Source organism: Amblyraja radiata, chromosome 2 (genome assembly GCF_010909765.2).
Source record: "Amblyraja radiata isolate CabotCenter1 chromosome 2, sAmbRad1.1.pri, whole genome shotgun sequence".
NCBI lineage: Eukaryota > Metazoa > Chordata > Chondrichthyes > Rajiformes > Rajidae > Amblyraja > Amblyraja radiata.
In genome coordinates, this window is record NC_045957.1 from 126,646,670 (window position 1) to 127,223,385 (window position 576,716).

General features: G+C 43.3%; 2 protein-coding genes and 1 long non-coding RNA gene across 3 annotated transcripts in view; 2 read left to right on the forward strand and 1 right to left on the reverse strand.

Moving 5' to 3' along the window:
* Positions 1 to 141,411: 141,411 nt before the first annotated feature.
* On the forward strand, positions 141,412 to 484,731 carry malrd1 (MAM and LDL receptor class A domain containing 1). The gene is made up of 41 exons (XM_033040137.1): positions 141,412 to 141,600; positions 143,620 to 143,781; positions 146,523 to 146,627; positions 149,867 to 149,963; positions 162,921 to 163,061; positions 165,092 to 165,249; positions 177,204 to 177,411; positions 182,200 to 182,337; positions 189,794 to 189,900; positions 191,138 to 191,308; positions 203,268 to 203,391; positions 208,271 to 208,423; positions 215,866 to 215,971; positions 217,163 to 217,530; positions 223,585 to 224,003; positions 237,297 to 237,384; positions 242,922 to 243,098; positions 249,323 to 249,479; positions 259,196 to 259,352; positions 259,702 to 259,812; positions 265,320 to 265,533; positions 277,096 to 277,343; positions 291,277 to 291,568; positions 321,522 to 321,767; positions 338,356 to 338,513; positions 374,117 to 374,297; positions 377,451 to 377,457; positions 385,089 to 385,210; positions 394,323 to 394,487; positions 412,687 to 412,844; positions 422,091 to 422,297; positions 436,281 to 436,293; positions 438,118 to 438,378; positions 448,966 to 449,091; positions 450,400 to 450,466; positions 461,192 to 461,286; positions 461,369 to 461,462; positions 476,292 to 476,372; positions 479,227 to 479,305; positions 483,950 to 484,015; positions 484,394 to 484,731. Exons 1-41 carry the CDS (start codon positions 141,412 to 141,414, stop codon positions 484,514 to 484,516), a joined length of 6,339 nt encoding a protein of 2,112 aa, XP_032896028.1. The 3' UTR covers positions 484,517 to 484,731.
* On the reverse strand, positions 405,139 to 410,849 carry LOC116968618. The gene is made up of 3 exons (XR_004410488.1): positions 410,783 to 410,849; positions 406,796 to 406,801; positions 405,139 to 405,150 (listed from the first exon to the last, which is right to left on the reverse strand). It is a non-coding gene; the product is annotated as an uncharacterized LOC116968618 (long non-coding RNA).
* A 48,563-nt stretch (positions 484,732 to 533,294) lies between the features above and the next one.
* plxdc2 (plexin domain containing 2) overlaps positions 533,295 to 576,716 on the forward strand; it is a 461,845-nt gene continuing 418,423 nt past the window's right edge. Inside the window, exon 1 of the mRNA XM_033015387.1 lies at positions 533,295 to 534,161. Coding sequence (XP_032871278.1) covers positions 534,044 to 534,161 — 118 coding nt within the window. The 5' untranslated portion in view covers positions 533,295 to 534,043. The remainder of the gene's footprint in view (positions 534,162 to 576,716) is intronic.

A 576,716-nucleotide genomic window follows, 5' to 3' on the forward strand; every position in this document is an offset into this window, starting at 1 on the left:
ATGCCCCTCATAATTTTATATACTTTTATTATTTCACCTCTCAGCTTCCTCAGCTCCAGGGAAAATAGACTAAGATAATTAAATCTCTTTTTATAGCTCAACCCCTCCAATCCACGCAACATCCATGTAAAACCTGACTAGCTTTATCATATTTTTACACGTATCAGGCTGAATTTCAAAGATTGCAGAACAGTCCATGAGCAGAGACTATAAGACTTATTTGGAGGCTGTAGTGTTTAATAGCCTGGTGGCGGTCGGGAAGAAGCTGCTCTTGAACCTAGATGTTACAGTTTTCTGGCTCATATACCTTCTTCCTGATGGTAGGAATGAAATGAGAGTGTGGCCAGGGTGGTGTGGGTCTCTGATGGATGCTGGCTAATATATTTAAGAGGGAGTTAGATGTGGCTCTTGTGGCTAAAGGGATCAGGGGGTATGGAGAGAAAGCAGGTACAAGATACTGAGTTGGATGATCAGCCATGATCATATTGAATGGCGGTGCAGGCTCGAAGGGCCGAATGGCCTACTCCTGCACCTATTTTCTGCGTTTCTATGTTTCTATGTTTCCACCCTGCCTCTTGCAAAGATGTCATTCACTACACTCAATTTCCTCTTCTCCATCATATCTGCTCCCAAGATGAGGCTTTCCACTCTAGTACATCTGAGTTGTCCTCTTTCTTTAGTGAATGTGATTTACCCCCTGCTGACGTGTATGGATCTCTCACCCACGTCCCCTCTGGGTCTTCCAGGGTATGGAAAGTGGTTCATTTTTATGAGGGTTGCACTGACTTTCTTTCTTGTTAGGGGTGCAGCAGAGGGAGATGTTGAGCGTTCAAGGCCCATCCACTGCATGCTACAGTAAACACTTCCATGGTGGCTTGGAAATTGGTCACCTAGCAAACTAACCGTTGTCTGCAGATTGCAGCCTGCTTACTGAGGTGTGGATGTTAGATCTGGAGCATCATAGCCATAAATTCACACTTGTTCTGAAGATTAATCCCACTCCCAGTTTGTTGGATGTCTGTTGTAACATTGCAATGATAAAGATTTTTGAAGTATTCGCGGAATACTTGTTCGACACTGGACTTAACAGAGAATTGATCTCTTGGGAGCAGATTACATTATCAGTAATACAATTGTTCCTCTAGGGTCAACTGTAGTGCCCAATTACTAAATTAAGTGAATTCAAAACCAATGATCTGTTTAATTTGGAAGTGAATTTATTGCTTAAATGTCCCTCACAAATTATGGTACAAGTATGACATAATGCCAAGTGATATATCCAAATACAGAGAGTAATTTGATTTATCAATCACTATCAAGAACAAGAGTTTAATAAAATAGTAAAAGCTCAGTAAAATAGTGGGGATGTTTTTGTATCCTTTGGTAGACCATTAGCACATCTGTGTAAAAGCTCCTCTCTGTGTTACTTTAACAGTTATTTCAATTGGCTTAATGATTGCATTGCAATTGCTCTTAAAGGAATAGTGTACAATTGTATTAAGCAGTATATTATCAGAGAAAATCATATCCCTTGGAATCTGAATTAATAATGCATTTTTACCTTCTTCATATCTCTCTTAATCATCAGTGCTTGCTGTTAATAACGTGTGCGGACGTGGCGCTGACGGACGAGAGGCCGAAGCAAAGAAGTCGAAGCCAAAGAACGGAATGGAAACGAGGCCGAAACGACAATAAACCGAAAGAGTCTGAAGACAAAACGCCTACTAACAGAAAGGATGGGACGCCTAAATGCAAACTAACCGAAAAGGCAGGACGCCTAAAACCCAAGGAACCGAAAAGCTGTGTCGCCTAAAAGCAAATTTACCGAATGGCCGCTCTGCCGAAATGCCAACTACCCGAAAGGCGGCGTCGCCTACAGGCCAAAGGACAGACTGCCATTCAACAGAAACGTCCAATAACGGACTTGATGTTGCCGGGGGCGGGACTTGTTAGCGATTGGTCCAGACCCCCGCGTCCATCACATCACTGTGGAGGGATGAACATTGTCCCAAACCTCCGCTCCACCCGACCCACAGCCCACGGAGGGTGGCAGTGGGAGAGTGGGGGCTGTCCCGAGCGATGCGCACCTTCGCCCGCTTACAACTTGGTGCTTGGGTTCAGATTGTCCAGTCACCTATGGTTCCGTTGACCGAGCACACCATGGGGAGGGATTAAAAATATACTGTGATTTGTTTTTGAAACTGTACGGTTAGCGAATGCGATATTAGATGAATGCTTGTGGTTTATACAGGAATGTGATTGGGTATAATAATAATAACTGGTATAATTTATTTTCTCTATACGATTTTGCTTATGTGCTTGGAGCTCATTTGCATGTGTTTAGATTAAGGTGGATCTGAGTAAAAGAAACAGGCTGCGGGAACGTGTTTGATTGTGGTTGATTGTTCCCAGGAGCACATTAATTTTTGGATGATTGAATGTTGCATTTGTAGATTAGGAAGTGCATGAATTTGTGAGAGACAATAAAATAATTTGAATAGTAGATTGGAAGGATTGGACTGTATGAAAAAGGTGCAAGACTATCAGTGCTTCAGAGCGGTTGGCCATTGTTCGGGAGCAATCTTGGTAGTCTTGGAGATTATAAGGGTGGAGTGAATTGAATTGAATAGATAAGGAGGTGTGAGTGGCTTAGGAGTTGCTTCCATTGTCCAAAAGAATAGGGAATCGCGTGGAAAAAGTTATTTGCTGATTCTGAAAGACCGTTACAAGAAATATGCAGCGAGCTTCCACAAAGAGCTGAACGATTAAGAAATATTTACGGGGTATTACACAAAGAAGTAGGGAGCGAATTATGGCTCGAAGGTGGCGTTGATAGAGTGAAGGGATTGAAGTACGTTGCGCAGATTTTATGGCAGTGTAGCGATAGTGAAGAGGCAAGAGAATTAATCAGATTGTGGGAAATTATTTTTGCGCTGGTCAGTATTGAGTTTGATTTGCTCATTACTGGAATATAGTTTGGCCCTGTATCACATTGCAGAGAGAGAGAGAGAGAGAGAGAGAGAGGTATATAGCAAGTTAATAATGGACATAAATGGTGGTTAATGCTCTTGGTTACTTCCACATTGGGGCCTATTGAATGCATCCCATGTTGCTGGGGAAAATAAGGGTGGCGAAACAGTCCCAGGGACCCTGTGAGCTCACATGTTGTCTACGTGAAGCTTGCATGCTGTCTCTGTGGCCACATGGGTTTCCTCTGGGTACTTTGGTTTCCTCCCACGTCCCAAAGACATGGGGGTTTGTGGGTTAATTGGCAACTGTAAATTGTCCCTTGTGTGTAGATGAGTGTTGGAATTTCATTAATTCCCTAATTATTCTCCATATATTCGTAAGATCACGTAATAGGAACAGAATTAGGCCACTCAGCCTATCTATACCCGCCATTCAATCATGGCTGATCTATCTCTCCCTCTTAACACCATTCTCCTGCCTTCTCCCCATAACCTCTGACACCCATACTAATCAAGAATCTATCTATATCTGCCTTAAATATAGCCACTGACTTTACCATCACAGCCTTTCGTGGCAAAGAATTCTACCAATCCACCACCCTCTTCACCCTATTCTCTTCAACTCCCACTAAATTTGACCACTCATCTACACACAAGGAACAATTTACATTTGCTATACTGTCCTCTGTTCTACTCCTTCTATACCCATGACTGTGGCCAGACACACCTCTAACTCCTTTTTTAAATTTACCAATGATTCCACCATTGTTTGATGAATAACAGACAACAATGAACACAGGAGAGATATTGAAAAATCGGCTGGAATGGTGCCAGAACAACAAACTAGCTCTCAACATTGCAAGGATCTGATTATTGACTTCAGGAGGGGAAACCCTGGATTTCCTGAGCCTGTGGTCATCGATGGAATGGTGGTGGAAAGAATCAGCAGCAACAGAATGTATTTCGCTGAAGATCTGTTCAGGGCCCAGCACATCGATACAATCACAAAGAAAGCTCATCCATGCCTCTACTTACTTTTAAGATTGAGAAAATTTGGTATGTCAATCAATACTCCATTGGAGATCTCTTAGTGCATGGTGGAGAACATTTTGAATGATTGCACCATGGCCTGATTCGACAAGATGAATGCCCCAGAATGAAGAAGACTGCAAACAGTGGTAGCCATTGCACAGTCCGTCAAGGCTACTGATCACCCATCTTTGAAGGGATCCTCAAAAAGGCAGCCAATATCATCAAACACCCACATCTCCCTGGCCACGTGCTCATTTTGCTAGTATCAATGGAGAGAATGTACAGGAGCCTAAAAACCATGGCCACCAGGTTCAAGAACAGCTTCTTCTACACAACACTAAGCACAACAACTATGATCTTCAATGGACTGTGTCTTTGGTTGCACCTTTTGCACTATTATGGTTACATGGTATTAAGGTTATTAATTTATTGTATTTGATTATTATATATTTATCTTTATGTTATTGCGTTTACAGACCTGTTAAGGTGCATCACATAAGGATTTGATTTTTACTTTGCTGGTACATATGGCAATTATGCACTCGTAATTCTTGAAAAGAAAATTGAAAGATTTTGTTAGATCTTTTGCAATTGGCTCATCATGTGATGCAATACGGAAACAGGTCCTTCAGCCCACTGAATTTATGACGAACAATAGTCTTATTGTCCAAGTGGTCCACTGCAGCGTGGAGAGCCAGCAAGATCTCATCTCCTGCTGATCTGTTCAGGTGGTAGGCAACTGTTTTTGGGTTCAGTTCCTTGCTAAGGCAAGAGTTGATATGCGTCATAACTAACCTTTGATATGCTAATTCTATGATATGGTAATTGTGCTTGAGTATAAAAGATGATTGTAATATTGCACTTCTATTTGAAAAGAGGCGAGAGGGATCAGTCTAATAACTACACATCAGTTATTTGAACATTAATTCATGCCTTAATAAGAGAGAACCAGCACATCAGTCTGAAGAAGGGTCTCAACCCGAAACGTTGCCTATTCCTTCACTCCATAGATGCTGCCTCACCCGCTGAGTTTCTCCAGCATTTTTGTCGACCTTCAATTTTTCCAGCATCTGCCGTTCTTTATTAAATAGATCCTGGAGAAAACTGAACCAGCGGGCAGCGGCACGAATGAATGAACGGCCGAAGGTGGCGCCTCCGGTTTCGCCCCGGTGGTGGAAGTTTTCTTGTAAGTTATACTATGTTAACACTTTAATAACATTAATATTAACGTGTTAACATAGAAAACATCATTGTAATCACAGTACAACTAGAGAAAATAGCATGACCTTTTAGAAAAACAGCAAAAAAAGGCTGATTTAGTCAGTCGATCGTGAAAACGGCATTATCCTGGTGAAATCAAAAAAGGCATGAAAAGGCACATGGCATTTATGGCAAAATCCTGGCTCTAATCATGGCTATTTAATTATAAGCTGACATTAAACTCACACTTTTTGCGCTGGTGAGTATTGAGTGTGATTTGCTCATCACTGGAATATAGTTTGGCCCTGTATCACATTGCAGAGAGATAGAGAGGTATATAGCAAGTTAATAATGGACATAAATGGTGGTTAATGCTCTTGGTTACTTCCACATTGGGGCCTATTGAAAGTATCCCATGATGCTGGGGAAAATAAGGGTGGTGAAACAGTCCCAGGGACCCTGTGACCTCACATGTTGTCTACATGAAGCTTGCATGCTGTCTCTGTGGCCACATGGGTTTCCTCTGGGTACTTTGGTTTCCTCCCACATCCCAAAGACATGTGGGTTAATTGGCAACTGTAAATTGTCCCTTGTGTGTAGATGAGTGTTGGAATTTCATTAATTCCCTTTTTATTCTCTATATATTCATAAGATCACGTGATAAGAGCAGAATGAGGCCATTCAACCTATCAATACCCGCCATTCAATCATGGCTGATCTATCTCTCCCTCTTAACACCATTCTCCTGCCTTCTCCCCATAACCTCTGACACCCATACTAATCAAGAATCTATCTATATCTGCCTTAAATATAGCCACTGACTTTACCATCACAGCCTTTCGTGGCAAAGAATTCTACCAATCCACCACCCTCTTCACCCTATTCTCTTCAACTCCCACTAAATTCGACCACTCATCTACACACAAGGAACAATTTACATTTGCTATACTGTCCTCTGCTCTACTCCTTCTATACCCATGACTGTGGCCAGACACATCTCTAACTCCTTTTTTAAATTTACCAATGATTCCACCATTGTTTGATGAATAACAGACAACAATGAACACAGGAGAGATATTGAAAAATCGGCTGGAATGGTGCCAGAACAACAAACTAGCTCTCAACATTGCAAGGATCTGATTATTGACTTCAGTAGGGGAAACCCTGGATTCCCTGAACCTGTGTTCATCGATGGAATGGTGGTGGAAAGAATCAGCAGCAACAGAATGTATTTCACTGAAGATCTGTTCAGGGCCCAGCACATCGATACAATCACAAAGAAAGCTCATCCATGCCTCTACTTACTTTTAAGATTGAGAAGATTTGGTATGTCGATCAATACTCCATTGGAGATCTCTTAGCGTATGGTGGAGAACATTTTGAATGATTGAATCACGGCCTGTCTGCAAGATGAATGTCCTGGAATGAAGAAGACTACAGACAGTGGTAGCCATTGCACAGTCCGTCAAGGCTACTGATCACCCACCTTTGAAGGGATCCTCAAAAATGCAGCCAATATCATCAAACACCCACACCTCCTTGGCCACGTGCTCATTTTGCTGGTATCAATGGAGAGAATGTACAGGAGCCTAAAAACCATGGCCACCAGGTTCAAGAACAGCTTCTTCTCAGCAACCATCAGGCACTTGCACACTACGCAACACTAAGCATAACAACTATGATCTTCAGTGGACTGTGTCTTTGGTTGCACCTTTTGCACTATTATGGTTACATGGTATTAAGGTTATTAATTTATTGTATTTGATAATTATATATTTATCTTTATGGTATTGTGTTTACAGTCCTGTTAAGGTGCATCACATAAGGATTTGATTTTTACTTTGCTGGGACATATGGCAATTATGCACTCGTAATTCTTGAAAAGAAAATTGAATGAAATTTGTTAGATCTTTTGCAATTGGCTCATCATGTGATGCAATACGGAAACAGGTCCTTCAGCCCACTGAATTTATGATGAACAATAGTTTTAGCAGGTGCTCTTATTGTCCAAGTGGTCCACTGCAGCGTGGAGAGCCAGCAAGATCTCATCTCCTGCTGATCTGTTCAGGTGGTAGGCAACTGTTTTTGGGTTCAGTTCCTTACTAAGGCAAGAGTTGATATGCGTCATAACGAACCTTTGATATGCTAATTCTATGATATGGTAATTGTGCCTGAGTATAAAATATGATTGTAATATTACACTTCTATTTGAAAAGAGGCGAGAGGGATCAGTCTAATAACTACACATCAGTTATTTGAACATTAATTCATGCCTTGGTAAGAGAGAACCAGCAAGAACATGTTAAAGGTTCTCTGGTGAAGAAACCAAAGAAACTGATGAAGATTATCCAGTAGTTGAACAAAATGAATTTTAGAATATTTAGAGATAATCGTGCTAGATATACTTGAGAGCACATTGGTTTTAAATGACAAAGGTTATTTGTGTAATTGAGTAAAGGATAGAAGTCAAACAAAAGCAGTGAAAGGAGACACTGCTGATGGGATCTTGAGCAAAACAGAAAGCGCTGAAGGAACTAAACGAGTCTGGCCACATCTGGAGAGGAAAAGGATAGACAGCGTTTTGGGTTGGGGGCCCTTCTTCAGACTGATTACATTTGGTTGGAGAAAGCTGGAAAGAGATGTGGAGGTGGGACAAGGTCTGGAAAGTAGATAATAAAAAAATTGGCAACATTAGTAAACAAGAAATTAGCAGATTTATGAGGATTTCGGCTGATGAGAGAAACAATTATTTAAGTGACAGATGCAATTTATCAGACAAATGTGAAGTGGAGACTTACCATGATGGCGTGGTCCACCAATTAAGTAGTATTATTTTGCGAGAAATAAAAATAAAAATTGCTGTAAACACTCGGCAAGTCAAGTCGCATCAGTTCAAGGTGGAACAGAGTTAATATTTCAGGTTGAAGATCATTCAGGAGTGCTGTAATAATTCCGATGAAGGATCATTGACGTGAAACATTAACTATTTCTCTTTCCATAGATATGACCTTTTCAGCCCGCTCAATTTCTTCCCCCCCCCACTTAAATTTCCAGCATTTGCCTTAAAAAAAAAATATATACAACTTGAGGGCATCCAGTTTAGTCAGAAAGTGGCCCAATGGCCTTATCGAGGTTGTACCTCGCCTTTTTATATGATCCTGTATCACTGGACTTGAATGCCTAAGAAAATACACAGTGCTGGAGTAACTCAGCGGGTCAGGCAGCATCTGACTAACCCGCTGAGATGCTGCCTGACCCCCTGAGATGCTGCCTGACCCGCTGAGTTACTTCAGTGTTTTGTGTCTTTATTTTGTAAACCAGCATCTACAATTCTTCATTTCTGCTTCTTGAATGCCCAAGATCTGGTCTCCATAGATTGTGGACCTCCTGGTGCATTCAAGGCTTCTGGTTATGGAACACTTGAATGATTCTTGATGGGAACACATTCTTCCATACATATCCTTATGAAGTCGATAACAACCGTGGTACAATGTACTCGTGTTAGGTTCATTGCCAAGTGCTTGAGCATTGCTCAGTCTACTGGCATCAAGCAGTCGTGAAGCCGTTCCTCAGCCTCCCATGATCAGATCTGTGCAGTCCTTGCCACTGGAACTGCAGTCTTCTGTTGCTGCCCATAAGCCATTCTCCAACTTCTGGATTAAGACCATTAATATGTCAAACAATGCATCACTTTGTGATGTTAATGCCATAGTTTTGTTACATTAGAGTTTTTAACCTATTCCAGATATCAATTATTCTCAATTTACTCTGTTATTAATGTTTGAATCCCGTTGAATGTATAGTTTTGTTGTGGTTTTTTGTATTGTTTTTAGCTGTGTATATGTGGAGGGCGAGGGAGCAGGTGGGGGTAACTTTTAAATCTCTTCCCTGTACGGGTGACCCGAACTTTACCCTGTCGGGTCTCCGTTGTCGTTGGGACGTAGCACCGTGGAACGGCCTCCAACCGGAACGACCTTGGGGCTCCAGTCATGGAGCCTGCAGAGCTGCGGACTTACCATCTGGCCGGCTTCGGAGCATGGGGAGCTGTGATGGCGCGCGGCTGCGACCCGACTTCGGAGCTTCGGAGGTTCCAGCCGCAGATCCGGTGGACGGTGACATCGGAAGCTTGCGGGTCCCTGGTGGGAGACCGCTTTTCGGAGCTCCCGCAACGGCAACTCCCCCCGCCCGAGTTGCAGGGTTGAAAATGACCTGGAGTGGGGCCTTGCATCACCCGGCGTGGCTTTAACTGCCGCGGGACTTGCCATCGCCCGCCTGGGGCTCCAATATTAAGACCCAGAGCAGGGCCTTACATCACCCGGCACGGGACTTGCCATCGCTCACCGGGTGCTCCAACATTAAGACCCGGGGTGGGGCCTTACATCGCCTGGCGTGGCATTAACGGCCGCGGGACTTGCCATCGCCTGTCGGGGGCTTTAACATCGGGAGAAGAAATGGAATACAGGGGAGAGACAAGACTTTGCCTTCCATCACAGTGAGAAGGAGATTCACTGTGATGGATGTTTGTGTAAACTGTGTTGGCTGTGTGTCTTAGTTCTTTTGTTGTATGACTGCAGAAACCAAAACTTCTTTTGTGGTTCAAATGACAATAAAATTGTATTGTATTGTATTATTGTATTGTTTAGACAGACTAGCAACATTATAATTAACTGCAATAGAAGTGTGTGCAGTAGTTAACCATTGCTAATTATAATTTAACAGTTCGCACTGCATAATGAATTCCAGACACTGGAACACATCTATTCAATAGGATGCTTTACTGTTGTTCTTTCCCTTGCATGACAGGTCATCAATAATACAAATTTACGTAGATGTGGCAATTGTGATTTATGAATCTTTCTTATGTTTCAATATCCCAGAACACACCTTCTGCTGTAGAAATGGCTGATATGATTAATGTAAAACCATTCCAAACTTCAATTCAAAACTAGATCCTCAAATAATTGTCTGTGTACTCCAGTGAGGCAGAGATGCCAGGTAAATGCTGGAGAATGATATGCTTAACTTTCCAAGGCCATCACAATCTTCCCCTAAACAGTGGCTGGGAAGCCAAAGCAGGCCAGCACAGTGCCGCAGTTGGTAGAGTTGCTGTCTCACAGTGCCAGAAACCTAGGTTCAATCCTGACCTAGTGTGATGTCTGTGTGCAGTTTGCGTATTCTCCCCAGGATCATGTGGATTTCCTCTGAGTGCTCTAGTTTCTTACCACATTCCAAGGATGTGTGGCTTTGTAGGTTAATTGGTCTCTGTAAATAGTCACTAATATGCAAGCAATGAATGAGAAAGTGGGATATCATAAAACTAGTGCGTATGAGTGACCAATGGTCACCATGGACTTGGTGGGCATGGGCCAATTTCCTTTGTTGGGTGAGTGGGCAGATACATGGCAGATGCAGTTTAATGTGGATAAATGTGAGGTTATCCACTTTGGTAGCAAAAACAGGAAGGAAGATTATTATCTAAATGGTATCAAGTTGGGAAAAAGGGAAGTACAACGGGATCTGGGGGTCAATGAAAGTAAGCATGCAGGTACAGCAGGCTGTGAAGAAAGTGAATGGCGTGTTGGCCTTCATAACAAGAGGAGTTGAGTATAGGAGCAAAGAGGCAGTTTGGCAGTTGTACATGGCCCAAGTGAGAACACACCTGGAGTATTGTGTACAGTTTTTGTCTCCAAATTTGAGAAAAGACATTCTTGCTATTGAGGGAGTGAGGCGTAGGTTCACAACCTTAATTCCCGGGATGGCGGGACTGTCATATGCTGAGAGAATGGAGCGGCTAGGCTTGTGTACTCTGGAATTTAGAAGGATGAGAGGGAGTCTTATTGGAACACTAGACTAAGTGGGACTTGTTGGATCCCATGTTCACATGGAAGGGCTGATCCCCCAACGCAATATTCCACCTCTCCACCAATTCCAATATTGGTGGGCTGTGGGGGGTGGGGAGCACTAGTATGGGTGTTGTGGGCCATAGGGACTGGTTTCCAGAGGGCTAGTATGGACATTGTGTGCCGAATGGATTCTTGGGCTGGCAGCTCAGTCACCCAAAATGCCCGTATTAGCCCAGGATGAGCATTTTGGGCAAAAGGGACTGGTTTCTCGGCTAATAGGGGCCCTGTGGGCCGAAAGTAGTGGTTTCCGGCAGGCCAAACAACTCATTTCATTTCCATTTAAATTTCAAGCACAAGGCAGTTCAAACAGCTCATGGCATTTTCATTTCCATATCAATTTCAAGCACAGGGCAGGCCAAACAGCTGATTGCATTTTCATTTCATTTCCATTGCCATTGCAGTTTCAAGCATAGGGCAGGCCAAACAGCTGATTGCATTTTCATTTCATTTCCATTGCCATTGCAGTTTCAAGCATAGGGCAGGCCAAACAGCTGATTGCATTTTCATTTCATTTCCATTGCCATTGCAGTTTCAAGCACAGGGCAGTCCAAACAGCTGATTGCATTTTCATTTCATTTCCATTGCCTTTGCAGTTTCAAGCACAGGGCAGGCCAAACAGCTGCTTCCATATTCATTTAATTTCCATTGCCATTGCAGTTTCAAGCACAGGGCAGGCCAACTAACTCATTTCATTTTCATTAAGGGCTAACAAATCATTCATAGCAAGTACATTGCAGACTCACAGTTCAGTTGAGTCACAGCTTAGAATGAGAGTCGTGGCCTCTCCCTCACGATCTTGCAGAGTGACTGAGTCATGTCCAGGCATCCGGGGTTTTATAGTCCTACCTACCTCCCCCCCCCCACCTCCAGAAGAGGCGTTACCTTCATCGCGGTGATTGACAGGTGAGAGGATCTCAAGGTTTTTCAAACACTCATACCTTTTTTATTTTCCATCGATGAGAAAAATCTTCGGGGCCTGCTCAGCGGAGGAGGACTGTGAGTAAGGTGACTGTGAGTAAGATGCCCAAAAGTCATAGTGATATATGGTAGCGTTTGTTCTCAAATCAATATACAGCACAGACAGGAATTGCATTCCTCAATTCGCTACCATTTACCATGTTGGCATGGTGAATTTTTATCGCCATTTCATGCCAGTGGATGCTGCCATCATGCGCCCCCTGTTCCGGTGCCTGGCAGGTAAGCCGCGGGACCTCGTTTGGTCCGCAGATGGACGCGGCTATCGAGGTTGCCAAGACGGCCTTGGCTAACGCTACCATGCTGGTGCACCCGCACGCTTCCACCCCTATTGCGCTCACTGTCGACGCCTCGGTTGCTGCTGTTGGTGTAGTTCTGGAGCAGCTCGTTGACGGCCGCTGGCAGCCGTTGGCTTTTTTCAGCTGGCAGCTGCGGGCTGCAGAATGCAACTACAGCGCTTTCGACCATGAGCTTCTGGCGCTGTACATGGCCATCAGGCATTTCAGGTATTTCCACGAGGGCCGCGCGTTCACCGCGTTCACGGACCACAAGCCCCTTACTTTCGCCCTCAGTAAGATCGCTGAACCATGGTCCACCCGGCAGTAGCGGCACCTTGCCAATGTCTCGCAATTCACGACCGATATCCGACACGTAGCCGGGAAGCTTTGCCAACGCCTTGTCCCACCCCGCCATTCCCTCCATTTCGGCCCTCGACCACGGCGTTGAGTACAGCGAGCTGGCAGTAGCGTAGCGGGCCGTTACCAGTATGGCAGCCTTCCGCTAGCCAAAGTGCCATGCGGTGCGGCCGGTACCATGGTCCTGTGCGACGTCTTCACAGGTCTCGCCCGCCCGGTCGTCCCCGTTAGTTGGAGACGGCGGGTTTTCAACGCTGTCCATGGCCTGGCCCACCCATCCATACGCGCGATGTCCACCCTGTTGGCAGCCCAGTTCGTCTGTGTAAAGGAGTCAAGTCTGACACACTGTAACCTTTACTGAGTCTTTAATTAAGGCACATGTCACACACGTCCCAGTACTGACTGCATCTAGTCTTCAGGCGTACTGGAACCAAAGGGAGGATCAAGGGGAGGATATCACAGTTATACTGATATGGCTGGGCGTGGTTAGTGGTGTTGAGGTAGCTACATTATAGGTTGCATGCATAAACCATCTACATCCTTTCCCTTAGAAATTTAAAATTGAAGTATAACAGTGGCAGGGTGGCTATACAACACCTGCAAATCTAAACGAAATCACCGTAACGGACAGGAGGTTTGACAACCCGACCCGAGCGAGTGCGCATGGCACCCTCACCCTCCCCACTCGAAAGAAGAGGAGGAGGAGCAGGAACAGCCGGGATGGAGAAAGCCGGCGGAGACCTAACCGGGAATGCGGAAGGTGACCCGACCGGCACAGGCGAGCCAGGGGAAGGAGACAGGGGAGAAGGAGGAGATGGCGGGGGAGAAGGAGGAGAGCGGGCAGGGGAGGAGAACCCTGGAAGAGCAGAGGGAGGAGACCGCGGCAAGCGGACTGACTGGGGCATGCAGCGAGCTGAGTGGTAGTTAGTAGTGGGAGGCTCGAAACGCAACGGAGGAGCATAAGGGGCCGCAGGAGGAGGCTGAGGCTCGTTAATGGCCAACAGGTGCTGGCGGCTACGGCGGTAGATAATTCCTTCAAAGTCCACCAAGTAGGATCTCGGTGAATTGTCCACCGCAACCACGGTTGCGAGACGGGAGAATCCGGTGGCTGTCTGCATGCGAACGACCTGGCCAGGCAGTAGTGGTGAGAGAGGGCGGAAGGACTTGTCGTGAGAGCGGCGCTGTATTTCATGCCTTTGAGCAATCCGTTGCTGGACGGCGGCAGGCTGGAGGACCTTGGGCACTAGGGATTGCTGGGCGATCGGCATCAGGGGGCGAAGAACGCGGGACATCAGACGTTGGTCTGGGGATCGCATGGTTGTGTCCCTGGAAATGTTGCGAAGGTTTAACAGACCCTGGTAGAAGCCACCATTGGAGAGACGAGACTGCTCGAGCAAATTCTTGGCACTGCGGACCGCACGTTCGGCCAGGCCATTGCTTTGCGGGTATTCAGGGCTGCTGGTGTAGTGAGTGAAGTTCCAGTTCACAGCGAAAGTTTTGAATTCTGCACTGGTGAATTGACGGCCATTGTCAGTCTGTAAGCGGACCGGGGACCCAAAAGTGGCGAAGTGTCGGCGCAGCTTACTGATGACCATTTCAGAGGTGATAGCAGGGAGAAGGACCACTTCGAACCAATTTGAGTAGGAATCGACCAACACTAGGTATTGCTTGCCACGCCATTCGAATATGTCAGCAGCCAGCGATGACCAGGGCATGGCAGGCGCAGGCTGCTGCAGAAGTGGCTGGCGCTGCTGATGTGGGGCAAGAGTGTTGCAATCAGGACAGGAGGCTACTCGGGCCTTAATGTACTTTGCCATGCCGGGCCAATAGTATTGTTCTTGGGCATGTGAGACAATGGCATCGGCTCCGGGATGCCCCATGTGGGCAGCGTTGTAGTACAAGTCGTATAGGGAGGCAGGGACGACCACCTTGTGACCCTTGATGATGATCCCATCCCGGAGCACCAGTTCATCGCGAACCAGAAAGAAAGGGCAGGCAGCGAGGTTCTTTTGCTTGGCCACCCCCGCTGGATGACAGCTGCGAGCTGTTGCAGGTCGGGGTCGCTGGCAGTGTGCTCAACCAGGCACTGCAGCTGCTTAGAGGGAACAAAGTTGACATTGAGTACCTGCAGATCCTCCTGTTCGTAGGGATGTCTGTCGCAGGAGGACCGGGGGGCTCTGGACAGCGCGTCGGCCACATGCATCTCAGTGCCCCTCTTGTAAACGATCTGAAAGTCGAACCGCTGGAGCTGTAACATCATTCGCTGGAGTCTGGCTGGAGCGATGTGGATAGGCTTGTTGAGGATCGTCACCAAGGGTTGATGATCCGTCTCGACAGTGAACCTGGTACCGAAAAGGAAGTCCTTGAACTTGGAGCAGGTGAATACAACCGCAAGAAGCTCCTTCTCTATTTGTGCATAGCGCTGCTCAGTGTCCGTCATGGTTCGCGAGGCATAAGAAATGGGCTGCAGCGAGCCATCATCATAGAGTTGCAGGCAGGCAGCCCCGAGTCCGAAGCGGGAAGCATCGCACGTAACCACAATTGGGCGTTGCAGATCGAAAAATTTGAGAGTCGGCGTGCTGATCAACTTCGTTTTGAGAAAGTCGAAAGCCTGCTGGTGTTGGGGAAACAGGACCAGGCAATGTCTTTTTTCATCAGTTGCCTCAGGGGTGCGCTCAACTCGCTGAGGTCGGGGATAAACTTCCCCAAATAGTTGACCATGCCCAGGAAACGCTGCAGGCTGGTAACATCTGTCGGGGAAGGCAGCTCGGAGATAGCGTTGGTCTTCTGCGGATCAGGTTTCAGCCCGTGGGCCGTGAAAATGTGGCCGACATATGGTACCTTAGCTACACGGAACCTGCATTTTGACGGGTTAAGCTTTAAGTTGATCTGGCGAGCGCGGTCTAGAATCCGTCGGAGGTTGCGATCATGCTCAGCAGCATCTCTCCCATAAACAAGAATGTCATCCACAATAATGGCACACGGCAGACCAGCAAACAGTTGCTCCATGGAGCGCTGAAACACCTCGCTAGCAGAGTTGATGCCGAACGGCATCCGCAAAAATTTGAATCTTCCGAAGGGTGTGCCAAAAGTGGTTAAGTCTGAGGAGCGTTTGTCTAGAGGTATTTGCCAGAACGAGCTCCTGGCATCGAGGACAGAAAACACCGTGGCCTGACCGACCTGGGCAGCAACATCTTCTACAGTCCTCATAGGGTAGTGGGGACGTTTTATTGCCAGATTCAAATCTTTTGGGTTGATGCACACCCGTATTTCGTTCTTACCCTTCTTCATGGTGGCGACCATGGTGGAGACCCACTCGGTGGGTTCGCTGACGGCTTCAAGCACTCCCATGTCAACCATGTTCTTCAGCATGGCTTCGACCTTGCCCTTCATGGCAAACGACACCCTGTGTGGGGCACGGATCACAGGCACTACCGATGGGTCAGTTGCAATCTTGTATACAAGTGGCAGCTTCCCCAGCTTATCATCGAAGAGGTCAGGGTACTCGGAGAGTGGATTCAGCATCACACGCACTTCGTGGACCGTACGGTCGAAAGACACCAGACCGAGATCCTGACAGGCCTGATTGCTCAATAGAGTCACACAGTCACAGTCCAGAATGAAAAACGACAGGTCACGGGATGATTTCTGCAGCACACAATGGAAGGTGGCCCTCCCCACAGGTGTTAGCTCCTCTCCCCCATAAGCACGCAATATGGAGCGATCAGCAGTCAACAGCTCATTATTTCTTATCTGTTTGAATAGGGATGTTGACATAACATTCACCTTCACCCCCGTGTCGAGCTTAGCAGTGAAGGACTTGTTGTTGACAGTAATGAGCACAGAAGGATCGGGGAGGCGAGATCGGCTATGAAGGAGAGTGTAAACACTAGCATCTCCCATGGAAATGCTGGGCTCAGAGTCGGGGGCAGTGTCGACAGAAGACTGGGAATCGAGTTCATTATCAACTTGCTGAAGGTTGTTTAAGAATTGTCTAGGAGCTGGGGGAACGTTCCCACGGGAGCGACAGGCAGCTGCAAAATGGTTCATTTTCCTACAGAAATTAAAAGCTTTGCCAAGTGCTGGGCACTGCGACTGCATGGAGTGGATATAATTGCAGTTGGGACACTTCTTGACAAGCGGGACCCGAGGTGCATAAATCGGCCGCGGCGTAGGGCGAAAGTTGTCTTGCTTACGACGGGGCATAACAACACCAGTCAGATTAATAGCCCGGTTGTCAGATCCCCTCTGCCCATGTGGCGGGGCAACTACTTCAGCTATACGGCAGGCATGCATTGCCTGAGTCAGGGTGAGGTCTGGTCTTTGCAGCAGATCTGCACGTAGCTTCTGATCTAGCATGCCGGTGACAAGGATATCTCTGGTGAGCTGATCACGCATGGTCTCGAAACGGCACCACTGAGCAAGGTAGCGTAGGTCAGCGATAAAACATTCAACAGGCTCATCAGGCTGCTGCTTCCGTGTAAAAAATCTAGCCCGCTCCAATATGCGGTTGGAGGGCAAGTCACAAATCTCCGCAAACTTGCGTAAGAGACATACCGGGTCGTTGGCAGGTTCCGCCGGCTCGACGACCTGGTCGTTGTCATCCAGGACAGCTGGATTATAGATGAAAGCCTGAGCTCGTTTCATAGCATCGGGACCGGCAAGGTTCAGCAGGAGTGAGGCTTTGACCGCATTAGGGTCATTTCGGTGCACGATGTTGACGAAGCGGTTGTTGTCCATCACGAAAAGAGCCCAGCGTTCCGCAATGTCAGCGTCAAAGACAAGGGGAGAGGGCTTGCGGCATGAGGATGCCATGATGAATGGGGAATTAAACACTAGTTGAACTAGGGACAAATAAAACCCGATAAACATGAGGCGTGCGTTTAACTTGCTGACACCATGTAAAGGTGCAAGTCTGACACACTGTAACCTTTACTGAGTCTTTAATTAAGGCACATGTCACACACGTCCCAGTACTGACTGCATCTAGTCTTCAGGCGTACTGGAACCAAAGGGAGGAACAAGGGGAGGATATTACAGTTATACTGATATGGCTGGGCGTGGTTAGTGGTGTTGAGGTAGCTACGTTATAGGTTGCATGCATAAACCATCTACAGTCTGGCACGGGCTTCGTAAGCAGGTAGCTGCCTGGGCCCGTGCCTGTATCCCGTGTCAGACCTTCAAGGTCCAGCAGCACGTGCAGCCCCCGGTGCAGGATTTTGTGGTCCCCGAGGATAGGTTCCTGTACGTGCATGTGGACCTTGTGGGTCCCTTGCCACAGTCCCATGGTGCCATGCACCTGTTTCACGCGGTGGCCGGAGGCGATCCCACTTTCCGATACCTGCGCCGCGGCTTGTGCTCGGGTTATGGTGGCCCACTGGGTCGCCAGGTTTGTGGTGCCTTCCGACATCTCCATGGACTGGGGGGCCCAGTTCATCTCTTCCTTGTGGCCGGCCCTGGCCCAGCTCTAGGGTGCCCGGTAGCACTATACGACTGCATTCCACCCGCAGGCTAATGGGCTGGTCGAAAGATTCCATCGGCACCTTAACTCAGCTCTGAAGGCTTGGCTTATGGGTCTGGACTGGGTGGACTAACTGCCCTGGGTCCTCCTTGGTACCCGCACCACGCCTAAGGAGGATTTGGCTGCTTCCTCGGCCGAGCTTGTATATGGCTCGGCCCTGTGGGTGCCTAGGATTTCCTGCCAGCCGCCCGCGAGCAGGTCGCATCAGCCCCGGTGTTGCTGGCCGGCCTTCATGAACGGGTGCGCACGTGACCCCCGTTCCCACTTCCAGGCATGGTTCGTCCGCGGTGCTTGTGCCCGCGATGTTACAATAGTGCCTATATTTTTATTCGCAGGGACGCTCACCACTCGCCATTGCAGCGGGTCTATGAAGGACCTTTCCGGGTGCTGCAAGCCGGAGTCGCCACGTTCACGGTGGACGTGGGAGGCCGGGAGGAGTTTGTCTCCGTCAGCTGTCTCAAACCCGCCCACGTGGATGTGGACAGCCTGGTGGTCACTGCTACACTGCGACGTAGAGGTCATCCGCCGGCCGTTCCGCCCGTACTGAGTACACCCGTTTCCTCCACCACCATTACTTCTGCTCCTTTGCCTGCCCCCGGTTTTGTTTCGCCAGCCCCCCATGTTACGCACGTCCATGTGGCGGCACCTGCTGGTGCGCGTGGGTAGTCGAACCCTGCGGTCATGTGACTGTGGGGAGGAGTTGTGTGTTCGCGCACTTTCTGGGCGACACCCATCCATTCGTCTTCGACCACCGTTGTGGTTAAATCGTTTTGCTGGCTGTTGTTTAAGTACCGTTGTTTTCACCGCTTTGTTAATAAAGCTCATTTTGAAACCAACCCTCATCTCAACTCGCCAAAATCTATCCATTCAATCCGCAAAATGCTGCCTGAACAACTGAGTTCCTCCAGCACTCGGTGATTTTTTTTCACAGCTACACTTCTTGCTGTCAGTTGTCTGCCGATATAATTAGTTCACTGTTTTTATATATAAATTTCATATGTTACATGGCATTATATTCCCTTGGTACACAAACTGAACATTTTTGTGATTCGGTATTGTCCATATAATCGAGTCTCACAAAGTTAAAGTCAAAGGTTATTTAATGATCTATATTTTTTTAATTTGGAGAAGCACTTTTTTGTACCTACCATGACTTAATATTAATAAATTGGTTTCAAATATCAATGTCAATAGCCATATTTGAATGTGACTGAATAATTCTTATTTGCAGTCCTTTGTTGTTCTATAAGCCTTCTTTAATTCAATCACATTTTGAGGGACTATACATGACAGTATTTTCATTTAAATATCATTCAATTTATAGTCCAACAAAGCTTAAGAGTTAACACTGATCATTTTGGTTAATACTCTCCAGTCAATCAGAATAGTAGTGCTTAGAATTATAAAATGCATAGATGTTCTTATCTGATGCAATAAGAGTAATCTACTCAGAAGTACAAATCAAGAGGAAGCTGTTTTAAAATGGTAACATTTATGAGGTGACTTGCTGATAATGCTAATGTCACGTGAAATTTCCATCCATCTTATTTGTAGTAATACATTAATTTGCTGTAAAGAATGGCATTTTTTTTCAGCTTCTCCACTGGAATTTGTCATGTGGCATTTTTCAGATCATTATTAAACCATATAGTTCGAAGCTAGTAATAATAAATAGATGCTTAATTTCTCACCCAGCATTCTTGACTTCAATTTTAATGGAGGGATTAATTGTTTTAAAGTGATATTGATTAATGTCGTAAAATGAGTGTGGAGATGAAGGTCATAGGAGCATTTCATTGATCTTCAGATATCAAGTATGGTGAAGTATTATTTTTTTCATTCTGTATATACTGCACCTTTTATTATCTCTTTTGCATACCTGATGTACTCATGAATGGTATGATTTGCTTGGATTGCGCACAAAACAAAGTGTTTCACAGTATATTGCTACACGTAAAAATAATAAACTAATACCAGTACCAATATGTGTAGGAAGGAACTGCAGATGTTGGTTTACACTGAAGATAGACTGGAGAAAATGCTGGAGTAACTCAGTGGGTCAGGCAGCATCTCGGGAGAGAAGGAATGGTTGAAATGTCACCCAGTACTAATATTCTGAGTTTGATTATAGTCCAATGTCCCCACCAGAAGCTGGAACCTAATCTCTGCTACGGGGATGCATCCCTGTCTTTAGTACTGGCTTTTGGAAAAGACTGTAAATCAGATTCCTAACATGTGGATACGAAAGTTTGTTGGTGGTTCATAAAGAAGAGACATTTTTGGACAACAATTATTGCACAAATGTCAACACATCACAAAAACAATTAAATTCATAAACTTACCCATTCCTGTATGAAAGATTTATGATTAATGTACATTTCCATGTAATAAAATACTTCTAAATTCTTTCATACTTCCTGGAATAATCATCAAAGCAATAAACAAATAGCAAATCTACAGTAATTGCTGGCTTAAATTCTATTATAAAAACAGAATCAAGTATCAGAATCAGATTTTGATCACAGTTTTTCTCACAATGCTCTAAGCTCAAAGTTGTCTGACTGAAAGAAGCACGAACGTATTCCACCAACAAACACCAAAAAGCAAATTAGTGTTGTGCATGCATTTAAAGCGATTAGGTGCTTTACTCACAGACTCTGTTCATAGTCCTTTATCACATAAGCAATAGATATGCGTGATTTTTGTGATCACATGTTATGATCTCCTAACATTCAAGTTCTGTATGAATCAAGTATGCTACATGGAAAACCTATGGCATATATTCCAACGTCAATGGGAAATGATCATATGTCATGCAATCATTGTGATTCCTTTACCTGCTTGGGTTTGCACATTACCTGTGTACAGTTTGGGTGTTGTGTGTGCATCATGAATCAATCGGTCATTACTGGATCTCCCAATTGCCAGCCATTTTAATTATTTTTACATAGAAACATAGAAACATAGGTGCAGGAGTAGGCCATTCGGCCCTTCGAGCCTGCACCGCCATTCAATATGATCATGGCTGATCATTCACCTTAGTATCCTGTACCTGCATTCTCTCCATACCCTCTGATCCCTTTAGCCACAAGGGCCATATCTAACTCCCTCTTAAATATAGCCAATGAACTCACCTCAACTACCTTCTGTGGCAGAGAATTCTAGAGATTCACCACTCTCTGTGTAAAAAATGTTTTTTCTCATCTCGGTCCTAAAAGATTTCCCCCTTATCCTTAAACTGTGACCCCTTGTTCTGGACTTCCCCAACATCGGGAACAATCTTCCTGCATCTAGCCTGTCCAACCCCTTAAGAATTTTGTAAGTTTCTATAAGATCCCCCCTCAATCTTCTAAATTCTAGCGAGTACAAGCCGATTTTCCCATTCCCATGTCGGTCCTTGGTCCTAAGCTCCAAGCAATACAATCCCAGCCTGCCCAACATCACCCTATAGCCCAGGCCCTCAAGTCCTGGCAATATCCTTGTAAATCTTCTCTGCACACTTTCCAGCTTAACAATATCTTTTTTATGTGTAAGAAGGAACTGCAGATGCTGGTTTACACCGATGATAGACACAGTGCTGGAAAGGAACAGAACAAAGCAGAGCCTGCATCCACTTTTTACAATTCATCAATGCAGGCTCTGCTTTGTTTCTAACATCTTTCTTATAATCTGGTGACCAAATCTGAACACAATACTCCAAATATGGCCATACCAGTGCCTTGCACAGCTGAAACCTAACATCCCAACTTCTATACTCAGTACTCTGACTGATGAACTGATTTTTGACCACCTATGTCACCACTATCAAGAAACTATGCACCTGCATTCCTTGATCCCTCTGTTCTACAACACTCCCCAGAGTCCTGCCAGTTATTGTGAAGGTCATGCCCTGGTTAAACTTCCCAAAATGCAAAACCTTTACCATACCACTCGCTTTAGTGTCAATGTATTGTGTTCTCCAACAAAGACACAGCTGTGCACGATTGTATCTGTTTATTTCATTGAGCAGCTACTTTCCTATTCCTGCCCCACAGTATTCCTTCACAGTGCATCTTGTCTGTATTCAACCAAATACATTTTCTGATTTGATTAGATAGCACTCAAACAAAAGTCTTTTTCACTGTATTTTGTGCAACAATGAACTAATAATAAGCCAATATCAGTATCTGCATTCTGATGCAGCAGAGAGTCATCTAACATATGTTGTATGTTGATTAGCATCACCCAGCAAGCTTCAGTTTCACTGTATGCTTAATGGGCCAGAGCTTCAATTACACTCAATGTTACTTCACAGTTCAAGTTCTTAGGCCTTAAATAACATGTACCACTTGATTGAGCTCATGGGATAAAAAAGGTCTGATTTCCAATCGGAAGATCCTGACTTTAGTGTAGAAAGCTAGGAACATGATTTTATTATTCAGCCCACGACTGAATGGTACAGTCATTTAAAGTAATATAATGGTGAATGTGCTGGTATAGAATGATTTTTATAAAGACATGGATCTCCATCGCTGTTTAGGAACCATTATATGGGTGACCTCTTCTGCAAACTATAATTCTAAAGGCTGGAAGTCTTGCATTCGAGGTCCCCTGGAGGTTAATCTAGTGGGATTACTTTTCTACCTGATAGTCAGCCAATCAATCGTACAATGGCTCAATAATAATCTTTGCAGCGAGTCTCAGAGCTAAAATGAAAAGGGGGGTCAAATGATAAATTGTACACCTGAATATCACAATTGCAAAGCAAATTGGTTAAATTTTTAGTTCCATATTTAATACATAGGTGGAAAGCCTTAAGTTTACCATGAAATACAACCACAGTTTAACTTGACGTGTGAACAGGGACTCGCAGGAGTTGATGTTTTACTGGGAACAGGTTTGTGGTGATCATAGAAACATAGAAAATAGGTGCAGGAGGAGGTAATTTGGCCCTTCGAGCTAGCACTGCCATTCATTGTGATCATGGCTGATCATCCACAATCAGTAACCCGTGCCTGTCTCCTCCCCATATTCTTTGATTCCGCTAGCCCCTAGAGCTCTATCTAACTCTCTTTTAAATTCATCCAGTGAATTGGCCTCTACTGCCTTCGGTGGCAGAGAATTCCACAAATGCACAACTCTCTGGGTGAAAACGTTTTTCTCATCTCGCCTCCCCTATATTCTTAGACTGTAGCCCCTGGTTCTGGACTTCTCCAACATTGGGAACATTTTTCCTGCATCTAGCTTGTCCAGTCCTTTTATAATTTTATAGGTTTCTATAAGATACCCTCTCATCCTTCTAAATTCCAGTGAATGCAAGTCCAGTCATTCCAATCTTTCCTCATATGACAGTCCCGCCATCCCGGGGATTAACCTCGTGAACCTACCCTGCACTGCCTCCATAGGAGACCAAAACTGCACACAATACTCCAGATGTGGTCTCACCAGGGCCCTGTACAACTGCAGAAGGACCTCTTTACTCCTATACACAAATCCTCTTGTTATGAAGGCCAACATGCCATTAGCTTTCTTCACTGCCTGCTGAACCTGCATGTTTACTTTCAGTGACTGATGTAGAAGGACACCCAAGTCTCGTTGCACTTCCCTTTTTTCTAATCTGACACCATTGAGATAATAATCTGCCTCCTTGTCTTGCCGCCAAAGTGGATAACCTCACATATGTCTACATTATACTCCATCTGCCATGCATCTGCCTACTCACTCAACCTGTCCAAGTCACCCTGCAACCTCCTAGCATTGTCTTTGTAGTTCACACTGCCACCCAGCTTTGTGTCATCTGCAAATTTGCTAGTGTTACTTTTAATCCCATCATCTAAATCATTATTATATATTGTAAATAGTTGCGGCCCCAACACCGAGCCTTGCGGCACTCCACTCGCCACTGTCTGCCATTCTGAAGGGACCCATTTATTCCTACTCTTTGTTTCCTGTCTGCCAACCAATTCTCTATCCATGTCAATACCCAATACCATGTGCTCTAATTTTGTCCACTAATATCCTGTGTGGGACCTTATCAAAGGTAACATGGTGTCAGGGAACATGGTGGTCAGGGAACAGGGTAACAGTAGGAAACATAGTGGTCTGGATTGTGGGTGGGGATGGTAATTGTCATGTGTGTAAGTACATGAGATTGATCACTGGTAGAGTATATCAGGAAACTGGCTCCAAGTTGTCACCTTCTTCGATTCCCACTGAAGAACTCCCCAGGAAAGGCAAGTTGTAATTTTGAAAAATACATTATCTCAGAGTAATATCAAAATAGGCTTTGCAGTTTTTTTAGTTGAATTTAGTTTGGGGACACAGTGCGGATACAGGCTCTTCGGCCCACTGAGTCCGCGCCGACCAGTGATGCCTGTAGACTAGCACTATCCTACTTACTAGGGATAATTTACAATTTTACCAAAGCCAATTAACCTACAAACTTGTACGTCTTTTGTGTGTGGGAGGAAACCGGAGTTTCCGGAGAAAACCCACGTGGTCACAGGGAGAACGTACAAACTCCATACAGACAGCACCCTTAGTCAGAATCGAACCTGGGTCTCTGGTGCTGTAGGGCAGCAACTCAACCGCTGCACCACCCTGCAGTGATCTGTTTTACTGATTACCTGGGCTGCCTGCACTTGGTGCCAAAACTTGTTGGGAAGAGCAGAGCAATTAATTTAATTTAGTTTAGTTTAGAGATACAGCATAGAAACATGTCCTTTGGCCCACTGAATCCATGCCAATCATTGATCATCCATTCACACGAGTTATATGTTATCCCACTTTTGTATCCACTCCCTACACACTCAGGGCAATTTACAGAAGCCAATTAAAATACAAATCCGCATGTCTTTGGGATGTGGGTACAAACCGGAGCACCCAGTGTAAACCCATGAACTCACAAGAAGAGCATGTAAAGTCCACACAGACAACACCCAAGATCAGGATCGAACCCAAGTGTCTTGTCCTTAGAGTCGGCAGCTGCTCCACCGTGCTGCCCCAAATGTGCAAATTAAAAGTAAGAGTGAAAATACCTATGGTAATACTAAACCACTTCAAACAATTTCTGTGAAAGGATTTGTTTGCTGTACTTGCTCCAAGAGGCCGTGAAAAGACCAGGATGACTATCAGCAACTGTGGGAAGTGCAAAACATGCTCCAGAACCAACTTACCACACAGAATGAGGAGCAGTGGAAAGATGAAAGTGGACGATTAGGAAAAAGGGAGATGCAACGAGACCTGGGTGTCATGGTACACCAGTCATTGAAAGTAGGCATGCAGGTGCAACAGGCAGTGAAGAAAGCGAATGGTATGTTAGCATTCATAGCAAAAGGATTGAGTATAGGAGCAGGGAGGTTCTACTGCAGTTGTACAGGGTCTTGGTGAGACCACACCTGGAGTATTGCGTACAGTTTTGGTCTCCTAATCTGAGAAAAGACATTCTTGCCATAGAGGGAGTGCAGAGAAGGTTCACCAGACTGATTCCTGGGTTGTCAGGATTTTCATATGACGAAAGACTGGATAGACTCGGCTTGTCCTCCCTAGAATTTAGAAGATTGAAGGGGGATCTTATAGAAACTTACAAAATTCTTAAGGGGTTGGACAGGCTAGATGCAGGAAGATGATTCCCGATGTTGGGGAAGTCCAGGACAAGGGGTCACAGTTTAAGGATAAGGGGGAAATCTTTTAGGACCGAGATAAGAAAAGCATTTTTCACACAGAGAGTGGTGAATCGCTGGAATTCTCTGCCACAGTAGGTAGTTGAGGACAGTTCATTGGCTATATTTAAGAGGGAGTTAGATGTGGCCCTTGTGGCTAAAGGTATCGTACAGGTATGGTAGGAGAGAAGGCAGGTACAGGATACTGAGTTGGATGATCAGCCATGATCATATTGAATGGCGGTGCAGGCTCGAAGGGCCGAATGGCCTACTCCTGCACATGGGGGTATGGAGAGAAGGCAGGTACAGGATACTGAGTTGGATGATCAGCCATGATCATATTGAATGGCGGTGCAGGCTCGAAGGGCCGAATGGCCTACTCCTGCACCTATTTTCTATGTTTCTATGGAAGGAGGCCGTCTGCCTCCTGCAGATCCTGATAGGTAGAAGCACCCTGAGTGCCGCGTGCGGCAACAAAGTTTGCCAGCGCATCGTGTGATGCAACAGACGCTCCCAGAGTGGCGTGGCCTACAGGGGGAATCTGCCGAGTCGTCTCCTGTTCGGAGAACCTGGCAGACGCGCCCGGATCGGGGGAGCCCGCCAAGCCGACGACAGATGTGACCCGTGAGGAGCGAGACCAGCAGGAGAGGAGGGAATTAGGGTCTGGTCCACCGCGCCCACGAGGTCAGCTGCGGGAGGCTCCCCCGGGGAACAAAGGTGGATAGGCGAGGAGAGGGACATCAGTTCGCAGGTCAACTAGGACATCCAAGGGAAGGTGATGGCTGGAGGTCTGCAGCAGCCTGGGGCTTGCCTGGATTGGGCATCGTTCATAATACCCAGACTTTAAATATAATACTGGACTTTGAAAATAGCAGCAAAACATGGGACCTCTTGCACGGGGATTCAGTAGACTATTTCTGTACAATTTACTAATCGGGGATGTGCTTAGGTATGGTAATACTCTACTGGGCTGTTTGTTAGGAAATAAATTCACTGCATGTTTGCACTTAGCACATGTGTCAATAAAAGCACCATTGAGTGCACAGTGTCTTGAAGCAGACGATAAATGTCCACAACATGTCCGAATGCCAGTGTTGCAGGAAGCTTGGAGTGTGTGTCAGGCGAACACAGACATTTGCAGCCAACAGCTCTCAGGGTCAATGCTGAGCCTCATATTCCCTCTGGATCCTCCCAAGATGAGTACATGCCTCTGTTTCTAGGGGTGACAGTCATGTATAATGCCCTTATGATGTCCCAGCAAAGAATGGAAGGGCCTCTGGTTTGGGACTATGACTTCACAGAGGAGGAGGACTGTAGTGACTGTATGCATTTGGCATTGTAGGCACCCATGGATTTCTCAGGAGCTGTTGCGATTTCCCAAAGCCTTTTAAAATCTCCAGATCTCTTTCCCAGGTCATCAACCAAAAGTGTTGACTCTGTTCGTCTTTCCACTGGTACATGCTGGGCAATTTGAGTGTTTCCTGTTCAAGATTTAGATGTACTGAAGAGGAGGTCCAACCCGAAACGTCACCTATTCTTTTTCTCAGGATGCTGCCTAACCAGCTGAGTTACTCCAGCATTTTGTGTCAATCTTTGAGATTATGAGAAACCAGGCTGCTTAACGTGGAAATCTTGCTAAAGTGGAAGAAGGCAGCCGCATTAGAACGTTTCCAATGACCAAAATTAGACAGATTGAAATTTGAATGAGTAGCTATTGAACAGTCTTGTGTCTCACACAATGAGTCAGGTTTCAGAATATTCATAATTTGAGACTGATTTAGGTTAATATAATGTGATTCAACATCAATGTTGCCAACATCAACAGATGAAGTGTTACTATAACACCCTTCTCCTCTACGTATGTCATTGGACATATGCCATGTACCACTTGAGTTAATAATTTATGCAAGAAAAGTCGGTGTAAGAGTGCACAGCAATTTATAAATTTGATAGTAATAAAAGAGGGGATTTATATTAGATTTATATTATAACATTACTTTTTAATGGGGAAGCATTATCTTGATTTTCTTGCACCACATCCAAGTTTTGCTTTATGTTGACCAATTTTCATTCCTAGTTAAATCTAAATTTAATTGGTATTTGAAACACTGTATTGTAGATATTTATTTTAATTAATCAAATAACACATTTCTATCGTTTAAATATCAAAATGTAACGACATTTTTGCTTCAATTTTTGGTGAAAAAAGAGAATTAAATGAAAACATTTTTGTAATTTAACCTCGATATCAGTGCTTTAATGAGGAATATATATATATATATATAATTGTAAAATGAATCCAATGACGAGTGCTAGGAATTTTTAACATAAGCTGTGTGTGAATGTTTGTTTAATTATTGTTAAATCAATCATTTAGCTTGAGCAATGGGAGAAGATAAATGACTGTCTAAATTGCATTAGTTCAATGTAATTGTTCTGTAGGCTGTAAAAAATAATTATTAGCAGTTGCAACAGATGACTGAGTTTTATAATGGATTAGAACACTGTCCTTTCACCTCTGAGACTTGGGAGCCTGAATCTAGCAGAGTGTCGAAATGAAACTGTCATCTATCTTGCAGAAACAAGGAACTGCAGATGTTGGTTTACATAAACAGACGCAAATTGCTGGAGTAACTCAGCAATTCAGACAGACACCCCGGAGAACATAAATAGATGATGTTTTGGGTTGGGTCCGATTATGTACATTATTACCTTCTTCAGATTATGTTCTATTTTCTTTGTTTCATCTACCTTCTTTGTTTATGCCTCCGAAGCTCCATGTTACAAAGCTAGTGTTCAACAGGGAGTTATGATGGGGTATGCATTGCTGAGTTATAACACAACTCAACGAGAGAGGTACTGTGTGGGGGGCGGGGGGTGGGGAAATTTTTTAAAATCTTTCCCCTGCACGGAGAACCCGACCTTTTCTCTGTCGGGTCTCCGTTGTCGTTGGGGCCGAGCACCGCGGAGCGGCCTCCAACCGGAACGACCTGGGGCTCCAGTCGCGGAGCTGCGGACTTACCCACCATCGTGGAGCTGGCCGAGTTCGGAGCGGGAGGAGCGGTGGTGGCGCGCTGCTGCGACCCGACCCCCGGGGGTTCGGAGGCTTACCGCAGGTCTGGTAGACAGTAACACCGGGAGCCCGCGGGTCCCTGCTGAGAGACCGCTTTTCGGGGCTTCCGCAACGGCGACTTCTCCCGCCCGAGTTGCGGGGTTGAGGATGACCTGGAGCGGGGGCCTTACATCAGCGCCCGGTGCGGCTTTTAATGGCCGCGGGACTTGTTAGCGCATGCCGGGGGCTCCAACACCAAGACCCGGAGCGTGGCCTTGCATCACCTGGCGCGGCTTTATAATTGCCACGGGACTTATTTACCATCGCCCGCCGGGGGCTTTGACTCTGACATCGGGAGGAGAACGAGGAGTGCAGGGGAGAGATAAGACTTTGCCTTCCATCACAGTGAGGAGGAGATTCACTGTGATGGATGTTCGTGTAAATTGTGTTGTGTCTTGGTTCTTCTTGTTTATATGACTGCAGAAACCAAATTTTGTTTGAACCTCTGGGTTCAAATGACAACAAATAAATTGTATTGTATTGTATTGTATAAAACACAATGACTGGAGATGTGTGTGTTATCCAACTATCGACCATCTGTTTCTTTTCTGCCATCTTTTAGTTTTGTTTTAGAGATAGAGCCTGGAAACAAATGCTTTAGCCCATCAAACCTGTGCTGACGATAGACACAAAAAGCTGGAGTAACTCAGCAGGTCACAGCATCTTTGGAGAAAAAGAATAGGGGACGTTTTGGGTCAAGACCCTTCTTCAGACTGAAAGTCAGGGGAAAAGGTTTTCCCTACTCTTTTTCTCCAGAGATACTGTCTGACCCACTGAGTTACTCCAGTTTTTTGTGTCCATCTTCAGTTTAAACCAGCATCTGCCGTTTCTTCCTACACATCAATCATTTGCTGACCATCAATCACATTAGTTCTATGATATTACACCTTCGCATCCACTCCATACAAACTAGGGGCACTTTTACAGAGGCCGATTTATCTGCAAACCCACGTGTCTTTGGGATGTGGAAGGCAACTGGAGTACTCAGAGGAAACTGAGGTCACAGGGAGAATGTGCAAACTCCACACAGACTGCAACTGAGGTCAGGATCAAACCCTGGTCTCTGATGCTATGAGACAGCAGCTCTACCAACAGCACGAAGTAAAGCCCTTTCATGAGCTTCTACATGTAAGCTAATGGTTTGGTGCCTTGGTAGCTTTCATGCATTTCATAGACCACGAGCACCAACATCAGGGACCAATGCCTTATCTGGCATGACTTCCAGCTTCAACTTAAAGATACATTCCACCTTTGAAATCAAGAATGCACCCTCCGCTAGCATAGCTGTGAAACATGGGGAAGGTGATGGAGTACTCTGCCTGGGCAAAGAGAGCATTGGTGACCTGCTTATTTTATCTGTGAAAAAGTTAGTCTATTTAAGCCTGAAGAGGTCAAATGGTGAAGGAAGCCATGCTTTGGTAACCTTAAGACTATTGGGAGCACCAGTCTACTGTGGGTGCCTCCATTTGTCTTAAGGTCACCAAAGTCTTAAGCAAACCGCAGGTCCAAAGTACACAATCCTCCTGGAGAAAGGCAGTTGCCTCCAGAACTATTTTTCAGAAAGGTCCAAGTAGATACTTCTTGAGCAGCAGAATACATGTGGTGACTATGGACATCTGAACACACATTGCTCACTCACAAGTTCACAAGTTATAGGAGTAGAATTCGGCCACTCGGCCCATCAAGTCTACTCTGTCATTCATTCATGGCTGATCTCTGCCTCCTAGTCCCATTTTCCTGCCTTCTCCACATAACCCTTGACACCCGTTCTAATCAATAATTTGTCTATCTCTGCCTTAAAAATATCCACTGACTTGGCCTCCACAGCTTTCTGTGGTAATGAGTTTCACAGATTAACTACCCTCTGACTAAAGAAGTTCCTCCTCACCTCCTTTTTAAAAGAGCACCCTTTAATTCTGAGGCTAAGACCTCTGGTTCTAGACTCTCCCACTTTTCCACATCCACTCCATCTCTGCCTTTTATTATTCTGTAAATTTCAATGAGGTCCCTCCTCAACCTGCTAAACTCCAGCGAGTAGAGGCCCAGTGCTGTCATATGCTAACCCAATGGCCTTTGGGACTCGGCCACAGGGAACATCGATGCTTGCTGCATCTCGTCCTCCTCCTCTTCTTCCTCCATTTATATAACTTTATCAACATAAAGAAGCAAGAAAGCCTTTCTCTTGACACAATGGAGAAGCCTGTAGAGCTGCTGACTCATTGAGCATGAGACCTGGGTTCTTCAATCCTGACCTCGGTTGATGGCTGTGGAGTTTTCACGTTCTCCCTGTGACTATGCAAGTTCCCCCCAAGTGTTCCAGTTTCCTGCCATATTGAAAGACAAGTACGTTAGTAAGTTAATTGGCCTCTGTAAATTGCCCCAGTGTGTAGGGAGTGGATGCAAAATTACATAGATCTGGTGTGAACGGGTCAGAGGGGAACTCGGTGGGTGGAAGGGCCTGTTTCCATGCTGTATATTTAAACAAATCTTTAAACTCTTTGAGAGTAGGGTTCTTTAAGCTCTAGTTCCAATGACAAAAAAAATGTGAAGGAGTAATCATTTAAAGACTGCAAGCAAATGCTGAGCTAATCCTGTGATTTAGTGAGAACATGTCAGAAACTGGATACACTTGGGTGTGATGATAAATAGGAGGCTGAGAAGGGCATCCCCTTCTGAGTTAAATTGCAGTGGAAAGTGATTGCCACATTCTCGTTTTGTTAGTTGCAAATTTCATTGGACTTTGCTTGCCTGGGGTGGTCTCAAGTGATGTTTACAGGCCTGTTAAGCTGCTGCAAGCAGGAATTTCAATATTGTCGGTACATATGACTCTTGACTCACAAACTCAAAACATGCAGAAGTTACAAATTGCAATTACAGTAGGTAGTGGAGGTGGAGGGAGAAGTCTCCTAACCTGTGATTTAACACCTTCTTGTCAGCAGGTTATAATAAAATCAGAGTTTAAATATTCTAAAATGCTCCTTCCAAAGAAAGAAAATAAGAAGGCTCTCGTTTGGAATGTTTAACACTAAAGCATAAAAATAAACAAAGGAGAAAAGAAAGTTAAAACACTGCAATGCTGGAAACCTGAAGTAAAAACAGAGAATGTGGGAAATATGAGCAGATCATACCTCTGGTAAGAGAAACAAAATTAATGTATTGGGTCAAAGACCCTTCAATCAAAATTATTACATGCCTGTCCTTCTGATACATTTTTTGTATTTGTAACCAACACAAATATTCAGAATTATCGAGGAAACACATTCAGGAGAGTTGTGTGGAAGAAATATGCCTAGGAAACTCCGAAGCATGTATTTCCCACACTTCTTGCAGGTACTAAACGTGAAGTGTCTTACATGTTTTCCTGCAGCCTACTGATTGACAATTTGACACCACCATGAATCCTGAGGCTGGTCTCGTACACTGCAATAACTGCGAGGTGCTGGTTAAAATGAACATGATGAGTTTTGAAAATTGATTGAAAGGTATAACATGGAAATAGGCCGTTCGACCGTCGGTTACCTTATCATACTAGTTCTATGTTATCTCACTTTTGCATCCACTCACTCTCCAGTGAGGGAAGCGGCCATTCCAGGGTTCCCATGCTGCCGAGAGGATTCTCCCGACGCCGGAGTACAATCATCCGGCGAGAACGGCCTGGAACATCGGGCCTCCTTAAAGGCAACTGTGGAGGCCTCAATAGGCCCGACTATGGGTGGACATGGGATGGGGACTGGACAATGTGCCTTCCTTCATAATGGGAACCATTGTGGGGGGATGTTTTTATGTTTAAATTTCTTTATTATTGTTATGCCTGTATTCTTTCTTTATGTGCTGCATGGCAAGAAGCATTTCACTACACCTAGGTGTATGTGACCAATAAAATAACCTTTTGAACCTTTGAACCTTTGCTCACACAATATGCGCAATTTACAGAAGCAAATTAATCTACAAACCTGAAAGTCTTTGGGATGTGGGGGAAACTGGAGCACCAGGTGAAAACTCACAGGGCCGCAGGTAGAACATGCAACCTGCACAAAGACAGCCTCCAAGATCAGTATCGAACCTGGGTCACTGGCACTGTGAGACAGCAGCTTTACCAACTGCTCCACTGTGCTGCTAATGTTAAATTAATTTCTCACTCTACCAAACTCACCCGTGGTTACTCCAGCTATTTTCGGTCTAAACCAACATCTGCAGTTCCTTCCTCCACCCATTGCATGATCTTCATTCAATATAGTTGGAGCACTCTGCAGGGAATATTCTTTTTGTAGCACCTTGTATCAAGTATGGGAGTTCTCGATATTGACACCGAGCTCAGAAAGTAGAAATTAATTGTTAGCTGGAATTAGCTTTCATCATTTTGGTGAAGAAAAGAGTTCCTCTTTCTAAAATACTTACCCCAGAATGTGTAATTTACAAAAAAGCTTGTTAAGTCTCTCCCCAAACCTTTCCCCAAAACCCAAATAAAGTGGGTCCATTATACAGTTGGCTGAGTTCACTTCTAGGCACTGTAACTTTGATCTTTGCTTTTAGGTTATACTAGACCAAGTGGGACCCTTTGTGTCCCTGTCACACTGGAGGCCTGGTCCCCCAATGCAAGCCATTCCCCAGCGCAATATTCCACCATTCACCTGTTCCCCCAACGCAACCCGTTCCCCAAAACGCAATATTCCACCACTCATCCATAGCTCCCAACTGCATCGGGTGTCTCATTTCCCCTTTCCCCCCAGTACTCCATCCCCTCCTCTTCACCCACCCTCTTTTAAAAATTGACTTTTCACTTTAAAAAATCCAATTGCACTTGCTGCCAGGACTCGGTGTCCTGTGATTTGCAACATTGTAATGGGCAGGGCCAGCAAGTGCAATTGGATTTTTTACAGTGAAAAGTTAGGTCGGCAGTTTATGTAAATGAGATCCCATTGTGACATCATAGCTGCTAACTGCCACTGCAACTTAAAGTGATTTTTCTCAAACTCGTTTTGAAAAGTAAAAAATGTGAATAACTTGTAAAATATACCATCAATCTGAACGAAACTTGGCATACCACAGGATAATGGTGAGTAAGCTGGTCCAAATATTGTAGCACTATTGTGTACCTTTTTGGCATAATTCAGGGCATGACTCCCAGACAGACCCACAGACTCACAAACAAACAAGATGAGAGTTAAAAATAAAGTGTTAATGTTGGCTGAGTTCACTTCTAGGCATGTAAATTTGATCTTTGCTTTTAGGTTATACTAGACCAACTAGACCCTGTCACATGGGAGGCCTGGTCCCCCAACGCAATATTTCACCACTGACCCATCCCTCACCCTCTCCCTCCCTGTTCCCCCACTCCTCACCTAGGCTATAAAATTGAGTTTTTGTAAATGAGATACAATAGTGGTGTAATTGTGGGGTGGAACACTGCTGAGGGGCAGATGTTTTTTGTGGGGTTTTTTGTTTTAAATATGAATAACGTAAAATATGGCATAAATCTGAAGGAAACTTGTTTAATTTACATCACACGACTATGGTATGTAAGGTGGTGCAAAATCATAGCGCTATCGTGTACCGTTTTTGCACAAATACAAGTACAAACCGGCACACAAATATAGAAACAAGATGAGAGTTTTAGTAAAACTAGACCAAGTGGGACCCATTGGGCACCGTTCCCCCATGCAATATTCCAGCACTCACCCGTTCCCGTGGTGACGCCAGAGATCCCCGTTGTGTTGCGAGTCATGGCACCCTCTCCCAACTGCGACTCGGCTACCCCTATCCTCCTCCATTCCCCTTCATCTCCCAGCACTACTTCCCCCTCCTCTTCACCCTCCCTCTTCTTTCCCCTCTCCTCCTCCCCTCCCACACTCCCTCCCTCACCTCTCCCTCCCGCTCTCTCCCTCTCCTTTCCCCTACCCTCAGTCACTCCCTCCCTCCAAAATAATGAGATCCCATTGTAATGTCATTGTGGGGTGAAACACCGTTTTTTTACTGTAAATTAGAATTAGAATTAGAATTAGAATTAGATCCTTTATTTGTCATTCAGACCTTACTGTCTGAATTAAATGTCGTTACCTGCAGCCATACATACAATAATAAACAACAGAACAGACAGTAAACACAAATTAACATCCACCACAGTGAGTCCACCAAACACCTCCTCACTGTGATGGAGGCAAAAATCTTAGGGCTGCTGTCTCTTCCCTCCTCTTCTCCCTCTGCGCTGAGGCGATACCCCACCGGGCGATGGTAAGTCACTCCCGCGGCTCACCGAGCTCCGCAAACGGGTCGGTTCAAACTCCGCGGCCCGGGGGTGGTCGAAGCTGCCGCCCTCCAGTCCAGCGGACGCAGCTGTTGACGATGTCATCCACTGGCCCACGGCCGAACCCCGGACTCAGGCCGCCGCCGCCAGAACGGCGTCTCAGCCACCGGAGCACCGTTCCAGCCCCGAGCCGGGTCGCCCTCACGTGAGCGCCGTTCCACCCTCGAGCCAGGCCGCCCTTACGGGAGCGTCTCAGCCCCGCGCCAGGCCGCCGTCACGGGAGCGCCGTTACCCTTGAGCCAGGCTGCCCTCACGGGAGCGTCTCAGCCCCTCACGGGAGCGCCGTTACCCTCGAGCCAGGCCGCCCTCACGGGAGCGCCATTACCCTCGAGCCAGGCTGCCCTCACAGGAGCGTCTCAGCCGTTCCAGCCCCGAGCCGGGCCGCCCTCACGGGAGCGAGCCCAGGGCGAGTGCTGACAGGCTCTGCCTCTGGAGCCTCGAGGTCGCCAGCTCCGCCATTAGGCCTCAGCGCAGACGGAGGCAGAGAAGGGGGATACGACAAGAAAGTCGCATTCCCCCGAAGGGAGAGACAGAAAGCCCTGTTTCAACCCCCCACCCCCCCCCCACACACATAACACAAACCTAGAAACCATAAACTTAACTAAACAAGACAAAAAAAACAACATAAAAAAGTAAAAACAAACGGACTGCAGGCGAGCCGCAGCCGTTCACCAGCGCCACCACTTCCGGGTGCTCAAATGATCCCATTATGATGTAATTGTGGAGTGGAACACTGCGGAGGGGCAGACAATATGTAAATGAGATCCCATTGTGATGTCATTGTACAATGAAGCACGGCTGAGGGGCAGACAGGTTTTTTTTAAGTGCTTTTTTAAAATTTTAAACGTGAATAACGTAAAACGGCATCAATCTGAACGAAACTTATTTTTTGCACATCACAGGACAATGGTGAGTAAGGTGGTGCAAAAACCCGTTTCCACCACACACTTTTTGCCTCAACATAACCCGTTCCCCCAACACAATATTCCACCATTCACCCATAGCCCACAACTGCGCAGGCGCTGCTCATTTTCTCTCATTCCCCAACACTCCCTCCCCTGCTCTTCACCCTCCCTCTTCTCTCCCCTCCCCTCCTCCTCCCCTCCCTCCCTCACTTCTCCCTCCCTCTCCTTTCCCCTACCCTCAGTCACTCCCTCCCACCCTCCATAACCCCTCTCCCCTCCCTACCCCGCTGACCCATTGGGCCCCGTTCGCCCAACGCAACCCGTTTCCACCACTCACCCATTCCCCCAATGCAACCCATTCCCCCAACGCAATATTCCACCATTCACACATAGCCCCCAACTGCGCAGGCGCGGCTCATACACTCCCTCCCCCTTGTCTTCACCCTCCCTCTTCTCTCACCTCTCCTCCTCCCCTCCCTTCCTACCTCTCCCTCCCTCTCATTTTCCCTATCCTCAGTCACCCCCTCTCTCACCTCTCGCCTATCACTCTACCCCACTACACACAATGTTTAAATAACATTTCTTCTCCTTCCTCCCCCACTCCCTCCCTCTCCTTGCAACAACGAAAGAAATCTCTTGTTGCACTGGGTGGAGTTTACTCCAACACTGTTGATTGGCAGCTGAGATCGCATTGTGATGTCATTGTTGGGTGGAGGACTGTTCATAGCAGCTTATGTAAATGAGATCCCATTGTGATTGGAGGACTGTGAGATCCCATTGTGATGTCACAGCTGCTAACTGCCAGAATCTCCCATCAACTGTCACAGCATCTGTCAAATTATTGTTCTCAAAGTGTTTTTTTTTTAATGTCAATAACTTGTGAAATATAACATCAATCTGAACAAAACTTGATCCAAATGACCACAGGACAATGGTGAGTAAGGTGGTGCAAACATTTTAGCGCTATCCTGTAATGTTTTGGCATAATTCCAGGATCACATGAGCACGCATAGATATAAACAAGATGAGATAGATAGATAGATAGATAGATAGATAGATAGATAGATAGATAGATAGATAGATAGATAGATAGATAGATAGATAGATAGATAGATAGATAGATAGATAGATAGATAGATATTTTTTCCAAAAATCAGATCTTCTGATGTTTTGCTATATTTAAGAGGGAGTTAGATGTGGCCCTTGTGGCTAAAGGTATCAGGTGGTATGGAGAGAAGGCAGGTACAGGATACTGAGTTGCATGATCAGCCATGATCATATTGAATGGCAGTGCAGGCTCCAATGGCCTACTCCTGCACCTATTTTCTATGTTTCTATGTTTCTATGAAGCATAATAATTCAGCAGGACCTGCTCTTGAGAACATTTGCATCATTTTACGCGATTGTCATATAGTTATAAATTTAAAATGCCCTTGGGTGCGATTTTGATGCAGCAACAAAATAAACCAGCTGAAAGCAATCAACAGCTTATTTATCTGGCTCCAGGGATCCCATCTATTACTTTCCCATATGCATTGGTCTCATTCCCACTCTCCCATCCCCCACCCATACGCACACAGACACTCAACCTGTTGGTATCCTGTAGGAATGTTTATCTGATGCCAAGGGGCAAACACTGAATTGGTTCTCATCAAATTTAACCAAATCATCAGAAAGTTACGACCAGAATGAGGCCTTTTGTTTTATTTCGTCCACTGCAATAAAATAAACTATTCAGCTATTCACACCTGCCTGCTGCAGGTCAGCCAGCAGCTCTCAACTCTGTACACAGTACACATACAAGTGCATGGTCTCCCTGAATTATGGATGACCTGACAAACGGAAATCTGACTTTATACATTTCAAGACAGTAATAATAATTCAAAAATGTCTTGTGGTGTTCATGTAGAAATAAAGAACTGCAGATCCTGGTTAATGCACAAAAGGTCACAAACTGCTGGAGTAAATCAGCAGATCAAGCAGTGTCTTTGAAGAACATGGATAGCTGATGTTTTGAATCGGGACCCTTCTTCTAATGCGTCTGAAGAAGTCTTGTCCCAAAACAATACCTATTCATGTTTTCCAGAGATGCTGCCTGACCTGCTGAGTTATTCCAGCATTTTGTGTCCTTTTGTGGTATTTCATTAAAGATTTGATACTATTCTCTTAGTTTAATCATGGTTACATTATGGCGACTCTTCAATGAAATGAAAGAATTATATGTCTGTGGAGCGATATGTGATATGTTACTGTAGCAACTAGACGTTCCTGATTTAGAGTAGAGTTGAAATCGTCTGACAGACAATTCCCAATAACCCAAGGACTGCGGGTACTGCATATGTGTGTTCTGTTTTTCTGTTTCAATCTCTGGTTTAACCAGAGCGTTTTCCACCCCTATCTGCCTCATTCTGGGTGAAATGATTTTCCTCATCTCCCCTCTAATCCTATTCCTAGTTACTTTATCATTAGTACTGTTCTTTCTTTCATCACCTAAGCACATTCCTGTTCACCCTCATAATATTTTAAACATTTCAATTAATGGGCCTGTCCCACTTAGGCGATTTTTCAGCGGACTACCGGCGAGTGCCAAGTTGCCGGCAGTCGCCGGAAAAACCGCCAACTGGAACGGCGACTGGCAGAGTGGAACCCACACACAAACACAACGCTTCCTTCACCAGCCCGTTACGCAGGCAGGGGACAGGGCAAGCGGGGGACAGGGCAAGCTGTCTAAAAAATTCACATGGTGCAAAGCCACGGTGAAACAGACACACACCGCGATGAACAGGAAGATTGGCGCTGTAAAAAGACGGCTAAAGCTCAGTGTACGGTAAATTCTTTAAAAGAGTGGGGGAGAGGGGGGGGGGCTTGACGGGGGGAGGGAGGGGAGAGAACAGGGGAGAAGTGGAGACATCTTTTAAGAAGCCAGAGATACACGGCTGTGAAGCTCGGCGGACATTTAATATTACCGGTCGGTTATCCTTGGTTCTGAAAACTACTGCTTACCTTTTCTTTCCCCAATGAGCCAATGAAATTCACCGGTCAGCACCGGCTACAACCTACGATAACCTCCGAGAACCTCCGACCCTCTAGCAACCCATTAGAACCTTTTGGTGACCCACCTACGGCTCGAGAATTCTCCCTACTCTCCATGGCGGTTTCTTTCTAGTCGCTGCTAATTTTTCAACATGTTGAAAAATTCACGGCAAGCATAATGAGGCCGCGACTAGTTCCAAGAATGCGGGAACTCCTCACGACCATGAAGGCGACTCCCTGGCAACCACCCGCGAACATGTGGCACCCATGTGGTGACTGCATAGTCTCCTCCAGTCGCCTAAAAAGTCGCCTAAGTGGGACAGGCCCATAAGCCTCCTCTTAGACTCCTCTACTCCAAAGGAAACACTCGCAGCCTTTACAATTGTTCCCCTCAATTAAAATTGTCATGCCCCAACAATGTCCGCAGAGACTCCTCTTCACTCCCTCCCACATACATGTCCTTCTGTCGTGGTACTCAACCTTAGTTTAGCAGCTGTTCCGTACAGTTTGAGATTATTTTTATTTTCTGCTTCAACAAACCTTTTATTAATCACAATTTAAAAAAAATCTGTGGATAGGTAATTTTCCTTCCTCACCTGCCAATATCCTCCCATTGGCTCATGAGCAGTAGGACAACTAATGAGATCAGTGACCTTTGTTTTTACCCTGACTGAAACTATTTGTTAGTTTAATTAAGTTTAGTTTAGAGATACAGAGCAGAAGCAGGCCTTTCGCCCCACCCCCCCCCCCCCCCCCCCCCCCCCACCCGAGTCCGCACCAACCAATGATCCCCGAAAACTACCCTACACACACTGGGGACAATTTTACACATACACCAAGCCAATTAACCTACAAACCTGTACATCTTTGGAGTGTGGGAGGAAACCGAAGATCTCGGAGAAAACCCACCCGGAAAACCCACAGGGAGAACGTATAAACTCCGTACAGACAGTAACCGTAGTCGGGATCGAACCCGGGTCTCTGGCGCCGCAAGCGCTGTAATGTCTACTATTGCCACATTTGCTGCCAGACCCATTTAGTTCCTCCTGCAAATTGCTTGTTGCTACAAATAAACAAATATGCTCTTCTGCTTTGCTTCAATATTTTTAATATTTCTAGATTATGGCGGCTTCCACTGTGTATTGTCAAGAGATACGTTTTTTGATAATAGACATTTTCAGTTATGGCTTTCTCGCATGTTTCATTGGAGAAAATTGTGAATTTCTGAAGTTCTAAATGAGCAGAAAATTTGAAATAATGAGGGCACAACTTTCTGAGAACTGCACTTCAAAGAGCAGATTCACACAAGAACATCAGACAATTAACATAGGATTCGAGAGAAAATCATTATAAATTTGAAAGTGTAGAACGTAAAGTGCCTGTTAATATCAGTTGTTAGCATTCTCATTAAATTTTAACACTGATGATTCTGTCGCACAGGCTTGACATGACAGATCTTTTGATAGACACAAAATGCTGGAGTTATGCCCCTGTCCCACTTAGGAAACCTGAACGGAAACGCCTGGAGACTTTGCGCCCCACCCAAGGTTTCGTGCGGTACCCGGAGGTTGCAGGTGGTTGCTGGAGGTTGCTGGTAGGGAGACTGATAAAAACCTCCGGGAACCGCACGGAAACCTTGGGTGGGGCGCAAAGTCGCCAGAGGTTCCGTTCAGGTTTCCTAAGTGGGACAGGGGCATAACTCAGCGGGACAGGGAGCATCTCTGGAGAGTCTGAAGAAGGGTTTCGACCCGAAACGTCACCCATTTCTTCTCTCCAGAGATGCTGCCTGTCCCGTTGAGTTACTCCAGCATTTTGTGTCTATCTTCCGTTTAAACCAGCATCTGCAGTTCCTTCCACGTGACAGAACTTTTCGCTGTTCATTAATTTGGACATGAGGCAATATGTGAAAAGTTGATAATGTTCATATGCGAACCTTTGCGGTGAAATGGCCTGATAGCACTAAGTTCAATACCATAATGGGGGGATATGGATCATGTGCAAGTTGATCAGATTAGTTTACCTTGGCATCATGTTTCGCATGGACATTGTGGGTGAAAGGACCTGTTCCTGTGCTGTACTTTTCTATGTTCTATGTTCCGTAATGGTAGGAAAAAATATTTTGGAAAGGCCTGGGATCTGTGGAATTAACCTTCTGCATTATTGTGCTTTCAAGAGGGAAATAGAGACATGAAGAATGTTCACTCCTTGATGAAAACATTGATAGATTTGTGGATTGAGAATCCGCTGTGGTTATGAAAAGATTCTGTAGCTGTTTTGTGAAAGAAAATTGGAAGTAACCTCTGAAAATTACTTTATTTCAAAAGACATGATTGTTACTTGTTACTTGTTACCGCAGTGGATGTAATATCACATCGATTTGTATTTGTTTAAAACTATTTTGCAGCACTAGCTTTTCTTTTACGGCGATCAATGGAAATACCGTTACCGTGGATATTAATACACCTAAACAATAATTGCTGTATCTCAACCCCTTAAACCTTTCTTCCACTATATTGAAGAACCTCTAACGGTGGCGTTTTAATAACCTCAGCTGTTATCTTTTAACTCAGGAACATGTAACTAGGCAGATACTCATCGCGGGCATCAATATAAGAGAGGCCAACCAGGGTAGTATAATCAGAAGGGTAGAATAATCAGTAGTCCAGCTTTGACCATTTGCGGTACGTGTTTCCACGGCACTGTTCTCAAATATGAGCTGCAGTACTTAAATATGAATGCCAAAAGTACATAGAGTCACAGGGTCATTGGAATCATACAGCACAGAAGCAGCCTCTTCAGCCCAACTCGTCCCTGCCAACCAAAATGTCCATTTAAGCTGGAATCTGTGGAATATATTTATAAACTGGTCCCATTTGCCCACATTAGACTTGCCCACATCCCTCCAAACCTTTCCTTTCAATGTACCTCTCCAAATGTATTTTTCAGTTATTGTGCCTGCTTCAATCTCTTTGTTTGGCACCTTGTCTGGCACAATATATAATCCTCCAAAATTTCTGCCACCTCCAATGGGATCCCACCACTAGCCAAATTTTCCTATCTCCACCCCTTTCCGCTCCCTCTGCAACTCCCTGGTTAACTCATCCCTTCCCCTCCCCAAGTACCTTCGCCTGCAACCACAGAAGATGCAACACCTGTCCCTATACCTCCTCGGTCGACTCTGTCCAGGGACCCCGACAGTCCTTTCAGGTTAGGCAGAGATTCACTTGTACCTCCTCCAACCTCATCTACTGTATCCGTTGTTCAAGATGTGGACTTTTATACATTGGCGAGACCAAACGCAGACTGGGCAATCATTTTGCGGTATACTTCGCTCAGCCGCCTGAACCTACCTGATCTCCCGGTTGCTGGACACTTTAATTCTCCTTCCCATTCCTACACAGACCTTTCAACATTACATCCCTGTTTTTTGTATACAAGCCCTCTTGAAATAAATGCTAGCATTGAGTTTGCTTTCTTTACTACCGATAAGTAGATAGAGTGGTAAAGAAAGTGAATGGTCTGCTTACCTTCATTGGTCAGAGCTATGAGTATTAGAGTCAGGAAGTCATGATACATCTCTATAACATTTTTGTTAAGCAGCATTTGTGGGCAGTTCTGGTCACCACATTACAGGCAGGATAAAAAGGTTTTGGAGAGGATCCTCTATTTAATTCATAAATATCCCCACAACTACCCTAATAACTGCTGAGTTCCTTTGTCTTCATGTCTTTCTTATGGTAATAAATATTTATTAAGGATCTCACTCATCTTCTGAGATTCTACACATAGATAATTGTTCGGCACGGACTTGTAGGGCCGAGATGGCCTGTTTCCATGCTGTAATTGTTATATGGTTATATGGTTATATGTTCACTTCGGTCTTTGATGGGCCCTATTCCCTCCCCAGTTACTCTTTCCCCATGAATATATTTATAAAATCTCTATGATTTCTCCTTGATCTTCTGGATATCTTAATCCTCCTTTTAGGCCTCTGGTTTTCTTCTTATGCATACTCCTGCATCACGCATGCTTCTCCAGCGATACACTTGATCCCAGTTGTATATTGGACCTAACTGCTTATGAATTGGCTCCTGAGTGTTCTAATCTTTAAAACTATTTCAGTTCACCGCAGTGCTTTGGAACATCTTGAGATTGTGAAAAGACTGTATCAACTATGAGGAGTTACAATCAAAGATTGATTTACTTAAATCTGACAGGTCAGGCAAGTATAATTAACTGACGACCCATCATAAAATCAAGGACACAAAGTAAAGAAACAGGCCCATTGGCCCACCATGTCCACACCTACCATCAAACACCCATCTATACTAATTCCAGTAGCTAACACTTTATATATAACCATATATGTCTTGACCATCCAAGTGCTCATCTGGAAACCATTAAAAGATTGAAAGATGCAGTTTGGAAACAGGTCCTTCGACCCACTGAGTCCACATCCTTCATCGATCGCACACTGGCACTAGTTCTGTGTTACCCCACTTTTGAACACACTCCATACACACCAGGGTCAATTTATGGGGTTTGTATATTATTTATAATAACTTACAAACCTGCATGTCTTTGGGATGTGGAAGGAAACCAGGGCACCCAGAGGAAAGCCACTGAGAGAACCTGCAAAATCTGTGCAGACAGCACCCTGTCTGTATCGATCCTGGGTCTCTGGCACTGGGAGGCAACATCCTTGCTAGCAGGGCCATTGTGCTGCCCTTAAGAGTCATGAGAGTCTCTGTCTCCATCAGCTCCTCAGGCAATGCTTTTGACATTCCAACCAGCCTTTGGGTGAAAATTTCCTCCTGATAATTCGGATTCTTATCTTAGCTGTTGCCCTCTAGTTTTAGGCACCCTTGCTTCATCCCAGGCAGCATCCTGGAGAATCTGCTCTGCAACCTCTCAGTGCAACTGTTTTCTTATTAAGGTGTGGTTACCTGAACTGCACACAGTATTTCAGTTGTGGCCTATCCAGCATTTAATAAAGTTGTACCATAACCTCCCAACTCCTATATTCTATGACCTATATCATAATCTCCCTGCACTTACATTTCATGTACTAGTAGTTATGTCTCATTTTCCACATTTTTATGCTTCAACAATATGCTTTAACCTCTGATAGAAAATGTTTACATTTTTCATTTTAAATCTGAGACAAAGTTAAACCAATATAATCATAGCCTAAGATAAGATTGTGCAAACATCATAAGTTTAAAATTGAAATAAATGCATAAATAAATGGATATCAATTGATTACGAGTGACATTGTTTTACCTGAGGGATAACTATAAATTTTGATGAATGTTCTTGAAAGTACAAAGGTAGATAGTTATAAAAATTCTGTTGCATATGAAGCTAGTGCAGCTTTGAATAATGTTTCATTTGGAAGCTGAAGGTTGGTCTGCAGCATTTAAATTTTTTTCTTCCTGGTCATTCCTCCAGATTAGAGTGCACAGAAGTACAGAGAAAAGGTGGAGGCCAGTTATGTACAGAAAAAGTGGGCATTTGGCAGTGATGTGGAAATTATGTGTTATTTTACTTCGGAGTCACGTGAGTGACTACGTGAAGAACCCCGCCAGGACGCATGCGTGTCATATCGCTACACGCATTGCAACGAGTCACAGCAGGGGGAACGACGTTCCCTTAGCGGCAGAATTTGAAAGCCGGGAACAGCAGGTAAGGAGACTCTGCGTTCCTTCCACTTACCTTACAGGTGGAGACATGGACCAGATCCACGAAGGCTGCGGAAAAGCTGGCGGGGGAGAACCGCGGAGTTGCGGGCAGCCGGCAGCAGCAGCCAACGGCACACCAATCTCCCGAAATGGGAACAGCTGTGCCCGACTTCGCACCCGCACCGGCCACGGCCGGGCGGTAGAGCGAAGCAAAAAACTAACAGAGTCGTTGACTCCGATGAGTCCGACTCTGAATAGCCGCGAGCGGCCAGTGCCCGTGCGCATTGGGGCCGGTTGGAGCGGCTGGGAGCGGGGAACAAAAGTAGCCGCGACGGCCAGTGCCCGTGAGCATTGGAGCCGGTTGGAGCGGCTGCTGGAGGAAATACTCCAAAGTGGCAGGCTCCGGGAGATGGAGGCTAGCCACAGTGGGCAGTTAGTAAGCCCCACAGCAGCACCTCTTGTGGGGCTGCACAGTGTTTCTCCCTCATCAGAGGGGAGCACGGAGGGTCAATTCTGGGCTGACACTGAAGAGGGGAGTGATCAACATACCCCTGGTATGCCTGGGGTGAAAGAAAACATGTTGGATATGGTGTCCCAGTTTATCCAACCCGACCAAACTGGCCTAAACCTGGAGCTGAAAATAGCGGCAAGCATTGACTACATGTCTTTTAACCAACTACAGGGACAGGCATTATCGGACACCACGGCACGACACTTCCCACCAGGGAACTGCAAGTCGCTAAATGTTCCCAGTGTCAACCAGTGCATCTGGAAACATGTCGGGGCATCAATTAGAACCAGGGACTTAAAAATACAGAAAGTCCTAAAAGTCCTAACAGCAGGAATTACGGCTTTTGCCCGCACATTGAATGAGCAAAACATGACCCAAGACCACCAAGATGCACTGGCTTTACTGTGCAACTCACAATACGAGTTAAACAATATTAGGAAAAGTGCTATCCAACCGGCTTTAGACCCCAAATTTGCAGGCCTCTGCAAACCTGGAACCTCCAAACCACCAATACTACTATTTGGAGGGGATTTATCAAAACAAGTCAAAGAACTTGACGAAGAGGCGAAAACCCTGGGGCTCATAAAAGCAGCATCCAAAAGCTACTACGGCCATAAACATCACCCCTACGCACCCACCAGTCGGCCAAGACCAACTGGAGAAAGCGCAAAAACCAGGAACACCCAACATCGGTCTCTTTTAGGCCATGGCCCAGACCGACCTTCCTGGAAAATGCGCAAGCCCTCAACACCAACCTAACTACAGACCCAGACAACGGCGCCTCAACGTCCACGGAGGATGCCGAAGAAATAACACACCTACCACTGGTAACCATGGAGGTAGGTGGGTCTGGTTCCTTAAGAATTAAAGGGAGCACGGAAGTTGGTGGGAGATTACGATATTATTTGGATGCATGGAATAAGTTAACTACCGACACATATATTCTAAGCAGTATCCAGGGTTATACCATAGAATTTATACAAAACCATAATCCTCCAGTTCAGCATGTACCGAACCGAATGTTCGTGCTCACAGGCATAGAAAAATCTAAAGCACATGCTGAATTACAGCGGCTATATCAAAAAGGAGTAATTGAGAAAACCCAACACGAATCACCGGAATTCGTGTTCAACATCTTTATAAAAAACAAGAAAGATGGTGGTTGCCGCATCATCATCGATTTGACTACTTTGAATACCTTTGTACAATATATTCATTTCAAGATGGAAACCTTTGTTACTGCTAAGCAATTGATTTCCGAAGGCTACTACATGGCAAGCATCGTTTTAAAAGATGCTTACTATACAGTACCCACAAGAGGTGACCACAGATGTTATTTAAAATTCAACTGGATGGGTCAGCCCATGGCAATACAGGGCACTACCTAATGATCTAATATCAGCCCCCAGGCTGTTCACAAAAATTTGAAACCAGCCCTATCGTTACTGCGGAAACAAAAACACATGGTAATGGCATATTTAGATGACATACTTATTGTTGGCAAAACTTTGGAATTGGCTAAACAAGCGGTAACAGCCACAAAACAATTGTTTGAAAAACTGGGGTTTATCATCCATCCAGTTAAGTCTAAATTAACGCCTTCAACAAAAATGGATTATGGGGGGTTCACCATTAACTCAGTTCTCATGTCAGTGACTTTGCCGAAAGAAAAGGTTACAGCCTTAATAGAGGCTTATAGCAAAATCATTGACATCACCAAACCATCCATTAGACTGGTAGCTAGAATAATTGGGACGATAGTGGCTGCATTTCCAGCCACACAATTCGGACCTTTACACTATCAAAATTTACAGAGAGCAAAAATAAGAGCACTCAAAATTAATGGTGCCCATTTCGACAGACCAATGAAGCTACCAACAGAGGCCATAATGGAACTAAAATGGTGGGAACATAACATCAGGTATTGTTCCAATCCTATAATTATCAGCAACCCGTCTATGGTACTACAAACCGATGCCAGTGCACTTGGTTGGGGTGCTACCAATTCCATCTCCAGCTGTGGAGGGAGATGGAATGCACAGGAGGCATCATTATTACAAACACTGGGCATAAACTACCTGGAAATGTTAAGTGCATTCCATGGCCTTAAGTCATATTGTTCTGGGTTAAATCACCAGCATGTTAGACTACAAATTGACAATACCACCACGGTAGCATATATCAACCTTATGGGTGGAAACAAATCGACATCATGTGACAATCTGGCCAACATAATTTGGCAATGGTGTATCCAGAGAGATATTTAGATATCAGCTACCTACTTACCAGGTAAACTAAATTTAGTGGCAGACACCAGGTCACGCAAATTCAATGAAAACACTGAATGGATGTTGGATAAAAATGTATTTGCTGAAATTACAGCATGGTATGGAACACCAGATATCGATCTTTTTGCATCCAGGCTCAATCACCAGTTATCAAATTATGTTTCATGGGAACCAGACCTGGGGCAGCGGCAACAGATGCATTTTCGCTGCATTGGGGGGAAATTGTTTATTTATGCATTCCCTCCTTTCTGCCTCATCAGTCGGGTATTAAGGAAAATACAGCAAGACTCTGCGTCTGGTATTTTGATAGTACCCGATTGGCCTACTCAACCATGGTTCCTGGTGATACTAGACATGGTATTAGAACCATGCATCACCATCCATCATAGACCTAATTTACTGGTCCATCCGGTAACAAAGGAAAGATCACCCACAGATCTATGAACATCCCGTCTGTTCTGGAATTCCTGGCAAGCCTCCATTACGATGAGAGGCTCAGTCATAGTGCCATCAACTGCGTCAGAAGTGCTCTGTCAACATACCTGTGGCAAGGAACAGAGCGGCATTCTGTTGGGACACACCCTGGTAACCAAACTCATGAGGGGCATTTTAATGTTAATCCCCCAAGAACCAGGTACTCCCAAATATGGGATGTGAGCATTGTACTGACCATGTTAAGAAACTGGTCTCCAGCTACGGCTCTGTCCCTACAGACACTGACTATGAACACAGTCATGCTGATGGCCTTGGTCACGGCACAAAGGGTCCAGTCACTACAGAACCTAAGGCTGGACAACATGGCTATTTCATCTGGAAATTTAACTTTTCACATCAATGAATTAGTCAAACAGAACCGACAGGGGCCTAAAAACAGAATTCAGGGCATCGTCTCTGTATTGTAACACACTTACTATTATATATGGAGTATACTAAGATCATCAGAGGGAAAGAAATGTCACTTTTAATCAGCTACAAACAGCCACTCAAAACAGTGACAGTCCAGACCATCTCTAGATGGCTAAAACAGGTCCTAATAAGGCTGGAGTAGACACTAGCATTTTAAATCTCACTCCACCAGGGCTGCCGCTACATCGGCAGCTATGAAGTTGGGTGTTCCTATGGACCAAATCCTCAAGACAGCAGGATGGTCAACGGAGAAAGCTTTCCAATGATTTTATAACAAACCAGTCATTAAATCTGGAACATTTGCAGAAACAATTTTAAGTTCTGTAATATAGGGGCTATAATTTGGTGTTAATATATTTATCGCTGGGTTTTCAATATCATATTGATGTCTAATGATGTTAACACTATTCTCCCCATAATCAAGGCAGATGTGATGCATGGACTCGTTTCCACGGCATGAAATCACAGAGCTTTAAAATCTTCACGTAGTCACTCACGTGACTCCGAAGTAAAATAGTAAGATTAAACGAGAACTTACCAGTTTGAAGTTTGATCGTTATTTTATGAGGAGTAACGTTGAGGGATTACGTGCCCTCCGCTCCTACCCTTGATCATATACTCAACTGGTATCTCTTCTCTAATCTTACTATGTTTAGTCATTACAGTTATCTGTGATTTCACACCGCTGCTTTGAAGAATGACACGCATGCGTCCTGGTGGGGTTCTTCACATAATCCCTCAACGTTACTCCTCATAAAATAACGATCAAACTTCAAACTGGTAAGTTCTCGTTAAATCTTACTATTTATTTGCCTTTGGACTTTGGACTTCTCTATTCATACCTATTATTGCACAGGGAGTACTGTTGTGAGCTGCACCTGGAAGAAAGTTTAAAGGTTATTTTTCACTAATTCAGTTCAGAGATACAGCATGCAAACAGACCCTATAGCCCACAGAGACCATGCCAAGAATCAATTATCCATTCACAATTGTTCAATATTAATCCCACTTCCTCATCCACTCCCTACACAATAGGGGCAATTTGAGACAGGCCAATGAACATCTTTGGAATGTGAGAGGAAACCGGAGCACCCATAGAAAACCCACGCGTTCATGGGGTGAATGTGCAAACTCTACACAAACAGCGCCCATGGTCAGGATCGAGTCCTGGTCTCTGTGAGGTAACAGCTCCATCAGTTGCACCACTATTCCACTCCTGAGTGTTTTGCCATTTTACATCTTATGCCCCTCTTCCATAATTTCTATTATTGTTTGTTGTCCCTAGTACTATCTTGGAGGTCAGTGAGATTTTGTGACTCTTGCCCTTTTCAATGCACAAGTCTCGTTTTGATCAACCAGCATTATCATTTGCAGACAAAGGTAAACAAAAGAGCTTCCTCTTGAAATGCAATTAAGACAAGACGAGATTCAAATTCTGAAGATAAATTATGGCTCTAAGCCCATTGGTACACATGCAAGAGTAAAAACCTGGCAGACATTATGCAGATGGTTTGTCAGATGCACTCCAACCACAGCTGTTGTGCTTTATATGGTATTGGATGAAAGATCATGGAGAACATCATTTGAAGCCATCAAAGCCTGGCAAGATGCCATCAGTCATAATTGCAAGCATAATTGTACTTAACTGTACTTAACTGGTGGAGTGAATAAGAAATTATAATTAACCCTAATACTCCATTTCACACATTCTTTCCTTCTTATCTGTAATCTGAGTCCTAAACCTATTCAAGTCTGTACATGGAGTGATGAAGAATTGTGCAGTTGAATTGCCTAACATTGTGATACAACTTTCATTTAGTTCTTACCCATTTAAAACTGTCTTTCACCCATGGTAACAACTTCTGTTGACTGACGCAAAATACCGAACAGTTTTTCACAAGAGCATCATTCCACCGGTTGGCGCTTCGATGGCAGCCTCGCCTACAGTTTGTCTCCTTTTTATCTCTTTTTTGGTTATTTTTAGTGTATTTAAAAAGTTTTGTTAATGTTTTATGTGGGGGGTGGGCGGATGGGGGGTGGAGGTTGGAGGAAACTATTTTTAATCTCTTACCTTGCATAACATCGTGGAGCTGGGGGCCTTGCTCGGGACTGACTTTGAGCCCCACCGTGGGGCGTGGACATACCATCGGAGCCGATTCCTTGCCTGGGATCGACGTTCCAACGAAGTCCTGCAGACTTTAACATCAAGGAGCTCGCAGTCTCGGGAGAGACCGAGTCGGGAAGCTCCAAAACCGCGGACGCTCGACAAGCCCCGACCCGGGGTAGATCGCCCGGCGCAGAGGGACTGAGATTCCTTCCCGATGCAGGAGCTTGATCTCCCCGACGAGGAGGCCCTCAGCCGGCTACGGGAGGCCCCAAACCGCTGGAGAACAAAAAAGGGAAGAGATTGAACATTTTTTTCGCCTTCCATCACAGTGAGGAATGTGGAGGAGTCACTGTGGTGGATGTTTATGTTAAAATGTATTTTGTGTGTTCTGTTGCTTTTTATTAGTATGACTGTATGGCAAATCAAATTCCTCGTAGGTTGCAAAAGATACTTGGCATAAAGTATGACTATGACTATGACTATCAAGCCACATAAGTAGACCTTGGGTTGATCAAAAACTTGGTATACCCATTGGGAGGGTTCAAGAAGGCGGAAACAAGTAGAGAGAGAATTCCATTGTTTGGGGCCTGGGCAACCAAAAAAACCTCCTATAATTAAACATCCACTTAGCTTTCTCTTGTATGTACACATAAATCATGCTTCCACGTCATCTATTGTGATTGTAGCACCCAACAAATATCACTATTAAAACTATTTTTTTTGCATGAGTGCAAGCTTCTAGGCTGCAGCTGAAACGTTTCTGACATGGGTCTTATGGATTATAGAAGAGCAGCACAAAATTGAGAGCCAAGTCTCTTAAAAAGTCTGCCACACTCCTGTAGCCACAGTATTTATGTTCCTGTGCGAGGGAAGGTTGCTGGTCATTGTTGACCTCCAGGATATGGATGGTGGGAGATTTTGTGATGGAAAGGCTGCTGAATGTCAATGTCTTCACTGCCTATTTTAGTGAACGAGGCAGGTCACTAACTTGATTTTATTGCAGCAATAACGCTCAAGGTGAAACATTTATGAATTTTGATTGTTAGACAGTGGCACACAAATAACAGCAACAGTCAGAATACAAAATAAAATATTCCCTGGGCAGTGATTTTCTGGTTATATTCTTTCTTGTTGGAGAACACACTTGGAACTGGAACAATAGGCAGAGTGGTGATTTCACAGCCAGTGTCTTCAGAAAATAAGGAATGGAATTAAAACTGTAAATCCCCCACTCTGGGGGACATTCTTTTTAAAATTCTGATATTTACTATTATTATACTCCACTGTGTAAAAATCAAAAATCCTAAAGGTATACCTTGAACTTTATTACTGTAATAAAGTCAAGTTATTGATCTGCCTCATTATATCTTCATATCGCATGTCCACGTCATTAGATTAGAAATTGTGCAGCCCGAGCTGACACACTTCTTGACATCTGCATACAATGGCATCTTGCGCTTCTTGTGCTTCTTGTGCATAGTGGTGGAAAGATTGGTAGAAACAGAGCCGCAACGTGAATGCTCTTTCTTTGACCCCCGCCTCATTAAATAAACCAGGCAGTAAAAACACTGACAATGCATGCATGGTGTATTTTTTCTTTGACTACAATTTATCTCATGTTGGCTATTTTTGACGAATAACACCAGGCCATTATATACAACTTATCTTTCTATACAGTTCCTTGCATGGTATAACAAAAGAAACATGTCTATCACTAAAATTAAAGCTGTTGATAAGTTTTATAGTTGTGTGGTGGGTTGATTTGATCACACATCATTATTCTCCTTTGGTTGTCAAAATTTCTCTGATTTTTGTTTTTTGTTGTAATTTCTTAAGTTCGTTTAGTTTAGTTTAGTTTATTATTGTCACGTGTACCAAGGTACAGTGAAAAGCTTTTGTGTCCATGCTGTCCAGTAGAAAAGACTATTTATGACTCAAATCAAGCCATCCACAGTGCACAGATAAAGGATAAAGGGTTCAACATTTAGTGCAAGATGAAGTGGAGTAGAGTTTGATTAAAGATATTTCAAAAGTCTCCAATGAGGTAGTTGGGAGGTCAGGACCGCAATCAAGTAAGTAAGTAAGTAAGTTTATTGGCCAAGTATTCACATACAAGGAATTTGCCTTGGTGCTCCGCCCACAAGTAACAACATGACATACGGTGACAGTTACGAATGACTCAGAAAACACTAAACATTAATAATAATAAGACATTAATGATAAAACACCATTGATCAAGCATGTGAACCAACAAAATACCAGATCAAAGGGAGGCTACAGATTTTTGGCTGTTGAGTAGAGCAACTACTCGTGGATAAAAACTGGTTTTATGTCTGGCTGTGGCAGCTTTGACAATCCAGAGTTGCCTTCCAGAGGGAAGTGATTCAAAGAGATTGTGGCCAGGGTGAGAGGGGTCAGAGATGATCTTGCCCGCTCGCTTCCTGGCCCTTGCAGTGTACAGTTCATCAATGGAGGGAAGGTTGCAGCCAATAATCTTCTCTGCTGATCGGACGATTCGCTGCAACCTCCAGGTGTCGTGCTTGGTGGCTGAGCCAAACCAGCCCATGATGGAGAAGGTGAGGACAGACTCTACGATGGCCGTGTAGAATTGGACCATCATTGCCTGCGGCAGATTGTGCTTCCTCAGTTGCCGCAGGAAGTACATCCTCTGTTGTGCCTTTCAAGATTTTGAATGGGGTGAAGGAAAGAGCGTTGACGTCGCGGCCCTGTTTTCACCAATCTTTCCACCACCACACACAAGAAGCACAAGAAGCGCAAGACAGACACCATTGTATGCAGATGCCGAGAAGTGCCTTCAGCTCTGGCTGAACAACTTCTAATCTTGTGTGTGTGTGTGCGATAAGAAGAAGAAGATTTTAAATCCATGTACTTTCTGACATGAATCCATGAATCCAATGAATGGATTTTGAATCCATAAATCAATGTAAAGTATAATAACTGAGTTCATTCACGTGTTTCAGATAATTAATAGACTGGTCAAATTGTGACATTACAGCATTTAAATGAAAATGGTACACTGCATAATGTGATTTATAAATTATGGGATTGGATACAATTTCAGCAATACATATAAAATAAGTTTTGTTATACATAACACTTAAACCACAAGGGACAGAAATCTTAGCTGGTGGTTCTATACTGAACATAGTCTATATTTTTGGTAATATTTTGATTATTATTAGTCAGAATATTGCTGGTTTATGGCAACAACATACAGCAGACCCTTGAAGCTGCTCCAGGATGTGGCATAAAAACGTTTCCCTTATTTTCATTTTTAATATCAAAAAATAGGAAAAAAACATCTGAATAACATAGTAAAGGCTCTGAGATTCTATTTAAATTAAATTTATTTCTCATTTTACATGTTACCTTATTTCTATTCTATGTGGCGACTACACTTTGGTGTCAAGATGACTGATTATTATTCCCAACTTTCAAGCTCCTGGAGGTTATGTCCAGTGATGTGTACAGTATTGGCAATGTTATTTCCGTTTTCTCAGATTCTGCCTTCATACATGGCGCAAAGGACTCAACACTCTGGAAGATTGTTGGCTCCAGCCCTACCTCAGAGATTCAAGCACCAAATCTAGGTTGATGCTCTAGTGCTGCGCTGAGAAAGTGCTTTCTTCTGGATGAGATGAGATAGCACTAAAACAAAGCGTTTCACTCTGTTTTGGTACACTCGACAATAATAAACTAATATCAATACCAAGAGAAGCAAAAGATCCAATGGCTTCTTTCTCGGCAAATAATTCGGATGGTGTCCTGACTATATTTATCCCTCATTCAACACCTCCGAATCAAATTATTTGGTCATTATGACATCAAAATTTCATTGATGTTGTACTTCACCACACTTGTGCATATGGTAATAAACTAAACTTAAACTTGAACATGAGCCTGAATGCTACTTTTAGCTACTTTGTCTACTATATTACAAAACTGACTATAAATGAAAAGTACTTTGCTAACTATAGAGAGCTTTGGGTTGGCTGGAGATTTTGAGATACAAATGTAAAGGCAGGTTTCTTTTCCCTTTCTCATTGTGGCGATACTAAAATCTTGCTGCTCATGTTATGAAGGGAGTTAATACAGACTGAAATAATACAGACCAGTCACTTGCACAATCAAAATGAACTGGTACATAGTGACTACACTGCCACAAGTATTGTATAAATGGTGAGTGGGGCAGCACTGTGGCGCAGCGGTAGAGTTGGTACCTTACAGTTCAATCCTGACCACGGCTACTATCTGTTTGGAGTCTGTACGTTCTCCCTGTGACCGCATGGATTTTTCCTCAGGTGCTCTGGTTTCCTCCCGCATTCCAAAGACATGTAGGTTTGTAGGTTAATTGGGTTCTGTAAATTGCCCTTAGTTTAGGATAGAACTAGTGTATGGGTAATAGTTCATTAGCGTGGACTCGGTGGACTGAAAATGCTGTGTCTCTAATCTAAACTAAACTAAAATGCAAGGACTATTTTTCATTTTACAAAATATTGAGGAAGCTCATTGTTACAAAATTCAACCATAATAAATGTTTGCAGTGAGACTGGAACCCTAAAATAGCAGCAGATTTTATTTAGAATTCCTTTTCAGCTGAATGTTTAAGTAATTGGTTAACATAGTAAATCAAAAATGGCTTACCAGACCAATATTAATCAAGAAATACAATGTGTTACCAAGGCTGCATGACAGTGTAAGCAGTTAGACCATTCCACGTGTAGACTAGATGGTTGTTTTGCTGAACTCTTGCGCTCGGTCTGCCTAGGCCTTCTGGATCTCCCCTTCCGATGCCCGTATTGACCTTTCTGTCCTGGGCCTCCTCCATTTCCAGAGTGAGGCCACATGCAAATTGGAGGAACTGCACCTCATATTTCGCTATGGTATGAATATTGAATTCTCCGATTTTAAGTGTCCCCATTTTCCCGCTATTTCGCCATCATTCCCCTTCACCCAGTCCCCTTCCACCTATTATCCTTCCTCTAGCTTCACATTTCACCTCTTGCCGTATCTTACACCCTTTTGTCTTCTTTTCATCTCGGGCCTTTGTTTAACCATCTGCCAATCAAAACCCTCCTTATCTGAATCCACCTATCACTTGCCATGCTTTGTCTCGCCTCTCACCACCTCTTTTCCGGCTTTCTCCTCCACCCTCCCCCTCCTACTCCAATCAGTCTGAAGAAGGGTCCTAACCCGAAACGTCACCTATCTATATCTCCTGGAGATGCTGCCTGACCCGCTGAGTTACTCCAGGACTTTCTGGGTTTTTCTTGTAAATCAGCATCTGCAGTCCCTTGTTAAGCCATTCCAATTCTGGGCACTATATTAAGGGAGGCATTTTATCTATCACTGGAGTGGACAATAATTGCAAATTTAAACCAGGCTTACCAAGCTTGTAAAGAATCCTACAATCCTAGAACCTTTTGTTTCAAATTCATTCTTTGCTTTCAATATTCATGAATGGTTTTCATTTTGCTTCTCCGTGCACAGACTTGTAATGGTTATAGATATTTGGACTTTGGCAGAATAAACAGTGGTATACCTCCCTTGTGATTTTCTGTTTTGCAGTTGCTAGACCTTGCCCCGTAACCTCTCTGTGTTTCCAGCTCCTGTCATGTATTGGCACAGTCAACAACAATTTGCATTTATATGGTATGTTTAATGTTGTAACACGTCCAAAAGCCCACTACACGAATGTAATCAGACAGAGTCTCTGCAATGCACAACTCGATACAATCAGGGGATATGTTAGGTTTGTGCAGCGTGGGCAATTTCATGGAATCCAGAGTCAGTATGGAGCACTGAGTGATTGAGTTAAGGGCCTGTCCCACGAGCATGCGACTCCATGCGGCAAGCGCGACCTAACATGGTCGCTTGAGCCGCACGGCCTCACGGGGCCGGTCCCACTTCGATCGCCGGAGCCGTATGGAGTTGTGCGGAGCTGGTCCCGACATTGCGCGGGGCCCCGAAAAACTGACCGTGTTCAAAAATTCCGCGCGGCAATGGCCTGCCGGCCCGCAGCCGCTTCGACGCCGTACGCACCGCCTCGACGGGCATACGCAGCATCTCGACGCCGGACGCAGCGTCTTGACGCCGTACGTCACGCGCGAATTTCCCGCGGACTTCGCTCGAACTTCACGTCACTCACTCGACCTCCGCGCGGCCCCCACTTCCGGTTTGGTCGGGCTCGCCGCATGCAGGCGCATGCTGGTGGGACCGGCCCTGTACGGGGATCACTCTACCTCCGCGCGGCCCCTGCTTCCGGTTTGGTCGCGCTTGCCGCATGCAGGTCGCATGCTCGTGGGACAGGCCCTTTACATGTTTGTCTGGTGAAACTTCAAGGCAAAAAACCCAACTGCCCTTACAGCATTCACTGCCTCCTCACCTTATAATAACCACATATACTGCCAACAGTTGTGCTTTTATATTGTCAGAGAGCATTTAAGAGATTTTATTATACCTGACATTTAGTAGAATGACAAAAATAATTAGATGCAAATTATAACGTTTTAGAGGACAGCCACTAGCTATTGGCATTTGTTTATACAATGCATGAAGCTTGGCCAGCAATGTTACAGTAGGAGGACCTCTGGGAAATTCCGGAAAATAAATATCAGAAGAAACTGCATTGTGTTATAATTCTAGTTATAAAGTTGTGTAACTCTAAAGTGAGTCACTCTTTATTGACAATGAACTTGCAGGAAATGCCTGCATTCTGACTGTTTAAACTTGTAAGTTTGAAAGCTTTTATAGCTAGGTTAAAGGTGTTCTTATGGAATTTTGTTGTGGAAACTCGTGAAAAGGAATATCAACCCTAAGAGCCAAAAGTAAGCATCAATTTAGTTTCATATTAGTCTTTCACTCTGTACATTTCCGTTCAAGTAACAATTTGAAAAGGGAGGGAGAACAGAAGTGTAAAACACATCCCACCCTGGTAACCACCTTTTTACTCTGCTACCCTCTGGGAGGCGATACAGATCTCTGAAGGCTCGCACCGGTAGACTAAAAAATAGTTTCTACCCATGTGCGATAAAATAACTTAACTCTAACAAAGAACACTGTGGGAAGCACAATATAATTCGGGGTGCAAGATAATGCGCAATATTCTTTTAAAATATTTTTTAATACCTATTTATTATTTTCTTTACTGATCGTGTGTATATGTGAGTCAATGGCTGTTGTGTTTTGTTCTTTTTAAATCTTTTATCCTGTGTCTTCTATGTACACACCGAAGGAGATGCAATGGAATTTTGTTGTACAGTTGTTGTGCAATGCAAATAAACGTATTCTAATTCTAATTCTAATTCTAATATTAAGAGAAACAAAAAATGCTGAAAATACTTGGCAGATCAGGCAACACCTGCAGAAAGAGAATAAGTTTAGGTTTCGGATCCCTTCATCAGAATTGAAAAGTCAAGTTAGTTTGGGGATGACTTGAAATAAAGGTTGAGGCAGGATAACCTCATGTGGTAGTTAGGGACGAGTTGAAATCAGTTTAAGCTTCTTTATGTGCATAATGTGCTGCTAATGGAAAGGCTGTAGGAGTGCCTAGCAGATCAGGCAGAGGAAGGGTCCTGACTCTCAAACCTCACCAATCCATTCTTTCCACAGATGCTGCCTGTCCCACTGTGGTACCTCAGCACTTGTGTTTTACTCTTTGCTCTAATTTTCTCTTCTGGTACGGAACAGGGATAGAGTTCCCTTGGTCCTCACCTTCCACCCCACCAGAACAGATCATATAACCGATAATTCACTGCAATTTCTGCCAACTTCAAAGGGATTCCGTCATATGAAATCTAGACTTTCAGAGTAGAGGGAAATCTTTCAGTGGAGGGAAAGTAGGCTGAATAAAGAGCATGAATGGTTGGGACAAGACCTTGCAAGTGATAGATGGATGCAGGTGAGGAGGAGATGATTGGATTCTAACAATCAGGTGGGAGAGGGAATTATGGAGATAGCAACAGAGGCAGGGAGATAAGTGAAGACCAAAAGGCTGCAGATTCTGGATCAGTTTGTTTGTTTTCCTCTTCATTTTGCTTTTTTCTACCCTCTGTAAATGGAGGACATGCTGAGCCTACCCTGCCCGCCATGTCTTCCTTCTCTGCACAGCCAGAGCAACAGCTGCACCAACTAGTTGGGATTGGACTGGCCTACCTGTAACTCGTCAGTCATTCGCCTTAAAAACGAAGGCGATTCCAGTGTGGAGGTCATGGTTCAGGTCGCTGCATTTCTATTTTGCTGATTTTGAAAAGCCCAAAAAAGTCAGAGCCCCCTATGTGAGGCCACGACTGAGTTGACCTGCTGGGACAAGCCTGAGACTGCCAGTTCATCCGCGGTTGCCCACAGTTGATGAGGGACTGTGACCCCAACATAGAGTGCAAGGACTGAGCTGCCAGGATAAGCCTGAGATCACGCAGAATGTCAGAAGCTGAATGTGTTGGAGCCAAACGAGACTGCAGATGCTGCAATATTGAACAAAAAAACAGGTCAGGCAGCGTCTGTGGAGGGAAATGGAGAGACCATATTTTGGGCCAGGACCCTTCTTCAAATTCAAATCATAAAATGCTGGAGAAACTCGATGTCTGTGGGTTGGGACACTTCGTCAGACTGGAGAAGAAGGGTCTGGGCCCGACACATTGCATGTCCATTCCTTCCAGAGATGCAGTCTGACCCTTGAGTTCCTTCAGCACTCTGATTTTTCACTCAAGCTTCCAGTATCATCAATTCCTCGTGTCACTCTTCTTCAGATTGATGGAGTAGACCGAATGTGCTCCCTGCAGGTAGTGAAATGTGTTTATAATTTCATGTATTTATGAAATAGAGAACTGTTTAAATTACTTGTAATGGTAATTCAGGTACTAATGTTAGCATTTCTGGAGATGAATGTGTATTTGAAGCTCTGAAAAAATAACTACATGAACTTATATTTTATTTTTTTATCTACTTTTTTTTAGAAATAATGATAGAGAAAGAATAGAACAGTTATAAATCATTAAGAGAGTGATTAAATAATAATTTGATTATATATAAGAAAGAAAAGAGAAACGAAAAAAAAATGTATAGTAACCACAATATGTATTATTAATAACACTACTACAAGTGATAGTATCAATAAAGACATATATGTAATTCCAATATAAAAATGAATTATTCTCACCAAATCCCGCAGGGTGCACGCCGAGCTGTGTTGCCAAGAACAGCTACTTCTCTAAATACTGTATATATGGAGACCATATCTGTTCAAAAGAATTATACTTGTCCAATAGGACAAATCTAATTCTTTCCAGATGTAACGTCTCCATCATCTCTGTTGCCCACATTTTGGTTGTGGGGGATAATGTTCCCTTCCAAAATTTCAATATGATTTTTTTTCCAATTATTAAACAGTAATCAAAGAAATTTCTTTGATTTACTGTAAGTGATAGATGTAAATCCGGAATTCCAAATATTATTAGCTTTGGGTTAGGGTCCAATTTAACTTTGATGACTTCAGAAATAACTTAAAAAATTTCTGTCCAGTAATAATTCAATTTAGGACATGTAACGAAACTATGTATTAAATTTGCCTCTGCTTTCTTGCACTTATCACAAATAGCGGAGAGATTCGGAAAAATACTATTTAATTTAGTTTTCGAATAATGTAACCTATATAATACTTTAAATTGTATCAGTATATGTCTGGCGTTTAATGAACACCGGTGTATTCGTTGTAGACTTTCTTCCCAGTTTTCTTTTGTTATAGCCAATCCCATTTCATTTTCCCATGCTTGACGATATACTTCCGTTATTGGATTCTCCTTATCCAAAATGATGTTATATATATAGGCTATTAATTTTTCTGTATTTGGATATAAATTAAACAGTTCGTCTAACAATCCTGCTTCTTTATTTTTATAATCTTGTGTATTGGATTTAATATAATCTCTAATTTGTAAATACCTAAACAAATGTTGTGGAGACAATCCATAAATATCTTGTAACTCCTGGAATAAAAGAAATTTTCCTTTTCTATACAGGTGTTCTATCCTTGTAATTCCTAAATCATCCCATTGTTTAAACCCCCCATCTAATATAGCAGGTTTAAACGATGGATTATTCATAATTGGTAATCTAAATGAGAGATTATCCAAGTGTAGAGTCTTAACTATTTGTTTCCAAATACGTCTATTATTATATATTATTAGGTTGTCTTTATAATATTTTTTTTGTACTTCCGTTGGTGCAAAAATTATCGAACCTACATTGAAAGGTAGACAGTCCTCCTTTTCTATATTTAACCATGTCGGTTCATGATCCATATTTACCCACCAGAAATTCATATTCTTAATCTGAACAGCCCAAAAATAATATAAAAAGTTTGGAAGTGCTAATCCTCCATTTATCTTAGCTTTGCATAGATGTTTTTTATTTATTCTGTGATTTTTATAATCCCAAATAAAGCTATTGACAATATTATCAATTTAAAAAAAAAAAGTTTTCGGAAGAAAAAAAGGAATAGCCTGAAACAAATATAACAACTGCGGTAGAAATACCATCTTTATGGCACTTATTCTACCAATCATGGATATAGGAAGTGTTTTCCAATATAAAATATTTTTTCTAAGTTTATCTAATAGTTGAGGATAGTTGGATTTTATTAATGAGTTATGAGTTTTAGTTACTTTAATCCCTAAATATTTAAGTTTGTCTGTAACTACTTTTAATGGGTATTGTTGTAATGTATTAAGATTTATTCCTGTTATTGGCATAATCTCGCTTTTATCCCAATTAATCCTATACCCAGAAAATGCACCAAACTTAGTTATAATGTTTAGCAGGTTGGGAATACTAATTTCCGGTTTTGTAATATAAATCAAAACATCATCTGCATATAAAGAAATTTTATTAATTGTTGTATCAGTATTATAGCCATATATTTCAGGTTCAGATCTAATTTTTTCCGCCAATGGTTCTATCACCAATGCGAACAATAAGGGTGATAACGGACATCCCTGTCTGCATCCCCTAGAGAGTTTGAATTTGGCTGATAAAATTTGGTTAGTCAAAATTCTTGCCATAGGATTCGAGTATAAAATTCTTACCCATTTACAAAATCTATCCCCCAATTGAAACTTTTCCATTATATTAAATAAATACATCCATTCCACCTGATCAAACGCTTTTTCTGCATCTAGTGATATAACCGCTAGTTCCGTATCTCGTATTCTTTTTGAATATATAATATTAAACAAACGTCTGAGATTATGGGATGAGTAACGTTTTGGGATAAAACCTGTTTGATCATAATGTATTAATTTAGAGATCACTAAACTTAATCTCCTAGATAAGACCTTAGTTAATATTTTTTGGTCTGTATTTAAAAGGGCAATCGCTCTATATGATCCAGGATCTTCCAAATCCTTATCTACTTTAGGGATGAGTGTAATTGTGGATTCATTTAAAGATTCTGGTAATTTTACTTGGTCATATGCATATCTATACATTATTTGTAATCTTGGGGAAATCAGATCTTGAAATTTTTTATAAAATTCTGCACTCAGGCCATCTGGGCCCGCTGCTTTTCCGTTCTTTAGCGAACTAATTGATTCTATAATATCTTTTACTGTTATTTCAGCATTTAACAATTCTCTACCTTCCTGATCTAAGCTATTGATTTGACATTCTTGTAAAAATATTTCCATACTATCTGTTTGTCCTGTTAGTTTTGACGAATAAAGATTTTTATAATATTGTAAAAATCTATCATTAATATCTTTTGGAGTAATTAATATATTTCCATACTCAGATCTAATTCCGTGTATCATCTTCTCATCTTCTAATTTTCTAAGCTGTCGTGCTAGTAATTTTTGTGGCTTATCTCCAAATTCAAAATACACTTGCTTAGTTTGTTGAAAAAGTTTAATCACTTGATTAGAATATATTTTATTTAATCTATATTTTACTGATGCAATTTTATTACTTAACTCTTTGGAAGGCTGTTTTATATTTTCATTATCTAGACGTTTTATCTCATTTTCTAAATTTTGTTCTATTTTTCGATTTTCTTTATTGAGATGTGCTTGTGCGGATATTATTGCGCCACGCATGAATGCCTTAAATGTGTCCCAAAATAGTGATGGAGAAGTTTCAGGATTATCATTAGTTTCAAAAAATAATTTAATCTGATCCATCACATATTTACAACAGTCATTGTCCTTTAATATCTGAGGGTTAAATCTCCAGGTAGTAGTTTTATTAGATATATCTTTTAATTTTATCTTAAATGTTAATGGCGCATGATCCGAGATGATAATATTATGATATTTTGCATCATACGTAAAAGGAAGTAATTTAGAATCTATTAAAAAATAATCTATCCTCGAATAGGTTCCATGTACGGGCGAGAAAAAAGAATATTCTCGTCCGGATGGATTATCTAACCTCCAGATGTCTTTAATATTAGATGTATTGATAAAAGCATTTATGAATTTACTTGATTTCGAGGCAGCTTTCCTTTTTGCAGATGATCTATCTAGATAATTATCTAAAGTACAATTTAAATCACCTCCAATTATTAAATTGTGTTGAGTGGATATAGGAATATTATTAAATATTTTCTTAAAAAATAATGGATTATCAAAATTAGGGGCATATATATTCATTAAAATTACCTTTTTTGAATATAATTCCCCTGTAATTATTACATATCTGCCTTCTTTATCCTCTATAATAGAACTTTGTATGAAAGGTATACCTTTGCGAATAATTATTGCAACTCCTCTAGATTTATGAATAAATGTAGAATGATACACCTTAGAAATCCATTTAGCTGTTAATCTATGTTGAGCATCTTTTTTAAGATGAGTCTCTTGAAGGAAAATGACATCTGTCTTCAATCTGTTCAACTGAGCTAACACCTTTCCCCTTTTAATTGGTTCATTAATTCCTTTTACATTCCAACTGCAGAAGGTTACTCCATCACCCCCAGTCTTCACCTTTATATCATGCATTTTACTATTAGGGCGGCTTTTTTTGGAGTAGCCTTCTTGACTCACCCAGCTCCCCGTTGCACCCGGACATCAATCCAATGAGAATTTCTTTCCACCTTAATCCACATCTATGTCTTCTTAAACTAAATACACAATATCCTTCACATCTACATTCAAATAATATATAATATAAGATCAATAAAAAACAAAAACAATAAGAAATATCAATAATAAAAAAAAAGTTAAGGGTGTTAATAGGGTGCTCAGAAAAAAAAGAAACTACACTTGTATAGTGTGTAGTATGTGAAGGTGAAAGCCACACTAACGTGGCCATTAATCTAAAGACTTCCGTTTTTTTAATAAAAAAAAGATGTTAATTATACCAGCTCCTATCTCAAATGCTATATATATTGGGGTGGGGTACTAACTTTATATACTTAGTACTTAGTAATTATTTCTATTATTCATATTACTATTTGCTAATTACTAATATCAATTGTATTTAATACTATAATATGTAATACTATTATCATGGAATAATTAAATATTTTCTAATAATTAATACAGAACTACTACTAAATGCCCATTATTCCACTTCCTTCTGAGTATATATGAACTTATATTTTAGATCCCAATTTTCATTGCTCTCCCGATCCTCAAATAATCACTAATCAAATTTATGTTTTCAATTCAAGCTGCAAAAAAAAAACAGGGTTTCAGTTTCATATTTCCTTATTACATAAGAAGAGGCCATATTGTCCATGATGTCCAGCTCCCAGATCATTCCTACCAAGCCTACTCCTTGCCATCCAATCTCTCCCACAGACACACCAATCCTCTTATCACCCCCACACACAGGAGGCAATCTCTACCACTAACCAGCACATTTTTAAGACTTGATAAAAAAACAAGGGTAACTTACAAGGTTACAGAGAGAACATGCAAACTCCACACAGACTGCAACAGTTCAGAGTCAAACTCAGGTTACTGATATTGCAAGGCATCAATTTTATTAGCTAAACAAGTGTGCCAACAATTTGTTTCTCTGTTGTACAAACTCCGATCCTGTGAATTTACAGGTATATCAACCAGTGAGTTGAGATATAGGTTTTCAACAGTTAGAGATCACCACGAATGACTGGAACTGTGGCTGATGTAATACAACCTATTAACGGGTGATAAAAACTAGGAATTTGTAACAAGAATTAATAGATGATTACTTAACTAGATCAGCAATTGAATGCTAGCCAATTAGAGTGCTTGTTGGTAGTAGCCCCGCCTAGTACATGCTTTATAATATTAAAACTCACCTACTTCAGGCAGTAGATGTAGCACATGTAACGTACTGCAAATCCAATGCTGTAAGTGTTTAAAAAACATGTGTTGTATCTTTATACGTGTACGAGTCCGTTAATTACATGGTGTCAGAAAAGTGACTCAGGCTCATTCCGCTGTTTACCGGGATTCTTTTATTTTATCAGTTTTATTTTATCATTTTTCTCTCTCCATTATGGATAACGCCTGCCGCAAACCGAGCCCTTTGATCTTTGATTCAGACTGTTGAGTGTATAGTTTGTGGTGGGTTTTTGACTGTGTATGTGCGGGGGGTGGGTGGGGGAAACTTTTAGATCTCTTCCCTGTACGGGGACCCGACCTTTTCCCTGTCGGGTCTCCGTTGCCGTTGGGGCCTAGCACCGTGGAGCGGCCTCCAACCAGAACGACAGCTCAAGTCACGGAGCTGGCGGAGCTACGGACCTACCGTCGTGGAGCTGGCCGACTTCGGAGCGTGGAGAGCTGCGGTGGCGCGCTGCTGCAACCCGACTCCGGTGGATGGTGACACCGGGAGCTCGCGGGTCCCCGGGGGGAGACAGCTTTGCGGGGCAGCGGCAACGGCGACTTCTCCTGCTCGAATTGCGGGGTTGAGAGTGACCTGGAGCGGGGCCTTACATCGCCCAGCGCGGCTTTAAATGGCCGCGGACTTGCTAGCGCCCGCCAGGGGCTCCAACATCGGGACCCGGAGCAGGGCCTTATATCGCCCGGCGCGGCTTTAAGTGGCCGTGGGACTTGTTAGCGCCCGCCGGGGGCTTTGACTTTGATTTCGGGAGAGGAATGGAGAGCAGGGGAGAGACAAGACTTTGCCTTCCATCACAGTGAGGAGGAGATTTAGTGAGATGGATGTTTGTGTAAATTGTGTTGGTGTGTGTCTTGGTTCTTTTCTTGTATGGCTGCAGAATCCAAATTTCGTTTGAACTTCATGTGAGGTTCAAATGACAAATAAACGGTATTGTATTGTATTGTATTGTATCGCCGAGCGATGGCGTCTTTTCGAACATGACTACACTCATTATATCCGCATTGTTCATCGGAATGACCATGACAACTTGAAAGCATCACTACTGCTCAATCTAGTGGGTCCAGAGGCAATGAATCATGCCGACAACTTTGAATTTGCTCCTGCCTTTCTGGATGGTAACGGGCAGGTCCTAGTGCCTGCCAAGACCATTGATAACATAGAAACATCAAAAATAGGTGCAGGAGGAGGCCATTCGTCCCTTAGAGCCAGCACCGCCATTCATTGTGATCATGGCTGGTCGTCCCCTATCAACAACCTGTGCCTGCCTTCTCCCCATATCCCTTGACTCCACTAGCCCCTAGAGCTCTATCTGACTCAGAGGTTCTACTCCGAAAATCCAGAGAGCTGTGTGACTTGCCATCAAACCACATAATCGAAAGAACAAAGTTCCACACCCGTTTACAGCATGTTGACGAGCCTGTCGAACGATTTATCAGCGATTTAAGACACATGGCTGCAACGAAAACTGCAGCCATCAACGAACTGCCAGTTCCCACCGATGTCACAAGTTTGCAATGATACCTCGGCATGATCAACTACCTGGGTAAATTTATTCCCAACCTCAGCAAACGATCGGCCCCCCTGCGTGAACTGACACACAAGGACACAGCATGGTCCTGGTACCCTGTGTGTGAATGTGTGTGAATGTGTGTGAGTGATTGGTGGTGGTCGGAGGGGCCGTAGGCGCAGATTAGCAGCCACGATTCCGTCAGTCTGCCCCAGGGCAGCTGTGGCTACAGAAGTAGCTCACCACCACCGAGTGTGACTGAGGAGTGAATGAATAATGCGATGTAAAGCGCCTTGAGTATCTAGAAAGGCGCTATATAAATCCCATCCATTATTATTATTATTCATTACCCGCAACACCAAAGGGCTTTTGACACACTAAAACTACAATTGCCAGCGCGCCAACACTGTCATATTTCGATCTTAAGTTACCGGTCACAATCACATGCGATGCATCCCGGTACGGGCTAGGCACGGCATGCCTACAGACCACTACCAACGGCGATGTCAAGCCAGTCTCATATGCACCCCGTATGCTGACTGATACCGAACAACGATTTGCCCAGATTGAAAAGGAACTGCTTGCACTGGTTTTCGCCTGTTCCAAATTCGAGGACTTCATTTTTTGCAAGGCCGTCACCATCGAAACTGACCATCAACCATTGGTCACTATTCTGAACAAGCCGATCCACGCGGCCCCAGCACGGCTGCAATGAATGATGGTGCAGCTGCAGCGTTTTGACTTCCACATCGTCTACAAGAAGGGTAAAGACATGCACATAGCAGACACACTTTCCAGAGCACCGCTCACAACCAGCACCTATACACAACTGCACAGCACCTATCCGATGAGGGTGAATTCTCAGTCATGAAGGTCTCGTTTGTGCCGACTGACCGTTTACGCCGCCTTGCCAAACACACGGCTGCGGACGAGACTGTCCACCATGGTACGGAACTGTTGACCCCATAAACAGTCGAGCACCCCGCTCGAGATATGACCATACTTCCTAGTTTGTGACGAGTTAGTGCTGCAGGTCGGAATCATAGTCAAAGGCCACAAGGTGTTGGTTCCAACTGCACTACGGGGCGAGTCCCACAACGATATCCAAAGGGGCCACCCTTCAACGGGCCCAGAGTGTGTTTTACTGGCCCGGAATGACAAAATTCATACGTGAAAAAAACGAAATGTGCGCTATCTGCAACAGTCTAGAACCACACCAGCAGAAGCAGCCTCTTCTGCCCCAACCAGCTCTTCCTCTCCCGTGGTCCTCACTAGCCACCAACATCTTTGAATGGCATGGAAAACACTACCTAGTTCTTGTAGACTCTAACTCGGGATGGTTCGAAATAGACTTACTGCAAACCATTTCCTCTGAGTCAGTGATCGAAAAGCTGCAATGACACCTCTCTGTGCATGGCTCCCTTGCACGTATTCAGACTGACAATGGAAGGCAATTTACCAGCCAAGCATTCAAGAACTTTGCTGAAAGATGGGACTTCCAACACGTTACCAGAGCTCCCGCAGTCCACTGGACAGGCCGAGCGAGCTGTTCGGAGTGCTAAATAACTTATGGAACGTTCCTACCTTGCCAAATCCGATGTTTACCTGGACTTGCTCTACCTACGAAACATTGCATGGGACAACATTCTTGGCTCCCCCGCCCAGCGACTAATGTCTCGCCAAACCCGTGCACCCTGCCTGTCTCTCAGCAGCAGCTGCAGCCGCCCATCCACTCCCTGCCCGTGGTGCAGAAGCAGCTACAATTCAAACGTGACACACCAAAGCCTTTCTACGACAAGTCCAGTAAGCTGCTTAAACCACTTGCACGTGGACAAGTGGTTCGCCTGCAAACCGACAAAGGACATGCACGGCTGGGGCACATTTACGGCCCGTCCAAAGAACCACGTTCGTACCTGGTCGAAGTGGACGGGGTCATCTACAGATGCAACCGTCAACATATCCTTCCAGTGAAAGAACCACGTCCTGCAACTACAGGTCCTGATGCCCCGCCTCTCGTGTTCGCTCCAACAGCTGTTCCAGCTACTCTACCACCAGCCGTTATGGCTGCCGCGGGTTCCCCGCGTCGGTTTACACCTGGCTCGCCTGTGGCGACTCCTCCCATCAGGCCCGCCGAGTCGCTGGCCGTACCCCCACTTCCGATTCCCGTTTTTTCTCCGGCGAAAGAAGGTGAGGCGGTCTCCTACCGCACGAGGGCTGGACGTGTTTGCAGGCCACCCATTAGATATGGCGATTTTGTAAAATCTTGCTAGCATATTCTTAGCATCCTCTTGGTATATTGTTTAAGGTACCGTAGTTTCTTTTATTTTCTACAAGAAGAGATGTAGATCGGCTATTGCATGCTAGCCAATCATAGTGTTTGTTAGTAGTAGCCCCGCCTAGTACATGCTTTATAATATTATAAACTCGCCTACGTCAGGCAGTAGATGTAGCAGCTCGGACATGTAACATACTGCATATCCAATGCTGTAAGTGTTTAATAAACATGTGTTGTATCTTTATATGTGTACGAGTCCGGTAATTACATTAACAAAATGCAAATACATTTCAGCATTTTGTTTTACCTTAGGACTAACTGGAAACCAAATTACCAAAAAGATTGAAATCAATGTCTGTGAGTAACAGAAATTGGTGAAATTACCCCAGGAAATTACTTGTATATATGGAAAATTAACATCTTGGTCACAGTCTCGAACAAGCTGATGTGTTTGTACAGATGACTGGCAATGTAGCCAGAGGTTACACGATGATGTTCTTAAAAGCTGAATAAATTGGTGATTTTCTCTACGAGTTGCAAATTTTAACTTCAAAGTTTCTACTCTTCTAAGCACAAAGGGTACTGACAAAGATAATTTTGTGGGAGATTTTTCAAATATCATCCTTCTTCCCAACTCTTAAATTTAAAGTAACTCCCTTCGAGACATATTACTAATTTGACTGAACTGTGCCACCACTGTTGTGATAATATATTTTGTCAGTTCTGGAAAATGCCTGAATTAATGAAAGAGACAAGGATTTACATTTGCATAGGACATTTAAGGCCTTTCAGGATAAGCCCTTGAAATGCACTCTTGCGAGGTAGAGCCTGCTCACAATAAACTCATACAAGCAGTAGTAAGCTTTATTGCACAGCAAGAAGTAGAACACACAGGGCAAGCCTTGTGACAAGAGTGCAGAATGGTTGTTTTTATATAAAATAGAGGTTAAAAGTTGTGCATGGGTTGAGGGAGTTCAATTATGTGGAAAAGTTGATCAGGTTGAGCTGATGGTCATTGGAGTTCAGCAGAACAAGAAGTTAGCTCAATGAAACATTATGAGGTATAGGGCAGGGTAAATTCTGAGAGAACATATCCACCATGAGGGAATGGCTCACCAGGGGGTGTAGCTTGATATTCGGGGTTATCCATTAATAAGGGATTTTTTTCCAGAGTTATGAATCTATGGAATTCTCTGCTCTAGCATGCTAAATAGGCTGAAATGATTGGTTACAAGCCAAGATAGAGATTTTTGGTCCATTGGGGAGTCAAAGGTCATGGGGAATAGGCAGGAAAATGATGCTAGAGCGTATTCTCATGCGACAATGGTGAGATAATCTGTTTGCCATTGATTGAGGGACAGATATTGACTGGACACCAACGACAATCCCCAGACTTCCTAAAACTGGTGCTTGTTCCATGGAAGAATGAGGCATGGCCATGGTTTAGTGCCTCACCTGAAAGACAGCACTCAGATAATGCAAGACATATCTGCCAAAGTCTCTGTGATCGAAACATCTACAGCTTTATGTCCCAGGGACATAAATGCTTCCAACTGATCTGTTAGTGACACAAAGCATGTAAAATTGGCTGTACAAAATGCAACTCTCTAGCTTTCCTTATTTCCAGTGCTGCTATTAATAAGAGTATGGAATGTCTATAGGACAATGATTGCCAGTTAACAACTGTGTGTGCAATTGTGTGCCTCTGTTTGTGTGTGTCACAGTCTCAGCATTGTATCAGCTGTTCATCCATTTAAATATAACTCCAAAGGTAGACCAGGAGGTACAACTGGTGAGCATATGAAAATGTCTGCTGGGTTTGGATTATGCAATGAACCCATTATATTTAAGTGTAATGCAGGCAGCACCTCAGCTTCATGCTCTCTGCTTACGATCATTATTGCTGTGTGCAGCCAGTGGTCCTGCATCATTCATGCATGCATCAGTGTTTTCAGCAGGAAGGCCACTACTGTGTGTTCAAAACTAGTCTGCATCTCCGAACAAGGGGTTACATTGTGAGGGAATAGCTGATGGGAGTTGTTATACAAGTGAATTTGATACAGGTGTCAAATTATAATAATGTATACAGGTATAAATTATCCATGATAATTTCGCAATGTGGAAAGGGGTGAAGTGGTCTCCAATGTTGACAACTCAAGTGACACCAGTTCAATTCTTCCCACAGCTGAACACCAGCACTGATTAGAGCTCAACAGATGAGATCTTCCCTCAACTTCCTCTCTCGATTAACCAGTCAACAAGCAGGATTAAGCTGATCATTCAAAGGATTCACCTCCCCTTCACACAATTAAAATTATTGCAAAATCAAACCCAGGCCAGCAAGCTTTCAATCATGAAATATATACTACCCAAATAAGGGGAGCAGCAAAACTGCTGATGCAATGTAATGCTTGGTAAACTGGTAAGGTTGTAGAAACTTTGCTTCATTGCCAAGTACTATGGAGGAGTCCATCACCAACTACCTGCAGTTGTGTTTTTATACCATTCTTTACAAATTAGGAAGCATAGCTGCCTACAGCAGTACACTTGAGAAGCTAAGCATGAAATCTCATGCCAAAATTGCTGGAGGAACTGGGTGGGTCAACCAGCATCTGTGGAGGCAAAGGGATAGTCACGTTTCAGATTGAGACCCTGAGAGGTGAGATAGTTAGTATATATGGTCGAGGGGTATGGGTGAGGCAGGTACTGGGAAGCAATAGGTTTATCCAAGTGAGGGGTGGTTGGTGGCCAGATAGATAGAGGGAGGGAGGAGATGGTGACAGAGGCTGGGAGACTACAAGGGGCAGCAGTTACGGAATAACAAAGGAAAGATGTGAAACCAGATCTATCACACAATAAATCCCTGAATACAAGTAGGGAGGGTGGTAAAGAAAGTGAATGGTATGTGTAATGGCAAATTTTCAACTTTTCCGGACCTCTTTTCCAGACCTCTTTTCCAGTTGCTATTAATACACAGGTCCAGTAGGAGTGATCTTACGCAGACACAATAGAACAGATCTTCCAGTCGTTATTTCCCGTTTAGTTCGTTGTGTATAGAAGTAATTGTACAAACAAACAGATGAACGTACCAGGTTTTCCTAATTCTGCATGCAAGCTGTAGCTGGTTGGTCTGGTGAGAACTGTATGTGCTCCCTCTCTGTGCCTGTCCCATCCTATCCCCTATGCCCTTACATATACACCACCCTGTGCATCTAATGACCGCCCCAAGTGTCCAAAATAATACTGCAAGATATACCTAAGCAAAATAATATGATATGCGAACAATAAATAAAAATGGCTCCTGCACACCGGCCCCTAATTGTCCTACGTATGTAACAAAATAGTAAGATTAAACGAGAACTTACCAGTTCGAAGTTTGATCATTATTTTATGAGGAGTACGTTGAGGGAATACGTGAAGAATCCCGCCAGGACGCATGCGTGTCATTCTTCAAAGCAGCGGTGTGAAATCACAGATAACTGTAATGACTTAAACATAGTAAGATTAGAGAAAGAAATACCAGTTGAGTATATGATCATGGGTGGGAGCAGAGGGCACGTATTCCCTCAACGTACTCCTCATAAAATAATGATCAAACTTCGAACTGGTAAGTTCTCGTTTAATCTTACAATTTTACTTCGGAGTCACGTGAGTGACTACGTGAAGATTTCAAAGCTCTGTGATTTCATGCCGTGGAAACGAGTCCATGCATCACATCTGCCTTAATGACTGTAGGAGGAATTGTGTCAACATAATTTAGACATGAATCCGACATTAAAATCCATGAAATTTATTAACACAAATTATAACCCCTATTTATGGGGTAAATTAAATTACAGAACTTAAAATCGTTTCTGCAAACGTTCCAGGTTTCATGACTGGTTTATTATAAAATAGTTGGAATGTTTTTTTTCCCCCTGACCATCCTGCTGCCTTGAGGATTTGGTCCATTGGTACATCCAACTGCATAGCTGCCGATGTAGCTGCAGCCCTGGTGGAATGAGATTTAAAAATATTAGTATCCACCCCAGCCTGTGTTAGAACCTGTTTCAGCCATCTTGAGATGGTCTGGACCGTCACTTTTTTGTGTGGTTGCTTATGGCTGACTAAAAGTGCCTTCTCATTGCCTCTGATGATTTTCATTTTCTCCATGTATAACGACAAATGTCTTACTATACAGAGACGATCATCTGTTGGGTAAGACCTAAATTCTATATTGAGGCCCGCTGATCCCTGTCTGTTCTGCTTCACTAATTCATATATATGAAACGTAATATTTTCAGATGAAGAAGTCATGTTGTCCAGTCTTAATTTATGTAATGACTGTACCCTTTGTGCCGTGACCAATGCCATTAGCATGACTGTTTTTAATGTCAGTCTATGTAGGGACAGAGCTGTTGCTGGAGACCAATTCCTGAGCATCTTCAGGACAATACTCACATCCCATATTTGGGAGTACCTGGTTCTTGGGGGATTGGTATTAAAAATTCCCCTCATAAGTTTTGTTACCAGTGGGTGAGTTCCAACAGAGTGACGCTCTGTTCCTTGCCATAGATAAGTTGATAAGGCACTTCTGGCGCAGTTGATGGCACTATAACTGAGCCCCTCATCATAATGGAGGCCTGCCAGGTATTCCAGAACAGACGGGATGTTCATATCTCTGTAGGTGATGCTGTTTTTGTTACAATACATCTCCCACTTCCTCATATAGACCAGATACTGTTTTTTGGTGGACTGTCTTTGGGCCGCCGAAATCATGTTCACTGTTCGGTCCGTCAGTCCCAGCTGTAGTAGAGGTATTTTTAAACTCTACAAATTAATAAATTCAAATAGTTATGGCATGGGTGGCTATCCCTTGTTACGGGATGAACCAACAAGGCTGGTCTATTCGGGATGGTGATACATGGTTCTAATACCATGTTCAGTATCACTGGGAACCATGGTTGAGTAGGCCAATCGGGTACTACCAAAATACCAGACGCAGAGTCCTGCTGTATTTTCCTTAATACCCGACTGATGAGGCAGAAAGGAGGGAATGCATAAATAAACAATTTCCCCCAATGCAGCGAAAATGCATCTGTCGCCACTGCCCCAGGGTCTGGTTCCCATGAAACATAATTTGATAACTGGTGATTAAGCCTGGATGCGAATAGATCGATATCTGGTGTTCCATATCGTGCTGTAATATCAGCAAATACTTTTTTATTCAACATCCATTCGGTGTTTTCATTAAATTTGCGTGACCTGGTGTATGCCACTAAATTTAGTTTACCTGGTAGGTAAGTAGCTGATATCCAAATATCTCTCTGGATACACCACTGCCAAATTGTATTAGCCAGATTGTCACATGATGTCGATTTGTTTCCACCCATGTGGTTGATATATGCTACCACGGTGGTATTGTCAATCTGTAGTCTAACATGCTGGTGATATGACCCAGTACAATATGACTTTAGGCCATAGAATGCACCCAACATTTCCAGGTAGTTTATGCCCAATGTGAGTAATAATGATGCCTCCTGAGCAGTCCATCTACCTCCACAGCTGGAGATGGAATTGGTGGCACCCCAACCAAGTGCACCGGCATCAGTTTGTAGCACCATTGAAGGGTTGCTGATAATGATTGGATTGAAACAAAGCCAAATGTTATCTATCCACCATTTTTGTTCCATTATAGCTTTGATTGGTAGCTTCATTGGTCTGTCAAAATGACCAGCATTCATTTTGAGTGCTTGTATTTTTGCTCTCTGTAAATTTTGGTAATGTAAAGGTCCAAATTGTGTGGCTGGAAAGGCAGCCACCATTTGGCCAATTACTTTTGCTACCAATCTGATGGATGGTTTACTGATGTCAATGAGGTTATTGCAAGCCTCTATTAAGTCTATAGCCTTTCCCTTTGGCAAAGTCACCGACATGTGAACTGAGTCAATGGTGAACCCCAAATAGTCCATTGTAGTGGAAGGCGTTAATTTAGATTTAACTGGATGGATAATAAACCCCAGTTTTTCAAATAACTGTTTTGTGGCTGTTACAGTTTGTTTGGCCAATTCCAAAGTTTTGCCCACAATAAGTATGTCATCTAGATATGCCATGACCATGTGTTTTCGTTTCCGTAGAAACGCTAGGGCTGGCTTCAAAATTTTTGTGAACAGTCTGGGGGCTGATGTTAACCCATTTGGCAGCGCTCTATACTGCCACTGCTGTCCCATCCAGTTAAATTTTAAGAAACATCTGTGGTCACCTCGTATAGGCACTGAATAGTAAGCAGCTTTTAAATCGATGCTAGCCATGAAGTAACCTTTGGAAATCAATTGTTTAGCAGTAACAAAGGTTTCCATTTTAAAATGAATATATTGTACAAATGTATTCAATTTGGTCAGATCTATGATGATGCGACAACCACCATCTTTTTTGGTTTTTGGTAAATATATTGGACACGAATTCTAGCGGTTCGTGTTGGGATTTTTCAATTACACCTTTTGCGTAAAGCCGCTCCAGTTCAGCATGCGCTTCTGATTTCTCTTTACCAGAAAGTACGAACATTCGGTTCGGTATATGTTGAACTGGAGGGCTGTACTTGTGTATAAATTCTATTGTATATCCCTGGATACTGCTTAAAATATAAGTATCGGTAGTTAACATGCTCCATGCATCCAGAAAGGAGTGTAATCTCCCCCCAACCTCCATGCTCCCTGTATGTTGTAGGGAACCAGACCCACCTGCCTCCATAGTTACCTGTGGCAGGTTTACTTCTTTTTGTAAATCCTTCGTTGATGTTGAGGCGATGGTGTCTGGGTTTGTGGTTTGGTTGATGTTGGAGGTTCGCGTATCTTCCAAGAAGGCCGGCCTGGGCCATGGCCTAAAAAAGACTCATGTTTGGTGTACTGGTGCGTAGGGATGGTGTCTGTGGCTGTAGTGGGTTTTTGATGAAGTCCCTTTTATGAGTCCCAGGGTTTTTGCTTCCTCATCGAGCTCCTTGACGTGCTTCGATAGGTTACCTCCAAATAGTAGTATTGGTGGTTTTATGTTCCCAGGTTTGCACAGAACCGCGAATTTTGGATTTAAAGTGGGTCGGATGGCATTCTTCCTGATGCTATTTATCTCGTATTGAGTGTTGCAAAGCAATGCCAGTGCATCCTGTTGGTCCTGGGACATGTCCTTCTCATCCACTGTGCGGGCATATGCTGTTATCCCTGCTGTTAGGAGTTTTATTACCTTTTGGAGTTTGACATCTATTTATTTATTAGAATTTATTTATTAGAAGTAGACATATTATAAAATGTAGTTACATATTATAGTAAAAAAACTTTTCATATACATCAGTCATACATTATTAAAATTTTCCATTATCAATTACTACTGCTTCTAGTGTTTTTATTTTTTATAGAAAGAGGGAAAAAGAAAGGGTAGAAAGTTACAAATAAAAAAGAAAACAAAAAAAAAACACAACAGAAAAACAAGGGAGGTGGAATGGGTTACCTGTAATACATCAATGGAGATAGGTTCGTAGGTTATAAAGTATAGTTTTTCATCTATTCCTGAGTTCAAGTTTCAGCTGGGTCCTCGTGCTGTGCCAATCTATCCCTTCAGATAGTTAATGAATGGAGCCCAAATTTTATGGAAAAGATCTTGTTTGTCCATTAAGACAAGTCTAATTCTTTCTAAGTATAGGGTCTCCGACATTTCCGTAATCCACATTTTAATTGTGGGGGTTGTAGGGCCTTTCCAAAATTTTAATATTAATTTTTTTCCGGTTATTATACTGTAATTGAGGAAATTTCTTTGGTTTGTTGTGAGTGTTAAGCTTTGTTCTGATATTCCAAGTATTATTAATTTTGTGTCTGGGTCCAGTTTTGTATTAATAACTTCTGAAGTTATTTAAAAAATATCAGTCCAGAAATGTTTAAGTTTTATACAGTTTGCAAACGTATGTGTTAAATTAGCCTCTAAATGTAGACATTTATCACAAATAGGAGAGATTTGTGGGAAGATTCTATTTAGTTTTATTTTAGAGAAGTGTAGTCTATGTAAGACCTTGAATTGTATTAAAGTGTGTCTGGCATTTAATGAACATTGATGTATTTGTTGTAAACTTTCGTCCCACATATCTTTCGTGATAGGATGACCTATTTCATTTTCCCATTTGTATCTATATGGTTCGGTCGGTGGTACCTCGTTATTTAGTAGGGTGTTATAAATATAAGCTATTAGTTTTTCAGTATTAGGATGCTTGTTCAGACATTCATCAAGAATTTCTGATTCCCTATTCCTGTAGACTTGTGTATTAGATTTAACATAATCTCTAATTTGTAGATATCTGAAGAAATTATTTGAGTGCAGTCCATAATTCTGTTGTAACTCTTGAAATGAAAGAAAAGTACCTTTCCCATAAAGATGTCCTATATTTTTGATTCCATAATTTTTCCATTGTGTGAAACCTTTGTCCATAAAGGATGATTTGAATAAAGGATTATTTACAATGGGAAGGCAGAGTGGTATATTATTCAATTTTAAATCTTTTTTTATTTGTTTCCAAATTCGTATTCCACTATGTATTATGGGGTTTTCTTTATAGGTTTTTTTGTGCAGTTTTGTGGGGGCAAATATGATCGGTCCAATTTCAAAAGGTAGACAGTCTTCCTTTTCCATCATTAGCCAATCTGGTTGTTGATCCATTTCTTCCAGCCAGAAATTCATGTTTTTAATATGGACTGCCCTAAAATAAAATAAAAAATTTGACAAAGCCAGACCTCCATTTATCTTTGATTTACATAAATGTTTTTTACTTATTCTATGATTCTTATAATCCCAGGCAAAACTTGTAACAATGGAATCGACTTTTTTGAAAAATGTTTTTGGGATATATATCGGAATTAATTGAAGTAGGTACAGCAGTTGCGGTAAAAAAATCATTTTTATAGCATTAATTCTCCCAAGCATAGAAATGGGGAGTGTTTTCCAGTATTGAATATTCTTATGTAGTTTATTCAGTAAGGGTGGGAAATTTAGTTTAAATAAAGAGGTATATGTCTTAGTTACATAGATTCCTAAGTATTTAAATTTATCTTTAACTATTTTAAAAGGGGATTGTTGTATTGCATGTAAATTGAATTTTGTTATTGGCATGATTTCACTTTTATTCCAATTGATTCTATATCCCGAAAACTGACCAAATTGAGTTATTAGATTTAATAGGTTTGGAATACTAGTTTCTAATTTTGTAATATATATTAGTATATCATCTGCATATAAGGAGATTTTAATCCTTGTGTCTCTAGTATTGTATCCAAATATTCCTGGATGGTTTCTAACGCTTTCTGCTAGGGGTTCGATTGCAAGAGCAAATAATAGTGGGGATAGTGAGCATCCTTGTCTACAGCCTCTAGAGAGATTAAATTTAGTTGATAACATTTTGTTTGTTAATATTCTAGCTGTTGGATTAGAATATAACAATTTAACCCATGTACAGTACTTCTCTCCTAGTTGAAATTTTTCCATCACCGAAAATAAATATGGCCATTCTACCTGGTCAAATGTTTTTTCAGCATCTAACGAGATAATTGCTAGCTCTGCGTTAGGGATTCTATTGGAGTATATAATATTAAATAACCTTCTCAGATTATAAAATGAATACCGTTTGGGGATAAACCCTGTTTGGTCGGGATGTATTAATTTGCTGATCACTAAGCTCAATCTATTAGATAGAATCTTAGTTAATATTTTCTGATCAGTATTTAAGAGGGCTATAGCTCTGTATGAACCTGGGTCTTCAAGATCCTTGTCCGTTTTTGGTATAAGTATGATTGTAGATTCATTTAGAGTTTCTGGGAGTTTCTGTTGAGTATAGGCGTATTTGTACATTGTCTGTAGGCGTGGGGAAAGCAAATCATAATTTTTTTAATAAAATTCCGAATTTAGACCATCGGGTCCTGCCGACTTTCCGTTTTTTAAGGACTTTATTGATTCTTCAATGTCTTTTATCGTAATTTTAGCCCCTAGCAATTCTCTCTCTTTCTGATCTAGACCCGCAAACTTACAATTCTGTAAAAATGTTTCCATTCCCGTTGATTGTTCTGTTATTTTAGATTAATACAATTTTTGGTAGTATTGTAGAAATCTATCATTAATATCTTTAGGCAGTGTTAATGTTTCTCCCTTATCTGTTCTAATTTTGTATATTGTTTTTTCCCCGTCCAATTTGCGAAGTTGACGCGCTAATAGTTTTTGTGGTTTGTCACCAAATTCAAAATTTAATTGTTTTGTATGTTGATAAAGTTTTATAACTTGGTCTGAATAAATCTTGTTTAATTTATATTTCAATACTGCAATTTTATTGTGTTTTATCGTGGATGGTGCTGCTGCATTTTCTGTGTCTAATTGCTTTATTTCCATTTCCAGTTTCTGTTGTTTGGCCCTATTCTCTTTATTAAAAAATGATTGGGAAGAAATTAATGCTCCTCGTACAAATGCTTTAAATGTTTCCCAAAGAAGGGAGGCAGAGATTTCAGGGCTATCGTTAGCCTCAAAAAACATTTTAATCTGTTTTACTAGATAGTCATTACATGACTTATCTTTTAAGATTTGGGGATTAAATCTCCATTGTGACTGTGTCTCTGCCATTCCGTTTACTTTGATCATAAATGTTAATGGGGCGTGGTCTGAGATTATGATGTTATGATATTGTGAGTTATAGGTAAATGGGATAAGTTTTGAATCTACTAAAAAATAGTCTATCCTTGAGTAAGTTTTATGTACTGGTGAGTAAAATGAATATTCTCGGCCCGATGGATTTTCAATTCTCCAAACGTCCTTAATATTAGTAGTATTAATGTATGAATTTAAAAATTCACTTGATCGAGATTTTAGTTTTCTTTGAGTTGATGATCTATCCAAACAAGCATCCAAAGTACAATTTAAATCTCCACCGATTATTAAGTTTTGTTGTGTACCTTCCGGGATATTGTTAAGAATTCTCTTAAAAAACAGAGGGCTATCAAAATTTGGTCCATACACATTGAGGAGAGTCACCTTTTTTAAGTATAACTCCCCTATTATTACAATATATCTGCCTTCAATGTCTTCTATCGTTGATATATGTTTAAAGGGTATACCTTTACAAATGAATATTGCATCACCTCTTGATTTATGTGAGAATGAAGAGTGGTACGCTTTAGCAATCCATTTTGCTTTCAATCTGTGTTGTGCTTCCTTTTTAAGATGTGTCTCCTGGAGAAATATTATATCTGTTTTCAATGATTTTAAATGAGCTAACACTTTGCCTCTCTTGATAGGTTCATTAATTCCCTTAACATTCCAACTACAGAATTTAATTCCCTCACCCCCAATTTTTATATTCATGTCTTGCATCTTGTGATTAAGTGGTAGAGCAGATGATTCAGCACACTCAACCCTACCTTATACTTGAACTTCAGGTAGATGAATTTTAGGTCACGTCTGTTTTCCATCCGAACATATCTCCTTAAATAAAATATGCAATTCCATTCCAAATACAAAATATAATATGATATAAGATAAAAAAAAGGTGATAGCAAATAGGGTTAGTAAAGTGTGGAAAGTAAAAAAGAAAAGCAACTACAACTACAATTAATGCAGTTAGTGATAGCCACCCTAATGTGGCTAAGCATCTATGGACTTCTGTAGCTTTTGGTTTATAAAAATACTAGCTCCGTACTTTCCTTGAAAGGAAAGTTTCCAATTCGATGCATACAATTTGTGGGGGGGGAAAGAAATATTGATTATATTCCATTAATGGTATAATTAGTAGTCTCAAATTGAAATGTTAGTTTTGTATAATATAAACATTTATCAAAGAATAATCAAAAACGAAAACATCAGAGAGAGAGCCATCAAACATTTCTCATTATAAAATACCTGAATCATACTTTACTTATATTTCATACTTTTAATGAATTCTTAAATAATCTAAATAATCTTATTATCATTAGTTAGTGTTAGTTAATATTCTTGATTATTAATAGTTGTTAGAGGTTAGTACTAGAATGTTAGTATTATATATCCGTTGCAGGAAATATACCCAATTCTTATTGCGAATTTTAGGCAACTCTTAAATATAATAGTTTAAAGTTTAGAGTTCCATATCTTCTCTGCGAGATAGCAGTATCCGGGTAGGTGTTAAGAGTTGAATATTTTTCAATCTTCGATCTTGTCCTCGACGTTCTTGGCAAATGCAAATGCTTCCGTGTGCTTGATGAAGAAGTATTCCTTCTTCTCGTAACTGACTCTTAGTGTTGCGGGGTATAACAGTCCATATCTCAGATTCTTTATGTTCTTCAGTATTCTTCTTGTTTCTGTGAACAACGCTCTTTTCTTAGCAACTTCCACAGGGTAATCTCTGAATACGCTAATCTTGTCTCCTTCATATACAGTAAATTTCTGCTTTTGCCAATTTTCCTCATCATGTCATCCAATACATGGTCATATTGGACCTTTACTATCATTATTCTTGGTCGGTCGCCCACCTTTGGGGGACGTCTCGGCACTCTGTGCGCTCGGGCAAGTAATGGCGCCTGGTCCAGGTTCAAAATTGTTTTCAGTACTTCTGCAGCAAATTCACGGGGGTCACGAGTCCCCTCTCTGCCTTCCTGGATGCCCACGATTCTTAAGTTCTGATGCCTCTGTCGTCCCTCCAAGTCTGTACATTTTTCAGTTATTTGATACAATAATTTTGATAGGCGTTGGTTCTCAGTGATGAGTTGATTTGTAGTTGCGGTGCTTGTCTCAGCAAGATCCTCAAGTTCTTTTACAATCTTGTAGTGTTGGTTTAATGTCAGGAGAATAGGTTCAAGTTTAGAATCAAATCTGGATTCCATCTTATTCAGTTTTTCATTTGCTTCTTCAACATTTTGAGTCATATTTCTTTCCATATCTAATTTCCAGTCTTCAAGGACTTCGTGTACAATCTCTGTAACATCTTCTTTAATTAGTTCTTTAATTTCTTTTTTAAAATATGCCAGCTCCTCTTTAACCTCTTGAAAGTTCTGTCTAAGATTTTTAAGTTCCTCCTTAAGGAACGTTTTTAATTCTTCCATCTCAGTCTTTTTCTTCTTCTTTGAGATGTCTTCTCGGGATGCTGTTAAACCTGAGGCCGAGGCTTCAGTTGGGCCTACCTCTTTAGTCTTGCCGTTTTTTGCCTTGTGGGGGGGAGTATGTTGAGTCGACATACTGCCGGTGTCGCGCGCCTGATGACGTCACGGGCTTAGTGCAAAACAATCGGTCCCGTTTTCTGCAGGTAGGATCTGTCTTTTCCCCCCGTTTTTTTGTTTTTTTCACGGAGCTAGTTGACGCGAGTCTCTCCTACTCCATAGCGCCACCGGAAGTCCTTTTAACACAAATTATAACCCATATTTATGGGGTAAATTAAATTACAGAACTTAAAATCGTTTCTGCAAACGTTCCAGGTTTCATGACTGGTTTATTATAAAATAGTTGGAATGTTTTTCTTCCCCCTGACCATCCTGCTGCCTTGAGGATTTGGTCCATTGGTACATCCAACTGCATAGCTGCCGATGTAGCTGCAGCCCTGGTGGAATGAGATTTAAAAATATTAGTATCCACCCCAGCCTGTGTTAGAACCTGTTTCAGCCATCTTGAGATGGTCTGGACCGTCACTTTTTTGTGTGGTTGCTTATGGCTGACTAAAAGTGCCTTCTCATTGCCTCTGATGATTTTCGTTTTCTCCATGTATAACGACAAATGTCTTACTATACAGAGACGATCATCTGTTGGGTAAGACCAGAATTCTATATTGAGGCCTGCTGATCCCTGTCTGTTCTGCTTAACTAATTCATAAATATGAAACGTAATATTTCCAGATGAAGAAGTCATGTTGTCCAGTCTTAATTTATGTAATGACTGTACCCTTTGTGCCGTGACCAATGCCATTAGCATGACTGTTTTTAATGTCAGTCTATGTAGGGACAGAGTTGTTGCTGGAGACCAATTCCTGAGCATCTTCAGGACAATACTCACATCCCATATTTGGGAGTACCTGGTTCTTGGGGGATTGGTATTAAAAATTCCCCTCATAAGTTTTGTTACCAGTGGGTGAGTTCCAACAGAGTGACGCTCTGTTCCTTGCCATAGATAAGTTGATAAGGCACTTCTGGCGCAGTTGATGGCACTATAACTGAGCCCCTCATCATAATGGAGGCCTGCCAGGTATTCCAGAACAGACGGGATGTTCATATCTCTGTAGGTGATGCTGTTTTTGTTACAATACATCTCCCACTTCCTCATATAGACCAGATACTGTTTTTTGGTGGACTGTCTTTGGGCCGCCGAAATCATGTTCACTGTTCGGTCCGTCAGTCCCAGCTGTAGTAGAGGTATTTTTAAACTCTACAAATTAATAAATTCAAATAGTTATGGCATGGGTGGCTATCCCTTGTTACGGGATGAACCAACAAGGCTGGTCTATTCGGGATGGTGATACATGGTTCTAATACCATGTTCAGTATCACTGGGAACCATGGTTGAGTAGGCCAATCGGGTACTACCAAAATACCAGACGCAGAGTCCTGCTGTATTTTCCTTAATACCCGACTGATGAGGCAGAAAGGAGGGAATGCATAAATAAACAATTTCCCCCAATGCAGCGAAAATGCATCTGTCGCCACTGCCCCAGGGTCTGGTTCCCATGAAACATAATTTGATAACTGGTGATTAAGCCTGGATGCGAATAGATCGATATCTGGTGTTCCATATCGTGCTGTAATATCAGCAAATACTTTTTTATTCAACATCCATTCGGTGTTTTCATTAAATTTGCGTGACCTGGTGTATGCCACTAAATTTAGTTTACCTGGTAGGTAAGTAGCTGATATCCAAATATCTCTCTGGATACACCACTGCCAAATTGTATTAGCCAGATTGTCACATGATGTCGATTTGTTTCCACCCATGTGGTTGATATATGCTACCACGGTGGTATTGTCAATCTGTAGTCTAACATGCTGGTGATATGACCCAGTACAATATGACTTTAGGCCATAGAATGCACCCAACATTTCCAGGTAGTTTATGCCCAATGTGAGTAATAATGATGCCTCCTGAGCAGTCCATCTACCTCCACAGCTGGAGATGGAATTGGTGGCACCCCAACCAAGTGCATCAGTTTGTAGCACCATTGAAGGGTTGCTGATAATGATTGGATTGAAACAAAGCCAAATGTTATCTATCCACCATTTTTGTTCCATTATAGCTTTGATTGGTAGCTTCATTGGTCTGTCAAAATGACCAGCATTCATTTTGAGTGCTTGTATTTTTGCTCTCTGTAAATTTTGGTAATGTAAAGGTCCAAATTGTGTGGCTGGAAAGGCAGCCACCATTTGGCCAATTACTTTTGCTACCAATCTGATGGATGGTTTACTGATGTCAATGAGGTTATTGCAAGCCTCTATTAAGTCTATAGCCTTTCCCTTTGGCAAAGTCACCGACATGTGAACTGAGTCAATGGTGAACCCCAAATAGTCCATTGTAGTGGAAGGCGTTAATTTAGATTTAACTGGATGGATAATAAACCCCAGTTTTTCAAATAACTGTTTTGTGGCTGTTACAGTTTGTTTGGCCAATTCCAAAGTTTTGCCCACAATAAGTATGTCATCTAGATATGCCATGACCATGTGTTTTCGTTTCCGTAGAAACGCTAGGGCTGGCTTCAAAATTTTTGTGAACAGTCTGGGGGCTGATGTTAACCCATTTGGCAGCGCTCTATACTGCCACTGCTGTCCCATCCAGTTAAATTTTAAGAAACATCTGTGGTCACCTCGTATAGGCACTGAATAGTAAGCAGCTTTTAAATCGATGCTAGCCATGAAGTAACCTTTGGAAATCAATTGTTTAGCAGTAACAAAGGTTTCCATTTTAAAATGAATATATTGTACAAATGTATTCAATTTGGTCAGATCTATGATGATGCGACAACCACCATCTTTTTTGGTTTTTGGTAAATATATTGGACACGAATTCTAGCGGTTCGTGTTGGGATTTTTCAATTACACCTTTTGCGTAAAGCCGCTCCAGTTCAGCATGCGCTTCTGATTTCTCTTTACCAGAAAGTACGAACATTCGGTTCGGTATATGTTGAACTGGAGGGCTGTACTTGTGTATAAATTCTATTGTATATCCCTGGATACTGCTTAAAATATAAGTATCGGTAGTTAACATGCTCCATGCATCCAGAAAGGAGTGTAATCTCCCCCCAACCTCCATGCTCCCTGTATGTTGTAGGGAACCAGACCCACCTGCCTCCATAGTTACCTGTGGCAGGTTTACTTCTTTTTGTAAATCCTTCGTTGATGTTGAGGCGATGGTGTCTGGGTTTGTGGTTTGGTTGATGTTGGAGGTTCGCGTATCTTCCAAGAAGGCCGGCCTAGGCCATGGCCTAAAAAAGACTCATGTTTGGTGTACTGGTGCGTAGGGATGGTGTCTGTGGCTGTAGTGGGTTTTTGATGAAGTCCCTTTTATGAGTCCCAGGGTTTTTGCTTCCTCATCGAGCTCCTTGACTTGCTTCGATAGGTTACCTCCAAATAGTAGTATTGGTGGTTTTATGTTCCCAGGTTTGCACAGAACCGCGAATTTTGGATTTAAAGTGGGTCGGATGGCATTCTTCCTGATGCTATTTATCTCGTATTGAGTGTTGCAAAGCAATGCCAGTGCATCCTGTTGGTCCTGGGACATGTCCTTCTCATCCACTGTGCGGGCATATGCTGTTATCCCTGCTGTTAGGAGTTTTAATACCTTTTGGAGTTTGACATCCATGCCTCTAACTCCTATTCCAATATGTTTCCATATACAAGTATTGACTACTGGAACATTCAGGGATATACAGTTGCCAGGTGTCTTGACGTGGTGTCCAATACAGCCTGTTCTTGTAGCTGGTTAAAAGACATATAGTCTATACTGGCAGCAAGCTTTTGCTCCAGGTTTTGGCCAGTCTGGTCTGGCTGTATGAAGTTGGACACCATGTCCAGTAGATTTTCTCGTTCCTGCATCCCCTGCACACTTGATTTTTCTTCTGCGAACCTCTCTTCAGGATCAGCCCAGTACTGACCCCCAGTGCTCCCTTCTGACGAGGGAGAAGCACTGTGCAGCCCTACAAGAGGTGCTGCTGTGGGTTTTACATAGAGCCCACAGTGACTAGACTCCATCTCCCGGAGCCTGTCACATTGGAGCAAATGCTCCACACACCGCTCCATCCGACTCCAGCGCTCACGGTCGCTGGCCGCCCGCGGTTGCTCAAAGTTGGACTCCTCTGAGTCCACGACTTTGTTAGTTTTTTGTCTTACCTTACCGCCCGGCCGCGGAGTGGATCTGGCCGGTGCGGAGGCGACATCGGGCACAGCTGATCCCATTATCGGTGATTCAAGTGCCGCTGGCCGCTGCTGGCTGCCCGCTACTCCGCGGTCCTTCCCCACCAGCTTTGTCGCAGCCCTTGTTGCTTTCTTAGACTTGTCCATGCTTCCCACCTGTAAGTTGGTATAGGAAACACACAAAAAGACCACAGAGTAACTCTTACCTGCTGGTTCCGGCTTTTTAAAACTGCCGCTGCGGGGGAACTTCATTCCTCCCCGCCTGACGTTTCGCAATGCGTGTAGCGATATGACACGCATGCGTCCTGGCGGGGTTCTTCATGTAGTCACTCACGTGACTCCGAAGTAAAACAATTACTAATCGATAATAAAAGAAGCTATATACATTACAACACCCCCTTTTCCTTTACACATTTTCAAAAAAAAGGTATGTACTATGTGTTGGCATGTAATCCTCTTTAGTGATTCTTCAGTCTTCTTTTCTTCCTTTTTATTTTTATTTTTAGGGCCACCAGTCTTTGTTGTACCTAGGTCATCTGTGTTATCGGTCTTTCCAAGATGGTGCTTTTAGTCTGAAGTCGAACTGTGCACACACGACCTTGTACATCTGGTATAGTCTCCAATATTCTGCCCTTTAGCCAGGAGCCTCGTAGTGCAGTGGAATCAGCCACCACATCAATGTCACCTGGAGCAAAGCTTCTCTTTACCCTTGACCACCATCATCGTTCTTGGATTAGAGACAAGTATTTTTGTGTCCACTGTTTCCAAAAGAGATCTGCCATATATTACACCTGTCTCCATCTGTGTTTAATGTACAAGTCTTCCTTTACAAAGAGTCCAGGTGGTAGTATTGGCTTGGCTTTCAACAGAAGAAGATGGTTTGGTGTGAGTGCTTCCAGGTCTATTGGATCATCAGAACTCTTGGTAATGAGTTGATCAATTAAAATTGCTTCAACTTCACAAATTAAAGTTTGCAATCCTTCATCGTCCAGAACTTGTTGGTTAAAAAAACAACGCAGTACATTTCCAATGTGCAGATCAATCGTTCCCAAACGCCACCATGATGGGATCCTGCTGTGGGGTTAAAGTACCACCTCATGCCTCGCTGAAGCATAGCATTCTGGATCTTGACCTGTTTCAAGCCATTGTGCTTCTCTCAATTCTCTTTCCTTTCCGATAAAATTTGTGCCATTGTCAGATCTTAAAGATGAAACTTGACCTTGTCGACAGATGAATCTTCGTAATGCATGGATGCAGGAGTCTGTGTCAAGTGTATATGCAACTTCAAGATGTACTGCCCTGCTTGCCATGCAGGTGAAGATTACACCATTCCTTTTAACAATATTTTGTCCTTTCTTGATCTCTATAGGGCCAAAGTAGTCTACTCCCACATCTGTAAATGGAGGCTTGTCTGGTAGAATCTTCTCCAGGTGCAAGTCTGCCATTTTTTGTTCTCCAACTCTTCCTCGCTGTCGTCTACACACAACACATGTTATGACCTTTCTTGCAGCGGAGTTAGCTTTGATAATCCAGTATTTTTTACAGAGGCGAGACAGCATATGATTTCTTCCTCCATGTCTGAGTTGTTCATGGATATGTCGTAACAGTAGTGTTGATATGTGAAGGTCCTTCAAGAGAATAATAGAATGTTTGGCCTCTTCAGGCATCGCTGGTCTATTCAGGCGACCACCTGTTCTCAGAAGTCCATCATCCAGCACCGGATCTAGCTTGTACAAATCACTGCTTTTTTTGACACCATTTTTACCACCTTCTAGTACTGATAGTTCTTCTTTGAATCTCTGTCTTTGACTGAAAGAGGTGACTGTGCTTTCTGCTTGGACAAGATCTTCAGGACATAAACACTGTCCGCAGAGTGTTGCTTTAAAGGCTTGCATCTCCTTTTCAGCCTTTTCCTTTAATTTGCCAGGATCTTTTTCAAAGCTACTCACAGCAGTCTGAATCTCCCCTTTCTCCTTCGAGTCAGCTGCAAGATGCCAAGCTACAGCCGTCTTCAGATTCCTCCATGATGAGAAATAAATAATCAGAGAGTTTGTGGGGTTCAATGGATCTTTGACAATGACGTTCATTGTGATGCCTTGCTGGATTTCTGGATCATTAGCAGAGATTGCAGATTCCAAGTGAAGTTTTGGCCATTCTCTGTCTGGCTTACAGAGAAACTCTGGTCCCTCGTGCAGCTTAAGAAGCAATCTGCTGTTAGTCCTCTAGAGGTTTCATCTGCAGGATTTTCCTTTGTGCCAGCATATCTCCACTGTAATACATCTGTAGCATCCCTTACAAAAGAGATCCTGTTTGCTATACAGTAAATGTTTGGAAGCGTTTGGTTTCATTGTTGATGTACTTAACCACGGTTGTGTTATCGGTCCAGAAGATGGATTTGTCCAGTTGAAGCTGTAATTCCTTTCGCAGCATTGTGTCAACTCTGACAGCTAGGACTGCAGCTGTAAGCTCCATTCTGGGAATCGTCATTTGGTGCCACTCTGGCTTTCCCCATTATGAATGCAACATGCACCTCTTTGTTATCGTCTTCCAGTCTTAGATATGAAACAGTACGTAGCCACTTTCACTGGCACCTGAAAAGTGGTGCAGCTGTGTATATCTGATTTGACCAAGCTTGTGGTCCACTTTTAAGCTTTGCCATCTTGTTGCGATTTGCTAACCATCCTGTCCATCGCTGAGAGAAGGTTTGGGGTATGTTTTCATCCCATCTGAGTCTTTTCTTACAGAGGCCCTGCATAATCAGCTTGGCTGGCAGAGTAAATGGTGCCAGAAATCCTAAAGGGTTGTATATAGAGTCGACCACGGACAAGATGCCCCGTTTTTTGTATGGCCGTTCCTGTGCAGCAATTCTGAACTTGTTTCAATGCACCAGTGCAATCCCAATGCTCTTTCCATTGGCAGATTGTCTTTGTCCAAGTCCAACTCCCTGGTCTCCTTGGCTCTGTTTTCTTGTGGAATGGATGCCAATATAGCACGGCTGTTGCTGATCCACTTTGACAGCATGAATCCTCTCATTTGGCAGAGGGAAGTCAAGTCTCTTACCATTTGTACTGCTTCCTGTTCCGAAGGCATGGACTTTAAACAATCATCTACATAGAAGTTGTTCTTTACTGTGATGGTCACCTCTGCTGGAAAGTGAGCTTTGTTGTCTTCAGCAATCTTCCTCAATGCAAAGTTTGCACAACTTGGTGACGACACGGCTCCAAAAAGATGTACCTTCACCCGGTATTCAACAAGACCTTGCTGCACATCACCCTCAGGCCACCACAGGAATTGCAGATAGTCAATATGCTTTTCTGATTCCTTGACCTGATGAAACATTGCTTTGATGTCAGCCATCAAAGCAACCGGTTCTTGTCTGAATCTGATGAGAACGCCAATGAGTGAGTTGGTAAGGTCTGGACCCTGCAGCAGTGGGCAGTTAAGTGATGTTCCTTTGAAAACTTCACCACAGTCAAAGACCATCCTTAAGGTTCCTCTCATTGAGTGATCCACCCCATGGGGTGGGATGTACCAAAGCTCTCCATTACTTCGATTCAGCTGATCTACTGGTACCATTTCAGCAAAACCATTGTCAATTATTTCTGTGAGGAAAGATGTAGATTCATCATGAAATTTCTTATTTTTTGCCAAACTTGAGGACATGCCGTTGGGTCCCTCGGGTTCCATCCTCCGTGACATATCTAAGGGTCACCTGAGGCCTCTCGTTCCGGCGGCCTGGCGCCGTCGCGTGTTTGAGGTGATCCATGGGCTGGCCCACCCATCCATCCGGGCCACGGTCGCTATGGTGGCCGCAAGGTTTATGTGGCACGGACTTCGGAAGCAGGTTGCTCGCTGGGCCCGTGCATGCATCCTGTGCTAGACATCAAAGGTGCATAGACACGTCCGGGCGCCCATTCAAGACTTTGCAGTGCCTCGCCGGCGGTTTGATCACGTACACGTGGACATCGTGGGGCCGCTGCCTCCGTCCCAGTGTGTTTCAGATCTGCTTACGGTGGTCGACCGTTTTACGCGGTGGCCAGAGGCCATCCCGTTCACGGACACTTCCACTCAGTCGTGTGCTCGTGCCCTCGTGGCAGCCTGGATTGCCCACTTTGGGGTTCCACTTCACATCACGTTGGACTGGGGCGCCTGAACTGTGGTCAACCATGTCCCGCCTGTTGGGTTCCACTTCACACCACTCGACAGCATACCATCCCCAGTCAAATGGGTTGGTGGAGCAGTTCCACCGCTGTCTGAAGGCCACCCTGAAGGCTCGTCTCGCAGGCCCGGGGTGGATGGACGAGTTGCTATGAGTCCTGTTGGGGATTCAGACGGCCCCCAAGGAGGATCTATCATCGTCCTCCGCAGAGTTGGTATATGGTGCTCCGCTCACTGTCCCCGGGGAGATTGTCCCTGCTGTTGATGGGTCCCACGAACCGCTGTCATCGGTGCTGATTGGCTTGCGGGAGAGGGTCAGCGCCCTGTCTCCCATCCCAACGTCGCGTCATGGAGTGGCCCTTTCCCATGTACCGCTGCCGCTGATGGGCTGCCGGTACGTCTTTTTCACCGTGACTCTCGCAGATCGCCCTTGCAGTGCCCGTATGAAGATCCCTTCGCGTGCTGCGGCACGGGCCTACTACATTTAATTTGGATATGGCAGGCTGGCGTGAAACTGTGTCTGTGGCTCGTTTGAAGCCGGCCCACTTGGACCTGAGCGAGCCAGTCCATGTGGCTCAACCTCCCCGTCGCGGGCGTCCACCGTCCCGGGCTCCTGGAGATTATTCAGAACCGAGTAAGCCCCCTGGGCGTGGGATTGTACCTACGCGTTCGGGCCGCATCGTGCGGCGTCCCGTCCAGTTCGGTGCCTCTGGTTCTGGGGGGGTCATGTGGCGGCACCTGGTGGCAACCCAAGGGCACAACGAACCATCGGCTTTAGAAGGCGGCGTCTTGGTGTGAGAAGCGCTAGTCACGGGGTCGGTACCGGAGTTAGTATTTAAGGCCAGGCAACGACCGCGAGGAGTAGGGAGCTGTATTGGATAGAATAAGCACGTCTAGTGCACACAACACGTGTCCGACTAGTTTTCGGCTGGACTCCTGTGAGTCTCCGCTTCTATATAGCTTATCAAATATAGCTTAATGTTGTACGTACCCACTATCGCTGCGCGTTGACTTTTGGGATTTCCAATCTCCGTCTGTCAAATTAGCGCAGGTGGTGACAATATCTAGTTGATTGGGGATGGCGGCATCAGGTTTGTAAACTAAAACAATCTCCGTTCCGTTTGAATGATTCACAAGCTCCAGTTTCACTCATAGAGTAAGTTCTCACTTAAGTGTAATTGCAATTTTTCAACTTTTCCAGTGACCTCGTTTCCAGTTGCTATTAATACACAGGTACAGTAGGAGTGATCTTACGCAGACCTAATAGAACAGATCTTCCCGTCGTTATTTCCAGTTTAGTTGGTTGTTTATTGAGGTAGTTGTACAAACAAAGAGATGAACGTACCAGGTTTTCCTAATTCTGAATGCAAGTTGGTAGCTGGTTGTTCTGTTCCTGGTCGGGTGAGAATTGTATGCACTCCCTCTGTGCCTGCCCCTTCCTGTCCCCTATGCCCTTACATATACACCACCCTGTGCATCTAATGACCACCCCCAAGTGTCCAAAATAATACTGCAAGACATATCTAAGCAAATTCATATGATATGCCAACAATAAACAAAAATGGCTCCTACAGTAGGCTTGCCTTCACGGGTTGGTGTATTAATCCAGGAATTCTTATGGCAGCTTTTATGAAACTTTGATCAGGCCACTGTTAGAGCATTGTGTTCAGCTCTGGTCACATAATTTCTGGAAGGAAGTGCAGGCTTTGGAGAGGGTGCAGAAGAGATTTAAGAGGATGCTATTTGGATTAAAGGGTATTAGCAATAGGAGTGGTTGGGCGACTTAGATTGTTTTCTCTGACTCATCAGAGACTGAGGATAAACCTGTTGGAAGTTCATAAAATTATGAGATGCATGTATAGTGTAGACAGTCAGAATCTTTATCCCAGGGTGGAATTATCAAATACAAGAAAGCATAGCATTAAAGTGAGAGGTCAGAAGGTTTTTAAAGGAGATATGCTGGGCACAATTTTTACATAGACTGGTAGGTACTTGGAACACAATGTGAAGGATGATGGTGGAAGCTGATACATTAGTGGTGATTAAGATATGCTTTTAGATAGGCACATGAATATGCAGGGTGGGAATCAAGGGATATGGATCACATGCAGGCAAAAGGGATTAGATTTATTTTGCATCATGTTCGACATAGAATGTCACGGTGATGAGCGGGTGGGGTGACGTCACGGTGAAGAGCTGTGCTGAATGACCTGCTCCTTTGTTGCACTTTTCTATGTTCTATTGACCTAGACAACAATATTTTGATCAATGTGGACAATATGTTCTCTCATACCTTCCTTCTCCCCAACTTACCTGCTTTGTCTACATCCTGCCGTCACTACCGCTCTATCACTGAACAAAGGACTTCCAGCTTCTACTCAACTGTGATGAATATATTATTGCATTGCTGTATGACTTATTCATAAAACCAATGTAACCAATGTCGCTCTTCCAGGGAGATGCTAAATGCATTTCGTTGTCTCTGTACTGTACACGGACAATGACAATTAAAGTTGAATCTGAATCTGAATCTGAATCAAGTGCATCTCAGCACTTGAAAATTTGATAAGGAAGGTCAATTAATACCTTCAAAAATCCACATTTGAGATGAAGAAGGGAAAAATTTAAGATGTTAAAATGAATGTCAGTGCTGATTCCTTTTGAGTGCCCGGCTCTCTGGGAGGTCCCAAACACATTGCAGTCTTGTGTGGATAATGGTTTTAATTGTGGAGATGGCATGTTTATTACTGTGATAGGGCAACTCATTACACATATCAGTTTGTATCTGATAACTGCATCTTGGTTTAGTCAAACAATTTTTGATTGCTATTTGACTGTAAAGCTGCAGCAAGTAAAAATGTCATTATTTGAGTCCCGGTGCATATGAGAATTATACACACTTGAACTCTCTTGAACTTAAAACACTGAAAATTGTCATTGCTGGCAACTTGCTTTATCAAGGAGTCTCTATTTTGCTTCTCACAGCAGAACATTAACGGATCTAATTAAGTTTTAGTGATTTTTAGCAAGTATAATTGAAATTAATTCAGATTTTGACAGAATTAAGTGCTTTATTACTTTGGGCGATAGATTTGATCAAAATTCTGATCAGTTAAAAAATTAGAATAAAAAAAATTAAAATTATAAAGTAATTGGCATTTTCATGGTGAGAGTAAAATGCATCCACCACTTCCCAACCCTGGTGCTGTCTCTGGAACACATCTAACCTCTTCTCCATCAAATTTGATGATCTTGAAGTGTACCTGGTGATTATACACACTTGTAATTCACTGCCCCCAGAACTTGTTTGAAGCTTATCCTGCCATGTAAGTAAAACAAGTATTTGTATAGCAAACCTAACAGCTAGATAAGTAGTTAAAGTCATACAGTCAGAGAGTAACACAGCACAGAGACGGGCCCTACAGCCACCAAATGCCCCATCTAGCCCCAAACTGCAATGGAAACTAATCAGGACCAAGAGTGTGAATGAATACTCCTATACTATTTTCTCATGTGGCAAGTCACCGTGGCATTCTTTATTTTGCATATCCAAGGTATGCAAAGAGTTGCCACATAAAGGGCGCTGACAAAGTACCAAAGTATCTCAAGCCGTGTCTTCCTTTGTTCTCGGCAGCACATCCATCATCCGGCACACGTGGCCCAACCTCCACTGGAGGCAGTCTCAATGACCGCCGGCCTCCACCACCAACACCCTCTACCAAAACAGGGCATCAGGTTTCAGAGGTGGTGTACCAGTTTGAAGAAAGATTTGTTTGGTACGGTCAGTTGTGGGTTTAGGTTAATGGAAGGTTTGGAAGGGTGTGTTCATTTGGTCTGCCAACAGCCCACTAAGGAGTTATGGAGCCCTCCTGCTCACCCTAACTCTAAATGAAGCACAGCACAAAGTGCTGGAGTAACTCAGTGGATCAGGCAGCATCCGTGGAGGGAATGGGCTGGCGACAGTTTGGGTCAGGAACCTTCTTTAGTAACAGTGGAACTATGAAGCTTCTGCTAAACATATGAATACCACATACATTTTCCTACTATAACATACCTTGTAATGGGTTCCTGTTAAATACAGGAAGACTATCTCCATCAGTTTTCATAATCTTTCCAATATGTGAGTGGAAAAAGATAAAGAAGCAGAATAGAAGACATCTGAATGAACTTGATCACATAAATGAATGAATAAGTTTATTGGCCAAGTATTCACATACAAGGAATTTGCCTTGGTGCTCCACCCGTAAGTGACATGACATACAGTGACAGTTAGGAATGATACATAAAATATTAAACATTAATAATAAAACATTGATTAAACATGTGCATTAAATATAATACCAGAGCAAAAGGAGGCTACAGATTTTACTTCGGAGTCACGTGAGTGACTACGTGAAGAGCCCGCTCAGCATGCATGCGCGGCATTGCGTTCAGCAGTGCAACAGCGACGCATCGGGAGTCAGGCGCTCCCGCTACGGGGTGAAATAACGGACTGTCAGGTAAGCTCTGAGGTCGGGTTTTCTTTCACAGGGAGCCTTCTGCTTTCAGGCAGAGAAGAAAGGCTCTAGAACAAACCTGTCCCCCGCTCGACTCCACGGAGGAGCGTTCCATCTGGGGGGGGGGGGGGGGCAGCAACAAGGCGGTAGGACCGCTTACCCTGCGCTCCGCTATTCCCCGACACCGCGCTGGAAGTAAAGCCACAGAAGAGGCGTCCGGCCGGTGGCTTCCGACTTGTCGGACGGGGACGTCTCTCCACCCGCACGGGGGGAAAGACAGCCGCCTGAAAAGACCTGTTCCCCGCTCGACTCCACGGAGGAGCGTTCCATCTGGGGGGGGCAGCAACAAGGCGGTAGGACCGCTTACCGGGCGCTCCGCTATTCCCCGACACCGCGCCGAGCCCAGCCCGCTAGCGCCTGAGCAGCGGGCTGGAAGTAAAGCCACGGGAAGAGGCGTCCGGCCGCTGGCTTCCGACTTGTCGGACGGGGACGTCTCTCCACCCGGCCGGGGGAGAGACAGCCGCCTGAGCCGCTGGAGCGGCTCCTGGAGCAGGAGCTCCAGCGAGACGCGCTTCGTGGGGGGCGCTCTCGCAGGGGGAGTTCAGGCACTCCCTCCACAGTGCCTTCTGCACTGTCCATTGCTTCCTCCTTACCCGAGGGTAGCTTTGGTGACAAAGAGGGGACGATGGCTGAAGATCTCGGGAGTATGCAAGGGGTGCAGGAACAGGAAGAGCTGCTAGGTGTGGTGGACCGCTATGTGGCAACCCCACGTGCAGGAGGCCGTTAAAGGCCAAACCATCGGCCAGCATTAACCACCTCTCCAACAGGCCCCTACAGGAGAGGTGGTCAATAAGGCCTTAGAAAACTGCAGCGGATCCTCAGGCTCCTGACGTCAGCCATCACATCGTTTGCTCGTTCCGTGGACAAATACGGAGATGACCACAACCTTCGTAAACAAATCATAAAACCTGCCATAAAATCCTAAATTTGCGGGGTTGTGCATACCCCAGCCACTGAGCCAGACCCACTGCTCTTTGGCAAAAACCTCACAAAGCATATGAAGGATATGGAAGAGGCTTTAAAAAACTTTCGGTCTCATGAGGGCAGGCCCGGGACGAGCAAACCAAAAACAATAATTCCTAAGCAGCAGCACCCCATCACGTCCATCAGTCGACGTCTACCATATGAGACTGGTGTAAAGCTCGGGGTCCGCATTCTATCCCCGAAAGTCTTCTTTAGACCAGGGCCCATAGCGGACCCCATGGAAAATGCGCCACCCCCCAACATCACCGCCACGTCAGACAACGTGCAAGACTTGTTGGACCGGCAGGAAACAGAACAATACCCATAACCATGGAGGTAGGTGGGTCTGGTTCCTACCAGCATATAGAAAACAGGGGCTTAATACTAACAGGGGGGAGATTACACCTGTTTTAAGAAGCACGGGAGTCTATCACGAGTGATCAGTATATACTCAATGGTATTAATGGATATAAAATACAATTCATACTAGAAAAATTGCCACCAGTTCAACATTCACCCCAGAGGGTATTTTCCCTCTCCGTTAGAGAAACGAGAGGGACAAGCTGAACTGGTGAGACTAATTACAAAGGGTATCATGGGAAAATATGAACCCTTGGAATTCGTATCAAATATTCGTCACTAAACCCAAAAAAGACTTAACTTCACTAAATATGTTTGTTAAGTATATACATTTCAAAGGGAAACGGTTGTTACTCCCAAACAACTAATTTCCAAAGGATACTTCATGACAAGCATTGATCTTAAAGATGTTTACTATTTAGTACCATTCACAAGGATCTTCGCAGATACCTGAAATTTACCTGGATGGCCAACTATGGCAGTTTAAAGCGTTACCCAATGGGTTCACATCAGCCCAAGATTATTCACGAAGATACTAAAACCAGCTCTGGCAATATTCAGAAGACAAAAACATATTTTCATGGCATATCTTGATGATATCTTAAATAATAGGCAAGACCATGGAATTGACTATGTTTGCTGTATCAGCTACCAAACAGTTGTTCGAAACCCTGGGATTGTCTTACATCCAGATAAATCCAAGTTGAAGCCATCCACAATCATGGACTACTTGGGCTTCACAATTAATTCAGTCTACGTGACTGTAACATTGCCAAGAGACAAAACAGTTGAATTGGCACAATCATGCAACAATTTAATGATTCGGACCTTTGCACTGTCAAAACTTACAAAGAGCAAAGGTACAGGCACCAAAACGACACACAGGTCATTATGATCGTGTCATAAAGTTATCCACTGAAGCAATATCAGAACTACAGTGGTGGGCAAAAAACGTTTGGCATAGTTTCAGCCCTATTATCATCACTAACCCTACGTTAGTTATCCCAACAGATGCCAGTGCTCAAGGCTGGAGAGCAACTAACTCTATATCCCGCACAAGTAGTAGATGGACTGACCCAGAGTCATCATTACCACTTACACTGGGCATTAATTATCTAGAGATGTTGAGTGACTTTTACGGTTTAAAAGCATATGCACAAATATGCATCACTTGCATGTACGGTTACAAATAGATAATACTACGGTGGTGGCCTACATTAACCATATAGGCGGCATAAAATCGGTATCATGCGACAAGTTGGTCAACACAATTTGGCAATGGTGTGTCGAAAGACATATTTGGCTATCAGCAACTTACCTGCCAGGTAAGCTAAATACAGTGGCAGACACCAGGTCACGTAAATTTAATGACAACATCGAATAGATGTTAAACCCCAAAAAATTTGCAAAAGTTATCAAGCAATATGGCACGCCAGATATTGATTTATTTGCATCAAGGCTAAATCACCAGGTACCTATGTATGTCGCTTGGGAACCAGACCCTGAGGCAGCAGCGGTAGATGCGTTCGCGCTGGATTGGGGAAATTCTTCTTCTATGCATTTCCTCCCTTCTGCCTCATCAGTTGGGGACTACGCACAATACAAATGGACTCTGCTTCAGGTATTTTGATAGTACCCGACTGGTTCCCAATACTCCATGACATGGTTGTTGAAACTCCGATGGTATTCCCCAGTGACCCAGAGTTATTAACACCCAGTGTCGGCACAAGCCACCCGTGCCATGAACAAATCAAACTCCTGGATTACAGATTCTGCACAAACCACTTCTGGGACTGGGATTATCAGAACAAACCGTCGACACCATGTCAGCATCCCTCCGAACATCCACTAAAAAACAGCACTTGTCCAGCATCAAAAAATGGGAGAAGTACTGCTTGGATACAGGGACCACCTACTCAACCGCTACAGTTACCAACGTACTGGAATTCCTGGCGAACCTTCACCACAATGAAGGACTCAGCTTCAGAGCCATCAACACAGCTAGAAGTGCCCTGCCTGTCTATTTAAAACCAGTTCCAGGACAACAGGCCATGGGGTCCCACCCGCTGGTGGTCAAACTAATGAAGGGTATTTACAACTCTAACCCCCTAGACCAAGGTACACCCATATATGGGATGTCAGTGTGGTCCTGACATACCTTAGGGGATAGCCACCAGCCAGATCCCTCAACCTGGAACAATCTATGCTCAAAACACTCATGTTGATGGCACTTGTATCTGCACAGAGGGTCCAGTCACTACACCTATTGCGACTGGACAGCATGCTCACAGCTCCAGACCAGATCTCTGTCGTTATCCAGGGACTGATCAAACAGAGCAGACCAGGAACACCTAATCCAGTCATGGAATTCCGGGCTTACCCGCCAGAACCACGGTTATGTGCCATGACCCACCTACTATCCTACATAGACACAACCAAAATATTCGAGGGAGATGAAAAGCCTTGTGGGTCAGTCATAAAAAACCTTATGGTCAGGTGACGAGCCAAACCATTGCGAGATGGCTCAAGCAGGTGCTAAAAGCTGCTGGGATAAACACTAACAGGTACAAATTTCATTCCACCAGGGCAGCATCCACGTCGACGGCTAAACGAATGGACGTGCCTATAGACCACATCCTGGCTACAGCAGGATGGTTGGGGGAAAGACCGTTCTGAAATTTTATAATAAGCCATTGGCAAAACCTGTTTTATTTGCAGAAAAGATTTTACAGACTGCAAATATTTAATTTAAGCCCAGGGGAGCAATTTAATTTATTTGTTGTTATTGTTAAAAAATACCATTGTGTTTTTCTACAAACAGATTCATTGGTTGATTACGATAACACACTTCCTCCCTCAAGGACTTCGGCAGTGCGTGAAGTAATACCTGTTACACGGTTTGAAATCACAGAGCTTTGAAGTCTTCACGTAGTCACTCAGGTGACTCCGAAGTAAAATAGTAAGATTAAACGAGAACTTACCAGTTTGAAGTTTGATCTGTATTTTATGAGGAGTTACGATGAAGGATTACGTGCCCTCCGCTCCCACCCTCAATAATATGGGTCAAACTGATAAACTGATGTCTCCTTGTCTTTACTATGTTTACTTCAATAACTGTCTATCTGTGATTCCACACCGCTGCTTTGAAGTATGCCGCGCATGCGTGCTGAGCGGGCTCTTCACGTAATCCCTCATCGTAACTCCTCATAAAATACAGATCAAACTTCAAACTGGTAAGTTCTCGTTTAATCTTACTATTTTTGGTTATTGAGCAGAGATACTACTCGTGGTATATAACTAGGTAATAGGGATATGTGCTTCCAGTTGTGCACTCTGTAATTGCATGTGCAAGAATTTTGGATTGGATTGGGCTTTGCATTATCTTACTTAAAAATGAACTGCTTGTGAGCTTCATTCTCATTCTTCAACTAATAATCTGAACAGTCACCACTCTTTGTGTGGAAACGTTACCCCTCAGATTTCTATTAATTTTGTTTCCCTTCACATTAAACCTAAGTCTTCTGGTCCTCGATTCACTAACTCTGGACCAGAGCTTCTGTGCATCTACCCGATCTATTCCTCCCATGATCTTATACACCTCTATAAGATCACCCCTCATCCTCCTGCAGTGGACAGTGGAGCAATTTGACATGCATAGATTCTGGAAAACATAGACTTCACACTGTTGCAGAACAAGACAATTGAATATGAAGATAAATCTGAGTCTCTGAAGGAGCTTGGTTGGAATGAAAGGAGAATATTTTAGTAAATGTAGAGAAGAAAATCAGTCCCCTTTTTTACATCAATTCAAAAAGAAACTGTTGATGTAAATTCACTAGATTATGATAAATAAGACATCCCTAAATTTGCAGATAGAATGGCAACAGACCAAAGTATATATCAGAATGACAGCATAAACGACATTCTGAAGATTTAGGCACTAATAGTATTAGAACAGTGCAGCATAGGAACGGGCCCTTTGGCCCACAATGTTTGTTTGTTGCTGTAGGCACCACATATTATGCTTAGTTGCTTCCTCTTACTGTATAATATGTAAAACATTGCAACATTATTTTAGTTTCAATTTCCCAGATCTTTTCTTTATTAAAATTATGTGGCAAAGTGAAGAAGAAAGTGGCTAAAAAGCTGAGAGAGGTCTATGAGAGAGTGCAATATCATTTACTACGAATGACTATATGAGCCTCCTTCAAAGTCTTTATTTGATATGGAAACTATCAGAGTATGGTGTTAAAATGAAATTAGATTACTTTCAGCAAAGAGTCTGCAGTTCTTTGTTGTTCCTTCCCTGGCTTTTGTACAGAATGAATACCAAAATCAAATTTGGTTTACCCCGTTTATATGTAACCATATAACCATATAACAATTACAGCACGGAAACAGGCCATCTCGACCCCTCTAGTCCGTGCCGAACACATAATCTCCCTTAGTCCCATATACCTGCGCTCAGACCATAACCCTCCATTCCTTTCCCATCCATATAACTATCCAATTTATTTTTAAATGATAAAAACAAACCTGCCTCCACCACCTTCACTGGAAGCTCATTCCACACAGCTACCACTCTCTGAGTAAAGAAGTTCCCCCTCATGTTACCCCTAAACTTCAGTCCCTTAATTCTCAAGTCATGTCCCCTTGTTTGAATCTTCCCTACTCTCAGTGGGAAAAGCTTTTCCACGTCAACTCTGTCTATCCCTCTCATCATTTTAAAAACCTCTATCAAGTCCCCCCTTAACCTTCTGCGCTCCAAAGAATAAAGCCCTAACTTGTTCAACCTTTCTCTGTAACTTAGTTGCTGAAACCCAGGCAACATTCTAGTAAATCTCCTCTGTACTCTCTCTATTTTGTTGACATCCTTCCTATAATTAGGCGACCAAAATTGTACACCATACTCCAGAATTGGCCTCACCAATGCCTTGTACAATTTTAACATTACATCCCAACTTCTATACTCTATGCTCTGATTTATAAAGGCCAGCACACCAAAAGCTTTCTTTACCACCCTATCTACATGAGATTCCACTTTCATGGAACTGTGCACAGTTATTCCCAGATCCCTCTGTTCACCTACATTCTTCAATTCCCTACCATTTACCATGTACGTCCTATTTTGATTTGTCCTGCCAAGATGTAGCACCTCACACTTATCAGCATTAAACTCCATCTGCCATCTTTCAGCCCACTCTTCCAACTGGCATAAATCTCTCTGTAGACTTTGAAACTCTACTTCATTACCCGCAACCCCACCTATCTTAGTATCATCTGCATACTTACTAATCCAATTTACCACACCATCGTCCAGATCATTGATGTACATGACAAACAACAGTGGACCTAACACAGATCCCTGTGGCACCCCACTCGTCACTGGCCTCCAACCTGACAAACAACCATCCACCATTACTCTCTGGCATCTCCCATTCAGCCACTGTTGAATCCATCTTGCTACTCCACCATTAATACCCAACCATTGAACCTTCTTAACCAACCTTCCATGAGGAACCTTGTCAAAGGCCTTACTGAAGTCCATATACACAACATCCACTGCTTTACCCTCATCAATTTCCCGAGTAACATCTTCAAAAAATTCAAGAAGATTAGTTAAACATGACCTTCCAGGCACAAATCCATGTTGACTGTTCCTAATCAGACCCTGTTTATCCAGATGCTTATATATATTATCTCCAAGTATTCTTTCCATTAATTTGCCCACCACTGACGTCAAACTAACAGGTCTATAATTGCTAGGTTTACTCTTAGACCCCTTTTTAAACAATGGAACAACATGCGCAGTACGCCAATCCTCCGGCACTATTCCCGTTTCTAATGACATTTGAAATATTTCTGCCATAGCCCCTGCTATTTCTACACTAACTTCCCTCAATGTCCTAGGGAATATCCTGTCCGGACCTGGAGACTTATCCACTTTTATATTTCTCAAAAGTGTCAGTACTTCCTCTTCTTTGATCCTCATAGTTTCCATAGCTACTCTACTTGTTTCCCTTACCTCACATAATTCAATATCCTTCTCCTTGGTGAATACCGAAGAAAAGAAACTGTTCAATATCTCCCCCATCTCTTTTGGCTCTGCAGATAGTTGGCCACTCTGACTCTCTAATGGACCAATTTTATCCCTCGTTATCCTCTTGCTATTAATATAGCGGTAGAAACCCTTCGGATTTACTTTTACCTTACTTGCCAAAGCAACCTCATATCTTCCAACAAAAAAATATGTAGACTAAATCTCTTCTTAATTATTGTATTCTCCTTGTTACACGTACTTGTAACTTCCTGATTTATACTGCCCTCCATTATCACTTTTGTTTGAAGGCCTTTGCACAATTGCTGCTATTGCTTTTTGTAACTTATTGTTTCTCAGCACCACTGAACCTGAGTCTATTTCTTGATTTTCTGAGCTAAAGTGCATCCTGTATTTAATTTCTTTATTAACACGAAGGCTACCCCCGATACTTTCTCCATTTCTGCCCATCTTTTTTCAAAGTTATATACCCTGGAATATTTAACTACCAATCTTAGCTATTTTGGAACCTCGTCTCTTTAACTGTTATAAGATTGAATCAACCCCACAGCATGATGCTGCCACCACCATGCTTCATTGTAGGTATGGTATTGGCCATGTGCGGTACCTGGTTTATTCCAAACGTGACGCATGGCATTCAGGCCACAGAGTTCAATCTTGCTTTCATCAGACCAGAAAATCTAGTTTCTCATGCCTTTTGGCAAAACTCCAAGCGGGCTGTCATGTTCCTTTTACTGAGGAGTGGTTTCCGTCTGGCCACTCTACCATAAAGGCCTGATTGGTGGAGTGCTGCAGATATAGTTGTCCTTCTGGAAGGTTCTCCCATCTTCACAGAGGAACTCTGGAGCTCTGTCAGTGACGATCGGTTCTTGGTAATCTTGACGATAGGTGATCGGTCACCTCCCTGACCAAGGCCCTTCTCCCCCGATTGCTCAGTTTGGCCAGGCGGTTAGCACTATGACGAGTCCTGGTGGTTCCAAAGTTCTTCCATTTAAGAATGACGGAGGCCACTGTGAACTTCGGGACCTGCAATGCTGCAGAAATTGTCTTATACCCTTCCCCAGATCTGTGTTTTGACACAATACTGTCTCGGAGATCTACGGACAATTCCTTCGTCTTCATGGCTTGGTTTTTGTTCTGACATGCACTGTCAACTGTTGGACCTTATATAAACAGGTGTGTGCCTTTCCAAATCATGTCCAATCAATTTAATTTACCACTGGTGGACTCCAATCAAGTTGTAGAAATATCTCAAGGGTAATCAATGAAAACAGGATGCATCTAAGCTCAATTTTGAGTGTCATAGCAAAGGGTCTGAATACTTATGTAAATGTGATATTTCAGTTTTTAATTACTTTGCAAAAATTTCTAAACACTGTTTTTGCTTTTTTATTTTGAGGTATTGTGTGTAGATTGATGATTAAAAAAATGAATTTTATCCATTTAAGAATAAGGCTGTGACGTAACAATATGTGGAAATGGTGGTCTGAATACTTTCTGAATGCACTGTATGTTGCATCCACACAAAGATTCAATTTTCTTTTTACCAATTTTTCATGCTCTGATTCAAACTGGAGAGACACCCTTATGTTACCTGCACCATCCATTCTTGACTGTTTCTGTTTATTACTGCCCATTTTGAAGACGGAGGTTCAGGAGATGGTAGATTTGGAATTACATAGATTCCAATATAATTAGAAGGTAACAAATTAAACCCCACTATGCAACAAAGGAGGGAAAGAAAAACAGGGAACTATAACACAGTTAACCAGAGATCAGTAACAGAGAAAATTGTGGAGTCTATCATTATACAATACAATACAATTCAATTTATTGTCATTTGGACCCCGTGAGGTCCAAACGAAATGCCGTTTCTGCAGCCATACATTACAAACAAATAGACCCAAGACACAACATATTTTACATAAACATCCATCACATCGCTGTGATGGAAGGCCAAAAAAACTTCTCTCTCCACTGCACTCTCCCCCCCCATGTCAGAGTCAAAGTCAAAGCCCCCGGCGGGCGATGGCGAATTGTCCCGTGGCCATTAAACCACGCCGGGTAATGCAAGGTCGCGCACCGGGTCTTGGTGTTAGAGCCCCCGGTGCGCGCTCGCAGCCCGCCGCCATTCCAAGCCGCGCGGGGCGGTGCTGTAAGGCCCCGCTCCAGGAGCTCTTCAACCCCGCAACTCGGGCGGGAGAAGTCGCTGTTGCGGGAGCCCCGAAAAGCGGTCTCCCTCCAGGGACCCGCGGGCTCCCGGTGCCGTCCGCCAAACCCGCAGTTGCAGCCACCGAATCTCCGGGGGTCGGGCCGCAGCAGCGTCCACCACAGCTCCACCCGCTCTGGACTCGGCCAGCTCCGCGACGGTGAGGTGAGTGTCGGCACTGGAGCCCCCGGTTTTCCTGTTGGAGGCCGCTCCTCGTTGCAGCCCCAACGACAACGGAGACCCGACAAAGAAAAGGTCGGGTCTCCCGTGCAGGGAGAGATTTAAAAGTTTCCCCCTCCCCCCCACACCACCCCCACCCCCCCACACCACCCCCACCCCCCCACACACATACCCCAACAAAAATAACAAAAACTACATTAAAACATAGACATAAAATAATAAAAACGCAGACGGACTGCAGAGGCCGCTGCTGGCGAGAGCCGCGCCGCCTACCGGAAACTAAAGAAGTGGTATAAGACAAATAAAGAGTAGTTTAAATGATCGTAGGAGTCTGCACATCCCACTAACTTTAACTCTCATTCTCACCAACATTCATGATGTGATATGACTGGAATGCAGAGCATTGATTTGTTCTGTTGAGTCTCTATTGCATGTAGAGCTTCATTAAGTTGGCTCTTTATTTTAAGATATGTAAGAGTACTGCTCGGCACTCCTCATTAAGTCAGGGTTGAACCGATGGCTTGATTGCAAAAGGTGGGACAGTCAAACCATTGGGTTCCAGATTGGGGTAGGGTACATTTCCGCTGCTGCAGATGGTCCACTGGATGCCATAAATGACTGCCCGGCTCTGGGATCACAAAGTGCCACACTTCTTCAATTCTGCATTGAAAGCCTTAACTATATGCACAGGGACTGGACTGAGGCTTGAACCCACGACCTGCTAATTTAGAAATAAAAGCAAAGTTGCGTGAGGGTTGACATTGAATGCAGCTGTTATTTCATATAAGCGACAGCAGTAATGGAAGAAAGTAATACATGCAAACAAAATAAATCTTCTGTCCTGTCAAATAAATTTAAAATTACTAAGAAGCAGAGAGTTCCATAAAGCTGAATTTTCAATTCTGATCTGGCGTGTTTGAGTTATATTTGTCTCATATGATAAGGTCACTCATTAATTTTCCTAAGATGTTCAAAGAATTCGAGCTAACCTTTTTCTGTGTTGGTTAAATAACATCAGTATCTGTAGCAGGCCACAAAGAAAAGGATTACTTGAGGGATTACTTTATTGACATCTGTCAATTTACTGAATGTCAACATCTATCATCTTCTAGTACAAAAAGCATTTAGTAAAGTACTTTATTTGGAATATTGCAAATAAATATTGGAATAAACTTTCATAAAGCAAATGATGTTTGCTTGAAGCTCCAAACTATTAATGATGAAACCTATTCTGTGCACTTGACCACAGTTTGTACAATGTAAGAATTTCTTCATTATTCTTTCTTTTAATTATGAAAAAGTAATTGAAGTGAATGATACAATTAATCATCAGGTAATCAGAATTAACATACAGTTTAAATGCCCTTGAATTTCAGCACAAGGGCATGCTGGCATAAGTTTCTTGGGAACATTTCATGTTATTTATAATTAATAGTGGGTATTTCAGTTGCAGGATATTAAACTCAACTGATGGATTTCAAGTTCACATCAGTCTTTATTAAAATGTAAGCTTCCTCTCCAATTACTGTTAGATTACTGGGTTCTCTGGTGCAGAACATATCCATTTTAGAATAGATGGAAACCTGACAGGCATCGATGATGACAGTAGGTAACGTAAGGGTTAAGGTAGAATAAGATCGGGCTCTACATCAAGATTTGAGCATTATCTGGTCTGTTGGTTGCAGACTCGTATTGCACCACTGAAGATGGGGCGGAAATACAGGTGAAGAGGTGGGAATTATATCCCAGCAACATTATGATAGCATCTGACAGGAATTTTGGCTGAATTGCACAATTGTTATTTTGTGTGGTACCGTTTATTCATTAGGCACACCAAACACATTTTACCAAGGTCACCATTGCAGCATTTCTCAAAACCCTTATTACCAAAAAGGGAGATGCACAACAATTTGATTAGATCAATGGTTTTGGTTTCCCTACCAAGGCCTACACATAAAACTTGAATTCCCTATTCTTTACATGGTAGCAGAAGTAACAATATATTTATGCTAGAAACAGACTGTAAACTCATCTTCAGGAGTCGCAGCTCTGAACGCAATTATTACCCTTAATCCAAACATTTTGGGAAAGGTTGATATCTTCAAGTTTAAAGAAAGCATTGAAAGTTTATGTGGCAGATCAATTTAATTAGCAATAATGTAATTTTCAGGATTTTGTTCAATACCTTATTTTTGAATGTTGTTTTTATTACTTTTATAAAAATAGTCATAAAAACATTGGGAGTTAGTGGATGTGATCACTGAATTTTTGTCCGAAATTTTAAAAGAATAACAAAAAAGAAGAGAGATAATATCTCATAAGTAAAAATTCTTTCAAGAAAGGAATCTTGTCACTTGGTTGACAGATAATTAAGAAATATATCTGAAAAATATAGTAAATGATAGTCAGTATTGATTCATGATGGCAAGGCCATTGATTAGTTTAAGAAGTAAAGATAAGTTAGATGAATATTGTTGTTTGCATATCTATGTAATTAAAAGTCTAAACTTGACCACTTCCTGTTTGCGCTGTATATTGATTTTAGAAACAACGTTACCGCTTACGGCTGTGATTTTTGGCCATCTTACTCGGTGTCCCCCTCCGCTCATCAGATGCAGAGGATTTTTCCCATCGATGAAAAATAAAAGAGTTATTAGTGTTTAAAAAATGTTGAGATTCTCTCTCCTGTCAATCACTGCAATGAAGGCCATGCCCCTTCCAAGGGTTGGGGGGAGGGGCTATAAAATCTGGAAGTCTGGATGTGGCTCTGATGCTGCAAGATGGCGAGCGAGAGTTCACGACTCTCAGTCTGAGCTGTGTATCAACTGAACACTGAATGTCTACTAAACGGTGAGTGTGGTTTTATGTGCCTACAGTGTCTACTGACCTGTGAGTGCCCTTAATGTGGTTTGAAAATGTGGTTTGAAAATATGGTTGGTTTGAAAATGTGATTGGTTTGAAAATGTGGGTGGTTTGAAAATGTGGTTGGTTTGAAAATGTGGTTGGTTTGTGTGTCTGTGTGTGTGAGTGTGTGTGCCTGTGTGTGTGTATGTGTCATGGTGTGTGTGTCTGTGTGTGTCATGGTGTGTGTGAGTGTGATTGTGGTGTGAGTGTGATTATGGTGTGTGAGTGGCTGTGTGAGTGGCTGTGTGAGTGTGTCTGTGTGTGATGTGGAGGGTGTGACTGTGAGGCGGAGGGTGTGATTGTGTGAGGTGGAGGGTGTGAGTGTGGTGTGTGTGTGTCTGTGTGAGTGGCTGTGTGAGTGTGTCTTTGTGTGTGATGTGGAGGGTGTGACTGTGTGAGGTGGAGGGTGTGATTGTGTGAGGTAGAGGGTGTGAGTGTGTGAGGTGGAAGGTGTGAGTGTGTGAGGTGGAGGGTGTGTGTGAGTGTTTAATAAATAGTACAAATAATAGTCTTTTGCAGTTCAGAGTTTATTCAATTTGTTTAATAGCCTGATGGGTGTCAGGAAGAAGCTGTTCCTGAATAAGTGTGTGAGTGCATGTGTGTGTGAGTGCATGTGCACGTTGCTTGAAATGCTGTGTAATTCGATTTGCTGGCCTGCACTCTGCTTGGAGTGCTGTGAGTTAGTGCTTTCCACCTGCACTCTGCTTGGAGTGCTGAGATTGGACTTGCTGCCTGCACTCTGCCTGGCGTTCTGTGAGGATGGACCTGCCGCCTGCACTCTGCTTGGAGTGCTGTGATGTTGGACTTGCAGCCTGCACTCTGCTTGGAATGCTGTGATGTTGGACTTGCAGCCTGCACTCTGCTTGGAGTGCTGTGATGTTGGACTTGCTGCCTGCACCCTGCTTGGAGTGCTGTGAGATTGGATTTGAGGCCTGCACTACGCTTCGAGTGCTGTGTGATTGGATTTGCGGCCTGTACTCCATTTCCAATGCTGTGAGATTGAATTTGCAGGCCTGCACTGAATGATGACTTTTGATGTAAATTCTCAGATTTTCTTTGTTAAAATTTGACCGCTCAATCTCTCTATATTAAAATTGTCTTCTTTTTATCAACAGCAAAGAGGCATCAAGAGGCAGTGAGCAGCAGAAAACAACAAGAGACACAACAAAAAATAACTTAATAAATCTCATCTATAACATTTAACTTGTTGTTATATTTTATGAGTCATTCACATTTTAAACTTTAATAAATCCTTTTTCCACTTGCAATGCCTGCATGTTCTTCATCACAATGGGAACCTCATAGGTATGAATGGCCGTGTTATCGAAGAGCCACTAAGAGTGCATGGGGGGAGGTTGAAGGGAGATGGACTGAATGCGTGGGGGGAGGCGAATGGCAAGGAGCGGAGTGGGGGGGTGAAGGGAGGAGGGGTGACTGAGTGAACTGCCACCACACCAGCCGTGAGTGACTACACTGCCAGCCCACCAGCCATGAGTAAGTGAACTGCCAGCCCACCAGCTGTAAGTGACTGAAGTGCTAGCCCACCAGCCACGACTTAGTGAACTGCCAGCCCACCAGCCATGACTCACTGAACTGCAAGTCCAAGAATCCATTCAGTCCACAATGCCCATACTAGCCCTCTGGAAACCAGTCCCTTCAGTGCACAACACTCATACTAGCGCTCCAGAGATCCACGCAAGGATAGACTTTACTCCTTCATTGCTGTGATCTGTAAAAAAAGATAAATGTCTAAAATTGATTGCCCACCCCCTCCCCCTTCTCTCTCACATAGTCTGTCCCCTGTTTTCGGCAGAATTTCTGGCAGTTTCTCAGCTGCCAGCCCGCCAGGCCTGAGTGACTGAGCTGCCAGGCCTGAGTGACTGAGCTGCCAGGCCTGAGTGACTGAGCTGCCAGGCCTGAGTGACTGAGCTGCCAGACTGAGTTACTGAGCTGCCTGGCCTCAGTGACTGAGCTGCCTGGCCTGAGTGACTGAGCTGCCTGGCCTGAGTGACTGAGATGCAGGCCTCAGTGACTTAGCTGCCAGCCCAAGAATCCATTTGCCTGTGTCTGTATCACATTGGCTTTGCATCATGTGAATTTCACTCAGACAGCGCTCCCCCCGCTTGTCCCCCGCCTGTATAACTGGCTGGTGAAGGAAGCGATGTGTGTATGTGTGTATGTGTTCCACTCACAGTCGCTGTTCCAGTCGCCGGTTTTTCAGTGACGTGCTACGACTTGACAGTCACCGGCAGTCTCCTAAAAAATCGCCTTAGTGGGACAGGCCTATAAGGATGCTGTCAAATAAACTCAAGAATATAGAGGCAGGACACCAAGGAGTGGAGGCTTCAAAGCAGAAAGCAGGGAGGATTGTGGTAAGATGTGTAAACTTGTGAATGCTTAGTGTGGTAATTTGTGCAGGATGTGGGCAATAAGAAGAGCTTGAAAAAATGTGCCTGGTTATTCAAGGATTTCTTTGAATGCACACAGGCACAAAATAATGCAGCCATCACCAAGGTTACAGATTATGAAATGCACATTTACACATAGCACACTGCTTCACCTTTCTAATTGTTTTCCTCTTTATTCTCCCACAGATTATGATGCTTCTGGAGGTCGTAGCAAATGCCGGACAAAAGGTTGGGACATTAATTGACTTGGCTTCAGATACCAACTACATAACTCACAAGGCTGCGAGTAGACTGAACCTTAGGAGTGAAGACCTACAGACAACGGGAGAGGCAAGGTAACAAAGTGCGGGATGCTACAAAGGGTCCTGATGAGTCAAAAATCAAGGCACTGCTAGAAAGGACAGGGTACACTTTGGATGTAACCACAGGGCAAAGGAAGTATGGTGGCCCTCCTCCTGATGGCGTGCATGCAGGGCCACAACCTGGAATTGGAACAGAGGTATTTGTTGGGAAGATACCCAGGGATTTGTATGAAGATGAACTTGTCCCATTGTTTGAAAAAGCGGGTGCCATTTGGGACTTAAGACTTATGATGGACCCCTTGTCAGGCCAAAACCGTGGATACGCATTTGTGACATTCTGCTAAAAGACTAAACTGTTAAATACCTTAAGACCTACAATATCCAAATGCCTTCAAAGTAATGGCTGAAGCAATAAATCAAGTGGAACTGTAAATTAATTGCTGAATCTGCCAAAATAAAAAGGGGAACAAAAAAATGGAAAAGTGTTTGGTCATTGAGTGAAATCCAGTTCATCATTTCGGGGTGGATGAATCAGATCCCTTTCAAGCGGGGAATCTGCACAAAAACATTAGAAGACTTGACAGTTGGGGCAGTCGAACCATCCGTAGTCGGGGCGATCGAAGCTCCCGCAGCTGGCGTTTGATGTCCCCACGTCGGGCCGATCGAAGTTCCTACATTCAGGCGATCAAAGCTCCCACGTCGGGGCGGTCGAAGCTATTGTGTCCCGATGTCAGTCTCTAACCAGAGACCGTGAGCTCCGTGATGTTAAAGTCCGCAGGCTCTCGCGGCAGAGCTCAGTGGTCGATCCCTGGCAAAGGGATTGCGAGCTCCGTGGTGTTAAGTCCGCAGGTACCCACGGTGGAGTTCTTGAAGTCGGTCTCCAACAAAGGCCGCCAATTCCTCGATTTTAGGCCACAGATACAATACGGAACAAAATCACATCGCTGTTGAGGTAAGAGATTAGAAAACGTTTTCCCCAACCCCGCCCACCCCCACCCACACCCCACATAAAACAAGGTAAAGAACACTAAAACATACTGTGCATTTAACACATACAAACGAACAACAAAAGAAGGAAGGGACGGACAGACTGTTGGCGAGGCCCATTTGATCCATAGATTTCTATGACTTGGCAAGTCATTCGTATTTCTACAGTATGTGCTTCTGAAAAGTACCTGGAAGGTACCTAAGCAGCAAAGTGACGCAACTGGTAGAGACTGAGCAGCCAGGAAATATTTCTGGAGAGCCAGGCACTCTACTGAGGCTAAGACTGAGTGGCTGGACAAGCCTGAGATGACAGCGCCTCTTCCTCCCCATGAGCAACAAGGGACTACGCCCACACACACAGGCAGCGACTCAGCCGCCAGGATAATGCAAGACAGGCAATGCTGCCTCATCAAGATGAGGTGCCAGGATAAACATGATACTGCCAGGACCTCCTCTTGAGGCAAGGGTGCACTGCTGGGATTGTCACACCATCTCCTTTGACCTGTGGAACACCACTGGCTAAGCCAGTTCTGAATCTTAACTATCAAGTCGACATGGACCTCATGCATCTTAATCTTCTGGATGTTCCTCCTATGAGGAACTTTATCAAATGCCTTACTGAAATCTATGTAGTCAACATATACTGTCCTACTGTTTATTTACAGTGTTAAGGAAGTTCAGGAAAACATGGGGAAGCTGTTCCTCGCTGTCAGGGCACGCATGTGTTCCCTAACCAAGCTACGATACACCCTGACAGTATGCTTGTTTATGGTGCATCTGTAGAAGTTTGTAAGAGTCATTGGAGAAATGCCAAATTTCCTCAGTCTCCTGATTGGTGTGCCTTCTAGGCTGTAGATTCAATGTGGTTGGTCCACGAAGGATTTAAATAAGGTTGGAGCCAATGGATTGAAAACAATGTAGAATAACACAAAATCTTGCCTTACAATTGTTATGATCATGGCTGATCATCCAAAATCAGTACCCCATTCCAACTTTTTCCCCATATCCCTTTATTCCCATAGCTCAAAGACCTAAATCTAACTCTCTCTTGAAAACAACCAGTGAATTGGCCTCCACTGCCTTCTGTGGCAGAGAATTCCACAGATTCACAACTCTCTGGGTGAAAAAGGTTTTCCTCATCTCAGTCCTAAATCGCCTACCCCTTATTCTTAAACGGTGACCCCTGGTTCTGGACTCCCTCAAAATTGGGAACATTTTCCCTGCATCTACCCTGTCCAATCCTCTAAGAATTGTATATGTTTCGATAAGATTCCCTCTCATCCGTCTCAATTCCAGCAAATACAAGCCCAGTCGACCCATTCTTTCATCATACGTCTTGGCTAATGATTGTCAAAGTCCACCCTGAAAAATTTACAGGTGGCATCTGTGTTGCAATGCATTTCTGAACTTGATACTCTATGAACAGGACATGGGAGCAATCCTGCTCCTAACTTTTGTTTTGCAACATTTATTACTGTAAGATAGATTTTTTCCGTTTGTATACCTGTGGAAGTTACTTAATTGGAAACTAAAGATACGGTGCTCTTTCTTTTAAGATATTAATTTCATACATGACCACACTATGGACATATGCAAATTCAATAATAACTGAAAAACAAAAAATGCTGGAAACACTCAGCAGGGCAGATTGTATCTGTGGAAAGAGAAATATAGAACATCAGGCAAGAGGTACAGAAGTTTGAAAATGCATACCACCAGATTTGTGGACAGTTTCTGCCGAGCCATAATCAAGTAATTGAATGGTCCTCTCATCAGCTAGCAAATGGTCCTGGCCTCCCACCCACCTCATTAGAGATGTTTATTCAAGCATTATTGGCCTTAATGTTTTATCTTACACTGTACTGTATACTTTATCCTTTAGTTGTGCACTGTGGACAGCTAGATTGTCTTTTCTTTGACTGGATAGCACGAAAATAAAAGCATCTCAGTACATGTGACAGTAATGTTAAAAATAGTGGAGTCAGGGGATATGGGGAGAAGGCAGGAACGGGGTACTGATTGGGGATGATCAGCCATGATCACATTGAATGGCGGTGCTGGCTCGAAGGGCCGAATGGCCTACTCCTGCACCTATTGTCTATTGTCTAATAAACTAAACTAAGAACATAGAACAGTACAGCATAGGAACAGGCCCTTCTGCTCACAGTGTCTGTGTCAAACATGATGCCAAGACCAACTCTTATAGGCCTGTACATAATCTATATGCCTCCATTTCCTGTATATCCAGAGTTAACATTTCAGGTGAAAGGGTCTTTTTATTTTAAATTCCAAAGTCTGCAATATTTCCATTTGATACACAAGTTCAATTATTCTGGAAACCTTTACCTTGTTTATGCTATTCTTGGAATGACTCATGAAGTGATAACAGGGAAGATAAAGCTTTCAGGTTAAATATTTCTTAAGGCAGACATTGTGAACTCGGGTGAAGTTTATGATCTCTCACAGAACAGCAGAATACCATGCATTGCAGTGCTAAGTCATGTTCACTTCTGAATGTTAGTTTTAATTCATAAATGTTGAGGTTGTTTAATGGAAGAAGTCTTGTTGGAAATAGATAAAGAGGACTGGTGACACGAGATTTCCCATTCAATGAATAAAATAGAGAAAGTATTACTGTGGGTATTTGTGACTTTGCTGGTGGTGAATCCATGTCAAGGAGTTGATTTAAAATGGACAGAAGGATCTCGTGTGCCTCCTGATAATGAATGCGATTTCATGGGCACGAAAGGTGATCAAGATTGTAAGTAATGCATTTCTCATGGACTATCCACAGTTCCCTATCTTTCAATTTTAATCATACTTGCATTATTTTTTGATGATGAATACAGTCTCTTTCTATTTCTTTCTAAGGCATTTTATAAACACAGAAATTGTTTGTACGATTGAATGGATCCTAGTGACAATGTAATTTAGGTGCAAATAAATAAGTAAATCTGCAATTTAAAAAAAAGAATCAATCGGATACGTTTTGTTAGTGCTACTCTGGTGGGTTTCAACTGGATTGGTTGGGGGCGGGATCCACTACAGGAATGAGACCAGTGAGAGGATGGAAGTTGTTATGGAGGGTGATGAAAGTAAATTCAGTGGCGAGTTGGCGAGAGCACTGGAGCGAGAAAGAATTGTTGGATTGAATTGCAATTATTTTAACGGGAGAGACCTGATGGGTATGGCGGATGAACTCAGGACTTGGATAGATCGCTGCAATGGGGACATTGCAACCATTATGGAAACCAGGCTAAGAAAGGGACGGGACTGGATTCCAGAGTACATATAATACAGATGAGATAGAGGTTGGCGTAAAAGAGGTGTGGTGTTGCTTTTTTGATTAAGGAGAATGTCACGACTGTGGTCTGAGATGACATTACTAATGGTTTGTCCAGTGAGGCTACATTGTTTCCTGTCTGCCAACTAATTTTCTATCCATGTCAGTAACCTATCCCCCTACAATATGCTCTCATTTTGCCAACTAATCTCCTATGTGGGAACTTATCAAAGGCTTTCTAAAAGTCCAGATACACCACATCCACTGGCTCTCCCTTGTCCATTTTCCTAGTTGCATCCTTAAAAATTCCACAAGATTAGTCAAACATGATTTCCACTTTGTAAATCCATGCTGACTCGGACCGATCCTATTACTGCTGTCCAACTGTGCTGCTATTTCATCTTTTATAATTGACTAACCTAGTCCTAACCTAGCCAACCTTTCCTGATGGCTCAGGCTCTTGAGCCCTGACATCATCTTCATAAATTTTCTCTGCACTCTTTCCAGCTTAATGACATCATTCCTATAACAGGGTGACCAAAACTGATCACAATACTCCGCATAAGGTCCCACCAAAGTCGTGTACAACTGTAACATAATGTCCCAACATCTATACTCAATACCTTGACTAGTGGATGAGGAGGTTGTTTCCATTAGTGGGAGAGTCTAGAACTAGAGGTCATAGCCTCAGAATTAAAGGACGTTCTTTTAGGAAGGAAGGGAGGATACATTTCTTTAGTCAGAGTGCGGTGAATCTGTGGAATTCTACCAGAGATGGCTGTGGAGGCCAAGTCAGTGGATATTTTTAAGGCAGAGATAGATAGATTCTTAATTAGTTCATGTGTCAGAGGTTATGGGGAGAAGGCAGGAGAATGGGGTTAGGAGGGAGAGATAGATCAGCCATGATTGAATGACAGAATAGGCTTGATGGGCCAAATGGCCTAAGTCTACGTCTATTCCTTATGACCTTATGAAAGCCGATGTACGAAAGCCATCATTACCACCCTATCTACCAGTGCACTACTTTCAATGAAATATGTACAACTCCTATAACGTCTGAAGAAGGGTTTCGGCCCGAAACGTCGCCTATTTCCTTCGCTCCATAGATGCTGCTGCACCCGCTGAGTTCCTCCAGCAATTTTGTGTACCTTCGATATTCCAGCATCTGCAGTTCCCTTTTGAACAACTCCTATATCTCTCTGGTGTACAACACTCTACAGGACACAACCATTTACTGTGGTCTTAATTGACCCTGGATTTGAAGGGATTGAATAGCCAAGGGCATTGTGACCTACATTAGATAAGAGGGCAGCTTTCTTCTTTGAAGGAATGATGAATTTCTACAAAAAAAGTCTAGATTTGTTTAATTAATTGAATTTAAATTTCTTAACTGCTATGGTGGGATTGAAACTGTTGTTGCTTAATTAATAGTCTGGAACCTCCCAGCACAGTTATTTAACCACTCTACTAGCATGCTTACTCACTGGCTTTGAAGTGCTTTGGAATACCCAAAGGTTGTGGATATAACCATATAACCATATAACAATTACGGCACGGAAAACAGGCCATCTCGGCCCTTCAAGTCCGTGCCGAACACTTATTCTCCCCTAGTCCCATCTACCTGCACTCAGACCATAACCCTCCATTCCTTTCCCGTCCATATACCTATCCAATTTATTTTTAAATTATAAAATCGAACCTGCCTCCACCACTTCCACTGGAAGCTCATTCCACACAGCTACCACTCTCTGAGTAAAGAAGTTCCCCTTCATGTTACCCCTAAACTTCTGTCCCTTAATTCTCAAGTCATGTCCTCTTGTTTGAATCTTCCCCACTCTCAATGGGAAAAGCTTATCCACGTCAACTCTGTCTGTCCCTCTCACCATTTTAAATAACTCATCATGTTACAATATACTGTAAATGCTGATATTTTCTTTTTGTTCTTTTTAATTCGAGTCCCTTTTTTTTGAGAGCCTAATCGAAAAAACAAATAGTTTCTTTTTGTATGCATGTGAAGTGGAAACTTCACAAATATGGTAGAAAACAATTTGTTCTCAGTTTTAAAGGAAATTTGGAAAAGGGCACAAGGTTTTCATGTAATATGGGAGGTCTTGCGAAATCAAAGCATTGCAATTAACTAGGCAGTTGGTTTTGGGAATGCAGTTTTTTATTTAATGTATTCAGGCTGCAAGAGACTTTGAAGATAGAATGTTATTCCCAGAATTAAAGGACAGGATGTTGATGAATTACTCTGTTTTAATTTAAATAATATAGTCTGCCAGAGTAAAATTTACGCCCATTCATTACTGTACAAGCCCAAATTCTGTTGACTTATTTAAGCTCTTCTAAATTTCATTTTGCTGAGGAAAAAAAGGAGCTAATGATTTAAAATAATCATTGCCCTGCTTATGTTAAGGATCACTGAACAAAAACAGCATAGAAGGAGATCAGTCAGCGTATCTAGTCCATATTGCCTCCACCGAAGAGCAATCCAAAAGGTTACAGTTTCTCTCTATCTCTAAACCCTTCATAGAAACATAGAAAATAGGTGCAGGAGTAGGCCATTCAGCCCTTCGAGTCTGCACCGCCATTCATATGATCATGGCTGATCATCCAACTCAGTATCCCATCCTTGCCTTCACTCCAAACCCCCTGATCCCTTTCGCCACAATGGCCACATCTAACTCCCTCTTAAATATAGCCAATGAACTGGCCTCAACTACCTTCTGTGACAGAGAATTCCACAGATTCACCACTCTCTGTGTGAAAAATGTTTTTCTCATCTCGGTCCTAAAAGACTTCCCTCTTATCCTTAAACTGTGACCCCTAGTTCTGGACTTCCCCAACCTCGGGAATAATGATTCATGATTTTAAATACCTCTGTCAGATTTCCCCTCAACTTCCTCTGCTCCAAGAAGAATAAACCTAGTTTCCCTAGTCAATCCACATAATTAAGGTCACACGTCATTATGCGATATGTAATCAAAAGCCTTTTGGAAGTCTATACCTACCATCATCCTCTGCCATCATAACTATAACATCAACAGCATTTCTCTCATCAAAACTCACTATTACCTCTTCAAAAACTCAATGAAGTTAGATGCTTTGCCTCTCATAAATCAAGACCATAAGACGATGACATAGGAGCAGAATTAAGCCATTCGGCCCATCGAGTCTGCTCTGCCATTCGATCATGGCTGATCTATTTTTCCCTCTCAACACCATTCTCCTGCCTTTTCCCCATAACCTTTGACTTCCTTACTAATCAAGAACCTATCAATCTCTGATTTAAAGGTACTCATTAACTTGGCCTCCACCGCCATCTGTGGAAATGGATTCCATAGATTCACCACTCTCTGACGAAAGACATTTCTCCTTAATGCTAAGCTTCTCTAATCAATCCACATGTTTCCAAATGACTGCTAATTCTATCCTTGATTATTATTTCTGGAACTTCCCCATCACTGTTGTGTAGTTCCTAGTTTTATCCACGTACTCATTCTTGAACAAGTTTGTAGCATTTCCAGTCCTCAGGCACCACTCCTAAATTTATTGTGATCTGGAAGATTATGTCCATGGTTTCTGCAATGTTCTTTTTTACATCCCACAACTTTCAACAATGGATCACCTCTACATTCAGTTATTCATCCACTTAATCTTTCCATTACAACCCTTTATTAATTATTTAGCTCATACAGAATCTCAGCCGTGTCTTTCTACGCTGAAACGCCATTGACATCCACAAATTGTCATGGGTTGATTGATATTATTTCATAATGCCTGATATGTGAGATTTTCTTCATGTTTACACAATTGTTACAAACAAATAGAACTATAAGACCTTCCCGCCAACAAGGCATTCACAGTTCAATTGCATAATGGTGTTTTTTGTCACCCATTATGTGATGATAATTGTGTGATAATCTCCGTGATCAACCCCAGATTATTTCAAGTTACCCTAGAATTAGAACTGGACACTTCTCACAGTGATTTATCCTTAAGGGCCTGTCCCACCAGCATGCGATTGCATGTGTCTAGCGCGACCAAACGTGGTGGCTTGAGGCGTACGGCCTCGCGGGGCAGGTCCCACTTCCAACCGCGGAGCCGTCTGGATTTGTGCGGGGCTGGTCCCGACATCATACTCACCAATCAGCTGGGCAGGAGGCTGGCCGATTGAATTTTGACGTCGCATGGCGTTGGGCGGTACGTCATCATGCAATGGCATGCCGGGCGGTGACGTAATCGAGCAACGCCACGTGCTAGGCGTACACCGTCAAGACGCTGCGTACGGCGTCGAGACGCTGCGTACGACGTCGAGGCACTGCGTACGGCCTCAATGCGGCTGTGGGCCGACAGACCGATGCCGCGCGGAATTTTTGGACAGTGTCAGTTTTTCGGAGCCCCACGCAACTCCATACGGCACGGCGATCGGTGGGACCGGCCCCGCAAGGCCCTACGGCTCAAGCGACCAGGTTAGGTCGCGCTAGCCGCATGCAGTTGCATGCTGGTGGGACAGGCCCTTTATGCTTCACCCTTGGTGCCAAGGTCTAACAGTCTCTTGTGTCTTCTCTGACACCCATGTAATTATCCCATTTGGCTGTTCTTGACTTCCTAGGCCAGGATATTAACACTATCACTGAAGGAGCATCATAAGTCAATGTTTGAGAGTGAAGTGGTAGATTTCCAACGTAAATTAGCATTAACTGAAAGTAAAATGTCAACACCAGGTGCAGCACAGAGGCATAGCTGACGGACCTGCTACATTACAGTGCTAGAGTCGCAGGTTCGATCCTGACCTTGTGTGCTGTCCATGTGGAGTTTGTAAATTTGTGACCGCATAGATTTCCTTCAGGTATTATATATTCCTCCCACTGCCAAAGGCGTGTAAGTGTGTAGGTTAATCGGTCTTTGTAAATTGCCCCGTAGTGTGTAGGTAGTGTTTGTGAAAGTGGAATTACATAGAACTAGTGTGAATGATTGATCAATGGTCTGCGTGGACTCAGTACCTGTTTCGTTGCTGTATCTCAAAACAAAACAATCTTTCAACTACAACTAAATCAGGTGTTGGCATTGATGGTGGATATAAATATTGGTTACAATAACTGACTTTGTTGTCTTCAATATCACTTAGCTGACAAAGAGACAAGCTCTATACAATGGGCCCAATAGTTCCAGGTAGCCCAGAAGGACGTTTTCCACTTGTTGATGCCTGGAAGCAACGCCCATCATCGTTGCAATGTTCTGATTTCTGACTGCAGCGGTTGTAGATGAGGATTGGGAAGAGGGAAGGTTTGGAAAAGTTAGGTGAGGATGGAAGGATTTCCAAACTGAGAGCCAGTTATGAGAGAGCTACAGGGTGCCAGTAAATGTCAGAGGGATGATGGAAGGTTCAGACGTGGGTGGGGTAAGTTCACAAGTAAGCAAAGAGGAGAGGTCAGATAGACTGGGTTGGAAGGAGTCTTATGCCCCTGTCCCACTTAGGAAACCTGAACGGAAACCTCTGGAGACTTTGCGCCCCACCCAAGGTTTCCGTGCGGTTCCTGGAGGTTCCCGGAGGTTTTTGTCAGTCTCCCTAATGGTCGAAAGTATTTTTCTCTTCTTCTATGTTCCGGCGATTATTTCAAAAAATTCAAAAATGGCTGTGACTAAAAATAGGTTGCCGTTTTAAAAATCGGTAATTTTTTAGTCGAAGCCAGTTGTGATGCTAGTGGAAGGTAAGACCTTCCATTACCTGCAACCTCCAGCAACCACCTGCAACCTCCGGCAACCACCTGCAACCTCCGGCAACCACCTTCAACTAGCATCGCACCGATTTTTAAAACAGCAACCTATTTTTAGTCGCGGCCGGTTTAAAAATTTATTAAATAATCGCCGTAACATAGAAGAAGCGGAAACCACTTTCGACCATTAGGGAGACTGACAAAAACCTCCGGGAACCACACGGAAACCTTGGGTGGGGAGCAAAGTCTCCAGAGGTTTCCGTTCAGGTTTCCTAAGATGCTCCGAATACAAAAACAGTTACCTGTTCATCAAACAGTCACTGCATCCTTTCAGCCCTGGGTATCGCAAGCCCAATGCAACCACAGCCAGACTGGGCTTGAGATTTAAGTGAAGGTCAAATTGTAAAACATGTAGCATTGTTTAAAAATACAAATGAGCAGCTCCTCTCCCCTCATCCGTTGCAACCTCATTTATCTGCACCCCTCACAATAACCCCTGGAGAGGCTGTGTCATCAATCTTCTCCTGTCTCTCTAAAAGACGGGAGAAGATCTCTACCTAAGGTAGACGAGTTATTCTGAGATTGCAATTTTAATGTCTACCCTCCTAAACTCATCAGTAATTCGTCCTAAAAGAAAGCTCTACCATGTTGTACATTACATTTTGTAAATGTATGGAAGTGTTTCCCAGGCATCTACATAGCCAAGAGCTGCACACCCGGCTCAGAACTTACAAATGAAAGTTAATCTTTTGCTATGTACAATGTTATTAATATCTGGCTCTTTTTTTTAAAGGCCCGTGGTATGAAAGCTGTGACTTTGAGACAGATTTCTGCAACTGGACCAACTATCAAAAGTCACAGACTCGATGGGCTAGGACGAATATTTTGAATGGCATCGGGCCAGTGAATGACCACATGGGAAATGGGGCTGGTAAGGATCTTTGAAGATTTGACACTTGGTTATTTTCATTAGCACTTAATACTTGTTTAAGCTATATTACAGCTATATAAACAATATTACAGATGACTTTTAAAATGGCTGAGATGTAGAGATGTAATGGTTGTGATTTATATTGCATGTTGAGACGATAAAAAAGAAAATTAATTTTCAAGTCAAGAGCTTAATATGTTGTATGATATATATTTAAATTAACCATTAATTACTAAGACTTTTTTGTCTCAGCCTAATTACTGTTTTTTGATGATAAAGTACAGTGTTTGCTGAAGTCTCCACTGAATTGCTTGGCTGTCAGTTCATTCCAGGAACTAAATTGCAGTAGGAATGCCCAGTAAAAAAAAGAACATTTTTGAAACCCATAGCTAAAATTAAGTTTTAGCTCTAAAGATGACCGCATGATATCAAGCTCCTTTTTGAAGCGAATGGTGAGAAAAGACTTTCCGCTAATAAAAGTTCTCAATTAATTGGAAAAGTGGACTTTCCCCAGATATTGTAGCTATTGATTTTTCTAATTTAATGGTCATGCTCTAATTAAGATTGACTACGTCAATTGTATCAAGAAGATGTATGTTTGTACAACAGGCAACCTAATCACAACGAGCGGCCACTGACTAAAACTACTGAGCAAACTCTAAAGGAGTGTACTCACATTAAATGGTCCAGCAAGTATACAGCTCCCACTTAATTTTCTAAACCAAGAGCAGCAAATCTTGTACTTGCAAATGCTGCTTCCAATTGGACAGAAAGGTGCTGCCCAGCATAATACATTACTACTTGTTACATTAATTGAGTTCACTCAATTGGCATGTGTACAATCTAAAATTATTGATTGAAGTAAAGGGCCTGTCTCACTTAGGCGATTTTTCAGCGGACTCCCTGCGACCTTCAAGCTCGTGCAACTCGCCTGAAAAACCGCGAACTGGAACAGAGACACACACGCACACGCACATGCACACGCGCACACGCACGCGGGGGCCAGTGAAAGCGGGGGAGCGCTGTCTGGAATTCAAACGGTGCAAAGCCGAGGCGATACAGACACACACCGCGATGAACAGGAAGGTTAAAGACGGCTAGCACAGTGTAAGTCCTTTAAAAGAGCGGGGGGGGGGGGGGGTGGAGACACTTTTAAGAAGCAAGACAACTTTTAATGCCAGAGATATACGGCTGTGAAGTTCGGCGGGCATTTAACATTACTGGTCGGTTTTCCTTGGTTCTGAAAACTCGTGCTTACATTTTCTTTCCCCAATGAGCCAATGAAAATGCCCGGTCACAAAGGAGATTTACTAAAACTACCTACGGCTACCTCGACTACCTACAACGACATGGTGACCCCACTACCATTGCACCTAAGACTACAAAAGTATTGATTTTCTCCATGGCGACATGTTGAAAAATTAGCTGCGACCATACTGAGGCCGCGACTAGTTCCCAGAATGCGGGAGCTCCTCTAGACCATGAAGGAGACTCACCAGATTAAATGTTGTTATAGTACCTGCCTCAACTGGCAGCTTGTTCGATATACTCACCATCCCCTGTGTGAATAAGTTGCCCCTCACGTTCCTATCAACTCTTTCCCCTCTCACCTTAAGTGACCTATGACCTGGGCATGCGCAGTTGAAATATCGAACTCGCTTATATTGGATGGAAGGCTGATAAAGTGATGGCAGGGTTGCAACATTTCATCTCATATACACAGCATGGAACAAAGGGACAAAACTCTGCTGCAACTACAGGGGTTTTGAATACCACATCAGTACTGTAATGTAACAAGTGCGAACGCTCTCCCACAAGGAGGAACCCCTCACCCAGAAGGAGCTAGTCTCCCAAACTCAAGCGAACTATCACAGGCCGCATCAGAAGGGTCTGTGGTGGGGGAATCGGCTCAAAGCGAGCCAAGCCACACTCGCACACAAAGTTAACCACCACCAATTGGTGCATTTCACAGTAACATCATCAACATCTGCACTCCAGGGCATTTGATGCTTTATAATATCTTGATTCTGGTTTGTACCCAAAGGCCTTTCCCTTCCTGGGAATAGTCCCCACCATCTGGCATGTCATCACCTCCGCCCAAACTCTGATATTAATGCCGAGAAATTGGCCCTCTCACGCACGTTGTTGTCACATGCAGTCTGGCAACATTAGATTGTCACTGCTGAGATTTCTGCATGGACCAGTGGAGAAGGGAGAAATAGTGTTGCTAACTCCAGTAGCAATTCAACAGCGCCAGCCGCGCTGGAGACCCGGGTTCGATCCTGACTACAGATGAAACGCAGATCTGTATACACTCAGCAGCTCAGCTGCCGAGAATGTTTATCTCAAGTGACCTATGATCTGGGCATGCGCAGTTGAAATATCGAACTCGCTTATATTGGATGGAAGGCTGATAAAGTGAAGGCAGGGTTGCAACATTTCATCCCATATATCCACAGAGCAACGGGCAGATAGAACGCTGTGTGCAAACTATAAAAGGTATCATGAGGAAAGCCAAACGCAGCGGCCGTGACCTGATGTACGCCATCCTCGAATACCGCAACACCGCCCTTGATGGGACAGGCGGCTATGCCCCCTCACAGTTACTGAACAGTAGGCTGTTAAGAAGCAAATTGCCATCGCCTCTATCGCTCTTACTGCCTCATCATGTCCCTCCCATGGGACCACAACTGGCCATCCGACAAGAAAAACAGGCAGCATACTTCAATGTGAAGGCAAGCGCGAGCCGCTGCCGCGCCTGGAACAACAACAACAACAACAGGTATGGTTTCATGCCAAACCAACTGAGTGGCAACGTGGCCGTATTGCAAGAGAAAACCTGTCCCCTCGGAGCTACGTCATCTCTACACCGGGCGGTACAGAGTTCCGCAGGAACAGGAAGGACATACGACCTGCGCACGAAGCAGCTGAGCCATGCCCTGGCAACACGCAGCAGACAAGTGCGAACACTCTCCCACAAGGAGGAACCCCTCACCCAGAAGGAGCTAGTCTCCCAAACTCAAGCGAACTATCACAGGCCGCATCACAAGGGTCTGTGGTGGGGGAATCGGCTCAAAGCGAGCCAAGCCACACTCGCACACAACAGAAATACCACACAGAACGAGTTGGAAAGATGACTTGCACGAGAAGTGGGCGATTGTCAAAACCCCCAACTCGACTTGTTATGTAAAACTGTTGGGCAATTTTTTTATAGTTTTGTAGTATGACGAGCACTGTGTTATTTGTGGTACTTTATCCACATTAAATTCATTAAGGTTCAAGTTATTAATTTTGACCAACGTTGAAGGGGGAGATGTAAGGTAATTTAAGGGAAGGGGGAGAATTGTAATTAAAGTAAAGGGGGAGATGTGATGTATATGTAAATGCCAGTGCCCCTTTAATATAAAGGGCTGTGCCTCGTGATCGAGAGCAGGTGACCTTGGAGAAGTGTCCGTGGGTGGGGCGGAATAAATCATACTTACAAGATAACGGACGTGTTTTCCTTCTGCTTGTGCTAGTCGCAACAGGGCCTTACGTGGTCTCAAACATTACAGGGCCTGTCCGTCCCACTTAGGTGATTTTATCGGCAACATAGGCTGTCGCCGCATGGTCAATGGGTGGCACCTGTATGGTCGTGAGTTGTCTCCTCAAGTGTCATAACTTTTTTCTTGTGGCCGCTGGATTTTGAAATGTTCAAAACTCTTCAGCGACAGTGGGCTTGACGTTGCCTGTCTTCTCCTGTCGTGGGTGCTGTCGTAGGTTGTCATAGGTTGTTGCCAGGATGACGCCAGGTGACGTTAGTTGTCGTCGGGTGATGACCTCGGTGAATTCCATTGGCGATAACCTACGTCATCCAACGTCAACCGGCGACAGGTACCGGCGACTGAATTATCTTCAGATGTCTTCACTTGTCGCCGACAGGGTCATTGCTTGTCCTAGCTTGTCGTGGGTGGACGTAGGTTGACTTCATTTGTCTTAGGTTGTCGCCTCTGTGGTCGTAGGTTGTTGTAGGTTGTTGTAGGTGTGGTCATAGGTGGTCGTCCTAAGTCACAACGATTGGGTCGCCGGTTGTCGGTAGTTTGCCGTAGCTTGACGTCGACTAGGTTGTCGTAGACATTGTCATGGGGGGGGTCCAGTCGCCGCTTTTTCGGCGACCTGCTACGACTGTGACAGTCACCGGAAAAATCGCCAAAGTGGGACAGACCCTTAAGTGTATGTCCTCTAGTTCTTGATTCCCCTACTCTGGGTAAAGGACTCTAGGTGTAGCTACCCTCTCTATTCCCCTCATGTTCTTATCCCCACCTCCGTACGATCACCCTTCATCCTCCTGTGCTCCAAGAAAAAAAAGTCCTAGCTTGCCCAACCTTTCAGTCTAGCTCCGGCATTCGAGTCCTGGCATTATCCTTATAAACCCAGCAATATCCTTATTAACTAGAGCAAATTTCTTCAGATAGTCAGTAATGATCCTTCACTAGCTGGTGAACCAGTACTGGAGAATGGTGTCAAGGGTTATGGGGAGAAGGCAAGAGAATGGGATTGAGAGGGAAAGATAGATTAACCATGATTGAATGGCGGAGTAGACGGTGGGCTGAATGGCTTAATTCTGTTCCAAGAATTTATGAACTTATGAGTCGTGAGAATGTCTTGAAACCTTACTGTCGTCCCCCGGTCGTTTCATACTTGCTTCTACCAAGCACTTATTGCTTGGCTGTCTCTGCATATCAAATATTAACTCATGTATTTCTTGTAACTTCTCTTGCAAGAAAAAACCCAGACTCAGGTGGGAGATTTCAGTCTATCATGCTCGGATAACTGGTGTGCAATATGTATGATGTGTGCTGCAGGGAAATGAAAGTTACGGTGGCGAGTGTGAGGCCAATGAAAAGGAGGTGGATTGAATTGGTGATTGAGGGAGAGTGAAAGAAGGTAAAGGAGGAGAGAAATGCACTGACTTTTGAGGCTGCAAGCATCGGACCACTACGGAGTAAGATAACCAAAGTCCTAGCTCAATAAACTGTGCTTTGCAACCAGTTAATAATATTTGTGGTTTGAGCAATTATTTAATGAGAAGAAATAAGTTCTCATATTCATGTAGGCTGATGCATCCATGTTGGATGCAAGCCTGGGCGATGTCGTATGGAGGACAGGATGTTGGCCATGCAGCACGTCCCCCCTCTCCACGTCGCTGATCGATCCAAAGGAACAGCAGGGCCGTTACAGTTTGGCACCAGCGCCGTCGCAGGAGCTGCCAGATCGAGGTTGTAGACAACGGCGAACTGCCTTAGGGACTCAGACTCCGGATTTTCTTGAGGTTTAATCCTGGAGCCTTTTCCATGACTGTGGAGGTTTTAAATCAGAGTTTTCCGTCTCCTAGATGGACTCAACGGTTTGTAATAACCTCATGTGTAATTAACAAGTTATATCAAATTGTGTCAAACCTGTGCCAGGCAGGTGCCTAGTGCATTCTAATAGACCATTAGAAATGTACTAGAGTAAATGTACTCGCAGCAAGAGACCGTTCAGCCCATCAGATCCATGCTGACTCCTAGCAGAACAAACCCAACTGTCCTGTGCAGGAAGGAACTGCAGATGCTGGTTTAAACCAAAGATGGACACAAAATGCTGGGGTAACTCAGCGGGTAAGACAGCATCTCTGAAGCAAAGGAATAGGTGACGTTTCGGGTGGAGACCATTCTTCAGACCTTTCCCTGTAGCTCTGCAACTGCCAGGGAGCCACGTCGCCGTCGACCGAAGACCGAAGGCCTCCCAGGGGACTGTGGTGAAGCCAGACGGCCAGGCCTATCTGGGCGAAGGAGCCTCAGCGGTGGTGGTGAAGGGAGCCTCAGTGGCGGCAGCGGGCATCTCATCGGCAGCGGGAGCCTCGGCGGCAGCGAAACTCTCGGTGGCATCGCATGCCTCAGCGGCAAATGGAGCCTCGATGGTGGTGGGATCTTGTGGTCGACGAGCATGAGGGAGGAGGGGAAGACAATGGGGACCGCCGTGAAGAACAATGGGGACCCGGCATGGGGGGACTGCTGCGAGGGACGGTGGGAGAACATAGGGAGACCCGGTGTGGGGGGGGCACGCTAGTTTAGAATCCTCTGCCCAGGGATAAGTCTGTGTTTGTTTGTTGATTTGTTCTGTTGAAGGCTCTGTGCACACGGCAGCCAGCCAACAGTCGCTTGTCTTTTTCTTTTTGTTTTCACTTTTAATTTCAAGTTTTTATGCGTCTTGTGTGTTGTGACTGTCGGCAGACCAATTTCCCTCTGGGAAGAATAAAGTTTATCATATCGTATCGTAATCACCCTCACATCAACACCCTTTTGATTCTTATGCAATTTACTAATACTAAAGAGCGATTCATAGGAGCCAATTAGCATAGCAGCATGTTATGAAAAAGTTGAAACCTGGAGCACCAGGGAGCCGCCAAACATGCGATAGGGAGGAAGTGTAATGTCTACATCTGAGGTCAGGATCAAACATGCATTGCTGGAACTGTGAGGCAGTAGCAATAATTGCTGAGCCACAATGCAGACCAAGTGGAGTTAAAGGTTGAGATTCCAGATTCCTCATCAGGTGTTTGATGGAATACCATAGAGGCAGAGAGGCAAAATGACTGAATTAACATCTAAAATAATCTAAAACTTGATCCAATCATGAACTAAATCCCACCATTGCAGCTGGGGAATTTAAATTCAGATAATTAAATAAAGCTGCAATGAATGCTCTTATTAGTGAAGGTGATCGTTAAACTCCATAATTAGTGTAAAATCCAACTGGTTCAATAATGTCCAAGAAAATAAATCTTTACCTGGGAGAGCCTACAGATGATTTTGGACACACTGATGTGGCTATCTCAATTGCTTGCCCTATCCCAGGGCAATCAGGAATGGATCGTAAGTGTTGTCATCGTTAGGAACAAATGCATTAAAAATACTACTGATAAGACATTAAAGACAGACACAAAATGCTGGAGTAACTCAGCGGAACAGGCAGCATCTCTGGAGAGGAGGAATGGGTGACGTTTCGGGTCCCGCTGAGTTACTCCAGCACTTTGTGTCTATCTTCGGTGTAAACTAGCATTGCATTTCCTTCCTACTGATTAACACATTAAAAAAAATACTGATAGACATTAAAATGTGACCATTTCATGGGGAAATTAAGTGTGAAACTATATAGGTCACAGACAGAAAATTAGGTTAACCTTATCTGTTCTATTTCCAGAATGTTTGGATCTTATGTCAGTGAAAGAGTTAAAACAGGACTCCGTTTAATTCTTTCCATCAGATTTATTGGAAGGAATTCACTGACAGGTGGAGCCATTACTGAGCGGAAAAGTACTGCATGGAGCACAGAGCAGCTGCTGATAATCTGCCCGACACTAAACAAACATTCAAAGTCTGCAGTTGTGATTGATTGTTGACCTCAGTTACCACGCTTGCCTATCATCAACTTGTTTCCTCCTGATATTTATCACTTATGAGGCACCATCTAACTGCTAATGTTAACCAATCCATCTATTCCATTGGAAACAGGGGAGCAGTTGCTTAGATCATTGAGTCATAGAGTGATAGTGTGGAAACAGGCCCTTCAGCCCAACTTGTCCAAACCAGCCAACATGTCCCAGCTACACTAGACCCACCTGCTCATATTTGGTCCATATCCCTCTAAACGATACGATAACGATACGATACGATAAAACTTTATTCATCCCCGGAGGGAAATTGGGGGATTGGTCTAGAAAACCTGGTAATTGAAAAATTGGTATAGAAAACCTGTTCTATACATGTACCTGTCTAACTGTTTCTTAAATGTTGGGATAGTGGCTGCCTCAACTATCGCCTTTGGCAGCTTATTCAATACATCCACCACCCTTTGTGTGAAAAAGTTACCCCTCAGATTCCTATTAAATATTTCCCCCTTCACCTTAAACCTATGTCATCTGGTTCTCGATTCACCTACTCTGGGCAAGAGACTGTGCATCTACCCAATCTATTCCTCTTATGGTTTTATAACCACAATAAGATCATCCCTCATCCTCCTGCACTCCAAGGAATAGAGTCCCAGCCTACTCAACCTCTCCTTATAGATCAGACCCTCTAGCCCTGACACCATCCTTGTAAATCTTCTCTGTACCCTTTCCACCTTGACAACATATTTTCTATAGCATGATGCCCAGAACTGAATGCAATACTCAAAATGGGGCCTGACCAACGTCTTATACAACTGCGACATGAACGCACAACTTCTATCATCAATACTCTGACTGATAAATGCAATGTGCCAAACACCTTTTTGACCACCCCATCTACCTGCGATTCCACATTCAAGGAACCATGCACCAGCACTCCTAGATCCCTCTGCTCTGATACACTCCCCAGAGCCCTACCATTCACTGTGTAGGTCCTGCCCATGTTAGACTTCCCAAAATGCCACACCTCACTTCTCTGTGTTAAATTCCATCAACCATTCTTCTGCCCACCTGGCCAATCGATCAAGATTCTGCTGCAATCTTTCACAACCATCTTCACAATCTGCAAAACCGCCCACTTTATTATCATCAGCAAACTTTCTAATCTTGCCCTGTATATTTTCATCCAAATCATTGATGTATATGACAAACAGTAATGGGCCCAGCACCGAACCCTGAGGAACACCACTAGTCACAGGCGTCCAGTCCGAGAAGCAACCTTCCACCATCACCTTCCACTTACTTCCATAAAGCCAATGTTATTTCCATTCAGCTCTCTCTCCTTGGATCCCATGCGATCTAACCTTCCAGAGCAGCCTTCCATACAGAACCTTGTTGAATGCTTTGCTGAAGTCCATATATATAGAACATCTACAGCTCTGCCCACATCGATCTTTTTGGTACCCAGAACCAGGGGTCACAGTTTAAAAATCAGGGGTAGGCCATTTATGACTGAGACGAGGAAAAACTTTTTCACCCAGAGAGTTGTGAATCTGTGGAATTCTCTGCCACAGGAGGCAGTGGAGGACAATTCACTGGATGTTTTCAAGAGAAAGTTAGATTTAGCTCTTAGAGCTAAGGGAATCAAGGGATATGGGGAAAAAGTCAGAACGGGGTACTGATTTTGAATGATCAGCCATGATCATATTGAATGGCGGTGCTGGCTCGAAGGGCCGAATTTTCGATGTTGCTATGGTCTTCAAAAAACTCAATCAGATTTGTGAAACACCACCTCACACGTACAAACCCATGCTGACTATCCCTAATCAGCCCTTGTTCATCTAAATGCCTGTATATCCTATCCCTTAGAATACTCACTAGAAGCTTTCCAACTACAGATGTTAAGCTCACTGGCCTCCAGAACCCAGCATTTTCCCTGCAGCCCCCCCTTGAATAAAGGCACAACATTTGCCACCCTCCAGTCTTCTGGCACCTCTCTTGTGTTAAAAATGACTCGTAAATTTCAACCAGGACTCCCACAATTTCATCTTTGATTTCCCACAATGTCCTTGGATAAATCTGATCAGGCCCTGGAGATTTGTCCACCTTCATACAGGATAGTACCTTCAGCACCTCTTCGACCGAAACACTGACTGCTCTCAAGACACTGCCATTGACTGCACCAAGTTCCTCAGTCCTCCTGTCATTCTCCTCGGCTAATACAGAGGAGAAATACTCATTGTGGATCTTACCCATCTCCTGTGGCTCCACACAGAGTTGACTGATTTGATTACCGAGGGTCCTACTCTCTCTCTAGTTACCCTTTTCCCCTTATGTATTTATAACATATCTTGGGATTGCCCTTAATGCTATCTGCCAGAGCTATCTCCTGGCCCTCTTTTGCACTTCTGATTTCCTTTTTTACTTTACTCCTTAGTTCCTGAAACTCCTCCAGGGATACACTTGATCCCAGCTGCCTATACCTGTCCCATGCATCCTTTTTATTCTTAACCAATGCATCATTTTTCAAATAATTTTTCAAAACTCTTTAGATTCTGGAGTAGTTCCTGAGGATTGGAGGGTAGCTAATGTAACCCAACTTTTTAAAAAGGGAGGGAGAGAGAAAACGGGGAATTACAGACCAGTTAGTTTAACATCGGTAGTGGGGAAACTGCTAGTATCAGTTATTAAAGATGGGATAGCAGCACATTTGGAAAGTGGTGAAATCATTGGACAAAGTCAGCATGGATTTATGAAAGGTAAATCATGTCTGACGAATCTTATAGAATTTTTCGAGGATGTAACTAGTAGAGTCGATAAGGGAGAACCAGTGGATGTGTTATATCTGGACATTCAGAAGGCTTTCGACAAGGTCCCACATAAGTGATTAGTATACAAACTTAAAGCACACGGTATTGGGGGTTCAGTATTGATGTGGATAGATAACTGGCTGGCAGACAGGAAGCAAAGAGTAATAATAATAATAATAAATTTTATTTATGGGCGCCTTTCAAAAGTCTCAAGGACACCTTACAGAATTTAACAAGAGTAAAAAACATATAATCGGAGTAAAATAAATAATAAAGACATTACCAATACACAAATTAAAGACAGAATTCGATCCAAAGACAAAAAAATCAAAAACACAATGTGAAGAGAGAGCAGCGGCAGCTAAACCGCGCCAGCGTACACTCTCCCTTCCGACAGCCGGAGTAGGAGTAAACGGGTCCTTTTCACAATGGCAGGCAGTGACTAGTGGGGTACCGCAAGGCTCAGTGCTGGGACCCCAGCTATTTACGATATATATTAATGATTTGGACGAGGGAATTGAATGCAACATCTCCAAGTTTGCAGATGACACGAAGCTGGGGGGCAGTGTTAGCTGTGAGGAGGATGCTAGGAGGCTGCAAGGTGACTTGGATAGGCTGGGTGAGTGGGCAAATGCATGGCAGATGCAGTATAATGTGGATAAATGTGAGGTTATCCACTTTAGTGGCAAAAACAAGAAAGTAGACTATTATCTGAATGGTGGCCGATTAGGAAAAGGGGAGATGCAACGAGACCTGGGTGTCATGGTACACCAGTCATTAAAAGTAGGCATGCAGGTGCAGCAGGCAGTGAAGAAGGCGAATGGTATGTTAGCATTCATAGCAAAAGGATTTGAGTGTAGGAGCAGGGAGGTTCTACTGCAGTTGTACAGGGTCTTGGTGAGACCACACCTGGAGTATTGCGTACAGTTTTGGTCTCCTAATCTGAGGAAAGACATTCTTGCTGTACAGGGAGTACAGAGAAGGTTCACCAGACTGATTCCTGGGATGTCAGGACTTTCATATCAAGAAAGACTGGATAGACTCGACTTGTACTCGCTAGAATTTAGAAGATTGAGGGGGGATCTTATAGAAACTTACAAAATTCTTAAGGGTTTGGACAGGCTAGATGCTGGAAGATTGTTCCCGATGTTGGGGAAGTCCAGAACAAGGGGTCACAGTTTAAGGATAAGGGGGAAATCTTATAGGACCGAGATGAGAAAAACATTTTTCACACAGAGAGTGGTGAATCTCTGGAATTCCCTGCCACAGAAGGTAGTTGAGGCCAGTTCATTGGCTATATTTAAGAGGGAGTTAGATGTGGCCCTTGTGGTTAAAGGGATCAGAGGGTATGGAGAGAAGGCAGGTACAGGATACTGAGTTGGATGATCAGCCATGATCATATCGAATGGCGGTGCAGGCTCGAAGGGCCGAATGGCCTACTCCTGCACCTATTTTCTATGTTTCTATCAATTTCTCTTGTCCCAAGTGACTCTCAGGGTAATATGTGTAGAAAGGATCTGCAGATGCTGGTTTATACAGAAGACAGACACAGTGCCAGCGTTACTCAACAAGTCAGGCAGCATCTTTGGAGAAAAGGATCGGTGACACCACCCATCCTTTTTCATCCAGAAATGCTGCCTGACCTGCTGAGTGACTCCAGAACTTTGTATCTATCCCAGGCTAATGATGATGTGGACATGGCTAGTGTCAAGGGTAGGTGGTTAGACATTATTTTAGATATCATCTTACTGCCTGGCAAATTTGTGACCTGGACATTATTTACAATTAGTCCTGCCCGTCAGCCGTGTACGGGATTTGAAAAGACTGCCCGTGCGCAGTGGGCCCAGTATCCGCACGTGCAGATTTTAAAATGATTGAAAGTCTCCCCGCGCGTGTGCAGTGGGTCCAGTATCCGCGCATGTGGGACTTTAAATGACCGCGGCGCTGGGGCTAGGTCTGTGGGCAGCGGATGGGATAGGAGGTGAGGAGTGAGGGAGGAGGGGGGTAGGTAGGGGAGAGGGGTTCTGGAGGGAGGGAGCATGTTACTGAGGGTAGGGGAAAGGAGAGGGAGGGAGAGGTGAGGGAGGAAGTGGGGGGGGATGAGGAGAGGGAAAAGAAGAGGGAGGATGAAGAGGAGGGGGAGGGTGCTGGGGATGAGGGGGACTCGAGGAGGATAGGGGTAGGAAGAGGGATGATGTGGTAATACAGGAGGGGAGGGGGAAGAAAGAGGAGGGAGGTGGTGAGGTGAGGAAGCAGAGGAGGGTTGGTGGAGTGTGGAGACAGGGAGGATAATGGAGGAGGGGAATAGGGGACTGAAGAGGGAGAGTGAGATGCGTTCACATTGATCTTATATTTTACAAGTTTTTGCCATTTTGTACTTTAAAAACGTTGCAGTCGCGCTCCCATTTGCCGGCCGTGCCTGCGCAGTTGGGGGAAGGTTACCATCACTCGCGTCACAATGGAAATCTCACAACGGGAACCTGTCAGCCACGCCTGCGCAGTTGGGGGCTATGGGTGTGGTGGTATATTGCGTTGGGGGACATACCCAATGGGTCTGCACTTGGTCTAGTGTTTCCATAAGAAATCCTCTCATCCTTCTAAATTCCAGTGAATTTCAATAATTCCACCTGATATTATGGTGGTAGGAAGGTATTGTTGAAGTTGATGAAGATAATTGTGCCTCAGGCACTGCGCTTATGGACATCCAACCTTTGCCCTTAGGCTGGGATGATCGACCACCACCATTTCCCTTTGCGCGTTGCATAACTCCAACAACTGGAGTGTTTTCCTTTGATTTTCACTGATATCAGTTTTATTAAGGATCTTGGATGACAAATTTAGGATAGACACAAAATACTGGAGTATCTCAGCGAGTCAGGCAACATCTCTGGAGAAAAGGATTAGGTGATTTTAGGTCCGAGACCCTTCCTCAGACTGAGAGTCAGGGGAGAGGGAAACTAGAGGTTTGAAAAGGTACAAAACAACGAGGGAGTGTGTTGCAGAACTCTTATCAGAGAGAGGGGGAGAACCTCTTCAAAGTAGGCATAACCTGAGGAGATTTTGCAGTGGAGCAGAAACAATATGTTGGAAGGAACTGCAGATGCTGGTTAACACCAAATGCTGGAGTAACTCAACGGGTCAGGCAGCATCTCTGGTGAGCATGTCTGGATAACATACTTGGTGACCTTGATTTGAAGGCATGCCATTCTTACCTCATATCTGCAATGCACCTCTTTGGTGGATGTTGGGAATAAGTCTGTGAGAAGGTCTGGAACTGAGTGGTTGTAGAGAAACCCCAAATCACAAATGGTCTGTAGGTTATTGGTGAATAAATGCTACTGATTGGACATAGTCAGCTGGATTGAGTTTGTTTTTCTTTTCAAGAATGGCCCAATCTTGGATATTTTAGTGTAAATGCCACTGGAAAGTGGAATGGACCGAATTCTTATCTTGATTAGTTGTGATTTGTAGCCATAAATCATAATGTGATTTATGATTTGACACTCAGAGCTACAATACAATACCAATACAATATCTTTTATTTGTCATTTGAACCTCACATGAGGATAATCTGACTTTGGACCAGAAAATCAAAAAGCTGCAGATCTAGTTAGTTTGCTAACCAACTAAGCATGCACTTTAGAAGGCTGAGGAAGCCATTTTCATCATGAGCACATTCTTATGGTGGTTCTTGATGTGAAATGACATAACTAATTTCTAAGTCTAGGCAGAATTGCACATTTGCTGCATGTGGGAACCTCAGTAATAGGTTAGAACTGCTTCATATAAATTCCTGTCTCTTATATTTAAATAAAAAATATTTCATTTCAAAATGTTACATGTACATCAAAAGAGTGTGAAAATAATTTAAGCACTTACACAATGACATGGTTATCATAAATTGCCATTTTATATATTTATTTATTAAATTGAGTCAAAAAGTTTGAAAATGCCAGCAATCTGAAATAAAAACAGACAATCTTGGAAATACTCAGTAGGTCAAACAATATCTGTCGAGGAACTCAAACATTAACTCCAGTTCTCTTTCCACAGATATTGGCTGACCTGCTGAGTGTTTCCAGCATTTTCTGCTCATATTTTGTTTTTTTTCCCTTTGCTGATTTTTAGTCTACTGTATATGCTGCTGGAACAGAATATATTGGAAGAATTATTACTCTGGTTTTGCTGACTTGGTAGAGGGCCGGTACTATTCATCTCTAAAGAAGGAGACTTTATCTGATCACGTTCCTGCCATTCAGTTAAGTCAGAGGGCGGGAGAGTCCTGACTGTGTGGCTAAGCTGTCAAAACTGAAAGAGAACAACAAATAGTATTTGGAATATATCACCATTATTGCAAATTATGATCAATTAATTTTATCCAGTAAGAATCAGGATGAGTTTGAAGGGGGCAAAACTCAGCATAAGCGAAAAGAAATAGGATGAAGTACGATTAGAAAACAGGAGATAGATGATATACTAAGAGAAATAAAAGGCATATGTTGTTTTGTTTATCTTAAAATTTCACCTTTAAATGTACTCCATTTCTCTTCCACATCTTTCCCATAAAACAAACTGTCCCAATTTACTCCTTTTAAATCCTTTCGCATCTCCTCAAAGTTAGCCTTTCTCCAATCAAAAATCTCAACCCTAGGTCCAGTTTTGTCCCTCTCCATAATTATATTGAAACTAATGGTATTGTGATCACTGGACCCGAACTGTTCCCCAACGCATACCTCTGCCACCTGACCCGTCTCATTTCCTAACAGGAGGTCCAGTACCGCCCCTTCTCTAGTAGGTACTTCTATGTATTGTTGCAAAAAACTATCCTGCACACATTTTACAAACTCCAACCCATCCAGCCCATTTACAGAATGTGTTTCCCAGTCTATGTGTGGAAAATTGAAATCTCCCACAATCACTACCTTGTGCTTACTACTAATATCTGCAATCTCCTTACATATTTGCTCTTCCAATTCTCGCTCCCCATTTGGCGGTCTATAATACACCCCTATAAGTGTTGCTACACCTTTCCCATTTCTCAGTTCCACCCAAATAGCCTCCCTAGACGATCCCTCTAATCTATCCTGCCAAAGCACTGCTGTAATATCTTCCCTGATAAGCAATGCAACACCTCCACCTCTTGCCCCTCCAATTCTATCACACCTGAAGCAACGAAATCCTGGAATATTTAGTTTCCAATCACAGCCCTCCTGCAACCATGTTTCACTGATCGCCACAACATCATACTTCCAGGTGTCAATCCAGGCTCTAAGTTCATCCACTTTTCTTACAATGCTCCTAGCATTAAAATATACACATTTAAGAAACCCACCCTCTCTTATTCTCTGATTATTTTCTTTTTCTTCTCTCTCCCCTACATTTTGGGTCAGAGTGCTACCATTCTCTGCCCCCTGCTTCACACACTGACTGCTAGCTTTCCCAATTTGAGTCCCTCCCCCCAACCATACTAGTTTAAAGTCTCCCCAGTAGCCTTTGCAAATCTCCCCGCCAGGATATTGGTCCCCCTTGAGTTCAAGTGCAACCCGTCCTTTCTGTACAGGTCGCACCTTCCCCAAAAGAGGTCCCAATGATCCAGAAACTTGAATCCATACCCACTGCACCAGTCCCTCATCCACGCATTTATCCTCCACCTCGCTCCATTCCTACTCTCACTGTCGCGTGGCACAGGCAGTAATCCTGAGATTGTTACCTTTCCAGTCCTTCTCCTTAACTCTCTACCTAACTCGGGGTTGCGGGTAATGAAGAAGAGTTTCAAAGTCTACAGAGAGATTTATGCCAGTTGGAAGAGTGGGCTGAAAGATGGCAGATGGAGTTTAATGCTGATAAGTGTGAGGTGCTACATCTTGGCAGGACAAATCAAAATAGGACGTACATGGTAAATGGTAGGGAATTGAAGAATGTAGGTGAACAGAGGGATCTGGGAATAACTGTGCACAGTTCCATGAAAGTGGAATCTCATGTAGATAGGGTGGTAAAGAAAGCTTTTGGTGTGCTGGCCTTTATAAATCAGAGCATTGAGTATAGAAGTTGGGATGTAATGTTAAAATTGTACAAGGCATTGGTGAGGCCAATTCTGGAGTATGGTGTACAATTTTGGTCGCCTAATTATAGGAAGGATGTCAACAAAATAGAGAGAGTACAGAGGAGATTTACTAGAATGTTGCCTGGGTTTCAGCAACTAAGTTACAGAGAAAGGTTGAACAAGTTAGGGCTTTATTCTTTGGAGCGCAGAAGGTTAAGGGGGGACTTGATAGAGGTTTTTAAAATGATGAGAGGGATAGACAGAGTTGACGTGGAAAAGCTTTTCCCACTGAGAGTAGGGAAGATTCAAACAAGGGGACATGACTTGAGAATTAAGGGACTGAAGTTTAGGGGTAACATGAGGGGGAACTTCTTTACTCAGAGAGTGGTAGCTGTGTGGAATGAGCTTCCAGTGAAGGTGGTGGAGGCAGGTTCGTTTTTATCATTTAAAAATAAATTGGATAGTTATATGGATGGGAAAGGAATGGAGGGTTATGGTCTGAGCGCAGGTATATGGGACTAGGGGAGATTATGTGTTCGGCACGGACTAGAGGGGTCGAGATGGCCTGTTTCCGTGCTGTAATTGTTATATGGTTATTATATGGTTATATGAAAAGCTAAAATAGATGAGGATAGCCAGGTAGAAATGGTCAGAAGTCAAGCAGCTTCAATTCACTAATGGAGACATCAAATAATCTGGGGAATTATTGTATTGTATTGTATTCTATTCAATTTATTGTCATTATCTCATATTAGAGACAACAAAATGAATTTTCCTTAGTCAAGTATCATAAAAAATAAATAAATTATGAATAAATAAAACATATTAAAATACAAAAATAGCACAAACACAGAAGTCCACGCCACAACATAACCACAACATAACCCCACAGTGGCACCAAAGTTGAGGAAGGTACCATAGTCCAACCAGCCTCCCCTCCGATCTTCCCAGATGTTCACCCGTGGTCGGGGCCTCCTGAGCACCCGCAGTCGCCTCCACGGGCGGCCCGATGCTCAGGCCCTCACGCCGGGCTGATGGAACACCGACGCCGAACGCCGACGAAGAACAACCTCAGTTAAATTAAAGTTTAGGTATGCAGTATAATACCTAATATTTATTTTGAGAGTTAGAAACAAATGCAGTTTAAAACAATAAATACTGAATTGTTATGAGTTAAATGGTTATTGGACACAACCATTCTTAATAAAACTATGACATGTTCCTTTACGCATTTTGTTTTCCATTTGCCACACCGATCCAAGAAGAGTGAAAGCTCTGAGGAAGATTAAATATCTAACAGGCGCTGGCATTTTCTGACCAATGAAGGCTACAGATAAGGAATGATCCTCAGCAATAGGGATTTAGAAAACACAATTACAGCACAGGTGAAGATCTGATTGTTGGCTGAGTTCACAAATAACCTGTGACAGGAATAGATTATTTTCTGTATTTCCTGTTGTCACCATGGAGATGCAGTGAGAAATGGTGAAATGTAATCTACATTTATCAACCCTTTGCACGCTAGAAAGCTATTAGTTTATAACTAATAATTAGCTATTAGTTTTGAAGGGATCAGAAAACCAGGGATGCATAATATTAATTAAATGCAACAGCATAGGAATGCTACAGAGATGGGGGTTATCAGAATTTCACAATGAGACATTTCCCCAGAAAATATGCTTTTCCCATAAAAGTCCTTACAATTTTCTGAATTGTTTATGTAGTGCAGATATCACATCCTGATTTATTGTTCTGCTGTTGCTAACATAGAACGGTAAGCACAGAAATAGGGCCTTTAGTCCACAATGTCCATGCCCATTATCAAGCCAAGTTCATATTTTCTGTCTGCATGTGATCCATAGCTTTCCATTCCCTGTACATCCATGTGACCATCTAAAAGTCTTTTAAAAGCCACAATAATGTCAGCTTCCACCATCACCCCTGGCAGCCGTTGCAGGCTGCCACCACGCTCTGTATTGCACTGCACATCTCCTTTAAATTCTGTTCCTCTCACTTTAACGCAATGCCCTCTAGTCTTTGATATTTCTAAGGTTCTGACTGTCTCCCATTTCTATGCCTCCCATTATTTTATACACTTCTGTCAGGTCTCCCCTCAACCTCTCCACTCCAGATAAAACAATCTAAGTTTGTCTAAAATCTCCTTATAGGTAATACCCAAAACTTGAAAAATGCTAAATGTCGAAAATGTGTGCTAGGATAGAAACATAGAAACATAGAAATTAGGTGCAGGAGTAGGCCATTCGGCCCTTCGAGCCTGCACCGCCATTCAATATGATCATGGCTGATCATCCAACTCAGTATCCCGTACCTGCCTTCTCTCCATACCCTCTGATCCCCTTAGCCACAAGGGCCACATCTAACTACCTCTTAAATATAGCCAATGAACTGGCCTTGACTACCCTCTGTGGCAGAGAGTTTCAGAGATTCACCACTCTCTGTGTGAAAAAAGTTCTTCTCATCTCGGTTTTAAAGGATTTCCCCCTTATCCTTAAGCTGTGACCCCTTGTCCTGGACTTCCCCAACATCGGGAGCAATCTTCCTGCATCTAGCCTGTCCAACCCCTTAAGAATTTTATAAGTTTCTATAAGATCCCCTCTCAATCTCCTAAATTCTAGAGAGTATAAACCAAGTCTATCCAGTCTTTCTTCATAAGACAGTCCTGACATCCCAGGAATCAGTCTGGTGAACCTTCTCTGCACTCCCTCTATGGCAATAATGTCCTTCCTCAAATTTGGAGACCAAAACTGTACGCAATACTCCAGGTGTGGTCTCACCAAGACCCTGTACAACTGCAGTAGAACCGCCCTGCTCCTATACTCAAATCCTTTTGCTATGAAAGCTAACATACCATTCGCTTTCTTCACTGCCTGCTGCACCTGCATGCCCACTTTCAATGACTGGTGCACCATGACACCCAGGTCTCGCTGCAAGGATGAAACGTCAGGAAGAAAAAAGCAGGAACATACAAGAAACTCTAAACTTGCTGTTTTTTGGATGGACAGACCTCATGTCTATGAATTTATGAATCTATGAATTTATCTTTTTTTTAATCAGCACTTTCTCTGTAGTTGTAACACTATTTTGCACTTTCTTTTCTTTCTTGTTTTGTGCTCATGTTTGGTGTGATAGCTCATAAACAAGTTTTTCAATGTATTTTGACTCCACATGACAGTATTAAACAAATACCAATACGATGAATGTGTAAACTGCAATTCCGCAGCAGAGATGCTGCCTTACAGCGAATGCAGCGCCGGAGACCCGGGTTTGATCCTGACTACGGGTGCTGTCTGTACAGAGTTTGTACGTTCTACCTGTGACCTGTGTGGGTTTTCTCCGAGATCTTTGGTTTTCTCCCAAACTCCAAAGATGTACCGGTTTGTAGGTTAATTGGCTTGGTAAATTTAAAAATTGTCCCTGGTGAGTGTAGGATAGTGTTAATGTGCGGGGATCATTGAACGGCACGGACCCGGTGGGCCGAAGGGGCTGTTTCCGCGCTGTATCTCTAAACTAAACTAAAACTAAAACTGACCCCAAATCATCCTTTTTTTTGCAAGGTTATTGTGGGTAGTTGTCTATTTGCCTGTTGTTCAGGTTTCTGGAAGTAAAGTATTTGTTGTTTGTCCCTGTATAATTATATCCTTGACTTCTTCATCAGCTGACTGCAATTGTATGAATTTGCAACATTTCCTTCTCACTGGCCATCAGCAAGGGCACCCCAAGGCTGTGTGCGCAGTCCCCTGCTCTACTCATTATATCCAAGAAGGTGTAGCCCGATACAGCTACAATGCCATCTTTAAATTGGCAGACAATACTACTGTTGGTAATGATGACTCAGAGTGCATGAGATAGATCAATAATCTGATTGAATGGTGCCAGAGCAAACTATCTTACTCTTAACATTAGGAGCTGATGGTTGACCAGATAGAGAAAGCTGAGGATCTACAGTATGAACCTTTCTTCATCGATCGGAAGATGGTGCAGAGCGTCAACCGTTTCAATTTCCTGCCATACACATCTCTTAAGATCTGTCTTAAATCCAGATTACACATTGATGCAATCACAAAGAAAGTGGGATACTCTTTTGAACTTTCCACAGTTGTACGGTAGAGAGCATACTGACTGGATGCATTATGATCTAGTTCTGTAATTTGAACGTCCAGGAATGAAGGGGACTGCAGAGAGTGGTGGGCATTGCCCAGTACATCATGGGTATTGAGCTCCCCGCCATCAAAGGGATATATGAATGAATACTTTATTGTCCCATGTAACGTCACAGTGACATTCTTTGCTTGCCACATAAAGGGGGCTTACAAAGTTACAAAGTATCCCACGCCAAGTCCACCTTTGTTCCCGTCCCGGCTAGTCGGATCTACATGATGCTAATATCATCAAAGACCCACAATTCCATGGCCATGCTGCCACCTTGTTGCTACCATCGGGAAAAAGATACTGGAGCAAGAAAAACATTACCGTTAGGTTATAAACAGCTGCTTCCCATCAACCATCAGGCTCTTGAACCATACCACGCAACCCTAATGGCAAGTTGCCTTAGCAACAAACTATTATGCACATTGCACGGATCACACTGCATACTAGGCTCGACTATTATGATCTAATTTTTCTATTATTATTGATAATTTATTGTTATTATTGATTATTGTATATTTATTTGTGTTGTATTAGTGTGCCTATAAAGCTACAGCATGTAAGAATTTCATTTTTCTGTTCCTGATGCATATGAAAATTAAACAATCATTCATGGCTCTTCACTCTTAATTCCATTATCACAAATATGAATGCATATATTTCTAAATACCAGATTAAAAATTATATATTTTGCTTGTGAATCCATTGTTAAAATAATTTGACATAAATTAGATTTCTGGGATTGTTCCTCATTGATAATTCCCACTGGAACCAGGAACTTAATTTTTTAGTATGCCTTCAGTATCCAACTTGAGTTACAGTATGTGAGCTTATTATCATGTAGATTAGACCAATGTTGTAAAGAGATCGATGGCCGCTGTTCTGTTCAAGGTGGCCATTGCTTGACAGTCAAAAGTGCATTATTGATCTATGCCATCTTTTGATCAATAGACGGCATATTCTTCAAGTCAAATAAATGAATTATTGGATGTGTTTCCATTTATGTTACAGTTAATGTCATGTGCCAGGAAGAGGAGGCGCGGAATTAAAGGTCGATGCCATTGGAGAAGCAGGGGAAAGAAAGGGGAGATAGACACAAAAAGCTGGAGTAACTCAGGTGGGACAGGCAGCATCTCTGGAGAGAAGGAATGGATAGAAGAGGAGAGTGCATTTGATTGGAGTGCAAGAGGCCAATCGAAGAAAGGAAGGGAAAAGTGTCCAAGAGAGGTTATGGAATGGAGCGTAGGCGAGAGATGGAGAGAAATAATAATAAGGAAAGAATGGATACATACATTGAGGGCGAGAAGGTAGGGGGTGTATAGAGAAAGAAAGAGAGAGAGAGAGGACGGTACACAAAAATGCTGGAGAAACTCAGCGGGTGCAGCAGCATCTATGGAGCGAAGGAAATAGGTAACGTTTCGGGCCGAAACCCTTCTTCAGAGAGAGGACATCAGGTTATGGAGAAAGCATAGGAAGCGAGTCAATTTCAATGGAAAGAATGCAGTGACTGAACCCGTGGAATGTAAAATGAATGAAGAATATTTCCTATTCAATTAAAGAAGGGCAAAATTAAAAATAATTAATTTCTTACATGAGATTTGTATATCGACTTCTTGGGAGCGAAAGCAATGGTTGCTGTCAGAACATAGCTAAAACATTAGAAACATTTTGTGTTTTTCAACTCACCGTGAATGATTGCCAGTAATATAAAACTGCTTTGTGCTAAAACAGCAATAAATGATCTTTATTTTTTTGCAGCTTATTACTTATCCGTATTAACCGAAGGTGATTCAAAGGAATTTGCAATTCTACAAAGTGTTGTTTTCCTTCCTACAAAAGACATTTGCCAGGTAGTTTCTTTTACACTTTTGATCAAACCAAAAGTCATTTATTCATGAAGACATGCTCTGGATTTAATATTCCATTCCATAGTAACAGGAAATTAAATAAATTCCACATTTTTCTTGACAGATGAGGTTTTATTATCAGTTTGGACACGTGAGTGGAACACTTAAAGTCACGCTATATCAGCCATATGATGGGCGTGTGCTGGAAATTTGGAAGCAAACGTTTGAACAGGGAAGTCAATGGAATAGAGAGGTTATCAGAATCAACAGCAAAGACAAATTTCAGGTATGTGGTTCCACAGGTATTTTGTATAATTTATCCGATACACTTCACTTCGGCAAAATGCTAAATGGGTCAAATTGCTTGGAGTCAGACGTCTCAATGGGTCAATGGTACTTTAATGTCACATGTGCTGAGGTGCAGGGAAATTCATTTTTGTATATAGTTCAGTAGAATTATCATTATACATAAACACTTAGATACATTTTTGAGAAGCATCTCAGATTTCACTGTACCTTAATTGACCTTGAATTGATCACTGACCTTGAAGCCTTGAAACTTTGAGATACAGTACTATGTAAAGTACTAGTAGACACAGTACAAGTGTATAGTAGCAGTACACTGAGAAGTAAAGAGTCACCTAATATGGTGCCATTTTGAGGTGCCAATTGTTGTAAGTGCAGGGTTCTTGACCTGACCATGAGAGCCCGTTGGCGGCATTACAGGGTCTGTCTGTCGAAGCGTAGCCTTGGTGTCCTCTGACGCTCCTTCACCGCTGTAGGCTATGTCCACGTGTTCAGCCTCTTGAAGTGGCACCATATCCAGCCGAGCCCCAGGTAATTATAGGGCCTCCAGCCGCCCACTCCACCCTCGAGGCAGTGCACTTCCTCCTGCAGACCGTCTGCTTACCGGCCCTCCATCCCTCACCTTCCTCTGGGTGGATTCCTGCTCTGCGGTGCGAGCACTAGGTCTGAGACTACTCCAATGCCATCCTTTCCATCCTGAAGTGGTCGACTGGTTCAAGACATACTTCCATTGTGATGTTTTTGCCTGTCTGTCCGATGGGTATCAGATGCCTTATTACTGTATCTTGGTTCTTGGTTCTTGGTTCTTGGGTCCTCCAAAATATTCCAACTGGAATTTAAACTGGAGGTGGTGAAGGGAGGGATTAAGCCAGAAAGGGCATAAAGAACACACACTATAGGGTTTGACATAAAACATCCCCACACAGCAGAATCAGAGTTTCCCACTGTGTGCGAAGGCACCAACGTCAGTCTCTTCCTCCACTGTTCCTCATGGTCAGGGCCTCCCCAAGCCCTCCGCAGTTGCAGCTACGGGCGGCCCGATGTCCAGGACCGCTCGCCGGGGTGATACAAGTCCGACGTCGGGGCTGCGGGACGTCCTCAGCGGCATGGACACCAGAGTCGGCCCCCTCCTACCGGAGTCGGCGGCCTCCAAAGTCCGCAGCCCGCGCCGGGTGGAGACTGCTGCTGGAGACCCTCTGCAAGGCGCCCCAGGACTCAAAGATGTTGTTCAGCGCCGCCCGCGTTGGAAGCTCTCCGCACCAGAGCTCCACGATGTTGGAGCAGCGGCCCAACGCTCCGGAGCTCCAAATGGCGACCCAGGTAGGAATCGCCCGCTCCGCGGTGACTCCAGCGCTGCGCCGCCGCTGTAGCAGCCCCGGTCCGGTTCCCGGTCCCCGGCAGGAAAGGCCGCTCCGATCCAGCTGGTAGGCCGCGAGGTGGGGGGCGAGGACGTGACTCGGAGAAATAGTCGCGTTCCTGCCAGGAAGAGACTGGGAAACAGTTTCCCCCTTACCCTGCCCCCCTCCCCCACATAGAAAAGTTAAAGCTTCCCCCAACACAAAACTTTAGACTAACTAAAAATAAAAAAAATATTGAAATAACAGACAGGCTGTAGGTAGAGGCTGCTGCAGTGCAGCGCCCCCTCAAAGTAAATTGAAGTATCCTTCATACTTAGAGGAATTTGGCATCCTGAGTAAGGATAATGTAGGTTTTAGGGTGAGAATTAAAAATTAATGGCATCAGAAAATCTGGAATTAATCTGGTTTAATGAAGAAAGACACAAAATGCTGGGCTAAACTTGTGTTTAAGAAACTGACCCAAACTGGTGGGTCAGGCACCATTTCTGGAGAACATGGATAGGTGACGTTTCAGGTTGGGACCTTTCTTTAGACTGACTGCAGGGTGTGGAAAAGAAAGTTGGAAGTGATGAGAGGGGAAGACAATGCATGGTCAGTAATAGGTGAACATATGCGAGGGATTTTTTTTTGGCAGGTAGATTGTCGGACAAAGGCCAGAGATGAAAAGACAGGTGTGAGGATAGAAAAGTTGTGCATTATGAAACCAGAGGAAGGAAGGCAGATGGAGGGGAGAAACCAGTGCAAGGTCAGCCAGGATTTGGGGTGGAGGAGGAGGAAGGGGGGAGGGAGGGATGTCTTGGTGGAGTTAACTACCTAAAATTGGAGAATTCAAAGTTCATGCCGTGCAAGCTGCCCAAGAGGAATATGAGGTGCTGTTCCTCCAGTTTGCATGTAGCTTCACTCTGGTAATGGAGGAGACACAGAACGGAAAAGTTAGCATGGGAATTAGAAGAGGTGTTAAAATGGTTAGTAAATGCTGGAATAACTCAGTAACACTAAATGCTGGAGTAACTCAGTGAGACAGGCAGCATCTCTGGAGGGACGGAATGGGTGACATTTCGGGTCTAGACCCTCTTCAGACTGATGTCCTGAATGGTTAGTAACCGGGAGATCCAGTAACCAAATAGTGTAAGCAAAGCGATCGCCGAGTCTATGTTTGGTCTCGTCAATGTACAGGAGGCCAAAACAGGAAAACCAGATGCAGTAGATGCGATTAGAGGAGGCCCTGGAGGTGAAGAAATGAATGAGTTCTGCATGGGTGCAGGAAGCAGCTCCAATGTAGTCATCAACCAAACGGAGAAAGAGTCGGGGGATGATGCCAGTGTACGCTGACACAAGGACAGTTTGGTGTAATTAACAAAAGGCAGGTATAGCTGGGGGCCATATGAGTGCCCATGACTACACCTTTAACTTGGAAAATGTGAGAGGAATCGACAAAGTTGTTGAGGATGAGGACAAGCTGGTGGAGGTGAGTGTTAGCGGAGGGAAATTGTTTGGGTCTCTGTTCGAGGAAGAAAAGGAGGGCTGTATATTCAAAATTCATTCAATTTACTTTGATAGAATGAACTTCAGAGGCAGTGTACAACATGCTGACCCTCCGAGATGGAGTGATTTATTTTATTATTATTATTGTCCCGTGCACCAAGATGCAGTGAAAAACTTATTTGTGCTTAGTGTAGCCAACTGGACATAAACCTCCGGGCAGTACAGCCTCAGATAAACTCACAGCTCCTGATTCACGACAAAGCTCTTTGTTAATTAGCTGACGTGACTTATTCACAACCTGTCACTTTAGAAAATATAATTAATTTAATCAACAGAGATTAATCATTTTAAAAAGAAAACTAAGTATTCACCCACTTCAGACGCTCCTGTTGTACATTTAAAATAATAATTTCTGAGTGCTTTATAACAATTTTGTTTGTTCTCTAGTCCTTGACGTTACATAAAAAACATGAAATGAAAGTTCTCTAGTCAATAACATTTTCACTGGCCTCCGGAAGGCATAGTTATTTTGAAGGGAAACATTAGTTCAGCGGAAATAAAGCTGATTTTTCGGGTGGTCTGTCTCAGCACCAGATCTGCCCAGCTGTAAAAATATCTGGAAGTGGCCTATACTGGGCTGATTCCACCATGAGCATGATTCCAACTGCTGCAGTCATGGAAAAGTCAGAGTAGAAGAATTAACCCATGCTGACCTTTCCATGATATGTCACATCCTTAAGCGGCCTTTTCACGGGGCGACTTGACGCAAGAGTTAACCGGAGTTTAACATCGTGGGAACCTCGTGCGATAACAGTGCGGCATTCGTGGACCACCGTGGACCACCATAGCGCTAACGGCAGGTCATCGTGTAACTTGGTCACTCGGGAGAAAATTCAAGAAAGTTTGAATTTCTCCAAGAGTGACTTGTACACTTGTGGTTGAGTATTGCAACATTATATGAACGTAGTGGCCAGTGCGATATCCGTAATAACTCTTGCGGGTACCGTGGGAACTCCTGCGAACGGTGAACCCGGAAGCTGGACAGAGGGGACAGAAGGTGAGTAAAAATTATCTTATGTGGGATTGAATTTAAAAAATAAATAAAAATAAAGATTTGCATCCGCATATGGAGTTCAACTTATTCATGAGTTATGTTAATGAGATTCAAGAAAATAACTATAATCTTTAAAAGGGACTTTAAAAGGGACTTTACTGAAAGGTTACGCATTTTTATGGTCCGTGAGAAATTTTTCACGTGTACTTCTTTGAGAGATACAGGTCGGAGTCCTCGGGTCCAGGGGTCCGGAACGCTACCAATCAATGTTGTACAGAGACCCGTGTAAGGAGTGAACTGCACATGCTGGTTTAAACCGAAGACAGACACAAAAAGCTGGAGTAACTCAGCGAGTCAAGCAGCATCTCTGGAGAAAAAAAGCTGATGTTTCGGGACGAGACACATCTTCAGACTCAATTCCGATTAGGCTGTCTGAAGAAGGGTTCCGGTGTTGGGGGAGTCCAGAACCAGGGTCCCAGTTTTACAGTCTACCGTGGGAACTCTTTAACTCAGTAAAGTAAAGTAGCCTTTATTGTCATATCAGCGCACAGGCAGCAGTTGACTGTTGCTCTATTCAGTTTCCCAGGGGGTCGGGACGGGACTGGAGTTGGGAGAGAAAGGTGGGGGAGTCGAGGGAGAGGAGGGGGAGACAGATGGGGGTGTCTTCATTTACTGACGGCGGGTGTCTGTCACTTAAACAGGCAGGTGAGATTTCACATCCACCTTGTGTGTGCCTCTCTCTCTCTCTCCCTCCCTCTATTACACAGGCTGAGAGACTCTGCCTCTGTGAGTGTACGTCTCTTTCTCCCCCTCTCCCACACAGTAAGACCGAGGTACTGTGCTCAGTCCATCTGTGTCTCCCACATACACAGTAAAATATGTCTCCAAATGAGCCAATTCAACCAAGGGAGGATATATATAGTGTGTGAAAAAAAATGTTACATCATTTGTGTCACGTGTAGTTCACGATGTTCATTCAAGATTTAACGGGAATGCTCGGGAAACGGACAAGTCACTCGCACAAATAGCAGAAATGCCGAGTACCGTGGGAACTCTTTATCTACTGCCGTTATATCGTGCGAGACTCGTGCTGGACCACGACCTCTTCACTCTGGTGACATCTTGCGTCAACTCGCCCCGTGAAAAGGCCGCTTTACTCGCTAGAATTTAGGAGATTGAGGTGGGATCTTATAGAAACTTACAAAATTCTTAAGGGGTCAGACAGGCTAGATGCAGGAAGATTGTTCCTGATGTTGGGGAAGTCCAGGACAAGAGGTTACAGATTAAGGATAGAGGGGAAATCCTTTAGGACCGAGATGAGAATTATTTTTTTCACACAGAGAGTGGTGAATCTCTGGAACTCTCTGCCACAGAAGGTAGTTGAGGCCAGTTCATTGGCTATATTTAAGAGGGAGTTAGATGTGGCCCTTGTGGCTAAAGGGATCAGGGGGTATGGCGAGAAGGCAGGTACGGGATACTGAGTTGGATGATCAGCCATGATCATATTGAATGGCGGTGCAGGCTCGAAGGGCCGAATGGCCTACTCCTGCACCTATTTTCTATGTTTCTATACTATTACATGGCAATCACATCATAAAAAAACGCTGTTGTCACTATTTTTGGAAATGTTGCTTGGGTCAATTCTCGATCCCTACACCCCCCCCCCCCCCCCCCCCCCCTCCCATCCCCCACAAATGCATATCTGTTGAAAGGCAATAAGACCCTATATTTGATGCTCCCATTGAAGAGATTTGGTGTTCAAATGCACGCTAGATATATGAGTCTCCATTCAAATTAAAGTTAGTATTAATTAACCGAAATAGGGAACTGCAAATGCTGGTTTACAAAAAAAGATGCAATTGCTGGAGTAACTCAGTGGATCAGGCAGCATCTCTGGAGAACCAGGATAGGTGACGTTTCGGGTCAGAGGATGAAGGAAGGGTCCCGAACCAAAATGTCACCTATCCAAGTTCTCCAAAGATGCTGCCTGACCCGCTGAGTTAATCCAGCGCTTTGCATCTTTTTCTAGTATTAGCATGTGTTACATTTGGTACTTTACGTAATTGGAAATGTAAGTAACTTTTTGAAGCTGTTCTTTAGTAATGATTTTGCATTCTATGATTTTCTATGTGTATTAGTTTGTTTTTCTTTGTTATGTTAATCCGCAGGTTGTTATTCAAGGACGTATTTTTGCTTATACTCATCCCAGTGAAGAGATTGCCATTGATGACATTTCCTTCAGTTATGGGTGCCTCATTGCACCAGGTATGATTGTGACTGTATAAATCATTGTTGAAGTTTTGATTTCAAAGATGTCGTTAATTTTGTTTTGATACTATTTTTTTTAATTTGATTTTCTTTATATTGTCAGGTACATTGTAGTAAACTCAGAATAAACATCTTGGAGAAAAACATTAATAATCATTAATGATTAATAAAACATTAATGTGAAAACTAGAAGGGTCGAGATGGCCTGTTTCCGTGCTGTAATTGTTATATGGTTATATGTTATATATGGAAACCATGTTTTCAAACAGAGGGTGGCTGGCGGGTATATGGAACAAGCTGCCGGAGGAGATAGTTGAGGCAGGGACTCAACATATAAGAAACAGTTAGATAGGTACATGGATAGGACAGGTTTGGTGGAACATGAACTAAATGCGTGCAGGTGGCACTAGTGTAATTGGGACGTTGGCCGGCATGGACAAGTTGGGCTGAAGGGCCTGTTTCCACACAGTATAACTCTATGACTATTCATTGTGCAAGTAAACTATAAATATAAATTTATTGACTCTGTGCTGTCAATACAGTGCTCTATTTTGTTTGTAAAAGAAAATCACAAAATTGAAGTTAAGATTGGAGTCTGTGCCTGGTCTGTTTACTTTAGTTCAGAGATACACCGAAGAAACAGTCCCTGTGGCCCACCATGTCCCTGCGACCAATCGCCGAACACTATTTCTATCCTCCACACTGGAGACATTTTACAGAAGCCAACTAACCTGCAAACCTGCACGTCTTTGGAGTGTGGGAGCAAACCAGAGCACCTGGAGAAACCCACGTGGTTACAGGGAGAATGTACAAACTCCGTACAGCCAGCACCCATCGTCAGGATTGAACTCGGATCTCTGGCACAGTAAGGCAGCAAGCCTACCAATGTGCCACTGTGCCGTCTTTGCTAATGTGTTCTCACTGCCCATGTGATCTCACTGAGAGTAAAGGATCAATGAAAATATGATCTTTTTATCGAGTCCACACACAAGATTAGACGTTGTTCAGCCAGAGCTGAACACACTTCTCGGCATCTGCACACAATGGTGTCTGTCTTGCGCTTCTTGTGCTTCTTGTGCTTCTTGTGCGTGGTGGTGGAAAGATTGGTGGAAACAGGGCCGCGACGTGAACCCTCTTTCCTCTTATAAATAAGATTAAATGACCTTATTCAAACATGTAAGATCCTAAAGGAGCTTGACAGGGTAGATGTCGTGATGTTTCCACTAGTGGGAGAGTCATGAACAAGTGGACATAGCTATACAAGATTGGGATCAGTCATTTAAAACTGAGGTGAATAGGAATCTCTTCTCTCAGAGATTAGTGGTAGGGTGGCATAGTGACGCAGTGGTAGAGTTGCTACCTTACAGCAACCTGGGTTCGATACTGACTACAGGTGCTGTCTGTACGCAGTTTGTACGTTCTTCCCGTGACCATGCGGGTTTTCTCCGGGTGCTCCGGTTTCCTCCCACATTAAAAAAACGTACAAGTTTGCAGGTTAATTGGCTTTGGTAAAATTGTAAATTGTCCCTAATATGTGTAGGATAGTGCCAGTGTGCTGGCATCATTGTTCAGCACGGTCTCAGTGGGCCAAAGGGCCAGTTTTCACACTGTATCTCTAAACTAAATTAAATCCAATTAAATTAGTTAAACTTTGGAATTCTCTGCCTCAAGGCTGGCGGAGGCCAGATTTAGATATAGTTAAGATGATTAACAGAAGTGGAAGTCAGCGTAGATCAGCCATGAGCATATCAAATGGTGGGGCAGTGCTGAGGGGCCTGGTGACCTACTCCTGCTCCTATATTCATATGTTCACAAATCCATTAATTCCACTCCTTTCGCCATCTTGACAAAAGCATCTCAATTGGACTTCACAATAAATTTCTAGCACCTAAGATTTGCTTTTCTGGAATTTAATACACACCCTTTTAAAAATGTACATGTGATAAAGTGGTGACAATGCAGAACCTGCAAACATTACTCTGATCCTGAGAAGGGAGAGGGTAAGATAACTTGAATCAAAGTTTTAGCAATCTGCATGCAGCATTTGCCGGAGCCCATGTTAATAACAGAACCGCTATGAAAGGAAAGTAGAAAATAAACAGCTGCCAAGAAAAGTAGTATTGAAAGATGAAATGGAAGTTTGCCAGGATAAATATGGGTGACTAAAAATAAACTAAAATTCGCCCTTTTAGTTCTGTTGGTTGGAGTAGCAACTCAATGATTACAATCTGATACCCAGTCCAATTTATCAATTCATTCAGGTTTTTCTTTACCCTGTCGAGTTCCTGGGAATAAAAGAGTGGTGAATATTAGTGAGGCTGAATTGATGACAATTTAAGATTGACTACTTCTGTGGAGGTGTTGCATATATCATCACCTCACTGGCGATAAAAATGAAAAGGTTTAATACAATCCTTGAGAGCTATATTCAGATTAAAATCTGATAATAATTAATCTTTTGGGCAGCAAATATAATCCATCTTCCTGAGATGTTTCTGCTATTCATAAATCGGGTCAGGAAATATTGAAATACAAGTTAAAATATTTTTTTGTTAAACCTATGGTAGGCAAGATTTACTTTGTTTACTTTTAAAAGTTATGATTTTTCAAGGTGACATTAATGATGCAAGATAAATATCAAAGGGATTACAGAAATATGTGTTCCTAATAAGGTGAACATTATCATGAAATATGGGGGAATTATTTATTTTATCATGTTAGTACCATGGTGAAGGTCCCCAAAGAATATGTTTTATTTTCTGGTCAGGAACAGTGTTAACATTGCCCAGAACAGTTAGGTTTCAAAGACCACAGGGACAACAATTCCTTGAACTACTTCAGGCACTCAGTTAGATCATGGCTGATCTGTGCCTTGTCCAATTTACTTCCACATTCTTTAATATCCTTTTCTGACAGAAAATATCAATCTCAATTTTCAAGTTTTCAGTTGACTAGCCTCAATACTCTTTTGGGGGAGAGAATTCCAATTTCTGTAAATAAGTGCTTGCAGTTACCACCCTATGAGTAGCTTAAAGGTTCTGACCACTTGTTCTGGAGTCTCTCACAGGAAGAAACGGTTTCACTCCATCTATTTTATTTAATCATCTTAAACATCACAGAGACGGCATTAATCTTCCATATTCAGAATATTCTGATACTTTATTTTGACTATTAAGCAAGTGGCAGAAATTAAGTTTTTTATGATTTAAAAACAATGTTAATGATATGTAATTGGGGACAAATTTTATGTTGGTCTTTACTCAAAAGGTTTTGGAATGTATAAAGAAGGATGCAAGATTTGAGTATAGGAGCAGGGAGGTTCTACTGCAATTGTACAGGATCTTCGTGAGACCACACCTGGAGTATTGCGTACAGTTTTGGTCTCCAAATCGGAGGAAAGACATTCTTGCCATAGAGGGAGTACAGAGAAGGTTCACCAGACTGATTCATGGGACGTCAGGACTTTCATATGAAGAAAGACTGGATAGACTCGGCTTGTACTCGCTAGAATTTAGAAGATTGAGGGGGGATCTTATAGAAACTTACAAAATTCTTAAGGGGTTGGACAGGCTAAATGCAGGAAGATTGTTCCCAATGTTGGGGAAGTCCAGGACAAGGGGTCACAGTTTAAGGATAAAGGGGAAATCGTTTAGGACCGAGATGAGAAAAACATTTTTCACACAGAGAGTGGTGAATCTCTGGAACTCTCTGCCACAGAAGGTAGTTGAGGCCTGTTCATTGGCTATATTTAAGAGGGAGTTAGATGTGGCCCTTGTGGCTAAAGGGATCAGGGGGTATGGAGAGAAGGCAGGCACAGGATACTGAGTTGGATGATCAGCCACGATCATATTGAATGGCGGTGCAGGGTCGAAGGGCCAAATGGCCTACTCCTGCACCTATTGTCTATGTTTCTATGGATCTTGCTGCGATTATACAGGGCTATCTTGACACCCCCCCCCCTGTATTGGTCTCGCTGGCTTGCTTTGGAGGCCTGTACTAAATATTATCAGGTGAACTACTGTGCTAAAATGTTGCCCTGTATAGAAAAGGTGTATACTCATTAGTGTTTATAGAATAAGAGGTAAGCTCTTCACACATACACGATTGTGAAAGGATCTGGTGGGATGAATGCTAAGAGGAAATTTCATCAGGTTGCAGAGTTTGGAATAATCTTGAGGGGAGGAATTGGTTCTTCAAGACTGAGATTGACAGATTTTCGAACACCAAAGGGGACTGTGATATGGGACTGGCTGGGGAAGTGAAATTAAAGCAGAACTGAAGCCGTTGTTTAAATGAACAGCTGTATGACTTCTTACATGTCTTGTGTCTCATTCTGTTATCATTTAGCACACCATTCTAAAGATTTATAATATCCATTGCATTAAAAGTGTTCCTAGGAAAGAGTATTCACCAAGAAGAGTCCATATCTAAAGTTCTGACAAGAGAGTGCCAAAGAGCTTTTCCAGAATGCTACCTGATTAGTGGTTAGTAGCTAAAAGAAGAGGTTGAATAGATTTGAATTGTTTTATTTGGTGCATCGGAGGCTGAGGGAAGACTTGATAGATATATTATCAATTATTAGAGGCTTAGATAAGGTAGACAGTCAGAAACTCTCTCCTATGGTTAAATGTCTAAGAACAGAGGGCATAGCTTTAATCTGAGAGGGGTAAAGTTTAAAGGAGATGGGCAGAGCATGTTTTTTACACAGGTGGAGGGGGCCTGAAACACAGTGTCAGGGATGGTGGTGGAGGCAAATACGATACTGACATTTAAGAGGCTTTTAGATAGGCACATGGATGTGCAGGGAATGGAAGGACATGGATCCAAGAGTCAAAAGTCAAGAGTGTTTTATTGTCATATGTCCCAAATAGAACAATGAAATTCCTACTTGCTGCAGCGCAACAGAATATATAATCATAATAAATAATATAACAACAAAAACTCAGAAATAAAACAAACAAACAATAACAGTGCAATAATAATAATAAAAGTCTATTGTAGTTCAGAGCTTATTTGAGGTTGTAGTGTTTAATAGCCTGATGGCTGTAGGGAAGAAGCTGTTCCTGAACCTGGACGTTACAGTTCTCAGGCTCCTGTACCTTCTTCCCGATGGCAGTGGTGAGATGAGTGTGTGGCCAGGGTGGTGTGGGTCTCTGATAATGTTGGCTGCCTTTTTGAGGCAGCCACTCCGATAAATCCCTTCGATGGTGGGGAGGTCAGAGTCGGTTCTGTGAAGGACTACAAGATTAGTTTGACTTGCCATTGTATTCGGCATGAACATTCTGGGCCGAGGGGCCAGTTTCTCTGCTGTACTGTGTTATGTTCAATGTTCCTATTGGTCTATTTTACGAGGATGTTACCAGGAGTCGAGGGTGTGAGCTATAGAGAGAGGTTGAACAGGCTGGGATTCTATTCCTTGGAGCACAGGAGGATGAGGGTTGATCTTATAGAGGTGTACAAAATCATGAGAGGAATAGATTGGGTAGACGCACAGAGTCTCTTGCCCAGAGTAGGGGAATCGAGAAATGCAGACATAGGTTTAAGGTGAAGGGAAAAGATTTAGTAGGAATCTGATGGGAAATTTTTTCACACAGAAACTACCAGAGGAGGTAGTTGAGGCACAGACTATAGATACATTTAAAAACCAATCAGACAGGTACATGGATAGGACAGGTTAAGAGGGATATGGCAACACAGGCAGTGGGACTAGTGTAGATGGGACATGTTGGTCAGTGTGGGCAAGTTGGGCCAAAGGGCCTATTTCCAAGCTGAATGACTATGACTATGATTCTAATGGGCCTGTCCCACTTAGGCGATTTTCCAGCGGACTGCCGGAGACTGTCCTTTAAAAGAGGGGGGGGGGGGGGGTTAGAGGGGGGGGAGGGGAGAAGGGGGAAGAAGGGGAAAGAAGAAGCTAGACAACTTTTAATAAGCCAGAGATACACAGCTGTGAAGTTCGGCGGACATTTAACATTGCTGGTCGGTTATCCTCGGTTCTGGAAACATAGAAACATAGAAAATAGGTGCAGGAGGAGACCATTCGGCCCTTCGAGCCAGCACCACCATTTATTGTGATCATGGCTGATTGTCTCCAATCATTAACCCGTGCCTGCCTTCTCCCCATATCCCTTGATTCCATTAGCCCCTAGAGCTCTATCTAACTCTCTCTTAAATCCATCCAGTGACTTGGCCTCCACTGCCCTCCGTGGCAGGGAATTCCATAAATTCACAACTCTCTGGGTGAAAAAGTTTTTTCCCACCTCAGTCTTCAATGGCCTCCCCTTTATTCTAAGACTGTGGCCCCTGGTTCTGGATTCGCCCAACATTGGGAACATTTTTCCTGCATCTAGCTTGTATCTACAACTACATGGTGACCCCACTACAACTGCACCTACGACTACAGGATTATCGATTATCTCCATGGTGACCGATTTTTGGTTGCAGAAAAATTTTCAACATGTTGAAAAATTTGCGGCGACCATACTGAGGCTGCGACTAGTTCCCAGAATGCGGGAACTCCTCGCGACCACAAATGAGACTCACCAGAGACCACCAGTGAATATGTAGCGACCATATGGCGAGTGCAGAGTCTCCTGCACTCGTCTAAAAAGTCGCCTAAGTGGGACAAGCCCATAAGAGATAAAAAATCATTTCATATCTGAAGACTGTTTATTTGGATGAAATTAAATGTACTGGAAGCAGGTCAGCACTTTACATCACGAAATAATCCCATTGCCAAGAAACTCAGCTGTAGTTAGTAGCATTGTGTGTGTTATTTAGTAACCATTCAGCATTTCTCCCTGCTTTCATACTTTAATTCTATTGAAGTCAATGTCACTGCATTTCAACCGAGAGGAGTAACTGTATCTTGTAACTATAGGAATATGATGCATTTCTAGCCATTTGTCTCTTAGCAGCTGAATTGGGGCATGGCAGACATGTGATACACCACTCATTAGGGTGCAGAGATTTTTTATCAGGTTCCAATTAGTGAAGGAGAAGGAGGTTTGTCATATAGTCATACAGCTTGAAAATGTGCCCTTCTGGCCAACTTGCTAATGCTGACCAAGATGCCCCCATCTACACTAGTCCCATCTGCCTGCATTTGGCCTATTTCCCTCTAAACCTTTCCTGTCCATGTACCTGTCTAATTGTCTTTTAAAGAAAGCAAATGGTATGTAAGAAAGCGAATGGTATGTTAGCATTCATAGCAAAAGGATTTGAGTATAGGAGCAGTGAGGTTCTACTGCAGTTGTACAGGGTCTTAGTGAGACCACACCTGGAGTATTGCGTACAGTTTTGGTCTCCTAATCTGAGAAAATACATTCTTGCCATAGAGGGAGAACAGAGAAGGTTCACCAGACTGATTCCTGGGATGTCAGGACTTTCATATGAAGAAAGACTGGATAGACTCGGCTTGTACTCGCTAGAATTTAGAAGATTGAGGGGGGATCTTATAGAAACTTACAAAATTCTTAAGGGGTTGGACAGACTAGATGCAGGAAGATTGTTCCCGATGTTGGGGAAGTCCAGGACAAGGGGTCACAGTTTAAGGATAAAGGGGAAATCGTTTAGGACCGAGATGAGAAAAACATTTTTCACACAGAGAGTGGTGAATCTCTGGAACTCTCTGCCACAGAAGGTAGTTGAGGCCTGTTCATTGGCTATATTTAAGAGGGAGTTAGATGTGGCCCTTGTGGCTAAAGGGATCAGGGGGTATGGAGAGAAGGCAGGTACAGGATACTGAGTTGGATGATCAGCCATGATCATATTGAATGGCGGTGCTAGCTCGAAGGGCCGAATGGCCTACTCCTGCACCTATTTTCCATGTTTCTATGTAACTCCTCTGGTAACTCGTTCCATAAACCCACCACTCTGTACAGTAAGTACTGTACCTGGAAACATCGGGGAGGCCTCCATGGTGTCTGGAAACATGGCCAGCGGGCAGGACTACGTCAGAGTGAAGTGCAGGGGACTACGACCCCCTCTCCCTACCACCCTACTAGCCAATGTACAATGTACAAAATAAAGTGGTGGACTTAAAGTCATGGCTGCTTTATCAAAGGGAGCTGAGGGAATGCTCTGTGTTCTGTTTCACAGACACATGACTCACCCCCAGCTCTCCAGACTCAGCCGTCCAGCCTGAAGATTTTTCCATCCATCGTATGAACTGAATGCAGGCATCTGGGAAAGGGAGATGTCGGGGTGTCTGCCTCATTGTTAACTCTTTGTGGTACTCAGACGAGACAGTTCTGTCTAACTCCTGCTCTCCGCACCTGGAACATCTGGCGGTGAAGTGCCACCCCCCCTTCTACCTCCCGAGGGAATTCACCTCCATCATCCTGACCGCGGTCTACATCCCACCCCTGGCTGTCCCTCTCGCATTGGATGAGCTGCACGCTGTGGTCATCAAGCATCAGTCTGCGTACACCGAAACCTTTACCACCATAGCCGGGGAGTTCAACAAAGCCAATCTGAAAAAAATCACTCCCAACTTCAACCAACATGTCTCCTGCAGTACCAGAGGATTAAACATCCTTGACCACTCCGACCATTCAGCGATGCATACAGGCAGCAACTGAAGAGCGCACCCCCAGAGGTGAGGACTGTACAGAACTGGGCTGGGGAGGCAGAGGAACAAGTACGGGACTGCTTGGAGTCAGTAGACTGGGCAATGTTCAAGGACTCGGCAACAGACCTGAATGATTACGCCACAGTCGTTACAGACTTCATAAGGAAATGTGTGGAGGACTGTGTTCCTACAAAAACTATCCAATGAATATTTATTACTGAATATTTATTACATGTCATTTGAACCTCAGTGAGGCTCAAATGAAACTTAGTTTCCACAGCCATACAAACAGAGACAATTCCTACGAGACATACAAACAATTCAATTTACACAAACATCCATCACAGTGAATCTCCTGCTCACTGTGATGGAAGGCAAAGTCTTTTCTCACCCCTGCACCATTTTTCTCCCGATGTTGAATCCCCAGGCGGGCGATGGTAAGTCCCACGGCCATTTTAGGCCGCACCGGGCGATGTACGGCCCCGCTCCAGCTCTAAAAGTCACAAAGTTAGAGCCCCCGGCGGGCGCTGGAATGTCCTGCGGCCATTAAAGCTGCGCCGGGCGATGCACGGCCCTGCTCCGGGTCATTCCAACCCCGCGACACGGGCGGGTGAAGTCGCGTTGCGGGAGCTCTGAAAAGCGGTCTCCACCCGGACCCGCGAGCTCCCGATGTTCCAGTCCACCGGACCTGCGGCTGCAGCTGGAGCCTCCGAGCTCCGGGTCGGGCCGCAGCAGCGAGTCACCACCGCTCCCCACGCTCCGATGCCGGCCAGCCCCATGATGGTGAGAGTCCGCAGCTCCGCGGCTGGATCCCCCAGGTCGTTCCGGCTGGAGGCCGCTCCACGGCCTCTCCACGGCCTCTCCACGGTGCCAGGCCCCAACGCCAATGGAGACCCGACAGGAAAAAGGTCGGGTCTCCCGTGCAGGGAAGAGATTTTTTTAAGTTTCCCCCTCCCCCCCCCCCCCCGCTCCCCACATATACACAGTTAAAAACAGTATTAAAAAACACGAACAACTACACTTAACTAGACCCAAAAAAAAAAAAAAGACAGACAGATAGGCTGAAGGGGCCGCTGCAACACTGAGTCGTGCCGCCACACCACCATCCGAGTGTTTCCTAACTAGAAGCCTTGGATGGACCTGGAGATCCGCATTCTTCTGAGGACCAGATCCGGCGGATTCAGGTCTGGTGAAGCAGGGATCCATAAGAAGTCCAGATAGACCTTGACAAGGCCATCAAAAAGGCCAAAAGGGGCTTCCACTCAAAGCTGGAGGATGAGACGGATGTTCGGTAACAGTGGCAGGGCTTGAATGTCATCACCTCCTTCAAGCCGAAATTAGGAGGCAGCTTAAGCGACATCGAAGCATCACTCCCTGACGAGCTCATTGATGTGCCTTTCCCGAGCCCCATATGCCCTGATGGTATTAGAGTCACAGTCACAGAGGCTGACGTCCGAAGATCCTTCAGGAAAGCCTCGGAAACCGTCTGGATCTGATGGTATACCCAATCGAGTTCTCAAAACCTGTGCAGACCAACTGGCTGGAATTTTTGCGGACATTTTCAACCCCTCATTACTGAGGTCTGAGCTTCCCATCTGCTTTAAGAGGGCATCAATAATACTGATGCCCAAGAAGAGTAAGGTGACGTGCCTGAACGACTATCGACAATCGGCACTAATGTCCGTGGTGATGAAGTGCTTTGAGAGGTTGGTTATGGTGCATATCAACTCCTACCTCACCAAGAACCTCATCCCATTACAGTTCACCTACTGTCACAACAGGTCAACGGAGGGTGCAATCTCACTGGCTCTCCACTCCACACTGGGCAACTTGGACAATAAAAACGCTTTGTTGTTTATAGGCTACACCTCAGCACTCATTACCATCATCCCCTCCAAGCTGGTTATCACCCTCTACGCAGGGATTCTCCCCCTCTACATCGGGGTCCTGGGGTGGAGAGAATTTCATGGAGGAGTCCCCTGCAACCTGTTTCTCTTGCGGTTCACAGACTCGCCAGTCACCATCTAAGGGATTTATCGGAGGCGCTGCGTTAAAAAGGCAGCCTGCATCATCAGAGACCCACACCACCCTGGCCACACACTCGTTTTACCCCTGCCATCGGGAAGAAGGTACAGGATTCTGAAAACTGTAACGTCCAGGTTCAGGAACAGCTTCTCCCCTACAGCCATCAGGCTATTAAACACTACAACCTCAAATAAGCTCTGAACTACAATAGACTATTATTATTATTATTATTATTATTATTATTATTATTATTATTATTATTATTATTATTATTATTATTATTATTATTATTATTCAACTATTATTTGTTTTTTATATGTGCGCGTGTGTTTGTATGTGTGTATGTGTATAATATATGTATATATGGATAGTATAGATATGTGTGTGTGTGTACTTGTGAGTGTGTGTATATATACACACTGAACTTTTTTTCTCGTTTATTGTATTGTTTACAGTGTACTATGCTTACATATTCTGTTGCGCTGCAGCAAGTAAGAATTTCATTGTTCTATCTGGGCATATGACAATAAAACACTCTTGACTCTCTGTTTGAAAGAGTAGCCCCTCAGGTTCCCATCAAATCCTTCCCCTATCACTTTAAACCTATGTCTTCTGGTTCTTGGTTCCCCAACTCTGGGTAAAATACTATGTGCATGCACCGTATCTGTTCTCCTTGTGATCTTATACATCTCCATAAGATAACTCCTCACCCTCCTGCACGCCAAGAAGTAAAGTTGTGGCCTGCTCAACCTTTCCCTTTAGCGCATGCCCTCAAGTCCTGGCAACATCCTCGTAAAGCTTCTCTGAACTCTTTCCAGTTTAACAACATCCTTCCCATAACCAGGTGCTCGCAGACCCATCTGAAGTCAAGATTTAATTGCAGGGATCATGAAAGCAATTCATGGCCTTTTCAGATCCTACAGATAGGCTTCATGATTCCACTTAACATTCAAGTCTTTATAGAGGAATTGGGAGAAATTGGATACATTTCAATGCTGATTTTTTTGGCAATATGATTGTTGATTGGCTTCAGAATGCATTATATGCAGACAGTGAATTTAATTTCAAGTAAGCTGAATTAGTGTAAAATCTATTTTCAGTAATGGTGGCATGAAACTACTGGATTGTTATTAAAAAAGCACAATTTTCAGACCAAAGCAATTCTCGTCAGCATGTGACTAGACTTAACAATTCTCCTCAGTTCAATGTAATTTGGGGCGGAGAGTAAACGCTTGCATTACCAATAATTTCAATCTTGTGAGTGGGTAAATTACAAAACAAAGCTGTCAGACATCCTACTAGAGGATGGGACTGGGGAAGATGGGTGAGAGAGTTTAATCACAACCTAATTTCTAACCCCAGTTAAAATAACCTCCTTTAACGCCAGCACAATTTTCTCACACAGTTTGGCTCAGTAATCCCTTTAAGCTGCTTCTCCTGATAATGTCACGGGAGTCCACTAATTAAATTTTTTTTTAAATCAGAACAATGATCGGTGGAAAATATTTAAGTCAGTCGAGGTCGATTTTTCACTGATGAAGTTTTCCGTAATGATATTAATTATTTGCACATCATTCTACTTCAAATGTTGATGTAAAATGCTCCTTTCCTCTCATCGCACAATAGATATGTGAGCCATGTATCAGTCAAAGAAATTGAAATTATTCCCGTTCTGTTTGCATTTCTGGGGAACTGTGCCTTGGCTGAGAGGCAGCCTTCAATTCTAACAGCCATGACTTCCGGTTTAACAGGGGTATGAACGATTTCCCCAGAACTGAAGACTGCTTGTTATCTTCACACTGTCATTCAGAGATCAGTGACATACAAATGTCAGTGAAGAGACCCCTACCATAACATTTGAGCAGTTCTCTCCAATTTGCTGTACAATGTTCTACAATTTTAAAGCCTATTCGACCGCTTTGATTTCTTCAATGGAAATTTATTGCAAGTTATGCATAATCCATTCAAACAAATAAAAGCCCATAGTTTTCATAATGGCTGGCTTTCATAGTTGAAAAAAACCCCAATAATTTGAGAAAGACATCATTGGTACTAAGGAACAGATTTTGGTGTGTGGTAAAATAATTGTTCATTGTATGAACAAACAAGTTAGGAAGTATGATCTCAAAGTGCCGAATACAACACAGTAAGTTCTGTGGTGCTGAAATTAGGTTAAATCAGGGCAGAGTAGAGCAAAAAGCAGAGTTAACTTTTCATCAGATCTCACGAAAGTATCATTTATCTGTTGAGTATTTCAAGTACTTTAAGCAGTAATGAGCAAGAGTGAGGTTCGCCCTGATTTTTGTGCACGTGCATGTGAATTTTATTTGATTCCCCTATCTTCACTTTTGCTTTAGATCCAGCTTGTGATTTTGAATCTGATCTATGTGGATGGCACTCCGAAGAGAAACACAATCTTGTGGCATGGCAGCGTATTCAAACTGGCAATAGTTCTGGCACTGCCCCACTGATGGATCACAGCACAGCCTCTTCATTAGGTAAATCAAGTTAAACTTAAGGACCTGTCACCAAACAAGTATTAAGCAACTGTGTTTGTGAGCCCCAAATAATTCCTTTCAATATTTATTGCTTCACAATATTTAGGTTTAAAATTTTTATTTTCATGTGTACCGAGTCCAGTGCAGGTGATAAGGGCTTCATGCGGACTTTCTGATCACGCACAACCTGTTTCCATGTGTCCCCATGGCACAGGAAGAGTCCATTTGTTTCAACTTTGTATCTGCTCTCAGAGTGAACTTATCAGTTCCATTCCCCAATTTATTTTTTCCTTTTCATTTCATAATCCCCTTATCCAACCTTTCTTACTGTGCAGCTCTCCTTGCACCTACTTACACTAAGGGGTCATTTACAGTGGCCAGTTAACCCACCAGCATGTCTTTGGCATGTGGGAGAAAACTGGGGCATAGGGGAGAAACCTATTTGGTCACAGGGGAGAACATGCAAACTCCACACAGGCAGCATCTGAAATTAACCTTGAATCTGATCTCTACAGCTATGAGGCAGCATTGGTAACCTCAGGCCAAATGTGCTGCTTGGCAGATTGAAGCCAGATCACAAACTGGAAGATCTACAAGACACAAGAGGACAAGAAATAGAAACAGGTGCAGGCCATTCAGCACTTCAGGCCTGTTAGACCATTCAACAGACCATGGCTCTTGGGAATTTAACAGCTTATACCCCTGTTAATATCACTAATACTGTAATTTCACATAGTAATTTCTTCTTGGTCCTTGAATACTCCAGATCTGCCTTTCATTATTTTCACGAGGTTTACTGTGTCTTTTTTTCATGAAGATGAACAAAAAGTGTTTGGTTAATGTCTCTGTCATTTCCTCGTGCTTCTCAGTCTGCAAGTGATTCCATTAACTTTAACTGATCTTTCTCTTTTGTGATAGTCATAGCCAAGAAATGATTCCTAATGCAGGTCTTGAAAGTATATTGTGGGTTAATAAAAAAGTGTCTTGGAGTACTTACTTCTGGTGCAATTTATAACACATGTCCTATTTCAGTTTGTGAGATTAAATTGCCAATTCTACCATGTGCCATTAGCAATGCAAGAAAGAGAAAGTAACAATAACTTACTATGACCAAACCTCTGGTGAAGAGAAGTATAGTAGGAACTTCACACTACATTTATGGAAAGTCTAAGTGTTCAGTAACTTGCTAAAAATGTCTAATTTTTTTATTAAATTGCATACATTCAATAAACGAAGTAACCACAAACCAGTTTACATAAAGTTAATAAAGTTAGTTGAGGAAATGTTGTGAGCATTGGAGATTTGGTAAGTATTTGTAAATCTACGGATGTATCAAGGGCAGTCAGCATGTAATTGATAACAGTAAATTATGGTAATTAAATGTAGCTTTTTTTTTCCCTGAAGAACTATGTAATTGGATAAATAAGAGGAGGTTTAGAAAGACCAATGTACATTTCATGACAATTCAGAGGGGGCTCATTATTAACTTTGTGACAATATGCAGGGAGAAACTATCCAATAAAAAATCCATTGGATTAACACTCTTTTTCATCAGAGTTGGTATTGATATTCTGAAAAGCTTTTAACCAGCATCTTGCACTCTGAAGCACAGCATCATTCCCTCATTTCCTACAAAATGGATTGAAGCTGTTGGTGTATCATTCCTGATTACTAAACCCATGTCCTGATGTTTCTAATTAGCCTTTTGTTATTGCCACCAATAGTCATTTCCAGGCAATTATTGCAACATTGAATTATTGTTGATTAACAGGGAGTTTGACAAATTCAATCATGGCTGAATTATCTCCCCATCCTAACCTCATTCTCCTGCCATCTCCCCATAACCTCTGACACCCGTACTAATCAAGAAAATCCAACTATCCAGAATATAGATAAAGGCTTGGAGACAGAAAGCAGATTACAGGTAGAATTTCAACAATGTATATTTTGCATGTTTAAGCGGGCTTTAAAATCAGCAATATCTCTCTTTCTCGTTTAAATATAAAAAACTGCTTTGTTTTCATGCACAGGCCATTTTGTCTGGGTCGAGGCCAACAACGTCATGTTTTCACGAACTGCTCTCCTTCATAGTTCCATGTACTACAACTCAGGACAGAAATGCCGATTAGAATTCTTCTATCAAATTGATGGCAGAAATGTACTGACAGTATTGTTACAAACTAAGGAGGTGAGGGAAAAAAAAGTCATTTTATCAATTGAACAAAAGTAAATCTGAAGTTTTGGAAACGGGTTGCCTCTGGACAAACATTTCTAAATGTTATCACGCACCAACTCACAATATCCCATAATCTATCTTTCCACAGCTAGTAAAGCTACTACCTTACAGTGCTAGTGATCATCCTTTGATCCTGTCCTCAGCTCAGGTCTGTGTGGAGTTTGCACGTTCTCCCTGTGACCAAGTGGGTTTCTTCTGGGTGCTCCGGTTTCTTACCACATCCCAAATGTGCCCCTAGTGTGCAGGGAGTGGATCAAAAAGTGGAAAGTAGGTGATCATTGTTGACATGGGTTCTATGGGTGAATGGCCTGTTTCCATCCAGTATATCTGAATTAAACTAAACATATTTGGCTTTATATTCCTTTCCAAAAAGGTTACATTTGTTTTTCATACACTGTTTAAAAGACTGGATATACATGTGACATTGGATATAATTTTACTGTAGATAATATCACTCAACACTATCCTGATAGCAGACCTTTAGAATTAGAAAACTGATAAAAAAATCATAATATGTGATAATAATTCTTTAACACTTCTGAACAAATATATGAGCTGCATATTCAGTTTGAGGAACAGGCTAATATTTATATCAAAATAGCACATGGAGGAACTTACATGGAAGTGTAATTGGAGCACTGATGAACGTTCGATCTTTTCCACTTCACTGCAGAATTCTTGATATTTATTATTTTAAGTTTTTGTGTGAAAATATAGTAAAGGAAAACTAACAGAGCAGATCTAGAATGGATAGAATGGATAGAATACCTTTTATTGTCATTCAAACAGACAAGGTTTGAACAGAGCAAGGAAAAAGTAGGAGAATTTCAGGATTGTTTAATAAGTTTGCATGACTTTGATGTTGCTTTCAAATATTTTCTTGCCATTACCTCCAGGGAGAAACGACCGTGTGGAAAGAATGGACACCAACTGAAAACCAATGGACCAAAGGGGAAGTGTGGCTGCCTCCTTGTTTACCTCACTTTCAGGTAGACCTAGTTATTCAAGTTCCATTTTTACTTTGAAATTTGTTCCTGAATACAATACATTTAAATGATCCCGTCTTCTTGTGTCTAAAAGGACCTTGCTTCTTTGTAACTCATACCCTTTCACGAAGCATATTGAATGGAAACTTGAAACAACTGGAATCCAATATCTCAAAGGAATGGAAATGTGAAGGATGGAGAGCGAGCCCACAGTTATATAAAACGTTGGTTGGACCTTACTTAGAGTAATGTGTTCAATTCTAGGCATTATACATGAACCTTGAAGGGGGCAATGTGCAAAATCACCTAGTCTTCAAATGCAAGTTGTATGTATTACCACCAGAAGTATTCTCTTTTAGTAGAACAAGGATTGTAGATTAGGATAATAGAGAGCTGAAAATTAATTTCCTATTACGGAGCATGCCAGAATTGGAGAGTGTATCCATAAACTTAAAACTTGACCATTAAGTGGTTATGCCTGAGAGCACTTCTTCCAAGAAAGGGTAATGGAAGTTAAAAGCTCTCTTAAAAGCTGTTCTGTCGGGTTCAATTGGAAAATATTAAACTGAGGTTGTTAGAGTTATAGAAGCAAGGCAATTAATTCAAGCTAAGTTAGGAGCAGCCATGAACTAACATTGATGTCTAACACAGCCTGCAGCTGTCTGTCTTTTCATCTTTTTTTTATTTTACTTAGTTAAAGTGTTTTTGTTTCTGGAGTTCTAGACTTTTTTATGTGGGGGGTGGGGGGGGGGGGGGGGGGAAGGGGGGGAGGGGAAACTACCTTTCAGGGTCCCTACATGGTCGGAGAGGCAGCTTTCTCCGGGCTGCAGCTTCGACCCGTCCTCGCGGCCCTACAGCGGGCCTGGTAGCGGCATTTCCTGTCGGGCACTGCCCAGAACCACGGCTTCGGACAGCGGCACAGCGCTGGAGCGCTATCGTGGAGCGGGCGATGCCTTGCCTGGGTCGCCGCGCTGGAGCTCCGGTGAGCTGAAGACCGCCGAGTAAAACATCGCGGAGCTGCGGGTTTGAGGAGCGGCCAGCTGTGGGCGGCGACGCCGAAGTGTACACCGGGAGCCTGGGATCTCTAGATGAGATCGCCAGTTGTGGAGCTCCAACCGGCGCGGTCTTGTTGGCTTCGGAAGCCGCGGCCTCCAGTACGGAAGCGGCCGTTCCAGGGTTCCCAAGCCGCTGCGAGGATTCTCCCGACGCCGGAGCAACATCACCCGGCGAGAACGGCCTGGAACATTGGGCCTCCGTAGAGGCAACTGTGGAGGCCTCAATAGGCCCGACTATGGGTGAACTGGGGTTGGGGACTGGACATTATGCCTTCCCTCATGGTGGGAGCCATTGTGGGGGGATGTTCTTTATGTTTAAATCTCTTATTAATGTTATGTCTGTATTCTTTCTTTATGTGCTGCATTGGCAAGAAGCATTTCACTTCACTACACCTAGGTGTATGTGACCAATAAATAACCTTTGAACCTTTGAACCTTTTTGAACCTTTGATGCAGACTTGAGGGTTCGATGCTCATGTTCCTCTGGTCCTTATGTTTATTCTGTAATTATGGAATACACCAAATTCTAAAAAATGCTTGTATGGTACAAGTGCATATTATAAATAATAATAAATATTCAATGAACCCTTTCGGATACAGTGGCATCATGGCAGCATGTTGTGATATCTAAAGCACAGAAAATGGAGGCTCTGAATACCCATGGGTCTTTCCTGGGCACTTATGATCCTGAGCTATCGGGAAGGTGACAGCTCTCCTAGAAAATAGTCAGGATTCACTGATCTAGGTCCTGTGGGAGAAGAGGTGGACAGAGCAGCCCTGCACCATCCCCAAAAAGATGGAAGCTCTGAATTGCAAAATGCTGAATAATCATCTTTGGCATGGCATGAGAACTAAATCCACCAATGAGTTTTTTGGCAGACTCATCAATAGCAATTCAGTTAAGGTTTGGTCTTCTAAGTAGTGCTTCCACGGGTTTCATCTTTCTTTGGAGGGATACTGGATTTTTACCTTTTGCATCTGTACATTCCTGGGTTGCATCAACCATGCTCAATGCTTCATGCCAGCATCATTTGACCAGTGTCCTCCATGCATACAGCATTGTGCACACATAAATGCATGATTCAAAGTCATGTTATGTGGTTGAGGAAGCCCAATTATTTTCAATTATGGGTTTTCTCCCTCTATTTAACTAGATGACATTAAGGAAAATGTAAAATACATAACTGAACATCTAAATCCTAATTTCTGAGTTTGATATTGGTGGGGGTAATTGTAAATGAGTCTCGGATCGATGAGATGGTGCTGAATGATCAATCAAAGTTCAAAGGTTCAAAGGTTATTTATTGGTCACATACACCTAGGTGTAGTGAAATGCTTCTTGCCAATGCATCGACCCCTCCCTCTGCAACTGGATACTGGACTTTCTAACCAACAGACCCCAGTATGTTAGGTTAGACAAGCACACCTCTTCAACCCTCACCCTGAACACCAGCGTTCCACAGGGCTGTGTGCTGAGCCCCCTCCTCTACTCCCTCTTCACCTACGACTGCACACCTGTACATGGTATTAACACCATCATCAAGTATGCAGATGATACAACGGTGATTGGCCTCATCAGCAACAACGATGAGTCGGCCTATATGGAGGAGGTCCAGCACCTAGCAGCATGGTGCGCTGACAACAACCTGGCCCTTAACTCCAAGAAGACCAAGGAGCTCATTGTAGACTTCAGGAAGTCTAGGGGCGGCACGCACACCCCCATCCACATCAACGGGACGAGGTGGAACGTGTTTCCAGCTTCAGGTTCCTGGGGGTCAACATCTCCGATGACCTCTCTTGGACCCACAATACCGCAACTCTGATCAAGAAGGCTCACCAGCGTCTCTTCTTCCTGAGGAGACTGAAGAAGGTCCATCTGTCTCCTCAGATCCTGGTGAACTTCTACCGCTGCACCATCGAGAGCATCCTTACCAACTGTATCACAGTATGGTATGGCAACTGCTCTGTCTTCGACCGGAAAGCACTGCAGAGGGTGGTGAAAATTGCCCAACGCATCACCGGTTCCTCGCTCCCCTCCATTGAGTCTGTCCAAAGCAAGCGTTGTCTGCGGAAGGCGCTCAGCATCGCCAAGGACTGCTCTCACCACAACCATGGACTGTTTACCCTCCTACCATCCGGGAGGCGCTACAGGTCTCTCCGTTGCCGGACCAGCAGGTCCAGGAACAGCTTCTTCCCTGCGGCTGTTACACTACTCAACAATGTACCTCGGTGACTGCCAATCACCCCCCCCCCCCCCCCCTCCCCCGGACACTCCTCCCACAGGAAAAACACTATGTCTGTATACATGTAAAAAGATTTATTTATTGAAATCATATTCTATGTCGTTCTTCCAGGGAGATGCTAACTGCATTTCGTTGTCTCTGTATTGTACACTGACAATGACAATTAAAGTTGAATCTGAATTTGAATTTGAATCTGAGGCTTGGTGAGTGGGCAGATGCATGGCAGATGCAGTTTAATGTGGATAAATGTGAGGTTATCCACTTTGCTAGCAAAAACAGGAAGGCAGATTATTATCTAAACGGTGTAAAGTTGGGTAAAGAGGAAGTAGAACGGGATCTGGGGGCCCTTGTTCATCAGTCAATGAAAGTAAAGGGCCTGTCCCACTTGGGCGACATTTGGGCGACTGCAGCGTGTCAGTGACTGACGCCTGTAAAAAAACGTCAAGTTACACGACCTACATGCTGACGTATGCTGTCATGCGGGTGACACCCGGTTAGGGTTGAGGCTGTAAAATATTCTTCCTTCAATGCATGGATTTTAAACATTAATATATTAAATTTAATACAATAAAAACAATTGTCCAAATGAAAAGATGTCTGAGTCGTACCGTTTTATTTATAGAGGTATTGGTCCGCTCCCAGATTCGATCACCGTCTCCATAACTTTTCACAGGGATGGATTCAATGAGTGTAGACTGAACTCCCCTCTCCCCTCTTCCCCCCCTCCCGCCCCATCCCTCCTTCTCCACTACCCCTACCCTTCTCCCCTCCATTCTCCCCCCTTCTTCCCTTCCCCCCTCTTCCTCTCTTCTCCCCACTCCACTCTTCTCCCCCTTATCCACTACCCCCTCCCCTCACATCCCCTTCTCCCCCTCCCTTCTCCCATCCACCCCCACCCCCCCCCACTTTCCCCAACGCTCCCCCATTTGTTGACCCAGCCTGCGACCAGCGATTCCCCGCACACTATCCCACACACTAGGGACAATTTATACAAACCGGTGCGCCTTTGGAGTGCGGGAGGAAACCCTAACCCTAACCCTAGCCCTAACCCTAACCGTAACCATAACCCTAACTCTAGGTTGATAAGCTTGGTATAGGTATAAATTGTCCCTAGCGTGTGTGGGATAGTGTGCGGGGGGTCGCTGGTCGGTGCGGACTCGGTGGACCGAAGGGCACTGCATCTCTGAACTAAATGTGACACAGGGGCCCCAGGGATTGGAGTCGAACCCCCAATGTTCTGTCTGCTCCTCGTGGGAACTAAACTGTTGGCCATGAGTTGTCCCAGAGGCAGATCTCTCTTCCAATGGTCTCTCCAAACTCCCAGAGGCAGTGGGCTTTTCAACTGGGTACAAGCAATGCTGTCAATGTACCAGTACCACCCACCTGCTCCGGCCACTGGGTCTAAATACCCACCGCCCATTTTGAAGCAAGCAGAGGGGGGGGGGGGGGGGGGGGGGGGAGGGGGGGGGAGGTGGGGGGTGTTGTTCCCAAAGTCTGCATTTATCCCATAGTCAATGTTACTAAAAAGATGATGTGGCCTTTGTGCAGTATATTAGTGGGATCCAGCTGTCACAGGCTGGGTCCACAAATGGGGGGCGTCGGGGGAGGGGTGGGGGGGGGGGGTGTTGGAGAATGGGAGAAGGGGATGTGAGGGGTGGGGTAGAGGATGAGGGGGAGTAGAATGGAGCGGGGAGAAGGGAGGAGAGGGTGACCCCCCCTATTTGTGGACCCAGCCTGTGACAGCTAGATCCCACTAACATCTCATGGCCAACAGTTTAGTTCCCATGAGGAGCAGGCAGAAGCTAGGGTTAGGGCTAGGGCTAGGGCTAGGGCTAGGGTTAGGGTTAGGGTTAGGGTTAGGGTTAGGGCTAGGGTTAGGGCTAGGGATAGGGTTAGGGCTGGGGATAGGGTTAGGGTTAGGGCTGGGGCTAGGGCTAGGGTAGGGTTAGGGTTTGGGTTCCTCCCGCACTCCAAAGGCGCACAGGTTTGTAAAAATTGTCCGTAGCGTGTGTGGGATAGTGTGCGGGGGATCGCTGGTCGCAGGCTGGGTCACAAATGTGAGGGGCGTCGGGGAAAGTGGGAGGGGGTGGAGAATGGGTGAAGGGAGGGAGAGGGGGGAAGGGAAGAAAGGGGGAGAGGGGGAGGGAAGAAAGGTAGGGGGTAGTGAGAAGGAGGGAGGGCCGGGAGGAGGGCAGAGGGGAGAGGGGAGTTCAGTCTCCACTCACTGAATCAATCCCTGTGAAAAGAGACGGTGATCGGATCTGGAAGCGGACTAATACATCTATAAATCAAACTGAACGACTCGGATATCTTTTCATTTGCATCATTGATTTTGTACTCATTGAATTGTGAAATAATTCTCATCTCCACCTGCAGTCCAAGCAGCAATTTTAAGATGCATGAGTTTCTTCTTTAAGTAATTAACACTTTTTGCTCCAGCCAACATGGTTACTATGTTAAAATGGAGGCTAACAGTATTCCTAATATTTGTTTGCACCAGTGAAAATCATTGTGTTAAGGTTCAGAAAAGCAGCTAAAATCGCCAATTTCAAATATTCAGGCTTGACAGACAAAGGGCATCAACACAAAATAGAGTTTATCCAGTTATTAACCCCAGCTGGAAGAAGAAGGATTGTAAAAGCTTACTGTCAAGATATTGTTTCACTTTGACTAAAGTCCTTCTTTAAAATGTAACATCCAGTTGTGGAATCTTGTTATAGAATCTTGTTATAGAAATATGCAAATCAGAGATGGGTTTGTTAAATGTTCTTCCTCTTCCTCTCTTCTCCCCACTCCACTCTTCTCACCCTTATCCACTACCCCCTCCCCTCACATCCCCTTCTCCCCCTCCCTTCTCCCATCCACCCCCACCCCCCCCACTTTCCCCAACGCTCCCCCATTTGTTGACCCAGCCTGCGACCAGCGATTCCCCGCACACTATCCCACACACTAGGGACAATTTATACAAACCGGTGCGCCTTTGGAGTGCGGGAGGAAACCCTAACCCTAACCCTAGCCCTAACCCTAACCGTAACCATAACCCTAACTCTAGGTTGATAAGCTTGGTATAGGTATAAATTGTCCCTAGCGTGTGTGGGATAGTGTGCGGGGGGTCGCTGGTCGGTGCGGACTCGGTGGACCGAAGGGCACTGCATCTCTGAACTAAATGTGACACAGGGGCCCCAGGGATTGGAGTCGAACCCCCAATGTTCTGTCTGCTCCTCGTGGGAACTAAACTGTTGGCCATGAGTTGTCCCAGAGGCAGATCTCTCTTCCAATGGTCTCTCCAAACTCCCAGAGGCAGTGGGCTTTTCAACTGGGTACAAGCAATGCTGTCAATGTACCAGTACCACCCACCTGCTCCGGCCACTGGGTCTAAATACCCACCGCCCATTTTGAAGCAAGGCAGAGGGGGGGGGGGGGGGGGGGGGGGGGGGGGGGGGGGGGGGGTGGGGGGTGTTGTTCCCAAAGTCTGCATTTATCCCATAGTCAATGTTACTAAAACAGATGATGTGGCCTTTGTGCAGTAATATTAGTGGGATCCAGCTGTCACAGGCTGGGTCCACAAATGGGGGGCGTCGGGGGAGGGGGGGGGGGGGGGGTGTTGGAGAATGGGAGAAGGGGATGTGAGGGGTGGGGGGTAGAGGATGAGGGGGAGTAGAATGGAGCGGGGAGAAGGGAGGAGAGGGTGACCCCCCCTATTTGTGGACCCAGCCTGTGACAGCTAGATCCCACTAACATCTCATGGCCAACAGTTTAGTTCCCATGAGGAGCAGGCAGAAGCTAGGGTTAGGGCTAGGGCTAGGGCTGGGGCTAGGGTTAGGGTTAGGGTTAGGGTTAGGGTTAGGGCTAGGGTTAGGGCTGGGGATAGGGTTAGGGCTGGGGATAGGGTTAGGGTTAGGGCTGGGGCTAGGGCTAGGGTTAGGGTTAGGGTTTGGGTTTCCTCCCGCACTCCAAAGGCGCACAGGTTTGTAAAAATTGTCCGTAGCGTGTGTGGGATAGTGTGCGGGGGATCGCTGGTCGCAGGCTGGGTCCACAAATGTGAGGGGCGTCGGGGAAAGTGGGAGGGGGTGGAGAATGGGTGAAGGGAGGGAGAGGGGGGAAGGGAAGAAAGGGGGAGAGGGGAGGGAAGAAAGGTAGGGGGTAGTGGAGAAGGAGGGATGGGCCGGGAGGAGGGCAGAGGGGAGAGGGGAGTTCAGTCTCCACTCACTGAATCAATCCCTGTGAAAAGAGACGGTGATCGGATCTGGAAGCGGACTAATACATCTATAAATCAAACTGAACGACTCGGATATCTTTTCATTTGCATCATTGATTTTGTACTCATTGAATTGTGAAATAATTCTCATCTCCACCTGCAGTCCAAGCAGCAATTTTAAGATGCATGAGTTTCTTCTTTAAGTAATTAACACTTTTTGCTCCAGCCAACATGGTTACTATGTTAAATGGAGGCTAACAGTATTCCTAATATTTGTTTGCACCAGTGAAAATCATTGTGTTAAGGTTCAGAAAAGCAGCTAAAATCGCCAATTTCAAATATTCAGGCTTGACAGACAAAGGGCATCAACACAAAATAGAGTTTATCCAGTTATTAACCCCAGCTGGAAGAAGAAGGATTGTAAAAGCTTACTGTCAAGATATTGTTTCACTTTGACTAAAGTCCTTCTTTAAAATGTAACATCCAGTTGTGGAATCTTGTTATAGAATCTTGTTATAGAAATATGCAAATCAGAGATGGGTTTGTTAAATGATTACCATATTCTGAAGAAAAAGGAATATCACTATTTTTTTTCCTTTCAGTTGCTGACTGTCCTGCTGAATCTTCTAAATCTTGCATAAAACACAAAGTACTGGAGGAATTCAGTGGGTTAGGTAGCATCTGTGGAAGTAGAAACAAGGAACTGCAGATGCTGGTTTAACAAGGAAAGGCACAAAATATTGGAGCAACTAAGCAAGCTAGGCAGCATCGTTAAAGTACATGGATAGGCGACATTTCAAATCGGGGGCCCTTCTTCAGACCCGAGAGAGGAGCATAATTTCTTCAAAGTAGAGATACCTTGAGGAGCATCTGTGGAAGGACTAGAAGGAAGGGATTTTGGATTTGGATTGGGACCCTTCAGCCTAATTAGTGTTGTGGAAACACATTTGGCTGCAGTAGTAGGTACAGGTCACAGCAATCCAGGTTCTAAATTTCCATAGGTACACAAAATTGCTGGGGAAACTCAGCGGGTGCAGCAGCATCTATGGAGCGAAGGAAATAGGCGACGTTTCGGGCCGAAACCCTTCTTCAGACTCCAGACTTCAGACAAATTTCCATCTCTTGATTCAGGCCTCCTGCATTTAGATTGTTTGGCTTCTGTTTATGACATTATAAGTTTATCAAATATTGAGGGATGATTATTTTCAAACTGTTTGCGCTAGAGAATAAGCGTGATCCCTTAAAAACTTAGAAAGTGTGATTTCTTTTTTCTGTTAACCCATTTAAACTTTGGAAAATGCTCCATGGAACAAGACTGTTGGAGGGAATAAAATTAAAAAAATTATATAGTCTGACACTACCCCAACTTGTACAATATTTGTGTAGCAGTTATAGCAATATTAATCAAAAGGATTATAATAACGTGCTTTGGCAGCTGAAGGCACGATTGTGCTTTGCTGTGGTTGTCAGTTCCGAAAGGGACTCCAACTCTTTGCGCTCGTCATTTCAATACACCGGTAATCTGCACCTGCACACTGCAGCACAGAGTTGGGGAACATGCTGGATATCAGGTGCTGGCATGTCTCTACTCTTGCCCCAATGCCGCAATCACTAATAACCAGTGGTGAATCCAGAATGTACAACACACCAAGAGCCACTCAATATTATGGCTGGTCTATGGGACAATTCCTTTTATTTGAATGGACTTACCATTCTTCACTTGAAAATATGTTTAATCATGTTTCATTTATACACTCTGTTTGATTTTGATTCATTAAATGGAGCAAAATATAATTTAAATAAACATATTATCATTATTTTTGTTTTTTTATTCATTTAATCAATTTAATCTCCGAACAAATGTATTTGGATGTTCGAGTAATTTAAAATAGTAAAAATGCCTTTGTCAGCGGTGAAATTAAAGCTCATTGGAGTAGGAGTGGGACATGGCCTTAGGTTCCAACACCTGAGGACTCATCATTGATTGAGGCCTGTTCATGGTTGTGGAAGGACTGCATAATGGAGGCCAACAGTGCACCATGGTTCCACAGCAGGTTAAAATGAATTTAGGATTTGGACAGAAACCACACAGTAGAACATCTGGTTAACAAATCCAGCCTTTGGGGTTGATTAATAATAAAAAATAAATTCAGAACCTCTCCTGGATTGAAATATGGGCTCTATATTTTTTTGAGCTGTGACTGAATTACATTGTCAGTACATCATTGTTTCTGACATGTTATTTGTTCTTGGGATACGGTTGATAATCTTTATTCTTAGAATGTGGGTGATGTTACCAAGGCTACATTCATTTCCGTTTCAAGGTTAACTTGACAAAGTCGTTTTCATCAGCTGCTCCAGTCTTTGTTGCATTGACAGTCCCACGGTTGCATTTGATTCTCAATTTCAACATTTTGATTTGGTGATACTGAAAGTGCACTCAGGATGATATGAATATTGAAAACTTGAATATTGAAACCATTACTGTGAATCCTTCATCCATATAATTAATGGGATGTTGCTGCGCTATGTGGAGTATCATAAGGTCATAAGTGATAGGAGTAGAATTAGGCCATTTGGCCCATCACGTCACTGCACCATTCAATCAGAATCAGAATCAGATTTTATTCGCCAAGTATGTTTTGCAACATACGAGGGATTTCACTGGCCAGGTCAGTCATACAATTAAAAACAACAGACTCAAAAACACATTTTAACATGAACATCCACCACAGTGACTCCTCCACATTCCTCACTGTGATGAAAGGCTAAATAAAGTTCAAGTCCTTCCCTTATGTTCTTCCTTGGTTGGGAGCCTCGAGCCCCCGTTAACGGGATGATCTTGACTCCCGTAGCCGGTGGCGTTCGGGCCTTCCGCGTTGAGGCGTTCAGCTCCCACAATGGGGGGGGGGGGGGGGGGCTGGTCGAACCTTCTGCAGCATTGGAGCTCCCGACTAGCATCTCCCGAGACTGCGAGCCCTTGATGATAAGTCTGCAGGCCCAGGCGAGGGATCTGCTCCGATGTTAAGTCCGCGCCCCGCGGTGGGGCTCACGACAGTCCGAGGCAGCTTCCAGCTCCATCGATGGTAGGCCGCAGAGCCCGAAGAATGTGATCCGAAAAATGATCACATCTCCGGGAAGGTAAGAACCTGAGTTGTGATCCAGTTATCAGGCACTAGTAAATATTCACTACACTTACAGTAGGAGTGCTATGGACTTTCATATTTTAATTCCTCCATTGATTATTAATTATATTCCAAAAAGAAAATAGTGCTTTTCGTAATGGGTTAAGCAATTCTTATGGACCTAATGTTACATGTTATTGGAGGGGTTTTTCAGATCTTTCAATAATTATTTACTTTTCAGTTACAGATTAAAGTAATCATGTCTGAATGAATGTATTACTCTCTTTGTGTTTCTGCAGGTTACATTTGTAGCCTCTGTTCAAAGCGAATCAGGCTTCTTGGCCCTGGACAGCATACGATTTCATGAGTGTGAAAAGGAATATTTGGCTGAACCTTGTTCACCTTCAACATTCACCTGCGGAACTGGGCATTGTATTCCACTCAGTTCAGTCTGTGACTTCCAGAATGACTGCTGCGAAGGAGCAGACGAAGATGCACTAGCCTGCTGTAGGTCTTGCAGAGTTCTTTATTCAGATAAAGATACAAAGTGCTGGAGTAACTCAGAGTAACTCAGAGGTTCAAGCAGCATCTCCAGAGGACATGGATAGATGATATTTTGGGTCCGGATCCTCCTTCGGACTAATTGTAGTAAGGGGCAGAAAGCTGAGAAAAGAGGTGGGGGCAGGACAAGGCTTGGCAAGTGATAGGTGGATACAGGTGTGGGAACGTTGATGGGTGGACAAAGGCCAGAAGTGAAAAAAACCCAAAAGGCTTATATCGACACAAGACAAGAAAATTGTGAAGCCAGAGGAAGGGATCTTGGGGGAAGGGGAAAAGGGGGGGGGGGGGGGGAGAGGGGATAGTAAAAGAAAGGAGCGTGCATTTGATTAGGGGCACAGGGAAGGGGGGGAGAGAGTGGGGAGGGTAGCACCTAGAATTAGAGAATTTAATGTTCATTCAATTGGGTTGTAAGCTGTACGTGGAATACAAGGCACTAACCAGATGGGTCAGGTATTTAATTTTAGCTTTTATTAATGTATTTTTTCAAGAAAATATGTTGAATGTGGACAAATAGAAGGAAAACCTTAGACTGATTACAAACTGATTATATTCTCATCACTGATTCATGGAGTAATTTATAAAAATGTATTACTTTGCAGGATGGCAGTTTAATTGCCCATTCTTATTTGATCCTGAACTGGGGAGGAATGTAGGGGGTCAAATTTGTAGGCTGTTTTGATGGACTGAGTGAGAATAAGTAATTCCCTTCCTTGAAGAACATTAGTGAGCCTGATCCATATTTACAGGAAACTATCCATTGGATTGTTATAGTTATTAAGGCGAGCTTTAATTTTTAATTCCAGATTTTTATTGAATTACTTGAATCTCAATTCCCCAGCTCCCATGGCAGGATTTGAACTGCTATCTTTAGATCAGTGGTTCAGAACTCCGACTACTAATCCAGCAAGTTAACCAGTGCTGCAGGAATTTGCCCCAATGCAGGCTGCAGTAATCAATAGATGTGACTCTTGAAGTCTGAATTATTTCCTAAGAATGAATTACTATTATATCACCATGGCAACAGGGTTGTGGTGTTTGTATAATGATGCTGATAATCCTGACGCTTTGATTAAATATCTGGAGGCACGAGCTCAAGTACCATCAGAACTGCTGTGGATTTTAAATTCAGCTAATTAAATAAATCATAATTAAACAACAAAAGCTGATGTGAGGAATGGTGACGTTGAACCTATTGAAGACTGCTTCACTTATGTTTGGCATTGTAGAATACAGAAACAGAGCTTGTCCATTCAGCCCCTCGTGTCTGCTCTGCTCTTGAGCCAGGTATTGGCTGACCTTTCACCTCAGCACCATTTCATCTCTAACCCTACATCTCTTGATTGCCGTAATATCAATAAGTTATTTGGGGTCATAGAGCATGGACACAGGCCTTTGAGCCCAACTCATCCAATCCCAGATGGCCCATCCAAGACAATTCCATTTGCCCACATTTGGCCCATATCCTTCCAAGACTTCAAAAAAAAAGCTTTTCACTGTATCCCAGCATGTGACAATAAACTAAACTAAACTAAACCTTTCCTATCCATGTACCTGTCCAAATGTCTTTTAAATGCTCCTATTGTATCTGTCTCAACCACGCTCTCTGGCTGCTCATTCCATATACTCACAAAACCATTTTCTCCACAGATTCTGCCTGACCAGCTGAGTTACTCCAGCATTTTGTATCTAGTTCCAGTCATGGCTATACGTGTGCCTTTTACAGGTTTTCTTGCAGCAGTTACAATTCTGAGTGTTAAAACCCTGTACCCATGGTACGAGTTAATTCCAAGAGCTCTCCCGAGTTTGACCTGATTCGAACTCGGAGATTTAGGGTAATGGCCACTCGTCGGTACTCGGGGTTCTCGTGGACATTTTTCAACATGTTGAAAAATCTTCACGAGTCTTCCCGTGCTTACCTGCCATTAGCGAGTCTTCCCGAGTACCCGCCATTAGCGTTACGAGCTGCTATGAGACGTCCCCGAGCTCCGACGTACCCGCTACGTTCATTCTCCGTGCTTACCCGGAGTTTGATTTTTTTTAAACTCGGGAGAGCTCTTGGAATGAACTCGTACCGTGGGACAGGGCTATTATTTAGGAGAGTGGGGTTTGAGGCACGTGACAAATTGCCTTGAGTCTGGTTGTGAAATCGCATCCAGAGTTCAACTGCATTAACTTGGTCTGTTCCCATCTGAAACTGGCAGTAAGTCAGTGCAGAGATGCAAAGAATCATTCATGGCATCAGATAAGCCTTGAGGTTGGTGCATGAGGTCGCAGGATGGGTTCACAGGAGACCCCCGACAGAAGGGGAGCATGGAACAGAGCAGTTCAAAAACTTTGCTTAAAACTCCAACTTTTCTGGACCTTCTGGATTCAGTCCCATTTTCAGCAACCCTGCATGCCAGTTCAGCTCCAGCAGAGAGGATCTAATGATGCCTTTGGAGTTGCATCTAAAGGTTTTGAAAATCAAACAAAGCTGCAGATGCTGGAATTCTGAAACAAAAAGTAAAAGTGCTGGAAAAGATCAACCATGCAGGAAGCGTCTGTCATGAGGAATGGACACAGTCCTGAAATATTGACAATAGGTGCAGGAGCAGGCCATTTGACCCTTCAAGCCAGCACAGCCATTCAATTTGATCATGGCTGATCATCCACAATCAATACCCCACATCCCCTGACTCCGCTATCTGTTTCTCTTTCCATAGATGTAGCCAGACCTGCTGAATTTTTCCAACATTTTCTCTTTTTGCTCCTGTTCCTCTCATCTGCCTTGAAAGCAATGATCAAAGCATTGACTTTAGGGATATCAATGGACAGGCCCTTGAGGGTAATTTTAACTGAGGGTTTCCAGCTTAGTTACATTAATCTTTTTTTTACTACATTATACCAGCGCTCCTCCTAGCCTGGTTCAATATCATTAATTGCTTTCTAATTCCTTTTAAAGTTGAGAGCAAGTTCCCTATCTGTGATAGATTTAAGAGCATAGCAGTGACATTTTCAGCTCTGTTCCTTTTGCCCACTGACTGTAACTTGATGAATCTGACCTGGTGATCATCCTTTCATTATGCTACTTCTTTTCCTGCTAGGACTCTGATATCTGTTTCTGTGTCCTTGCATATTAGCATTAAAGTTTTAATTTAAAGATGTTAGTCCCTCACTGCTCTTGGTTATGAGATTTTTGCATAGAATGATGACACACTCTGAAACCAAGCCCTGCAGTCTGAGCACATAATTCTTCACAATATACCAATACCATTTCAGCAAAAAATGTATTTGATGTTTTTTTCCAATGCAATTTGAAATAAAGGTAGGAAATTTCTGAAAGTCACACATTACCAATTCTGAAGACCGCACTTACTTCTCTGATTTATTTTTTGCAAGAAATCGTAAATATTCTAGTGCTACGTTACACCAGTAAGATATATTAAGGTACAGATGGATTGTTAAATGCTGCATTTCTTATATGGCTGGGTTTAAATTGCATCCCATTTAGCTTGAATATTGAAGTATATATATCTGCCCTTTACTCGTTTAAATTGGGCAAACAGATTATAAAACAGTATTTCAATCTAGCTAATTTAGCTTGTTAGAAACATGAGATTTAATTAATGAGATTTTATTTTATTACCGGCTGTTGGGTCTTTACATTATCCAAAGTTTATTCATTATTAGATAATACATTTTGATTTTAACTTTGTACTACAGAGCCTGGCACCACCACTGCAATAATGGTTAATGGGTAATGATCTGGGATTATTTACTGCCCAAAGAATATCAAGAGAACATTATTGTGCCAGAGTAGCTGAGAAATAAAGTACACCCATTACGTCATCTCATGTTACTGGAATGTTAAATGTGCCAGGTCTAATATTCTCATCCATAGCTCATTAAAATAAGACTAAATTTAATCATATTTGTTTGAAGACAAAAATATGTTTGTGCCACATTAAAATGAACATTGCTGAGCTGGATATAATTTTATTTGATTTTAGCTTTCATTTCCAAAGCAATCAATTTTGCATTGTAAGATAAAATCGGAAATACGGAAAATCGGAAATGTCTGGTTTCTCCCTACCTCTGATTGAATCTGAATTGGCTATTTTGCCCGTAAGCCATGATTATTGGCTTGGGTTTTTTCCTTTCCCTTAGCATGACCTAACTTACTGGGCATGTGCCACAGCCCTGCATTTTGCTGCCTTTTACACTTATTTCCTCTGCTTTTTCATTCTGTTCCCCCATTAATCCAACAATCATGTATCCTCACCTTGGCTAGCCAAGGCCTTACCCCATCCTATGCTTGTCTTATTCATCCCATCCCTCACTTTTTCTTCAGCTTAAAAAGAACCCCCTTTCAACTATTTCCCAGTTCTGGCAAAGAGGCCTTTGACCTGAAACCTTCATTGAGTTTCTCTCTTCACAGAAGCTGCCTGACATGATGGGTGTTTCCAGCATTTTTCTGTATTTTAGAGTTCCAGTGTGCCAGCACCTGTTGTTGTTTGGAATTTCCTTGTGATGATCCTTCCATCAGCTCTCTGAATACTTTAACATAGAAACATAGAAAATAGGTGCAGGAGGAGGCCATTCAGCCCTTCGAGCCAGCACCACCATTCATTGTGATCATGGCTGATCGTCCCCAATCAATAATCCGTGCCTGCGTTCTCCCCATATCACTTGATTCCACTAGCCCCTAGAACTCTATCTAACATCATCCCATTCTCTTGCATTTTTGTTTTTCAGCAAAGTATACCTTGTGCAACTTTGAGTCTGATTTCTGTGAGTGGAAACATCTCACCTCAGATGGTGCTGTGTGGGTTCGAGGACAGGCTCAAACATCAGGCTTACCTATTACAGACCACACAACCAATTCCAACCAAGGTGAGTGCTCACCATTACCACATGGTTGTTCACCAACATGTGACCAGGAGAAATTTGGCTTTCCCAAAAGTTGCCCATTGCATCAAGGTAATCACAGGTACCGATCTAGTCCACAGGTTAACAAACCAAATAGTTAAGCTTGATGTTTGTTAGCCCATGTGAGTATGCTATTGTAGAATGTTTCAGAGGAAGGGAGGTGAACTGAGACAGTGGTGGGAAAGTTTAAAAAAGAGAAGGAACACAAAATATGGTTAAAGAAGTGCTACAGAGCAGTGCAGGTAAAAAAAAGATAGAACGGGCCCAGGTTGATTGGGGGATCGAGAATTTACCTTCCACTTATAAATGTCCATTCAAAAGTATGATAACAGTGGGGAAGAAGTTATCCAATCTCAGGCAAAGATTTCCTTCTTTATGGAAACAAAAGCTGTGGCCTCTATCAAAATCAAATCATTGAAACCAGTGAAGTAATGTGATAAGTGATTTTGATTTTGTGTATTTCTTTTAAAACTCAGTTATTGTGGCGCTTGACAACTAACTACATTTGATGCCTTGCAATGGCCCCATCACAGCACAATGCTCCAGACTTTATTTGATAGGATTAGACACCATTTGGCACTTCCCATCAAAATCTGTGCATCTATTTCCTGTGTGCAGGTCAGAAAACCGACAATCAAAGATGTTCTGGGAGCAGAGCATCTGAAGATTGTTTCCTTTCTTGAATGGGTCCATGGCTGAAAATGATTCACAGGGAGAGAGGAAGCGTGGCAGTGTTTGTGAGCATGCAGGTATTCTGTGAAGATGTATCTGGGTGATAGGCTAACTGGAGTACTCATCGCGGTTGGGTTATGTGTTAAAGTTGTGTCACATAACCAAAGGCATAGCAGCATCATCAAAATTATAGACACAAAAATCTGGAGCAACTCAGCGGGACAGAGAAGGAATGGGTGTGTTTTGGGTTGAGACCCTTCTTCAGACTATATGTTATATGCAAGTTTAAATATATTTTATCCAATATTTAAATAAACCAAAGTTCAAATATTTGGTATCAATCTGGCTATTACAATGATGTGGGCCTTTGAAATTGTACAATGTACAATCATAATACAATATTATGAAATGGCTCAGAACATTCTTTTAATGAATAGACAATAGACAATAGGTGCAGGAGTAGGCCATTCGGCCCTTCGAGCCAGCACCGCCATTCATTGTGATCATGGCTGATTATCCACAATCAGTACCCCATTCCTGCCTTTTCCCCATATCCCCATATCATTATTACCTGAATGGTGGCCGATTAGGAAAAGGGGAGATGCAACGAGACCTGGGTGTCATGGTACACCAGTCATTGAAAGTAGGCATGCAGGTGCAGCAGGCAGTGAAGAAAGCAAATGGTATGTTAGCATTCTTAGCAAAAGGATTTGAGTATAGGAGCAGGGAGGTTCTACTGCAGTTGTACAGGGTCTTGGTGAGACCACACCTGGAGTAGTGCGTACAGTTTTGGTCTCCTAATCTGAGGAAGGACATTCTTGCCATAGAGGGAGTACAGAGAAGTTTCACCAGACTGATTCCTGGGATGTCAGGACTTTCCTAAGAAGAAAGGCTGGATAGACTCGGCTTGTACTCGCTAGAATTTAGAAGATTAAGGGGGGATCTTATAGAAACTCATAAAATTCTTAAGGGGTTGGACAGGCTCGATGCAGGAAGTTTGTTCCCGATGTTAGGGGTCCAGAACAAGGGGTCACAATTTAAGGATAAAGAAGAAATCTTTTAGGACTGAGATGAGAAAATCATTTTTTACACAGAGTGGTGAATCTCTGGAATTCTCTGCCACAGAATGTAGTTGAGGCCAGTTCATTGGCTATATTTAAGAGGAAGTTAGATGTGGCCCTTGTGGCTAAAGGGATCAGGGGGTATGGAGAGAAGGCAGGTACAGGATACTGAGTTGGATGATCAGCCATGATCGTATTGAATGGCGGTGCAGGCTCGAAGGGCCGATTGGCCTACTCCTGCACCTATTTTCTATGTTTCTATGTTTCTATAATATTATGGTCTAGTTTACTTAGAATAGCAGATAATTTATTGTATGTTTATTATTGTTGTTGTGTCTCATGTACTTGCAAAATTAGAGGAGGTAAGAATGTCATTGTTCTTGTTCATATCCGGTACAAATGCCAAATAAATGCACTTGACTCTTGACATCATTGTGCCTGCCCAATGACCAAATCTTAAGATAGAAAAGAGCAATTACATTTTTAGTTTGACACAGTGGTGGAGCAGTTAATACTTCTGCCTCAATGTGCCAGTGACTTGGATTTAAGTATGATCACCTGTGCTGTTTTTGTGAAGTTTGCACATTTTTGCTGCAGCCACATGGACTCCCTCCCGATGCTCCAATTTCCTCACATATCCAAAGACTAGTTATGAAATCAGTTGGCTGCTGTAAATTATCCTACGTGTAAATGGGGATCAGGCGGATCAGGAAGGATTGTCTGGGCAGGTGTGACTGTTAATATCAGAAATTTGGGGTACTTGGCAAAATAATAATAATAATAATACATTTTATTTATGGGCGCCTTTCAAGAGTCTCAAGGACACCTTACAAAAATTGAGCATGTAGAGGAAAAACATGTAAGGGGAATGAAATAAATAGTAGAGACATGACTAGTACACAAAGTAAAGACAGAATTCAATACAAAACACAGTATGAGGCAATTAATGCACAGATGAAAAGGGACGGGGGCGTGGGGCTAAGGATAGGCAGAGGTGAAGAGATGGGTCTTGAGGCGGGACTGGAAGATGGTGAGGGACACAGAATTGCGGATCAGTTGGGGGAGGGAGTTCCAGAGCCTGGGAGCTGCCCTGGAGAAGGCTCTGTCCCCAAAACTGCGGAGGTTGGACTTGTGGATGGAGAGGAGACCGGCTGATGTGGATCTGAGGGACCGTGAGGGTTGGTAGGGGGAGAGGAGGTCAATGAGATATGGGGGGGCCAGATGGTGGGTGGCTTTGTAGGTGAGGATCAGGATTTTGTAGGTGATCCGGTGGGAGATGGGAAGCCAGTGAAGTTGTTTGAGGATGGAGGATGCCCGTTTAAAAAGATCTGTAAAACCTGTTTGACATCTTTTGTAGAAAGCTGCAAGACCCTGTGATAAGGTTTCTTACCTTCTTCCTGAAAATGTATATGGTTGTACATTGACACGACAAATGCAGGCACAGTGTAATCCTGAAGAATCTTCCATTTATTCTATCCAATGTTGGCACCCGTTTAGAATAAATTACTTAAACCCTGTTTCTTTTTCCAACTCTCAGCATCTTACAATAGAACAAAACTTTCAATCTGCAGGCTTGAAATAAGAATAAAGCAAGCCCTACATTGCCAGAAAATGTGTTAATTCAGTTTGAAAAATATCTTTGTAATGTTTCACAGTGACTGAAACATCAAAATCCATTTTCATTGCACAGTACGAAAGAATCTTTTTCGATTGATTTAAAATTTGGTCAAGGTGAGCAAAATAATTCCTTGTTATTTGCTGACTGCAGTTCTGCTTGGGAGCCCACCATGCCCAGACTGCGACCTTTGGCCCAGGAAGATCAGTTGGCTTCCTGGGAAGATCAGAATGGAGACTGGGGTCAATTGGGGTGGAAAGCAAAAGCCAGTTCCTAAAGACTGGTAGAATTTAACAGTTTGGTGTGGTGTAAAGCTTGATGAGATTATGCATTGCTTCCATCTGAATTGTACAAGCTGGAAAAATAAATATTAATATTAAATACTACTGTCTAGTTCTATTAATTTATTGGTTGTTGGCTCCATACAATAAATGAAAACAAGATGTTAATTCACCAAAGTCCAGAAATTGGATTATTAAGCATTCAAAATTCAATTATATCTGGAATAGATTGCAATTATTTCTAGGTGAAATAGTATTTGTCACAAAATTGAACTAGTACTTTATCAAGAGTTAAGCTGACACAATAATATCATAGTAATATCATAAACTTAGCATCACTGCTTTTGCTCCCTATTGACTGAGAAAAGACCTGCCATACTGAGAAAATGTATTGCTGTATTTCTACCACAAAGCAACTCATTACATAATAATAATAATGATAATAATAATAATAATAATTTATTTCAGACTCAAGGTCCAGAGAAGGGACAACATTACATAAAAAAACATTGCATATAAAAACATCATAAAATACATATAAAATCTTAATATATGTATATACTTTTAAAACTCTGTGTGGGTGTATGGCATTTTGCCTTTGATTCGTTACTCTGCGAAAACCAGACGCAAAAATGCCGACATTTTTACCATTTCGCTAGCGATTTTACTTTTACATTCGCACATCCACTCCTTGGTCAATTATTTCCCCAGATTTTGAGTAAAATTGATCACAAAACTCAAACAAAACTCAATTTTTTAAATCTAAACTGCTCTTACCAGCAGCTGATGTCACAATGCCCACATGCCGACCAATCCAAGCCGCTTCTCTCTCTCTCTTCATTTAGTGTGTGTGTGTGTGTGTGTGTGTGTGTGAGGGGTGGTTAGTGTGTGTGTGTGAGAGAGGTTGGTTAGTGTGTGTTTGAAGCCTCAGGCCGCCCCCTTCCCTCGCAACCGTGATTTGCGGGAACAGACCCAACGGGTCTGCACTTGGTCTAGTCACTTATAAAAGCATCATAAATTATATATATAAAAAAACACAATACATGATTTAAAATCCAGAATTAAAAAGAAAGATCAGTGTCCTATATGCCTAGAGTGTAACATAAATTGAAGTATTTCCATTCTGACATCAATCCACCGCACACAGCACCTCACAAGGTCATTTTTCATTGTTCAAGATATTTGGAAATTCATTGTAATTTGGTCTAACAATGATTACTGCTTTTTTTATTTTATACACCTCAGTGCAACTGTTTGAGATCAGAGATGCAAGCAACTGCCAATGCTGGAATCTGAAACAAAATTCAAAATGGGAAAGAAACTCAGTATGTCAAGCAGTATCTGTAGAGCCAAAGGGATGGTTGAGTTTCATGGTGGGGGGGGGGGGGGGGGGGGGGGATATGGAAGGAACTACCAAAGGAAATAATTGAGGTAGGTACAATAACAACATTTATACTATATTTGGACATGTACATGAATAGGAAAGGTGCATACATCTCTTAATGGGACTTGCTTTGATGGGGCATCTTGGTCAGCATTGATGAGTTGGGACAAAGGGTATTTTTCTATGCTAGATTACTCTATGACTCAATGACCCAAAACATCAGCCAATCAGCCATTTTTTTTGCATCCACTGATGCTGCTCAACCTGCTGAGTTCTTCCAGTGGTTTGTATTTTTATGAGATCTCGAGCCAATTAATCACCCTTTATCTCCAAAGGCAAGTTATTCAAGACATTTGTGAGGCCACATTTAGAGTATGGTGTTCAGTTTTGGTCACCCTATTCTAGGAAAGATGATGTTAAGCTGGAAAGGGTACAGATAAGATTTACCAGGATGTTGCCAGAACTCGAGGGCGGGGGAAGGGTTGAGCAGGCTGGGACTTTATTCTTTGGAGTGTAGGAGGATGAAGGTGTATAGGATCATAGAAAACATAGACATAGAAACATAGAAAATAGGTGCAGGAGTAGGCCAGTCGGCCCTTTGAGCCTTCAATATGATTATGGCTGATTGTCCAAAATCAGTACCCGATGTCGGCTTTTTCCCCACATCCCTTGATTCCCTTAGCCCTAAGAGCTAAAGCTAACACACTCTTAAAAACTATGAGAATCATGAGAGGAATACATCGGGTAAAAACAGTCTTTTACCCAGAGTATGGGATTCAAGAAATCCAGAGGACTTAGGTTTAAGGTGAGGGGAGAAATATTTAATAAGAGCCTGAAGGGCAACTTTTTTTACGCAAAAGTTTGTAGGGAAAGGGAATGAACTGCAGGAGGTCAGAGTTGAGATAGGTACAAACACAATAGGGGTCTAATATTCATAAATAAACATTTGAACAGGTACATGGATAGGATAGGGTTAGAGGGATATGGGCCAAATGCAGGCAGGTGGGACTAGTGTAGACAGGGCATGTTAATTGGCATGGACAAGTTTGGCCAAAGGGCCTGTTTCCATGCTGTATGACTCTATGAATGTGATTATTTGCAATTTGGGACTCTAAGAGGGCAAGTGCTCACAAGAGGGTGGTTTTGTGCTCCTGAAGAGAAACCTCCCTCCACACCCCCGAAGCACACTCCTTTGGCAGTCTATTATTCCGCTGGTTTGTGGCTGCTGCAGGAAGCATTCCTTCAAGGTCATACAAGCCTTTCCTGTGATCAGCACAGTAACAATATAGCAGTTACAGTATGAGTTTTGTGTGCAACTCCTTTAGAAAATCACACAGTTCAACACGTATTGCTTGGTTCAAATTAGCAAATGCAGTAGTGGGCTTTCATAGAGCTTTTCATTCAATTAAAAAAACCTTACACGGCACCAAACTAACTAGTATAAAACACAACAATGTTTTGAATGTCTAATTCGTTCAAATCTAACTTTGAGGTATAAGTGCCCGACAGGATGGATCATAATTTGATCCACCATCTGGTATTTTATGAAAATTATAGAGCTTCCGGGATTTTGGAGCCAACTCCAGGTCATGTGCTTGACTTTGTCGGCTCAGAACCACATGAGTACCTAAGGTGACACCTCCACACGCTCATAGTTAGTCTGTGCCCTGGAGAAGCTCAAAGTGAGTTAAACACAAATGTTCCCAGGTATGGTACTGAACATGCAACACAGCCAAATAAGGATTCACAAACCTGTTCATGTAACAGATGGGTGGCACAATGGCGCAGTTGATAGAGATAATGCCTCACAATGCCAGATTCGATCCTGATCTAGTATGCTGTCTGTGCGTAGTTTTCACGTTCTCCCTGTGACCGCGTGGATTTCCTCCGGGTGCTCCAGTTTCCTCCAACCTCCCAAAGATGTGCAGGTTTGTTGGTTAATTGGGTTCTATAAATTGCCACTAGTCTGTTAACATAGAAACATAGAAAATAGGTGCAGGAGTAGGCCATTCGGCCCTTCGAGCCTGCACCGCCATTCAATATGATCATGGCTGATCATCCAACTCAGTATCCTGTACCTGCTTTCTCTCCTTACCCCCTGATCCCTTTAGCCACAAGGGCCACATCTAACTCCCTCTTAAATATAGCCAATGAACTGGCCTGAACTACATTCTGTGGCAGAGAGTTCCAGAGATTCACCACTCTGTAAGTAGATGAGAAAGTGAGATAACATAGAATTAGTATGAACGGATGATCGATGGTGGGCATGGACTTGATGGGCTGAAGGTCCTGTTTCTATGCTGTACCTTTGGAGTAAACTCATTTAAACTCAACTTATTTTGCATATATTGAATGGTTTTAATATGACATATGTAAATAACTGTTTTTGTTGTCTATTGTACAACAGGAATGTTCCTCTATTTCAAAGCAACCTCAGACCACAAAGCAACAAACACAATTCAGCTTGGCAGTCCACAGTTAAAGAATCAATTAATTCATGATTCACCATGTCAGGTATGTCAGACATTTCCAGAATTCACTTTATTTAAATATAAATCTGATTAGAAGGAAATGAACAAAATTGCAGAATTAATTAGAGTGTAACATAACTGTCGATTATTAAATCACATTTCCACAGCACATTTGAGATTTTTAAATGTTCATACTCATAGAGTACAAAAACAGCATATTTATCCAACCATAGCTATGCTAACTATTAACTACCCATCAATATTCAACACATTTATGAGCAATTGCTCCTTGGCCTTCTATACATTGGCAATTTAAGTGATCAACTAGATGCTTCTTAACTGTTGTGAATCTCCCTCGTATCCATTGTTGGGAAGTTTCTTGTGTGTCATCCTCAATTCGCTGATTAGATCGGAAGAAATGTTACCAGAGGCTCAGTGCGGCTTCAGACTAGACCAGAGCACTAACATGGTTTCCTTGATGAGATAGGTCCAGGAGAAATACATTGAGCAGCACATGGACCTCAATGCTGTTCTTATCGATCTCACAATGACCCTCGACAAGGTCAACAGGGAAGTGTTTTGGATGATCCCACCAAAGCGTCTCCTTATTCATGCCGTTCATGATCTTGAAAGAGGATTGTATTTGAGAGATGGGCTGGACGGTTAACTCTTTGACCAGAGACTAAAGTCAAGGATCAAAATGTTTGAGAGACTGATCATAGAGGAGATGTTTGCCAATGACTTCCCTGGTGGCACATTCCCAGTTTGACCTTCTTCAAGTTATCACTATCAAGTTTGTAGGAGCCTCATGACTTTTACAACGTCTCAACAAAACCAACTTGCTCCAGGCTCCGCAGTGTAACCTTGCAGCACATGTGGCACATAAGAGAGAGTTAGATAGAGCTCAAGGGGCTAGTGGAATCAAGGGATATGGGGAGAAGGCAGGCACGAGTTATTGATTGCAGATGATCAGCCATGATCACAATGAATGGCGGTGCTGGCTCGAAGGGACGAATGGCCTCCTCCTGCACCTATTTTCTATGTTTCTATGAGTTTGTACGTTTTCCCTGTGACCTCGTGGGTTTTCTCAGAGGTCTTCAAAGACGTATAGGTTTGTTGGTAAACTGGCTTGGTATAAGTGTAAATTGTCCTTAGTGTGTGTAGGGTAATGTTAATGTGCGGTGATCACTGGTCATTGTGGACTCGGTGATCCAAAGGGCCTGTATCCCCGCTCTGGCTCTAAACTAAACTAAACTAAAGTATCTTTCATTTTGAATTAGGTAAGGTTCTGGTATCAAATGTCAGAAGGAGCCAATTTATCAATATATATTCAGACAACAGCTGGGAACATGAAAAGAGTGGCTGCCCTGAATCCATCAGTCAACAAAAGTTGGGCTAAAAAGGAGATTCCTGTGGAGTGGAGTGCAACAGACACCATAACAACTTTCCAGGTGAGGAGGCCAAATTGGCACTGAACAGAAATATAAGTAACTGGATTAACTCGTATTAAACTTTCTGAAGATACAGAAATTGTTTTCCTCTTATGTAAAAATCTGGTATTTAGGAGAAAAAGGGAAGTTTTAGAATTATGCAGAGCAAAACAGGCCTTTCAGCCCAACTTGTCCATGCCAGCCAAGTTAAATACCTGAACTGTCTCATTTGCTTGCATTTGGCTCATATCCCTATAAAACTTTCCTAACAAAGGTACCTGTCTAAATGTCTCTTGAACATTGTAACTCTACTCATCTCTCCCACTTTCTCTGGCAGCTCATTCCATATACCCACCAACATCGGTGTGAAAAAGTTGGCCCTCAGGTCCCTGTTAAATATTTCCCTTTAACTTGAAATCTATGCACTAGAGTTTTATAATTCCCTACCCTGGGAACAAGACAGTGAACATTTCACCTTATCTACGCCCTTCATGATTTCCAATACCTCAGTGAGGTAATTCCCTTTGCTCCAGCCAATGAAGCCCCAGCCAACTACGTCCCACCTTATAATTCAGCTAACCAGTCCTGATAACATCCTTGTAAATTTCTTCTCCAGCTTAATGACATCCTTCCTATTGCTAGGAAGCAGACCTGTATATTTCTATATTCGTGATTTGGATGAGGGGATTGAAGGCTTTGTGGCCAAGTTTGCGGATGATACTAAAATAGGTGGTAGGGCCAGTAGTATAGAGAAAGCGGGGGGACTTGGACAGGTTGGGAGAGTGGGAAGAGAAGTGGCAGATGGAATATAGGGGAGCAAAGTGTGGAGTCATGCATTTTGGTAGTAGGAATGAAGGTGTAGACTATTTACTAAATGGGGAGAGAATCCAGAAATCAGAGGTGCAAAAGGACTTGGGAGTGTTGTTGCAGGATTTCCAAAAAGTTAATCTGCAAGTCGCATCAGTAGTAAAGAAAGCAAACTCAATGCTAGTATTTATTTCAAGACATAAAAAATAGGGAAGTAATAACGATGTTGTATTAAAAAACAGGGATGTAATGCTGAGGCTCTATAAGGCGCTGGCCCTTGAAAGTCTACAACATCCCAGGTTCTCTATACTTGGCTTTTAGCCTAACAGAAACATGTTACCCTGGAACTACATAGAACAGTACAGCCCAGGAACTGAATCTTTGGCCCACAATGTCTGTGACAAAGTGGTGGACTCTTTCAGTTCCTCCATTGAATGCTTTCCCATGTGCAAATTATGGCATACCTGCAAGTAGATGATCCCAATTTCCCTTTGGCCAGTCCTCCCTTGTGTGAATGAAAGTAGCCATCTGCTGGTTTCAGACATTTATTGTTAGTCCATACCTATCCTTTTCTATAACCACTTTGACACATATGGAGTTTTGGTCACTTTGCTCAAAATGATCCATCAATGACACATCCTCAATAGACTAACTATATTCCCCAAGATAAGATCAGTAAAGTTCCTTCTGTCATTAACCTATTTATACATTGTATTAAAAAATTATCTTGGACACTCCTCAAAAATCCAATTCATGCGGAGCCTTCAGTGCAGAGGCAATTCCAGTTAATATTTAGCTAATTGAAATCACCCAGTACAGTAATTCTATTTTTATTGTGCCTCTCTGATATCTGCTGACATATTTGTTCCACTGTATCCTGTAGACTGTTGGGAGGTCAATAACCCCCTCCCCCCGCACAAGGATGACACCCTTTTTGTTTCTAATATCTACCTGTAAGGCTTTATTTGAGGAGCCTTGAATGAATGAATGAATGAATGAATGAATGAATGAATGAATGAATGAATGATACTTTATTGTCACATGTGACAAGTTACAGTGATGTTCTCTGTTTTGCATACCTAAGGTATACAAAGAGTTGCCACATAAAGGGGGCCGACAAAGTTACAAAGTATTCCATTTTACACAATCCATTTTTAACACATTCCGTTTGCGGTCCCCCTTGGTTCTCGGTGGTTCCCCCCACGTCGGGTTCCCCTTCGTCCTCCATCTCACCTCCTATCCTTTACCAACAGAGTGCTGCATTTTACCTACATGACCTGCACTCAATAGATGCGGCTTCAAGTCATCTTATATTAAGCCTTATTTGGTATTATAAGTTGGTACACAAAGGCTAGTATTAATTTCTCCCTTCCTATAAAGTTCTTGCCTTCAAACAATTTACTCTCCAGTCTTCCTTCATTTTAAGATGAGCCATCATTATTTCTTTGAAACAAAAAAGATAGCATCGTAAAATTCAAACAAGCAACCTGGCACTTCACCCGAGTCTTCTCTCTCCTGAGATGCACACAGATGCATTTAAACCTCTCCCTTTGCCTTGTACATTTATTCCAGTGTCAGCTCATTTTTTAAATTTGCACGGCTTGGTTTCTTGTTGCTTACTCCCTAATGTTTAATTACTGTTTGAATTTGCACTTTAAATACATTTAAAAATATGCCAAGGACACGTTCGACAATACAATTTGTGCAAGGAAACAAGAATTATGTTTCAAGGATTTATTGATTTGAATGCTTAATTGGAGACAGAAAAACACAGAATCAACTAGGAATAGCATTTAAACTTTTTGTGAGTTGCGATGTGGAAGAATATAATGAATTTGTTTTACAAAAATAAAATAAGAAATGAATCCGATCAGTTTTATTACTGCACAAAACAGTTCAGTAATGTGTGAGTCAGTGATTCACCTTGCAATCCTTCAACAGTTTCAAGTTCCAACTACAGCTTTCCGGAGTAATGAACAATGTTGGGGAAACCAAAGAGAAATATTAAGCAATTTTAATACATTTACTTCTTCCATGGTTGGATTAGAAAAATATTTGGTTTAGGTTTATTATTGTCACATGTACCGAGGTACCGTGAAAAGCTTTGTTTTGCACTCTGTCCAATCAAATAGGACCATAATAATCATAATCATACTTTATTAGTCAAGTATGTTTTGCAACATACAGGGAATTTGATTTGCCATACAGTCATACCAATATAAAGCAACAAAACACACAAAATACATTTTAACATAAACATCCACCACAGTAACTCCTCCATATTCTTCACTGTGATGGAAGGCGAAAAAAAAAGTTAAATCCCTCGCGGTAAGGGGTTTCGAGCCTTCCGTTGACAGGACGATCTTGGCTCCCATAGCCGACGGTCAGGCCCTCCGCGTCGGGGCGATCACCCTCCTGCATCGGGGGAGGTCTCAGCTCCCCCGCGCCGGGCGATTGGACCCCGGATCTGGGCTAGTCAAACCTCCTGTGACATTGGAGCTTCCCGACATCAGTCTCTACCCAACACTGCGAGCTCCTCGATGTTGGAACCCGCAGGCCATGGTTGGAGCGTCGATCCCAGGCAAGGGATCGCAGACTCCGATGGTAAGCCCACGGCCCCGCGGTGGGGCTCAAAGTCAGTCTCGAGCAAGGCCGCCAGCTTCATGATGTTAGGCCGCAGAACGACCGGAGATAAAAATCCGGAAAACAATCGCATATTGAATTTGAATAAAAGTTTCCAGCGACTCCCTCCCCCACCCCCCACATAAAGGATTTGAGTATAGGAGCAGGGAGGTTCTACTGCAGTTGTACAGGGTCTTGGTGAGACCACACCTGGAGTATTGCGTACAGGTTTGGTCTCCTAATCTGAGAAAAGACATTGTTGCCATAGAGGGAGTGCAGAGAAGGTTCACCAGACTGATTCCTGGGATGCCAGGACTTTCATATGAAGAAATACTGGATAGACGCGGCTTGTACTCGCTAGAATTTAGAAGATTGAGGGGGGATCTTATAGAAACTTACAAAATTCTTAAGGGGTTGGACAGGCTAGATGCAGGAAGATTGTTCCCGATGTTGGGGAAGTCCAGAACAAGGGGTCACAGTTTAAGGATAAGGGGGAAATCTTTTAGGATCGAGATGAGAAAAACATTTTTCACACAGAGAGTGGTGAATCTCTGGAATTCTCTGCCACAGAAGGTAGTTGAGGCCAGTTCATTGGCTATATTTAAGAGGGAGTTAGATGTGGCCCTTGTGGCTAAAGGGATCAGGGGGTATGGAGAGAAGGCAGGTACAGGATACTGAGTTGGATGATCAGCCATGATCATATTGAATGGCGGTGCAGTCTCGGAGGGCCGAATGGCATACTCCTGCACCTAATTTCCATGTTTCTATGTTTCTATGTTTCTATAAAACAAACCAGTGAACATTAACACAAACTTTTTAAAACACACTAAAAATAACAAAAAAGACAAAAAGACAGACAGACCATTGTTGAGGCTGCCATCGCTGACGGAGTGCTGGTATGGGTTCTTGGGGTGTCAGCTCAGCCCCTCAATCCTGATCTGCTACAGATAAATACAATTGTCAAACTCGAATACTATCTGAAGAGCAAAGGGAAAGATACAGAGTGCAGAATATAGTTCTCAGCATTGCAGCACACCAGGAAATAGTAAAGGCTGATAACTTGGAATAAGGTAATTTATTCACTCTTCCAAAAGCATTTGATGTGAAATTCCAAAGTCCAGAGCACAGGATAATAGTGGAAGGCAGCTCTAAAGTCAAACTAAAGAAAAAGGTAACAATTGAAGAACACCATTGACCTGTGTAGGAAGGAAAGTAGAGTGCTCACCAGAGTCTCATTAAACACACATAAGAATTTGGCTTCAAGTTGACATTGGCAGACTTGGCATCTTAAAGTGGTTTTCCAAGCTCTATTTATTAGTCAATGAAAGCAGAAAATAAAAGTCCTAAAGAGAACTGGGAAGCACTTTGGAATGGTTAACTCTTTTAAAGTTGCTATGTGAAAAGTGCAGTGACATTGAAGTCAATAGGTATCAAGGGGAAAATAATCCACAGGTTGAAGTCGAAAGAAGATGACTGTTGATAGTCAATCATTCTAACCACAGGATATCACTGTAGGTGTTCCTCAGAGCTGTTCTTAGGTCCAACCATCCATAATTATGTCATCAATGACCTGTCATCCATCTTAAGTTCAGAAGTTGATAAATGCTTTGTTCCATCGGCATAACTAAAGACCTGATAGTAGTATATGAAATGATGAGAGGCATAGAGAGGATGACAGTCAGAAGCTCTATCCCAGGGTGGAAATGTTAAAGCTTAGAGGGCATAGCTTTAAGATGCGAGGCGCAGAGTTGAAAGGAGAAGTGCACGGCAAGTTTTTTCTAAACAGAGTGGTGGGTGTCTGGAACACGCTGCATGGGTGGTGGTGGAGGCAGATATGAAAATTGCATTTAAGAGACTTTTGGAGAGGTGCATGGATATGCAGGGAACTGAGGGATCTCGATCACATGCAGGCAAAGGAGATTAGTTTAGCTTGACATTATGTTCAGTGCAGATATCGTGGGCCAAAGGGCCTACTCCTGCGCTGTACTGTTTTATGTTCCATCATGCCCGTAGTATGATCATGACAACATATAACCAGGAACCGATAAATGATGTAAAATGCTATGCAATTGCCAAGTAGTGACTATCTCCAACAAACAAATAGCAATCTATGCTTTATATTCACGCGCATTACCATTGCCAGGACCCCCATCATCAATACTCTGGAGCTCACAAGTGGCCAGAAAATATTATTGCATGAGTGACATAAATACCGTGGTCTAAAGAGCAGATCTGAAGCTGGGTATCCATAAAGTGCAAGTGAAATTAATTTGCCAGCAGCGGTACAATGAAAAAAAGAACACACAAAAACACAATAAAAACTAGACCAAGTGGGACCCGTTGGGTCCTGTCCCCTCAACGCGCGGGGGAGGGGGTGAGGGATGGAGGAGTGTGGGGAGGGTGGAGGAAGAGGGATGCCGGGGAGTAAAAGACTGGGGAGGGAGAGGGGAGGGAGAGAGAGGAGGGGAGAGAGAGAGAGAGGAGGGCTGGTCCCCTGACGCAATATTCTACCTCTCCACCAATTTCAATATTGGTGGCCAGTGGGGAGGCTTTCTGGAGTGCTGGTATGGGTTCTTGGGGTGGCAGCTCAGCCCCTCAATCCTGATCTGCTGGCAACTCACTCATGGCTGGTGGGCTGGCAGTTGACTCATGACTATTCCTTGAAATTCCATTTCAAGCAGGGTGCAAGGCCACCAAATTCAAATCCATGTTCCTAATATTTCAAGCAGGGTGCAAGGCCACCAAATTCAAGTGCAGTTTCTAACCACTATGAGCAGGGTGCAAGGCCACCGAATTCGTGCAGTTTCCAACCACTTCAAGCAGGGTGCAAGGCCACCGAATTCAAGTGCAGTTTCATACCACATTCAGCAGGGTGCAAGGCCACCAAATTCAGTGCAGTTTCATACCACTTCAAGCAGGATGCAAGGCCGCCAAATTCAAGTGCAGTTTCATTCCACTTCAAGCAGGGACCAAGGTCACCAAATTCAAATGCAGCTTCATACCACTTCATGCAGGGTGAAACCACCATAAAACCACACAAAACACCAAACTCACAGTTTAGTAGACATTCAGTGTGTTCAGTTGATTCACAGCTCAGACAGAGTCATGACCTCTCCCTCCCCCATCATGCAGAAACTGAGCCACACCCAGACTTCCAGGTTTTATAACCCCTTCCCCTCCCAACAGAAAAGGTGTGGCTTTCAGGGCGTGATTGACAGGAGAGAGATTCTCAACATTTTTTAAACACGAATAACACTTTTATTTTTCATTGATGGGAAGAATTCTCTGCACCTGCTCAGCAGAGGGGGGACTGAGTAAGATGGCTAAAAATCACAGCCGTAATTGGTAGCGTTTTATCTAAAATCAATATACAGTGCAAACAGGAAGTAAGTGCATTTGCAGCAATGCCTTTTAACTTCAAGCTAAAGCACCCAAGCTGCCATTTGCAGTAAGTAGTGCCTTTCAAATTCAAGCCAAAGCACCCAAGCCACCATTTGCAGTAAGTTGTGCCTTTCATATTCAAGCCAAAGCACCCAAGCCACCATTTGAAGTAAGTAGTGCCTTTCAACTTCAAGCCAAAGCACCCAAGCCACCATTTGCAGTAAGTAGTGCCTTTCAACTTCAAGCCAAAGCACCCAAGCCACCATTTGCAATAAGTTGTGGCTTTCAAATTCAAGCCAAAGCACCCAAGCCACCATTTGCAGTTTGTGCCTTTCAACTTCAAGCCAAAGCACCCAAGCCACCATTTGCAGTAAGTAGTGCCTTTCAATTTCAAGCCAAAGCACCCAAGCCACCATTTGCCGTAAGTAGTGCCATTCAACGTCAAGCCAAAGCACCCAAGCCACCATTTGCAGTAAGTAGTGCTTTCAACTTCATGCCGAAGCACCCAAACAACCATTTGCAGGCAGTGCCTTTCAACTTCAAGCCAAAGCACCCTAACAACCATTTGCAGGCAGTGCCTTTTTACTTCAAACCTACCATATTTTAATTTTCAAACCACATTAAGGGTACTCACAGTTGTGTAGACATTTGTTCAGTATTATTCAGACCTCAGAGAGACGTGACCCTTGGCTTCATCCATCTGGCAGAGGCTGAGTGAGGTACACCACTTCCTGGTTTTATAGTCCCTCCCCCTCCCCCCAGCAGGGGCAGCAGAGAGAATGATGAATTATTTAAACTTCAAGCCAAAGCTCCCAAGCCACCATTTGCAGTACTTAGTGCCTTTTAACTTTAAACCAAATCTCCCAAGCCACAATTTGCAGTAAATAGTGCCTTTCAACCTCAAGCCAAAGCACTCAAGCCACCATTTGCAGTAAGTAGTGCCTTTCAACTTCAAGCAAAGCACCAAGCCACCATTTGCAGTAAGTAGTGCCTTTCAACTTCAAGCCAGAGCTCCCAAGCCACCATTTGCAGTAATGCCTTTCAACTTCAAGCCAAAGCACCCAAACAACCATTTGCAGGCAGTGCCTTTTTACATCAAACAAACCATATTTTAATTTTCAAACCACATTAAGGGTACTCACAGTTGTGTAGACATTTGTTCAGTGTTATTCAGAGCTCAGAGAGAAGTGACCCATGGCTTCATCCATCTTGCAGAGACTGAGTGAAGCACACCACTTCCGGGTTTTATAGTCCCTCCCCCTCCCTCCAGCAGGGGCAGCAATGGTGATTTAAAAAAAACCCATTAATATCTCTCTGATTTGTCATCGATGGGTAAAATCCTCCGCACCCGTAAGGCAGAGCGGGGCTCTGAGCGAGGTGGCCAAAAATGACGGCCATAGGTGGCGGCGTTCTGTCAGAAATCGCAGCACAGTGGGCCAAAAGCGGTCAAGATCAGAGATTTAGTAATATCGATTTAACATAAACATCCACCATAGCATTCACCAATTTGGTGAAAGGCACAAAAATTGGCCAGCCCTCCTCCATTTTCCATTTTCCCCCGTGGTCGGGACCTCAACCCTCCGCAGCCGCCACTGAGGGCGTCCAGATAAACAGGTAGACAGGTAAAAGTCGAGGTATGTCCAGAATCGGCGCTTCCCCACCGGAGACTGCGACTTCAAGTTGGTGTAGGCCGCAGGCCGGTGGTCGAAGATTTAAAGTCCCTGCCGTGCCGCAGCCAGAAGCACCGCAGACCGTAGGGCCGGCAGTCGGAGCTCCCTTCCAGGGGTCCCCGACGAGGGACCTGGCTCCGGACGGTAAGTCCACGCCGCGTCCCTCCGCTGCTGCGGGCCAGCGTACGGAGCACTCCCCTCCAGCGATATCTGGCGAGGGCTCACCCGCTCCGCGACGAGAGTCCACGCTGCGCCCGCCGCTAAAGCCCTGGGCGCGTCTCCGGGAAAGGCCGCACCAATCCTTGCTGTTAGGCCACGGGGGAGGCGACATGGAAAAAATTGCCTCTCCGTGGAGGAGGCGACTGAAGCGGTTTCCCCCTTACCCCCCCCCCCCCCCCCCCCCCCACAGGACAACACAGAGAGACATCAAACACAGACATTAGGGCACACTAAAAAAAATTAAAAAGTTCAAAAAACTAACGTGCTGCTGGCAGGGCTGCCGGCTTGCAGCGCCCCCACCGACCTAGATTGATGGAATACTCTCCACTTGCCTGGATAAGTGGAGTATCAGCAATATACATGAAATTCAACACTTCAGCATAGACAGGTTAAATAACCCAAATCTTTTTCCACAGCAGATTTATCAAAAATGAGAGGACATGGGTTTAACTTGAGAGGAAGGTATTTTAAAAGGAATTTGAGAGGAAGGTTTTTTTTTACTTCAAGAGTGGTTGATATCTGGAACTAATTGCTGTCAAATACAATTATGACGTTTAAGAGATGTTTGGACAGGTATTAAAATTGACAAGGCAAAAAGATGGATACAGACCTAATGCAGGAAAAAGGGATTAGTGTAGATGGGATAAAAGATCAGTATGGTCATAGAGTCACAGGATTAAATAGCATGGAAACAGTCACATCAGACCAACTCGTCCATGCCGGCTGAGTAGCCCATCTAAGCTCATCCCATTTGCCAGCATTTGGCCCCTATTCCTCCGAACCTTTCCTATTCATGTACCTGCTTAAATGCTGTTATTGTAACTGTATCAACCGCTTTCTCTAGCAACTCGTTCTATTCACACACCACCCTCTATGTGAAGAAGTTGCCCATCAGGTCCCATTCCTTCCCAGAGAAAAAGACTGTGGACATTCACCTTATTTACAACCCTCATTATTTTGTACACACATATAAGGTGTGTTAAGGCGTAAAAATGTGTTCCAAGGCATAAAAACCAGACCTGTCCAACAACTCCCTATAACCCAGACCCTCAAGTCTTGGAAACATCTCATAAATCTTCCTTGCACTCTTTTCAGCTTATTAACGTAAGGTGACTCAAGGTCTACACGTTACTTTCCCTGTGTCCTCATCGACATATTGTACAATTGCAATGTAGCATCCCAACTCCTATATTCAATTTCTTGAGTGATGTAGGCCAAATGGCTTCTTCAACAATACCCTGTCTACTTGTGATGTCACACCTGAGAACTATGTATTTGAATTCCTAGGTACTTCTGTTCTGCAACACCCCCACAAACCCTATCATTTAATATGAAAGTCCTAGCCTGGTTTGATTCTGCAAAATATAACACCCCTCATTTATCTGAATTGAATGCCATTTGCCATTCCTCAATCCACTTACCCAATTGATCAAGATCCTGCTTTAATTAGAAACATAGAAAATAGGTGCAGGAGTAGGCCATTCAGCCCTTCGAGCCTGCACCGCCATTCAATATGATCATGGCTGATCATCCAACTCAGTACCCTGTACCTGCCTTCTCTCCATACCCCCTGATCCCTTTAGCCACAAGGGCCACATCTAACTCCCTCTTTAATATAGCCAATGAACTGGCCTCAACTACCTTCTGTAGCAGAGAATTCCAGAGATTCACCACTCTCTGTGTGAAAAATGTTTTTCTCATACCAGTCCTAAAAGATTTCCCCCTTATCCTTAAACTGTGACCCCTTGTTCTGGACTTCCCCAACATCGGGAACAATCTTCCTGCATCTAGCCTGTCCAACCCCTTAAGAATTTTGTAAGTTTCTATAAGATCCCCCCTCAATCTTCTAAAATCTAGCGAGTACAAGCCGAGTCTATCCAGTCTTTCTTCATATGAAAGTCCTGACATCCCAGGAATCAGTCTGGTGAACCTTCTCTGTTGATAATCGTCTTCTCTGCCTACAATACGCCCTATTTCAGTTTAATTTGTAGATTTACTAACCAATGATTGTACATTCTTATCCAAATAATGTACTTAAACGTGCTTTAAACTTGAAGGATGAGTTTCTGTTCCGCGCATCTCGCTGACTCTTTGACTCTATCCAAGACATGGCCAATTGCTTTATTGGTACACATCAAATTTAATAAGCATTCATTCCTTCTGTCATGTTCATAAGTTCATTAGGTATGAGCAGAATTAGGTCATTCGGCCCATCAAGTCTAGTCCCCTATTCGATCACTGCTGATCTATCTTTCCCTCTCGATCCCATTCTCCTGCCTTCCCCCCACAACCCCTGACACCCATATTAATCAAGAATCTATCAATCTCCGCCTTAAAAATATCCATGAACTAGGCCTCCCCAGCCTTCTGTCATGATGAATTCCACAGACTTTTCAATTAATGATGCTTGATTGTGAAGAATGTGTGGGCGGAGCGACCGACATTGCAGCGGCCTCTGCAGTCTGTCTTTTTTTTATTTGTCCCCTTGAGTGTAGTTTGTAGTGTTTTTTAAATTGTTTTTAACTGTGTATGTGTGGCGGGCGGGGGGGGGGTGTGGGGGAGACTTTAGAATCTCTTCCCTGTGCGGGGGATCCGACCTTTTCCCTGTCGGGTCTCCGTTGTCGTTGGGGCCTAGCACTGTGGAGCGGCCTCCAACCGGAACGACCTGGGGGCTCCAGTTGCGGAGCCTGAGGACCTACCATCGTGGAGCTGGCCGAGTTCGGAGCGTGGGGAGCTGTGGTGGCGCGCTGCTGCGGCCCGACCCCGGAGCTTCTGAGGCTCCAGCCGCAGGCCCGGTGGACGGGTCCCTGGTGGGAGACCGCTTCTCGGAGCTCCCGCAACGGCAACCTCCTGCCCGAGTTGCGGGGTTGAAAATGACCTGGAGCGGGGCCTTACATCGCCCAGCGCAGCTTTAACGGCCATGGGACTTGCTAGCGCCCGCCGGGGGCTCCAACATTAAGACCCGGAGCGCAGCTTTGCATCGCCGGGCGCGACCTTAATGGCCGCGGGACTTATTTACCATCGCCCGCAGGGGGCTTTGACTTTGACATCGGGAGAAGAATGGAGTGCGGGGGAGAGACAAGACTTTGCCTTCCATCACAGTGAAGAGGAGATTCTCTGTGATGGATTTTTGTGTAAATTGTGTTGTGTCTTGGTTCTTTTCTTGTTGTATGACTGTAGAAACCAAATTTCGTTTGAACTTCATTTGAGGTTCAAATGACAATAAACGGTATTGTATTGTATTTTATGTTGGTTGATCAATTGCTTTTCTTTTATTTTAGATTATTCTCCAGGGCAATGTCTTAGCACCACCCAATGCATTTATTGCAATAGATGATATCAGTTTAACTCCAGGTTGCACTGTATTGAACACAATGGTCCCAAATTCCATCACAGAATGCAAAGGTAAGTATTTAATTTACAATCAGATTGCAAAAAACTGCTGTCCTGTTTTCTAATGTTTGATGCAATGTGGCCAATCTCTCTTCCAAGCGATTGCAGATAATTTAAAATGGATTTACATCAAGTTGTTGGTATCAACAAGAAAGGACTAAGCGTTCAAGGGATCTGACGATAAGATAGGAAAGCTAACGATATAATTAAACTATATCCTTGATCTTATTGATTCGTACATCAAACTTGAGGCGCTATTTCCCTGCGCCTATTTCTAACCTTTTGTTTTCTTATTTTTGGGTCAGATAAATAATATGTGGTAATTATATACCAAGCCTATCAAAATATTGTAGGAACACACATGCGTATTAGCATTACCTTTATTTTGTCCATTCTCCAGTGGATTTATGCTTTGAAGAAGGAATATTGGTCATGCAAGTTACATTCGGTAACACACACACATTTGTTACCATGTTTGTATCCTGATAAATGATTGGTTTGTAAGGTATTTTGATCTGGTATTATCAGCTTCCAAGTAACAAAGTCCAACAAATAAACCCAACAATTGCTGAAAGCTCCCAGCAGTGCAGAAAAACAGAGTTAGCGGTTTGTATGACCTTAAACCTCTATTTCTCTTTCCACGTGTGCCACCTGGCCTATTGAGTGATTTCAGGACTTTCTGTACTTTAAAAATGACAAAGTGCTGGAGTAATTCAGCTGGTCAGGCAGCATCTCTGGAAGGAATAGATGGGTAGTTTCAGTTTGGGACTTTTTTTGGACTTTTCTGTACTTTTTTGCAATACCAGCATCTGCAGTTTTTTGATTGCCAAATCCAACTAATACTGGTGTGTATCAGAAAGAACTGCAGATGCTGGAAAAATCGAAGGTAGACAAAAATGTTGGAGAAATTCAACGGGTGAGGCAGCATCTATGGAGCTAAGGAATAGGCGATGTTTCGGGTCGAGACCCTTCTTCAGACTGACGTGGGTGTGTGGGGGGGGGGGGGCGGGAAGAGGCGGAGACAGTAGGCTCTGGGAGAGCTGGGAAGGGGAGGTGAAGGAGGGAGAAAGCAAGGACTACCTGAAATTGCAGGCCAATGTTCATACCGCTGGGGTGTAAACTACCCAAGCAAAATATGAGGTGCTGCTCCTCCAATTTGTGGTGGGACTCACTCTGGCCATGGAGGAGGCCCAGGACAGAAAGGTCGGATTTGGAATGGGAGGGGGAGTTGATGTGCTGAGCCATCGGGAGATCAGGTTGGTTAATGCGAACTGTGTGGAGGTGTTGTGCGAAGCGATCGCCAAGCCTGCGCTTGGTCTCGAAAGTACCAGGGGAGGGGGTGGTTTGGGTGGGAAGGGACAAATTGACCAAGGAGTTATGGAGGGGAGGAGATGGGAAGATGTGGCCAGTGGTGGGATCCCGTTGGAGGTGGCAAAAATGTTGGAGGATTATCTGTTGTATGTGCCGGCTGGTAGGATGGAAGGTGAGGACAAGGGGGACTCTGTCCTTGTTAAGAGTGGGGGGATGGGGAATGAGAGCGGAGCTACGGCATATAGAAGAGACCCTGGTGAGAGCCTACATCTGTAGTCAAAGTGTGTGTATAGTTAGCAGAGGATGAATATTGTGTGGCAAGAGGGGAAATTACTGAGCCCTTGATGAAAATATGTATCCTCTCAAGCCACAGACGCGGTCCTAAAGGACTGGAGAGAAGCCTTTGTTATGACTTTGTTTAAGAAAGGAAACAGGGAAATCCAGAAAATTATACGGCAGAGAGCCTCACATCGGTGGTAGCGAAGCTATCCGAGAAGATTCTTATGGAGAATGGATTCTTTGGGGAGGGTCACCATGACTTTGTGCGGGGCTGGTCTTGTCTTACAAACTAGATTTGATTTTTTTTAAAGGAGGTGACGAAGATGATTTATGAGGGTAGAGCAGTAGACATTGTCTATATGGACTCCAGTAAGGAATTTGACAAAATCCTTCATGGTAGACTGATCCAAAAGATTAAGATGCATGTGATTCAGGATGACTTGGTAGTTTGGAATAAGAACTGGTTTACCCATAGAAGACAAAAGGTAGTGGTGGAAGGGTGTGATTCTGGCTGAAGGTCAGTAGCAAGTGTTGTTCTTCAGGGATCAGGCCTGGTTCCTTTATTGTTTGGGATAAATATTAATGACTTGGACCAAAATGTAGGTGGAGTAGTTAGCAGGATTCTGCACAACACTGAAATATGTGGAGTTATTGATGCAATTACAAAGGATACGGGAGGGCTGGTCCCCAACGCAATATTCCACCGCTCCACCAATTCCCATATGGTGGCCAGTGGGGGGGGGGGGGGGGTGTTTGTGGAGTGCTAAAATGGGTGTTGTGGGCTGAAGGGACTGGTTTCCAGAGGGCTATTATGGACATTATGGGCCGAATGGATTATTGGGCTGGCGGCTCATTCATTCAAGCCTGTTGTGCTGGCAGCTCACGGCTGGTGGGCTGGCAGTTGACTCACGGCTAGTCCTTGAAATTCCATTTCAAGCAGGGTGCAAGGCCACCAAATTCAAATGCAGTTTCAAACCATTTCAAGCAGGGTGCAAGGCCACTAAAGACAGCGAATCGTGACATCTCCCTCCTCCATCTTGCAGAGACTGAGCCACACCCACAATTCTGGGTTTTATAGTCACTCCCCCCTCCCACCTGAATGGTGCGTGGCCTTCATGGCCTGATTGACAGGAGAGAGGTTCTCAACATTTTTGAAACATTAATAACTCTTTTATTTTTCATCAATGGGAAAAATCCTCGGCACCTGATGAGCGGAGGGGGACTCTGAGTAAGATGGCCAAAAATCACAGCTGTACATGGTAGCGTTTTTTCTAAAGTCAATATAAAGCGCAAACAGGAAGTGGTCAAGATTAGACTTTTAATTATATAGAAGGCAAGGCAACTTTAATTGGGCAAGGCAACTTTAATTGGGCAAGGCAACTTTAATTGGTCAAGGCAACTTTAATTGGGCAAGGCAACTTTAATTGGCAAGGCAACTTTAATTAGGCAACACAGCTTTAGCATTTCCAAACCAAAGGCGACACAGCTTTAGCATTTCCAAACCAAAGGCAACACAGCTTTAGCATTTCCAAACAATATTTTCAAACCACATTAAGGGCACTGACAGGTCAGTAAAACCACTCACAGTTTAGTAGACATGTGTTCAGTGTTAGTCACAGCTCAGACTAAGATACATGACCCTCTCGCTCCCCCATTTTGCAGAGACTGACTGAGGCACTCAACAATTCCAGGTTTTATAGTCCCTCCGGAAGGGACTCTTCCTGTCCCGTTCCTGCGGGACGGGCGGGGCTGAGCTGGAGCTGGTGCTTCTTTTCCGAGCCACCTGCGGGCTTGGACCGCCACTCCGGCGGGACAGGCAGTGCCGAGCTGGAGCCGACGCCCCTCGTACACCCCCTCCCCCCGCGCTCCACCGCTCCCGTCCGGCTCCTGCTGGCCCGGGGTCGCCTCTAGACCGGACACTTGGGAATGGACGGGGATGGCCCAGCGGCAGCTGGATAGGGACGAGACGCAGGTCTGCACCCATACAGCGGCACGGCCGCTGTGAGCGTTTAGCCCGAGCGACCTATGACCTGTGCATGTGCAGTCGAATACCGAACTGGCTTATTAACATAGAAACATAGAAATTAGGTGCAGGAGTAGGCCATTCGGCCCTTCGAGCCTGCACCGCCATTCAATATGATCATGGCTGATCATCAACTCAGTATCCCGTACCTGCCTTCTCTCCACACCCTCTGATCCCCTTAGCCACAAGGGCCACATCTAACTCCCTCTTAAATATAGCCAATGAACTGGCCTCGACTACCCTCTGTGGCAGGGAGTTCCAGAGATTCACCACTCTCTGTGTGAAAAAAGTTCTTCTCATCTCGGTTTTAAGGATTTCCCCCTTATCCTTAAGCTGTGACCCCTTGTCCTGGACTTCCCCAACATCGGGAGCAATCTTCCTGCATCTAGCCTGTCCAACCCCTTAAGAATTTTGTAAGTTTCTATAAGATCCCCTCTCAATCTCCTAAATTCTAGAGAGTATAAACCAAGTCTATCCAGTCTTTCTTCATAAGACAGTCCTGACATCCCAGGAATCAGTCTGGTGAACCTTCTCTGCACTCCCTCTATGGCAATAATGTCCTTCCTCAGATTTGGAGACCAAAACTGTACGCAATACTCCAGGTGTGGTCTCACCAAGACCCTGTACAACTGCAGTAGAACCTCCCTGCTCCTATACTCAAATCCTTTTGCTATGATGCATATGCCATTCCATGGCCCACTTATCTTAGTCAATTTTAATTTGTCTTTGTTTTACTCTCTCTTTATACCCATGACTGCAATGTCATCTACAAATTCGCTTGACAGCACGACTATTGTTCCCTGCTGTTGATACTGTGCGACATTATTTCAATTTTAAATGAAAGTTCTAATTCTCTATCTGTTGCCATCAAGCATCAGTAAACAGAAATTAAACATGATTAATGTACTGCAATGTATTTGAAAAAAAAGGACCGATGTAGCCCTAAGGCAACACATTTGTAATGTGTGTACCAATAAAAAAATCCCATGGCCCATGATAACTTTACCTGCGTTGATACTGGAAGCAGCAGACCACCAAGAGCTGGAAAATAAAATAGAGGCCAACTGGCAATAATGATTGCCTCTTCTACCAGTGAGGAAATGGTAAGGGTAGATGTGTTGACCTAGAATCTATTATCATTATCCACCACATATGTTCCATCACTTCATTTACAATTTTCTTAAATTATTTGCATGAAGAATTGAAAAGAATTGTATTACGTAATATGTTCCGGAAGAAGTTTGCATCAGAAGATAACTTTGCTATTTTCTGTTGTAGATTCCACGTGTGACTTTGAAGAAAGTAGTTGTGGCTGGTTTGAGTATGTTCCTGATGATTACTTTGATTGGATCAGAAACTCGAGTAATGCTTTGCCTTCACATATCAGGGATAAGGCCCCAGCTCTGGACCACACCACTAACACCTCCAACGGTAAGAGTTTGGAATTCATGGTGCCAGATTGTTCGAATTTAGAGCTTATTGACTTTGCAATCTTCCTTGTGGCCCAAGCTGTAAACATCCAGCAATCTATCAGACCCTACGTAAGACGATCTCTTTTACTTTCCCAGAAATCTTCCTATTTATTTTCACTTAAAGATTTATCATAGTCACAAGGTCATTAGGAATAGTAGAATTAGGTCATTCGGCACATCAAGTCTACTCCACCATTCAATCATGGCTGATCTATCTCGCCCTCCTAACCCCATTCTCCTGTCTTCTCCCCATCACCTCTAACACCTGTACTAATCAAGAATCTATCTATCTCTGTCTTTAAAATATCCACTGAACTGTCAGAGAAGAACATGACACATGCAGAGGGCACTCAGCCCATTGCTTGACTGCCATTGAGTATTGGAAGATTTCATCCAATTATTCAAGGCCTCAATGCAAAGGACTGAGTAAACTCTGAACTTCTCAATGCAGTTTAGAGTGGATATTTTTAAGAAAATGAAATGTGTGCAGTTTTGGTCCCCTAATTTGAGAAAGGACATTTTTGCTATTTAGGGATTGCAGCGTAGGTTCACAAGGTTAATTCCCGGGATGGCAGGACTTTCATATGCTGAGAGAATGGAGCGGCTGGGCTTGTGTACTCTGGAAATTAGAAGGATGAGATGGGATTTTATTGAACCATATAAGATTATTAAGGGTTTGGACACGCTAGAGGCAGGAAACATGTTCCCGATGTTGGGGGAGTCCAGAATCAGGGGCCACAGTTTCAGAATGAGGGGTAAGCCATTTAGAACAGAGATGATGAAACACTTTTTCACACAGAGAGTTGTGAGTCTGTGGAATTCTCTGTCTCAGAGGGCGGCGGAGGAGGGTTCTCTGGATACTTTCAAGGGAGAGCTTGATAGGGCTCTTAAAGATAGCGGAGTCAGGGGATATGAGGAGAAGGCAGGAACGGGGTACTGATTGTGGATGATCAGCCATGATCACATTGAATGGCGGTGCTGGCTCAAAGGGCCGAATGGCCTCCTCCTGCACCTATTGTCTATTGTCTATTGTTCCCTCGAAGTGAACCTTCCTAGAAATACTGGAATAGAAATAACAAAATGTTTATGGGTTTGGATCAAAATTCCTGCAACAAAGACCGATAGTTTTGCGGGAAGATTTGGCTATCGAGTATCAAGGTAAACTATATCTTGTGTATGTGAAGAGGAACTTCACAAAAGAAGAGAGTGAATACGGTTGTCATCATGCTTCTTGGAACAATCAATGTAGATATAAAAATCCAGGAGGTCCTGCTGATAAAGTATTGGGCTTTACGCTTTCAGTTAAAAAGCAGGACATTGAGAAGAATAATCTCTGGGTTATTGATTAAGTAATGAGGAAACTGGCACTGATGCAGAGAAATCAAGAGAATTAACACACAGCTCAAGGACTTGTATAGGAAAAAGTATTATTTTTCTTCGCACACTGCCAAGTTCTGGGACAGGAAGGAGCTCCAGCCATATAGTGCTCCAGATGAAATGGGATAGGAGAAAAATCCAAGATCTAAAGATAACTAGGGAGGTGGCAAAGAAACATAGAAAATAGGTGCAGGAGGAGGCCATTTGGCTCTTCACAAGCCAACACTGCCATTCATTGTGATCATGGCTGATCATCCACAATCAATAACCCGTGCCTGTCTTCTCCCCATAGCCCTTGATTCTGCTAGCCCCTCGAGCTCTATCTAACTCTCTTTTAAATGTATCCAGTGAATTGGCCTCTACTGCCTTCTGTGGCAGAGAATTCCACAAATTCACAACTCTCTGGGTGAAAATGATTTTTCTCATCTCAGTTTTAAATGCCCCTCCCCCCTTTATTCTTAGATTGTGGTCCCTGGTTCTGGACTCCCCGAACATTGGGAACATTTTTCCTGCATCTAGCTTGTCCAGTCCTACAAAATTTTATATGTTTCTATCGGATCCCCTCTTATCCTTCTAAATTCCAGTGAATACAAGCCCAGTCTTTCCAATCTTTCCTCATATGACAGCCCCGCCATGCCGGGGATTAACCTCATGACCCTACCCTGCACTGCCTCAATAGCAAAGATGTCCTTCCTCAAATTAGAAGACCAAACCTGCACACAATACTCCAGATGTGGTCTCACCAGGGCCCTGTACAACTGCAGAAGGACCTCTTTACTCCCATACCCAAATCCTCTCGTTATGAAGGCCAACATGCCATTAGATTTCTTCACTGCCTGCTGTACCTGCATGTTTACTTTCAGTGACTGTTGTAGAAGGACACCCAGGTCTTGTTGCACTTCCATTTTTCCTAATCTGACACCAATGAGATAATAATCTGCATCCTTGTTCTTGCCGCCAAAGTGGATAACCTCACATTTATCTACATTAAACTGCATCTGCCATGCATCTGCCCACTCACTCAATCTGTCCAAGTCACCCTGCAACTTCCTAGCATCCTCCTCGCAGTTCACACTGCCACCCATCTTTGTGTCATCTGCAAACTTGTTAGTGTTACTTTTAATCCCATCATCTAAATCATTAATATATATTGTAAATAGTTGCAGCCCCAGCACCGAGCCCTTGCGGCACTCTACTCGGCACTGCCTGCCATTCTGACAGGGACCCTTTTATTCCTACTCTTTGTTTCCTGCCTGCCAACCAATTCTCTATCCATGTCAATACCCAACCACCAATACCATGTGCTCTAATTTTACCCACTGTTATCAAAGGCTTTCTGAAAGTCCAGATACACTACATCCACTGGCTCGACTTCATTCATTTTACTTGTCACATCCTCAAAAAATTCCAGAAGATTAGTCAAACAGGATTTCCCCTTCATAAATCAAGCATCATCCCCACCACCGATGTCAGGCTAACTGGTCTATAATTCCCCGTTTTCGGTCTTTCTTGAAAAGTGGGGTAACAGTAGCCACCCTCCAATCCACAGGAACTGATCCTGAATCTATAGAATATTGGAAAATTATCACCAATGCTTCCACAATTTCTAGAGCCACCTCCTTGAGTACCATGGGATGCAGACCATTGGGCCCTGGGGATTTATCAGCCTTCAGTCCAATTAGCCTACCCAATACTATTTCTCGCCTAATGCAAATTTCTTTCAGTTCCTCTGTCTCCCTAGATCCTCTGTCCTCTAGTACATCTGAGAGATTGTCTGTGACTTGCTTAGTGAAGACAGAACCAAAGTACCTGTTCAGCTCTTCTGCCATTTCCTTGTTCCCCATAATAATTTCAGCTGTTTCTGCCTTCAAGGGACCCACATTTGTCTTTACTAATCTTTTTCTCTTAATAAACCCAAAGAAGCTTTTATAATCCTTCTTTATGTTCTTGGCCAGCTTACCCTCATACTTCATCTTTTCACTCCATATTGCCCTTTTTGTTACCTTCTGTTGGCGTTTGCATGTTTCCCAATCCTCTGGCTTCCCGTTACTCTTTGCTATGTTATACACCTTTTCTTTTAGTTTTATTCCATCCCTAACTTCCCTTGTCAGCTACATTTGCCTCTTACTCCCCTTCGAATCATTTTCTTCCTCTTTGGAATGAAATGATCCTGCATCTTCTGGATTTTGGATTATGCCCAGAAATCCCCGCCATTGCTGTTCCATCATCATTCCTGCTAGGATCCTTTTCCAGTCGACCATGGTCAGCTCCTCTCTTATGCCTTCATAGTCCCCTTTGTTCAACTGCAAAACTGACACTTCTGATTTAACCTTCTCCCTCTTAACTTGCAGATTAAAATTTATCATATTATGGTCACTATCTCCTAGCAGTTCCTTTACCTTGAGTTCCCTTCTTAAATCTGGTTCATCAGATAACACTAAATCCAGAATTGTCTTCTCTCTGGAAGGCTACAATACAAGCTGCTCTAAGAATCCATTTTGGAGGCACTCTACAAACTCCCTTTCTTGGGGTCCTGAACCAACCTGATTTTCCCAGTCTACCTGCATATTGAAATCTCCATAACCACAGTGGCATTACCTTTGTTACATGCCAATTTTAACTCCTGCTGCAACTTGCACCCTATATCCAGGCTACTATTTGGGGGCCTGTGGATAACACCAATTAGTGTCTTCTTACCCTTACAATTCCTCAATTCTATCCACAGTGACTACATCATTGGTCCCTAGGTCACCCCTCGCAAGGGATTGAATTTCATCCCTCACCAACAGAGCTACCCCACCTCCTCTGCCCACCTGTCTGTCCTTTCTACAGGACGTATAACTCTGAATATTCAGTTCCCAGCCCCTATCCTCCTGCAGCCACGTCTCTGTAATCCCCACAATGTCATAGCTACCAATCTCTAACTGAGCCTCAAGCTCATCCACTTTACTTCTTATACTTCGCGCATTCATATATAATACTGTTAATCCATTACTCAATTCGCCTTTCACATCGATTCCTATTTCACTTGGTCATATTCTCCTATCCCTTCATGAGCTTTCTGTCCCATTAATTCTGGTGTCTTTCTTAACTATTCCTATATTCTCTTTCCTTTTAACTCCATCCTTGTATTTCCAATTTGTCTCCTCCCCTTGAAACTTATAGTTTCAACTTGAACTTTCAACTTGTCTGAGGAAGGATTTGCTGCTATTGGAGAGGACCCAATGGAGGTTTACGAGAATGATCCCGGTTATGATTGGGTTAACGTAAAATGCTCGTTCAACAGCACTGGGCCTGTACTCGCTGGAGTTTAGAAGGATGAGGAGGACCTCATTGAAACTTACCGAATAGTGAAAGGCCTTAATAGAGTGGATGGGGAGAGGATGGTTCCACTGTTGGGAGAGTCTAGGACCAGAGGGCATAGCCACAGAATAAAATGATGCATCTTTAGAAAGAAGCGGATTCTGAGGGACAGGATCCACCAGCAACTGTTTAGAGATAGTCAGCATGGCTGTGTGCGTGAGATATCATGTATCACAAATCAGCTAGAGTCTTTTGAAGAGGTCACCATGAGGATTGATGAGAGCAAGGCACTAGACTTTGTCTATATGGAAATTAGCAAGGCCTTTGACAAGATCTCACATGATAGGCTACTCTGGAAGGTTAGTGTGGAATCCAAGGTGAGTTAGCCAGTTGGAGTCAACATTATCTGAATAGTGTCAGATTAGGAAAAGGGGAGGTGCAACAAGACCTGGTTGTCCTTGTACATCAGTCACTGAAAGAAAGTATACAGCTACGGCAGGCAGTGAAGAAAGCCCATAGCATGTTGGCTTTCAATGCGAGAGGATTTGCGTTTAGGAGAAAGGAGGTCCTACTGCAGTTGCACAGGGCCCTGGAGAGACCACACCTGGACTATTGTGTGCAGTTTTGGTCTCTAAAGTTGAGGAAGGACATTTTTGCTATTGAGGGAGTGCAGTATAGGTTTTCACCAGGTTAATTTCCGAGATGGTGGGACTGACATATGATTAAAGAATGGGTCGACTGGGCTTGTATTCACTGGAATTTAGAAGGATGAGAGGGTATCTTATAGAAACATATAACATTCTTAAAGAATTGGACAGGCTAGATGCAGGAAAAATGTTGCTGATGTTGGGGGAGTCCAGAACCAGGGGTCACAGTTTAAGAATACGGGGTAGGTTATTTAGGATGAGATGAGGAAAAACATTTTCATCCAGAGAGTTGTGAATCTGTGGAATCCTCTGCCACAGAAGGCAGTGGAGGCCAATTCACTGGATGTTTTCAAGAGAGAGTTAGATTTAGCTCTTAGGGCTAAAGGAATCAAGGGATATGGGGAGAAAGCAGGAACGGGGTACTGATTTTGGATGATCAACCATGATTATATTGAATTGTGGTGCTGGCTCGAGGGGCTGAATGGCCTACTTCTGCGCACATTTTCTATGCTTCTATATTTCTAAAATTGATTTTGAATAAGGAGTCAAGGGTAGTTGCTTAAAATCCTTGACCAGTGGAGTACTGCGGACTCCTTGCTGGACTTGCTTTATACATAAATGACTTCAACCCATGGTTAAAGCTAGAGGTTAAAGGTTTAAAATGAGAGAGATAAATTTAAGAGGGACTTCAGGGGCAATTTCACTCAGTGGATGGTCTGTATCCAGAACGAGCTAAAGGGAACTATCGAAACAGATACAATTATGACTTCTTTTTTTTTAAATTAATTTTATTAGAAGCAATTGTACAGGGATAAGGCGATCGACATGACAGTTATACAATTATTGTACAGCTTCATTTTTAACATTAAAACCTAAATCCAAAAAAAAGGGAAAAAAAGGAAAAAAAGAGAGAAAAAAGAAGAGAATAAAGAAAGAGAAATAGGAGAAAGCAAGAAAAGGACCACTAAGCTACCAAAGAAGTGCAAAAGAAATGAAATAAGAAGAGAGAAGATAGAGATATATCTCCCCCCACCCCTCACCCATCCCTGGCATCGGGTTTAAATTTGTGTTTAACCATTCTGTTGTTGCAGAAATTCAGTAAAAGGCGACCATGTCTTAAGAAATTGATCTGCTTTTTCTGCCAAGACAAGCCTAATGTTTTCCAAATGTAGTGTCTTGGACATATCAGTAATCCACATCTTCACTGTAGGGACTGTTGTCTGTTCCAAAATTTGAGTATTAATTTTTTCACCGTTATTAGCCAATTATGACTTTTAAAAGACATTTGGGCAGATACAGTAAATGCACAGGAAGGATTGGCATGGATAAAGTGGATGGAAGAGCCTGCTTCTGTGCTGCATAGCTCTCTATGGTGACCCTGAGGTTCCTGTTGTCTGCCACATTAATTCACCCAATCAGCCAAATTATTTTTATTTTCGCACCTTTACGCCTTTCTCAGTTGTGGTGTAGTTTCCCAAACTTGAAATATTATTGTTTCTCATTCTGCGCTTGCTGCCTAAACTGCTGAGTGTTTCCAGCGTTTTATCTTACTATCTCCACAGTAATTTTAACTTCAATTGTCTCAAAGACACATTTGCTTTGTCCTAACCATACCGCCTTCATCCTCATGGCAACATACAATTTTTTCTCTCAAGATGATGTAGATGTACTATGTTACTCTGTACTTATGCAGTGCCTTGCTAAAAAAAATCAAAGTGCTGTAGTAACTCGGCAGATCAGGTAGCATCTCTGGAGGATATGCATAGTTGATGTTTTGGGTCAGAACTCTTCATCAGACCTGAAACATCACCTATCTATGTCTTCCAGAGATGTTGCCTTTCCCGAGGTTTTTTTTTGCAAACCAGCCTCTGCAGTTCTTTGTTTTTCCCTTTTCAAATATGTCCTTCCTTCGCTTACTTGACTTACAAATTGACAAGACCATTATGGAGTTTATGGTGATGTTTTACTGTGTTAAACAAAATATTATTTTAATATGCATTTATAGTGTGTGGCTACAGAAATTGCTTCTTTAAATGCTTCTCTGGAATTATATATCTTTTTTTTTTAATTTTAGGACACTTCATGTTTATTATGACCACCAGGAGTAATATATTTCAGACTGCAGAATTGACAAGCCCGAAGTTCACTCAAACAGGAACTGGATGTACAATGTCATTTTGGTAGGAGATAATTTCACTTTCAGCCTTGATTGATGGAATGGAGCAATGCAGATATCATAGTGAAATTTAAGAGGCTTTTAGATGGCACATGGAAGATGCAGGGAATAGAGGGGTATTGACCATTTCAGGAAGATTAGATTAATTTAGCTTGGTATCATTCTTGGCACAGACATTGTGGGTTGAAGGGCTAGTCCTATGCTAAACTTTTGTGTGTGTAGGAAGGAACTGGAGATGCTGGTTTACACTGAAGATAGACATAAAGCCAAAGTAACTCAGCGGATTAGGCAGCATCTCTGGAGAAAAGGAATATGTGATGTTTCGGTCAAGACCCTTCATACTAAGAGTCAGAAGAAAGGGAAATGAGAGATATAGGTAAATATTGCTATTTGCATACCTTTCATTCATTCGTTCTATTCACCTATATTCACCTTCATTCTATATTTCCTGTTTTCCTTTCCCCTGACTCTCAGTCTAAAGAAAGGTTTTGACACGAAACGTCACTTATTTCTTTTCTCCAGAGATGCTGCGTGACATGCTGAGTTACTCCAGCTTTTTGTGTCTGTTAGAGAACTTTCTGTTTTCTGTTCAGTGTTGGTTCAATGTGCCCTCTCTCACATTTAACCCCATGATGAAAACTTAAGTGTTGATTATTATTGTCACGTATTGATATACAGTAGCAGGCCACCCTCGGTCATGACTGACCATGGGTGAGAAATACAGTGAAAAGCAAATATTTTGCATGCTATCCAGTCAAATCAAATAATAATATACTCGAATACAGTCAAGCCAAATTCTAGGATAATAGGTAGAGCAAAGGGAAAGATAGAGTGAAGAGTTTAGTTCAAACCATTGTAGCTTAATTGTTCCAGAGAAAAAGTTCAATACAGCAATCAAAACCTATTCATTTAGATTTGATTTTATATGTATCATTAACAACAATTATCATAACATTCATCACTAACTGAAAAGGAAAATTTTAAATGTAAATTTACATCAGCTTTTATCCAATAACTTCTGGAAGATGCATTATTTCATTCAATTGATGAAAAAATAGATAAATTACATAATATTTCTAGTGAACTAGATTTTTGTTAACTAACTTTAATCATAAAATTAGCCAATGCTGTTGGTTATTTTTTTTAATATTATAAATGTCGGAAGAATTTATTTGCTGTTTTGTAATTGCCGCAGGTATTATAATTATGGACAGGCAGTGGGAGCAGCAAAAATGTTCCTGGAGGTCGATGGCGTGAGTAATCACACTGTCGTATGGTGGACTTACAACACTCAAAGCAATCAATGGCTCCAAGCCTCTGTCCAGCTTGGGCGATTATCACGACCTTTCCGTCTTAAATTGGTGAAAGTCAGCCTGAGCATTTACAATGGTGTGGCAGCGATAGATGACATTGAGTTTGTCAACTGCTCCCTCCCACCAGCAGCAGAGACCTGTAAAGGAACGGAGAGGTTTTGGTGTGAAAAAACCAGAGCTTGTATTGACCGAATGCAAGTATGTGACCTGGTGGATGATTGTGGTGATGGTTCTGATGAAAACAACTGTGGTAAGGGGAAACTTGAAAATTATTTATTGATTCATGCTGTGTTGGTAACCAGCTACCATTGATAGCCCATCCCGAATTCCTTTTGATTTTTTTTGTTTTGTTTGACCATTTACATAAGGATCATTCACATTGCTGAGGTTTTTAATATTCAATAGTCAATAGTCAGATTTATTCGTCACATACACAATGAAGTGCAGTGAAATGAACTTGCCAGCAGCGGTACAATAAAAAAAGAACACACAATACACAATAAAAATCTAACACAAAACATCCACCACAGCATTCATCACTGTGGTGAAAGGCACAGATTTCAGTCAGTCCTCCTCCATTTTTCTCTGTGGTCGGGACCATAAACCTCCGCAGTCGCCGCTGTGGGTGGCCAGATGTACAGGCAAGTTAAGTCCCGAATCGGTGCTTCCCTACCGGAGACTGCGGCTTGAAGATGACGTAGGCCGCAGGCCAGTGGTTGGAGCTCTTCTCCAGGGATTCCCGGGGAGGGATCCCGCTCCAGATGGTAAGTAAGTAAGTCCCCGCGGCTAAAAGCACCACAGACTTCAAGCTGTTGTAGGCCGTGGGCTGGCGGTCGGAGCTCTTCTCACCTGGGGTCCCTAACGAGGGATCCCAGGCTCCGCACGCCGCGCCAGCTGGAATCTCCGCAGACCGCGGCTTCAGGCTGTCGCGGGCCAGCGATCGGAGCACTCTCTTCTGACGACCCCGGCGAGAGCTCACCCACATCCGCGATGATAAAGTTCACACTGCGCCCTCAGCTGAAGCTCTGGGCCCGTCTCCGGGAAGGCCGCACCAATCTTTGGTGTTTGGCCGTGAGGGAGGCAAAATGGAAAAATCGCCTCTCCGTGGAGGAGGCGACCGAACCCCCCCCTCACCAACCCCCACACAAGGCACACCGAGAGACATTAAAACAAACATTTGGACATACTAAAAAAAACAGAAAAAGTAGAATTGACTGACACGCTGCTGGCATCGCAGCCATCTCGCAGCGCCACCCCCGACGTAATTTTATAGTCTTGTGTAGCCCACATTGGGCGAGGAGACTCATTTCCTTTCCTGAAAGACATTAGAGATCAGGGTGGATTTGTATGATAAATCCGTAGCTCTACGATCCTCACGATTTTTTTGTTTAGCAGATTTATTTAAGTTCTCGAAGAGGTAAATAAATATATGTTTAACATGAAAGGATAATTTGTAAAATATTTTTCACACATTTGCTCATTTGTCCTAATAGATATTTATTAAGGAGGTTACTGTCTGAAGTGAAATGTGCCCAAGATCTTATTTGCCAGGCAGCAAAACAGACAAATACTTAGAAACCAAACCGGAACCCTGTATGTTATAGGAGCCAAATAAAAACTGCAGATATTGGAAATCAACACAAAAGCAGAAAATGCTGGAAGCACATAGCAGGAGTGCCAGGCAGAGAAACCGTCAACATTGCAAGTCAAGAACAATTAATCAGAACTGGAAAAGTCTAATTTGAGAGAGGACAAGGCAATATTTGACTCATTGGTTCCCTATCTTGATATTACTATCTTCCTCTCAGGGGATGGGCTGGCTACCAATATTCCTTCGACACAAGGAACTGAAGTTGCTGGTCTACCAAAGCTAACACAAAGTGCTGGAGTAACTCAGCAGGCCTGCGGCATCTTTGGAGGGCATGGATAGATGATGTTTCAGGCCAGCCCAGCCTAGCCAAAAATGTCACTAAGCCATGTCCTCCAGGGGTGCTTTCTGACCACTGAGTTACTCCAGCACATTGTGTTTTTTCCTTAACAATATCCCTTGTCTACACTATCTTCCACATTGATCTTAGCTACTCCCCCCAATCTTGTCTACTACAAAATCTCCATTCCATTGCCATTGAGTTATTTTAACATCAATCTAAATGAACAGGATATGAAGAACTACATTTGCAGATGACACAAAACTCAACAATATTGTGAACAGCAAAGATTGTGGCTCGATATAAATAGCAGGTGCATGGCAAATAAAGTCCTGTGCAGAGATAAACAAGGTGATCCATTTCGCTGAGAAAAAGGAGGTGAGGTTGATAGAATAACTGATATACTTTGCATGTAGGGATATGTGTGTGCAGATCACTGCAAGTGACAGGGCATGTTGAGAAAGCAGGCCTGTACAATTTGGGGATTTATTATGAGAGGCACAAAGGTTAAAAGAAGGGAAGTCATAAACACTTGTGAAATGCCTAACTGTCCTCAATTAGAGTATTACACTGAAGGTTTGTTATCTTATAATGGGAAGGATCTGAAGGCATTAAAGAGTCCAGAAAAGATTTATGAGAATGGGTCAGCTTGACAACAATTACGGGGATGGCTTGGAAATGGTGGACAGTTTTCTTGAGAGAAGGGAAAGCTGAAGGACAATCTCATCGATCTGAAAAAATGACGACAGGTCGATACAGTGTGGATACTGGGGGGCTGTTCCTATTGGGGGAGGGAACCAGGAAACTGAAACTATCAGCGGGTGCAGCAGCATCTATGGAGCAAAGGAAATAGACAATGTTTCGGGCCGAAACCGAAGGGTTTTGGCCCGAAACATTGCCTATTTCCTTTGCTCCATAGATGCTGCTGCACCTGTTGAGTTTCTCCAGCTTTTTTTTGTGTACCTTTGATTTTCCAGCATCTGCAGTTCCTTCTTAAACAAAAAACTGAAACTATCAAACTGGTGGAGGACATAATATCTAAATGGGAAAAGGCTGGACAAGGAGATTTAAAAAAACAAGATAGGAAGAAATAAATTATCTGGGACTAGAGCAGTCTGAAATGATGTGTCTACCAAGACAGTTATGAAATGCCATGCTGGGTCTTGTAACTATCGCGATTACTTCTGCAGATGTTAATTTAGCAGCTTGTATTATGTGGACCAATAAATGCATCATCACAACTGCACCCCACCCCTACCACAATAAAGACAGTACATACTTGAAGAAAAGTACACACTTGGCTCTGATAGTCAATAGTCAAGAGGGTCAAGAGTGTGTTATTGTCAAATGTACTGAAGACAGAACAATGACATTTTTACTCTCAGCAGCATAAAAGGCAGTAAACATAGTACAGGTGCACAACCTTTTATCCGGAGTTCCGGAAACCGAAAAACTCCGAAAACCGGCCATTTTTTCCAGGATGTCGTCTGCACACCAAAGCTCGCGTTTGGCGCCAAACTTGACCCGAAACGACCCACGGTCAACCCAGGTCTGTACTACTGTAGCGGCTGCCTCCTCCCCGGAGACCGGGGAGACACTTAAACATCTGTAAATCATTGCTTAAATGTTAGTCAGTTAGTTTGGAGGGCTTTTATGTGAAGGGGGGGTGAAGGGGGAAACTTTAATTCTTAGTCCCCTACCTGGTCGGAGAGGCGGGGAGCGGTCAATGCCTTACCGGGTCGCCGTGCAGTAAGCTCCGGAGCGCTGTGGCTGCCAACTCCCAGCTGGGGCTGCGGGCGTCCGGCCACGGGCGGCGCCGGTTGTAGCTCCGACCCCGGCAACTCTACCCCTGGCTGCGCGGCGCTCCAAATCCAGCGCGGCCCGCGGCCGGACGCCCGCAGACCCAGCACCGCTGTGGCCGCCAACATGTTGTGTGTCGGCGGCCACAGCGCTCCGGAGCTTACCGCATGGCCACCCGGTAAGGCATTGCCCGCTCCCCGCTGGTATCCCAGCGCTGCGACGCCGCCGACTCCCAACATCGCGGAACTGGGGCTGCGGGCGTCCGGTCGCGGGCCGCGATGGATTTGGAGCACCGCGCAGCCAGGGGTAGAGTTGCCGGGGTCGGAGCTCCAACCGGCGCCGCCCGCGGCCAGACGCCCCCAGCCCCCAGCTCCGCGATGTTGGGAGTCGGCGGCCACAGCACTCCGGAGCTTACTGCACGGCGACCCAGTAAGGCATTGCCCACTCCCCGCCTCTCCGACCAGGTAGGGGACTAAGAATTAAAGTTTCCCCCTTCACCCCCCCCCCCCCCCACACATAAAATCCCTCCAAACTAACTGACTAACATTTAAGCAATGATTTACAATGATTCCCCGGTCTCCGGGGAGGAGGCAGCCGCTCCAGACTTTTCAAGCCGCCCGCGCTACCTTCCTAATCTACGCTAAAAATCTTCCATTCGGAAATCCGAAAAATTCCGAAATCCGACAAGTGTCTGGTCCCAAGGCTTTCGGATAAAAGGTTGTGCACCTGTACTCATAAAAAATACAATTAAAAAAAAAGTTCAATACTTTTTTAAAACAATATTAATGCAAGAAAAAAGGGTAAAATTGTGGGCCCAAGACAATTCATAGTTTGTAGTTTAGTTGGCGTTTGTCGTGTTCAAGAGCCACATGGTTATAAGGAAGAAGCTGTTCCTGAACATGGAGGTCACAGTTTTCAGGCTCGTCCAACCACTTTCCAATGACAGGAGTGAAATGAGAGTGTTGCCAGGGAGATGTGCATCCACAATGATACTGAGTCCCTTTTCTGAGGCAGGGACTCCAATGGATCCCTTTGATGATGGGGTGGCCAGTGCCCATGATGGAACTGGGTAATATCCACTACGTTTTGTAATGTACTTCCTTCCTGGGTATTCGAGTTGCCAAACCAAGCCATAATGCAACCGGTCAATATACTCTCTTCCATACACCCGTAGAAGTTCAAGAGAGGGTAGACACAAAATACTGGAGTGACTCAGCAGGACAGGCAGCATCTCTGGGGAGAAGGAATGGGTAACGTTTTGAATCAAGTCCCTTCTTCAGACTGATGTCAGGGGAGTGGGCGGGACAGATAGCATGTAGTTGGAGACAGTAAGACTAGTGGGCGAACTGGGAAGGTGGAGGGGATGGAGAGAGAGGGAAAGCAAGGGCTATTTGAAGTTAAAGAAGTCAATGCTACCCAAGTGAAATATGAGGTGCTGAACGACCTTTCTGTCCTGGGACTCCTCCATTGTGAGAGTGACGCCCAGCGCAAATTGGAGGAACAGCACCTCATATTTCGCTTGGGTAGAGTATTTGTCGATATATTGACGCTCCAAACATGGAGCTTCTGTGGCTTTTGAGGTTCTGCCTCAGTTTGCACCAAAGTTGCACCCTGGTACCAACTGAATATATTTTAATTTAACTGTTCTTTGATGCACAATGACCTGGTTAGGTCAATGGAAATTAAAGTAGAAAATCCATTCAGGTGTCCATCTGATTATTGAATCCAAAATCAACCATATACATCAAAATCAAATGTCAAAATTACATGTTTCCAACAAGTGAGCTAGACGATACCTATAGAGCACTTCCTGGAAAGGTCAAAGTACAAGCTTCACTGCAGCCACTCTCCAAGATCTCTGAAAGTGTCTCCCTAACTAGCAACCTTAGAAAGATGAAGAACAGAAGACATTAATGGATATCTCCAACTACATTTTCCATTCTTGGTCACATACTAGCCTCAGTATGTATATCATTGTTCCTTCATCAACTCTGTCACAACTTCCTGGAACTCTTTACAAAACAGCAATGCTGGGTATCTTCAGTAAACAGACATAGAAACAATTACAGAAAGGCAATTAAATACAATCTTGCCAATATTGTTCACATCCTCAAAATTGATTTTATAAATGTTTAGGGCCGCATGGTGATGCAGCGGTAGAGTTGCTGCCTTACAGCGCCTGAGATCAGTGACCTGCGTGGGTTTTCTCCGGGTGCTTCGGTTTCCTCCCACATTCCAAAAACGTAGAGGTTTGTAGGCTAATTGGCTTGGTAAAATTATAAATTGTCCCTAGCGTGTGTCGGACGGTGTTAGTGTGCGGGGATCGCTGGCCGGATCGGACTCGATGGGCCGAAGGGCCTGTTCTGCACTGTATCTATAAACCAAACTAAATATATTGATAATTTGCTAGTATTTAGTTGTGTTCTGAGACATGGCTGTTTTAGTCTGTGTTTTCTTGTGGCCTTCTGTTGCAAGCAATTCTCATGTTGGCTGACCTAGTGAACAATTTTCAAACATAAATGTACAGTAAGGCACAGACATTTAAAGAGTCAAGTAGTGTTTCTCTCTTTTGATAGTGCAAGAACTGCTCTGCAATTTTGAACATGGATTTTGCAACTGGCAGCAAGCTAAGGACGATGATTTTGACTGGTCAATAAATAAGGGACAGACCTCGACGTTCAACACTGGGCCATCAAAAGACCACACATTGGGCACAGCGGAAGGCCACTACCTTTACATTGAAGCATCTGCCCAACAGTTTGGAAATACAGCCACGCTCCTCAGTCCAATCCTGGACGCTACCCGCAATCATGCCAACAAGACCTGTAACTTCCGCTTCCATTTCCACATGTTTGGAAAACAGATTTTTAAGCTGGCAGTGCATAAAAGAACCTACAGAAATACAAAGGGGGAACAACTTTGGGCAAAATATGGTCAGCATGGTGACAAATGGCTAAAAGAAACACTGCTGATCAATAGTTCTCAACCATTTCAGGTAAGCAATATTCAGAAATGCAATATCCTCCAGGATAACAAAAAATGATGCATTATTTATAAGCAAACAAAAATGCTTAATTTTAAGTATTAGTAAGGTTTGTTATATTGTAGATAGCTGTATTTGCATTTAATCCTTACTGTTTTCAAAGCAGCAATTCACCACCAGAGGAAACAATAACATTCTTATTAAATTAGATGAAAATTTATTGTATACAGATTGCTGTGCCATGACTACATTTATTTTCATTTTGACTTTAAATTGAATTTTGTGTACGGTAGTCAAAGTTTTATTTCAGAACTCGCTCATTTTAACCTTCTACTATTTGTAAAATTCAGAACCACAAATGTTACGCTTTCATTTGCCAAGCACCTCTCCTCATCTGTAGGCACCTATCTATCACTTGCTAAGCTTTGTCCTATCTCGACCTCTCTTTTTCCAGCTTCCTCCCCCCTACTTCATCAGTCTGAGGAATGGTCCAAACCCGAATAATCATCATCCCATTCCCTAGAGAGACACTGCCTGACCCCTAAATTCCTCCAACATGTTGTATTTTTGATTTATTTGAAATTGATGTAGTTTTGGTCATAGCACATAGTGGTTCAACGCCATATTTTTAATAATATCCTTTCCTTCAAGGTTATTCCTGCCCTTTCCCCTTCAGTTAAAGGAAAAACTTTTGGACAAGTTCTTAGATAGGATAGGTTTAGAGGGATAAGGACCAAACGCAGGCAAGTGGTACTCGTGTAGTTAGGGCATGGTGGCCGGCTTGGACAAGTTTTGCCGAGGGGCCTATTACTATGCTGTATAACTCTATGACTCAATAAAAGGAAGCACACTATGGATAAAGAAGCCATTACAGGATTTATTTTAGTAAATTTTGCTTAATCTATGGTGATCTAATCTAATCTTTGACTTTAAACGATAGTTTATTGTTTGCCCAGTGTAACAACGATCAAAGGAATGCATTGTATTAAGAAACACTTTGGACATTCTGTCAAATCAAAAATCACCAAGGATATATATTTTTTGGACCATTGCTCTCCTTAATGTTTTCTGGTGTAATAAGATTGTATTTTGAACTGCAATACACAAAGTAAAAAGAGAGCTTTCTTTGTGACTAATCTCGTTACGTATCAGCCTTTGCTTGGCCAATTTCTCAAATGCTATCTGATCTTTCTCTATCATTATTGATCCCTTTCTGAGTGTTTCTAATTTTGTCATGTTCTATGGTGCCACATTCATGATTAGCAATCTAGATATGATCAAACTGATTCAATGTAATCAGTATCAACATGTATCTGGCATTACCTTGCCACAATGGAGTACAGAATTGACTCACGGTGAAAAAAAGCTCTGCTTTTAATTTGAGGTAGACTAATTAATTTGATTTGATTTTAATTAATTTTAATTTTAATTTTAATTAATTTGATTTTAATTAAATGCTTTATATCAATATTCCTCTCCTTTGAGGATTGAGGGAAAAAACATTTCCTTGAGTACAAAGAGTAGCCAATTGCTCAACAGTCCTGCTGATTTCTGAATTATCTGTAAATGTGAAAAATGTATGATTTAATTTATTCTTAATCCTAGGTTGAAATAAAAGGAACATAAATGAAATATATTTATTGTGCACCACGAGTGAAAGTTTATCTTTCTTTAATGTTCCTCGAAGATAAAGTTTGTTCAAAGACCTATCTGATGCATCGTGTGCTTGCTTCCTTTGTGACTCACAATGATTAGTTCTGTCCAGTCTGTAATAACATGTGGTTCTTTCTAAAATGGCAGTAATTTTCTATGTATTATAGCTATACATTAGACCTGCTACTTTAATGATGACAGGTCCCACTAATCAAATCCATCCCTTAAGTAGTAAAATTTGCAGTGCAAGCACCGGATTATTAGAAAGGATTATTAAAAGCATAATTATCAAGGAAAGCATGCATGATTCATACAACCTTAAAATGTAATATTGCAGTATGTTTCTCAATCAAAAAGAAAATTATATTGTGTAGGCACGAGGAAATGCAGATGCTGGAATCTTGAATAAAACATAAAATGCTGGAGTAACAGCAGGTTAGGCAGCATCCCTGGAGGGAATGGAAAGGCATTGTTTCGGGTCGGGACCGAAGAAGGCTCCTGACCTGAATTGTTACCTGTCAATTCCCTCTAGAGATGCTGCCAGATCCGACGAGTTATGTCAGCTCTTTGTTATTACTAGTTATACACAAAGAGCTGATATAAGTCGTGATTAAGATTTAGTTATAGATTGGAATGACAGATATCCTGCATGGTCAATCCAAACAAAATCTGAGAAGACAAATTGAACAAAATCAGATTGTGTTCCTTTGATGAAACTCAATATCAGCTATAAAATATCTTTGGGAGTAGGTGAAAGCTGTCAGTTGCAGTGTATTAGATTAGATTAGATTATTTAATGACCACACAGTCAAGCTGGTGGAATTCAGGTTCAGTACAGGATGTTACAAGGTAGGCTGATTCCCATCAAACATAACATAAAACACAACATCATACAATATACAGTACATGCATGGGGAGGATATGTGCTGTTATCATAGTGTGTTCAGAATTCGGATTGCGTGTGGGTAAAAACTGTTTTTAAATCGAGATGTCTTGGCGGACAGTGAGCTGTAGCGCCTTCCTGATGGCAGCAGGTGGAAGATGTGGTGAGCTGGGTGGGAGGGATCAGAGATGATTTTCTTCACCCTTGACACAGACCGTTTGTGATGGAGTGATTCTATTGATGGAAGGGGAGTGCTGATGATTTTGGATGCTTTGTTAACTATGCGTTGTAATTTATTACGGGAGTGAGTGTCTAAACTGCTGAACCAGACTGTAATTGATGAAGTGAGCATGCTTTGGATGATGGTACACAAAATTGCTGGGGAAACTCAGCGGGTGCAGCAGCATCTATGGAGCGAAGGAAATAGGCGACGTTTCGGGCCGAAACCCTTCTTCAGACTTTGGATGATGGCTGTGTAGAATTTGATTAGGAGGTGTTTCCTTACTCTAAACTTCTTGAGCTGGCGGAGTGAATATTGTCTCCTTGTGACTAGCTAGAGAGGCTATTCAACAAATACAGCTCAACAACTATAATCTCATTCTTAAAGTAAAATTATATTTTGAGGTTTTGAAACATTTAGATGTGATCAGCCTCCATTGAAATAAAATCAATCTAAGGTCTCCTGGATGTGTAACTGCACAAGGTTAACTGCCATTTCCCGGTTTCCAAACATTTTAACTCCCCTTCCCATTCCTATAATGACCTTTCTGTCCTCAGCTTCCTCCACTGTGTGAGTGAGGTCACACCAAAATGGAGGAACAACACCTCATTGGGCAGTTTACAACCCAACATTAATTTCTCTCATTTCAAATCACCCCTGCATTCCCTCTCTCTCCCCCTTCTGCTACCCTTGTCATCCTACTAGTTCCACTTTTCGCATCATTGTATCCTTTCGTTATCACCTCTTCCACAGTCAACAATGGGCCATTGTGGGCTCCACCCTTCCTTCGTCATTTGTTGCCAGCCCTGCTTTGTTCTGGCCTTTTCTGATCTCCAGTTCCCTCTCCTCTACTTTCACTCTGAAGAAGGATCCCAACCCGAAACGTCATCCATCCTTTTCATACAGAGATTCTGTCTTAACCGCTGAGTTACTTCAACACTTTGTGTCTATCTTCAATTTAAGGAGCACTGCAATGGTGATAAGCACTAAAGAAGGAGGGTTTGTGCAACAAACATCATTTGATATGATATTATGATGTTTTTTACTTGGTGTTTATTCATTTTCATGATGTGGCCATCACTGGTAAGGTTATCATTTGTTGCCCATTGCTTAATACTTTGACAGTTTGGTGGTGACCCACTGTCTTTCTGCAGTCCTTCTAGTAAATGTACTGTGGTGTTGAGTGAGGTCTTAGGGTATAGATCTAGCCTAGAGATAATTATTTCCAAGTAAGAATGGCGTGTGACTTAAGGAGGTCATAAGGTCATATGGAATAGAAGAAGAATTAGGCCATTCGGCCCATCAAGCCTACGCCATTCAATCATAGCTGATCAATCTCTCCTAACCCCATTCACCTGCATTCTCCCCATAACCTCTGACACCCGTATTAATCAAGTATAGAAACATAGAAACATAGAAAATAGGTGCAGGAGTAGGCCATTTGGCCCTTCGAGCCTGCACTGCCATTCAATATGATAATGGCTGATCATTCAACTCAGTATCCTGTACCTGCCTTCTCTCCATACCCCCTGATCCCTTTAGCCACAAGGGCCACATCTAACGCCCTCTTAAATATAGCCAATGAACTGGCCTCAACTACATCAACTACAACTACATTCTGTCTAGATTCTGTATCTATCTCTGCCTTAAGATTTGCAGAGGAACCTGCATATGGTGGGGTTCCCCTCGGCCTGATGGTTTGGCTTTGTTGGTTGCAGAAGACTTGAGTTGGAAGGTGCTGTCAGAGTAGCCTGGTTGAGTAAGTGCGTGCATTTTGTGATTAGCACTCACCAGACACATATGGAGCGAGTGAACATTTAGGATTAAAATGTTCATTCAATTACCTGAGTGAAAGAATATTCAACGACATAATTCCAACCAGATTTCAACTACTCAAAGGAAAGACTTCTACATAATCTTTTCAATCAAACAAGTATTTTGATGAGATTCTTTGTAGATAAAGTATTAACTGAACGTTTGCTCATTTCAGTAATGTGATGGCAAGTACCTGTGGTTTTGCAGCACTTTGGCCAGTCAGTCTTTATGTTGTTTGATATTAAGCCTGAAAACCTTTGTTGGCCGTTTATTATACCCGACTGGCTCAAAGGACAATGGGATCCAGCATATAAATCAGATGCAGAATATATTAGAACCAGAAAAATACCCTGCATCACTCCAGTATAAATTAGAGCATTAGAGCAGCATTTATATGATCTCTATAGTGATCCAGCACTTGCTTTCTGTTTGTCACAAAACAAGATATTACAGCATAGTGTGCAGATCTCCTTTAGAAATGAAGATTAGTACAGCTTGAACCTTTCAACTGGGCGGCACGATGGCATAGTGGTAGAGGTACTGCATTAAAGTGCCAGAGACTTGAGTTTGATCCTGACTATGGGTGCTTGTCTATACGGAGTTTGTACGTTCTCCCAGTGACCTGCGTGGGGTTTCTCCGAGATCTGCAGTTTCGTCCCACACTCTAAAGACGTACAAGTTTGCAGGTTAATTGGCTTGGTATAAATGTAAAATTGCCCCCTAGTGTGTGTGGAGTTGTGTTAATGTGCGGTCGGTGTGGACTCGGTGGGCCGATGTACATATTTTGACACTATCTCTAAACTATACTAAACTAAACTTTTGTGATGCTGACTCCTTTACTGTGACTGCTGAGAACATCTCAGCAGTGTATTGATGTATTGGTGAGACCACACATGGAGTATTGCGTACAGTTTTTGTCTCCAAATCTGAGGAAATACATTCTTGCCTTAGAGGGAGTACAGAGAAGGTTCACCAGACTGATTCCTGAGATGTCAGGACTTTCATATGAAGAAAGACTGGATAGACTCGGCTTGTACTCGCTAGAATTTAGAAGATTGAGGGGGGATCTTATAGAAACTTACAAAATTCTTAGGGGGTTGGACAGGCTAGATGCAGGAAGATTGTTCCCGATGTTGGGGAAGTCCAGGACAAGGGGTCACAGTTTAAGGATAAAGGGGAAATCCTTTAGGACTGAGATGAGAAAAACATTTTTCACGCAGAGAGTGGTGAATCTCTGGAACTCTCTGCCACAGAAGGTAGTTGAGGCCAGTTCATTGGCTATATTTATGAGGGAGTTAGATGTGGCCCTTGTGGCTAAAGGGATCAGGGGGTATGGAGAGAAGGCAAATAGGTACAGGATACTGAGTTGGATGATCAGCCATGATCATATTGAATGGCGGTGCAGGCTCGAAGGGCCGAATGGCCTAATCCTGCACCTATTTTCTATGTTTCTGTGTTTCTATGTTTCTTTGTATGCAGCTGTAGGCAGTATCACAGAGGATTCAATCCCTGTTTACTTCCCGAGAAGACTTAGGAAGTTCAACATGTCCCCCACAACCCACACCAACTCCTACAGATGTGCCGTGGAAAGCAATTTATAGCATAGCATCTGCCTGATTCACTGGGGTCCAACAGGTGTTCTTGTTTTGTGATACAGATTCCAGCATCTGCCATCTCTTGTGTCACCAATGGAAGGTCAAATTCAGCTCCGATTAAAAAAATAGTCATTCTGTGTGATGGAAATAATTAATTTAATAAAATGCATTAATTGATTTTTAATGTTCTGATCAAAGTAGGAATAGTTTATTTGTATCTCCAGACAAAACCAGTTTCTGCTTTCTGCAGAGACCACTCTTTTCATGACACCTTGTTCCATTCATTCTGTCACACCCATTCTTGGCACTTTCCTCTGTTACTGTAGGAAGTGTAACATTTCTCCCTTTACTTGCTCTCTCATCAATCCAGGGACCTAAACAGCTCTTCCAGGTGAGCAAGATGTTCACTTGCTCCGTTTCCTACCTAGTCTACTGTGTTAGTGCTCACAATGTGGCCTCCTACAATGGAGAATCCAAACATTGATTAGATTGGCCATGTTGAGCAGAACATGCATTTGGTCCACAATGATCATCTCAAGCTTCTGGTTGCATGTCATTTTAGCTCTCTTTCCCTCTCCCATACTGATCTATCTGTCCTTTGCCTTCTTCATTTTTATGGTAAAGGCGAGTGCAAATTGAAAGAGCAATATCTCATATACTGCTTGGTAGCTTAAAACACTATGGCATGAACATTGAATTCTCTAATTCAAGGTCATCTTCCACCACTGTCCCCATCCACCTGGGTTCATTCTCCCTTTGTTCACCTTTCCCATTCTCCTACCCCTTCCCCCTTGCTCACCTGATTCGTTTTGCCCATAATACCCCCCCACCCCCCCCTTCCACTGAGTCCACCTTTCACTTGCACTGTGGGTCTCTGTCCCACCCCTCCCTTCCTCATACTGCTATATACTGGCAACCTTTTGTCTTCCCTCCCAGTCCTACTGCAGGACTCTACCTGAAATGTCAAATATTCATTAACCCACTGAGCTCATCCACCCTTCTTGTTTGTTGTTGAACATGATAAGGTTCTTGTGCTAACACTGCCTAACAAATCTGGCATGCAGAGATTAAATGCTGGATTGATATATGAAAATTATGGCACATAGATATTTCATAAATAAAAGAAAGAATTAGATGACACAAATAAATAATATCCTCCAAAAAATATGAAAGAGAATATCGAAGAGTTATGTGATGACGTGTGTGTTCCAGATGCTGATTAAATGGAGATTGTGAAAGAAATGACACAGTTCGCCTTGTCTCTCCATGATTCTCGATAGTACATGCACTCTACCTCCAGTGCAAACAAGTGTTTTGTGTAGGCGCACATACATTATTCTTAGTGAAATAATCCATCCTCTGAAGTAGCAAGTGAAGTGATGAAATGAGCCGTGCATTTGTGCCCTGTCATATTTCACAGCATGAGAAATGTTCTTGCCTCTCGGTCATGGGGAATTTAATCCTGCTACAATTGAAACAACCTAGTCTTTCAGTCGATGGAAACAATTAACTTCGTAAAGCATACTAACAAATGTTAATGTTTCATCCTTGGTAGAATCAGTTTCTTCAACAATCCCAGCCTTTCATGACTTGTAAGCGTCTGAAATCCATTCAGTATTAGTGTTTGATCCATAGATGTACAAAGTGCATCTTCAAAATTCATCTTCTTACTTCAGTACCTTTTTGAAGATACTGCGGTCCTTTTTTGAGGTTAATGAAATGTTAGTCAGTGAAATGCTGTCTAAGTGCATAATATTGTACATTATGAAGAGGCAGCATATGATTAAGTCAATACTACTAAACTAATCTGTTTAAGAACAATAAGTTGCTTGCATTAGGAGTAATTGTGGCCAGTAAAACATTATCACCAATTTTCAGTGTAATTACACTTTGTGAAACAGATTTTTTCCCATTCAGTATTCACATCACAGTAATTAAAATCTATGATAGCAGTTAACATGACCTTGGTGAGATTTGCCTCAAATTGCACCATGAGGATTATTTGGGCATCAAAGGCATTGAGATTAATATGAGTTCATATTAAACAGAATCACAGGTCAGAATTTCCTCAATGCTGCTTAACCTCTCCCACTGCAGCTTAATATTGATACTGGTTTATTATTGTCATGTACACCCAGATGCAGTGAAAAACTTTCTATGCCTTCTATCCATAGAGGGAGTGCAGAGTGCAGAGAAGGTTCACCAGACTGATTCCTGGGATGTCAGGACTGTCTTATGAAGAAAGACTGGATAGACTTGATTTATACTCTCTAGAATTTAGGAGATTGAGAGGGGATCTTATAGAAACTTACAAAATTCTTAAGGGGTTGGACAGGCTAGATGCAGGAAGATTACTCCCGATGTTGGGGAAGTCCAGGACAAGGGGTCACAGCTTAAGGATAAGGGGGAAATCCTTTAAAACCGAGATGAGAAGAACTTTTTTCACACAGAGAGTGGTGAATCTCTGGAACTCCCTGCCACAGAGGGTAGTCAAGGCCAGTTCATTGGCTATATGTAAGAAGGAGTTAGATGTGGCCCTTGTGGCTAAGGGGATCAGAGGGTATGGAGAGAAGGCAGGTACGGGATACTGAGTTGGATGATCAGCCATGATCATATTGAATGGCGGTGCAGGCTCGAAGGGCCGAATGGCCTGCTCCTGCACCTAATTTCTATGTTTCTATGTTTCTATCCAGTCAAAGTCTACTATCAGTGGCGGACTGGCCAGGGTGTCAGCTTGCCCAATGGCAAGTGGGCCCCTGATGAAGTGATAGCAAGTGATGGCAAGTGGGCCCCTGTTAAATGATAGCATTGTAGTTGTGGGTGGGCCCCCTTTGTTCAAGTTCAAGTGAGTTTATTGTCATGTGTCCCTGTATAGGACAATGAAATTCTTGCTTTGCTTAAGCACACAGAAAATAGTAGGCATTTACTACAAAACAGATAAATGTGTCCATATACCATGATATAAATATATACACACATGAATAAATAAACTGATAAAGTGCAAATAGCAGAAAGTGGTTATTAATAATCAGAGTTTTGTCCGAGCCAGGTTTAATAGCCTGATGGCTGTGGGGAAGTAGCTATTCCTGAACCTGGTTGTTGCAGTCTTCAGGCTCCTGTACCTTCTACCTGAAGGTAGCAGGGAGATGAGTGTGTGGTTAGGATGGTGTGGGTCTTTGATGATACTGCCAACCTTTTTGAGGCAGCGACTGCGATAAATCCCCTCGATGGAAGGAAGGTCAGAGCCGATGATGGACTGGGCAGTGTTTACTACTTTTTGTAGTCTTTTCCTCTTCAGGGCGCTCAAATTGCTGAACCAAGCCACGATGCAACCGGTCAGCATGCTCTCTACTGTGCACCTGTAGAAGTTAGAGAGACTCTTCCTTGACAAACCGACTCTCCGTAATCTTCTCAGGAAGTAGAGGCGCTGATGAGCTTTTTTGATAATTGCGTTAGTGTTCTCGGACCAGGAAAGATCTTCAGAGATGTGCACGCCCAGGAATTTGAAGTTCTTGACCCTTTCAACAATCGACCCATTGATATAAATGGGGCTGTGGGTCCCCCTCCTAATCCTTCCAAAGTCCACAATCAGTTCCTTGGTTTTGCTGGTGTTGAGGGCCAGGTTATTGCGCTGGCGCCATATGGACAGTTGCTCGATCTCCCTTCTATATTCTGACTCATCCCCATCAGTGATACATCCCACAACAGTGGTGTCGTCAGCGAACTTGATGATGGAGTTCGCACTGTGGTTGGCTACGCAGTCATGGGTATAGAGTGAGTACAGCAGGGGGCTGAGCACGCAGCCTTGAGGTGCTCCCATGCTGATTGTTATCGAGGCTGACACATTTCCACCAATACGAACAGACTGTGGTCTGTGGATGAGGAAGTCGAGGATCCAGTTGCAGAGGGATGCGCAAAGACCCAGTTCTGCGAGTTTGGTAACCAGTTTGGAGGGGATGATTGTGTTGAATGCCGAGCTGTAATCGCCTGACCTATGAGTTTTTGTTGTCCAAGTGGTCCAGAGCGGAGTGGAGGGCCAGCGAGATCACATCTACCGTTGATCTGTTATGGCGGTAAGCGAACTGCAGTGGGTCCAAGGGAGACATGATTTTTAGACCCAGTCCGCCACTGTGTACTATACATGAGTACAGTCAGGTCAGACACAGGAACAACAGTTAGTGGAAAGGGGAAAATACAGCGCAGAATTTAATGCCATAGCATTATAACATTACCGCTATAAAGAAAGTGCAAATAATACAAAGTGCAACAGCCACAATGAGGTAGGTTGAGAGATCAGGACTACACCCTTAGAGTATGGGAGGGACTGTTCAGTAGTCTGATAACAGCAAGAAATAAACAATTTCTGAATCTGTTGGCACATACTTTCAAGCTTTTGTATCTTCTGCCCATGGGAAGAGGGTGCAAATGGTCACGGATGATGTCGGCTGCTTTCTGGAGGCAAAGTTAAGGCAATTGGGGAAGGTGGGGCGGGGGGGGGGGGGAGTGGGGGGGTGAATGGTCTGTGTGATGGACCGAGCCGCATCCAGAATTCTCTTGTACTCCAAGGCAGGGCTGTTGCCAAACCAAGTTGTGATGCATCTCAATAGGATGCTTTCTACGGTGCATCTGTCGATGTCAGTAAGAGACGTTGGAAACATGCACAACTTATTTAGTCTTCTGAGGAGGTATATGCATCAGTGTGCATTCTTCACTGTGGCTTTAATATTATTTGCCCAGGACAAATTGCTGGTGATGCTCAAACCTAGGGGCTTTAGGCTCAGTGACAATCTCCACTTTGGTAACATTGGTATTGACAGAGCCGTATGCTGAAGTCAATAATTAGCTCCTCCATCTTACTGACATTGGGGAGATTGATGTCATGACACCACGTTACTATGCTTGCTGTCTTCTTAGTTTTAAGTTTTAGAGAAGCAGCGCCAAAATTGGCCCTTCGGACCACCGAGTCCGTGCCGACCAGTAATCCCTACACATTAACACTATCCTACACACTAGGGACAATTAACATTTATACAAAGCCAATTAACCTACAAACCTGTACGTCTATGGAGTGTGGGAGGAAAACCACGATCTCTGAGAAAACCCATGCGTTCATGGAGTGCAGTCTGTACAGACAGCACCCTTGGTCGGGATCGAACCTGGGCCTCTGGCACTGTAAGGCCGCAACTTTACCACTGCGCCACCGTGCAACCTGTCCTTCCTGCATGTTCCTTTCGTCATTGTTCCAGATCCAGTCCACTTCAGTGATGTCATGCGCAAACTTGTACATAGAGTTAGAGCAGAATTAGGCTGCACAGTCATGACTGCACAACATCACGACTGTCATGCAGGGTGTATAGTAGAAAGCTGTGAACTCATCGTTGCTAAGTACCAGTGTTGACGATTATCTTGGAAGATGTTTTGTCTCCTTTCCTCGCTGATTGTGGTCTAGGGGTCAGGGAGACAAGGATCCTATGGCAGATTGAATGCTGATTCCTAGGTCAAACCCACAATTCTCTGGGGTGTGGATGTAGAATGGAGCAAGGAACGGAGTATAGAAGCAAGGAACCTTGCTCCGCACATCTCCTTTACACTTTCCCTCTTTAAAATTAAAGCCATGCCTCCCGGTCTTTGATTTTTCCATTCTGGTGTAACCTTATAAACTCATAATGCTCATAACTTTATAAACTTATATCAGGTCACCCCTCACCCCTCCAGAGAAACAATCCTTATTTGTCCAACTTGTCCTTATAGTTAATACACTCTAATTCAGGCATCATCCTAGCAAACCTATTTTGCACCCTCTCCAAAGCCTCCACATCCATGTGATGGGGCAACCAGAACTGCACACAATACACCAAAAGTGGCCAAATCAAGGTTTTATAAAACTGCCAGATGCTCAACTGCCTATACTCAATGCCCAGACCAATGAAAGCAAGCATACCATATGCCGCCTTTATCACCCTACCTACTTGTGTTGCTACATTCAGGAAGCGGTGAGTTTCGGCCCCAAGATCCCTTTGTACAACAATGCTGTCAAACATCCTCCCACTAACTGCATCTTTTTTCCTTACACTTGAACTCCAAAAGTGCAAATCTTCACGCAGATGAAACTCCATCTGCCATTTCTCCACCCATAATCTATAACTGATCTACAGTATATCCTGCAGTATCCTATAATAGCCTTCTTCATTATCCAAAACTCCACCAATTTTTTATGTCCTCTGCAAGCTTCTATCCAACCCATCTACATTTTCTTCTAAGGTAGACAAACAAGCTGGTGAAACACAGGGGGTGAGGCAGCATTCATGGAGCGAAGGGATAGGCGATGTTTCGGGTCGAGACCCTTCAGACTCTTCTAAGTTATTTATATATGGATATATAGATATATGGATATCACACACACACACACACACACACAGAGATCCCAACATGGTGGCACAGTGGCAATGTTGCTGCCTTACAGCGCTTGCAATGCCGGAGACCCGGGTTCGATTCCGACTACGGGTGCTGCTGTATGGAGTTTATATGTTCTTCGCGTGACCTGCGTGGGTTTTCTCCGAAATCTTTGGTGTCCTCCCACATTCCAAAAAAATACAGGTATGTAGGTAAATTGTCTTGGTAAATGTAAAAATTGTTCCCAGTGTGTGTAAGATAGTGTTAATATGCGGGGATCGCTGGTCATAGCGGACTCGGTGGGCGAAGGGCTGGTTGCCACACTGTGTCTCTAACCTAATCTAAACTGATCCCTTCAGAGCACCACTGAGCACAGATCTCTTGGCAGAATAATACCTTTCATTACACAGTCTTCCATGGGCAAGCTAGTTCTGAATCCAAACTACTAAATCACCAAGGATCCATCCCATGCATCTTAATTTTCTGGATCAGCCTACAACAAGGGACCTTGATTGCCTTACTCTACATCAACATAGACAACATCAACTTCTCTATCTTTATCAATCATCTTTATAATTTCCTCAAAGAAGGTAGCGGTTTACAGCTATCAATTGGAATATATATATTTTGTAAAGTAGTATTTGGTATTTATTATTGAACAAAGTGTTCCCATCGCTGATCTAATAACTTTTATAAGTTGGCAGTTAGTGCGAGGATAACATTCTTGTTTTTGTATTTTGAAACAGATACTAGTGGAAGGCACTGTAGGAGATAACCTAGGAGGAGACATTGGAATTGATGACCTTTCCTTCATGAATTGTGATCTTTACAGAGGTAAGCATATTCATTACAGAAATAGTGTAACAGGCATTTATTAACATTAAGTAGGAACTGCAGATGCTGGAAAATCGAAGGTAGACAAAAAAGCTGGAGAAACTCAGCGGGTGCAGCAGCATCTATGGAGCGAAGGAAATAGGCAACGTTTCGGGCCGAAACCCTTCTTCAGTCTGAAGTTTGGCCTCTTTTTGCACCCCATGATCAATCATTCCCAGAACTGAAAGGCAATGTAGAACAGAATATAACTAATGTGGCTATAGAAAATCATCATTATAGTAGTAAAGAAATGTGTGTCTCCAATTAAATCATGATTCTTGATTAGTAAGGGTGTCAATGGTTGTGGGGAGAAGGCAGGAGAATAGGATTGAGGGGTAAAGATAGATCAGCCATAATTGAATGGCAGAGTAAACTTGATGGGCCTGCTCCAATGACGTATGAACGTATATAGGAGCAAATCTTGCACTTTGTTGCCACAGAAAGTAAAGAGGAGGATATGCAGAGTATTTCATAAAACAGTATGGGTGGCAAATACCATATATCATTAGATGATATAAAATAATTGTTCAAATTCATGTAGAAACTTTAATGCAGTGAATAGTCCCGAGCTTCAGGCAAGAGTAATCATATACGACTTGACAACAGCAAAGGAGATATTAAAACAAATGATTAAACACGGGTCAAGGAACTAGATCATAGAGTTAAGGGCCTGTCCAACGAGCATGCGACTGCATGCGGTAAGCGTGACATAACGTGGTCGCTTGAGCCGTATGGCTTCGCGGGGCCGGTCCCACTTCGATCGCCGGAGCCGTATGGAGTTGTGCGAAGCTGGTCCCGACATCGCGCGGGGCTCCGAAAAACTGACACTGTCCAAAAATTCCGCGCGGCAACGGCCTGCTGGCCCGCAGCCGGATTGAGGCCGTACGCACCGCCTCGACGGGCGTGCGCAGCGTCTCGACGCTGTATGCAGCGTCTTGACGCCGTACGTCACGCGCGAACTTCCCGCGGACTTCGTTCAAACTTCACGTCAACTCGTACAGGATCACTCGATCTCCGCACGGCCCCCGCTTCCGGTTTGGTCGCGCTTGCCGCATGCAGTCACATGCTCGTGGGACAGGCCCTTAAGGCTTAAAATATCTTTAAATGGGAAGCAGGGCTGAGGAAGAAAGGGAGGGAATACTATGATTAGAGGAAAGATGACTGGAGAAATACAGACTTTCCCAGAGGCCAAATGTACAGGCAAACAGCATTCTCAACAAGTTGCAGAGCTGAAGACAGTACAGAGATAGAAGGGACAAGTCCATGGAGAGATATGAACATCATACAGGCCAATGTTATAACTGAAGACTCAGTGGATCAAGAGCAAACGTAAATAGTGAAGAGAATAGAGGAGATTAGTTTAAGCACAGGGGATTAATTTAACCTGGCATGTTCAGCCTGGACCTTGTGGGACGAAGGACCTGGTCCTGTGCTGTATTGTTCTCTACTCTATGCTCTAAATCGATGAGCACAAAGTAATGGTGTCAAGGGTAATGGGTGAACTTTTAATTGCTACATGAAAACACTTATATTTCACCACCAGTTCTCAGGTATTTTAATGGTTCGGCATCTGCCTCACTGGGTACTGAATTCCACACTCCATTGCACATAAAGGCATTGCTTCTTTAACACATCACAGCTCTGGTTCCACTGTTCCCTTCAACACACTGGGACTCTGGTTCCCACTTTCCATTTAATACACCAGTTCCTGTGGCTTGTACACACTGGAATTCAGAAGATTGAGGGGGGATCTTATAGAAACATAGAAACATAGAAATTAGGTGCAGGAGTAGGCCATTCGGCCCTTCGAGCCTGCACCGCCATTCAATATGATCATGGCTGATCATCCAACTCAGTATCCCGTACCTGCCTTCTCTCCATACCCTCTGATCCCCTTAGCCACAAGGGCCACATCTAACTCCCTCTTAAATATAGCCAATGAACTGGCCTCGACTACCCTCTGTGGCAGAGAGTTCCAGAGATTCACCACTCTCTGTGTGAAAAAAGTTCTTCTCATCTCGGTTTTAAAGGATTTCCCCCTTATCCTTAAGCTGTGACCCCTTGTCCTGGACTTCCCCAACATCAGGAGCAATCTTCCTGCATCTACCCTGTCCAACCCCTTAAGAATTTTATAAGTTTCTATAAGATCCCCTCTCAATCTCCTAAATTCTAGAGAGTATAAACCAAGTCTATCCAATCTTTCTTCATAAGACAGTCCTGACACCCCAGGAATCACTGGTGAACCTTCTCTGCACTCCCTCAAACGTACAAAATTCTTAAGGGGTTGGACAGGCTAAATGCAGGAAGATTATTCCCGATGTTGGGGAAGTTCAGAACTAGAGGTCACAGTTTAAGGATAAGAGAGAAGTATTTTAGGACCGAGATGAGAAAATCATTTTTTACACAGAGAGTGGTGAATCTGTGGAATTCTCTGCCACAGAAGGTAGTTGAGGCCTGTTCATTGGCTATATTTAAGAGGGAGTTAGATGTGGTCCTTGTGGCTAAAGGGATCAGGGGGTATGGAGAGAAGGCAGGGATGGGATACTGAGTTGGATGATCAGCCATGATCATATCGAATGGTGGTGCAGGCTCAAAGGGCCGAATGGCCTACTCCAGCACCTATTTTCTATGTTTCTATGTCACTTTAAACTCTCTGGGCCCATGGTTCCTGCATTCCCTTGAAACCCAGCTGGTTCTAATTCTCATGCCAGAGCATCTGAGGTAAACCCACTTGGTCACAGGGAGAACGTACAAACTCCAAACAAAGAGCAGCCATTGTCATGATCGAACCCTAGCCTCGGGCACTGTAAGGCACCAACTCTACTGCTGTTGTGCTGCTGATGGCCTTTGAATCATAGTGATGTGGAATATAATTGTTCAAGCTCACAATGAAAGATGAAATGAAAAGCAGAAGGAAATATTAAATGTAAAGCAGTAGACCAACAGTAGCAAAGGAAAAGATTTCACACTAACACTACTGAGAGGGAGATTGCAGCCCTTAAAGAGGCCACGGTATTCTTAAACAGCAACCAAGGGTGACTGAGTATGAGTGATCCGTGAAAGAGTGGATCGACTGGGTTGATGATGAAATAATGGATCGACTGGGCTTATAATGAAAGATTAGATCAAATGGGCTTATATTCACTGGAATTTAGAAGGATGAGATGGGATCTTATAGACACATATAAAATTCTTAAGGGATTGGACAGGCCAGATGCAGGAAAAATGATCCCGATGTTGGGGGAGTCCAGAACCAGGCATCACAGTTTAAGGATAAGGGGTACGCGATTTAGGACTGAGATGGGGAAAAACTTTTTTACCCAGAGAGTTGTGAATCTGTGCAATTATCTGCGACAGTAGGCAGTGGAGGCAACGGAATCAAGGGATATGGCAGGAACGGGGTTCTGATTTTGGATGATCAGCCATGATCGTATTGAATGGCGTGCTGGCTCAAAAGGTCAAATGGCCTGCTCCTGCACCTATTTTCTATGTTTCTATGTCGATGCTTCTATGGGTGATGTCTGAACAATTTGGAATGACAAAGGAATTTAAGGGGCAGAAATGGGTCCCATTTCACAAGTAAACTCTTGAGAAGGTGACTTGAATTCTGGAATAACTGTATCAAAACAAATTGAGCAGTTTTCATTCTGAACCAATTTTGTTATCATATGGCTAATTTAGCCGAGAGAAATAATAAACGGTGTCTTGATACACAGGACAACATTTTAAAATGTCCTTTTATTGTCAAAGTCTGTCACAGTTGCATCGCTTTGCAGAGGGTGCAGGAGACGTTTTACCATAATACTGCCTGGATTAGAAGGAGAGGTTGGACAAACTAGGATTGTTTTCTCTAGAATGCCAGAGGTTGAGGGAAGACCTGATAGAAGTATATAAAATTATGTGAGGCATAGATAAAGTGTGAAGAAGGGTTTCGGCCCGAAACGTCACCTATTTCCTTCGCTCCATAGATGCTGCTGCACCCGCTGAGTTTCCCCACCAATTTTGTGTACCTTCTGAGGCATAGATAGGCTAGATAGTCAGCACCTTTATGCCAGGGTGGAAAGGTCAACGACTAGAGGGCATAGCTATAAGGTGAGAGGGGCAAAGTTTAAATGAGTTTATACTTATAGGTGCCTGGAACACACTGGATAGATGGAGGCAGATGCAATAGTGGTGTTTAAGTGGATTTTAGATAGACATATGAATATGCTGGGAAAGGAGGGATATGGATCACGTGCAAGCAGATTAGATTAAATTAAAAATATAAATTTCTTTATTTATATAGCACATTTTTAGTCAACTTGCATTGACCCCAAAGTGCTTCACATAATTACATCCACACACACAGGCAAAGGTGGGTGAAGTGTCTTGCCCAAGGACACACACAGGCAAAGGTGGGTGAAGTGTCTTGCCCAAGGACATAACGACAGTATGCACTCCAAGCGGGATTCGAACCAGCTACCTTGCGGTTGCCAGCCGAACACTTAGCCCATTGTGCCATCTGTCGTCCAATTTAATTTATTTATTTATCTTGGCCTTGCATTCGGCACAGACTTTGTAGGATGAACGGTCTGTTCTTGTGCTGTGTTGTTCTATGTTCCATATTATCACTTTTCTTCCAGTTTAGAGCTTTTAGTTTCAATAGAGCATGATTAGAGAGAGTACAGAGGAGATTTACTAGAATGTTGCCTGGGTTTCAGCACCTAAGTTACAAGAAATGTTGAACAAGTTAGGGCTTTATTCTTTGGAGCGCAGAAGGTTAAGGGGGGACTTGATAGAGGTCTTTAAAATGATGAGAGGGATAGACAGAGTTGACGTGGATAAGCTTTTTCCATTGAGAGTAGGGAAGATTCAAACAAGGGGACATGACTTGAGAATTAAGGGCCAGAAGTTTAGGGGTAACATGAGGGGGAACTTCTCTACTCAGAGAGTGGTGGCTGTGTGGAATGAGCTTCCAGTGAAGGTGGTGAAGGCAGGTTCGTTTTTATAATTTAAAAATAAATTGGATAGTTATATGGACGGGAAGGGAATGGAGGGTTATGGTCTGAGCGCAGGTATATGGGACTAGGGGAGAATACGTGTTCGGCACGGACTAGAAGGGTCGAGATGGCCTGTTTCCGTGCTGTAATTGTTATATGGTTATATGATTAGTTTAAAAATTAATGATTTTCCCGTAAGACAACCCAGTTCTCCTTGCAAGACCAAGGGATTTATTTTCAGCTGATGCTGCTCAATGACTGTCCAGAAATGGTGACTGCCAAAATGTTAGACCATGTCATTTATTCCACAGTTAAAATTGTGAGTTCTAGAAACAAAGATGGCGGAAACAGAGCAGTTATCAGGTGTGTGGTGCATGTCAGTCCAGAGCAGAAGTGGGATTCAGACCAGGCAAGGCATTTCTTTTTTCAACAGCCATATTATTCAGACACTATGTTCTATGTTTCAAAAAAAAAAACATATTTGGAACTGGAATAATTCTGATTATTATCCTTACTCAGGTGATTTACCAGCCATAATTCCAACAACATCAGGACCAACAAAACCTTCCACTATTCCGCCCAACAACTGCACAATGAATGAATTTGTTTGTATAACAAATGGACAATGTGTTGACATTAGCAAGAAGTGTGATTTTAGGAAAGATTGTTCTGACAATTCAGATGAATTATTCTGTGGTAGGTATCCATTTTTATTTTTAATTATATGTAAGACAATTACAATAAGTTTGAGGAAAGAAAACAATTAAATGTTAATCTCCAAAATTCCATTTAACGTAAAGAGGTGTAAAAACACAGAAAATATTAAAATAATATTTTCATACAGAAATGAAATGATGTTCAATTCTACACTTCTCAGCGAGACCCATTATACTGAAATAGAAACAGAAACATAGAAAAATAGGTGCAGGACCATTCAGCCCTTCGAGCCAGCAGCGCCATTCAATATGATCATGGCAGATCATCGTTCGTGCTTTTTCCCCATATCCCTTGATTCCTTTAGCCCAAAGAGCTAAATCTTCCTTATGAATCTCCCCATTGTTGAATATTTGCTTATTCTATCTGTAATGGAATAAAAATAAGCTTTCCATACAATTTACATTCTGCCTTTGTTTCACTTTCTCATGGGCAATTTTTATCTTTCTCTTTGTCCCTTTTATTGTATTGCTCCATATTCTACCTTTATCTCTAAATTAACTTTTTGCTGAAGTTGCTCATTGTTACTACTCTTTATAAAGTTGATTTCTTTTTGTGCATTCCAATTCATTTCCACCTTTTTTTGTCCCTATGAACTTATAAAATCATTGATCTGCTCTCTTCATCCTGTTTTCCATCATATATGGACTGACGCTCCTCAGGCACAGCAGGTAGCATGCAAATAGCTGATTTCAGGTGTAAAATGAATTAAAGTATGCCATATTAAGAATGAGACTGAAGAGCAAAAGTTACAAATCTTAAATACAGACAGAAAATACATGAGCTCTTCAGCAGGTTCGGCAGCAATTACGGAGAGAAATAACCCGAACCAGACAAAGGGTGATTGACTCGAAACTTTGACTTTGCCTCAGAAGTAATTTCCATTTAGAAGTGGCCTGACCCGCTGAATATTTCTGGTATGTTCTGCTTTTGTCGCAGATAAAAATAAAAAATTTCTGTTTTTGACTTTTTGTATCAAAAGTCACATTTTGCCTTTGATAAAATAACAGATTTTGGTCCAACAGTCCTTATAATTGTCTCTACATGAGGCTGCCTTTGCTAAACCAGGCAGATGCAAACATTAAGCTCCCATCTATAAATTATGGACATACCACTATTGAAGGACTAAATCAATGAGCAGAGCTGGCTTGGGCCCATGCATGGAAAGAGAAAAACATTAAGCAAATTATAATGTGATCATGGTGATAAATCTTCTTATTAATTATGCATACTAAAATATTTAGTTGGGATGATATATATAGGCCTATATGTCATTGTGATGGGAGCGTACAACTTTCTATACTTTACTCAGTTGTTTGCTTATTTTGGCCTTCACAAAAAGGAAGGGAGGGAAGTAAAATAATGAAATAACTCTATTGCTGGCCATTGTTCAAAATAAATTGACAAGCCTCAAGTGGGAACCATATTCTGTCGAGCTTCAAGGAATGTATAAGGGGAAGTGAAAGAATTAATAGTTTTGAGAATAAAGCCAATCCCTTCGGAACTTTAAATTACCAGGGCAGTATGTCTCTTCAGCACTGAAGCATATTTTGTTGTTGTTGTTGTGGCATTGCTGACCTACAATGGTCCAACAACAGGGAAGAACCAGCTTTACAAGGGAAAGGCTGGCACGCTGGAGCCAGAGCTAGCAATGGGCTACCTCTTCTTCATGTCTGACGTGCAATTAGACACTGGGAAGCTGAATGTAAATTCATTACTGGTTTAGCAGGATTCCATAATCTATGTATTATGGAATCCTGGGTCTCAGGATTCCATAATACATAGGTCACAGTTTAAGGATAAGGGGGAAATATTTTAGGACCGAGATGAGAAAAAAAATTTTCACACAGAGAGTGGTGAATCTCTGGAACTCTCTGCCACAGAAGGTAGTTGAGGCCAGTTCATTGGCTGGATTTAAGAGGGAGTTAGATGTGGCCCTTGTGGCTAAAGGGATCAGGGGGTATGGAGAGAAGGCAGGTACAGGATACTGAGTTGGATGATCAGCCATGATCATATTGAATGGCGGTGCAGGCTCGAAGGGCCGAATGGCCTACTCCTGCACCTATTTTCCATGTTTCTATGTTTCTATGTATTATATGGAGGGTATGTGAAACCGATCATTGGAGAACTTCTGACAGAACTGATAAGATTCCCAACAAACAAGCAAGATTGTGAGATCAGCACCATGCATAACACAGCATTACATCATTCCAATGTACTTCAAAAACCATTACTGTATCAAATCTTATTTTGGTGGCATAAAGTATTATCACCGGCGCATATCAATGTCAAATTTTAAATCAATGAGAGGACTGAATGGTTAATTTGATGGACTCAATGATAGCTACAGTGCTGTCCTCCCCATACATCTCAAGACCCCACTCTAGCCTTAGTTGACATTGGCATCTTTGCTCAGTTGAGCAGCCTCTGTAAGCCTTCTTGGTTTTAGAGTAAATCATATAGCATGGAAACAGGCCCTTCAGCCCAACCTGTCCATGCCAGCCAAGATGCTCTACATAAGATAGTGTTTGGTCCATTTCACACTAAACCTTTCAATCCATGTTCCTGTCCAAGGGTTCCTGACCTTTAACCATATAACCATATAACCATATAACAATTACAGCACGGAAACAGGCCATCTCGGCCCTACATGTCCGTGCCGAACAATTATTTTCCCCTAGTCCCATCTACCTGCACTCAGACCATAACCCTCCATTCCCTTCCCATCCATATACCTATCCAATTTATCTTTAAATGATAAAATCGAACCTGCCTCCACCACTTCCACTGGAAGCTCATTCCACACAGCCACCACTCTCTGAGTAAAGAAGTTCCCCCTCATGTTACCCCTAAGCTTCTGTCCTTTAATTCTGAAGTCATGTCCTCTTGTTTGAATCTTCCCTACTCTCAATGGGAAAAGCTTGTCCACATCAACTCTGTCTATCCCTCTCATCATTTTAAAGACCTCTATCAAGTCCCCCCTTAACCTTCTGCGCTCCAGAGACTAAAGACCTAACTTATTCAACCTTTCTCTGTAACTTAGTTGTTGAAACCCAGGCAACATTCTAGTAAATCTCCTCTACACTCTCTCTATTTTGTTGACATCCTTCCTATAATTTGGCGACCAAAATTGTACACCATACTCCAGAATTGGTCTCACCAATGCCTTGTACAATTTTAACATTACATCCCAACTTCTATACTCAATGCTCTGATTTATAAAGGTCAGCACACCAAAAGCTTTCTTTACCACCCTATCTACATGAGATTCCACCTTCAGGGAACTATGAATAGTTATTCCTAGATCCCTCTGTTCACCTGCATTCTTCAATTCCCTACCATTTACCATGCATGTCCTATTTTGATTTGTCCTGCCAAGATGTAGCACCTCACACTTATCAGCATTAAACTCCATCTGCCATCTTTCAGCCCATTCTTCCAAATGGCCTAAATCTCTCTGTAGACGTTGGAAATCTATTTCATTATCCACAACACCACCTATTTTAGTATCATCTGCATACTTACTAATCCAATTTACCACACCTTCATCTAGATCATTGATGTACATGACAAACAACAGTGGACCCAACCCAGATCCCTGAGGCACCCCACTAGTCACCTGCCTCCAACCTGACAAACAGCCATCCACCATTACTCTCTGGCGTCTCCCATTCAGCCACTGTTGAATCCATCTTGCTACTCCTGCATATATACCCAACAATTGAACCTTCTTAACCAACCTTCCATGAGGAACCTTGTCAAAGGCCTTACTAAAGTCCATATAGACAACATCCACTGCTTTACCCTCATCAATTTCCATAGTAACCTCTTCAAAAAATTCAAGAAGATTAGTCAAACATGACCTTCCAGGCACAAATCCATGTTGACTGTTCCTAATCAGACCCTGTTTATCCAGATGCTTATATATATTATCTCTAAGTATCTTTTCCATTAATTTGCCCACCACTGAAGTCAAACTAACGGGTCTATAATTGCTAGGTTTACTCTTAGAACCCTTTTTAAACAATGGAACAACATGCGCAGTACGCCAATCCTCGGGCACTATTCCCGTTTCTAATGACATTTGAAATATTTCTGTCATAGCCCCTGCTATTTCTACACTAACTTCCCTCAATGTCCTAGGGAATATCCTGTCAGGACCTGGAGACTTATCCACTTTTATATTTTTCAAACGTGTCAGTACTTCTTTTTCTTTGAATCTCATAGTATCCATAGCTACTCTACTTGTTTCCCTTACCTCACATAATTCAATATCCTTCTCCTTGGTGAATACCGAAGAAAAGAAATTGTTCAATATCTCCCTCATCTCTTTTGGCTCTGCAGATAGCTGTCCACTCTGTCTCTCTAATGGACCAATTTTATCCCTCGTTATCCTTTTGCTATTAATATAGCTGTAGAAATCCTTTGGATTTACTTTCACCTTACCTGCCAAAGCAACCTCATAGCTTCTTTTAGCTATTCTAATTTCTTTCTTAAGATTCTTTTTACATTCTTTATACTCCTCAAGCACCTCATTCACTCCATGCTGCCTATAATTATTGTAGATTTCTCTCTTTTTCTGAACCGTGTCCAATTTCCCTTGAAAACCATGGCTCTTTCCAATTTTTACTATTTCCTTTCAACCGAACAGGGACATAAAGGTTCTGTACTCTTAAAATGTCCTCTTTAAATGTCCTGCATTTCTCTTCTACATCCTTCCCATAAAACAAAATGTCCCAATTCATCCTTTTATATCCTTTCACATCTCATCAAAGTTAGCCTTTCTCCAATCAAAAATCTCAACCCTAGGTCCAGTTCTGACCCTCTCCATAATTATATTGAAACTAATGGTATTGTGATCACTGGACCCGAAGTGTTCCCCAACGCATACCTCCGCCACCTGACCTGTCTCATTTCCTAACAGGAGGTCCAGCACTGCCCCTTCTCTAGTAGGTACCTCTATGTATTGCTGCAAAAAACTATCCTGCACACATTTTACAAACTCCAAACCATCCAGCCCATTTACAGAATGTGTTTCCCAGTCTATGTGTGGGAAATTGAAATCTCTCACAATCACTACCTTGTGCTTACTACTAATATCTGCCTTTCTTGGTAAGTTGACTGCCTAAAAATTAATATACAGAATGCTTTTGCCTCTCAGATCAGCCATACTCTAATCATTTAGCACAGAATTTTGGCCTAAATACCTAGTCAAATATGTCTGCATTATACCATAGTTATTTGCTTGTTATCAACGTGTGGGATTATATTGTTTGAAGCCACTTATGCTGACTGTAGTGAGGGAAACAAAACTTGTTGATGTGTATACACATAAATGGAAAGCATATCTCATCAGCGTATAAACCCTGTGATCTCTAATTCGTTGATCATTCATCTCTAATTAATATTACCAAGTTAAAGATAAACTAGATTCAGTATAGACATCACAGAAACAGGCCCTTCTGCTAACTGCATCCATGACTATCAAAACTAATCCCACGTATGTGCATTCATTCCATATCCTCCTTGGCCTTACTCATTCAATACATGTCCAGATTCCACTTAAATGGTGTTACTGTTCCTGCTTCCACCACCTCCTCTGGCAAGCTGATTCCAGATACTCATTACTCTTTGTGAGAACATTTACTCTTCAGATCCTAATTAAATCTCTCTTCTCTCAACTTAAACCTAGACCTTCTAGTTTTAGACACTTCTACCATGGGAAGCAGACCCAGGCATTTTATCCTAACTATGCCCTTCATAATTTTATTTACCTCTATCATGTTACCTTTTAGCCTCCTTTTTGCTCCAGGAACGTAAACGTTTCCTTGACACAAACTTCCAAATCGCTGCTTATAACTCAAGCTCTCCAATCCAGTCAATATCCATGTGAATCTTTTCAAAGATAATCATAGCTTAGCTATCAAATAGGGACCAGAACTGCACATGGTACTCAAATAATGTTGATCATATACTTCACAATGGTGTGAAAGCAAATCGTGGGGAGAGTTTCTCAGGCTTGTTTTGCATTGCTATTGCTATTGCTATTGCCATTTGTATTTGCTCCAAACGTTACGGTTTAACAAGATTTATTTCAAAATCTAAAATAGGATCCTAGCATGATACATAAGAAATACTTTTGTAAGATACAATATTAATGAACCACAAAGTACTATACCAAAATGTCGGTATGTTTCTCTCCACAGTTGGGAAGATCTGTAATTTCACTAATGGGATCTCCTGTGGTTGGGAGCAGCAGCTGGAACTATCGGCAACTAAAAATGTGTTTCAGTGGTTCACAGGACAAGGTTCAGACATACATCCAGGAGAAGAGGGTGACAGACCATCTACCGATCATACAACGTATGAATTTAATTTCATTTTAAAGAATCCTTTTTGCTGCTTTGATAATTTAATTTTATCAGAACCCTAACTAAAGACCATGTTGGGGAAGTCCAGAACAAGGGGTCACAGTTTAAGGATAAAAGGGAAATCTTTTAGGACTGAGATGGGAAAAACATTTTTTACACAGAGTGGTGAATCTCTGGAATTAGCCACAAGGGCCACATCTAACCCCCTCTTAAATATAGCCAATGAACTGGCCTCAACTACCTTCTGTGGCAGAGAATTCCACAGATTCACCACTCTCTGTGTGAAAAATGTTTTTCTCATCTCAGTCCTAAAAGATTTCCCCTTTATCCTTAAGCTGTGACCCCGTGTTCTGGACTTCCCCAACATGGGAACAATCTTCCTGCATCTAGCCTGTCCAACCCCTTAAGAATTTTGTAAGTTTCTATAAGATCCCCCCTCAATCTTCTAAATTCTAGCGAGTACAAGCCGAGTCTATCCAGTCTTTCTTCATATGAAAGTCCTGACATCCCAGGAATCAGTCTGGTGAACCTTCTCTGTACTCCCTCTATGGCAAGAATGTCCTTCCTCAGATTAGGAGACCAAAACTGTACGCAATACTCCAGGTGTGGTCTCTCCAAGACCCTGTACAACTGCAGTAGAACCTCCCTGGTCCTATACTCAAATCATTTTGCTATGAATGCTAATATACCATTTGCTTTCTTCACTGCCTGCTGCACCTGCATGCCTACTTTTAATGGCTGGTGTACCATGACACCCAGGTCTTGTTGCATCTCCCCTTTTCCTAATCGGCCACCATTCAGATAATATGACGTCCAGGCTTGTAGATTAATTGACTTGGTAATATTGTAAATTGTCCCTAGTGTGTGTAGGATAGTGTTAGTGTGCGGGGATCACTATTCGGTGCTTTCTCGGTAGGCCGAAGGTCCTGCTTCCGCACTGCATCTCTAAACTAAACTAATGTAAACATGACTAAGTCCATTTTCTTTTTTATGCATTAAGCCTATTCTTTCCATCCTGGTTGCCAGTTTAAATTAATGTTACGTGTAAAGCCCCTGTCCCACTTAGGAAACCTGAACGGAAACCTCTGGACTTTGCGCCCCACCCAAGGTTTCTGTGTGGTTCCCGGAGGTTGCAGGTGGTTGCCGGAGGTTGCAGGTAGTGGAAGCAGGTAGGGAGACTGACAAAAACCTCCGGGAACCTCCGGGAACAGCACTGAAACCTTGGTTGGGGCACAAAGTCTCCAGAGGTTTCCGCTCAGGTTTCCTAAGTGGGACAGGGGCATTATGAATCACTAAAAGTCATGGACATCTGCTTAAGCACAAGCATCTTGTTGTATTATCTCATCCACTGCACTGCACGGTTGCACATAGTTCACATATATGCAATGCATTTCTATACGCTAACGACAACACTGAACAGTTGACTGGAAAAACAGCAGATAGAACCAGAAAGAAAAAATATGTTTTGATTGAAGAAATAGTATCTGTTTAACAATTATTGAATTTGGCCATTTAAAATTAGTTAGTTGCAATTTTTAATTGTCATAGTTTAGGCTGCCTGTAATGAAGGCCTGGCAATTAAACATTTGAGGGTGGGCATCTTTCCCTCATTAATGTATGTGCAAGCAGTATTACTCACCCATCTGAAACAGACTACTTATATTCACTGTTTGGAGATCCCCAATGCAAATTTCATGTACAAAAAGAGGAAAACCATTTGTTCTCAGTCTGAAGAAGGGTTTCGGCCCGAAACGTTACCCATTCCCTTCGCTCCATAGATGCTGCTGCACCCGCTGAGTTTCTCCAGCATTTTTGTGTACCTTGTTCTCAACACTATCAGCTCAATTGACAAATGGTGAACGGTGTGACTTGTGGATTGTAACAGAATCACTGGATTCCACTCAAAACTTTTCCAGAAATGAATTTATTTTGGTTAGTTCAATGGATACAAGGGAGTGATTTTCCTGATTTTTCATAGGAAAACCTAGTCTACTGATCCATCAAGTTCCATCAAGGGTTACCCGTCTCCACCTGTATCCATCAATTAACATCCCTGCTGTAGTCAATGAATGAGCTAGATAATTTCCCATTTTTCTTGGACAGTAATGGGCAACACAGTGGCACAGCTGGTAGAAATGCCTCACAGCATCCGAGACCTGGGTTCGATGCTCACAGATGCTGTCTATGTGGAGTTTGCAGCTTCTCTAGTGACCGCATGCTTTCTTCCTGGTGCTCCGATTTTTTTCCCCACATCCCAAAGATGTGCGAGTTTGTAGGTTAATTGGCCTCTGTAAATTGCCCCAAGTTTGCACAGAGTGGTTGTGAATGTGGGATAACTGGTGAACAGTGGTTGACATGGACTCAGCAGGGTGAAGGGCCTGTTTCCATGCTGAATCTCTAAACTAAGCTAAAGAGACAGAAGTATGGCATACCAATGATGCCTGAGCCTCAAAATGTCTAGAATTATGTCTGGGGTGGAGAGATGTGAGCAAATAAACAGTTCCACAAACAGAGCCCATTACCAATGCTACTTTGATTTCACTTGAAATCTGACCGATAGCTGACAGATTTTAATAGGGATGGTAAACGTGTATTGCTTGGATTAATCTACAGTGTTAATGGACAGTGTCAGTGAGGATAGCACAGAATGGAATGCTGCATGTGATTAGTGGGCGAATCCATTCAGAGAAATGCATCGGCATATTGGGACAGAATAGAACAGAAAGTCACCAGATGAAGGGAAGACTTGAGAGTTAAAGAGTTTAATTGTCATGAGGCACTGAGAAAGTATGGGTTAGAGTGAAGACGAGTTAAAAGATAGCAATAATAAAGTAATGGAAAATGTCATCCACCATGACCCTGACAATTTCCCATCACCAGTAATCTGGTAAATAGAAAGTAGGTTGGTGAGAAAGAAATAGCCATTTTTTTAATTGCCTGTTCCAGTAAGATAAGGCCTGAGTCTACTGTAGCTGCAAACTCTGCAAAAGGTCAGATGCTATCACAACGTTAGCAAATTTACAAAAATGCATTTCACAATTATTTGACTTACGCAAAGAGGTTATCAATTTGAAATGATTTTTTTTCCTCTGTCAGTAATTGCTTCGTAGCCTCCTTTCTGCCTCCCGCACCAATTCCAGAAGCCACAAAACTTCCATGAATATAAATGTTGGTGGGCTTATCAGGTTCAGCACATTGAAGGATAATTTCAGGTATTGTCCTTTGTCACCTCTCTAATTGAAAAAAAGCGGTGTTGTTTTTAGAGTCGCAGTACAATGAGATGAAATGACTCACCAACCTTCAAGTGTCATTTAAAAATACTACACAGAGAGACATTTTGGATCTCAAGGTGGACTTTTAACAGGAAACTTCTATTTTAAATTTTATTTTATAAAATCTACCTCAAGATTCTATTCAATTGATGATCTATGACAACATAGATTCATAGCTTACTACAAAAATAAGTTGAAATGTTGAAATTGTCCCAACTCGCTAATCTTCAGAATAGTCAAAGGTGAAAGGATTATGGACCTCATGTGCAAATTGCATATGGAGACAAAGGTCTGATGGGACAAAAGGCATGATTCTCTCTGTACAACTTTTTGATTCTATATATCTAAAATGTGCAATCTTTGAAATAATAACCTTATTTTCTTCTTGTTGCTGAGGTAAAGTTAATGTAGGTATGTTACAAAGCCTACCTGAAGCGTCTTTGAAAATCTGCCGTTGCGGGTGTGCGCGATTTTGGCGCCGTTTAGAGGGGGCGGGTTTAAAACGCGATTTTCTCTAGGCTGTTCAAATCGAAGATGTTAAGCCTAGTTAATTATTAACGAAAAATCGCTGGAAGACCCCGTCGCAAAAGCTATTATTAGGTTTAAAGGCCTTGAATAATAGTTATAGTAGTTTAAAAATCAGTCTATAAACCCGCGAACACCAGCAACCGCAGGGTCTCATAAAGCAGACAGCTGAAGGTAGGCTGTATATTTTTACATTAAAAAGGGCTTCTAAAGATCCCTTTATACAAAGTTTAATATTGCGAGTAGCTCAATTTGGGCCCATTATATCGCGCAGTATTTTTCTGGGCATTTGGGGCACAAATCTACCGCAATGTGAACGTTCTAAACCAGCGCGTTCCACAGGGACCCACTGGAAAGCTGATTTAAATGGGCATTTATTTACAGCAATTGAACACTGAATTCCTTCCATTTGGCCTATAAATTAATGTAAATGAGATTTTAAAATCATGTTTTATTGTGAATTATTTGTGAATATTATTTGGACATTTAGGCTATTTAAAAATGTTAATCATTTATTAAGAAATGGATAGATGTTTAGATCTAGTAATTGAAGTCTGAAATTAGCTACAATTAGGTAACTAACTAATTATATGCTTTAATTTCAGGTCATCCAAGTAAGATTATTTTATATTTGTTTCAGAATGCTTCAATCTATGATAACTGAAAATTTCATTCAGTTCTCTTAATTTTTAAGAAAGTTATGGGCTTTTGACTGTTCACGATCACAACTTTTTTGTTATGTCCATAGAAAATCAATAGGGAACAAGATGCTCATTTCCCAGTATGAAAATGGCCATAACTTTTTAAATACTTGAGATATGAAAGTGAATTAGGTGTCAAATTAAACTTATTTTTATGCTTTATCTGATGGGATAAATTACAGACTTGATTTTTAAAATCTCAAAATTTTGTAACATTGCTAGTTAATGCACCAGTTTTACGAACAATTTCTATAAATATCTAAATATAAAACGTTACAAGCTCATATAAACCTTGGGTTTGATTTGCCCTCTGTTCGTATATTGATATTGTAATTCTATTTTACCCATTAGAATGCTTCACACAAAGCAATCTTAATGATGCCATCTTTGATATTGCTTTGCATCAAAATGATATCATTTCAGGAACAATAGCTGTTATGTCTAATGGACAGTTTCACAAGTTACAGAATCAAAGATTCCTCCTAAGAGCTTATGGGGCTAACCTCATTTCCCACATATTCCCTTGACAAGATATTTTACTGAACCTAATCAACTGTTTTAGCCATTAGGTCGTTTTGGATATTAAATGTAACTCTCTTTGGATCCAAGCGTATTGGTGGATGTATACTGTGTCCGTGAGCCAACTACTGCAATCCAAAATGCTCATTAGTCAGCTCTTCTCTTCCTTTGTAAAGATTATACTTAAAAAGATTCCAAATGTATCAATGTGGATTCTTAGCTCTGTTTCTGCAATTATTCTGACTCCATTACTATTGAGGTGCATCTTGGCCCGACTGCTGTAATGTGTCTGTCGTAAGGCTGCACCACTGTCATAGAGTCACAGAGAGATACAGTGTGGAAACAGGCCCTTCAGCCTACCTTGCCCACATCGGTCAACAATATCCTAGCTACACTAGTCCGACTTGCCTGTGCTTGGTCCATATCCCTCCGAACCTGTCCTATCCATATACCTGTCCAACTGTCTAAATTCCACAGATTCACCACTCTCTTTTACACCAGAGTGGTGAATCTGTGGAATTCTCTGCCACAGAAGGTAGTTGAGGCCAGTTCATTAGCTATATTTAAGAGGGAGTTAGATGTGGCCCTTGTGGCTAAAGGGATCAGGGGGGTATGAAGAGAAGGCAGGTATGGGATACTGAGTTGGATGATCAGCCATGATCATATTGAATGGTGGTGCAGGCTCGAAGGGCCGAATGGCCTACTCCTGCACCTATTTTCTATGTTTCTATGTTTCTATGTCTCTTAAATGATGGGATAGTCCCAGCCATAACTACCTCCATTGGCAGCTTGTTCCATACACCCACCACCCTTTGTGTGAAACAGTTACCCCTCGGATTCCTGTTAAATCTTTTCCCCTTCACCTTGAACCTATGTCCTCTGGTCCTCGATTCCCCTACTCTAGGCAAGAGAATCTGTGCATCTACCCGATTTATTCCTCTCATGATTTTGTACACTGACCCTCTAAACATTCTGAGATCAACTACAGATTCCCTGAATTTGGGTTCAGCCATTGGCACCAACTTGAGAAATATATGCATTACAGTACTCTCACAGAGGCTGTGAGGATTGAACGTGTTGTGTAGTTATTTAGCAAAAAGGAATTGTGTATTTTTGTGGGTCTCATGAGTGCCTTTGTGCCAGTCAGTGGATGGAAATGTCCAGGATTAGAGAGCGTAGCTTTAAGGTGAGAGGGGTAAAGTTTAAAGGAGATGTGTGGCACTTTTTTTAGATTGAGAATAGCAGGTGCCTGGAACAAGCTGTCAGGGGTGGTGGTGGTGGAGCCAAATATGATAGTGGCATTTTAGAGGCTTTTAGATACGCACATGGATATGCAGGAAATGGAGGGATATGGATCATGTGCCGGTAGATGAGATTCAATGACATCATATTCGGCATGGATTTTGTGGGTCTCTGCTGTATGTTCTATATTCTATATGCCATATTCTATATGCCATATTCTATATTTTATACACTGTATGTTCTATGTTCTATCTTTACAATATTCCACCTTAAATATTTTTTAAATATTCCCCAAGTAGCTTTACAAATCATATTAGTGGCATAGTAGCACCACTTCTTATCTGATATCTATTATACCTCACAACAACAGAAGAGGGGATTACCGCATCCATGCCGACATCCAGGGAAAGCAATCTGGAAGGGTCTCGACCCAAAACGTCACCCATTCCTTCTATCCAGAGATGCTGCTTGTTCCACTGAGTTACTCCAGCATTTTGTGTCCATCTTCAGAGCAATCTAATTAGTTCCCTCTCCTTATCTTCCATTATCCTTGCAACTCAATTTCTCTTGCACCTGCATTCAACTCGCTGTTTGCTCTTTTTTGCCAAGAGTCTACACTGTGGGTGCCTATTATCAAAGAAGCCACGTGTTACAGGCACCAGCAGCAATGCAATTACAGCACATAGCTTGGATATCACTGAGCATGAACAGACAATAATGACAGGGCCATCTGTGCTGAGTCCAGAGTGGAAGGCATAGGCTTCTCCACTTTCTGCTCAGCAGAAAGTCCAAAACAATTATGAACACATTTGTGGGATCACCAGCATTCAAGGATTTATTGACAACTCAGACTTACACGTTCCCATTTTTCTGGTCATAGGCATTTGTTAACGAGGTCAGTACAAAGAGGTCACTGAGTGTTAACGAGGTCAGTATTTCATGCCTGGACAAAGTGAAACCAGAGGACATAGGTTTAAGGTGATGGGGGGGGAGGAGGGGGAAGAAAGATTTAATAGGACCCTGAGGCATAACTTTTTCACATAGATGGTGATGGGTGAATGGAATGAGCTACCAGAGGAGGTAGCTGAGGCAACATATCGTAACATTTAAGAAACATTTAGACAGGTACATGGATAGGACAGGTTTAGAGGGATATGGGCCTAACACAGGCAGGTGGGACTAGTGTAAATGGGACACGATAGCCGGTGTGGGCACGTTGGGCCAAAGGGCATGGAAGACTCTATGACTATAACCACTGGTGAAGGTACTCCCAGGGCGGGAGTTCCAGCATTTAGACCTGATGATGATGAAGATGATGAAATCCATTTACTGTACACGTCAGAATACATGGGATGACATGGTGGCACAGCAGTAGAGTTGCTGCCTTACAGCACTTGCAGCACCGGAGACCGGTTCGATCCCGACTATGGGTGCTGTTTGTACGGAGTTTGTACGTTCTCCCCGTGACCTGCGTGGGTTTTCTCAGAGATTTTCTGTTTCCTCCCTCCTTCTAAAGACGTAGAAGTTTGTAGGTAAATTGGCTTGATATAAATGTAAATTATCCCTAGTGTGTGTAGGATTGTGTTAGTGCAGGAATTGCTGGTCGGTGTGGGCTCGGTGGGCCGAAGGGCCTGTTTCCGCGCTGTAACTCGAAACTAAACTAAAAGAATACAGTGCGACCTAAAAACACTGAGTGCTGAAAGCACTTAGCAGATCAGGCAGCATCTACCCTGCCTGACTTGTTGAGCATTTCTATAACCTTATTTCAGATTTCCAGTTTTGTTTTTTGCTTTTCAACCACTGTAGTCAGATTTGGAGAGAAATATCCAGATTGTGTGTTCTCAGGTGCCTGATGCTTTCCATCTTCTTCGTGGTAGAGATCAGAGGTTTGGGAGGTTTTATTGAAGTAGACTGGGGATTACCAGCTGTGTAATCTGTAACTGGTACAGGCAGCATCCACTGTGCACTGGTGGTAGAAGAAGTTCATCTTTAGGGTAGCTGATGGTGTGGCGGCCACGTGAGCTGGTGATGTAGAGCTTTGTGAAATTGTCAAAGCTGCACTCATCTAGTCAAGTGGGGGTTACTCCATTACATGCGCGGTTTATCCCTCATAGCTTGGTGGATATAAATCACTCATTGCAAGATACCCAGCCTCTTGTCGCCACACCTACTTGACTGTAGTTGGTCCAGTTAAGTTTCGGCTCAATTTTGAACCTTTGGTGATCGGTGCTGTGGGGTGTCGGTGATCGGGGACATATATATATAGTATAAATATTAATCAGCCCACACCTTGAATGCAGTCTCAGTCTTGCTGAAAGACTATAAGAATTATGAGCAGAATTAGGCCATTTTTTCCACCGAGTCCACAATGCCATTCTATGGTTAATCTATTTTGGTGAATGGTGAGGTGGGATTGAACACATAATGTGATTATCAACAAATATCCCCACTTCTGATGGAAGAATGCTCACTAATGAAGCAGCTGAGGATGGCTGGGCCGTAAGGACTACCCTGAGGAACTCCTGTAATGGTATCATTGGGGTTGGGATGATTGAGTTCCAACAACAATCTTCCTTTGTCCAAAGTATGACTCCAGCCTTTATAATGTTTTCCCCCGCATGCCTATTAATTTAGACTTTACTCGGGTTCCTTCCGCAACTAGTCAAATGCTCTCATGGTATCAAGGTTTTTCAGTCTTACCCCTGGAATTGAGCTATTTTGGTCCGTTTGCACCAAGGCAAGGTCTGGAGCTAAGTGGTCTTGAAAAACCCCAAACTGGACATTGGTGAGCAAGTTTATTGCCAACTGTTGTTGTGCTAATCTTTGAGAGCAGACTCATTGCATGATAATAAACTGGACTGAATTTGTCCAGCTTTTTGTGTACAGGACATACCTAGGGAATTCTCCACGTTGCCGTGTTGTAACTGTACTGGAACTACTTGGTGAGAGTTGTAGTTAATTATAATTTAACCTGTTCTGTGCCATCCCCGATTATATTTGGGTCATGGCCAATAGTGAAAAAAAACTTGGCAGTGAACAGGTTAAAGATACAGCATGGAAATGGGCCCTTCGGCCCACCGTGTCCGTGGCAACTATGTAGTTCTAGTTCTTTAAACTTTAGAGTTACAGCAAGGAGTCCATTAAGGGTTTTTTTTCCACAAATAGTCGTTCAAACATTTATTTGTGACTTCTAACGGAGGTCATCTACATTTTCATCATCTCTGCCAATTCCAGCAGTAGCTTCTATAAAGATATCGGTATTGCTGGTACATGCAGCATTTCTAAATTCCAACTTATTAATTGAATGGTTAGATAAGTATAAAAATCATAATACATCACCTATATTGTATACCTTAACTATTAAATAATTGCCATTTACTTCCTAATGTATGTTAGGGAATTGCAAAATTTGAACAAACCGACTTTAAACATTTAGCTTACATTTGCAGGGGCACGAAACACGGCTGGTACTTTTATGCTGATAGCTCAAATGGAAAATTTGGACACATGGCTGAAATCTCCACTCCACAAATATCGCTCACTGGTCCAAAGTGTAAATTGGTCTTTTGGTATCACATGAGTGGAGTTACGATTGGGTCTTTGCAGGTAATACTTTACTTTCAGCTGAAACCTTTTTTTCTTTTTCAAAACTATTCGCAGATTAGCGTACAGTTGCTTTATAATTTAATTCTTAAATACATAAATACAGAATTAATTTATTTTGTTGATATATATTAAAGGAGTGAAATGGTTAGGGTTAATTTCATTAACCAAAACAAGTTCAACCAATTGTTAATAACATCTTTAAGTGGACAATTTTAGAAGAATTATTCATCAACAGTTTCTCTGAAACATGTGTGACACAAAACAATGTGGTTATTGATCTCATTCATTACAAGCTCTTACAAATTCAGATCCTTGAGCCAATGATTGAATTATTTTTTTTTCAACAAAGGTATTCTTCAAATCTGGCAACATGACACAGTTACGGTGGTCGCAGAGTGGAAGCCAAGGTAACCGCTGGAGGCGAGGAGAAATATTTCTTGGCTTTCAGTCTCACTTTCAGGTTCGCTCTGATTATTTTTAGCTATCAACTTTAATACAATGAAGTTTGGAAATGTGCTTGTTGATTAACTGAGAGAAATATAACAGAGCCATTCTGTCAAAAAGTAACACAACACAGCAACACGCTCTCAGGACCAACTCATCCATTCCCACCAAGATGTTGGGCCCATTCTCAGTCCATATTTGTGAAGACTGAATGAAAACGATCAGAAAATATCATGGAATAATTTAAACTATTCACGTAATCAAATTATTATTTGTTAGAATAAGGTCTGTGCTACTGCTGAGAGCAATTCATTTGGTGCCATTTTCCTGCACTTTCTCCAGATCTCCTTTCCAATATGTACCTAATTCCCGTTTGAAGGCTGTCATTGAGCCTGCTATTGCTGCCCACCCAACCAGTACATTCCAAATCCAATCTTTCTTTGACACATCATTAACTTCACCCTATGCTTGTGTCATGGTTACTAGGTCTTCAGTCACAGGAAATAATTTTTCTCTATTTATTCCTATCCTGATCCAGCATGATTTTAAACACCAATCAAATTTCCATGTTTCTCTGATATGAGGAGAATAGATACTCTAGGGCTGAGACAGAAGGGACTGGAGATACCTGAATCTTGAGTTAAAAAAACAAGATGTTGGAAGAACTCAATGGGTTAGGCAGCGTTTGTACAGGGAAATGGATAGACAATGTTTCGGATCAGGATCCGTCTTCAGATTGATCTAAAGTAGGGTCCTGACCTAAAACATCTTCTCTCTGAATCCCTCCATAGATGCTGCCTGATCTGTTGAGTTCCTCCAGCAGTTTGTGTTTTGTACAAGTTTCTTCAGTCAATTATCTAAATGTAATTTGTAACCATTCTAGCAAACCAAACTGCTTGCATATCCTTCCTCGAATGCGGAATTAAAAACAATTCTCCTTCTGAAATCAAACTCGCGCTTTAATGTTTAGTGTAACTTTCTAACTTCTGTGTTCAATCCTCCATTCATAATGCTCATGATCCCATATTGCCATATTCATCTCCATTGATGTTTTTGTTAAACTGCACTGACATTTTATATAATTTGAACACCTCCAAGAATATATTTGTTTTCCATCTGCTATAAACATTTGACATGCATTGTCTCTCTTCAAGTTACCTATCAAGATAAAATCGCTCCACATGTTATTGTATTGAGTTTCATCCACAATGGTTCATATTTCATATGTAACCTAAAAGACTCTCTCCTTCTCTGCCAGCTGCAATAAAGCACTATGCACTACATAGGCAATCATTTAGAAGTATTTGAAATATCGTCACTCATAATTATGTTCATACCTCAGTTATTCAGTGACTTTATTGCTGCTTCTCCACCTGAAAGAGTTAGCTCCTTACTGGAGATATTGTTCTGTGGGTGCTGTATGATTTCTAATCATTTTCCAAGTGAGCAGCTTTCATGTTTGTGCCTTGGTAATGTTCCACCACTGCAACTTCACAGCAGGTGACCTTATATCCTTATGTGCCCAGTGGATATTTGATATATTAACATGATCTGAAACTCTCTCAGTAGGAATATCTGAATCATAATCATGAATAACCTCTTCTTCTATTAGCAGCCCTTTATAGCTCATCACATATCCCTCTGGTTGTTCTATGTACTTTCCCAATGGCATCAGACTGTCTCGATCCAAGTTGGCAGGAATAGACAATCCTATTTTCTTCATAAAGTAGAGCAGCAACTTGGAGCTTCATTGCTCTTTTAAAATTTCATAGCACCAATCAGATTAAATTTTAAATAGTCATCAAACATTAAGTGAAAAGCTTGTGAAATCCCTTATTGATTTCATATTCATAGGAGCAGAATTGGGCCATTCAGCCCATCAAGTCTACTCCACCATTCAATCATGGCTGATCTTTCTCTCCCTCCTAACCCCATTCTTCTCCCTTCTCCACATAGCCCCCGACACCCGTACTAATCAAGAATTTATCTACCTTTGCCTTAATTCCCGGTGGTTACTGATTGTATAGCTGACACACATTTAATCCACTGGAAGGCTTATCTCAGTTCACATCATGAAGAAATCCAGATAGAATATACAAAGTAATAGTTTGGTGGTACCAAATTCTAAAAATTTAAATCCCTTCTTAATGATGTTGAAGCGGGCTCTTCTGTCTGTACATGCTTTGTTTGATGATGTTCTGACTGTGACTCTATTTATAAGTTCTCTGTTGTTTTTAAATTATTGTCTGTAACTGTGGAACTGTGCTGCTGCCTGTCTTGGCCAGGACTCTCTTGTAAAAGAGATTTTTAATCTCAATGAGACTTCTCCTGGTTAAATAAAGGTTAAATAAAAATATTTTAAAAATGTGCTTAAATGGTGAATTGGATATGCTTAAATTCACATATTTATCTAACAGTCATCCAACAAGGAAATAAGTAATTCAGCTTGTCAGCCATGCTGACCAGTGGGCATCATACATATTAACCCAATTGACCGATACTTGGTTCACAGCTCTCTTTGCCTCACCGATTCAAGTCTCATCTTGACATTTTGTAGCTTCTGTTAGTGAGAGAGCTTCAAGCACTCTCTCAGGAGGCATTTCAGGTAATACCCCTCTCTTGGTTGAAGGTCCCCCTAATATCCCCACCAAATCTCTTCCCCTTTACCATGTCTATGTGCTCTAGCTTCATCTACCTCTGAAATGGGGCATTACTCCCTGCAGTCTACCCAATCTATATACCTCTCATAATGTTATGTATCTCAACATGTCACCTTTTAATTTCCTATGTTCCAGGAAGAACAGACCTAGCTTCTCCAGACTTTCCTCATAACTGATCTGCTCTATTCCAGCAACATATTTTGTAAATCTCTTCAGCACCCTCTCTAGCTCTAATATATTCTTCTTATACCTCGGTGATTAGAACGGCACATATTACTTCAGTTGAGCATTGTTTTATAAAAGTGAAGCATAACCTCCCTAGTTTTGTATTCCATGCCCCAGCCAATGATGGCCAGTATCCTGTACGTTTTCCTAACCACATTTTCTACCTATATTGTCATCTTCATGTATCTATGGGCCTGCACACTAAGGCCCGAGTTATCTTCCTCATTACTCATCACACTACTACGCCGAGTTATTCATTCTCCTACAAGCTGCACTTAAGCCTTAATGAATTACCCATTCTTTCTGCTGCACTACCAAAATCTCCCCTCTTCTCCCTCATCCATTCTAAAACATCTATTCCATAACATTACCCTGTCTCTCACGACCTCTGCATTCGCAATGTCTCATTCATTGCAATATTATCTTGGTCATACTTTGTATCTTCCAACATCTTTCTGCTCCTTTTCAATGGTATTTTCTTTTTCATCGCTTTAATGGCCCAGACAAATAAAATCTCCTTCCCATATCATTTGCAAGTGTATTTTCAACATTCCAATTATCTAACCTTTGGCTTTACATTCACCACAACAATTCATCGTCGTAACCATTCTCTGACCATGTTTTACTTTCTCCACCATCACTTTCTTATCTGTAGGCCACAATTTCCAGACATATCATCGCTAACTCTGGCTGAGCCACATTTTTCATATTTCATACCTTTATTGCCAAAACCATAATTGACCCAACACTACCTGGAAGGGAAATGCTATCGTCAAATTCCTTTTAAAATACTTCATATATTTTCCTTTTACCTGTAAAAGGAAGCATGAAGAACTTATGTTGCTTGTATCCAAATTATTTTTGCTTCTTCCTCCACACTTTGTGACCACCAAAGAGTTCTGATGAAGGGCCCAGACCCGAAATATTGCCTATCCATGTTGTCCAGAGATGCCCCCTGCTGAGTTACTCCTCCACTTGATATCCCTTTTCGTAAACTAGGGTCCGAAACTAGGGACATTCCTTGTATCTAGCAGAACAACCTCCTAATCCCTAAACAGCAGATTTGAACATATATTCTCTCTAGTCTTTCTCCCTGTACTCCATTTCCCCAATGTCTCATTGTGTCTCAGCACCAGTGTCACTAATCTTCTGTTTATGCAGCTTCCCAAAACATCCTCGTAGTGGCTAGTACTTGTCGGTGGTGGAGAAAAGCGGTAGATACTGGGGAAGCCAAACTGCCACAATAGTTTCTAACTAGACTAAGTGGGACCCGTTGGGTCCCAGCATCACACGGGAGGGCTGGTCACCAACGCAATATTCCACCTCTCCACCAATTCCAATACTGCTCGCCAGTGGGGGGGGCTGTCTGTTGCGCTAGTATGTGTGTTCTGGGCCGAAGGTACTGGTTTTCAGAGGTCTAGTATAGACATTGTGGGCCGTATGGATGCTTGGGCAGGCATCCAACTGTTGCAACGATTTTAAAAGCCAAGCCAAGGCAAACAATTGGGCTGCAGACACCCGACAACCAAAATTCATTTTGTGAACACAAACTTGTTAAAAAAGGCGAGGCAAACAATTGGGCTGCAGACACCCGACAACCAAAATTCATTTTGTAAACACAAACTTGTTAAAAAAGGCGAGGCAAACAATTGGGCTGCAGACACCCGACAACCAAAATTCATTTTGTAAACACAAACTTGTTAAAAAAGGCGAGGCAAACAATTGGGCTGCAGACACCCGACAACCAAAATTCATTTTGTGAACACAAACTTGTTTAAAAAAAGGCGAGGCAAACAATTGGGCTGCAGACACCCGACAACCAAAATTCATTTTGTGAACACAAACTTGTTAAAAAAAGGCGAGGCAAACAATTGGGCTGCGGACACCCGACAACCAAAATTCATTTTGTGAACACAAACTTTTTATAAAGGGCTGCAGCCACTTTACAGCCGCATCGAGGGGATTCACCGTGGAGTAGACGTGCGTTCAGTGTTATTCGCAGCTCAGAGAGCCGTGACCCTCTCGCTTCCTGGGTCTGACAGAGACTGAGTGAGGCACGACACTTCCTGGTTTTATAGTCCCTCCCCCTGCCGCCAGCGGGGGCAGCAGAGAGAATGGGGAATTTTGTAAAAACATTAATATCTCTCTCATTTTTCATCGACGGAAAAAATCCTCCGCACTCATACGGCGGAGGGGGGCTCTGAGCGAGGTGGCCAAATATGACGGCCGTAGGTGGCGGCGTTCTCTCAGAAATCGCAGCACAGTCGGCCAAAAGCGGTCAAGATCAGAGATTTAGTAATATAGATTGTAAATAAATCTCACCCGTTTTAACAAAAAGACCAATTTGTCACAGTTATTTTAAATGCCAATACACTGGGGTGTGCTTGTACATAAGACATTCACAGATAATAAACAGGTGCAACAAGCTAATGAAAAAGCAAATGGCATGTTGGTCTTTATTATGAAATGATTTGAATACAGGACTAAGAAAGTCTTCATGGAATTTTATAAGGCCTTGGTGACATATCACCGGATGGATTGTGTTTTAGTGTTTAGCTCTTATTTCTTAAGTTTTGCTTTGTACCATGAATAAGAAGCTTATTAACATAAATACTGATGGTTTATAATACGTTTGCAGGTTTTCTTTCGAGCCAAGCGAGGTGTGAGTTACATGGGTGATGTTACAGTGGATGATATTTCCTTTGAAGATTGTGCAGCTCTTCTGATCCCAGACAAACAATGCAACTCTGATGAGTATTCATGTACCAACAGATATTGCATCCCCAAAGATCAGCTCTGTGACTTCACCAACGATTGTGCTGATCATTCTGATGAACATCCAGTTATCTGCAGTAAGTAATTAATCACGTTTGTGTAAAGCACACATGATTTAATCTTCCGCCAACTGTCAGGCTATTGATAAATGTGTTACCCAGAGGATTTATTGTTTCACTTTATGTCTTGAGAATGGAATGTGAGACGACTCTGCCAAATTACTTTGATTGGCTCATAATAAAAATTGGGCTGATGTTAAGACCAATGATAACTGCGTATGTTTACCAAACACAAACTATCTTAATAGCCCTGTCCCACGGTACGAGTTCATTCCAAGAGCTCTCCCGAGGTTAAAAAAAATCAAACTCGTGGTAAGCACGGAGAATGAACGTAGCGGGTATGTCGAAGCTCGGGGACGTCTATTAGCGGCTCGTAACGCTAACGGCAGGTACTCGGGAAGACTCGCTAATGGCAGGTAAGCACGGGAAGACTCGTGAAGATTTTTCAACATTTTGAAAAATGTCCACGAGAGCCCCAAGTACCGACGAGTGGCCATTACCGTAAATCTCCGAGTTCGAATCAGAGCAAACTCGGGAGAGCTCTTGGAATGAACTCGTACAGTGGGACAGGGCTTTTAGTCTTTAGCGTTCATCTCCTTGCATATAATAAAACTGACCTTATTTTATATTCTAAAGAGCAAGTATTCTAAAGAGCAAGGACTAGTCCATCAGTACCAACTTATGGAAAGGATATTGAGGACCAGTTATGTAGAGACATTATAAAAAAAGCTTTTTTAAGAAACATTTGGACAGGTACATGGATAAGAAAGGTTTGGAGAAATATGGGAAATACACTGGCTTAGAAACATAGAAACATAGAAAGTAGGTGCGAGAGTAGACCACCAGGTCCGTCGAGCCCGCACCGCCATTCGCTCATGGCTGAACACTAAACAGACACACTTACCCACAAACAGTAGACACAAGACACAGAACACAAGACACTACCCTCCCCTTTATACCGCTATCACCCCTCTCCACCCCAAGAACCGCGTGATCTCCTGGGGGAGGCAAAAAAACGGATAAAAACCCAGGTCCAATTCGGGAAAAAAAATCCGGGAAATTCCTCTCCGACCCCAATCCAGGCGATCGACACTTGTCCAGGAGATCACTCAGGTCTTACTATACTAACCATACCTAGGTCCATATCCCTGCCCTCTCCCCGTAGCCCCTTATCCCCTTGGCAGCTAAAAAACCATCTATTTTAGACTTAAATATATTTAACGTTTCTGCTTCCACTGCTCCCTGGGGCAGTGAATTCCATAAATTAACCACCCTCTGGGTGAAGAAGTTCTTCCTCATCTCAGTTTTAAAAGAGCCCCCCCTTATTCTGCAACTATGTCCCCTAGTTCTAGTTTCCCCGATCATTGGGAACATCCTCGGTGCATCCACCCGATCAAGGCCCCTCACGATCTTATATGTTTCAATGAGATCGCCTCTCATTCTTCTAAACTCCAAAGAGTAGAGTTCCAGCCTACTTAACCTTTCCTCATATGTCAATCCCCTCATTGCAGGAATTAATCTTGTAAACCTTGTGGGGGACTCGTCTAGATGAGGCAAGTCGCCATGGGAAAGTTGGGCCAAAGGACGTTGCCACGCTGTATGACTCCATGACTCTATGTACCAACCATTGCCAAGGGCATATAGTATCCAAATATATCGTTGGATTGCCATAATATAAAGACCAAAGAGGAAGAAGAGTATTCCGAAAAAACTCACTTGATCAATAAGTTGTAGGAAGTCAAGAAGTCACTTTGCAGCTTTATAAAACTCTGGTTAGGCCACATTTAGAATTTTCTGTGCAGTTCTGGTCACTGCAGTTTTAGGGAAGTCAAGTATTTTATTGTCATATGTCCCTGATAGAACAATGTAATTCTTACTTGCAGTAGCACAACAGATTATGTAAATATAGTATACTGTAAACATTTTAATAAATGAGAAAAAAGAGTTCAGTGTATCTATACACACACACATACTGACAGGGGCGGAAATCGCTATCAAAACGTGGGGAGGACATTTTTTTTTTGACGGTCGCGTGCGCACACACACACACACACACACACACACACACACACACACACACACACACGCACGCATGTGGACGATAACATTGGGAGCTGGCCTGGTTGGTGACCAACTCCGAACTCCAGCAACAGCAGCTTCGTTCACCCCGAATCATGGGGCTTCAATCAGCCCGTTCGTGGGGCCTTTCATCACGTGGCGCGGCTTAGAATCGTCTGCAGGATCTTCCATCGCCCGGCGGGGACTTCAACTTTCATCACCCGTGGCTGATTTTAAGCCTGCGCCGGATGATGAAAGGCCCCACGAACTGGCCGATTCAAGCTCCGCTCTATGATCTTTGCTCCACCAGGACAACTCCCTCCTCCAATCACCACGCTCTATCCTCAGTCCCACCCCCTACTTCCGCCTCTGACTGACACCTCCCTCCTCCAATCATCGTGCTGAATTATCATGTCCCGCCCCCCCACTGCCTGCTGACCGACATCTCTCTCGTCCAATCAGCACCCTCAGTCATCAGTCCCACCCCCACTGTCTCGCGGAAAGCAGAGATTTTTAATAGATTTTTTTTCAATGAATTTCAAAATCCGGATTACAAAACATGGGGGGATTGTCCCCCACCTCTCAAAACATGTCGGGGGTCGGGACGTGCCCCCTGTCCTCCCTCCCCCCCCCCCCCCCCTCCGGGATTTCTGCCCATGCACATTTCTGCCCATGCACATCTTCTCATACAGTGTATACATACAGTACATATATCTATATACATACAGTACATATATATATATCTGTACACATACATTATTTATATCTCCGCAATCTTCTCAGGTAGTGGAGGTGTTCTTTATAATTGCATCAGTGTGCTGGGTCCAGAAAATATCTTCATAAATATGCACACCCAGGAATTTGAAGCTTTTGACTCTTTAGGAGACAAATTTAGGAGAAGGTGCAGAAGAGATTTATCAAAATGCTGCCTGGATAAGAGGGAGAGGTTGGATAAACTTAGGCTGAAGGGCCTGTTCCTGTGCTGCACCATTCTATGTACTATTTCTACTGGAGTTGATTTTGAGAAATAAGCAATGTCAAGTGGAACATGTATCAGTCAGGAAACATCTCAGAAAAAAAATTATCACAAGATTATAATGTCATAGAATTACAGGTATACAGCATGGAAACAAACCTTGACCATCAAACATCCATTTATGTCAACACTACACCACACTAATCCTATCTTTTCCTGGCCACATTCCCATTGACTCCCCCAGGTTTTACTAACACTCACCTACACATTAGGGCAATTTCCAGTGATCAATGAACCTCCCAACCCACATGTCATTTGGATTTGGGGGCAAAGCTGGTAAAACCCAGTAGAAACCATTGTGATCACAGGGAGAAAATACAAATTCCATACGGAGTAGGCTGGAAATCAAGATTGAACCCAGTTCGCTGAAGCTGTGAGCCAAAAATGTTACACTCCATGCCATTGTGCCAAATAGGGAAAAAAACATAGATTATACCAAAATAAAAATGATTAATTATAGAAGGGCAAATGTTAATAGGATGAGAACAGATCTAGCCCAGTAAACGGTAAGACTATAAATGAACAAGTGGAGGCATTTAACTAGGCAATATTTCACCTTGATTCATGGTAAATTCCGCTGAGAGAGAAAGCTAGTTAAGATAGAGCTGGCTAGATTACCAAAAAAAGGTCGGCAATAAAATGAAGCAAAATTAAAGACCAGAACACCACTGTAGTGGGCAAATTCTCAAACAATGACGAGGTGTAGTCCAGAAAAGAGATAAAGACTTTAACTGCACGGTGTCAAAACAAAGCCTCTCCCTTGATATCAGCAAAATGAAAGCACTGGTCATCTGCTTCAGGAAGTGGGGTTGAACATATGCCCAGACTGCATCAGTCAGGTACTGAAGTGGACATGGTCCAGAACTTCAGGTTCATAGGTGTAAATATCACCAGCAGTTTGTCATGGTTCACCTACATCAGTGCTGCAGCTTAGAAAGCACACACATGCCTCTACTTCCTCAGAATGCTAAGTAAATTTGGCATGTCTCAAATAACTCTTACTAATTCGACAGATGCACCCAAGAAAGCATCCTATTCAAACACATCACAGCTTGGTATGGCAACTGCTTTGCCCAGATCCATAAGAAATTGCAGAGAGTTGTGAATGCAAACCAGACCATCGAACAGACCAGCCTTATCCCCATTGACTTTATCTACACTTCATGTTGCCTTAGGAAACCAGACAATATAATTGAGGATCACTCTAACTCCAGTCATTCTCACTTCTCTCTTCTGCTGTCAAGCTTAAGGTCCAAGAGTTTTAAAGCACTTATCACAAGATTCAAGAATAACTTCTTCTCCATTGTTATCAGAATCTTATATGCTAGGGATGATTCCTGATCTCTCATATGCTAGGGATAATTTCTGATCTTCCAATCTACCTTGTGGCAGACCTTCCGGTTTTTATTAGCTCCACTATAGCACCATCGATATAATAATAATAATAATAATAATAATAATAATAATAATAATAATAATAATAATAATAATAATAATAATAATAATAATAATAATAATAAAAGATTAAACGAGAACTTACCAGTTTGAAGTTTGATCTGTATTTTACGAGGAGTTACGATGAGGGATTACGTGAAGAACCCGCTCAGCACGCATGCGCGGCATACTTCAAAGCAGCGGTGTGGAATCACAGATGGACACATTTATTGAAATAAACATAGTCAAGACAAGGAGACATCAGTTTATCAGTTTGATCCATATTATTGAGGGTGGGAGCGGAGGGCACGTAATCCCTCATCGTAACTCCTCGTAAAATACAGATCAAACTTCAAACTGGTAAGTTCTCGTTTAATCTTACTATTTTACTTCGGAGTCACGTGAGTGATTCCGTGAAGACTTCAAAGCTCTGTGATTTCAAACTGTGTAACAGTTACTTCACGCACTGCCGAAGTCCTTGAGGGAGGAAGTGTGTTATCGTAATCAACCAATGAATCTGTAGCCGTCGACGTGGATGCTGCCCTGGAGGAATAAAACTTGTACATGTTAGTGTTTATCCCAGCAGTTTTTAGCACCTGCTTGAGCCATCTCGCAATGGTTTGGCTCGTCACCCGACCATAAGGTTTTTTATGACTGACCCACAAGGCTTTTCATCTCCCTCGAATATTTTGGTTGTGTCTATGTAGGATAGTAGGTGGGTCATGGCACATAACCGTGGTTCTGGCGGGTAAGCCACGACTGGATTAGGTGTTCCTGGTCTGCTCTGTTTGATCAGTCTCTGGATAACGACAGAGATCTGGTCTGGAGCTGTGAGCATGCTGTCCAGTCGCAATAGGTGTAGTGACTGGACCCTCTGTGCAGATACAAGTGCCATCAACATGAGTGTTTTTGAGCATAGATTGTTCCAGGTTGAGGGATCTGGCTGATGGCCATCCCCTGAGGTATGTCAGGACCACACTGACAGCCCATGTATGGGTGTACCTTGGTCTAGGGGGTTAGAGTTGTAAATACCCTTCATTAGTTTGACCACCAACGGTTGCGACCCCATCGCCTGTTGTCCTGGAGCTGGTTTTAAATAGACAGGCAGGGCACTTCTAGCTGTGTTGATGGCTCTGTAGCTGCGTCCTTCATCGTGGTGAAGGTTCGCCAGGAATTCCAGTACGTTGGTAACGGTAGCGGTTGAGTAGGTGGTCCCTGTATCCATGCATTACTTCTCCCATTTTTTGATGCTGGACAAGTGCTGTTTTTTAGTGGATGTTCGGAGGGATGCTGACATGGTGTCGACGGTTTGTTATGATAATCCCAGTCCCAGAAGTGGGTTGTGCAGAATCTGCAACCCAGGAATTTGATTTTTTCATGGCACGGGTGGCTTGTGCCCGACACTGGGTATTAATAACTCTGGGTCACTGGGGAATACCATCGGAGTTTCAACAACCATGTCATGGAGTATTGGGAACCATGGCTGTGTAGGCCAGTCGGGTACTATCAAAATACCTGAAGCAGAGTCCATTTGTATTGTGCGTAGTCCCCGGCTGTTGAGGCAGAAGGGAGGAAATGCATAGAAGAAGAATTTCCCCAATCCAGCGTGAACGCATCTACCGCTGCTGCCTCAGGGTCTGGTTCCCAAGCGACATACATAGGTACCTGGTGATTTAGCCTTGATGCAAATAAATCGATATCTGGTGTGCCATATTGCTTGATAACTTTTGCGAAAATTCTTTTTTTGGGTTTTAACATCCATTCGATGTTGTCATTAAATTTACGTGACCTGGTGTCTGCCACTGTATTTAACTTACCTGGCAGGTAAGTTGCTGATAGCCAAATATGTCTTTGGACACACCATTGCCAAATTGTGTTGACCAACTTGTCGCATGATACCGATTTTATGCCGCCCATATGGTTAATGTAGGCCACCACCGTAGTATTATCTATTTGTAACCGTACATGCAAGTGATGCATATTTATGCATATGCTTTTAAACCATAAAAGTCACCCAACATCTCTAGATAATTAATGCCCAGTGTAAGTGGTAACGATGACTCTGGGTTAGTCCATCTACTACTTGTGCTGGATATAGAGTTAGTTGCTCCCCAGTCTTGTGCACTGGCATCTGTTTGGATAACTGACGTAGGGTTAGTGATGATAATAGGCTGAAACTATGCCAAACGTTTTTTGCCCACCACTGTAGTTCTGATATTGCTTCAGTGGGTAACTTCATGACACGATCATAATGACCTGTATGTCGTTTTTGGTGCAAAGGTCTGAATTATGTAGCCGGAAATGCTGTTACCATTTTCCCAATTACTCTGTTACTTGTCGAGTAGTTGGTAGTTTGTTGACCATTAAATTTTTGCATGATTGTGCCAATTCAACTATTTTGTCTCTTGGCAAAGTTACAGTCACGTAGACTGAATTAATTGTGAAGCCCAAGTAGTCCATGATAGTGGATGGCTTCAACTTAGATTTATCTGGATGTAAGACAATCCCAGGGTTTCGAATAACTGTTTGGTAGCTGATACAGCTAACATAGTGAATTCCATGGTCTTGCCTAACATTTAAGATATCATCAAGATATGCCATGACAATATGTTTTTGTCTTCTGAATATTGCCAGAGCTGGTTTTAGTGTCTTGGTGAACAATCTTGGGCTGATGTGAACCCATTGGGTAATGCTTTAAACTGCTATAGCTGCCCCATCCAGGTAAATTTCAGGTATCTGCGATGATCTTTGTGAATGGTACTAAATAGTAAACATCTTTAAGATGAATGCTTGCCATGAAGTATCCTTTGGAATTTAGTTGTTTGGCAGTAACAACCGGTTCCATTTTGAAATGTATATACTTAACAAACATATTTAGTGAAGTTAAGTCAATGATGATGCGACATCCACCATCTTTTTTGGGTTTAGTGAATATATTTGATACGAATTGCAAGGGTTCAGGTTTTCCCATGATACCCTTTGTAATTGGTCTCACCAGTTCAGCTTGTCCCTCTCGTTTCTTTAACGGAGAGGGGAAAAATACCCTCTGGGGTGAATGTTGACCTGGTGGCAATTTTACTAGTATGAATTGTATTTGTATCCACTAATGCCATTGAGTATATACTGATCACTCGTGATAGACTCCCATGTGTTAGTATTACTCTATATACTGGTAGGAACCAGACCCACCTACCTCCATGGTTATGGGTATTCTTCTGATTCCTGCCGGTCCAACGAGTGTTGCACGTCGTCTGACGTGGCGGTGATGTTGGGGGGTGGCACATTTTCCATGGGGTCCGCTCTGGGCCCTGGTCTAAAGAAGACTTTCGATGATAGAATGCGGACCCCGAGCTTTCATCAGTCCCATATGGTAGAGGTCGACTGATGGACGCGATGGGGTGCTGCTGCGTAGGAATTATTGTTTTTGGTTTGCTCATCCCGGCTCTGCCCTCATGAGACCGAATGTTTTGTAAAACCTCTTTCATGTCCTTCATATGCTTTGTGAGGTTTTTGCCAAAGAGCAGTGGGTCTGGCTCAGTGGCTGGGCTTTTGCACAACCCCGCAAATGTTGGATTTTTATGGCAGGTCTTATGATTTGTTTATGAAGGTTGTGGTCATCTCCGTATTTGTCCACGGAACGAGGAAAACGAAGACGTCAGGCTTTTAACGGCCTCCTGCACATGGGGCTGCCACGTAGCGGTCCACCACACCTAGCAGCTCTTCCTGTTCCTGCACCCCTTGCATACTCCCGAGATCTTCAGCCATTGTCCCCTGTTCTTGACCAGCCCAGTCCTGGTCACCAAAGCTACCCTCGGGTAAGGAGGAAGCAATGGACAGTGCACAAGACACTGTGGAGGGAGTGCCTGAACTCCCCCTGCGAGAGCGCCCCTCACGAAGCGCGTCTCGCTGGAGCTCCTGCTCCAAGTGCCGCTCCAGCGGCTCAGGCGGCTGTCTCCCCTCCCCGTGCGGGGGGAGAGATGTCCCCGTCCGACAAGTCGGAGCCACCGGCCGGACGCCTCTTCCGTAGGTTTACTTCCAGCCCGCTGCTCAGGCGCTAGCGGGCCGGGCTCGGCACGGTGTCGGGGTATAGCGGACCACCCGGTAAGCGGTTCTACCGCCTTGTTGCTGCCCCCGCGAGATGGAACGCTCCTCCGTGGAGTCCCGGAAGCCTCTTCCGTGGCGTTACTTCCAGCCCTCTGCTCAGGCGCTAGCGGGCTGGGCTCGGCATGGTGTCGGATAGCGGAGCGCCGGGTAAGCGGTCCTACCGCCTTGTTGCTGCCCCCCCCCAGATGGAACGCTCCTCCGTGGAGTCGAGCAGGGGACAGGTTTGTTCTGTTGCTGCCCCCCCCCCAGATGGAACGCCCCTCCGTGGAGTTGAGCGGGGGACAGGTTTGTTCTAGAGCCTTTCTTCTCTGCCTGAAAGCAGAAGGCTCCCTGTGAAAGAAAAACCCGACCTCAGCTTACCTGACAGTCCATTCTTTCACCTCCGTAGCGGGAGCGCCTGACTCCCGCTGCGCCGCTGTTGCTCTGCTGAACGTAATGCCGCGCATGCGTGCTGAGCGGGTTCTTCACGGAATCACTCACGTGACTCCGAAGTCAAATAATATATTTTATTGTCAGTGCACATATGTGCAACGAGATTTGGTATGAAGCTTCCATCCGATGTCATAACTTAAACAACTAATAACATTTAGATTTAGATACCCCAAGAAACATGATTTATAAAAAGAACAGTAAAACAGTAAAACAGTCAAAACAGTCTAAAGTGCAAATGTGTCTGTGCGATGTGACCATCCGAGTTCATGGGGGTGGTGGGCACTCAGCAGGGCCGGTAGATGTACACTGTAGATGTAACATTATATTCTGCACTCTGTCTATTTATTCTTTTGAATTACTTGATGTAGTCATATATGGTATAATTTGCCTGTGCAGCACGCAAAACAAAATGTTTTACTTTATCTACACAAGTATATATCTATACAAGGGGCAACAATAAACCAATAGCCTTATAAACCAATATGACATATCCTAAAGAACCAGGCTGATGGCAGAAAGTTCAAAAGAGAATTCAATAAGGAAATAAGAAAAGCAAATACGGAGCACAAGAAAATCTGGCAGCAGCTTCAAAAAGGAATTCCAAATATACTGCAGGTTTGCGGATAGGAATAAGATTGCAAGAAGAGAAGTGAGATTGATCAGACATACAATAGGAAATCGAATGATAAAGATAATAACACTGAATTAATATTTGTACATCATTCTTCACGAAAGAAAAATATGTTGCTAGAGTCTCAGGAAAGGAAGAGTGATTCAGTTGATGGGTAGGATAAAAAGTTAATTTTCTTTGGAATTGGCACTGAGCACAGAATTAATTAAGAGTCTTTTAACTTGCACATTTCCTGTTAATGATCAATGTTTCCTTGGCTTCAGCCATTGATCTTCAATGTGCTGATATTGTGTTATCATTGTACTTATCACCAGTATTTACCTATCTGCATTGGGTCTCTTGCAGGATCTCACCAAAGTTTGGGCTCATGTTCCATGTGGAGAAAACCAAGATAATTTACCTGCACCTTCAAAGCCAAGCAAATTTGTCACATATCACATAAAGTCATATTTGTCACATTAAGGGTGGCATGGTGGCACAGCAGTAGAGTTGCTGCCTTGCAGCGCCAGGGACCTAGTTTTGATCCTGACTATGAGTGCTTTTTATGCGGAGTTTGTATGTAGTACCCATGACACCATGTGTTTTCTCTGTGCTCCAGTTTCCTCCCACACTCCAAAGATGTCCATGCCTCCACCGCCGCCCCTGGCAATGTGTTCCAGGCCCCCACTACTCTCTGTCTAAAAAACTTGTCCAGCACATCTCCATTAAACATTCCCACTCTCACCTAATAGCTATTCCCTCTAGTGTTGGACATTTCCGCCCTGGAAAAAAAAGGGTTCTGACTGTATCTATGCATCTCATAATTTTATATACTTCTATCAGTCACTTTTTAACTTCCGATGTTCCAGAGAAACCAATCCAAGTCTATCCAACCTCTCCCTGTAGTTGAAACCCTCTAATCTAGGCAGCATTCTGGTAAAACATCTCAGCACCCTCTCCGAGCCTCCACATATTTCCTGTAATGGGGCACAAGAATGCACTCAATACTGCAAATGCTGCCGAACCAAAGTCCTATAGACTGTATCATAACTTCTTGAACCAAAGTCTTATAAAGATGCATCATGACTTTGTGGCTTTTATACTCAATGCCCAGACCTATAAAAGCAAATATTCTATAAGCCTTCCATACAATTCTATCTATTTGTTGCCACTTTCAAGAATTTATGGATTTGGACCCTAAGATCCCTCTGTACATCAATGCTGTTAAAGGTTTTGTCATTAATTTTATATTTTTCCCTTACATTTGACCTCCCACACCTCACACTTGCTAACTCCATCTGCCATTTATCTGAAGAAGGGTTTCGACCTGAAACATTGCCTATTTCCTTCGCTCCATAGATGTTGCCTCACCCGCTGAGTTTCTCCAGCATTTTTGTCTACCTGCCATTTATCTGCCCATTTCTGCAGCTGATGTATATCCTGCTGTATATTTTGACAGCCTTCCTTACAATTCGCAACCCTAGCAATTTTGGGGTAATCTGCAAACTTACTAACCAACCCATCTATGTTTATGTCATTTATATATATCACAAATGAAACTCCCCTAGTCACAGGCCAGCCTGATGCTCCTTGACCAGTGGGTTCTTCCGACAGTTGTTTTTGCTCCCTATTTCAGCATCTGTCGTCTCTTGTAAATACTAAAACATAGAACATAGAAAAGTACCGCACAGGAACAGGCTCTTCGGCCAACATTGTCTCTGTCTGGCAAATCAAATTCCTTGTCTGTTTTTACATACTTGGCTAATAAATTAATTACGATTGCAATTGCAATGATGCTAAGATAAACTAATGTCATCTGTCAGCCCATGACCCATGTTCCCCCATTTTCTAATCAAAATAAGCAGGGAAACAATTATTAACATGTAATATGATATTTCACTTGCAGGTACAAATTTGGGATACTGTGATTTCGAATTTGATTTGTGTTCTTGGAGACAGTGGAGGAATGATAACTTTGACTGGACCCTTAAACTAGGGAGTACACCAACACTGGGTACAAGCCCAGCTACTGACCACACACTGAGAAGTCCAACTGGTCATTATATATACATCGAACAGCCATTTTCAGATCTACCTGGACACATCGCAATGATTTCTGGGCCATCCATCAGCAAGAGAAGCAGAAGTTGCAAGGTATTGCTGGTATTATTAGGTGATATTATTAGATACTGCGCTTAAAGAATGGAAGTAATTTGTCAGTCGAAGTTGTAACAGAAAGCAAAGTACAATTAGAAAATTCAGCTTCTGCTTCTGCTGTGATGACAGTTAATGAATAAAAGGTGTCATTTTTATTGCAATACAGTCTGCAGAAATGACAGCTTCAATCATTCTATGTTTAATGAATATTCCACATCCCATTACTTAAATGCACCCAAAGGTGAACAGCATCTACAACCAACTTAGTGAAAACTGTTTAATTTGTTTAACTGTTTAAAAGTCTTAATTTGCACGGGACGATTTAAGAATAGTTTGAGGGAGGGAAGTTGGTAAATGTACACAATGGGATCTAGAGGCCAAAATGCACAAAATAATTTCGCAGAAGTAGCATCGAAATATGTATGCATTTGAAGGCCACCACATCTTCTACCAGTGGCACAGTGACACAACTGGTAGAACTGCTGCCTTACAGAGGGATTGATCCTCACAGGTACTGTCTGTGTGGAGTTTGCACATTCTCCCAGTAACCAAATGGGTTTCCTCCAGGTACTCCGATTTCCTCACTCATCCCAAAGACATGCAAGTTTGTAGGTTAACTGGCTCTTGTAAATTTGTCCTAGAGTGTAGATGAGAAAGGGGGAACTAATGTGAACAGGTAATCGAAGGTCAGCATGGACTCAGTGGGTCAGCATGGACTCAGTGGGCCGAACAGCTGGTTTCTCTTGCTGTGTCTCTGCACTAAGCTAAAACGGTCCTGGTGCCTCGGTACTTTAGATAGACACAAAATGCTGGATTAACTCAGCAGGGCAGTCTGAAGAAGCGTCTTGACCAAAAACCTCACCCATTCCTTCTCTCCGGAGATGCTGCCTGTCCCGCCCAATTACTCCAGTATTTTGCGTCCATCGAGGCACCAGGACCGGTTTAGCTTAGTAACTCAGCAGGGCAGGCAACATCTCTAGGGAGAAGGAATGGGTGGCGTTTCGGGTCGAGACCCTCCTTCAGTCTTGGGTAGAACAATTAGCAAGGCTGTTGTGAAAACCTGGGGAGGATGGAACTAGAGAGCTGCTCTGGTAGAGGGTCAGCATCGACTTGATGGGCTGAATAGCCATCATCTGTGCTGTAATAAATCTATGATTCCATCAAAACTCAGAATTGAAATTGCAACTTGGAGTTCACTGCAGAAAGTCTATATCACATTTAGCAATTGGTTTTCTTATGCGATCATGTCATCTTACGCGAAGGTGTTGTCAAGCTGGAAAGGGTACAGAGGTGCAAGGTGTTGCCAGGGCTAGAGGGTCTGAGCTATAGGGGGAGGTTGAGTAGGCTAGGACTCTATTCTTTGGAGCGCAGGAGGATGAGGTGTGTTCTTATAGAGGTGTATGAAATCATGAGAGCAATAGATCGCGTAGATGCACAGAGTCTCTTGCCCAGAGTCGGTGAATCGAGAACACAGAGGACATAGGTTCAAGGTGACGGGGAAAAGATTTAATAGGAATCTGAGTGGTAACTTATTCACACAAAGGGTGGTGGGTGTATGGAACAAACTGCCAGAAGAGGTAGTAGAGTCTGGCACTACCCAAACGTTTAAGAAACAGTTAGACAGGTACATGGATAGGACAGGTTTGGAGGGATATGGACCAAGCGCAGGCAGGTGGGACTAGTGTAGCTGGGACATGTTGGCTGGTGTGGGCAAGTTGGGCTTAAGGCCTGTTTCCACACTGTATCACTCTATGACTCTATCCTATTGTGCAGTGCACATAAATATTGTGCTGAGTGAAATTTTAAGGTGAGAGGGAGAAGATTATAAGGAACCTGAGGAGCAACATTTTCACTCAGAGTGTGATGAATATGTGGAATGAGCTGCCACTGGAGATAAACGAGGTGGGTACTCACCATAACAACATTTAAAAGGCATTTGCACTGTTAAATGGACAGGAAAGGTTTAGAGGGTTTTGGTCCAAACATGGGCAAATAGGACTTGCTTAGATGGGGCATCTTGGTTGGCACGGACAAGTTGGGCTGAAGGAACAGTTTCCAAGCTGTAAGATTCGTTGAATCTAAATACACATTTGGTCTTGCAGCTTTAAAATAAAGACCGATTCAATAAAAGATTGAATGTTTACTGAGGGCTTGAGAACTTTAAAGCAGGCAAAAACCTGAAAAAGATTAAATGTGACTACAATATGTGTGTAAAAAGCTGCAGTAAAAAAAGTTTCCAGTAAATGCTGGAAGATGTTACTTATGGAGCAGACAGTGATTGATGATATCCAATCGTGAACAAATGCATTTGACAGATCCATTGCATAACAGAGCCACGCGTATGTTAATGTGCCAGATTAACAAAATACACAATATCTCTTGTTAAACTAATGCAGTAAACAAACCAAGAAATCATATTTTTCCTGTAATTTAGGTCCACAATCAAATGGCTTTCATCTCTTAAATAGCCTGGAGAATAAATGTATGATCAGATATTCAGTATGAGTTGCTCAGGTTCATGAGCTGTTTGTGGCATTAAGAAAACACAAGGAACTGCAGTCAACCATCAGACTGAAGAAGGGACTCGACCTGAAACGTCATATATTCCTTATCTCCAGAGATGCTGCCTGTTCTGCTAAGTTAGTCCAGCATTTTAAGTCTATCTTTGATTTAAACTAGCATCGGCAGTTCCTTCCTACACAAACTGCAGATGCTGGTTTGCAAATTAAAACAAAGTAATAGAGCATCTCAGCACTATGGACAAGGTGCATTATGCATCATAATGGATCCACCCTTCCTGAGGTCATCTGTTGACAGCCCTGATTTGTTCTGACTTTTTCTTGCCTCCAGTTTATTCCTCCCCCCATCCCCCCAATCTCCACCCCCCACCCCCCACTCCCCCCTTTACTTTCAGTCAGAAGTAAATTCCGACCCAAAATGTCACCCATTTTTTTTCTCCAGAGATGCTGCCCGACCCGCTGAGTTACTCCTGCGTTTTGTGCCTACCTTCTGATGCATTATGAATCTTTGTTATAGGGGTATTCTCAACTTGTTGTCAACTGCAAGATGCAAGGATAACAAATAACATTAACAGCATCTAATCCAACATTTGATGATTTGCTCTTAAATTAGTGATGCTTTTGATGTTGAGATGTAATGATTTTCAATAGCAGTGAGCAGGACAAACATTATTGGGCTATGTTCACTCATCCCTGTTACCCATTAAAGGAAGTGGCTCTAGAAATCGTGGAGGCATTGTTGATCATTTTCCAATGTTCTATAGATTCAGGATCAGTTCCTGTGGATTGGAGGGTAGCTAACGTTATCCCACTTTTTAAGAAAGACGGGAGAGAGAAAACAGGGAATTATAGACCAGTTAGCCTGACATCGTTGGTGGGGAAGATGCTGTAGTCAATCTAGGCTTGTACTCGCTAGAATTTAGAAGATTGAGGGGGGATCTTATAGAAACTTACAAAATTCTTAAGGGGTTGGACAGGCTAGATGGTTCAAAGGTTCAAAGGTTATTTTATTGGTCACATACACCTAGGTGTAGTGAAATGCTACTTGCCATGCAGCACATAAAGAAAGAATACAGACATAACAGTAATAAAGAAATTTAAACATAAAAACATGCCCCCACAATGGTTCCCACTGTGAGGGAAGGCACAATGTCCAGTCCCCATCCCCAGTTCACCCATAGTCGGGCCTATTGAGGCCTCCACAGTTGCCTCCACGGAGGCCCGATGTTCCAGGCCGTTCTCACCGGGTGATGGTGCTCCAGCGTCGGGAGAATCCTCACTGCGGCATGGGACACCTGGAACGGCCGCTTCCGTACTGGAGGCCGCGGCTTCCGAAGCCAACAAGGCCGCGCCGGATTGAGCTCCACAACTGGTGATTTCGCTGAGAGATCCCAGGCTCCCGATGAAAAATCAGCGCCGCCGCCCGCAGCCGGCCGCTCCACAGACCTGCAGCTCCGCGATGTTTATCTCGGCGGTCTCAGCTCACTGGAGTTCCAGCGCGGCGACCCGGGTAGGGCATCGCCCGCTCCGCTCCGCGATAGCGCTCCAACGCTCCAGCGCTGTGCCGCTGCCGAAGCCGAGGTTCTGGGCGGTCCCCGACAGGAAACGCCTTCTGTACCTGCCTTCTCTCCATACCCCCTGATCCCTTTAGCCACAAGGGCCACATCTAACTCCCTCTTAAATATAGCCAATGAACGGGCCTCAACCACCTTCTGTGGCAGAGAATTCCACAGATTCACCACTCTCTGTGTGAAAAATGTTTTTCTCATCTTGGTCCTAAAAGATTTCCCCCTTATCCTTAAACTGTGACCCCTTGTTCTGGACTTCCCCAACATCGGGAACAATCTTCCTGCATCTAGCCTGTCCAACTCTTTAAGAATTTTGTAAGTTTCTATAAGATCCCCCCTCAATCTTCTAAATTCTAGCGAGTACAAGCCAAGTCTATCCAGTCTTTCTTCATATGAAAGTCCTGACATCCCAGGAATCAGTCAATGCACTGCCGTCGGACCCCAACCCCCACACCAGGGTGATTCACCCCCCCCCCTCCGACCCCGACCCCCCGGACCCCAACCCACACACGGGTGATTCACCCCCGACACCCACACCGGGTGATTCACCCCCCACCCCGGCCACTGCATTGGCATCCATAGTAAATCGCTTTTGAAACATGGTGACACACAAATTCCCTGGCGGGCTGATGACAGACAACAAACTATTTTATCTCCTCCCACTCCCCCCCCCCCCCCCCCCCCGCATGGAATGGATGTAAACCACCGGCTGCCGCAAGCCCTTCCCACAGGACGGGGTCGGAATTAAATCTCAAAATAAGAGTTACATTGTTTTAAAAACTAAAATGTTACATGTATAAATAGTTCTTACCAAAGATTATAGAGCAGAGCAAGATGCGCCACTCTGCGATAAAAGCGTAGTATGACATGGGTGGTTGTTGACGCCATTTTATTGAGCTGCAATTTACAATAATATTAATAAAATTTACAATAATATTAACTAAATATGTGAAGTTATCGATGCTATATAAAACACTGTTCCCTACAACACTGATTACACCAAACATGATAGAGCGGATCAATCATTGGAACGGATGACACCAAAGATACTAGAGGACCATTGCCCGCTGCCTCAGGAGCGCCGACCGCAGGCAGACGCTTGAGGCTCTCCCGCCGGACAGAGAGCCTGGTGCCGGCCGCCTTCATCTGGTATCGAGGGGACCGAGAATCAGTCCTGGATCAACTCAGGAGTGGAGGAAATGTCCCCTTCCTCCAAAGATACTAGAGGAGCCTCTAATATCTTTGCTCTTCCCTGCAACCTGATGTAAGAGCAGATTGTATATCTGTGGAGTCCGTCCCTGCTACCAAAGATGTCGCGTTTGGCATAAACAAATGGCGGCCATGATGTCCATTACGAACTACACGTCAGGCCATTGGATTTCGGAGGAGTGGTCTATCTTGCTCCTCTCGGATCTTTGGTTCTTACATTCAGGAACCTGCTTAATTAAGTGGTGAGATTATTTCCTGGTCCTAACTACACCTTTGCTTTAGCCGGTGGTTGCATCAATTCCATATCTCCCTTGCAAAGATGTGAGATTTCATTAAGATCACACGTGGATGAATAGATGCAAGCGGCATGTAAACGTCTAGCGTCTCTACCATGCGCGCAATACATGAAGCCGATGAAATGAGACAACAGTCACACCAAAGATAGACACAAAATGCTGGAGTGACTCAGTGGGACAGGCAGCATCTCTGGAGAGAAGGAATGGGTGGCATTTCGGGTCGAGACCCTTCAGACTCAGTCTTCAGATATTAAGAATGGTCTCGACCCGAAACGTCACCCATTCCTTCTCTCCAGAGATGCTGCCAGACTCACTGAGTTATTCCAGCTTTTTGTGTCCATCTTCAGTTAGAATAGATTACAGATTATCTGGTGTTTTGTGCGTGGGAGCTTGTTGTGTGTGTTACGCAGGCAATCAGATGGTATTACTATGTTTAAACAATAAATAAAATGTGCTTCTTGTTGTCAAGGGGGGGGGGGGGGGGGAGGAGTGGGAGGAGATAAAATTGTTCATTGTCATCAGCCCGCCAGGGAATTTGTGTGTCCCCCCCATGTTTTAAAAGTGATTTACTATGGCTGCCAATGCCCCGAGCCGTCTGTCCCCGCGGCCGTGGTGGGGGGTGAATCACCTGGTGTGGGTGTCGGGGGTGAATCACCCCGTGTGTGTATCGTGGTCCGGGGGTCAGGGGGGTGAATCACCTGGTGTGGGGGTTGGTGTCCAATGGCAGTGGTTAGTGACTCTGGGTGGGCAGAGGAACCAGCCTGTCCCACACCTCTGCTCCACCCGGTCCCGTGTGTGTGGGTGCGCGCTGCTGAACCACAGCCCGTCACAGTGCGGCCGCATGGGGGAGACAACGGAAGGCGGCCATGAGAGAGTGGGGGCTGTCCCGAGGGATGCGCACCTTCAGCCGCTTACCACTTGGTGCTCGGGTTGAGAGTGCCCAGTCACCTATGGCTTGTGTGGGGAAAATGAGCCCCACCCTCCCATCTTCACCAGCCAGTGATGTGATGGACGTGGGGTCTGGACCAATCGCTGACAAGTCCCGCCCCCCCCCCCGGCCTTTTCGGCAGAGCGCCCTTTCGGTGAGTTGGCTTGTAGGCGACGCAGCCTTTCAGTGAGTTGGCGTTTCGGCATAGCGGCCTTTCGGTGAGTTAGATTTTAGGCATCCCACCCTATCGGTTAGTTAGATTTTAGGCGTCCCGCCCTTTCGGTTATTTGGCTTTTCGGCTTTGAGCGCTTTTGGTTACTTGGCTTTTCGGCTTTGTTTCCATTCGGTTATTTGGCTTCCACTTCTTTGCTTCAGCTTCTCGTCCTTCTACGCCACATCCGCACATGGCAGGAAGCACTGAACAGGTCAGGCAGCACCTGTGGAGAGAGTTAATATTTCATCTGGAACTTTTCATCAGAACTTAACTCAGCATTTTTTATTGAATTTTATTTTTTCAGTATCTGCAATTTTTATATTTTCAACTGCCATTCCTAATTTATTTTTGAGTCCATCATCAGATGATTTGTTTCAGCTCATCTGTTTTGCCTTGAGGTGGATATTTTTTAAATGTATATGCCTGACTAACAGTACAGAAAATCAGCTTATCTTGGAAACTGCGTAATTGAATCTTGTTACACAACAGTGCTGTGACTTTTATTATCAGTATGTTATCTGGGTCACTTGCGATTATCAGATCAGCTTGTAAGGCAGGGTTTGTTGACTTCTAATGCAGCAGGTCTTAACACAGCCATGCATTAAATTCACTAGTTCAGTTTCCAGGATGCTTGGCCCAATTTGGTTGGGCTGTTATAATAACAGTCTGACTTTCCTTATCTCCTGATCCAATAAACTGCCCTTCTGCATATTTTAACACAACGTTGCCTGTATATTTAGTTTGAGAGAGTATACTGGAGAGCTTGTCCTATAATAAGGTCATAAGGAATAGGAGTAGAATTAGGCCATTCGGCCCACCATGTGTACTCTGCCATTCAATCATGGCTGATCTATCTCTCCCTCCTAACCACATTCTACTTCCTTATCCCCATAACCTCTGACACCTGTACTAATCAATAATCTCTCTCTCTCTGCCTTAAAAATATCCACTGATGGCCTCCACAGCCTTCTGTGGCAAAGAACTCCACAGATTCACCACCTTCTGACTAAAGAAATCCCTCCTCATCTCCTTCCTAAAATAATGTCCTTTAATTGTGAGGCTATGACCTCTAGTCCTAGACTCCCCCACGAGTGGAAACATCCTCTCCTCAATCACTCTATCCAAGCCTTTCACTATTCTGTATGTTTCAATGAGGTCCCCCCTCATTCTTCTAAACTCCAGCGAGTACAGGCCCAGTGCCGACAAACATTCATCATAGGATAACCTACTCGTTCCTGGGTAGGTTATATGTTGGACATATGAATTTATATCATCTTATATCCTGATGAACGGTCACACTTCTGTACACCCAGCACCTCTGTATCTCCACATATCCACCAGCAGTGTTTACATTTGTTTTTGTTTTTGCTTAATGATGGGTTGTGGTGGAAGGGCGTGACCAGTAGAATTCCCCAGGGATCTGTGCTGGGGCATCTGTTGTTTGCAATATAGAAACTGTCCATGAATCTGGAGGTGTGTGTTTTCACACTTCTATACCTTTTTCCCGATGGGAGAGGGGAGAAGAGGGAATGGCCAGGGTGTGACTGATCCTTGATTATGTTGCTGGCCTTGCCGAGGCAGCGTGAGGTGTAAATGGAATCAATGGAAGGGAAGTTGGTTTGCGTGATGATCTGGGCTGTGTCCACAATTCTCTTTAATTTCTTGCGGTCTTGGATTGAGCTGTTCCCAAACCAAGTTGCGGGGCATCCATATAAAATGCTTTCTACGGTGCATCTGTAGAAGTTGGCGAGAGTTGTTGGGGACATACCAAACTTCCCAAGCCGGTTAAAGAAGTCAAGGTGTTGGTGTGCTTTCTTGGCCATTGCTTCAATATAGGTGGTCCCAGAGAAGTTGTTGGTGATATTTACTAGGAATTTGAAGCTTTCAACCATCTCTACTCTAGCACTGTCAATGTAAACTATGGTATGGAGTCGATCAGTATCTCCTTTGTCTTGCTGACTTGAGAGAAAGGTTTTGTCTCGACACCTGGTCATGAGGTTCTCGATCTCCTTCCTGTACTTCTACATCATTATTTGATGCCTGTAAATTTGTATATTGAATTAGATTTGTACATAGTTGTAGGCGTACATGGTGTAAAGAAGGGGGCTGAGAACGCATCCTTGTGGAGCACCAGTGTTGAGGATTATCATACAGGATGATTTGTCCCCTGTATAGGGGTCTGATTGAGGTCTGTTGATCAGGAAGTCGAGGATCCAGTTGCAGAGATGAGCGCTGACTCCTGGTTCTGGTGATGTTTGGATGAGATAATGGTGTTAAAGGCAGAGCTGTAGTCTGTGAATAGGCTGTAGTCTGTGAATAGGAGTCTGACGTTGGTGCCTCTCTTATCCGGGTGTTCTAGGGAGGAGTGTAGGGTTTAAGAAGGAACTGCAGATGCTGGAAAATCGAAGGTACACTAAAATGCTGGAGATACTCAGCGGGTGCAGCAGCATCTATGGAGCGAAGGAAATAGGCAACGTTTCGGGCCGAAACCCTTCTTCAGACTGATGGGGGGTGGGGTGGAGAGAAGAAAGGAAAAAGGAGGAGGAGGAGCCCGAGGACTGAGGGAGAGCTGGGAAGGGGAGGAGACAGCAAGGGCTAACCAAATTGGGGGAATTCAATGTTCATGCCACCAGGATGCAGACTCCCCAAGCGGAATATGAGGTGCTGTTCCTCCAATTTCCGGTGTTGCTCACTCTGGCCATGGAGGAGGCCCAGGACAGAGAGGTCGGATACGGAATGGGAGGGGGAGTTGCTGAGCCGAGCCTCCGGGATGTCAGGTTGGTTAATGCGGACCGAGCGGAGGTGTTCGGCGAAACGATCGTCAAGCCTACGCTTGGTCTCACCGATGTAGATCAGCTGATATCTAGTGCAGCGGATGCAATAGATGAGGTTGGAGGAGATGCAGGTGAACCTCTGTCGCACCTGGAATGACTGAGTGTAGGGCCAGGGAGATGGCTGTGGCTGCAAACTACAATGGTTAGTGGCTAGACTGTGTTCACCACACTCTGCAGGTTAATGTGATCGAGAGCAGATCACTTGCCTTACGAGGCTGAGATGCATCCCATCAGAATAATCTCCATAGCACATCAGTAAAGGTTTGAGAAATTCCTAGTGGACATGCCAGATCTTCTCAAACATCTAAGATGGTAAATACCCAGTATATTCATATGCCTATCCACATACCATGACCAAGGTTCCCAACCTCTTTCCTGTACTCTGTCTCATCATTGTTGTTGATCCATTAACCAATAGTGTTGTCATACTTAAATATCAGGTTGGTGCTATACTTTGCCACACAATCATTTATGTACAGGGAATAGAGCTGAGGAATGAGCATACAGTCTTGGGGAACACCAGTATTGAGGATGAAGAAAATGTACTGACCAATTCTAACTAACTGTCAGGAAATCCAGAAGCTAAAGTCATACAATCAAACAGCATTAAAACAGGCCATTTGGTCCTACCGACCTACATGCCCCATCTATACCAGTCCACGCTTTGCCCATATCCCTCTAAACCTATGCTATTTATGTACCTATCCAAAAGCCTTTTAAACGTTATTATAGTACCTGCCCCAACTACCTCCTTTGGCAGCTCATTCTGTATCTTTGTGTAAAAAAAGTTACCCTTCAAGTTGCTATTAAATCCTTACCTCCCTCACCTTCAATGTATGTCATCTGGTTCTTGATTCCCCTACTCTGGACAAAATACTCTCTGCATTTACCTGATCGATTCCTCTCATGATCTCTATAAGGTCACTTCTCATCCTCCTGCACTCCAATGAATAAAGTCCTAGCCTGTTCAATCACTCCCTATTGCTCAGGCCCTTGTGTCCTGGCAATATCCTTGTAAATCTTCTCATCACCCTCTCCAGCTTGACTATAACTTGGTGACCAGAACTGAAAACAATATTCTTAATGTGGCCTCACCGGTCTTATATAACTGACCTCCTTACTTCTATACTCAATGCTCTAATGAAGGCCAATGTGTCAAAAACCTTTTTGACGGCCCCATCTACCTGCTGCTTTCAACAAACAATGTATCTGCATTCATAGATCCTTCTATTCCATACACTCCCCAGAGCCCTGCCATACACTGTGTAGGTCCTGCCCATGTTAGACTTTCCAAAATGCAGCACCTCGCACTTGTCTGTATTATACTCCATCAATCATTCCTCAGTCCACCTGCCCAACCAATCAAGATCTTGCTGCAATTTTTGAAAAATTACTTTACCATCTACAACACCACCCACTTTAATACCATATGCAAACTTACTAATTATGCCTTGTACGTTCTCATCCAAATCATTGATATAAATGACAAAGCTATGGGCACAGCACTGAACTCTGAGGCACACAACTAGCCACAGGCCTCCAATCCAAAAAGCCACATTCTGCTTCCTTCCATGGAGCATTTCTATCCAGTCAGGTATCCATTCCTTGGATCCCATATGATATAACCTTCCAAAACAGCCTACTATGTGGAAAAGTCTTGTTGAAATCCATATATACAACGTTTACAGCTCATACCTCATCATCTTTTTTGGTCGCATTTTCAAAAAACTCAATTAGATTCGTGAGATATGATCTCACACATTGAAAACCATGCTGACTATCCCTAATCAGGCCTTGCCCATCTAAATGCATGCATATCTTATCCCTCAGAGTACTCCCCAATAAATTTGCGACCACAGATGTTAGACGCACTGGACTGTAGTTACCAGGCTTTTTCCTGCAGCCCTTCTGAAATAAGGGCACAACATTTGCCACTCTCCTGCACCTCACCCGTATTTAATGATGACTCGTTAATCTCAACCAGGTTACCTGAAATTTCCTCTCCAGCTTCCCACAGTGCCCTTAGATATATCTGGTCAGTTGCAGATGGATGCCCAAAAGACAGGATCCAGGATTTTAGAGACAAGCTTATTCGGTAAATGGTGTTGAAGGCTGAGCTGCAGTAAACGAATAGTATCCTGACATGTGTTCTTATTGTTAAGGTGTTCCAGAAATGACATCCTCTATATACTGATTTTTTCATGTATGTAAATTGCAAAGGGTTTAGATTGTCCAGAGAGAAAGCTTTTTCACCCAGAGTGATGTGAATTTATGGAATTCCCTGCCACAGAGGGCAGTGGAGGCCAAGTCACTGGATGGATTTAAGAGAGAGTTAGATAGAGCTCTAGGGGATAGTGGAGTCAAGGGATATGGGGAGAAGGCAGGCACGGGTTATTGATAGGGGACGATCAGCAATGAATGGCGGTGCTGGCTCAAAGGGCCGAATGGCCTCCTCCTGCATCTATTTTCTATGTTTCTATGTTTCAAAGACTAGTGCAGATGTGGTTTATTACCACTTTTAAACCAATTCATTTTGGTTGGTGCTAGAGCTGCTGGGCAATAAATAAGTTTAATGATGTAAATGAGGAGAAAGGTAGAAAAGTTACTAGCAAAGTTGCATGCATTTATAGTGATTGTCACCATGAGTAAAACAAAACATGCGCTGATTTGTTTTAATCGGGGATGTACTACTTTATAGACTCGGCTTGTACACGCTGGAATTCAGAAGATTGAGGGGGGATCTTATTGAAACTTACACAATTCTTAAGGGGTTGGACAGGCTAGATGCAGGAAGACTATTCCCGATGTTGGGGAAGTCCAGAACTAGGGGTCACAGTTTAAGGATAAGAGGGAAGTCTTTTAGGACCGAGATGAGAAAAACATTTTTCACACGGAGAGTGGTGAATCTGTGGAATTCTCTGCCACAGAAGGTAGTTGAGGCCAGTTCATTGGCTATATTTAAGAGGGAGATAGATGTGGCCCTTGTGGCTAAAGGGATCAGGGGGTATGGAGAGAAGGCAGGTACAGGATACTGAGTTGGATGATCAGCCATGATCATATTGAATGGCGGTGCAGGCTCGAAGGGCCGAATGACCTACTCCTGCACCTATTTTCTATGTTTCTATGTTATAGGGTGATGATGAGATAGATTCACCAGTAACGTTCAAATAAACTTTGAATAAATACTTGAAGGCAGAGGCAAAGTACAACAGATGAGGGTTAATTGGTGGCCCCTTGCAAAGATCCAGCACAGGCATGGTTGGTCTCTTTCCATATTTCACTGTATAATGGTTTTCTTTCCATTTAACCTTCTGCACATTAAGTAAGAATATCTTAACAATAAATAAATTGTGCGTGGCAACAATTAAGTGAGCAAGCATGTGATGATGATGATAGCACAAAATGTTCTGGACAGCAGAGAAGCAAGAGAATTGTATTTCTTTGAAAGTGGGCTTGTAAGAGAAAGATGCATGGTCAGATTTACGAATCAGTTCATTTTAGTTTCATTTATTGTCACGTGTACAGTGTACAGGTACAATGAAAAGCTTGTGTTGCGTGCTAACCAGTCAGCAGAAAGACAATACATGTTTACAATCAAACCATTTACAGTGCATAGATACATGATAAGGGAATAACATTTAATGCAAGGTAAAGCCAGCAAAGTCCGGTCAAGGATAGTCCGAGGGTTGTCATCAAGCGCATGTAACACATCACGTCATACCTTCAATTATTCATTGTATTTCAGTAAATCAATTTTTTCTGAAAGACCACTTCAAATATCCACCAATAAATCAAATTTTTATTTGAGCACATCAATACAAACTGTTTTCACATTTACCCCACAAACCTGTTGCAGCAATTGAACTATTGTTTCTTGAGATTTCTTTTTAATGCATTCCTTTTCAAGCATGGCTATGCCGAATGGTTTTATTTTGTAGTAGGATAACAGTAAGCAATTTAGTTTCGTTTAGTTTGGAGATACAGCGTGGAAATAGGCCCATCGGCTCACCGAGTCTGCGCTGACCACGATCACCCATACACTAAACACCAGGGACAATTTTGCAGAAGTCACTTAACCTACAACCCTGCGCATCTTTGGAATGTCGGAGGAAACTGAGGAATGGGGAGAACGTATAAACTCCTTACAGACAGCACCTGTGGTCAGGATCGAACCCAGGTCCCTGGCGCTGTAAGGCAGCAACTCTACAGCTGCGCCACTGTGCCGCCCTATTGTGTTGTTATTACACATGTTGTTTTGAATGTAAAATATGTTGATAAAATTACAGCTGAATAGTTTTATGAACCATATGTGCAAAATCTTAAGCTCTTTGGTTGAGAATGCTGTTTCTGTTTCTTTGGCAGCTTATTTTTTATTACCATATGGCAGGAGACATCAACGGATCGTTAATTGTATATCTGTGGACTTTATCCGGTCGGCGCAAACCACTTTTGAACTTAACAGGTGACCAAGGTCATTATTGGCAACGAGCTGAAACAGCCCTCAGAGCTGATGAAGACTTTGAGATAATGATCGAAGGACGGGTGGGCAAAGGGTCAAAGGGAGTCATATCACTTGATGACATCACCTTCACGAAGGAATGCATTAGCTCCAACGCTGCATTTCAACAGGAACCAAGTCCACATCCTCCAACAGGTAGGTGATGACTAGTTGTACAAGGCATGCTGAAGGTTTCAAGTTAATTAAATATTTGGTTCATACTTAAAGTGGACCAGCTTTAAACATACTGTGATGTGTTTTTGATGAAAAGAACTAGAACTTGAGGAAATTGGAGCAGGAGTAGACCACCTGACCTCTTACCTGGCCTGCCTTGCAATATTATCATGCTGATCTATGTTGGCCTCAAGTCCATTCTGCGCCAGTTCCATATAACCTTCATCTTCTTGAATGTTGGAATACTTTTTCTATCTCCTCCTTATGCATATTTAATAATCTGGCATCCACCATTCTCAGGGATAGAGAATTCCAGAGACTTCAATTTCTATGTACATAAGTTTTAGAAGATCAACCCCTTCGTTCGAGACTCTCCAGCAGGGAAAATGCCTCAGAATCTATTACGTCAAGCCCCCTTAGAATCTGATTTGCATGAAAGAGGTTATCCCATATTCTTCGAAATCTTGAGGTATATAAACCCAAACTATCCAGCCTCTTTCAAGAGGACAAACTTGTATTCCCTGGAATAACTTGGCGAATCTCCTTCAGATTTCCTCAAATGTTAATATGTCTTTTTTCAGGTAAGAGGAAAATAGAACATAAAACAGTACAGCACAGGAACAAGCCCTTCGGCCCACAATGTCCATGCCGAATATGATGCCAAGATAAACTAATCTCCCCTGTCTGATAATAGAAACATAGAAACATAGAAAATAGGTGCAGGAGTAGACCATTCGGCCCTTTGAGCCTGCACTGCCATTCGATATGATCATGGCTGATCATCCAATATCCCATCCCTGCCTTCTCTCCATACCCCCTGATCCCACAAGGGCCACATCTAACTCCCTCTTAAATGTAGCCAATGAACTGGCCTCAACTACCTTCTGTGGCAGAGAATTCCAGAGATTCACCACTCTGTGTAAAAAATGATTTTCTCATCTCAGTCCTAAAAGACTTCCCTCTTATCCTTAAACTGTGGCCCCTAGTTCTGGACTTGCCCAACATCGGGAATAATCTTCCTGCATCTAGCCTGTCCAACCCCTTAAGAATTTTGTAAGTTTCTATAAGATCCCCCCTCAATTTTCTAAATTCTAGCGAGTACAAGCCTAGTCTATCCAGTCTTTCTTCATATGAAAGTCCTGCCATCCCAGGAATCAGTCTGGTGAACCTTCTCTGTACTCCCTCTATGGCAAGAATGTCTTTCCTCAGATTAGGAGATCAATATACCTGCATTCCCTGCATACTCTAAAATCTAAGTATACTCTATATCTAAAAGACTCTTAATGCCACCATCGTATTGGCCTCCACGCCAGCTCCAGCAGCGTGTTCCTTGCACCCATCACTGTCTAAATTATGACTTGTCCTGCACATCTCCTTTAAAATTTGACCCTCTCAGCATAAGGCTATACCCTCTACATTTGATATTTCTGCCCAGGGAGAAAGATTCTGACTCACTACCCTACCTAATAATAATACCCTCTCATAATTTTATGTACTTGATGTGTTGTACAATGTTTGGGAGATATGGCTGTTATAGTTGAACAATTGGCCGTGTGTGCAAACTGCGCAATTTGGTTGTGGACTTTTGCAGAAGTGCATAAGGCTGTGGAAAGCTTATGAATGTTTGGTACGAGTATTAATTGATGGAGATTGTTAGCAGCTTGGCGAGAAGTGGTGCTGCATAGCCTTTGGTGGATTGAACAGGTAGTGAGGCTGGTATTGTTATTGGTGGATTATCGCATTTGAAAACCTAATTGTTGACCTAACATTGACCATCATTGACCTAATCCCCACATATTAAATAAAATGTTTGAAGATCATCCGGTTTAGATGCCCAGCAATTACCTACATGGGAGGCACTTTGTTCTATCCAAAGGGCTACCTGGTCCCATCTGCTTCCAGATATCTCCCCGCCTCTTCAGCTCCTGGACAAAACCAGATAAGTGTGAAGCCTGATTCAAAAACAAACAGCAGGAGGAACTCAGTGGGTCAAGCAGCATCTGTGGTGGGAAATGGACAGACAGCATTTTAAGGTTGGGAACTCTTCAGTCTAATCCTAGGCCTCCCTCTTCTAAATCTGAAGCCTGCTCTCCGCTGGGTGCTGTGAGTTCACAGCAATTCACAATCACCTTTTCAAGTGGTGCAAGCAAACTATAATGCCCCTGTCCCACTTAGGAAACCTGAACGGAAACCTCTGGAGACTTTGCTACCCAACCAAGGTTTCCGTGCAGTTCCCGGAGGTTTTTGTCAGTCTCCCTACCTGCTTCCACTACCTGCAACCTCCGGCAACCACCTGCAACCTCCGGGAACCGCACGGAAACCTTGGGTGGGGCGCAAAGTCTCCAGAGGTTTCCGTTCAGGTTTCCAAAGTGGGACAGGGGCATTACTCATTGAATTGGATCCTCAGCATGGTGGCGCAGAGGGCGAGACCCGGGTTCGATCCTGACTCCAGGTGCTGTCTGTAAGAAGTGTGTACGTTCTCTCCATGCCCTGTGTGGGGTTTGCCGCGTGTGCTCCAGTTTTTTCCTCACACTCCAGAAACGTACAGGTTCGTAGGCTAATTGGTTTTAGTAAAACTGTAAATTGTCCTACTGTGTGAAGGATAGTGTTAGTGTACGCGGAGATCGCTGGTCGTCGCGGGCTCGGTCGGCTGAAGAGCCTGTTTGTGGGCTGTTATAATTAAACTAAAATAAACTAAACTAAACTCTGCCAAGGTTACCTAAGTGGTTAACTGCTCAATTGGGGTTGGACAGAGCTGGAACCATTAAAGTGAGCTGCATGACTTTACCGTGCTTCCTGGATCAATTTCCACACGCACAAAATTCTCAATCCTGTTTTCAGAGATTGTCCAATTTAGTCCCTATAATGCCATGCTATGAAACTATTGTTATATAGTACAAATAATTTTTGCTGTCAATATACATTACCATAAATTTGAAGCTTGCTTCATACTGAGGTACTATCTGGCTGCATTGTGCATAAAATTAAGACTTATTTGAAGAGCAAGTGGACAAGTAAAACTTGCGATTGCTGCTAAATGGTTTAAATAGCTTTAAGGGCAAGATTTCTGCTCGATGTAGTAGAAAAGTGAATACATTATAGAACAATGAGCAATTTACCAAAGCTCTACGCTGCCTATCAGTGTTTAATATTGTTCTAAGGACTCTTCTCTCTTCATAATCAAATACAAAAATTAATTAAACAAAGAATAAAAATCTGACGTCTTTTCTGTTCTTGTAAAATTATAAATGATAAATTCACATTGAATTTCATTGCTAAAGGCAAATTGAAATGATGATGGTTTTACAGCAGGTCAGATTTGAATATAATGAGGTTAACAAAGAGCCAAATGTTTAAATTTGAAATGCAATGGGTTTCTGTTCTGCCTAGAGAAGTGTTTAAGAATGACAATCTTCCTCTGGTGTCTTGGGAAAAAAGACCTGGAGCTTAAGAATACATGGATAGTTTTACGTGGCTGTGGGATGTATTTAAGGGCACTTACAGCAAGGATGAAGTAGTGGTTGAGGAGGTCATCAAAATATGCCTTCTGGCAAACAGTTACTGCCTCTCTGTAGTTGAGAAGTTGATCTGGCTTTCAGTGGAGTCTGAGCTTAAGCACTGAGTAAACCTAGATATGGCTATGGGTTATTAGTGAGCTACTGGACCTTCCATGTTTTTCCTACTCATCATCTGCAATTTAGATCCCAGGATCTCTGCCAGATTTTTGGGTCACATGAGTTGGGATGATGCTAGCTTGTAAATGGAGATTTAAAAGATAATTTGAATTCCTGGAATCTAAAACATTTTGGCTATAATGTTCCTCCTGGTGTATTTACCGGTTGTGGCTATCCATGACATCAAGATATAGCACAAAAGTTGTCAGATCTTTCAAGAGATTGGAACTCTCTTCTACAAAAGGCAACTAATGTTAAAATCACATTGTAAAATCTAAGACTGTGAGATTTTTGCTTACCAAAGGGCCTTAAACAATATGCTGAAAATCTAGATTTATGAAGTTAAATTACAGATCAGCAATGATCGTATTAATTGGTGGGACGGATTTTAGGTGCTAAATATCCTCCTCCTATTTGTATATTTCTATACATAAGGAAGATGACCACCTGGCACAGGATACATGACCTCTGCCACCCAATTGATGGCATGTCCATTCGCAACAAAGGTCAATGGTCAAGAGCACCCAGAAGCCGGCTTAAACAGAAGGAATGTACAACCCATAAATTAACCACCCATCAAGCACCTCCTCTCCCATTCTGTGGAATAGTTTGCAAGTCTAACAATAGTTAAGTCAAGTCAAGTTTATTTGTCACATACACATACGAGATGTGCAGTGAAATGAAAGTGGCAATGCTCGCGGACTTTTGTGCAAAAAGACAAACAATCTATAAACACAATCATAACACACATATACCTTTACATAATAAATAATGGAAGGAAAAACGTTCAGTAGAGTTAGTCCCTGGTGAGATAGGCATTTACAGTCCGAATGGCCTCTGGGAAGAAACTCCTTCTCAACCTCTCTGTTCTCACCGCATGGCAACGGAGGCGTTTGCCTGACCGTAGCAGCTGGAACAGTCCGTTGCAGGGGTGGAAGGGGTCTCTCATGATATTGTTGGCTCTGGAGTTGCACCTCCTGATGTATAGTTCCTGCAGGGGGGCAAGTGAAGTTCCCATAGTGCGTTCGGCCGAACGCACTACTCTCTGCAGAGCCTTCTTGTCCTTGGCAGAGCAATTCCCAAACCAGATGGTAATGTTTCCGGACAAGATGCTTTCCACCGCCGCTGCGTAGAAGCACTGGAGGATCCTCGGAGACACTCTGAATTTCCTCAATTGCCTGAGGTGGTAAAGGCGCTGCCTTGCCTTACTCACGAGTGCTGAGGCGTGTGATGCCCATGTCATATCCTCGGAGATGTGGACTCCCAGATATTTAAAACAGTTCACCCTATCCACAGGATCCCCATTTACCCACAATGGAGTGTACGTCCTCGGATGATGTGCCCTCCTAAAGTCCATGATCAGCTCCTTCGTTTTTTTGATGTTCAAGAGGAGGCTGTTATCCTGGCACCAGAGTGCTAGATCAGCTACCTCCTCCCGGTAGGCCTTCTCATCATTGTCTGAGATCAGGCCCACCACCACAGGGTCATCAGCAAACTTAATTATTGAGTTGGAGCTGAACCTAGCCACACAGTCATGTGTGTACAGGGAGTACAATAGGGGGCTGAGGACGCAACCCTGGGGCGATCCTGTGCTCAGGGTGAGGGACTTCGATGTATTCCCTCCCATCTTGACTACCTGGGGCCTGGCGGTGAGAAAGTCCAGGACCCAGGCACACAGGGAGGTGTTGAGCCCCAATTCTATTAGCTTCCCGGCCAGTCTGGTGGGGACTATCGTGTTGAAGGCTGAACTGTAGTCTATGAACAGCATCCTCACGTAGCCCCCCTTCTGGCTGTCCAGATGGGAGAGAGCAGTGTGCAAGACCTGGGAGACCGCATCGTCCGTGGATCTGTTCGGACGGTATGCGAACTGCAACGGGTCCATGTTCCGAGGGAGGAAGGCGCAGATGTGTTTCTTCACCAGCCTCTCAAAGCATTTCATGACTACCGAGGTAAGGGCCACCGGACGGTAGTCATTCAGACAAGCTGGGGAGGCATTTTTAGGTACCGGTACAATTATAGATTTTTTGAAGCAGGCAGGGACCACGGACTTGTCCAGGGAGAGGTTGAATAATGTAATGAGCACCGGAGCTAGCTGTGTAGCACAGGACTTGAGTACTCGCCCCGAGATGCCATCGGGGCCTGCAGCTTTTCTCGTGTTCACCCGTGTCAGAGCCCTCCTCACGTCGTGCTCGGACAGCGAGAATGTGTCCACATTCCTCCCTTCAGCTTCGGTAGCCAGCCCGCTGGCGGTATTGATGTGTCATTATTGGAAAGTAAATTGAGGGAGAGGATCTACATATATTTGGAAAGGCAAGGACTGATTACGAATATTTAGCATGATGTTGTGCATGGTAAATATATCTCACAAATTTGCTTGCGTTATTTGGTGACAAAAAACATGGACTCTAGCAAGCCCTTTAACAAGGTATCAGATGGTAGATTAGTTTGGTAACTTAGTTGACATTTGATACGGGATGAGCTAGCCAATAGTAAGATTAAACGAGAACTTACCAGTTTGAAGTTTGATCTGTATTTTATGAGGAGTTACGATGAGGGATTACGTGAAGAACCCGTCCAGCATGCATGCGCGACATACTTCAAAGCAGCGGTGTGGAATCACAGAAATCACAATAATTGAAATAAACATAGTAAAGATAAGGAGAACTAAGATACCAGTTGATCTATATATATATCTCTATAATTGAGGGCGGGAGCGGAGGGCACGTAATCCCTCATCGTAACTCCTCATAAAATACAGATCAAACTTCTAACTGGTAAGTTCTTGTTTAATCTTCCCTATTTTACTTCGGAGTCACGTGAGTGACTACGATAAGATTTTAAAGCTCTGTGATTTCAAACCGTGTAACAATCCATACTTCACTCGCAGCCGAAGTCATCCAAGGGAGGAAGTATGTTATTGTAATCAAACATGAATCTGTTTGTAAAACAACAATGGTATTATTTGAAAATAATAACAAAGAAATTAATGCTCTGCAAGTGAAAACAGGTTTTATAATGGCTTGTTGTAGAATGTTTGAAAGTTCTTCCCATGGACCACCCCGCTGTTACCAGGTTAGGTCCAGTGGCACATCCATACTGTTAGCTGCCAACGTGGACGCTGCTCTGGTGGAGTGAGATGTGTAAATATCGGTATCCCCTCCAGCAGCTCCCAATACCTGTTTGAACTATCTAGAGATGGTTTGACTCGGTACCCTGACCCAGTGGTTTTTTTGTGGCTGACCTATTTTTGTCTCCCTCGGGAATTTTAGGTTGTGATGATATATTGTAGAAGGTGAGTCATGGCATATAACGGTGGTCAGGTGGGTACGCCCGGAATTCCATAATGAGTCCTGAAGTTCCTGGCCTACTCTGTTTTACCAGCTCCTGAATGGTGAATGTTATTTGGTCTGATGTTACGACCATATTGTTCAGTCTGAGTAGGTAAAAGGACTGGACCCTTATGCTGAGACTAAGCCATCAATATGGCCGTATACAGGGTAGCTGTTTTCAGAGTAAGGAATCTGGCTGGTGGCCATCCCTTAGGTATGTCAGGACAATGCTGACATCCCAGATCTTGGTATATCTAGGTCTAGGGGTTTTGAATAGAAGGTACCTCTCATTAATTTGGCCACCAGTGAATGAGACCTATGGCCTGTTTCCCTTGGTGCCTGTCTTAGATAGGCTGACAGTGCACTTCTAACACATTTGATAGTGCTATAGTTCAGACCTTCATCGTGGTGAAGGCAGGACAGGAACTCCGGTACATAGGTATGGTGGTTGATTAGTAGGTTGTCTTTGTTCTCGAGCAGTATGTTTCCCATTTTCTTATACTGGAGAGATATTGTTTCTTGGTGGAAGTCGGTGAGGTGCTGTCATCATGTCCATGGTCCTATTTGACAATCCCAGGTCCATCAAAAGGTCTTTTTGGAATCTGCAACCCAGTAGGCTTATTCTGTCATGGCATGGGTGGCTTTCGCCTGATACAGGGTGGATCAGTAGATCTGGTCCGTGGGGAATGGTCATGGGTTTCAATGACCCTGTCAAGGATCATTGGGAACCATGACTGTGTAGGCCAGTCGGGTACTACCAAAAAGTCCGAAGCAAAGTTCATCTGTATTTTGCGTAGTACCTGACTGATGAGGCAGAAAGGGGGGGGGGGGGACATAGAGATTAGTTCCCCCCCCAGTTCAGTGAGAATGTATCCATCGCCGCTGCCTCAAGGTTTGGTTCCCAAGCGACATACATCGGTATGTGGTGATTCAGTCGGAATGCAAAGAAATCGATATCTGGTGTTCCATATTACTTGTAATTTCAGCAAATACTTTGAGGTTTAACATGTCTGCCACAGTATTTAGCTTACCTGGTAGGTAAGTTGCTGATAGCCAAATATGTTTGACGACATACCATTACCAAATTGTGTTAATCAATTGTCACATGATATCGATTTTATTCCGCCCATGTGGTTAGTATAGGCCACCACTGTGATATTGTCAAATTGTAAACGAACATGCAAAATGGTGCACTATTGAACAATATGCTTTTAACCCATAGAACCCACCCAACATTTCCAACTAGGTTTTATGTCCAGTGTCTGTAGTGGTGATGACTCTAGATTAGTCCATCTACCACCTGTTCTGGATATGGGTTATTTTGTTTAAAACGCTAGCACCTTTGCTCTAATGGAAAGGTCCAAGTTAAGTAGCTGGTAATGCTGCTACTAATTTCCCAATTACTCTTGCCACTTTGTCGAATGGTTGGTTGATTGTTAACCATTAATTTGTTACAGGTTTGTGCCAATTCTGCTGACTTTCCTTTTGGCAACGTTATAGACATGTCGACTGAGTTAATTGAATACCAGATAGTCCATAGTTGTGGATGGTGTCAATGTAGATTTATCTGGATTGTATGACAAAGCCCAGGCTAAATAAGTTTTTAGTAGCTAATGCTGCTGAATTAGCTATTTCCATGGTTTTGTCTGTTGTTAAATATCATTGAGATATGCCATGACAATATGTTTCCTTAATAGTGTCAGGGCTGGTTTAAATATCTTGGAAAACAGTTTTGGCTCATATTTAGACCATTAGTCAGTAATGTGTACTGCCATAGTTACCCCATCCAGGTAAATTTTTAGGTATCTCCGATGATCTTTATGAATGGGTACTGAATAGTATGCATCTTTTAAGTCGATGCCTACCATAAAGTATCCTTAGGAAATCCATTGTTTGGCAGTTACAAATGTTTTCCATTAAAGTGTGTATACTTGATGAAAGTATTCAATGTGGTTAAGTCAATGATGGTGTGACATTCACCATCTTTTTTGTTTTTTTAGTAAATTTAATACGAATTCCAAAGGTTCATATTTAGACTTCTTTATGACCCCTTTGTATGTGTTCTCCAGTTCAGCTTGTCCCTCGTGTTTTCTTTTTAGTGAGAGGGTAACACCCCTTTGGGGTGCATGTTGAACTGGTGGCAAGTTCTTAAATTCAATTTTTATCCTTGAATACGTTTTGGTATATAACTACCAAGTGTGATTGTTCTTCATGCTTCCAAAACCAGGTGTAGTCCCCCCCCCCCCCCCCCCCCCCCCACTCTGTTAGCACAATCCCCTCACCTTTTATGTGATGGTAGGAACCATACCCACCTACCTCCACTGTTGTTTGGTGGTGTGTTCATTTCTTCGGTTTCTGGTTCCTTGTCTCTCAGGGTGGCATTGTTGGGGGATGGCGCTTTTTCCATGGGGCCCGCTCTGGGCCCTGTCCCGAAAGACTTGCAGGGATGGTATGCGGGCCCCGAGCTTTCATCAACACCATGAAGTAGATGCCTACTGGTGGATGCGTAGAGGTACTGCCGTCTGGGTTTTTGCGTGGTTTGCTCATTCCAGGTCCTGCCCTCATGAGGCCAAATGCCTTGGATTCTTCGTCCAGATTTTAGGCTTGATTTGGTCATTCTTTGCCAAATAGCAGGATCTGTGGTTCTGAGGTCGGCGTTCTATACAGTCCTGCAAATTTTTGAGGTTGAGGGCAAGTCTTATGACCTCCTTCCAGAGGTTGTCAATCACACACTGTGTTGCACAGTAAAGCCAGGGTGTTTTGGCATGTCAATCCTGTCCATGGAATGAACATGTTAAGTGATAGCCGACGTCAGGGGTATCTACATTTTTTGCAATTTAACGTTTTTTGGGTTTAAATACCCTGCTCGATGTACCCCCTGTAATGGCAGGCAGATTGAGCAAATGCAATTTTGGGGAGGCGTGATAAAGTCCAACGCTTCAATGACTACCTCTCTTGGAGAGGTTTAAAGGACAGGTAGTAAGCTGGCCGCCAGTTTAGGCTGTAACGGCCGTCCCGCTCGCGGTGTTACCACGTAGCGGTTCACCACACCCAGCAGCTCTTCCTGGTCCTGTACCTCAAGCATACTCCTGATTTTCTTCAGCCAGTGACCCCTCTTCTTGACCAGCCCAGTCCTGGTCGCCAACGCTCCCCTCTGTTGAGGGAGATGCAATGGCCAGTGCTGTTAGTGCACCGGAGCGGGAGTGTTTGTGCTCCCTTGGCGAGCTTGCCCCATCTCCTGGAGCAAGTCTCGCTGGAGCTTTTGCTCCAAGAGCCTTTCCATAAGGCTTGAAACGGTCACCTTTCGCCGCTCTCGGGCGGGAGTCTACCGTGCCAGGCTCTTCTGAGTGAACCGCCGGTCCGACTTCAATTGTGCCTTACATCCAGCCCGCTGCGGTTGGTCGGCAACTTTCCCTTGAGCTATGCTAGCGGCGCTGGGCTCGGCTCAGAATGCTGTCAGTGACCGTGGACCACAGCGTTGTGCGGTCCATGTGCCGCCGGTCGCCCCCCCACTGCTGGAACCCTCCTGGTCCATAGCAGCCCGATGGGAATGACCTTCCTTGGTGTTTTCCCTGTTCTATTCCTATTTAAAAATAAAACAGAACAAGGTTTCGCAAACACCATGTCCTCCCCTTTGCTTACCTGAAGGTCCGTTTTCAAATTGTTGCGGGAGAGCTCGTACTCCCGTCCGTCGCTGTGCACTGCGTGAGACGCTATGTCGCGCATGCGTGCTGGACGGGGTCTTCACGTAGTCACTCACGTGACTCCGAAGTAAAATTAGACACAAAGTGGGCTTGAAGGTATGAGATAGTGGTGGTAGAGTGGTGGTAGAGATTTGTTTTTCAGACTGGAGGCCTTGAACAAGTGGTGTGCTGAAGGGATCAGTGCTGGGTCCAATGTTATTCGTTATTAATATTAATAATTTATGTTTATATTAACAATTTGGATGTGAATGTAGGTGGCATGGTTTGCAAGTTTGCGGATGACACAAAAATTGGTGGTATAGTGGACAGTGGAATAGGTCATCCAAGATTACAGAGGAATCTTCATCAACTGGGCCAATGTGCCAATGAATGGGTGATGGAGTTTAATTCAAATAAATGTGAGGTGTTTTTTCGTACGATAGAGTAGCGAAAGAGGCGTTTGACATGCTTGCCTTTATTGTTCAGGGTTTACAGTACAGGAATTGGGATGTCATGCTACAGCTTTACAAGACATTGGTAAAGCTACGTTTGGAGCACTGAATATGGTCTGGTCCTCCTGCTACATGAAGGATGTCAATAAACTGGAAAGGGTGTAAAAAGATTTATCAGTAACTTCCTGGTGTGAGATAAAAAGAGAGACTGGACAGACTGGGTCTTCTTTCCAAGGAGCACAGGAGGCTGAGGGGTAAACTTATAGAGGTTTATAAAATCATGAGGGGCATAGATGAGGTGAATAACCATAGTCTTTTCCCCCATGGTAGGAAAGTCTAAAAACAGAAGGCAAGGCCTAGGTCATGAAAAGGCAGAGTAGTTGGTAGGAATGAAAATGGAAGAAGAAAGCATCAAAATCTAAAAGGGATGAGTGAATGGGTTGCAGGCAAAATTAACAATGCAGCAAAGGTATCTCAGCTACCTTGGGCCAATAAGTGTCATTGTTTCTCTTTGAGCATCTCAACAAGAACAATATTATAACATTTAACAAGAAATGTTGCATATCAGGAAGTATATGTGAACACAATATTGTCCCAACTTATCCATGCTGCCCAATATTAATCCATATGCATAATACGATAAATGTGACTATAAATCCCTGGGATGAAATCCAAGTTATTACTTTGGTGAAGCACACAATGGTGGTAAAGGAGAATAGATATCATTAACTTTTTTGAGGGATGTTCATTGGAATTAGACATATGGGAAATTAAAACCCTTCAAATAAATTAATTTTAATATGATTTAGTTATGCCATAAGAATATGCAGCTTAATAAATTCCAAAATCAGCAAAACGACTAACCATGGTAACTAGATGGTAACAATGGTAACTAAAGCAACCATTGTACTCCTGAACCATTGTATTCTGAACAGTAACATAGAAACATAGAAACATAGAAATTAGGTGCAGGAGTAGGCCATTCGGCCCTTCGAGCCTGCACCGCCATTCAATATGATCATGGCTGATCATCCAACTCAGTATCCCGTACCTGCCTTCTCTCCATACCCCCTGATCCCTTTAGCCACAAGGGCCACACCTAACTCCCTCTTAAATATAGCCAATGAACTGGCCTCGACTACCCTCTGTGGCAGAGAGTTCCAGTAGCAAGTCTTTGGAGAGTTTTAGGATTGTATAAATTGGGATAATGCAAACGTATTTGGAGAATTTAAAACATCATTTAAATTAATGGAATCCAAAACACAAAGGGTAAATGTGATTGAAATTTTCAATATTCATTGTTGGAAAGAGACATATTTCTTTCAGTTGCAGTATTTATGATGAAGACATAGTCCAACATTTACAGTAACTCTGACCTTTCAATAGTTTCGCCTCTGACTTGCTTTAATGTCAGGTCCAGTTAATTCTCAATAAATAAAAATCAACTGGAAGCTGGAATTGGTTAGGTTATAGATGATAACGTTTAGATATTTATAGAGTCCTTTGTCCCAACTTATCCATGCTGCCCAATATTAATCCATTTGCACTTCTTAGCCAAATAATCTTTTCACTGACAGCAACATTAATTCTGCATACACAATAATTGCAAATAATGGAATCTGGAGCAAAGCACAAAGTGTTGGATGAACTTAAGGTTTGAGGCAGCATAGGCAGAGGAAATGGACAGGTGACGTTTCAAGTCGGAGTTTTTCAGACTTTCTTCAGAAGAAGGTTCCCGACCCAAACCATTGCCAATTCATTTCCTCCACAGATGCTGCCTGACCTGCTTAGTTCCCCCAACACTTTGTATTTTGCTTAACATTTTATTCTGTTGACAAGTGACTTTTTGTAAAAAACATGCAGGGAAGACATACTTCACAATGAATTGTTTCATTGTTGTTCATGAGTATAAGACTAGAAGGCTGCAAAAAAGAAATCCAAATTCCCTTCTCACTATTGAATTCCTCATAAAAAGATTCTAAGGAAGAGTTGAATAATTATTGATCCATGGTTGAGAGTAAGAGAGGAGGGACATTTTCAGATTTTATTAGCTCTAGATGATTTGTTAATCTAAACTAAAATGAAATAGTACAACAGTAAAATGCTCTGATGAAAGTCTTGATTGTGTTTGGTACAAACATTTAAGGTTATCCAGGAAAGTGGTCACACAACTACTTTAATGCTTGTAAGGCATAGAAGATGGGAGATTCTATTTAGGTGTACAGTTCAGTTTAGTTTATTGTCACGTGTACCGAGGTACAGTATCAGCTTTTGTTGCATGCTAACCAGAGGAAAGACAATGCATGATTACAATCGAGCCATTTACAGTGTATAGATATATGATAAGGGAATAATTTTTAGTGCAAGGTAAGTGCAAAGATAGTCTGAGGGTCATCAATGAGGTAGATAGTAGTTCAGGGTTGTTCTCTAGTTGTAGGTATGTTACAAAACTTACCTTCAGCGGCGCTGTAATTCTGCCACTGGCCGTGTGTGCGATTTTGGCGTGTTTGAGGGGGGAGGGGCGGGGTTAAAACGGGTTTTTTTCCCGACCTGGTCCTGAATTATATTTGTTGGAGTGCAAGATTTTGTTAAAGAATCGTTTCTACGGCCGTTCTGTGTGTTTGAAAAAAAAATTCACCCGACAAGTTAATCGCTGGAATGATTTTAAAAGCAGCTTCTGAAGCTGTCAATGCCGACAACTGGGACGGATTTTATGCAGGACCAGGTAAAAGAACGTAGTTTATTTTTATGTATAAAAGTGTTGCTTAAGATGTATTTAATTCACATTTTACGTTGCGAAACGGTGATTTCCCCCCCCCCCCCGAAGAACCGGCAGTGTATTTGCTGCTGATATGGGGGTATAAATTCACCGCATCTGAACATTCTAAATGTTCCCGTTCCAGTAAAACCCACTCGCAAGCTGATTTAAATGGCCATTAATTTACAGGTATTAAACATTAAATTCCTTCCATTTGGCCTATAAACCCATGACAATGAGATTTAAAAATTATGTTATATTCTGAATTATTGCGTGAATGTTATTTGGACACTTAGGCTATTTAAAAATGATAATCTATTCTTAAGAAATGGATAGATGTTTAGATCTAGTAATTGAATTTTGTAATTAGCTACAATTAGATAACTAACTAATTATATGCTTTAATTTCAAGTCATCTAAGTAAGATTGTTTCATATTTGTTTCAGAATGCTTCAATCTATAATAACTGAAAATTTCTTTCAGTTCTCTTAAATTTTAAGAAAGTTATCGGCCTTTAAATGTTCTCGATCACAGCTTTTGTGTTAAGTCAATGAGAAAGCAATAGGGAACAAGATGCCAATTTCCGAGTATGAAAATGGCCATAACATTTTTAATACTGAAGATATGAAAGTTAATTAGGTGTCAAATTAAACATATTTTTATGCTTTATCTGATGGGATAAATTAAAGACGATTTTTAAAATCTCAAAATTTTGTAACATTGCTACTAGTTGCGGTAGGAAGATTCGGTTGCCTGATAACAGCTGGGAAGAAACTGTCTCTGAATCTCGAGGTGTGCGTTTTTGCCCAGTTGGAGAGGGGAGAAGAGAGAGCGACGTCCTTGATTATGCTGCTGGCCTTGCCGAGGCAGCGTGAGGTATAAATGGAATCAATCGAAGGGAGGTTGGTTTGTGTGATGGTCCGTCCACATTCGCTGCAATTTCTTGCGGTCAAACCAAGCGGTGATGCATCCCGATAAAATGCTTTCTATGGCGCATTTGTAGAACATCTTCACTTATTTAGTATATAGTATACATTTAAAATCAACATTGGAAATATATTAAAACACAACTAATAAATCTCAAATGGGGGAGTTTGAACAGGCAATTAAACTTGCTGTAAGACAATCTAAACTACCAACATAGCCATTTGAGCCAGTCATAGCGGAATAGCTTGCTAATTTTCAAGGAGCATTTGTTATATATACTATTTTTTAATAATTAAAAACAATAATTAAAATCAAAAACTAGTTTAAGCAAAAATCTTGGGCTCATTCTTAAATTATACAGAGTAGGGTACTGGACAATGTCAGAAATCCATTCAGAGACCATGCAGATGTGGTCAAGAAAATTACACAGAGGTTTTTTGTAAAACGCCTCACTTCGTATGACTTTAAGGAGATCAAATATGCAATTCCATGCAAACAGCTCAGGTGATCAGGATTGAACCCGTGTCCCTGGAGTTGAGAGGAGGCAGCAATGCCTGCTGTGCCATAATGTTATCCAAGTTAGAGCTATCTTCCCCAACTAGATGTACTAGAGGAGACAGAGGAACTGAAAGAAATTTGTATTAGGCGAGAAATGGTATTGGTACTGATGGGACTGAAGGCTGATAAATCCCCAGGGCCTGATGGTCTGCATTCCAGGGTAGACAATAGACAATAGGTGCAGGAGTAGGCCATTCGGCCCTTCGAGCCCTTCGAGTCATTGTGATCATGGCTGATCATCCACCATCGGTACCCCGTTCCTACCTTCTCCCCATATCCCCTGACTCCGCTATACTTAAGAACCCTATCTAGCTCTCTCTTGAAAGTATCCAGAGAACCGGCCTCCACCACCCTCTGAGGCAGAGAATTCCACAGACTCACAACTCTCTGTGTGAAAAAATGTTTCCTCATCTCCGTTCTAAATGGCTTACCCCTTATTCTTAATGTGGCCCCTGGTTCTGGACTCCCCCAACATTGGGAACATGTTTCCTGTCTCTAGCGTGTTCAAACCCTTAATAATGTTATAGGTATCAATAATCCCCTCTCATCCTTCTAAATTCCAGAGTATACAAGCCCAGCCGCTCCATTCTCTCAGCATATGACAGTCCCGTTCACAATTAACCTTGTGAACCTACGCTGCACTCCCTCAATAGCAAGAATGTCCTTCCTCAACCTCAGAGACCAAAACTGCACACAATATTACAGATGCGTTCTCACTAGTGCCCTGTACAACTGCAGAAGGACCTCTTTGCTCCTATACTCATCATTATGAAGGCCAACATGCCATTCGCTTTCTTCACTGCTTGCTGTACCTGCATGCTTACTTTCATAGACTGATGTACAAGGACCCCCAGATCATAGAAAATAGGTGCAGGAGTAGGCCATTCGGCCCTTCAAGCCTGCACCGCCATTCAATATGATCATGGCTGATCCCGTTGTACTTCCCCTTTTCCCAATTTGACATAATTTAGATAATAATCTGCCTTCCTGTTTTTGCTACCAAAGTGGATAACCTCGCATTTATCCACATTAAACTGCATCTGCCATGCATCTGCCCACTCACCCATCCTGTCCAAGTCACTCAGCATTCTCATAGCACTCTCCTCACAGTTCACACAGCCACCCAGCTTTGTGTCATCTGCAAATTTGCTAATATTACTTGTAATCCCTTCATCTAAATCGTTAATATATAGAAACATAGAAACATAGAAACATAGAAATTAGGTGCAGGAGTAGGCCATTCGGCCCTTCGAGCCTGCACCGCCATTCAATATGATCATGGCTGATCATCCAACTCAGTATCCCGTACCTGCCTTCTCTCCATACCCTCTGATCCCCTTAGCCACAAGGGCCACATCTAACTCCCTCTTAAATATAGCCAATGAACTGGCCTCGACTACCCTCTGTGGCAGAGAGTTCCAGAGATTCACCACTCTCTGTGTGAAAAAAGTTCTTCTCATCTCGGTTTTAAAGGATTTCTCCCTTATCCTTAAGCTGTGACCCCTTGTCCTGGACTTCCCCAACATCGGGAGCAATCTACCTGCATCTAGCCTGTCTAACCCCTTAAGAATTTTGTAAGTTTCTATAAGATCCCCTCTCAATCTCCTAAATTCTAGAGAGTATAAACCAAGTCTATCCAGTCTTTCTTCATAAGACAGTCCTGACATCCCAGGAATCAGCCTGGTGAACCTTCTCTGCACTCCCTCTATGGCAATAATGTCCTTCCTCAGATTTGGAGACCAAAATTGTATGCAATACTCCAGGTGTGGTCTCACCAAGACCCTGTACAACTGCAGTAGAACCTCCCTGCTCCTATACTCAAATCCTTTTGCTATGAAAGCTAACATACCATTCACTTTCTTCACTGCCTGCTGCACGTGCATGCCCACTTTCAATGACTGGTGTACCATGACACCCAGGTCTCGCTGCATCTCCCCTTTTCCTAGTCGGCCACCATTTAGATAATAGGACTCAAGGAAGTGGCTCTAGAAATCGTGGACACATTGGTGATCATTTTGCAATGTTCTCTAGATTCAGGATCAGTTCCTGTGGATTGGAGGGTAGCTAAAGTTATCCCACTTTTCAAGAAAGGAGCGAGAGCGAAAACGGGAAATTATAGACCAGTTAGCCTGACATCGATGGTGGGGAAAATGCTGATGTCCATTATTAAAGAAATAATAATGCCGCATTTGGATAGGTTTGATCCAAGTCAGCATGGATTTATTATTATTATTTTTTATTTATTTTTTTTCTTTTATTAGAAGTACGGTAAGTTACAATAATACACAACACATATGTCTTAATACATTTTTTGTACCGCTTCATTTTTTGAGCTTTAAGAAAAAGATAGAAGTAAAGGAGTAAGGAAAGTGCGCAAGAGTCGTGAAGGTGCAAGAGAGTGTTGAGAAAAGAAAGCCCCTCAGAAAAGAAGTTAGAGAAGGAAGTAAAGAAAGAAAGTAGACCCTAGAAAAGAAGGAAAAAAAAAGGAGAAACAATCGCTCTATTATAACATTAAACTCCGCAGAAAGGGGACTACCAACCAAGTCTGTTTTTGTTGTTTTACCCCCCGTTGCCAGATCCTGGTACCATTCATTTATTTATTTATTTATTTATTTTAAAAATTACTATTGCACCTCATGCTTGTAATAGTTCCAAAAACGTAGACCACGTCTTTTGGAATTGGTCTGCTTTACCTGCTAAGAGGAATCTCATCTCTTCCAGATGTAGTGTTTCAAACATATTTGATATCCACATTTTTATTGTTGGTGTGGGCGCATTTTTCCAGAATTTAAGTATGAGCTTTTTTCCCATTATTAGCCCAGTCAGCATGGATTTATGAAGAGGAAATCCTGCTTGACTAATCTTCTGGAATTTTTTGAGGATATGCCATGTAAAACGGATGAATGAGAGCCAGTGGATGTAGTGTATCTTGACTTTCAGAAAGCCTTTGTTAAGGTCCCACACAGTGGATTAGAGGCCAAAATTAGAGCACATGGTATTGGGGGTTGGGTATTGACATGGATAGAAAATTGGTTGGCAGACAGGAAACAAATAGTAGGAATAAACAAATCCCTTTCAGAATGGCAGGCAGTGGCGAGTGGAGTGCCGCAAGGCTCGGTGCTGGGGCCGCAATATTTACAATATATATTAATGATTTAGATGGTGGGATTAAATGTAAGACTAGCAAATTTACAGTTGACACAAAGCTGGGTGGCAGTGTGAACTGCGAAGAGGATGCTAGGAGGTTGCAGGGTGACTTGGACAGGTTGAGTGAGTGGGCAGATGCATGGCTGATGCAGTTTAATGTAGATAAATGTGAGGTTATCCATTTAGGTGGCAAGAACAAGGAGGCAGATTATTATCTCAATGGTGTCAGATTAGGAAAAAGGGAATTGCAATGAGACCTGGTTGTCCTTGTACACCAGTCACTGAAAGTAAACATGCAGGTACAGCAGGCAGTGAAGAAAGCTAATGGCATGTTGGCCTTCATAATGAGAGGATTGGAATAAAGATGTCCTTCTGCATTTGTACAGGGCCCTGGTGAGAATACATCTGAAGCATTGTGTGCAGTTTCAGTCTCCGAATTTGAGGAACGACATCCTTGCTATTGAGGCAGTGCAGTGTAGGTTCACTAGGTTTAATGTTCCCAATGTTGGGGGAGTCCAGAACCAGTGTCTACAGTCTAAGAATAAAGAGGAGGCCATTTAAAACTGAGATGAGAAAAAAAGTTTTCACCCAGAGAGTTGTGAATTTGTGGAATTCTCTGCCACAGAAGGCAGTCGAGGCAAATTCACTGGATGAATTTAAAAGGGAGTTAGATAGAACTCTAGGGGCTAGCGGAATCAAGGGATATGGGGAGAAGGCAAGCAAGGGTTACTGATTGTGGATGATCAGCCATGATCACAATGAATGGCAGTGTAGGCTCAAAGGGCCAAACAGCCTCCACTTGCACCTATTTTCTATGTTTCTATATTTCTAACATTAAATTACAGTTAAAATCTTTAACCTCCATTTCAAATATTCTATGGACTAAATGTGTAAGAAAGAACTGTGGATGTTGCTTTATATAGAAGGTAGTCTCAACCCGAAATGTCACCCATTCCTTCTCCACAGAGATGCTGCCTGTCCCACTGAGTTAGTCCAGCATCTTGTGTCTACATTCTATGGACTAATTTTGGCTCCGCAATTTCCCTGTAAATCTCTTTATACATGGAAATGCAGAAATAGCAAAATAATACCAGACCAACTTTTTAATAAAGTTTTGCATCAAAGACCAGATATGCCTGTTTTTTTAATACATATCCACTGATACACAGAATATTATATATTCAAAGAGGAAAGTTGAAAATGGAAAAGCCAAATACTTTCCTGTAATTACCCAGCTACTGATGATGAAAAAAATGTATTTGAACAGTTCCATTCATTGAAATATTCAAGGATGTTCAGAAATTATCTTTAATTTTCTTTTTAAACTGTACATAATCTTGAGGGAAACAACCTTAGCAATTGCTGAAGAAAGAGAAGTACTGTATTATCACGGAGCCTGACATTAGATCTAGTGCTGGGAGTTTCAACTAATACATCCTAGTGACTGAGGATTTGCAGGGTTTTCCAGGAATGTAAAGATGCCTTGAAGCATTGAGAGATTTCAAGGTTTCTCTTCTGCAGATTGAAAGCTTAAATCTAGGGACAAAAGTGCTGTTATTGCATCCATCCAAGCGATAATGACTTTGGGGGCTTTTGTGCACTAGTATTGGAGTTATTAATTTATTGTTATTTTTGTTTATTATATGTTATCTGTGAGTACTGTGTTTACAGGTCGGTTATGCTACTGCAAATAAGAACTTAGTTGTCCCGTTGTAGACAGATACTGTATGCAATTTTACTTCGGAGTCACGTGAGTGACTACGTGAAGAACCCGCTCAGTGCGCAGGCGCGGCATTACGCCAGCAGTGCAACAGCGGCTGCCACGGGAGATAGGCTGTCCCGTTACAGCATGAACCGGACCGTCAGGTGAGTACCCTGAGGTCGGGTTTTCTTTTACAGGTGAGCCTTTTTCTGCTTGTGTTTTTTACAGGCAGAGAAAAAGGCTCTGGATAAAACTGTCCCCCGTTTTCCCGTTGGGGAGGGGGGCAGCAACAGGCGGTAGGAGCGTTACCCGGTGTTCCGTAATTCCCCGACACCGTGCCGAGGCCAGCCCGCTAGTACCTGAAGCAGCGGGCTGGACGCATAGCCACTCGAGAGGCATCCGGCAGGTGTTCCTGATGTCGGACGGGACGTCTCTCCACCCGCACGGGGGGAGAGAGAGCCGCCTGAGCCGCTGGAGCGGCTCACGGAGCAGGTGCCTGCGAGACGTGCTGCTTGAGGGGCGCTCTCGCTACTACAAGGCAACAGCTCCAGAAGAACCTGTCCCCCGCTCGACTCCAGCGGAGGAGCGTTCCATTGCAGGGGGGGCAGCAACAGGCGGTAGGAACAATTACCGGTCGCCCCGCTATCCCCATCACCGCGCCGAGCCCAGTCCCGCTAGTGCCTGAACTGCGGGCTGGATGTCTAGCCATCCGAACAGGCATCCGGCCGGTGGAGTCCGATTCGTCGGACGGGGACATGTCTCCACCTAAATGGAGGAGAGACAGCCGCCTGAGCTGCATCCAACAGCAATTGGAGCAGCTCCAGCGAGATGCGCAGAAAGAGCGCTCTCGCGGAGGGAGGTCAGGCACCCCCTCCACAGTGCCTCATGCACTGCCCTCTGCTCCCTCATTACTGGAGGCTAGCATTGGTGACCAGGGCTGGGCTGGTCTGGAACAGGGGCAGGCGGACGAATTCGGGAGTATGCCAGGGGTGCAGGAACATGAAGAGCTGTTGGGTGTGATGGACCGCTTGTAGCAACCCCACGGGCTGGAGCACCGCTGGAACCAAGAATGGCGGCCAGCATCAACCATTACTGGAAAAGGTGCTCGCTGAGGTGCTGAAACAACACAGCACCAGAAAACGGTGAGGCCCTCAAAGTAAAAAGTGTCAACAGCCAAATCTGGGGGCATGTGGGTCACACATCCAGACCCAAGAACTCAAGCTACAGCGGATCCTAAGGCTCCTGACTTCAGCCATCACAGCCTTTGCTCGTTCCGTGGAGACCACGGAGATGGATACCTGCCAGCAGGATGTGCTGGCATTAATGTGTACCACACAATTTGAGATCAACAATCTCTGGAGGGAAACATAAGACCTGCCCTCAATCCCAAATTTGCTGGCTTGTGTAAAGCCCCAGCTGCGGAGACGGACGCGCTGCTATTTGGGAAAGATTTCAATAAAAACTGAAGGAGATGCAGGAAGCATCAAAAACCTTCGGCCTAATGAGGGCAGGCCCCGGGACGAGCAAACCAAGACCTCCGATACCCAAGTGGCAGCACCCCACGGCATCCACCAGTCGACGTCCGCAATATGGGACTGGTGAACGCTTGGGGTCCGCACATTATCCCCAAAGATCTTTCATATCAGGGCCCGCAGCGGACCCTCTGGAAAATGTGCCTCCCCCCAACATCGCCAGCACGTCAGAACAAAATCTTCTGGAAAATGAAGAAACAGAATCGCCAATAACCATGGAGGTAGGTGGGTCTGGTCCCTACCAGCATATAGAGAATAAGGGTGCTTTATTAACAGGGGGGAGATTACACTTGTTTAAAGAAGCATGGGGTATGGTCACGAGTGACAAGTATATACTCAACAACATTACAGGATATAAAATACAATTCATGTCAGAAAAAACGCCACCAGTTCAACAATGGCCCCAAAGGGTATTTCTCCCTCCGTCAAAGAGAAACGTGAGGGACAAGCTGAACTGGTGAGACTTATCACAAAGGGGGTCATCGAAAAGACCAAACATGAACCTTTGGAAATTGTATCGAATATATTCACTAAAACCAAAAAAGATGGTATCTGTCGCATCATCATTGACTTAACTTCACTAAACAAATTTGTTAAGTATATACATTTCAAAATGGAGACATATGTTACCGCCAAACAACTGAATTCCAAAGGACACTTCATGGCAAGCATTTATCTTAAAGATGCTTACTATCTAGTACCCATATACAAGGATCATCGCAGATACCTAAAATTTATCTGGATGGTACAAAGCATTGCCCTATGGGCGAACTTCAGCCCAAGATTATTCACCAAAATATTGAACCCAGCCATGGCAATACTAAGAAAACAAAAACATATTGTCATGGCATATCTGGAGGATATTCTCATAGTAGGGAAAACGATGGAATTGGCTGTGGCAGCAGTATCAGCTACAAAACAGCTCCTCGAAACTCTGGGGTTCGTCCTACATCCAGATAAATCTAAGTTGAAGCCATCCACTATCATGGACTACCTGGGATTCACAATTAACTCAGTCCATATGACTGTTACCTTGCCAAAGGCAAAAATGATTGAATTAGCACAATCATGCAACAAATTAATGGTCAACGAGCGACCAACTATTCGACAAGTAGCAAGAGTAATTGGGGAAATGGTAGCAGCATTTCCGGCTACACAATTCGGACCTTTGCACTATCAAAAAATTTACAGAGAGCAAAGGTACGGGCAATAAAACGACATACAGGTCACTATGATCGTGTCATGAACTTACCCACTGAAGCAATATCAGAGCTACAGTGGTGGGCAGAAAACGTTTGGCATAGTTTCAGCCCTATCTTTATCACTAACCCTACTTTAGTTATTCAAACAGATGCCAGTGCTCAAGGCTGGGGAGCGACTAACTCCATATCCAGCACAAGTGGTAGATGGACTAAACTAGAGTCATCATTACTACTTACACTGGGCATTAACTATCTAGAGATGTTGGGCGCCTTTTATGGTTTAAAAGCATATGTATCTAATATGCAGCACTTGCATGTTCGGTTACAAATTGATAAATACTACGGTGATGGCTTATATTAACCATATGGGTGGCATAAAATCATTATCATGCGACAAATTGGTCAACATGATTTGGCAATGGTATGTCGAAAGACATATTTGGCTATCAGCTACTTACCTACCAGGTAAGCTAAACACCCATGCCATGAGAAAATTAAACGCCTGGGTTGCAAGTTTGAACAGACCTTACCTGGAACTGGGATTGTCCAAACAAACCATCACCACCATGTCGGCATCCCTTCGAACATCCACCAAGAGGCAGTACTTAACCAGCATCAAAAAAGGGAGAAGTACTGCCAGGAAACATGGACAACATACGCAACAGCTACAGCCACCAACATACTGGAGTTCCTGGCCATCTACACCACGATGTAGGGATCAGCTACAGTGCCATCAACACAGCGCAGAGTGCTCTTTCTGCTTATCTCAAACCAGCGGCAGGACAACAGGCGATGGGATCCCATCCACTGGTGGTAAAACTGATGAAGGGCATTTACAATATCAAGCCCTAAGCCCAGGTATACCCATATTTGGGATATCAATGTGGTCCTGACATATCTCAGGGAATGGCCACCAGCCAGATCCCCCGGCCTCGAGCAAGCTACACTAAAGACGCTTAGGTTGATGGCACTTGTATCCGCTCAGAGGGTCCAGTCACTACACCTATTGCGACTGGACAACATGATCACAGCTCCAGACCAGATCTGTCGTTATCCAGCGACTGGTCAAACAGAGCAGACCAGGAACACCTAATCCAGTCGTGGCTTACCCACCAGAACCACGGTTATGCGCCATGACCTACCTACTATCCTACATAGACACAACCAGAATATTCGAGGGAGATGAAAAGCCTTGTGGGTCAGTCACAAAAACCTTATGGTGGGGTACGAGCCAAACCATTGCGAGATGGCTCAAGCAGGTGCTAGAAACTGCTGGGATAAACACTAACATGTACAAATTTTATTCCACCAGGGCAGCATTCATGTCGACGGCTAAAGAATGGACATGCCTATACACCACATCCTGGCTACAGCAGGAGGGTGGGAAGGGAAAAGACCGTTCAGAAATTTTATAATAAGCCGTTGGCAAAACCTGGTTTATTTGCATTAAAGATTTACGAACTGCAAATATTTAATTTAAGCCCAGGGGAGCAACTTAATTCTTTGTTGTTATTGTTTAAAAAATACCATTGTGTTTTTCTACAAATAGACTCATTGGTTCATTACGATAACACTTCCTCCCTCAAGAACTTCGGCAGTGAGTGAAATGAAACTGTTACACGGTTTGAAATCACAGAGCTTTGAAATCTTCACGTAGTCACTCACGTGACTCCGAAGTAAAATAGTAAGATTAAACGAGAACTTACCAGTTTGAAGTTTGATCTGTATTTTATGAGGAGTTACGATGAGGGATTATGTGCCCTCCGCTCCCACCCTCATTATATGGATCAAACTAATAAATTGATGTCTCCTTATCTTTACTATGTTTACTTCAAAATAACTGTGTCTATCTGTGATTCCACACCGCTGCTTGGAAGTATGCCGTGCCTGCGCACTGAGCGGGTTCTTCACATAATCCCTCATCGTAACTCCTCATAAAATACAGATCAAACTTCAAACTGGTAAGTTCTCGTTTAATCTTACTATTAAACACTCTTAACTCTTGATACCTCATGTGAGTGCGATTAAAATGTATATGAATCGAAGAGTAAAGCACAAGAACAGGCTCTTCAGCCCACAAAGTCTGTGCCGAATATGATGCCAAGAATATCTCTTATAGACCTGCACATAATCTGTATACCTCCATTCCCTGCATATCCACATGCCTATCCAAAAGTCTCTTAAATGTCACTACCGTGTCTGCCTCAACCACCACCCCTTGCAGCCCGCTCCAGGTACTCACCACCCATTACATATAAAGATTGCCCCGCACATATCCTTTAAACTTTGCCTCCCTCACATTAAAGCTGTGCCCTCTAGTATTTGATCTTTCCAACCTGGGGAAATGGTTCTGACTGTCTACCCTATATAGGCTTCTGATAATTTATATACATCTCTCAGATCTCCCTGCAACGTCTGGTGTTCCAAAGAAAGCAATCCAAGTGTATCCAAACTCTCCCTGTAACTAAAGGGCCTGTCCCACGAGCATGCGACTGCATGCGGCAAGCGCGACCAAACCGGAAGCGGGGGCCGCACGGAGGTCGCGCGGAGGTCGAACGGAGGTCGTGTGATCCCCGTACAGGGTCTGTCCCACCAGCATGCGACTGCATGCGGCGAGCGTGACCAAACCGGAAGGGGGGGCTGCGCAGAGGTCGAGTGATCCCATATGAGTTGACGTGAAGTTCGAGCGAAGGCGTACGCCGTCAAGACGCTGTATACGGCGTCAAGACGCTGTGTATGGCGTCACGACGCTTTGCACGCCCGTCGAGGCGGTGCGTACGGCCTCAATACGGCTGCGGGCCAGCAGGCCATAGCCGTGCGGAATATTTGGACAGTGTCAGTTTTTCGGAGCCCCGCGCGATGTCGGGACCAGCTCCGCACAACTCCATACAGCTCCGGCGATCGAAGTGGGACCGGCCCCGCTAGGCCGTACGGCTCAAGCAACCATGTTAGGTCGCGCTTGCCGCATGCAATCGCATGCTCGTGGGACAGGCCCTTAATGCCCCATAACCCAGTATAATTTGGGAAACCTCCTCCACATCCTTTCCAAATCCTCCACATACTTCTCGTAATGGGGTGACCAGAACTGCATTCAACATTCTAATCGTTGTCTAACCAAAGTCCTAAAAAGCTATATCATGACTTACTGACTCTTATACTCAATGCCCCGACCTATGAAAGCAAGCATTCCACATGGCTTCTTCACCACTCTACCTACTCGTGTTGCCACCTTCAGGGAGTTATGTAATTGGACCCCACGATTCCTCTGTACTTCAATACTGCTAAGAGTTCATGCCATTAATTGTATATTTGCTGCATATATTAGACCACCCAAAGTGGAACACCTCACACTTGCTTGGATTAAACTCCATCTGCCTTTTCTCTGCCCATTTCTGTAGCTGATCTACTGTATATTCCACTTGAATATCTTGACATCCTTCCTTGCAGTCCTCGACCCTGGCAATCTTGGTATAATCTGCAAATTTATGTCCAAGATATTTATATATATCACAAACAGGTGAGGACCTGCACAGATCCCTGTGGAACAACTACCATGGAAATCCATGCTGGCTGATAGCGCAAGAAGCTATGAGTTCTACACTCCCCTTCAAACTTCAGATGAAGAAACTTCAATGGAATCCCAAAAACATTTGGAACTACTTTCTGGGGGTACATTACACATGAAAAGATTTGCAAATTCTAGACACAATATAAGTTGTATTCATTCATTTCAGCCTGGATACCTACAGATAAATCCAGATTAGTCAAGGCTAAAAAAATTAGACTCTATCGAGAGCCTTACGTATGATCACTGATTATTGATACCTGGAAATTGTTGGCACTGTCGAGGGATGGATCAGGTTCATTTGGTTTTAATCCATAATTACATTGGCTGGTAATGCTAACTGAAGCTCCAAACAGAACTTCTGCTCACCCGACATTGATAGTGGTAGAGTGGAAGATCAGACAACTTTAAGTGACACCTATAAGGTGGATGTGGCTAACAATTAATGCTATTGCTGTCCATTTTAAGGCAAATATATTTGCTGCGACAGATGGCACAATGGGCTAAGTGTTCGGCTGGCAACCGGAAGGTAGCTGGTTCGAATCCCGCTTGGAGTGCATACTGTCGTTGTGTCCTTGGGCAAGACACTTCACCCACCTTTGCCTGTGTGTGTCCTTGGGCAAGACACTTCACCCACCTTTGCCTGTCTGTATGGAAGTAATTGTGTGAAGCACTTTGGGGTCAATGCAAGTTGACTAAAAATGTGCTATATAAATAAAGACATTAAATAAATTAAATTTTACATTTTTAAATGGCGACAAACACAATCTAGAAAATTCAGTGACAAAAATGTTTTAAAGATAATGCTGCAAATAAGAACTTCCCTTCAGATTCCCCTCTAGTGACTGCTTTGAATAGAGGAAAGGCAACAAAATAAATGATCAGTGGACTAACCTCCACTGAATGTTCCACAAGCCAAGTCGTCATTGTGGCGATCCCTCGAGGTCGAGGATGATGGTCTACGTTCCGTTGTTTTCATGGACTCTCAGGAGGCTTATGATTCCAATCCTGGCTTTGAAAGCTCTTCGGCATTCAGGGCAGGTAATTCCAGATGGCAGATTGGGCTTTGGTTGTTGCTGCCTCTCTTTCCATTTTCTTCTCTTTTCTTCTAATTCTGTGCATCTGTTGACTTTGATGGTTGCTGTTCCTGATTGGATGATGGTTCGCCAGAGTTTCCTGTCCTTGGCATTGGTTTCCCAATTGTCGATGTTGATTTCACATTTCTTCATGTTGGCTTGTAAGGCGTCTTTGATTCTTTGCTTTTGTCCGCCTCTTTTACGTTTGCTTTCTTTAAGCTGGGAGTAGAAGGTTTGCTTTGGTAGACACTCGTCTTCCATCCGAACAACATGACCGACCCATCTTAGTTGGTTCTTGATGATGAAGGCTTCGATGCTAGATGTTTTTGCTTCATTCAGCACGTTCTTCTGTCTTCCCAGCTGATATTTAAGCTGCTTCAAAGACATGGTTGATGGAACTTTTCAAGTGATGTCAGATGGCATCGGTATGTTGTCCAGTTTTCTGATGCATACAGGAGCATTGGAATCACCACTGCCTTGTACACTAACATTTTAGTGTCTGTTCGGATGTCACGATTTTGAAAGACTCTCGTTCGAAGACGTCCAAAAGCTGTTGCAGCACACTTAAGACGATGTTGGATCTCGTCATCAAGGTCGACATTGGATGAGAGGTGACTTCCAAGGTATGGAAAGTGATCCACATTTTCCAGGGTTGTTTCACCAAGTTGAATTGATGGTTCTTTCCGATTTGTCTCAGTTGGTGATGATTGGCAGTTAACCTGAGTCTTCTTGGAGTTGATGGTAAGTCCAAGTTTTGTGTACGCACTGTTGAAGGCAGTCAGGATCTGTTGCAGATGATTTTCTGAGAGAGCTGCAACACAGTTGTCGTCTGCATATTGGAACTCGATGACGGAGCTCATAGATGTCTTAGTTTTGGACTTGAGACAGGCAAGATTGAAAAGTCTGCCAGACTGTTCTGTAGACGATTTCGATTCCTGGGGGTAGGCTGGCCTTGATGATGGGAATGGTTGTCGCAATGAAGATGGTGAACAGTGTTGAGGCAATCACGCATCCCTGTTTAACTCCTTATCTGACTTGAAACAGCCCATAGTTGATGTTGCTGGCCATGACTGTGGCAAGCATGTCATCGTGGAGGAGTCTCAAGATTCCAATGTACTTTTCAGGTCATCCATATGTGGATAGGATGTCCCATAAGAGTTCCCTCTTGTAGGTATGTTGCAAAGCGTACCTGAAGCGTCGCTGAAAATTTGTCGCTGCGGGTGTGCGCGATTTTGGCGCCGTTTAGAGGGGGGCGGGTTTAAAACGCGATTTTCTCTAGGCTGTTCAAATCGAAGATGTTCAGCCTAGTTAATTATTAACGAAAAATCACTGGAAGACCCCGTCGCAAAAGCTATTATTAGTTTTAAAGGCCTCGTATAATAGTTATAGTAGTTTAAAAATCATTCTCTAAACCCGCGACCACCGGCAGCTGTCAGGGTCGCATAGAGCAAACCACAGAAGGTATGCTGCTTATTTTTACATTAAAAAGGGCTTCTTAAGATCCCTTTATACAAAGTTTAATATTGCGAGTAGCTCATTTTGGGCCCATTATATCCCGCAGTATTTTTCTCGGCATTTGAGGGCACAAATCTAGCGCAATGTGAACGTTCTAAACCAGCGCGTTCACAGGATCCCACTAGAAAGCTGATTTAAAATGGACTTTAATTTACAGCAATTGAACACTAAATTCCTTCCATTTGGCCTATAAATTAATGTAAATGAGATTTAAAAATCATGTTTTATTGTGAATTATTTATGAATATTATTTGGACACTTAGGCTATTTAAAAATGTTAATCATTTATTAAGAAATGGATAGATGTTTAGATCTAGTAATTGAAGTTTGAAATTAGCTACACTTGGGTAACTAACTAATTATATGCTTTAATTTCAGGTCATCCAAGTAAGATTATTTTATATTTGTTTCAGAATGGTTCAATCTATGATAACTGAAAATTTCATTCAGTTCTCTTAATTTTTAAGAAGGTTATGGGCTTTTGACTGTCCACGATCACAGCTTTTTTGTTATGTCCATAGAAAATCAATAGGGAACAAGATGCTAATTTCCCAGTATGAAAATGGCCATAACTTTTTAAATACTTGAGATATGAAAGTGAATTAGGTGTCAAATTAAACTTATTTTTATGCTTTATCTGATGGGATAAATTACAGACTTGATTTTTTAAATCTCAAAATTTTGTAACATTGCTACCTCTTGTGCATCTGTGGACTAACCTCCACTGAATGCTCCACAAACCAAGTATAACACCTGCTACAGTGATCTCTGTGTGACCCATTTAAATTATTCATTGGAAATGCTTCTTTTTGCAGGATCCTGCCCGTCCAATTATTTGGGATGCCAGAATGGAAAATGTTACCACGCAGAGCAGAGTTGTGATTTTCTGGATGACTGTGGTGACAATACTGATGAGAAAGACTGCGGGACATCCTGCACTTTTGAGCGCGGACAATGTGGCTGGAAAAATTCCCTGGCAGATAACTTTGACTGGATTTTGGGACACGGTTCATTTCAAAGTCAACGGCCGGCCAACGATCAGAGCCTCGGAAATGAAAATGGTAAATCATTTGCTTATAGGCTTTTCATAACCATAATATATATATTATTTGTATGAATGGACTATGTGAACTGTGGTATTAGTCAGTATGATTGGCAAACATTTTGTGTTTATTTGACAAACGTTTGATGTTATAATGCAATTTAAACCAAAATCTTTTTGATGAGAAATTCATCCCCACTTGGCAGCTCTGTGTACAACATTTAGTTATGCCATTGCATTGTACCCTTGTCTCCAGAATTCATTGCACTGAAATTCATTGTAGTCAATGGAATGAATTTTGATTACAAAATATAGCATGCCAGTGACAATATAGAGCACTTAACATTAACAACCGGTGTTGGTTGTTTTGTTTAGTTTACTTTAGTTTAAATAGGCCCTTTGGCCCACCGAGTCCGTGCTAACCAGTGATCCCTGCACACCAACACTATCCTACACACACGCGGGACAATTTACAATTTTACCGAGCCAATTAACCTACAAACCCATACATCTTTGGAGTGTGGGAGGAAACCGGAGCTCCCGGAGAAAACCCATGCAGGTTTCGGGGAGAACGTACAAACTCCATTCAGACAGCACCTGTAGTCAGGATTGAACTGGGTCTTTGGCACAGTACGGCAGCAACTCTACCGCTACGCCACCATGCCGCCATTACTTTTGTCTTTATTTGACACAATAATGACAATGTTCCTTCAAAGATTTAAGTATGTACACCCAGGAATATTGTATCTTGACAATTAAAAATCAAAATCACATAGCTACACCCTAGAAAGTTAGTTGCAATTTGATATTTGGTGATGGATGAGGCCAGTTAATGACCAAATGTAAGGATATTTTGGGGAATCAGAACTAGTTATGATTTTTCCAGCCCTGATTAAGGGTCTCGACCTGAAACGTTGACAGTCCACTTCCCTCCCCAGATTCTGATAAACCACTAAATTTGCCCAAATTCCCGCCATAAATGCTGCTCAACCCACTAAATTCTTTCATCGGCTCAATGTCTCCTTCAGTTCTGCCGTAAATGCTAGCAAATGGACTGCTAGCAACGGGATATCACAGGGTTTTGAAGATGTTCTTTTGAATGCAATTAAAGCTTGTATGTAGTTATTATATGAGATATAAACAGTTATTTAAAAAATATATATTTCTAAGGATGTGATAATTAGGATGTGCTGGAGCATTTACTACCAATGCAAAACAGATGCTTTGACTCAGATTTAAGTTGGCAAATGTTATTGACATTAAATGATGTTTGAACACGCAGACCTTGGCTGCTTAAACCACAGAATTATGTTTCTCCATGCTCTTGTCATACAGGTGGCATCAGAACACTGTTGCAAAGTTGTACTTAGCTGTACTTAGTTTAGAATATAGCCGGTTAAACGCTGTTGTTAATTCTGCAGTAATTTGATGTTTATTAATTCTGGGTTAAGTGCAAGATTTCTGAACTTTGGTAAGCAGTGTTTTCTAGGCAGAGAGGGGGCAAAGGGAAAATATTTTTGCTGCTGACCAACAAAGCAAAAATGTTGATTGAAAAGTTCCTTCCAAACATTTGATTTCAAATGCTTTGAAGAGACTTCTTTAGCAAATGTGATCAACTTTGAGTACAGAAGAGAGTAGATTATGCGTTCAATGTAAAAGCAAGTGACTACAATGCAAATTCTTTATGAAAACCGAGTGCCCACCAGCACAGCGCAAGGGACAGACCTCAGTAACCTGCTGCTGAATCTCTGGAACTCCCTGCCACAGAGGGTAGTCGAGGCCAGTTCATTGGCTATATTTAAGAGGGAGTTAGATGTGGCCCTTGTGGCTAAGGGGATCAGAGGGTATGGAGAGAAGGCAGGTACGGGATACTGAGTTGGATGATCAGCCATGATCATATTGAATGGCGGTGCAGGCTCGAAGGGCCGAATGGCCTACTCCTGCACCTAATTTCTATGTTTCTATTTCTATGTTTCTATGAATGCAGAATGGGCTTTGCATTGAGTACTAGGAGCTTTTAGAAATTATGATCTATCTAATGCAATTTGCTTTTTGGCTGCAGCCAGTTTGATCATTTTTCTTCATGTAAATTTACTATCATTCGCTAAAAACAGCGTGGCAGCCTAAGGCTCCAATTAAGGCTTTGGCAACTTGTCCCTATAATTGATCATTCAGTGAAGCAGAGTTATGATTTTTGCTTCTCCTTTTTTTTCTTGAATCACATTGATATCGTGGAACTCTATGGATTTTCTGAAGCCTTAGTCATACAGCATGGAAACAGGCCCTTCGGCCCGACTTGCCCACAACAGCCAACATGTCCCATCTACACTTGTCCCACCTGCCTGCATTTGAACCATATCCCTCTAAACCTATCCTATCCATGTTCCTGTCCAAATGTTTCTTAAATGTTGCGATAGTACCTGCCTCAACTGCCTCCTCTGGCAGCTCGTTCCATACACCCACCACCCTATGTGTAAAAAAAATATCCCTCAGATTCTTATTAATCATAATCATAATAATCATACTTTATTAGCCAAGTATGTTTTGCATCATATGAGGAATTTGATTTGCCATACAATCATAGACATTCACCACAGTGATTCCTCCACATTCCTCACTGTGTTGGAAGGTGAATAAAAGTTAAATTTCTTCCTTTCTTTAAATCTTTTCCCCCTCACGTTAAACCTATGTAATAATAATAATAATGGATGGGATTTATATAGCGCCTTTCTAATACTCAAGGCGCTTTACATCGCATTATTCATTCACTTCTCAGTCACACTCGGTGGTGGTAAGCTACTTCTGTAGCCACAGCTGCCCTGGGGCAGACTGACGGAAGCGTGGCTGCCAATCTGCGCCTACGGCCCCTCCGACCACCACCAATCACTCACACACATTCACACACAGGCAAAGGTGGGTGAAGTGTCTTGCCCAAGGACACAACGACAGTATGCACTCCAAGCGGGATTCGAACCGGCTACCTTCCGGTTGCCAGCCGAACACTTAGCCCATTGTGCCATCTGTCGTCTCATTGCGCCATATGTACTCTGGTCCTTGATTCCCTTACTCTGGGCAAGAGACTGTGTGTTTACCCGATCTATTTCTCTCACGATTTTTGTACACTACAAGCCTCCCTACTGATTTCTAATGGTCACTAGAAATAGTGTCTTATTGTCTTAGCAATGAGTTCCAGATAGCTTCCAACTTAAAGGTGAGCATGTGTCCTTGGTTCCTTGGATCATTCCATTGTAGAAATACATATATGAGGACAATCACTGCTCCGGTACGTAAAATTTATCATCAACAACGGACCAAATTTCACGAAAGCTATCGAGATTGCAGCTGGTAAAAATATACACACCGTTCCCGCACATACACGCAGGTTTGGAGAATGTAGGTGTGATCTTACTACACTTCCAGCGGCACGGTGGCACAGCAGTAAAGTTGCTCCGTAAAGCACCATTGACCGTGACTACTGGTGCTGTCTGTATGCAATTTGTACGTTCTCCCTATGACTTGCGTGTGTTTTCTCCGAGGTCTTCAGTTTCCTCCCACACTCCAAAGACGTACAGGTTTGTAGGTTCATTAGCTTGGTATGAATGTAAATTGTCCCTAGTGTGTGTAGGATAGTATTCATTTGTGGGGATGCTTGGGGTCGGTGCTGACTCGGTGGGCTGACCAGCCTGTTTCTGCACTGTGTGTAGGAAAGAACTGCAGATGCTGGTTCAAATCGAAGGTCAGACCTCTGAGGAATGTTCCCGATCTGAAACGTCACCCATTCCTTCTCTCCAGAGATGCTGCCTGTCCTGTTGAGTTACTCCAGCATTTTGTGACTTTTTTATACATCCATGTTGTGGCCTAGCTGAAAGAACTGGGCCCTAAATTAATTAAAATGAAGTTAACTGAAAACATCGCCAACAATTTATATGATCATTTTCAATGAGTGACGAGCCCACCATCAAGCCTCCACATATGGCCCAAAATGGATCTACTATTCTGTGCCTTTCTCTGTGTTAGTGTGTGGTATTTTGACTCAATCTTATCAATTCCATGCTGCGTTAAAAGTGCTGCATTGCCTCTGCTTCAGGCTGTGAATTCGGCCTTTATATGAATCCATTTTTAATGCCAGATGGTGATTGTGAGATTGACTGCTACTACCTGTGGACTGCATACTTTTCAAATGCTTAATTAAAAGAATCACTCAATGTGCAGTGAATGGGTACTTTATGACTGACTGATTTTCTATTGATCAGTGAAGTGCTCTTTACATGATGAAAAATGGAACAAAGTAATGAATGGATAATAGTTTTGCAAGAGCAAGATATTCTTTCAGGAAAATCACAAAATAATTATACCACGGAAGGAAACTATTTGGCACAATGGGTCTGTACTGACTCTACAAACTTATACGGTCTTCCTCTAATCAATACATACTTGTCCAAATGAGTGTTATTTCTCATCCTGATTATTGTTTGCAGAATATTCCCCACTAACCAAGTTAAATTGACTGGGTTGGAGATACTAGCTACTAGTTTTTGTCTATTTTTTTTGATGACCAAGACTGTGATATTCACATTAAAGCAGAACATACTGGAAACACGCAGCATATCAAACAGGCACATGCCCATGGTGAGAGGAACAGAACTAATACTTCAAGTCAATAATCTTTCATCGGTTGAAAGGTCATCAACCTGAAATATTACGGGTTGCGTCGTCACAATCCCTACCATACTTGCTGAGTATTTCCAGCATTTTCGTTTGTTGTTTCAGATTCACAGCATGTGCAGTTGGTACATCTACAAATTTTTTCAGTTCCTCAGGGACCCACTCCTAAATCTATAAATATTTGAAGATAGACTCAAAAAGCTGGAATAACTCAGCGGGAGAAGCAGCATCATGTAGATAGGGCGGTAAAGAAAGCTTTTGGTGTGCTGGCCTTTATAAATCAGAGCATTGAGTATAGAAGTTGGGATGTAATGTTAAAATTGTACAAGGCATTGGTGAGGCCAATTCTGGATTATGGTGTACAATTTTGGTTGCCTAATTATAGGAAGGATGTCAACAAAATAGAGAGAGTACAGAGGAGATTTACTAGAATGTTGCCTGGGTTTCAGCAACTAAGTTACAGAGAAAGGTTGAACAAGTTAGGTCTTTATTCTTTGGAGCGCAGAAGGTTAAGGGGGGTCTTGATAGAGGTCTTTAAAATGATGAGAGGGATAGACAGAGTTGACGTGGATAAGCTTTTCCCATTGAGAGTAGGGACGATTCAAACAAGAGGACATGACTTGAGAATTAAGGGACAGAAGTTTAGGGGTAACATGAGGGGGAACCTCTTCACTCAGAGAGTGGTAGCTGTGTGGAATGAGCTTCCAGTGAAGGTGGTGGAGGCAGGTTCGATTTTATCATTTAAAAATAAATTAGATAGGTATATGGACGGGAAAGGAATGGAGGGTTATGGTCTGAGTGCAGGTAGATGGGACTAGGGGACGGCACGGACTTGAAGGGCCGAGATGGCCTGTTTTCCGTGCTGTATTTGTTATATGGTTATATGATTATCTCCGGAAAGAAAGAATGGGTGACGTTTCGGGTTGAGACCCTTCTTCAAACTGTTTAGGGATAAGGGAAATGAGAGATGTGGACGGTGATGTGGAGAGATAAAGAACAATGAATGAAAGATATGCATAAAAGTAACAATGATAAAGGGAACCATCCATTGTTAGCTGTTTGTTGGGTGAAAATGAGAAGCTAGTGCAACTTGGGTGGGGGAGGGATAGAGAGAGAGGGAATGCCGGGGCTACCTGAAATTAGAGAAATCATAAATCAGTCCATTGGGCTGTAAGCTGCCCAAGCGAAATATTAGAAGCTGATCCTCTATAAATGTCTGAACAGTTTTAACCTGGGCCTCTGCAAATTTCCTCCTTTGCTTCCCTCAGCAACCATGATTGCATTCCATCTGAATCAGGTGATTTATTCACTATAGGTGCTCCAATTTATTTCTACTACCCCCTCTTTTCAAATTTTAGCTCATCTAGAAACTCATTACGACTTTCTTTGTTAAAATTCAGTATCTTCTTCCTTGGTGAACACTAATGTAAATTACCTACTTCATTACTCTCTGAGAGTACTTTGTGAGAGGAATTCAGTGGGTCAGGCAGCATCCGTGGAGGCAATAGACAGGCAACGTTTTGGGTCAGAATCCAGCGGGTTGCAACCCCAAACCTCGTCTGTCCATTCCCTCCACAGATGCTGCCTGACCTGCTGAGCACTTACAAAACTATGTGTTTTGCCCAAGATTCCAGCATCTGCAGTTCCTTGTATCTCTGTGAGTAGATATCCATATTTGTCACTGAGCAGCCCCGCTTCTCTGACAACCCTCTCTTGTCTACATGCCTATATTATATTTGTGGATTTTGTTTTCTAAATGTATTGATTAGTCTGTGCTCAGTTTCTCTCTCCTTTGCCTCCACTATTTCATTTTTTCACTTCTCCTCTGACCTTTCTGCAATCAGTTGTGTTTGGTGGCAGATTATTATATCGTTCAAGGATTTTTTTCCTCTAGCCACTATGACTGACGGCAATGGGTAAGGAGATAGCCTCATTACGCATGTGAGCTCTCCACGAGATATTCAATGCCATTGAAAGATAAATCTACGAAACACAGTCTTTTGATTAATAGTTTCTTTATTGTCGTAGTAAAAACAGTGAGATATTCATCTAAACCTCTTCTTGTTAAAGCACATTTTAATCTTACTCGTAGTCAAACTCATGCATGGTCAGACCCAATGGTCAAACCTGTGCATGGTTGAAAGCTGTGCCTTCCCCACGCCTCCTCCAAACTAAACTAAAACTAACTTGTGCGTCTGCGTGAAAAATCCCAGCCACAAACACGCCTCCAACTACATAATAAATCCCACCCACATAATTACAGGCAGATTAAATTTAACGGTAAATGGTTATAATAATAACATACTTAGTTAAGCTGAATGGCTACGACATACCGACCCCTAATTGTTCTGAGTATATAATGAGGCAATTACTAATTACAATTACGAGAGCATCCTTACCAACTGCATCACAGTATGGTATGGCAACTGCTCTGTCTCCGACCGGAAGGCATTGCAGAGGGTGGTGAAAATTGCCCAACGCATCACTGGTTCCTCGCTCCCCTCCATTGAGTCTGTCCAAAGCAAGCGTTGTCTGCGGAGGGCGCTCAGCATCGCCAAGGAGTGCTCTCACCCCAACCATGGACTGTTTACCCTCCTACCATCCGGGAGGCGCTACAGGTCTCTCCGTTGCCGAACCAGCAGGTCCAGGAACAGCTTCTTCCCAGCGGCTGTCACTCTACTCAACAACGTACCTCGATGACTGCCAATCACCCCCCCACCCCCCGGACACTTATTATCACTTATTATTATTTATTCAAATCATTTGCTATGTCGCTCTTCCAGGGAGATGCTAAATGCATTTCGTTGTCTCTGTACTGTACACTGACAATGACAATTAAAATTGAATCTGAATCTGAATCTGAATCTAATAGACATTAAAAAAGGAGCTATAAAAGTTTAACATATATAAGCTTAACATATATCAAAAATCAAAAATAGCATGCATTATATATCCGCATTCAGATTCTTCCATCTTCACCTTCGCCTTCCAGAAGCAAGCATAACTTGGTTATTGGTCTTATCAAAACATTGTTCTTCGTCTGAAGTCGTACCATGCACACCAAACCCTTAACATCAGGCATGATACCCAGTATATAGTCCAAAACACAAAAGTCCAAAGTTTTGACAGCATGAAACCTCTTCCTCCATGTCCGATCAGCTCATGGATATGTCATAACAATAATGTTGAAGTGTGAAAATCCTTCGAGAGAATAATAGGAATTTTAGCAATAACATTCATTGTGAGATTTTGTTTAATTTCCAGATCATTAGCAGAGATTTCAAATCTCAGCTCAAGCTTTGACCACTCTCTGTCTGGCTTACAGAGAAACTCTGGTCCATTAATCCATCTCTTATTGCTTAAGAAGCAGTCTGCTGTCAGTCCTCTGGATGCTTCATCTGCAGGATTTTCTTTTGTTTTAACATGTTTCCTTTGTGAAACATTAGTAGCTCCCAATACAAAAGATAGTCTGTTTCCTACAAATGCCAAAAAACGTTTGTTCTCATTGTTGAAGTATTTAAGCACCGTAGTAATATTGGCCCAGAAGATAGATTCTTCCAGTTCTTTTTACAGCAATATGTCAACTTTAACAGCTAAGACTGCGGCAGTAAGTTCCATTCCGGGCATTGTCATTTGTTTCAATGGTGCCACTCTGGCCTTTCCCATTAAGAATGCAACATGTACTTCTTTGTTATCATTTTCCAGTCTTAGATATGAAACAGTACCGCAGCCACTTTCACTGGCATCTGAGAAATGATGCAGCTGTGCCCCTCTGATCTTACCAAAGCTTGTAGGCTTCATGCACTGGTCCACTTTGAATTCTGAGATCTTGTTAAGATCTGCTAACCATTCTGTCCATCAGTGAGAGGAAGTTTGTGTTATACTCTCATCCCATCCAAGTTTTTCCTTACAAAGATCCTGCAAATTCAACTTGGCTGGCAGTGTAAATGGTGCAAGAAATCCCAGAGGGTCGTAAACAGAACCAATCACGGATAGGATACCCCTTCTAGTACATGGTCGCTCTTGAATCGAGATTCTTAACTTGAACGCATCTGTTTCAACGCACCAGTGCAGTCCCAATGCTCTTTCCATTGGCAAATAGTCTTTGTCCAAATCCAACTCCCTGCTCTCCTTGGCTCTATCATCTGGTGGAATGCTTTCCAATACAACACAACTGTTGCTGATCCACTTGGATAGCGTAAATCCTCCCTTATTGCAGAGGGAAGTCAGATGTTTTACCATTACAATTGCTTCCTGCTCTGTAGACATGGATTTTAAGCAATCATCCACGTAAAAATTATTCTTCACAGTGGATATCACTTCTTCTGGAAAGTGAACTTTATTGGCCTCTGCGGTCTTCTTTAATGCAAAGTTTGCACAACTTGGTGATGATATTGCTCCAAAGAGTTGTACCTTCATCCGGTATTCAACAAGATCTTGTTGTGCATCCCCATCAGGCCACCATAAGAATCGCAAGTAGTCAATGTGTTTTTCTGATACTTTGACTTGATGAAACATGCATATAAGCCATCAAAGCAATTATTTCTTATCTGAATTTAATGAGAAGTCCAATGAGTGAGTTGGTACGGTCTGGACCTTGCAGTAGTTGACAGTTAAGTGATGTTCCTTTGAAGGCTGCAGCACAGTCAAAGACCATCCTTAAGGTCCCTTTCTTCGAATGATACACCCCATGGTGCAGAAGGTACAAGAGCTCTCCATCACTTCAAATCAGTTGGTTTGTTGGTACCATTTCGGCATAATCATTGTCAATCATATCCTTTAGGAAAGACGTATATTCCTCATGAAATTTCGTATTCTTGCCAAACTTGCGTTTCAGATTCTGGGTGCGTTGCTCTGCCATACGACGATTATTCGGCCGACTAGCACTTTTTTGTTTGAAAGGTAAATCTAGCCAATAGTGTCCATCTATCATCTTTACTGAGTAGTTCATAATATCCAAGAACTTTAACTCTTCCCTGGACATTTCTTCTGATTCCTTACTGGTACTTTCGTGGAAGTCATGATAATATTGCTTGATCAATAGCTTTTCTAATTTACCAGTAGATATTTGATTAACAGCAGCGTCAGGGTAGTTCTTCTGGTGCCCGCTTTCGTTGTTCCTTCTCAAGGAGCCATAGATAACCCATCCTAGTAAGGTTTCACAGCAAATGGTCCATCACCTTGGCTCCTCACAATCTGTATAGGTTCCAATGCCTTCTAAGCATTAGTTCCGATAAGTTGGTCAATACCAGAATTTATTTTAGATATCTTGACATCCTTCAAGTAAGGGCATTGTCTCAAGTCCTCATGTCTGGGTATATTTGGATGACAAACAGGCATGGTCTCATGTGTAAATACTTCAGATATTGGTATAAAATTATCTTCATCCAGACTAGATATTTCAATACTTGTCATGTAATGACTAACGCACTCCTTCTCTTCATTCATGGTACGCAATAGAATCTTAACCTCTTCTCCTGTGATGTCCAGCCTTCTCATCAAGCTTTCTGTGCAAAAGGTAGCCGAACTTCCATGATCCAAAAATGCATATGTTTGCAACACTGTATTCCCCTTGCTATTCCTTACCTGAATTGGTAAGATAGAGAAGATACAGATTTCTACCCCAGCCCCAATATGAGCAGTTATCTGAGGTGAGGTGACAGCATCACTAGGAGCTGGCTTCTCCTTCTGTTCTATTTGCTCCGGCTTCTTCTGCTCAGTGTGAAGTGCTTCAGGATGATCTTGCTTGCACTTAACACAAGTTATAGGACTCTCACAGTCTTTAACCATGTATTATTTTTTCAAACATCGAAAACAGATTCCCTTCTCCTTTAAGAAATCCATCTTTTCTTTATATTCCATCTTCTTGAATCTTTGATACCACCTTATGGTGTGACCAACTTCATCACATAACAAACAAAATCCTATTTGCTTGATAGTAGATCCATCTCCTTTCATTCCTCCTGTCATTTCCACACGTATAATAGCAGTAGCAAAACTGCCTCCCATAGGTCCTGATCTTCCTTTAGTTTTAGTAAAGGTAGAACCTTTGACAGTTGCAATTGATTTATGATCTTGAATACTCCCTTGGTGTGGATCCAACATGAACCGTACATCCCTTTCTTAGAAATCCACCAGGTCCGGTAACATGACTACTCGGTTCTTCTTTTCCATTATTCGGCCTGCTTTATCTCTTCACTTTTTTCTAAGTTGAACAGGCAGTTTTAGAATGATGACTCTAGTATTAGTAACAAGATTCATTTCCTCCATGTGGTTGGGATTTTTCATCGAGCTACAACAAACCTCTAAAAAATATCGAAAACTCACAATGCCTCCACGTCTTCTGACGATATCTTTCCAAGCATAGGCCTTCTTCATGTATGTGTTAGCAATCCTCTGTTCGTTAGCATAACGTTCTTTAAGTAACCTCCTTGTCTCTCGATAGCCTTGGCTTTCAGGCCTATTTAGACAACTTTCTACAAGTACCTTAGCGTTTCTGCTTGCGGAATATGCCAGAAATCGTAAATGCTCCTTTTCGTCAGTAATTTTCATTTCTACTACTTCGTTAAACTGCATTATGAAAGCTTCATACCGCAAAGGATCACCATCATGTGTAGGAATTTCTATTGGTGGTAGTGTGGAAGAGAAATTTTGTTGAGCTTTGAGCTTGTTGAATTCAGCTTGATTCTTCGCCAATTCAAAGAATCCACCTTGAGATCCTTGGATTGGCGCAAACAAATGATAAACAGGCCTCTGCTAAGCATAGTGGTCCGAGTAAGTTTTGTCACGAGCCATATGACTAGTTGTTTGTCCCTGACTAGGCCTCTTCGTATCATGAACAGGCATTGTCCAATATTGGCTTGCTCGAGCCTGTAGATTAGGCCTCAGAAAGGAGCACTGAGTTGTTGGTTTGTCCCGATCCTCGAGAGACGCCCCATAGAATATTTGCTTCAGTCAAGCATCCAGTTGCTGAGATGAAGTTTTGTCGCCCATCAACTGGCTACATGCTAGTTCTGAGTCACGAGGCTGAATATCCTCTGACTGCAGAATTGATTTAGCTGTTGTTTCCTTTTCTGTAATAAGAGCTCATCCCATTATATGCTTTAGAACAGCATCTTGAACCTTCACTTTCCATTATCTCCCTCTTCGATTTGACAACCGCCAAATTTATGGCTATTGTTTCTTATTGTTGCCTCCTCTCTTCTTCTCGTCGCCTCATCTCTTCTTTCAGCTGTTCTTCTTGTCTCCTCATCTCTCCTTTCAGCTGTTCTTCTTGTTGCTCAATCTCATGTTTCGTCTCCAAGGCATCCGCTTGTATTGAGAGAGCGACTAGATCAGCTTTGACCCATTCGAGCAGAGGCCCTTGACGCTGAACTGGCTATAGAACCAGATTTCTGTCTTGATCTTCGTGTAGATGCATTCGAGATACTATCTTGTGGTGTAATCTCCTCTTCCATTTCAGCACCTTGTTGCATCGCACTTTCAACTGTACCATAAGTAAGTTTTCCCATTTTGACACCTTGCTGAGTAGCATCTCCTTCTATAACACACACGGTCCGTTGTTCAACTTCAGCTAACCATCTCTTGGCATCTTCCATAGAATCATCAAATAATTTCATCTTTTCTTCGAACCACTGGGTGTATCTTCGAGTTCTTCCTGAGGTGGCTGTGAATCCAGCAGTGCGTTATGCTTATCTCCAACCTCTTTACCGAGGCTGAATAGTTGGCCCAGATTAGATCGCACTTTGTTCACGTTCTCATCTGATTCCATTAGTTCCTTCTGGAATTCAAATAACTTCACCATCTTCTTCCATAACTTATTTCTCTCCTTCTGGGTTTCTTTCAGAAATGCAACTTGGGCCCTTTCCATGAGTGTAACTTGTCTCTTCTCATATCTTGGCCTCTCTCCGCTACCTTGTGGCTCATCTGACTCACCTGCTCCATCTTACTCCATGGATTTAAACAGGTCTTGGCAGATTGCCAAATCTGCTAATTGGACAAACAGTAACTCTTCAGTTTTCTTCAGTCACTATTGATAAACATTGATGCTAACTGTTCTGTAAACATCAGATAAGAAACCAAAACAAACTGGACTTTCAGAAACCAAATATTTTTGAAGTATAGAAGTGACTTCAATTCAGAAAGAATGTGTCTTATCTCAACTTCAAAACAAACCAACGCCAGGGACCTGGATCTTCAATCTCCCTCTCGCCCTGGGCTGCCTTCCAAAACTTAGCAGAACTTGCTTCTAATACTTTTTCCAGACTCTTTTATCAGAGTTATTTCATGGTGAAGTTTTCACTTTTCAGATAAGTCGTGTGGCTGTCCATAAATCTCAAAGCCAATCCCTGGCTGAGATCTATTTTCTTCAATTCCTCTGGTCAGGAACCAGTCTTAATTTCCTCTTCTGGAACTAATTCTTCTGGCAGTAATCTCCAGAGACCCAGCCCAATATTCTGACCCTCTTCTTTGGGACCAATCTTCTACCTCCTGTCTATAAGGTAACTTTCCACTAGATGTGATGGCAAATTATATATCGTTCAAGGATTTTTTCCCTCTAGCCACTATGACTGAAGGCAATGGGTACGGAGATAGCCTCATTACGCATGTGAGCTGCCCACGAGACATTCAATGCCATCAAAAGATAAATCTTCAAAACACAGTCTTTTGATTAATAGTTTCTTTATTGTCGTAGTAAAAACAGTGAGATATTCATCCAAACTTCTTCTTGTTTAAGAACATTTTAATCTTACTCTTAGTCAAACTCATGCATGGTCAAACCTGTGCATGGTTGAAAGCTGTGCCTTCCCCATGCCTCCTCTGAACTAAACTAAAACTAACTTGTGCCTCTGCATGAAAAATCCCAGCCACAAATACGCCTCCAACTATGTAATATTGTCTTGTCTAGGATCTGAGATATTGGATATATACATTATACGCTTCAATTCATTATTTCTTATGGGTGAATGGTAGAATTGTTGAGAATTGTAGGAAGAATAGATTACCTGGAAGGTTCATGGAGGAATAGGATTATTCTAAGAGCAGACACAATGGGCTGGAAGGCTTTGCATGTCTCTACTATTTATTTCATTCCCCTTACATGTTTTTCCTCTACCTGCTAAATTTTTGTAAGGTGTCCTTGAGGCTCTTGAAAGGCGCCCATAAATAAAATGTATTATTATTATTATTTGCAAAGACATCTGCATATATGAAGGATATGGGAAACTTTAACATTTCCACAATGTCTCACCTTCCCCACGCACTCTCCATAACCCCAAACTCCACGCCACCCCCTTCAAGATCAGATAGTACACTAGTTTGCAAGAAGCTCAAATGAATCACTACTTCTTCTGGAAGAAATGTGTTGGCCCTTGAATGGCAAAAAGGAACAAAAGGTGAAAGGGTGGGTGTTGTATTTAAAATTACATAAACTTGCATTTTTGTTAAAAAAAGGTACAGTTCAGTTCATTGTCACATGCACCAAGGTACAGTGAAAAGCTTTTATTGTGTGCTAACTAGTTAGTGGAAAGACAATACATGATTGCAATCAAGCCATTTACAGAGTATAGATACATGATAAGGGAATAACTTTTAGTACAAGGTAAAGCCAGCAAAGTCTGATCAAAGATAGTCCCAGGGTCACCAATGAGGTAAATAGTAGTTCAGTACTGCTCTCTAATTGTGGTAGGATGGTCCAGTTGCCTGATAGGAGCTGGAAAGAAACTGTCCCTGAATCTGGTGTTGTGTGTTTTCACACCTCTACCCCGTGGTGCAACTTTCAGCTCCAGCGATCCAAGTTCAATCCTGATCTCTGTGCTATCTATGTGGAGTTTACACGTTCTCCATGTGACCATCAGGATTTCCTCCAGGTGCCACAGTTCACTCTCGTATCTCAAAGTTGTGGAATTCCACAGATTAATTGACCATTGTAAATTGCCTCTCTTATGGGTGAATGGTAGAATTATTGAGAATTGTAGGAAGAATAGATTACCCGGAAGGTTCATGAGGGAGTAGGATTATTCTAAGAGCAGACACAATCAGATGGAAGGTCTTCTGGTATTCCATGTGGAAATATGAAGGGGGAAATGTACAGGAAACTCTTGTTATGATGGACCATAGTTTTTTTTGGGGGGAGGGGGGGGGGGGGGGGGGGGGAGGGGGAAGGAATAGTGTCTGTTATTGCTGATTGTCAGCTATAACTGTGTAAGGTATTATATGTGCTAATCACGCAAATTTATATTTTTTCCCAGAGTAAATAACACCAGTGATAATTTCTGGCTGTAATTGACCCAAAGGTGATATTGGTCTATGCCTCATCACATTAAGACATCTGATCATTTCTGGGCAAAATACTCAAAGTAACTCAATGGGCCAGCCAACATCTCCAGAGAATATGGGTACACAATGTTTCAGTTTGGGACCCTTCTGCAGACTCATTGTAGTGGGGGTGAGAAAGCTGGAGTAAGATGGGAGAGGGACAAAGTCTGGCAAGTGTATTACGTGGATGTAGGTGAGGATTTGGCAAAGGGTTGGACAAAGACCAAAGATGAAAAGACAGAAAGTGTGTGATGAAGAGCGTGATCAAGAGATCAGGATAGCGGAGAGAATTGTGAAGCCAGTGGAAGGGATGTAGGTGGAAGGGACAGGAAGAAATGGGTGTGCATCTGGGTGAGCCACTAGGAAAAAAGGGAGGGGGGAGGTGTGGTTGTTTGTGGAATAGTTCCCTAAAAGTGGAGAATTCAATGTTCATACCGTTAACCAAACAGAATATGAGATGCTGTTCCTTTAGTTTGTGTGTGGAGGTGGCAATGGAGGTGGCCCAGAAAGGTCAGTATGGAAATGACAAGGGCTTGGTGGTCCGATCACAAAACAGTGGCCTTGTCCAAAGGTAGACACAAAATGCAGGAGTAACTCAGCGGGATAGGCAGCATCTCTGGAGAGAAGGCATGGATGAACATTCGGGTCGAGACCCTTCTTCAGACTAGAGTCAGGGGCAAGGGAAACAAGGGATATAGGCGGTAATGTAGAGAGATGTAGCACACTTTCCACAAATCAGCTCCACTTTGCAAGTTGAGTTCTTGGACTGTTGCCTAACATCAAAGGCAGCAGATCATCTTTCATCACCATAGCAACAGGCGAGTCATGCCCACAGAAACATCTTGCTCTGAATGGTTTTCAATTGCCCCGAAACGGGCGAACATGTCAAGGCAAATCAAGCCACATTCATTCATCATTCAGCATCGTGAGGAGTCCCCTAATGTGGTTTTCATGTTGAGTGTTTCGAGGTGCATAATGGAGAGTAAATGATGATTCCGTTCACATCAGATATGATCGACATACTATCACACTTCCCTGCCAATCCCGTCACTTTTCAGTGCCTCTCTCTGAACTTGTCACATTCAATCTACTATATAAAGAGGAGTTGCTGGAGGAATGGCAACATGGAGCAGATATTTCATCTCATCAAGTGATCTCAGTAACATTTCTCTGCTTCTCACAGGAATGTCCTGCATAGGGTTGCACACGAGGCATGTTGTGAGAGCAGAACAAGCAGGCGGAAACAAGTCACGAGAGATTAAAAATCATTTTGGGTCCTCATAAATAATTATAGGCAGGATAAACATCCAGCTATGGTGCGAGTCTAATTATTTCATTTATGTGGCAGACCGCAGTATGTCTGTAACTTTGAAGAAGAAAACAGCATTTGATGCCCAACCCCCAACTGTGAGGTTCTGTTTTACCATTTCTCTCTAAATGTAAACAACCCTACTGCTTTTCCAAACATCCTCTGACCAAATTCTCCATTTTTGAAGAGGACTACGTATGGCATGTGATGAAAGCAATTAGGTTTCTTTTCTCCCTAAAATAAGCGAAACCAGCACTTTACGGCCCAAAAATAACCTGTTGGCCTCTTGATTAAAAAAAAAAATTACTCTTTGCAGGTCACTTTTTGTACCTTGAAGCTATTCCTGGAGGTGTGAGGGGTGACAAGGTCCATCTAAGGAGCTCATTATGGAAGGAATCAAGTGCTAAATGCACTCTCTCGTTCTGGTATTACCTGTCATGGAAAGCTACAGGCCATATAAGAGTTCTTATTAAGGTAAGAGACTTGCTATCTGGAATGTACTGTAAAAATGGACATGCAAAGTCAACTAAAACACTTTAACATTGCATTGTTTAATGACAACCAGGTTGAATAGGAGCATCGCACCTACCAGTGAATTGTTCAATGCTGCAGTTGCAATTATAATATTATAAATATACAGTGCATTCAGAAAGTATTCAGACCCCTTCACTTTTTCCACATTTTGTTACGTTACAGCCTTATTCTAAAATGGATTTTTTTTTATCATCAATCTACACAGAATACCTCATAATAAAAAATTGAAAACAGGTGTTTAGAAAATTTTGCAAAGTAATTAAAAAGAAATAGTTTAAATATCACATGTACATAAATATTCCGACCCTTTGCAATGACACTCAAAATTGAGCTTCAGTGCATCCTGTTTCCATTGATTATCCTTGAGATGTTTCTACAACTTGATTGGAGTCCACCAGTGGTAAATTACATTGATTGTACATGATTTGGAAAGGGACATATCTGTCTATATAAGGCCCCACAGTTGACAGTGCACGTCAGAGCAAAAACCAAGCCATGAAGACGAAGGAATTGTCCGTAGATCTCTGAGACAGGATTGTGTCGAGACACAGATCTGGGGAAGGGTATAAAACAATTTCTGCAGCATTGCAGATCCCGAAGAGCACAGTGGCCTCCGTCATTCTTAAATGGAAGAATTTGAAACCACCAGGACTCTTCATAGAGCTGGCCGCCCCGGTCAAACTGAGCAATCGGGAGGAGAAGGGCCTTGGTCAGGGAGGTGACCAAGAACCTGATGGTCACTTTGACAGAGCTCCAGAATTTCTAAATGGAGATGGGAGAAACTTCCAGAAGGACAACTATATCTACAGCACTTCACCAAACTGGCCTTTGTGTTAGAGTGGCCAGATGGAAGCCACTCCTCAGTAAAAGGCACACGACAGCCCGCTTGGAGTTTTCCAAAACGCACCTAAACAAGAATCTCTGGTCTGATGAAACCAAGATTGAACTCTTTGGCCTGAATGCCAAGTATCATGTCTGGAGGAAATTAGGCACTGCTCATCACCTGGCCAATACCATACCTACAGGGAAGTATGGTGGTGGCAGCATCATGCTGTGGGGATGTTTTTCAGCGGCATGAACTGGGAGACTAGTCAGGATCGAGGGAATGATGAAAGGAGTAAAGTACAGAGAGATCCTTGATTAAAACCTGCTCCAGAGCGCTCAGGACCTCAGACTGGGGCAGAGGTTCACCTTCCAACAGGACAACGACCCTAAGCACACAATCAAGACAACGCAGGAGTGGCTTTGTGACAAGTCTGTGAATGTCCTTGAGTGGCCCAGTCAGAGCCTGGACTCGAACTCGATCGAATATCTCTGGAGGGACCTGAAAATAGCTGTGCATCGACACTCCCCATCCAACCTGACAGAGCTTGAGAGGATCTGCAGAGAAGAATGGGAAAAATTACCCAAATACAGGTGTGCCAAGCTTGTAGCGTCATGCCCAAGAAGACAAGGTTGTAATTGCTGCCAAAGGTGCCTCAACAAAGTACTGAGTAAAGGGTCTGAATACTTATGTAAATGTGATATTTCAGTTATTTATTTTAATTGTTTTGCAAATATTTCTAAACATCTGTTTTTGCTTTTTTATTATGGGGTATTGTGTATAGATTAATGATTAAAAACATGAATTTAATCAATTTTAGAATAAGGCTGTAACGTAACAAAATGTGGACAAACGTGAAGGGGTCTGAATACTTTCTGAATATATTGGCTCCACAATACTTGTTTTCAATTCATACTCGTAAAGCACAGAAATAGGACCTTCAGCCCATTTAGTCTGCATTGGCTATCAAGCAACTATCAACACTAATCTTACATTAAACCCATTTTATTCTCCTCCCAAATTCTACCACTCACCTACACACTAGGGCCATCTTTTAATTGCCAATGGACCTACCAGCAATCAATGCAAGTGCTTTGGAGACATTCCTGGCAATCTAAAGGTTGGAGTGCATTACATGCCAGACCAATGGCAGGAAATTGTTGATTGTGGAAATAAATTAGATTGCCAGGGAGCCTAATGCGCACAAGGTTTGGTCATGCTTGTTTACAGGGAAGGTCTCATAGAAACCTAATATAGTTGCAGGAGTAGGCCATTCAGCCCTTCAAGCCAGACCTTAAAATGACCCTTCATAGTGAAGCAAAGATGGTGCAAGTTACTCAGACAGAAACATTGAATGTGGGATTTGCTTGGGCAGTACTTAAGGGAAGTAGTTCTTGGTGTTTGGAATTCTGGAGCCTGTATCAGTTAGATTTGTTTCAAGTTAATGAAAATTCTACTATATCTTGTTCTTGGCTCGCCCAACTATTTATTCTGCTGACGCTGACCCTTCCCTTCCACATCGCAGTCAATAATGTTTCCCATGCACGGGGTTTCCTCACTTGAGATTCAAGTGTTTGTTTCCCGCAACACAAAAATTAACACGTGTCCCACTTTCCTGTGCTACCCCACGCCCCTCGATTCCCTTCATATCCAAAAATATAACTATCTCTGTTTGAATATACTCAGTGATTGAGCCTACACAGGTAGTGGATGCCAAAGATTCACCTGCCTCTGGGTAAAGATATTTGTACCCATCTTTGTCAATACTCAAAACTTCAATGACACTTCACCCCTAGTTGTAGGCAACTTAGGCAGAGGAATCAAAATAGAATCATGGAATGGTGACAGCAAGGCCATTCAGCCTATCGTGTCCAAGCCAGCACAGGCTTCTCTCTTGATCCATCTCTGCCTTTACTCCATTGCAAATTTTTCTTCGATATTTAATTATCCAATTCCCTTTGAGAAGCTACAGCGGAACTTGTCTCCATTGCCACTGTGGGTGATTCATTCCATGTTTCAACCATAAATTCTGTAAATAGATATTTCCTCAGATCAGTGATAATTCTCTTCCTTTTTAGTTTCTATCTGTGTTCTATCATCCTGTCTTATCTTTTTCAGCTCTCTCTTCTCCAAACAGAACAGTCCCAGCTCTTAAAACTGTAATCCCTCATCCCAGAAATTATTATCATAAAACTTTTCTGAATATGCTCTAACACGTGGATGTCCTTTTATTTGAGAGTGGGCCACTGTTTTACAACGGTTCAGCATGTTTTCCCTGTTTTTACTCTGTATGCCTCTGTTAAAGTCGGGCACTGTGTTTGCCTTATTACCACTTTCTCAACTTAACCTCTCACTTTCAGTAACATGCACACATAGACCAGGTTCATCTGGTCCTGCACCCTTGTCAGAACAGTGTCCTTTGCATTGCTTCTCACCCTCACCTATTTATATCCTGCTGCAGCTTATCACTAACCTCTCTACAATTTATCAATACTGCCATATTTGTGTCTTCCACAAACTTAGAAATCACAACTTGCACCCTCAAGTCTTGATTATTAATACCGATCAAATGAAACATTGAACCTTACATTGATCATTGGAGATTGCCACGATTCATCTATCTTCAATAGGAAAAACCTCCATCCACCATGACTCTTTCACGGAAAAGCCTGGAAACTATACTTTTCCATGGGCCTGACTCCATCATTACTCCTATTCCAAACATCCACCACTCTGTAAAAAAAAAAAACTGGCCCGCATATCTCCTTTGACCCTCCTTTAAACTTATGCCCTCTAGTCTTTGACACTTCCACCCTGGGAAAAAAAGGTTCTGATTGTCTGCCCTATCTATGCCTCTCATAATTGTTATTCCTTTATGGGGACTCCCTTCAACCTTCAATGTTCTAGAGAAAACTATCCAAGTATGTCCCACTTCTCCTTATAGCTAACAGCCTCTAAACCAGGCAGCATCTGGTAAACATCTTCTGCACCCTCTCAAAACTTTGCACATCATTCCTGTAATGGGGGGACGCAATACTCCTAATACGGTCTAACCAAAGTCATTTAAAACTGCAACGTGACTTCCATACCCCTATACTCAATGCCCTGGATGATAAAGGAAAGCATACTACATGCCTTCTTCACCACACAGTATTCCCACATGATTATCTGTGCCTGTAGTACTGTAACCTTCATTACCACATTCCGCATGATCACATGCACAGTAAAACAAATTTAATAATTGTAATCACATTTTTACTGTCACCAGTAAAATTCCTATACTGAACTAATCTGGTGTGAACTGTCTTCCACATTTATTTTAGCTTTCCTGTCTTTAAGTTTATCTTAAGAGTTGTCATTAGCCCATCAGCCACATTAAAATGAGGCCCAAATCCCAATATCAGGTGTACTGCAGGCCTGAATTGTTTAGTTTTGTGCCAAGTTTGTGTTTGAGCTTTTTTATGTGAATGTTGTGTATTTTTGTGTGATTGAAACACTTACTTTATGGGAAATTTTTAATATTTTAGTTCCGTCTTTGGAAAACAACTCGAAATATGGACCCGGAAATTAATAGTAAACTGCTCTTTCCAATGTGTATTAGCTTTATTGATATACTAGATGTGCATGCTGAAAGACATAGAGAAATATACATTTCTGACTTGTTAAATTAAGAGTTTATATTTCAAATTATTTGGTTCCCTTTTTTTTTAAATTACCAAAATTGACAAAGAGCTAAATTACAATTGTTAACAGTATATTAGAGTGGACTAGACTCTTTTCACTAATCTTTTGACATATTTGTGACTACTCATGGAAATCATGAATTGTTTTTTTTAATGATTCCCATATGTATTTAAATATGTTAATCTTTTCAACCCACAGTGTGTTGACAATAAAAATAGATACAATCTATTTAATCAGCATCTGAGTGCATTAAAAAAAATTCCCTTTTATTATCAATCAAATGAGATCTACTGGATATTTTTTAATCACAAATTATATTTGATTTTTTTACTGCTGTGAAGCATTACTTACCCTGTTTGCTAAAAGTTGATATATTACTGAAAATATTACAGTAATAAATAACAAGTGGAAATAAATGATATAGTTCTATGACTTTGACTGAGGCTGCAGTATAGTCATGAAACTGAAGCATAGTTACATTAAAATGAACAGAGTTACTGGCTGGTAGGTACACAAAACTGCTGGGGAAACTCAGCGGGTGCAGCAGCATCCATGGAGCGAAGGAAACAGGCGACGTTTCGGGCCGAAACCCTTCTTCAGACTGATGGGGGGTGGGGGGGGAGAAGGAAGGAAAAGGGGAGGAGGAGGAGCCCGAGGGCGGGCGGATGGGAGGGTGGGAGGAGACTGCTAGAGGGTTAAGGAAGGGGAGGAGACAGCAAGGACTAGCAAAATTGGGAGAATTCAATGTTAATGCCATCCGGACGCAAGGTCCCCAGACGGAATATGAGGTGCTGTTCCTCCAATTTCCGCTGTTGCTCACTCTGGCAATGGAGGAGACCCAGGACAGAGAGGTCGGATTGGGAGGGGGAGTTGAAGTGCTGAGCCACCGGGAGGTCAGGTTGGTTATTGCGGACTGAGCGGAGGTGTTCGGCGAAACGATCGCCCAACCTCCGCTTAATCTCGCCAATGTAAATCAGCTGACATCTAGAGCAGCGGATGCAGTAGATGAGGTTGGAGGAGATACAGGTGAACCTTTGTCGCACCTGGAACGACTGCTTGGGTCCTTGAATGGAGTCGAGGGGAGAGGTGAAGGGACAGGTGTTGCATTTATTGCGGTTGCAACGGAAAGTGCCCGGGGAGGGGGTGGTGCGGGAGGGAAGGGAAGAATTGACGAGGGAGTTGCGGAGGGAGCGGTCTTTGCGGAAGGCAGACATGGGGGGAGATGGGAAGATGTGGCGAGTGGTGGGGTCACGTTGGAGGTGGCGGAAATGGTGGAGGATTATGTGTTGTATTTGCCGGCTGGTGGGGTGAAAGGTGAGGACCAGAGGGACTCTGCCCTTGTTGCGAGTGCGGGGATGGGGAGAGAGAGCAGTGTTACGGGGTATGGATGAGACCTTAGTGTGAGCTTCATCTATGGTGGCGGAGGGGAATCCCCGTTCCCTGAAGAACGAGTACATTTCCGACAAGTGTAACTACTATCATTTTTGCAATGTGAACATTGCAGGTAAAGTCAGCATTTCTTGCCCCTCCATCATTACTCTGAGAAGTTAGCATGGACCTTTGCCATCTTTGCTAATAACCTACCAATGAAACTCAATGGCTTACTGGGTCAGCTCAGAGGGTCCAAGAAAACACAAATGGAACATTTCCAGAGTACTGGAGATTCCAATGGATTCATTCAAAATAAAAACACAGGCAGAATCGGCAGGCATTTTGAAATCTGACTTAAGGACTCAAATGCTGACATTGTGTCAAAGCTGAGATAGCACCGTTCTCTACCATGCCATCGCTGCCACTTACACACCAACATGTATGTCCACAAGCACAGAACATCCCATTGGACCCTTTCCAAACACTTGTACAGTCCAGTTACTAATTTTTCTTTTGGTTGCATTGGAATGTGTTCGGCTTGATCGGTTTTTGTTATTTGAAGAATTAATTATGTCATGTTCAGCTTTGGCATAACTCTGGTAAACAATCACTTACACCTTGACACCAGGTACCTGTGTGGAGAAATGGAACTCAAATCCAGCAAAAAGATTGCTTCATTGGCAAAATATGGTTAGCTATGTCATAGGGTCATAGAGTGTGGAAACAGGATATTTGGCCCAACTTGCCCACACCGGTCAACATGTCCCAGCTACACTGGTACCACCTTCCCACGCTTGGTCAATATCCCTCCAAACTAGTCATATCCATGTACCTCTCTAACTGTTTCTTAAACGTTGGGATAGTCCCAGCCTCAACTACCTCCTCTGGCAGCTTGTTCCATACACCCACCACCCTTTATATGCAAAAGTAAGCACTCAGATTGCTATTAAATCTTTCCCTCCTTCACCTTGAACCTATGTCCTCTGGTCCTCGATTCACTTACTCTGGGCAAGAGAATCTGTGCATCTACCCGATCTATGTGGGACCATTTATATTTGCTCAGAATCTATGTTTGCCATTGTCTAGAATTTGAATGTTGAATTGGTGTCTCCTTCATGAAAAGCATTTGATTCAGGTTTAGATTTATGGTTATTATTGTCATGTGTTTGTTTTACATCCTATCCAATCAAAATACTACACATGAATACAATCAGCCAAACTCAAATACAATAGGTCGAGTGAAGGGAAAGATACAGAGCGCAGAATATGGTTCTCACCATTGTAGAGCAACAGTTCCACAGCCAAAGTCCAATGTCCACAATATCTTGACCGTCTTGAAATTAGCAATTTTTTACCCAGTTGCTGAATATGTTGGGATGAAAATGAATCTACTTTTGGATATTCAGAGAATCAATGGCTAAGGGTTCTGTACAAAAAAAATCCATATTTTCAAGAAATTCACAAAGGAATGGACTTGAGAGGGGAAAATAGGTCAGCTGTGTTTGATTGGCAGAGCAGACTCGATGGGCTGAATGGCCTAATTCTGCTGCTATGTCTTATGAGATGGAGGGGAATCGGACAGTACCTTAGCTTATGGCAGGACAGCTCAGTAGGCTGGTAATAGAGGGGAATCAACTTTCTTTGATTTTATTTTAACAAAGGATGAAACTGTGTCCAGAAGATTAATATCTGCAGTGATATGACAAAGGAGTAGCGCATGCTGTGATTTCAGATATTGTACTATTGATTTAATGTCAGCTGATTGTCTATGATCGTTCTATTGATCTGATTTGAAGGTCAAAGGTAATTCGGTCTCTACCCCTCCTCTGCCAACACACTCAAATCGATTCTGTCAAAGTTAATATTTTGGCTATTTCTTGACGAGAGATCACTCTTGCACCACCCCAGAGGTCAATTTGAAATTCACACATCATTTTCTAATTGTATTTAAAAACTTTGTATTGTATAAACTTAACAATTAGTCTAATTCCTGTTGTCATACCTGAGAAAACCAGTCATGGTAATAATATAAATACGTATTCATCAGAATAATTTAAACATTTTAAGAACTAATTGAAGGGGTGTATGTAAACTGAATTTGCAATTGCTTGAAGTATAATATTAGACTGCACAGTATTCAGGAAACACTGTATTCCCTTCACTGTTTTTGAGTGAAATGGTTTGAAAGTTTATTGAAACAAATCACATTCACGTGCATATAAAAGATAACTGCAAAACGGCAGGTGGTTAATGTTGTAATGGATTAAAAGGGAAAATTAGACACAATAGCATCTGTGTGATTAAAAACATTGGAAATTAAAACAGGAGAAGTTTCCATAGAGGGAGTACAGAGAAGGTTCACCAGACTGATTCCTGGGATGGCAGGACTTTCATATGAAGAAAGACTGGATAGACTCGGCTTGTACTCGCTAGAATTTAGAAGTTTGAGGGGGGATCTTATAGAAACTTACAAAATTCTTAAGGGGTTGGACAGGCTAGATGCAGGAAGATTATTTCCGATGTTGGGGAAGTCCAGAACAAGGGATCACAGTTTAAGGATAAGAGGGAAGTCTTTTAGGACCGAGATGAGAAAATCATTTTTTACACAGAGAGTGGTGAATCTGTGGAATTCTCTGCCACAGAAGGTAGTTGAGGCCAGTTCATTGGCTATATTTAAGAGGGAGTTAGATGTGGCCCTTGTGGCTAAAGGGATCAGGGGGTATGGAGAGAAGGCAGGGATGGGATACTGAGTTGGATGATCAGCCATGATCATATCGAATGGTGGTGCAGACTCGAAGGGCCGAATGGCCTACTCCTGCACCTATTTTCTATGTTTCTATGTTTCTATGTTTCAGCCTTTCAGTACAATCATATTTGGTCTTTTTAACTCAGTACCATTCCCTTACACTCGGCCCGTATCCTTTAATTTCCTCATCATCCAGAAATCTTAAATATTCTCAGTGACAGCCTCCAGAATTCCCTTTGGTTACTGAATCCTAGATTCGCTATCCATCATGTAGAGAAATGTCTTCTCAACTCTGTTCTAAATGGCAGATCCATTTCCTGAGTGTGACTCCTGGCTCTAGGCTCCAGGAAAAACATTAATTCTGCATCTACCGTGAGAACCCAGCAAAGCCTTTGCATATTTCAATGAGATTGCCTGTCATTCTTTTAAACTCAAGAGAGCACAGACCTAGTCTGCTTAATTTCTCCTCCCAGGTCAATCCTCTTATTGCAGCATCTGTCCCGGCTGCCTTTTCAATGCCTTCTGAAACAGTCTCTGCACACAAGTTCTTAAAATGCATTTTGGTACATTGGCCTTCATCAATCAGGGTATTGAGTATAGTGGTTGGGATGTTATGTTACAGTTATGCATGATGTTGGTGAGGTCACATTTGAGTATTGTGTACAGTTTTTGTCACCCTACTAGAGGAAGGATGTTGTTAAGCTGGGAAGAGTGCAGAGGATGTTGCCAGGCCTTGAGGGCCTGAGTTATAGGGAGAGGTTGGGCAGACTAGGACTTTACTCTTAGTAATGCAGGAGGACGAGGGGTGATCCTATAGAGGTTTATAAGATCATGAGGGGAATAGATAGGGTAAATGCAGTCTTTTATCCAGAGTACAGTAATACAGAACCAGGGCACATAGATTTAAGGTAAGAAGGGAAAGATTTAAATGGAAATCGTGGGGAAACCTTTTCACAGTGGGCGTATGGAACAAGCTGCCAGAGGAGGTAGTTGAGGAAGGTATTATAACAACCTTTGAAAGATATTTGGACAAGTACATAGATAGGAAAGGCTTAGAGTAATATGGGCCAAATGTGGGCAGGTGGGACTAGTGGAGATGGAGCATCTTGGTTGGCATGGGCATGTTGTGCTGAAAGGCCAGTTTCCATGCGGTAAGACTCTATTGCCCCTGTCCCACTTAGGAAACCTGAACGGAAGCCTCTGGAGACTTTGCGCCCCACCCAAGGTTTCCGTGTGGTTCCCGGAGGTTGCAGTTGGTTACCAGAGGTTGCAGGTAGTGGAAGCAGGTACGGAGACTGACAAAAACCTCCGGGAACCGCACGGAAACCTTGGGTGGGGCGCAAAGTCTCCAGAGGTTTCCGTTCTGGTTTCCTAAGTGGGACAGGGGCATTAAACTCTATCTGTTGCTATATTTTTCGCCAACCTACTCTCACTTTCTACTTTCACTCTTTTATTAATTCTTTGCTTTCATCTTTCCTCATGAATTATGTTGGAAGGTCCAGAGATCCAAAGTAACGTCCCCTGCACCTGCACATCCTTGTCCGCATATGATGGAGTGGGTTTAGTTTTGTTTAGAGACGCAGCATGGAAACAAGCCTTTAAGCCCATTGAGCCCACGCCAACCATCACACCTTTTCTATGTTATCCTACTCTACACACAAGAGGCGATTAACAGCCACCAATTAACCAACAAACCTGCACATCTTTGGGATATGGGAGGACACCAGAGGAAACCCACGGGTTCACAGGGTGAATGTGCAAACTCCACACAGACAGGACCCGAGGTGAGGATCAAACCCGGATCTCAGGCGCTGCGAGGCAACAGCTCTACCAGCTGCGTCACTATTAAAGCAGGAACACAGAACACTCATCAAATATATGGAGCAAATGTAGATTAGGATGTCAGTTCAGCTGGCAATGTGTCTCAACAGCAGCACAAAATCACCAGAGCTGCTAAAACATGACAAGCTCAGCTAATGCATAAGCCCAGTGATGGTGCACCCTGGGGGTGAATTACCTCCACTGAGGGGGAGTTGCCACCTTATTTATCCCTGCTGCACAACCTGGTGGACAGGTGAATGCCCTATGGGGGATTCAAGGCATGAATTACTGTAGAACTGTCAAGGGAAGAATGTTTGTTGCCATTGTGCACATGATCATTTTTCACTGGTTGCCGACTTCTCGTCCACATGAGGTCCACATGAGGTGCTGCATGCAATGTAGTGGGGCTACGCAGTCTACTTTGAAACCGGTTGGCTTCATGACCCCCAGCACTTCCTCCTCATCAGGTATAAAAAATTGAAATAGAGGGCCACAAGGCGACCTTTGAATGAGACTGACAGCATGCATTGAATAGACGAATGGATTTGTTGAGAATGACAATGAGATATGATGCTGCAGAAGGTTAGTAGTAGCTGGATTGTTTTACTTTAGATTTTAAACTTTAGAGATACAGGCATTTCGGCCCACTGAGACCGCACTTACCAACGATCACCGCACTCACTAAGACTATCCTACACACTAGGGACAATTTACCATTTTACTGCAGCCAATTAATTTACAAACCTCTACATCTTTGTAGTGTGAGAGCAAACTGGAGCACCTGGAGAAAATCTATAGGTCACAGGAAGAACGTACAAATTCCATACAGACAGCACCCGTAGTCAGGATCGAACCCAGGTCTCTGGCGCTGTAAGGCAGCAACTCTACCACTGCGTCAACATGCCGCCCCCTAATGGGAATCAATGGGGTTATGCAGCTGAAGGGAAAACAATGGCCTCACTCTAGAAATGGAGGAGGCACATTAGGAGGACCTTTACAGTCCTAATGGCCTCTGGGAAGAAGCTTTTTCTCAACCTCTCCGTTCTCACAGCATGGCAACGGAGGCGTTTGCCTGAACGTAGCAGCTGGAACAGTCCGTTGCAGGGGTGGAAGGGGTCTCCCATGATCTTGTTGGCTCTGGAGTTGCACCTCCTGATGTATAGTTCCTGCAGGGGGGGCGAGTGAAGTTCCCATAGTTTGTTCGGCCGAACGCACTACTCTCTGCAAAGCCTTCTTGTCCTGGGCAGAGCAATTCCCAAACCAGATTGTAATATTTCCGGACAAGATGCTTTCCACAGCCGCTGAGTAGAAGCACTGGAGGATCCTAGGAGAAACTCTGAATTTCCTCAATTGCCTGAGGTGGTAAAGGCGCTGCCTTGCCTTACTCACGAGTGCTGCGGCGTGTGATGTCCATGTCAGATCCTCAGAGATGTGGACTCCCAGGTATTTGAAGCAGCTCACCCTATCCACAGTATCCCCATTTATCCTCAATGGTGTGTAAGTCCTCGGATGATGTGCCCTCTTAAAGTCCACGATCAGCTCCTTAGTTTTTTTGATGTTCAAGAGGAGGCTGTTGTCTTGACACCGGAGTGCCAGATCAGCTACCACCTCCCGGTAGGCCTTCTCATTGTTGTCTGAGATCAGGCCCACCACCACAGTGTCTTCAGCAAACTTGATTATTGAATTGGAGCAGAACCTAGCCACACCAGTCATGTGTGCACAGGGAGTACAATAGGGGGCTGAGGACGCAACCCTGGGGCGATCCTGTACTCAAGGTGAGGGACTTCAATGTATTCCCTCCAGCATTCTGGCAGGCAGATACTCCACTGCTACACAGGTGGGTTTTAACTATATAGTGGGGGGGAGAGACAAATTAGAAAAACATGGATGTAGTTAAAGGGAAAGAAAGTATAGGAAAAGTTAAGAAAGACACCAGAATTAACGGGACAGAAAGCTCATGAAGGGGTAGGAGAGTATGGCCAAGTGAAATAGGAATCGATATGAAAGTTGAGGTGAGTAATGGATTAAAAGTATTATATATGAATGCGCGAAGTATAAGAAGTAAAATGGATGAGCTTGAGGCTCAGAGATTGGTAGATATGACCTGGCTGCAGGAGGATCAGGGCTAGGAAGTAAATATTCAGGGTTATACTTCCTATAGAAAGGACAGGCAGGTGGGCAGAGGAGGTGGGGTTGGTGAGGGATGAAATTCAGTCCCTTGTGAGGGGTGACATAAGGACTGATGATGTAGAGTCACTGTGGATAGAATTGAGGAATTGTAAAGGTGAGAAGACACTAATACACACACTCCCAGATGTTAGAATTACCTTTATTGTCATTGAGACCTTACGGTCTGAACGAAATGTACTAGAGGATCTAGGGAGACAGAGGAACTGAACAAAATTTGCATTAGGCGAGAAATAGTGTTGGGTAGTCTGATGGGACTGAAGGCTGATAAATCCCCAGGGCCTGATGGTCTGCATCCCAGCGTACTCAAGGAGGTGGCTCTAGAAATCGTGGACTCATCAGTGATCATATCCCAATGTTCTATAGATTCAGGATCAGTTCGTGTGGATTGGAGTGTAGCTATTGTTATCCCACATTTCAGAAAAGGAGTGAGAGAGAAAACGGGAAATTATAGACCAGTTAGCCTGACATCGATGGTGTGGAAGATGCTGGAGTCAATTATTAAATAAGTAATGACGGCACATTTGGATAGCAAAGGATTGGCCCAAGAACATGGATTTATGAAGGGGAAATCCTGCTTGACTAATCTTCTGGAATTTTTTGAGGATGTGACAAATAAAATGGATGAAGGAGAGCCAGTGGATGTGGTGTAGGTGGACTTTCGGAAAGCATTTGATAAGGTCCCACACAGGAGATTGGTGGGCAAAATTAGATACATGTATTGGAATGGGAATTAATATGTTTTGGGAATGGGAAGGGGATGGCCTGTCTTTCTGTCCTGGGCCTCCTCCACTGTCAGAGTGAGGACACATGCAATTTGTAGGAACAGCACCTCATATTTCGCTTAGGCAGCTTGCAACCCAGTGTTACGAGTATTGACTTCTCCCTTTTCAAGTAACCCTTGCATTCCCTCTCTCCCCATTCCTACCCCACCTTAGTCATCCTGCTAGTTTTACTGTTCATTTCCTCTCATTATCACATCTTCCACAGCCAACAATGAACCATTGTGGGCTCTTTGATCATCGGTTCCGTCTCTGATCTGTTCAGTACCCTTTCACAGCTCTAGTTTCCCTCCCCCCTGACTCTCAGTCTGAAGAAGAGTCTCGACCCGAAACATCACCTACTCCTTTTCTCCAGAGATGCTGCCTGTCCCGCTGATTTACTCCAGCATCTTGTGTCTATCTTCGGTGTAAACCAGCATCTGCAGTTCCTTCCTACACGTGAGAATGTCCATGTTGGGTGCATGTTTCCCTCTGTTGCGTTGAAATGTGCACTGCAACCCATCAGAATCCATCTTGAATCCCCAGCTCCAACCACAAATGGCTTAAGCGATGTCAACCATGGAGCAGTTGGCGGTGGACTACACCTACCTCAAGCACAGCGACAGTGAAACCACCTCAAACCTGATGACCAGTCATCAAGAGGGAACGCCACTTCCACAGTCCCGGCCGTCTTTCACCCTCGCTTATCTACCCCTGACAATTTTTGTTACAACCCTCTGCCTCACCGATCCAGGTCCCCAGCACCTTCGGGTTGTCTGTCCTTGGTGAAGGGGGCAGAGGGCTGGTCGGGCTAGTTGCTGAAGGGCTTGAGCTCGCTCTACCCACAATGGACACCCACCCGCTGATGCTAACTCAAACTGGTCGCAGATGCTGATCAATCCGCCGACTAACCGCCGATCCCAGGAGAAGATGGTGATGTTGTCCATGTCCAGGGAGGCCGTGATCTTAGTGTTATGGAGATAAACAATAGCAAATCCATTGACCTGAACACTGAACACTGTCTTCCTCAGTCCAATGCGTTGCCTATCCCGTTCATTTATCAGGAACAAAATAAGACTTGACAGACCACATATTAAGCAGAATCTCACTGTCTATGCCAACTGCCTCTAATTGGTAGTGAATGACCTTGCAAAGAACTTGGCACGAATATCCAACAAGAATCAAATTATAGGCCTATTACATGCAGAGCATGTCCCTGCACAACAATGGAAAGGGATGTGCTGCCTGAATGACTGTACAATTTGGAATCCATTGTAATTCCTAATAATGTTGGGAACTCGTGCTGAAAGGATTGTGGTGGAGATGTATCATGCTGTGAATAACAAAAAATAAGCACGTTTATTGTTTCTCACAATGATGAATGCACAATGGCCGTGTCTCATGACACAAACTTTTTTTAAATTTATTGTCAAAATGTTGCTGGTCAGCAGGGCGCCTGCCCTCTTCCAGCACTAGAAATTTATTGCACCACATTTTTCTTGACCACGGGATGAAAGCCAGGTGGTCGTCGCTGTGGTCTGGATACACTGGGCAACAGGAGGCAGCATTGTCGGACTTGTGTTGCAATATCACCAGCTGAATGGCACCCCATTCTGACAAACAAACTGGCCAAATGATGGGAGAGCCAAGATCTGATATTATACGACACGATACGATACGATAGGACTTCATTTATCCCAGGAGCAGCAGCCAAAAGGAGCGAGAGCTGGAAGTAGGTGAGTCAGAGGAAAGAAGATTTAAAAAGAGCGCCAAAGGCCCGGTTAAAGTGTTCGAGTAATTTACAAATTAGCCCAAAATTAGTTGATTAGGTAACAGATAAAGAAGTGCAGCTGTAGTGAAGCGGCTTTGCTGGGAGCGGACTTGTTGAGGTGAAGTGCCTTGGTGAGTATAGTGCGAGTCTGTGGCTCGAGAGTCTTCGTCGAGGAGGCTGAGGCAAGAAGGATACACTTGATTCGAAATTAGTGATTTTTTCTGTCATGCAAGAAATGGCAGGCAAGTTGGTACAGTGTGTTTCCTGCAGGATGTGGGAAGTCAGGGACACCGCTGGTGCTTCTGGAAACTACACCTGCAGAAATTGTGTCCAGGTGCAGCTCCTGAATGAACGTGTTGGGGAACTGGAGCAGCAATCGGATGACCTCAGGGCCATCCTGGAAAACAAGAGTTTCCTGGACAAAAGCTACAGTGTGGTTGTCACACCAAGGATACAGGAAGAGCGAAGGTGGGTGACTGTGAGAAAGAGGAGTATACGTGGCGTGCAGGAGACCCCGGTGGCTGTACCTACTGAAAACAGATACACCCTCTTGGGAGCGGATGACACGACAAGATTGAGTGGTAGCCAGGGCTGTGATTCCAACCCTGGTGCTGAGGCTCAATGGGGAAGAGTGACGTCAGGCAGAGCCAAAGCGGTGGGAGACTCCATCATCAGTGGTGCGGACAGGAGATTCTGCGGCAGCAGGCGAGACTCCAGGATGGTGTGTTGCCTCCCTGGTGCCAGGATCCAGGACATCTCGGAGTGGCTGCACGGCATCCTCAAGAGTGAGGGGGAGCAGCCGGAGGTTGTTGTGCATGTTGGCACAAATGATATAGATCGGAAGAGGAAGGAGGTTCTGCAACAAGAATTAACGTAATTGGGCAGAAGACTGAAAAGCAAGACCTGCAGGGTAGTGATCTCAGGATTGCATCCTGTACCTCGTGCTAGTGAAGGTAAAAATAGGAAGACAGGGAAAATGAATGTGTGGCTGAGGAGTTGGTGCAGGGAGCAGGGATTCAGATTTCTGGATCATTGGGATCTCTTCCAGGGTAGGAGTGACCTGTATAAAAGGGACGGGTTGCACCTAAACAGGAGGGAGAACCAACTTCCTAGCGGGAAGGTTTGTAATGGGAGGGTTTAAACTAAATTGGCACGGGGGGGGTGGGATCTTTTGCAGGACAGAGGCATGTGAGAGGCTAGAAGTTGGCATGGAGGGTGGGAAAGGTAAATGGACAGAATAGGCAAATAGACAGCTGGAGTAACTCATTTGGAGTAACCATTAGAACATAAAACATAGAGAAGTACAGTATAGGAACCTGCTTTTTAGCCTACAATGCCCATGCTGAACATGATGACATGATAAACTAATCTCCTCCACCTGCACATGAGCCACATCCCTCCATTATCCATGTGCCAATCTAAAAGCCTCTTAGATGCCATTGTGATTGTGTTACCATCTTGGATATGATGATTGATTTGATTGAATTAATCATTTGATTTAACAGTGATCAAAGTTTGAAGGACGTGTTTGATAATCAGGATATGAATTTGCATGGTGAGTAATTGTGCATCTGCCCACATTCCTAACCTGCTGGATTGACTTTATACTATCAGTCTTAGCATGGCACATGCAAGATTTCCCTTCAGATGGTCTTCAATGTTGTAATTTCTACGTAGCAAACAGGCCATGACAGATAGGTTGGCTATTATTAAATCCGTAGGTTGTTTCCTTTCTCTTATCCATATTGGACAGTGTGGGCGTTTAGCATGGATGTCCAAAGACAGCATGGAATCTGACTCCTCCTTTCATCTCAGAATCATCTCAAACTGATGTTCAATATTGAAGGACTTTTAATTATTTGAGATTAGATAACAGATTTTGAGATTCGGGAGTGGCACAGCTGGTAGAGCTGCTGCCTCACAGCGTCAGAGACATGGGTTCAATCCTGACCTCGGGTGATGTCAATGTGGAGTTTACACATTTTCCCTGTGACTCCGTGGGTTTCCTCCAGGTGCTCTGGTTTCCCCCCACATTGCAAAGATGTGGGGGTTTGTAGGTTAATTGGTGCACACAAATTGTGTGTAGGGAATGGACGGGAGAGTGGGATAACATAGAAATAATGTGAATTTACTTTAGTTTAATTTGGAGATACTGAGCGGAAACAGGCCCTTCGGCCCACCGAATTTATGCCAGACAGCGATCTACGCACACTAACTCTATCCTACACACACTAGGGACAATTTACATTTACCAAGCCAATTAACCTACACACCTGTACGTCTTTGGAGTGTGGGAGGAAACTGAAGATCTCGGAGAAAACCCACGCAGGTCACGGGGAGAACGTACAAACTCCGTACAGACAACACTCGCAGTCTGGATCGAACCCGGGTCTTTGGCGCTGTAAGGCAGCAACTCTACAGCTGCGCCACCGTGCCTCCTAATGGGTGATTGATGGTCAATGTGGACTCGGTGGACTGAAGGCCCTGTTTCAATGTTGCTTCTCTAATCACGGCAGGTGTTGAGTAGCAGATTTTTCCTTGACCTTGTTTGACACAAAGCTTTGAGAATACATACATTTTTGCTTTATATGTTTCAGAATATAATTCATAATCAACAGCCGAAACTTTTTTTTAAACAGAGGAGATTATATACTTCAAAATGAGCAAATGCTTAGTCACTAATCATGAATATATTTATTTATTGTTCCTGATAGTGGTTTGTTAATTCTGTGAAAGTGAATTTATATAACCTGACAGCTGTAACAGAGATCGACTGTATTTATTAGGGCTGTACACATTCCATTTTGTTCCTTATAATTCCTCAATGGTTAAATAAGACATAATTATTTGTGCCAAGTGTAGAATTGATTTTTTATTGGCATGGAGTAGCATTAGAGCACTCATTCCTCTAATACATTACCCAAGGGGCCTTGCTTCATGTGTTAGTCTAGAAAATAACTGAGCTGGTCAACTTAACGGTGTAGTGGTCACTACACAGTGGCACAGCTGGTAGAACTGCTACCTTTCAGCACCAGAGACTGAGCTTTGATCCTAACCTCGGGGGCTGTTTGTGTGGAGTTTGCATGTTTTCTGTGTGACCGCGCGGATTTCCTCCCAGAAAAGACGTGCAAGTTTGCAGGTCTCCTTCACAATGCTGAAAACGTGCTGAACCTTTGAACATAGGTGTAAGACAAGTCTACTGTTACAACTTAACCTTCAGAACATTTCAGCTTTTTTTATATGCAAGAGTCTGACAGTATTATTTAGCGATATATACCAGAACAATGAAATGTTCTCACTGCAGCTTTAGAGGGACATTATACACAACAATAATAAATATACAATAGATTATCATTATTCGAAGTAAACCAGACCATGATAGTGCAATTATCCATGATGTATTCAAGAGAGTTAGCTATAGCTCTTGGGATAACGGAATCAAGGGATATGGGGAGAAAGCAGGAACGGAGTACTGATTTTGGATGATCAACCATAATCATATTGAATGGCGATGCTGGCTTGAAGGGCTGAATGGCCTACTCCTGAATTCTTTGCTTTAGGTAATCTCAAAATGATCCCCCCCGCCCCACCCCCATGCGCACACACACACTCATACACACACACACCCTCCCTTTCTCCCCCTCACGCCTCTTTATCTTCCCCCACTCCCTCTCTCCTTCCCTGTGTCCCACCTAGACTCCCACCTATTTCTCCCTTCCCACCCTCCCCTCTTGCCACATTCCTCCCTCTAGTTCCACCCCGTCTCACACCTTAAGCTTTTATCTCTCTTCCATCCATCTGCCTATCTACCCCCCCCCCCCTGCATCCGCCTATTACCAGCCATGCTCTGACAAGCTTCTTCCCTCTTCTTGCTTTCTTCAACCCCCCCCCCCCCCCTACACACACACACACCCCAAATGACCTGAAATGTTACCTGCCCATGATCTCCAGAGATGCTTCCTGACCTGCTGAGTTACTTCAGCTCCTTGTGTCCTTTCATGTGGGGATGGGAAGCCAGTGAGCTGGAGAGCATGTTTCCATGCTGTATCTTTCAATTTGTCGATCAATCAAATGAAGAAGAGACAAAAACAATTCTGCCTTTAACAATGTAGACACAAGAAACTACAGATGCTGGTTTACAAAAAAAGACACAAAGTGCTGGAGTAACTCAGCAGGTCTGGCAGCATCTCTAGAGAGTATAGATGAATGGGGGGAGAGATGGGTTGGGGTGGTTGTTAATAGATTACTTAACTAACATTGGAGAATTCAGTGCTTACCTAAAATTGGAGAATTCAATGTTGAGTAAACCACAAGCAACCCCCCCTACCCTTCTGTCCCTAACCCCCACCTCCCCCCCCCACCACAATCTTCCTTGTGCTCTACATGGATCCGCACACTTCTCTCCATCCCCTTCACCATACTTCTTCCTCTGGTTTCACAATTGACACCTCTTTATTCTTATCATACACATTTTGTTTTCTCACCTGTAGACATTGTCCAACCTCTCGAGCATGAAGAAGAGTTAAGGGGCTGTCTCACTCGGGCGACCTAATTCGCGAGTTCTGGCGAGTTCACCCTCAACTCATACTCGCAGCATGGTCGACACGAGGTCTTTGTAACACTCCTTCATGCTCGAGAGTAGTCCCCATGTACTCGAGGCCTCAGCTAGGTCACGACGTATTTTACAACGTTGAAAAATGTCTGCGAGTAAAAAAAGGTGGCCATGGAAAAATTCGATACTTTTTTACTCGTAGGTTTAGTCGTATTAGGTCGTATCATGTTAGTCATAGGTAATCAAGGGTGGTCTAAGGTAATCAAAGGTAGTCAAAGGTAGTCGTAGATAGTCTTCATCACAGTCGAAGGGAGGTCGAAGGAGATTGAAGTAGGTCGTCTACACTCTCCACTATTCGGTGTCCAATTTTCCTGAAATTAGTCATAGCTAGTCGAAACAAGTCTTCAACATAGTCGAAGGAGGTCTTCAACATGACCTTTTTTCAAACTCTCCTAAACTCTTCTAAACTCGCCAATTAGGTCGCCCAAGTGGGGCAGCCCCTTAACAAAGACCTCCTACGACCTTGTGTCGACCATGCTGCGAGTATGAGTCGAGGGCAAACTCACCAGAACTCACGGATTAGGTCGCCCAAGTGGGACAGCCCCTCCTCAACAATTCCTTCGAGACGAAACATAGAAACATAGAAAGTAGGTGCGAGAGTAGACCACCAGGTCCGTCGAGCCCGCACCGCCATTCGCTCATGGCTGAACACTAAACAGACACACTTACCCACAAACAGTAGACACAAGACACAGAACACAAGACACTACCCTCCCCTTTATACCGCTATCACCCCTCTCCACCCCAAGAACCTCGTGATCTCCTGGGGGAGGCAAAAAACCGGATAAAAACCCAGGTCCAATTCGGGAAAAAAATCCGGGAAATTCCTCTCCGACCCCAATCCAGGCGATCGACACTTGTCCAGGAGATCACTCAGGTCTTACTATACTAACCATACCTAGGTCCATATCCCTGCCCTCTCCCCGTAGCCCCTTATCCCCTTGGCAGCTAAAAAACCATCTATTTTAGTCTTAAATATATTTAAAGTTTCTGCTTCCACTGCTCCCCGGGGCAGTGAATTCCATAAATTAACCACCCTCTGGGTGAAGAAGTTCTTCCTCATCTCACACATCTGCAATTCCTTCCTACACAATACCATGATTAACTCTGGTTCTTAATTAACCTTCAGGCTAATTCACCTTGCAAATTGCTCTTCATCCTCTTGAGGTTTAAGAAATATCTGCTTCCAATGCCTGATATGTATATTGTAGTGTTTTTCTTGTTTACATGTAATGCCTAGGTTATAGTTTGTATCTGGGGATAAAGTCTGGGGGTCAGTGATAGAGTGAAAGCTATATACAATAGCTCTGAGAAAAAAAGCCTTTATTGGCCAATGTGTATTCAATACAATACAATATACAATACTATTTATTTGTCATTTGAACCTCACATGAAGTTCAAACAAAATTTGGTTTCTGCAGCCACACAAGAAAAGAACCAAGACACACACCAACACAATTTACACAAACATCCATCACAGTGAATCTCCTCCTCACTGTGATGGATGGCAAAGTCTTGTCTCTCCCCTGCTCTCCATTCTTCTCCCGATGTCAAAGTCAAAGGTGGACGCTAGCAAGTCCGCGGCCATTTAAAGCCGCGCCGGGCAATGTAAGGCCCAGCTCCGGGTCTTGATGTTGGAGCCCTCGGCGGGCGCTAGCAAGTCCCGCGGCTGTTTAAGCTTTCAACCCCGCAATTCGGGCGGGAGAAGTCGCCGTTGCTGGTGCTCCATAAAGCGGTCTCCCACCGGGGACCCGCGAGCTCCCGGTGTCACCATCCACCGGGTTCGGGCCGCAGCCGCGCGCCATCACAGCTCTCCACGCTCCGAAGCCAGCCAGCTCCACGATGGTAGGTCCGCAGCTCCGCCGGCTCCCTGACTTGAGCCCCCAGGAAGAGATTTAAAAGTTTATCCCTACCCGCCCCCCACACATACACATTTAAAAACCCACTACAAACTATACCTTAAAAAAAAACAGACCTCAGCAGAGGCCGCTGCGACGTCACCCAAAATTCACTTTAGTGAACAATACCACTGTGGACATGTGAGAAAACCATCACTTGCCATGCAGTACAAAGCATTAACCACAGAGAACTGAATTGTTGCTCAAGGTTACAGGTTAAAATTGAAATAATGAATAAATAATATCAATATTTAAAGAGTTGCAGTTGCAGAATATTACATTCTTGCATTTTGCAATCGCCTGGGATGAACCAGCTAAGCTGAGGATGGAGGCATGAGATGAATCTGTGCATGTTCACCGTGTTGCTGGCAAGCCAATTAATTGGTGCTGCCTTCTCTTTAAAAATAATTGCTCAGTGCAGTTTAGAGCTCCCCAAACTGCCTTTTCTGATACACATCTGCAGGGCTTCTACATAGAGAGTGGCAGCACTATTTAAAGGCAAACTACATCTTTTAAAGGAGAGGTACTTCATCACGTCAGAAACTATAGAACTCATTTGTTTTAATCAATCTGGACTGAGATCGCTTGAGTGTTTGCTGAATCAATGGGAGCTTGAGCATCAATGTTATCAGACAATGCACCGGATGTCTTGATGGAAAGATATTCTGCATCTACAGTAGGCAGGATCCACTCTAGATTTTAGCCCAACGTGCTTTGACATCAAGCAGCTGTGCAGATCAGCACCAGGGACTTTGCATCAAGGAAATGGATGCAATGCCGGATGGAATTTAGCAATCCAATAAGAATGTTGAGTTAATCAAATTATATTTTCTATCACCTATGCAAAGGGATTCATCTATTACTCGAAGTTACACACAAAACGCTGCAGCAACTCATTGGGCTAGGCAGCATCTCCAAGACCACATATTACAATCGCTCCACACTTTTAAATCTCTATTCCTACAGCAATATTTCTTATCCATATGCTGTAAATGGCTCGATTGTAATCATGCATTGTTTTTCTGCTGACTGGTTAGCACGCAACAAAACTTTTCACTGTACCTCGGTACACGTGACAATAAACTAAACTGAACTGACCCGCTGAGTTGCTCCAGTTTTGTTTTCTTAATTTACTTAATCTCCATCACCTACCTATCAACAAATGTATCAACAGTAATTCGTATTTAGTTCAGCTGATCTGATGACTTATCTTCAACATTGATTGATTGAATTGATTGAGGGATACATTCAAGAAGGGCTGCAGGGAAAATGCTGGGAATAATAGGCCAGTGTGATTAACATCTGAAGTTGGAAAGTTACTAGAGAGTTTTCTGAATGGTAGGATAAACAGGCATTTAGATGGACAAGGGCTGATTAAGAATAGTCAGCATGGGTTTGTATGTGGGAGGTCGTGTCTCACAAATCTAATTGAGTTTTTTTTTAAGACATGACCAAAATGTTTGATGAGGGCAGAGCTGTAGATGTGTATATATGGACTTCAGCAAAGCATTCAACAAGGTTCTGCATGGTAGGTTCGGTGCTGGGCACATTACTGTTTGTCATCTATATCAATGATTTGGATGAGAACATACACGACAAGATTAGCAAGTTTGCAGATGATACAAGAGTGGGTGGTTTTGCAGATAGTGAAGATGGTTGTGAAAAATTGCAGCAGGATCTTGATTGATTGGCCTGGTGGGCTGAGGAATAGTTGATGGAATTTAAAACAGAGAAATGCGAGGTGTACCATTTTGGGAAGTCTAACCAGGGCAGGATCTACACAGTGAATGGTAGGGCTCTGGGTAGTGTTGTGGAGCAGAGGGATCTAGGAGTGCAGGTGTATGGTTCCTTGAAGGTCGAGTCACAGGTAGATCGAGTGGTCACAAAGGCTTTTGGCACATTGGCTTTCATCAGTTAGAATATTAAGTATAGACGTTGGTGAGGCCACATTAAAAGTATTGTGTTCAGTTCTGGGCACCATGTTATAAGAAAGGTGTTGTCAAGCTGGAAAGGGTACAGAGAAGAATTACAAGGATGTTGCAGGGCTATAGGGTCTGAGCGAAAGGGAGAGGTTGAGTGGACTAGGATTCTATTCCTTGGAGCGCAGGAGGATAAGGGGTAATCATATTGAGGTGTGTAAAATCATGAGAGGAATACATCGGGTAGATGCACAGAATCTCTTGCCCAATGAAGGTGAATCTGGAGGACATTGGTTTAAGGTGAAGGGGAAAAGATTTAATAGGAAACTGAGGGGTAACTTTTTCACACAAATGTGTGGTGAGTGTATGTAACAAGCTGTCAAATTCTCCGTGAAGTTGACTAGGCTCCCAACATATGAACTGCTGTCTTTGTGGAAGGGTAGGAGCACGGGAGAGGCACAGGGGTGTATAAAATCTTTAAGGGAAAAAGATATGGTGAATACAGTCTTTTTTTCCAGGGTAGCGCAATCAAGAACTGGAGCACATAGGTTTAAGGCGAGAGGGGAAAGATTTAATAGTGGGCTGAGGGGCAACTTTTTTACACAGAAGGTAATGGGTTTATGGAACAAGCTACCAGAGGAATTATCTGTGACAGGTACATTGACAACATTTATAAGATATTTGGACAAATACATAGCTAGGTAAGATTTAGGGATAAAGGCAAAATGTGGTAAAATGGGACTAGCTTCGATAGGTCATCTTGGTCGACTTAGATAAGTTGGGCCGAAGGGCCTGTTTCCATGCAGAATGACTATGGCATAATCTACTTGTTCTGCTTGTTTTCACTGGTTTTGTTAAGATCTATTGGTGCATCCTTTCTCTAAGATTGCTACGCTACCTGGTACGTGATTCATCAGAAGCATTGCACTTTGACCGACTGAAGTAAGGAGAAGCAAGGAGGTCCTTCTGCAGTTGTACAGGGCCCTTGTGAGACCACATCTGGAGTATTGTGTGCAGTTTTGGTCTCCAAATTTGAGGAAGGACATTCTTTCTATTGAGGGAGTGCAACGTAGATTCACTAGGTTAATTCCCGGGATGGCGGGACTGTCATACGCTGAGAGAATGGAGCGGCTGGGCTTGCATACTCTCGAATTTGGAAGGATGAGAGGGTATCTCATTGAAACATATAAGATTATTAAGGATTTGGACACGCTAGAGGCAAGAAACATGTCCCCGATGTTGGGGGAGTCCAAAACCAGGGGCCACAGTTTAAGAATAAGAGGTAAGCCATTTAGAACAGAGATGAGAAACCACTTTTTCGTACAGAGTTGTGGGTCTGTGGAATTCTTTGCCTCAGAGGGCAGTGGAGGCCGGTTCTCTGGATACTTTCAAGAGAGAGCTAGATAGGGCTCTTGAACATAGCGCAGTCGGGGGATATGGGGAGAAGGCAGGAACGGTACTGATTGTGGATGATCAGCCATGATCACATTGAATGGTGGTGCTGGCTTGAAGGGCCGAATGGCCTATTCCTGCACCTATTGTCTGTTGTCTGTTGTCTATTGTCTTTTGTCTATTTCTTTGGAGACCATGATTCTAACCTCCGACTATAATTGCTTTCCCCCAAATGTATTCCTTTTGCAAGACATAAAATAAACCTTGTTACAATCCAAAACCGGGGGATCTGTGTCCCATGATACAGAATCTGCTAATGAGCAGTGCACAATATGCAACGTAAATGAAAGGATGTGCATGTATGCAACTAACAACCAACAAAAGCATGAAGATCATGCAGATTACGATGTCAATCAGTGCCCTCTGCTCCGTTAATGCCAACATTAGAAAATTCAGGCTCCACAGACCAACATTATACAGTTGAATATGCATTTTAGGCAGTTATCTTTTTAAGAAGGTAGTAAAACTTTGCAGTTTTGTAATTAAGAAGATCTTTAAGCCTAACATTACTTATGCATTGATTTGTTTTGAGAACAAAAGCTTTACAATTGTTGTGACAACAATGATTAATTTAATTGTAAGACAATTATGCATTCATTTGCATGGATTTTTTGCTAAATGGTGAACAGCCCAAACTGAAGTTATCTGTTTACTGAGCTTCGTTGACATGGCGCAAAGAGAAATTGCTGCAAGTCAGACAACTGCAGGGTGTTTGGACAGGACAGCCCATGCCAAAGTTTTTTCCAATTGGAGCAGGCATCAAATTAACATGCCCGGCCCACAGAATTGCTTTGACTATCATTTAAGGCACACCTCCCAGTTTATCAGTTGTCTTTGAGAGTGAATGTTTGCAAATGCACCAATGTTTACATACATTCACAAATATTTAAAACATTATTGTTAATTTTTTAACTTTAAAAGAAAACGGTTACACGTGCTTCATGTGCTTCAATTATATGGGGCAAAGTTTAAAGGAGACTAGACCAAGTGCAGAGCCGTTGGGTCTGCTCCCCCAACGTACCTGTTCCCTACCCGTAGCCCCCACGGGAGGTGTGGTCCTCCAACTCAAGCCGTTCCCGAACTTAAGATTCCAGCACTCCCTGAGCAATAGGCTTTAAAAAAAATTCCAATTGCACTTCCCCTGTGTGTTGCAATAGCAATTCACCCTCCCCTCCTGTGAGGTGAAAAGTTCAGAGCGTTCTTGTGTCATCACTGCTAGCTGAGCCATTGTGATGTCATCAATTGAAGCTGGTCGTTTTAAATTCAAAGTCTTTTGATTTTTTAAAACTCTAATCAGTAATGTCAAGACATAAAGCACAAAATGTTCAGTGAAAGTGATCTCTGCCTAGAGGGAAAAAATGAGAATCAGAATATGTAAAGTGAAACTGATCACTGCTAGCCGAACCATTGGGACATCATCAGTGAAAGCTGGTCGTTTTAAATTCAAAGTCTTTTGATGTTTAAAAACTTCTTACTTACTTTTAATTAGTAATGTCGAGAAATAAAGTATAAAATGGTCAGATAATGTGATCTCGGCCTAGAGGAGAAATATGTGAATCAGAATATGTAAAAATGTTATCGTTACCGCGTACTGTTTTTGTAAAGAAGTAAAGACAACCACATATACACAGACATGCACACACACACATATGCACACGTACAAAATCAGACTTTTAATATGATGTGCGGGGCAAAACCTTTGCACAGAGAGTGGTGGGTGCCTGGAATGCTCTGCCAGGAGTGGTGGTGGAGGCAGATACGATAGTGACATTCAAGAGGCTTTCAGATAGGCACATGGACATGTAGAGAATGGAGGGATATGGATCATGTGAAGGCAGAGGAGATTAGTTCAACTTGGCATCATGTTTGCACGGACGTCGTAGGCCGAAGGGCTTGTTCCTGTGCTGTACTGTTCTATGTTCGAAGTAAATCAACTCAATTGGGTTAATGAAGTCTTCGGAAGTTTGCACTCCCCGACTGGTCTCCTTAATGAGCATCTAGGCAAAGGTCAGTGCTGCAGGCAATGGCAATAGCCGAGCAGAGATTCAGAACTTCCTCTTTCGTACAGAACTCCCACCTTCTTAAGCAGAATTAAGCCATTAAAGGAATAAAAATGATAAACTAAAATAATGAGCTGAATAGTTCATTAAAATAAAGGATTATCGATACTAACAATTTTAATTTCTTAAATCAAGTATGCATAATCGTGCAGCAAGAAAAATGAGCGTCTATTAGTTCAACAGCTTTATCAAAGTATTTTGCAGTGGCATATTCTCTCGTTGGTTTTATCAGAATGGAAATAGTTTCCCATTCGCATAGGATTACCACTCTGCTTCTAGCGATGTTACTTTATTAAAATGGCAGCAACTACATGGCATAGTTTTTTCTATTGAACTGTTTAACTTGCAGTCTATTTTCAAATGACATCAATTTCTAGGCTGTTCAGTGGTATTGACAAGAAACTATTAATTCGCCACCAAGGTAACCAAGTCTCATCCCAATGACAGCCAGAATATTATAGTACAAATCTAAACTAGCAGATAATATGTAATGTGTACTGCATTGAATTTTGACAATGGCTGGGAAAATATAGCATACCTGTGCTGATTGAATAGTTGCATACAATTTTTAACTTTTACAATGATACAATTTATTTGTTGTCATTTGAACCTCATTGAGGTGACTGGTGCGAGGTTCAAATGAAATTTGGTTTCTGCAGTCATACAAACAAGTAGAAAAACCAAGACACAACACAATTTACACAAACATCCATCACAGCGAATCTCCTCCTCGCTGTGATGGAAGGCAAAGTCTTATCTCTCCCCTGCACTCCCCATTCACCTCCCGTTGTCAGAGTCAAAGCCCCCGGCGGGCGATGGTAAATGAGTCCCGCGGCCATTAAAGCCGCGCCGGGCGATGAAAGGCCCCGCTCCAGATCATCCTCAACCCCGCAACTCGGGCGGGAGAAGTTGCCATTGCGGAAGCCCCGAAAAGCGGTCTCCCACCAGGGACCCGCGGGCTCCTGGTGTTACCGTCCACCAGGCCTGCGGCTGGAGCTGTTGGGTAACTCTCCTGGGTAAGTCCGAAGGCTCCGCGACTGGAGCCCCAGGTCGTTCCGGTTGGAGGCCGCCATGAGAACATCCTGGAGACTGGTGCGAGTGCGGACAGCTTTCTGATTGTTCGGGCGGACAGGAACTGCAGAGAGAGCGACAAGCGGTCAGTGCAACCTCTGGCCACATCATGGTGAAGAGCGTGTGTGTTGTCCGGACATTGGACTGATGGCTGTGGGTCTCCGCTTATGCTGTGTGCCGAGGGATTCTCACACGCCACCATGGTGGCTGTTTATGTTTAATTTTAATGTAATTTCGTATTTTGTTGCTTTTTTTTGGTATGACTGTATGGTAATATCAAATTTCACTGTACCTCGGGGTACACATGACAATAAAGGACTATTGAACTGTTGAACAATTGAAGTCGGGTTCTTGTGCATTTCTTTACAAATATTCACTCTTTTTTTCCTCCAGTTACCTGCAGTTCTCTTCCCATTATTTTTTATTGTTAATCATGTACGGGTTCAGTTCTGCATCCATCACTAACCGTTGAAATGAACTTAGACAGTCAGCAATGGCAAATCATTGCAACTATGCTTCGTTTCACTTCATGGGTCTCAATTAATCATTGGCAACCAGGATCTGTGAATAGTGAACAGTTATGGCCACCCTGGAATAGTCTATTCCCACTGTCACATCACCTTTAGTATGATTTTCACCGGGTCATTATAGTGCAGAAGGAGGAGATTTGCCCATCAGAGTAAATCAGCCAATTCCATTCCCCAAATATATTATTGTCTAATATTTATTCAAAATCCTTTTGAAAACCACAGTTCAGAGCTCATTACTGCTCCGAGGGAGGCACAGCCTACGGAATCCACGGCAGTGAACTTTGCTCCCCCATTCTTCAGATCCCAATTAATTGCTGCATAAAGTGATATGATAATGGCATTTAACATAGAAACATAGAAACATAGAAATTAGGTGCAGGAGTAGGCCATTCGGCCCTTCGAGCCTGCACCGCCATTCAATATGATCATGGCTGATCATCCAACTCAGTATCCCGTGCCTGCCTTCTCTCCATACCCTCTGATCCCCTTAGCCACAAGGGCCACATCTAACTCCCTCTTAAATATAGCCAATGAACTGGCCTCGACTACCCTCTGTGGCAGAGAGTTCCAGAGATTCACCACTCTCTGTGTGAAAAAAGTTCTTCTCATCTCGGTTTTAAAGGATTTCCCCCTTATCCTTAAGCTGTGACCCCTTGTCCTGGACTTCCCCAACATCGGGAGCAATCTTCCTGCATCTAGCCTGTCCAACCCGTTAAGAATTTTATAAGTTTCTATAAGATCCCCTCTCAATCTCCTAAATTCTAGAGAGTATAAACCAAGTCTATCCAGTCTTTCTTCATAAGACAGTCCTGACATCCCAGGAATCAGTCTGGTGAACCTTCTCTGCACTCCCTCTATGGCAATAATGTCCTTCCTCAGATTTGGAGACCAAAACTGTACGCAATACTCCAGGTGTGGTCTCACCAAGACCCTGTACAACTGCAGTAGAACCTCCCTGCTCCTATACTCAAATCCTTTTGCTATGAAAGCTAACATACCATTCGCTTACTTCACTGCCTGCTGCACCTGCATGCCTACTTTCAATGACCGATGTACCATGACACCCAGGTCTCGCTGCATCTCCCCTTTTCCTAGTCGGCCACCATTTAGATAATAGTCTGCTTTCCTGTTTTTGCCACCAAAATGGATAACCTCACATTTATCCACATTATACTGCACCTGCCAAACATTTGCCCACTCACCCAGCCTATCCAAGTCACCTTGCAGTCTCCTAGCATCCTCCTCACAGCTAACACTGCCCCCCAGCTTAGTGTCATCCGCAAACTTGGAGATATTGCCTTCAATTCCCTCATCCAGATCATTAATATATATTGTAAATAGCTGAGCCTTGCGGTACCCCACTAGTCACTGCCCGCCATTGTGAAAAGGACCCGTTTACTCCTACTCTTTGCTTCCTGTTTGCCAGCCAGTTCTCTATCCACATCAATACTGAACCCCCAATGCCGTGTGCTTTAAGTTTGTATACTAATCTCTTATGTGGGACCTTGTCGAAAGCCTTCTGGAAGTCCAGATACACCACATCCACTAGTTCTCCCCTATCCACGCTACTAGTTACATCCTCGAAAAATTCTATAAGATTCGTCAGACATGATTTACCTTTTGTAAATCCATGCTGACTTTGTCCAATGATTTCACCACTTTCCAAATGTGCTGCTATCCCATCTTTAATAACTGACTCTAGCAATTTCCCCACTACCGATGTTAGACTAACTGGTCTGTAATTCCCCGTTTTCTCTCTCCCTCCCTTCTTAAAAAGTGGGGTTACGTTTGCTACCCGCCAATCCTCAGGAACTACTCCAGAATCTAAAGAGTTTTGAAAGATTATTACTAATGCATCCACTATTTCTGGAGCTACTTCCTTAAGTACTCTGGGATGCAGCCTATCTGGCCCTGGGGATTTATCGGCCTTTAATCCATTCAATTTACCCATCACCACTTCCCGGCTAACCTGGATTTCACTCAATTCCTCCAACTCCTTTGACCCACGGTCCCCTGCTATTTCCGGCAGATTATTTATGTCTTCCTTAGTGGAGACGGAACCAAAGTAGTTATTGAATTGGTCCGCCATATCCTTGTTCCCCATGATCAACTCACCTGTTTCTGACTGCAAGGGACCTACATTTGTTTTAACTAATCTCTTTCTTTTCACATATCTATAAAAACTTTGGCAGTCAGTTTTTATGTTCCCTGCCAGTTTTCTTTCATAATCTATTTTTCCTTTCCTAATTAAGCCCTTTGTCCTCCTCTGCTGGTCTCTGAATTTCTCCCAGTCCTCCGGTATGCTTCTTTTTCTGGCTAATTTGTACGCATCATCCTTCGCTTTGATACTATCCCTGATTTCCCTTGTTATCCACGGATGTACTACCTTCCCTGATTTATTATTTTGCCAAACTGGGATGAACAATTTTTGTAGTTCATCCATGCAGTCTTTAAATGTCTTCCATTGCATATCCACCGTCAACCCTTTTAGAATTAATTGCCAGTCAATCTTGGCCAATTCACGTCTCATACCCTCAAAGTTACCTTTCTTTAAGTTCAGAACCATTGTTTCTGAATTAACAATGTCACTCTCCATCCTAATGAAGAACTCAACCATATTATGGTCACTCTTGCCCAAGGGGGCACGTACAACAAGACTGCTAACTAACCCTTCCTCATTACTCAATACCCAGTCTAAAATAGCCTGCTCTCTCGTTGGTTCCTCTACATGTTGATTTAGATAACTATCCCGCATACATTCCAAGAAATCCTCTTCCTCAGCACCCCTGCCAATTTGATTCACCCAATCTATATGTAGATTGAAGTCACCCATTATAACGGTTTTGCCTTTGTCGCACGCATTTCTAATTTCCTGTTTGATACCATCTCCAACTTCACTACTACTGTTAGGTGGCCAGTACACAACACCCACCAGCGTTTTCTGCCCCTTAGTGTTTCGCAGCTCTACCCATACCGATTCCACATCCTCCAAACTAATGTCCTTCCTTTCCATTGCGTTAAGAGACTTTGGGATCGGCAGAGAGATATGCAGGGAATGGAGGGATTTGAATTATGCGCAGGCAGATAAAAGTTAGTCTTGACATCCTGTTTGGTGTAGACATTGTGTTCCTGTACCGTACTGTTCAATATTCTAAAATCTTTCCTCTCTAGTCACGATTAGATCCTCTGTCATTGACTTGGAATGTGTGGTTAAATCACCTTCTCCCATTGTCCTACTGATCAGTTAGTTCATCATTGAGTGTAGATCAAACACACTGCACCTGTGGGAAGAGAAGCAGAGTTAATGTTTCATATCAAAGACTGCTGTAGGACTTTTTACCTGAAATGTCAACTCTGGTCCTCCTCCCACAGATGCTGCCTGAACTGTTGACTATTTCCAATGTTTTCTGTGTGTTTTCTTTTCTTTTAGATTTCCTGCATTGGCAGGTTTTTTTTTTTGGGGGGGGGGGGGGGGGGGGGGGGGTTCCACATCCTATGCTGCCCAGGTCAATAATACAAAGAACTTTGTCATTTTATTGCAAATTTCATTTGCTTGATTTCTTATCTTGTGAGCACATGAAACATTAAAGTTCTGATATTATGTACATTATGTCTTACGTAAAAGCATTTGTCAACATACCCGTCACCCTTTCTAGATCCGTTTTGGATATAGAGAAAATGTTCACAAACAATGGTGATGACTGATGATGTATTATGGAAATGATTCAAAAAAGATACTATAAATTGAGACATTTACCTTTCTATATGACATCTGATACAAGTTTAAATAATATTTAATTGATGAAAATCACTGAAAAAAAAAGGACTCATGAGCTTCAGGTCAAAAGTGATTTGTCTGCCTTGCCTTCCACAGATGCTGTCTGACCTGTTTGGTGCTTTCACTATTTTCTGTCTACATTTCAGCATACAACGTAAATAAATCTCTCATTTCATTTCTTTATGCACACATCAGAAGTGGGTGTTGCTGTCAAGACCAGCATTTGTCAGCCATCCCTGTTAGCTTTTGAGAAGTTGGCAGTGAGATGCTTTTTTGAATCAGTGTACACAATGTAATAAAGATATTGTTGATAGACAGAGAGTTTCCAGATTTCTATCTTTGACATTTAACGAACAATGGTATATTTCCAAGTTGAGATGCCATATGTAATTAATATTCTGGTCAATTAGGTTAGGGCTTTATTCATTGGAGCGCATAAGGTTAAGGGGGGACTTGATAGAGGTCTTTAAAATGATGAGAGGGATAGACAGAGTTAATGTGGATAAGCTTTTCCCACTGAGAGTAGGGAAGATTCAAACAAGGGGACATGACTTGAGAATTAAGGGACACAAGTTTAGGGGTAACATGAGGGGGAACTTCTTTACTCAGAGAGTGGTGGCTGTGTGGAATGAGCTTCCAATGAAGGTGGTGGAGACAGGTTCGTTTTTATCATTTAAAAATAAATTGGATAGTTATATGGACGGGAAAGGAATGGAGGGTTATGGTCTGAGCGCAGGTATATGGGACTAGGGGAGAATACGTGTTCGGCACGGATTAGAAGGGTCGAGATGGCCTGTTTCCGTAATGTAATTGTTATATGGTTATATGGTTATATGTCAATTGTATCTACATAATTTACAATCAATTCATATTAGTTTTATTTAGGATCTGTTTCAGACCCCTTTGTATCCATTTATTTGGGCTAAGTGGTATGGAATGTATCTCTTCCTAAATTAAAGCTTGCAAGTGACTAATAACCTGGCTCAATAAACCTCTCTGCACCTGGCTATCTAAGTTTAATAAGCAATATTTTGCCAGAGTGTTGATGGCAGGGTTTTATGAATGGCTATGTTGCTGTGTACAACTTGGAACTGCCTTCATATCAACAGCAGTCACTTTGACTGCATCTCTGGCTTTCATTACTTTTGCTGATGTTGAGATGAAGGGTGTAATGAGATCAGGGGCCAGATAGTTCTGATCACAGAATGACAGGCTATTACGGAAACAGGTGCTGCCTGAGAGCAGAGCCACTGATCCCTTCCACCTCTTTACAGTTGATTGGGAAGAGACTGTGATCACAAACATTGACCCGGGGATTTGTCTTGCTTCAGGTGGCTAGGCACACCTGCGCTATCTTCCACTTTGTCAAATATATGTTCTGTGGCTTGACAATGTGTGGCTAATTCAGCAAATGCAGCCACGATGCTATCAGAGCAGGTCCTTTGCATCATCCACTGCTTTCAGCTGTTTCTTGATATCAATCAAGATTGATTGAAGACTGGCCTCCGTGATGGTGGAACTTAAAAACTTCCAAGATGGCATTGAACCCAGGCGACTATTTGCATGCCGGCCACAGAAGCAGATCTACAAATCATATTACAATCGCTCCACACTCTTAAATCTCAAGTCCTATAGCAACATTTCTTACTTTAACTATTACTTTGCTGGCTTCACCTTGCACTAAACGTTATTCCCTTATCATGTATCTATACAATGTAAATGGCTCGATTGTCATCATGTATTGTATTTCTGCTGACTAATTCAATCATGGTTAGCACGCATCCAAAAGTTTTTCACTGTACCTCATTACACATGACAATAAACTAAACTGAAATTGAAACTGAAAGTAGGACAAAATGGATCAACTACTTTGCGTTGCTGGTTAAAGATTGCAATTTTTTACACTTTTATTTCCATCTTGGGAATCAATAATAAGCTCAGAAATGAAGGAATATCTGACAAAGAGCTGCATCATCATTAATTAATTGAGCAGTTCCTTGCTTATTTTGTTATACTTCAAAAGTAAATCTTTTTAATAAATGGACACTGCTATTTATTACTAAGAAATAGTATGTGGTGCCTTTCAGCTTCTTGTTCCGTGTAACTTTGATGGATGATCAGAGATTTGCCTGCTGATTTACATTATTGTCCACGAGTCATAGGAGCAGAATGAGGCCATTCAGCCCATCAAGTCTGCTCCACCATTCAATCATGGCGGATCTATTTTTTCCTCTCAACCCTGTTCTCTTGCCTTCTCCCCGTAACCTTTGATGCCTATACTAATCAAGAACTTGTCAATCTCTGCTTTAAAAATACCCATTGATTTGGCTTCCACCACCATCTGTGGCAATTAATTCCACACATTCACCAGCCTCTAGCTAAAGAAATTCCTTCTCATCTCCATTCTAAAGGTACGTCCTTTTATTCTAGGGTGGTGCCCTCTGGTCCTCGACCCTCCCACAACTGGAAACATCCTCTCTGCATTCACTCTATCCAGGCCTTTCATCGTCCAGCTATCAATGCATTTTAAGTGCAAACTGGAAAGTAGAAACCTAACAAATTGTCTTTATATTCTGCTCCATTCGTTTAAACTAGTTTGCAGGTTTACAATTACATCTTGTCCCATTAGACCACTGCTCAATCTACCCTTGGTAGAATGCAAATAATTGTAATTGGTGTGAGTAGCATACCACATTGCTACTATATGGACTACTCAACGTATCTAATGTTTAACCAAGCAGTGAAAGTTTACTGAAGGTGGAATATATGCTAAAATATCATTGTGTTCCTTGCCAGAGAAGAGTGATGCATCCTAATCCATATTGCCGTTACTTGTAAAAATCATCACCTCAGAATCAATTAATGTGATCTTTGCATGAAGGTGTGTTTAAAAAAAAGTCATATGCAATGTCATTTTTTTTTCATACCGTAGCATTTTATGAAATTATATTTCATGCGATTTTTGTGCTGTCCTGTAATACCTTGGCATGATAACAGGGCTTTTAAAGCATTTGTAAAAAAATGCAGTATTAATATCATGCATATATATTTTAATGCAGACAAATAAAGATCTCACGGAAGTATGGAATAAAACTGGAAACCAAGGTGATAGATGGATGAAGGCCGTGATACATCTGAAAAAACTGCGTCACTTTGAAATCATATTTGAAGGAATCCGAACTATGAATTTTGGAGGTGGAGCAGCTATTGATGACATTGAGTTAAAACATTGTGCCCCAGGTATGTAACTCAACAATTCACTACCCCTTCTCCCCTCCCCCCCGCAACCCATCGACAACCCACCCCCATCCCTCAAGGACTTTTAGTTTCCATGATAAAATATAGATGAACAATCTGAGTATTTCATATTTAAATGTCGCTCTCTTTCAAACAGTTCTTTATTATTTTATTCTGTGTTGCAAATGGTAAAATGCAACATCATCGAAAATTCATTGTGGCACTGATGTTGCTCAAGCAGCTTGAACAATTGACAATTAGTTTCACATTCATTCCCTCCCGAACTGAGTTTGCAACGTTTAGGTTAGTTTGGAGAAACAGAACGGAAACAGGCCGTTCGGCCCACCGAGTCCGCGCTGCCCAACGACCCGCCAAAACCAGCACGATGCCACACACTAGGGACAATTTACAATTTTTACTGAAGCCAAATAAACCTGAACATCTTTGGAGTGTGGGAGGAAACCGGAGCACGTGGCCAACACCCACACGGTCACGGGGAGAATTTATAAATGCCATACAGACAGTACCCGTAGTCAGGATCGAAACCGGGTCTATGGCTCTGTAAGGCACCAACTCTACCACCATAACATGGAGCAACGCCATGATGTGGCATCTACAAAATGCTGTGCAAAAGCATCTACTATACTTACCACTTAGAAGAACCAATGCAGAAGGTACATACAAACGAAGCCATCATCAAATCACACATTATTTTTGCTTAGTATTCCCAGAGTAAATACAAAACATGGGAAAGCAGGATTTAGTTACTATGCAACAAATAGCTGGAATAAACTTCCTGAAGATTTAAGACTTGCCTCAACTTTGACCACTTTTAAAAGAAGACTGAAAACTTTTATGTTTACTTTAGGTTTCAGCTAAATCTTAACTACATTGCACTTTTAACTTTTGCACTTTTTATAATGCATTTTTAACTTTGCTTTTATTTTATTTTAATTCTTCTATTTTATTTCATTTTATTATTTCATTTTATTGTATGATATGTTTTTATGTGAAGCACTTTGAGTCTGCCTCGTGTATGAAATGTGCTATATAAATAAAGTTGCCTTGTCTTGCCTTGCCTTAGTAATATAGCGTTCCTTTGGAGCTGCTGATCATTCTCTGAAACCTCCAATGAGCTACGCATTGAGCGCAACTTCACCAGAACAATGGCGACAATAGTCCTCACTCTGCCGGCAATAGCTACATCCATTGAATAGCCAAATGCCAAAGCCACTGTTACACCAGATCTCTGCCTATCCATCACCATGCTTATGTGAATGTGACCCATATCCCTCCACATCACACACAAGATCCTTATCCCTCCATTCCCTGCATATCACATGTCCCTCGCTTTCTAAATTATGTGACAGTGAATTATGGTGGGATCCATGCCTCAACCTCAAAGCAAGTGAAAGGTTTCCATCTGTTTAGCAATCAGACTTTTGGAATTTCAACACTAAGACATACCTTCATGGAATTTTGCTATACTAGAAAAACAACACACATAGAACAGTATAGCACAAGAAGAGGCCATTCAGCCATGATGTCCACACCAAACATGTTGCCAAGTTCATCTAATCTCTTCTGCTGGCACGAGATCTACATCGCTCCAAACCCTGTATTTCCATGTGTGTACTGTATATAAAGGCCACTTAAATGCCACTATTGCATCTACTTCCACGACCACCCCTAGCAGCGTGTTCTAGGCACCTACACCTACCACCCTCTGTGTAAAAATACTCCCTGTGTGTCTCCTTTAAACTTTGCCCCTCTCACCTTAAAAGTTTTCCAAACTGCTTTGTGAATATGTGACTGGAAGCCAAATGGATACCAAGACAAAATGTGGCATTATGATGGTAAAACAAAAGGAATGTGTTTTAATTTAGGAGTGGTAGGTTTAGTCAAGGATATCCAAAATGTGGAGCTTGATTGCTAAAGAAAGCAACTAAAAACAGGATTAGGTGAGAAAGTACTACAATAGCCTATGGATTTTATTTGTGGCTTTAGTTATCATAGACCTGTTAAAAATTATAAATACAATCTGATGGTGGATGGAGGGAGATATGGTAGTACTGTTTAACTAATGATGACACAAAGTGCTGGAGTAACTCAGCGGGTCAGACAGCATTCCTGGTGAACATGGATTGATGATGTTTTGGGTTGCGACCCTTCTTCAGCAGTTGGAAGAAGTGTCCCGAACCGAAATGTTCCCTCTCCATGTTCTCCAGAGATGCTGCCTGACCTGCTGGGTTACTTCAGCACTCTGTGTCCTTTTTGTTTACAATGCTTCCGATCATATTTCTCATTGAAGTTTAAAAAGCACAAAAAATTATCCAATCAATCAAGAATCTAGATTAGCTTCTGTTAGGACACTGCAACCCACGCCCATGAGTAGAAATCCCTTTTTTATAGTGAAATAATTGCCAATTAAAGCAGTTTTTGACTGCAGTTTCCTTGCAGGCAGTTTTGAAATACCAATTCATTAGTATGAATGAGAGAAAAATATCTAATCACTGGTAATAGTCTGTTAAAATGCCACATTCTGAAACAGCCAGACTGCCTATATATCTGGTTAAAGGAAGAAGCCCTTCATATCCCATTTTCAGCATTCAAACATTTGATACAATGGTTCCACAAAATAATGTCTATTCAAATGTATCCAAACATCCAAATCTGTGGCATTTTAACAGCTGATAATCATATTCTAGGCATTGGATGGGTATTGATGAAAACAGGTAATTCAGATAAGGATCAATTCAAAATACCTCAGTAGCTTTACGATTTTACTGCATATTGTAAATATTTTAGTATAATTATCTACTCAATAATGGCAAATGTTTTAATGAATTCTAATGCACAACATATTGCATGACTACAATATCATGTACAATCTACTTTCCTGTCCAAATGTCTTTTAAATGTTGTTATTGTACATGCCTCAAATAATGAGATTGTACAAGGCATGAATAGTAAGTTTGCAGAGGACGATAAAATGTATTGTAGACTATGAAATTGGCGCGTGAGCATTTGATGGCACTGGGCCTGTGCTTGCCGTAGTTTAGGATGAAAGGGTGACTTCATTGAAACTTACCGAATAGTGAAAGGCCTAGATAGAGTGGATGTGGAGAGGATGTTTCCACTAGTGAGCGAGTCTAGGAGCAGAGTCTAGGATATACCTTTCAAAAGTAGATGGAGTAATTTAAAGCTATTACAAACAATTAAAAACCATTAAAAACCGTACAACGAAGGACTATAAAAAACACACTAAAAATTAAAAGACATTAAAAGCACTAAAAACAGGAGCAATGCCTCAGCCAGTGTCGAAAGCCAAAGAATAAAAATATGTTTTTAGGGAGGATTTGAAGATGGACAGTGAGGGGGCCTGTCTGATGTGCAACGGCAAGGTGTTCCAGAGTGCCGGAGCAGCAACAGAAAAGGCTCTATCCCCTCTGAGCTTCCGCTTAGACCTTGGTACCTCAAGGAGCAGCTGATCAGCTGACCTGAGGCACCGGGCAGGAGCATATAGGTGGAGCAGCTCAGAGAGGTAAGGCGGGGCGAGCCCATTCAATGATTTAAAAACAAATAAAAGAATTTTGAAATGAACTCGAAAGTGCACTGGGAGCCAGTGTAGGGAGGCCAAAATTGGCGTAATGTGCTCCCTCTTTCGAGTTCCAGTCAAAAGGCGAGCGGCAGCATTTTGAATTTAGTCAGAGGGTGGTGAATCTGTGGAATTCATTTCCACAGATGGCTGTGGAAGCCAAGTCAATGGATATTTTTAAGGTGGAGATTGACACATTCTTAGTAAGGGTGTCAAGGGTTATGGGGGAAGACAGGAGAATGGGGTTGAGAGGGAAAAATAGATCAGCCATGAATGAATGGTGGAGTAGACTAGATGGGCTGAATGGTCTACTACTGCTCCTATGTTTTATAAACAGGGGCAAGTGGGCTGAAAAGGCTAATGGAGTTTAATTCAGATAGATGTGAAGTGTTGCATTTTGAGAAGTCAAATCAGGGCAGGACATTCACAGTGAATGGTAGGTCCATGGGAAGTTTTCTAAAGCAGAAGGATATAAGAGAATAAGTAAATATTTCCTGCAAGTGGCATCACGAATATGTAGGACAGTGAAGTAGCTTTTGGCATATTGCCCTTCATCAGTTAGGAAATTCATATACAAGCTGGGACTTCAGCTATATTGTAGTTGTCCAAAATGTTGGTGAGGTCACATTTGGAGTATAGTGTTCCATTTTGGGTAACTTGCTGTGGCAATGATGGCATTAAGATGGAAAGGGTGCAGAGAAGATTTACGAGGACATTGCCAGGACTCCATGGCCTGAGCTATAGGGAGAGGATGAGTAGATTAGGTCCCGAGCATAGGAGGGTGAGGGGATTTGAATGAGCTGCCAGAAAGAGTAATTAAGGCAGGACAATAACCATATTTTTAAGACATTTGGACAGGTACAGGGATAGTAAAGGTTTAGAGGGGTATGCTGATAACTATGATTAGCTTAGATGTGGTCCATCTGCACTTGAAGAAATAAAGTCCTGTCCTGCCCAATCTTTCCCTACAACCCAGGCCTTGGAGTCCTGGCAACATCCTGGCCAATCATCTCTGCACTTTTTCCAGCTTAATGGCATCTCTGCCACCCTATCTACCTGTGACATCACTTTCAGGAAATAATGTACTTGTACTCCTATTTCCCACTGCTCTACATTTCAGGATCCTACCATTCACCCTGAAATGCCTGACCTTGTATGACACCCCAAACTGCAACACTTCACTCTTCCCTGCATTCAACTCCATTAGCCATTCCTTGGCCCACTCGTCCTGCTCATCAAGATCACACGGCATAGAGTGTATGGGAAGGAACTGCAGATGCAGGTTTAAACCGAAAATAGACACAAAATGCAGGGGTAACTCAGTGGGCCAGACAGCATCTCTGGAGAGAAGGGATGGGGGAAGGGAAACGAGTGAATAGAGATGATGATGTCGAGAGATATAGAAACATGAATGATAATTATGCAAAAAAGTAACGATGATAAAAAAAACAAGCCATTGTTAGCTGTTTGCTGGATGAATATGAGAAGGTGGTGCGACTTGGGTGGGGAGGGATGAAGAGAGAGGGAATGCCAGGGTTACTTGAAATTAGAGAAATCAATATTCTGATTTCTGATCCCTACTGAAATCTCCAAACTCATCAGCTCTTCCAAACCCACTACCTGCTCCCTCGACCCTCTCCCCACTCCCCTGCTGAAGTCCTGCCTCCCTGTTCTCTGCCCCAACCTCACTAATCTCTTCAACTCTTCATTGTCCCAAGGAATTGTCCCCTTCGCTTTCAAAACTGCTGCTGTCACACCAATCTTGAAGAAACCTGGTCTTGATCCCTCCTCTCTCATTAACTACCGCCCAATCTCAAACCTCCCCTTTCTTTCAAAAACCCTGGAGCGTATCGTTGCGTCGCAACTTCATTCCCACCTCCTTGCGCATAACCTACTTGAACCCCTCCAATCTGGCTTTCGCCCCCTCCATAGCACAGAAACTGCTCTCCTCAAAGACCTCCTCACCTCTGCTGACACTGGTTCCCTCAACATCCTCATCCTCCTCGATCTGAGCGCAGCCTTCGATACAGTGAACCATAACATCCTGCTCACCAGACTCAAAGAAGGCTCTGCACTCAGCTAGCTCCGTTCCTACCTTTCCAACAGATCCCACTTCATCTCTCTCCACAACCACACCTCTGCTACAGCCACAGTCACTCAAGGCATTCCCCAAGGCTCCGTACTCGGCCCCCTCCTCTTCATCATCTACATCCTCCCCCTTGGTCAGATACTCCGTCACTTCAACCTGGACTTCCACTGTTACGCCGATGACACCCAGATCTACCTCGGCACCAAATCCCCCCACAACCCCTCCCCCCTCTCCCATATCAACTCCTGTTTGTCAGCTATAAAAACCTGGATGCAACATAACTTCCTCAAACTCAACAGCGATAAGACAGAATTCCTCCTCATAGGCTCCAAAGCCACTCAGCAAAATCAATAACCCCACTCTCACCATCGACGGCACCACTGTCTCCCCATCTCCCCAGGCCCGCAACCTTGGCGTGATCTTTGATTCCACCCTCTCCCTTGAGCCTCACATCCGCCATGTCATTAAAACCTCCTTCTTTCATCTCCGCAACATCGCCAAACACAGACCCTCTCTCACACCTCCCGCTGCTGAAAGACCTCATCCATGCCTTCATCTCCTCCCGACTGGACTATTGCAACTCACTTCTCCTTGGCATCAGCTCCACCTACATCAACCGACTCCAACTGGTCCAGAACGCAGCCGCCCGACTCATCATCCACACCAAATCCTGGCATCACATCAGTCCAGTCCTCAAACAACTTCACTGGCTTCCCATCTCCCACCGGATCACCTACAAAATCCTGATCCTCAGCTACAAAGCCCTCCACCATCTGGCCCCCCCATATCTCACTGACCTCCTCTCCCCCTACCAACCCTCACGGTCCCTCAGATCCACATCAGCGGTCTCCTCTCCATCCACAAGTCCAACCCTCCGCAGTTTTGGGGACAGAGCCTTCTCCAGGGCAGCTCCCAGGCTCTGGAACTCCCTCCCCCAACTGATCCGCAATTCCGTGCCCCTCACCATCTTCCAGTCCCGCCTCAAGACCCATCTCTTCACCTCTGCCTATCCTTAGCCCCACATCGCCCTCCCTTTTCATCTGTGCATTAATTGCCTCATATTGTGTTTTGAATTAAATTCGGTCTTTACTTTGTGTACTAGTCATGTCTCTACTATTTATTTCATTCCCCTAACATGTTTTTCCTCTACCTGCTAAATTTTTGTAAGGTGTCCTTGAGACTCTTGAAAGGCGCCCATAAATAAAATGTATTATTATTATTATTATTATAATATTCATACCACTGGGCTGTAAACTGCCCAAGCGAAATATGAGATGCTGTTCCTACAATTTGCATTTAATCTCACTCTGACAATGGAGAAGACCTGGGACAGGAAGGGAAGTGTGGGAATGGGAAGGAGAATTAAAGTGATTAGCAACCGGGCGATCAGGTGGTTCAGGCAGCTTGAGCGAAGGTGTTCAGCGAAATGATCGCCCGGTCTACATTTGGTCTCGCCAATGTATATCTTGAACAATGGATACAGTAGATGAGGTTGGAGGAGGTGCAAGTGATCTTGATAAATCATAATATCTGGAATGGGACACAATATTCTAGTTTGAACTAACATCATACATAAGTTTAGCATCACTTCCCAACGTTTGTTTCCTCTTCCATGGGGCTACATGCAGTTTATCAACCCTGCCACCTTTCAAGATTTGAATATAAACACTCTGTAGCTCTTCCCACTATTCTGTAATGTGCCAATGTCTCTTCTTCTTTGAACCAAAACTTACCCCCTTCACAATTTATTTGAATTGGGTTTCTTATAATCATGTGTGGTCTTCAAGAAGTTTACTATCTTCCCCGCTGTTCATTTATCCATGTGCAGTGCTATCGCTAGATCATAAAATCTGTCTGCCTTTGCAGCCCAAGTCTAACTCACCGATTTACTTGAAATACCGCAGCAGTTCTGACCCTGAGCTCTAGAATATAGCACTGTAAATCTCCCTCCAGTCTGAACAACAGTATTCACCACTCTATTTTCTAACATTCAGCCAGATGTGCATCTATACCGCATGATCGTAAGTTTGATAAACAATACTACTGTGCAAGATTTTATCAAATGTCTTTTTAAAGTCTATTTACAAAAAATCAATTGCCCTGCCATCAGGCTCTGTTACTACATGAAAATACCCCCATCAAGTTAGTCAAACACTAAATTGATTGGAGAGTGATGGCTGAGTTTATTCAGCTCCATTTTTATCACATTCTTGTATCAGGCTGATTTACCGTGGTCAGCACCTCTGCAATGTATTCTCGCTGTTACCGAGATGGTTGAGAGAATCAAATGAAGAGATCGTATGGACTCTGACTGAAAAAACTTTAGAGGTTAAGCTTATCTCAAAGAATATGATAGTTTCAATGTTCAACAACTGAGAATTAACTTTAGACCAGTATTCCTGATAGCAACGTGTAGGAAAGAACTGCAGATGCTGGTTTAAATCGAAGATAGACACAAAATGCTGGAGTAACTCAGCGGGTCAGGCTGCATCTCTGGAGAGAAGGAATGGGTGACATTTCGGGTCGATATCTCTCGGCCCGAAGCGTCGCCCATTCCTTCTCTCCAGGGATGCTGCCTGTCCCGCTGAGTTACTCCAGCATTTTGTGTCTATCTTCCTAACAGCAATGATGGCTATGCTTCAAGCGCCTTGAGTATTCTAGAAAGGCGCTATATAAATCCCATCCATTATTATTATTATTACTGACCAATAAAAAGAATAACATTACAAACCAGATTTATAAGCATCAAATGAAACTTAATTGGGCTTAAGGTCACATCTCAATTGAATGCAAATCTGGCTGCTTCTTGAGTTTATCAGCGATCTCAACATTTGCAAAATTGAATTTAATTCACAATATCCAAGTTTTCAGAATCTCTAAAAATGTGAGACATCATTTTAACAGTTTAAACATTGTCATTAAGCCAGGGAACACAGTAACAAGGTAATAACATGATCAACGGGATCAATGATCGGGTAATTTATACGTTAGGCAGGGAATAATCATTGCTGAATTGCTGGAAAGAAAACTCCTCTGTTGTGCTTCAACTCACATTCTGAAGTTCACAATGTTTACATGAGCATGTTCATGGTTGTACTTCAAGTACTCTTAGATTCTTTATTTGAATCTTGGACAGGGGGTTGAACTGATGATTTCTGATGCAGAGCCAGAACTCTTCTCCTTAGGCGGCACATTCTATGTGTTAACAAGTAGTAGGGGTTATTGCGCTCTGGAGGACGTTGCTCCAAGGATGAACAAGAACTTGGAACTGAGTCAGGACTCCAATGTGCAGGTTCAGTTCCCTACCATGAACAAGGATTCCTCACAGTTTATGGCTACTCTGGCAAAAATTAAATTTGAACAAATCACTTTGCTTGGTTTTTTTCAATAGTAAAGGGGCTGTCCCACTGTGGCAACCTAATTGGTGAGTTTGGAAGAGTTTAGGAGAGTTTGAAAAAGTGTTATGTTGAAAACCTCCTTCGACTATGTAGAAGACCTCCTTCGACCATGTTGAAGACCTCCTTCGACCATGTTGAAGACTAGCTTCGACTAGCTTTGGGAAAATTGGACACCGAATAGTGGAGAGTGAAGACAACCTCCTTCGATCTCCTTCGACGACCTTCGATTACCTTTGACTGCCCGCGATTACCTACAAATAAAATGCCGACCTACTACGAACTACTTTGACTAAACCTACGTGTAAAAAACAATATCGATTTTTGTTCATGGCGACCTTTTTTTACTCGCGGGCATTTTTCAGCATGTTGAAAAATACCGCGCGGCTAGCTGAGGCCTCGAGTACGCGGGGACTACTCTCGAGCATGAAGGAGAGGTACAAAGACCTCCTAGGACCTCGTGTCAACCATGCTGCGAGTATGAGTCGAGGGCAACCTCGTATAAACTGGCCAATTAGGTCGCCGCAGTGGGGACAGCCCCTTAAATATCAAATCTTAATTTGTGCTGCAGGTATGAGTCAAGAAACAATGGTGTTATTGCACAGGAAATTTTATCGTGGTGCATCCCATCCGTTTACAATGAAGATAAAAGGTGTAATTGTTCCTTGCCTCCTGAGCAAAGTATTTTTTGTAGACCAGGAATATCAGTCCCCAGTGTACTGTTTACATGGGGTCATATTTGTTACCATCCTTCCATTGGAGTTGTTTATGGCTGGAAGCCTCAGGGAAAAAGGAAGGATTTTTTTTTTCTGCAGTCTTTGAGAGACTGCTGTTGAGTAACTCAGTTCTGAGGCAGTCATAGAGACATACAGCACAGAAATAGGGCCTTTGACCCACCTTGCCCATGCCGATCCATATCCCGCCAAACCTTTCCTATCCATGTACCTGATCAAAAGTCTTTTAAATGTTGTTATAATTTCTGCCTCAACTACCTCTCCTGGCAGCTCATTCCAGATACACACAACCCTCAGTGTGAAAATGTTGCCCCTCAGGTTCCTATTAAATCTTCCCCCTCTCACCTTAAACCTATGTCCTCTGGTTCTTGATTCCCCTACTCTGGGTAAAAGACTCAATGTATCTCCTCTGTCTATTCCCTCATGATGTTGTACACCTCTATAAGATCACCTCTTATCATCCTACCCTCCAAAGAAAACAATCCAAGGCTGCCCAACCTCCCCCTATAGCTCAGGCCCTCATATCCTGGCAACATCCTCGTATTGATAATAGCCCTGTAATTGACTTAGCTCTATGAGAGTCCCAGAACTGAAAGCATTTTCCCCACATGATTTTAATGCTATATGCACAAACATGGCACTTTGAACTTTCAGTATCAACGTCACATATATGTTACCAATGCAATATTCCAGTCACTTACCCTTGGTCAGTTTACACACATTATATCCAGTCACATCTAGAGAGCTGCACTAGATGCTTTTCTTATTTCTGTAGTAAATTCCCTGAATGAATACCTGTTTCCTAATTTAACCCATCATCAATGATACCACAAAGGGTCTTCAATCCCTTTGAGTTTTCAGACAAAACTTTTACGCATGGCCACCTTTAAGAGAGAACAATTAGCATTTAGTAACAATTTAGTAATGCATTCAAATTTAGTTGAATCATAATTTATCTGTGTTATGTTTCAGATGGAGGTTATCAGGTGTTTGCCCGGACGTCACTGACTACATTTGTAAAAATGGCAAATGTATCGAGTCTGACCTGGTCTGCGATTACAAATCCGACTGTGAAGATGGATCTGATGAATTTGACTGCTGTAAGTAGGTTTAAATTCAAACTATTAATTTTATTACCAGTTAATTTGCAAACATAAATCAAGAAGGGAAATATCTTCTCTCTGCACAGTTAACTGATGTCTCGTCACATTGGTCTTCAATTAATTTTCCTTCTGATCTGTAAAATGCATTCTGATGGTTACGTTTTTGCAAACCATACCCTGAGGACAGGATAATTACATCATGAAATGGCACGACTGCTTTGCCTCTGTAGCTTTCATTTGAAAAAATAAATGTTTAGTTTCGATTTTCAGATCATTTTTCAACCTCATTCAGTCCACTGATCCCGTATTTGAACACTGAAGTGAAAAATATATAAAGGGTTACAATCAAAGTGTGCTGGGAGCAATTCTATATTATATTATAATTTAAATGGGTATGTAATGGTATCTACAAGTTGCACATGTCATGTGCGTAACATTATCATTGAAGGTGAACGTTAGTCCAATAATAGTTACATTAACTCGAACCATGACTATAGTAGTATAAGGAAGCTTTGCACATTGCTATTTTTTTATATGGAATATTAATCAGTTGGTAAAAACCAGGACCATAAGTAATTATGGGTAGAATAATTTGCTACAAGTTCACATCAGATGCACCAAATGCAGCTTCTGAAACATCGTTATCCATTACCAAAAGTAGGCTGTATAGAAAAATAGCAGGTAAAATACTAACTGAAATGAAATCTGATTATCGACATGAATTGATGAAATGTTTCATGCCTGATAAAGTCCACAGAGAAGCGCTTGAGATGAGTATAGGGAAAATCATTTAACATCCAGAGCATTCTGCCAACGAATAGCAATGTTCTTGCCTTTCAGCATATGATAGTTAGACACCGGTGTCATCTTGCAAAGTTCTACACTCTTTGCGAGCAGGAAATGCTCTGAGCTATGTCAAATTAATTATTTCCTTCTGTAGAAAAAAGGTGATAGATATATTGCCCTCCATTAACTGAACTGAAATGTGTTTGATGTTTCTAAGAACTGGTCTGCCATATGTTACAAATTTAATACAGTGATGACGTCATTACACAATGAGTCAGCCTGCGGTATACTTGATTTCCAAGTTGGTCTCCATGAGATGGCGCACCCATTTGACATCTTATTTGGAGCTGATTTATTCAGTATTCTATTAGAATGTGATGTGGCTTCCCAAGCCCCCATAGACCCTGATGGTATTACAATCTCAGCCACAGAGGCCGACATCAGAGGATCCTTCGGGAGGGTGAACCCTCAGAAAGTGTGTGGACCTGATGGCGTACTGGTTGTGTTCTTAATACCTGTGCAGAACAACTGGCTGGAGTTTTTGCGGACATCTTTGACCTCTCATTACTGAGGGCTGCGGTTCCCTCCTGCTTTAAATGGGCATCAATAATACCGGTGCCATGCCTCAATAAGATGACATGCCTCAATAACTATTGGCCAGTGGCACTAATGTTTGTGGTGATGAAGTGCTTTGAGAGGTTGATTATGACTCATATCAACTCCTACCACAGCAAGAACCTGGACCTATGACAAATTTCCTACCACCGCAACAGATCAACGGAGGATACAATCTCACTGGCTCTTCACACGGCACAAAACATCAGGCTGCTGTTCATAGATTACAGCTCAATGTCCAACACCATCTTCCCCTACAAATGGAATTGGGTGTCAGTGCAGCCAACTGGATCCTCGACTTCCTCATCAATAGAACACAATTAGTGTGGATTGACAGCAACACTTCCTCCTACTTAACCATCAGCACAGCATCACCTGAAGGTTATATGTTGCTGTTCTGCTCACTCTACCCCCTGTTCTGCTCACTCTATGCCCACGATGTGTAGCTGGGCAAATTTCCAACTCCATCTTCAAATCTGCCAACAACACCACAGTTGTTGGAAGAATCATGAATGGTGACAAGCCAGCACATAGACAGGAGACCGATCGATTCACAGAATGGTGCCTGAACAGCACCTTGCTCCCAACATCAGTATAACCAAAGAACTGATTGTTGATTTTGGAAGAGGAAGAGTGAGGATCCACGGACCTGTCTTCATCAACGGGACAGTAGTGGAGAGTCAAAATAATGAAAGGCCTGGATAGAGTGGATGTGGAATGGATGCTTCCACTAGTGGGAGAGTCTAGGACCAAAGGATGTTCCTTTAGGAAGGAGATAAGGATGAAATTCTCTAGGTGAATCTGGTGAATCTTCATTGCACAGAAGGCTATGGAGGCCAAGTCAATGGATATGTTTAAGGCAGAAATAGACAGATTCTTGATTAATACAGGTATGAGACGTTAAGGGGAGGGCAGGAGAATGAGGTTAAGATAGGGAATGATAGAATGATTGAATGGCAGAGTAGAATTGAATGGGCTGAATGAACTAATTCTGTTCCTCTCACTTATGAATTCATGAAAATCTTCCCATTCCTGGATATGTATATTGCTGAAGATCTGTCCTGGACCCAGCACATTGATGCAATCATAAAGAGAACCCTTCAATGCAGCTACTTCCTTAGAAGACTGAGGAGATTTGGTATGTCGTTGAATGCTCTCTTGAACTTCAGGACTGTCTTATGAAGAAAGACTGGATAGACTTGGTTTATACTCTCTAGAATTTAGGAGATTGAGAGGGGATCTTATAGAAACTTACAAAATTCTTAAGGGGTTGGACAGGCTAGATGCAGGAAGATTGCTCCCGATGTTGGGGAAGTCCAGGACAAGGGGTCACAGCTTAAGGATAAGGGGGAAATCCTTTAAAACCGAGATGAGAATAACTTTATTCACACAGAGAGTGGTGAATCTCTGGAACTCTCTGCCACAGAGGGTAGTTGAGGCCAGTTCATTGGCTATATTTAAGAGGGAGTTAGATGTGGCCCTTGTGGCTAAGGGGATCAGAGGGTATGGAGAGAAGGCAGGTACGGGATACTGAGTTGGATGATCAGCCATGATCATATTGAATGGCGGTGCAGGCTCGAAGGGCCGAATGGCCTACTCCTGCACCTATTTTCTATGTTTCTATGTTTCTATGACAGGTATAGAGTAGAGAACATATCGACTGGTTGCACCACAGCCTGGTTTGGCAACTCAAACACTTAGGAACAAAGAAGGTTGCAATACATGGTTCATCACTTCATCACATGTTCATCACAGGTATTGACATCCCCTCCATCGAAGGGAACTACAGGAGTCACTGCTTCAAAAATGCAGCCAGCATCATCAGCGACCTGAACCACCCTGGCCAAGCTCTCATTTCACTCCTGCCATCGGGAAGAAGGGATTCAGATTCAGATTCAGATTCAATTTTAATTGTCATTGTCAGTGTACAGTACAGAGACAATGAAATGTATAAGAGACTGAAAACTGTAACATCCAGGTTCAGGACAAGCTTCTTCCCAAAAACCATCAGGCTATTAAACACTACAAATTCCAAATAAGCTATATATTCTTGTTTTGCATATTATTGCGTTGGCAGAACAGAACTACGTATATATTGTGCAGCTGCAAGTAAAAATGTGCTGTTCTGTTTTGGGACATAGGACAATAAAACACTCTTGACTCTTGCCTCTTCTTAAGATGCCTTGGAAGAATTAGCTGGACCAACAATTGTAAATCAGGAGTTAGAACCAGTTTGTAACTACCACATATGGTGTGGAAGCTCAGATTTGTTCTTCCTGAGATACATATACATATGTGCACTCAATTCTTTTGCTAATTTCATGTTCTCCTTTATTGCTGAGAGATTGTCGTTGAGAGTTTCTATTGCTACGTTCAGGTGTTATACCAAAAGAACTGTGGGCAATTGAGTCTTCTGGTGCAGAGGCAAGTATAGAGCACTACTGCAGATGAGTTTATGCTGCTGAAGTGGTCCACTTCATTCAAAAATCGTGGTACCTCTTTTATTGAAATAGGGAATGAGGACGTATGAGAATATGGGGTAAATTATGATCATCTGTATTTCTCCTCCATTAATCCATCATAAACTTGGCAATTACTCCTCAAGAATCTATTAATTGTAGCAGCTGTGTGGAAAAATATTCCCAATATGCATTACCCTTCATGTAAAAAACGATTTCCTAATTTCTCTTTGAAATAGCTTGTTGTCATTTTATGCCTGGTCAAAATGAAGCCATACAAAAAGATAAGAAAACTATTTTACTGACAAGTGACTAGTGGGGTACCACAAGACTCGGTGCTGGGACCGCAGCTATTTACAATATATATTAATGATTTTGATGAAGGAATTACAAGTTAACATTAGCAAATTTGCAGATGACACAAAGCTGGGTGGCAGTGTGAACTGTGAGGAGGATGCATGGCAGGGTGAGTTGGACAGGTTGGACAGATGAGAATGCAGGGTGAGTTGGAAAGGTTGGGTGAGTGGGCAGATGCATGGCAGATGCAGTTTAATGTGGATAAATGTGAGGTTATCCACTTTGGTAGCAAAAGCAGGAAGGCAGATTATTATCTAAATGGGGTCGTTGGGAAAAGGGGAAGTACAATGGGATCTGGGGGTCCTTGTTCATCAGTCAATGAAAGTAAGCATGCAGGTACAGCAGGCAGTGAAGAAAGCGAATAGCATGTTGGTCTTCATAACAATGAGTTGAGTATAGGAACAAGGAGGTCCTTCTACAATTGTACAGGGCCCACATCTGGAGTATAGAGTGCAGTTTTGGTCTCCAAATTTGAGGAAGGACATTCCTGCTATTGAGGGAGTGCAACGAAGGTTCACAAGGTTAATTCCCGGGATGGCGGGACTGTCATATGCTGAGGGAATGGAGCTGCTGGGCTTGTGTATTCTGAAATTTAGAAGGATGAGAGGATATCTTATTGAAACATGTTTATTAAGGGTTTGGACACGCTAGAGGCAGGAAACATGTTCCCAATGTTGGGGGAGTCCAGAACCAGGGGGCACAGTTGAAGAATAAGGGGAAGTCATTTAGAACGGAGTTGAGGAAACACTTTTTCACACAGAGAGCTGTGAGTCTGTGGAATTCTCTGTCTCAGAGGGCGGTGGAGGTTTTTGATGGATCAGCTTTGAGGCTGTCTTTTGTGAACACACAAAGTGCAAATTCAGAGTAAATGTAGTTCACCTCATTTACTCTGAATTTGCACTTTAAATGGTTTAACGAGGTTGATTTATTTTACACAGTCCAGAACCTTTTTTAAATTCGCGTCATTTTCTTGAATAGCTTGTCCAACAACAGGGATATCATCAACTACCATGGAGTTGTTCCATATTGCAAATTGTTCCATAGCGCGTTGAAATACTTCGCTAGCAGAGCCCATGGTGGAACCAATTGACGGATTGCTTTGTCTGAACTCTGTTTCCAAATGAACGACAACAACGAATAAAGTGCTTTCTGCATTTACAGAAGTGGCAAAGTTTTCCCTAAGCCGGGCAACGTTCACGAATTGCAACATGCGAACCTCCACAGTTCACACAATTATTAATGAACTTAACATCAGATCTGCCGGGCACCTGTGAGAACTGCCGTTGAGCCTGTTAAACTGTGCCGGCAACATTAACATCATAGGCAGAATGGGGACCCTGCCCCAAAGATCTGGTGTGAGAATCTGACATTTCTGCAATGCGACAGAGGTTTTCAGCAGTCTCCAGAGTGAGTTCAGTAACACGTAGAAGTTCATCACGCACCTTATCACTGAGAATTCCACAAACCAGTCTGTCTCGTATGAGACTATCGCACAAATTGTCAAACTCGCACCTGCTGGCGATGTGTTTCAAAGAACTGACGAACGCTTCGACAGGTTCACCGTACCCGAAAAAAAATTATGGCGCTCCATCACAAGATTAATGCATAACTCACATCGCTGTTGGAACTTTATAAGCAGGCACTGAGGGTCTTGAATAGATTCAGCTGGAACAATGTGGAGAACCGCAGCATTGAACTGCACCTGTTCATCATTAAATCTTCTGGCATGTCAAGTGGCTTCTGTGCCGGCCAGGTTGAGGAGAACAGAGGCACGAACAACTGGAGCGGCGGCAGCATGCGCCGCTTGCGCATACACAGTGAAATCATCTTCAAAGATGCGCCAACGCTCGGCGAGGTCGCCATCTAACACTAATGGCTCTGGCTTGCGAAGTGCTGAGGCCATAGTAAAAACACAAACTGAACAAAAAAACAAACTAAGATATATGTAAACCGACTAGGCGAGGAGAGTGTTTGAAATTCTGACACCATGTTGGAAATGATCAGACTCACACATAATGATTAGAATCACTATGTGGGATCTTATAGAAACTTCTTAAGGGGTTGGACAGGCTAGATGCAGGAAGATTGTTCCCGATGTTGGGGAAGTCCAGAACAAGGGGTCACAGTTTAAGGATAAGGGGGAAGTCTTTTAGGACTGAGATGAGAAAAACATTTTTCACACAGAGAGTGGTGAATCTGTGGAATTCTCTGCCACAGAAGGTAGTTGAGGCCAGTTCATTGGCTATATTTAAAAGGGAGTTAGATGTGGCTCTTGTGGCTAAAGGGATCAGGGGGTATGGAGAGAAGGCAGGTACAGGATACTGAGTTGGATGATCAGCCATGATCATATCGAATGGCGGCGCAGGCTCGAAGGGCCGAATGGCCTACTCCTGCACCTATTTTCTATGTTTCTATGAATCCATAGTCTTTTATTAGCAACTCTGCAGAGGAAACACAAGGCGCTTTCATCTCTACATGCATACCACTAGTCTGCCAGAGAGAGAACTCTCCAATAAGCCTGTGGGCGGGGCCACAACATGAGTGCCACTAATCTACAATGGCCTACTCCGGCACCTATTGTCTATTGTCTATTGTCTAAAATAAGCTTGGATACGCATTGCAGTTTCTCAGATCTCCTGATGCCACTCATGAGGTGATAGCATGATTGCAAAAATACACATATTCAACAACAGCAGTGATTGTAGGGAGGTATTAGTTCACAACCAGAAACCGAAGACGGTCTATGATAATGTGGTAGTGTTAAAGAATTAGTCGTAGTAATGTAACATTGGTGCCTTCCTGACCTGAATGCTGCAGGTTTAAATTAGTATTGTTTTGATGAATGAGCAAATTTAAACAAAGTTATTGAAGGTGTAAGATTTAATGGATGAATGTCAATCTAATATTAATAGAACTTGTTAAAACTCATTGGGATTTTGCCTAGATCACAATCCAATGCTAATGAGACAGCAGAGCACAGATGTATTAGGATATAAAAATATCCTTGAATAAACCAGGCAAGATTGAACAGGTTTTTATTTCCCACATATCACTCTGCGCACTCTGCATGTACCACATCAATGGAACCTGATTTTAAAGGCAGAAACAACTATATAGCAGCTGCCATTTGGCACTATTGGCAAGTTGAATTTCTAGATTAATATCCTATTTGAAAGGCAGCACTCCCGAGATGCAGTAGTCCTTCAATACTGCACTAAAACACAGCCTAGATAGTTACTACATTCTTCACTCATATCTTCCCATAAAATTAAATGCCAAGAGCATATATCATAAATTCAGAAGCATTATTTAGTTTATTCATCAGTGCCACAAGGACTTGGTTTATTTAAAAAGTTTTAAAAAACTAAAAATTCTGCAAGTCTAAAACAAAAATAGAAAATGCTAGAGGTACTGAGCAGATCAGGCAGCATCTGTGGACAGTGAAACCGAATAAACGTTTCACTTATGGTTACCAGAATTATTTCCAAGTTTCTTAAGAAAAATCTGAATTAATTAATGCTTAATTCCCCCTTCCATTTCTGCTTATGCTGGCTAGAATGCCCTTATTATGCATTCATCTGTGTCAACCTTGTGTCAATTTGTTTGCAATTAGTCATACGGCCCGGAAACGCATCCTTTAGTCCTAATTATCCATGCCAACCAAGATGCATGTGTTTGTTCTACATCCCTTAAACCTTTCCCATCCATAATTGCTTTAAAATCTATCTTGCATTTCCTATTTAAGCTGTTTAATTGAACCCAGTCAATCTCACTCATTTCTCTCACCCGACTAAATAGCTTGATGGTATGAAGACATTTTGTAATATATTTCTACATGGTATTATTCACAATAATGTGTGGCCAAAGGGAATCCAAGCAGAACATGTTGCTTGCCTTGCATGGTTGACAAGTCTTGAATGAATGTTTCCTAGCAGTTCTTCATTATCTGTGAGTAGCTGACAAATGATGGACTTCAGTCTTACAAGATATTCTCCTGAAAATCTCCTGATGAGCCTCGATAGCAGAATAATGGAAATTGCACCAATTTTTTGTTTTTTGTTTTAGAGATACAACGAGAAAACAGACTCATCGGCCCACCGAGTCCGCACCGGCCAGCGATCTCCGCACATTGACACTACCCTACACACACTAGGGACAATTTTACATTTTTATATCAAGCCAATTAACCTACAAACCTGTACGTCTTTGTAGTATGGGAGGAAACCAAAGGTCTCAGAGAAAACCCACACAGGTCACCGGGAGAACGTACAATCTCCTTACAGACAGCATCCGTCGTCAGTATTGAACCCAGGTCTCTGGCATTGTAAGATCATCAATCTTCTGTCAATTATGTTCACTGGGAGAAATTACAAATAAATTTGCATTGAAACATTATGTTGAAGGCTAGTGGGCAGAGTACTGTTGCAATTCAAGTTTCCCCTTTCATAAATGTTGTCACATTTCACAATATAAAGGATTGAAAGGCCAAAAAAATCATAGCAGACCACTTTCACCCGGCACATTACCTCTTTAATCTCCTCCCATCAGGAAGGAGATATAGAAGCATTAAAAGTAAAACATCTTGCTTCAGAGACAGCACCTACCTCCAAGCCATCAGATATTTGAATTTGCACTAATCACTCTGCACTTTCTTTTGCACTTGCACTTACGCTTAACATGACGCTGCTGGGTACTGTCCTTCCTGTATATATTGTCCTTCGTACGGTATTGTCTGTATTATTTATTGTGGTGTATGTGGTGGTTGTATTGTACTGTATTGTATCTGTCTGAGAGCGAACCAAGACACATTCCTATCAACTTGTTGACATGGCAATAAACTTCTTGAATCTTGAATCTTGAAATTAACTTTTGCTTTGTTATTGTTTCTTCAGCACAGTATGCCAATGTTTCAGGAAGTTGCAACTTCAATGGGCCAAACAAAGAGGTTTGGAGAAATAACTGTAGGTTAAAGCAAAGCGATGATGACAACTTTGATTGGACAATAGGAAGCAAAAGCTCCACCGCAGGAACTGGCCCAGCAAATGATCACACCCCAGGTAAATACTTATGTTATATAAATCGCCAGGGGATGAGCAATTCAAATGGAGTAAAGCGTATTTAACTTTTTAATTGAGGAATTAACCACATCGACACATACAAATTTCTGCAATTTATGCTTTGCTTAAGATGGAAGTAAATCCCGTCAAAGCACATATGGTTTACTTGTTACATGGCACTTTTTGGCTAATATTCATTATTTCACTATTCCTAAATTCAAACTAAATGCGATTTGATCAAGATTCAGTGCTGATCTCCTTCTTCCTGATGAACTCCATTAGTCACCACTAACTAGGGTGACACAGTGGTGTAGCCTTAGTTGCTGCCTTGCAGCGCCAGTGACCCAGATTCGATCCTGACTACAGGTGCTATCTGTATAGAGTTTGCATATTCTCCCTGTTATCGCGTGGGTTTTCTCCAGGTGCTCCAGTTCCTCCCACACTCCAAAGTTGTACAGGTTTGTAGGTTAATTGGCCTCTGTAAATTGTCCTTTATATATTGTCCTTCATTGCAAGAGGATTTGAGAGCAAGAATAGAGACATGGTGTTCCAACGATATGGAATCCTGATGAGATCATATCTGGAATGTTGTGTTCAGGCCTGGTCACCCTGCCTGAAATAGGATATACATGTGATGGAGGGAGGGCAGAGAATGTGCACCAGACTGTTTTCTGGGATTGTGGAGTTTCTCAGAAGAAGTGATTAAGCACTGTAGGTCTGTTCTCTAGAAACACGGGACTGCAGATGCTGGTTTACAACAAAAGACCAAGTGCTGGAGTAAGTCAGCGGGTCAGGCAGCATCTCAGGAGAACATGGATAGGTAATGTTTTGGGTCGGGACCCTTCTTCAGGCTGTTTTTAGGTCTGTACTCTCTTGAGTTTAGAAGAATGAAAGGGATTCTTAACGAAATGTAAAATATTCTTCAGCTGATCGACACAGTAGTTGCAGTGGTGCTGTTTTCTCAGTTGGGTGAACCGAACCAGGCGTCACTGTCTCAAAATAAAGCACCGTCCATTCAAAGCAGGAGTTTCTTCACCCAGTGTGTGGTGACATTTTGGAATTCAAAGCAGTACATTCTCAGTTCGCTAACTATATTTGAATTAGAAATTGCGATATTTTCAGATATTAAGGGAACCAAAGAGTTAAGGCAGGAACGAAATACTGAAGTGAAATATTAACCATGATCTTATTTAAATGGCAGTGGAGGCACTCATGATGAATGGCCTCCAACTAGTTCTGTATCATAGGTCTGATGACAATAAACATCTTTCACGAGTTTCATATCACAGATATAAGAACATGGCTTCAGGCTTATTAAGAAAATGGCTCATGAGCTACTCATCAAGGACAATCAAAAAATGCCAAGACCTTGCCAGTCACACCAATTATGTTTATCCCACCATTATATGAAGATACAAGAAGCCTAAGCTGCTACTGATGAAGCCACAAATTTACTTTTTGTACTGACCCAAGACTCATTGACTGATCCCTCATCCCTTACTGGAAAAAAAACTAATAAGCTTTACACTCACATAGTTAAAATGTACGAAGGCAGACAAAAATGCTGGAGAAACTCAGCCGGTGATCGATAGAGCGAAGGAATAGGCAATGTTTCGGGTCGAGTACAGCAGACATTTGACCAGTTAAGATGTTCCAACACCTAAAGTGTTTTGCTATAACCAATGGCCTGAAGCAAGAATAGGAAAGAACAGTTGTAGGAAGCATTACTACTGAGGTGGATATATGGTGGTTTCAGCTTTAACAAGGGTGTCCACCTCAAAGCAATGCTATGTAACATGACCACCCTACGGCAAGAAGCCAGAGTACATGATATAAGTGTTAGCCGGACACTACAATCTCCATATGAAACACTAGAACCTCCAAATAAGCTCTGCACTACAGAGACTTGGGGATAAAGTTTTTGTCTTTGCACTATTATCTATTATTGTTTGTTTGCTTTACACACACATACACACCACACACCCATACATGCACACAAACCCACACACACACACACACATATTTAATATAATACATTTAATACATTTAAAATATAAATATTGGATGCATGGATGGGTAACTTTTATTGTTTACTAGACCAAGTGGGACCCGTTGGGTCCCTGTCACACCGGAGGCTTGGTTCTGCAACGCAAACCCGTTCCCCCAACGGTATGCAATATTCCACCACTCACCCATAGTCCCCCATGCACCCTGTTCCCCAACGCAATAGTCCACCACTCACTCGTTCCCCCAACGCAATATTCCACCACTCACCCATAGCCCCCAACTGCGCAGGGGTGGCTCATTGGATAGCAGTAACAGGATCGATCCGAGTCAGCATGGATTTACGAAAGGGAAATCATGCTTGGCTAATCTTCTGGAATTTTTTTAAGAATGTAACTAGGAAAATAGACAAGTGAGAGCTAGTGGATGGTGTGTACCTGGACTTTCAGAAAGCATTTGATAAGCATTTGAAAGCATCTCCTACATAGGAGATTAGTGGGCAAAATTAGAGCACATGGTATTGGGGATAGGGTACTGACATGGATAAAAAATTGGTTGGTAGACAGGAAACAAAGAGTAGGGATTAACAGGTCCCTTTCAGAATGGTAGGCAGTGACTATTGGGGTACCGCAAGGCTCAGTGCTGTGACCGCAGCTATTTACAATATACATCAATGATTTAGATGAAGGGATTAAAAGTAACATTAGCAAATTTGCAGATGGCACAAAGCTGGGTGGCAGTGTGAACTGTGAGGAGGATGCTATGAAGATGCAGGGTGACTTGGACAGGTTGGGTGAGTGGGCAGATGCATGGCAGATGTAGTTTAATATAAATAAATGTGAGGTTATCCACTTTGGTAGCAAAAACAGGAAGGCAGATTATTATCTGAAAGGTGCCCGGTTGGGAACAGGGGAAGCACAAAGAGATCTGGGGGGTCCTTGTTCCTCATTCTAAGCATGCAGGTACAGCAGGCAGTGAAGAATTCTAATGGCATGTTGGCCTTCATAACAAGAGGAGTTGAGTATAGGAGCAAAGAGATCCTTCTGCAGTTGTACAGGGCCCTAGTGAGACCACACCTGGAGTATTGTGTGCAGTTTTGGTCTCCAAATTTGAGGAAGGACTTTCTTGCTATTCTTGCAAATCCCCAGGGCCTGATGGTCTGCATCCCAGGGTAGTTAAGGTAGTGGCTCTAGAAATCGTGGATGCATTGGTGATAATTTTCCAATGTTCTATAGTCTCCGTATCAGTTCCTGTGGATTGGAGGGTAGCTAATGTTATCCCACTTTTTAGGAAAGGCGGGAGAGAGAAAATGGGGAATTATAGACCAGTTAGCCTGACATCGGTGGTGGGAAAGATGCTGGAGTCAATTATAAAAGATGAGATAGCCGCACATTTGGATAGCAGTAACAGGATCGGTCCGAGTCAGCATGGATTTACGAAGGGGAAATCATGCTGGACTAATCTTCTGGAATTTTTTGAAGATGTGACTAGGAAAATGGACAAGGGAGAGCCAGTGGATGTAGTGTACCTGGACTTTTAGAAAGCAGTTGATAAGGTCCCACATAGGAGATCAGTGGGCAAAATTAGGGCACATGGTATTGGGGGTAGTTTGCTGCCATGGATAGAGAAGTGGTTGGCAGGCAGGAAACAAAGAGTAGGAATTAACGGGTCCCTTTCAGAATGGCAGGCAGTGACTAGTGGGGTACCACAAGGCTCGAAGCTGGGACCGCAGCTATTTACAATATACATCAATGATTTGGATGAAGGGATTCAAAGTAACATTAGCAAATTTGCATATGACACAAAGCTGGGTGGCAGTGTGAATCGTGAGGAGGATGCTATGAACATGCAGGGTGACTTGGACAGGTTTGGGGAGTGGGCAGATGCATGGCAGATGAAGTTTAATGAGGAAAAATGTGAGGTTATCCACTTTGGTAGCAAAAACAGGAAGGCAGATTACTATCTAAATGGCGTCAAGTTGGGAAAAGGGGAAGTACAACGGGAACTGGGGGGTCCTTGTACATCAGTCTATGAAAGTAAGCATGCAGGTACACCAGGCAGTGAAAAAAGCGAATGGCATGTTGGCCTTTATAACAAGAGGAATCGAATATAGGAGCAAAGAGGTCCTTCTGCAGTTGTACAGAGCCCTAGTGAGACCACACCTGGAGTATTGTGTGCAATTTTGGTCTCCTAATTGCTATTGAGGGAGTGCAGCATAGGTTTACAAGGTTAATTCCCGGGATTGCGGGACTGTCATATGATGAGAGAATGGAGCAGCTGGGCTTGTACACTCTGGAGTTTAGAAGGTTGAGAGGAGATCTCATTGAAGCATATAAGATTGTTAAGGGCTAAGACACGCTAGAGGCAGGACACATGTTCCCGATGTTGGGGGAGTCCAGAACCAGGGGCCACAGTTTAAGAATAAGGAGTAAGCTATTTAGAACGGAGACGAGGAAACACTATTTCTCACAGAGAGTGGTGAGTCTGTGGAATTCTCTGCCTCAGAGGGTGGTGGAGGCAGGTTCTCTGGATGCTTTCAAGAGAGAGCTAGATAGGGCTCTTAAAAATGGCGGAGTCAGGGGATATGGGGAGGAGGCAGGAACGGGGTACTGATTGGGGATGATCACATTGAATGGCGGTGCTGGCTCGAAGGTCCAAATGGCCTACACCTGCACCTATTGTCTATTGTCTATTGTCGGTCAGTTTTCCTTGGTCCTGAAAACTCCAATGAACCAATCGAAGAAGATTGCCTACAGCTGTCCTCGACTGCCTGTAACTAAATAGCGACCCCACTCCACTGCACTATGAGTCAAAAAGAACCATGTCGTCCAAATTTTACTCGCGGAAAATTTTTCAACCTGCTGCAATTTTTTCCATGACCTTGCTGAGGCCGCGAGTATGCGGGAGCTTCCCTCGAGCATGGAGGAGAGTTCCAGTGACCTCATAGGACCCCCTAGGACCTTGTGTCGACCATGCTGCGGGTTTGAGTCGAGGGCAAACTCTTCTGAACTCGCAGATTAGGTCGCCGCAGTGGGACAGCCCCTTAACCCCTCTTCCCTCCCTACCCCCCTTGACGTTAATGTGTGGTGGAAGTTACTTTTTTTTTAAATGCAAATGAGATCTCATTGTGATGTCATTGTGGGGGGGAGCACTACTGATGGGCAGTTAATGTAAATGACATCCCATTGTGATGTCATAGCTGCTAACTGCCACTGCAAGTTCAAGTGATTTTTCTCAAACTGGATTATGTAAAGTTTAAAATGTAAAAATCTTGTAAAATATACCATCATTCTGAACGAAACTTGATACACCACACCACAGGACAATTGCGAGTAAGATGGTCCAAAAATTGTAGCACTGTCATGTACCATTTTGGCGTAGTTTTGGGAGCACATGGGCATACATGCACGCAGACAGAACCACAAACAAGATGAGAGTTTTACTAATATACTAGACTATGATGTTTACAGACGTTTACATTCCAGTTGTACTGCTGCAAATAAAAATCTCATTATTCTGTTTCGGGATATACAGTATGACAATAAAACACTTTAATTTTGGAAAAGGTACTATTTCTTTACCTAATTTGCTTGCAGAGGATTTTAGAGAGGAATAATCAGAAGTAACAATTCACAGTGAATCAAGTAAAAGCAGAAAGAAACATAGGGAAAGGCATGGAAAGAAATATTCAGCTATTAGAAGATAGATTAAAGAGTAGGACTGTGAGGTCAGTAATCCCATGATTACATCTAGAGCAAAATGAAACCACTGTAAAAAGAGCATTAAACCTCACATTCTCTCTGATGAGGTTAAGCCTGTGCTCATGCAATTTTTTGCAGTTGGTTGTAGAAGCTGGCCTAGGAATTTGATCAGTTCAGCGTGTTCATGCAGCAGTTGTGAGAGGGACACAAACTGGAAGCTCAAGGTTCCGGGTTTTCGATGTTTCAGACGTGATCAAGAGAGAGGTAAAAGAAATGCAGGAGTTGCGCTGCTAATCAGGGAGACTGTCACTGCAGCACTCAGAGAGGACATACTGGAGGGTTCAACTGCTGAGGCGATATGGGTAGAGCTTAGAAATAAGAACGTTGCAAGCTCTCTAACGGCATTGTACTACAGCCCCCCCCCCCCCCCCCAATGTCAAGCAAGAGGGAGAAGAACAGTCATGGTGAAAAATGACCAAAAGATGCTAAAGCAACAAGAGTTGACTTAAACCTCTCCAATTTTGAATATAACTTGCTCAGTGTCAAAGGCTAAGCCGGGGCAGAATTTGTGAGGTGTAACCACGAGGGATTCTTGAATCAGTATGGTATATGCATAGTCCAACCCGAGAAGGAAACCTACTGGACCTTGTGTTGCGATGTAAGCCTGGCCAGGTGATGGTGTTTCAGTGGAAGAGCATTTTGGGGATAGTGATGACAACTCCATAATTTTTAAGTTGAAACAAGGAACCTCAGAGACTGAAGGTGTGACCCAAAACCTCACCTATCCATGTTCTCCAGAGATGCTGTCTGATCCGCTGCTTTACTCCAGCATTTTGTGTCCATTGGTTTTAAGATTGTTTTGAATAGAAAGAAGACATGATCTTGTGGGAACTTACTAAATTAGAGTAAGGCAAACTAAAACTTTATTAGGTATGAGCTCACCACTCTTTCGGGACCAAATTTATAATGCCTGTTGCTAAAGAAGATGCAAAGTTCTTTGTCAAGTCTCCCATAATCTCTCCTCTTGTCTCTCTCAATAACCTGGGATAAATTCCCTCAAGTCCTGGAGATTTATCCATCTTAATGCTCTTCAAGAGCTCCAAAATTTCCTCCTTCTTAATCTCATATTGTTCTTGCATTTGTTCTCTCCACACTGATCTCACTGTCCTCTCTGTCCTTCTCATTGGGTGGCACAGCAGTAGAGTTGCTGCCGTACAGTGCTTTCAGCGCCCAAGACCCAGGTTTGATCCCGACTACTGATGCTGGCTGTACGGAGTTTGTACGTTCTCGCCGTAACGGCGTGGGTTTTCTCTAAGATCTTCGGTTTTCTCCCACAATCCAAAGATATACAGGTATGTAGGTTAATTGGCTTGGTGGATGTGTAAATTGTCCCCAGTGTATGTAGGATAGTGTTAATGTGCGGGGATCACTGGTCGGCGCGAACTCGGTGGGTCGAAGGGCCTGTTTCTGCGCTGTATCTCTAAAACTAAAACTCAAGAGCAATTGGTATTGGGTAAGTCTACGTCTGACAAATAAGAGTTGTTTAAAGGCCAGTTGATTGAAGTTCAGAACCGGAATGTTCTATTGAGGCGAAGGGATGAGGGTGGGAAAGTAAGATAACCTTGGATGAGCAAAGAGGTTAAAAAATTTGGTCGAAAAGAAAAAGGAAGTGCATGCAGGCCTTAAAAGAATAGAATCAGATAGGACTTTAAAGAATATGAGCAAGGAGGAAAGAACTCGAGCAGCAAATTGGAAGCAGCAAAGCGTCCCCAAAATAGCTTTGACGAGTCAAATTAAATAAAATCCCAAAGTTTATTTATAGTTTTCTGGGGATGTAGGCAAGGTATTAAACATCGGTTTTCACCAAGGAGAAGGATAGAGAGGACAGTGAGATCAGTGTGGAGAAAACATATGCAAGGACAGCTTGAGATTAAGAAGGAGGAAATGTTGGAGCTATTGAAGAGCATTAAGGTGGATAAATCTCCAGGACCTGAGGGGATTTATCCCATGTTATTGAGAGAGGCAAAGGGTGCCGACAAACGTTGTGTCTTCTCTAGCAATAGACAAGGTCCAGAAAGAGTGGAGAGTAGTTAATGTTCCATTGTTTAAGAAGGGAGGTAGAGAGAATCCAGGAAATTACAGGCCAGTGAGCATCATGCCAGTGGCAGTGAAGGTTTTGGAGAGGATTTCTTGGGATAAGATGTACTCCCATTTGAAAGAGTATGGGTTTATTAGAGACAGTCAGCATGGCTTTGTACACAGCAGGTTGTATCTTACTAACATAGAAACATTGAAAATAGGTGCAGGAGTAGGCCAATCGGCACTTTGTGCCAGCACCGCCATTCAATGTGATCATGACTGATCATCCAGAATCAGTATCCCATTCCTGCTTTCTCCCCATATCCCTCAATTCCATCAGCCCTAAGAGCTAAATCTAACCATCCCTTGAATACATCCAGTGAATTGGCCTCCACTGCCTTCTGTGGCAGAGAATTCCACAGATTCACAACTCTCTGGGTGAAAAACTCTTTCCTCATCTCAGTCCTAAATGGCCGACCCCTTATTCTTAAACTGTGACCCCTGGTTCTGGACTCCCCCAACATCGGGAAAATTATATATTTTTTTGAGGAGGTGGCGATGGTGATCGATGAGGGTAGGGCAGCAAATGTTATCTACATTCATTTTAATAGGGCATTTGCTAAAGTCCTCCTTGCTAAACTGATCCAGAAGATTAAGATGCACAGGATTAAGTGACTTGGTCGTTTAAACTTACAACTGGATTCTGATAGAAGAGAGAGGGTTGTGGTGGATGGACATTATTCAGGCTGGAGATCCGTGACCAGTGGAGTTCCACAGGGATCTGTGCTGGGACCGCTGCTGTTTTAATAAATTTAAATGGCTTGGATGTAGTCGTGGATGGGTAGGCTGGTACATTTGCAGGTGACACAAAGATTGCTGGGGTTGCAGACTGTGAGGAAGGCTATCAAGGTATGCATTAGGATACAGATCACTAAAGAAATGGGTGGAAGAATGGCAGATAGAGTTTAATCTGAGCAAATGTGAGGTGTTGAACTATGGAAAGTCATATTTAAGGGGAAAATATACAATTAATGGCATGACTTTTAACAGTGTTGATGCACCAATGAATCTTGTGGTCTCGGTCCATGACTCCCTGAAAGTGGCAACACAATTAAATAGAGATGTAAAGAAGGCATATGGCATGCCTGCTTTCATGGATCAGAGTCAGGATGTCATGATGTAGCTTCATAGGACTTTGGTTAGGGCGTTTTTGTAGTATTGATTGCAAATCTGGTCACCCCATTTGGACAGGGGTGTAGAGGTTTACCAGAGTGATGCCTGAATTAGGGCGGTATTAGCTACAGGGAGAGGTTGGACAGACTTGTATTGTTTTCTCTGGAATGCTGGAGGTTGCACGGAGACCTGATGGAAGTATGTAAAATTAAGGGAGGCACAGATCGAGTAGCCAGTCAGAACTTTTAACCCAGGATGGGAAATTCGAACACTACAGGCCATAGCTTTAGGGTGAGAGGGATAAAGTTTAAAGGAGATGTGCAGGGCAACCATTTTTACACAGAGGGTGGTGAGTGGCTGGAACGCCTTCCGGTATTGGTGGTTGAGATAGATTCAACAGTGGCTAGGCATATGGATATGCAGGGAATGGAGAGATATGGATTATGCGCAAGGAAAGAAGAGATTGCGTTATCCGTAACTGGCTGTACTGTTCGATGTTCAATGAGTGAAATTATTGTCAGGTTTTGGTGATGCATTTTGAGGTTGAATTGCAATTTCTGGTGTGAGTCATCCATCCAATTCTAGGAAAGGTTTTGTTATAATTTCCCATCCTATGTCAAAAAACTGGACCAACTTGTTTTGGGCATATCCACCATAAGGAGCGGCAAAGACAACATTGGATAGAATGGTTGCTTAAGTAAAGGTGTCAAAGGTTATAGTGAGATGGCAGGAGAATGGGTTTGAGAGCAAAAGATAGATCAGCTATTATTGAATGGCGGAGTAGACGTGATGTGCCAAATGGCTTCATTCTGCTCCTACATGTATTTATGAGAATCACAATGGATTCTGCCCGCTGCTTGGACTCATACCTGCTGCCACACCTGTCTGCACTCGCCTGAATCGGATGTAGAAGGCCTATGAGCTGCATCTTCGTATCCAGGAGTAGAGAGGCGAGGTGTAGTTGAGCCTCGGGCAACATTCCACAAAGGCCCCATCCCCAGAATGGTCTGACAGCTATTTGTCAGGAAGCAAGGCTGGAGGCAGAGCTTCAAATCCTAACAAAATGAATGGCATTTGTTTAAATAATTCTAAGTTATTGATTCTGCTATCAATAGTTTAAAAAAGTATGATCAATTTAAAGAAAAAGAAAGTAAACACAAAAATAATTAATAAAAAAAGAAGCATAAAATTAAAACTCATTCTACCTTTTTCTCTTAATGTCCAGGTCAGAAATCCCCATTCCAAATGATTACAGGAATAATTGGGATTAGCATATGATTAGCATTTCACAGCACTGGGCCTGTACTTACTGGAGTTTGGAAGGATGAGGGACCTCATTGAAGCTTACTGAAAAGTGTAAGGCCTGGATAGAGTAGATGTGGAGAGGATGCTTCCACTAGTAGGAGAGTCGAGGCCCAGAGATCATAGCCTGAGAATAAAAGGGCATACCTTTTGAAAGGGGAAGAGGTGGAATTTCTTTAGTCAGAGAATGGCGAATCTGTGGAATTAATTGTGACAGAAGGCTATGGAGGATAATGAATATTTTTAAGGCAGAGATTGACAGATTCTTGATTAGTACGGGTGTCAGGGATTATGGGGAGAAAGCAGGAGAATGGGATTGAGAGGGAATGATAGATCAGCCATGACTGGAAAGACTGGATAGACTTGGCTTATACTCGCTAGAATTTAGAAGATTGAGGGGGGATCTTATAGAAACGTACAAAATTCTTATGGGGTTCGACAGGCTAGATGCAGGAAGATTGTTCCCGATGTTGGGGAAGTCCAGGACAAGGGGTCACAGCTTAAGGATAAGGGGGAAATCCTTTAGGACCGAGATGAGAAGAAACCTTTTCACACAGAGAGTGGTGAATCTCTGGAACTCTCTGCCACAGAGGGTAGTTGAGGCCAGTTCATTGGCTATATTTAAGAGGGAGTTAGATGTGGCCCTTGTGGCTAAAGGGATCAAGGGGATATGGAGAGAAGGCAGGTACGGGATACTGAGTTGGATGATCAGCCATGATCATATTGAATGGCGGTGCAGGCTCGAAGGGCCGAATGGCCTACTCCTGCACCTATTTTCTATGTATCTATGTATGTATGATTGAACTTGATGGGCTGAATGCCCTAATTCTGCTCCGATACTAATGAACATCAAATGAGGCCAGTATCGCTGGGCTGTGCATCTCTACACCAGGTGGCAACCCTCGACTGAGTGAGGTGACAGGTGTGATGGTCTCTGTTCCATTTATACCCAGGCCTTTCTCTCCTAAGAGGGCTGGATGCAGACAACTCACATTAGATGATGGAAGAGTCTGAGGGGAAGCTCAGGGCAACATCTGATTGGCTATGTGGACATTGGGAAAGCAAGAGGTAATAGAGAATATCACAAAAACCATGGCTTGTTACAGGCTGAAAAACATTCATGGCTGCCAGATATTCAATTTTTGAATTTAGTATTTTGAATTCAGAATCTACTCAAAATCAATTTAGCAATCAAAAAATAAATTTTCTTTAAATAATTAAATCACTTAAATATGCCTAAATAAATTAAAACATCAAAGCAGTTTTACCAGGTACTAGCGAAAAAAATATGGTTTAATGGTTAGGATGTGTAGGAAGGAACTGCAGATGCTGGTTTAAATCGAGTAACTCAGCGGGACAGTCAATGGTTTCATGGTTCAATGGTTTCTTTATGGAAATCCCTTCCATCAAGGGGATTTATCGCAGTCGCTGCCTCAAAAAGGCTGGCAGTATCATCAAAGACCCACACCATCCTGGCCACACACTCATCTCCCTGCTACCTTCAGGTAGAAGGTACTGGAGCCTGAAGACTGCAACAACCAGGTTCAGGAATAGCTAGTTCCCCACAGCCGTCAGGCTATTAAACCTGGCTCGGCCAAAACTCTGATTATTAATAACCCATTATCTGTTATTTGCACTTCATCAGTTTATTTATTCATGTGTGTATATATTTATATTATGGTATATGGACACACTGATCTGTTTTGTAGTAAATGCCTACTATGTTCAGTGTGCTGAAGCAAAGCAATAATTTAATTGTCCCATACAGGGACACATGACAATAAACTCACTTGAACTTGAACTTATTGTCATGTGTACCAGGTACAATGAATTACATATTTTGTATACAACTCAGCAAGACTATCCCCATACATAAGCACAATTCCCAGTCAGCACAGTGCACACAGAACAGCCCACTGAGTCCACATGCAAGATGTGCCATTGTGGCTCCATTTTACAGTCCAACTGCAGTAGGCCAAAAGGACCCGTTGTGGCCGTCGCCACTATTTCGGTTGTCACAGACAATATGTAACTTCCATTTGTAGAAACAAGGATCTGCAGATGCTGGTTTACAAAAAAAACATAAAATGTTCCAGCAACTTGGTAACTTACTGTTCTTCTGTGCAGTCATCCCAGGTTGTTCAATGGATCAGGCATGCGAGTCCTGTGCCAGGTCTATACTGGCAAGGTATAGTGGACAGATCGTTCAGCAGCAGTGCTTCACTGCTGGGCCATGCAGAGTGCAGCTGGGAAAAGGGCAGTCAGTCATGGACTTCTGCTTCAGTCAGTCATGGACATTCTCGCCATATAACCATATAACCATATAACAATTACAGCACGGAAACAGGCCATCTCGACCCTTGTAGTCCGTGCTGAACACGTATTCTCCCCTAGTCCCATATACCTGCGCTCATACCATAACCCTCCATTCCTTTCCCGTCCATATAACTATCCAATTTATTTTTAAATGATAAAAACAAACCTGCCTCCACCACCTTCACTGGAAGCTCATTCCACACAGCCACCACTCTCTGAGTAAAGAAGTTCCCCCTCATGTTACCCCTAAACTTCAGTCCCTTAATTCTCAAATCATGTCCCCTTGTTTGAATCTACCCTACTCTCAGTGGGAAAAACTTATCCACGTCAACTCTGTCTATCCCTCTCATCATTTTAAAGACCTCTATCAAGTCCCCCCTTAACCTTCTCCTTGTTCAACCTTTCTCTGTAACTTAGTTGCTGAAACCCTGGCAACATTCTAGTAAATCTCCTCTGTACTCTCTCTATTTTGTTGATATCCTTCCTATAATTAGGCGACCAAAATTGTACACCATACTCCAGAATTGGCCTCACCAATGCCTTGTACAATTTTAACATTACATCCCAACTTCTATACTCAATGCTCTGATTTATAAAGGCCAGCACACCAAAAGCTTTCTTTATCACCCTATCTACATGAGATTCCACTTTCAGGGAACTGTGCACAGTTATTCCCAGATCCCTCTGTTCACCTGCATTCTTCAATTCCCTACCATTTACCATGTACGTCCTATTTTGATTTGTCCTGCCAAGATGTAGCACCTCACACTTATCAGCACTAAACTCCATCTGCCATCTTTCAGCCCACTCTTCCAACTGGCATAAATCTCTCTGTAGACTTTGAAAATCTACTTCATTATCCACAACCCCACCTATCTTAGTATCATCTGCATACTTACTTATCCAATTTACCACACCATCATCCAGATCATTGATGTACATGACAAACAACAGTGGACCCAACACAGATCCCTGTGGCACCCCACTAGTCACTGGCCTCCAACCTGACAAACAACCATCCACCATTACTCTCTGGCATCTCCCATTCAGCCACTGTTGAATCCATCTTGCTACTCCACCATTAATACCCAACCATTGAACCTTCTTAACCAACCTTCCATGAGGAACTTTGTCAAAGGCCTTACTGAAGTCCATATATACAACATCCACTGCTTTACCCTCATCAATTTCCCGAGTAACCTCTTCAAAAAATTCAAGAAGATTAGTCAAACATGACCTTCCAGGCACAAATCCATGTTGACTGTTCCTAATCAGACCCTGTTTATCCAGATGCTTATATATATTATCTCTAAGTATCCTTTCCATTAATTTTCCCACCACTGACGTCAAACTAACAGGTCTATAATTGCTAGGTTTACTCTTAGACCCCTTTTTAAACAATGGAACAACATGCGCAGTACACCAATCCTCCGGCGCTATTCCCGTTTCTAATGACATTTGAAATATTTCTGCCATAGCCCTTGCTATTTCTACACTAACTTCCCTCAATGTCCTAGGGAATATCCTGTCCGGACCTGGAGACTTATCCACTTTTATATTTCTCAAAAGTGTCAGTACTTCCTCTTCTTTGAATCTCATAGTTTCCATAGCTACTCTACTTGTTTCCCTTACCTCACATAATTCAATATCCTTCTCCTTGGTGAATACCGAAGAAAATAAATTGTTCAATATCTCCCCCATCTCTTTTGGCTCTGCAGATAGCTGTCCACTCTGACTCTCTAATGGACCAATTTTATCCCTCGTTATCCTTTTGCTATTAATATAGCTGTAGAAACCCTTTGGATTTACTTTCACCTTACTTGCCAAAGCAACCTCATATCTTCGTTTAGCTTTTCTAATTTCTTTCTTAAGATTCTTTTTACATTCTTTATACTCCTCAAGCACCTCATTTACTCCATGCTGCCTATAATTATTGTAGTTCTCCCTCTTTTTCCAAACCAAGTGTCCAATTTCCCTTGAAAATCATGGCTCTTTCCAATTTTTACTATTTCCATTCAACCGAACAGGGACATAAAGATTCTGTACTCTTAAAATTTCACCTTTAAATGTATTCCATTTCTCTTCCACATCTTTCCCATAAATCAAACTGTCCCAATTTACTCCTTTTAAATCCTTTCGCATCTCCTCAAAGTTAGCCTTTCTCCAATCAAAAATCTCAACCCTAGGTCCAGTTCTGACCCTCTCCATAATTATATTGAAACTAATGGTATTGTGATCACTGGTCCCGGACTGTTCCCCAACGCATACCTCTGCCACCTGACCCGTCTCATTTCCTAACAGGAGGTCCAGCACCGCCTCTTCTCTAGTAGGTACTTCTATGTATTGCTGCAAAAAACTATCCTGCACACATTTTACAAACTCCAACCCATCCAGCTCATTTACAGAATGTGTTTCCCAGTCTATGTGTGGAAAATTGAAATCTCCCACAATCACTACCTTGTGCTTACTACTAATATCTGCAATCTCCTTACATATTTGCTCTTCCAATTCTCGCTCCCCATTTGGCGGTCTATAATACACCCCTATAAGTGTTGCTACCCCTTTCCCATTTCTCAGTTCCACCCAAATAGCCTCCCTAGACGAGCCCTCTAATCTATCCTGCCAAAGCACTGATGTAATATCTTCCCTGATAAGCAATGCAACACCTCCACCTCTTGCCCCTCCAATTCTATCACACCTGAAGCAACGAAACCCTGGAATATTTAGTTTCCAATCACAGCCCTCCTGCAACCATGTTTCACTGATCGCCGCAACATCATACTTCCAGGTGTCAATCCAGGCTAAGTTCATCCACCTTTCTTACAATGCTCCTAGCATTAAAATATACACATTTAAGAAACCCACCCTCTCTTATTCTCTGTTTATTGTCTTTTTCTTCTCTCTCCCCTACATTTTGGGTCAGAGTGCTACCATTCTCTGCCTCCTGCCTCACACACTGACTGCTAGCTTTCCCAATTTGAGTCCCTCCCCCCAACCATACTAGTTTAAAGTCTCCCCAGTAGCCTTTGCAAATCTCCCCGCCAGGATATTGGTCCCCCTCGAGTTCAAGTGCCACCCGTCCTTTCTGTACAGGTCCATAGAGGGGGTACAGAGAAGGTTCACCAAACTGATTCCTGGGATGTCAGGACTTTCATATGAAGAAAGACTGGATAGACTCGGCTTGTACTCGCTAGAATTTAGAAGATTGAGAGGGGATCTTATAGAAACTTACAAAATTCTTAAGGGGTTGGACAGGTTAGATGCAGGAAGATTGTTCCCAATGTTGGGGAGGTCCAGAACAAGGGGTCACAGTTTAAGGATAAGGGGGAATTCCTTTAGGACTGAGATGAGGAAAACATTTTTCACACAGAGAGTGGTGAATCTCTGGAATTCTCTGCCACAGAAGGTAGTTGAGGCCAGTTCATTGGCTATATTTAAGAGGGAGTTAGATGTGGCCCTTGTGGCGAACGGGTTCTGGGGGTATGGAGGGGGTATGGGTACAGGATACTGAGTTGAATGATCAGCCATGATCATATTGAATGGCGGTGCAGGCTCGAAGGGCCGAATGGCCTACTCTTGCACCTATTTTCTATGTTTCTATGTTTCTGCCTCGGAATCCTACATTGCATCTTGTGAGAGTATCTGAAGCAGCTACAATAGTGGGGTGCAAGAGGCTTTAAGATATGAATATAGATATGCTGGGAATAGAACGATATTGACCATGTGCAGGCCGATGGGATTAGTTTATCAGCATTACGTATGGCACAGACATTGTGGGATGAAGGGCCCTTTCCTGTGCTGTATTTTTCTATAGGAAAATCCTAGCACACTTTCCCAACAACTCTTTCTCATGCATCCTAGGATCATTTCCCTGCCGGTCCTCACCAACACCAACCACGACACCCCAATCACCCCCTTTCACCACGAGTACAATTTCCTTCCATTACTGTTTAAGAAGGAACTGCAGATGCTGGAAAATCAAAGGTAGACAAAAGTGCTGGAGAAACTCAGCGGGTGAGGCAGCATCTATGGAGCGAAGGAAATAGGCTTTAAGAAGGAACTGCAGATGCTGGAAAATTGAAGGTAGACTACAGTGCTGGAGAAACTCAGCGGGTGAGGCAGCATCTATGGAGTGAATGAATAGATGCTGCCTCACCCGCTGAGTTTCTCCAGCACTTTTGTCTACCTTCCTTCCATTACTCTTCACCGATCCCCTTTAACTCTTTCCCTTTCATTTCATTCTAGTCTTTTCCATGAATTACCTCTACCTTACCTTACATCAATCACCACAACAGTTTGTAATAATGAAGAACATGCTTTTGTGCATGTCTGTGCCAGTCAGGCCTATTCTACTAGTTGGGTGGAAGAACTGTGCATTTCTGTCTTACCAATGGTTATTGTCTTATGATGGATGGCGTGGATTGTAGTACTGCCACTTTTTAATTGAATTTCTGACTAGAGCTCGTGCCCTTTTTCAGTCTTTTACCTTCTGGCACAGTGTGAATCAAGTTACATCAACACACTTCCCTGCAGGAAAGGAAAGACAAAATTGATCAACACCAATAATTCTGCTAAACAGTTGAGTAGGGGTATTTTAACTTGCTTCATGGTAATGAAGATAACCCTGCTATCCCAAAGAGCTCCCTTGCCTCCATTTGCTGGTGAGTGCCCATCACTTACTGAGGTACTGCATTGATCAAAATAAGGGTGGCATAGTGGTACTTCTGGTAGAGTTGGTGCCTCGCAGCCGTAGAGACCTGTGTTCAATCCTGGACTTGGTTGTTGTCCGTGTGGAGTTTGCACGTTCTCCCTCTGACTGCATGGAGTTTCCTCCAGGGCTCCAGTTTCCTCTCGCATCCGCAGAAGCGCACATTTGTAGGTTAATTGGCCTCCGAAAATTGTTCCCAAGTCTGTGGAGAGTGGATGCGGAAGCGGGATAACATAGAACTAGTGTGAATGGATGATTGATGGTCGGTGTGGATTCAGAAGACCGAAGGGCCTGTTTCCAAGTTGTATCTTTCAAGCAATCGCTCTGTGGAGGGAATGGACACGTGACATTTAGGGTCAGGACCTCTTCTGCAGATCTGCTGAGGTGGTGACAGGGCAATGGTCCCTGAAAGATGTTATGGATAAAACACTGAACAGAAGCATGTGTAACTTCTAAGAAGAAATGCAGCCACAGTAATTAATTGTGTTACACAGCACATAAATTACTTTTTTCACAATATTATAAATAACACACAGCAGGTTCCATTCGTCAATATTCTGAACACAGAGATTTCACAAGAGAAGAAAATGCATTAATCGGTATGACTTCCATTAGTGTGGGAATTCGTATATCAAATTCTACCTTTCCTCGTGAAGTGTATAATTGTTCTTTTCACTGAGCTTCCCAGCACACAATGTTGGAGACAGATTCATGTATTTTTTATGAGGCTGAAGTGAGTAATATCTTTTTACTGTCGGTACAAACAGGAAAGCAACTTACCATGTAATCTCTTCATGCAAGTAAACAAATCCACGAATTTGAGAAGTTTATGATTTGCCAGTTGTCACTCCCCAGCTCCGCAGCTGCTGAGGAATTCAATAAACCTCATTCATAACGGTGTTTGTTTCTTTTCAAGGAGCTGGAGGAATGTTTCTGTACATTAAGTCAGCAGCCCAGCATGAAGGTGACATTGCGAGAATAACCACCACTCATTCATTCCCAGCAAGTGTTGGAGTCTGTCACCTGCGTTTCTGGTACTTTGCCAGTGGTTCGAAAGAAATGGGCACACTGAAGGTAAGGGAAAGGCTCACAAAAGTATTACAGCTGCCTGATTCTATGAAATGCAGTGCTGGCATTAATTTCAAGAGGACTAAAATATAAAAACAGGGATATGATGCTGAGGCTTTATAAGGCACTGGGCAGACCACATTTGGGTAGCATTGTGAGTAGTTTGCAGCCCCATATCTGAGGAAGGATGTGTTGGTATTGGAGAGGGCCTAGACGAGGTTTATGAGAATGATCCCAGGGATGATTGGGTTAATATGTGATGAATGTTTGACGGCACTGGGCCTGTACTTGCTGGAGTTCAGAAGGATGAGGGGAGATCTCTTACCGAATGGTAAAAGCCCGGATCGAGTGGTTGTGTCGAGTGGATGTTTCCACTAGTGGGAGAATCCAGGACCAGAGGGCACAGCCTCAGAATAAAAGGGCGTACCTTTAGAAAGGAGATGAGGAGGAATTTCTGTAGTCAGAGGGTGGTGAATCTGTGGAATTCATTGGCAGAGACGGCTATGGATCCCAAGTCATTGGGTATTTTTAAGGCAGAGATTGATAGATTTTTGATTAGGAAGGGTGTTTCGTGTTATGGAGAGAAGGCAGGAGAGGGCAGGGTTGAAAGGGAAAGATAGATATAATCATAGTCACAGAGTGATACAGTGTGGAAACAAGCCCTTCGGCCCAACTCGCCCACACCGGCCAACAATGTGCCAGCTACACTAGTCCCACTTGCCTGCACTTGGTCCATATCCCTCCAAAGCTGCCCTATCCATGTACCAATCTAACTGTTTCTTAAACGATGGGATATCCCCAGCCTCAACTACCTCCTCTGGCAGCTTGTTCCATACACCCACCACCCTTTAAATGGCAGAGTAGACTCAATGGGCTGAATAGTCTAATTCTGCTCCTATGATTTATAAACGTAAGCAGTATTGACATCCTTAAATCCTCTTGATTGAATGGTATCACTGTGGAATAAAACAGTCCTCTTTTACCACAGCGATCCAGTCATTGGTTATATTAAATGATCAAATAAATCTATTGGTCTGAAAAAGGGTTCCGATCTGAAACGTCGACTATCCATTCCATCCATAGGTGCTGCCTGACCCGCTATGTTACTTCAGCACTTTGTATTTTGCCCAAGATTCCACTATCTGCATTTCCTTGATCCTCCATCAAATAATTATCTTTTCATTGATTGTTTCCCTTCTGCCTCTTCTTTGCATATATCTTTCAGTAGTACGATATTAATTCACATACAATGACATAAATCCACAAGATTTTTAGACTAATTAATATTGAAGTCGCAGGAAATGTTTATCTAACGAAAAACTATTGTTTGGCACTTTCCTTCAATTTTCCAAACTTTTGGGAATAAAAATTCCAGCAAGAAAGAGAGTAACAAATGATGTCAACATTCTGAAGTCCTTCTGAAGCTTCAGTCTCCTGTTCCTCCATTGTGAGTGAAATGGAAGCTGTCAGCTCAGATGTTACATCTTTCTGCAGGTCACTGAATCGTGTACTCACCAGACGAGCAGCATATCATATTTTCTTGAGATACCTAAGCATTCAGGAGAGTGGATCAGAGAGAGTATCAATAATTAAATAAGATGGCTAATGCTACTAATATGAACATAATAAATTGAGGCAGCACAGCAGGAGCTTTTTAGCCTCGTCCACCGTTCAAACACATGCTAATATTTTGCCTCAACCAAAATATTTTTTACATATTCAAGCTTGTTTTTTGACCATGTTGATCTATTGTTTAAGTACATTGCAATCTGTAGAACAGAGGGAAAGAACCGTTGTCTGAACATTCCTTTGAATGTTTATATTATAGTGCAAAAACATCGAGTGTTATAGTGCTGTAGCCTTGCTAGTGGAATGGGAGAAAGGTGAAAAGCTTTTCTTTGCTTCTAAATCTACAGCTAAATTCATTTTTGAAACGCTTCTTTCAAACTTTCTCACCTGCATGCGTACTTTCAATGACTGATGTCCAAGCACACCCAGGTCTCATTGCACCTCCCCTTTTCCAAATCTGACACCATTCAGATAATAATCTGCCTTCCTGTTCTTGTCACCAAAGTGGATAACCTCGCATTTATCCACATTATACTGCATCTGCCATGCATCTGCCCACTCACCCAACCTATCTAAGCCACCCTGCAGCCTCATAGCATCCTCATCGCAGCTCCCACTGCCACCCTGTTTTGTGTCATCCACAAACTTGGAGATGTCACATTTAATTCCCTCGTCTTAAATCATTAATATATATTGTAAATAACTGGGTTCCCAGCACTGAGCCTTGCGGCACCCCACTAGTCACTGCCTGTCATTCTAAAAAGGACCCGTTAATTCCTACTCTTTGCTTCTACCTGCCAACCAGTTCTCTATCCATGTCAATACCCTACCCCCAATACCATGTGCTCTAATTTTCACACTAATCTCTTGTGTGGGACCTTATCGAAGGTTTTTTTAAAGTCTAGATACACCACATCCACTGGCTCTCCCTTATCTATTCTACTTATTATATCCTCACAAAATTCCCGAACATTAGCCAAGCATGATTTCCCCTTCATAAATCCATGCTGACTTTGACCGATCCTGTCACTGCTTTCCAAATTTGCCGCGATAACGTCTTTAACAATCGACTCAAGCATCTTCCCCACTACCGATGTAAGGCTAACGGGTCTATAATTCCCCATTTTCTCTCTCCCTCCTTTCTTAAAATGTGGGGTTACATTGGCTACCCTGCAGTCCACAGGAACTGATCCAGAGTCGAGAGAATATTGGAAAATGATCACCAATGCAACCACAATTTCTAGGGCCACCTCCTTGAGTACTCTGGGATGCAGACATCAGCCCCTAGGGATTTATCTGTCTTCAGTCCCAACAGTTTACCTAACACCATTTCCTGACTAATGTAGATTCCCTTCAGTTCTTACCTCCCACTAGATCCTCGGTCCCCTAGTATTTTGGGGAGATTGTTTGGGTCTTCCTTAGTGTAGAGAGAACCGAAGTACTCATTTAACTGTTCTGCCACTTGTTTGTTTGCCATTATAAATTCACCTGTCTCTGATTGTAAGGAACCTACATTTGGCTTCACTAATCATTTCCTTTTTACATATCTAAAGAAGTTTTTATATTCCCCGCAAGCTTCCTTTCATGCTCTTTTTCCCCCCTCTTAATTAACCCCTTTGTTTTTCCAAATTTCTCCCAGTCCTCCTGTTTGCTGCTTCCTCTGGCCAATTTATATGCCTTTTCCTTGGATTTGACACTATCCTTGATTTTCCTCATTAGCCACGGTTGAGCTGTCTTCCCCGTTTTATTTTTTCGCCAGACAGGGATGAACAATTTCTGGAGTTCATCCATGCGGTCTTTAAATCTTTGCCATTGCATCTCCACCGTCAACCCTTTAAGTATAATTTGCCTGTCTATCCTAACAAATTCCCATCTCATACCTTCAAAGTCTCCTTTCTTTGATTTCAGGACCCTAGTCTCTGAATTAACCGTGTCACTTTCTATCCCCATGTAGAATCTCACCATATCATTGTCACTGTTGCCCAAGAGGCTCTGTACAACAAGATCACTAACTAATCCTTCCTGATTACTCAATATCCAGTCTAGGATGGCCTGACTGCCAGTCGTCTCTTCTACATATTGTTTAAAAAAACATCCCGTATACATTCAAGAAAATCCTCCTCCTCAGCGCTGTTCCCAATTTGGTTGGCCCGATCTATATGTAGATTAAAGTCATCCATGATAACTGCTGTACCTTTGCTACAAGCATCCCTAATTTCCTGCTCAATGCTATCCCCAATCTCCCTACTGTTGTTTGGTGCTCTGTATACAACTCCAACAAGCGCTTTCTGCCCTTGGCTATTTCGCTGTTCTACCCATACAGTTTCAACAGCATCCAAGCTAATGTCTCTCCTTGCTATTGCATTAATCTCCTCTTTAACCAGCCAGCCCACCTCCTCTTCATTTCTGTCTATCCTTCCTGAATATTGAATACCCCGCATGTTTAGCGCACAGTCTTGGTCACCCTGGAGCCATGTCTCTGTAATTCCAACCATATCATAACTGCACATTCAATCAATCCACCTTATTACGAATGCTCCTCGCATTAAGGCACAAAACTTATTGCAGTGATGCCGAAGTGAAGATGGTCGAAAGCTTCAAGTTCCTCAGCGTTACTATCACCAACAATTTATCCTGGACCAACGACATTGAAGTTATGACCGAGAAAACCCACCACAACCCTCTGCCTCCTGCAACCAAACCTGTTCAGATCCAATTAACCAACACGCCCTGGATTTCAGGCTCTAACCTTCCGGACTAGTTCTCTATGTGTGACCTTTCCAAAGCCTTTACTGAAATCCATGTAGACTACATCAATTATATTGTCCTCATGAAGCACCCAGCTTCCTCGTTGACAAATTCTATCAAATTGATTAGGCAGAATCTTCCCCCCCCCCCCCTCCTCCTCATCAGACAAAATCACACGGACATAGAAACATAGAAACATAGAAATTAGGTGCAGGAGTAGGCCATTCGGCCCTTCGAGCCTGCACCGCCATTCAATATGATCATGGCTGATCATCCACTCAGTATCCCGTACCTGCCTTCTCTCCATACCCTCTGATCCCCTTAGCCACAAGGGCCACATCTAACTCCCTCTTAAATATAGCCAATGAACTGGCCTCGACTACCCTCTGTGGCAGGGAGTTCCAGAGATTCACCACTCTCTGTGTGAAAAAAGTTCTTCTCATCTCGGTTTTAAAGGATTTCCCCCTTATCCTTAAGCTGTGACCCCTTGTCCTGGACTTCCCCAACATCGGGAGCAATCTTCCTGCATCTAGCCTGTCCAACCCCTTAAGAAGACACTCTGATTAATCCTGCTTTTACAAGTGTAGATGAATCCTTACTCTCAGAATGTTTTCTAACAGCTTCTCGACCATAGGCATTGGACATTAACCTGGCTTATCCTTGCTGCCCTTCTTGAACAAAATTTACAGCATTTCCTGTCTTACAATTAATTGGACTTTTCACTGAAGACATAATAGTCTTTATTCATTTCTCAGAAATCTCCTCCTTTTTGCTTCCCATTGTTACCAACAATACATTTATGGGGATTAGTCTTCCTTTCAACCAGCTAGGACATTTATTACATTCACTTTTCAATGGCATCATTCCAGAATTTCACCATTCCCCTCCGTAAATTCTCCAACTACCTTTTTACGGTGAGGGGGTGGAGAGGGGGGATGATTTAATAGAACCTGAGAAGTAGAATTTTTTATACAAAGAGCGGTGGGTGTATGGAACGAGCAGCCGGAAGAGGTTGTTGAGGCAGATACTAGCGCAACGTTTAAGGAAAATGTAGATAGGTACATGGATAGGGTAGGTTTTGAGGGATATGAGAAAAATGCAGGCAGGTTGGACTAGTGTAGATGGGACATATTGGTCAGTGTGGGGGTTGGACCAAGGGGTCTGTTTCTACGGCTCTACGATGATCTTCTCTTTAGTGAACACGGATGAAAAGTATTTATTTAAGACCTCACTACAATCTCTGTCTCCAACCATAAATCAGCCCTTTGAGTCTAAATGTGCTCAACCTTCTCTCTGATTACCCACTTGATTTTAAATATACATATAAAATGTGTATATTGTATGCTTTCAATACAGGAAGTGTAGTGAAGGTTCATTTGTGGGACGGCATCTTTGTTCTGTGACGAGAGATTTAACAGACTGACGCTATTCTTCGTTGCATTAGATGAATGATAGATGGTCTTATTGAAACATACAGAAAGGGAGCTTAATTGCGTAGATACGGAGTTGGCATTTTACCTAATAGTATTTTTTAGAACCATGAATCAAATTCAGAAAATAAAGTCAGTCGGTCAGGATAGAGAATAAAGTGCTTCACCAAAACAGTAGCAATTTTTGGGAATTTTCTCTACAACATCTGACGTTCAATTGCTGAGTATATTCAAATCAGTGGTTGATAGCTTTTTTTTCAATATTAGTGAAATCAGGGTTCAGGCATGAAAGTGGCGAGGAGTTAAAATATCTGCAATAATATTCAGAATGGCAGAGAAGCATCTGGTCTGCAGTATCTCTATTTCTTCTGCTCTGTGAGGTGTTCTGTTATACATTTGTGTCATTTTCCTCTGTGTTCTGAAATATTACATACAATGACATCAGTTCTCCATTGCAATTAGTACTTTCTCGTATGTGCCAATTAACATTAATCAGTAACCAAGGTCCCTGATATTTGTATTAGAGTCATCTGTGGCAGAGACAGTATATTATTGTCACCCTCTGGTGAATTAGTGCCTGCGGCATCCATTAATCTGTCCCAGCTCCTGTGCATTTTTTCCCCAGTGATTTAAATTTAAAAAAGCTAATTCCCTCACTTTCCAAGTTATGCATATGAAGCAAGGTATAGACTAGCTTAACATGGAAGAAGAAAATGTTTAATTCTGCTGCCTACACCAGCGGACACATTGCCTCTAAATAATGCGCCAATGACCAACTTTATTCCTGACCCAACCTGATGAGATTCAGGATGAATTTTAAAACAAAGAAGATTTTACGTTGCATGTTTGACCTATTTAGAACAGTTGCTTTCCAGACTAGACTATCCAAGGATTGCTGTCATCACTGAGAAATAAGGTTATTACCCTGCTGTGTTGGGGTATAATCAAAGACAAATTCTGCTCCAAAGCTATTAAAAGAAATCACAACAAGACCCAAGGATAGATTTTATAAGACCTTGCTTATAACAAATAGGTGTCAACATTTACAACTCATATCATTACAATTTAAAATATGAATACATTTGAAAGTCTATTCTCAGAAGCCTTGGAACTGTTTACTTTGCATTTAATAAGTAGTTATCTTTTGCCACAAAATGTGAGCAAGTTTGTGTGCTAAAACAAGATACGCTGAACTCTATTTTGCTGACCTGTGCACCTGTCAATGGAGACCTTATTAAAAATAGATTTTTCCAATTTTCGAATTTAATTTCTATTAGCTTTGTTTAGAAATCCCGTTTGTAAAAATTCTTGGAGACTGCCTTTCTATACTTTGACAGAAAAATTAAATGAAAAGTTGGAATTTAATACAGAAAAAATGTGAGGTGTTGCATTTTAGGAACAATAGCATGGGCAGAACCTACACAGTAAATGTTAGGGCTTTGAGGAGTGTTGTAGAGCAGAGGGATGCAGGGGATGATTGAAAGGGGCATCTCAGGTAGATAGGGTGGTCAAAAAGGCTTTTGGCACATTGGCCTTCATCAGTCAGAGCATTGAGTATAGAAGTTGGGAGGTTATGTTGCAGTTGCATAAGACATTTGTGAGGCCGCATTTAGAGTATTGTGTTCAGTTTTGGGCACCATGTTATAGGAAAGGCGTTGTCAAGCTTGAAAAGGTGCAGAGAAGATTTACAAAGATGTTGCCAGGATCCGAGGGCCTGAGCTATAGAGAGAGGTTGAGCAGGCAGGTACACTAATCCTTGGAGCACAGGAAGATGACGGGTGATTTAAAAGTTGAAGCGCTACCATTATGTATTAAAATGTGTACAAAATGATTAGAGGAATAGATCAGGTAGACGCACAGAGTTCCTTGCCCAGAGTAGTGGAATCGAGAACCAGAGGACATAGGTTTAAGGTGGGGGGAAAGATTTAATAAGAACCAGAGGGTGACTTTTTCACACAGAGAGTGGTAAGGTTATAGAACAAGCTGCCGGAGGAGGTAGTTGAGGTAGGTATTATCGCAATGTTTAAGAAAGCCTAGTCGCCTGTAGTGGGACAGGGGCATATTATCTAAATGGTGGCCGATTAGGAAAACGGGAGATGCAACGGGACCTGGGTGTCATGGTACACCAGTCATTGAAAGTAGGCATGCAGGTGCAGCAGGCAGTGAAGAAAGCGAATGGTATGTTGGCATTCATAGCAAAAGGATTTGCGTATAGGAGCAGGGAGGTGCTACTGCAGTTGTACAGGGTCTTGGTGAGACCACACCTGGAGTATTGCGTACAGTTTTGGTCTCCAAATCTGAGGAAGGACATTATTGCCATAGAGGGAGTGCAGAGAAGGTTCACCAGACTGATTCCTGGGATGTCAGGACTGTCTTATGAAGAAAGACTGGATAGACTCGGCTTGTACTCGCTAGAATTTAGAAGATTGAGGGGGGGATCTTATAGAAACTTACAAAATTCTTAAGGGATTGGACAGGCTAGATGCAGGAAGATTGTTCCCGATGTTGGGGAAGTCCAGGACAAGGGGTCACAGCTTAAGGATAGAGGGGAAATCCTTTAGAACCGAGATGAGAAAAACATTTTTCACGCAGAGAGTGGTGAATCTCTGGAACTCTGCCACAGAAGGTAGTTGAGGCCAGTTCATTGGCTATATTTAAGAGGGAGTTAGATGTGGCCCTTGTGGCTAAAGGGATCAGGGGGTATTCAAACAAGAGGACATGACTTCAGAATTAAGGGACAGAAGTTTAGGGGTAACATGAGGGGGAACTTCTTTACTCAGAGAGTGGTAGCGGTGTGGAATGAGCTTCCAGTGGAAGTGGTGGCGGCAGGTTCGTTGGTATAATTTAAAAATAAATTGGATAGGCATATGGATGAGAAGGGAATGGAGGGTTATGGTATGAGCGCAGGCAGGTGGGACTAAGGGAAAAAAGTTGTTCGGCACGGACTTGTAGGGCCGAGATGGCCTGTTTCCGTGCTGTAATTGTTATATGTTATGGAGAGAAGGCAGGTACAGGATACTGAGTTGGATGATCAGCCAATGATCATATTGAATGGCGGTGCAGGCTCGAAGGGCCGAATAGCCTACTCCTGCACCTATTTTCTATGTCTATGTTTCTATAAGACTCTAAGAGTGTTCAAATTCCCAACTAATTCCCAAAGGGTGAGACGGGCGGCTCTTTTGAATTGGAGAGGAAAACATTGTGTAAATCATTGACCCTAATAAGAAATATGAGAACAGGCATACAAATTGCAGATGTTTAAAATGTGTATAATTCAGAAGGTTCTGGAGGAACTCAGCAGATCGGGCTGCATCTATGGAGGGAATGAAGAGGCTATGTTTCTAATTGAAGAAGGATCCCAACCATGAATTGTCATCTGTCCATTCCCTCCTTAGATGCTGCCTGAACCACTCAGTTCCTCCAGCACCTTGTGTTTGGTGCATGAAATATGAGAAGGTCCATTCTACTGTCCACCAACATTTTGTGTTCAATTTTCTTCTTACAGGTGTACACAATAGGAGAGTCCGGAATAGCCTTGCTGATGTGGTCAGTGTCCGGGAACAAGGGGAATGACTGGACATACGCCAACGTAATGGTTGCCAACAACCATCCATTTCGAGTTGCATTTGAAGCTGAAGTGGGTGGAGATAACTTCACAGACATTGCAATTGATGATGTCTCTTTTACCCTGGAATGTGTTGCTGGAGGTACCGTACTTTAAAACCTGTTCCTCTGTGTTCAGTGAGCTCAGTGAAATGTCATAAGAGCCCCATAACCGTTTATAGCCTTGAAACCATAGTTTGACGCAGGAGATTCTATCTGCAAGCTAACCTTCAATTAAACTCTACTTAAAAGGTTATGTTCTAAGCAGCCAGCAGGTTGCAGGATCCCAGACTCCCCACACTGCCATGTAATAAAAACTTCAGCATGCAATCCGTAGAACAGGCACACATCCCATATTACAGTAATAACGGTACTGGAAATGTCAGCAATAATCAAAACACTTTAACCATATGTTAATGTTTTCGAGGTCTGCAACAGTAAAACTTGAGTGTAAAATAGACATTTACTTTGAAGCTCGTTCTAATCATATACTCAGGACACAGTAATCTCTCAGGAGACAGCAACATATGCTGCGGGACATTTCCACAAAACAGCATATTTTGTATATGTCAAATAACCTTTATCAATCTGAGTTGCAAGTCCAGACTATCTGATATGAACAAGAAATATAGAGACATAGAAACATTAAAAACAATAGGTGCGGAAGGCTATTTCGCCTTTCAAGTCAGCACCGCCATTCAATATGATCATGGCTGATCATCCAGAATCAGTACCCTGTTCCTGCTTTTTCCCCATATGCCATTTTTTCCCCTTATGCCAGTTAGCCCTAAGAAGCTATATCTAACTTTCTCTTGAATACATCCAGTGAATTGTCCCCCACTGCCTTCTGTGTGAGAAAGAACTGGAGATGCTGGTTTAAATCGAAGGTAGACACAAAATGTTGGAGTAACTCAATGAGTGAGGCAGCATCTCTGGAGAAAAGGAATGGGCGACGTTTCGGGTCGAGACCCTTCTTCAGGCTGACTGCCTTCTATGGCAGAGACTTCCAGAGATTCGCAACTTTCTGGGTGAAGAAGTTTTTCCTCATCTCAGTCCTAAATGGCCTACACTTATTCTTAAACTGTGACCCCTGGTTCTGGACTCGCCCAACATCGGAAACATTTTTCTTTCAGAATCCTTTAAGAATTTTATATGTTTCTATAAGATCCCGCCTCATCCTTCTAAATTCCAGCGAATACAAGCCCAGTCGACCCATTCTTTCATCAATTCCTGCCATCCCAGGAATTGACCTGGTAAACCTACGCTGCCCTCCGTCAATTCCTCAAATTAGGAGACATGTTGGCCCCCATGAGACTACTACTTGTTGTCGGATTTCAAGATTCTGAGAGGTCAGATTTTTTATCAAGATTGGTAAAAGGGTCTTTTTGCAACAATTATGTCACTTGCGGAAGCTGTTTTAAATACCAAATGCTGCCATTCCCTCCACAAATGCTGCTGCCCTATCGAGTTGCTCCAGAACTTTGTGGAAATGCAGATTCCAGCATCTGAAGTTCCTTGTATCTTCTGCTTAAAGTACTGTTGAGAATAAGTCTGGACTTGGGTGTTGTGGGATTCAATGTTAATAACTTATATTTATGTAGCATGATGCAGATGAGAGCCCAGGACATTGTAGATCTATTAACAGCTATTGCTTCCAACTTAATATCTACCATTGTATGTACCAGCATATTCTTCACCCCACCATTACTATCAAATCTTCGTTCAATGAGAAGGTCAGAAGGACCTGCCAGAAGCAGCTCCAATCAGGTTGATACTGGATGATCCATCCTGATTTGTTTCTTTGTGATTTTTAAATGGTTTGTTACAACTAAATGAGTTGCTAGACATTTAAGAGAACAGTCGAGAGTCAACTGCATTACTGTAGATCTGGAGTCACATGTAGGCCAGACTATATTTAATCCAATGTGTCCAAAACAGATGAAGATAAATGAAAGATAGACACAAAATGCTGGAGAGAAGAAATGAGTGACATTTCGGGTCGAGACCCTTCTTCAGACATTCTTTCTCTCCAGGGATGCTGCCTGTCCCGCTGAGTTACTCCAGCATTTTGTGCCTATCTTTAGTTTAAACCAGCATCTCCTTCATACACAAGATAAATGAAAGATTACTCCAATTCAATTGATTAACAAAGCTAATATGTTAGTAACCAGTAAAGATATTCATCATAAAATTGTTATGCCAAATTAATCTTTACAGGACTAACTGCTAATAGTGGCAATTAAAGGATTAGTGATACAGTTGATTTGACAAATTCTCAAACAGTGGTTGAAGATGCAGGAGAATTTACAATGTAAAGTTCTATCAAGAAGTGGGAGTAGGGAGATCCCTTATCTCCAGTCTCCAGTCTGATTGTTTTGATTTAGCATGAGGAACCTATATCTAGTCACAATTTTTCCCTTCCTGTTTCATGTTAAAGACACAATCCTATAAATACAACCAAAAACTTTATTCTGAATGGAATCACATTTATCTTTAGCAAATTAGATTCATAGAGCGTGGAAACAGGCCTTTGGACCCAACTTGTTGGACAGGCTAGATGCAGGAAGATTGTTCCCGATGTTGGGGAAGTCCAGAACAAGGGGTCACAGTTTAAGGATAAGGGGGAGATCTTTTAGGACCGAGATGAGAAAAACATTTTTCACACAGAGAGTGATGAATCTCTGGAATTCTCTGCCACAGAAGGTAGTTGAGGCCAGTTCATTGGCTATATTTAAGAGGGAGTTAGATGTGGCCCTTGTGGCTAAATGGATCAGGGGGTATGGAGAGAAGGCAGGTACAGGATACTGAGTTGGATGATCAGCCATGATCATATTGAATGGCGGTGCTGGCTCGAAGGGCCGAATGGCCTACTCCTGCACCTAATTTCTATGTTTCTATGTAACTTGCCCACACCGGCCAATATGTACCTGCTACATTAGTCCCACCTACCTGCATTTGGCCCATAACCCTCCAAACCTGTCCTATCCATGTACCTGGCTAACTGTTTCTTAAACGTTGCGATAGTCCCAGCCTCATCATCCTCCTCTGACAGCTTGTTTCAAACACCCACCACCCTTTGTGTGAAAAGGATACCCCTTAGATTCCTAATAATTTTTTTCACCTTCACAAACCTATTTCCTCTGGTCCTCGATTCCGCTACTCTGAGCAAGAGACTGTGCATCTATCTTATCTATTCGTTTCATGATTTTCTGCACAAATTTATGTAATTGTAGCGCTTCATGCTTTAAATTATTGAGAGTGCCCAGAGATAACTTGGCTGCTTTATTTAAATAAGCTATGCAAGGTCTGAAAGTTTAAAAAAACAGGCATGAGTAATATTAATATTTATTTATTATCCAGACATTATTTTTTCCACTCTCAAACAAAACAAAAGAATATTCAGGTTAGATTGACAGATTGGACAAACTAATTAAAACTTGTTATTGCTTGTGATTCTGCTGCAAGGAAAATGTCAGGTGAAATCAGAGTGCAACTCCATTCCAAATTGCAGGATAAAGTTATTCAATCCACAATTGTCTTAAGGTATAGGAGCAAAATTAGGCCATCTTGTCAATTCCACCATTCAATCATGGCTGATCTGTCTTTCCCTCTCAACTCCATTCTCCTGCCGAAGATAGACATAAAAAGCTGGAGTAACTCAGTGGTGGTGAAAAGCATCGCTGGTGAAAAGGAATAGGTGACGTTTCGGGTCTAGATCCTTCTTCAGACGTAGAGTCATGGGAAAGGGAGACAAGAGATATAGATGGTGATATCGAGAGATGTAGAAACAGGTGAATGAAAGATATGCAAAAAATTAAAGATGATCAAGGAAGCAGTCCATTGTTTGCCGTGGGCTAGGTGTTACGAGGTTAATTCACGGGATGGCGGGACTGTCATATGTTGATAGAATGGAGCGGCTCGGCTTGTACACTCTGGAATTTAGAAGGATGAGAGGCGATCTTGTTGAAACATATAAGATTATTAAGGGATTGGACATGCTAGAGGCAGGAAACATGTTCCCGATGAAAAACCTTTTCACACAGAGGGTTGTGAATCTGTGGAATTCTCTGCCTCTGATGGCGGTGGAGGCTGGTTCTCTGGATGCTTTCAAGAGAGAGTTATATGGAGCTCTTAAAGATAGCGGAGTCAAGGGATATGGGGAGAAGGCAGGAACGGGGTACTGATTGTGGATGATCAGCCATGATCACATTGAATCATGGGCTCAAAGGGCCAAATGTCCTACTCCTGCACCTATTATCTATTGTCCAAATGAGTTATACAGACAATGAAATTCACCAGGATGACAGTGAAACTTATACAATGTACAAAGGGTGGGGGAGGGATGGGGAGAGAGGGGATGAAAAGGTTGCTTGAAGTTAGAGAAATCAATATTCATACCGCTGGGTTGTCAGCATCTATCCATTCTACCTCTCTTTTGAAGTTAGGGAGCAAAGTGAAGCGGCATTGCAGTGGTGCTGACTCACTTGCATCAATCCTGTTTGATCCAGTAGAAAACCCTAAGGAAGAAATAATTAACCCTTAAACTCTTAAATGAACTGAGAAACTAACACGAGTGCTCAACTAATAGAAAAGTAAATATTTTTTAAATCACTGCTACCTCCAAGATGGACCTTGGGCTTCTTGTGACTGAATTTCTTAATGTCCGATGAATGAAAAAATCAGCCGACCAACATGTCTTTGCAAGTACAAAAATTCTAAGTTGGAATTCTTTACCACAAATTGCTGAGCTAGAAGTCTAGATTTAATGTTTGAGTGAAATTTGGCAAAGGAATAAGTAGGAGTCTTTGTATGTGTAAGAAGAAACTGCAAATGCTGGTTTAAACCGAAGATAGACACAAAAAGCTGTCCCGCTGAGTAAATGGGTGACTTAATTGGCGAGTTTAGAAGGGTTTAGGAGAGTTTGAAAAAATGTCATGGTGGACACCTCCTTCGAATATGTAGAAGACCTCCTTCGACCTCCTTCGACTAGCTACGACTAGCTTCGGGAAAATTGGACACCGAATAGTGGAGAGTGAAGACGACCTCCTTCGATCTCCTTCAACCTCCCTTCGACTATGATGAAGACTATCTACGACTACCTTCGACTACCTTTGATTACATTCAACTACCCTCGATTACCTGCAACCTACATGCCGACCGACTATGACCTACCATGACTAAACCTACGATTTAAAAAAAGTATCGATTTTTTCCATGGTGACCCTTTTTTACTCGCGGGCATTGTTTACTCGCGAGTCAAAAAAGGTCGCCATGGAAAAAATCGATACTTTTTTAATCGTTGAAAAAATACGCCGCGACATAGCTGAGGCCGCGAGTACACGGGGGCTACTCTCGAGCATGAAGGAGAGTTACAAAGACCTCCTAGGACATCGTGTTGACCATGCTGCGAGTATGAGTCGAGGGCAAACTCATCAGAAGTCGCGGATTAGGTTGCTCAAGTGGGACAGCCCATTTACTCCAGCTTTTTGTGCCTATCTGGAGTCTTTAGAATGATGATCCTTTAGTAATTTCAGGATAAACTCTTGGAGACAAACGTACCACAGAGGTTTTGAATTCTCAATACACGATTTCAAATCTGCAGCAAATGTAAAAGAGGAAGTCATAGATCTTGACTGCGTCTGACAACACGAACTGAATACTAGCAAATTGGCCGCGTATTTACCTTGTACCTGATTTTGATCTCCATTTAAATCTGTGTTTGTTAAATATGTGGATTCTTGCGCATGAAACACAAAGCTCAGACACAGTTGCAGCAGGAAATCTTCTTGCATTTGACGTAACAGAGGTTATGTAACGGCCTCCAGGCGCCGTAGCCAGTTCAATGTGCTGTTGTCGAGGGCCGTGAGGTCTACCCCTCCACCAGGGGGGCTGCGCTGTTTGCCGGTCTGCTCCACACACGCAGGCTGCTGATGAACGCAGCCCCCAGCGATGCATGTTGGCGTTGAACCGGCCGACCCCCGTACGGAGCCGGTTCAGGGCGACCCACTCTTTGCGAGGCAGGTCCGAGCCAGGTGGGGCTGTGGTGTTCCGCGCAACAGTGAATTGCGGAGGTCGTGAAGTCTGTTCCCAGCTGGTTCTCCATTCTCCTAGTGTGTTGAAACCGGAGCCACAGAGGGTCGCTGTGTGACGGGAGAAGAGGCGACGAGATGACAGGCGTTGTGGTCCCAGTTGCTGTGAGTCCTGGGCGAGGTGGTGCAAAGAATGTTTGTCATCCGATGGGGCCTTGCACACCAGCCTGTGATTGAAATACTCTCCACGAAGCTTGGCGGGTGCGATAACTGCGAGCACCGGCAGAAGATCCATCGGAGTAGGGCGTAGGCAGCCGGTGATGATCCGCATGGTGTCATTGAGGATGGCGTCTAGCTTGCTAGTAAGAGCGCTGCGGCACCATGCTGGGGCGGCGTACTCTGCGGCGCTGTACACGAGTGCAAGAGCACTGGTTCAGAGAGTAGATGTCCTGGCGCCCCATGACTATCCAGCCAAGCAACGCAGGAGGTAGTTCCGCGCCGAGACTTTAGCACGGAGAATTTCAAGATGTTGCTTGAAATGTGGAAGGCTAATGAAACATTTGTCCTTTTCTGAAAGGGGTTTAGTTAGACACAAACAATCTCCCAGATGTACTAGAGGACAAAGGATCTAAAGGGGTAGAGGAACTGAAATAAATTTTCATTAGGCGAGAAATAGTATTGGGTAGGCTAATGAGACTGAAGGATGATAAATCCTCTGGGCCTGATGGTCTGCATCCCAGGGTCCTCAGGGAGGTGGCTCTAGAAATAGTGGACGCATTGGTGATCATTTTCCAATGTTCAATAGATTCAGGATCAGTTCCTGTGGATTGGAGGATAGCTAATGTTATCCCACTTTTCAAGAAAGGAGCAAGAGAGAAAACAGAGAATTACAGACCAGTTAGCCTGACTTCGGTGGTGGGAAAGATGCTGGAGTCAATTATTAAAGAGGTAATAATGGGGCATTTGGATAGCAGTAAAAATCCAAGCAGTCCAAGTCAACATGGATTTATGAAAGGGAAATCATGCTTGACTAATCTGGAATTTTTGAGGATGTGACAAGTAAAATGGATGAAGAGGTGCCAGTGGATGTGGTGTATCTAGACTTCAAGTTCAAGTTCAAGTGAGTTTATTGCCATGTGTCCCTTACAGGATAATGAAATTCTTGCTTTGCTTTGCTTCAGCACAACAGAACATAGTAGGCATTGACTACAAAACAGATCAGTGTGTCCATATACCATTAGATAAATATATACACACATGAATAAATGAACTGATAAAGTGCAAATAACAGATAATGGGTTATTAATAATCAGAGTTTTGTCCGAGCCAGGTTTAATAGCCTGATGGCTGTGGGGAAGTAGCTATTCCTGAACCTGGTCGTTGCAGTCTTCAGGCTCCTGCACCTTCTACCTGAAGGTAGCAGGAAGATGAATGTGTGGCCAGGATGGTGTGGGTCTTTGATGATACTACCAGCCTTTTTGAGGCAGCGACTGCGATAAATCCCCTCGATGGAAGGAAGGTCAGAGCCGATGATGGACTGGGCAGTGTTTACTACTTTTTGTAGTCTTTTCCTCTCCAGGGCGCTCAAATTGCCGAACCAAGCCACGATACAACCGGTCAGCATGCTCTCTACTGTGCACCTGTAGAAGGTAGAGGGCGTCCTCCTTGTCAAAACCGATTCTCCGTAATCTTCTCAAGAAGTAGAGGCGTTGATGAGCTTTCTTGATAATTGCATCAGTGTTCTCGGAACAGGAAAGATCTTCAGAGATGTGCACGCCCAGGAATTTGAAGCTCTTGACCCTTTCAACCGTTGATATAAACGGGACTGTGGGTCCCCATCCTACTCCTTCCAAAGTGATACCCCATCAGTGATACGTCCCACAACAGTGGTGTCGTCAGCGAACTTGATGATGGAGTTTGCACTATGACCGGCTACGCAGTCATGAGTATAGATTGAGTACAGCAGGGGGCTGAGCACGAGCCTTGAGGAGCTCCCGTGCTGATTGTTATCGAGTCTGACACATGTCCACCAATACGAACAGACTGTGGTCTGTGAATGAGGAAGTCGAGGATCCAATTGCAGAGGGATGCGCAGAGACCCAGTTCTGCGAGTTTGGTAACCAGCTTGGAGGGGATGATAGTATTAAATGCCGAGCTGTAATCAATGAATAACAGCCTGACATATTAGTTTTTGTTGTCCAAGTGGTCCAGTGCGGAGTGGAGGGCCAGCGAGATCACATCCACCGTTGATCTGTTGTGGTGGTAAGCGAACTGCAGTGGGTCCAGGTTTTTGTCAAGGTAGGAGTTGATTTGCGCCATGATCAACCTCTCAACTATCAGAAAGCCTTTGATAAGGTCCCGCACGGGAGACTGGTGACTAAAATTAGAGCACATGGTATTGGGGGTAGGATGTTGACACGGATAGAAAATTGGTTGGCAGACCGGAAGCAAAGAGTAGGAGTGAATGGGTCCTTTTCAGAATGGCAGGCAGTGGCGAGTGGAGGGTCGCAAGTCTTTAGTCTCTTCCTTCGGGGGGATGCGACCTTTTCTTGTCGTATCCCCCGTCCCCGTCTCCGTCTGCGCTGAGGCCTAATGGCGGAACTGGCGGCCTCCAACTGGGACCGACCTCAAGGCTCCGGAGGCAGAGCCAGCCAGGACTTACCATCGCGAGGTTGGCCAACTTCGGGGCTGTGGTGGCGTTGCCGCGGCGGCGACCAGACTTCGGAGGCTCGGCCGCGGGCCCAGTGGACTCGGCCGCGGGCCCAGTGGACGACATCGTCGGGAGCTCGCAGGTCCCAGGTTGGTGACCGGTTCTCCGGAGCTCCCGCAACAACAGCTTCGTCTGAAGAAGGGTTTCGGCCCAAAACGTCGCCTATTTCCTTCGCTCCATAGATGCTGCTGCACCCGCTGAGTTTCCCCAGCAATTTTGTGTACCTTCGATATTCCAGCATCTGCAGTTCCCTTTTGAACAGCTTCGTCCGCTGGACTGGAGGGTGGCAGCTTCGGCAACTTCGACCGCCCCGGTCCGTGGAGTTTGAACCGGCCCATTCGCGGTGCTCGCATTCAGCCACGGGACTTACTTACCATCACCCGGCGGGGTCACAACATTGGAAGCCTGGATTGACTCAACACAGAGAGAGAAGAGACAAGGACTTTAAGACTTTTGCCTTCATCACAGTGAGGAGGTACCTGGTAGACTCACTGTGGTGGATGTTAAATCTGTGTTTATTGTGTGTTTTGTTATTTTATTCTATGTTATGACTGCAAGGCATGGAATTTCGTTCAGACTGAAAAGTCTGAATGATAATAAAGGATACTTAATGGTAAACTCAAGTGAAAGTAAAATTTCAGAATTAAAGTGAAATACTGCACTATCCGTATTGTGTGTCTAAGCATTGCAGGCTGTTGCTACTAATTAGTGACCGGAATGTTATGAGCACAAGAGTGTCTGCATGGATTAGCTGAATATAGTTATGAGCACAAAAGAGCTTTAGATGCCTGGGTTCTATTTAATCTCCTTGATGTTTTGCCATTTTCTTCCTGCTATTCAGCATTATCTTCAGTGCTCCCAAGCCAATCTCCAGCACAAACAATATCATATTGAAAAGGTACTGTAAACACTGCAAACAATGAAAGGTACCACACCAGTCCCACCATGCAAACATTCATCAAGCATGGAGGTTCCCTCATGCCAATTCAAATGTGCTTTGAAGACAAATGGTAGATTTCCTGGAAAAATGTCTGAATATTGCATCTACTAGTTTTACATCATTTTTTTTTGTCCTAATGAGCCGAGGTCTGAATTGTGAAACAAGTACTCCAATACTGTCAAGCTTGAAAGGGTTCAGAAAAGATTTAAGGGCCTGTCCCACTTAGGCGACTTTTTAGGCGAGTGCAGGAGACTCTGCGCTCACCTCATGATCTCCACATGGTCGCCACATGTTCGCTGGTGGTCTCTGGTGAGTCTCCTTCATGGTCGCGAGGGGTTCCCGCATTCTGGGAACTAGTCGCGGCCTCAGTATGGTCGCAGCAAATTTTTCAACATGTTGAAAATTTTTGTGCGACCACAAATTGGTCGCTATGGAGAAAATCGATACTTTTGTAGTCATAGGTGCTGTGGTAATGGGGTCACCATGTCGATGTAGGTAGTGGGGATAGCCATTGGTAATTTTAGTTCATCTCCTTTGCTGACCGGGCATTTTCATTGGCTCATTGGGGAAAAAAAACATAAGCACAAGTTTTCAGAACCAAGGAAAACCGACCGGTAATGTTAAATGCCCGCCGAACTTCACAGCTGTGTATCTCTGGCTTATTAAAAGTTGTCTGGCTTCTTAAAAGTGTCTCCACTCCTTCTCCCCCCTTCTTCCCCCTTCTCCCCTCACCTCCCACCCTGCTCTTTTAAAGGACTTAAGCCCCTGTCCCACTTAGGAAACCTGAATGGAAACCTCTGGTGACCTTGCGGCCTACCCAAGGTTTCCATGAGTCGCCAGAGGTTTTGGTCACTCGCCTGGAAAGCCTCGCATGAGCTGCATCTACTGACCAAAGGTCCTACAGGATCTTTGCTAACACACTCGCACACACACACACACGCACACACGCACGCACACGCGCACGCACACGCACACACACACATACACACGCACACACGCACGCACACGCGCACGCACACGCACACACACACACACACACCCACACACACGCACACGCACACGCACACGCACGCGCACACGCACGCGCACACACACACCCACACACTCGCGCACACACACACACACACACACACACACACACACACACACACACAAACACACACACACACACACACACACACACACACACACACACACACACACACACACAGAAGGTGAGGGCCAAGAACAGTGGAGGAGGGCTGTCTGCGCGATGACGAGGAAGGTAAACGGCAGCCACAGAGCACCATGTCCTTTAGAGAGCGCGGGAGGGAGGGAGAGAAGGGGAAAGAAGGGGAGAGAAGGACAGATAAGGGGAGAGAGAAGGGGGGAGAATGGAAGAGAGAAGGGGATTGAAAGGGGAGAGAAGGGGGGTGAGAAGGAGTGGAGACAGTTTTAAGAAGTTTAGTAAAGTTAGCGGGCATTTTACCTTCCGGCGGATCTTCTAGGTCCTGAAAACCAAAACTCCAATGAGCCAATCAAAATGGCCGGTCAGCAAAGGAGATTGCCTTCGACTGCCTGTAAGTAAATAGCGACCCCACTCCACTGGCTTCAACCAAACGGCAACCTATTTTTAGTCGAGGCCGGTTTTGTTTTTTTTGAAATAATCGCAGGAACATAGAAGAAGCCTCGACTACGCGGAGACCACTTTCGACCATTAGGGACCATTGGGTAGGGCGCAAGGGCACCAGAGGTTTCCGTTCAGGTTTCCTAAGTGGGACAGGGGCATTACCCTACACTGTGATAACCTTCTTTAACCTTCTTGTTAATCGCGGTGTGTGTCTGTATCACCTTAGCTTTGCACCGTGTGAATTTCAGACAGCGCTCCCCCATTTACGAGGATGTTGCCAGGACTAGAGGGTGAGGTAGGAAGTAGGTTGAGTAGGCTGGGTCTCTATTCCATGGAGCGCAGGAGGATGAGAGTTATAGAAAATCATGAGAGGAATAGATCGGGTAGATGCACAGTCTTTTGCCCAGAGGAGGGGAGTGGACAATAGACAATACAATAGACAATAGGTGCAGGAGTAGGCTATTTGGCCCTTTGAGCCAGCACCGCCATTCAATGTGATCATGGCTGATCATCCCCAATCAGTACCCCGTTCCTGCCTTCTCCTCATATCCCCTGACTCCACTATTTTTAAGAGCCCTATCTAGCTCTCTCTTGAAAGCATCCACAGAACCTGCCTCTACCGCCCTCTGAGGCAGAGAATTCCACAGACGCACCACTCTCTGTGAGAAAAAGTGTTTCCTCGTCTCCGTTCTAAATGGCTTACTCCTTATTCTTAAACTGTGGCCCCTGGTTCTGGACTCCGCCAACATCGGGAACATGTTTCCTGCCTCTAGCGTGCCCAAGCCCTTAACAATCTTATATGTTTCAATGGGATGCCCTTCATCCTTCTAAACTCCAGAGTGTACAAGCCTAGCTGCTCCTTTCTCTCAGCATATGACAGTCCCACCATCCCGGGAATTAACCTTGTAAACCTACACTGCACTCCCTCTATAGCAAGAATGTCCTTCCTCAAATTAGGGGACCAAAACTGCACACAATACTCCAGGTGTAGTCTCACTAAGGCTCTGTACAACTGCAGAAGGACCTCTTTGGTCCCATATAGGAATAGGTTCAAGGTGACAGAAAAATAATTAATAGGAATCCGAGGGTTAACTTTTTCACACAACGGGTGGTGGGTATGTGAAACAAGCTGCCAGAGGAGGTAGTTGAGGCTGGGACTATCCCATTGTTTAAGAAACAGTTAGACAAGTGCATGGGTAGGACAGGTTTTGAGGGATATGGACCAAGCACAATCAGATGGAACCGGTGTAGCTGGGACATTGTTGCCCGGTGTGGGCAAGTTGGGCCGAAGGGCCTGTTTCCACACTATATCACTCCATGACTCTATGACACTAGATGTAAAACGTACCTGCCCAGAAACAGGAGATTATAATCTCTAAACCTGCTCATCCAGTTTACAATTCCCACAGGTTAATTGAAAGTTGCATGGTCACCATATTCAGAGGCACAAATTAGTCATAACATGACATCTGCACAATTCATGCCCTGGCAAGTTCCAGCCTTGAATGGAAATTAGAAGTAAAGGAACCTGTTTTGGATATTAAAAGAGGCTTTTCACCCTAATCCACTCAAGGGCTTTTGAAATGTGGTAATGGATAGTTTTCAAAATAGGCTCAGGCCAACCACTGGCTAAATAGAATAATTATGTAACTGAGGATAAAATAGGTGCTTGAATCTCAAACAAAAACAGAAATGCATAAAAGTCTCAGCTAGACAAGCAACATTCGCGGAAAGAGAAACCCGTCAAGGTCTCAGATTTGTAATCCTTCATAACTTGGAAGAATGGAGGGTTTATTGTTTTCAAATCAGGGGCCGGAGGAGGAGTGAGATGTTCTGTTTACAGACACAGCATGGAAACAGGCCCTTCGGCCCAACGAGTCCATGCCAAACATCGATCACCATTTCACACTAGTTCAATGCATCACTATCTTATCCACTCCCTACGCACTTGGGGCAATTTACAGAGGTCACTGGAATCACGGATGAGAGGGGATCTTATAGAAATATATAAAATTCTTAGGCGATTGGACAGCCTGGATGCAGGGAAAAAGTTCCCGATGTTGGGGGAATCCAGAACCAGGTCACATTTTAAGAATAAGGGGTAGGCCATTTAGGACGGAGATGAGGAAAACCTTTTTCACCCAGAGAGTTGTGAATCTGTGGAATTCTCTGCCACGGAAGGCAGAGGAGGCAAATTCACTGGATGTATTCAAGAGAGATTTAGCTCTTAGGGCTAACGGCATCAAAGGATATGGGGGAAAAGCAGGAACAGGGTACAGATTCTGGATGATCGGCCATGATCATATTGAATGGTAATGCTGGCTCAAAGGGCCGAATGACCTACTCCTGCACCTACTTTCTATGTTTCTATGTTCCCAGGTCAATTAACCTATAAGTCCACACGTCTTTGTGATGTGAGATGAAACAAGAGCATCTGAAAGAAACCCACGTGGTCACAGAGGGAACGTTCAATGGTGCTTTATGGTCACAGTGCTGAGTGCAAATGCACAGTTAAATTATTTTCTTACAAACAATCCAGCAGAGTATTGCCATACTCCGCGGACAGCATCCAATGTCAGAATCAAATCCAGATCTCTGGCACTTTGAGGCAGTGGCTCTACCACCTGCGCCACTGTACCGCCCACACGTATTATGTAAGACCATAAAACCATATCCGGATAGATGACAAATGATCATTTGGTTAGGAGGATGAGTGTTGACGAACAAATCATTTTACGCAAAAAGGGTGAGAAAGTGACATATGCGTGAAACCGAGTGATGAAGAAATGAACGGAGAACTCAAGTCCATTCCAGAAGGTTGCAAAAGACAAAGACGGAAGATGAGATGTTGTTCTTCACATTTATGTTCAGTCTCACTTTGGCAGTGTAGGACGTCATATACAGCTAGGAATGAAAGTGGCACACAGCAGGAGCACCTCTGTGGACTGAGTGGAGATGCAAAGCGACCACTTAATCTCTGTTTGGTTTCTCCAGTGTGGAGGAGATCACATTGTGAATATCGAATGCAGTAATATAGATTGGCCTCCTCCACTGTGGCCTCCTCCACTGCCATACTGCTGCCAAAACTAGAGGAACAACATCCTATCTTCTGTCTTGGCACCTCAGGAATGATGAATGGACTCTCCAACTTCAGGTAAACTGCTCGCTCAGCATCAAGCATATGTCCATTTGTCACCATGTCTCTTACGCATGCTCCTTATCACCTGATCCATCCTAAGCTTTCTCCATCTGGTCTTCTCCCTTACACTTCACTCCTGTCCCCAACTCCGCTTTGAAAACTGTAAACTGTAAACTTTCCCCTAGACCTGATGAAGGGTTCCTGACCCGAAACATTAATTGGTTTCTCTTTCTACAGATGCTACTTTTACTAGCTGTTCTTCCAACATTTCTGCTTTTGATTGGGTTACTGACTCTTCTTTCAATTTCCCATACCCTGTATAGCAGCAGTAGACTATCTGTGGAATTCTCTGCCACAGAAGGTAGTTGAGGCCAGTTCATTGGCTATATTTGAGAGGGAGTTAGATGTGGCCCTTGTGGCTAAAGGGATCAGAGGGTATGGAGAGAAGGCAGGTACAGGATACTGAGTTGGATGATCAGCCATGATCATATTGAATGGCGGTGCAGGCTCGAAGGGCCGAATGGCCTACTCCTGCACCTATTTTCTATGTTTCTATGTTTCTATTACTGTCAGACATTTCTGTGAGTAGCTTTTTCCTGCTCCAAGTTTTCCATTGAATGTTGTGTCCATGTTGCATCCTTCGTTCTTGAAGGGATTCATCCCTCAGCATCAATAAAGAGCAGACATTTGAATGCTGCAAAGTGTCCTAAATTAGCTCATGTTACGAAGAAAGCCTTTTTGTCTTTGAAGTCAATGGATTGAAAATTAGCAGTTTTGTGATGACAGAACAATTCTAATCACTACCTTCCACAATTATCTACATAGAGATGGTTACTGAAGAACACAACCTAAGGTTCAGATTCAGATTCAGATTCAGATTCAAACTTTATTGTCATTGTGCAATGTATAGTACAGAGACAACGAAATGCAGTTAGCATCTCCCTAGAAGAGCGACATATAATATGAGCAATAAATAAATATATTTACGTGCATACAGTCGTAGTAGTACAATTTTTACTGGTGGAAGGTGTGTCCGGGGGGGGGGGGTGTGGTGACTGGCAATCACCGAGATACATTGTTGAGTAATGTAACAGCCGCAGGGAAGATGCTGTTCCTGGACCTGCTGGTCCGGCAACGGAGAGACCTGTAGCGCCTCCCGGATGGTAGGAGGGTAAACAGTCTGTGGTTGGGGTGAGAGCAGTCCTTGACGATGCTGAGCGCCCTTCGCAGACATTGCTTGCTTTGGACAGACTCAATGGAGGGGAGTGAGGAACCGGTGATGCGTTGGGCAATTTTCACCACCCTCTGCAGTGCTTTCCGGTCGGAGACAGAGCAGTTGCCATACCATACTGTGATACAGTTAGTAAGGATGCTCTCGATGGTGCAGCGGTAGAAGTTGAACAGAATCTGAGAATCAGGATATGTTTATACCTGAGGCATTTCTTCCTTGCATTTCCTAATTGTTACCCCCCTCCTTACAGAACTACCCCCGCCTGTGCCAGCGGCGACATGTTCCCCGGACTTCTTTCAGTGCCAGAGTAAGCAACTGTGCATTCACCAGTCCTGGGTCTGTGACGGTGAAGAAGATTGTGAAGATGGAAGTGATGAATCAAATTGCTCAACACTGCGTCCGGGAACCTTGCCTCCTCAGGATCTATGTGAAGATAAAGAATTCCAATGTTTCAACAGGGAATGTATCCCGTCATTGCTCAGGTGTGACGGAGTCCCGGACTGCTCTTTAGCAGAAGATGAATTTGGTTGCTGTAAGTCCCATTTACTTGTCAATCCTTGGGTGTTTTTTTTAATTAATGTTGCTACTGAGCCAGCATGCTCATGAAAAACAAACAGATGCAGCTAAATTGCAATATACTCCCTGAAAGATATGGTATTTCTACTTGATAGATATGACAAGAAGCATCATGTTGGCTGCTGAAGTGACTTTAAGTTTCATATCATTTCTTCCTTTGTATCATTAAAGGAGGATGTGATGCAGTTAAGTGAAGGATGGGGATTGGGGAAGGAGGGCTTATCAATTAATATTTGCTTCCACCCTGCCTGGAATCTGTTGACGATCTGAGGGCAAATGGGCCTGAAATCCAGCATGCCCAGTCTCTGCTCCATCAACCGGGGTCTAATGTCCTCAAAAAAGTCAAGGTGAGGATTAATTTATTTAGAACTATTGGGGCGTTTTATGCTGCCCTTTATGGCAGAGAGGCGGTCCATTTGTTAGTCCTTTCACGACCTTGCAAATGTAAGCTGTTTCTGCGACTTTTATGAGTGACCATCATTGTCTACCTCATTGTCTGCAGTTGACACAGAAACATAGCAAATAGGTGCAGGAGTAGGCCATTCAGCCCTTCGAGCCTGCACCGCCATTCAATATGATCATGGCTGATCACCCAACTCAGTATCCTGTACCTGCCTTCTCTCCATACCCCCTGATACCTTTAGCCACAAGGGCCACATCTAACTCCCTCTTAAATATAGCCAATGAACTGGCCTCAACTACCTTCTGTGGCAGAGAATTCCACAGATTCACCACTCTCTGTGTGAAAAATGTTTTTCTCATCTCGGTCCTAAAAAATGTCCCCCTTATCCTTAAACTGTGGCCCCTTGTTCTGGACTTCCCCAACATCGGGAACAATCTTCCTGCATCTAGCCTGCCCAACCCCTTAATAATTTTCTGCATTATACTTGTTGCCCAAGGCATACTGGTAAGCCTAGATCTGAATTACAGGGGCTAAGAAGGCTCACAAGCATTTGTTGGGCAACCATTGGGTGCGCAGGGCTGGGAGAGTTTGGGAGGTGGGGGGTATATTTGGGGTGAGGATAGGGAACCAAAACTGCTACAACATCATTTTTTGGCACTGTGTCCTAACTTCTGCTAGGAATGATTGGGTTAACAAATGATGAGTGTTTGACAGGGACTGGTCCTGCACTTGCTGTAGTTTAGAAGGATTAAGGGGGGTCCTCATTGAAACTTACCGAATTGTGAAAGGCCTAGATGGACGGGATGGGGAGAAGATGCTTCCATTAGTGGGGGAGTCAAGGACCAGAGGCCATAGCCTAACAATAAGAGGATGTACTTTTAGAAAGGACATGAGGAGGAATTTCTTTAGTCAGAGGGTGGTGAATCTGTGGAATTCATTGCCACAGTCGGGGGTGGAGGCCAAGTCAATGGATATTTTTAAGGCAGAGATTGACAGATTCTCTGATTAGTACAGGTATCAGGGGTTATGGGGAGAAGGCAGGAGAATGGGGTTGAGAGGGAAAGATATATCAGCCATGATTGAATGGCGTAGATGATGGGCTGAATGGCCTAATTCTACTCATAAAACTTATGAACTATTGCAGAGATCAATAAATAACTCATGAAATGAGTTGGAAAACAGATCAATGATATTTGAATATAGTAAAATTAAGTGTCATGACATCAACACTAATTTTAGAACAATGCAATTTTAGCAAAATTCTCACACAACAAACACATATTTGAACATGGCATTCAATAGGATTAATCTCTCTCTTGAATAAGTATCATTAGTTGCTTTTTTTCAGGATCCTTCCAGCCGCCTAGTTCCCAAGTCACTGTCAACCATATCCTGCTCTCTAGATTGTTATCTTGTTGAGAGATCTGTCCAATTACAGGTTCATTATGCTCTGCTGCATCCAGATGGTATGATTCGTACACAGTAGTTTGGAGATAAGTAGACCAACAATGTTAATATAAATACAAAAAAATTCACATCATGAAAAGAATCAAAACATAAATATATTCAGCAGGATTAGCAAACTGGTACTTCTGTAGATAATAAGACACATTATCGAGCAATAGAAACATAGAAACATAGAAAATAGGTGCAGGAGTAGGCCATTCGGCCCTTCGAGCCTGCACCGCCATTCAATATGATCATGGCTGATCATCCAACTCAGTATCCTGTACCTGCCTTCTCTCCATACCCCCTGATCCCTTTAGCCACAAGGGTCAGATCTAACTCCCTCTTAAATATAGCCAATGAACTGGCTTCAACTACCTTCTGCGGGCGAGAATTCCAGAGATTCACCACTCTCTGTGTGAAAAAAGTTTTCCTCATCTCGGTCCTAAAAGATTTCCCCTTTATCCTTAAACTGTGACCCCTTGTTCTGGACTTCCCCAACATCGGGAACAATCTTCCTGCATCTAGCCTGTCCAACCCCTTAAGAATTTTGTACGTTTCTATAAGATCCCCCCTCAATCTTCTAAATTCTAGCGAGTACAAACCGAGTCTATCCAGTCTTTCTTCATATGAAAGTCCTGACATCCCAGGAATCAGTCTGGTGAACCTTCTCTGTACTCCCTCTATGGCAAGAATCATATGGCAATATATGATACAATCAAACAACATTAAATATCTAAGGAGACAGAATGACTGCAAAATGCTGGAATCAGAAGCGAACAATAAACTGCTGACAAAACTCAGCAGGTCAAGCAGCGTCTGTACAGGCAAGTAAAAGGTCATGCATTGGGTTGAGAGTAATAAAGTCATAGAGTGATACAGTGTGGAAACATGCCCTTCGGCCCAACTTGCCCACACCGGCCAACATGTCCTAGCTACACTAGTCCCACCTGCCTGCGCTTGGTCCATATTCCCTCCAAACCTGTCCTATGCATGTACCTGTCTAACTGTTTCTTAAACTTTGGGATAGTCCCAGCCTCAACTACCTCCTCTGGCAGCTTGTTCCATACACCCACCTTACCCCTCAGATTCCTATAAAATATTTTCCCCTTCACATGAAACATATGTCCTCTATTCTTCGATTCCCTACTCTGGGCAAGAGGTTCTGTGCATCTGCCCGATCTATTCCTCTCAAGATTTCATACACACACTACCTTAGAGACTCTACCTTGGGGCTGTGAGTGCACAGTGGAGATAGCCACTTCTAAATACTGCCCACCTCTCTATATACTGGCTATCCTTCTGTTATCCTAACAGATAAATGATCTGTTCCTATGTAAATCACATCCCATGAATTATTTATTGATCTCTGCAATGGTTCATAAATTGTAGTAGAATAAGGCCATTCGGCCCATCAAGTCTACTCTGCCATCCAATCATGGCTAATATATCTCTCCCTCTCAACCCCATTCTCCTGCCTTTTATGTGGCTATACTGGCCACCTTTCCTACTGTACATACAGCTATGTGGCAATATGGGCTACCTTACCTGTATACAGGTATCCAGCTACTGTATGTGGTAATACTGGCTACCTTTCATGTACACACTCAGTCCTGATGTAGGGTCACAACCTGAAACATGGAGAATCCCTCTTTTAGTATAGTTCAGTTTAGTTTAGTTTAGAGATACAGCATGGAAACAGGCCCTTCGGCCCACCGAGTCTGTGTCGTCCAGCAATCCCCACACATTGACACTATCCTACACACATAGGGGCAACATAATTTTATCAACCCAATTAACCTACAAACTGGGAAGAAGCCGGAGCACCCGGGCAAAACAACGCAGGTCACGGGGAGAACGTACAAACTCCGCACAGATAGCACCTGTAGTCAGGATCGAACACTGGTCTCTGGTGCTGTAAGGCAGCAACTCTACTGCTGAGCCATCCCGCTCTTCACGGATGCTTCTCGTTCCAAACTGTTTTCCAGCGGTTTGCTTTAAACATCAAATGTATACAAATGTGGATCTTCAGAAAAATGAAATAGAATTTAAACCAAGTTTCATGCAACATGAAACTATTAAGATTCTGTCAACAGCAACAGCAAATCCTGCAGGAAGGGCAAAGGCAACAGGCATAAGTTTATTCGCAGGTTCCCCTCCAAGTCGTATTCCATGTTGATTTGGAATTATGTTGCCATTCCTTCATCAGATGACGATCTCCTTACCCAAGCGCAGAATGGCTGTAACTTCAACAGAAGCACTCCAATAAGACTTTATTTCTTAGAGAGCAGGAGGATGTGTGATTTTATGAAGATGTACAAAATCATGAGAGGAGAAGCTTAGGTAAATGCACAGTCTTTTGCCCAGGGTAGGGGAATCAAGAACCGAATGATATAGGTTTAAGATGAGGGGGATGGGGAGGAGGGGGGGGGGGGGGATTTATTAGGAACCTGAGGGGTAACTTTTTTACACAAATGGTGGTGGATGCATGGAATCAGCTGAAAGAGGAGGTCATTGAGGCAGGTATTATCACAACATTTAAGAGACATTTAGACAGGTACATGGATGGGATAGGTTTAGAAGGATATGGGCCTAACTCGGGCACGTAGATGGGGCATGTTGGTTGGCGTGGGCATGTTGGACCGAAGGGCCTGTTTCTGCACTGTTTGATTCTATGATTTTATAACAGCAAATTTTGCTAAGATGAGTAGGAGCATGACCACAAATGAATTGCCATCTACTTGACCTGAGACAGCAGTTGACAAGGTGCAAGGAGTAGAACCCATGTATTTGGTGTTTGTTTTTCTTTTCCCTGTCTTTAGCTCGGGGAAATGACTGGCATATCTCATCATTTCCGTCAGATATTGAATTGAATTGAATTGAATCCTTTATTTGTCATTCAGACCTTTCGGTCTGAACGAAATGCTGTTGCCTGCAGCCATACATGTAATAATAACAAAACACAATAAACACAAATTAACATCCACCACAGTGAGTTCACCAAACACCTCCTCACTGTGATGGAGGCAAAAGTCTTAGAGTTACTGTCTCTTCCCTCCTCTTCTCCCTCTGCGCCGAGGCGATACCCCACCGGGCGATGGCATCAGTCCCGCGGTTCAAGCCCGGGGGGTGGTCGAAGCTGCCCGCAGTTGTTGCAACGGGTGCCCCGGAAAACAGGCACCAGCCTGTGACCTGCGGGCTCCCGACATTGTCCTCCATTGGCCCGCGGCCGAGCCCCGGATCCAGGTCGCCGCCGCCAGAACGCCGCCTCAGCCGCCGTAGCACCGTCTCCGCTCCGCTCCGGGCCGCCCACAAGGCAGCGTCTCAGCCCCGCACCGGTTTGATTCAGGCAGATAGGTTTGATTCAGGCAGAGTGACGAAGAGTTTTGATATAAAATTATCAAAGGACTGGACAAGCTAGATGCGGGAAAAAGGTTCCCAATGTTGGGAGAGTCCAGAACCAGGGGCCACAGTCCCAGAATAAAGGGGAGGTCATTTAAGACTGAGGTGAGAAAAAACGTTTTCACCCAGAGAGTTGTGAATTTATGGAATTCCCTGCCACAGAGGGCAGTGGAGGCCAAATCACTGGATGGATTTAAGAGAGAGTTATGCCCCTGTCCCACTTAGGAAACCTGAACGGAAACCTCTGGAGACTTTGCGCCCCACCCAAAGTTTCCATGCGGTTCCCGGAGGTTGCAGGTGGTTGCCGGAGGTTGCAGGTAGTGGAAGCAGGTAGGGAGACTGACAAAAACCTCCGGGAACCTCCGGAAACCTCCGGGAACCGCACGGAAACCTTGGGTGGGGTGCAAAGTCTCCAGAGGTTTCCGTTCAGGTTTCCTAAGTGGGACAGGGGCATAGGATAGAGCTCTAGGGACTAGTGGAGTCAAGGGATATGGGGAGAAGGCAGGCACGGGTTATTGATAGGGGACGATCAGCCATGATCACAATGAATGGCGGTGCTGGCTCGAAGGGCCGAATGGCCTCGTCCTGCACCTATTTTCTATGTTTCTATGTTTCTATTAAGCTGAAAGCCATTGCTCCACTTATACAAACTGACCCAATACTTTCCACTCAGAGACCAAAAGATAGAAAGTTAAAAGATGATTAAACTACAAGTCACTCTTAAATAGGACATTTAAAGAAGAAAGGTAGCACAGATTTGAAAGAAAGAAAATAGTGAACAAATAAATGGAATCCAAAAGAGTAAATATAAAGTACAATTTGATGTATGCTGGAAACAAATGAAAATGTTTAAAGGGCTGGATGAATTTGGTGATAAATGGGAAAGTTTATTAATATAACACAAGGGTGAGATAAAATATATTTTCATTTTGTGAAACTGAAATTTGCTGCTTCACTATACTCCATGAAACACCAAGCACCAACATTAAAATTAATTATGCACCAGCGTGGAATAAAACAAGTCAGATTGCCAGCCAGCTGAATTTTGATCCAAGTTTCAAGCAATCAATATTAACTCTTTAAAATCCACTGAAGCAATTCAGCTCCAAAATAAGCAAGTGAAATCAAATATAACCATAGTGTACAATAGGAGTTTGTTGCTTGAAGCAAACCAATAAAACAATGTGGCACGGATGGATTCACAGCTTCACAGCATTCTCCATTTCTACTTTGTTATATCCGTAGGAGTGATTTCCCAGCTCACTTTAGCTGCCTTTGCACATTTTTAAAATGACTAGGAAACACTATTAGGTAACAAATAAACTGCCAGAGGGACTCAACATGTACAGATTATGTTTTGGGTTGGGGCACTTCTTCAGACTGCAGAAGAGTCCCAACCTAAAACGTCGTATGTCCACTACCTTCCACGGATGCTGCCTAATCCAATGAGTTTGCCCAATGAGTCTGATTTTTGCTCCTGATTCCAGTATCTGTAGTCCTGTATGTCTCCATTGAAAAGCTAATGTTTGAAAATTACGACTACCGCAGCATTAAATTAAATTTGATTTGAGAAACTCAGCTTGGCAGACAATACAACTTTGCATATGTTTGTCCCAATGAAATAGGATTAGATAGAATTTAGTTGAAGGATTAACCGCTTCACGAATTCCAAGTGTGCAGATCTGCATGTTCAAATAAAACTGATATATTGAATAATGTAGAAACAATAATGCACAGTTACATAATTGAATTTTAAAAGGCCACCTTTCTTTCTCTCAATTAGCAGGTTTATTATTCTCAATAGTATTGAAATAAACTGCAGAGTCTGTGTTGCAATTCTTCTACTTACGCAATTCTTCTACTTACGCATATCAGAACCTGGTGTTATTGTGAGACATTCTGCTTTTCTTTGCATCTGCTCAGAACTAGACCAGAATCTTAAACTGCTGCCAAATCGCTCCCGGTATTTTGAGAACTAAAGTGACATCACTCATTGATGATTATGATTACCTCCTTTAGTCCAATGCTACAACATAATGAGTCACAGGGCTGCCAACTCTCACGCTTTGAGCGTGAGAATCACGCCCTCAAGCAAACTCTCACGCCCTCACGCTGATCAGAAATTTCTCACGCTCTGTGATGAGAAATTCTGGGATCAACGAAAATTTCAAAACTCGGATAAACTGCATGGTCCACGGGTGTTGGAGAGCCGGGGCTGAGGGAGGGATGGGAGCAGAACCAGCGGCGGGAACAGGTGCGGGGAGTCGGGACTGGCGAGTGTTCGCCGGGCTGCGAGTGTTTGCGGGGCTGGCGAGTCACTCGCTGCAGCTCCGGCCAAGGAGCGCTCCGGACAGTGCGAGCCCCGGGCCGTCGGAGGCATCGGAAGCGTTGCGCCGTTGCCGCGAGAGTCTCTGTGCCGAAGGGAGAGAGAGAGGGGAAGGGAGGTGGAGAGAGAGAGAGGGGAAGGAGACAAGGGGGGAGAGAGAGAGGGGGGGGAGAGGAGAGAAAGGGGAGAGACAGAGGGGGAGTGAATGGAGAGAGAGAAGAGGGAGAGGGAGGGAGAGGAGAGAGTAGGGGGAGAGGAGAGGGGGAAGAGAGAGGTGGGAGAGCGGGGGAGAGGGAGAAGGGGGAGAGTGGGGGAGAGAGAGGGGGTGAGAGGGCAGAGAGAGGGAAGGGAGAGAGGGGTGGAGAGGGAGGAGGGGGTAGGTGGAATGGGAGAGAGAGAGGTGGTAAAAGAGAGAGGGGAAGAGGGAGAGGAGGGGAAGAGGAGAAACGGAGGAAAGAGAGAGAGATTGGGGGACAAAGAGAAAGAGGAGATAGAGACAGAGGAGAAAGAGAGATGGGGAGAGAGAGCCAGGGGGGAGAGCGAGAGTGAGGTGGGAGGGAGGACTGGGGGGAGCGAGAGGGAGAGAGAGAGAGAGATGAGAAAGAGAGGGGGAAGAGAGAGAGGTGAGAGGAGAGACAGAGTGAGAGGGGACAGTGTGTGGAGAGGGAGAGAGAGAGAGGGAGAGAAGAGAGAGAGAGAGGGGGGGAGAGAGGAGGGGAGCGAGGGGGAGAGAGAGATAGGGGGAGAGAGAGTTAGGGGAAAGAGAAGGGAGAGAGAGTTAGGGGAAAGAGAGGGGAGAGGGGGGAGCGAGAAGGGGGGAGAGAGAGGGGGGGAGAGAGAGAGAGGGGAGATAGAGGGGAGAGAGAGAGGGGAGAGAGGGGAAGAGGGGAGAGAGAGCGGGGGGAGGGGGGGGGGGGAGGGGGGGAGAGAGAGAGGAGAGAGAGAGAGGGGGGAGAGAGAGAGGAGAGGGGGAGAGGGGGAGAGAGAGGGGGCAAGAGGAGGCCAGAGAGGGAGAGAGGAGAGAGAGGGGAAAGAGAGGGGAGAGGGGGAGAGGGAGGGGGGTTGAGAGGAGAGAGAGCGGAAGAGAGGGGGGGGGGAGAGAGAGGGGGGAGAGGGAGAGGGATGAGAGTGTGGTGGGAGGGAGAGAGAGAGGGGAGAGAAAGAGAGGTGGAGAGAGAGGGGAGTGGGAGAGAGGGGGACAGAGAGGAGAGAGAGGGGGAGAGAAAGAGGGAGAGAGGGGGATAGAGAGGCAGGGCTGCCAACTCCCATGCATTGAGCGTGAGAATCACGCATTTCACCAAATTCTCACGCTGATCACAAATTTCTCTCGCTCTGTTGTGAGAAATTCTGTGATCAACGAAAATTTCAAAACTCATATCAACTGCATGGGCCGCGGGTGTTGGAAGCAGAAGCAGCGGCGGGGACAGTTGCAGACGGGGAGCGGGGCTGGTGAGTGTTTGCCGGGCTGGCGAGTCGCTCACTGCAGTTCCGGCCATGGAGCAGCCTCAGTGCAAGAGTCCCGGGCCGTCGGAGGTGTCGAAGCGTTGCGCCGCTGCCGTGAGAGTCTCTGTGCCGAATTCGCCCAGGTGACCGGCATGGATCAGGCTGCGGCTCGGTGCATCCTGGAGGACAACCAGTGGCTGCTGGAAGTAAGTACCAAGCACTGGGTAGAAACGGTGGAAGATTGTGGACTTCAAATGGGGGTGGTTGGTGAAAGCATTCTGCTTGTCTGCTAGATTTTCACTTACTGTAACTGCAGGAAAAATGTTCCCGATGTTGGGGGCGTTCAGAACCATGGGTCACAGTTTAAGAATAAAGGGGGGGCCAGTTAGGACTGAGATGAGAACAAACTTTCTTCACGCAGAGAGTTGTGAATCTGTGGAATTCTCTGCCACAGAAGGCAGTGCAGGCCAATTCACTGGATGTTTTCAAGAGAGAGTTACATTTAGTTCTTGGGGCTAATGACATCAAGGGATATGGGGAAAAAACAGGAAAGGGGTACTGATTTTAGATGAATAGCCATGATCACTGAATGGCAGTGCTGGCTCGAAGGGCCGAATGGCCTATTCCTGCACCTATTTTCTATGTTTCTATGCGTGAGTATATGGCAATAAAACTCGATCACTTGATTTTGAAGCATTCATGCATGGTGGAGGTATAATGGAGTCATAGATACAGTGTGAAAACAGGCCCTTCGGCACAACTTGCCCACACCCGCCAACATGTCCCAGCCACGCTACCTGCTTTTGGTCCATACCTCCAAACCTGTCCTATCCATGTATCAGTCTAACTTTTTCTTAAATGTTGGGATGGTCCCTGCCTCAACTATCTCCTCTGGCAGCTTGTTCCATACACCCATTACCCTTTGTGTGGATAAAGTTACCCCTTAAAAAGTTACCTCTTAAAAATATTTCATACAAAAAACATTGAAATCATACTTCTACAGTGCACTAAAACATGATTTTAATACATCAAATTTCAAAATGTTCCTACCCTGGGAGGGGGGACACCCTTCTTCCACACCCTCTCCCCACTCGGTTGCTCCACTCCCTCACCGGGTACCCCCAAGGCCAGTGATCAGTGATCGCACAGCTTCCCCCCTTTCAAAAACGCTCCAATCCAATTTAAAGCATATATATTGCATTCAAGTGTAAGTTAAAAGACTCGCTACAGTATGCACCATATTGCACAATTTCAAGCTGAAAAATGCAAATTTTCCATACCAATGGGAGGGGGACATATGTTTACATATTCTGTTCTGCTGCTCCAAGTAAGAATGTCATTGTCCTACATGGGACATAGGACAATAAAACACTCTTGACTTTTCCTTCCTCCATCCCTCCCCCCCTATCTCCCTCCTTCCCTCCCTCCCTCCATCCCGTCCACTCATCCTTCCTTCCTTCCTTCCTTCCTTCTCCCATCCTTACTTCCGCAATAAAAACCAAGCTTAATTTGTTTTCTTTCAGCTGTCAAGCTTTGCTTCAATGGTTCTTTGCTCTGTGAGAACAGTAGAGAGTGTATCCCAGTAACACAGCGATGTGATGGTGACATTGACTGCAGAGATTTCAAATCGGATGAATCCAGCTGTTCAGGTGGGAAAGCAAATGTTTGCAATCAGTTAATTATGAATGTGTTTCTTTTTCAACATATTTAATTTGATTATCCCCTTTAGAATAGTGTGTTTCACTCTGGCGCACTAACCCCCAGCAAGAGGCAAATGACGACAGATGGCACAATGGGCTAAGTGTTCGGCTGGCAACCTGAAGGTGGCCGGTTCGAATCCTGCTTGGAGTGTGTACTGTCGTTGTGTCCTTGGGCAAGACACTTCACCTACCTTTGCCTGGGACTAGAGACGGAAATTAGCTACTGATTGGCTACAATCTCGCATATTTACATGCAAATGTTCATTCATATGCACTGTCCCTATAAACAAATTATTTAAAAAATTATTATTATTATTATAAAAATCTAAAAAGTTGCAGAATTCAGGAATAAAAATCAAAAGAAGCCGGGAATTCACAGTAGTTCATTTTGATTTGTGGGAAAAGAAACAGAATTAATGTTTCAGGTCAGAGACCCATCGTCTGAAATGTTAATTCCATTTCACTTACCACAGATGTTTTCTGACTTGCTAAAGGTTTATGCTAAATATTATAGAGTATCTGTATGGTTTAAATGTTATTAATAACATTAAAAAACTCACATGAAAAGGACAAATTAAGGGAAGCACAAATAAATGACCTCTTAGTCTTGGGGTATATATGGGATAGCCCCAACTCCTTAAAAGGAATAGCCTGAAGAAGGGTCTCGGCCCGAAACGTTGCCTATTTCCTTCGCTCCATAGATGCTGCTGCACCCGCTGAGTTTCTCCAGCACTTTTGTCTACCTTCGATTTTCCAGCATCTGCGGTTCCTTCTTAAACACAAAGCCTGGAATGTCATCTGGCTATTAAGGTTTGTGATGGCCAGAGTAAATTGGAGGAGCAGCACCTCATATTTCGCTTGGGCGGTTTACACCCCAGCGGTATGAACACTGACTTCTCCAATTTCAGGTAGTCCCTGCTTTCTCCTGCCCTCCCCAGCTCTCCCTCAGCCCACTGTCTCCGCCTCTTCCTGTCTTCTTCCCACCCCCCCCCCCCCCCCCCCTCACATCAGTCTGAAGAAGGGTCTCGACCCGAAACGTCGACAAATTCCTTTGCTCCATTGATGCTGCCTCACCCGCTGAGTTTCTCCAGCATTTTTGTCTACCTTAGTTTTTCCAGCATCTGCAGTTCCTTCTTAAAGGTTTGTGAGGAATATCTTACCAAATGTGAACATGGAGTTTTCATTCAAAAAATTGTGAATTGTTGCTTAGGAGATGACTTTATTAATGGCATTGACATGTTTATATTATTGTTACAGAATGTCCCAATGCCTATTGCAGAAATGGTGGAACATGTGTCATTGTTAACAGAATTGCACTGTGCAAGTAAGTGTTTGTGTAGTCATTGCAGGATGTTTAGTAAATGCCGAATGAGAAATTTAAATATTCATTCTTCATCTCTGTGTCATTTATGCAGATTGTCAGACTAAAGTAAATTGCAGAATGCTGCAAAACCATCTGTTCTTCTCATTACACATCCAAATGTTTGTGGTTTGTATTCTTGTGTTGCTACAATGATCCAGATGTCATTTGTGAAATAAACCATTTTGACAATTTTGAAAGCAAGCATCACTGAATAATGCCAAAAAACTCAGCTCAATTATTTCCACATTTCTTAACATTTTCTAAAATGTTCCTGTTTTGTTATTTGTTGAGGAGACTCGCATTACTTTAATGAGGCCTGTGTGGCTTTACAATAGAGTGCACTCTGTAATTGTACTTTTAAGTTATTCCTGAAGCGTTCTCTGAAGCCAGATTCAATTCCAAAACCAGGTACACAACTCTCATAGGAGTCAATGAGTTGGACGGCTGCCTGAGTTTCTTAATATGCCCTCAAATGGCATACAGGTAAGTAGAAAATAACTGCTTCCCACCATCTCTCTCACCCCTCTCACACACGCACACTCTCTCACGCACACTCCCGCCCACACACACACAAGCACACATTCTCACGCTCACTCCCTCGCACATATGCTCCCACGCATTCTCTCTCGCACCCTCCCTTCCACACATACTCTCTGTCTCGCTCTCATCTCTTACACATCTCTCACACACACAAAAACTCACCGAAACACAAACAAAAAAAGGCAGGCAGTGACCAGTGAATACTCGGTGCTGGGACCGAAGCTATTTACAATATACATCAATGATTTGGATGAAGGGATTCAAAGTAACATTAGCAAATTTGCAAATGACACAAAACTGGGTGGCAGTGTGAACTGTGAGGAGGATGCTATGGGAATGCAGGACAGGTGGGCAGATGCATGGCAGATTAAGTTTATTGCGGATACATGTGAGGTTATCCACTTTGGTAACAAAAACAGGAAGGCAGATTACTATCTAAATGGCGTCAACTTGGGAAAAGGGGAAGTACAACGGGATCTGGGGGTCCTTGTACATCAGTCTATGAAAGTAAGCATGCAGGTACAGCAGGCAGTGAAGAAAGCGAATGGCATGTTGGCCTTTATAACAAGAGGAATCGAATATAGGAGCCAAGAGGTCCTTCTGCAGTTGTACAGAGCCCTAGTGAGACCACATCTGGAGTATTGTGTGCAGTTTTGGTTCCCTAATTTGAGGAAGGACATTCTTGCTAATGAGGGAGTGTCGCGTAGGTTTACAAGGTTAATTCCCGGGATGGCGGGACTGTCATATGCTGAGAGAATGGAGCAGCTGGGCTTGTACACTGTGGAGGTTAGAAGGATGAGAGGGTATCTAATTGAAACATATAAGATTGTTAAGGGCTTGGACACAGTAGAGGCAAGAAACATGTTCCTGATGTTGGGGGAGTCCAGAACCAGGGGCCACAGTTTAAGAATAAGGAGTAAGCCATTTAGAACGGAGACGAGGACTCACAGAGAGTAGTGAGTCTGTGGAATTCTCTGCCTTAGACGGTGGTGGAGGCAGGTTCTCTGGATGCTTTCAAGAGAGAGCTAGATAGGGCTCTTAGAAATAGCAGAGTCGGGGGATATGCGGAGAAGGCAGGAACGGGGTATTGATTGGGGATGATCAGCCATGATCACATTGAATGGCAGTGCTGGCTCGAAGGGCTGAATGGCCTACTCCTGCACCTATTGTCTATTGTCTCTACACAGACTCTTACAAACTCTCTCACACAGTCTCCCACACAAACTCTCTCTCTCACACACACACAACCCCATAGAACAGCAGAAGGAAGGGAAGGTGTTTGGAAATTTTTGCAAAGTAATTAAAAATAAATACCTGAAATATCACATTTACATAAGTATTCAGACCCTTTGCTATGACACTCAAAATTGAGCTCCTGTTTCCATTGATTATCCTTGAGATATTTCTACAACCAGTGGTAAATTAAACTGATTGGACATGAGTTGGAAAGGCACACACCTGTCTATATAAGGTCCCACAGTTGACAGTGCATGTTAGAGCAAAAACCAAGCCATGAAGATGAAGGAATTGTCCGTAGACCTCCGAGACAGTATTGTGTCAAGACACAGATTTGGGGAAGGGTATGAAACAATTTCAGCAGCATGGCAGGTCCTGAAGAGCATAGTGGTGTCGACTCCTTCATTCTTCAATGGAAGAACTTTGGAACCACCAGGACTCTTCATAGAGCTGGCCACCCGGCCAAACTGAGCAATCGGGGGAGAAGGGAGGTGACCAAGAACTCGATGGTCACTCTGACAGAGCTCCAGAGTTCTTCTGTGGAGATGGGAGAACCTTCCAGAAGGACAAATATTTCTGCAGCACTCCACCATTCAGGCCTTTATGGTAGAGTGGCCAGATGGAAGCCACTCCTCAGTAAAAGGCACATGACAGCCCGCTTGGAGTTTGCCAAAAGGCATGAGAAACAAGATTCTCTGGTCTTATGAAACCAAGATTGAACTCTTTGGCCTGAATGCCAAGCGTCACGTCTGGAGGAAACCAGGCACTGCTCATCACCTGGCCAATACCATACCTACGGTGAAGCATGGTGGTGGCAGCATCATGCTGTGGGGATGTTTTTCACGGGCAGAAACTGGAAGACTAGTCGGGATTGCGGGAAAGATGAACCGAGCAAAGTAGATTCAAGATTCAAGAGAGTTTATTGTCATGTGTTCCAGATAGGACAATGAAATTCTTACTTTGCTTCAGCACAACAGAATATAGTAGGCATGAATACAGAACAGATCAGTGTGTCCATATACCATAATGTAAATATATACACACATGAATAAATAAACAGATAAGCTGAAAATAAACAGATAATGGTCTGCTAATGTTCAGAGTTTTGTTTCATTTGAGTTTAATAGCCTGATGGCTGTGGGGAAGCAGCTATTTCTGAACCTGGACGTTGCAGTCTTCAGGCTCCTGTACCTTCTACCTGAAAGTAGCGGGGAGATGAGTGTGTGGCCAGGATGGTGTGGGTCCTTGATGATGCTGCCAGCCTTTTTGATGCAGCGACTGCGATAGATCTCCTCGATGGTAGGGAGGTCAGAGCCGATGATGGACTGGGCAGTGTTTACTACTTTTTGTAGTCTTTTCCGCTCCTGGGCGCTCAAGTTGCCGAACCAAGCCACGATGCAACTCTACTGTGCTCTCTGTGCTCAGTAGACAGCATGCTCTCTACTGTGCACCTGTAGAAGTTAGAGAGAGTCCTCCTTGACATACTGACTCTCCATAATCTTCTCAGGAAGTAGAGGCACTGATGTGCTTTCTTTATAATTGCATCAGTGTTCTCGGACCAGGAGAGATCTTCAGAAATATGCACGCCCAGGAATTTGAAGCTCTTGACCCTCTCTACCATCGACACATTGATATAAACGGGACTGTGGGTCCCCATCTTACCCCTTCCAAAGTCCACAATCAGTTCCTTAGTTTTGCTGGTGTTGAGGGCCAGGTTATTGCGCTGGCACCATATGGTCAGTCAGTAGAATTCTCTTCTATACTCTGACTCGTTCCCATCAGTGATACGTCCCACAACAGTGGTGTCGTCAGTGAACTTGATGATGGAATTCGCACTATGTCCAGCTACGCAGTCATGAGTATAGAGTGAGTACAGCAGGGGGCTGAGCACGCAGCCTTGAGGTGCTCCCGTGCTGATTGTTATCGAGGCTGACACATTTCCACCATTATGAACAGTCTGTGGTCTGTGAATGAAGAATCGAGGATCCAATTGCAGAGGGATGCGCAGAGACCCAGATCTGAGAGCTTGGTAACCAGCTTGCAGGGGATGATTGTGTTAAACGCCAAGCTGTAATCAATGAATAACAGCCTGACATAAGCGTTTTTGTTGTCCAAGTGGTCCAGAGCAGAGTGGTGAGCCAGCGAGATCGCATCCACCGTTGATCTGTTGTGGCGGTAAGCAAACTGCAGTGGGTCCAGGTTTTTGTCGAGGTAGAAGTTGATTTGCGCCATGATCAACCTCTCAAAGCACTTCATCACCACAGACGTTAGTGCCACTGGTCGATAGTCATTGAGGCACGTCACCTTACTCTTCTTGGGCACCGGTATAATTGATGCCCTTTTAAAGCAGGTGGGGACCTCAGACCTCAGACGTGAGAGGTTGAAAATGTCCGTAAAAACTCCCGCCAGTTGAAGGGGTAGATCGGGCCGGCACGGAGGCCGGACTGAAGCCTGAACCCAGGACTAGATGAATAGTTCTGTTCTCTGACCTACAGACCTATCTCCAAAGTTGTATTATTGATAGTTTATCCTATTTTTCTTTCTTTATTTTTCCTATCTATAAATATAAATAAATAATTAGAGGCAATGTTAGGTAACCGATAAAGGAGGATCCCAGCTACTTTGGTAACTGGGTCCCTGGAAACCTGGATATTTAATATGTAACCGTTAAACAAAGTCTGTACTGGTTTGGATTATGATATGCAGAAGCCTCTAAGAAAAATTTATTAAAAAAAATATATATAAAAACTCCAGCCAGTTGGTCCGCACAGGTTTTTAGAACACGACCGGGTATACCATCAGGTCCATGCGCTTTTCGAGGGTTCACCCCTCTGAAGGATTTTCTGACATCGGCCTCTGTGACTGAGACTGAGATACCATCCCAGCGAATGGGGGCTCAAGAAGGCACATCAATTATCTCCCTATCAAAACCTACGTAAAACGCATTGAGCTCGTCAGGGAGTGATGTTTTGCCGACATTCGAGCTACCTCCTGATTTCGCCTTGTAGGAGGTGATTGCATTCAGGCCCCGCCACAGCTGCCTAACAGAGAGATCCTTGATGAAAACCTGCTCCAGAGTGTTCTGGACCTCAGATTAGGGCAGAGGATCACCTTCCAACAGGACAACGACCCTAAGCACACAGCCAAGACAATGCAGGAGTGGTTTTGTGACAATTCTGTGAATGTCCTTGAGTGGCCCAGGCAGAGCCCGGACTTGGTGCGCTGAGTTTGCATGTTGTGTTTCTAAACTCTAAACATATCCAGCATTGTGTGGTGGCACAGCTGGTAGAGATACTGCTTCATAGTTCCAGTGACTTGGCTTCTATCCTGATCTGTGGTGCTGTCTGTGTTGAGTTTGCATGTTCTCTCTGTGGCTGTGTGGGTTTCCTCTGGTTGTCGTAAAATAATAATAATAATAATAATGGATGGGATTTATATAGCGCCTTTCTAATACTCAAGGCGCTTTACATCGCATTATTCTTTCACTCCTCAGTCACACTTGGTGGTGGTAAGCTACTTCTGTAGCCACAGCTGCCCTGGGGCAGACTGACGGAAGCGTGGCTGCCAATCTGCGCCTACGGCCCCTCCGACCACCACCAATCACTCACACACATTCACACACAGGCAAAGGTGGGTGAAGTGTCTTGCCCAAGGACACAACGACAGTATGCACTCCAAGCGGGATTCGAACCGGCTACCTTCCGGTTGCCAGCCGAACACTTAGCCCATTGTGCCATCTGTCGTCCCAAAATGATCCCGCATCCCAAAGACATGATGGTTGGTGGGTGAATTGGCTTTTGCAAATTGCCCCAAGTGTGTAAGAGAGTGGTAGAATCTTTGTGAAGCTCATTGAAATGTTAGGGAAAATGTTAAACATTGGATTAGTACAGGGTTATTATCAGTGGGAGTTTGATGGTCAGTGAACCGGATATCCTGTTTCTGTGCTTGTATGTCCCTGTTACAAGAACTATAAATAGTATCGAAGGAAAATTCCCATTTATTCATTCATTGGGACATGACACTACATGTGAAAGCCAGGCAGGCTTAAAATTGTTTCAAATGAGAGAACGATGAACAGCGGAAAGGAGAAAAAAATAAATGTGGAAGACAAAGATTGAGAAGGGGAAGATGAAATGAGTGCCAGATAAGTCGAAACACCATTATAGGAAGACCAAGACTCAATATTTTTTTCTCTTTGAGCAATAACACTTTGGTGCTAAAAGTAGAAACCATTTATCTTATGACATTTTAAATTATTGTTGTCAAATTTATTTTCAAACCTCTCACCAAGGGAGTGTGGATATATTGCCCCTTGGAGTTTTTAAAATCCATCAGCTCTGATTTCCCTTGCATTTTGCAGTAATATCAATAATGATTCCATAAAGGAACCTGTAGAGATTAGAGTTTAGCATTAATATTCGTTCAGTGTTGACAGCCACCCTTTAAAATCAAAATAAATTGTTTTGTAACACAGAAAGCTTCTGATTTCCTTCAGTGCATTTTCTTTGTCGATTTATTTACCATTTTCCAGGTGAAAATTTCATTATTTTTACCAGGTTATTAATCCTAACATCTTGTTGCCTTAACAGGCAGGCCATTAAGCACCTGATGCACCACCATTCAAAAAGATCATGGCTAATCTGCCTGTAGCTCAACTCCTTTCATAGAAACATAGAAACACAGAAAATAGGTGCATGAGTAGGCCATTCGGCCCTTCGAGCCTGAACTGCCATTCAATATGATCATGGCTGATCATCCAACTCAGTATCCAGTACCTGCCTTCTCTCCATACCCCCTGATCCCTTTTTCCACAAGGGCCACATCTAACTCCCTCTTAAATATATCCAATGAACTGGCCTCAAGTACCTTCTGTGACAGAGAATTCCACAGATTCACCACTCTCTGTGTGAAAAATGTTTTTCTCATCTCGGTCCTAAAAGACTTTCCCGTTATCCTTAAACTGTGACCCCTTGTTCTGGACTTTCCCAACATTGGGAACAATCTTCCTGCATCTAGCCTGTTCAACCCCTTAAGAATTTTGTAAATTTCAATAAAATCCCCCCTCAATCTTCTAAATCCTAGCGAGTACAAGCCGAGTCTATCCAGTCTTTATTCATATGAAAGTCCTGACATCCCAGGAATCAGTCTGGTGAACCTTCTCTGTACTCCCTCTATTCACCTCTTACTTATCAAAAACTTATCTATTACTGCCTTAAAAATATTAACACTTAGGAAAAGAATTCCAAATACTCCCTAAAAAAAACGTAATATCTGCCTTAAGTGGGTGATCTCTTATGAATCCTTAAAGGGATAGCAGCACTGACAAAATATATTTATATCATTGATAGACATGGGCGAGGTGTTGGAAGATCAGAGGATGGATAATTTTGTGCCTCCGTTTAAAAAAGGCTGCAGACTTGGACGAACTATAGACGGTTTTTATGACAGTGCTGGGTAACTGATGCGTGAAGATTGTGACAAGATCTGACAAGAAATGCAAGACCTGATTACGGATAGTCAGCATGTCTTTGCACACCTCACCAATTTGATTGAGTTTTTTGAGGAGGTGACCAGGAAGATTGATGAGGGCAGTGTGGTTGACACTGTACCCTATGGGCCGTGCCACAGCATTAGCCATTGCTGCATTACCATGAAACAAAATAAATCAAAATTAACCAGGCAGATGTTGAAAATATATGAACTTTAAACAGACAATGGTGGAAATACTCTGGTAAAGAAGGAAAGAAAGCCCATTAAGCTGCTGGGTTAGGGTTTATCTGAAATGCTAAAATAAAACATCATGAAAGTTGCTTCACACATTCAGTGCACAGAAAAGATAATTATTCTTTCAGCTTCCCTGGCAACAAATGTGCCTCGTGTGCTGCCGGTGCAGCCAGCACTTATGCTCCAGTGAAGCTGTGACATCAGCAAGGTTGCATTCTTACCCTTGCATCCTGATTTTACCCTTAACTGCATCGCTGTACGGAGGGGATCTTGGGGTCCAAGTCCATAACTCCCTAAAAGAGGCGACACAAGCAGATTGAGTGGTAAAGAAAGCATATGGCATCTTATTTGCCTTAATTGGTCCAGGCATTGAGTATCAGAGTAAGGAAGTCATGATGCAGCTTTATTGGATATGGTTAAGCTGCATTTGGAGTATTGCATGCAGTTCTGGTCACCCCGTTATAGGCAGGCTGTGGAGGCTTCGGAAAGGGTGCAATAGAGGATTAGCAGAATGCTGCCGAGATTAGAGGGCATTCGCTGCATGCACAGATTTGTGTTGGGTTTTTTCTGGAACACCAGAGGTTGTGGGGAAATCAGTTAGAAGTACATAAAATTATAAGAGGCAAAGATAGTTAGCTAGTCAGAACCTATTTCCCTTGATGGAAATATCAAATACTAGAGGGAATAGCTTTAATGTGAAAGGGCGAAGTTTAAAGGAGATTTGCGTGCAGGATTTTTACATAAATGGCGTTGGGTGCCTGGATTATGCTGCCAGGGATGGTGGTTGAAGCAGGAGCATTTAAGAGATTTTTAGATAGGCAGGCAATGGAGGGATATGGATTATGTGCAGGATGATAAATGTTGGACTTGGCATCATGTTTGACACAGACATTGTGAGCCGAAGGACTTGTACCTGTGCTATACAGTTCTATGTTCTATGCATCTGCAATGCTGAATGAAGTTGCTTCTCAATTCAATGCCATGTATTATATGTTTCACACACTGTGCCAGATTGATGTGTCTTGAAACTACATATGGTTTTATGGTAGGTTTCAAGCATTTTATGATGTACATCCATTAATCTTCTAGAACAAACACAAACAGATTGCTGTAGTGTCTCAAGGGGTCAGGCAGCATTTCTGGAGGATATGGATAGGCGACGTTTCGGGTTGGGGCCCTTCTTCAGGCAGCCTTCTTCTAATTATTGCGCCTATCGAATTCTTATTCACATCCTCTTTGTACACTGTGGAGCTGTCAACTGTGCTACCTGAATCTATACCAACACCCAAGATAGACACAAAAAGCTGGACTGGTGAGAAAGAATGGGTGACGTTTCGGGTCGAGACCCTTCTTCATTCTGACCCGAACCCAAAACGTTCGATCTGAAACGTCTCCCATTCCTTTTTTCCAGAGATGCTGCCAGTCCCGCTGAGTTACTCCAGCTTTTTGTGTCTATCTTTGATTTAAATCAGCATTTGCAGTTCCTTCCTACACTATACCAAGACCCACCAATCTTTGCAAGTGCTTAGAGTTGGTGCACTGGCTCATATTCACGGACACTTCAGCCATCCTGAATGGGTATACCACTGCCGTCACCAGCTTCATCAGTAAGTGTTCAGAGGAATGCATGCCAAAGAAGGTAATACAAGTGGTCCCCAACCGAAGACCAATAATCAACAAAGAGATCCACTCTAAGGTGGTCCAAATCTGCAGCGTTCAAATCAAATGACCGTGAGCAGCACTAGATATATATATAAGATCTTCACAGTGCCATTCATTATACCAAGGGTGAATTCTGGGCTGAGCTAAAGTTTAGCTTACAGATAAAGCACAGAAACAGGCCCTTCGGCCCACCAAATCCGCACCGACCAGCGGTCCCCGCAAATTAACACTGCCCGACACACATTAGAAAGGATTTAAGAAGACCGCTATTGTCCCGGAGTTTAGCAAAAGCATGGTAGCATGCCATAAAGACTGCTGTTCAATGGCTCTGATATCCATCATCATGAATTGCTTTGAGAGACTGGTGATGGCACACAACAGCCTTCCAAACAGCCTTGTTCCACTGCCGTTTGCCTACTGTTACAGCAGATCCATGCAGAAGCCACCTCCCTGTGCCTAGTCATCTCTGGACCATCTAGATTGCAAGGACATCTACAGCAGTCACAAATTCACCACCGCCTACAATTCCTTTCTTTTAAAATCTTTTTATTTATTTTTTTCCAAAAAAAGCAAAAATAAAACATAAAAAACAGAGCAAAAAGAATAATGATAAACATAACAATGGTCTTGATACATAGGTCAGAATACACAATGAATATAGACCTCCCAGTGTCTATGTTAATATAGTTAAATCTTTAAAAGGAAACCCACAAAGATAAAAAGATAGGTGACAACACCTCCTCCACAATTATTCTGAACACTGCATGGGGATGTTCTCACCACTCCCTATACAGTATACCCCATGCACTCACGCCTGTGCAGCCAAATTCTGCTCCAACTCCATCTACAAGTTTGCAGATGTCACCACCATGGTAAGTTTACGCAGGCTGGATTTCGCTGGTATTAGGAACCCACGATGTCAACAAACCGTCTACCTTCCTTACTCCTCCCACACGAGACAGAACTGCAGCACCACACTGATCATTATAATTAGCAAAAAGTCTGCAGTACTTTATGATATGCAATTAATCTACGTATTTTCAAGCTGTTTGCTATTGAATTTAACTTCCATGGTTTTTACCAATAATTGTCAGAGCTAGTTTTTGCCCTTTAAATTTACAATCTGAGTGCGTGTGGAATGCAAACCGGTCGAAGAGGGACTGCCCTGCAAAGCATTGTTTCCTTTCATGTTCAGAGCAGTTTGCAGACCTATTATTCAACCTTTCACAGACTCTCCCATTATAACAGACTCTCTCATTTCAACATTGTCTGAGAATTAGATTTATTTCACAAATGTGCACAAAGTCATAAGATGAAGGAGGTGGACCACTGGTGCATGCTTTTAAATCAGTCCCTTTTCTTAAGCTGGAGAGTTGTAAAGGCATACGGTGTAATGTAAGAGCAAAAAATAGCTAGAAAAGATGTGTTCTGTTCCCAGGCTATTTACAAAAGTAGAATGTTTTCTATTGTGAGCTTCTTAATAATTTCCACTCTCTCCTCCCCCACTCTCTACCTGCTTTATAGGTGTACAAGTCAGTGGAGAGGAAATCGATGCCACATTCAGGTCAAACCTGCAGGATCCCTCAATCCTGATCTCGCATCAAAAAATGATGAAAATGGTAAAGAAATTAAACAAATCTTAAATAGCTGCATTCTGCAGCCTCACACTATTACTAATGATGTTTTCCTTTTGATTTCTAGTGTACACGTGGGCAGGGCTATGCATTGACTTGGGCTTGTTTGTCCTTGGTCTCCTGGTTGCATTAATCATAATCGCTAAAAGAAAATCAAGCAAGTACGTAATAATAAATAGATTTGATTGCTTTATGTTTTTGACCCATACTGCTCGGAGTTATAGACTCTTAGAGTGGTACAGCATGGAAACAGGCCCTTAGGTTCAACCTGCCAGCACCAGCCAACATGTTACACCTACATTGGTCCCACCTGCCTGCGGTTGGCCCATATCCCTCCAAATCTGTCCTATCCATGTATCCGTGTGTTCCTGGAGATAAACCTAATTAAATGTACAAGCTTAACATGTCAGCATCCATTTGGTGGACTGAGCTTCTCCATTTCAACTGAGCAAGTATAATTTGGTCAAAAACAAACTGCTGGAGTAACATAGAGAGTTTTGTTTTGCTCAGGAATCCAGCATCTGCAGTCCCTTGTGTCTCCAAGTTTAATTTGGACACTGTTGATTCTGTAACAATGATGATAAAAGCATCCCAGAAGATAAAGTTCCGTGAAAAGTCTCACGTGGCTTATCTCCACACCATTGCTTTTACATTAGAGGAAGACTTGTCTTTGGCAAGTCTCACATTGGCATCATTCCCAGATAGTCAGTAAAAACTCGGCAATTGAGTTTTAATGTGGGTAAATATGATGTCATGCATTTCAGTAAAAGGAATCTGAATGGTGAAAGATGCAGATGAGAAAAGAGTGATCTAAGTGTTCTTTTCGGAAGTGGCGGTGCTGTGAAACGGCTGCGGCTCGCCTGCAGTCTGTCTGTTTTTACTTTTTTTGTGCTGTTTTTTTTTTTGTCTTGTTCAGTTAAACCTTTGGTTATTAGGTTGTGTTATGTGTGGGGGGGGGGGCTGAAACAGGGCTTTCTGTCTCTCCCTTCGGGGGAATGCGACTTTCTTGTCGTATCCCCCTTCTCTTCCCCTGTCTGAGCTGAGGCCTAATGGCGGAGCTGGCGGCCTCCAACCTGCGACCAACCTCGAGGCTCCGGAGGTAGAGCCAGCCAGGACTTACCAACGCGAGGCTGGCCGTCTTCGAGCTGTGGCAGCGTTCGGGCAGCGGCACGACTCGGCGCTCCGGTGAGGGCGGACGGCGCGGGGCTGAGACGCTCCTGTGTGGGTGGTCCAGCTCCCGGCTGGAAGGCACTCCCGTGTGGGCGGCCCGGCTCCCGGCTGGAAGGTGCTTCCGTGAAGACGGCCCGGCTCCCGGCTGGAATGCTCTCCCGTATGGGCGGCGTGGTGCGGGGCTGAGACGCTCCCGTGTGGGCGGCCCGGTGCGGGGCGGAGACGGTGCTCCCGTGGCTGAGGCGGCGTTCTGGCGGCGGCGACCTGAATCTGGGGCTCAGCCGCAGGCCAGTGGAGGACAATGTCGGGAGCTCGCAGGTCACAGGCTGGTGCCTGTTTTACGGAGCTCCCGTGGCAACAACTGCGTCCGCTGGACTGGAGGGCGGCAGCTTCGACCACCCCCGGGCCGCGGAGCTTGAACCGCGGGACTGACTTACCATCGCCCGGTGGGGTATCGCCTCAGCGCAGAGGGAGAAGAGGAGGGAAGAGACAGCAACCCTAAGACTTTTGCCTCCATCACAGTGAGGAGGTGCTTGGTAAACTCACTGTGGTGGATGTTAATTTGTGTTTATTGTGTGTTGTTTATTATTACATGTATGGCTGCAGGCAACGACATTTCGTTCAGACCGAAAGGTCTGAATGACAAATAAAGGATTCAATTCAATTCAATTCAATTTTGCATGAATAGCAAAGAGATAGCAGGTATTTGTAGTGAGCAATCTATATCTTGCTTGCAGTTGCATCACAGGATACATAGACTCAGACAAACACACATGAACAAATTGTAAATAAATTATACATAAATCACATCAAATTTCTAAATGAAATAAGACTCCAAAAAACAAGATGGTAGGGATCCTTTATGATAGAAGCTGCAGAAACTGGTGGACATGACTATCTGAGGTAGGGTTCCGACCCGAAACATCACCTGTTCCTTTCCTCAGAGATGCTGCCTGACCTGCTGAGTTACTCCAGTATTTTGTGTCTAACTGGTGGACATTGCCTGGTGTAACATGGGCATTGCCCTCCCCACCATCGAAGGGATGGACAGGAAGCACTACCTCATGAAGGCAGCTAAAGTTATCAAAGACCCACACCATCGTAGTCATGCTTTCAAAACACTGCAACCATTGGGAAGAAGGTACAGCTGTCTGAGAACCATTATCTTCAGATTCAGGAACATCTTCTTCCCATTAACCATCCACAGTGCACAACCTTAACCACCACCCTATCTCTGGACTACCACAAACTACTCTTTATAGCTTGCACAACAAACAACTATGTATTCTTTAGAGGTTGTACTATTATAGTCTGGCAGTCTAGTATACCTTATTGCATTATAGTTTATCATATATTTATTGGTTGTGTAGTTACATTGATGTGCCTGTAAAGCTGCAGTATGTACCTATAAAAATTGCTATTGGAGACATGCCAAATGTCCTTAACCTTTTGAAATCAGATACAAAATATTGATTGATATCTCTGTGATTTCCTTTTTACCCAATGTTCCCAATGTTGGGCGAGTCCAGAACCAGGGGCCGCAGTCTTAGAATAAAGGAGAGGTCATTTAAGACTGAGGTGAGAAAAAACTTTTTCACCCAGAGAGTTGTGAATTTATGGAATTCCCTGCCACAGAGGGCAGTGGAGGCCAAGTCACTGGATGGATTTAAGAGAGAGTTAGATAGAGCTCTAGGGGCTAGTGGAGTCAAGGGATATCAAAAATAGATGGTTTTGATATGGGGAGAGAAGGCAGGCACGGGTTATTGATAGGGGATGATCAGCCATGATTACAATGAATGGCGGTGCTGGCTCAAATGGCCGAAATGGCCTCCTCCTGCACCTATTTTCTATGTTTCTATGTTTCTATATTACCCTTTAATAATTCAGCTTTATTAGCAGAGAAATACAAATATCAATGATTAATTTAAAAAAAACGCAAACTGGTCTGAGATGAAAATAAATATATTTGAGATTTATTAAAGAGGTGTAAAACAAGGGGCAATATTGGTGAAGGGAATAGAAAGGATTAAGATTCACTTTTACTGATGTGTTTTTATATATGTTTCTTCAAATATATCAACTCAAAACAAATTATCAATTGTAAGATTGGGAGCCTTAGGGGAGAAGATTGTAAATTAGTGAAAGATAAGTGGAAATGACGTTGCTTCAGTGATTATGAAAAACATTTTAGGGATAAGATAAATTGAAAAATTGTTTGAAATTATACAACTGTTTGAATTTAATGTAAACAAAGTAAGGAGTTGTTTAAGTGCATGGACACACAGGCAGGACATGAGTCTGACAAAGTACATCCAAAGACCAAGGCGATGCCAGTATAACTGGATGTATGATGAAGGAAAGCAAGATGAATATAATAACTAATCGTTAAAAATGTAGTTAATCTAGATAATTATAGGGAATTTAGTTTAACATCTGTGATAGTTGAACGTTGGATTCTTTAAATAAGATGGAATTATTATTTACCTGAATGAATAAAGTCATAGTTATACAGCATAAACTAGGTCCTTTCATCTAACTCATCCATGCTGCCCAAGATGCCCCATCTAACCTAATCCCATTTGCTTTTGTGCCAGTTCTTCATAGCCCTCAATTCCATATCCCATTAAACCTTTCCTATTCGTTTACCTGTCCAAGTGACTTTTAAATGCAATTATAGTACCTGCCTCAACGACCTCCTCTGGAAGCTCATTCCATGGGATAGAAACTAGTTTGATGCCGTCAACATTGATTTCAGAAAGGAAGATTGTGGTTGGCAAACTTAAATAACTTTTTTATAGAGAATGATGGATGGGAGACTGCACTAGATGTGATGTACGTTCAGAGTTCCTTTGTCAACACCACGTATAGGATGTTATAGCGAAGACTAATGGGTATCAGGAAACTGTTAACAAACCTCCCCAAGAAATGGTTGGAATGGAAGAAATAGACGGTAGAAATTGAGGTCAGCTCCTCAGTGTTTGGAAGGAGACATGAGCACTCTTTCACCAGGGGGGAGACAGTGCACGCAACCAGATATCTCTGCTTCAGAAGCAGAGTTGTGGTTAGTGGAAACATCTTTCTTCTGTGGGAGCAGAGATGTGTTCTTCCCCTCTCATATTGCAAGCTCAATTTGCACAGGTTAGAGCTGGCTCTAAGTAGAGAAGTGAAGGTAATTGAGATGTAGAAATGGAAGATGGACACAAAGTGCTGGAGTAACTCAGGTCAGGCAGCATCTCTGGAGGACATGGATCGGCAACGTTTTGGGTTGGGATCCTTCTTTAAACCAATGGTGGTGGAGATGAGAGAGCTGAAACAGAGGCTCAAGCTTTCCAGACTTCTCAACCTAACTTGTGAGTATCTTTTAATAGATACCAATGCAATTTACACCTAGGTGTACTGTGAATGTTCAGTAAACTTTGTCGGTTGCACCTAAAAGCTCTATTCTATACTTGTAAGGAAGGGAGGAAATGTGTGGTGTATGAACAGAGATTTCAACATTTTTGCAAATGGTCAGGTAAATGTCACAGATACTCGCACCATGTCTGGGCTAATTTCCCAACTGCATGATTTCACCCAGATATGATCACTGGCGTCACCTAACCCGAGTTGCCATTTTACCTGAATTTTGGGAATAAAAAACAGGTAATAATGGATTCAATTTCTAAACTGCTATTCCTGTGAGTTTTAAATTAAACTGCTGAGGAAATGCCAGCGGCTGAGAATTTTACAAATGGAGCTTTTCAATGAGTCTCCTTTCAGCTGCCAGCTCCTGCGTTCAGTTGAGTTGAGTTTAGTTTGGTTTATTATTGTGACGTGTACAGTGAAAAGCTTTTTTGTTGCGTGCTATCCAGTTAGCGAAAATTCTATACATGATTACAATCAATACAAGATAAGGAGTACAGATAAAAGGTACAGCATTTAGTCCAAGATTAAGTCCAATAATGTCTGAATAAAGATAATACAAAGGTCTCCAATGAGAAGGTGGGAGGTCAGGACCGAACTTCAGCTGTTGAGAGGAACATTCAGTTGCTTGATAACAACTGGGAAGAAACTATCTCTGAATCTGGAGGTTTGCATTTTTTAAACTTCTGTACCTCTTGCCTGATGGGAGAGAGGAGAAGAGAGTGAAACTGATCCTTGGTTATGCTGATGCCCTTGTCAAGGCAGCATGAAGTGTAGAGATGGTGTTAATGAGAAAGAGACTGGTTTGTGTAATGGTCTGGGCTACATCCACAACTCTCTGCAATTCCTTGCAGACTTCAATGGAGCTTTTCCCAAACAACGCTGTGATGCGTCCCGATAAAATGCTTTCAACGGTGCATCTGTAGAAGTTGGTGAAGGTTGTTGGGGATATGTCAAACTTCTAAGTTTAAAAAAATGTTAGAATAAGGAGTAAGCCATTTAGAATGGAGACGAGGAAACGTTTTTTCTCACAGAGAGTTGTGAGTCTGTGGAATTCTCTGCCTCAGAGGGCGGTGGAGGCAGGTTCTCTGGATGCTTTCAAGAGAGAGCTAGATAGGGCTCTTAAAAATAGCGGAGTCAGGGTATATGGGGAGAAGGCAGGAACGAGGTACTGATTGGAGATGATCAGCCATGATCATATTGAATCCTGAGGATTGTAGGGTAGCTAATGTTATCCCACTTTTTAAGAAAGAGAAAACAGGGAATTATAGTTAGCCTGACATCGGTGGTGGGGAAAATGCTGGAGTCAATTATAAAAGATGAGATAGCCGAACATTTCGATAGCAGCAACAGGATCGGTCCGAGTCAGCATGGATTTACGAAGGGGGAATCATGCTTGACTAATCTTCTGGAATTTTTTGAGGATGTAACGAGGAAAATGGACAAGGGAGAGCCAGTGAATGTAGTGCACCTGGACTTTCAGAAAGCATTTGATAAGGTCCCACATAGGAGATTAGTGGGCAAAATTAGGGCACATGGTATTGGGGTGCCATGGATAGAAAATTGGTTGGCAGACAGGACACAAAGAGTAAGGATTAACGGTCCCTTTCAGAATGGTAGGCAGTGACTAGTGGGGTACCGCAAGGTTCGGTGCTGGGACCGCAGGTATTTACAATATGCATCAATGATTTAGATGAAGGGATTCAAAGTAACATTAGCAAATTTGCAGATGACGCAAAGCTGGGTGGCAGTGTGAACTGTGATGAGGATGCTATGAGAATGCAGGGTGACTTGGACAGGTTGGGTGAGTAGGCAGATGCATGGCAGATGCAGTTTAATGTGGATAAATGTGAGGTTATCCACTTTGGTAGCAAAAACAGGAAGGCAGATTATTATCTAAATGGTGTCAAGTTGAGAAAAGGGGAAGTTTAACGGATCTGAGCGTCCTTGTTCATCAGTCAATGAAAGTAAGCATGCAGGTACAGCAGGCAGTGAAGAAATCAAATGGCATGTTGGCCTTCATAACAAGAGGAGTTGAGTATAGGAGCAAAGAGGTCCTTCTGCAGTTGTACAGGGCCCTAGTGAGACCACACCTAGAATATTGTGTGCAGTTTTTGTCTCCAAATTTAAGGAAGGACATTCTTGCTATTGAGGGAGTGCAGCGTAGGTTCATAAGGTTAATTCCCGGGATGGCGGGACTGTCATAAGCTGAGAGAATGGAACGGCTGGGCTTGTATACTCTGGAATTTAGAAGGATGAGAGGGAATCTTTTTGAAACATATAAGATTATTAAGGGTTTGGACACACTAGAGGCAGGAACCATGTTCCCGATATTTGGTGAGTCCAGAACCAGGGGCCACAGTTTAAGAATAAGGGGTAAGCCATTTAGAACGGAGATGAAGAAACACTTTTTCACACACAGAGTTGTGAGTTTGTGGAATTCTCTGCCTCAGAGGGCGGTAGAGGCCGGTTCTCTGGATACTTTCAAGAGAGAGCTAGATAGGGCTTTTAAATACAGTGGAGTCAGGGGATATGCGAAGAAGGCAGGAACGGGATACTGATTGTGGATGATCAGCCATGATCACATTGAATGGCGGTGCTGGCTCGAAGGACCGAATGGTCTACTCCTGCACCTATTGTCTATTGTCTAATCACCTGAGAGTATAATGACTTTTCAATAGAGGAGATTTATCACCTTGTTTTCTAGCAAAGAGATAATTAAGTAATTGAACCTTTGTTAATGAAGGATTCTATAAACCAGTTCCCGTATCTCTGCAGGGAGTGCTGGGAGAAACAGCAGGATCAAAGGAACCAACTCTCAGTAGATCCATCAATGCTGCTGCATTTGTGCATCATTTATTGAATCGGCCTCTGGCCCAGCTCATCTGTGCCGGTGTTCAGAGTCTATGTAAATCTGTTCCCATTCTGCCTAACATTTCAGCCTCTGTGCCTTCTCTTTCTCCTGGTATAGTTGGCTGACATCCTTTTCAAAACATCTAAACCATTCGTTCGAACCACTTTCCGTTGCAATGAGTTCCAAGTTCCGAGCAAAGGAATTCCCATGTTGGATTAATAAATAATAACCTTGTAATAAAGCTCACAGTTTTGGATTCTCCCAGAAGTGTACACCAACCCTGTTCAGCTATTCATAATAACCTCTTAATTCTTCCCTTCTGTAAAGATAAATAACCTCTAGGTGTTTCAATCTATCAGAGTAATTGTAATTCCCAAGGTCTACTCCATCCTTAATCTTTTTTTTAACTCTAGTATTTACATGGCCCTTTGCAAGAGGGAGACTAGAATTGGGCCTAGTATTAATGTAGCCTGGTCTGGATCATGTACAGGTTATATATATTTTTATTGCTTTATTTATATAGCACATTTTAAGTCAACTTGCATTGACACCAAAGTGCTTTACATAAATTAAATAATAAGTTTCCATACAAAACATAGAAAAAGGTTAAAAATAAATAAAGAAAGAAAATGGACACAACACATTATAGAGTTCAACACAAACATCCCCCCCACAACAGAATCAAAAATTTCCACTGTGCGGAAAGGCAACAGAAAGTTAAGTCCTCTTCCTCTGAAACACCCGAGGTCGGGGCCCATTTGTGGCCTTGCAGCCAGTCCGATGATTTTCAGGGCCCTCTTGCCGTGAAGATGGAACTCCGGCATCGGGTGAAACAATTCCTCAAGCGGCTTGGAAAGTCTGGAGCGGCTGCCTCCTCCCCGGAGACCGGAGACCGGGGCACTCGTAGACTTCAGGCCGCGCCGGTTGGAGCTCCGACCGCGGCGAACTCGATCCCAGGCTCCGCGGCGCTCCAAATCCAGCGCCGTCCGCGGCCGGACGCACGCAGCCACAGCTCTGCGATGTTGGGAGTCGGTGGCCACAGCGCTCCGGAGCTTACCGCACGGCGACCCGGTAAGGCATCGCCCGCTTTGTGGCTCCGCTCCGTGATGGTGTCCTTGCGCTGCGCTGTGCCGCCGCCGAAGCTGTAATCCCGGCCGGTCCCGACAGGAAACGCCGCTCCATTCTCGATGGTAGGCCGCGAGGACGGGGTGAAGAAGCAGCTCGGAGGGATGCTGCCTCTCCGACCAGTTTCCCCCTTCCCCACCCCCACCCACCACATAAAAGACCTCCACTAACATTTTGGACATGACTTAAACTAAAAAAAAGGTGAAGAGGCGGACAGCGGGCAGGCTGCCATACACAGACGGCGCCCACTCCCGCACATCCGCCATCTTGAAATATGATATATATGAACACACACTCATCGACCATATCCCCCAATTACTGAACTATACTTGAACCAAAACCATGTGTAGGAAGGAACTGCAGATGCTGGTTTAAACCGAAGGTAGACGCAAAACGCTGTAGTAACTCAGCGGGACAAGCAGCATCTCTGGAGAGTTTAGAGATGCAGCGCAGAAACAGGCCCTTCGGCCCACCTGGTCCGCGCCGACCAGCGATCCCCGCACATTAACACTATCCTACAGCCACTAGGGACAATTTTTACATTGACCAAGCCAATTTACCTACAAACCTGTATGTCTTTGGAGTGTGGGAGGAAACCGAAGGTCTCGGAGAAAACCCACGCAGGTCACAGGGAAAACGTACAAACTCCGTACAGACAGCACCCATAATTGGGATCGAACCAGGGTCTTCGGTGCTGCATTCGCTGTAAGGCAGCAACTCTACCGCTGCGCCACCATGATTGCTTCTTCAGACTGAAGAAGGGTCTCGACCCGAAACCTCACCCATTCCTTCTCTCCAGAGATGCTGCCTGTTCCGCTGAGTTACACCAGCAATTTGTGTCTCTCTTGAACCAAAGCTATATGGATGGCCTTGCCAGCCTTTGGACCTGCGTGGTATTGTGTGCTCAAGTGGCGTAATCAAGTCTTGTGGCTCAGATCAAGCCCTACCCACAGAATTCCTCTGGAAATCTTGACAATGCTCAACTCCACCTTCCAGTCTGATGAAGGAAGGTACACAAAATTGCTGGGTAAACTCAGCGGGTGCAGCAGCATCTATGGAGCGAAGGAAATAGGCGACGTTTCGGGCCGAAACCCTTCTTCAGACTCTGAAGAAGGGTTTCGGCCCGAAACGTCGCCTATTTCCTTCGCTCCATAGATGCTGCTGCACCCGCTGAGTTTCCCCAGCAATTTTGTGTACCTTCGATATTCCAGCATCTGCAGTTCCTTTTTGAACAGCCTGATGAAGGATCTTGATCTTGAAAACTTTGCTCTGTTTATCTTTCCACGGATGCTGCCTGACCTGCTGAGTATTTCCAGCATTTTCTATTTTTATCGAAAAGTTGAGGGTTGTCAAAACTCTCTTCATTCCAAAACACAAAGTGCTGGAGTAACTCAGTGAGTCAGACAGCACTGTGGACGTGAGTGTGAAGACGCTTTGTCTAACTATTCTCGCCACAAGAGCGACCGGACCCACTGAGTTATTCCAGCAATGTGGTTTGCTCAATATTTCAGCATCTGCAGTTCCTTGTACTGTACATCCTCATTTCAAGGTTGACAAGTATCCCTTGATTTCATAATCATCTAGGTACCGTTAGAAATTAAATTAAAAATCTGAATTGAAAAATAGATCACAAAAATACTTAAAACATATCAAATCAGTAGTTTAATATTAATGTTAAATATTTAATACATTATGATAAATATATTCTGTGTCGTATCTCTAAACTAAATAAATATTAAAGCAAAACTAAATAATTATAACCAAATATAACATGTTTCTTCCTTACAATTGCACCGTGACTTTTAAAGGAATGGGTCTCTGTACTGAATAGCAGATTAGATCTGGCACAGTACCCATACGCAGGTTTCACCAGTTGTGAGTTCCGTGTAATTCAAGTGAGTTCTTGCTTCATCATTGGACTTTCTGCAGAGAAGGATTAGTGGAGCATGGCCAGAAAGATCAGATCTCAGGTATTCACACAAAAGCAACAGAATTTGCAGGCATCTACTGTATATACTGCAGTCTGTGTGGTACTCCTGTTAAAAGTAAAGCTTTGAAAGTGTTTTGATTTTTTTTTGTCTGAAGCCGGATTTAATGATTTGTTCAAATTAAGGTTGTTATTTATTGTCGTATGCACATATACGGTGAGGTATAAGTACACATTGATCGATAACGGAAAAGTCTGCACAAAAACTGGGTGGCATAATTGCATAGCAGTAGACTTGTTATCTTGCAGCTCCAGAGACCCAGGTTTGATCCTGGCTACAGGTATTGTCTCTGCAGAGTTTGTGCAAACTCCAGGTGCTCTAGTTTCCTCCCACATTCTAAAGATGCGCAGATTTGTAGGTTAATTGACTCCTGTAGTGTGTAGGATAGAACTAGTGTACAGGTGCTTGCTGGTCGGCATGGACTCAGTGAGCCAAAGGGCCTGTTTTGATGCCGTAAACTATAAACTATAAACCAATGCAGAAGTGCACAATTAGAAAACAAGTCTATGGTAGTGCAAGAGGGGGAACTGTGGTGTTTTGTAGTCCAGGTAGGATTAGTATTGTGCAGGATGGTTCAAGAACCAGATGGTTGAAGGAAAGTAGTTGGCCTGAACCCGGGTGGTGTAGGACTCTGTTCCTCCTGTCTGATGGAAGCAGTAAGAAGAAGGCATGGCCTGAATGTTGGGGATTTTTTAATGTTTGATACAGCCTTTTTGAGGCAGCCAATGTGCAGACATCCACCAATCTCTATAGTCTTTTGTGTTGGAATTGACATAACAGGACATGATGCAACCAGACAGGATACATTCCACAGTGCACTAATAGAAATTAAAGCATTTTCTTGGGTACAAGTAATGCATCTGTTATTCTGTCACATTGCAAGATGTTGCATTTAAAATTAATTTGCAGTTAACTACCCTGTCCATAGACATCCCAAAGTGTTTTTTTTCATTATGTCGCAATGTTTCTCAATGTAAACTGCATCCTCCTGTTTGATCTTTAAGGAATTTATTTCGGAGGAGGTACAAAATAAGAGAATATCTAGTAAATCTCAGTATTCAGAAGTGTGGGGGAAGACAGGGACCATGGTGTATCTTTCCAACGTTCCATAAAGGTCGCAGGACATTTTCTGAAAGTCATAATAATAGTCCAAATTGTGCACAATCCAAACAGCCTTTTGACCCAGCTCCAAGTTCTCCAGGGATGCTGCCTGACCTTACTTTGTGAATGACTCCAGCATGTTGTATCTTTCCTTAGTAAACAAGCAGGTGCAGTTCCTTGTTTCTACATAGAAACATAGAAAATAGGTGCAGGAGTAGGCCATTCGGCCCTTCGAGCCTGCACCACCATTCAATATGATCATGGCTGATCATCCAACTCAGTATCCTGTACCTGCCTTCTCTCCATACCCTCTGATCCCTTTAGCCACAAGGGCCACATCTCACTCCCTCTTAAATATAGCCAATGAACTGGCCTCAACTACCTTCTGTGGCAGATAATTCCACAGATTCTCCACTCTCTGTATAAAAAATGTTTTTCTCATCTCGGTCCTAAAAGACTTCCCTCTTATCCTTAAACTGTGTCCCCTAAAATTATGAGGGACTGATTAACAGTAAACAACAAAAACTATTACTGCAGTTGAGGGATCCAAAATGTTGGGGGGAGAAGGGGTGGAGGAGGGTGCATGGATTGAAAGGAACTTTTGGCGGCGCGACTCACCCGTTGCAGCGGCCCCTACAGCCTGTCTGTCTTTTTTTTATTTTTTGTTTAGTTAAATGTAGTGTTTGGTGTTTTTTAACACTGGTTTTAAATGTGTATATGTGGGGGGCGGGGGGGGGGGGGGGGGGGGGGAAACGGTTTAAAATCTCTTCCCTGTCTGGGAGACCCGACCTTTTCCCTGTCGGGTCTCCGTTGTCGTTGGGGCCTAGCACCGTGGAGCGGCCTCCAGCCTGAACGACCCGGGGGCTCGGGAGACTGAGGAGCTGCGGAGCTGCGGACTACTCACCATCGTGGGGCTGGCCGGCCTCGGAGCGTGGGGAGCGGTGGTGACTCGCTGCTGCGACTCGACTCCTGGGGCTCGGAGGCTCCAGCAACGCAGCCGCAGGTCCGGTGGACTGGGACATCGGGAGCTCGCTGGTCCAGGGGGAGAGACCGCTTCCCGGAGCTCCCGCAACGCGACTTCTCCAGCCCGTGTCGCGGGGTTGGAACGACCCGGAGCGGGGTCATACATCGCCCAGCACGGCTTCATGGCCGTGGGACATTCCAGCGCCCACCGGGGGCTCCAACTTCGAGACTTCTAGACTGGGAGCGGGGCCGTAAATCGCCCGGAACGGCCTAAAATGGCCGTGGGACTTATCATCGCCCGCCTGTGGCTTCGACATCGGGAGAGACATGGAGAACAGGGGAGAGAAAAGACTTTGCCTTCCATCCACTGTGATGGATGTTTGTGTGAACTAAATTGTGTGTATGTCTAGGAATTGTCTTTGTTTGTATGGCTGTGGAAACAAAATTTCGTTTGAGCCTCACTGAGGCTCAAATGACAATAAATTGTATTGTATTGTATTGTATTGTATTGTATTGTATTGTTCTGGACTTCCCCAACATCGGGAATAATCTTCCTGCATAGATTAGGCTGTGCTTCTTTTTTTAGAAACTGAGCTGAATTGAATTGAATTGAATTGAATTGAATACCTTTATTGTCATTGAGAGAGATGAGATTAAGACAAATAAAATTATGAGGGACTGATTAACAGTAAACAACAAAAACTATTACTGCAGTTGAGGGATCCAAAATGTTGGGGGGAGAAGGGGTGGAGGAGGGTGCATGGATTGAAAGTAATTGGTGCGAGGATTAGCGGGGTGAGGAAGAACTCTTTCCTCCAGATGGTGATGTGCAAGGGTTAGGGTGTCTGGAAGGCACTTCCTAAGTGAAAGACGCTGAATCTTTAATTTAGTTTAGTTTAGAGATACAGCTTGGAAACAGGCCCTTCGGCCCGCCGAGTCCGTGCCGGACAGCGATCTCCATACCTTAGCCCTATCCTACACACAAGGGACAGTTTACAAACTCTACTGGACTGTTTGTAAGAAAATAATCTCACTGTGCATTTGCACTTTGCACATGTGACAATAAAGTACCATTGAAGATGACCCCAGTTTAATATAGTCAAAGCAGAGGCTGCTGCAAACACTCAGAAGATCAGGCAGCATCTGTGGACAAAGAAACAAAATCAGCATTTCAAGACAAAAATGCTCCATTAGAATATGCCGTTTGATATGTGGAAAGGATTCCATCTCAGATCCAAATACCCTATAATTAAATAAAATTAACCATTCAGCGCAGTTCACTTCCCTTTAAAAAAAACATCTACTCAGCACCTCAGGAGCTGTTTAACACACTGCCACTGATAATTTGATTATCTTAGTCTATAAATGGCCTGTAATCAACAATTCCACTTCTGATCTGACAATTACCTTATTTTATATTCAATGAATTAACAACAATGAATTAACAGGCCAGCGTAGGGGGAATGGAGAACCAGAGTATATAGGTTTAAGGTGAGTGGATAAAGATTTAATAGGAACCTGAGGGTGACGTTTTACACAACTTATGGTGGGTGTATGGAACAAGCTGCCAGAGGAGGTAGTTGAGGCAGGTACTATCGCAATGTTTAAGAAAGATTTTGACAGGTAAATGGATAGGATAAAGTTAGAGGGATATGGGCTAAATGCAGGCACGTGGGACATGCAGATGGGACTAGTGTAGATGGGACATGTTGGTCGGTGTGGATATGTTGGACCGCTGGGCCTCTCCACCACAAATCCACTGCTTTGTGGAGTATCTATGATGGGAGATCTTATCTAATTTATGATCTATTATATTGCATAATGGATGCTATTAGGAAGACTGAAACTGGTTCCTGATACTGTAAACAAAAGTATTGATGGGATAAATGGAACTCATTGAATGGCACCACATGACTGATTTACAAGAAACAACATGTAGCAAATCTTGCTGTAACTAATTTTCATGGCAAAACAACCCAAATCTAAATGCAAGCTGCATAAGAAGAATACTAATGGGATCTTGCATCTATACGAGATCCATTCAGGTCATGATCCAGTCCATTATAACACATCCCAACTTAGATTTTATGAGTTTTCTGACAGGCACTCAGAGAATAAAAGGGGACCTCATTAATAATAAAAATAAAAGTTGCTGAACTAGAAATCCTGCCAAAACCGCAGTAGCTATCATTATTACTGGGAGTAGGCAGGATGATTTAATTCAGAGTTTATCAAATAAAATCTCGTGTGAAGTAAAAAAAAAATGATGATATTGCTCATTAATCAGAATTATTCCTTAATGAGGCTGTTTAAAGTTTGGAGAGTTTTGTTGGACATTTGAGTTGTGAAAGTTGGTTAATGTTTTCTTGGTAAATTAACTATTACAGGAACGATATGGCGGTTTTTGAGAGAATGAAGAGGTTTACCAGAATGCTGCCTCGATTGAAGGGTAATCTCTATAAGGAAAGGTTGGTCAATCTTGGATTGTTTTCTTTGTTTTCCGAAAGGCCTGCTCCGTGTGTGCCGTTCTATGTTCTAGGTTCTATCGCAATGCATTTTAGACTTGTAAATATCAGAACATTTAAAGGATTTTAAATCCATGCTCTGTGTTTTTCTAATGTTGCCTTCAAGTTCAACCCTTTCCTATCCCAACACAAAATATCTGACAATAGGCATTTTAGTTTTCAAGAGTTATCAGCGGAACCAATTAATCACAAAGTTATCCACAACGCCTTATTAATACCTGTCATTAAATTTAAAATCTTTTATCTTGGAAATGATTTTTGATGTTTTTTAATGTTAGTTTTTTAACATAATTTTCCTTCTCTTCAAGCGATGGAATATCAGTATTATTATTACCCAAAACAGAACAGTTCAGCACCTTCTCAACACTGATCATATTGCCAATCGTATAGTATTAGTAAAATGTCAGTATTTTTGTGCTCTAACCCTAACACTAGATAGATTTAGAAGAGAAAATGTAGAACAGTGCAGCAGAGGAGCAGGCCCTGTGGCCTACAATGTATGTGCATACAATGATGCCAAGATCAACTCTTCTCAGCCTGCATATCCACATGCCTACCCGAAAGGCCCTTAATCGCCACTATCATATCTGCCTCTATCACCACCGCCGGATGCACGTTCAAGTCACCCACCAACACCACCAAACTTACCCCGCACATCATCTTTACATTTTGCCCCTCTCACCTTAAAGCTATTCCATCTATTTGATATTTGCATTCTGCGAAAAAGATTCTGATTATCTACGCTATCGATGACTCTCATAATTTTGATGCAGTTCTATCAGGTCTCCCCTCAACCTCTAGCATTCCAGGGAAAACAATCCAAGTCCAACTTCTAGCTAATGTCCTTTAATCCATGCAGCATTCTGATAAACTTCTTCTTTACCCTTTCCAAAGCTTCAACCTCCTTCCTGATTTAGGATTGAACTGCACCCAATACTCCACATGTGGCCTAACAAAGTCTCATAAAGCTGCATCATCTCTTCGAGACTCTTGTACCTCAGTCAATGAAAGCAAACATACCTTATTTATGCCTTCTTTACTACTCCATCTACCTGTGTAGCCATTTTTCATTTGGGTACCTACAGAGACCCTTACACCAAAGAAAATGAAATCTTTGTTCTATCAGCCTCGGCTGAGTTAAAACCTACAAGACAAAATTGAAAGACTAGTATATCGTTATAAAAAGTTATTGTTGTTACTGGTTTATACCAAAGGTAGACACAAATGCTGGAGTAACTCAGCAGGTCACACAGCATATCTGGCAAAAATGGATAGGTGACATTTCAGATCGAAGGGTCCCTACCAGAAACATCATAGCAAAAGGATTTGAGTATAAGAGCAGGGAGGTTCTACTGCAGTTGTACAGGACCTTGGTGAGACCACACCTGGATTATTGTGTACAGTTTTGGTCTCCTAATCTGAGGAAAGACATTCTTGCCATAGAGGGAGTACAGAGAAGGTTCACCAGACTGATTCCTGGGATGGCAGGACTTTCATATGAAGAAAGACTGGATAGACTTGGCTTGTACTCACTAGAATTTAGAAGATTGAGGGGGGATCTTATAGAAACTTACAAAATTCTTAACGGGTTGGATAGGCTAGATGCAGGAACATTATTCCCGATGTTGGGAAAGTCCAGAACAAGGGATCACAATTTAAGGATAAGAGGGAAGTCTTTTAGGACCGAGATGAGAAAATCATTTTTTACACAGAGAGTGGTAAATCTGTGGAATTCACTGCCACAGAAGGTAGTTGAGGCCAGTTCATTGGCTAGATTTAAGAGGGAGTTAGATGTGGCCCTTGTGGCTAAAGGGATCAATGGGTATGGAGAGAAGGCAGGTATGGGATATTGATTTGGATGATCAGCCATGATCATATTGAATGGCGGTGCTGGCTCGAAGGGCCGAATGGCCTACTCCTGCACCTATTTTCTATGTCTATGTAACATCACCTCTCTCATTTTCTCCAAAGATACTGCCTGACCTGCTGAGTTACTCCAGTATCTGTGCCTATCTTTGAAAGATTAGTGTACTCAGTTAGTCTATCACCCATTCCACTATTATCAGTTAATAGTGTTAGCTAGAGGCATGCAATGCCTCACTTCAGCACCCTTTAAGGACGCTTACAAGTTAAAATACATGAACTCATTCCTCTGGATTATCTTAAATGCCGATTCCACGATTAGCAAAATTATTTTGTCACTCAAAATCTATGGTACCTCTGAGGTAGCAAAATAATTCCCAAATTACTTAATGGTGCAGTGATGTAAAATGTCACATCATCTGTTTGTAAGTATATTTCATCAAACATTTTTATAAATGTGCACCCATGTAGAAAATAAATGATGGTTTAGTTAACTTGAGGTGCACTTACCCAGTTGCAACAAATGTCTTGAACAAAGAATCAAACTGTGACCCCAAACGTGTTCTGTCCGTTTCCTACCACAGACACTGCCTGGTGTGCTGAGTTCTGCCAGCAGATTGTTGTTTGGTTAAGATTTTATCATCTGCAGTGTGCTGTGTGACAATTTCTTGCTGCAGGCGGCCATAGCACACACAAGAAGCACAATATTATTGCTTGTAACATCCACAATTAGCAACTTTTCTTTTGGAAAAGCAATTTTTTACTAAACAAAATTTTAACAATGGAGCTGTGCAAATAAATTGATATTGATTGTCAATTTATTAAATAAGTATGCATTGAGTAAATTGTAAGCACTCAACGTGTACCTAGGTTTGGGGTATAACCATGTCGATGAAGATCACTCATAACTGATTGATTCTATTTTTTATTAAAGGATACCAATGCCAGCATCCAAATGTCATTCAATATCCAATATCCTGTATGGTGATCACAGCGCTGATTTATCAGCAAAGGTGGGTAGCATTTCACAAGAGCTCTTTCATCCATTTGATACAGCTAATAAAATTGTGCACTTTATTTCTGTAACATTACATTGAATTTTGGAAGTCCAAAATCGTTCCGGGCCCTTGATGCCTGCTGCATGACAGTCATGCATAGTGGCACTACTGGGTCGAGTTGTGTATTATTCTGAGGTGCTGTCTATGTGGTGTTTGCACGTTATCCCTTTGATGGGTTAGGTTTCCCGCAGGGGCTCCAGTTTCCTCCCAGATCACAATGACATGCTAGTTGGTAAGTTATTTGGCTACAGTTGATAGCCCATAGTATGGTGCAATAATATGGTAGTAATGGTGTGAGCAGGACAATAAGTTGAATGGAAATAAGTGGGGGAATAGAATTGATGTGATTGCTCGGAGAGCTGATATAAACTCAATGTCAAATGGCTTCCTTCTAAGTTATAAGGAAATATGACACCATTCACAGCAGAGAAGGAAGCCATTTAGCCCATCAAGTCAACGCGGGCTCTCTGCAGAGCACTTTAGTCAATCCCATATCCCAACTCAACTCCTTTAGTTTTGTTGGACAGGACAGGTTTAAAGAGTTATGGGCCAAGTACAGGCAGGTGGAACTAATGTACATGGGGCATGTTGGTAGGTGTGGGCAAGTTGGGCTGAAGGGCCTGTTCCCACGTTGTATGACTCTATGACTCTAACTCTTTCACACAGAGAGTGGTGAATCTCTGGAACTCTCTGCCACATAGGGTAGTCGAGGCCAGTTCATTGGCTATATTTAAGAGGGAGTTAGATGTGGCCCTTGTGGCTAAGGGGATCAGAGGGTATGGCGAGAAGGCAGGTACGGGATACTGAGTTGGATGATCAGCCATGATCATATTGAATGGCGGTGCAGGCTCAAAGGGCCGAATGGCCTACTCCTGCACCTAATTTCTATGTTTCTATGTTTCTATGTTTAACTCCCTCCCATTCATTTTCTTTTTTGCAATCATTGAATGCCCCTGTCTATTCTATGGATTATGCTTGGCTGATCAGTATATATATATAGGTGCTAATGCAAAGATGGGCACATTTTAAGCCACTACCAGTTCAGTGTGGTGTGGTGGATGTGCCAAATGGCCAATGAGGAAGAGGTTGGTGCTGCATTTGGGGGTATTTCATGCTGCTCTGGCCACCCCATTACAGGAACGATATTGAGGGTTTGGAAAGAGTGCACAGGAAGTTTACCAGAATGATTCTTGGATTGGGGATATTAGCTTCATGGAGAGGTTGAACAGACCTGGATTTTTTTCTCTGGAACGCCGGAGGTTGAGGGGAGACCTTTTCAAAGTATATGGAATTAGAAGACCCATTGACTAGGTAGACAGTCAGTACCTTTTTCCCAGAATGGAAATATCAAATACTGGAGCATAGCTTTAAGGTGAGAAGGGTAAGATTAAAGGTGATGTGTGGGGCAAGTTTTCGACACAGACGACTGTGAATGACTAAAACGCGTTGCCAGGGGTGATGGTGGAGGCAGATACAATAGTGGCATTTAAGAGACTTTTGAATAGGCACATAGATATTCAGGCAATGGAGGGATATGAATTAGAGCATTCATAGCAAACGGCTTTGAGTATAGAAGCAGGGAGGTTCTACTGCAGTTGTACAGGGTCTTGGTGAGACCACACCTGCAGTATTGCGTACAGTTTTGGTCTCCTAATCTGAGGAAATACATTCTTGCCATAGAGGGAGTACAGAGAAGGTTCACCAGACTGATTCCTGGGATGTCAGGACTTTCATATGAAGAAAGACTGGATAGACTCGGTTTGTACTCGCTAGAAATTAGAAGATTGAGGGGGGATCTTATAGAAACTTACAAAATTCTTAAGAGGTTGGACAGGCTAGATGCAGGAAGATTGTTCCCGATGTTGGGGAAGTCCAGAACAAGGGGTCACAGTTTAACGATAAGGGGGAAACCTTTTAGGACCGAGATGAGAAAAACATTTTTCACACATGGAGTGGTGAATCTCTGGAATTCTCTGCCACAGAAGGTAGTTGAGGCCAGTTCATTGGCTATATTTAAGAGGGAGTTAGATGTGGCCCTTGTGGCTAAAGGGATCAGGGGGTATGGAGAGAAGGCAGGTACAGGATACTGAGTTGGATGATCAGCCATGCTCATATTGAATGGCGGTGCAGGCTCGAAGGGCCGAATGGCCAACTCCTGCACCTATTTTCTATGTTTCTACGTTTCTATATGTAGGCTGATAAGAGTTGGTCTTTGGCATCATTTTCAATATAGACATTGTGGGTCAGAGGGCCTGTTTCTGTGCTGTACTGTCCTATGTTTTATGTTCTATGATAATGTAGGTATTTTAATTGGATTGTCTGATCTGTTTAAAAATGGCGTGTGTTGGAACTTCTGTGTCAGGTGGATCAATGACTCTGTGAGCAGTGTTAGTAGATAGACAATTAACCCAATGACTCTCATACATATTGACTCTGCTTCACAATATTAGTCTTGGTACTTCAGCAGGACAGTTCTCCTGCTAATTATCTCGGCTAAACTCAATATTTAAAATAAATAATGCTGCACAATGATAAATTCTGCTAAATCAATTACTGTACTTCATCGTGAAAGGTTTCTGAGTGCAATCCAGGAGCAGTTTTCAGTAGCACTACAGAAGTCGGGCAGTGTAGCTTGTAGAGTTGCTAGCTCACAGCCCCAGCAATCCTGATCTCTGGTGCTGTGTATATGGAGTTTGCATGTTCTGCCTCTGACAGTTTAAGTTTCCCCAACGGGCTTTGATTTCCTCTCACAAGCCAAAAATATCAGGGTCAGTAGGCTAATTAGTGTCTTCAGATTGCCCGTAGCTTGCAAGTGAGTGAGAAATAAAATAAACTGGGAGTAATTCAGAGGAGAGTGATACAAATAAAAAATGGGATTAGTATAAGTGAGCATTTGAAGGTCAAAGGCCGAAGGGCCGGTTTATGTGCTGTCTCCTTAAGTTTCCTTCCGTTTTTTGGCATGTGTTTCAAGGTACATCATATTTCTTGGTTTGAAGCTTTTGCTTCCTCTGATTCTGCTCATAAACCTGTACAAGACGTCTTTACTGTGATGAAGATTGGCACAAAACGCCAGAGTAACCCAACGGGACAGGCAGCGTATTTGGAGAGAAGGAATGGGTGACGTTTCAGGTCGAGACCTTTCTTCAGACTCGACCTGAAATGTCACCCATTCCTTCTCTCCAGAGATGCTGCCTGTCCTGCTGAGTTACTCCAGCATTTTGTGTCTATCTTCGGTGTAAACTAGCATCTGCAGTTCCTTCCTACACATCGGCACGCTGGTGTGGCGGTAGAGCTACGGGTAGATCCTGACTACGAGTGCTGACTGTACGGAGTTTGTACGTTCTCCCCGTGACCTGCATGGGTTCACTCCAAGATCTCAATTTCCTCCCACACTCCAAAGCCATACAGGTTTATAGGTGAATTACCGTCGGTATAAATGTTAAATTGTCCCTAGTGTCCGTAGGATAGTGTTAAGGTGCGGGGATCGCTGGTCGGTGTGGGCCGAAGGGCCTGTTTCCACACTGCATCTCTAAACATCCTTACTATGACACTGGTTTAGGGAAAAATAAAAATGTATTTGGCTTCTTACTTCTGATCACCATCCTGAAATCTTTGGGGAATAGTGCTTGTGAATGAGATAAGAGTTTGCTTGTATTCAATCCATGCTCGTTTGGCAGGTAACAAATAACTCCCTAGGCTTCCAGATTCACAATGGTCACAAACAATTAGAGAAACGTAATAGCAACAATTATGCTGGATCCACTATCCAATACAATTTTATGTATCCCATGTAGTTTACAGCATGTTGAATTCTCATCTCAATACTTTCTCAATATAAAGTTATTATAAATATTATTGCTGGCAGTGTGTTCTAGTACCCCGCCTAACACAGTTAAGAATTACTGGAGTAACTCAGAGGGACAGGCAGCATCTCTGGAGAGAAGGAATGGGTGACATGAAACGTCACCCATTCCTTCTCTCCAGAGATGCTGCCTGTCCCGCTGTGTTACTCCAGCATGCTGTGTCTATCTTCGGTTTAAACCTGCATCAGCAGTTCCTTCCTACACAGTTAAGAATTAAGTCTGTTCACCTTCCCTCTACTCTATTTGTTTGTGTATGCCATTATTGACATCTCACGGGAGGGGACAGCTGAGGAACCCAAGGAAGATCAGCCCAGTAGGTACCTTTGCCTTCAACAGAAGAGAGAAAACCCAAAATAAAGGGTGCCTGAAGATAAAACATGCTGTCTGACTATCACTAACTAAAATATGATAAAAAAATAATACGACAAAATAAAAGCTACCCTTCCATTAAATTAATACCTACAAGATACAATATCTCTAACGGAAACTGGCAGAATACCTTGAACCCCTTCCCACCAGCTCAAAGAGAAAGGTTCTGACTTGTTAATTCATAAGACAAAAGTATTTTTCTCTGTATGCCTGTTATCCTGAGAGTTGCCCGATTTTCCGCAATAAAAATATAATTAGTCAACATATTCTGTGATATTCATGTTCCTGACAGTTCTCAGTGTGAAACTGTCTGGCGTAGTAGAGTGCTTGCCAAAACAGTGCCACGCTATTGTGCTTTTCTTTTCAGTTTACAAAGTGGAACAGTATGACAAGCCCAGCCATCAGTGTTTACCCCTGGCAAACTCCACATAAGGTAAGATTCGATCCAGCAAATTGTAAAAATAGCTCAGCCCAGACATGGTAATTATGATTATAAGGACCAATAATAATGTTCTATATTATTGATAAGTAATCTGCTCTGAAACAGATAGTTTTAAGAGCGAGTTAGATTTAGCTCTTGGGGCTAAAGGAATCAAGGGATACGGGGGGAAAAGCAGGAACGGGGTACTGATTTTGGACAATCAGCCATGATCATATGGCTGGCCCGAAGGGCCGAATTGACTACTCCTGCACCTATTTTCTGTGTTTCTATGTTTCAATAACTGATTAGAAACCCAGCAAGTGCACAGTAGCTCATGGAAGAAAATATTTTGGGGTTAACAGACTGTCTTTTCTTGTTCATTTTAAACAGGTGTTGTCCAAGGTCTCAGATGAACCCACTTCCTTTTCTAATCCCTTGTATGAAGGTAAAATGGAAAACAGGAAGCCTCCAGCAGAAGGAATTACTGGAACTTTGAATTTCAGAAATACTTGAAAAAAAATTCAATTGCCTTGAACTTTAGAGCTATGTTAAAGTAGAGATGTTTCTTGAATTAATCTTATCTAACATTTTTATCTAACATAAAGTGATTGCCTTTCTGAATACAAAGAAATGTCTATTTTTTTCAACTTCAATATTTCTTGTAAACTTTTGGAAACTTTTCTATTTGAAATCATTAAATAGAGGGATTATATTTTGTGCCCACATGTACACACGAGACTCTGGCCATTTAATTTTAGTGGATTTAAAGACTTCCCTTGGTGATCGTAAATTGAATTGATGTCATGTTTAATGGGAGCAAAGAAGGACAGTGTGATGTCGTTTATACAGAATGCAACATAAAGTTTGAGCGAGAGTAGCATAAAACTGTCAAAAGGCTCACTTCTGAAAAATTATGTGCTTAACTGTATTCAAGGTGAAGCTGATCGGATAGTATTCCTACAAAATCAGCATATTTCTGCAAAGTACTGCAATGTGTCAGATCACTTTGTCATTTAAGGTGTCCCATTGATGTAACAAACAACTCCTCGGCACCAGCTGTGTCTTTGTGCAGTTTCAATGCTCAGTCAACACTCAAACTCCTATCTCAGCTTATGTTCTTTTGTATCTTAATACCTGCGTGGATAGCTGTTTTATGCACCATGAGCAAAATTCAACCTGACTGAGCACGGTGAAGCATACTGTTTGAAGAAGTGACCCGACCTAAAATGTAATCTATCCACTTTTCCAGAGATCGACCCTGATCTGTTGAATAATCCAGCACTGTGGGATCCCGTTGGAGGTGGTAGAAATTTCGGATAATGTGTTGTATGCAACAGCTGATGGGGTGAAAAGTAAGGACTAGGGAGACACTGTTGCAACTAGGGGGAGGGGGAGCAAGAGCGGAGCTGCAGGGTACTGAGGAGACACGAGGGCCTAATTTATGATGGGAGAGGGGATCCCTAAAGAATGAGGACATCTCGGATGTCCTGGTATGGAACACCTCATCTTTGGCACAGATGTGGCATAGATGGCGGAATTGGGAATAGGGTTTAGAGTCTTTGCAGGAAGCAGGGTGGGAAGAAGCGTAGTTGAGATAGTTGTGGGAGTCAGTGGGTTTGTAATAGATGTCAGTCAATAGTCTATTACCCGATGGAGACTGTGAGATTAAGAAAGGGGAGGGAGGTTTTGGAGATGGTCCAAGTAAATTTGAGTACCGCATGAAAATTGGTGGTGAAGTTGATGGTCCAATGAGTCCTGCATGGGTGCAGGAGGAGCACTGATCCGGTCATCAATGTAATGAAGATAGAGTTCAGGGATAGGGCCAGTGTATGCCTGGAACAGGGATTGTTCACCGTACCCTATAAAGAGGCAGGCATAAGAGCCCCATGCGGGTGCCCATAGCTGCGCCTTGGACTTGGAGGAAATGGGAGGCTTCAAAGGAGAAGTTGTTGAGGGTGAGGACCAGCTCTGCCAGGCAGAGTAGAGTGTTAGCAGAGGGAAATTGGATGGTTCAAGGAAGAAACGGAGGGCTTTCAGACCTTCCTGGTGGTGGATGGAGGTGTAGAGTGACTGGTCATCCATAGTAAAGATGAGGGAGTAGGGGGCTCAAAAAGCAGAAGTCTTGAAAGCGACAAAGGGCATATGAAGCATCTTGGACAAAGGCCAATAGACAATAGACAATAGGTGCAGGAGTAGGCCATTTGGCCCTTCGATCCAGCACCGCCATTCAATGTGATCATGGCTGATTATCCCCAATCAGTACCCCATTCCTGCCTTCTCCCCATATCCCCTGACTCCGCTATTTTTAAGGGCCCTATCTAGCTCTCTCTTGAACGCATCCAGAGAACCTGCCTCCACCGCCCTCTGAGGCAGAGAATTCCACAGACTCACCACTTTCTGTGAGAAAAAGTGTTTCCTCGTCTCCGTTCAAAATGGCTTACTCTTTATTCTTAAACTGTGGCCCCTGGTTCTGGACTCCCCCAACATCGGGAACATGTCTCCTGTCTCCAGCGTGTCCATACCCTTAACAATCTTATATGTTTCAATTAGATCCCCTCTCATCCTTCTAAACTCCAGAGTTTACTAGCCCAGCTGCTCCATTCTCTCAGCATATGACAGTCCCACCATCCCGGGAATTAATCTTGTAAACCTACGCTACACTCCCTCAATAGCAAGAATGTACTTCCTCAAATTAGGGGACCAAAACTGCACACAATACTCCAGGTGTGATGTCACTAGGGCTCTGTACAACTGCAGAAGGACCTCTTTGCTCCTATATTCGATTCCTCTTGTTATAAAGGCCAACATGCCATTTGCTTTCTTCACTGCCTGCTGTACCTGCATACTTACTTTCATAGACATGAACAAGGACTCCCAGATCCCGTTATACTTCCCCTTTTCCCAACTTGATGCCATTTAGATAGTAATCTGCCTTCCTGTTTTTGTTACCAAAGTGTGTAACCTCACATTTATCCGCATTAAACTTCATCTGCCATACATCTGCCCACTCCCCCAACCTGTCTAAGTCGCCATACATTCTCAAAGCATCCTCCTCACAGTTCACACTGCCACCCAACTTTGTGTCATCTGCAAATTTGCTAATGTTACTTTGAATCCCTTCATCCAAATCATTGATGTATATTGTAAATAGCTGCGGTCCCAGCACCGAGCCTTGCGGTACCCCACTAGTCACTGCCTGCCATCCTGAAAGGGTCCCATTAATCCTTACTCTTTGATTCCTGTCTGCCAATCATTTCTCTATCCATGTCAGCACTCTACCCCCAATACCATGTACCCTCATTTTGCCCACTAATCTCCTATGTGGGACCTAATCAAATGCTTTCTGAAAGTCCAGGTACACTACATCCACTGGCTCTCCCTTGTCCATTTTCCTAGTTACATCTTCAAAAAATTCCAGAAGATTAGTCAAGCATGATTTCTCCTTCGTAAATCCATGCTGACTCAAACCGATCCTGTTACTGCTATCCCAATGTTCGGCTATTTCATCTTTTATACTTGACTCCAGGATCTTCCCCACCACCGATATCAGGCTAACTGGCCTATAATTCCCTGTTTTTTCTCTCCCGCCTTTCTTAAAAAGTGGGATAACATTAGCTACCCTCCAATCCACAGGAACTGATCCTGAGTCTATAGAACATTGGAAAATGATCACCAATGCATCCACGATTTCTTGAGCCACTTCCTTAAGTACCCTGGGATGCAGACCATCAGGCCCTGGGGTTTTATCAGCCTTCAGTCCCATCAGTCTATCCAACACCATTTCCTGCCTAATGTGGATTTCCTTCAGTTCCTCCGTCACCCCAGATCCTCAGGCCACTGCTATATCATGAAGATTGTTTGTGTCCTCCTTAGTGAAGACAGATCAAAGTACCTGTTCAACTTATCTGCAATTTCCTTGTTCCCCATAATGAATTCACCTTTTTCCGTCTTCAATGGTCCAACTTTGGGCTTAACTAATTTTTTCCTCTTCACATACCTAAAGGTCGGGAGAGATTAGACCAGTGGGGATAGGATGGAGTCGAGGTAGGTGGAAATCATTTCCGTGGGACAGGAGCAGGCAGAACCAATAGGTCTGCCAGGCCTGTTGTGTTTGTGGATATTGGGGAGAAGGTAAAAACAGACTATGCGGGGCTGGAAAATAATAAGGTTGGAGGCTGTGGAAGGCAGACAGCCAGAAGTGATGGAATCAGTAATGGTGTTTGAGATTAAGGCCTGGTGCTCATCTGTGGGATCATGGTCCAAGGATAAGTTGGAGGAAGTGTCTGAGAGTTGTCAACTGACCTCAGCCTGGTAGAGCTCAGCGCGCCAGACTACCACGGCACCTCCCTTGTCGGCGGTTTTGATTATAATGTCAGGGTTTCTGCAGAGTGAGTGACAGCTGTACGTTCAGAGGGGGTGAGGTTGGAGTAAGTAAGGGGAGTGGATAAGTTGAGATGGTTGATGTCACACCGGCAGTTAGAAATAAAGAGGTCAAGAGCGGGTAGAAGGCCGTTCTGGGAAGTCCAAGAGGACGGGGACCGGTGGAGATGGGAGAAGGGGTCATCAGTAGGTGATGAAGACTCCTTCCCATGGAAAAAGGCATGGAGGCGATGGAAGAAAAGTTCTACATCGTGGCGAACTCGGAACTCGTTGAGCTTGTGATCCTTGGTAGAGCCCAGGTAGGTGAGGAAGTGTTTGTTGAGGGCATGGATCTGGCATTGGATAAAGTGCAGTTGGATTCCACTGCAGGTGTGGGTGAGTGAGGCCCGGAGCAGCGGGAGAGTCAGAGCGAGGGCCTGCTGGTACCGGAGCATCGCAGCCTGAGCAAAGTTGGCGACCAATCACAGAGGGCTGGAGACAGACACACGGAAGACGGACAGGCCGGCTCATTCAGCAGAGCGGGCACTGCAAACTACCGCCCGAGAGCGGGAAAGTGTCTGTTTTCAAGCCTTAGCGAAGGGTCATGGAGTAAAAACTCCAGCGAGACTTGCCTCGGGAGCTGGGGCAAGCTCGCCAAGGGAGCACAAACACTCCCGCTCCAGTGCACTAACAGCACTGGCCATCGCATCTTCCTCATCAGAGGGGATCGTTGGCGACCAGGGCTGGGCTGGTCAAGAAGAGTGGTCACTGGCTGAACAACATGGGGAGTATGCTTGAGGTACAGGACCAGGAAGAGCTGCTGGGTGTGAGATACCACTACGTGGCGACACCATGAGCGAGATGGCCGTTACAGCCTAATCTGGCGGCCAGCTTACTACCTGTCTTTTAAAACCTCTCCAAGACAGGTAGTCATGAGGCGTTGGATTTTATCACGCCTCCCCAAAATTGCATTTGCTCAAAGTGCCCACCATTACTGGGGGTATATTGAGCAGGGCATTTAAAACCCAAAAACTTAAAATTGCAATATTGATACCCTGACGTCGGCTATCACTTCGCATGCTCATTCCAGAGGGGCAGGGTAGACTTGGCAAGACACCCTGCCCCTACTGTACAACACAGTATGTGATCCACAACCTCTGGAAGGAAGTCATAAAACCTGCCCTCAACCTAAAATTCACAGGACTGTGAGAACGCCGACCTCAGAACCACAGATCCTGCTATCTGGCAAAGTTACCAAATCAAGCCTAAAAACTGGACGAAGTATCCAAGATATTCGGCCTCATGAGGGCAGGACCTGGAATGAGCAAACCACACAAAACCAGACAGCAGTACCTCCATGCATCCACCAGTAGGCGTCTACTTCATGGTACTGGTGAAAGCTCGGGGCCCGCATGCCATCCCCGCAAGTCTTTCAGGACAGGGCCCCATGGAAAATGCGCCACCCCCCAACAACACCACCCCAACAGACAAGGAACCAGAAACCAAAGGATGAACACCACCAAAACAACAGTGGAGGTAGGTGAGTCTGGTTTCCACCATCACATTAAGGTGAGGGAATTCTGCTAACAGGGGGGGGGGGGGGGAACTACATCAGCAATGAAACTATCACACTTGGTAGTTATATACCAAAAAGTATTCAAGGATAAGTTGAATTTAAGGAAACTTGCCACCAATTCAGCATGCACCTCAAAGGGGGTTCACCCTCTCACTAAAAAGAACATGAGGGACATGCTGAACTGGAGAAGTTACATACAAAGGGATCATAAGAAGTCTAAATATGAACCTTTGGAATTCGTGTTAAATTTACTAAAACCAAATAAAATGGTGAATGTCGCACCATCATTTGACTTAACCACATTGAATACTTTTGTCAGGTATACACACGTTAATGGGAAACGTTTGCAACTGCCAAACAATGGATTCCTAGGATACTTTATGGTAGGTATGGAATAATAGATGCATACTGTTCAATGCCCATCCATAAGATCATCGAAGATACCTAAAAAGTTACCTGGATGAGGTAACAATGGCAGCACAAATTATGGATTAATGGGCTAATATGAGCCAAAACTGTTTCTAAGAAATTTAAATCAGCCATGACACTTAAGGAATATGTTGTCATGGCATATCTTGATGATATTAACAAATAGACAACCATGGAGTTAGCTAATTCAGCAGCATTAGCTACTAAAAACAAACTAAATGGTAACAACCAACCGACCATTCAACTAAGTGGCAAGACTAATTGGGAACAGTAGCAGCATTATCAGCTACTCAACTTGGACCTCTGCATTAGAGCAAAGGTGCTAGCGGTTAAACAACATACAGGTCACTTTGACTGATCCATAAAGTTGCCTTTTTTCAGACCTATAATGATGGAAAGAGAACATTGGTGTCGTACCAGTCCCATCATTTGTCAATAACCCATATCCAGAACAGGTGGCAGATGGACTAATCTAGAGTCATCACTACCACAGACACTGCACATAAAATCTAGTTGGAAATGTTGGGTGCGTTCGATGGGTTAAAAGCATATTGCTCAAAAATGCATCATTTTGCATGTTCATTTACAATTTGACATATCACAATGGTGGCGTATACTAACCACATGGGCAGGATAAAATCGATATCTTATGACAATTTGATCAATACAATCTGGTAATGGTGTGTCGACAAAAATATTTTGCTATCAGCAACTTACCTACTAGGTAAACTAAATAATGTGGCAGACATGTTACATGTTTACATGCCACCACCCCAAAGTATTTGCTGAAATATGGAACACAAGATATCGATTTCTTTGCATTCCGACTAAATCACCACGTACCGATATATGTCGCTTGGGAGCCAGACTTTGAGGCAGCAGCAATAGATACATTTCCACTGAACTGGGGGGGGGGGGGGGGGGGGGGGACTAATGGCTATGTTTTTCTCCCCCTTTTCTGCCTCATCAGTTAAGTACTACGCAGAATACAGATGAACTTTACTTCTAACGTTGGTAGTACCAACTGGTCCACACAGCCATGGTTCCCAGTGGTCCTTGACAGGGTCATTGAAACCCATGACCATTTCCAGTGGACCAGTTTTCACTGATCCACCCTGTATCAGAAGAAAGTCACCCATGCCATGACATAATAAGCACTGGGTTGCAAATTCCTAAAAGACCTTCTGATGAACCTGGGACTGTCAAATAGGACCATGGACACGACAACAGCATCTCACCGACTCCATATCTCTCCAGTATAAGAAAGTGGGAACATACTGCTCAAGAACAGAAACCTACTATCAACCACCATATCTATGTATCGGAGTTCCTGGCCAACCTTCACTACAATGAAGGTCTGAATTATAGCACTATCCGATGCACTAGAAATGCACTGTCAGTCTATCTAAGACAGACACCAAGGGGAGCAGGCCATAGGACCTTGTCTACTGATGGCCAAATTAAGAGAGATACCTTCTATTCAAAACCCTAGACCTAGATATATCAAGATCTGGGATGTCAACGTTGTCCTGACTTATCTAGGGATGGCCACCAGCCAGATCCTCACTCTGAAGACAGCTACCCTGTATACGGCCATGCTGATGGCTTAGACTCAGCGTAGGGTCCAGGCCTTATCCACTTAGACTGGACAACATGGTCATAACATCAGACCAAATAACATTCATCATTCATGAGCTGGTAAAACAGAGTAAACCAGGAACTTCTAGACGTATTATGGAATTCCGGGCGTACCCACCTGACCATTGTTATGTGTTATGACTCACCTTCTACAATATCAACACAACCTAAAATTCCCGAGGGAGACGACAAGCACAATAGGTCAGCCACTAGTAAGCCACTGGGTCAGGGTACCGAGCCAAACCGTCTCTAGATGGCTCAAACAGGTATTGGGAGCTGCTGGATACCGATATTAAACATCTCACTCCACCAGAGCAGTATCCATGTCGGTGGCTAAACAGTATGGATGTGCCATTGGACCTACCCTGATAACAGCAGGATGGTCCATGGAAATAATTTTTTACCTTCTACAACTAGCCATTATAAAACCTGTTTTCATTTGCAGAGAGAATTTTAGGCGCTGCAAAAAATATATAATTTAAGCCCGGGAGAGCGTTAATTCTTTGTTATTATTGTCAAATAATACCATTGTTGTTTTTGCAAACAGATTCATGTTTGATTACGATAACATACTTCCCCCCCTTGGATGACTTCGGCAGCGAGTGAAGTATGGACTGTTACACAGTTTGAAATCACAGAGCTTTAAAATCTTCACGTAGTCACTCACGTGACTCCGAAGTAAAATAGTAAGATTAAATGAGAACTTATCAGTTCGAAGTTTGATCTGTATTTTATGAGGAGTTACGATGAGGGATTACGTGCCCTCCGCTCCCACCCTCAATTATAGAGATCAACTGGTAACTTAGTTCTCCTTATCTTTACTATGTTTATTTCAATTACTGTGTTGTTTTCTGTAATTCCACACCGCTGCTTTGAAGTATGCCGCGCAAGCGTGCTGGACGGGTTCTTCACGTAATCCCTCATCGTAACTCCTCATAAAATACAGATCAAACTTCGAACTGGTAAGTTCTCGTTTAATCTTACTATTTTTCACTACAATTGACATTCTTGGGGGTGACCACTCGGTGATTTTGCTATCAATCAGACACATCTTCAGTTGTGTACCTCAACGTCACTGGGTGTTTCGGCCTTTTATCACAAGACACCCTCAGTCGAGGCTGGCCCACCGCAGGGTGATCAGACCTGGGTGTGTGTCTTATGGTTAGCCTCTAGATGGTCACGTGGCAGCCCAGACAGCATCTTTCCTCTTCAGCCACAGCCAGTGACTGCTCCATTCGGCGGCATTGGCAAGTTCTTTTATTACCTCTATTTGTGCCTGCCCTTTGACTCCTACTTCCCTCAGGAGCCTTGTGGTGGAACTGGCTACAAAGCCCCTGCACCCCACCTCCACTGGACACACCCTTACACTCCAACCTCTCTCCTCTGCTGCAAAGTTTGAATATCAAAGCCTTTTTCTTTCATCAACCTCGTCCACCGCCTCCTCCCAGGGGACCGTCAGCTCAATGATGAAAACACGCCGACAGGAGTTGGACCAGAGAACGAGGTCTGGTCGCAGGTTGGTAACTGCGATTTCAACTGGGAACGGAAACCTCTGGCCTAGGTCAACACGCATTTCCCAGTCCCTGGCTGTGTTCAGTGGGCATGAGTTGAGAGGCGAGGGGTTAGTCCTCCGTTTCTCTCCTTCCCGGATGAAGGATGGTATTTGCGGCTAATGTTATCTGGGCATTGATAGGCATGGCGTTGGTGGTAACTCTCTTACACTCGAGTTCAGCTGCCAAACACCTCAGCACCTGGTTGTGTCGCCAGGTGTATCTGCCTTGTGTTAGGCTGGTCTTACAACCGACCAGGGTGTGCTTGAGGTTTGCTGGAACTGCACACAGGGAGCAGGCTGGATCCTCTCCCAGCCAAAGATTTAGGTTTGTGGGAGAGGGAAGGACATCATATGTGGCTCTGATAATGAAGCTCAACTTATTTGACTCCATGCTCCACAGCTCTCTCCGTGTGATCTTTCTCCTCTCAACGTCATCCCACCTCATCCAGCGGCCTTGTTTGGCTTGGGATATGGCTTTGGCACACCTGGCTGCTTCTTCCTGGTGGCACACCTCCTCCACAACCAGGTGGCGACGTTCAGCTGGAGTAGCCTTTTGCCAGGTAGGTTTCATTGCTCCCAGGCCAAAGCCCCCTTGGCCTTGTTGGACATGGTCCACTATGTCCCGGTGTTGGAGGGCGGATTTTGCGTCCAGTACCACTGCTGCTGGAGTCCATTTCTTCCCTGTTGCTAGGGTTGGAGTGACACCTCTTATTATTGGGACCCGGGATTCTGTTAGTGTCATGTCCAGCCTCACTTTGGCACATTTGTATTCCTCCACTAGGCTTGAGACTGGCAGTGAGAGGGCTCCATTCCCATAGAGCCCTTTGCTGCTGAGGCATCTCGGTAGCCCAAGCCACTTCCTCACTTGTGAGTTCACCAGTCTCTCCAGCTGGTTGACATGGGATAAAGTGACCTCGTTGATGGCAATTGGCCACATGAGTCGGGGCAGTAGACCGAGTTGGTCACCAAAGCTTCAGCCTCCCTGGGAGAGCAGTGTTGTTGATTTGCTTGAGGCCACTGATTGTATCCTGCCTGAGTTGTTCCACCTGCTCTGCATCCTTGAGGTATGTGGTGAACCATCGCCCGAGGCTTTTGACAGGTTTCTCCAGGACAGTTGGTATTGGCTCGTTATTGATGCGGAACCTTTCATCAGTGTCGGCCTTTGACGATGGAAATACTGCAGGATTTGCTGGGTTTCATCTCCATTCGTGCCCATTTGATGTTTTCCTGGAGTTTATCCAGCAGGCGTTTGGTGCATGCTTTTGTTGTTGTTATCAGATTTAGATTCAACTTTAATTGTCATTGTGCAGTGTACAGTACAGAGACAACTTGTGGTCATGTCATCCATGCACGCCCTGATTGGAGGAAGGCGCAGCCCACTCTTCAAGCGCTCCCCTCCGACCACCCATCGTGATGCTCGAATGATGAGCCCCATTGCCATGGTGAAAACCAGAGGAGAAATGGTACAGCCTGCCATTATGCCTACCTCAAGTTGCTGCCAGGCAGTGGTGTTGTCCTCTGTTGTGACGCAGAACTGGAGGTCCCGGAAATAAGCTTTAACCAGCTTTGTGATGACCTCTGGGACCTGGAAGAAATTAAAAGCTGCCCAAAGAGTCTCATGGGGCACGAAACCAAAGGCATCGGCAAGATCTAAGAAAACCACATGCAGATCTCTCTTTTCCTTCTTGGCAGTTTGTATCTGGTGCCAGATGACGTTTGCATGTTCCAGACATCCTGAGAAACCACGTACCCCTGCTTTCTGCACTGACGTGTCAATGATGTTGTTGCTCTGCAAAAATGCTGAGAGTCTTTGGGCCACAGCACCAAAGAAGATCTTTCCTTCCACGTTCAGAAGGCTGATCTGGCGGAATTGGCTAATGGTTGAGGAGTTCTTTTCTTTGGTAGTTAAGATCCCTCCTGCCCTTAGCCATGCCTTAGGTATGATCCCTTTCCCCCATGCCACTTTCATTAACTTCCAAAGGTATTTCAGGCACCAGGGGTGTTCTTCTCGAGCCTGTATGGAATGCCATTGGGCCCTGGGGCTGATGCTGTTCTTGCCCGTTTGACTGTGTTCACCACCTCCTTCCATGTAGGAGGCCTTATGTCCATCTGATGCTCAGGTGGGTGGATAGGTGGCATGTCATCTGGAATGATGACTGGCTCATGCCTCAGGTTGTCACAATACGTCTTCCTCAGGTGCTCCTCCAGTTCCCTTACAGGTACTCTCAGGATCCCACTCGTCTCCTTGACAAAGAGGCTTTTGACAAACTTATACGGATCTCCGTAGAAACTTGTCCTCGCCCGTTCTTTCTTCTTGTGTTGCTTTCTCAGGCATTCTGCTCTTCACAGGATTGCCAGGCGCTGCTTTATTTCTGTCTGCAGTGCCTCGAGTCCTTTCCTTTCTGCCTCTGTGGCCTTCCTCCACTGTTTTCTCAGCTTTCTTTCACCAGTCTTTTGATCTCCTGCTGCCTCCTGGACTTGTACTGGAGTGCTGGTTCCTTCTGTGTCCTCTGTTTCATGACCTTCACCCCAAATCTCTCCGCCCCATAGTCGTATATGGTGTCTCCCATCTTCTCCAGTTTTCTTTCCACACATCCCTTCAATCCTTCCAGAAGATGGACGAGGTCAGTGTTAATGGTCTCCCACTCTTTCCTCCGGCAGGATTTAGGCCACAAGATTTGAGGCTTTTTCCCTTCCATTTCCCCTCTCTACCGCTGACTGTGGCTGGTTGGGTCTCTGGACTCGTGTCTGTTGGTGGGACTGTACCTGGTTGAGCTTCGCCTGGGGTGCTGATACCCTGTGGACTGTGGTGGTTATCCTGCCACTGGGCTTCACTGCACTGATTTTTCCTACCTCTTAGAAAGTAATGGTCAATGCGAGGCCCCACACCGAGCTCTCTCAGGCACTTTTTCCTGCCCTGGCGGAAGGAGAACTGTTGCAAAAAGTAGCAGATTAACTGTCGGTATCTGGGTTGGGTCCGCACTGAGATGTCTGGAACCGGAGCTGGAATCCATGAGGTAGAAGATGGTGGCACAGGCAAGCACCGAGAAAACACACACATGGCTGTGGTAGCGAGTCTGGATTAAAACATGGCCGTAGGTTCAGAGAGCAGGAGGAATCACAGAGGGGGAGCAGTGAGAGAGAATGTTGTGCAACACTCGTCGGTGAGAGGAGGAGAACTTCTTCAAAGTAGACATACCTTGAGGAGATTTCACAGTGGACAGAAAAAATGTGTAAGAAGGAACTGCAGATACCGGTTTAAAACAAAGATAGACACAAAAAGCTGGAGTAACTCAGCAGGACAGGCAGCATCTCTGGAGAGAAGGAATGGGTGACGTTTCGGGTCGAGACCCTTCTTCAGACTGGTTAGGGATAATGGATACAAGAGATATAGATAGTGATGTGGAGAGATAAAGACAATAGACAATAAACAATAGGTGCAGGAGTAGGCCATTCGGCCCTTCGAGCCAGCACCGCCATTCAATATGATCATGGCTGATCATCTCCACTCCCCGTTCCTGCCTTCTCCCCATATTCCCTGACTCTGCTATTTTTAAGAGCCCTATCTAGTTCTCTCTTGAAAGCATCCAGAGAACCTGCCTCCACCACCCTCTGAGGCAGAGAATTCCACAGACTCACCACTCTCTGTGAAAAAAGTGTCTCCTCGTCTCCGTCACCAGGACAATGAATGAAAGATTTGCAAATAAGGAACAATGATAAAGGAAACAGGCCATTTCACGCTGTTTGTCGGGTGAAAATGAAAAGCTAGTGCGACTTGGGTGGGGGAGGGAGAGAGAGAGAGAGAGAGGGAATGCCAGGGCTACCTGAAATGAGAGAAATCAATATTCATACCACTGGGCTGTAAGCTGCCCAAGCGAAATATGAGAAGCTGTTCCTCCAATTTGTGTTTAACCTCACTCTGACAATGGAGGAGACCGAGGACAGAAAGGTCTGTGTAGGAATGGGAAGGAGAATTAAAGTGTCCAACAACCGGAAGATCAGGTTGGTTCGGGCGGGCTGAGCGAAGGTATTCTGCGAAATGGTCGCCCAGTCTGTGTTTGGTCTCGCCCATGTATAAGAGTCCACATTTTATGTATCGCCGATGTATAGCAGTTAATATAGTTAACATAGGCCACTTTGATGATATGTCAGCACGTCCTTATGGCAAATCTGCCTTTGCAGAGCGGAAAACTCTTTCCATTGAACTATTCAAACCAAAAGTCATGACCACATTGTGCGGTTCTCCTCCCATCTTTTGCGACTGATTGGACAGCAACGAAAAAGCAAAATGATCCAGATGAGGCTGCATTGAAAAGATATTGATTGATTTACTCAATATACTTGCAGGTTCCTCATGAGATTCCAAACTCCCTTATATTCTGCCTCTCTCTGATTCCTGCACCCCTCACAAATCCCACTAGACACAGACACAGACACAGACGCAGACGCAGGCGCACGCGCACGCACGCACGCACGCACGCACGCACGCACACACGCACACACGCACACACTCAGGTTATAGAGTTACAGGTCAGAGTCAGCACCGAAACAGGCCCTTCAGCCCAATTGATCCATGCCAACTAAGATGCTCCATTTAAGCTCGTCCCATCATCCCATTTTTCCCCGTTTGACCATATCCCTCTGAACCTTTCCTATCCTTCTATTTGTCCAAATGTCTTTTAAATGCTTGCAATAGTAACTGCCTCAACTACCTCCCCTAGCAGCTCGTTCCATATACCCACCATATACTGTGTGAAAACATTGCTTCTCAGGTTCCTCTTAAATCTTGTCCTCTCACCCTATTCAAAAGAAAAACTGAAAACTTGTAACACCTATGGCATCAGAATCAAAGTATCACTGTTATGATAGTTGGAATAAATCAGCATTGTTTGTGTCTCTTGTCTGACAATATGGATCAGGTAATGTTTTTAATATTAGGTTATAATAATCAGTCTGAGAAATGCCAAATCAGCCTTGCCTCAGCTGCCCCTCAGTAATTGTCTATCTTTGTCAAGCATTGCAACTTCATCATTATGTTTTCTGACAGACTTGTAATCATTTTTCATTCGCCTTTTCTGAGACACACTGTCTAACACCGCAATTAATTGAACCGTGCTCACACTTGCTGAAAGGCAGTTCTTGACACTTCCAGACACTGCAACCATTCTCTTGGCTGCCAATGGCTTGCTCAGTCCTTGACTTTAAGGCAAATACGAACATTTGTGCAAAAGGATATGATGAGCCCTAAATGAAAACGATTCACAAACCATCCAGCAGCTTCACTGCTGTCCCTGCTATTGAGCTTGAAACTGAATCACTGTTGTGTTGAAGCATAATAGCTCTCAATAGGTTCTGACACAAATGCATCCGAAAGAAGTAGTGTGCGGCATTGCAAATAAACATTGCATTTAGGAAATGGCAATCGGCGTAATTCAGATATACATAAGATTGACAATAGGGGCAATGATATGGCATTCTAGAATGAGTCAAAGGCATGAAGATTGAAAGCAGCAATCACTTTCTTTGCCACAGACAGAATTGTACAGGTATGTGCTGTGGACACAAAAAACTGGAGTAACTCAGCAGGACACGCAGAATCTCTGGAGAGAAGGAATGGGTGACGCTTTGGGTCGAGACCCTTCTTCAGCTGTGGAACTTGTTTACTGAACGGGCTACAGAAATAAGCAAAGCTCCTTCAAAGACTGAATTATAGATTCTTCAGATGGAGCACTTGGAAATGGTCTTGATACACCTCCACTGACATTTTCTCCCGCATGGGTACTCATTAGAACATAAGAAACCGGTCCAGGAATAGATTTATCAGCTCATCAGTTCTGCTCCGCCATACAATAAGATCATGGCTTATCCAATCTTGGCCTCCAGGTACACCAGTCATTGAAAGTGGGCATGCAGGTGCAGCAGGCAGTGAAGAAAGCGAATGGTATGTTAGCATTCATAGCAAAAGGATTTGAGTATAGGAGCAGGGAGGTTCTACTGCAGTTGTACAGGGTCTTGGTGAGACCACACCTGGAGTATTGCGTGCCACACCTGGAGTTTTGGTCTCCAAATCTGAGGAAGGACATTATTGCCATAGAGGGAGGCCAGTTCATTGGCTATATTTAAGAGGGAGTTAGATGTGGCCCTTGTGGCTAAAGGAATCAGGGGGTCTGGAGAGAAGGCAGGTACGGGATACTGAGTTGGATGATCAGCCATGATCATATTGAATGGCGGTGCAAGCTCGAAGGGCCGAATGGCCTACTCCTGCACCTATTTTCTATGTTTCTATTCCCTCTCTTATCCCATTTCCCTTGAGTACCTTGTATTCAAATATCTGTCAATCTTCTCCCTGAATAGGATCCACCTCCATCTCTCTCTGGGATTAACAATTCCAAAGTGTCACCACCCTTTAGAGAAGAAAGTCTTAATTATTGTCATCTCCTTACTCCTTACACTGAAACTGTATATCCTCTCAGCATCCATTGTCAATCCCTATCAGAACATTATAAACAATAGACAATAGGCCCTTCGAGCCAGCACCGCCATTCAATGTGATCATGGCTGATCATCCCCAATCAGTACCCCGTTCCTGCCTTCTCCCCATATCCCCTGACTCTGCTATCTTTAAGAGCCCTATCTAGCTCTCTTTTGAAAGTAACCGGAGAACTGACCTCTACTGCCCTCTGAGGCAGAGAATTCCACAGACTCACAACTCTCTGTGAGAAAAAGTGTTTCCTCGTCTCCGTTCTAAATGGCTTACCCCTTATTCTTAAACTGTGGCCCCTGGTTTCAGATTTTCAGCACATATAGGTATTTGATTTTCAGTTGCACAAACTATTTTCCCACAGATGTACATCTACTAATTACAGCAAAGAATCCAAGACTTCCTCATTGAAGAGAACCTCTTGAAGAGAATGCCTGCTGACAATGCTCTTACTTAATAATAATTATGTTACTTATAGTCTAGATATAAATCTTAATTTTTAGTTTAGTTTAGTTTAGAGATACAGCACGGAAACAGGCCCTTTGGCCCACCGGGTCCACGCCGACCAGCGATCCCCGCACATTAACATTATTCTACACACACTAGGAACAATTTTTACATTTACCAAGCCAATTAACCTACAAACCTGTACGTTTTTAGAGTGTGGGAGGAAACCGAAGATCTCGGAGAAAACCAACGTAGGTCACGGGGAGAACGTACAAACTCCATCCAGACAGCGCCAGTAGTCGGGATTGTACCCGGGTTTCCAGCGCTGCATTCGCTGCAAAGGGCCTGTCCCACTTGGGCTGTCACTTACACGACAGGCCGGACTCTTCTTCAGTCTGAAAGAAGGGTCTCAACCCGAAACGTCACCCATTGCTTCTCTCCAGAGATGCTGCTGGTCCCACTTAGTTACTCCTGCATTTTGTGTCTAGCTTCAATCGTCTTGGCCCCGCTCTGGGAGTAGGAGTGGGGGCGGATGCGGATCCGCAGCGGCCGTGAGCCCCAGGCCGAGTTCGACCATCGCTTGCCTGATTCTGCTGCTGTTGGAAGTGAGACGTTGCGCTGTGGGACCGGAGTCTTGAGCTTGTCCCACTTTGGCCGTCAGTTACGCGACAGGCCGGTGGCGCGCGAAGATTTAATGCAGGACGAAGCTTCCATGCCACTCCACTCCACACTCCTCCACACCACTCTATGCGCCCATCCCGCACCACCCACACGCTACCCACAGCTAGCAGGTCACGTAAATGGTGCACGAAAGACAGCCAAGTGGGACAGGCCCTTTAGGCAGCAACTCTACTGCTGCGCCACCCTGCCGCACCCCTTAATAACTGCAGCAATAAAATTAAACTATGATTGCCATGTCTAACAAGAATTTGACGAATCATTTAATAAAGATATATATGCCTGTCTAGAATGTTGCCTGGGTTTCAACAACTAAGTTACAGAGATAGGTTGAATAAGTTAGGTCTTTATTCTCTGGAGCGCAGAAGGTTAAGGGGGGACTTGATAGAGGTCTTTAAAATGATGAGAGGGATAGACAGAGTTGATGTGATCAAGCTTTTCCCTTTGAGAATAGGGAAGATTCAAACAAGAGGACATGACTTCAGAATTAAGGGACAGAAGTTTAGGGGTAACATGAGGGGGAACTTCTTTACTCAGAGAGTGGTAGCGGTGTGGAATGAGCTTCCAGTGGAAGTGGTGGCGGCAGGTTCGTTGGTATCATTTAAAAATAAATTGGATAGGCATATGGATGAGAAGGGAATGGAGGGTTATGGTATGAGTGCAGGCAGGTGGGACTAAGGGAAAAAAGTTGTTCGGCACGGACTTGTAGGGCCGAGATGGCCTGTTTCCGTGCTGTAATTGTTATATGGTTATATGTTTAAGAGTTGCCTCGGAAAATCTTTCCACTTTACTTTTATCAGTATATTTATATGCAGAAAATAAAGTTTCCTTTATAATAAAGAGCTTCAGAAATGTAAGATGATGTTGTTCTCAATTCTAATTTATCTCATTGTCAGGGCAGGAAGCAACACTGTTTCCAGTGCAGATATCTAAGCAGAAGAGCAATTTTTTTGTGCCCAATGTTAAAGCTCATTTGCTAAATCTTTGGCATTGAACCATTTAAAATTGTACCAGTGCCCAGTTCTTTCTTTGGTCTGGAACGCATGCAAAACTGAAAGTGAGTCACATCTGGAAGTATAAATGCCATTATCATGGGCACAGACCTTCACCTTCATGTTATTTAAATGCTAGTAGGCTGCCTTGGATGAATATTCCCTGGGTTACCCCTCAAAGCAACAAGTGAAGATGATGCCAAATAAAGGAATATTATATTTCTCCCAAATTCACAGATGGCACCACTGTAGTGGGCAGGATATCAAATAATGAGGTGACGGAGAACAGGAAGGAGAACTTTCTCTCAATGTCAGCAATACAAAGGAGATAGTGATCGAATTCCGGAAGCGAAATGGTACACATGCCCCGGTTTGACGGTGCCGAAGTAGAGATTGTTGAAAGCTTCAAATTCATCGGAGTGAATATCACCAATAACTTGTCCTGGTCCAGCCATATTGAAGCAAGGACCAAGAAAGCACACTAATGTCTCGACTTCCATAAAAGGCTTAGGAAGTTCAGCATGTCCCCAACAACTCTCATCAACTTCTACCGATGTGCCATAGAAAACATTTTAATGGAATGCATCACAGCATGGTTTGGGAACAGCTCGATCCAAGACCACAAGAAATTACAGAGACTTGTGGATGCAGCGTAGATCATCACACAGACCAACCTCCCTTCCATTGACTCCATCTACACAACGTTGCCTCAGCAAGGCCACCAGCAAAATCAAGGACAATCTCACCCCGGACACTCTTTCTTCTCCCATCTCCCACCAGGTAAGAGGTATAGAAAAGTGAAAATGCATCCTTCCAGATTCACTGACAGTCGCCAGCTGTTATCATGCAAGTAAACCATCCTAAGACCAACTAGAGAGCAGTCCTGTCCTACCATCTACTTCATTGGAGACTTTCGGACTATCTTTAATCAGACTTTACTGCACTATACCTTACACCAAATGTTATTCCTTTTATCCTGTATCTGTACACTGTGGACAGCTTGATTATAATCATGTATAGTTTTTCCAGCACACAACCACTGTACCTCAGTACATGTGAATATAAACTAAGAGGGAGAGGGAGAAAATATAATGGAGATGTGCAGGGTAAGTTTTTTACATAGAGGGTGGTGGGGCCTGGAACACATTGCCAGGGCTAGTGGTGGAGGCAGATACGATAGTAGCGTTAAATAAGCTTTTATATAGCCACATGGGTTTGAAGGGAATGGACAGATATGGATCATTTGCAGGCAGATGAGATCAGTTCAGCTTGACGCCTTGTTTGGCAAACATTGTGGGACAAAGGGTCCATTCCTGTGCTTTACTGTTCTATGTTCTATGTATGGATAAAGGTATCCTTCTAGTATAATCAACGTACTTTGAACCACAGACAAACTCATCATGCGATCTTGTTTAATTACTTGAGGTTTTGTTTTGCCGTGTTTGACAAAGATTAAATCCACTTAAATATGACATTCATAATATTTGTTTGTTATAATTTTGTCATTTCATCAGCTAAAGGAAAATAACATGGTTATACATGCAACTGCTGAGTAATCAGAAATCTTTGTTACTTTGTGCATTGTAAGATTGTTAAAACTGCTCAAAATGTTAAAAGCAGAGGTGGTAGCTGAATCAGTAAGCATGCAGTTTGTTGCTGGAATATTCTTCTGTATTGTTTTGACTGGAACAGTCATTCATAGACTGCTGATTCATTGTTCAAATGGAACAAAACTATTTTGGGGCCAGTTTTTTCCCACACCAGATAGCAGTTTAACAACAACTTCCATACATAGACACATTTGCCAATTTAGTAATTTAGTCTGGAAGCGTAGATAATATTTTCAAACTTTCCACATATAATATGACTTACAAAATTTTAATATGTGGTATGCAGCATTCCAGCAAATATGTTCATTTTCATTGTTTACAACAGCTGCAATTAATTCATGCCACCAAGACAATTGTTGTTATACGCTGCAAGTTTGACACAAAAAGCTGGAGTAACTCAGCGGAACAGTTAGCAACTCTGGAGACAAGGAATGGGTGAAATTTCGGGGCACAACCCGAAAAGTCACCCATTCCTTCCCTCCAGAGATACCGCCTGTCCAGCTAAGTTACTCCAGCTTTTTGTGTCTATCTTCGATTTAAACCAGAATCTGCAGTTCCTTCTTACACATAAGCTGCAAACTTCCTCCATTACAATAGTAGATTACTGCTGCCTCAGAGCTCCAGAGACGCAGGGTGAATCCTGACCTCGGGTACTGTCTGTGTGGAGTTTTCATGTTCTTCCTATGACCATGTGCCTTTCCTCTGAGTGCTCTGGATTCGTCCCACGTCCCAAAGATGTGCGGGTTTATGTGCGGCTTTAAAATGATGAGAGGGATAGACAGCGTTGACGTGGATAAGCTTTTTCCATTGAGAGTAGGGAAGATTCAAACAAGAGGACATGATTTGAGAATTAAAGGACAAAAGTTTAGGGGCAACATGAGGAGGAACTTCTTTACTCAGAGAGTGGTAGCTGTGTGGAATGTGCTTCCAATGGAAGTGGTGGAGGCAGGTTCGTTTTTATAATTTAAAAATAAATTGGATAGGTATATGGACGGGAAAGGAATGGAGGGTTGTGGTCTGAGTGCAGGTAGATGGGACTAGGTGAGAGTAAGTATTTGGCACGGACTAGAAGGGCCGAGATGGCCTGTTTCCGTGCTGTAATTGTTATATGGTTATATGGGTTTGTAGATTGATTGGACTCCTTAAATTGCCTCTCGTGTGTAGGGAGTGGATGAGAAAAAGGGATAACAGTGGGAAAGTGGGAACTGGTGATCGATGGTCAGTGGGCCGAAGGGCCTGTTCCCAAGCTGTATCACTAAACTAAACTAAACTAAACTAAACTAAAGAACATTATTTATATTTCTGCACCATTGACTTCCTGATATTCTGGAATTACTTGCCATCTGCAAGTCAGACTTGGCAAATACAGACTTGTTACTATAAGAGAAATTGTTGTGGGGCACTTGCGTTGAGAATTATTGTTGAGGATGTTTTGTCACCATGATTGTGGTCTATGGTAGTTAAGGATACATTTGCAGAGGTGGGTGCTGACTCCGAAATCCCGGAGATTGGAGGTGAGTGTGGGTGTGCTTATGGTGCTAAAGGCGGAATTATAGTCAATAAATCAGAGTCTGACATAGGTGTCCTTGTTGTAGGAAGGAACTGCAGATGCTGGTTTAAACCGAAGATAGATACAAAATGCTGGAGTAACTCAGCAGGACAGGTAGCATCTCTGGATAGGAATGGGTATCGTTTCAGGACGAGATCCTTCTTCAGACTGAATCAGGGGAGACAGAGATACAGAGATAAGGAAAATTAAGTTGTGAAAACCAGAGAAGGTAACAACAAAGCGAACAGAGATAAAATATAAATGAGGACAGAGACTAGGTATCCTTGTTATCCAGATATTGCATGGATGAGAATAGGGCCAGGGAGAAACTGTCTGCTTGCAAAGTGTGGCAAACTTAAATAGGAGGCTGGACTTAATGTGCACCATAACCAGTCTCTCAAGGTACTTCATGGCATGTAAAATATCATATATCTATATACTTAAAAGTCTGACATTGTATGTGTGTGTGTGTGTGTGTGTTTATTTGTTTGTGTATAATCACATCTTCACGAAAAAACGACACGGTAATGGTAAAAGTTTTACATTTTCCGGTATAGATTTTCCCCGTGGAGTCCAAATTCGCCTTATCTGAAAGTTTCATGCTTTATTTCGCGAGTTATTACTGAAAATGTTCAAAAATCTGACAAAACTTTGAATTTAAAAACGACTGTCTTTCATAGAAACATAGAAACATAGAAAATAGGTGCAGGAGTAGGCCATTCGGCCCTTCAAGCCTGCACCGCCATTCAATATGATCATGGCTGATCATCCAAATCAGTATCCCATCCCTGCCTTCTCTCCATACCCCCTGATCCCTTTACCTACAAGGGCCACATCTAACTCCCTCTTAAATATAGCCAATGAATTGGCCTCAACTACCTTCTGTGGCAGAGAGTTCCACAGATTCACCACTCTCTGTGTGAAAAATTCTCTGATGATGTCACAATGGCTCTGTTCCATGCGCTGCGAGTGACGTCACCCCCGTCTCCCCCCCCGTCTCCCCCCCGTCTCCCCACCACCCCCTCGTCTCCCCCCCCGTCTCCCCCCCGTCTCCCCCCCGTCTCCCCACCCCCCCCCCCACCTCTCCAACCTCCCCCCGTTATTCAAAAGATGCTGCCAGAGATGAAGTCGGGCCCTGCACTGAAGCCGTCGAATTCGCAGTCCTTTGGTCGCCAGCCATCCGCCCGCCGCTCCTAAAGACACAGAAAGAACGAGCAGGTCAGGCCCTGCACTGAAGGCTCCAAGTTCTCAGGTCGCTTGGTCAGCTCCTCTCTCTTCCCTCCCCCCTCTATCCCCCCCTGTCTCTCCCCTTCTCCCCTCTCCCCCCACTCCCTCCCTCTCTTTCCCCCCTCTTTCCCCCCCTCTCTCCACTGCCTCTCTCCCCCCCCCTCTCACCCCTCGCCCCTCTCTCCCGCCCCCTCTCTTTCCCCCGGCCACTCGCCCCCTTCTCCCCCTCCCCTCTCCCCCCATCTCCCGTCCCTCTCCCTCCTCCTCTACCCCCCTCCTCGACCCCCCCCCCTCCTCTCCCCCCTCCTCATCTCTCCTCCCCTGTCCTCTCTCTCCCCTCTCCCCCCCTTCCCCCCCTCTCTCTCTCTCACCCCCCCTTCTCCAATAACAAGGGGGGTGGTTAGTGTGTGTGCATGTGGGGGGTGGTTTCTCTCCCCATCTCATACCTAAAGCCTCGTTAGATTTAGGTTTAGGTTTATTATTGTCACATGTACCGAGGTACAGTGAAAAGCTTTGTTTCGCATGCCATCCAAACAGATCAGATATACTGTCCATATATATAAATCAGTTCAAACTCAAGTACAATAGGTAGAGCAAAGGGAAGATGCTGAGTGCAGAATAAACGTCCCAGCATTGCAGCGCATTATTTCCCTAGGGAAAGTCCAATGTCCTCAGCTGGATAGAGATGAATCGAACTGCACCCTAGCATGCAGAAGGGCTATTCAGAAGACTGATAACAGAGAGAAAGAATCTGTTCCTGAGTCTGGTGGTGCGCACTTTCATGCTTTTGTACCTTCTACCAGGTGGGAGCAGGGATAGTAGAAAAGACCAAGGTGTAGGTATGTTGCAAAGCCTACCTGAAGCGTCTTTGAAAATCTGCCGCTACGGGTGTGCGCGATTTTGGCGCCGTTTAGAGGGGGCGGGTTTAAAACGCGATTTTCTCTAGGCTGTTCAAATCGAAGATGTTCAGCCTAGTTAATAATTAACGAAAAATCGCTGGAAGACCCCGTCGCAAAAGCTATTATTAGGTTTAAAGGCCTCGTATAATAGTTATAGTAGTTTAAAAATCAATCTCTAAACCCGCGACCGCCAGCAACCGCAGAGTCTCATAAAGCAAATAGCAGAAGTTAGGTTGTATATTTTTACATTAAAAAGGGCTTCTAAAGATCCCTTTATACAAAGTTTAATATTGCGAGTAGCTCAATTTGGCCCCATTATATCGCGCAGTATTTTTCTGGGCATTTGGGGCACAAATCTACCGCAATGTGAACGTTCTAAACCAGCGCGTTCCACAGGATCCCACTAGAAAGCTGATTTAAATGGGCATTTATTTACAGCAATTGAACACTAAATTCCTTCCATTTGGTCTATAAATTAATGTAAATGAGATTTAAAAATCATGTTTTATTGTGAATTATTTGTGAATATTATTTGGACATTTAGGCTATTTAAAAATGTTAATAATTTATTAAGAAATGGATAGATGTTTAGATCTAGTAATTGAAGTCTGAAATTAGCTACAATTAGGTAACTAACTAATTATATGCTTTAATTTCAGGTCATCCAAGTAAGATTATTTTATATTTGTTTCAGAATGCTTCAATCTATGATAACTGAAAATTTCATTCAGTTCTCTTAATTTTTAAGAAAGTTATGGGCTTTTGACTGTTCACGATCACAACTTTTTTGTTATGTCCATAGAAAATCAATAGGGAACAAGATGCTCATTTCCGAGTATGACCATAACTTTTAAATACTTGAGATATGAAAGTGAATTAGGTGTCAAATTAAACTTATTTTTATGCTTTATCTGATGGGATAAATTACAGACTTGATTTTTAAAATCTCAAAATTTTGTAACATTGCTACAAGGTGGGACAAGAATTTGATTATATTGGCTGCTTTTCCGAGGTAGCTTGAAGTGCAGATGGATGCCTTTCTGTCATGTAACTTGGGACATCTTTCTTTTAAATATACATTGTAAATGCAAGTTGCTGACATTTTGGTTGGGCAGCACAATTACCCCAGCTGGTTTAGCTATTGCCTCATAGCACCAGAGACCCAGGTTTGATCATGACTTTGGGTGCTGCCTGTGTGGAGTTTACATGTTCTCCCTGTGACCATCAGGGTTTCCTACAAATATTCTGGCTTCCTCCCACATCCCAAATTTGTGCAGGTTTGTAGGTGAATTTGTCTCTGTAAATTGTCTCTCGTGCATCGGCAGTGGATGAGAAAGTGGGATAACATAGAACTAGTGTGAATGGGTGATCAACGGTCTGCACAGACTCGATGGGCTGAATGGACTATTTCCATGCTGTATCTCTAAACTAAACTAAATTAAATTATGATTTTCATGACTTACCAGCCTTTAACCCCAAACCAATGTAATTTAAAGATTATTCTTTCGAACAATGTGTCTCCGAGTTTCTGTGTCATTTAATTACATGCACATGATTTACTGATACTGAAAAGGAAGGGAATTGTTCTCATTGCAAATTGCAGCACTACGTTTTAAAATGTATTTATGCATTTTTAATTTCACTGAACGCAAAGTCCAGAGTAATCTTTCCCCCCTCATCAATGCAATTTGACAATTACATTTCTGTTTGACACAAATGTGTCAATCTACTAGGATTTGGCTTAATCAGATAAAAAGTAAGGACTTCAATGAATAAAGTGATATTGGCAGTAAGGCCTTTGTATCAAAGAATGATGAATTTTTTGTACCGTCAGCCTTTGAAAAAAACTGTCTAATTTGTCTCACCTCTGATCTTTTCTTATAGTCACAGAATGCTTTCTTCCTAAGGTTTTTTTAAATCTAAATCCCTTTCGAAAAATTTCTATTGGCATTGGTTTTATAATCCTTTCAGGTGATACATTGCAGACATTAGTAACTCACTAGATTAAAACACATTTCATCTCTTTTTGGCCCTTTTGCCATTTCTCTAAGTAGCAAATATTAAAGGGGGATTTTACCTTTCTGGGAAAACACTTGGTATTCATTCTCTAGGTTTGAAAATAATTTTTCATTATTATATTAACCCATAGTTGATGATAACACAATAAATTACTCAATATAATCAGAATGAATGTGAATTAAGTGACTTTGTTTGTGAGTATCATGTTTGTGATTCCAGTGCAGAGGAACACAAAAGGTTGTAGAGAGTGGTGGGCAGCCTGGTCTATCATAGGCACACCCATCCTCACCATTCAAAGCATCTACGTGAAGTGCTGCCTCAAGAAAGCAGCATCTGTCATCAAGGATCCCCACCATCTGGGCTATGCCCTCTTCTCGCAGGTACTATTGGGAAAGCGATACAGACATCTGAAGTCCCGCACCGCCTGGTTCAGAAATACAAACTATCCTACAACTATCAGGTGTTGAAGAAGGAACTGCAGATGCTGGAAAATCGAAGGTCCACAAAAATGCTGGAGAAACTCAGCGGGTCCAGCAGCATCTATGGAGTGAAGGGTCTGAAGAAGGGTTTCGGCCCGAAACGTTGCTTATCTCCTTCGCTCCATAGATGCTGCTGCACCCGCTGAGTTTCTCCAGCATTTTTGTGTACCTACAACTATCAGGATCTTGTACTGACCTGCAGAACTCTAATCCTACCTCAGCGATGAAACACCTCTTGTACTATCGTCGACATGTTTTCTAATTGTGTACTTCTGCACTAATGAATTGTTTTATACAAAATGTTTTCTTTTCATTGTCTTGTGGAATTCATGTGTAATTTATATGTCTATGTTTTTGTGTTTTGCCTACATCTATGTGCCTGTGGTGCTACAGTATGCAAGTTTTTCACCATTCATGTTCATAAGACAGTAAACTTGATTTGATTTGACTTGGCCAAAAAAAATCTCATCTATTTGAAAACCTACCTTGAAATGCCCTCACTTCCTTTGTTTTTACTTCTGCCTTCAGTTTTTTTTCAGATTTATCTCTCTGCATCCTCTTAGTTCTTGTTCACCTTGCCTGCAGTCCCCATTTTAATTTCCTCTGCATTGTAAAGAGACGTGACCTGGTTTATGGATGTAACCAGGCTGTTCCTTATAATATTTTCAATTATAATTGATGGTACATGACATTCACGGAGATTAGGGAGTAGTGAATTACCAAAAATAATATACTTTCTATATAAACAAATGCCATCAAATGAAGACACAAAGTTCTAGAATGACTCAGCGCGTCAGGCAGCATCTCTGGAGAACATGGATAGGTGACGTTTCAGGTTGGGACACTTCTTCCATCAAATACCATCAAATTAGCTTGTGAAGTTCCCTTTAAACAGAGAATCCACGTGGAAGATCTCTATTGTTCCAAATCATTTATTGCAACTGGAGTCATTGCAATAATGAATTTACAAAATACTTAATTAATTGTTCAAATATTTCTTACTTATCTTCTTCTTAGGTGGTCTCTGAACATTGAGGATGACAACTTTGAATCCCTTATTTTAGGTTTGTGGTAGATACTGAGGTCAATGTGTGATACACACACTTCGCCACACATGCCTGGGAGTTGGTCTGCTTCCTTTGCCACTTACATTGGTGGCTGTGTGCTCCTGATGTATGGCTTAATGTTCCCAACATTATCCTGAACATTGAGCTCTCATGGGCCAGGGAATCCCCTGGGACAGTGGGATTTAATAGTAAGATTAAACGAGAACTTACCAGTTTGAAGTTTGATCTGTATTTTATGAGGAGTTACGATGAGGGATTACGTGAAGAACCCCGCCAGGACGCATGCGTGTCATTCTTCAAAGCAGCGGTGTGAAATCACAGATAACTGTAATGACTAAACATAGTAAGATTAGAGAAGAGATACCAGTTAAGTATATGATCAGGGTGGGAGCGGAGGGCACGTAATCCCTCATCGTAACTCCTCATAAAATACAGATCAAACTTCAAACTGGTAAGTTCTCGTTTAGTCTTACTATTTTACTTCGGAATCACGTGAGTGACTACGTGAAGATTTTAAAGCTCTGTGATTTCATGCCGTGGAAACGAGTCCATGCATCACATCTGCCTTGACTGTGGGAGGAATAGTGTTAACATAATTTGGACATGATTCGTCATTGATATCATAAAATTTATTAACACAAATTATAACCCCTTTTATGGGTTTAATTAATTTACAGAACTTAAAAAAATTTCTGCAAATGTTCCAGATTTCATCACTGATTTAATGTAAAATAACTGGAAAGTTCTTTCCCCTGACCATCCTGCTGCTTCGAGGACTTGGTCCATGGGCACATCCAGTTGTACTGCTGCCGATGTAGCTGCAGCCCTGGTGGAATGAGATTTAAAAATGTTAGTATCCACCCCAGCCTGTGTAAGCACCTGTTTCAGCCATCTCGAGATGGTCTGGATCGTCACTCTTTTGTGAGGTTGCTTATGGCTGATCAGCAGTCCCTTCTCATTGCCTCTTAGGATTTTTGTTTTCTCTATGTATAATGACAGGTGTCTAACTATACAGAGACGGTCATCTGAAGGGTATGACCTAAATTGTATATTGAGGTCTGCTGATCCCTGTCTGTTCTGCTTTACCAGTTCGTAGATGTGGAACGTAATATCGTCAGGTGAGGAGGTCATGTTGTCCAGTCTGAGTTTATGCAGTGACTGAACCCTCTGTGCCGTGACCAGTGCCATTAACATGACTGTTTTCAAAGTTAGTCTGTGTAGGGACAGAGTTGATGCTGGAGACCAGTTCCTGAGTGTTTTCAGGACAATGCTTACATCCCAAATTTGGGAGTACCTGGTTTTTGGGGGATTTGTATTAAATATTCCCCTCATGAGCTTTGTTACCAGAGGGTGAGTCCCTACAGTGTAACGCTCTGTCCCTTGCCATTGGTAAGTCGACAGGGCACTTCTGGTGCTGTTGATGGCACTGTAGCTGAGCCCCTCATCATAGTGGAGGCCTGCCAGATATTCCAGAACAGACGGGATGTTCATGTTTCTGTTGGTGATGTTGTTCTAATGACAGTACATTTCCCACTTCCTGATGTAGACCAGATATTGTTTTTTAGTTGATTGTCTTTGGGCCGCCGAGATCATGTTCGCTGTTCGGTCCGTTAGTCCCAGTTGTAGAAGTGGTGTTTTTAAACTCTACAAATTAACAGGTTCAAGCTTTTATGGCATGGATGGCTATCCCCTGTCACGGGATGTAGCAACAAGTCTGGTCTATGTGGGATGGTAATACATGGTTCTAATACCATGTTTTGCACCACTGGGAACCATGGTTGTGTAGGCCAATCGGGTACTACCAAAATACCAGACGCAGAGTCTTGTTGTATTTTCCTTAATACCCGACTGATGAGGCAGAAAGGAGGGAATGCATAGATAAACAATTTCCCCCAATGCAGCGAAAATGCATCTGTTGCTGCTGCCCCAGGGTCTGGTTCCCATGAAACATAGTTAGGTATCTGGTTGTTTAGTCTGGATGCGAATAGATCGATATCTGGTGTTCCATATTTTGCTGTAATATCAGAAAATACCATTTTGTTCAACATCCGTTCGGTGTTTTCATTAAATTTGCGTGACCTGGTGTCTGCCACTAAATTTAGTCTCCCTGGTAGGTAAGTGGCTGATATCCAAATATCTCTCTGGATGCACCATTGCCAAATTGAATTAGCGAGATTGTCACATGATATCGATTTGTTACCACCCATGTGGTTGATGTATGCTACCACGGTGGTATTGTCTATTTGTAATCTAACATGCTGGTGATATGACCCAGTACAATATGACTTAAGGCCATGGAATGCACCCAACATTTCCAAGTAGTTTATGCCCAGTGTGAGTAAGAAAGATGCCTCCTGTGCTGTCCATCTACCTCCACAGCTGGTGATGGTATTGGTGGCTCCCCACCCAAGTGCACTGGCATCAGTTTGTAGTACCATAGAAGGGTTACTGACAATGAATGGGTTGGAACAAAGCCAGAGGTTGTCTATCCACCATTTTATTTCCGTTTTGGCTTGGATTGGTAGTCTCATAGGTCTGTCAAAGTGACCTGCATTGATTTTGAGAGCTTGTATTTTTGTTCTCTGTAAGTTTTGGTAATGTAGAGGTCCAAATTGTGTGGCTGGGAAAGCAGCCACCATTTTACCAATTACTTTTGCTACCAATCTGATGGATGGATTTCTGATGCCAAGGAGGTTATTGCAAGCCTCTATTAAATCTCTAGCCTTTCCCTTAGGTAGTGTCACCGTCATGTGAACTGAGTCAATGGTGAATCCCAAATAGTCCATAGTAGTGGACGGTGTTAGTTTGGATTTAACTGGATGGATGATAAATCCCAGTTTTTCAAATAACTGTTTTGTGGCTGTTACAGTCTGTATGGCCAATTCCAAAGTTATGACCACAATGAGTATGTCATCTAAATATGCCATAACCATGTGTTTACGTTTCCGTAGAAACACTAGGGCTGGTTTTAAGATTTTCGTGAACAGCCTGGGGGCTGATGATAGCCCATTTGGCAGTACTTTATATTGCCACTGTTGTCCCATCCAGTTGAATTTTGGTAAAAATATTGGACACGAATTCTAATGGTTCGTGTTGAGTTATCTCAATTACACCTTTTATGTAAAGCCGCTCCAGTTCAGCTTGTGCCTCTGATTTTTCTTTACCAGAGAGCACGAACACTCGGTTCGGTCTATGTTGAACTGGAGGGCTGTACTCGTGTATAAACTCTATTGTATATCCCTGGATACTGCTTAAGATGTAAGTATCGGTTGTTAGCATGCTCCATGCATTCAAAAACCAGTGTAGTCTCCCCCCAACCTCCATGCTCTCCATATCTTTTAGGGAACCAGACCCACCTACCTCCATTGATACCAGTGGCAGGTTTACTTCTTTTTGTAGTTCTTCCGCTGTTGTTGTTGCGCTGGTGCCTGGTTTTTCGGGTTGGTTGGTGTTGGCGTTGGGGTTCCCCGCATCTTCCAAGAAGGCCGGCCTGGGCCATGGCCTAAAAAAGACTCATGTTTGGAATACCGTGCCTTCGAGCTTTCACCAGTTCTGCTGGTGGGTGCGTAGGGATGCTGTCTTTGGCTGTAGTGGGATTTTGTTGGTGTTCCTTTTTATTAATCCCAAGGTTTTGGCTTCCTCATCAAGCTCTTTTACCTGCTTCGATAGGTTGCCACCGAACAAGAGAATGGGTGGTTTTGTGGCCCCAGGTTTGCACAGTCCCGCGAATTTTGGGTTGAGTGTCGGCTGTATGGCACTTTTCCTGATGTTATTTATTTCGTGCTGGGTGTTACAGAACAGTGCCAGCGCATCTTGTTGATCCTGGGACATATTCCTGTCGTCCACTGTACGGGCAAATGCTGTTATCCCTGCGGTCAGCAATTTTAGTACTTTTTGTAATTTTACATCCATACTCCTGACCCCTGTTCCGATGTGTTTCCATATACAGTTGTTGATAATTGGGACATTTAGGGAAATGCAGTTGCCCGGTGCCAGATGTCTTCCTGTGGTGTCCAGTACAGCCTGCTCTTGTAACTGGTTTAATGACATATAGTCAATACTGGCAGCAAGCTTTGGCTCCAGATTTTTCCCAGTCTGTTCCGGCTGTATAAAATTGGCCACCATGTCCAGCAAGTTCTCTTTTTCTCGCACCCCATGCACACTTATCTTTTCTTCTGCAGACCCCTCTTCCAGGTCAGCCCAGAACTGACCCGCAGTGCTCCCCTCCGATGAGGTGAAAACACTATGCAGCCCTTGAAAAGGTACTGCTGTGGGTTTGTCATAGGGCCCACAGTGACCCGACTCCATCTCCCGGAGCCGGTCACGTTGGAGCAAATGCTCCACACACCGCTCCACTCAGCTCCAGCGTTCTCGGTCGCTGGCCGCTCGCGGTGGTTCAAAGTCGGACTCCTCCGAGTCCACGACCTTGTTAGTTTTGTGTTTTGCCTTGCCGCCCGGCCGCGTGGATTTGGCCGGTGCGGCGGCGACATCGGGCACAGCTGAACCCACTACGGGTGATCCAAGTGCCGTCGGCTGCTTTTGCTGGCTGCCCGTTGCTCCGCGGTCCTCCCTCACCAACTTTGTCGCAGCCCTTGTCTTCTTTGTTTTCTCCATTTCCCTGCCTGTAGTTGGGAAAGGAAACAAAAAAGACCGCAGAGTAAACCCTTACCTGCAATTAGCGGCTTTTAAACTGCCGCCGCGGAGGAACGTCCTTCCACCGCGTCTGACGTTTCGCAATGCGTGTAGCGATATGACATGCATGCGTCCTGGCGGGGTTCTTCACGTAGTCACTCACGTGACTTCGAAGTAAAATTCACATGTGAATGGTTACTACCGGAACAGATTGACCTGGGCTGGTTCTAACCACCTGGTTGATAATTTTGTGGAGCATTGTAGTACAATATTGAGTTATATTGAGTTATATCTATAATTGTACTCCTTTACTTTCCAAAACTATATATTTTTACAGAATTATGTCACAAATCCACTTAAGCATTTTAAGATTACTTTGTTACACTTAGTTAAAAAATAATGCCAGAATGTCATGTAGAATATACAATGATGTAACTAACAAATCTACTTGAGACAACTCATGATTTTTGTCAGGCAAGAGGTCTTATTGCATTAGAAGGAGCAATAAGGGAATGGGTACTTGCGTCAGAGTCTATGTATTTGACTGGTGGATCTAAATTTGTCTAACCCTTGATAGTAAAGCAGCTTCTATTATCAAGGTGTAAAGAAATTGTCCCTAGATTCAGCATTCTTAATTGGCTTTATAAATTAACAACATATGGAAATTAATTGATTAAATTGAACAGCTGGGAATTCCACAGGAATTGGATTAAGTTGTGTTATCAACCACAAGCTGTGGAATGAGAAGGGTGAGATGGACCCTGAAACTCAAAATATTAAATTGAAGGCTGAGACTGAATTTGGTTGAATTGAAACATTCCTCATGGTTTGCTTTAAATAAGTGTCACGCCTGTAGGGAAATCTGGACTGAACCCAGCTGAAATTTATATGAGAAACCATCATCAGATATACATTGAAGAACATCATGTGAATACGGAGAGGGTTGATTAGTGTTGATCCTAGGATAGTAAAGATATTATAGAACAGAATAGTGATAGTGAAATAGAAAAGGGCTTGTGATTGACAGCATATTAATAGTACAATGGATGAATGTATGGGTAACAAATGGTAACTTGCTTTGTCCCAAGTTTTCTTAGGAATTATAGGCTTAACTATGGAAAGGGATGGAAGGATTTAGAACATGGATGTAGGGGATTCGCGCCCACGAAAACTCGGGAGGTGAAGACTCATCAGACGGAAATTGTGAAGCTACGCACACGAAAACTCGGGAAGCTTGATAAGATTCTGGGAAGAAACATCATCATCTTGTTGTTGTTAATAGATTGAGAGTGTAATACACATATGTATATCTGATTATTTGGTTATCATAAATGATGGTTTATCATATATGATAAAAGGAAGGAATGTTAATCCTGGCTAAATTGGAGCAGCCATGGTATAAAATGGAGTAAAGGCTTGTGTGCTGCTAGGCCATTTTGGTCAAGTTAAATGTGCCTTTGCAGAACTGAGACAAGCTGCTGAATGGTGCCAGTTTGTCTGTGGCCTAGTTAAGAGCTACAGAGAAAGAATGGGACATCTGCAGGGTCTTACAATAAGGTATAAAATGCATTGAAATGAATGGATCAATGCAAACCAGATATACATAGTGTAAATAATGTTGCAAAGCCTTATTTGGATAGTTGTTGATTGGTTGAAATGTTAGCTTTGTCTGGGTTGTCTGAATCCCAGGGCACATGTTGCATAATGTTAACTTCCATCTCAAAGCTTTCCCAGATACAATGTATTAGTTACTGTGTTATTGGGTTAGGGAACTGTCTATCATGTACTGTATTAATCGATAAGTGTTATTGGACTGTATAGAGACCACTTGTGGTTTGGCCCCTCAAGGTTCGCGGACCTATAAAAGGTAGCTCCCACGAGGTCTGATATCGATCTTCTGGAAGAACGCTTCGGACTGCATGATCTTTTGGAGTGTCTCTGCTTGCACGAGGCTAGAAGGGCTTGGCCAAGCAGATACATGGATCAAACCCACGGTGGCTAGGTATTGTATAGGGGAATTTGTGTTGTGTTATCTAAAATAAAGCTTAGTTGCTCAAGTGCTTGATTTAGTATTTTATTGACTGAAATTAGACGGGGAGAGCCAAGAACTAGGTATTTACGCTAGCATCCTCCAATGTCAATAACAAGTAACCTTCAAAAATAATGTTGAAAAATGATGAATGAATTTCAAGTGTTAATAAGCATAATTGGGTCAGCAATTCATCTTGTGCAGATAGAATGCTAAATGTAACAGAACACTAGGATTTCATATAAAATCTAAGTGCTATTTACAATGTGAGAACTAAATAAACGCATCCAATTTTAAACTAATTTCCCAAAAGCTGAACTCAGCAGAGTTTAAACTGGCTGGCTAATCCATTACACACCAGAGCACTCCTTTCATTACAATGACAACCACTCAAAAAGCATTGTTATTTTCCTTAAACATTTCAACATACTGAATCAGTTCTGGAGACCTGATATGTAATCAAAGACTGGTAGAGCAGGTTTTCAAAACTATTTCCTCCCACTTTAATAAGTGAGTTGATGTTACCTTGGCATTCTTTAATTGCAACTTGAAAGTGTCAAAGCTCCATTATTTTATGAATTCCAGTGCTGATATCCAGGCTTGGTCTCTAGATAAAATTTAAGGGTTACATGAAAGTATTTTGTTTATCTTGTATGAGGAATGGAACAGCTCCAAATAGTTATTACCTGTATGGACTTGTGGACGCTGTCCTGTGCACGGCTGCCCAGCCAGCAGCTGTCTGTCTCTTCATCTTTTTATTTTTTATTTTAGTTAGTTAAGTGTTTTGTTTGGAGGTCTAGACTTTTTTTATGTGGGGGGTGGGGGGGGAAACTACCTTTCAGGGTCCCTACCTGGTCGGAGAGGCAGCTTTTCTCCAGGCTGCAGCTTCGACCCGTCCTCGCGGCCTACCAGCGGGCCTGGAGCGGCGTTTCCTGTCGGGGACCGCCCAGAACCTCGGCTTCGGCGGCGGCACAGCGCTGGAGCGCTATCGCGGAGCGGGCGATGCCTTGCCTGGGTCGCCGCGCTGGAGCTGAGACCGACGGGTAAAACATCGCGGAGCTGCGGGACTGTGGAGCGACCAGCTGCGGGCGGCGGCGCTGAACTTAACATCGGGAGCCTGGGATCTCTAGATGAGATCACCAGTTGTGGAGCTCCAACCGGCGCGGCCTTGTTGGCTTCGGAAGCCGCGGCCTCCAGTACGGAAGCGGCCGTTCCAGGGTTCCCAGGCCGCTGGGAGGACTCTCCCGACGCCGGAGCAACATCACCCGGCGAGAACGGCCAGGAACATCGGGCCTCCGTAGAGGCAACTGTGGAGGCCTCAATAGGCCCGACTATGGGTGAACTGGGGTTGGGGACTGGACTTTGTGCCTTCCCTCATGGTGGGAGCCATTGTGGGGGGATGTTCTATGTGTTTAAGACTCTCATTGGTGTTATGTCTGTAATCTTTTTTTATGTGCTGCAAAATGGCAAAAAGCATTTCACTTCACTACACCTGGGTGTATGTGAATGTGACTAATAAAATACCTTTGATACCTTTGATGTCAATTGCGCAACTACACATTGTAAATGCCACTTGTGTGTGCATGTTCAATTTAAAATAAATATTTCTCTGACTAATGGATAAACTGGATCTATATTGAAAGGACAGATAGGACAGAGATGGCTCTGGATAAAATGATTATTTGGCTTGTTTTAGAATAGAATAGAATAGAATAGAATATGTTTATTGTCATTGCACAAAACTGAGCAACGAAATTCCATTTGCTTCTCCTCCGTTAAAAGAAATACAACACAACAACCAATACACATATATACAGTTAATAGTAAAATAATACATACATTTTTAAAAGAGTTTAAAAGAGTTACTTCTTGCTTCCCAGTGTTCACTATTGGAGTTAAGTTCTTTTACCGCACATGGGTAGAAACTATTTTTTAGTCTACCGGTGCGAGCCTGCAGAGACCTGAGTCGCCTCCCAGAGGGTAGCAGAGTAAAAAGGTGGTTGGCAGGGTGGGATGTGTCCTGCTTGATATTATGGCCCTGCGCAAGCATCGGGCCTTGTATACGTCATCCAAGGAGGGCAGGTTAGCGTTTGTATTGCGCTGCGCAGTTTTTATAATTCCCTGCAGCGCCCTCCTCTCAGCCACAGTACAGCTGGCAAACCACACCAGGATTCCATAGGTGAGGATACTTTCCACGGCGCATCGATAGAAGGACAGCAGCAGCGGCTGTGAGACGTTAGCTCTCCGTAGAGACCTCAGGAAATACAGCCGCTGATGAGACTTCTTCACGAGAGTGACGGTGTTCATTTGCCATTTGAGGTCCTGGGAGATGTTTATTCCCAGGAACTTAAAGTCGTTGACTCTCTCCACCATGTCTCCTTTGATGTATAAGGGAGCAGGTTCCTCTCTCCTCTTCCTCCTGAAGTCAACGACAAGTTCTTTTGTCTTTGATGGATTTAGTACCAGGTTGTTTTTGGTACACCAGACGGTCAGTTTTTGGACTTCATCCCTGTAGGCAGACTCGTCATCGTTGTTTATCAGTCCCACCACAGTCGTGTCGTCCGCAAACTTGATGATCCTGTTTGTACTGTGTGTTGATATACAGTCGTAAGTGTATATTGTATACAAGATGGGACTCAGCACACATCCTTGTGGCGCACCTGTGCTAAGCGTCAGGACTGGGGAGTAATTGGACCACATCCTGACAGTCTGTGGACGCCCAAGGTGTGAAAAATTGGACTACAATCGGTTACCAAAATCATCGCTGACATTCAAGCCTGGGAATTGTTCTCAATGCAGCCACACCTTTGTGAATATTACCCAAGTCTTTTAACATCAATTCCTGCACAAGCAAGTACTGACGTGAGTCAATATCCGATTGCGTGGGACAAAATATAAAATACCACTGGAACATTGGAAACGCCCCTCTACAAAGTAGAAATAATTTAGGATGAACAGTATTCTCGTTTTGGTGATTTTATTTCTCAATTATGTTACTTCCCCAAACAAGTACGTTTTACCAGGTTTATGTTCTGTTTTCATTTCTGATGGTGTGGAGGTCTAATTTGGCACTGAGGTACTGCGTATACACAGAGATATTTTGTTCTCCACTCATGCGCAGATCTTTCTAAAACAAATGTATGTAGATATACACAAAATGCTGCAGTAACTCAGCAGGACAGGCAGCATCTCTGGATAGAAGGAATGGGTGACATTTTGGGTCAAGACCCTTCTTCAGACTTTCGGGTCTTGACCCAAAACGTCACCCATTCCTTCTATCCAGAGATGCTGTTGGTCCCGCTGAGTTACTCCAGCATTTTGTGTCTATCTTCGGTGTAAACCAACATCTGCAGTTCCTTCCTACACATTATGTCGATCCAAGATAGGCAAAGATTGTTGGCAGCCTTAAGGTTATAACCCTAGGCTTATTGTGAAGCTTCATGAAGTGGAAATATAGAGTAATAGAGTGATGCAGTGTGGAAACAGGCCCTTTGGCCCAAACTTGCCCACACCGACCAGCATGTCCCAGCTACACTAGTCCCACCTGCCCACGTTTGGTCCATATCCATCCAAACCTGTCCTATCCATGTGCCTGTCTAACTGTTTCTTAAATGTTGGGATAGTCCCTGCCTCAACTACCTCCTCTCATAGCTTGTTCCATACACCCACCACCCTTTGTGTGAAATAGTTACCCCTCAGATTCAAATTAAATATTTTCCCCTTCACCTTAAACCTATGTACTCAGGATCTCGATTCACCTAACCTGGGCAAGAGACTCTGTGCGTCTACCCGATCTATTCCTCTCATAATTTTATACACCTCTATAAGATCACCTCTATAAGATATGTGCGAAGGTACATAATCTTTTCACCAGTGAAATGAAAAAAATATTGATTCTACATAATTTCAAAAATAAGAGGTATCCCAATTTGAGAGACTGTAATGTTCAAGATAAACCATATATGTTTGCATATAAACAGTAACTTTATTAACTATTAACCTAATTGCACATAACCATATAACCATATAACAATTACAGCACGGAAACAGGCCATCTCGGCCCTTCTAGTCCGTGCCGAACACTTATTCTCCCCTAGTCCCGTCTACCTGCACTCAGACCATAACCCTCCATTCCTTTCCCGTCCATATAACTATCCAATTTATTTTTAAATGATAAAATCGAACCTGCCTCCACCACCTCCACTGGAAGCTCATTCCACACAGCTACCACTCTCTGAGTAAAGAAGTTCCCCCTCATGTTACCCCTAAACTTCTGTCCCTTAATTCTCATCATGTCCTCTTGTTTGAATCTTCCCTACTCTCAGTGGGAAAAGCTTATCCATGTCAACTCTGTCTATCCCTCTCATCATTTTAAAGACCTCTATCAAGTCCCCCCTTAACCTTCTGCACTCCAAAGAATAAAGACCTAACTTGTTCAACCTTTCTCTGTAACTTAGTTGCTGAAACCCAGGCAACATTCTAGTAAATCTCCTCTGTACTCTCTCTATTTTGTTGACATCCTTCCTATAATTAGGCGACCAAAATTGTACATCATACTCCAGAATTGGCCTCACCAATGCCTTGTACAATTTTAACATTACATCCCAACTTCTATACTCAATGCTCTGATTTATAAAGGCCAGCATACCAAAAGCTTCCTTTACCACCCTATCTACATGAGATTCCACCCTCAGGGAACTGTGCAGTTATTCCTAGATCCCTCTGTTCAACTGCACTCCTCAATTCACTACCATTTACCATGTATGTCCTATTTTGATTTGTCCTGCCAAGATGTAGCACCTCACATTTATCAGCATTAAACTCCATCTGCCATCTTTCAGCCCACTCTTCCAACTGGCCTAAATCTCTCTGTAGACTTTGAAAATCTACTTCATTATCCACAACACCACCTATCCGCATACTTACTAATCCAATTTACCACACCATCATCCAGATCGTTGATGTACATGACAAACAACAGTGGACCCAACACAGATCCATGTGGCACCCCACTAGTCACTGGCCTCCAACCTGACAAACAGCCATCCACTATTACTCTCTGGCATCTCCCATTCAGCCACTGTTGAATCCATCTTGCTCCTCCACCATTAATACCCAACAATTGAACCTTCTTAACCAACCTTCCATGAGGAACCTTGTCAAAGGCCTTACTGAAGTCCATATATACAACATCCACTGCATTACCCTCATCAATTTCCAGAGTAACCTCTTCAAAAAATTCAAGAAGCTTAGTCAAACATGACCTTCCAGGCACAAATCCATGTTGACTGTTCCTAATCAGACCCTGTTTATCCAGATTCTTATATATATTATCTCTAAGTATCCTTTCCATTAATTTGCCCACCACTGACGTCAAACTAACAGGTCTATAATTGCTAGGTTTACTCTTAGAACCCTTTTTAAACAATGGAACAACATGCGCAGTACGCCAATCCTCCGGCATTATTCCCGTTTCTAATGACAATTGAACTATTTCTGTCATAGCCCCTGCTATTTCTACACTAACTTCCCTCAATGTCCTAGGGAATATCCTGTCAGGACCTGGAGACTTATCCACTTTTATATTTTTCAAAAGTGTCAGTACTTCCTCTTTTTTGAATCTCATAATTTCCATAGCTACTCTACTTGTTTCCCTTACCTCACATAATTCAATATCCTTCTCCTTGGTGAATACCGAAGAAAAGAAATTGTTCAATATCTCCCCCATCTCATTTGGCTCTGCAGATAGCTGTCCACTCTGACTCTCTAATGGACCAATTTTATCCCTCGTTATCCTTTTGCTATTAATATAGCTGTAGAAACCCTTTGGATTTACTTTCACCTTACTTGCCAAAGCAACCTCATATCTTCTTTTAGTTTTTCTAATTTATTTCTTAAGATTCTTTTTACATTCTTTATACTCCTCAAGCACCTCATTTACTCCATGCTGCCTATAATTATTGTAGATCTCTCTCTTTTTCCGAACCGTGTCCAATTTCCCTTGAAAACCATGGCTCTTTTCAATTTTTACTATTTCCTTTCAACCGAACAGGGACATAAAGATTCTGTACTCTTAAAATTTCATCTTTAAATGTCCTCCATTTCTCCTCCACATTCTTCCCATCAAACAAAATGTCCCAATTCACTCCTTTTAAATCCTTTCTCATCTCCTCAAAGTTTGCCTTTCTCCAATCAAAAATCTCAACCCTAGGCCCAGTTCTGACCCTCTCCATAATTATATTGAAACTAATGGTATTGTGATCACTGGTCCCGAACTGTTCCCCAACACATACCTCCGCCACCTGACCTGTCTCATTTCCTAACAGGAGGTCCTGCCCCTTCTCTAGTAGGTACCTCTATGTATTGCTGCAAAAAACTATCCTGCACACATTTTACAAACTCCAAACCATCCAGCCCATTTACAGAATGTGTTTCCCAGTCTATGTGTGGAAAATTGAAATCTCCCACAATCACTACCTTGTGCTTACTACTAATATCTGCTATCTCCTTACATATTTGCTCTTCCAATTCTCGCTTCCCATTAGGTGGTCTATAATACACCCCTATAAGTGTTGCTACACCTTTCCCATTTCTCAGTTCCACCCAAATAGCCTCCGTAGACGAGCCCTCTAATCTATCCTGCCAAAGCACTGCTGTAATATCTTCCCTGACAAGCAATGCAACACCTCCACCTCTTGCCCCTCCAATTCTATCACACCTGAAGCAACAAAATCCTGGAATATTTAGTTTCCAATCACAGCCCTCCTGCAACCATGTTTCACTGATCGCCACAACATCATACTTCCAGGTGTCAATCCAGGCTCTAAGCTCATCCACCTTTCTTACAATGCTCCTAGCATTAAAATATACACATTTAAGAAACCCACCCCCTCTTAACAGTACTTAAACAGTAACCAAAGTAGGTTACAAAGATGTCTAGCTGTTGCAACCTTAGACTAAATAGTCGTTGAGGCAGTAGCTTTGCATTGAGCCTTTGGCCCGTTTCAAGACCATAATGTCAATTCAACTACCAATTTACACTAATCCTACATCCCTTTGACAGTCATCCAAAAGCAATCCAAAAGCAAAATAGTGCAGCTGATGAACTATATAACCATATAACCATATAACAATTACAGCACGGAAACAGGCCATCTTGACCCTTCTAGTCCGTGCCGAACACGTATTCTCCCCTAGTCCCATACACCTGCGCTCAGACCACAACCCTCCATTCCTTTCCCATCCATATAACTATCCAATTTATTTTGAAATGATAAAAACGAACCTGCCTCCACCACCTTCACTGGAAGCTCATTCCACACAGCCACCACTCTCTGAGTAAAGAAGCTTCCCCTCATGTTACCCCTAAACTTCTGTCCCTTAATTCTCAAGTCATGTCCCCTTGTTTGAATCTTCCCTACTCTCAGTGGGAAAAGCTTATCCACGTCAACTCTGTCTATCCCTCTCATCATTTTAAAGACCTCTATCAAGTCCCCCTTAACCTTCTGTGCTCCAAAGAATAAAGACCTAACTTGTTCAACCTTTCTCTGTAACTTAGTTGCTGAAACCCAGGCAACATTCTAGTAAATCTCCTCTGTACTCTCTGTATTTTGTTGACATCCTTCCTATAATTAGGCGACCAAAATTGTACACCATACTCCAGAATTGGCCTCACCAATGCCTTGTACAATTTTAACATTACATTCCATTAACTATGTAATTAAAAAAACAGGAAATACTGAAAATTCAGCTGATTCCTTTCTTTCTCTAGAAAACCAACCCCACCTCAATGATACAATGAGTCATTTGCATCTCTTCTAATTTAGAGCCCACAACATTGTCTGTGTAGGAAAGAACTGCAGATGCTGGTTTACATCGAAGGTAGACACAAAATGCTGGAGTAACTCAGCGGGACAGGTAGCATCTCGGGAGAGAAGGAATGGGTGACATTTCGGGTCGAGACCCTTCTTCAGACCCAAAATGTCACCCATTCCTTCTCTCCAGAAATGTTGCCTATTCTGCTGTTACCACAACATTGTCTCCTCTACATCAAGGAAGTAAAAGACAGATTTTGTCACTGTTTTCTGGCAGCTTCCAGTTGTCTATTCCTTTCATTCTCCATCCCACTTCTATGCTGACCTTTCCGTCTTTGGCCTCCAACACTGCACTAACAGAGTTTAACATAATCCTGAGATACGGCACCTGATCACCTAACTCAGCACATTACAGATTAAAATATTCAAGATTCAACAATGAATTCAACAATCAGCCAGCCTTGTTCCAGCATTGCTTACACGTTCTTCCATCTCTCAGATTTCATTCCTCTCCTCAGCTTTACATCTTCTCTAGATTTTCAGTTTTCAGTTCTGATTAATTTATTGCCATATAGAGCATTGTGCAATGAAACTCCTTGTTCGCATGAAGCTCACGTAATAGATACAACACTAAATATGTGCTAAGCTGTAAATAGTACAAGAGTGCAAATGGTGCATAATAGTACAAAAAAGCATACAAAAAATAGTACAAAAAAGTGCAGTGGCGGAATAACCGAATGAGATAAAGTTGAGAGTCGGAGTATGTGACAGCACTTCCGGGAAGGAGCTGTGAAAGAGGTGATTAGTTCAAGAGTCAGATAGCAGTGGGGAAGGTGCTGTTCTTCAGTCAAGATGTCTGGCCTTTCAAACTCCTGTATCTTCTCTCAGCATGTAGAAAGGAGAAGAGTGAATCACCAGGGTAATAGGCATCCTTGATGATACTTTGAGGCTGCCTGATGCAACACACCTTGAAGATGGTCCGGATGGAAGGAAGTAATGAGCTTATGACAGGCGGAGCTAAGTTCAGCACTCGCTGCAGGTGTAGGTGGCCAAGAGCAGAGCAAAGGCAAACCAAGCTGAGAAACATCCCATCAGAAAACGTTCTATCGCACATCTCAGACGTTTGAGAGAATCCTTGTGGAAATGCCTTCTCAGGTGCCTAACAAAATACACTAATGCATTTTATTGATCACTGCATCAGTGTGAAGGGATCAGTTAAACTGCTGATGATATAGAACTTGGAGCTGTCAACCACCTCTAGAGAGGAGATCAGAGTTGTCTTTACCTGCTCATTTTTTTAGGTCAACAGATAACTCTTCCGTCTTGCTGCCATTAAGAGCTAGCTTGGAGAAACAAGGAATTGGAGATGCTGGTATTACAATTACAATTTAAAAAAGGCACAATGTGCTGGAGTAACAGCATCTCGGGAGAATATGGATAGATGACCTTTCGGGTGGGTTTCTAGAAGTGTCAGACCCGATGCCGCCTGGTCCATTGAGTTACTCTAGCACTTTGTGTCTTTTTTAAGAGCCAGGTTGTTGTCGTGACACCATGACACAAGGTTCTCAAACTCCTTCCTGTATACTGCATCATGGTTGTTGTTGATCTGGTTGACAACTTTGGTATCATCGGCAAACTTAAAAATGGAGTTGGCATTGAACTTCACCACAACGTGTGTGAGTATGTGGTGGAGAGCAAAGGACTAAGCACACAACCCTGAGGTTTGCCACTATTCAGGGTCAAGGTGGAGGAAATGTATATGTCAAATTCTAACTGACTGAGGTCTCTAGTCAAGAAGTCCAGAAGCCAGTTGCAAATGGAGGCCAAGATCCAGGAGCTTAGAAGTGAGCTTATTCAGTATTAGTGTGTTGAACACTGAGCAGTGGTCTAGAAATAGCTTCTTGACATAGGTGTTCTTATTGCGAAGGTGAATGACATATAAGAGGGATAGCGTCCTGCGTGGAGCTATTTCTCCGGTACAGAAATTTCAAGTGGTCTATTTTGTCCGGGACGCTGATGCTGCTGGGCCATCACCAATCTTTCAAAGCATCTCATTACGTTTGATGTTAGACCTACTGGATGGTTGCCATTGAGACAGGTCGTTTTATTTTCTAGGGAACTAGATTGATGTGAGGTTTCCTGGAAGCAGATAGGGGGCAGTAGTGAAAGGTTGAAGATGTTAGTGATGACTGCGGCAAATTGATAGGCACACAATATCAGAATCTGTCCAGGGACTTCATCCAGGCCGACTGGTTTATGATAGTTTACACTCGTGAGTGCAGATCTGACTTCTGCCACCGAGATGTGTGGGACGCAGCCAGCAGTATGGGATGATGCACCAAGATGGAGCTTTGTCTGCCTTCTCAAAACAGACATGAGACATTGAGTTCATCAGGTAGAGATATGTTGCTGCCAGAGATCACCCCTAATTTTGTTGGAATTCTCCCCTGCCACAGTCATCTGACAATCGTTTGATTGAATGAATAATCCAGCTTGTTTTGGAATCCTCTTTTAACATCACTGATAGCTTTATAGAGAACATAATTGGCCTCCTTGTACAACACAGATCATCCATCTTCAAAGCCTCCAATCTGGACTTTAGCAGAGAGTGAATCTCTGTTCATCTAAGTTTCTGGTTAGAATAGACTCTATCTTTGTCGGAATAGATAGATAGATAGATAGATAGATAGATAGATAGATAGATAGATAGATAGATAGATAGATAGATAGATAGATAGATAGATAGATAGATAGATAGATAGATAGATAGATAGATAGATAGATAGATAGATAGATAGATAGATAGATAGATAGATAGATAGATAGATAGATAGATAGATAGATAGATAGATAGATAGATAGATAGATAGATAGATAGATAGATAGATAGATAGATAGATAGATAGATAGATAGATAGATAGATAGCCTTTATTGTCATTCAGACCGGTCTGAACGAAATTTCAGCAGTCATACATATAATACAATAAAAACAACAATAAACACATATTAACATCCACCACAGTGAGTCCACCCCACATCTCCTCACTGTGATGGAGGCAAAAGTCTTAGGTCTGCAGTCTCTTCCCTCCTCTTCTCCCTCTGCGCTGAGGCGATACCCCCCGGGCGATGTTACAATCAGTCCTGCGGCTCAAACACCGCGGCCCGGGGTGGTCGAAGCTGCCGCCCACCAGTCCTGCAGACGCAGCCGCTGGCCCGTGGCCGAACCCCGGACTCAGGCCACAACTGCCAGAACACCGTCCCAGCCACCCTCACGTGAGTACCGTACCGTCTTCAGCCCCAGACCGGGCAGCCCCGACATGGGCGCCGAACCTCCCCCAGGCCGGGCAGCCCCGACATGGGCGCCGAACCTCCCCCGGGCTGGGCCGCCCCGACATGGGCGTCGCTTCTTCCCCGGGCCGGGCCGCCCCGGCATCGGCGTCGCTTCTCCATCTGGCCGGGCCGCCCCGACTTGGGCGTCGCTTCTCCCTCTGGCCGGGCTGCCCCGACATGGGCGTCGCTTCTCCATCTGGACTGCAGTCATCAACACATTCTTGATGAAACCAGTGATGACAGAGTTATACTCATTCAGCTGGATGAAGTGTTCTCGGACAGGCACCCATCCACTGACATAAAGCAGTCCTGAAGAAGACCCTTGGCCTCCACTGCCCACTGCTTTATTATTCTCTTCACTGGTGCCTTGTGCTTCATTTCCCGTCTGTAAACTGGCAGGATTGATTCATAAGTTCTTGATTAGTAATGGCTATGGGAAGAAGGCAGGAGAATGGAGTTGAGAGGGAAAAATAGATAAGCCACAATCATGACTCATGATGAGAGGACATGATGGGCTTAAATCTGCACCTATGTCTTATGGTTTCATACCTCCTTAGACCAAGATTGGGCTTTTCAGAGACTTGGAAGTTGCAAATGGCACTGGACTCTCTGCATGCTGTTCCAGAAGGGGATCTATTATACTAATGTATGGAATGATTTGACTGGATAGCATGGAGACAAGCATTTCACTGTATCTTTACACATGACAATAAATAAACAAAACTAAACCAAAATACATTTCAGAGGGGGTGACTTTCAAACAAAGACACAAAGTGCTAGAGTAAAGGGCCTGTCCCATGAACATGCGACTCCATGCGGCAAGCACGACCTAAAGGGCCGGTCCCACCAGCATGCGCCTGCATGTGGCAAGTGCGACCTAACGTGGTCGCTGGAGCCGTACGGCCTCGCGGGGCTGGTCCCACTTCGATCGCCGGAGCCATATGGAGTTGTGCGGAGCTGGTCCCGACATCGCGCGGGGCTACGGAAAACTGACCGTGTTCAAAAATTCTGCGCGGCAACGCCATCCCAGCCACCCTCACGTGAGTACCGTACCGTCTTCAGCCTCGGGCTGGGCCGCCCCGACATGGGCGCCGAACCTCCCCCGGGCCGGTTCTTCAGCCGGTCCGCAGCTGCCTCAACGCCGTACGTCACGCACGAACTTCCCGCGGACTTCGTTCAAACTTCATGTCACTCACTCGACCTCCGCACGGCCCCCGCTTCTGGTTTGGTCGCGCTTGCCGCATGCAGGCGCATGCTGGTGGGACAGGCCCGTTACTCAGCGGGTCAGGCAGCATCTCTGCAGATCATGGGTAGGTGACCTTTCAGGTGCTACCTGACATGCTGTGTTACTCCAGCACTTTGCATATTCTTTTGTCCACCAGCATCTGCAATTCCATGTTTCTATATTTATTTTCAGTCTCATTTAAAATGCCAAACACACACACACAATTGTGAACAATGTTGGGCCCCATACTTGATGATGGATGTGCTGGCTCTGAAAAAGATCCAGAGGAGGTTTACAAGAATGATCCCAGGAATGAGTGGGTTAACATTTGATGAGCGTTTGATGGCACTGGGCCTGTACTCGCTGGAGTTTCGAAGGATGAGTGGGGACCTCATTGAAACTTTTCGAATAATGAAAGGCTTGGAAAGAGTGGATGTGGAGAGGATGTATCCACTAGTGGGAGAATCTAGGACTAGAGTCATAGTCTCAGAATTAAAGGACATTGTTTTCGGAATTTCTTTAGTCAGAAGGTGGTGAAACTGTGGAATTCTTTGCCACAGAAGGCTGTGGAGGCAAAATCAGATAATTTTAAGACAGAGATAGATAGATTCTGGATTAGAACGGGTGTCAGGGGTTATGGGGAGAAAGTGGGAGAATGGGATTAGGAGAGAGAGATAGATCAGCCATGATTGAATGAGAGACCAAACTTGATCAGCTGAGTTCTGCTCCTATCACTTATGACCATATGACCACCCACACACAAGAAAACACTCTCATGAAATAAATTACATTTCATACATAGATACATGGACAATTGGTGCAAGAGTAGGCCATTGGCCCTTAGAGCCAGCACCGCCATTCAATGTGATCATGGCTGATCATCCACAATCAAACCCCGTTCTTGCCTTCTCCCCATACCCCTTGATTCCGCTAGCCCTAAGAGCTCTATCTAATTCTCTTTTGAATGCATCTAGTGAATTGGCTTCTGAGGCAGAGAATTCCACAAATTTGCAACTCTCTGTGTGAAAAAGTTTTTCCTCACCTCAGTTCTAAATGGCCGACCCCTTATTCCTAAACTATGGCCCCTGGTTCTGTACTCCCCCAACATCGGGAACATGTTTCCTGCACCTAGCGTGTCCAATCCCTTAATCATTTTATTGTTTTCTATAAGATACCCTCTCATCCTTCTAAATTCCAGTGAATATACAATACAATACAATACAATACAATACAATTCAATTTATTGTCATTTGGACCCCTTGAGGTCCAAACGAAATGCCGTTTCTGCAGCCATACATTACAAACAAATAGACCCAAGACACAACATAATTTACATAAACATCCATCACATTGCTGTGATGGAAGGCCAAAAAAACTTTATCTCTCCACTGCACTCCCCCCCCCCCCCCCCCCCCCCCCCCCCCCGATGTCAGAGTCAAAGTCAAAGCCCCCGGCGGGCGATGGCGATTGTCCCGCGGCCATTAAAGCCACGCCGGGTGATGCAAGGTCGCACATCGGGTCTTGGTGTTAGAGCCCCCGGCGTGCGCTCGCAGTCACGCGGCCATTCCAAGCCGCGCGGGGCGATGGTGTAAGGCCCCGCTCCAGGAGCTCTTCAACCCCGCAACTCGGGCGGGAGAAGTCGCCGTTGCGGAAGCCCCAAAAAGCGGTCTCCCTCCAGGGACCCGCGGGCTCCCGGTGTCACTGTCCGCCAAACCCGCAGTTGCAGCCACCGAATCTCCGGAGGTCGGGCCGCAGCAGCGTCCACCACAGCTCCACCCGCTCTGGACTCGGCCAGCTCCGCGATGGTGAGGTGAGTAGTCGGCACCACAGCCCCCGGTCTTCCTGTTGGAGGCCGCTCCTCGTTGCAGCCCCAACGACAACGGAGACCCGACAAAGAAAAGGTCGGGTCTCCCGTGCAGGGAAAGATTTAAAAGTTACCCCCTCCCCCCCACACCACCCCCACCCCCCACACACGTACCCCAACAAAAAATAACAAAAACTACATAAAAACATAGACATAAAATAATAAAAACGCAGACGGACTGCAGAGGCCGCTGCTGACGAAAGTCGCGCCCGCCGCCCACCGGTATAAGCCCAGTCGCTCCATTCTTTCATCAAATGACAGTCCCGCCATCCTGGGAATTAACCTCGTGCACCTACACTTCACTCCCTCAATATCAGGAATGTCCTTCCTCAAATTAGGCGACCAAAACTGCACACAATACTCCAGGTGTGGTCTCACCAGGGTCCTGCAGAATGACCTCTTTGCTCCCAAACCTCTTTTTATGAAGGCCAACATGCCATTAGCTATCTTCACTGCCTGTTGTACCTGCATGCTTACTTTCAGTGACTGATGTACTGGGACACCTAAGACAGGTCCCGTTGTACATCTCCTTTTTCCTAACCTGACACCATTCATTAATAATCTTCCTTCCTGTTCTTGCCTCCAGAGTGGATAACCTCACATTTATCAACATTATACTGCATCTGCCATACATCTGCCCACTCACCCAACCAATCCAAGTCACTCTGCATCCTCATAGCATCTTCCTCACAGTTCACACTGCCACCCAGCTTTGTGTCATCTGCAAATTTGCTTATGTTACTTTTAATCTAATGTTACTTCATCTAAATCATTAATGTATAATGGTAAATAGCCGCGGTCCCAGCACCGAGCCTTGCGCACCCCAAAAGTCACTGCCTGCCATTCTGTAGTCAACAGCTGTAGTTTTAAATGTTACAACTGCCCAAGTTGTGAACATTTCTTTGAAGGCGGAGATGAGCTGACGGGGTTACCTATTCCCCATCCTTACATTAGAGGGTGCTCTTTTGAAACTACTGTTGAGGTCCGTTTCTTAAATCAGTCTGATCTGAACTGTCGGGTAGAATGTGACGGGGAAAATGTGTTAACTTTTAACTAACACAATTTACCCTGCCAATCAGAATGGATGCTATTAATACGGAAATAGGTCGTGTGGCATGCGGAAGGAAACCGCTATCCAAATATAGTAAGCTCGGTGTGTGAAATATAATTGTGGCTTGAAGTAGGGTAAAACATTTTGTATTAAACAAATTGCCCCATTACTTCAAATGTTAAAGCCGATTTGCTTTAGAGCGATAACCAATTCAGATGCCACGTTTCTTTGTTTTACTTTAGCTGTCAGTAAATGTGCTCGAATGCTAAACGCGCGCTGGTTAAATATTTGCTGAACATATTAGATGGGTCAAAGTAACAAGTGCACATTGGGAATCAGTAGCTTGTGCGCTTATAACAGGAGCGGTGTCAATGCGGACCTCCTCAGCTGGAGACTATATATATATATATGCTGTAGATGGTGTATAAGGTGCAAGAACAGACAGCGACTCCGGGACAAAGCGTGAAGCAAGAAGGTGAAGTTTGCCTGAGGATTGCCGGAGCAAGCTGAACAGCGGCAGCGGCAGAGGCAGACACGTCGGACCTCCGCTGCCCAGGAGCAGGCGTGAAGCGGGTGGGGTTAGTTCCGCACCTTCCGAAGTGATGGGGGCGCGTTGAATGCTGCATCCGACCCAGTCTCACACCGCACTCACTCTGTGGATGGATTTGAAAACGGGGGAGAAAAAAAGTGTGGAGATTTGAGAAGGAACACTTCCGGTTAAACACACACACAGTGTATGAGCGCCCGGCTTTCTCACTCTAGTCTAGTGGAGCAGCAGCAGCAGCGGCGGCAGCGGCGGTAGCATCAGCGAGCGGCCAAGTAACGGGAGTCAGTTCTGCTCTCTCATCTCCCCTGCCTGGCTCAGCAGGCTGGGGCTCACGCCCAACACCCCTCGCCCTCCAGGAGAATTGCATTCATACGCTTTTTTTGGATCCTGTCTTCAGGGCTGTTTCCTGCGGTTCCTTTTACATGAAATCATATCATTATTGAGTGGAAACGTTTGTTTTCATTTTGTGTGTGTGTGAGGGGGGAGGAGACGGAGGAGGGGACAAGAAAGGATTGGACTGGTCAAGTCGGCAAGTGCAAACTTGTATGGCGATGGCGCTAGTGAAGAAGAGCAGCTTGCTGGGCGCTGGGCTACTGCTGCTGGGAGCCTTAGCCAACCTGCCGCGGCTCAGCCGGAGCCAGGAGCACCGAGCAGCAGACTCCGGTAAGGAATCTTTAGCTTTATTCCAGCTTCCCTCCCCAAAACAAAGACCAACGCTGCACGCAGCGCCGACTTATTAAACTTTATCTCTCCCTGCTGCAGTCGGAGCGGCGTTTCCCTTGACGTTTTTTTTTGGTGTTGCTTGTGTATGTTTTAATTTTAAGTGGGAGCACTTTGTTTTGCTTTTAAATGTTGCTTTCTTTCCCGGAGTTATTTCCTACTATCCTGAAGTCTGGAGGAATTTACTGGGTTGCGTTGCTGAATCCACGAAAGTTAATGTTGGTCCTTGAATTAAGGAGGATTTGGTGACTCAATAACTGCATTGTTACGGGTTTTGGTGTGTTTGTGAATCCCTTATGTTTGGTTCCAGTGTTCGGGGTTGTTTCCTGACGTTTATTTGAGATGAAATCAGGTTATCGGTGAGTGAGTGAAAGTGTTTGTTTTATTTTATACTTGTTATCCCCGCATAGATTTGCATAAATGCTCCGACTGGGTTGGAAAGCAGCATGCTTTATGTTTTTTTTAAATAAAATGTGCGTTCAATAGACAATAGACAACAGACAGGAGTAGGTCATTCGGCCCTTCGAGCCATTCACTGGTGCACTTAGCACATCTGGCACTTAGGTCTTCTCTTGGGGGTTGGGTGTAGGAGCCCCGAGTGCTGTCACTGGGGCTCAGGACTCCTTCATACTCCAACCCTGTCTCGCCTTATGCCTCCTCTCATTGTCTTCTTTTCCCGGCTTTTCCCTCTCTCGTTCTCCCTTACTCCCGTTCTCCTTCCCCTTGGTTCTAGAGATTGTTACTTAACTACTTTGTGTTTAACCTCCGCGCCAAGCGAATAATGTTTTGTAAGAAGCAGAGAGCACAGTTTCCCTTCGATGCTCCGAATCAACTTGCGCTTTGCTCCCTGCTTGTTTTGAGCTGATCAAACGGACCCGTTTGCACGCCACATGTTTAAGTAGTTTAACTACAACGAGAAACAAAACAAAACGACGTTGACACATCATTTTGGCTGCTGATTTGAATAAGGTGTGTTTCGCAAACAGTGCACATTGAAACGGGGCACTTCGCTGCACCGTGTCACGGACGTGTAGCTTGCTTTGATCACTGCACACTCGAACGTGTACAATAGACTCGGTCATTTGGAGTCGGAAATTTAATGAACTGTTTTCGATTTGGACGAATTACTTTTGACTGAGCAATGGGCCGAAAACGGCGGGAGTGCAGGGAGTTGGGCTGAAGTCGGGGGTCGCTGAGAGAGAGAGAGCTGTGTGTTGTTTCAAAGTGTTGCCAAATTGGGAACGGCGTTAGTTATCACAGACCGGCAGACCCATTGACGGGCTGGCGATGTTGTTGTTCAAGATTTCTCTCTCGTGCACGCACACACACACACACACACACACACACACACACACACACATTCAAGGAATGATTTTGTCTGTTTTGTTGAGCAATCGCCTTGGCAGTAAACGGACCGTGACAAATACACTTATTGTCCACGAAACAGCCTCTTGAAGCTCCGCGGCAGGTCCGCAACGCCTCTAAGATCCCTCACTGCTTATGACAAAGCCACTGTCTTTAGTTGCTGTATTGCTCGAGTACCACTCACTCACTGCAAATCTTTTATTGTAAAATACGACAACAAACTATTCGGCTCCTCAAATATCCAACCTCGTCTAAAGGTACTGCTAATTCCATTATACATGCATCCTTATCTAACTGTGCTCCACTATTAGACTGGCAAGACAGCCACGCCTTTGGGTTTTAAAGAAAAATGTTCACATTTGGGGTAATCAAACTTTTTTTGGGGATGTTTGGTTTCCATAGCGCCGCAGGTAACTGGTAAGTGAATTTTGACCAAGATATTGGATGGCGCCTATTTTTTGGTGCGTGAAAAACAGAGTTGTTCGCCTGGCGAAAAAAAAAAGTGAAATTGGCCAAATCTCAGCATTGGAAACAGCATTAGGATGATTTGTCCATAGGTTCAAGGATTGAAGGAACATTTGTTATTGTTCCTGACCAGACTTAGTCACACCGCATGGAAGCAGGCCCTTCAGCTCAACTTGTCCATGCCGACCAAGATGCCCCATCTATGCTCGTCTCACCTGCCTACTTTGGCCTATATTAATCTAATCTTTTCCTACCCATGTGCCTGTCCAAATGCCTTTTTAAATATTGCTTAAATGTTGTTAATAGTTGAATGCATTCCCACATCGAAACTATTAGCCTTTAAAGATGCAGTTCACATTGTAGCCAGTCAGCAACAATTCACACTGTGGCAGCCACAGAAGGGAGAGAGGCTACAGGGGAGGGGAAAGACCTCGAGTGGCTTGATTATTTGAACATGACATAGAAGTCCTTGTAAGTGAACTACTTTGGAGGAGCAACGTTTCCTGTGGTTGGAAGAGTGAGGGTGGCGATGAAGTACTGGACACCCACCCATGGTTGGAAGAGCCTGGCAGAAGATGATAGTTCATTCCAGGGGATGGAATGGGTTGCAGCGTGGAGTAATGACATTTCACAATCTTACAGGGGATGGCAAAATAGCCTGTCTTGTGCTATGTGAACTATTACTTGTAAAGACCCATTGCATGGGCGTCTGTGCATATACACACGCACCCATGCTTCCTTGATGGCTTATGAGGCAATGGGACTCAAACCGCCTTGAGTCAAGAATATAGAAAGTTGTGTTCGTTAAAGTTTCATTTTGATCACTACACCCCCCCTTTTACAATACCTTGTTACCTCTGCATCACTGGGAATTTGAATGGATGTAGCCTGCAAGTGCAACCATCTCTCTATCGATTTTGCAGGGTATTGTGAAAGGGTCTACTTTCTCTAACCCCTAAATACAGTGAGTTCAATTTTGTTTATTGTCACTTGTACCAAAGTAGAGTGAAAAGCTTTTTTTGTTGCATGCTGTTCAGTCAGTGGAAAGACTATACACGATTTAGAAAAATAATAATTAGATACTCAAGCAGAATCAGTTTGGTGCTATGAAAGGGAATTGACGTTTGAAAAATTTGCTAATGTTCTTTGAGTGTGTTACAGGATGGATAAGGGGATACCAGTAGATGTAGTGTATTTGGATTTATTATAGGCATTCAATAATGTGCATAGATTACAGTGAAAGAAATGTGTGGAAATTGAGATAATGTATTGGCATGGATGGGACTAGGGGCAACGTAGTTAATTAATAAAACATGGTTTGGGTGAATGACTCTTTTTATCATTGCTCTCAAAAACTGATAGGATGCCACAGGAATCAGTACTGAGACCTCAACTATTTACACTCTGTATCAATCAATTAGATGAAGGGTGCCTTGCAGCCATATTTGCTGATGATACAGATAAGTTGGTTAGCAAGTTATGGGGAAGTAGCAAAGGGCCTGCAATGGAATATAGTGGACAAGAATTAGAAGATGGAGTATTATTTAGAAAAGTGCAGGAGATCTATTTTGGAAGGAAGAATGAAAAAACAAATTATTATCTTAAAAAGTGCGAGATTACAGAGGAATCTGGATGTTTCGTAATATGAATGTGACGAAGCTGTGGAATTCATTGTCACAGGTGGCTGTGGAGGACGTCAGTTGGTATTTTAAGGCGGAGATTGACAGATACTTGATTGGTAAGGGTGACAAAGGTTAGGGGGGAGAAGGTAGGAGAATGGGGTTGAGAGGGAAAGATAGATCACCCCAGATTGAATGGCGGAGTAGACTCGATGGGTCGAATAGCCTACTTCTGCTCCTATGACGTGAACATAAATGCCTGAATAGCAAATAGTTATAAAGTTGATGGAACGTTGGCTTTATGAAGTGAATGGAATGTTGAACCATTGGGGGTGGTTCCTGGGATGAAAGGGATTGATGTATGAAGAAAGGTTGAGCAGGTTGGGCATTTACTCATTGGATTTTATTGAAGTGTATCAGACTCTAAGAGGGAGGATGCTGAGAGGATGTTTCTATAGAAAAAGGGGACATCGTTTCAGAATGGTCACTTGGCCATTTAAGATTGAGAACGGCATTGGTCACTTAAGATTGAGATGAGCAAACGGGAGTGCTGGTCCCCGAACACGGCATCGGCACTCACCCCGGAGACAGGCGCACCCACAGGAGGCAATAATCCCCCACAAGGAAAATTCTGGGATTTGCCGTGGGGGGGGGGAAATCCACAAGGAAATTTCTGGATTTTTTAATTGTAAATGAAACCTCTCCCCTATACATCCTGACTGGCATGACAAGTGGAAAAGAGATTTATTAAAGCTTAAAATGTGAATAACACTTAAAATATAACAACAATTTCTATCTAGATATGGATGTAATATGCTGAAAAGCTCTAGATAGCGCATCACTCAGCACTGTGGTGGTGGGTGTGCCTGGATCCAGATGTAATATTTCAACATTTTAACTTTTTTAAATGTTAAAAATGAGATTTATTCAGTTCAGTTCTTTCTTGTAAATAATTTTCTAAATTTTTAAATACAATTTTATCTATTAATGAACTCTGAAGCATTTAGATCAAAATAGCAATCTATTTGTTTAAAATAAAATAAATCTCAATACAAATGGTTCTTTCTTACTTGCCAGTTTCTGTTCTGCCTTCTTTGTCGTTGATCGTCGACATTCAGTTCCTTCTTGTTGCGTCTCTTGCTCCCCTCTGCTTTGTATTCTTTCTCGTTGATCCTTGACATGTTCAGTTATTTCTTGTTGAGTCTCTTGTTTCCTTCTGCTACTCACATGTTACCATTGGTATTAATGACTCTGCCCCTTATGTAAATTATCCCATTGTCATTGGTGGACTGTGGATGGCATTATTACATCATCAGTCGAAGCTGCTAGAGGAGTGTCTCTGGGAAGTAGTTGGTTTTGTTCAAATTTTGCTTTTTTAAAAACTTTAATCATCAATAACATGAAATAAAGCATCAAATCTGAAGGGAAACTGAATGTGGCGTGGACGGGAAAAATGTGAGTAAGAATGTGGAAAATTTTCAGCGCTGCCGCGCAGCATTTTGTCAGACATATTTAAAAAAAAACACATACACATACAGAAACACTCACACAAGACGAGAGATTTAATAAGTATTTAGATTATATTTTGCACTAATGTTTTTTTTTGCATAGTCCTTTTCTTTTTAGTGTCTTGCAAAATTTGTTGTATAAAAAATGTTATGTATAATTTGTGTTTTAGTCTGAGTCCATGTGCCTGTACAGGATGCTGCTGTAAGTAAGATTTTCATTATACCTGCACCATACTGTGCACATGACTATAAATGCGACTTAGTTTAATTTAGGTTGGATACAGCGTGGAAACGGGCCGTCAGCCCACCAATTCCATGCCGATCATCGATTGTCTATTCACGCTAGTTCTATGTTAATCCACTTTCTCGTCCACTCCCGACACATTAGGAGCAATTTGGAGGATTATTAACGTGCATGCCTTTGGGATGTAGGAAGAAAATGGAGCATGCAGATGAAATCTACATGGTCACGAAGAATGTGCAAACTCCACACGGGTAACACCTGAGGTCGGGATAAGACCTGGGTCTCCGATGTTGTCAAGCAGCTGTGCCACTGTATCGACTTGACGGGACTTCCAACAACCAAATCAATGTTGCATATCAGCAAGTTGCCCCCCTACATGAGAAGGGAATGCTCCACACAGGAGCAAATCGCTATCCTGCAGGAGCAGTGTGATGTCACTTGTGAATTTGTCTTTCTTATTCAGAAGCAGGCTCTGCTCACACACCCTTCATGCGAGCAGATTCCTGATGAGATTTCATGGAGAACTGACTCGGGTTGTGTGTGAAGCCAACAGGGACCAGGCGCCTGTGATTGAGAGGTGGTCAACTGTGTCAACTTGGGATCCGGTGGTTGAAACATCGACAGTGCTGACAGAATGCCATTACATTGTTGCACATTTGTTTACCCAGTCTGGTGAGAGATCATCTGATCACCTGGTTTGCTGATTCAGAACATTGATGCCCTCTCTTGTGAGGGCCCAGATTCATCTCCCATGATGTATCAGCTCAGAGATACAGCTCGGAAACAGGCTCTTTAACCCACCTAGTCAGCGCCGACCAGCGTTCCCCGCACACTAACACTATCCTACGATTTCACCGCCTACTGGACAAAAAACCTGTACGTCTTTGGAGTGTGGGGGGAAAATTGCGAATCCAGAGAAAACCCATGCGGGTCACAGGGAGAATGTACAAACTCCGTACCGACAACACCTATTGTCAGGATCTAACCTGGGCCTCTAACGCCATAAGGCAACAACTCTACAGATGCGCCGCAATGCACCCTAGATGTGTGCCGCCAGAATGGTGAATTTAATCCGCAGACAGCAATCCTAGATTCTTCCTTTTGCTGCCACTCAGCAACAGCTTTGCATCGGCCTATACATGACAGGATCTTTTCAAAGGTTATATGGATTTCTGTGTCCACTGGCAGTGAAATGGAGCAGGCGTTTAGTGGCCAGAATGCAAATACTGTGATGTAGGGCTAGGGCATCAAAACCCAATGACCTGGCCGTAAAATGGGAGCAAATCTAATGTCTGTAATTTTCTTTACATTTTATGAAAATAAATATATCATTAATATATCATTTCAATTGACCTTGCAACAAATATTTTCTCATGTCTAGTTCTATTGAAATAGGATCTCATTAAGTGCAAAAAAACACTTAATTAATTAATTGTGTAGATTTAAGTTACACAGTGCAGCAACTTATGCCATCATAACCATGCCTCACCTTGAACAATTACCTATGTCATATGGATGTGAGTGAACCTTTATTATGTTTTATGGGAAAGATGTGGAAGAGAAATGGAGGACATTTAAAGGTGACATTTTAAGAGTACAGAATATTTATGTCCCTGTTCGGTTGAAAGGAAATAGTAAAAATTGGAAAGAGTCATGGTTTTCAATGGAAATTGGACACGGTTCGGAAAAAGAGAGAGATCTACAATAATTATAGGCAGCATGGAGTAAATGAGGTGCTTGAGGAGTATAAAGAATGTAAAAAGAATCTTAAGAAAGAAATTAGAAAAGCTAAAAGAAGATATGAGGTTGCTTTGGCAAGTAAGGTGAAAGTAAATCCAAAGGGTTTCTACAGCTATATTAATAGCAAAAGGATAACGAGGGATAAAATCGGTCCATTAGAGAGTCAGAGTGGACAGCTATCTGCAGAGCCAAAAGAGATGGGGGAGATATTGAACAATTTATTTTCTTCGGTATTCACCAAGGAGAAGGATATTGAATTTAGTGAGGTAAGGGAAACGTAGAGTAGCTATGGAAACTATGAGATTCAAAGAAGAGGAAGTACTGACACTTTTGAAAAATATAAAAGTGGATAAGTCTCCAGGTCCGGACAGGATATTCCCTAGGTCATTGAGGGAAGTTAGTGTAGAAATAGCAGGGGCTATGACAGAAATATTTCAAATGTCATTAGAAACGGGAATAGTGCCGGAGGATTGGCGTACTGCGCATGTTGTTCCATTGTTTAAAAAGGGTTCTAAGAGTAAACCTAGCAATTATAGACCTGTTAGATTGACGTCAGTGGTGGGCAAATTAATGGAAAGGATACTTAGAGATAATATATATAAGCATCTGGATAAACAGGGTCTGATTAGGAACAGTCAACATGGAATTGTGCCTGGAAGGTCATGTTTGACTAAGCTTCTTGAATTTTTTGAAGAGGTTACTCGGGAAATTGATGAGGGTAAAGCAGTGGATGTCGTATATATGGACTTCAGTAAGGCCTTTGACAAGGTTCCTCATGGAAGGTTGGTTAAGAAGGTTCAATTGTTGGGTATTAATGGTGGAGTAGCAAGATGGATTCAACAGTGGCTGAATGGGAGATGCCAGAGAGTAATGGTGGATGGCTGTTTGTCAGGTTGGAGGCCAGTGACTAGTGGGGTGCCACAGGGATCTGTGTTGGGTCCACTGTTGTTTGTCATGTACATCAATGATCTGGATGATGGTGTGGTAAATTGGATTAGTAAGTATGCAGATAGGTGGTGTTGTGGATAATGAAGTAGATTTTCAAAGTCTACAGAGAGATTTAGGCCAGTTGGAAGAGTGGGCTGAAAGATGGCAGATGGAGTTTAATGCTGATAAGTGTGAGGTGCTTCTTCTTGGCAGGACAAATCAAAATAGGACGTACATGGTAAATGGTAGTGAATTGAGGAGTGCAGTTGAACAGAGGGATCTAGGAATAACTGCACAGTTCCCTGAGGGTGGAATCTCATGTAGATAGGGTGGTAAAAAAAGCTTTTGGTGTGCTGGCCTTTATAAATCAGAGCATTGAGTATAGAAGTTGGGATGTAATGTTAAAATTGTACAAGGCATTGGTGAGGCCAATTCTGGAGTATGGTGTACAATTTTGGTCGCCTAATTATAGGAAGGATGTCAACAAAACAGAGAGAGTACAGAGGAGATTTACTAGAATGTTGCCTGGGTTTCAGCAACTAAGTTACAGAGAAAGGTTGAACAAGTTAGGTCTTTATTCTTTGGAGCACAGAAGGTTAAGGGGGGACTTGATAGAGGTCTTTAAAATGATGAGAGGGATAGACAGAGTTGACGTGGATAAGCTTTTCCCACTGAGAGTAGGGAAGATTCAAACAAGAGGACATGACTTGAGAATTAAGGGACAGAGTTTAGGGGTAACATGAGGGGGAACCTTTACTCAGAGAGTGGTAGCTGTGTGGAATGAGCTTCCAGTGAAGGTGGTGGAGGCAGGTTCGAATTTATCATTTAAAAATAAATTGGATAGTTATTTGGACGGGAAAGGAATGGAGGGTTATGGTCTGAGTGCAGGTAGATGGGACTAGGGTAGAATACGTGTTCGGCACGGACTAGAAGGGCCGAGATGGCCTGTTTCCATGCTGTTATATGGTTATATGGTTATGGTTGTAATTCGAATGATTCTTCTTTCATTCAATTTATACTCACTTCGACAGGTCAATACAACTGAACTGTTTAGACATGTCCTGCACAGTGTCTTTTGTGCTCGCAATTGTACATGGCCTCAATGCAATTGCTGCAATGCAAAAGTTTGGGGGTGACAGTGGCGCAGCTGGCAGAGCTGCTGTCTCACAGCAACATTCGACCTTGACCTCAGATGCCTGTCTGTGTGGAGTTTGAACGTTCTCCCTGTGACCATGTGGGATTCCCCTGGATGCTCTTGTTTCCTCTCACATCTGAGAGGGGAGGGAGGGAGTGGTGTAGGAGAGGAGTAGAGGCTAAAGAAGAGGGAGGGTGGAGAGGAGGGGGAGGAAGAGGGATGATGAGATAATGGAGGAGGGGAGGAGGAAGAGTGAGCAGGGGAGGAAGGGGGTGAGGGGAGGAAGCAGAGGAGGGTTGCTGGAGGGTGGGGAGAAGGAGAATAATGGAGGAGGGGAATAGGAGACTGAAGAGGGAGAGTGTTCATATGTTATTGCCATTTTAAACTTTAAAAACGTCAGCCGCACCGGCGCAGTTGGGGGCTATGGATGACTGGTGGAATATTGCATTGGGGGAACAGGGCTCAACGGGTCCCACTTGGTCTAGTTAACTTTATTTTTCTTAATGTCAGCCCCTAGTATATTTCCCAACACACTGAATGTGAATCTGATCAGGATTTTGTGCAGAGTTAGTTTTAAAGGTTGAGTCTGAAGAAAGGTTTCGGCCCGAAATGTCGCCTATTTCCTTTGCTCCATAGATGTTGCTGCACCCGCTGAGTTTCTCCAGCAATTTTGTGTACCTTCGATCTTCCAGCATCTGCAGTTCCTTCTTGAATAGTTTTAAAGGTATCCAGTCCAAGAGTCCTTCTGTGTGTAGAGTGTCCCCTTGAATAAAAAGAAAAGCAACAAACCAGCACAATGTTGTCCAACGGCTAATGAGACTGTCAGTAGTTGTGTGGGTCCATTTTTGGAGGTTTTATGCAGTGCAAGCAATTAATATGGCTTGCCCACTGCAGCAGATGAGTGTAAGAAGGACTTTTTTTGCTGGAAGGGCTGGTTTGGGAGAGATGATAAAGGTTGATCCTTCCAGTGAATTTGAAGGATTTTGTTGAGAACCTCGGTGACATATTTCAAGAGCACACAAAGGCCCCACATAGCTATTCGCCCACCTGCTCTATCAAGAACCTACTGCCCATCTGTGGAAAGAGCCTTTGTCTCCTACATTGGCTTCGTCAGTCACCTCAGAACTCAGGAAAGTAAAGTAAGTCATCCTCGATCTCGAAGGGCTACATAAAATGAAACGAAGGAGCCTTGTATTCCATGTTCCAACAAATAATGATATCATAGGTACACAAAAAAGCGGTAGAAACTCAGCGGGTGCAGCAGCATCTATGGAGCGAAGGAAATAGGCAACGTTTCGGGCCGAAACCCTTCTTCAGACTGATCGGGGGTGGGGGGGGGCGGGGAGAAGAAAGGAAAAAGGAGGAGGAGCCCGAAGGCTGGGGGATGGGAGGAGACAGCAGGAGGGCTGAGGAAGGGGAGGAGACAGCAAGGACTAACAAAATTGGGAGAATTCAATGTTCATGCCCCCAGGATGCAGACTCCCCAAGCGGTATATCAGGTGCTGTTCCTCCAATTTTCGATACCACAGCCACATTTGCTTCCAGACTCGATACCACAGCCACATTTGCTTCCTATTTCCTTCGCTCCATAGATGCTGCTGCACCCGCTGAGTTTCTCCAGCTTTTTTGTGTACCTTCGATTTTCCAGCATCTGCAGTTCCTTCTTAAACAAATAATGATATCATGTTGGTTTGCCAAACACAAGGAACACAGCAGTCACATTAATATAGAAGACATACAGAAGTGCCTGGTGTTGGTTTGTGTAAAGCACGCTTTCACTTGAAATTGATATCCTGCCTGATCTCATTAGGTTAAATTTGAAAATGGATACACAATGCATGAAAAATAGGTATCATGTCATCTATATATTTTTTTAAATAGCAACACATATCCACAAATTCAGCAAAAGTTTATTTTAGTGTGGCCAAGAGCTTATTAAAGAGCTGGGCAAAATTAATATTGCAAGGAATATTTTTCAGTGCTATATGTCCTATAATTGAATTTTAAATTATTCAGAACAGTGAATCCTACGAATTATGTTTTGGAAAGTTTGGATTGATTATGGTACAAAGGGAGATTCTGTATGCCCTTGAATTTCCTCAGTAGCTTAAAAACTTGTCTTTTGAAGGTTATCAGTGCTTCTGCACAAAAGTTACTGCATAATCCGTGTGACGGAGGAATTTATACCAATAGAGTTTTAATTAGTGGCAGACGATAAACATTTACACACATTTTCTTGGCTGGGTTTGAATTTACGGTAATGCATCTTTAATTGCAATGACGGCATTCCCCAGCTGTAAATTACTTGCAGTCCTAAAGGGGCTGACATTTTGCATCTCCTGTGATATGAATCGACGCTGAATAAAAACCGACTCTTGTTAATGTGGAAAGATCAAAGTGCAGCTTTAACAAGGTGCTTCCAAGATTGTTCTCTGCTGAGATGAAATGACAATTGTCTTTCCCAAACTCTGTTTATCTCAAAGTACTGTAAATCCACATTTTGCAACTATCTAGATTATTGAAGAAGCTTTTATTTTTAGGTGATGTTATTGTACAGGAAGTGCGTTCTTCAGATGATTATAAATGGAAGTACTCGAGTGGCCATGTCATGATGAATAGAATATTTTTTAACAACATATATTTTGCTGGGAAGAGGCTACACCATGAGCAGTGGCAGCTTTGATCTGTAAACATGAATTTTTTCTGGAATTCTACTATTAGCAGCTCAAACTCTAAACCCAAAAGAAGATGATCTTTTAGTTTGGAATCTCTGTATTTGAATTGCTGATGTTGAGAATCTAATATGTTGTTTAGAGATACAACATGGAAACAGGCCATTCGGCCCACTAGGTCCATTCCAACCGACAATCACCCTGTACACTAGTTCTATCCAACACTCTAGGGACAATTTACACAGGCCAATTCACATACAAACCTGCACATCTTTGGAATGTGGGAGGAAACCGGAGCACCTGGAGAAAGCCCACACGGTCACAGGGAGAATGTACAAACTCCTCATTCTCCCACGCTCCAAGGAATAAAGCCTTAACCTGCTCAACCCCTCCCTATCGCTCAGGCCCTCAAGTCCTGGCAACATTTTTGTGAATCTTCTCTGCACTCTTTCCAGCTTTTCAACCTCTGTGTTATAGCAGGGTGACCAAACCTGAGCGCAATGCTCCAAATACGTCCTCACCAACATCTTGTACAACTGCAACTTAACATCTCAACTTCTAAATTCAATACCCTGACTGATGAAGGCCAATGTGCTAATCTATTTGAGCACCCTTTCTCCCTGTGATGCCATTTTCAGGAAGCTAGTTACCTGCACTCAAAGAAATCTTTGCTTCACAATACTCCCCAGGGCCTGTCATTCAATGTGATGGTTTGGTTTGACTTTCCAAAATGCAACACTTTGCATTTATCTGCATTAAACTCCATTAACCATTCTTCAGCCCACTTGCCCAACTGTGAATTTCTATAACCATCAGCGCGATCATTGATACCAACCATTTAAGAGACTTTTAGATAAGGTATATGGATATGCAGGGAATTGAGGTATATGGATTATGTGCAGGCAGATAACAGTTGGTCTTGTCATCATATTCAGCACATACATTGTGGGTCGAAGGGCCTGTTCTTTGGTTGTACTGTTCTATGTTCTAAGAAAATAGAAGCATTGGCATGCCTTCTTTGTGATTACCTCAATGTGCTGGGCTAAGGACAGGTCATCCGAGATGTTAATGACAAGGAATTTGTCGCTGTTATCATACCAATTAAAAAGGGATTTCAAATTTTTAATACTGGACTGGGTTTTGAATCTCTTATCCTATTGTCACAATAATACGTCCCCTCCACGTTCACACCTTCCGCATGAGTTAAGTGCAGTTTTATCCCTGGTGCAAGGGTTTCTTTTCTTGTGGGGAAAAATGCTTATATGATCTTTCATTTGATTTATTATTTTTGCATGTACTGAGGTACAGTGAAAAGCTTTTGTCTGTGTGTTATCCAGTCAAAGAAAAGACTATACATGAATCCAATCAAGCTGGAGCAGTGAACAGATAAAGGAGGTTAGGTACATTTAGGGGGGATCTTATAGAAACGTACAAAATTCTTAAGGGGTTGGACAGGCTAGATGCAGGAAGATTGTTCCCGATGTTGCAGGCAGGAACGGGGTACTGATTGGGGATGATCAGCCATGATCACATTGAATAGAATAGAAGGCTCGAAGGGCCAAATGGTCTACTCCTGCACCTATTGTCTATTGTCTATTAGCCACAAGGGAGTTAGATGTGGCCCTTGTGGCTAAAGGTATCAGGGGGTATGGAGAGAAGGCAGGTACGCGATACTGAGTTGGATGATCAGCCATGATATTGAATGGCGGTGCAGGCTCGAAGGACCGAATGGCCTACTCCTGCACCTATTTTCTATGTTTCTATGTTTAGTGCAAGATAAAGTTCGATTAAAGATACAGTATACCCTTGTTTAAATGGACCCCTTTATAACGAATTTAGGATATAGCGGACAGACCGACCAACCCACCCTCAACTCGAAAGTTGCATCAGCTGATCCGTCACTCACCGCACGGGCCGCAGGAGCAGCTGTTGTTGTGGTTCAGGTTCTAGATATTGGGGACAGTACCTCCTTCGGCCTCCACCCCTGCCAGGATATGCTTGGTTACCATGGGGCTCCCTCTCCTCTCGTACTGCTGTTTCTTGTCGGCGACAGCAGTCAAGCGGAGAGCGGACAAAGTATCCACCGCTGCCTCCTCTTGCTTTGCCCACTCGGACTGATTTTTTCAACCCCCCCCCCCCCCCCCCCCCACACACTGCTGCCTCACAGTGACTGAGCACCTCCTGTCGGCGGCGGCAGCAGCATGAAGAAAGTGCTGTCGCCAGGGGCTACAACGCGAGCCACCACAACTGGTGCACACCAGCAGCATCGGAGCCTAACTTTTTGCCCTTGCCTAGTTTTAAGATGAAAGGACACAATGCTGGAGTAACTCAGCAGAATTAATGTCTGAAGGATCCTGGCGTCACTTATCCATGTTCTCCAGCTATGCTGCTGACACGCTGAGTTACCCCAGTTCCTCTCTTTGGTGTGTTAACCATCATCTGCTGTTCTTTGTTTCAACTACCTACAATGATTCTGCCTCACTGGTTGTAATGGACAATTGATAATAATGGACACCATTCCCTCCACTATGGTCCGTTATAATGCCGGTTTACTGTAGTTGAAAGGTCTCTAATGAGGTAGATGGGACCGTTCAGTCCCTGGTAACAGATGGAAAAAAACGTACTCTTGTGAATCACCTCACCATGCTTTTGCTATGTTGAGCTGCCATTTAGCTTGGCTTGGTGTATTTATTATATTGCATTCAGAGTGTGGATAGCTTACAAACAATTCAAAATTTGATTTAAATATATTTTAAAAATGAACACAATCTAAACCATTTAATGAAAAGATGTGGAAAAAGTGTCAAGCCATCATTGCCATCTCCTGTTGAGCAGTTTGACTACAGAGCCGGCTAGAGGAAGGGTGGTGGTTCAGTAGAAGGAGAAACTGCTTCTTGTAAGTCAGTTACATGTTGCATCATTGACAGAAAACCTGAGGTAGTTTAGCCAAAATTTTTAAATGTAGTTAATGGTGGGGTCTTTCTTGAAGGAGCATAAAACTTGGGCGGTGTAGAAAAATGGAATTAACAATGTTAGTTTGTTAGTTACATAAGAATAATAAATTGAGGCCCAAGAAGTCAGGAAATTGAATTTTTTTAGGAGGGGGCAAAGACCATCTTGAAAGTAAAATCAGTTTGTAGTGCTAAGTATCCAGTATCACATGGTACTCTAGGTTTCAAATTCTTTCAACTAACAAAATGAAATGTTGAGGTAGCGTGTTACGAACTCTCATGTGTAGTACGCTTAGCGCTTCTGTGGAGGATATATCTCCAAGTGAAACCATCTGAAAGCTTATTTTCTATAGCATATCTATTATATGGTTGGTTACTTGTGACACTGTTCCCATTGCATTTCGAATCAATTCTTAAATTTTTGGATTTGATCGATTTTTGGTTGTATCATTAACACCAAATAATTACCACAACTCCTTCAGTTATTCAACGGTCATTGCTGTACTTATAATCCTTAGAAAGAAAAGTTAAGTGTATTAATCTGCAAAATTACGGAATAATGTTACCTTATAACTGGATGCAAAAATGCAATTTGTCTTTTGATGCTCCGAATAAAATGATTAAGCTGTATGCTCAAATATATTTAAAAAAAACATAGATGACAATGAAGGGAGCATAAAAGTATTATACTTTTAGTACCATTGAGGTTTGCAGTGGGTGATACTAGAGATTAATAATTTCTATGGATCAGAATCAGAATGCTTTATTGTCATTGCATGTGTCACATACAACGAGATTACTGTGTCTCTCCATTTAAAAGAACTTCAAACATTCACATACTCATACTTTTTACACTCCCTCCCTCCCCAAACCCACCCATGGATTCACATTTACATAAATTAACACTGTCTCCCACCCCCCCTCCTTCCCCATAACCCGCTCCCGAGACAGAGTTCAGTTCCAAGATTGCTGATGGGTAAAAGCTGTTCTTGAGTCTGGCAGTGCGTGACTTTAGCGACCTGTACCTTTTTCCTGAGGGCAGCAGTGTGAAAAGGTGGCGACAAGGATGTGTAATGTCTTTCACGATATTACAGGTCCTGCTGCGGCACGTGGAGTGGTAAATGTCCTCCAGAGGGGGCAGGGGGAGTCCAATGATACCCTGGGCAGTTTTTATCACCCTCTGGAGAGCTGCTCTGTCAGCTGCTGGACAGTTCCCAAACCAGGCAGTTAACAATAGTGATGAATATATTCTGGATGTTTAATTTATTATTAGCACGCGTACCAAGGTACAATGAAAAGCTTTTGTTTGCCGTCCAATCAAAAAGACTATACATGAATAAATATTAATGCTGATATGGGTGATAAGTGCACAATCATTTATAAAATAAGGTGTGTAAACCTTGAGTAAATAAAATCTGTCAGCTGAAAGGCTACTTTCTGTTCAATCTAGTCTTTGGATATGTTCATTTGATTGCTTCACAATGAGTCTATATATTTCCCATTATTTTTCAGATACTTTTTTCCCCCCCATGCTTTATGCTTTACAGTTGCCCAGGGAGGAAGGGTGGGATAGAAACACTTGTGTGGATTCTTTGCAGATGAATAGGGAACTGTGGGTTTGGGTCAGTGCTCTCCGTGATGTCACTGGAACAACACTGCATGATGTGACTGCAGGTGGTGGGAAACTCTGCAGAAGGAGATTTTTCCCAGTGTAGAAACAACGAACTGCAGATGCTGGTTAATACAGAGTGCTGGAGTAACTCAGCCGGCCGGGCAGCATCTCCGGTGAACATGGATAGGTGACGTTCCAGATCGAGACCCTTCTCCAGAGTCTTCCAGACCACCTCTAAACAACAGGTTTGAAGAATAACACACACTAGCCACTGGACGTGAGTGAGGCTGATATTTGCATATATCTCTCCCTCTTGTAACATTTTACGAATTTCTTGCATAATTCAGATGAAGACATTTTCTTTGAATAAGTTTATTTCTGGTTTAAGCAGGTATTCTAATAAACTGCATAAACTTGATTGCTGCAGTTTTGCTGAAACCACTGATCGTGGGCATCTGTAGGGATGATCAGCTATGGTCTGTTTTGTAATAAAAATACTTTTTAATGCACAACAACCATTTCATGCTTAGTTGAAATAATTTGCTTTGTATCCTATTGTGGCAGTGATGACCTGCAATTTGTAACTGCACCATCGTTGTCCCAGTAACATCAAGCAGATGCATGCATTTCCAATTAAAAAAATAACTTGGTTATTAGCATAGCGTATAATTTTAATTGGTGAGATGAAAGGATTGAGAACAAAAAACCCCAAATAAGGGTGAATTCGTGAGCGAGTTGAATGTTGACAAGCACAGAAAATAAATAAAGATGAAATACTTTAAAAGCATTCAGAATCTAAAGGAATACGACTTTGCAGTTATTTATGCAAGAAAGGTTGACACAATTACCATTATTGATGATTATCACATTAAAACAGCATTTGCATCAATAATTACTCAACATTGTGAATTGCATCTGTTTGGTTGCATACAACAGTTTAGAATCACTTATTATGAAATAGTTTAAAGGGTCTTTGCAAGGCCCAGACGGCTCAGCGATTCTGTTAATTTCTTGTGTTTGGAGTAAAGTGAAATCCTGCCAAATATAAAGTACCAATGTAGCAGACGTTTAGCTGAAGCACCCGCTAATAGAAGTCTATCAATGAACGATAAAAAAAAATTGGAATATTTGCCTCCAATGCAGAGTTAATAAATCGAAATAAAGTAGAAGGCCGTCAACTTTAGAAGGCCACCTACTTATCTTCTTCTTCCAGCAAATGAAACATAAACCAAATAAATAGTTAGATCTCAAGCCGGGTGTTGAGCAGCAAGGTTGTTGTCTCTGCGGCAATGTCTGCCAGGCCCTGAGCTCCATTTGGTGGGTGGTAGAGCGGGCACCCAGAGATGACATGGTTGGCTGTCTGTTGTTCTGCTCCGCATTCACAGGCTGGGCTCTGGCGGAGCCCCCACCTCCACACGCTGGCATTGAAACGCCCAACTCCAGTACAAAGTCTGTTGAGCTTCACCCATGCTCCTCTGGGGAGGTCAGACTCTGGACAGCTTTCATCTGGGGAAGGGATGTGAATCCTCAGAGGTTGAGTCCTCCCTGTCTTCATCATGACAAGCATTCTTAATGCCAGTGATTGTGAGCAGGTTGTTTGAGTGAGGAGGCATCTTAATCAAGTTCTTGTGGAAGCAAGGAACTGCAGATACTGGTTTAAAAAAAAAGACACATAGTGCTGGAGTAATTCAGCTGGTCAGACAGCATCTCTTGCAAAGACGCTATCACCGACTCTCAATTTCACCGTCTCCACTGCATCTGCTCCAAATGAGGTCTTTCCGAGATGTCCTTTAGTAAATGTGGGGTTTTTCCCTTCCCACCCAAGCCGCACCTCCTTAGCTACATACCCCTGTAACTGCAGCAGATGTAACTCCTCCCTCAACTCCATACAGGGACCCCAGCAGTTCATCCAGGTGAGACATGCACCTCCTCTAACCTCATCTACTGTATCTGGAGCCCCCCTCCGACACACACCACTCTCTTCCCTGTGCTGCACCTATTACTCCCCTCCCCCTCCCCTTTCGACACTGTCACGTCCTATTCTCTCATCAGGCAAGGTATTAAAGTGTGAAAATGCACACCACCAGATTAGGGTACAGTTTCTTCCCAGCTGTTATCAGGCAACTGAATCATCCTACCACAACCAGAGAACAGTACTATCTACCTCTTCAATGACCCTCGGACTAACCTTGATCGGACTTTGCTGACTTTACCTTGAACTTCTCTTATCATGTATCTATATACTTGTAAATGGAACCATTGTAATCATGTATTGTCTTTCTGCTGACTGGTTAGCACGCAATAAAAGCTTTTCACTACACCTCGGTACACGTAGCAATAAACTAAACTGAACTATATTCTTTCCTCCAGCCACAATTCACAACTATTCAATCCTTTAGTATTTTCCTCTCTGGCCTTTGTCCAACTATGTGCCTATCAACCCCCACCCTCCCTCCTCACCTGTATCCACCTGTTACCTGCCAAGCTTTGTGCTGGCCCCTCCCTCTCCCAGTTTTTTTACCCCCCACTCTTCCCCCCCACCGCCCTGCCACAATCCGTCTGAAGAAGTGTCCTCACCTACCCATGTTCTCCAGGGATGCTGCCTGACCGTTGAGTTTCTCCAGCCATTTGCGTCCTTCAACCAAGTTCTGGCTCTGTTATTCAAGCCTCCCACACGATACAAGTAGATAGTATCTCGGTGTATCTCATGCTCAGTATCTTGCACCATTCTCGGTCTGCGATGCCAAGTCCAATTGAGGGCATTCGTGGTCGACAATTGTGGCAAATATTACTGCAGTCACGGCGGTGCAGCGGTAGAGTTGCTGCCTTACAGCGAATGCAGCGCTGGAGACCCGGGTTTGATCCGACTACGGGCGCTGTCTGGAGTTTGTGCTAAACGTGTGTATTATGATTGTGACCTTAAGTGATTAATTTATCATTAAGTAAGCAAATTTTGAATAATTATTTTAAACAAAAATATAATTGATTTTTGTTATTTAATTGTGAGTGTTTGTGTTACAATATTTATTTTGATTCTGACTACAGGTGTCTGATTTAAGCATGACATATACCAGCTAATACTGAAAGGTATTGCTAATAGAAATCATAATTTGCATATAATAATTCACAACATGCCTCTTGCTTGATTTGATAGAATGGTTCATTTTTGTTCTCTTAGGACCCATTTTGCTGCTTTTTGTTAAACTCATAAATGCTGCCCGCTCTATTGGTTTGGTTTTGGTACTGGCACAAAAGTATTGTTACAGTCTGGTACTTTTTTAATCAAGTTTGCTGTCAGTGCCAAGCTTGAGAGAGACATACTTTCTGATTCTTGGCTTCCTTTCTTTTGTTTTTCATAATAGAAACTTCTAATATCTTGTTTACCACATCAATCCAGCAAGATGCTAGTGTGGTGTACGTCCATCAGACACATGTACTTGGAAGTTAAACATAAAGTGCTGGAGCAACTCAGCAGATCGGGCAGCAACCATTGAGGAAATTGATGTAACATTTCAAGTGGGACCCTTCTACTGACCATGCACAGATGCTCCCTGATCCACAGATTTAATCCAACATTTTATGTTTTGCTGTAGATTACAGCATCTGGAGTTTCTTTTTTTCTCTACTTGGAAATTGAGTTCTGGGCAGCATTCACAATTGGGGGCCTTTCATCACTGGTAAAGGCCTAAATGAAAGTATTTGAAGACTTTATCGTGAAGCAGTCAAGCAAATGACACGTGCTTATTAAAATGGGGAATTGACCAAGACAGGTGGGAGAGAATGCTAGAGAACATTACATACGGAAGAATGATTTCCTAAAAATCTATTTGATTTTGCCTGTTCTTCCCTTCAGTGGGATTGATATATGTATAATTCACCGGTGGGATGTGATTCTTTCCTGTAGTTTATAAAATTAAACAGAGGTTGGGTAAAATTGCAGTATCATCTTTGTAATGTTTATAGCAACAACATTGATTGTGTGTTGAAAGTCTTGTGATGGTATCAATCAGATGTTACACTTTTTTTGTGTGCAACGGTATGTCAGATATTGCTGATATCTGTGTTTGTATCTTAATTATTGCTGCTTTATGTTTGTGGTGAACAGCGTCACAGTCCAGTGTTACTGAATAAATCGGATTCCAATGTCATTTCATGGTGTTCTGCATTTTATTTCCATTGCACTTTCGAATTGACACCATAGACTTTTTCATTTTATTTTTAGATTATTTGTCAATTTCAAATGGCTGCTTATTTCTGAGAATTTCTGTAAATGTTTCCTTTGATTTAAAGTTTGTGAACATTTAAAGAAAAACTGTTTATGAAATAAGAACAGAAAATGCTGAGAAGAATGTCAGAAAATAGGAGCAGGAGAAGCTATTGGGTCCCTCAAGCCTATCCCACTATTCATTATCGTGGCTGATCTACCAACGATTCTTCTGTGCCAGTTCTCCATACCACTTGATTCATCTATCAAATAGTTTATTTTTAGGGCAGAGATTGACAGAATCATGATTGCTAAGGGTTTTGAGTGTTGTGGGATGAAGGCAGGAGAATGGGAAAGATAGATCAGCCATAATTGAATGGCGGAGTAGACTTGATGGAGCAAATGGCCTAACTCTGCGCCTAGAACTTATGAAATAGTCATCCACCTCCACTTTAAATACTTCTAATGAGCCAGCTGCCGCTACCATTGGGAGCAGAGAATTCCAAAGATTTACCACCCGCTGTGGGACAAAATGTGGATGTACCTTGGTTGTATGAGTGAGCGGAAAAGGCTGCAAAAAGTTGTAAACACTGCCCAGGCCATCACCGGCTCCGATCTCCCTACCATCGAGGGGATCTATCGCAGTTGCTGCCTCAAAAGGGCTGGCAGCATCATCAAGGACCCACACCATCCTGGCCACAAACTCATCTCTCCGCTGCAGTCAGGTAGAAGGTACAGGAACCAGACATCTGCAACATCCAGGTTCAGGAACAGCATCTTCCCCACAGCCATCAGACTATTAAACACAACTTCAAACAAACTCTGAACTCTCCATAGATGCTGCTGCACCTCCAGCATTTTTGTGTACCTTCTGAACTATAACAGCCTATTGCACTTTATTTGTTTATTTATGTGTGTATATGTATATATATATATATATATATATTTCTGTATTTATACCTACAATATTCTTTTGTGCTGCAGCAAGTAAGAATTTCATTGACCTATCTGGGACACATGACAATAAACTCTCTTGACTTGACTTGACTTGACTATCTTATAGTTATGAACCCTTGTTCAAGATATTCCCATCAGTGAAAATATCCCAACATCTACCCTGTCAAACTCTTAGGATTGTGTATATTTCCTATCATTCTTTCAAACACTCATATGGTGGAATTCTGCATTGGGATGGAAAGGGACATGGTGAATTCAGAGACTGAGGTCCTCAACATAAAGAAAGGAGACTTCGAAGGTATGAGAGGAATTGGCTAGGATGGACTGCCAAATTACACTTAAAGGATTGGCGGTGGAGATGCAATGGGAAAGATTTAAAGACCACATGGATGAACTCCAAAAATTGTTCATCCCTGTCTGGTGAAAAAATAAAACAGGGAAGGCAGCTCAACCATGGCTGAGGGAAATCAAGGATAGTGTTATATCCAAGGAAAAGGCATATACATTGGCCAGAGGCAGCAGCAAACCGGAGGACTGTAGAAAATTTAGAACTCAACAGAGGTTAATTAAGAGGAGGAAAAATGAGCATGAAAGAAAGCTTGCGGGGAATCCAAAAACTGACTCAAAGCTTCTTTAGATAGGTAAAAAAGAAAAGATTAGTGAAGACAAAGGGCCTGTCCCACTTGCCAAATTTTTTTCGGCGACTGCTGGCGTCATAACAGTGTCACCAAATGATTTTGAACATTTCAAAATCCAGCGGCGTCAAAAAAAATGTTGCGACACTTGACAAACCGCATCACCGCCGCATCACGCCACAAATGTTCGGTGACCTGATACGTCAGTCAATGATGCCGGCAGTCGCCGAAAAAATTGCCAAGTGGAGCAGGCCCTTTACAATCAGAGACAGATGAATTTATAATGGGAAATAAGGAAATGGCGGAACAGTTTAATGGGTACTTAGGTTCTGTCTTCACTGAGGAAGACACAGACAATCTCCCAGAAATACTACAGGACCGAGGGAGGAAGGGAGTCCACATTAGTCAGGAAATGGTGTTAGGTAAACTGTTGGGATTGAAAGCAGATAAATCCCCAGGGCCTGATGGTCTGCATCCCAGAGTACTCAAGGAGGTATCCGGACGAGACAACGAAGGACGAGAAGCCGATGCCAAGATGCCGAATGGACATCACGTCGAAAAGCCATGACGCCAAAAGGGCATGACGTTGAACGGACATGAAGTTGAAAATTTATGACGCCAAATGGACATGAAGTGGAAATGATAAATAGATATGAAACACGTTAAAAAAAATCTATATTTGCTGCAAGAATTGTTGTACCTTGTTACATTTTAAAATAGTTGAATTGTACGTCTCCGGGGACGGGATTGGTCCGACACCTTGTCAGTCATCAACAAAGTTCAGCGATTGGTCCAGACCCCCCCCCCCCCGAGTCCATCACATTACTGCCTTTGTGGCAATCACAGCAACTTAGAGTCACTGCCACCATTTTACAAACGCAAGCTCAAGCTCCCCCCCCCCCCCCCCCCCCCCATCCTTCCGTCTCACCCTGGCTAGTGATGTGATGGACGCGGGGGTCTGGACCAGTCGTTGACCTTTGTCGATGACTGACAAGGTGTCGGACCAATCCCGTCCCCAGAGACGTCATGTACGTTCGGCATCTTGTACGTTTGGTGTCATGTACGTTCGGCATCTTGTACGTTTGGTGTCATGTCCATTAGGCATCTTGGCTTTTCGACGTGATGTCCGTTCAGCTTCTTGGCTTCGGCTTCTCGTCCTTCGGCGTCTTGTCCGCACATGGCTGAAGGAGGTTCCCCTAGAATTCTTGGATGCATTGGTGATCATTTTCCAATGTTCTCACGACTCTGGATCAATTCCTGTGGACTGGAGGGTAGCCAATGTAACCCCAATTTTAAAAAAAGGAGGGAGAGCGAAAACAGGGAATTATATGCACCTGTGTGCAATTATTTTCTCCTAATTTGAGGAAGAGCATTATTACTATTGAGGGAGGGCAGGTTACGGTTAAGTCCCAAAGCTTTATCCAATAGATTCACAGTATACAGTATAACATTGTGCTTTGAGCCCAGCTGGCCTAGCTCTGCTTCCAATAACTATACATCACAAAGTATTGTAGAATGCTAGGAAACATTGGGCTACAGTATGTTGTCTGACAAGATGCCCACCAGTTCCTTCCCTAATCGGTCTTCAATCATGACAAACGATCAACAATGTTTGGCAATCCATTCTAATTTGCTATCAGGCTTCTTAATGATCCTCTCTTTCATTTAGTTTGGAGAAACAGATCTGTGGCTTTGAACACTAGTTCTAGACTCTCCCACTAATGGAATCATCCTCCACATCCATATGGAGACCATTGTGGTGTGTTGGTCAAGAAGTTGGGGATGCAGTTGCAGAGGGGAGTGACAATAGACAATAGGTGCAGGAGTAGGCCATTTGGCCCTTCGAGCCAGCACCGCCATTCAATGTGATCATGGCTGATCATCCCCAATCAGTACCCCGTTCCTGCCTTCTCCCCATATCCCCTGACTCCGCTATTTTTAAGAGCCCTATCTAGCTCTCTCTTGAAAGCATCCAGAGAACCTGCCTCCACCGCCCTCTGAGGCAGAGATGCCTGACTCCAAGTTCCAAATTGGCATATCATCTGTGGGTGTGGGATGGACAGAAGTCATTTCAGTTCTGGACCTTCTTCAAACTAATTGTAAAAGATATTCCTTTTCTAGTTATTCCTTCTTTGACTATCGACTCCAGCTTCATGCCAATAATAGCTGTTACACTAACTGGCTTGTAGTTCCATGCCTGATGTCTTTCTTTTATTGAACATCAGCTGTTTCCCATTCTTACAGCGAGTTTCTTGCCTACTTTCAGAAGCAAAAAAAATAACAAGCTGAGCTAATATCACATATGGATATCTGATACAGACTGAGAAATTAAGTTAGTTAAGTTGTAGAATTCAGTACTGAGTCGAGAGGACTGCATCATTCTGAGAGAAGTCAAGCTGCTGTTCCTGAAGCTTGCCTGATTGTAACTAAACCGGACGCCACAGACTGAGAGGTCAATTTGGGGTGAAATGGACAATTATAGGGACAGGAAACGGGAAGTTCATGATCGCCCTCAGTTTCTGCTTGCCTGTCACTTTAATGATCCATATTTTTATTATTTTGTTATGTGTTCAGTCATTTACCATCAAGCTGGTAAATCAGGCAAATCATGTTGACTGAAATTGCTAATTGTTTCAAGTTGCTAAAAGGGCTGACTCAGATTTCGAACTGGTAAAATGTGAACAAAGTGCCTTAATGTTTATTTACCATAATAGAATGATTATTTCTTTCATAAGCTTGTTAGTGGTGTTCAGGATGAACATTTTGTGGTGGTTAGGGACAGCTCATGCCCTTGTTTGTCTCACACACATTTCCTGGTGGTGACTATTAAGCTGGAGTCTGATATGCGGGTGATGTCTATAAACTCCAAGCCTTACCAGTAAATTGTGCAATACATTGTGGTCAAAGAATTGAATATCAATAGTCTTTTTCATTCCCCTTTCATAATAAAAAAACACGTACACAGATTTCTTTAAGAATGGACGTTCCTTGTCTTGTTGCCACTCTCTGGTGCTTGGAATAAGCTGTGGTGTTTTTTGTGATGAAGTACTGGTGATGCAGAGTCTGTGACTGCTAGTCTTGTCTGTGCGCTTAATGAGAATTTGAGCATGGAGGTCAACCTTCGTAATTTGTGACCTGCTGATTTTCCCATCCACTTCAATCGCAATCAGACTTTGGGTCTTCCTAGATGGCTCCATAGTTATTCACAGCTTCAAACAGCTTGATCATCAAGAGATCTTTTTAACCACATTATGACGTATTATTTTACTGTTTTATGTCTTCAACTGATTACACTAGATTTTAAAAAAACGAGCATAATAATAATCTGACAGATTAGGTCAATGTTATGTATAGTTTGTATTTTATGTAACCAAAAGGTGTGCCAAATTTATTTGGGATAAAAATAATTATTTGTAAAGGTTTTGCTTACTTCATTTAAAATAACACTTTCCATGACATTCGATGAATTAATTTCAAATATTGTAGCACAGTTCCAGATTCTGCCTAACTAATTGACAAAAAACAGATTGTATTGTGCAGGAAGCTTTAGGTTTCTTATTGTCATGTGTACCTAGGTACAGTGAAGAGCTTTGTTTTGCATTTTATCCAATTAGATCAGATATATATGCACGTGCAATCAAAACTAGAGTACAATAGATAGATCAAAAGGTAGATACACAGTGCAGCATATGTTGCATCTTGTAGCCCATCAGTATCATGGACAAAGTCCAATATCCACAATGGGGTAGAGGCTGATCTATCCCCCTTGGCTTCACCATTTATGTGGTTATTTGCCCGTTAGTTTATTGAAGTTGGAGTAAAACAACTGCGAGTTTATCTTCAATATAGAACAGTGCAATACTATTTTGATTGTGTGTTTTATTTTGAGACTTGAAACTAACCCTGGTATCTACCTGTCCTTTTAGGTTTTCCAAATGGATAACAACCACTTTGCTTCCAAATTTGCTTTCATTTGAGGAATGTATTATTTGTTCTGCTTCTCAGGAGCATGTTTTGCTGCTAAACTGATGTTTTGCACCATTGTCAGTCCAAGGTTTTGTTTGCTGTTGTTTATAACAACTGAGAATCCCATTTGTAAAACTGCAAGCAGTGCTGGTTGCTGCCTCAGCTCCCTTGAGAACCACTTTTTATTTTCTCATCCCCAAACTTTGAAATCTCTCCTGAATGTGCTGCATGTCTCCTGAATTAATACAGCTGCTGGTGTTATTTGCAACTTTTCCAAGTTTACATAAGTTAATGTCAGGCATTATTATTTTGGATCTGTCTGTGTGCACATAGTACAATACAATACAATACCGTTTATTGTCATTTGAACCTCAAATGAAGTTCAAACGAAATTTGGTTTCTGCAGTCATACAACAAGAAAAAAAAACCAAGACACACAATCAACACAATTTATACAAACATCCATCACAGTGAATCTCCTCCTCACTGTGATGGAAGGCAAAGTCATTGTCTCTCCCCGTTTTCCATTCTTCTCCCGATGTTGAATCCCCCGGCGGGCGATGGCAAGTCCCGCGGCCGTTAAGGGCGATGTAAGGCCCTGCTCCGGGTCTTGATATTGGAGCCCCCGGCGGGCGATGGCAAGTCTTACGGCCATGTTGGAGGCTGCCCCAACAACAACGGAGACCCGACAGGGAAAAGGTCGGGCCCCCCGTACAGGGAACTACAAAGATGGAGTGTTTTTTCTTGAACTGGAGAACATTAAATATACATTGAGGGATGAACTGATAAAATATTTCACAAATGGCAACCTTTTTTTATCATACTTTACGGACTTGTAGGTTCTGCAAGACTAAGGGCTGGTTTGTTCAATTTTGTTATGTGTGGGTGCACTCTGCACTCTTAATTAGCCAGGGTGGGGTGGGTGGGGTCTGTGACTGATGGTATGGTTGCATTATATATATCATTTTTTTGTATTAATATTTCTTTTATGTTTCTGTATATTTTTGTATTTTTCTTTTGTGTATTATTTGAGTGTTTCTTATTAACGTCCCTTTTTTGTGTTGATTTATTTAAAATGAGAGAAAAAAAAAACGAGTGCAATTTTTAACAGATAGGAAATGATTGATACCTTAAATATGGGCAAATTCATAAAATATCTGTGTTTGTATTTCTGAACTACTGCAGCTATAACTATTGTTTAGTTTGGAGATACAGCGCGGAAACAGGCCTTTCAGGCCACAGAGTCCGCGCCGACCAGTGATCTCCGTACACCAACACTATACATACAGACTAGGGACAATTTACAATTTTTACCAATGCCATATTAATCTACAAACCTGGGCTTTTTTTGGAGAGTGGGAGGAAACTGCAGCACCCACGAAATACCCACGCGGTCATAGGGAGAACGTACAAACTCTGTCCAGACAGCAACTACAGTCAGGGTCTAACCTAGGTCTCTGGCTCTGTAAGACAGCAACTCTACCGCTGTGCCACCATACTGCCCCTTGTATTTTACAAAATGAGTGTAATTGTTAAGTGTTGTTCTTGATATATTTACATAAATATTATAATTGTGCAAAAACAATCTTCTGCAAATTATTTTAGTGAATGGTCAGAAATGCAGTTATGGAGTGATATAGGATGAAAAAGGGCCCTTTAGCCTATGCCAACCAAGATGTCCATCTAATCTGGTCATATTTGCCTGCATTCGGCACATATCCCTTTTAAACCTTTTCTGAAATGTTTTAAATTTTTTTGATTGAAGAGAGGAACAAGTCGCAGTATAGTTGTTAAGGCAAATACTGAATCTAAATTTTGATGCTTTAATTAAGAATTAAGTATAAAATGAATCCAGGACTTGGTAGCCTTTCAATACATTTTCCGTCTCAAATATCTGCTAAAACATGACCAATATTTTATTCCTTCTTAAATGGATGTTCAGATTTGAGGTCTCCAATGCAGCTGTGGACTTGAAAATTGATGTAGAGCCTATTTATAGTTGGAACTGACCTACATTGTGGGATAAATAAGTAAGCTGAGTTTAGAAATTGTTTATAGTAATAAATTAACATATGAACATTTTGCATGTTCCAACCATATTAATTTTTCTGCTTATTTTTTAACAGACCAATAAGCTCTTGGGTTTAAGCTCTTGCAGGCCATTGTGAAACCAGTAAATGGAAGAAAGTCATATGAAAGTGATTTGTTTGCTAAGTTTGTCAAAGGTTAAGTCCCAAAGCTTTATCCAATAGATTTACAGTATAGCATTGTGCTTTGAGTCCAGCTGCCCTAGATCTGCTTCCTGGAACTATACATCACAAAGTATTGTAGAGTGCTTCGAGACATTCTCAGATTATAAAGGAAGGCTTATAAAAGAACACAGCACATTTTTTCAACTTGATCTTGTCCGAATTTCACCAGTAAACTTTGGGCTACAGTATGTTGTCTGACAAGATGCCCATAAGTTCCTTTCCCAATCATGACAAACAATCAACAATGTTTGGCAATCCATTCTATTTTGCTATCAGGCTACTTAATTATCCTTCCTTTCATTTAGTTTAGAGATACAGAGTAGAAACAGATCCTTGGGCCCACCAAGTCCACATCGACCATCATATCTGCACATCTTTGGAATGGAAGAAACCGGAGCACCCGGAGAAAATTCACGTGGTCATGGAGAGAATGTACAAACTCTGTTGTCGATCTGATCCCAGAATGTGGCACTGTGAGGTAGCATCTCTACCGCTGCGCCACTGTGCGGGCCTAAAGCCAGGGTACTATCCGATTCTCCTCATTGCGGACATTGGACTTTGTCTCTGGAACTGTTGTATTATAATGCTGAGACTATAGACATAACATAGAGTGTGGAAACAGGTCCTTTGACCTAACTTACCCACACCGGCCAACATGCCCCATCCACATTAGTCCTACCTTTCTGCACTCTGGATGCTTTTCTTTTTCTTTTCCTATTGTACTCTTGTTTTGATTGATTGCATTTATGTGTATTATTAGCTAACTTGAATGGAAAGCACACAAAACAAATTGCTTTAAAAATTCCCCCTCTAACCTTAAATTTAAACCATAACCTTATGCCCTCTTATATTTGACATTTCCACTCTGGGAATAATGTTCTGAAAGTCTACATCTATCTATGCCTCTTATAAGTTCATAAACTTTTATCAGGTCTTCGATCAGTCTCTGATGCTCCAGAGAAAATAATCAAATTTGTCAAAACAATCGCTATCACTATTAGCCACCAATCAACGCAGAATCCTATGCCACTATGGTGATAGGGGATTTCAATATGCAGGTAGACTGGGAAAATCAGGTTGGTTCAGGACCCCAAGCAAAAGAGTTTGTAGAATGCCTCCAAGATGGATTCTTAGAGCAGCTTGTATTGTAGCCGACCAGAGAAAAGGCAATTCTGGATTTAGTGTGGTCCAATGAACCAGATATGATAAGAGAACTCGAGGTAAAGGAACCGCTTGGAGGTAGTGATCATAATATGATTAGTTTTAATCTGCAATTTGAGAAGGAGAACGTTAAATCAGAAGTGTCAGTGCAGTTGAACAAAGGGGACTATGAAGGCATGAGAGGGGAGCTGGCCAAGGTATTCTGGAAAGGGATCCTAGCAGGAATGACGGTGGAATAGCAATGGCAGGAATTTCTGGGCATAATCCGGAAGACGCAGGATCATTTCATTCCAACAAGGAAGAAAGATTCTAAAGGTGTAGGAGGCAACCGTAGCTGACAAGAGAAGTTAGGGATAGAATAAAACTAAAAGAAAAGATTTATAACATAGCAAAGAGTAGCCGGAAGCCAGAGGATTGGGAAACTTTCATAGGTCAACAGAAGGAAACAAAACGGGCAATACGGGCTAAAAAGATGAAGTACGAAGGGAAGTTGGCCAGGAATATAAAGAAGGACAGTAAAAGCTTCTTTAGATATGTTAAGGGAAAAAGAGTAGCAAAGTCAAATGTGGGTCCCTTGAAGGCAGACATGGGTGAAATTATTATGGGCAACAAGGAAATGGCAGACAAGTTGAATAGGTACTTCGGATCACTAAGGAGGACACAAACAATCTCCCAGATGTATTGGAGGACAGAGGATCTAAGGGGGTAGAGGAACTGAAAGAAATTTTCATTAGGCGAGAAATAGTATTGGGTAGGCTAATGGGACTGAAGGATGATAAATCCCCTGGGCCTGATGGTCTGCATCCCAGAGTCCTCAGGGAGGTGGCTCTAGAAATAGTGGATGCATTGGTGATCATTTTCCAATGTTCAATAGATCAGGATCAGGATTGGAGGATAGCTAATGTTATCCCACTTTGCAAGAAAGGAGCGAGAGAGAAAGCGGGGAATTACAGACCAGTTAGCCAAAGTTTAAAGAGGAATTTTTTTTTCCAGAAAGTGGTGAGCGCATGGCCAGGGATGGCGGTGGAGGCAAATATGATAGTGGCATTTAAGATGTTTTGGGACAGGCACACAAAGGATATGTAGGAAACTGAGGGATATGGATCATATGCAGGCAGAGGAGTTTAATTTATAACATGTAGCATGTCATAGAGTTATGCAGCACAGAAACGTTCCATTTGGCCCAACGCGCCTAATCCAATCAAGGTGCCTTCCTGAGCTAATCCCAGTTACCTGCATCATGTTTGGCAGACCATTCTGGGCCGAAGGCTCTGTTCCTGTGCTGTTCCGTTCTATGTTCTATAACCTCTGGTACTGGAAGCTGTCTTCCAGATCACATCTGTATGGCCAGGGTATTCCTGACTAGTGGTTGCAGGTCAAGGATTCAGCGATCTGAAAGGACTCTTTTGATCCAGCTACATTCCACCAGAAAATGTGTAATTATGTCAATGGGACCCATGAAACCTTATGTATTGATTTGTCTCAGTGTCTCTGCTAGCATTTAGAAAACGTATTAAATATACATTCCTGCTTTTCACTCTTTTCACTCTTCCTTATCATCGGCGGTCCCTTGAAATGAGTATGCCTGTCCTCCTGTATGGAGGATGCCTGTGCATGACTTTGTTTAATGTAGGGAGACTGGTGCATAGCCACCACACGGTCCTTGACAGATCTGGGTCAGGATCCATTGGCATGGAGTCCAAGACGACGGGACCCTTCTCTGCTGCAGTCTTCATCCGCCTTCCCAGCCGTTGTGACGCTCCACTAAAGTCAGTCATCATCCTCCGCCTGTTCCACCGTTTAGGTCTTGGTTGGATTGCTCTTTGTCAGGGACCTCCCCCACGACTTTACCACCATGGGTGGCCCTACCAGGAGCATAACCCCAGGCGGCATCGCTCTCAGGAACACACAAGCTTCTCCACCACGACAAGGTGACAATCCACAGAATCTTCCCTATGCACTGTGATTATCTGCTGAAATTCAAATGTACCCAAGATCTTTACAAAAGTTAATATTGAGTTTCTTTCCACTGTCTTTCAAGGCAGTGTACAGTACTCTTGATGTGTCATCAAGTTTAAAAGACATAAAGATCTTATCATTTTTCGCTTGGCTCTTTACCAGTTATTTCAAATCTGGTTACTGACTCATTTCATCAAAACTATAAATCTTTCAATTAAATCTCATCTTAACCATCTCTGCTCTGAGAAGAACAACATGCCATTCTCCATATGCGAAGTTCTCAGCTCTGGTACAGCACTGATAAGTCTCTCCTGTACTGTCTCCAAAACCTTGACATCTTCCTCGGAAATGGCCATCATAGCAGAGACATAAGTGTTTTTGAAATATTCTGCTTAAGTCACACATAGTTATACAGCATCGAATCAGGCCTTTTGGCCCAACTCGTCAAAGCTGACCAAAATGTCTACCTGAGCTAGTCCCATTTGGCCCATACCCCACACCACTGGTTACAGGCCTCTAAACTGAAAAACAACCTTCCACTATTACACTTCTTCCACCAAGCTAATTTTATATTGAATTGGCTAGATCACCTTGGATCCCATCTTGCCTTCTGGACTGGCCTACAGTTTGGATCTTATGTAAAGCCTTGCAATAATCCATGTCAATAACATGTACCATGTTGCCCACAATGTTCAGATGCATTTATTCATGCTAAAGGGGATTTATTCACTTTTATGCACACCAAGACGGCAAGGATCTTCTCTTTTGTAATATTTACATGTCAGGACCGCTCTGTTCTCTTCTGTAAAATTCATAGCTTTCATCACCACCTCCACAGTAATTGCTGATGATGACTGGTATCCATTTAAGATCTCTCCCATCTCCTGTGTCTCCACACATACATGACCACATTGATCTTTAAGGAGACCAATTCTCCTCCTATATTTTTGTTCATAATATACCTGTAGATTCTTTTATGATTCTCCTTTACCTCATCTGCCAAATATTTCTCTTGTTCCTTTTTACCAAAGAAAGGTCCTGACCCGAAACGTCACCTATCCATGTTCTCCAGGGATACTGCTTGACCTGCTGAGTTCCTCGAGCAATTTGTCTTTCCTTGGGGTAAATCAGCATCTGCAGTTCCTCGTTTCTACATTCTTCCTTTTTTTACCCTCCTGATTTCCTCCTTAAATGTACTTCTACATCACTTGCACTCCTCAAGGAATTTACGTGATTCCTGGTGCTATAACTAACATGTTTCCTTCCTGGCCAGCCAGGGTTCCCCCCTCCTGCCAGCCTTGCCTTCACTCCAAAGGAATGAATGAATGATACTTTATTGTTATGCTGTGGTTCTAAGTTATAAAAAACAATCTGAAGAGTCTTGACTTGAAACATGCTGTCCATTTCCTTCACTGATATTGCCTGACCCACTGAGTTCCAGCACTGTGTTTTGACCAAGAATCCAAATTCCTTAGGGCAACCCTATCATTTTACTTTTGAGCTAAATAATATTCCTTGCTACACCACTTAAAACAATGAACCATTTAGTTGAATTTGGATTTCCTCAGTCTAGTGCATAATCGTCCAGTTTGCCAACAAATCACCATAGATAGACAAATGTCCTCTTGAATTTTTCATTTTCTTACTCATTGTCTGCTTCATTTCGGAAATTGGTGTCATCAACAAACTTGGAAAATGTGCCCCAAGTTCATATCAATAAAAAGACAGCAATTCTCATGCCAATTCTTCTCGGAGATCACCATGTAAATATTGAGTCTTGTTTTCAGAAAATCTGGAATTTCTTGCGCTATTGACCAAAACAAAACACATGAATTGGTGTATATAATGAGGGGAGATGCTTTTATAGTATTATATTCCAAAAAAACACATTTACAATTTTACTGCATGCAGCTAGAAATAGTTGCATTGTCCATGCATGCTTTATAACACTTTTTTTTTCTCTCAGATCTACAATACATTCAGTATGTTTCCACCCTATGCCAGGGACAGAACTGATACAATTACCCAAAAGAACATTCTATTCTCAGCTGTTTTAAAGGATAGCATTAGAGCACCTGCCCAATAGATCAAATTGGAACCAAAGTTTAGTGTCACCATGGAAGGAAATTGAGAGCTGTTGACACTTGAAATGAACTGTCCCAGTCATTCGTGGAAATTGTGCAGGCTGGGATGGTGTTCTGAACAGGAAGGTTAGAAAGTTGTTATTTATCTCTGGAAGACTTGCTGCTTCAACCTAACCTGAGGATTGGACATGCTTGTGATGACTGATTGCACTTGGTTTGTTAGCGATCCAACTGATCAGCGGCTGGCTGTGGAAGTATTCCAATGATCAGTCTCTTGGTTATTCCGTGAAAGATGGGTGTGGGTGTGGAGGTGGTGCATGTAGCTATTTTAATGCTCAATTATTGGAATTGGAATTGGACAGTTACTGTTCTGCAAGGTTCATTCTTTTAAGTAGGAACAGTGATAGGCAAGTAACTGCCTCAGCAATAAAAGTTCTACACCATTGCTAGCTTTCCAGGATTGGAGTATGATAGATTGAATGTATTGCAGGGATCAGTGGTGGGAACTTTGCAGTATATTATTACATTAATGGTGTCAATATGAAAGGAGGAAATATGATTAATAGGTTTGCAGATGCTGGACAAATTGAAGTCGTGGGTAGTGAGGAAAATAGTAGGAAGATTGTTAAGGGTTTGGACATGCTAGAGGCAGGAAACATGTTCCCGATGTTGGGGGAGTCCAGAACCAGGGGCCACAGTTTAAGAGTTCAAGAAGGAACTGCAGATGCTGGAAAATCGAAGGTATGCAAAAATGCTGGAGAAACTCAGCGGGTGCAGCAGCATCTATGGAGCGAAGGAAATAGGTAACGTTTCCGGCCGAAACCCTTCCTCAGACTGATAGGGGGTGGCGGGGAGAAGGAAGGAAAAAGGGAGGAGGAGGAGCCCGAGGGCTGGGGGATGGGAATAGACAGCTCGAGGGCTAAGGAAGGGGAGGAGACAGCAAGGGCTAACAAAATTGGGAGAATTCAATGTTCATGCCCTCCGGATGCAGGCTCCCCAAGCGGAATATGAGGTGCTGTTCCTCCAATTTCCGGTGTTGCTCTCTGTCCTGGGTCTCCTCCATTGCCAGAGTGAGCAACACTGGAAATTGGAGGAACAGCACCTCATATTCCGCTTTGGGAGCCTGCATCCGGAGGGCATGAACATTGAATTCTCCCAATTTTGTTAGCCCTTGCTGTCTCCTCCCCTTCCTTAGCCCTCGAGCTGTCTCCTCCCATCCCCCAGCCCTCGGGCTCCTCCTCCTCCCTTTTTCCTTCCTTCTCCCCGCCACCCCCTATCAGTCTGAGGAAGGGTTTCGGCCTGAAACGTTACCTATTTCCTTCGCTCCATAGATGCTGCTGCACCCGTTGAGTTTCTCCAGCATTTTTGTGTACCTGCCACAGTTTAAGAATAAGGAGTAAGCCATTTAGAACGGAGACGAGGAAACACTTTTTCTCACAGAGAGTGGTGAGCCTGTGGAATTCTCTGCCTCAGAGGGCGGTGGATGCAGGTTCTCTGGATGCTTTCAAGAGAGCTAGATAGGGCTCTTAAAAATAGTGGAGTCAGGCGATATGGGGAGAAGGCAGGAACGGGGTACTGATTGGGGATGATCAGCCATGATCACATTGAATGGCGGTGCTGGCTCGAAGGGTCAAATGGCCTACTCCTGCACCTATTGTCTATTGTCTATTGAAGCAATAATGATATTGATCAACTGGGCATAGCGATGGGCGATGGAATTTCATTGTGAATAGTGCAAAGTGATGCATTTTTGGAGGATTAGTAATGGTGGGACATAAGCAGTGAATGGCAGGGTTCTGGGGGTTATAGAGAAACTTCTGTGTACAGGTCTAAGGATTTTCAATGATGGCAACACGGGTAAATTGTATTGTATTGTATTGTATTCAAATTTATTGTCATTGTCTCAGTTAGAGACAACAAAATGAATTTCCCTTACAGGCAGTATCATAAAAATAAAAATAATAAATAATAATAAATAATAAAACATATTAAAAATAAAATAGAATTAAAAAAAAAGCACAAACACTGAAAGTCCACGACACAACATAACACAGTGGCACCAAGGTGAGGAAGGCACCATAGTCCAGCCAGCCTCACCTCCGTTCTTCCCAGATGTTCACTCGTGGTCGAGGCCTTCCTAGCACCCGCAGTCGCCGCCCCGGGCGGCCCGATGTCCAGGCCCTCACGCCGGGCTGGTGGAACGCCGACCAGTGGGGAAGATGAATAGGGGTTTGTCACCTTCAATATCACAGCAGCAAGGTTGTGCTACAGCTTCGTAAGACATTGGTTAAGCAACAGCTGGAGTGCTGCATACTATTCTGGTCATCGCAATAGAGGAAATTACCCTGGAGAGGGGGTAGGAGAGATTCAACAGCATGTGGCCTGGTATGGAGCATTAAAATTAGGAGGAAAGATTAGATAGTTTGGGCTTGTTTTCCTTAGAGTGGAGAACACTTTGGAAGAACCTGATAGAGGTAGTCAAAAAGTCATAAGGAGCATAGGAGAGATAGTCAAAAACTTTTCCAGACAGGATAGGTATCTAAACCAAGAGGGCATTAGCATCGGGGCAAGTTATTATGAGAGGATCTCAGGGAGGAAAAAAACTTCACCCAGAGGATGGTTGGAATATGGAATACATAACCAGAAAGTGTGGTGGAGGCAGGGACTCACACAACATAAAGGTATATAGACTCTCCAATAATAATAATAATAATGGATGGGATTTATATAGCGCCTTTCTAATACTCAAGGCGCTTTACATCGCATTATTCATTCACTCCTCAGTCACACTCGGTGGTGGTAAGCTACTTCTGTAGCCACAGCTGCCCTGGGCAGACTGACGGAAGCGTGGCTGCCAATCTGCGCCTACGGCCCCTCCGACCACCACCAATCACTCACACACATTCACACACAGGCAAAGGTGGGTGAAGTGTCTTGCCCAAGGACACAACGACAGTATGCACTCCAAGCGGGATTCGAACCGGCTACCTTCCGGTTGCCAGCCGAACACTTAGCCCATTGTGCCATCTGTCGTACCAATGCATGACATATGCTCTGAATTGGCTAGGCATTGAAGGCTACACACAAATACGCTGGTAATTGGCATTAGTGAAGTTCGATACTATGTGGGCTGAATTATAGTGATGTAGATGCCTCCACTAAATACAAGGTTGACTCTGCTGTGATACGGGTACATTAACACACAGACATGTTCAAATCTGTTGATTTTGAAGATACTGGCTGGAGTTTGTTCAAACATTAATGCAGTTAATCAGGGAAGAAAATCACATTCCAGTTGTCCAATAGAATCCAGAATAATTAAAATTGATTTATTAAATAATTCATTAGTTTGTTTGGCCAAGCATAGTCATTAGTCTAGGATAGAAAGTAAACCAATAGCCACTTGGTGTATGTACAAAGACAGCCAGGTCCCTTTAAACTTTAACTCATGCTGACTGATTTTGAGACTTTGCTGAATTATGAAGCATTTTCCACAGTTGGTGTGGAACTGAAAATAGAAATCAAACAGTGACATGTTTGAGAGATTTTCTTTGGAGATTGCTGACTAATTTAAATTGATAACATTTTCTAGTTTGCTGTCTCTCGTACAATTTTATCCTTTTTTCTCCTCCATCCAGACCTGTAACTAATCAATGCGCTATGTGAAAAGGGCAAATGGATACACTCCAATCACATAGGCCAAACTGATCCTTTGGGAATTTGTTTGTTCCTGGCATTGCTGCTTGTTTTGAGATACTTTAACATGTAAAGTATTTGCCCTGAGAATTACCTTACACTCTTGAAGAAGCACTGCTTTGTTTTAGGAAGCATTTAGCAGCACTGTTTTTATACACACCAAAAAGTAAGCAGTGATACAAATCAAAACATTTTTCGAACATCGATCTCATCACCTTTGGTAGTCCCAGCCCCACACTGCCTGCTTCTATCTCCTTCCCAAATCTCCACAAACAGGATTGCCATGGCAGACCCAGCGTTTCTGCCTGTTCCTGCCCCACAGAACTCATCCCTAAATACCTTGATTCCATCTATCCCCTCTCGTCCAGACCCTTCCAGCCTATATCTGGGACCTCTCACACACCCTTCAATTCTTCAATAACTTTCAATTTCTAGGTCCCCATTGCCTCATCTTTACCATCGACGTCCAGTCCCGTTACATCTCCATCCCCCACCAGCAACGTCTCAACATCCTCTGGTTCTTCCTCGAACAGAGACTCAATCTCAATAGAGAGTCAGAGTTTCCCTCTACTAACTCACTCCTCCACCTGACAGTACTTGTCCTCACCCTCAACTTCCCTTTTGATGCTTCTCACTTTCTCCAAGTTAAAGGTGCAGCCGTGGGCACTCACATGGGCCCCAGCTATGCCTCCCTTTTTGTCAGCTACATCAAACAGTCCCTGTTTCAAACATACACTGGGTCTATCCTGCAACACTTTCTCCACTACTTTGTCTGTATCGGGGCTGCCTTCTGCATCCGTGCAGAACGCATTAATTTTATTAATTTCATCACTAACTTCTGTCTCCGTTACAGGGAGCAGACTATCAACAAACATCTACTATAAACCTACAGACTCCCATAGTCTGGACTACACCCTCTCTTGCACAGATTCTCAATTTCTCTGCTTCTGCCACATCTGCTCCCATCATGAGGCTTTCCATCCAAGGACATCCGAGCCATTTATTTTCCTTAGTAAATGTGGTTTCTCCCCCTGCTGTCATAGATGGTTCCCATGGCCACTTCTCCTCTGTGTCTCATAGCTCTGCTGTCGCTCCCCCCGTCACTCCCCCCTCCCCCACCCCCCCCCCCCCCAGACAGAACAAGGATAGAGTTATCCTGGTCCTCACCTTTCACCCCAACAGCCTCCGTATGCAACATATCATCCTCTGACATTTCCATCACCACCAATGTGATGCTACCATCAGTCACATCCAGCCATCCCCATGCTTTTCCGCCTGCCACAGAGACCGCTCCCTCTATAACTCCTTAATTCACTCGTCCCTTCCCACCCAAACCATCCCCTCCCCAGGTACTTTCTCCTGCATCTATGGGAGGTAACACCTATCCCTATATCTCCTCCTCTTCCTCCAGGGATCCCAGCAATCGTTTCAGGTGAGACAGAGGTTCACGTGCACCTTCGGTAACCTCACCCACTCCATCTGTAACCTCACCCACTCCTGATGCAGCCTCCTGTACATTGGCAGGACTCGATGACTGCTTGGCTGAACACTTCACTCGGTCCATCAAGGCCGATGGGATCTCCCAGTTGCGAATCATTTTAACTCGTCTTCCCGTTCCCATCCTAACCTTTTTTTCCTGGTCCGTCTCAATTACCAGAGTGTGGCCTTACACAAACAGGAGGAACGGCAGCTCTTATTCCACTTGGATAGCTTACAGCCAGAGTTGGCCTTGACATCAAGTTCAGCACAGACATTGTGGGCCGAAGGACCTGTCGTTGTTCTGTACTATTGTAGGTCCTGTGTAACTGTCGATTGTTAACATACAGAACATAAATTAGCAGTGCAGGATTGGTTTTCAGTTGGCAGGCTGTAGTTACTGAGAGATAGTTGCTGTTACTCCAACTATTCACCTATCGTACCAGTGAAATGCCTGAAGGGATCAAGCGTAACGTATCCAAGTTTACTGACGATACAAAGCTTGGAGGCAGTGTGGACTCGGCAGAGAATGCAGAGTGAGAAGTTGAAGGGAGGTAAGAACATTGCAGATGGAATATAATGTGGAAAAACATGAGGTCTTTGCAATTTGGTAGAATTAATAGAATACACAGTATTCTTTAAATAGTCAGAGATTGAAAGATGCTACGGACCTTGATTTTCTTGTCCAAGAATCACTGAAATTAATATGTAGGTATTGTGAGCAATTACATGTTAAGAAATATGTAGGAAAGAACTGCAGATGCTTGTTTCAATCAAAGGTAGACACAAACTGCTGGAGTAACTCAGCAGAACAGGCAGCATCTCTGGAGGGAAATCATTCTTGACTAATCTTCTGGAAAATTTTGATGATGTGACAAGTAAAATGGATGAAGGGGTGCCAGTGGAGGTAGTGTATCTAGACTTTCAGAAAGCCTTTGATAATGTCCCGCACGGGAGACTGGTGACTAAAATTAGAGCACATGGTATTGGGGGTAGGGTGTTGACATGGATAGAAAATTGGTTGACAGACCGGAAGCAAAGAGTAGGAGTGAACGGGTCCTTTTCAAAATGGCAGGCAGTGGCGAGTGGAGTGCCGCAAGGCTCGGTGTTGGGGCCGCAACTGTTTACCATATATATTAATGATTTGGAAGAGTGAATTAGGAGCAACATTAGCAAGTTTGCGGATGACACAAAGCTGGGTGGCAGTGTGAATTGTGAAGTGGATGTTAGGAGGTTGCAGGGTGACCTGGACAGTGAGTGGGCAGATGCATGGCAGATGCAGTTATAATATTAAAAAAAGTGAGGTTATCTACTTTGGCGGCAAAAACAAGGGGGCAGATTATTATCTCAATGGGGTTAGGTTAGGTAAGGGGGAGGTGCAGCGAGACTTGGGCATCCTTGTACACCGGTCACTGAAAGATGGCTTACAGGTACAGCAGGCAGTGAAGAAAGCTAATGGAATGCTGACCTTCATAACAAGAGGATTTCAGTATAGGAGTAAAGAGGTTCTTCTGCAGTTGTATAGGGCCCTGGTGAGACCACATCTGGAGTATTGTGTACAGTTTTGGTCTCCTAATTTGAGGAAGGACATCCTTGTGATTGAGGCAGTGCAGCGTAGGTTCACGAGATTGATCCCTGGGATGGCGGGACTGTCATATGAGGAAAGATTGAAAAGACTAGGCTTGTATTCACTGGAGTTCAGAAGGATGAGGGGGTATCTTATAGAAACATATACAATTATAAAAGGACTGGACAAGCTAGATGCAGGAAAAATGTTCCCAATGTTGGGCGAGTCCAGAACCAGGGACCACAGTCTTAGAATAAAGGAGAGGTCATTTAAGACTGAGGTGAGAAAAAACGTTTTCACCCAGAGAGTTTTGAAATTAATGGAATTCCCTGCCACAGAGGGCAGTGGAAGCCAAGTCACTGGATGGATTTAAGTGAGAGTTAGATAGAGCTCTAGGGGCTAGTGGAGTCAAGGGATATGGGGAGAAGGCAGGCACGGGTTATTTATAGGAGACGATCAGCCATGATCACAAAAAATGGCGGTGCTGGCTCGAAGGGCTGAATGGCCTTCTCCTGCACCTAGTTTCTATGTTTCTATGAGAGAAAGAATGGGTGACGTTTCGGGTCGAGACCCTTTTTCCGACTGACCTGAAACGTCACTCTTTCCTTCTCTCCAGAGAAGCTGCCTGTCCCGCTGAGCAGTTTGTGTCTACCTACATGTTAAGAAATGTGGGATTTCATTAAAAGAGGATTTAATTAACATTGTGGAGAGGTCTTTCTCCAATTAGAAAGCACCCTGGTGAGGCAGTGTCTGAAAGATTGTCGATGGGTATTTTCTGCCTACCTAACGATGCACGTACTTGTAACTGGTGGAGTGTGTTGAAGGATCACGAGATTCATTCCTGGGACGACATGTTTGTTGTATGAGGGGAAACTAAGACGATTTCATTGAAACATTGAAATTCTGTACATATCTTGACATGGTACATGTGGTCATGATGTTTCCCTTGGCTGTGATATCCAAGGGGCTGCAGCCAGCTTTAAAATAGGGGTTGTTCATTCAAGACAGAGTTGAGAACATGCATGAGGGCTACTGGGCCTTAGTCATTTAGTATAATCTAGGCAGAGATTTGTTGATTTTTTTGATGCTTAATTTAATCAAAAGATATTGGGCTGATGCAGGAAAGTGATATGGAGGTAAAAGATCAGCCATGAGATCTGGCATTGAGCGCTGTCTACGTGGAGTTTGCATGTTCTCCCTATGACTGCGCGGGGTTCCGCTGGTTTCCTCCCACATCGCTAATACGTGTGGTTTTGTAGGTTAATTGTCCTATGTAAATTACTCCTAATATGCAGGAAGTGGATGACAAAGTGGGATAACTAAGAATTAGCGTGAACGGGTAATCTAGTCGGTGTGGACTCGGTGGGCTGATGGCCTATTTGCATGCTGTATCTTTCAATCAATCAATTTGATCAATCAATATTCAGAAGAGTGAAGCAAGCTCATATGTTCCTTTGTAAATCCTTAACTCCTTCTCAAGGACCTTTTTTTTGTATAAAATCGGGTATCTATTGTATTGTACATTCAAATTTCAAATCTCTTAAATTTCTTTTAAAACAAGCTCCATTTAAAATTCTGTCACATTTATGACAGAACGATCTTAAACCTTTCTTCGGAACTCTCAGATGCACCAAGAATGTAGGTTTAAGGTAACACATTAATAAGCATCCTTAAAACCAATAATAATCAATAATGTGGATTACTTAGTTAAGGAGCCATTTAGAAACATCTGAATAATGACATGATCAATGAGTTAACATGAGACCGACACGAGAAGCTGGAGTAACTCAATGGGTCAGGCAGCATCTGAAAAGGAATAGGTGACGTTTTGGATGGAGACCCTTCTTCAGACTGAGAGTCAGGAGTAAGGGAAACGAGAGATGTAGGTGTAAATGTACATTGGACTAATCAATGAAAAATATGTTAAAAGCTCCGATTTATCAAGGAATGGTGGAGGTCACAATAGTCCATTGTTGGCTGTGGGGGAGGTGATAATGAGTTATACAGACAGTGAAACTCAACAGTGAAACTAGTACAATGACCAGGGTGAGGGACGTACAGAATGAGAGGAGTGGCAAGGATTACTTAAAGTTAGAGAAATCAATATTTATACCGCTGGGTTATATATTGGCCAAGCAAAATATGAACTGCTGTTCCAATTTACGCCAGGGCCGACAGTTCAGTGGGAATGGGAGTTAAAGTGTTTGGCCACCGGGAGTTAAGCATCTGCAGTTCCTCCATACATAAAACGCTGGAGTAACTCAGCGGGACAAGCACCATCTCTGGAGAGAAGGAATGGGTGT

What these genes read in the sequence shown, in the direction of transcription:
- malrd1 (XM_033040137.1), top strand. Translation starts at nt 141,412, where the DNA reads ATGGTTGACCAGATAGAGAAAGCTGAGGATCTACAGTATGAACCTTTC. An exon ending in ATGAGGACAAGCTGGTGGAG is followed by an intron (nt 146,628 to 149,866) that starts GTGAGTGTTAGC and finishes GTTAATCCGCAG; the next exon opens with GTTGTTATTCAAGGACGTAT. An exon ending in CACCACTAACACCTCCAACG is followed by an intron (nt 208,424 to 215,865) that starts GTAAGAGTTTGG and finishes TTTTAATTTTAG; the next exon opens with GACACTTCATGTTTATTATG.